General features: G+C 42.7%; 9 protein-coding genes, 3 long non-coding RNA genes and 1 pseudogene across 28 annotated transcripts; 7 read left to right on the forward strand and 6 right to left on the reverse strand.

The window, feature by feature from the left end:
- The first annotated feature begins 9,379 nt into the window (after positions 1 to 9,379).
- On the forward strand, positions 9,380 to 66,678 carry CDH3 (cadherin 3). Of its 3 annotated transcripts, XM_044760952.2 has the most exons (17): positions 9,380 to 9,588; positions 22,141 to 22,286; positions 22,494 to 22,614; positions 45,565 to 45,650; positions 47,076 to 47,201; positions 47,434 to 47,589; positions 47,675 to 47,819; positions 49,096 to 49,271; positions 49,929 to 50,057; positions 51,099 to 51,284; positions 53,209 to 53,450; positions 54,031 to 54,176; positions 54,976 to 55,200; positions 58,844 to 59,050; positions 61,397 to 61,527; positions 61,908 to 62,054; positions 64,398 to 66,678. In XM_044760952.2, the coding sequence occupies exons 2-17, from the start codon at positions 22,236 to 22,238 to the stop codon at positions 64,605 to 64,607; spliced, it is 2,484 nt and encodes an 827-aa protein (XP_044616887.1). In that variant the 5' UTR covers positions 9,380 to 9,588; positions 22,141 to 22,235; the 3' UTR covers positions 64,608 to 66,678. The 3 variants fall into 3 exon arrangements, with proteins under 3 accessions (XP_044616887.1, XP_014683230.3, XP_070356438.1); XM_014827744.3 differs by lacking the exon at positions 9,380 to 9,588 and having other exon boundaries at positions 21,436 to 22,286; XM_070500337.1 differs by lacking the exons at positions 9,380 to 9,588; positions 22,141 to 22,286; positions 22,494 to 22,614; ... (2 more) ...; positions 47,434 to 47,589; positions 47,675 to 47,819 and adding an exon at positions 48,824 to 48,961.
- LOC139042340 (uncharacterized) lies at positions 24,261 to 27,361 on the reverse strand. Its single transcript, XR_011498976.1, has 3 exons — positions 27,225 to 27,361; positions 24,845 to 24,924; positions 24,261 to 24,391 (listed from the first exon to the last, which is right to left on the reverse strand). It is a non-coding gene; the product is annotated as an uncharacterized lncRNA (long non-coding RNA).
- Positions 66,679 to 97,706: 31,028 nt separating the features above from the next.
- CDH1 (cadherin 1) lies at positions 97,707 to 170,075 on the forward strand. The gene is made up of 16 exons (XM_014827662.3): positions 97,707 to 97,881; positions 98,705 to 98,819; positions 144,155 to 144,381; positions 147,692 to 147,835; positions 147,962 to 148,117; positions 148,870 to 149,014; positions 150,442 to 150,617; positions 150,875 to 151,003; positions 152,632 to 152,814; positions 154,291 to 154,535; positions 157,945 to 158,090; positions 160,624 to 160,848; positions 161,186 to 161,416; positions 164,297 to 164,427; positions 166,489 to 166,632; positions 168,322 to 170,075. The coding sequence occupies exons 1-16, from the start codon at positions 97,834 to 97,836 to the stop codon at positions 168,529 to 168,531; spliced, it is 2,655 nt and encodes an 884-aa protein (XP_014683148.3). The 5' UTR covers positions 97,707 to 97,833; the 3' UTR covers positions 168,532 to 170,075.
- LOC106822457 (uncharacterized) lies at positions 152,298 to 176,801 on the reverse strand. Its single transcript, XR_011499119.1, has 2 exons — positions 176,428 to 176,801; positions 152,298 to 153,231 (listed from the first exon to the last, which is right to left on the reverse strand). It is a non-coding gene; the product is annotated as an uncharacterized lncRNA (long non-coding RNA).
- On the forward strand, positions 176,001 to 368,368 carry TANGO6 (transport and golgi organization 6 homolog). Of its 11 annotated transcripts, XM_014827660.3 has the most exons (18): positions 176,002 to 176,187; positions 186,913 to 187,553; positions 189,553 to 189,669; positions 192,128 to 192,269; positions 196,403 to 196,539; positions 199,419 to 199,581; positions 202,809 to 202,891; positions 218,989 to 219,101; positions 220,589 to 220,765; positions 223,606 to 223,738; positions 225,239 to 225,430; positions 230,697 to 230,831; positions 237,701 to 238,216; positions 240,398 to 240,455; positions 278,702 to 278,842; positions 330,488 to 330,639; positions 339,351 to 339,464; positions 367,815 to 368,368. In XM_014827660.3, the coding sequence occupies exons 1-18, from the start codon at positions 176,091 to 176,093 to the stop codon at positions 367,989 to 367,991; spliced, it is 3,288 nt and encodes a 1,095-aa protein (XP_014683146.3). In that variant the 5' UTR covers positions 176,002 to 176,090; the 3' UTR covers positions 367,992 to 368,368. The 11 variants fall into 11 exon arrangements, 10 of the variants coding, with proteins under 10 accessions (XP_044617476.2, XP_070356827.1, XP_070356826.1 ...); XR_006521440.2 differs by lacking the exon at positions 330,488 to 330,639 and having other exon boundaries at positions 176,001 to 176,187; XM_044761541.2 differs by lacking the exons at positions 330,488 to 330,639; positions 339,351 to 339,464; positions 367,815 to 368,368 and adding an exon at positions 299,055 to 299,267 and having other exon boundaries at positions 176,001 to 176,187.
- LOC106822413 (probable ATP-dependent RNA helicase DDX28) lies at positions 254,613 to 257,127 on the forward strand. The gene is given in 2 exon segments (XM_014827601.3): positions 254,613 to 255,218; positions 255,221 to 257,127. Coding segments are annotated over 2 exon segments (1,254 nt in total). The 5' UTR covers positions 254,613 to 254,749; the 3' UTR covers positions 256,006 to 257,127.
- Positions 299,518 to 314,188, reverse strand: LOC106822412 (probable ATP-dependent RNA helicase DDX28; annotated as a pseudogene).
- A 14,305-nt stretch (positions 368,369 to 382,673) lies between the features above and the next one.
- On the forward strand, positions 382,674 to 392,631 carry HAS3 (hyaluronan synthase 3). Of its 2 annotated transcripts, none has more exons than XM_044761820.2 (4): positions 382,674 to 382,866; positions 386,548 to 387,183; positions 390,041 to 390,142; positions 390,958 to 392,631. In XM_044761820.2, exons 2-4 carry the CDS (start codon positions 386,548 to 386,550, stop codon positions 391,879 to 391,881), a joined length of 1,662 nt encoding a protein of 553 aa, XP_044617755.1. In that variant the 5' UTR covers positions 382,674 to 382,866; the 3' UTR covers positions 391,882 to 392,631. The 2 variants fall into 2 exon arrangements, with proteins under 2 accessions (XP_044617755.1, XP_044617754.1); XM_044761819.2 differs by lacking the exon at positions 382,674 to 382,866 and adding an exon at positions 383,154 to 383,433.
- LOC123281893 (uncharacterized) lies at positions 387,183 to 390,683 on the reverse strand. The gene is made up of 3 exons (XR_006521690.2): positions 390,433 to 390,683; positions 388,189 to 388,336; positions 387,183 to 387,900 (listed from the first exon to the last, which is right to left on the reverse strand). It is a non-coding gene; the product is annotated as an uncharacterized lncRNA (long non-coding RNA).
- A 2,882-nt stretch (positions 392,632 to 395,513) lies between the features above and the next one.
- Positions 395,514 to 397,136, reverse strand: DERPC (DERPC proline and glycine rich nuclear protein). The gene has a single exon (XM_044761821.2). It carries the CDS (start codon positions 397,134 to 397,136, stop codon positions 395,514 to 395,516), a length of 1,623 nt encoding a protein of 540 aa, XP_044617756.1.
- Positions 397,133 to 405,410, reverse strand: CHTF8 (chromosome transmission fidelity factor 8). Its single transcript, XM_014827678.3, has 4 exons — positions 405,334 to 405,410; positions 398,142 to 398,199; positions 397,763 to 397,880; positions 397,133 to 397,357 (listed from the first exon to the last, which is right to left on the reverse strand). The coding sequence occupies exons 2-4, from the start codon at positions 398,162 to 398,164 to the stop codon at positions 397,133 to 397,135; spliced, it is 366 nt and encodes a 121-aa protein (XP_014683164.2). The 5' UTR covers positions 398,165 to 398,199; positions 405,334 to 405,410.
- Positions 405,337 to 438,440, forward strand: UTP4 (UTP4 small subunit processome component). Of its 3 annotated transcripts, none has more exons than XM_014827674.3 (17): positions 405,337 to 405,524; positions 406,622 to 406,782; positions 409,177 to 409,368; positions 410,517 to 410,601; positions 412,165 to 412,254; positions 415,405 to 415,616; positions 421,549 to 421,720; positions 421,830 to 421,921; positions 423,131 to 423,227; positions 424,020 to 424,084; positions 425,192 to 425,314; positions 425,967 to 426,123; positions 427,696 to 427,802; positions 428,826 to 428,921; positions 430,844 to 431,029; positions 432,519 to 432,629; positions 433,520 to 438,440. In XM_014827674.3, exons 2-17 carry the CDS (start codon positions 406,624 to 406,626, stop codon positions 433,634 to 433,636), a joined length of 2,061 nt encoding a protein of 686 aa, XP_014683160.2. In that variant the 5' UTR covers positions 405,337 to 405,524; positions 406,622 to 406,623; the 3' UTR covers positions 433,637 to 438,440. The 3 variants fall into 3 exon arrangements, with proteins under 3 accessions (XP_014683160.2, XP_044617752.2, XP_070356867.1); XM_044761817.2 differs by lacking the exon at positions 405,337 to 405,524 and adding an exon at positions 405,527 to 405,935; XM_070500766.1 differs by lacking the exon at positions 405,337 to 405,524 and adding an exon at positions 405,688 to 405,935 and having other exon boundaries at positions 406,676 to 406,782.
- Positions 438,441 to 442,483: 4,043 nt separating this feature from the next.
- Positions 442,484 to 536,670, forward strand: SNTB2 (syntrophin beta 2). 2 transcript variants are annotated; one of them, XM_044760718.2, is made up of 9 exons: positions 442,484 to 443,112; positions 451,297 to 451,375; positions 452,239 to 452,288; positions 487,536 to 487,749; positions 499,202 to 499,412; positions 505,309 to 505,451; positions 523,045 to 523,241; positions 530,501 to 530,685; positions 533,318 to 536,670. In XM_044760718.2, the coding sequence occupies exons 1-9, from the start codon at positions 442,533 to 442,535 to the stop codon at positions 533,408 to 533,410; spliced, it is 1,752 nt and encodes a 583-aa protein (XP_044616653.2). In that variant the 5' UTR covers positions 442,484 to 442,532; the 3' UTR covers positions 533,411 to 536,670. The 2 variants fall into 2 exon arrangements, with proteins under 2 accessions (XP_044616653.2, XP_014683210.3); XM_014827724.3 differs by lacking the exons at positions 451,297 to 451,375; positions 452,239 to 452,288 and having other exon boundaries at positions 442,486 to 443,112.
- Positions 536,671 to 545,816: the final 9,146 nt, after the last annotated feature.

The raw sequence follows: 545,816 nt of genomic DNA on the forward strand, positions 1-545,816 counted from the left end.
AGACAACACAAATTTATTTTCCTACAGTTCTGGAGATCAGAAGTCCAAAACAGGTCTCACTGGGCTAAAATCAAGGTTTTGGCAGGGTTACGTTCTTGCCAAGGAAGCTGTAAGGGAGAACTGGTTTCCTTGGCTTTTCCAGCTTCTAGAGGCTGCCCACATTCATTGAGTCATAGCTCCTTCCCACCTTCAAAGCCAGCAATGGATGATTGAGTCTTCCTCATACGGTATTGCTCTGAGTGCTTCCATCGTCACATCTCCTTCTCCAGCTCTGACTCTCCCTCTTTCACAAATAAGGATCCTTGCGATCTCACTGGGCTGACCCAGATAATCCAGGATAATCTACCATCACAAGATCTTTAATTTAAGCATATCTGCAAAGTCCCCTTTACCTGGGAAGATAACATATTCACAGGTGCCAGGGATCAGGATGTGAACATCTTTGGGGGGGGTCATTATCCCACGTCCCACAGGGTATTTACCAAGAAACTAATGAAGCTTAAATTCAGACCTGTTAACACAAGCCCCTCATAAGACCGTGGACGGGGCCCTAACAATATGTTCACATGGTCATATGTTTTTGAAAATTTACAAATGTAAGATATTTTAACTGTAACTGGTTAAATTTTCTGTCTCTTTCCACTCTGACTTTCCTTCCATCCTACTTTCCCTCCTGTTGGGTGACATGGGCATAGCCATGGGCATTTTGGGAATTTAGTTACTAAGAGGAAGTTGAATTGGGGATATATTTAGTTTGGGTTTAGGGAGATATGTTTATGTGGTGGTAGTAACTCCCGTGTATGGTTAAATTATTGCTACCCTTCTCAGTGTAGTAATGGTTTCTGAAGTACTGATGCTGCCCAATGTTGTGATGTAAAATTGCAAGGTCAGAGGTCTTGTTGTGATATGAACAAATCCTGTGGCATCTGGCTCCAAAATTCTTCCATTCATTTGATATATAAAATGGGAAGCAGATGATTCAGTTCTCATCACCGTGTAGCCAAAACAGAAGTGCTCTCCTGTCAAGAAAATATTTGGGGGGGACTAGGCCCGTGACTGAGTAGTTAAGTTTGTGAGCTCTGCTTTGGTGGCCTGGAGTTTGCTGGTTCGGATCCTGGGTGTGGACATACACACTGCTCATCAAACCATGCTGTGGCAGTGTAGAACATGCAAACATACATATACATACAAATGCACCATACGCTTCTCTTTTTTATGATAATCTAGTGAAATAAAATTTATCAGAATTCCTGTGCTTAAAACTGTTGCTGTTTGACACAACAGACAAATATTGATGAAAATAACATAAAACTTACAACATGCCATTACTATGAGGACATCCATATTCAACTGGTTAATGAGTCTCATCAATTCAAAGATTAGTCACTGCACAAGAACATGCAAAATGCCCTAAAATTATTCAGCTTATACAGGAAAGGAATTTGTTAGGGGATTTCCCAAATTTGACTATCTAAAAATTTACTCATTTTTAATACAAAAATATATTTTACAATTTTAATATATATAAAATAATAAAAATTTACTCATCAAAAATGAGAAGGAAACTTTTCTAAACTGTTAATGATAATCAACAAGTTTTGATCAACTGTGCTAGAAAAAGACTAAATAACCTTTCTGTTCTCTTGATAGAGAATATTATAAAATCATTGTCATATTAAGAGTTTGCAACCTAAAAATGCACGAAACAAAAGGATTAGAGAAAAGTGTCAACACCATTAATTAATAAAAATAATATTTTTATGAATTTTTCTAGTGTTTATGGTATTGGTTAGTTTTTTTAAAATTTGTGGTTTGTAGTAATTCATTTTCTCATTCTAAATAAATACTGGGGCCGGCCCCATGGCCAGGTGGTTGGGTTCGTGTGCTCTGCTTCAGCGGCCCCAGGTTTTGCTGGTTCAGATCCTGGGCACGGACATGGCACAACTCATCAGGCCATGCTGGGGCGGCATCCCACATGCCACAACTAGAAGGACCCACAACTAAAAATATACAACTATATACGGGGGGGGGCTTTGGGGAGAAGAAGGAAAAATAAAATCTTTAAATAAATACTAACTTAGGTACCTAATTTTGTGCTTATAATATTATGAGGGTTTTTTTCTTAAAGAAGGCCTCCTCACCTGTACACCCTTCAGCCTCCTGAAACCTGGATCTGCCTATGAATGAATGAAGGAACCCAAGTTTTGGTCCACAGAAATTTATGCAGAAAGAACCCCCAGGCCTCTTCCTCAGAGGCTCTGGGGGTGCTCAGGCCCCTTCCTCAGAGGCTCTGGGGGTGATATTGTTACTCTCCTGTGCACCTGGCTGGCCCGGGGGCAGGCAGATGATAAACACAAATGTGAGGCTTTTCGTATGTAAACGTTAACCCAAAGTGCAGATTGAAAGGGAGTTTCAGGCACTAGTTGAGGTGGGAAATTAACTGGTGTGAGCCTGGGGGTCTGGGAACAAAGAACCTGAGAGCGTCCCCAGGGCAGATTTGCATCAGGAGAGAGAAGAGAAGGAAAAGGAGGGACTTGGATGGGCTGATCCAACCAAGCAAGTTGGTCATTCATTCATTCAACAGATATCTGTTGATCATCTGCTACATGCCAGGCCCTGTTCCAGACTCTGGAACAAAACTCTCTACCTTCCTTGTGCTGACTGACACGGCAGGGCTGGGGGTGGCAGAGTAGGAGGGGAGAACAATAAACATAATAAACAGTAAATTATATATTACATTAGGAGGTGAGAAGTGCTAAGGTGAAAAGTAAAGCAGAGTGAGGAATTTGGAAAGTAGTGCGTGATGGGGTGCAGCTTTCAATAGGGAGGTCAGGGAGGGCCTCAAAGGAAGGAGAACCAAGATTTGAAGGACATGACTGAGGGGGCCCTGTGGCTATCTGAGGGAGGAGTGTGGCAGGCAGAGGGAGCAGCATGGGCAAAGGCCCTGTGGCAGAAGTATCCTTGGTATGCTCAAGGAACAGTTCTGAGGCCCACATGCTGAAAAAGAGTGAATGAGGAGGAAGTAGGAGAAGAAATCTGAGAGAGAGCGGGGGTCAGATCTCACAGGGCCTTGTAACCACTGCAAGGACTTTGGCTTTTGCACTGAGGATGGAAGCCATACGAGGATTTTGAGCAGAGCAGTGACGTGATCTGGCTGCTGTGGGAACAGACTATGGGGATAAAGGCAGAAGCAGGGAGAATAGTGGAGACCATTGCCGTAATCGAGAGTGAAAAGGGGTTGGACTCTGGATATGTTTTGAAGATAGAATCAACAGGATTTGGAGGCTGGCCCAGTGGTGCAGCAGTTAAGTACACACATTCTGCTTCGGCGGCCTGGGGTTCGCCAGTTTGGATCCTGGGTGCGGACATGGCACTGCTTGGCAAGCCATGCTGTGGTAGGTGTCCCACATAAAAAGTAGAGGAAGATGGGCATGGATGTTAGCTCAGGGCCAGCCTTCCTCAGCAAAAAAAAAGAGGAGGATTGGCAGCAGTTAGCTCAGGGCTAATGTTCCTCAAAAAAAAAAAAAAAAAGACTCCACAGGATTTGTTGGATTGGATGTGAGAAAAAGAAAAGACGGCAGTGGGGGTCACCTTGAGCTTTATGGCCTGAGCAACTGGACTGAGTTACCGTCATTGAGGTGGGGAAGACTAAGTGGGAACAGAAGGAAGACTAATTCTGGGATCCCTGGGATGGGCTACAAGGGCCAGAGGAGGTTCCACCTCAACGATAACTGAGCCTGTGGTGTGCCAGAGGCTGACTCAGTCAGGGTGAAATTAAGATCCCCTGAAGGCAGAACAGGTGACCCCTGCTTAGGAAGCCATTTCCACCCCGTTCACACACTTGTGGTTGGTGAATGAACCCACCGCTAGCAAATTTTTTCAGCTATTTGTTAAAGGGGATGCTCTTGAGCATTTTCACTTGTAGAAGGTCGGATTGGACACAGGCAAAGATTGTCTTAGAATAAGTAATGCTTATATACCACATAAAAAACAAATTGCGAGAATTGCAAACATATGTCCACATAAGAACCTGTATATAAATATTCACGGCAGCATTATTCAGGATAGGCAAAAGGTAGATTCAACCCAAATCTCCATCAACTGATGAATGGATAAACACAATGTGATGCATCCATACAATGGAATATTACTTGAAAAGAAAAAGAAATGAAGTACTGGTATACGCTACAACATGGATGGACCTTGAAAACATTATTCAAAGTAAACGAAGCCAGTCACTGAAGACATATATTGTATGATTCTGTTTAGACGAGATGTCCAGGATAGACAAATCTGTAAAGACAGCAGATTGGTGGTTGCCTGATAACGGAGAGTTTGGGAGGAGTTGAGGAGGGACTCCTGGTGGGTACAGAGCTCCTTCTTTAGGGTGACGGAAGTGTTCTAAAATTGATTATGGGGATGATTAAGTCTGTGAATATACAAAAAATATTGAATTGTGCACTTTAAATTGGGGAATTGTATGATAGATGAGTTACATCTCAAATAAAGCTGTTATTTTTTAAAAGCTTAAAATAAAAAAAAAAAGCGCACACCACAATTTCCCTAAGGGAGCCGTTACTGCAGAACGCCTCATGTGAGCGTGTGTCACAGCCTGACATTGAGACCAATCGGACCACAAATGACTCCAGCCAATCACGTTGGCAATGCTGGGTCACGTGCTGGTCACGCGCTTGGCACACGGAGCTGTTGGTGCTTAATACTGATCATGGGAGTTTGGACTGACAAAGCTAATTACCCATAGCATTATGTCAGTGATTCAGGGCACAGGCTCTGCAATGAGACAAAGCTGGTTTTGAACCTCAGCTCTGACTTATGACAGCAAGTTAGCCTCTCTCAGCCTCAGTTTCCTCATCTGTAAAATAGAGGTGAAAATACCTATTCCATAGGGTGATTAAGGGAATTAAATGAAATATTATTTGTAGAACAATTAACACAGTTCCTAGAAGTGAGTAAAGGATCAGTAAATGGTAGCTGGCATCATTATTAATAATGTGTATCAAGCACTGAGCACAGTTCCTGGTCTATGAGGAAGTCCTCAAAACACAAAATGATAAAATTATACTTTTCACTGAAAAAAGGTTTACAAGACAGAGTAAACTTTACAGAGAAGGACAGAATTTGAAATCTGTTGCTTAAAGACAAAAGTAGGTGACTTTGGAAGACTGCTACTTGCCCGACACCTGGCTTCCACCTGGCTCCTCTGTGGCAAATGCTCACACAGCCTAAAGCATGAGGTTCTGCCCTGGAGCCTCTTGTCCACCTCCATCACATCATTAATGAGCAAATTCAAGCTTCTGGAAGCTTGTAGGAGCATTTGCCAACTAAGAAACTGGAGTTTTTGATGAGGAGCCAAGACAGGAAATGATGTTGCCCCTCGGAGGCATATCTGAGTCAGGGAGCTAGCAAAGAAACTCACAGTAGAAAATAATTGCAATTGGTTATCCCCGAAATGCAGTGGCATTCCAACAGCAGAAAATCTATTAATCTAATCATCACACTATCTGGTTAAAGGAGAAAAATGTAATCATCTCAATACCTGCAGGAAAAAGTAATGGATAAAATTCAATACTCATTTACGATTAAACATTAGTAAACCAGAATTAAAGGAAAATTCGTGTTCCTGACTTATATATATAGTATATATATCTATATCCTCATATCAAACAGGATACTTAATGGTGAAACAATAGAATGATTCCCAAACCAGGAACAAGGCAAGGATGCTGGCTATCATTCTTACTATTCGATGTGGTAATAGTACCCAACTGATTTTCAGCAAGGGTCCCAAGACCACTCACTGGGGAAAGAATAGTCTTTTCAACAAAGTTGCTGGGACAACTGGACATCCACATGCAAAAGAATGAAGCTAGACCCTTACCTCACACCATATACAAAAATGAACTCAAAATGAAATCAAAGACCTAAATGTAAAAGCTAAAAGTAAAACTCTCAGAAGCAAACATAGGTGTAAATCTTCATGAGCTTGGCAATGATTTCTTAGATAAGACACCAAAAGCATGAGCAACCAAAGAAAAAACAGATAAATTGGATTTCATCAAAATAGAAACCTTTTGTGATTTAAAGGACACTATTGACAAAATGAAAAGACAACCCACAGAATGGGAGAAAATATTTGCACATCATATATCTGATAAGGATCTAGAATCCAGAATATATTAAAAAAACTCTTACAACTCAACAATAAAAAGACAAATAACCCATTTTTAAAGTGGACAAAGGATTCAAATAGACATTTCTCCAAAGAAGGTATGCAAATGGCCAAGAAGCATGTGAAAAGATGCTTAACATCGTTAATAATGAGGGATGCAAATCAAAATCATAGTGAAGGCCACTTCACACCCACTAGGATGGCTATGGTTTTAAAAAATGGAAAATAACGAGTGATGGCAAGGATATGGAGAAATTGGAAACTTTGTACACTGCTGGTAGAAATATAGGTGGTTCGGCTGCTGTGGGAAACAGTTTGGCAACTCCTCAAAAAGGTAAACATAGAATTACCATTGACCCAGCAATTCTACTGTGAGGTATATACCCAAGAGAATTGAAAACATGTGTTTGTACAAAAACTTGTGCATGAATGCTCATAGCAGCATTATTCATAACCGCCAAAAAGCAGAAACAACCCAAATGTCCATCAGCTGATGACTGGATAAACAAAATATGGTTAATCAATACAATGGAATATTATTCAGCCATAGAAAGGAAGGAATTACTGATACATGCTACAATATGGATGAACCTTGAAAGAAGCCAGGCACAAAAGACCATATATTGTATGATTCCATTTATTTGAAATGTCCAGAACAAGCAAATCCACAGGTGGTTGCTAGGAGCTGAGGAGGGGGGAATAGGGAGTTACTGCTAATGGGTAAGGGGTTTCTTTTTGGGCTAATAAAAATATTCTTTTTTTTTTTAAAGATTTTATTTTTTCCTTTTTCTCCCCAAAGCCCCCCAGTATGTAGTGGTATATTCTTCGTTGTGGGTCCTTCTAGTTGTGGCATGTGGGACGCTGCCTCAGTGTGGTTTGATGAGCAGTGCCATGTCCGCGCCCAGGATTTGAACCAACAAGACACTGGGCCGCCTGCAGCGAAGCGCGAGAACTTAACCACTCGGCCACGGGGCCAGCCCCTGGGCTAATAAAAATATTCTGGGGCTGGCCTGGTGGCTCAGCGGTTAAGTTCGCACGTTCCGCTTCTCGGTGGCCTGGGGTTCGCCAGTTCGGATCCCGGGCGCAGACGAGGTACCACTTGGCACGCCGTGCTGTGGAAGGCGTCCCACGTGTAAGGCAGAGGAAGATGGGCATGGATGTTAGCTCAGGGCCAGTCTTCCTCAGCAAAAAGAGGAGGATTGTCAGCAGTTAGCTCAAGGCTAATCTTCCTCAAAAAAAAAAAAAATTAAAAAAAATATTCTGGAATTAGATAATAGTGATGGTTGCACAATCTAAAAACTCTTGAATTCACCATTATAAAATGGTGAATTTTATGGATGTGAATTATATCTCGATAAAAAAAATCTTCATATAATTAAGAAACTGAAGTTGAAAAATCAAGTTCCAGCAATTCCACTTCTTGGTACACACTCTAGAGACACTGCCCATCTCGTGCACCAGCGGTATATATAAGGATGCTTACTTTAGTAGATTAAAAATGGCCACAGGGGGCTGGCCCCATGGCCGAATGGTTGGGTTCATGTGTGCCACTGCGGTGGCCCAGGGTTTCACCGGTTCAGATCCCAGGCACAGACATGGCACTGCTCATCAAGCCATGCTGAGGCAGTGCCCCATGTGCCACAACTAGAAGGACCCACAATTAAAAATATACAACTATGTACCAGGGGGCTTTGGGAAGGAAAAAAAAAAAATCAAAAAAAAAATAGCCACAAATTCTTTACAGCCCCTCCCATCAAGAGGTGGGATCTGGGGCTGGCCCGATGGTGCAGTGGTTAAGTTCGCAAGTTCCCCTTCTCGCCGGCCTGGAGTTTGCTGGTTCGGATCCCGGGTGTGGACATGGCCCCACTTGGCAAAAAGCCATGCTGTGGCAGGTGTCCCACATATAAAGTAGAGGAAGATGGGGATGGATGTTAGCTCAGGGCCAGCCTCCTCAGCAAAAAGAGGAGGATTGGCAGCAGTTAGCTCAGGGCTAATCTTCCTAAAAAAAAAAAAAGAAAAAGAAAAGAGGTGGGGTCTATTTTCCCACCCTTTGAATCTGAGCTGGTCTTATACCTCGCTTTAAACAGTAGAATTCAGCAGAAGTGACTATTGCCATGTTCTGAACCTAAGTCTCAGAAGACCTTGCAGCTTCTGCTCTGTCTCTCTCCGAACATTTCCACCATCATGTGAAGAAGTCCTGCTGAAGAGAGAGGCCCAGACATCCCAGCTGAGGCTCCAGACGTGTGAGTGAGGCCACCACAGGCCATCCAGCCAAGCTGCCAGCTGACCACAGCCAGTAAGTGAATCCAGGTAAAATCAGAAGAACTATCTTGTCAAGCCACAGAATCAGGAGAAAATAAACTAGTATTGTTTTAAGCCACTAAGTTTCGGAGATGGTTTGTTACCCAACAATAGCTAATTGATACAATACTGAGACTTGCTTGCGCTGTCAAAAACTAGAAAGCCCAAGTGCAGGCTGGATGGTGCAGTAGATAAAAGCCTAGACTTTGACCCCAGACTTGGGCCCTAAATCCCACCCTGCCACTTACCAGCTGTGTGATGATGAGAAATTTATTTGGCTTATCCCTATGTCTTCCTAGATCCTTGTAAGAATCCAAGGGGTTAGTATACAGAGAGGGCTTAGAAGAGTTTCTGGTAGAGAGGAATGCTTTTAAGCCTTGGCTACTGGTATGACATGACCACCAACAAATGTGGTTCCTATATGTGCTGGAGGTGATAAAGGAGTGAATTTCATGTACATCAACTTGGACAATTGTCAAAAATATGTTTGCGTGAAAAAAGCAAGTTATAGGACTAGAAAATTTACATACAAGTATTTTAAAAGAGGAGGGCATAAACCACCTCAGAGTATTTGTCTCTTTGAAAGCAAAGATGGGAATGGATGTCTAAATAGAAATCAAGAAGGATTTTTGCTTTCATCGCAATGTTCTTTTTTTCTTATTATACAAAGAGGACACCAGTTACACCATTTTTTAAAGTTCTGTATAGGAAAAAGACTGGCGCAAAAAGCTAAAATCTAACATTAGTTAGTTTGGTTTGGTGAGGATATGATTGTTGTTTTCTTCTTTTTTGTTCTTTACTTTCGCTTTCCCGCCTCTCAAATTCCTGCATTAATTTAATTACAATGGTTGGAATCCTTCCTTTTCTGCAGCAGCAGCCTGGGGACCCGGCCTTCTCTGGGCTGGCCCTGACACATGTCTTGTCACAGGCAGGCTCAGCCTGGTGTTCATAGCACCTGGTGCTGTGATCCAGGGCCTCCAGGCTAGGGGCCCACCCATGCTCGCAGGCGGGGCTGCCTTCTTGCCAAAGCTTCAGATCTCAGGCTTTGATCCTCAACATGCTTGAAGAACATCAACTCTAATATTAGCTTCACTCTTGTGAGTATACGGGGGTTCCCCATCCTCCAACTCCTCCAGCAAGGGGCCTTGACATTCTCCTGCAAGCAGCTGAGGGTAAATCGTGGGGTGGGGAGTTGGTACAGAAGGTGTCTGGGAAAGGGGGAGCACTGGAGAGGCCCACGCCAGAGGTGATTTCCTTCCATGGCAGATGCCAAATGGAGGTGTTTATCAGGCTCTTTAAATTTTTAAAGACTTGTTGGTGATGTTTTGTCTTGCTGTCACTATTTTATTGAGGAGGGCAGACAAATCGGCTTTGGTGTCCTTAACTATTGTGTGTGAGGGTGTGAAAGCAAAGGCTGCTGTAAGGACCCATAAAATACAGCTTATTGGGGGAGGGGGTGGGGGGTGGAGAAGTGGGAATCAGGAGAATTGTTTGCATCTCAAACAGAATTGTTGCTGGATTCTTCTGTTTGGACACTTCTCTCTTCCCAGTCCAGGGTTTTACATCCAAAGGGAGATCCTGACGCTATTCTTTTTGGCTTCAGTCGACAGGTTCTGAATTAGACACACTGGAAAATGAGAGTTCAAATAAGACTGGTTTTTAACTCACAAATAACACATGTTCTTTGTAGAAAACTAATAGAAAAAAATATATAGATAAGCCAAAAAACAAAGAGAGAGAATACCTACTACGTACTAGCACTATGCTAGGCACTAGGGGTATCGTGAGGGGCAGACTGTAAATTCCACGAGGACACAGCCTTTGCCTGGCATTGGCCTCCTTGCTGGGAAATTCTATATCTCAATAACAAAAGAAAAGAAACATTCTAAGAAATGTTTCTCAGAGTATAAGCCTGGTATTAGGCGGTTTAAATCACACAGAGAAAAAATTATTCTCTTCAATTCTCTTTCAGTCCTTCAAGGAGAAAGTCTCACTTTGATGTCAATATGTCTTTAACATCTAACACTTAATGATTCCCTTTTTAAAACAGAGCTGGAGGGCTGGCCCCGTGGCTGCGTGGTTAAGTTCACGTGCTCTGCTTTGTCGGCCCAGGGTTTCCCCAATCGAATCCTGGGCGCGGACATGGCACCATTCGTCAGGCCATGCTGAGGCGGCATCCCACATGCCACAACTAGAAGGACCCACAACTAAAAATACACAACTATGTACTGGTGGGCTTTGGGGAGAAAAAGGAAAAATAAAATCTTAACAAAAACAAAAAAAACAGAGCTGGTCCCAGGCTCAGCTCCCAGCGGGGGACAATATCTAGCTAGAATTTAATGACATTGTTTTATTTTCATTGTACTGATTTTTTAATCAGGGACCTTCTGTTTGTGACAAGTGATATTAGTTTCCCATTTGATGGAGTAATATTGCTTTTCTAAGTAAATGTTTAAAGTAATTTGTTTAAATTAAAAGAGAGAAAAATTTTAAGTATAGAGCATCCATGGTGTAAGGACGGGGCAAAAACAAAGATGATTCTTCAGTGACTGAAGTTTGGAAAACGTGGTTCCAGTAAATTCCATTTAAAAAAACCAACCCTCACCTGACACCATACACACCTGCAGCTACACCCCATTTCCTTACTCCCGTTGAAGAAAAACTTGAAAAGAATTGTCTAGACATGCTTCCTCACCTCCAGTCCACTCTTCTGTCTAATCCAGTCTGGTTTCTGGGTTGATTCTCCAGTGAAACTGTTCTCCCAGTGACCCCAAGCAGCCAAATTAAATGGACATATCGCTGACCACATCTTTCATGGCCTCCCTGCAGGATCTGACCTGGTCGACCACTTCTTTTCTGAAACGCTTTCTTCCGTTGACTTTGATCTTCTGGTTTTCCTTTGACCTATCCAGTCCTTCCTCCTCCACCCAGCCTTCAAATGTCGGAGTGCCTCAGGGCCAATCCAGTGGCTTTAAATATCATCTGTTTGGAGACACACTTGTTTGTATCTCCAATCTACCTAACCACTTAGCACCAGACCCAGATAGCCCAAATCAACATCTGCACCTGGCCAGCTCACAGCACCTCCAACTTCACAGCCCAGAAGGAGCGCTTGATTCCTCCGTACCTGATTCTATCTCCGTAAATGGCAGCACCATCTCTCCAAGCCCCAAACCTAAGGGAAGGCCTTGATTCCTCCCTCCTTTATCCTCAAAATCAATCTATCAGCAAGTCTTGTTATTTTACCCCAAAGATCTATTGAGACTCTGACCACTTTTCTCCATCTCCTCTGCCACCACTATAGGCCTAGTCAAGTCCATCGTCACTTATCCAGACAAGCACCAGTCTCCTCTCTTGTCCCTTACTTCCATTCTTCCCATCCCCCATTCATTTTCACACAGAACCTGAAGAATTGTTATATAATATAAATCAGGCCATATTTGTCCTCTGCTTAAAATTCTTTCAGTAGCTTCCTTTTATTCTGGAATGAGAGTCAGACCACTTTCTGTAGATACAGAACCTTATATGATCTGGCTCTCATCTGTTTCTCTAATCTCACCATATCTCTCTCTCTCTGTCTGAATCACTCTGCTTCAACCACACTGACTTCTCCTCTGTGTCTGGTTTCTAGAAGTTGCCTACCTGAGGACCTTTACACATGCTGTTCCCTCTGCCTGGAATACTTTCTCCCAGCTTTTCCATGACTGTCTCCTTCTCAACCTTCAGATCTTAGCTTTGATGTCGCCTCCTCAGAGCATCTGCCCTCACCATTCTATCAAAAATGGGCTTCCCCAGGGACTATCTTATTACTTTATATCCTTCTTAGCACTTTCAATAGTCTGTAATTACCTCACTTGTTTACTTCTCTACTTTTTTATTGTAAATTCCCTGAAAGGAAGGACCTTGTCTATTTGATTCACCATTGCATCTCCAGTGCCCAAAGTAGTGTCTGACACATAGGAGGCCCTCAGTAAATATTTCTTGAATGTAATGAATGGAGAGGTAGGAGGGGACTAAACCAGGCAGGACTTTGATAGTGCACAGTGGGGAGGCATTTGGGGATCTTAATCAGAGAGGTGAAGTGATCAGACTTAGCAGTTTTAAAAGATCAGTCTGACCGTAGAGGGGAAAACAGATTAGAGGGGGACTGAGGAAGGCTATTGCAGTAGTCCAGGAGAGAGATGATAGAATTAAATGGAGTAAAATGTGCAAAGCACTTAGCATGTAATGATATGGAATAAGGGGAGTTACCGTTACTAACAGAGCAGGCAAACAAGGACTGCTCGAATTAAGGACTAAGTATAGAGTCCAGAGACAGAGGGATTTGTGTGTCCCCTGGAATCTTTAGGCCTCCAATCTCCCCCTCCAGTGATAAATGCTAGAATTTCTTATTCTTATCAAATTATTTGACCTGTGTTCTGGTAGTTTATTTTGCATTCATATTTGCATTCTTCTACCTGTATTCCTTGTCATCACCATCAGCTGGGAGGGAAGAATTTCATGGAGAGAGTTTGGCCCTTCTCATTAGCTGTCTGACCTGGTAAGTCACCCAACCTCTCTGAATTCAGTTTCATCTTCTGTAAAATTAGGAGTCTGATATCTATTCTGTCTGTTGTGAGAATCAGTGAATAACTATACAGAAAATATTTTTAAAATGCAAGAAAATGCATTATTATTATCTCATTCAATAAATATTTATTAAGCACCTACGGTGTGCCAGGCACCATTGTTGGTACTGGGAATACAGCAATTGGGGTTGGGGGGGAGACACAAATCCAACCCTTATGGGGTTGTTTTTATTATGGAAATCCATTCAGCTTCTGGGCTTTTTGGATTTTGATTATATTTTCCAAATTGTCAGATCACCTTGGGACCCTGTTAAAAAATATAGATTCCTGGCCTGACCCCAGTCTTGGTCAGAATGGGTAAGGTAGAACAGGGGAAGGGTTAACTAACTCCCTGAGGTTATTCAGAAGGACTGAAAATAAAAGATTAAGTGGACGAAACTGCCTCCCTTTTCCTTTCCCCAAACACTGATCAACCACTCAGCAATCCTGCCTACACGTCTGCTTATACCCTGAGTTTTCCAAAACATTTCTAATAAGAAGTGGCTTCAGATGGCTCCTAGCGAGAGCAAGTCTAAATATCGGAACGAGCCACATGACCTTGAAGGAGAAGGCAGTGGAGGCAGCAGCAAGCGCTGTCCTTGGTGGTGTTTTTGTCTGCCACGCAGCTTGCTGTGCGGCCGTGGGCAGGTCACATTCCTGGTCTGGATCTTGGCGTCATCATCACCAAAACCAGGTCAGGGTTTCCTGAATACCAGTTCAGGAGGGGGGCTGGGTTAGCTGGGTTAGCTGCATGAGAATCACCTGCAGAACTTATTAATCTCCAGATTCCTGGGCCACGGACTGGCAAGTCTGATTCAGTAGGGTTAGGATGGCCTCTATCACCTCCTCTATTTTTATTTAGCTTCCTGGGCAATTTTTGATATGCATCCAAATTTGGGATCTCACTAGGGTAGATCAAACTCCCTATGCCTCAGTTTTCTCATCTGTAGAATATCATCATTCCTCAGCTGGTAGAATTAAATAACTTAATTTGCATAATGCACTAGAACAGTGTCTGGCCCCCAGTGAGTACTGTGTAAGTTTTAACAATTCTGTCAGTCAGGGTCCAATCAGGAAGACAAAAACCATTGTGAGGACTTAAAGCAGAGGGAATTTAATGCAGGGGTAACGGAAAGGCTGAGAAGCCAAACAAGGGACAGTGATGCAACCTAGAGATTACGCAGCAGGAAGTCATCTGCCCCTTAGCAGGAGGAAGAGAGGGAAAACGTAGTGTTCCTGGAGCCCAGAGTCCGGCAGAAGCTGGACCCACAGCAGGAGCTGCAGCTGTAGACAAGACACAGTCTTTGCCAAGACACTGCTGAAGGAGGAGAAATACCCTGGCTTTCCCCTTTGTCCCACCCTCCAGTCTCCCACTAGTGCCTCCCACTGGCTGAACCCGGCAGGAAGTCATCTCTCAAGTGAGCCTGGGAAACCTAATCTGCAGAGGTCAGCCCTGCCTTTCAGGCGTATTATTTTGTTAGTATTATTATTTCCTTGAAGGGCCTTTTTGGTTCTACAGTTCTCAAAGTTTCTAGACCTTAGCCAACCACGGGGACTCAGGGCTTTGTGAGTGCTTATTGATTAATCGATTCCATGCCCTCAATGTACACACATACATAAATGCTTGGCCTCTGATCTCTGGAAACTGACAGCTCAGGCCTTGGCAAAAATTCACCAGGGCTCAACGCAGCAGAGCCCCACCCGAGATTCAGGGAAAGGGAAGGTATGTGGATCAGGTTTCTCACTGGGGATCAGCTGCCTCAGCACCTTTAAGGATTCAGAAGTAATGGATGGGAAGAGCTGGCCAGTGACATCACCGGATAAAAAGGAGGGACCCAGAAAGCTCAGGAACAGACATAAAGACTTAAGACTATGGAATCATGTTTGCACAGCACTGGGCAGGGGAGGGGAGGGCAGGAAATAAGGCCTCCCCTAGTTTTAAGGCTTCTTCCTAGAAGACTGGAAAACTCCCGCTTGTCTCTGGGACACAACCCCATAAGTGTGCTGTGTGGGAGTGGAGCTCTGGGAATGTTGCTACCAAAAATGGGCAGAAAAGCTCATTCTAAATATTTCTTGGAGGACCCAGAATTTAACCTTGGACCAGAGGCAAATATGTTTATTTTAAGAGGTTCTTAAGAGAAAGGATCAGATATTGTGGAATTCTTCCTAATATACCAAAGACCTGCTCCCCGAATTCCTTCTTGCAGCAAATATTGATAGATAGCAGGTTGGCAACTGATTCAGACAATGAGGTTTGGAGTGAGACAGAACTGGGTTACACTGTGGCTTTGCTTCTGCCTAGCTGTGTGGCCTTGGGCAAGGGACGCAGGCTCAGTGTCCTTGTCTGTGAAAAGGGGATAATATGAACTACCATGTAGAGTTGGTGAGGATTAGAATGGAATCATGCGTGAAAGTACTCAGCACAGAGGCTGAATCCAGTACATGCTCAGAAAACAGTAGTAGAATTTCCATTTACTTTTACTTGTATCATTTGTGAGACACTTCGTAAAACACTTTCCCTATATTAGCTCATTGGATCTCACGTCCGCTCTGTGAGGTGGGTCCGGGAACCACATTGATTTTGCTTCTCCTGTGCATCTAGCACCCTACCAAATGCTTAAGCATTATTATTTATTGATTTCACTCATTCAGTGAATATTTGAGTATCTATTTCATGCCAGGCTGTTGTATGCACTGGGGGTGCAGCAGACAAAAATCTCTGCCTCTCACGGAGGATATATTCAATGAGGGGAGAGAGACAGTAAAAACAATTTAATGAACACATGTAAAGTGCTTTACAAATGTTAATTCATAAGCTGTGAGGAAGGATTATTTTATTTATTTTATTTTTTTGAGGAAGGTTAGCCCTGAGCTAATTGCTACCAATCTCCCTCTTTTTGCTGAGAAAGACTGGCCCTGAGCTAACATCCGTGCTCATCTTCCTCTACTTTCTATGTGGGACACCTGCCACAGCATGGTGTGCCAAGCAGTGCCATGTCCGCACCTGGGATCTGAACCGGCAAACCCCGGGCCGATGAAGTGGAACGTGTGAACTTAATCGCTGCGCCACTGGGCCAGCCCTGAGGAAGGATTATTATGCTTATCCCATTTTACAGATGAGGACACTGAGGCACAGCGGGTTGAAAGTCACTTCCCCAAGGTCTCACAGCTCAGAAGAGCTGGATTCAGGATTCAAAGTCAGACAGTGTGACTCCAGAGTCCTTGCTCTTAATCTTTACTGTATGTTGCCTCTCAAAAAATATATATATTTGTATTAATAAATCAGGATGTGATAAGTGCTGTGAAAAGAATAAAGTAGGGGAGAGGGAGAGAGAGGGTGATGGGAGAGTGCCATCTATGTAGGGAGGTCAAGGAAGGCCTGAGAGAGACCTGAAGGAGTGAGGGAGAGAGACAGGCGGACACCCGGGGGAAGGGTGATCCAGGGAGAAGGAAGTGCAAGAACAAAGGCAGGCCCACGCCTGGTGTGTTTGGAGAGCCAAGGGAGGCCAGTGTTGGAAAGCAGAGCAAGTAAGTGGTAGAAGATGAGTCAGAGTGAAAGACGGGTCAGGCTGAGCCACTGGAAGGATGGAGTTGCCTTTCGATGAGATAGAAAGACTGGGAGGATCAGGTTTGTGGGAGAAGGTCAGGAGTTCAGTTTGGGATAGTCCACACCATCACTCATTAAATAGGAATGACTAGTTCCAGAGGGCTCTAGGGGACTAATAACTCACTCCAGGTCACCCAGGTAGTCACTTTCAGACACAAGATTCAGACTCAGGTGTGCCGACCCTGACTTCAATGCCATGGGCCTTTTCCTGGTTGGGTGCTGGGGGAATCTAGAGATGTTATATTCTGGTAGTCCTAATCCCTGACCCCAAGGAGCTTTCGAGGAGGGAGGAAAGAGGTAGTGGAGAGTGAGACAGAAGGACACTCAGAGGAAAGTAAGAAGGCCAGAGATTCCACTCGGCAGTAAGTAGCATGTGTTTAAATGTGAACTGCAGACAAGAAGCACAGAGAAGATGCAGTTCTTTTTGAAAGAGCAAAAAGAGGGAAAGAGTCCCAGCCCTGTTTGGATGGAAGGTGTCAGGGACAGTATGAACGTTCTGACTTCTGAAGAAGGCCACACTTTGTCGGAGACAGGAAGGCCCCAGAGGCTCAGGGTTCTAGGCAGGCAAGTCTTTCTCCACAGATTGCCCCCAGCATTGATGCTTTCCCATTGTGACAAATGTGTATCCGCAGGCCAGACATCTACCCTGAACTGGTGTCTTCAACCACAGCCTCCTCAACATGCCACTCCCGGGCATCTCTAAACAGGCCCCAATTTGAAGTCCTCATCTTCCCCTGATCCCAAGTTTGCTCTACCTGCAATGGGATTCCAAGAAGCCGACCCTGAAACAAGGATTCACGTGCCTGAATGACTTATTAGGGAAGGGCCCTGAGGAGGAACTGATAAAGGAGTGAGAGAAGCAGGCTGAAGAGGGCAAGAAGCTGAGCAAGGGTGTGATTTCAGACCAAGTGCCCCAAGGGGAGCTTCAGCCTCATCCCACAGTGGAATGACGAATGTAATTATCTCTGGGAGTTTGTCTGACTCGGGAAGGGAGCTGGGCTTCCATACTCCTGAGCTAGTTGGTCACTGGCTAAGGGCTGGGGAAGTGAACTCTTGGGCACTTCCTTGCAAGGGCAAAGGGACCCCAATAGCAGGAGGCAGGCGTCTAAAGAGTCACAAGTGCAGGCTGTTAGGAGTGTCAGCACACAGAAGCTAAGGGATGGGAGCTCAGAAACCATCAAAGGGACCCCAGGGGATCTGAATGGCACCCTGACAGTGTCCACTACACTTCCCCATCTCAGGAAATGGCATTGCCATCCTGCTGATTGCTCAGGCCCCAAACCCTGGAGTCATCCTTGACCCACTCTGTCTCTCACACCCCATATCCAACCCTTTAGCCAATTTCATCGGCAATAACTTCAGAATATACCCAGAGTCTGATCACTTTTTTTAGTAACTTTTTTTTTTTGAGGAAGATTAGCCCTGAGCTAACATCTGCTGCCAATCCTCTCTTTTTGCTGAGGAAGACTGGCCCTGGGCTAACATCTGTGCCCATCTTCCTCTACTTTATATGTAGGGCGCCTGCCACAGCATGGCTTGCCAAGCAGTGCACAGGTCCGCACCCGGGATCCAAACTGGTGAACACTGGCCGCCGAAGCAAGGCTTGAGAACTTAACTGCTGCACCACCAGACTGGCCCCCATTAGTAACTCTTTTAAATTGTGGTAAAATACACATAATGTACAGTTCAGTGGCATTCAGTACATTCACAGTGTTGTACAAGCATTACCACTATCCAACCACAGAACTCTTTGCACCTTGAAAACTGGAACTCTGGACCTGTTAAATATTTTGTTTATCCATTCATCTGTCAATGCGCACTTGGGTTGCTTCCGCCTCTTGACTATTGCAAATAATGCTGCTTTGAACATGGATGTACAAATATCCATGGGATGGATACACGGATGTTTGAGTTCCTGTACTCAATTCTTTTGGGTATATGCCCAGAAGTGGAATTGCTGGATCATGTGGCAATTCTATTTTTAATTTTTTTTTAGTAACCGTTTTCCATAGTGGCTGCACCGTTTTCCATTCCCACCAACAGTACATAAGCATTTCAATTTCTCTCACATCCTCAATAATACTTGTTATTTTCTGGGGTTCTTTTTCAATCTGATCATTTCTTACTGCTTCCACAATGACCACCCTGAATCAAGCCATTTCAGTTTTTGCCTGGATGATTGCAACAGAATCCCAGCTGAACTCCCTGCTTCTGCCCTCACCTCCTGTGGTCTTGTCAGCATCACACCTCTGCTCACAACCTCCAGTGCCTTCCTGCCCTCCCTCTCAGAGTAAAAGCCAGAGTTCTTACAATGGCCTATGATGCTCTTCAAGATTTATTCCCACCCTCCCAACTCGGACTCATTTCCTACTTGTTCACTCTACTGCAGACACACAGTTTAATTTTTTGTCTCGACTAATCTACCGCCCCAAGACTGCTGCCCTATTTTCTCTGCTTAGAATACTCTTTCTTCAGATATCTTAGTGTAACTTGCTCCTTCACTTCCTTCAGATTTTGTTCAAATGTCCATTTCTCACTGAGGCCTCTGGTCTTTCCCATTTGAGCATCTGCCCCTCCTCCATTTTCTGCCTTTCTCCGCCCTGCCCTGTGCCTGGGGAGAGTGACCACCACGGACCCCACTGCCTACGTTTTCTTGCCCTCAGGCTTCTGGGTGGGTTTGGTCCACGGGAGGCACTGCCAGGAGATGAAGGGCAGAAGGAGAGAGATGTTGCGGTATTTTTTCCCTGTGTCGCCCCTGCTCTGCTCTGGACAGTTGGCCCAGTCCCTCCTGGACCACAGCTGCAGTTGGGAGGGGTGGTCCTCCACTCCCCAGCTCCCCCCAACCCCCGACTTCCAATGACACCATTTCCTCCCTTTGCCCTTCAGTCTCAAAGTTGTAACCCCTTCTGCTGTCTCTGGTGCCTAAAAACCCCTGTTGGGTCCCTGATCTTCGTCCATTCGTCTAGACCCTTCACTAAGACTTGATCCATCTAAGCTGGATTCTGTCTCCTGCTAGACCTGGACCGAAACACCTTCTGGATCACTTTATTTACAATTTCCAACCCTACCTTCTGTTCTGTGAATTGCCACTTCCCATTCTGTCCTTGTTCTTTTACATAGCACATATTATCTAACATTTTATGTTTACTTGTTTATTTTCCTCCACCCCCCACACTCTGGGATGGAAGGTCCAAGAGTGCAGGGGTGTTTCTCTGTTTTGTTCACTTTGTATCTCCACTGCTTGGCACATAGCAGGCTATGAGCAAATGTTTGTTGAATGGATAAATGAATGAATGAACGACCGACAAGGGGAGCTAGGAAAAGGCAGCAGCGTGGTCCAAGCTGCAGGCAGAAGAGCTGACTCTCAATTTCTCCTCTTCTCTCCTCTCCTCGCCCCCGCCTGGAATGCTGAGTGCCCTGGAAGGAGGCGGAAATGAGCGCGCTCAACAGCCCTCCTGCCGGGTGTTTACTTAATTAGGGCCTGTATCCCGAGGCTCGTTTGTGTTTAACTGTCCGCCTAATGGTTTCATCTGGCTCCGGGCAGGCGCTGGGGAACCTGCGAGGCTAGGATAGGCGGGGCCACCGCGTCCAGTCTGGGGCCCGCGCCGCCAGGATGCGGGTATCTAATCTCCCTTCGGGCAAGGGAAGCGCCCCCTGCGGGAGAGCGAGGCGAGGGAGGCGCGGAGCTCAGCGAACTGCCTCGGGCTCTTCCTGCGCGTTGTCCGCTCCAAACCCACAGTTGCAGGGACCACAGGCCGGGTATCCGAGCGCTCCCGTGAAACCAGATGCCAATTGCTCGCTTTACGCTCAGCCGTGAAATTGAAGGATTACAGCATTTCTCCTTACTGTTAGTTTGGGGAACATGAGGATGCTACAGAGGAGAGAAACCGCTCGCGAGGCGGCGGAGGAGGGCAAATGAGCCGGATCCTAAAGCAATGATACAGGCAACATTTGGGCACTTGGTCTGTGCCAGGTACTGAGTTTAGCTTTTTAAACGTGTTAATTAACTTTATCCTCGCCTATATGTATTAATTCCTTTAATCCTAGTACTTCGGAGGGCAGATGTCATAATAGCCCCGTTTGACGCATGCAGAACTGAGTGTGAGAGGGGTTATTTCATCTGCCTGAGGCCACAGCGCTAATAAGTTGTGGAACCTGGGTTTGAACGCAGGCAGTGCGGCCCCAGAAGCTAGAGAGAGGACTCTTACCGACGCAAAACAAGCCGTCTTCCTCTTAGCCACCAGGCCTGGTGGTGGGAAGGACAGGCAGGCCATCGCGTTAGCCCTTGAGGGCCAAAGAATCTATAATTAGAGACTCCAGTCTCCTCCTCAAACCCCTAAATCAGAGCTGCGGAGGGAGAAGAAGACGAGGAGGCGTCAGCCTGGGGTTCTCAAGGCACCTAGGGAAGGGGGGACACCTGGGAACCAGAGGGTAGGAAAGCTCAGCTCGGTGGGGAGAGGGCGTGCAGGGTGGAGAGATTGCGTTTCTGTGCCCGGGGCCCACTTGTGTGCCGCCCAGAGAAAAGCACTTCGGCTCTGAAGTAGAGGAAGGAATCCCAGCTCCGCCACGTGTCTCCCAGGAAGGATGTAGGAGACCTGTTTCGAAGGGAGGCTCACTGGAAGGCTGCTTTGCGCGCCAAGCACAGTTTTTACTTAGATTATATTCAGTATTTTAAACCAATAAAAAGTCGCCTTAAAAAAATGCCGTTATTTACATTTTACATAAAGTTGAGAAAGTGTTATTTCTATTTTATTGGGGGGGGGTGTTGCTGGAGATGATGGGGCTAATAACCACCCCTCTGCCTCGCACCCTTTGGCGCCACCACGGCTTCCGAAATCTGGGACCTTCTCTCCTACCCTCCATTTCTTCAGCTTTGCAAGGGAAGTAATGAGTCTTCCGCAAGTTGTAGCAGATTCTGTAACGCAGTCCCTCGGGACCTCACTGCCAGTTTTAAACCCTCGGAGTCCTCGGAGCGGGATGGCGTGGGAGGTGGAGAAAGAGGCAGGGGGCAGCCCCCGCCGCAGCCGGGTGTGGAGCGGACACACCCGGCCTCCATCAAAGCTTTGGATAACACAGCGCCTCAGGGGAGCATGAATGGGGCGCCTCTGTTTCCAGTCGGGTTCAGATGCGTCTCCATTCTTTTTCCACTGTAGCCTCAAGGCACAGAAACACTTTTCTCCGCGTGCTGAAGAGGCTGAGGAGGCGGGTGGGGTGTTGTTTTTTCCTTGAACCCAGAACCTGCGAGACAGGGCCTGGTTCCCTGCTGGGAGCAGCTCCAAAAAAGCCGAGAGAACGCAGGAGGGCAACAGGGAGGACAGGAGGGGCTTCGCAGAGGCCTGGACCACGCCAGCCGCGGCCCCACCTGCGAGGGGGCGGGACCTTTCGGCGCTGGACCAATCAGCACCTACCTGCGCTCACCTGGCCTCCTCCCGCAGGCTCCCGCGGACTACGGCGCTCAAAGGGGCGCGGAGAGCTTAGTGGAGCACCGGCCCGCCGTCGCGGCACCTTCTTCACCCTTCTCTCTCCAGCCATGAGGCTCCCTAGTGGGCCTCCCTCGTCCCTCCTCTTCCTCCTACTCCAGGTACTCCACTGGCTTGCTCTTGCCCCGGCCGGGACGCTCCCTGGAGGGCGGGCGGGGTCCGCACACGGCGGTGGCGTCGGGAGAGCGCGGGGCTCGGTTCCTTGGCGCCAAGGTAGTCCAGGGAGCCCCGTAAGGAATCCCGGGATGGGTGTGCAGGGCCGGGCACGCCTGTGACCCAGCCTCCCTTTTTTCCCTCTCTTCTCTCAGGCGCAGGTTTGCTGGTTGCCGTGCGTGGCCTCCGAGCCGTGCGGGGCGGGCTTCGAGGAGGCTGAAGTGACCGTGGAGGCGGGAGGTGTGGAGCTGGAACCAGGCCAGGAGCCTGGGAAAGGTAAGACCCTCCAGGAGCCCGCCGGGTGGAATTGCAGGGCGGGGACCCCACGTGGGCCACTCCCGTGTGGCCCGCGCGAGGGGTGTCCAGGCTGGGGCGGGCGCCTTCGGGACCTGCCTCAGGTATGGGGGAGACGCAGAAAGCATCTCGAGGGCTAGCATGGGGTTGGGCGGCTGACAGAGAAGGACGGAGAGCATAGCGCCCTCTGACGTCTAGCGCTTCTTGCCCCGCTGCGGTGGCTTAGCTTGACCGCCTCCTTCGGGGTGCGGGACGGCTGAACTCCTTGCGCAGCCGGGACGTGGGAAGCTCTCCCCCGCTGGCCCCAGCGGAGGAATGCGCCGTCCACATTCCTCCCTCAACCCCCGCGCAGGTGTGGGGATGAGCCGTGCCCTGGGCAGCCCCCTTCGCCCCTCTCGGGCCCCCTTTGTGTACCGTGCTTTGTGTCTCCGACAGACAGACCGGGTCTGTTTCTCTTCTTCGCTCCCCTCCCCCGCCCCCCTTCTTCCCCGGCAGCTGGAATGCACTCTTAACCCTGCCCTTCCCGGAGGGCCTGCGCCCCTGCAGCCTGCCTGGAAACGGCCTGCCACACCTGCACTGGGGCCATCTCGCACTGGGGACACCTGCCCCCCCCCGCCCCCCAGTCTTGGGACTGGAATGTTAGGGCGCTTGAGGGAGTAGGGAGTCTCAAGCCCGAAGATCTTCGAGCTGCGGGGGCGGTGGATGAGAGATCAAAGCACATTTTTGATCTCTCAATTACTTATTCTCCCTCACTCCAAGTTCAAGAATTTGAGAGTAGGGGGGTCACTTTGGTGTGAAGAACCAGTGTGTTATGAGACCCAGGCAGCTGCCACTTATGAGGGCCTCTTTCCCTCCCTCCAGGACATTGGGGGTTCCTCCACTGGATCAAAACCAAGTTCTTAAACAGAGGTGCAACCCAGGATGCTTGGGTGGGATTCCAGAGGATCCTTAACCTGTGAAATTATCTAAGAACTTGTGTATGCATTTTTCTGGGGAAGGGATCTGCAATTTACCTGGCTTTCAAAACAATTAACGTTGCCACCTAGCATTTTTCTAGTGCCCCCATCAACATACCCCTCCCCCCAGGTACAAATTCCCACAGCTTGAATGTGAGGGTGTGATGCCTAGGGGACAGAATGGCTCTCCTTTGTTTCTCCTAAAGAGGATTGGAGGCCTTGAGTTGTGGAAGTCTTTTTTTCTTTTCCCAAATAACTCTGCAGATTGACAAAACAATTAACACCCAGGCTAGGCCAGGCTCCTTAGACTCTTGGCTGTAGGAGCCAAGGAGAGGCATTAAGAGGCCATGCCTCATAAACTTTAAATTCTTGCGCATGGGTTTATTACGGACTGGCTAACGAACTGAAACTCAGCCAACCTGTAAAAATGTTAACTTGGGCAGGGCCCCAAATCCAATTCCGGCTCCCTGAGGAAGCTTTATTGCGAACCAGACCTCTGCCAAATCTGCACCCCCTCCCCCTCATTGTCAAGTTCTCTGACTACAGTCTCAGAGAGCAGGCTACGGCTTTGAGTGTTGTCTGTGCTTTATCTTTCTTATTGAAGCAAGAAATATCAGATTAACTGTCACTTCACTAAGCTTGAAGTTGTTGAAGGGAAGCGGTGATCAGGTTTTCGATTTCATGGTCCGGTTGGCAAGTGTTTCTTGGTGATGTCAGGCATTCTAAACCTTTTGAGAAAATTCCGCTTTCCCGGATGTCTGGTGTATGGTTGTGAAAATGGTGGGTTCATGCCAGGAGCACACCTGGGTTATAAAACAAAGCGTGGGTTAACGTGCTTGGGCTAAACTTCTGCCTCCCTGCAACGTGACGGGTTCCTAGAGTGGTCTTCCCGTGACTTAGGCTGTTGCCTTCTTTTGTAAGAAAAAGTAAGTTTCTGGGCCCAATTGGTCTCAATAAATTGGGACTCCCTGACAAAAAATATTGGTATTTCTCCCCTACTCTTCAACTGCTGGTGTCTTTCTACCTCCTGAACTCAACGCTAGCTCGCCATCCTCAGTACACAGGAGCCCCAGCCTGGATCCAGCCACATTGAAAGGGTTATCCTCGGGGTACATACAAACTCTCAAGTTCAGCCAAGCAGACAATAGTTTCCATATTGCTAAGGAACAATTGCCCCTGTTGTTCGCCCCTGGGTTATGAATATCACAGGTGTCTATGAAGTTGGGCTCAAAGAAATTATCCGATATAATTAATACCTTGTTTGTATGTGCATTTTCCTCTTCAAAGCACTTTCACAACTCTGAGCTTGCTTTATTCTCCTGACATTCTCTGGAAGCTGGTAAGGTAAATATTAAGCAACTTGAGCTCTTAATCTCAGAGTTGGGACTTCAGAAACCTTGTAGCCCAGCCCTGCTGAAAGTTTTAAAGATGGAGAAACGGAGGAACCATTTCTAATGGATTCAATTCACTAGGTTAAACAGCTCGAGAGCTTCCTTTGAGGGTCACAGACGTGACTTTCACCTTTAGGTTTATGTCCGGAACCTGGTAGTTAATAGAATACTCAGTCGGTCTTTACACCAATCTTGACAATTTTACAGATGAAACCTGAGTGGTTGTGGCTTCACCAAAGTCATCACTGCAGTGACCAGCTGGGACTTGAATGGAAGTTTCTGACTCCTAACTTCCACAGCATTTTTTATTACCAGTAAGTGGGAGGTAGATGAAATGGAGTGGAATGCTGGAGCGCCAGATCCTGCAGACACCAATAACAGCCCTGTACCCCGAAAGCGCTTAGTCATTTATTCCTTTTTGTGACAGGGTTTTCAGGAACCATTCCTGTAGAGGAAACCGGCCTGGCTACAGTCTCTAAGCGTCCTAGTGATGGGGGCTTGGGTCAGGTGAAGCTGGGCTTGCCTAGACCAAGAGTGAGAGGTTAGTCTGGAGGAAGGTAGAGCAGGAATGTTCCCCCACCCCAAACCCACAGCCTGGGGTCTGTCTTCCTTCGAGTGTGGTCTGGAAACAAATACAGAGGAGAGGTGGGAGGAAGGACCTTGCATGGTATTAGTGCCGTGGTTAAAAGTGAGTGACCTAAAGTGGCCTGTACATCCTGGATGGTGAACAGTTGAGAGAGGCAGTTTAATTACAGTAAAGAAATCCAGTACTTCATTATGGTCCCTCAGCAGGTTCAACTCACCCTTAGTCAGCATTTGGGTGGGATTAAAGCTTACTCTCATTAGCTTTGGTAGGAAACTTCAAAGTTCAGTAATGAATCTGACTGAGCATGAGTTCGTTTCAAGATGGTTTTGCTTATTTCAACTTGTGTAAAAATTGCCTTTTGTTTTGGATTCCCCCATTCTGGGCTGTGCCCTCCATTTACATTTTATTCTTTCGGTAAACACATTTAGCATCTGCATGCATCAGGCACTTTTCTAGAACTGCAGCTAAGGCAATGAACAAAACTAAGTCCTTGCCCTCGGGGAGCTTACAGTCTAATATTATTTTTTATGCTTATGACTGCCTTGCAAAGCAGGTGGTGGTAACTTTCCCTTAACGGTAAAATGGGGATAAGAAAATTTGCATGAGGTCACTGGGGCAGTCAGCAGTAAGGCCAGGATTTAACCCAGGGGGATTCCACAGTGCCCAATCAATCTGCTTCTGAGGAATGAATATCTGGGAACTGGGGCTTCCAGCTTGGCAGGCTGCCTTGCTGGCTTAGCAGCGGAGGAAGGTTGGTTGCTGAAGCCTGTCGTACATCACCATTAGCTTGTGCCTGGGGAGCAGGTCTCAAATCTCTAGTCTTCATCCCCACCTCCTCGCACAGCACTCCGTTCCTAGGTTACCCAGCGCAGGGTGTGCTCACCTCTCAGCTGTGTGAGGGAGGCATTGCTTACGATGAGCGATGAGTTTCTAGGGCTCGAAACTACAGCTCTGCAAAGCATTTGGAGGATGATGGAGGAGAAGGAGGGAGAGAAGGGCCTCCCCTGCCCAAATCAGCTGAAGCTTTGATTCTGAGGCTGAAGTCTCTCTGTTCAGAGAACCATTGTTATTGAAGAATAATGTATGTGGAGGAAAGTGCTTCGGGCTGATAAATGCACAGCTAGATGAACATCACAAATTTAAAACCCCCATGTTCCCAGCACACAGGTCAAGAAACAGCATCACCGTGCCTCAGATGCCCCTTCCTTCCCCGTCTCCACCCTCGCTCACCAGAAAAACCACTATCCTGACTTCTAATACTATAGATTAATTTGCCTGTATTTGAATTTTATGTAAAAGAATCATACAGAATATCCCCTTGGATCTGGCTGCTTTCACTGCACATCATGAGATTCTTTAGTTCAGGAGATGGTTGTAGTCGATTGTCCTTGTGCGATTGGTTCCGTTTTGTGACTATCTACAGTTCTAGGTAGGTATTAGAAGTTTCCATTCTTTGGCTATTACAATTAGTGCTGCTGCGAACATTAGTGTTCCAGACTTTTGGTGAAACTTCACGTACAATCCGTTAGGTACACACCTGGGAGCATAACTGCTGAGTTAACTGAGAATTACCTGAGAATCTCAGTACTGTGGCTGGGTACTGAAAAGTCAGCTTTTTCTGGCTCTACCATCCCCCCACCCCGCCAACAGCCTCCTTACCAGACCGCTTCTTTCTGGATTCTTGATTCTCTCCTGGCCCTGTGCTGAGAGACTGCAAGTCTTTATTATGTATTTGGTCATATCCTTCGTCTTGGGGGAGAAATCGTTCCATTTGTCCTTGAGCTACTACTTGTTGCTTTCCCCCAAAGTAGAAATCTGGAAAGGGCCCTGAATTTCTTAGATGAGGGATTCTTCCTGGCTGGAGAGTTTTATCCCAATCAGTGTGTGGGTGGGCAGCAGCCTCCTCATATGGCCAGGATGGTGGTGTCCAGCTCCTCCCTCATGATAGAGACGGTGAAGTGTCTGAGGCCCAAGGCCAAGCTGAGTGGTCATTCAGCCAACAAATGTCTGAGTACGTACTGGGTGCTGGATGTTCAGAGGTGAGCAAGGCCCACAGCTCCTTAACCTCAGTGAGCTCCCGGATTAGAGGACGAAGCAGATCAGTCACCAGACAGTTTTAATAGTAAAATATTTCATTCAGCAAATATTTATTGAGCACCTACTAAGTGCCAGGTACTATTCTGGGTGCTGGGAATACATTAGTGAGCAAAATAGGCACAAAACTGCGGCTTCATTGACCATTTGCCTGCTAGTGGAGGGAGACAGACAAAATAAGTTATATACATACACACACATATTACGTATAATATATATACATGACATATGTATATTATATATATGATCAAGTGGGAGTTGGGGGGGTGGGAATATAGAGTCACATAGAAGGGCTGCTGACATGTTACTGAGGAGGGCGCGGACCTGGAGGAAGTGATGTCCAAGCCAGAGGCTGGGGAAGAGTAGGCAAGGGGGTTGGGGCATGAGAGGTAGTAGGGAGTGTTCCTGGCAAGGGAACAGCATATGGGGTCCAGGAATTTCAATACATTTAGTCTGGCTGGACCATGGAGTGTAAGGTGGGAGGAGGCAAAAGGAGAAGTAGACAGGGTCCACTCCCACTTGGAATTTGTCTCATCCCATAACGGGCAGCGAGATGTTTGTGAAAGGCAGGAGAAGCGGCTGAAGTCCCGGTTGTGCCCCCCTGGAAGCCAGCATCTTTGAGGTCTCTTCTAGAATAAGGATACTGCCCCCTGCCCCCCAGCATCCCTTCTCAACTCTCCTTCCAGACTTTTCCCAGACCCCCAGGACGTGTTCAGCCTCAGCTGAATTTTCCCCTTCGTTTCATTTAGTTTCCCGGCATTGCCAACTGGCAGCAGGGCTCGTGAGGAAGAGTTTTCTAACAAAGCAAAGCACAAAAAAAAAAAAAGCAACCTAAATACCATTTACTGAGAGCTTACTGAGTTCCAGAAACTACACTATGTACTTTATGTAATAAGCCCCTTTAATCCTCCTAAAAGCCCCATGAGGCGGTGGAGTTGGCCCCATTTAACTGGACAGGAAACCTAGGCTTGTAACTTTGTAACCTCTCCAAGGTCACCCAGCTAGTAAATTGTGGAGTTAGGATTTGAACCCCAGTTGGACTCCTAAGTGTGAGGCACTAACCATTTAGGGGTTAGGGGGAGAGAGGAAGAGGTTGTGAGTCTTCTGGCCCCAACCAAGCTGGAAGAAGCTTGGAAATAGTTAAACTTCTGACCCAAGAGCTTCAAATTCCTGTTCCCTCCACAGGCCTCTGTTAATCACCAGACGCTGGAGCGGGGGGAGGGCGCACTTCTATCCAGGACCCCTGGCCTCCCTTTTAGGATGGGGGGAGTAGGGAGGGTTCAGATACCAGGCCTGATAGCATTCTCACTGACAGCTCCCAGAGAATCTGCTTCTGGCTGTTCATCTTCTGCCTCTCCTCACCCCACCCCCACCTTCTGCCAGCATCACAGACCTTCCCCCACCTTGCCCTGAGTGGAGGAGCTTGGCATGCTCTGAGCCCCCTCCCCCAGCCAAATCTGGGCACCCTTGTGGTTCCGGGTTACCTAGAGCGTCAGTGGTCTGCTAATTCCTCAAGCTGACAGAATCCCCGCCAGGCTGCAGCGGCTTTGGTCCCACTGAACTTCAGGGTGTTGGGGTCCTGCCACTTGCCCAGTGAACCAAGATGCCTTATCCTGGGAAAGAAAACCAGATGAACACCTTCCTTTTCCCTTCTAGGCCATCTTTGAACTCACAGCTCCGGCTCCGTTCCTGCCTGAAATCTGAGGAGACCACTCAGAGCCAAGAGGCAGCAGTTGTGGTGGCTGCTTCCTCCTTGTGAGAGTCTCTCAAGGTTCCACAGAACCCTGGGGAGGAAAAGATCTGTCTTCCCCCAGGATTCCGCACCATCTCTAGGGGGAGGTGGAGAGATGGGGCTGAGGAGGCACCATCCCAGGCTTTCCTCTCCCCGCGCCAATCTCAGTAATCCCACTTTTGTTTATTTAAGAGCACGTAAGATTAGTTCAGAATTACATCTCTATTACCGAGAAACTTTAAACTTGTGTTGGAGACCAGAAGTAGGTTGATCTTGCCCAGGGATTCCGAACTCAGGGGCGCACATTAGCTGTAGGAGGTCTTTGCTCCCCAGGAATTAATTGTGTGCAAGAGTGCGCGTGTATTTGTCTGAGAAGATTCCCCTCCAAAATTTGGGAACCAGAGCATACTCCCCACTCTCCCTCGCCCCCCTGTCGAAAGCTCTTCACATTCTTGTCAAATCCAGCGGTGGGGATGGGTTTGATGGTGTGCATCTGGGCACAGGTGAGGGAAGATGAGGTTCTAGGCCTGGTTTCTCATCCCAAACTGGGTGGCCCGGGGCAGTTGCTCTGGTCCCAGCTCCTTTGCCTTGTGGTTCTAACTCTCCTGTGTGTGGGAGGTGCCTCCCGAGGTCCTGGAGCTAAGAGGAGGTGGACGGTTGGTTGGTTGGTTGGTCCGAGGGCAGGGGTGGAGGGCTCGGTTACCAGCCTGAGTGTCTTGCTTAAAGTTGCTTCTCCCAACGAGCCCCATCTTGTAGCTTCAGGCAGGGAGAAAAGACAGCTACTTATGGGCTCTCACACACAAGCCAGAACAAGATGCCAGGCCCACACCCTGCCCTCTCCTTGTGGAGTCCGATTCAGCAGGGACTTCTCACCAGGGCTTCACGACCTGCTATTTTCTTGTCTCTTGTGGTCTCTTTCTGCTTCCAGAATTCTCCTGCATTCCCCAGCTGAGACTCAACCATACTTCAACTGGTTTACTCCTGCTTTTGGCCCCTGAGTCAAGCTTGCAAGCTTGGCTGATTATCAGAATTGCCTAGGGAGCTTTTTATTTTTATCATACCCCCTCCATATGTACTGTTTTCATATTATTTATTGTAGTATTGGGCTGGTTGGTTGGGATTTTACATTGATACGTGAATATATGTTCACTGTAAAGACAATGTCTTTTGATAAAATTTGTAGCACTTACTATGTGATAGGTTCAGCTCTTAAGTTCTTAGCATTTTACATGTATTAGCTCATTTAATCGCCATAACATCCCTTAAGGTAGGTAGTACTATTACTATCCCCATTTTACAGATGAGGAACCTGACGCCAGAGAGATTAAGTAACTTGCCCAAGATCACACAGCTAATAAATTGTAGAGCTTGGATTCAAATCTAAGCAGCCTGAGCTTTAACTGCTGAACTCCACTGCTTCCCAAGAGAAGTAAATCAGAAATAAACACACGAAAGTTCTTCTCGTCCTCAGTTTTGCTCCCTAACGATAAGCACAGTTAATGATTTAATGTGAATCCTTGTAGACGTTTTTCTGTACAAAAATGTTCTGTATGCATACAGGAATTTTTAAAACAAGAATTGGACTATATCATGCATACAAACGTTATTCTGCAACTTGCTTTTTTAACTTACTGAATCATGGGCATCACAGGTATTTCCAGACCGTTAAATAAATATTTCTCTTGTTTAATTGCTCCATAGTGTTCTACATGGTGGATATACCATGACTTATTTAGTTAATCCCCTATTTTTATCTTTTACAAATGTGGACGTGGGGAGGAGTTAACATAAAAATTGGGAAGTGTTTGGAGTTTTAGAAATCTAGGGGCCAGCCTGGTGGTGCAGTGGTTAAGTTCGCATGTTCTGCTTCCACGACCTGGGGTTCGCCAGTTCAGATCCTGGGTGCGGACCTACGCACCGCTTTGTCAAGCCATGCTGTGACAGGCGTCCCACATATAAAGCAGAGGAAGATGGTCATGGGCCAGTCTTCCTCAGCAAAAAGTGGAGGATTGGTGGCAGATGTTAGCATAGGGCTAATCTTCCTCAAAAAAAAAAAAAGAAAAAGAAATCTAACTATCAAGAATTGCTTTATTTTAGGAAAGACTGCTGTAGAAAGATGATTGAATGAATCGTTTATCTTAATCCTATCCAGATAAATTAAGCATTTATGTTTCAATCAATACCTTTAAGAACAAGCTTTGCAGTAAGCTTAATAAGGTTACTAGACCATTTAAAAAGCATTAGTGGGCTGGCCTGGTGGTGCAGTGGTGAAGTTTGCACGTTGTGCTTCAGTGGCCCTGGGGTCGTCAGTTCAGATCCCGGGTGCGGAGCTACGCACCACTTGGCAAGCCATGCTGTGGCAGGCGTCCCACAAGTAAAGTAGAGGAAGATGGGCACGGATGTTAGCTCAGGGCCAGGCTTCCTCAGCAAAAAGAGGAGGATTGGCAGCAGTTAGCTCAGGGCTAATCTTCCTCACACAAAAAATTTTTTTTTCTCAACTTCTTCTTTAGATTTCAAAATCTAGTTCGCAAGCATTTTGCTGAATAGAAGTTGATTTCCATTCTTAAAGAAGATACTCATTTCTGATCTTATTTTCCCCCAGCAGGGGCTTATGGGTTTTTTCTTAAACCCAAATATCGCTGCAATAAACAGTCTTATACAGGGCAGTTGCAGTGATGTAAAGAATGCATTCTTTTTTTTTTTTTTTTAAAGTTTTATTTTTCCTTTTTCTCCCCAAAGCCCGCCGGTACATACTTATGTATTTTTAGTTGTGGGTCCTTCTGATTGTGGCATGTGGGATGCTGCCTCAGCATGACTTGATGAGTGGTGCCATGTCCGCACCCAGGATTCGAACTGGTGAAACCCTGGGCTGCCGAAGTGGAGTGTGCGAGCTTAACCACTCGGCCACGGGGCCGGCCCCAAGAATACCTTCTTGAAAACCTCAAATAAATTATGACTCCCAGGATTCAAGACTTATGTCTCATATGAACATATGTGAAATGTGTGTGCGTGGATGGGTGGGAAAGCTAGGGGGATGCTTACAACTCGCTAGTCTCTCCAGCTTTGGAATCATGTGACTTTTTACACTTTTTCTTAATTTGGGGGATTTGCATTTCTTCAGACTTAGCATACAAAGTGAGACTTTAATATTTATTAAATATTTATTAAATATTTAATATTTATAATATTTATTTAAATATTATATTAAATATTTAATATTTACTATTTCAAATTTCTGCACCTGAGGCTTGCGTGACATGTAACTGTATTATAATGTATGCCGGCCCGGGTAGTCTAATGGTTAATATTTGGTGCTCTCCCTGCTGCAGCCCAGCTTCGTTTCCCAGTCAAGGAGTCACACCACCCATCTGTCCCTTGTCATACTATGGTGGCTGCTGTTGCTGGGATGCTGAAAGCTATGCCACCAGTATTTCAAACACCAGCAGGATCACCCATGGTGGACAGGTTTCAGTGGAACTTCCAAACTAAGACAGACTAGGAAGAAAGAACTTGCCACCCTCTTCAAGAAAAATTGGCTGTGAAACCCTGTGCATCGCAGTGGAGTATTGTTAGATATAGCACCGGAAGGTGAGAGGATGGCACAGAAACACTGGGCAGCGTTCCGTTCTGCTGTACACAGGGTCACTACGAGTCGGGATCGACTCCACGGCACCAGCAACAACAAACTGTAATGTAGAGAGTGCCTGAGCTGGAGTTCCAGAGCCCCTGGGCCCAGGTCACATCTCTTTGTCTACTTACTAGCTGTGGAAACTTGCGTAAGTTACTTAGCCTCTCTGCCCCAGTTTGCTCATCTGCAAAATAGGGATAATAGTGAGGATCTCATAAGTCTGTAGTGAAGATTAAATGAGTTAGCCTGTGAAAAAGCATGCAGTAAGTAAACGTTAGGTGTTAGTGGTGGTAAAAATAGCAGTATTGTTATAGTTTGTATACATATTTCTTTAGAATGCATTCCTGGAAGCAAAATTGCTGGGTCAAAGGACCTTCATAGTTCATTCAACAATTATTAAACACATGCTTTGTACCAGGCATTGGGCTAAGTGTTGGGATACAGTGATAAGCAAATTATAGAGACTAGTAAGGAAGATAGGCAATTAGATAATAACAAGTAAACATAATTACAAGTTGTAATAAATTCTATGGAAGAAAGTTACGTGGAGCTAGGAGAGTTTTTTTGTTGTTGTTTTTTTTCCTTTAAAGATTTTATTTTTTCCTTTTTCTCCCCAAAGCCCCCCGGTACATAGTTGTATATTCTTCGTTGTGGGTCCTTCTAGTTGTGGCATGTGGGACGCTGCCTCAGCGTGGTTTGATGAGTAGTGCCATGTCCGCGCCCAGGATTCAAACCAACGAAACACTGGGCCGCCTGCAGCGGAGCGCGCGAACTTAACCACTCGGCCACGGGGCCAGCCCCTAGGAGAGTTTTTAACAGGGGAAACTGATCTACTTTGGGAGAGTTAAGGGAAGCTTTCCTTGAGAAAGTAACGTTTGAATTGGGATCTGAAACATGTTAGGAGTTAATTGGGTAAAATCGGAGTGGGAATGTAGGCAGAGACTGTTCTAGACAGAGGGAGCAGCATATGCAAAGGCCCTTTGGTAAGGAGGTTATGATGCATTTAAGAAGAGGAACTAATGTAGCTGGACAGTGGAGCTAGGGATTGGGCACATTAAAGATTTTGTTATTTATCCCAAGAACAATGGCACATCATTGATGAGTTTCAAACAAAGAAGTAATCTTATTTCATTTTCTCTAATCTATCATCTGTTGCATTTTTAAAAGATCCTTCTTAAAAAAAAAAAAAGATCCTTCATTTTAAATGGAGATTTTTGCATTCCTTTTGCCGAAGATGATGATGTATGTACTAAAGAGTGTGGTGGTAGTGATGGAGAGGAAGAGCCTTGGTGATCGACTGGAAAGGGGAGTCTGAGGGAGAAATGGTCAAGGAAGATGATGATGCTAGCTAACCGTATCCCAGACACTGTGCTAAGTATTAACTCAGTTAACCGAGGTGGCTGTTATTAGCATCGTTCCCGTTTTATAGGTGAGGAAACAGACTTGCCCAAAGTGAGTGGTGGAACTGAAATTTGAGCCCAGGTACTGTGGACCCAGACTCTGTGCTGCTTCTGAGACCCAGGTTTTGGGTTGAGTGGCTGAGTGTATGATATGTTGTTCCCTGGGAGAGAGTGGGAAAGTTCCATATTTAGGCTCAGAGTAAAGAAAATCATGAATTTGCTTTAGGACATATCGATTTCAAGATATCTTTAAAACATCCAGGGGGAGGTATTGAATAGACAGATGCATGTGTTTTTCAGAGGAAGGATCTGGACGTTTGAAATTTTGATACATCTTCTAAAATACCCTCCAAAAGCCACATCAATTCACCTACTTACGAGAAATAAATGAGAGAATCAGCAACTTTAAAAAAACAACAAACCACCTTCTCCAGATCCACCTCCAAAAACTGATTCAGTAGAAATGATGAGTGGTCTGGAGTCAAGGAATCTCGATTTTTTTAAAGTTCTCCAGGTGATTCTATCAGCTGTGTTTGGGAACCATTACTCTGTGATAGCATGAAGAGCACTGTGAAGAGTTTAATGTATCTCTTTTTTTTTTTTTTTTTTTGAGGAAGATTAGCTTTGAGCTAACATCTGCCGCCAATCCTCCTCTTTTTGCTGAGGAAGACTGGCCCTGAGCTAACATCCGTGCCCATCTTCCTCCACTTTATATGTGGGACGCCTGCCACAGCAGGACTTGCCAAGCGGTTCCACGTCCACACCCAGGATCCAAACCAGCTAACCCCGGGCCGCCGAACGAGAATGTGTGCACTTAACTGCTGCGCCACCGGGCCGGCCCCAGGTGCAGCCCTTCTAGCCACCAGACCCTTAATTGCTATCCCAGATGTTCCAGGTTGATCACTAGGATCTCTGTTCTGGTCTGGTCTTTGGGGATGGGAATCAGAGAGCCAACCAGCACACCTCACGCTGAGCTCTGAGTCAGCCATGTTCCATGCTTCTGGAGTGCTGTAAACTATAGCCCAGCTTGGGTTTCTCTCTGGGGTTTATAAGGGAAGACCCAGCTCCCAAGGGTAAGGAGGAACCTGAGTCATGTAGCTCTTTCCAGAGAGCTTTCTGCAGAGAGGCAAGACCAACTCCTGTAGAAACAATTGTTTTCTCCTCAACAACATGGGGTTGCATATAACTTTTCTAGTCAGAGGGGAAAAAAATCACAACTCATTCTGATTGCAAATCAAATGCATGTTTACTATGGAAAAATTGGAAGATAAGCAAAATGGAGGTCCACCCCCCATTAAGGGCCTTTGTCATTTCAAATGAACATTTTCATTAGATCTTCCAGGTCCATTTCCCTAATGGAGTCTTTGTGAGAGCTGTCTGATCTGAGGGAGAGGGCCCGAGTCCCTTGTTTCACTGCTCCACAGCTCGCCCTCCAGCCAGCCTGGCTTCCCTAACAGTCCAGCCTCCTCTTTTACTTAGTGGGGCTGCAGAAGGGCTCTGTGGTGAAGGCCTCATGCCTCATCGACCCCATCGGCAGGAAGATCCAGGTGCAGGGTGAACAGTGCATAAACTGTGGGCCGTCTGCCAGGTGTAACCCACTCTGCCAGGGTCATGCTGTCGTCCGGGAGCTGGTCGTTTTCGTAAAGCCGCTGCTGCGCTGGCGGCCACTCCAGGATGCCTTCCACCAAGCGCTTCAGCTCCGGCATTGGGCTCGACTCCTTTGTGTCCCCAGAGATGGTGATCTTGTGGTGACAAATCATCACAAACACCTCCATGGCGGCAGGTCTGCTTGCTCTGCTCTCAGCTTTTGGGAAGGAAGAGTCCGGCTACTTTGAAGATGCGGCAGGGCCAGGCTACGGCGGGGCAGGGCGTGTGGAGCGCGGTGGGTGCTTCATTTCCCAGCATGCCGTGGGCGGCTCCCTGGTCAATCACGTGTCCTCGAGTCCCCCTGGTGTCCCCGCATGCCTCGCGGGCTCCCGATCCTGCCCCCCTCCTGCCTGCCTCGCCCCACCGGCCTGGATCATGTCCCTTGCCTGACTCTGTCTTGGGCTTTTTGAACCTGGAAGATCGTTGGTTCTAGGAGAGCTAGTCTGCCTTGCAGGTGCCGAGGCTCAGCTCCATCTCTCTCTCTTGTTATTTTTTAAGAAATATAAAATATTAATATTTTATGTTATAATTATCAGGCTATAAACTACAAATGGTTGTTACCTTCCCCCCCTCAGCAGAGCAGTTTTTCCTTGATAGGTTTTCTTTTACGACATTTAAGCCTATAGATTAGACATTTGAGCAACTGTAGCACACATAATTAAGTATTCTATTGAAAGTTGTTATTGAGACTTTATTTTTTACGTTTAAGCAATATTAGTGAACATCCTTGCAGATATGGTTTTGTCCCATCTGGGATGATTTCCTGGCACGATTCCTGGGGTCACAAGGCTTTTTAAAAGTCTTCTTAATTGCCAGAAAGAATGTGCCAGTTTCCATTCCCTCACCCCCTAACAATATATAGCAGCATCCATTTCCCAAGTATTCCAACACTTGTTTTTTAATTTGTATTTGTTAGTAAGTGAACTTGTTTTCTATATGTGGTTTTACTCAGGAGAATCTCAGAATCTTCTTTCAAGGCAATTCCACATACTTTCTCCCACACCTTCTTATCCCAGTCCCTTAACAGAAGGTAGTAACAGCTGTAAGGACAAATTTGTTTGCTTTCTTAGTTAGATATGTCCCTAAACTAAGCTAGAACGGAGACTTGGACAGTTTCTCTCCCATCTCCCACAAGCTGCCTTTTGGCCACAACACTTTGAAACTGATATTACTTTTCCCTTCTGGTCAAAATGCCCAAAGATCAGAAGGGAAACTGGCCAAGGTTGATCACTTGAAGGACATTTTGTCCCCAGAGAGATGGGTGGTTTCATTTTACAAGAACATCCAGTAAGGTTGGACATTGGGCCTACAGAGTACCTCCATGTCACGGCCGAGAAGACAAGCTTTTGACCTTCAAAGGTATTCCCTTGGGAGTTCGGAGGCAATTTTAACTTAAAAGCAGGTCTGGAATGAGTTCTCAGCCCAGTATCCATCAGTTCTTCTAAGTTTATTTTAAAAGCTTTCTTTTTTCAACAGCTCTAGTACCCCAGGGACTAAACTCTTCTTGCCCGAGTTTTATAGTGGCGCCAGTTCAGGATCTGAAGCCAGGCGTGGCGGGGTGGTCTTAGAGAGGTGCTTTGAGCCCAGGCCAGGGACTTCTGGTTCCATTGGACGTCTTTCTGTCTAGTGCAGATACACAGAGTTCTGATTTTTTAATTAATTTCTCTAGAAGCAGTCTCAGGTTACTAACGCCCTTCGACAATACTCTGGGAATCGTGTGTTTAGGCTCAGTGATGAAAGCTATCCGTTTATATTGGTCTGGCGCTTACCTACCTCTTCATCACATTCATTGACTTTGTGATGCAGAATCTCTGTGGGAGAAACTGAGTCTAAAGCAGTTGAATGACTTTGTTTAGGGTCCCAGGTGGATGTGGAAGTAAGAGCTCTGTTTAGGTCTCTGTTTTCCAGGCTTAAGATCTGAACTGTTGCCCCACGTGCTCACCGGTGCTCACCAACTTGCCCCAGAAAGGGTTTGACACAAGCCCATTCATGCCCCCGTGACTTGGCCGGGATCTGTGGCCTTGTAGAGCTAGGCTGCAGTCAGGAACGGGAATCAGCTTACTTCACTAGCTGTTAGAAGGCGGGGTAGAAGAGGGATGAGTGGTGATGAGACCTGGTTTCAGATCAATTTCATTTTGAAACCAGTAATACAAGCCAGTAGTGCCAGGAACCATCTGGGAGGAAGTTGTAATGATCTGCCCCAGGGCTTACCGTTTACCAGCCTTTCCATGACTCATGGCTCGCAGGGAAAACTACTCATGTTCTTACAGGTGCCTCGGCAAGTTTCTGTGGGCAGGTCAGCTTGTCTGTGAGATCTCCATCCTCTGCCCCCACAGTAACCACGGAGCACCCCTACAAAACAGTTTTCTCCAAGTGCAGGCTAAGCCAGCTCCCTCGCATGCTCTTTGGTCCTATAATTTCCTTCTCCCTTTGGTCCTTCATCCCTCAGGTAACGCATTTGTAGCTAACCGCTTACCCGCTTTGAGAGATTGTTTCTCTGTGATGTAGAGAGAGGCCCAGACCTGGAGTCAGAAACCTAGGTTAATTGTGAGTAGGCTAAAGTTACCTTTTAACGAGGTCTTACTGTGGGCCCGACACAGTGCTTAGTGCTGTGGGAACGTTATCCCATTTCATTCCTCCAATAACCTTATGAGGTAAGTCTTAGTCCCATTTTCCAGACAAGGAAGTAGCTGCCATATGGATTTGAACCCAAGTCTTTCGGACTCCCGATCCCGTGTTCTTCATCACCCTTCTGCTTTAGGACTTGATATCTAGTCCCGCTGCTTCCTAGCTGTGGGCCCCATATGCTTCACTTCCCTCTCTCTGAAGCTGCTTACGGAGGCACTTCAACCCCAGGCTGCCTCTTGTTTCTCCAGTTGTCAGACTAGGGGCTATAATATCCACCTTGCAGGTTATTTTTCAAGGATTTGGATAGGAAAGCACTTAGCTGAGTGTCTCGGGCAGAGTGGGTCTTTGAAGCTTATTTCTGCCTGCCTGAGTCATGCCCCTTGGTGTGTTCTGCATCCAGCTGAATGCGAGTTGGAACTGATGGGGCCAGGCCTTCTGGTGCAACTGGAATATGCAGCCTGAGTGGAGGCACGTACACTTGGAGTACACGACTACTGACTTCTCCTTGATTGCTGGCACTGACCCCTCTGAGAATAGATGGACAGCCCTGATACTGTGCTGCAAATGTTTGGAACCGTATAATAATGGAAATGTGCCGGCAAACAGGGTAGTAAAGTGTGTCGTGTGTTCCTGGGGGCAGATTTTGCAGAGAGCAGGAAGAGGGGTTCTGGGCTCCTGGCAGCTTTTAGAGTTGGGAGGATTAAGGCGTCTGAGTAATAGCGGAGTCAGTCCATTAGCCTTCCACTGGGTAACCTGGTAGGAGGGGATTGGAGAGCTCTTTGCGAGGCTCTCATTAAGGGAAATAGCTGACAGACTTACCTGGCCCGCTGTCTGCCAGCTGGAGACCTTCCCTTAGGAAGAGGGCTGTTTTAAGATTGGGAAAAGTGACTGTTCATTTTTTATCAGTGTTTGAATAGCCAATATGTTCATGTGGGTCAGAATTCAGAAGGGCATATTGTAAAAAGTCGCATCCTCGTTCCCTAGCTGCTGGTTTCTCCACACATAAGCCCAGTTTCTCCACACATAATACATTCCAAAGGTATTTTTCAAGTACAATTAAAAATCCAGTTGTGTCAGGCCTGGCCCCGTGGCCGAGTGGTTAAGTTCACACACTCCACTTTGGAGGCCCAGGGTTTTGCTGGTTCAGATCCTGGGTGCAGACATGGCACCACTCATCAGGCCATGCTGAGGCCCACAGAGCACAACCAGAGGCACTCACAACTAGAGTATACAACTATGTACCAGGGGGCTTTGCGGAGAAGAAGAAAAAGAAAAAAAATACTCTTGTTGGGCAGGTGAAACAGGTGAAGGGGTTTAAGAGCTACAAACCTGCAGTTAGAAAATAAATAAGCCATGGGGGTGTAATGTACAGCATAGGGAATATGGTCAATAACACTGTAATAACTTTGTATGGTGACGGATGGTAACTAGACTTATTGTGGTGACATTTCGTAATGTAAATAAATATCGAATCACTAAGCTGTACCCCCGACACTAACAGGATATTGTATGTCAGTCATACTTCAATAAAAAACAAATACAAATGTTAGCATATTAGCATGGACTACATTGCTCTATATCTTTTGTGTTAATTAGCATTATATCTTAGAGATCTTTCCATATCAATACATACAGACTTCCTCATCTTTTCTATGGCTGCATAGTGTTCTCTTATATAGATGGTATCGTAAAACAGTCTCTCTCTCGCTCTTTTTTTTGCTGAGGAAGATTTGTCCTGAGCTAACATCTGTGCAAGTCTTCGTCTATTTTTTAGTATGTGGGCCGCTAACAGTGCTGTGTAGGTCTGTGGCTGGGAACCAAACCCTGGCCACTGAAGTGGAGTGGCTGAACTTAACCATTAGGCCACCATGGGTAGCCCCCAAAGAATCTCTTAATGATGGACATTTGGGTTGTCTGGACTTTTGCTGTTACAATCAGTGCATTGTTAATTAGTTTGGTAGATAGCTGAGGAGAGGTTATTTTGGACAGAAGGCAGTATCCTCTAAGAATTTAAAGGTACTTGGGGATAGACACTTTCACTCCCTGATGCATCCCACGTGTCTAGAAGAATGTTGGGCACATAGGAAACACTCAACTAGTTCTTGAATGAAAGCTGTGTTCAAGAACCTGGCTTTAGAATCTGACCCCCCTGGGTTCTCATTCTAATTCCACTCACCAGCTGTGTGCCCTTGAGCAAGTCCTCTCACCTCTGCACTCCAGTTTCCTCATGTGGTATAAGAGTCTGTGTGAACTTCTGGGGTTTACAAATTTGTGATTTGGGGGTTTCATCTTATTTGATATTCAAGATGGCTCTGTGAAGTCTAGTTTCCATCTTCCAAATGAGAAAACCTAAATTCCTAACAAGTTAATTCAAGTTCCGTATCAGCATATTGATGTTTCCAACTAATGGAGCGCTGAGGGACCTTTGCATGTGTCTTTAACATAGCTTTAAGCAGCGCTGAATCACCTGGTGCCTTTAGACATTCTCTCTAAGCTTTTCGTATTCTTCTTACACTGAGGAGAAAGTGTATTTGGGCTTCTACTCTTGAAGACCTCTTTAATAACATGCTTCTGTCCATTCAAACCAAGGGAAGGCAGGCCTCAGGCTCAAAGCTTCAGCAAACGATTGATTCTGGGGCCCAGAGAATTCAAATGACTTACCCAGGATCACCCAGCAAGCTCATGTCAGCGCCTGCATAAGAATGTGATCTCTGTCTCCATTAAGAGTATTAACAGCAGACCCTGCCATGATGCGTCCTGTTTGTCAGTCCTTTACGTTTATTCTCATTGAATCCTCACAGCAACACTATAAGGGAGGGACTATTATTAACCCCAAATTATATAAATTTGGAGTGCTTTTCTCTAAATATCACACTGCCTCGTGAGCATTTGAAAATCAATCTCTGCTCTTCAGTAGGTGGAGAAGGAGAACAGGTCATGGGAGGTGGGGAGGAGATAAGAAAACAAACTCTGGGGTCTGTCAGAAAGACACTATGACTCTGGTGGCTGAGAAAATGACTCAGGCTGTGGACAGGTCTGGGTACTGCTAGCTCTTCCATTTCCTAGGTGTGGACCTTGAATGAATTTGTTTAACCTCTCAGTTTCCCCATCTTGAAAGTGGGCATTAAAGTCTACTTGATAGAGCGCTTGGAGAAGATTAAACGACAAAGTACATGAAGTTAGCCGTTCGTAGTAATTCGTGAGGAGAGGGATTCCTGCCCCCTGAGATTGAGGCCCGTTGTATTAGTTTGCCAGGACTGCCATAACAAAGTTACGTGGACTGAGGGGCTTAAACAAGAAAAATTTATTTTCTCAGTGCTGGGGGCCAGAAGTCCAAAATCAAGGTGTCAGCAGGGTTGGTCTCCCTCAGGTCTCTCTCCTTAGCCTGTAGAGGGCTGCCTTCTCCCTGTGTCTTCACAGTCTTCCCTCTGTAACTGTCTGTGTCCACGTTTCCTCCTCTTATAAGGATACTGGTCATATCGGCTTAGGGCCCATTCTAATGACCTCATTTTAACTTAGTCACCTCTCTATCTCCAAATACAGTCACATTCTTAGGTACTAGGGGTTAGGACCTCAACATATGAATTTGAGGGGTACAAAATTCATATTAAGAGAAAACTTGGACCTACAGAAAAATAATGGAAAATAAATTGCTGATAACCCCAATCATTGGGAAGTTTCATTTCCTTCCAGTTTTTTTTTCCTGTGTATAGTTCTGTATACTATATATGCAGTTCTACCTTCTGCTTACTTGGTTTTACTTCATAGCATAACTTCTCTAGATAATTTAAAAACTCTGCTATAAATATCATTTTGCATAGCTGGATATATAATCTATGGAGTCAATACTACCCTATAGATTACTTAATTTTGGCCCTATGTTAAGATGATTTAGCTTTTGCCAGGTATCATTCCTGGTCTTTTTAGCCCTGAGGTGAAGCAAGGTTCCTCAGAAGATGAGACTATAAAGCTGTGTGCCAGAGGTAAAGGGCAAGGTCACCCTGGGGATCTCGTTGCCCCTGGGACCCCCTGGAGCTGAATCAGGCCTGGATCCCTCTTTCCCCTCCCACCGGCTGAGCATGTCATAGCCCACAACTCCTCAGTGGACGTGTCGTCAAGGAAGCAAGGCTGGTTTCTAAGCAATCTTCTCTTTCTCACAGGTGCATTCCAGCCTTCCCACAAAGAATCCTACCTCTGCGTGTGAGCTCTTAGGCTCTGGGGAGCTGAAGGCAGCTCTGTATGCTTTTAAATCCCCTCTGCCCACTTCCATTCACTAACCGCTTTCCCTAAAAAATGGCCAATGTCTTCACTTCTTTCACCTAGCTTAGTTTTTGCCTCTCTTATATCTGGCTTCTATTATGCAACCTCATGTTTGTAAAATCCATCCATGTTGTTACATGTCCTTGTAGTTGACTCATTGCGTTGTGTGAATATACCACCATGTTTCTATCCATTCTACCTTAATGGACATTTGGGCTATTTCCAGTTTTTAGCTATTACAAATAGTGCTGCTGTAAACATTATAATACATGTCTTTTGGTGAATGTATTTTTGTTGGGTCTATACCTCAAAATGGAATTGCTGGGTCTTGGGTAATGTGTATATTTAGTTTCAGTAAATACTGCCAGTTTTCCAAAGTGACTGTCTCATTATACACTAACACCTCAGACTTCTACTTTTTTTATTGAGATAAAATATGTATAATATAAATTTACCATTTTAACCATTTTAAAGGAAACAATTGAGTAGTGGTAAGTCCATTCACAATGTTGTGCAACCATCACCAATATCCTTCTCCAGAACTTTTTCAGCATCCCAAACAGAAACTCTGTGTCTGTTAACAATAACTCCTCATTTCCCCCTCTCTCCAGCCTCTGATAACCTCTATTCTACTTTCTATCTCCAGAGATTTGACTATTCTTGATACCTCATAAAGCAGAATCATACAGTATTTGTCCTTTTGTGACTGGCTTATTTTAATTAGCATAATGTTTTCAAGGTTCATCCATATTGTAGCATGTGTCAGAACTTTATTCCTTTTAAAGGCTGAATAATATTCCATTGTGTGTATATACCACATTTTGTTTATCTCTTCGTCGTTTGATGGACACTTGGGTTGTTTCCATGTTTTGGCTGTTCTGAATAATGATGCTATGAAAATTTGTGTACAGGTGTCTGAGTTCCTGCTTTCAATTCTTTTGGGTACACACCTAGAAGTGGAATTGCTGGATCATATGGTAATTCTATGTTTACCTTGAGGAACCACCAAACTGTTTTTCGCAGTGGCTGCACCATTTCACATTCTCGATGCAGGAGAGTTTCAGTGTCTTCACATCCTTGTCAACACTTGTTATTTTCCTTTTTTTTAAAAAAAAAAATTTTATTTTTTTCTTTTTCTCCCCAAAGCCCCTTGGTACATAGTTGTATATTTTTAGTTGTGGGTCCTACTAGTTGTGACATGTGGGATGCCGCCTCAGCAAGGCTTGATGAGTGGTGCCATGTCCGCACCCAGGATCCGAACCGGCAAAACCCTGGGCTGCTGAAGGGGAGCGTGTGAACTTCACCACTCGGCCATGGGGCCGGCCCCCCTCCTTTTTTTTTTTTTAATAGCCGTCCTAGTGCCTGTGAAGTGGTATCTCATGATTTTGATTTTCCCTAATGACTAATGATATTAAGCATCTTTTCATATGCTTATTGGCCATTTTGTATATCTTCTTTGGAGAAATGTCTTTTCAAGTCATTTGCCTGTTTTTGTTTTAATTGGGCTGGTTGTTTTTTATTGTTGAGTTTTAGGAGTTCTTTATATATTCTGGATATTATTCCTTTGGAATTCTTCTTTTTATATTGTTATATACTATTTGAATACTTTATCATGTTTATGTCACTGTGGTTAAAAAACTCATCTGTTATTCTTATTTTAAGGAAGGATTATTTCTGAACAATGACAGTAATAATCTGAGACTAAAAGACAATTTTAGAGGACAATCTGAGACAAAAGGACAGTGGGGAGACCTCATCCTGATATTTACACGGCACAGCACTGTCCCTGTGGTCCTTGTTGTGTGGTCCACTGAGCTCTGGTGTCTGGGCCAGCATGAAGGAAACCACAGGGCCAGAGCGTGGTGCTGATGGGCCCAGGTGTGACCCCTGGCAGGTTCCCTGATTTCATGCTTTGGCCACAAGGAAGGGCGGGTAAGAACGTTGCTTGTGAGTCCTTTCTACCATATGCCGTGGAGTCAGGCCAACCTGGCTTCTGAACTTAGTTTCTCATCTTTGAAAAGCAGCTAATACCTGCCTTGGTAGGGTAGTTGTAAGGATGAAATGAGCCCAGTGTCTGGCTTGGTGAATGGTAATTATTAACTCAGAGTGCTTGTTTAAAGGGTCAAGCAGGGGGGATTCAGAAGGTACATAACAAACTGAAAACTGGAGGTGGTCCAGAGTGATCTGTGTGGGCGATGGCAGAGCAGAATGCATATTGCGTGTAGGTAGACTCGTGGCCTTCAGAAATAACTGAAAATCTTCCACCTCCAGCTGTGACCTTGTGTCAGCCCTATATCTTATGAGGCCACCTGGGGTTAATGTTGCTGAACGTCCATGATCTCGGTTCTTTGGCCTCAGGAGCAAAGAAAGGGGTTTGGCCCACAAACTGACGACGAAGTGTTTCTCCCTCTTGAGACCAAACTTGGAAGCCCCATCTGGAACTCATATTTGGTCACACTGTGGGTTAGAGGAAGTAAGCCAAGTCTCCTTCTGCAGTGGCTTGGAACAGTCCTTCGTCTAGTCAAGGGGCTATTGTCAGGTCTTGTTTCCCCTGGGGGAGCTTCCAGAAGCCCCCTCCTTCCTAATACTGTCTTTTTCCCTTCCCCACAGTAGTTTTCATGGGCTGCCCTGGGCAAGACTCGGCCCTGCTTAGCTCTGAGGATGACTTCACTGTGCCGAACCACGGAGCAGTTCAGGTAAAATGCCATGTCCACCTGCAGGACAGAGAAGGATGTTCTCCATGCATGCCCGGCTTGCTGCTGCCCGGAGTCCGAGGTTGCTGTGGCCGTTGTGAGCCACGTTACCCCTTCAGGGGAGGCAGTGCTCACAGCTGTGGGTGTAGGTACTGATCTAAGCAAGATAATACTGGCAGCTGCCCACTAGGGGCACCAGAGAGTCAGGCCAGAGAGGCAGAGAGCTGCCTCATGAGTAACCAGCCAGGGCTTCCTCTCTCTTTTTTTTTTTTTTAAAGATTTTATTTTTTCCTTTTTCTCCCCAAAGCCCCCCGGTACATAGTTGTGTATTCTTCGTTGTGGGTTCTTCTAGTTGTGGCATGTGGGACACTGCCTCAGCGTGGTCTGATGAGCAGTGCCATGTCCGTGCCCAGGATTCGAACTAACAAAACACTGGGCCGCCTGCAGCGGAGCATGCGAACTTAACCACTAGGCCACGGGGCCAGCCCCTAGGGCTTCCTCTCTTGATTCCCTGTCCCACTTCCCTTTCTTTCTTCCCCATATCATCCGGGTAAACCTCAAGTGAAACCAGTTCCAGGACTGCCAATCCTATGGGCCTCTGAGAAGATGGACCTGAGGCATTTGGCCACACATCTTTGTTTCTTTTAATTTTTTGAATAGCTAATACATCCACATGGTTCAAAAATTAAAAATACTAAAAGATTATACAATGAATAATCTCCCTTTATTTGTCTCCATCTGCCTACTGCCCTCTCCACCCCTCCAAAAGAAGACACAGAACTGTTACCAGTTTCTTTCCTTCCAGAATTTGTTTATATCTGTTATATATTTACTTATATATGTTATATTTTACATATTTATTATAGTTATATACAGATATAAAAATAGACTCTTTTATACGAAAGCTAACATACTATTCACATGTCTGCACCTTCTTTTCACACTTGACAATATATCAGTGCAATGCCAGCCCCTTCCCACAGATAACCACTGTTATTAGTTTCTTCTGTATGCCCCCAGGCTTTGGCTATGTATAAGCAAATATGAATATATATATATCCTTATTTTCCTACCCTTTTATACAAAAGATAGAACAGTGCCTGGCACATATTAAATACTATTTAAGTGTTTGTTAAATAAAATACTAAACTATATTAAGCTGTTCTGTATCTTGTTCTTTCCATTTAACAGTATATATCAAAGATCTTTTCATGTCAGCACAGAGGGCTTCCTCACTCCTCATTTTTAGAACTGCATAATATTCCACTAGGTGGATATACTATAGTGTATTTAATTGGTCCTCTATAAGTGAACACAGATTTTTCCAATAGACCCATCCAGGTCGGTCTCCTCATCCTTAATTCCTCTAGGTGAGAGGATGTGTTCCAGCTCTTTGCACATCTGGGTTAAGGGGTCGTCTTCTTGCAGGAAAGGAAGACATTGAAGCTCTCCCCATCCAAACGTATCTTACGAAGACACAAGAGAGAATGGGTGGTCCCGCCAATATCTGTTCCTGAGAATGGCAAGGGTCCCTTCCCCCAGAAGCTGAATCAGGTATATGACTATGCCTTCTCCGTGGGAGTCACTGCTGGCTGTGGGACCCTCATCCACAGGCCTGAATATGAGGTTCCTTGCTACTGAGCACTCGGGCCTGCAGAGGAAAGCCTCTCTCGTGGGAGCAGATTCTGATAAGGCAGTGCCTCTCCACCCCTTCCCACGGAGGGTCCTTTTCTGCAATCATGAGATGTTTGTCACTTTGTCAGCTGCCATTTTCTTTTGCTTCCAGCTCAAATCTAATAAGGACAGAGGCACTAAGATTTTCTACAGCATCACGGGGCCTGGGGCAGACAGCCCCCCTGAGGGTGTCTTCTCCATAGAGAAGGAGACAGGCTGGTTGTTGTTGAATAAGCCACTGGACCGGGAGAAGATTGCCAAGTATGAGGCAAGTAACCCTTAGCATCCAACGAGAATCAGGGCCCCAGGGGGGAGGGTGGCACCAGGCTGACCCCAGACCTGTGTACTCACAGCTCTTTGGCCACGCTGTGTCAGAGAACGGTGCCTCAGTGGAAGAGCCCATGAACATCTCCATCATCGTGACAGACCAGAATGACCACAAGCCCAAGTTTACCCAGGATGTCTTCAGAGGGAGCGTCTTGGAGGGGGTACTACCTGGTAAGAAGACTAGGGAGGGGATAGCTGTGGGTCTGCTGGGCCCAGACCTGGCCTTGGGTCAACTTCTGGAACAATCAGGAGGTCAGCCCAGACCCTTAAAGGATCAAAGAACTCTCCACACCTGATTCCTTGGCTGTGCATCAGATCATCTGGGATTTTCTTAAAAATCTAGATTCCCTCACTCCATCCAAAATCCCTGAATAATAACGATCCTGGAGTAGAGCTCTGGAATCTGAAATTTGAAAATTTCCCAGAAGCTTTAGATGATCAGCTGGGTTTGGGGACCACTAGCTTTGGAACTGCAGAGACCTAGATTTGAATCTTGATTTTGCCTCTTTACCTTCTGTGACCCTGGGTACATTCTTCACCTCTGAGCCTCAATCTTCACATCTGAAAATGGGAATAATATCAACCTTAAAGATTGTAAAGATTAGAAAAACATGCATGCTGCTTGTAATATGAAGCACCTGCACAAGGTTCTTTGGTGAGTGGCAGCTACAAGGAAAGCAGCAAAGACTGGGAGGTGTTAGAACATGGTTTATCGCAAGCGGAAAATAAATTGCTAGGGCTGGAGAAGAGAGTGGGAGGGGGCTGGCAGGAGACCAGGGAAATAGGTACATTTTAATGACCTCAAAGGTGGAGATGGGTCCTTTCTCTCTGAGTTGTAGAGAATTAGAAAACAGAGAAGTGTGAATTGGCTTCTGACAATAACAGAAATTTCCAAAAGAAAAATAGTGCCTTAAGCAAGATAGAACCTTTTTTTCCCTTCTATTAGGAAACCTAGAGGTGGTCAGTCCGGACTGGGAGAGTACTTTAAAGTGTTGGAGACCTAGGCTCTTTCTATCTCCTTGCTCTGCTGTTTTGGCCTCGTTCCCAAGCTTAGCTCATGATTGCTGTTGGAGCTCCAGCCGTTACATCTGGAAGGAGAGAAAGGGTGGGAAGAATAAGCCCCATACTTGGAAAAACACTTCCTCCAAAACTGTGTATCCCATTTGTCAGAATTTAGTCTCAGGGCCACAGCTAGCTGCAAGATGGGATGGGAAATAGTCTTTCCTGTCCACGTGAGCCTGTGCCCAGCCTAAAATGATTGCGAGGATGATGTTTCTAAGAAAGAAGAGGAGAATGGAAAATGGCCCCAGGTGGTAATCTCTGCCACAAAGTGGAAGATGGGTCCAAGCTGATGTTCAGTGTAGAGCCTCTCAGAGTTCCAAAAGTGGGTAGGAATGGAATGGGAGCTGGGAGGGAAGGGTGCTCACTCATCCCTTCTCCCCTGCAGGTACTTCTGTGATGCAGGTGACAGCCACAGATGAGGACGATGCCATCAACACCTACAATGGGGTGGTCGCTTACTCCATCCATAGCCAAGAGCCAAAGGACCCACACGACCTCATGTTCACCGTCCACCGGAGCACGGGCACCATCAGTGTCATCTCCAGTGGCCTCGACCGGGAGGTGAGTGGCCCTTAGTGAAGTGCCGCCTACCCAGGCTTGCTCAGGCTGGGACCTGACATTCAGAGCAGAAGCCCCCATCCCTACCCCTAAAGCCCAAGGCAAGCAGTGAGGACCAAGGCATCTGGGAATGGCTGCTGTTGTGTTCCCATGTGGATGTCCCACAGCTCCGCTGAGCCAATGGCACACTGCCAAACGATCTTGTTAAGGCTGAGGAGGCAGCTGTGAAATGCAGACGTATGATATTTTCTGTAGGTTTTCTCATTTCCTCTCAGAATGGCTCACTTAGCATGCACATTGCCCAGATTTGTCCCTTGTGTGCTACAAAGTAGAATTAGCTCCGTGGATATTGGAGTTGCCTCCTGTTCCCTAATTAATACCTTTGCCCAAATCCTGGCTCAAAGCTCCCTTTCTGCATCAGCCCAGGGTCGGGTCTTCACCCCCGACAGGCCCGGGGAACGGTTTGGATCTGCACTTCCTCTCTCCCTCCACCCTTTGCTTCTGTTCTTCCTGGTGGTGGTGAGTGGTGGGTCAAGAAAACGTGAGAAGGGGAAACCTGCCCCTTCCCTCCATGTGCGCCTAGGGCTGTGCCTTGGGGAGCCCAGGCCGAGGGACCCTCAGACTGAGCTCACAGGCCTTCCACCCTCCTTGTCTCCCTAGAGAGTCCCTGAGTACACCCTGACCATCCAGGCGACAGACATGGACGGGGACGGCTCCACCACCACGGCAGTGGCCATAGTGGAGATCCTCGATGCCAATGACAACGCTCCCGTGTTTCATCCCCAGAAGGTAATGCCCCTTCCTTTCGTCTGCCCTCATCAGATGATGAAGGACTAAGGTTTTCCTTTCTACTGAAGCTCTGGAACCAGCCTACATTGCTTCAAGTCCCAGTCCCACCACTTACTAGCTGTGTGACCCTAGGCAAACTGCCTAACCTCTCTGTGCCCCATTTCCTAATCTGAAATGGAGATAATGATGACACTTGCTGCATTGTTCTGAGTTTTAGATGAAATAATCTATGTATAGTTCTTAACTCAATCCCCCAGACAGAAGAGGTGCTGGATAGGAGAATCTTTGTTGACTTGAAAATTTCTAATTTGCCTCGCACCTCTACCTGCTCACCTTCTCCCAATGAATGCTTGTATACCTCCAGTGACAGAGGACTCAGTGCCAATCAAGAGGACACCCACTCATCTTCCATCTGTAGATAACTCTGGCTACTGAACATTATTTAAACTTGATTAAAAATTTGTTCTGAGCAGCTGATTTCTTTTTTTTTTTAATATTAACAGTGGTTTTATTGTGGGTTTTTTTTTTTTTTCCTGGAAAGGATTCACCCTGAGCTAACATCTGTTGCCAATCTTCCTGTTTTGTTTCTTTTTCTGAGCAGCTGATTTCTCAGTCTTTGCTGCCTGTTCCAGAACTTCCAAAAAAAGTTCCTGGTCAGTGCTCCAGAGCAATCAGGCACCTAGCTCTTCCTGCCACCTTCTTTGTACCTTTCTGTTCTCAGCTAAATAGGTGGCTACACAGGACGGGGCTCTGGGCACCCAGACCAGTGAGATTCCTGGAGCATTAGGCCCCTGGGTGTAGGGAAAACAGGCCCAAGATTGCTGTGGTCTGTCCCAGCAGCTGTGAGGCTGACGCTCAGGACATTCTGCATCTGTGTGTGCCGTGAAACCCTGGGAAGTGTGTTGGGTGGCCCCGGAAAGGAGAAGCGTCATGGGGCTCCCCCTCTGTTGAATGGACGATTCACAGCTGGCAAAGAATGGAATGGTCTCTTAGGGTGGTCAGTCCCTCTGCTCTGACTGTGCTTTGTTTCCCACACGACAGTACGAGGCCCGTGTGCCTGAGAACGCAGTGGGCCACGAGGTGCAGAGGCTGACGGTGACCGATCTGGATGCCCCCAACTCACCAGCATGGCGCGCCGTCTACCGCATCTTGGAAGGTGACGATGGGGACCATTTTATCATCACCACCCACCCCGAGAGCAACCAGGGTATCCTGACAACTAGGAAGGTGAGTCAGTTTGGGCTTTAGACAGGGACCCTTCCTGGGGCCATCAGGTCTGCAGCCTCCAGGACAAGAAGGTACCACCTGCCATGGGACACATGCCTTGGGGAGTGCACCAGGACAATGGCGTCCAACATTTTCCCATCCTTCTTGTGTTGGGGAATTCTTTGTTCAAACGAAATCTTACCCGGGGGCCCAATTCATAAAATGGGTAAGAGTTGCTGGTCTAATTGAAGTGAATCTGTGGAGCCTCTCCTTCAGATCCCAGGTCCGCTGGCTGGCCCAGTCAATCAGTCCTCTCACACAGAGGGACTCTATTTTATTGGAGTTCTTGCTAATTTTGCATTTAATCCATAATACATACCTAGGTGTTTGGATAGTAGAATGTTTTAAATTACTTAGTAGTTGGGCATACCTTTGCCTGTCAAAAAAAATCTTTGAATAAAATCGATGCTTCAAGAAGATGGGCCTAATCTTTCTGTGATTTCCTTTTTTTTTTTTTTAAAGATTTTATTTTTTTCCTTTTTCTCCCCAAAGCCCCCCAGTACATAGTTGTATATTCTTCGTTGTGGGTCCTTCTAGTTGTGGCATGTGAGACGCCACCTCAGCGTGGCTTGATGAGCAGTGCCATGTCTGCACCCAGGATTCAAACCAACAAAACACTGGGCCGCCTGCAGCGGAGCGTGCGAACTTAACCACTCTGCCACGGGGCCGGCCCCCTTTTTTTTTTTTTTTTGATTTTTTGATTTTTCCTTTTTCTTCCAAAGTGCCCCCGTACGTAGTTGTGTATTTTTAGTTGTGGGTCCTTCTAGTTGTGGCATGTGGGTCACCGCCTCAGCATGGCCTTATGAGTGGTGCCATGTCCGCACCCAGAATTCGAACTGGTGAAACACTGGGCCTCCGAAGCAGAGCACACGATCTTAACCACTGGGCCACGGGGCCAGCCCCATCTGTGATTTCTTTTACCTCCTGGTTTATTATGAAGAATGGCCCAGTTTGAGAAGCAGAGTTTTATATAATACTTTAAAGACTATCTCTTCTTGTGGCAAAAACTTTATAAAGCCCGTTTTACATTTGAAATGAATTTCACTTATAATGTAACTTATCTAACATATAATTTCTAGAAAAATAGAATGCCCTAACTGTAAAATAAGGGAGAATTTTATAGGAAAAGTTACCGATAATAAAATATTTCTTTTTTTTTAATAAAATATTTCTATATGTAAACTTTTGGGCACAATTATACTAGAAAACATAATGATGTGGTCAGTTGCTTACATCTCTTTGTAGAATCATCCAGATGTGGTGGATGCTGGATGTTGCTCTGGCAGCTTATACCACAAGGGGTACTGATGTCTTTCCAGAACAGCAAATAAATGACTCTTGAGAAAGGCCTGAACAAATCAAATTATGAGATCCCCTTAGAAGTTGCATTCCTAGAAAATTTAGTGTGTATTAAAACCACATCAAAAACTTGGTTTATATGTAAAACACGTTCTAGGCTGTAATTATAAACAGATTTTTCATACCCATGAATACATGAATGTCCAAGGGGATATTGGGAAATCACGTGGACTGTGGGACAGTTCTTTGTGTCCTTTCCCGAGCCTATAGATGCCAGTGGCATCCCCAATCATGACAACTAGAATTGATTCCACAAGTTTCTACGACATCCCCGAGTGGGGCGTCACCACCCCACTGAGAACAGTTCCAGGGCTCACTAGTCTAGATGCCTCTGGGGTGGTCTGAGAGGCCCAGCGGATGTCCACTCAGGAAATGCTGGAGGCTTTGTGGGACAGGGAACGGGCAGCATTGTTGCTGGTGGGAGCCTCGAGCCCCTTGCTCTGGGCCCTTTCCTTCTGACATCATAGCACTGCGTGAGGCCTCCACACAAAATGGCAGCTCAGGTCCTCTTCCTCTTCTCTCTCAGAGCTTGGATTTTGAGGCCAAAAACCAGCACACCTTGTATGTCGAAGTGACCAACGAGACTCCCTTTGTGGTGAAGCTCCCAACCTCCACGGCCACCATAGTGATCCACGTGGAGGATGTGAATGAGGCACCTGTGTTCGTCCCACCCTCCAAAGTCATCGAGGTCCAGGAGGACATCTCCATCGGGGAGTCTGTCTGTACCTACACTGCACAGGATCCTGACAAGGGGAGTCAGAAGATCAGGTATGCAGGAGCTGGGCTCACATTCAGCCAAATGCACTGGTACTGTTGGATGGGTTGTTTATTATGGCCAGCATTTGTTCTAATTACCATAAGTATTTTGAACATCAGCCCTGCATAGGGGCTTCCCTTCCTGTCTTCCTCAAGGCTGAAAACTCTGAGCAAAGGTCTAGGGAGCAGGTATTCCCATTCCCTCTCATGTGTCCCTGCTGGGCCCCCGACCTGCTGCTCAGGCTTCCATTTAGGGGTGAGATGCATTTTCCATGTGATCCTGCTTAGGAACCCTGGGTCCCGTGGCATCATCTGCCCGTTGGCCTGAGGAGACTTTTTTCCCTGCCTCCCCAAAGCCCTAGTACATAGTTGTATATTCTAGTTGTAAGTGCTTCTAGTTCTTCTGTGTGAGCCACCACCACAGCATGGCTACTGACAGATGAGTGGTGTGGTTCCAAACCTGGGCTGCCGAAGCAGAGCACTTTGAACTTTAACCACTAGGCCATCAGGGCTGGCTCAGAGGAGGCTTTGAATGACAATATCAGAATTCTAAGTATTCTGGGTGTGACTCCTCCCAAATTTTCCACTCCAGCTACCACATTCTGAGAGACCCAGCAGGGTGGCTAGCAATGGACCCAGACAGTGGGCAGGTCACTGCTGCAGGGGTCTTGGACCGCGAGAATGAGTGGTTTGTGAAGAACAACATCTACGAAGTCATGGTCTTGGCCACGGATGATGGTGAGAGCTTCTTCCAGCCCCTCCATGTGGGCACCTTTGGAGCCCATGACATGGCACATCCTCTCCCCAGGCAGAGTATGGTGTGGGTAAGGGATGTCAGTGAACTAATTTGGAGGGTCAAAGAGGTGTTTCAGAGGAGTCTTTTAAAGACTGGTCCAAGGGTTGGCTGGCCGTGATTCCAATTTCCCTAAGACCCAAAAGTTAGGAGATATCCTGAAGATTCCTTTCAGCCTAAGTTTATGGTTCACTGAGGCCTGAACTGGCCTGTTAGTTTCCCCTTGTGACTGATTGAAAGGGACTGCCTGGAAAGTGCCATGATTGATTAGTGATGTCACACCATGACAGGGTTGGAGGTTATGATGTGATTGCCATCTCTGCTTCACACATAGTGAACCAAGGCCTGGAGGCAGGTGAGAGGTTACCACAGGGCTGTGAAGGGGAGCTTCCCTGAAGCTGATCAGCAAACACTGCATCAGCCCTGAGGTGGCAAATAGGTTTCAATTTATGATAGATTGGTAGTGGCTGTCTGGATGAAGTGACTACGAATTAGCTAGGATCAATTAGTAATGTCTGCTATGGACACAAAATGAGAATGATGGCGTAGTTGCCATGTATTTACCATCACTGGTTTGCTCTATTATGAAGCTAAGGCATGGAGGGTCTTGAAAGGTTACAGCTGGGGAGTAAACAGGACCCTCCCGGAGGCTGATTGGGTAGGTCACAGGGGAGCTTAACATTGATTCATCAACCTGACCAAAGGCAGATGCTGAAAAGGGATTATATGTGTGATTATGAACAGGGAGCCCTCCCACCACTGGCACGGGGACCCTCCTGCTAACACTTCTGGATGTCAACGACCATGGCCCGGTCCCCGAGCCCCGACAGATCACCATCTGCAACCAAAGCCCTGTGCCCCAAGTACTGAACATCACAGACAAGGACCTGTCCCCCCACACCTCCCCTTTCCGGGCCCAGCTCACACATGACTCGGACATCTACTGGACGGCAGAGGTCAATGAGAAAGGTAACTGAGTGCGGTGGCAGGTGGGTGTCTGCCCCATACCAGAACCATTCCTGCCCCAGCATTTTGTGGGTCCAAGTTAACAGTTTCCTCAAGAATGTCAATTAGATGCTACTTATTAGCTTAATGTAAGCATTTAGAATTCCACGGGAGTCCTTAGAGACCATTCTAACCCAACCACCTTCCTGTACAGATGGAAAAACAGACCCAGAGAGAGAGGGTGTGACCTTCTCAATATCACATAATGAGAGAGTCAGGAGTCCAGCGCAGTGATGGTAGCTAACCTGCACTGAGCTTACTTACTATGTGCCAGACACCACTTCAGATGCTTTACATAGATTAGGTTGCTCAATCCTCACAACAACACTGTGAAGAAGATACTAGTATCTCTCACATGCACTCACGCGCCCATTTGACAGATGAGGAAACCAAGGCTTGCAGAAATGTAAATATCTTGCCAGAGGCATTACGACTGGAAGACGATGGCACTAGGATTTGAATCCAGGCAGTTTGAATAGGCAAGATGCTTTTTCTTTTCCTTATTTAATATTTCTGCCACCCTCTATGGTCAGTATTTTTATTCCTATTTACAGATGAGAGTGAGACTCAGAGAGGTTAAGTAACATGTACAAGGGCACAGAGTGGGTAAGCAGTGGTACAGAAGTTGAAGCCAGAGTTCCTGTCCTCCTCACCCCTGCTCCCATCCACCTCCCTGTCCTTGTCCTTGTCCTTTCCCATCCCATGCAGCTTCTCAGCCTCCACTGGATTTTTAGTTGTCACAGCACTCACGAGGAGTGTTACTGGCATCAAGTGGGTGAGAACCCACAGTGCATGAGAAGGACAGATCCAGCCCCAAGTGCCAATAAGGCCCCTGGAGAAACACTGCTCACTCTGATTTAAAATGCTCCCCCCCCGCCCCGGGGCCGGCACAGTGGTACAGTGGTTAATTGCACACATTCTACTTCGGCAGCCTGGGGTTCCCGGGTTCGGATCCCGGGTGCGGACATGGCACTGCTTGGCAAGCCACGCTGTGGCAGGCATCCCACATATAAAGTAGAGGAAGACGGGCACAGATGTTAGCCCAGGGCCAGTCTTCCTCAGCAAAAAGAGGAGGATTGACAGCAGATGTTAGCTCAGGGCTAATCTTCATTCATAAATAAATAAATAAATAGCTCAGCTCAGGGCTAATCTTCATTCATAAATAAATAAATAGATAAATAAATAAATAAAATAAAATGCTCCCCCTTCCCCTTGGGGCTAGGGTCCCTCAGGAGGGAAATGGGGAAACAGTGCATATAGTTTCTGCCCCAAAGAAATCAAATGCCCAGGGTCTATTACTGCTGCCGAGCCCAACCCAGAAAGGACTCAGGAGCCCTGCTTCAGACAGCCATGTTGTCTCATTCATTTGAGTCCTGTGATTTGGGTGTATATATTTAGCACCTTTCCTTTTTTTTTTTTTTTAAGGAAGTTTAGCCCTGAGCTAACATCTGCTGCCAATACTCCTCTTTTTGCTGAGGAAGATTGACCCTGAGCTAATATCTGTGCCCACCTTCCTCTACTTTATATGTGGGACACCTGCCACAGCATGGCTTGCCAAGCAGTGTGTAGTTCCACATCTGGGATCCAAACCAGCTAGCCGTGGGCTGCCGAATCAGAGTGCACGAACTTAACCACTGTGCTACTGGGCTGACCCAGCACCTTTCCTTTGGGGAGCCCAAGTTGGTCTCCTGTCACCCCCTTGTGGCCTGGAAGCCATTTTTTTCCTGCCTGCCCACATCATTTACAGAGCATGGACTCTGGAGCCAGAATGTCTTGGTTCAAGACCCAGCTTCTCCATTTACTAGCTTTGTGATTGTGGGCAAGTTACTGAACCTCACTGTTCCTCAGTTTCCCTATTTGTAGAATGGTGCCAATAATTGCACCCACTTCCATACAGCTACCGTGAAGACTGAGTACTTGCTAGGTATCTTGTGTGGGATACCCATGCTCGGTAGATGCGAGTAGCCATCTTCACCTCCGCTGTCCCCCAGCCACAGTCCCGGAGCTGGCTCCGTCAAGTGTAAGCGTTATAGCCAAAGCCCAATGGTACTGACACATGATAGTAGTATTGATACCTGGTTCTGGGTTTTAATTTAGTTTTTCTATCTGACCATGTCCTGTTGTCAGGGGAATTGGTCCAAACTCTCCCCTCTATGCCCTCAGGCTGTTACTTGACCTCCCTAAGTCTCACTGCTGCATTTGTAAAATGGGGATAACAGGACCTGCCTCTTCAGGTTGTGGTGAAGGTCAGAGGAGGGCTTGGTCCATAGTAAGTATCAGTGTAGTCACCGCTGCGCCCGGCACCACCGTCATCATCCTCAGCTGAGAAATCAGTCCCTAGCATGACAACAGGAGGTGGTATGGACGTTCTGGTGAAATGCACCTTGTTGGCCTCTCCACGTGGTAGACCAAATATTCGGCCTGCAGAAGTGTCTCTGCCTGCCGTTGCTGAATGCGACAGTGTGAAATCTCCCTTCTGGCCTTTTTACTGAGAGGGGCCCAGTGAGTGTGCAGAACCTTTGAACTGAAAATGGCTTGAGATCAGTGCTGAAATAGGCCGACAGGCCTGGGAGTGGGTGGGCTAGAAATGTAGGGTGGTTTTTATTGTCCCAGTGATTGGGGGATGCTACTGACATTTAGTGGTGAGATCTGTAATGCTTGGGAAGGTCCTGCATGATGAAAAATAGTTCCACCCAAGCTAAGAGCTCCCTCCTTGAGAAACTTGGGTCTAAACTGAAGGCCTTTTTTCAGGGGCCCCCGACCCTGTATTCCTCACCAACCAGCATAGCCCTCCTCTCTGCCCCAGGATTGCCACACAGTCTCCCCAGAGTGCTGTCCATTGGGCAGGCCCCCCTGAGGCTTGGCTTCTGCTCTGTGGTTAGCCTGCCACCCACCCTAGGTCTTTGAAAGGTCAGTTAGCACCGTGCCCATTGCAGCCTCATTTCCAGCATCCCTGAACTTGTGTGCGGTCACTAAGGCTGTAATAACACCAGTTGGCATCCTCTCTGATCCACTGAACGACATCAGTTATATCACCAAGTCATGCGCATTTGGATTTATTAGTAATTAATGCTCACTCAGAAATATCAGTGTTTCAGATATTGAAAGTCTGTCATACGGTTGAGGTATAAACATTATATTCACTATTGCAAGAGCAAAATGCTACAATAATAAGTGGTAGTGAACTTTCAAATAGGAAAACAGGTGGCCGGTTAATGTGAATATTAAAAGATTGGGCTAGCTATCTCTTAGAATGAACAGTGTATTCTTTTTGAGGCAAAGCACAGTCTAGCAGCTAATGGTACTGAGAAATTATTGGCCCCCCATGACATGACTTTTTTTAAAACCTCATATTTTAAGAATACTGTGATTTATTGATTTTTTAAAAAAATAAAATGATGAATTTATTCTTCTATCACAATAATCCTTTCCATGATGGTGAGTTTGGCTTTGGCTAAAATCCGCTTTTACACTTGGCGTAAGTGTGCCGTTGGACGTTTCCCCGTTGCCCGGATGCAGAGGCTGTCTCCTCAAACCTCGATCATGGCATAGCTGGTTCCCACCGTTTGCGGTCTCCCAAGGTGAATAAATTATCTGCCCATTCCAGGAGACACAGTGGCCTTGTCCCTGAAGAAGTTTCTGAAGCAAGACACATATGATGTGCACCTTTCTCTGTCCGACCATGGCAACAAGGAGCAGCTGACAGTGATCAGGGCCACCGTGTGTGACTGCCATGGCCACGTGGAGAAATGCCCCGAACCCTGGAAGGGGGGTTTCCTCCTCCCCATCCTGGGGGCTGTCTTGGCTCTGCTGCGTGAGTACCAGCACCTTTCCCCTCTGCTTAGGGTGGTCAGAAGATCTGAATCTACCATGAACTTCTGGGACTAAGGGGCCACCAATATTGTCCATCTGTTCCTTATACTCTCAATTCTGGGAGTGTCATTCAATCAATAGATGTTTTTGGAGCTTCTGGAATGTGCCAGGCTTGGGGGATGAGTGGTGAGCAGACAGACTTGGGCCTGCCACCATGCCATCTAGAGGCTAGAACAGTGGGTCAGAACTGTGGTCTCCAAAGCGACACCATTACCATTACCAGGAATTTGTTAGAAAGGCCAATTCTCAGGCCCACTCCTGAGCTGATTCAGAAACTTAGGGTTAAGACTCAGTAATCTGTGTTTTTAACGAGCCCTCCAGGAGGTTCTGATACAAGCTAGAGTTTGAGAGCCACTGGTCTAGTTGGCAGAAGTGTTTAGTTAAAAGCTAATTTCTTAAAAGCTAATTTCTTAAAAGCTCTAAAGGTAGAAGCTATCACATTTGCTTTTTCCACTCTCTGAATTGGTCCTTACACACAAAACACTCATTCAATCAGATATGAATACAAGAGCAATGTACTGTGCACTGAGCACTGTTTTAGGCAGTGGGGGTACAGCACTTAACAGACCAATCCCTGCCCTCATGGAGCTTACTTTCCAGTGCAGAGAGCAGACAACAAATAATCTGGCACAGAAATAGGTGTTGCTATGGAGAAAAAGGAGGAGGTCTGCTATTTCAAGTAGGATGGGCAACAAAGGTCTTGCCAAGAAGGGGATATTGCAGTAAAGACCTGAAAGAGGAGAGCAGGCAAGTCATATAGTTGTCTTGAGGACAGCAAGTGCAAAGGCCCTGAGGCAGCACTGTGCTTGGTGTGTGGAAACAGCAATGGCTGGAGTGGGAAAAGAGTAGCAGATGAGGTCAGAGAGAGGATAGTGTGGCGTAGCATCATGTTGGGCCTTGTAGGCTATTGTAAGGACTCTGGGTGAAAAGAGAAGTCATCAGAAGGTTTGGACCAGAGGAGTGATGTGATTTGACTTGAATTTTAAAAGATTGCTACTGACCAGACTGTCGAGGGACAGGGGTGGAGACAGGAAGACCATTAGGAGTGATTGCCATAATCTAGGAGTGAGGTGGTTGGTGGCTCAGACCAGGATAGCTGAGGTGCTAAGGTGGTCATATTTCAAGATAGAATCAATTCAGATTCATATGTGGTATGAGGAAAAAAGCCATTGATGATTCTAAGGCGTGAACAACTAGAAATATAGCATTTCCGTTCACCAGTTTGGGAAAGACCATGGGAAGAGATTGGCCTGGCAGTCCAAATGGAGATATCAGTAGGCGGTTAGGCATTTAAGCTTTGGATACAGGTGAGAAGTCCAGTTCACCTCTTATCTTTCCCCAGACCCAGTGTGGGGTGAGGGGAAGGGGAGGGAGAGATCACATCTAGCCCACATAGTGTGTGCATCCTAAGAACCCATGAACTCCCGAAGAAGGCTAGAGAGAGACAGTGCCTCCATCAGCAGGCCAAAAACATGATAAGCTCAATAGTTGGCTGTATCCTCTTACACTAGACAGCCACAGAGACGGCCAGGGGTACCCTCTTCCTATGGGATTAAGTGGGGGTAGTCATGGCAGGTAAGGAGAGCAGCCAGGCATTAGTTGGCCAGTCCCCCCATGTCCAAATAGCCTGCCAGCTTTCAGACCATATCACTAAAAGCCAGTACTTCCGTTAAAATTCCCAAACAGCATTTGGACCTAAGTTCAAATCACTGCACCGTAGCAAAGTTGCACTGTCTCGCTTTTAACTTAAAAGTCTGTGGCTCATTTAGGGGACCCCTGGGGACTGGAAAAGAGTCTTCTTGAAAAGTAACATCTGCTGGGAGATTCCCATGCCCACAAAGGAAGATTTCTTTAAGGACTAGTACCACCAATATGGGAAGACAGATGATAAGTGATAGAGAATTATGGGTCGGGGAATGAAATCAGAACGCTGGTAGGAGGTGGTGATGCTAACCTGAAGGGTGAGAGCCATGCGTGTACATGGAGAGCATTTCAGGTGAGGAAAGAATCCAGATGAAGGTTCTGAAGTGGGAAACTGCTAGGTATATTTGAGGAACTCCAAGGAGGCCAGTGTGACTAGACCTGGGCATGGCGCCTAGCAGAGCCACATCCCGTGTGCCTCGAGAAGGAGTTGGGGGTTTTCCTAGATGCAAGGGAGCCACGGAAGTGTGGTAAGCTCTGGCTACTGAGTGGTGGGGTCTAGAATTAGATGGGGCTCTGTGGGTTTGAGGGTCCTGGCCAGCCATGTGGTTGTGGGGTGAGTATTCACACTCCCCACCTCTTCCAGTCCTCCTGCTGGTGCTCCTCTTGTTGGTGAGAAAAAAGCGGAAGATCAAGGAGCCCCTTCTGCTCCCAGAAGATGACACCCGTGACAACGTCTTCTACTACGGTGAAGAGGGAGGTGGCGAGGAGGACCAGGTGTGGCTTTGGGAGGTCTGGGGGATGGGAGATGGGTGCCCCCAGGGCCACTGGCAGGGGTGGTTGGGTCAACCAACTAACCGTGTTAGCTCTATTGACCAGACCCTGGCCTGAAGCATCATTCTTCGCATAGAAGCGACCACCAGCTCTCCTCTTCTGAGAGGCTGTCTGGTCCGTTACTGTAGGCTCTTTGGCCCCAGCCAAGGTGACCTTGAGCCTGTGCCTTATTGGGAGGAGGGGATGTGGAAACTAGGGCTTTCAGACATCTCTGACATTACCCACGAACCAGAACATCCAAATGGTAGGCTAGTGGGGTGAGAATGTAAATCGTAGGGGAGTGGGAGGTCCTCTGAAACCCATGTTCTCCTTCACTCATGAAGGACTACGACATCACCCAACTCCACCGGGGTCTGGAGGCCCGGCCTGAGGTGATTCTCCGCAACGATGTGGCACCTACCTTCATCCCCACACCCATGTACCGTCCACGTCCAGCCAACCCTGATGAAATCGGCAACTTCATCATCGAGGTGAGGCATGAGGGGCCAGCCTAGGGCAGCCCTTTGTCCAAGCACCAGCAGCACAGGAGAAAGAGCGTGGGCTTGGAGTCTTGGCTCTGTGTTCAAATCCTGACTCCACCACCAATCAACTGTGTGACTTCTGGCACATTTGAGTAACTTCTGGGCTTCTGTTTCCTCTTCCATAAAACCCTAACTTGCAGAGGGTAAAGAATAGATTAGGAATAATTTATTTATTCAACAAATATAGGGGTTATTAGGAAAAAACTCTAGAGCCAGAGCTAGACAACCTGGGTTTGATTTTTTTTTTTTTTAAGGAAGATTAGCCCTGAGCTAACTACTGCCAATCCTCTTCTTTTTGCCAAGGAATACTGGCCCTGAGCTAACATCCATGCCCATCTTCCTCTGCTTTATATGTGGGACACCCACCACAGCATGGCTTGCCAAGTGGTGCCATGTCTGCACCTGGGATCCAAACCGGTGAACCCTGGGCCGCCGAGAAGCAGAACATGCACACTTAACCACTGTGCCACCGGGCTGGCCCCTGGGTTTAAATTTTTAAAGATCCAAGGTGATTCCAGTGGAGCCAAGTTTGGGCCCCTCTGTTGCAGGCTGCTTTAAGGGCTGGATGAATAAGCACCAGCAACAGCACTAGCACAGTGGTTCCCAACGTGCCTGCGCATTGGAGTCTCCTGGAGAACTTCAAAAACTGCTGGGGCCTCTGAGTCACCCCCTAAGATTATGATGTCATTAATCTGGATGTGGCCTGGGCTTTGGAATTTCTTTAAAGATTTCCAGGTAATTTAAGTTTGGGAACCATTTGCCTGGCACCCAGCATTTATTAGGTAATGACAGCTATTGTTGCTAATAGCTGAGTGTCTCCAGTGTTCTTTTTTATTTTTTAAAGATTTTATTTTTCCTTTTTCTCCCAAAGCCCCCCCATACATAGTTGTGTATTTTTAGTTGTGGGTCCTTCTAGTTGTGGCATGTGGGATGCCTCCTCAGCATGGCTTGACAAGCAGTGCCATGTCCACACCCAGGATCCAAATCGGTGAAACCCTGGGCTGCCGAAGCAGAGTGCATGAACCTAGCCACAGGGCCGGCCTCCTCTCCAGTGTTCTTAACTCTGGTCACACATTTGATTTATCTGAGGAATTCTGAAAAATATCAATGCCTGGAATCCAGGCATCTGTTTTTTTAGGCTCTAATCTTTTTTTTAGCTCCGCGTGGAAATCAGATATACAGCCAGGGTTGTGAGAACCCCTGGACTGGGTGCGTAGGAGATAACGGATATGAGCCTAGCACAGCTGGCACCTTGTTAGCAATCAGTAAGTGGAGCCTTTTAGTAAGAAGGGAGGAAGGAAGGATGGATAGATGGGGGGATGGGGGAGTGCAAGGAAGCAGCAGTGGGCAGAGGGCTCAATGGGCAGCCAGGCAACCTCACCCTGGCTCGAACCCTTCTGCCTCAGTCTTCTCTTTTGCAAAAAGGGAAACTAAATAGTTTACCCTTCTTGCCTTCTAGAAATGGCCTGATGGTGAGACTCTTCTCTAGCCTGAGCATGTTTGAGAGTGCTGTGGAAAATCAAAAGCACCTGGGGAACGTTGCTCAGGGTAGCTGGTTTGAGAAGCCGGGATTGGAGCCAAATACCTAGAGCTTTTCCCTCCCGTTAAATGAAGACAGTTTCCAGAACGTGTGTCAGATAGTTTGCAAATACTGTCGCATTTAATCCCACGTCAGCTCTGCAGGGTGGGAATCCTATTGTTATCCTTATTTTACAAATGAGGAAATAGTATTCCACTCTATGCCAGGTACTATTCTGATAAGTGCTTTGCATATATTCCTTTATTCTGCTAAAACTATATAAAGGCCCCCTATTTTTAAGGGTTTTTGTTTTTTCTCCCCAAAGCCCCAGTACATAGTTGTATATCCTAGTTATAGGTCATTCTAGCTCTTCTATGTGGGATGCCACCACAGCATGGCTTGATGAGCAGTGTGTGGGTCCATGCCCAGGATCAGAATTGGCCGACCCCTTGTTCTCCATTTTAGAGACAAGGCAAAAACAGCACAGAGAAGTTAAGGGACTTGCCCGAGGTCACGTACTAGTGTGTGAAGTCTGAGCTCTGACTCAAGTCATCTGATTTCAGAGTCCCTGCCCTTAACCGCAGGTCTTCTGCCCTGAGCACTTGCTGTATGCTGGGCCCTGAGTATTTATAGGCATGATTTCATTTCAACCTTCAAAGCTTTGAGGAGGAGATGCAGGCTCAGCAAGGTGAACTAAGTCGGTTGGCTGAGCTCTCGCAGCTGCCAGGGGTCTGATCCCGCTGCTCCTCACCACCTGCTCTCTGTCGCCACAGAACCTGAAGGCGGCTAACACGGACCCCACGGCCCCGCCCTACGACTCTCTGTTGGTGTTCGACTACGAGGGCAGTGGCTCCGACGCCGCCTCCCTGAGCTCCCTCACCTCCTCGGCCTCGGACCAGGACCAAGACTATGACTATCTGAACGAGTGGGGCAGCCGCTTCAAGAAGCTGGCGGACATGTACAGTGGTGGCCAGGACGACTAGGCCTCCCTGCCAGCAGGCGAGGGACTAAACGTCAGGCCGCAGCTGCATCTCCAGGGGTCTCAGTCCCCACTGCGGCCAAGGACTCTGGAACGTGTTGAGAAGTGGCCTTAGCGACTTGGAGGGAAGAGGCCTCGAGGCTGACATTATTATGGGGGTTGGTTTCTAAGCCTTTGAGAATGGAGGCACACGGGCAGTTTGCCCTCAGCACTGACCACCTCTCAGCCTAGGCCGGGGTGACCTCGGAGGCGAATTTCCGGGAGCCTCTCCCCTGCCGTAAAATGCTCAGCCCTGTGTCCTGGGCCTGGACTGCCTCTGATGCCCCCGTGATGACCTTCTTTCTGGAATGGACCCTTCTCCTTAGAAAGAGACCTCTCATTGCAACCTGGATATTTTTTTTTAATGCTATTTTCAAAAAGTTAGAGGCGGGTCCTCAGCCATCCCCTGGAGTCCTCCAGAAGCCCAGGCCAGAGCTGCTTGGCTCGCTGCATTTCTCTCTGATCTCCGGGCCCCGAGGCCTCCTGTTTGAGTGGATCACTGCGTTTTTATACTGAGTGCGTCTAGGTTGTCCTTTATTTTATATTTTCCCTATCGAGTGCTGTAGATGAAGGGTGATGACAATCGTGTAAATGTACTAGAACTTTTTTATTAAAGGAACTTTTCCCAGAGGTGCCAGGGGAGTGAACTCTTTTTTTTTTATAGCATCTTTATCGACATGTAATTCACACACCATACCATTCACCCATTTCAAGTGTACAATTCATTAGTTTTTAGAATTTTCAGTGTTGTTCCAGGGGAGTGAGTGAGCGCGTGCTTTTAACCCTGCCAGCTTCCCCCCAGCTTCCTCCTGATGGGATGGTTGACGTGCGCAAGTGGGGCACACCTGCCCTCCTCCCGCCGTATTCAGAGTTGCTGGTCTGTGTGAGGGAACCATTCACCTCCTCACCGCCGGGCTGCGCCCCACCAGAGCTGCGGCGACGTGTTTTCTGTGCTCTCACGTGGGGCAGAACGTGAAGATTTCTCTTCTGTGCTGTGGGCTCGATGCTTGGGGAGGATCCGACTCTTCTACTTCCTAGCAAGTCTCTTACCCTCTACCTGCCTCGGATTTTTCATGTGTAACATGGGGAGTTTTTATGGAGATAAAGTGAATTAATATCCGGCACACAGTAGGTGCTATTTGTGTTCATTGGTGACAGCTACCATTTATGCAGTACTTTCTAGGCCCGGACAGCTCTTAACTTCAATGATTTCCTTTAAACAAATCCTCACGATCACCCTCTGAGGGGCTTTTCCTCCTTTAAAGAATGGCCTCAGTGTATTTTTTTTAAATGACACCTGATCATCATCAAAATCAAGCCAGACAGAAAATTAGAGAACTCACCCGGGATGTCACTGAAATTGGAACATTCCTCACAATACCAGGGCACAGATGCAGGAAGAAGGATGAAGAGGCAGCAAGGATAGGGCAATTCCATGTGTGCCTTTGTTAAAGCGAAGTTTAAAATTTTTCTTCGCAATAGACGTGAAGAATCTAACGCGAAGCTGAAAGGATTGCTGACGTTGAACTCAGTATTTCCGTCCTGCGAGAGTGAGTCGTCCTTTACAGCTGGTACTCAGAGTCCAGTCCCTGGACCAGCAGCATCAGCATCATCTGCCGGATCAGACCCTGCAGGCAGGGCCCTGCAGTCTGTTTTAACAAGCTTCCAGGTGATGCTGATGCACATGCAGGTTTGAGGCTCTGAAGGATGAAGCGGAGGGCGTCTGGAAGCCTCAGACCCTGGATGGGGAAGTCAGATGGTAACTAAGTCGGGTAAGAAATCTCCTCACCTGTCCTTGGTCCACAGCATCTTAGCCCACAGTCAAAGCCACCTCCCGCCTCTTCCTAGAGCTGCTCCCCCGGCTCCTGCGGCCTCATGTCTCCCGCTACCAGGGCCCTGCTGCTCTTGCTGATAAGGTTGTGCGGGAGGATTAGGTGTCTCAACCAGCCAACACCTGCTGCCCCTTAAACTCCTCTCTGAGGAGCCTGCAACCCTATCTTCGGCCGAGGCTAATAATAAAACCAAACAGCTACTGTGCAGGCTGGCCTTCCTCCCTTGGATTTTTCGAGGGAGTCGAGGAGGAAAAGGAGCCTTTCCTAGCCAAGCCTGGTCTCTGGATGGATCTAGATTCCCTTGGCAATGGCACCAGTCACCGGCCTCTGAGCGATTTGGAAGAAGGAGCCTGGGCTCTGTGAGGCGGAAGGATATCACGTCTCTCACTCAGGGCCTGCTTCTCACCTGAACTATAAATCTTAGGATGTGGTCTTTTGGTTTTTTTTTCAACTTCTTACTTATTTACTTATTTTTGAGGAAGATTAGCCCTGAACTAACATATGCCACCAATCCTCCTCTTTTTTGCTGAGGAAGACTGGCCCTGAGCTAACATCCGTGCCCATTCTCCTCTACTTTACATGTGGGATGCCTACTACAGCATGGTGTGCCAAGCGGTGCCATGTCCGCACCTGGGATCCGAACTGGCGAACCCGGGGCCGCTGAAGCGGAACATGCAAACTTAACCACTGCACCAACGGGCCGGCCCCAAGATCTGGTCTTTAGGGCCTATAACACGAAGTCACAATATTTGCAGCTGGTAAATAGTCACCAGTGCTAACCACTCAGAGTGGGTGCTAACTGTAAATAACCAGTTCGTCTAGTCATACCAACAGGGACCACCTGAATGTTTGACTTCGCATACCCTGAATGTTAATCCTTCACATTTTGTGATTCAGGGGTTGGGTTATTTCCTTCTGATCTTTGTTTTCCCCCATGCAGTACATACACATGTTGCATTATATCTTTTCATAACAGGACATACAAGGAGGTTGCCTTATTGTCTCCAACACATCCAGTTTTGATGTTAGCATTTATTTAATCTTACCGCCATCCGTGGACATTAGTGATTGTAGTTTTTTGCCCTCAACAACGTTAAACTCCCTGGAGCATCCATCTCTGCAGGTGCTTGAAAGGTGGTCCTCCAACAACTGGGGAGGGCGCGGGGCCTGTGGTCCTGGTTGGGATCAAGGCTGCCTGAGTCTGAGTGGAAGGTTCTGTCTCGGATGACAGGTTGGTGCTGAAAGGACCTTGGGCTTATTCTATTAAATGATTTTTTTCCCCAGACTTTTAAAAGCTGAAGCCCCAGAACCCAAATCCAACAAAAAAGGTAATCAAAGTGAGACTTTGGGGGCTGGCCCGGTGGCACATCGGTTAAGGGCGCACATTCTGCTTTGACGGCCTGGGATTCGCCGGTTCAGATCCCGGGCGGGGACATGGCACTGCTTGGCAAGCCATGCTGTGGCAGGTGTCACACATATAAAATAGAGGAAGATGGGCACGGACATTAGCTCAGGGTCAGTCTTCCTCAGCAAAAAGAGGGGGATTGGCAGCAGATGTTAGCTCAGGGCTAATCTTCCAAAAAATAAATAAAAAGTGAGACTTTGTTGGAAGGAGGGGTTGGGGTGCTCAGAGACCCCTCTTGGCCTCCCCTTCCCAATGTTTCTCCTTAAGAACCCCTAAATGCAGAGCATTTTGAAAGTTGCCCCCTGTCCACCTCTGTCATTTTTCAGGTGGAAGGAGATTCTGGAAGCAGGCACCGGCCGAGATCTCTGCAGCGGGGCAGAGACGGGCAGAGCCCAGGCCTTGCTTCACACCAGGACTTTTCCCTTGTGGCTGGTCTGACAATCTTTTTTCCCTCCTCAAGAGGCTGCAAATAGAACCTGTCTCTTCAGGTGGGCTTTGCCCAGGCCCTCGAGGGGCCTGAGGGAGATGGCTCTCATCCCCGCAAGGTGGGCAAGGAGCTGAGGCCTCAAATTCCTGGCTCCCTGTGTTAGGCTGGACCTTCCTTAACCATGGGTCACACGGGGACACAGCAAGAAGACCCAGGCAGGGAAACACTGAGGGATGGCCAGTCAGGCAGGGAGCCCTGAGGTCAACCATGTGATAGGCCTGCCATTGAAAAGGTGGGGGTGGTCACCCTGGGAAGCCCCTTCAGCAGCCCACACTCCAGATGTCCAGTTCCAGACTCACTGGGGAACTCCATGGGGCCAGCTGCCTTTTGACTAAAGGCAGAGCCTACCTCCCACTAAAATCCACCGAGGAGGCATGGTTCTAGGGCACAGGTTCAAATCCCAGCCCTTCCAGGCGTGACGCCTTAGACAAATCACTTGACCTTTCTGTGCCTCAACTTTCTCATCTGGAAAATGGAGGAGTAAATGAGTTAGTATCTGTCAAGTGCTTAGAAGGCTTCCTGGCATACGAGTGCTGCGTAAGTGTTGTTGTCACTACTCCTGTGGTTGTTGAGGGACTGACAGGGCCAGTTACTGCCCCTTTATCTCCACACTCACAACGTGGGTGGAAACTGCCCTTCCCACCTAAGCCAGACATTCCCAGGCTGCAGAAAGCCACTGCGGTGGCCCGAGCGGCTGTGGTTTCCCTGATGGCCCTTCCCCTCGCACCCGGCAGAGGGCACCATTCACCTGAACCACGGCATGGCCTGCCCCACGAGGTCTGCAGGAAGGGAGGGAGCCCGAGGGCGGAACAGTCACACTGGCTGCCACATACCTTGTACCTTGTCTGGGAGTCTGCTGTGGGCCAGGAACTGCCTCAGGCACTTTGGCGATGACAGTGATGGTGAGAGTGGCAGTGGTGGCAGCAGTGGTCAATACTTACTGGGCAATGACTGGCCATGCGCTTCACATGCATGGAGTCAGTTACATGAATTCTCCCACCTACAACCATGGGGAGGGAGGTTTTATGGTTCTCTTTTTTAAAGGAAATTGAGGGTCAGAGAGATTAATGACCACACATAGCCAGGAATTGACAGTTTTGGGGTCCCGGTCTCCTTGATTCCCAAATATGGGCTCTTTCTGCTGTCAAGAATAAAAAACTCCACTTATGAAGGGGGAGTGGGGGCAGGCAGGCAGGCGGTGGAAGAGGGTCTTCAGTCCCCCCACCCCTCCCATGGCAGAGTTGGGCCCCACCCAACGCTGAGACTCTGAGGCCCTGACACAGGAGAGCCACACGTTTCCAACCACTTCTGGGGGCCCCTTGAGCATGTGGGGCATCTCCCCAGGATTTTTTTAATTCATTTATTTAACAATTTGCTGAGCATGTGTTCTGTACCGGGTACAGTTTTAGGTGCTAAGGATACAGAAAACTGGTCAAAAATCCAGCCCTAATGTATCAGGGCTCCGGGCAAAAATGCGTTTAGGACCCAAGTACCGTAAGAGTCAAGTAAACGGTTAAATAAACGAGACTCTGTCTTGCTACCTGAACAATCCTGTCTTCACGGTGATCAGGAAGGCCAGGTTTTAATCTGGATTCTGGAACACCTAGAGTACTGGGCCCGAATGTGGCTGTACAGACAGTTAGTCCCCAGCCAGGAACAGAGGTCAGTCCACTACTCTACCCACCCAGGCTCCATCCTACACCATGAGGGTCCCTGTGTAGGTGTGTGTCTATGTGTGGACACCCCAGCCCGCGAGTCCAAGCTCCATCCCCAGTCTTCACAAACAGCCTTCCGTTGACCACCCTTGGGGCCTAGAAGTACATACCTGGGCCGTGCTGGCCGCCATCAGGACAGACCTGGGAGGGCCTGGGACCATTTGGGCGGGGAATGGTCTAGAGGGCAGGGAGTGGGGCAGGGGTTCTAGCAGTGATGACTCCTTAGCTCCGTGGGAGAGGCAGGAGGACCAGAGCAGGGCCGAGGTCTACGGGCCATCCTGCTGCCATTCAATGAGAGACAGACCATAAACAAGACAAATCAGTCAAACATCTGGTACAGTGAAAGGTGAGGCTATAGAGGAGGATAGGCTGAAACGGCATAGGAAGTAAGGGGCTGGGGTGGGGGTTCAGTTTTAGCAGTCAGAGGAGGCCTTGCTGAGAAGGTGGCATTTGAGCAAAGACTGCAGGATACTGGAGAGCAAGTGTGCAGGTATGCCTAGGTAAAAGGAACAAATGCAAAGGCCCTGAGGCAGGAGTGTACTTGGAGGGGTTCAGCAGGGAGGCCAGTGTAGCTGGAGCAAAGAGAAAGCAAGCAAGGCTGCAGTGAGAGATGAGGTCAAACAGGTAAGGTGTGGGGCCCAGGTGCCCAGTCCTGGGCCACCTCCTCCACACCCAGGCAGGAGGCTGGGGTCAGGGCAGGGCCTGGTCCCACAAGCCCTGGGAAAAGGGCTGACTCAGCAAGCTCAGCTCCATCCTGGAGCTGGCGAAACCTGATTCCTCCTCAGCTCCATCCTCAGCCGGGACCTGTCTGGGCCTGCGGGCAGCTGCAGAGCTGGCAGGCAGGAGCTACAAGATTCTTCTCTCTCAGGCCAGTTCCCCGCCCCACCTCCCCCCACCCCCGCAGTGGGAGCCTGTCAGAAAGGAGCCTCAGATTGGGTGGGGCCGAGCCCTGGTGAGGAGTGCGGCCACTACAGGCCGCAGATGTGGGTGTGACTTACCAGCCAGACCTCTCTCAGCCTCAGTTTCCTCAAGACAGCCCTTCTCTCAAAGGGCTGAGAGTAGGCCGCTGTGAGAGGATGTTTGCAAAGCACGCAGAGCGGAGCCTGATGTGCTTTGAGGGGTCAGTAAGTGGTAACCGCTATTATTATTGTTCTCGCGGCTTCTGATTAGGCCGTCTCCAAGTTAGGGGTGGACCGGAGCCGCCCGTCCCCTCAGCTACCTCAGCATTGCCGTGCCCGCTGCCCAGCAAGCTGCAGGGCTGTGGGGGGCCTGGGAGGAATCTGAGAGGGGATGGGTGGGTCAGGAATGCTCGGGCCGGGTTCCATCTCTCCCGTCCCCGCTGCCTTCCCGTAAGCCAGGGCGGGCTGGGAGGGCAGGGCAGGCCTCTGTGTGTCACCTTGGAACCTGACAACTGAGGCCTTCTGGGGAGACGAGGAAGTAATTACAGCGATCGTCATCATTAGGGCTTCTGTGAGTTATGCACTTACGGTGTGCCAGGCAGCCGGCTGAAGCTTCACTCCGATTCCAACCGAAGTTTAAAATGTCCCGTGAGGCTCTACGTGATCGCACCCCGTTGCTCTGGGCCCTCGCCTCCTGCTCTCTCCTCACTCACACCGTTGTTCTGGCAACGTCAGCCTCCTGCTCTTCTCGGAACAGTGCAGGCTGGCTCCACCTCAGGCTTTTGCATTTGCTGTGCCCTCTGCCTGGCGTGCTGTTCCCCCAGATATCTCATGGCTCCCTCACCTCCCTCAGGCATCACCCAAATGTCAGCTGTCAGATTCTACCCTTGAATTACCCTCTTTAGAATTGCAACCCCACCCCCACACACCGTGCCTGTTTTTCCAGAGCATCTATTACTTCTCGCCAGACGGTAGGATCTATTTTATCTATTGGTCCTGTTTAGCGTCTTTCTCCTCCCTCCCCATCCTCCGCTTTGAGGATAAGCTCCATGTGGACAGGGATTTTTTTTTTAAGATTTTTTTTTTCCTTTTTCTCCCCAAAGCCCCTGGTACATAGTTGTATATTTTAGTTGTGGGTCCTGCTAGTTGTGGCATGTGGGACACCACCTCAACATGGCCTGATGAGCGGTGCCATGTCCGCGCCCAGGATTCGAACCGGCGAAACCCTGGGACGCCGAAGCAGAGCGTGAACTTAACCACTCGGCCACGGGGCCGGCCCCCAAAGGGATTTTTGCGTCTCTCCTCTGCCACATCCCCAACCTATAGAATACTGCCCGGCACGTAGTAGGTACTCAAGAAATATTTGTTGAATAAAAGGGCTTTAGAACCCTCCAAAGCAGGTTTTATCAATTCCTTTTGGGAAATGAGGAAACTAAGGCCCAGGGAGACAGGGTAAGTCACCCATGGTTATGCCCAGGTGCTAAGCCGCAGAGCCGAGAGGACCCAGGGCCACCATGTGGGACATCGCGTCTAGTCCTGACAGCAGTCCCAAGAGTGGCTGTGGTCACCCCGTTTTACAGAGGAGCACACTGAGGCTGGAGAAGGGCAGAGGTGGGCCATGAAGCTGGCTGTGCCTGTTCTGAACAAGCCGTTGTTCCCTAGAATGCGGGCTGTGTGCCCGTGGTGGGATGTGAGATTGTTACTGAGCCCTAAGGGACCGGGGCCCTGCAAGTGGGTCCTTTCGCCTGGAGCTGCTCACACCAATAGAACGGACCCAGGTTGGGCATAGCAAAGCAGAAACGTTGTTCATTGATCAATGAATGGAGGAGACAGGGCTCGTGCTCTAAAACACCTTCTCCTGAAGGGAAGGTGAGCAGGGTTCTTATGGGTGGGACATGACAGGGGAAAGGTCTTCAGTCATCACTCGGGGCGGGGCATTTGGAGCATGTACAGAGCTTCCTTTCTTGCACACAGCACCTTTTGCACACGTTTCCTTTTGAACACGTTTCCTTTTGAACATGGTACCCCATCGCCATCTTGGACCTTTCTGGTTTGGACTGGTTCTGCCATTTGGCCACCTGGCATTGTTCTGCCTTGCTTCCTATAAGCAAGTACAACTTAAAAACAAGCATTAGAGGGGCTGGCCTGGTGGCACCACGGTTAAGTTCACACATTCTGCTGCGGTGGCCTGGGGTTCACCAGTTCAGATCCCGGGTGCAGACATGGCACTGCTTATCAAGCCATGCTGTGGTAGGGGTCCCACATATAAAGTAGAGAAAGATGGGCACGGATGTTAGCTCAGGGCTAATCTTCCTCAAAAAAAAAAAAAAAACAAGCATTAGACGTGGAAAATGTTTTAGTGACTTCCTTGGGTGACAAGATGATCTTAGGTGATACATGAGCAAGATATTAAAGTATGAAATGACCCTGAATCTCCAGAGAGAAAGTTATTCCATTTTCAGTTTTCTTTCACTCCTTCTGCTTGTGTCAAGGAGAGATTTGCCCGTTTTTGTGCTTAGCAAGTCTTGAAGGACTTTTAACACTCACAGTTTCCTCCCTTAACCAAGGAGAGAAGGCCTAGAATTTAACAGCATTGTTCTGTTGTCATTGTTTTTGTTTTTTTTTAAACACCATTTTATTTTATTTTTTTAAGATTTTATTTTATTTTTTCCTTTTTCTCCCCAAAGCCCCCCAGTACATAGTTGTATATTCTTACTTGTGGGTCCTTCTAGTTGTGGCATGTGGGACACCGCCTCAGCATGGCTTGATGAGCGGTGCCATGTCCACGCCCAGGATTCGAACCGACGAAACACTGGGCCACTGCAGTGGAGCGCGAGAACTTAACCACTCGGCCACGGGGCCAGCGCCCGTTGTCACTGTTTTTATATTTACTTTCTAGTATGGAAAATGATGCTAGCTTTCCATTTACCATATTGTCAATATTTTTCATTTAAAATAAATCTAAGTTTTACACAGTCCATTTAAAGAAACAATATTAAGTAAAGATTAGTGAAGGTAGAACTCAGGGATGCCATAAACGGTGAAGGTGGTACTTCAAAGAATGAAGCTGGAAAATTTAAATCCATCCTCTGCATTTTATCTGAAAGGTTCTTTCAAAGAGTATTCACTTTCTTTGTGGAGGGCTAATTTACATCCAGAAAGTAAAAGAAGAATTAAGTGCTAATCTGAGTATTAAACTACAGTTCAGGGAAGAGTGAGAGGGAAATTTAGGGGCTGGAAGAAGCTAGTCAGGCTTCCTGGAGGAGGAAGCCCTTTGAGTTGGTCTTGAAGGATGTTGGGAGTTGGATAAGGGGCTGTAAGAAAGGAGGAGAGAAGCAGGAAAAGAATGGTTTATTAGAATTTTAGAATGAAAAAGGAAGGGACTTGAAGAGTCCCATGCTTTCCCTTGCCGTCAACCTGTTGTACAGATGAGAAAACTGAGGCCCAGTTGTGGGTGTAGCAAGGGTAGGAGAGCCCAGTCTGGCTCGGGTCTTAGGATCTTGTTCCAGGAGGAACCCGATGAAGTAGAAAATAAACCAAGCCAAGCTTGAAGGGGTGGGACCGGGGTGGCAGGGTGAGCAGAGATGACAAGGACCAGGGTGGCAGAGTGAGGACGGATGATAGGGAAGAGGCTTTGGGCTTGAGACAGTAAGGAGCCACGGTGAACTTTGGAAAATGGGAGAAGCCCCAAGAACAGCAGACAGCTCAGCAGAGTGTGAGAGTGTGGGCTCTGAAGCCCCAGTGCCTGGGTTCACGTCGTCCTCTGCCATTTGTGCCAGGTTACGATCTCTCTGGAGCGCCAGTTTCTCCACCCATAAGATGGGGATGACGAGAGTTCCTGCCTCACGGAGTTGCTGAGCAATCAAAGAAGTTAGTGCACATGACACACTTAGAGCAACGCTGAGCACACAGCAAGTACTCAGTAAATGTTAATCCTTATACTTTTTATTGTTTTGTTAACCGCAGGGTGGGCTGGGAAAAAAGGGGAGATTGGAGTGAAGGAGGCTGATCAAAAGGCTGCCACCTCTGTGCCTCAGTTTCCCCATCCGAATCAGCTGCTCTCTAAGGGTTCTCCTTTCGCGCTCCATGATGGGCGGAAGCCCACAGAGCCCTGAAAAGAACAGCTGCTAGAACTTGGTGGCTGCCTCAGCACTCAGCAGATGTTTGCTGAGCCCCTGCTGAGCGCCAGGCCCTGGGCCAGGCCCTGGGAAACATCAAAGATCCGGACAGCCCTGCCCCCTGCCCACGCCTCCTTCACGAAGCTCTAGCCTGGGGGAGGAGACAGGGAGCATCCAGGTGATTACAGTGCAGGCGATGCCACCCTGACCTGGTGTGGAGTCAGGGAGGGTTTCCCCAAAGAGGTGACACCCAAGCTGAGACCTGAGGGCTGTCAGAGAGTTTACCATGGTCTGGGGAAGGAGATTAGGAGGAACCGTGTAGGCTCAGCCGGGGGAGGGGTATGACCAAATTGGTGCTCTAGAATGATCTCTCTGGTGTGTGTCCTAAACACTTGCATCCATGCAAAATTCCAGATGGACAAGGTGATTCACCATTGTTGTACTGTCTGTAACAGCAAAAGACTGGCAACAACCCTTAGTCCATCAGTGCGGGGCTGCTTAAATAAACTCTGCCATATTCACAGCGTGGAATATTCTGCAACCGAGAATAAAGAATGGGGAAGCTCTTTATGTACCGATGTGGAAAGTTCTCCAAGGTATCTTGTCAAGGGAAAAAGCAAGCTGGAGGGCAATGTGTAAAGTGTGCTAACTTTTGTGTAAGAACAGAGGAGGAAAATGAGAATATAAGAATTTTTTACTTAAATATGCAGAGAGAAACTCTACAATGGCGCCATCCAGTAGAATTTTCTGTGGTGATGGAAATATTCTATATTTGTGCTGACCAATACTGTAGCCACTAGCCACAAGTGGCACTTGAAATGTGGCTCGCGTGACTGAGGAACTGATTTCTTTTTGTTTTTAATTTTTTTTTTAATTTTTCCTCTTTCTCCCCAAAGCCCCCCAGTACATAGGTGTATATTTTAGTTGTAGGTCCTTCTAGTTGTGGCATGTGGGACGCTGCCTCAGCGTGGCTTGATGAGCAGTGCCATGTCCGTGCCCAGGATCCAAACCAGCGAAACCCTGGGCCGCCGAAGCGGAGCGCGCGAACCTAACCACTCAGCCACGGGGCCGGCCCCTGATTTTTTTACTTCATTTAATTTACTTTATTATCAAATTTAAAGCTAAACAGCCACATGTGGCAAGTAACCTTGGACAGCAAGGTTCTGGAAGAATACAGAAGAAACTCGTAGCAGTAGCTCACTGTAGGGAGAGGGCTGGGAATTAATGAGGTGGATGATTGACAGGAGGGGAGGCACTTGAACTTTATACCTTTTTTGTGTTTTGTTATTTTTGAACTATGTGAATGCTTTACCTGGCCCAAAAGTTAGATTTGAAAAAAGAAAGGATGGAAGGAATGAGTGATTGGGGGGAGCAGGAGAGGGAAGGTGGTGGAGCCCTCGGCTGCAGTGTGGAGAATGGATTGGAAAGGGAGACCAGTGTTCAGCCGGGCTGCTGGCAAGAAAGAGGCAAACTCGAAAGACTGACTGAGGAGAGTTAGTGGAGGTGCTACTGACAGCAGTGGGCGTGGTCGCAGGGTTTCGTAATCTAAGCACTACTGATATCTGGGAGGGATAAGTGTTGTGGGGGCCATCCTGTGCTTGTGGGATGTTTAACAGCATCCCTGACCTCTACCTACTAGATGGCAGTAGCACCTCTCCCCACTTGTGACAACCAGAAATTTCTCTAGATATTGCCAAATGTCCCCAGAGGGGTAAGATCATCCCTGGTTGAGAATCACTGGGCTACATAACCAGCCACTGTGAAGTAGCCAGGCATCCTGGGGCTAGCACATGGGAAGCCATTTCCACCCTTAGGCCTCGTGGAGCAAGGGGAGGAAATGGCATTTCAGATCCCAGTGAGAGCTGGAGCCATGAAAGAGGGTCCCCTGACAGGAGCTTGGCTGTAGATTGCAGAACACAGCCGCTGCCAGACCTCAGCCTGGCAGGGACGAGGTGGTAAAGTTGAACTCGCTCTCCTCCCAGCCCGTTTTCTTTCAGGTTCCTCCCCTCAATTTAACCAGCCAAAAGCAGAAAACAGGGGAGCTGGGGGTGGTGTGGTCCATACAGGTCGGCCTCCTAGGACACAGAGCTCGAGGGAGACGGGAAGAGAATGGATCTGGTGGGCAAAGGGGAATAAACCAGCACGGAAGACGTTGCCGTCATCCAAGTAGGGGTGATGGTGGCTGGGATAAAGGTGGTGGTGAGTGATGGACAGAAGTGAGTGGATTGGGGGATATTTGGGAGGGAGGATTCTGTGGCTGATCAGATGTGGGCAGTGAGTGAGAGGAAGGAGTTAAGGGCAAGATGTTCAGGTTTCTAGCCTGGGCAACTGGGTTGATAATGGTGCCATTTTCTGAAATGAAGACAGAAGAGCAAGTTGGCAATGATGAGTTTGATTCTGAGCATGCCTTGGGTTTGAACATTTTGAGGTGCCTATAGGACGTGTAAACGGAGATGTTCAGATGCAGTGAGGTTATACAGGCGTGGGGTTCTAGAGAGGGATCTGGACCGCACGCAGGCCACGGGACCCTGGAAGGGAGGGGCATTAGTGCCAGCTTCCCACAGCCTCTGTCATGCTTCCCACTAGAGATGGGAGAGGGAAGTTGCCACCAGCTGGAGAGGAAGGAACAGAAAGGGTGAAGGAAAAGTGGTGGGTCCCACACCACGAACAGAACTCACATCTTTTATTTCATGTTTCTCTCCTCTCTGGGGTGGTTCCCCTGGACGAGAAGTCAAAGCTGAGGGGCGAGACCTGAGTGCAGGATATGAAGGAGAGAGCTTCAGGGACGCTGCCTGTGTGATCAGGAGCCACCAGGCAGCTGAGGGGAAGGAGCAGGAGGAACAAACCACCCCGGCTATCCCTGAGGCTTCCTGGCAGGCCCAGCAGTCAGAAAGCTTGGGGACAAAGGAAGCAGGAAGCCACTGGGCCAACCCCAGGACTGAAGATCTAAGACAGCACCCTCAATCCCGGGTGACTCCTTGAATCAATGAGTCTAGAAAGGTTTCAATAAGAGCAGCTGAAGAGCTGTGAATACGAGTGGCCAATCAGAACTTCAAAAGGAAATAATAATAAATAAAGCTATAATAGTAATAGTAATAATGATGATAACAATAATAATAATAATAATAATGATAATAATAATGATCCCCTTGTCTTAAGAGCTTTCTAAAAGCCAGGTAGGGGGCCAGCTCGGTGGTGCAACAGTTAAGTTCGCATGTTCCACTTTGGCTGCCCCGGGGTTTGCCGGTTTGGATTCCAGGCACAGACATGGCACCGCTTGTCAAGCCATGCTGTGGCAGGCGTGCCACGTATAAAGTAGAGGAAGATGGGCACAGATGTTCACTCAGGGCCAATCTTCCTCAGCAAAAAGAGGAGGATTGGCAGAGGATGGTAGCTCAGGGCTAATCTTCCTCAAAAACAAAATAAAATTAAATTAAATTAAAAAATTTAAAAAATAAATTGGAAAAATAAATAAATAAAAGCTAGCTGGTGTGCAGAGCACTTTCTTTTATCTCACTCCAATCAGGTGACCAGAGAAGTCTACTCTTTCTCAGATGCAGAGCCAATAATATTCATTGTGCCCTGTGACAAGGACATGATGATCCCCATTTGACAGGTAAGGAAATTGGGGAAACTTGGCTTAGATTTGAACTCGAGACCTCCCAGTTCCAAGGGTCTTACTCAGTCCACTTCTAGGCCCGGGGCATCCTCCTCCCTCCCATACCGCCTTCCTCCTCCCTCTGCCGCTGGTCCTGCCACTCCCCCTTGGCCAATTTTCCCTCCTCCTCCTCCTGAGATCCCCCCACCTTCCCTCCCTCTCCATGTCTCTATGGAAATGAAGTCGAGATTGTTTTTGGTGGACTACACTTTATGATCCTTGAGAAATACTTTAAATGTTGATCTCATGTATTGTTTCCATTAAGGAAAAAACAATAAAAACAAGTCATTTCACTTTTATACATCACTCTCTTATTTCCTGTAATAATTCAGTTGACCCTCAATAAAGGGGAGCAGTTTCCCTAATCCTAACCAACAAGCGTATCGTGTTGCTCTTGCTCCTGCTGGCTGGGGTCAGGAGCAGGTTTATTTTTCCAGGGATATTAGACATCTCGGCTCATGGGCCACCAGGAAATACTTCAGGGTTCTGATTTCAAGTGTTTTAGAGGGCTGCTTACAAATGTTCCACTTGTCCTCTCTGTGCCCACCAGATTTCTTCCGTGGACAATTACAGGGGTCTTTGAGCTGTGCTGCCGCCCCAGGACTCCTCCCCCATCTGTGCCAGAGTGAACTTTCCAGAACACAGATCTCATCATGTGTCATTTCTCCACTTAAACACTTCTGTTCCGTTCCCATGACCTACTAGATGAAGTCCAAGTGGCCTGTCATGTGAACCCTCCAGACCCTGGCCTCAGTTGATCTTACAGCCTTAACTTCTGCCCTCCCATTACCTCACCCCAGGTACAGCCCCCACGAACCACGCTGGACAGTTCACCCTTCCTGGAATGGAGACTTTCCTCTTGCCTCACCTTTGCTTGTGCTCTTCCCCTACCTGGGCTGCCTTTCCTTCTCACCCCAGCCCTCCCCAGATCTGATAAAGTCCTACAAGCATTTCCTCTGCAAAGCCTTCCACAATCCTGGGAGTGTCCGAATTAGCTGCTCCCTTGATGTTTTGTTCTTTCGTCCAGTAGATCTCATCAGAGGCTGGCCCTTAGGTGTTTCGTGTCTATCTCCCCAGTTAGATCTTAAGCTCACTGAGGGCCTCTGCCTGATGATCTCCAGCTGGCACTCTCAGCCCTGGCACCAAGCACAGTTCCTGGGACCCAGGCAAGTGCTGAGAAATTGCTGAACTGAAATCTGAGACCAAAAAAAACTCTGAATCCCATCTTCACATTTCCAGTAAAGGGAGTTAATGGCTGGTCTCTCATCTCTCAAAGCTGCTTTGGCTCTCCTTTAGCCTACAAGAGATTTGGTTCCTGCTGTGATGTAACTTCTTCCAGGAAGTCGTCCAGGTTTGACATCCTTTCTAAAAGAGTCTCCTTAGACCTGCATTAACGCGCTCATCACCCTGAAGTGTAAATGCCTCCTTACCTGTCCATCTCCCCCACCAGCAGGAGGACACCTTGAGGGCTGGGGCTGTGGGGCTAGCCCAGGGCAGGTACCGGGTGAACAACTGTAGAGTGCTTTCAGCGCATCAAATGTGTTTTGAGCACTTAATGTGTACTAATTCATTTATGGGTCAGAACAAGCCAATGAGGTGGGTGGTGTTAGCCCCATCACACAGCGGGCAAACTGAAGCTAGAGAGGCTCTAAACTTCCCCAAAGTCAAACAGCTAGGAAGTGGAGGAACAAGGGTTTTAATCCAGGCCACCTGGCTCCAGAGTCAGCTCTTACCCGCTGCACGACAGTAATTGCATAACTGAGTGAATGGAAGTGGGGAGGTGGGGTCAATGCCCAAGCAGCCCGGGCACACCCTGGACTCCCGCTCATCTTCCCCCAGGAGACATAGTCCCACGCCAGTCTGCAGGGAGTTGCCCAAATGCAGGGCCAAGATCCGTACTAATGAAGCGTTCTTGGCGAAGAGGGTTTTAATAAAGACTTGTTGTTCTCCTCTGCCCTCAGCAGCCACCCCATTTCCTGCTGCCCCATAAGGAGGTCCTGGGAACGGGTAACGTTGCTTTGCTGACAAATAACCTCTGGAGTAGCTTTCGGAACAAAAGACATCGCAGCACCAGGCCCACTGCCAGATCTCTCAGACTGTCACCTCTCTGCCTGCTGGTGGGCACCGAAGATGGCTCAGAAACCTGAAATATGTACATCATCTTTGACCCAGTAACTCTGCTTGGAGAAATTTATCCTGAAGACCTAGCCAGACAATTAGAGATCCTCGTAACATTGTTTATAAGAATATTCACTGGAAAAAACCCAGGTCCATAAAAAAGGGAATTAGTTTAATAAATTATAGGCATTTAAACAGTGGGAAATTACATCATTATAGCCATTAAGATACTATTGGGAATCCATATTTATGGCTGTGGCAGGCTGTCTGTGAACTGCTGTTGAGTGAAAACACAGTACTTTATAGACTAGGTAGAGAAAGGCGGTTTATTCCTGAAGGAGACACAGAAAGTGGTAACAGTAGTTCCTTTGGGGAGGGGAACAAAGCCGCTGAGGGACCTGAGAGGAAGACTTACTTTTTTTTTTTCCCAAGCTTTTTTGTAGAGTCTTTATTTATTTATTTATTTATTTATTTATTTATTGAGGAAGATTAGCCCTGGGCTAACTACTGCCAATCCTCCTCCTTTTGCTGAGGAAGACTGGCCCTGAGCTAACATCCATGCCCATCTTCCTCCACTTTATACGTGGGATACCTACCACAGCATGGCTTTTGCCAAGCAGTGCCATGTCCACACCTGGGATCTGAACCGGCGAACCCTGGGTCACCGAGAAGCGGAACGTGCGAACTTAACCCCTGCACCACCGGGCCGGCCCCAAGGAAGACTTACTTTTTAATTTTTAATGCATTTCACGTGACAGAATTAGAGTACTCATAATCTCCGATTCATGATACACTTTGTATCATTGGTGTGTGCATGTCTAGTTTTCAATTTGATTCATTTATTCACTTATTTTTAACTCTCCACCCAACCCAAGGACTAGAACATAACAACAACATATATCTACCTGTGGGGCCCTTCTCTGTCCCACCCCACCACATCCCCAAGAGACGACCAGTCTTCTGATGTTGTGTTTTTCCTTCCCTTGCTTCTTTTGTGTAGTTAATCACATATATGCATAAGGCCTAAATATACTGTTTTGGTTTTTTTTTGTAAAGATTGGCACCTGGGCTAACAAGTGTTGCCAATCTTTTTTTTGTGTGTGTGCTTTATTTCCCAACCACCCCCCATACACAGTTGTATATCTTAGTTGCAGGTCCTTCTAGTTGTGGGATGTGGGACGCCGCCTCAACGTGGCCTGACGAGCGGTGCCATGTCCACACCCAGGATCCGAACCACTTAACCACTCGGCCATGGCGCCGGCCCCTATACTGTTTACTTTAATTATTTCTAACTTTTATAAAAAGAGTATCATACGGTCCAGAATCTTTTGGAACTAGTTTTTCCATTCAAAGTCGTATTATTAAGATTCATTCATGCTGTGGTGTGTAGCTGCAGTCCATTCATTGTTTTATTGCTTTGTTTGTCCATTGTATGAATATATGACATTTTTAAAACCCATTATCCTGTCAATGGACATCTGGGTTTTTCCAGATTTTTGCTATTAGGAATAATGCATCTAGGAATATTCTTGTACAGTCTCCTCCGGCACATGTTTCTGGTGTTTTCTCTGGTTAAATGCTGAGGGATGGACTCTCCAAGGTGTAGGGTTTGTGAATGTTCAGGTTGACTAGAATTGTACCAATTTACACTCCCACCAGCACATCAAAGGGGCGCTGTTGGGCCAGTCTGGTGGTGTAGTGGTTAAGTTCATGTGCTCTACTTCAGTGGCCTGGGCTTCACAGGTTTGGATCTGGGCACAGACATACACACTGTTCATCAAGCCATGGTATGGCGGCATCCCACATACAAAATAGAGGAAGATTGGTACTGATGTTAGCTCAGTGACAATCTTCCTTAAGCAAAAAGAGGAAGATTGGCACAGATGTTAGCTCAGAGTGACTCTTCCTCAGCAAAAAGAAAAGAAAAGAAAAAGAATGAATTATGAATATATGGAACAACGTGAATGAATCTCAAAAGCATTTCACTAAGAGAAAGAAACTAGATACAATGGACCTCATAGTGTATGATTCCATTTCTATGCCATTCTGGAAAAGGCAAACTACAGGGACAGAAAAGAGCTCAGTGGTTGTCTATGGCTAGGGGGGCACAGAGAAGTTGTCTACCAAGGGCACAGGGAATCTTCTGGCCTGATGCGACTGTCCTACATCTTCCGTAGAGTGGTAGATGTGTGGGTGTCTGTCAAAAGCACAGATCTGTACACCAAAAAGGGTGAATTTTACTATATGTGAAGCATAGTTTAATTTTTAAAAATGTGGAAAAAAGGTTAAAACAGAGAGGACTTGAGATCTCTGAAGTTCTGGGCACTGAGGAAAAGGGGGTTTCCCGTGTGTACCCTGACTCAGCTCTTTGTAGAACCTTCTTAAAATCTGACGCCTGCCTGGCTCAAGCTGAGAGCTCCGTCTCAGAATTGCTGGTGACCTTGGGCAAGTAACTCTCGCTCCCGGAAAACTCAGTTCCTTCCCCCAGAGAGGAAGGAGAATGCTCTGATAATCTCGAAAAGTGCACAAACAAATGTCTAGCAAGCACTGACGCTCTGCCAGGCTACCCACAAAGCATTACATACGTTCTTTCATATAGCAGGAATAATAACGAGGAGGAGGAGAATGTTTTTAAAAAGTTCTTTATTGAGCATTTACATGTACTTAGTGCTTTTGCAGATATTAGTTGATTTAATCCTCACACCACTCCTAAGAGGTGGGAACCCCTGTTCCCTCCTTTTTACTAAGGAGGAAACCTAGGCAACAGGTGGTTACATAACTTGCCAAGATCAACACAGCCCAGTATCCCCAGGACTTGAACCCAGCCCTCTCCCACCAGGGCCCAAGCTCTTCCCCATCACGCTGGGTCAATGATGTACCTTAGGTGAGCTCTGTAACAGCCTCACAGAGTCTGGGTCAGAAAGGACCTTGCCTTTTATCTAGTTCAGTTTTGTTTTGTTGTTGTTGTTGTTTTTTGAGGAAGATTGGCCCTGAGCTAACATCTGCTGCCAATCCTCCTCTTTTTGCTGGGGAAGACTGGCCCTGAGCTAACATCCATGCCCATCTTCCCCTACTTTATATGTGGGATGCCTACCACAGCATGGTTTGCCAAGCGGTGCCATGTCTACACCCAGGATCCGAACCGGCGAACCCTGGGCCGTCAAAGCAGAATGTGTGCACTTAACTGCTGTGCCACTGGGCCAGCCCCTAGTTAAGTTTTTTAACTGCAGGTCTCCAGCGGTTAATGAGGCTTCAAATCTATTCACTGGGTCAGGATTGCTTCTTTTAAAAATGAAAAAGAATAAAATAGAGTAGAACAAAAGAAAATAGAAAATATCAGAGTATATCGTGCATAGGAAAGTAAGTGTTGTAGTGTAAAAATTCCATTTCAGTGTATGTGTCCCAGCACAGTGTAAAATGTATTGCTTTCTGGGGGTCCTGATCAGGAAAGTTTGCACACTGGTCTGATCTATTTTAAAGTGTCTGAGACTGAGTCTCAGAGAGAGGAAGCCACCTGCCCATGGGCACACAGCCAGCCTAGAGTCAGGTAGTCCTGGCTCCCATGGCAATAACCATTCAATCATTCATTCATTCAACAGATACTTACCTCGGCCTGCTCTGGTCCAGGCCCCATGCTGGGCACCAGGAATGTAATGACAAACAAGACAAACCTGGTCCTGTCCTCCAGGGACCTCAGTCCCCTGAAAGGGATGAGAAGCAGCTGATATGGCACATAATAGCCACTCTTTATACATATGGCTTGTTCTGTGCCAGCCACTGGTCTGAACATGTACTAGCTTACTTGATTCCTAGACAACCCTAAATGGGAGGTCCTATTAACATCATCGAGCCCATATAATAGATGGAGAAATTGAGGCACAGAGGCAGTAACCTGCACATAGCTAGTAAGTGGCAGAGCTAGGATCTGAGCCCTGGGAGCCTGCCTCCAGAGCCTGCATTCTTTTTTTTTTTTTTAAAGAACCGTTTTTATTTTTATTTATTTTTTTCTCCCCAAAGCCCCAGTACATAGTTGTATATCCTAGTTGTAGGTCATTCTAGTCCTTCCACGTGGGATGCCACCACAGCATGGCTTGATGAGCAGTATGCAGCCAGTGCCCAGGATCCAAACCGGCAAACCCCCGGCCGCTGAAGTGGAGCACACGAACTTAAGTGGAGCACACGAATTTAACCACGCAGCTATGGGGCCGGCTCCAGAGCCTGCATTCTTAAGCACGACCCAATTCTGCCTTTTGGGTTGTTCTGCAGTATAAGCCACAGCCCAGCAACAGGTCTCAAGGGGATGGGATGGGGGAAAGAGAGGCTCACAAGTGGGGAGAATTTATTGCAAACTTAGCCCTAGCATCTATCCACGGTCAGGCTATTTTGGGCTCTTGGCTTTTAAATTTTACTTTTATAGTTTTTAAGATACTTAGGTCACACCGTGACTAAGTTCCGTCTCCTCAGAGGAACGTCTGGAGGGAACCCAGGCTTTAAAATTGGCATACAGAAGAAGGGAAGTGGCTTCGGGGACTCCAAGCTGGACTGGAGCTGGCTGGCTGGCTGGCTGGCTCTGGAAAGGTGGGGCCCTGCAGAGAGGCAGGCGCCAGGCAGACCTTGCCTACCACCTTTTGAGCTCCTTGGTCGGAGAGGACCTCCCACCCCAGGTGAGTAACCTCCTCCGGGAGCTGGGGGATCATGCTGTAGCTTGAATGTTACTTTCCATGTGCCCAGTGTCTATTCACTAGGTGACAGCACCATCATTTTTCTTTAGGGGACCACACCTCTCCCACTCTTAGTCCGTGTGGTCCTGGGTGGCTCATTCCTCTTACCTCACTCTGGGGCTGGACACATGACCCAGTCTTAGCCAATCAGAACCACCCAGCTAGCTCTCCGGCCACAGGATTTGTTCAGAGGTGGGTACGCACTGAGCCAAGTCAGGGCAAAAAAAGTGAAACCTGAGACTTTTGCTGTTCCCACTGGGAAAGTATAGTTCTTTGTGACTGGCAGTGTTAAACTGGTAGGTTGGGAGACTGTCTCTGCCTTGATAGGAGAATCTAAGAAGAAAGTCAACATAGAAGAAAGTAAAGACAGAGCAAGACAGATCCCTGATGACATATTTGACCAGTTGGAGCAATCCATGCCTGAAGTCCATCTATCATGAACTTTTTAGTACATGAGCCCCCAAATGCCCTTTTTCTGCTTAAGCACTTGTGTTTCAGGCATTTAAAACCCAAAGTGACCAATATAAATGCCAAGACACAGCATGTTAGAGGGCAAAGAGCACTGGACAAGGAGTCTTTTTTTTTTTCTTTTGCTGAGGAAGATCAGCCCTGAGCTAACATCTGTGCCAATCTTCCTCTATTTTGTATGTGGGTTGCCACCACAGCATGGCTGACCAGTGATGTAGGTATGCACCCAGGGTCCAAACCTACAAACCTGGGCCACTAAAACAGAGTGTGCCAAATTTAACCACTATGCCACAGGGCCGGCCCCCTGGACGAGGAGTCTTAAGGCTTGGATTTGAATTAAGGTTTCACTCTTTATTAGATTTTGAAATCTCCCTGTATTTCAGTCCCTTCAACTGAGAAATAGAAATGGCATCACTGCCTGTAAAACATTTTAGTGGGAAATCAGATGAACATGGATGGGAAAGTGCTTTGTAATCTGTAAAGTGCTTTGCAAACACTAAAGCCCCATACACACATGGGCAACCTCTGTTGCACATGATATTCAGTTGAGAAGCTGATCTAGAAGTGAGTAGTTCCATCTGTGCCGTGGCCAACCTGCTGCGTGACGTCTGCCAGATGTGTTAACCTCCCTGAACCCTTGGTTCTTGTCTTTGGAAAAATGGATTCCTGTTTCTCCTGGGGATTTGTGAACTGGATCAGGAGATTCTCCTGATCTTAATTAAAATCCTGCAAGGGCTCCCCACTGCTCTAAGAGCACAATCCAAGCTGGTCACCATGATTAACACAGCGCCCCCTGCCCCCAGCACTCTCCTTACCTGTTGGATCTAACCTGCCTCTCCCTCCTCCTGCAGCTCGATTGAACTACCTGAAAGTGCTGAGCCCTCCTTCTCTCCAGGCTTTTCCCCAGGTGGTGACCTCTGCCAGAAACACTCTGGCTAACTCAACTTAGAGGTCACTTCCTCTTTCTCTGAGCCTCCCCATCACTCGCCTTGTTAGTCCTGAATCATTATCACCAGGGCTGGTCTCCAACCAGGGTCACCGATAAGGCTATTCGAGTTGCTAAAATACCATGTTGGAATTTTCCCATATCAGTTGGTCGTCAGCTATTTTCCTGAGTCTCCTTGAGAGCTGCCCACACCTGCAGCCCCTCCCACGCACCCCCCCCCCCATCTCCCCACCACCCAGCAACCAAAAGGGTAAAGCCTGGCACAGCAGGGGGCCTGGGGCCCCTGCTCTAGTTCATGGCTGGTGTTCATTCTGATTGGCCTGGTGTCCAGGCTCTACCAGTTGTTAAATATTAATATCCTCCTCGTTTATTGCCCTGGATCGTAAATACCTGGTTCCCTTGTCTGCTTATTCACCAGACTGAAAGATCCTTGAGGGAAGACAGACACCTCCCTCACCAGCAGAGCACTTGGCACGTGCTAGGTGCAATGAGTATTTACCGAATGAATGAATGGATGGATGAGTGAGTGGAGGAATGAGTGGGGCCCAAAAAGCTGGAGAGTCACTCTGGAGAATGATGGGTCCCCCATCTTCAGTCTGGACTCGGGAGTTTTCTTCTAGGCCTGTGATGGCAACCTTGCCCTTTGCCCAGGTTTTATTGCTCTGCAGCTCTCCGCCCCTGCCTGCGGAAGTTCCCTCCACCTGCCACAGTCTGGCTCCAGCCTAGCCAGCCTCGCCTTCCCCTCCTACACAACTCCAGAACAGCTGAGCCTGGAAGACCAAGATGCACTCCTTTCACGAACCTACGAGTAGGCGAGCACACACATGTACACACCACGCACGCACACACAGGAGTGGACCATCAATCAGTGCTCACTGACTGTGGTATGGTGACTAACCAGTCCCGGTTCACCCAGAACTTTCCAGGTTTAGCACTAAAGTCCTACACTCCAGGGACCCCTGTCCTAGGCAGACGGGACAGTTGGTCACCCTAGCACTGGGTTGGTTGGGTCTTTCTTCACGGACAGTGGAAGCTGTGGTGGCCTTCAGGATGATTTCTCTGTCGCGGGTGCTGAGCACAGGGCCTGCACGTGGTGGGTTTGCTGGCCGTGGAAAATCCCTTCACCTCTCGGTTTGCTCAAGAGGGCACCAGACAGTATCTTCCTCATAGAGGTGCGTGAGTTAATGAAAGGAAAGGTGCCTGCAACTAGCACCTGGAACATGGTGAGTGTTGTATAAATGAGAGACATTATTGTTGTTGTTGTTGTTATATATGTGCATGGAAGGAAGGTTTCTAGATTTTTCCGTGTGTGAATCAAACAAGAACAGTAGGAGGTATAGGGCCACAAGAGTCTACTAAGCCTGCTCTTAGCAAGACCACCCCCCCCCCCGCCAACTTAAAAAAGAAAACAGTTTTATTCTGATAAAATTCACAAACCAGGGGCCAGCCCAGTGGTGCAGTGGTTAAGTTCACATGTTCCACTTCAGCGGCCTGGGGTTCGCTGCTTGGGATCCAGGTGAGGACATGGCACTGCTTGGCACGCCATGCTGTGGTAGGCGTCCCACATATAAAGTACAGGAAGATGGGCACAGATGTTAGCTCAGGGCCAGTCTTCCTCAGCAAAAAGAGGAGGATTGGCAGCAGTTAGCTCAGGGCTAATCTTCCTCAAAAAAAAAAAAAATTCACAAGCCACACTAATTCACCTATTTAAAACATTCAATTAAGCGTCTTTTAGGGGCTGGCCCGTGGGTGAGTGGTTAAGTTCGCGCACTCCGCTGCTGTGGCCCAGGGTTTCGCCGGTTCGGATCCTGGGTATGGACACGGCACTGCTCATCAGGCTACGTTGAGGCGGCGTCCCACATGCCACAACTAGAAGGACCCACAACTAAAATATACAACTATGTACAGGGGGATTTGGGGAGAAAAAGCAAAAAAAAAAAAAAAAAAATGGCAACAGTTCTTAGCTCAGGTGCCAATCTTTTTAAAAAAATGTTTTTTAGTCTATTCACAAGTTTGTGGCATCATCACCACAATCTAAGTTGAGAACATGTTCATCCTCATGTAAAAGAAGGCCCACGCCCAGGAGCAGTTACTCCCAATTTCCCTCCTACCCCGAATCCTGCCTTGCCCTAGGCAACCACTGATCTATTTTTTGTCTCTGTAGATTTGCCTATTCTGGAAATTTCATTAAAATCAAATCATGTAATATGTGAGTTTTTGTGCTGGCTTCTTTCACATAATGTTTTCAAGGTTTGTCCATGTTGTAGCATGTGTCAGAACTTCCTTCCTTTTCATTGCTCACTGCCTACCCCCCAAACCACTTTATTTTATTTATTTATTTATTTTGAGGAAGATTAGCCCTGAGCAGCATTCGCTGCCAATCCTCCTCTTTTTGCTGAGGAAGATTGGCCCTGAGCTAACATCTGTGCCCATCCTCATCTATTTTATATATGGGACTACTTCCTCAGCATGGCTTGATAAGCAGTGCTAGGTCCGCGCCCGGGATCCAAACTGGCGAACCCCAGGCACTGAAGCGGAGTGCGTGAACTTAACCACTGTGCCACCAGGCTGGTCTCTCCCCCAAACAATTTTAGATATATCCAGAAAGGCTGAAATGCTCACCAGAGTCAGAACAAGCTTGTACTTGTAGAGGAGGAGATCAAGTAATTTTTTATTTTTGCCTTATCTATTTCTTTTGTCTTATTCATTGTCTTAAATTTTCTTTTGACCTTATTGCTTTTTTCTTTATCTAGTCAAGAGATAATATTTGAAATAAAAAGAGAGTGTATCACATATATGTTACAAAGCATAACAATATAGTGAATAATTGTGAATTCACCACTCACAGCAAATTTCCCTCTCCAGAGAAATTTCTGTTGGAAGATGAGGATTTAGGGTCCTTATCAAGCTTCCCAGCTTCCCTCTCAAACAATTCCCAATATTTAATAATTATGTATTATTCAAAACATTTAAATTTTGTTATGTGACTATAATTAAGTCTTTTGTGCTGGAGGTTGACTCTAAAAATGGAAAAGCAATAAACAGCATCATGATTCTGTAAGTATTACTCACCTGAGAACTCCTGGCCACCAAGAGAAGGAAATGTGAACCTGGTCAGAGACACAATTCTCAATCTCAAGAAGCTCAAAGTCATAGTTTTTAGAGGCAGAAGAAGACGAAAGATCTTTCCAGTCCAACTGAGTCATTTTACAGCCAGGAAGCAGACTTAGGGAAGGAAAGTGATTCTGCTTCCAGTCACAAAGGTCAATTATTCCCTACGCTGTGTTCTGGCCACCTCCTGGAATTTGCTGAATGAATAAACAAATAAACTGTGTTAGCCACAAAGTTCCTTTTGTAAGGGAAATTAGACTATGAGGCCTTCACATTAAGGATTCGAGAGCATAAACTAAGAAAATAAAATAATATTTTAATTCCCAAAAAGTAAAAGCCCTTTGTCTCCAAGCATCGTTGACTGGGGGCAGGCTGAATTTGGCAGCGTGGGAGCTCATTGGCTGCTGAGCCTGGAGGATTGGTCTTGTCAAACCTGGGGGTAAGATTAGGAAGGGCTTTCTCTCTCCATCCCACATGGACAGGATCCTTGGCTCAGAGAGGAGGGGTGGGGCCTCTTCTGCTGGAAGGTGGGAGACAGGAAGCACAGGTCTGTGGGGCCTGGATAGCTCTTCTGCAGCACCTTATCTGTTGTTCTTGCGACACTGAGTACAAAGATGTCTGTGCCAAGAGAGGGCACCCAGCTAGCGGTGGAAGTCCATGGTAGCAGGCTCCCCTCTTTCAGCGGGCTTAGGAGAGGGTGAGAGTTAGGCTGGAAGGATCCTGCTACTCATGGACTCTGCTCAGGGAAAAACCCAACCCCTCAGCCTGTGGAATGTGGAAATAGTAATAGTTAATGTTTATTGAGCACTCCCCACCTGCCATGTTTACTTAGGTTCTCTCACCTAATTCCCACAACCACCCAACAAGGTAGGTACCATTATCCCCATTTGTACAGATGAGGAAATTAAGGTCCAAAGAGGGTTTCAGTGACTCATTCAAAGGCTTCTAATTAGCAGGTGGAAGACGAGGATTCAGACCCAGGAGCGAGGCACGAACGTCCACGCGGGGAACCATTTTGCCAGACTGGTCTTGGAGCCAGAGCACCAGCCTCAAACCTGCCTCCGCCATGACCTGGCTGTTCATCTCAGGACTCAGCCGCCTCCTCTGGAAGATGGGAGAATACCTTCTGCTCTGTAGGCAGGTCGGAGGACTGAATGGCCTGACCCAGGGCCTGCCCCTCTGGTTCCAGCTCTCATCACTACCCCCCACCCAGCCATCCCCATACTGGAAGCTCCAGCTGAGCTGAATGACCTGCAGCTCAGGCTTTGCTCTTGCCACCTTCTCTTGGCTACCCTGGGGTCCGGACTTTCAGGTCAACTCAACAGACCATTTCTTGCCAGATTAAGCATAGTTTGCCTCTCAATTCAAATGGCAGCTGGAAATAAAAGCCCGCCCTGACCTTAGCAGTATGGCATGGAGGTTAAGAAACTTTGACTCCATCAAATTTCAGCTCTGTCACTTTTACTGTGTAACCTTGGGCAAATCTCTTTATCTCTCTGAGCCTCTCCTTCCAAATCTGTAAAATGGATGTAGTGACAGCACCCAAAGAGTTGTATGAGGACTGGTGAGAGAATGCATATGGACTGTGGTGAGCTCCAGCAAATGGTAGCTATCACTTTTATCGCACACTATATTGCAGTTACTGGCATTTAGCACAATGCCTGGTACATAGTTGGCATTCAATAAATATTTAATAAATAAATGGATGAATGGTTTTTTTTTCTGCTTTATCTTCCCAAACCCCCCGTACATAGTTGTATGTCTTAGTTGCAGATCCTTCTAGTTGTGGGATGTGGGACGCCGCCTCAATGTGGCCTGACAAGCTGTGCCATGTCCACGCCCAGGATGCGAACCCTGGGCCACCACAGCGGAGCACGCGAACTTAACCACTCGGCCATGGAGCCGGCCCCTAAATGGATGAATGTTTACCTGTCTGCATGCTTTACTACCTTATGAGCTTCTTAAGAGAAGAGACCATATTTTGTTTATTTCTTTGTCCCCAGTGTTGAGCAGAATGCCTGGCACGTGGAGGTGCTTAGTAAATGTTTGCTGTCTGCCCTAATGAGCTAATGGATCTGGACAGCCATCATCCATGGTGTGAAAACCACATGGTGAAAGGCTGTTGGAGAACTTGATAATGGCAGGATCAGCTGACACTAACTGAATCTTAGTCTCCTAAAAGTGAGTCAGCCAGACAGTTTCTTGCTTCCTGATATGATGCTATGGGAAGTACCACTTATGAAATATTTTTGCCTAAAAATTGAATCTGAATCAAATCAAACCTCTAGATCCGAGTGCCAGTTTACATGACATACAGGATAGAGGGACAAGGTAAACGACACTGTGAGGATGCATTCGACCAAATACCAAACGCCAGACATCCAACAGGACAAATCACCTGGTGTCTTAAAAAAAAAGAAATGCCACTTAAAAAAAAATAACTCCATAAATCTGGAATTATGTCAAAATAGAAACAAACAAAAAAAGGATCCATTCACCATCTTGCTGCTGGTTTCACAATATATTCATAAGCCAAAACTCATCTAATTGTGTACTTTAAATATGTGCAGTCAATTATACCTCAAAAAAGCTGGACATAAAGGGATGGGGAGACTGTTACAGATGTATAGAGACTTAACAACATAACAGGTCAATGTAGAATGTGGCTCTTGCTTGGATCCTCATTCAAACAAACTAATTGTAAAAAAGATATTTTTCAAATACAACCTAGCCATTAGATGATATAGAGAAATTGTGAATTTTATTTGGTATTATTATTTAATGGGATGATGATCATATTTTAAAAATGTCTTTCTCAGTTAGAGATGCAGACTGAAATATCTACAGGGGAAATGACATGTTATCTGGGATTTGCTTTAAAATATTCTGCCAAAATAAAAATAAAAATGCAGGAGTATGTACTACTAGGATGGCCAAAATGTCCAAAACACTGACAACACCAAATGCTGGCGAGGATGTGGAGCAACAGGAACTCTTCTTTGTTGCTGGTGGGGATGCAAAATGGTACAGCCAGTTTGGCAATTTCTTACAAAACTAAACATACTCTTATCATACAATCCAGAAACCGTGCTCCTTGGTATTTACCTAAGGAAGCTGGAAACCTACATCTACACAAAAACCTGCACATAGATGTTCATAGCAGCTTTATTTATAATTGCCAAAACTTGGAAGCAACCAAGAGGTCCTTCAATAGGTGAATGGATAAATAAACTGTGGTACATCCAGATAATAGAATATTATTCAGCACTGAAAAGAAATGAGTATCAATCCACGAGAAGACATGGAGGCACCTTAAATGCATATTACTGAGAAGCCGATCTGACAAGGCTACTTATCTTGTAACTCCAACTGTATGACATTCCGGAAAAGGCAAAACTATGGAGACAGTGAAAAGATCAGCGGTTGCCAGAAGTTAGTGGAGAGGGAGAGACAAATAGGAGGTGGAGCACAGAGGACTTCTGGGCAGTGGAATATCTCTGTACAATACTATAATGGTGGATACATTTCATTACACATTTGTCCAAACCCACAGAACATACAATACCAAGAGTGAACCGTAACGTAAACTGTGGACTTTGGATGATTATGATGCGCCAAAGTCGGTTCATCAATGGTAACAAATGTACCACTCTGGTGAGTGATGTTGATAATGGGAGAGGCTATGAATGTGTGAGGACAGGGGGTATTTGGGAAGTCTCTGTACCTTCCCCTCAAATTTGCTGTGAACCTAAAACTGCTCTAAAAAAATACTCTTAATTTTTAAAAACGCAGGGGTGAAAAGATGAAACAAGATTTGGTACTGTTACAAAGTTTATAAATTACAAAATTGTAAAAATTGCAAAAAACAGCTGTTGGAGCTGGGTGATAGATACACAGTGTTTCATTATTCTATTCATGGTATGCATTACACTATTTTCTTTACTTTGTGTTTGAAATGTTTTTTGCAGACATGAGTGCCTGAGCTGCAAAGGGCGGTACCCCTATCAGTTACCACCATTTTAACAGGAGGCTGAAGCTGGATCTCCTGTTCCCTCCCTGGTGTGCTGGCAGGCAGCCCAGCCCAGCAGAGGGGTCAGGAGCCCCCAGGAGAGGCTAGTATGGAGCCTCCTCTCCCCACACGGTGGGGAGCCTGATCTGGCTGTAGTCCCCAGCAATTCCAATTTCCCTGGGATTCCTCCCCAGCTGGCGCTCTGCACAGCCTGGGGGAGGGGTGTCCCTCCCAGTCTGAGTACCATTATTAGTGCCCCTTTGTCAGGAGATTAAAGGGACTGACCGCCTGGGAGATTAATCATTAGCCTCTGGCCAACCAGTCACCAAGACACCCAGGAAATGAAAGCCCACCAGAGACGCACTCTGCAATAAGGAAACAGGGAGTTTGTCACCCCGTGAGGGATGCCCAGGTAGCACCAGCGGGAGGGTCTGTCATCCGCCTGGAGTGGTCTCAAGGGCACCAAGAAGGCCTACGGTCAACATTTCTTTTCCCCGTTGATGCCTGAAATCCTACCATTAACATTGGACAGGCCCTCAGAAATCTCAAGTTCAAGATTTTGATTTTCCTTCCCCCAGGTTGAGAAGCTAATGAAAGCAATGGCCCTTACCACCTGCACTGACAGGGTTGTGTCCAGTCTCAGGGAGTGCACGGACCGCCTCAGAAGCCGGTCCCCACACACCAGGTTGAGAACCCTGGGCGGAGTTTACTGGCTCCAAAGTTTTTGTTCCCTTCAAACAAGCACACCCTGGAACCCTCTTTAAAAGGCAAATGACCCTGGGAGGGTCAAAATGACAAACCAGCCAGCATGAAAGAGTTTTTTGCTAAGAGACTTTAATGGCAGGGTGAGGAAAGGAGAGCCTGCAGGGTGAGGAGGCTCCATGGGGGCTCACAGTGTGGCCTAGAACTGGGAAGGGATTGTATTGAGCCAAGAATGCTAATAGCTGCCTTTATAGAGCACTTACAAGAACCTTGTGAATTAAATGCTATCAACATCCCCATTCTACGGATAAGGAAACTGAGACTGGAAGAGATCAAGTGACGGGCTACCCCACTAGTGGCAGAGCGGGAGTTTGAACCCTCCATCAACCTGAGATCAGACTCCATCAGCAGCATAGGCTCTCCATCGCCTCACCACAAGGTATCCTTTTTTGATTTAACAGGAAACTGAGGCAGTTCACTGAGGGCTGCACTCACACAATGCCCTGCCTCCCCGGGGTACCCCTGTGTGTCCCCTCCTCACCCTGGACAACGGAGAGCGGGCAGCCCTTCACGACCCGCTCCCTGCAGCCCGGAGAAGGACTTGCCGAGAAGTCTGAAGAAAGCATCGTGCCCGACCTGTCCTCACTGCCCCTAATTGTTTTCTAAGATCCTTTCTATTGAGTTATCAGAGTGGAATGGAAGAGTCGATGAGAGTCGTGGCTGAGCTGCAAGGCCAGGGCTTGCTGGCGAAGGAAAGCAAAGCCCTAAAGGCTCCCTGGGCTGAGCGAAGGTATAAAATATGTATTTTTACATAACTGGGAGAAAAAAATAAACGGACAAGGCGGCCCCATGGGGGAGACGCCTCTTTCTGTATTTCCATTATCTTGTTTAATGCGCAGTCCAGCAGGAGCCTCAATGGAAAGGGAATACTGGATCCTCTTCCCTCCCTGCCTCCTGGTGGGTTAAGAGACAGAGAGAGCCAAGACGCAGAAGTCAAATGGCCTGGGCATGGACTCAGAAACCCATTAAAGCTGAGGGGACAGGTTCGGGGGGGTGGGGGAGGACTGACCCGAAACTGTGTCTTGGTTTGAGACAACGCCCCTCCTCTGGGGTTGAGAAAGTAGCCTCAATGGGCTCAGGTTCACCTCCAGCTCTGGGTGAAATATTCTAAACGTGGGCTTCCCCATGAGGAAGGCGGAATGGGTGTGGTCCTTTCCAAGAACAACCTCCACCCCGTTTACTGAGCAGTTGCTAGTAGACATCAAGTACTGTGCTTAGTGATTTTCTTGCATTAGCTCCTATCAACCCATTTATTCAGATGAGAACACTGACTTGCCCAAGCTCACACAGCGAGTAAGCAGCTGACTCCACACGCTGTTTTGTAGCCAAACCACGCAGAAGTGGCTGGCCCCTGGCAGCCAGACAGGGAAGCTGTCTGACCTAATATTTGCATGTCTATTCTTTTTTTGATCCTAAAATTACTTTGCTGGGGACAGAATTCTCTAGAGAAGGTGGTGGTGGCTGTGGTGTACTGTTAAGAGCCCCAATCTGGGGATCGGGAGACCTCGGGTTCTAGTCTTAGCTTTGATGTTGACTTCTATGTGACATTGAAAGAGTTATTTGCAAAGAACAGGTCTGAGAGATCCCTAAAGGGTCTCTTCCAGATTATCATTACAAAACAGACTGAAAACTGCAGCTCCAGCTGGGGGACTGTCTGCGGCCACATGAGGTGAAGCTAACAGAACAAAGGGACTCCGAATCAGAAGGAGGTGGGTTCCAGTCCTCCACCCCCTCTACTGGCCTCAAATTCTTTTTTTTTTTTTTAAAGATTTTATTTTTCATTTTTCTCCCAAAGCCCCCTGGCACATAGTCGTGTATTCTTAGTTGCAGATCCTTCTAGCTGTGGCATGTGGGACGCCACCTCAGCATGGCTTGATGAGCGGCGCCTTGTCTGCGCCAGGATCCGAACCAGCGGAAACCCCGGGCCTGCAAAGCAGAGCGCAAACTTAACCACTCGGCCACAGGGCCGACCCCTGGAGATGACTTTGAATGAGATGGTCAATGTCAAATGCTTAGCACAGAGGATGGCACTATAACTTTCAATGCCCAGCACCCATTGTTACTGTTTTTATCCCTCACATCTGTATAGAGCTTTTTATATGGCAGGAAACATTGGTCTTATTGTATGGCAACCTCACAACACCATCAGGAGGCGTTTGTGATTATTCTTCTCATTTGGAAGGTGGAGAAACCAAGGCTTCAAAAGGTGGGTCCTACCCAGTGATCAGATCTGCAAACTCACTAACTGATGGAGACCTGCAGTTAAAAAGGCAGAACTAGATAAAGTGGAATGTCCTCCCCGCCGCTCCCCTTGGTGAGGAAGGTTGGCCCGGAGCTAACATCTGTTGCCAGTCTTTTTTTTTTTTGCTTGAAGAAGATCGGTCCTGAGCTAACATCTGTGCCAATCTTCCTCTATTTTGCATGTGGGACGTTATCACAGCATGGCTTGATGAGAGGTGTGTATGTCCGAGATGGGGTGAACCTGCGAACCCCAGGCCACCAAAGCAGAGCAGCCGAACGCCACTGGCCTGGTCCCGGAAAAGTTCTTTGTGCCTCCAGGTGTTAGTGAACCACTGCGAGGCTCGGATTCGACCCTGTTGGTAATAGTAATCGTGGCGTCCCTACACCTTAACCTGACTACCAACCTCCGGCCAGCGGGTCACTGGGCCGGCGCGAGGCAGGGGGCGGGATCATGGGAGGGCGGTCCGCCCCCGCCCGTCGAGGGAGCGGAGGCCGCGCCGCTCATTGGCTGCGGCCGGCAGGTGCATCTTCGGCCAATCAGCGGGGCCGGGGCGGGGCCTTCGAGGCTCACCTGGCCCCGCGGCGCTGCCCAGCTCAGTGGCGTCCGGAGCCGCCGAGCACCTGTGAGTTCGCGGAAGTCCTGCTAGATTCCAGCCGGGCCCAGCCCGGCCGAACCCGACCCGACCCCCGCGCGGCCCGCCATGGGCCCTCCGTGCCGCAGCCTCTCCGCGCTCCTGCTGCTGCTGCAGGTACGTCGGGTCCCCTGTCCTTCCAGCTCCACCAACCGCGCCCCGGCCCCGCGTGCCTTCCTCTCTCGTCGTCCCTTCCTGTCTCCTGCCGTCCCCTCTTCCACCAAGAAAGTTTGGGTCCAAAGAGCCTGAACGGCGGAAGCAGCGCCGCGCTCTGGGCTCCGCGGAGTTGGGGTGGGGGCGCGTGAAGGGCGAGCGCCGCTCTGCCCACTCCCCCCCCGCAGCCGCCCGAGGGGGCGCGCGCCTCGCTGCAGGCGCTGGCACTCCGGTTGGCCGGGGTGTGGGCTGGGGGCGGACAGTCGGGAACGTGGAGCAGGGTGGGGGTCGGGATAGGGAAACGGGGAACCCCAGTGCAAGTCAAGGGGGATCTAGGGGTACTGGGGTCGATCCTTGAGGTCAGGAAAGGGGAACCAATAGAAATAAAGGCAGCTGCCATGTAAAGAGAGAGTAGTAAACAGGTATGGGGGCGCCCCTGGGGTAAGAAAGTGGGGTCAAAAGGGGTTGGAGCATCCCTGAGTATGAGGAACTAAGGAGTGGGAGCGTTCCCGGCGTAAGGAAATTGGAGTTGAGAAGAGGAAAGATGCCTCCACGAAAGTATAAAGCAGACAGGAAGGAGAGGTGCTAGGTCAGGAGGGGGCCTGGCGGCCGCAGGTTTCAGGACAGAAGAGTTTGGCGTTGCTGCCTGCCCCGGGGGTGGGGTGGGTCCTTCCCACCATCCCGACGCCGGGAGCGAGGGAGTGGCGGCCCTGTTGGTTTCGGTGTGGGCAGGAGGGGAACCCGCCCCCCCAGCTCACCCCTATTCCCTACCTTTCCCCTCCCCCAGGTCTCTTCGCGGCTCTGCCAGGAGCCGGAGCCCTGCCGTCCCGGCTTTGGTGCCCAGAGCTACACGTTCACGGTGCCCCGGCGGCACTTGGAGAGGGGCCGAGTCCTGGGCAGAGGTGAGAGCGCGCCGGCGGTGTGCTGAGCCGGGTGCGGCGGGAGTCGGAAGTGTCTGAGAAATTGCGCTCCCCCGCCCCTGGGCTGAACTGGGCAAGCCCTCCTTCTCTGAGTTCAAATGACACCCCGCCGGAATTTTCACAGGTGTAAAGATCGACGCTTTGACCAGGACTGAGCGCTGTGGGTGGGGGCTGTCCTTGTATGGTTATGTTATAAGGAGGGAGCACTTATTACAGGCCTTCAGTGTGTCTCATACTGTCCTGACCACTTTAGAGACAGTCTGTCATTTCAGACTGCAAAAATCTGATGTATGGGAAAGGGGTGGGGGGCGGTTATTCCTGTTTCAAGGATGAGCAAAAGGAGGCTCAGAGGGTGGAGTCCCCTTGCTCAGGGTCAGCAGAGCAGGAGTTTGAACGAGGACCTAACAGCCAGGCCCGGTTCTGCAGCATCTGGAGAGCCCTCTCTTGGTTACCAGGCTGTGGCTATTGCTCATAGAAATGAAAACGTTTGATACAGGTCCTATTCCTCCAGGGAATGATGGTTTTTAAAAAAAAGCCTGGTAGCTCTGACTCACGTAATGAAAACGCACACAAGGTACTTGTGGGCCTTATCACGGCGATAATCAGGATTCTGGGTTCAGGATTCTTTGTTTCGCTTCTCGGTGGCCCAGGAGTGAGAGCAAAGTAAGGCTGGTTGGTTTCTCTTTTGGCTTCACTGATTCCCAGGTGCCTATTTCCTACCAACTGACTTTCTCCTCCCTCTTGATTTTAGTTGGTTGGGAGAGTATCATAGCAATAAAAGAAACACTTTTTAAAACGAGAAATCACCCACAGTTCCTCTGAGGGCACTCACTGAGTAGATTCTTCCAGTCTTGGGCCACGTGAGAAATCAGCAGCAATCACGCTGTTGTCTGAAATTTTTTTTTGAACTTTGGAAGTTGTTCCAACAGTGGGCGGCATTTTTTTTTTTTTAAACAGAAACTGCAGCTTGATTGATTAAACATATTTGCTTTTCTGAGGCCGGTCTGTGTCGTGTGGAACTTTCGATTGGGTCAGAAAGGACATGCTGTCTGCCCGGTTGTGCAATGGGTCTGCCATTATTCGACCAGTTCTCTGCTTGATATTCTGCCCGGCCCTGTGCTGGGCACCCGGGAGTGGACTGGGGAGATAAGGGACACTCCAGCCCTGGCCTTGGTGTTTCCTGTTCCAGTAGGTTGCTGGGAATGTCCCAGAACCCACTTAGAGGGCACTGTGGGGCATGGGCATTTAGATGCCAAGAGTGTGGGTTGCCTGGGATGGTTTGATGGATATCAGTGGGCGGTAAGGACTGGCTTCTGGGAGGAGGCAAAGTGGACCCAGCCTTGAAAAGCAGGTGAGGGTTAGAAGCGGGAGTGTGTGTGCACGTGTGTGGATGAGGTGTCCCATGCAAGTTCTGGTCATTTTGTTTTCTTGCACCAAGACATTTGGTGGTACCAAGGGAAGGGTTAGTCTGGTTTTTCTTCCTTTCCTCAAGCTCTTGTGTCTGACCAATAATAATATTATTTTACATATTAATAATAATAGAAATATTATCACTAACAGCGGTACCTATTATTTGCTTTTGAACTGGACTCTAGGGCAAGTGTTTCACGTATTTTACCTCTTTTCATCTTCCCAAGGACCTTATAAAAGGGGGCACCATTGCTGTTTCTGTTTTGCGGGTGAAGGAACTGAAGCGTAAAGCAGATTAGTAATCTACCCAGGGATCCACAGCTGGTCTTTCTCCTGCTCTCTCCGCTTCTCAATAATCAATCTCAAGAAAAGAAAGAGGATGTTTGGGGGATTCGTGTCCATCGTGAAGTAGACGTTGTCCTCCCTGCGTGCCTGGGAGAGGAGACGTGTAGATGGGGAGAGGAGGTGGTGGTGATGGAGACGGGTTAGACCAGGTGGGAGGCGGGGTGCGGGGGAAGGCCTGCGGCTGGTGGTCTTGGTGGGAGAGGCGGCCTCCTCAAGGCTGTTTGTGTAGCTGGCTCCAGCTCCCTTTAGGTCCGCAGACCCGTCCCCATTCTTTGCTGACATTTCACTTTTTTGGCCTTTTTGGACCATGGTGTCTCCTTCTACCAGTGCAATGTGGCATCGCCCCAGGACGGAAGTGCTCTTCTGGGAAGATCACACGTGTAACCTTAGGGAACTGGCTTTGTGATTAAGAAGGCAGCCAGGATTTAGGGAGGTGGCCTCACTCTGTTTGGACGGTCCAGGAGAACGGAGGGATGCCACGTTAGCACCAGGTTTAAACGTTGGCCCCATGGAGAATTGGCTGCATGGGAGTTTGAAAACAAGGAACCTGTCACTTTTTGTCACCGGTGGCTGTAGAATGTCACAAATAGGGGTTGACTGAACTCAGGGGACCTTGAGGTGGTTTGGAGGGGCTGGGCTGTTCCTGTGCCCCGAGAGATGGCTGACCCCACAATCTCAGCCTTGTATTTATTCCATTGGTTTCTCTCCAGATTCTAGAATGAAGAATGTTTTTTTTAAAAACCTGTAAGCTGGGGCCGGGCCCAGTAGCGCAGCAGTTCAGTGCACACATTCTGCTTTGGCTGCCCGGGGTTCACCGATTCGGATCCCAGGTGCAGACCTAGCACCACTTGGCAAGCCGTGCGGTGGTAGGCATCCCACATATAAAGTAGAGGAAGACGGGCACGGATGTTAGCTCAGGGCCAGTCTTCCTCAGCAAAAAGAGGAGGATTGGCAGCAGATGTTAGCAGGGCTAATCTTCCTCAAACAAAACAAAACAAAACAACCTGTAAACTGGTTTTTTAGCGTTTCTAATTATTTTCCTCTTTCTTAACACAAACTGGTTTGAGAAACCCGGGCTATTAGGCAGTTTGGGGTTCTGTAGTGTTAGCTCAGTACACTCAGTTTTAAGTTGACTGGGGAGTGGGAAAATAAAGTGGGCAGGCTTTTAAACAGATGGCTTCCAGGCTTTGCTTCCTCCAACACCTGGCCTTGAGCAAACAAGGCTTGTACCTTAGGTCTGAGCTCTGGCTGTCTGATGGATCGACCAGGCTCAGTTACTCGCCTGTATGGGTTAAATCACCATTTCCTCCTCTTTCTAAAAGACCTGCTGAAACGGGGAAACAGCATGCAGGCCTCCTAATAAACTGGGCTTTAGACAAACAAATACGGAAGCCTGCTTTGGGATCACCTTACACGATCTGAGCCCCACTCCCTCACCCCTCAAACTCCTAAACGTCACTTCTCCATTACTCATGGCTGTGACAAGGGTTTAAGCAGGGCTCACTGGGGAAGGACACTAACAGGTCATCCTCCTGCCCTTGCCTTTGTGTCTCAGGAGGAGCAGAGGGGGAAACCTCCTGAGCCCTGCAAGGCCATTTAAGGAAGGTTGGCTGTGGCTCCTTGCCCGTGGGGCCCGCTGGGCCTGCCTCTGCCAGGTGGTTATGGAAGTCCCGGTTTGCTCTCCCAGGCTTTTTATTGGGTGAGCCTTTTCTTCTGAAATGCTCACCTAGGTGTCTGTTACACATTCCCTTCCAAGCATAGCCCCAGATAAGCCAGACGGTGAAGCAATCAGCTCTCACATCTCCCAGAAGCTGCCAAAACCCTAAAATCCCCAAGAGGCAGCTGTCATCACCCAGGCTTTCTGGGTTTCCATTCTGCCTCAACCCCCACGTCCTTTCAGGGCTTTCGGCTTTCTAGAATGGGAATGAACTCAGTATAGAGCTGGTCGGGGTAGGTCCGTGAGTAAATACATGAGAGATCCAGGTTTGAATTTCAGCTACTAGCTACGTGCCCTTGGGTAAATCACTTTACATCTATGAGCCTCAGTTTCCCCATGTGTAAAAGGGGGGACAATACTTAGAGGTTTGTTGTGAGAACTAAGTGTGCATATTCGTTTATTTGTTTAGTCAACAAATAGGAGCACCAGCCCCGGGCGGGACCCTGGGGTCACAGTAATGAATAAAGCAGACATGGGCTGAACGTAAAGCAAGTGAGACAGAAGAATGGAAAGAAACAGGGGAGTCATTAAATGGTGGCTTATATTTCTTAGGGTCAGAGGAGGTACTCAGATACCGTTTTGAACCAGTGAGTGAGTGAATGAATGAGTGAATATTTGCTACCACTCATACCTTGGCTCATTTTTTTCCTCTCACTCTGTGGCCTCAGCTCAGCCCCTGATGTTGATTGTAAGCCGGCAGGGAAGAGTTGGGTCTGTTAGAACTTCCTAAGATGCTGGTGAGGGCTGCGTGCCTAGTCCGTGGCTCTTGAAGCCGGGCTGAGTGTGTTGGGGGCTACAGCGTACTAAGTGCTCTCCTCTCAAAGCTCCGGAGGTCAGAGAAGGAGACCTCAGACTTGAATCGGGAAATGGAAGGGCAGCTGGTCATTTGTAAGTGGTGTTCAAGTTTGGTCAATTAAAAAGAAATTTGCGGTGGCCTCTCTCTCTCCCTCACTAATTTAGTTTCCCTTTTATATCCCTCAGCTTGTGCTTGCTGCTGTTGGGAGGGCTTTGGGCCTCCCCTCTTTCTGCTCTTCCCCTCTTCCTTTTCCTTCCTCTTAGCTACCTCCAATCCTCCACTTCCCCCCAAGGCCCTGGTGGCATCTTCCCAGGCTTTAGAAGGTTCTTGAGTCAGACTGAACCAGGTGAGGGACAGCCAAGGGACATTAACCAAGGACTTTCTAAACCTTAGTTTCCCCTTCTGTAAAATGGGCATAATAGCACCCAAGTCGTGGGGTATGTCAAGTGCTCAGTGGATATGGAATATTAAAGTGCCTGGAGTATGCGTTGCCTTCTGTTTGAGATTCGCCTGGATTTTCCCTTTGGTTCAGACATTTCCCTGGGCTCCCTCCCACCCAGCAAACCAGCCAAACCAGTTTCCACGCTCTCCCTGCTTCTGTGTTAAATAAAGCAAACACCGCTCTGCAAACAGTGACTAGCCCAAAGTGCCCTTTGCTAGGAAAGGAAGTTCTGTGGCGTTTTCTTGCTTGCCACTGTGCGGTCGGCTTGGGTTGGGCTGGAGTGGGTTTGCCAGGGGACCTGCTCGTGCATACTGTTTAGAATTGGGGTGGGAGGAGTGGGGCTCCTTGACGGGGAAATCAGGATGACCTTGAACTTGTCAGCTTCTGCTAAAGTAGTTCATAATACACACGCTTGAGGATACCTGTCTGTCTTCCCACTGCCAAAAATGCTCTGCCCCAGCCCCTGAGGCCTGGGTTCACCCACTTGGCTAAGCATCCAGTCACCTGGGTGCTTCAAAAACGGCAGATTCGCCCTCCTGCAGATTCACTGAGCTGCCCTCTCTGAGGGTGGGGCTCTGGACAGGGCATTTTTAAAAGCTCCCCAGGTGTCTGCTGCGGCCCTAATCATTGCTCCAGCAGCTAGGTCACAGATGTTTGATGAGTAAAGATCTGGTGCCAGCCAGGGTATGGGCATCTGTTCTCCAGCCTAAGGCCAGGGATCCTAGGGTCCCCTTGATCAGGGAGGGATAAGGTTGGTCCTTCTGCCATGTCACTGAAGGAGGGCTCTGTGGGTGCAAAGTGGAGCAGATGGGGTGGGCATGGGGGACCCGGAGCAGTAGCAGCGCACAGACCTCTCCCTGCCACGCACCCGGTGCTGGGGGTGCTGACTTAACTCAGTGCACAGGGGCCCTCAGGGAGATTCCAGAAAATCTCTGAGACCCCCCCGAGTCAGTGATTCCAGTACACCCTGAGAATGTCTCCAGGGAGGGAAAACATTCAGAGGATTTGAGGAGCGGTCAGTTTTACTTGCTTGGCCTTGGTGAATGGAGAGGGTGTCCTTTGCTGGGAATAGACGAGAGAGAGGAGCAAGTTGGGGAAGGAAAATGAGTTCTTGGTCAGGAAAATACTGAGTTTGAGTGTCTGAAGGACCCAGAGGTGGCATTATCAAAGGGGTATTTGGGAATTTCAGGTCTGGAGCTTGCAAGAACAATAGGCACCAGTTTAAATATGAATTGTATAGGACAGTGGTCTTTTTTCCTTAATCTTGTGTCAATAGATGCAGCGATTTTTCAAGGACCCCACGAACTGAAGGATAAATTGATAGAAGGGCTGTGCTGAGAGTATTTATTTGGAGGCGGCCAACAAATAAAAATACAAATATTTGTTTCTACCCAGTGTTAGGAGTGGGTCCTGCAAAGGGCCTCAGAGTCTTGACAGGTTAGTTAAGCCTCACAGTGGCCCAAGGCAGCAACTGTCCTTGTCCCTCTAGAAGAGGAACCTGGCTCAGAGAGGTTGGACAACTTGCCTGGGGTCACCCAGCCAGGGGGTGGCAGAGCTGGGGCCACAATCCTGGACTTTTATCTTCAGGAACCTGTGCTTTTATGCATGCCCCTCCACTGCCTATTGCCAAACTGCATCTCCAGTGAAACCTAATTCACCTTTCTACGGTGAATTTTGCATCTCACTAATCTTAATTGTGATGCTGGAATTCAGCCTCTTTTGCCTTTGAAGGACCTCTTTGTCTTTCGCCTACCAGGCGATTTTCAGCCTCTTTCCCTTTTGACCTTTGCTTCCAAATAATGCTAGAAGAATGACACTTCTTTTCTTTTCCTTTCCGTCTGTCTGTTCAACTTTCTGGGTCCCTGAAAATGCAATTAAATTGTAATTCAAGATTGGGGGTTGGGAGGGAAACTGCCCTAAACAAACATATGTTCCAGCTGGGACTTACTGAAGGTGCGGGAGCCCAACAGAGATCTGTGTGTGGATCTGGATCCCTGATCTCCAACCCCTGTGAACTCAGACCTCACTGTGAGGACCTAATGGGGCCTGCTGGGAAGGGTTGAATCCGTTCCCCATGAGCAAAATCATAACCGGTGGCCAGCATAGGACCCCGTGGGATAATTGGCCAAGGCCTAGATAATAATTAGTGGGCTTTGTAATTAGGAGAGCTTGTAACAAGCTGAATGCCTTTCAGATTTATGGTATCTGGGCAAGTGGAAGGCTGAGAGAAACACCTGTTTCTGTGGTTTGGCATTCACATGCACTGGTACACCACCTCTGTTCCCAGAGGAGTTTCCCAAAAGCAGTTGGGTGTCTTCACCTAGATTGTTTCAACAGTCTCCTTTCTGATCTCCTCTGCCCCTCCCCCAACACAGTCTTTTCTCCATTCAGCAGTCAAGAGTGATGTTTTTTTGAATTTAACTCAGAAAACATCACTCCTACTCAAAATCAGCCAAGGATTCCCCATTTCCCAGAGAATAAAAGCTGAAGTCCTTTCTATGACTTAGAAGCCTTCCATGATCTGCCCTCCAACAATCCCCCCTTACCCTTTGCTCTCATTGCTTCCTGACTGTACCCGGAACACATCAGGCACACTTCTACCTCAGGGCCTTTGCACTGGCTGTTACTGCCATCTATAATACTTTTCCCCTGATATCTGCACGGCTCACTCCTTTATGTCCTCAAGTCTTTGCTCAAATGTCACCCTCTCAGTGAGGCCTTTCTTCAACCCCCTATTTGTGATAGTAACCCCGTCCCCCAGCACCCTCCATCCCCCGTCTTTGCTTTATTTTCCTCTGTAGCACATTTCACCATCTAACATATTATGTATTTCACTTATTTCTACTGCCTATTGTCTGTCTCCTCCCACTAGAACATAAGCTCCAGGAGGCCAGGGATTTTGTCTTTTTAGTTCACAGGCTGTATTGCATCTAGAACCGTGCCTGGCACATAATAGGTACTTGATAAATATTTGTTGAATGAATGAGGTTTCAGAATGTATATGTAGGTCTATACATATCTTTTGCTTTTTAGAAGCTATTCCACTGTGCTTTTTTTTAATGGAGATAAAATTGACATATAACATTATATTAGTTTCAGGTGTAATTGTACTTTTTTTCATTTTAAAGGAAAGAGAGAATTTTCTCAGTATGAGCCACAGAAAGGACATGAGGAGGGGATGTTCTCAGAGCCTGTGTGTTGGCTTGGCACGCCTCAGTTTCTCTGAGCCCTGCACACCCCTGGTGTAACCTTACCTAATTGTCTTGTCACGAAACAGCTTGCAGTCTAGAATCTAAAGGTCAGAGGAGCCATTTCTGCCCCACACTTCTTGGTGTAAGGAAGCACCAGATCAAAATCTGAACAGAGATCTGAGCCGGCCAGGGCCATCTGTTTGGTTTCCTATTGTCTGGGTAACACTTTCCTTGAGCGCGGCTCCCAGATACACCCAACACCTTCCTCCTGGGTATCTGCAGCATCCTTCAGGCCCATTAACTGTTCAAGCCCTGGTGTCCCTTCTTCCAGTTCTTAGAAGGAGTCTGGGAGGAGCTTGTTAAGAGATGCAAAAAACTCAAAGACAATAATTTAAGGCTAACTGAATCAGCTTATGGCCGAGATAAAAATCTCACAGCTCTGAAGTCCATTTGATCAATAAGTATTCATTGAGAGAGTATGCCAGGGCGATATCTTATAAATCTTTATGTAACATACATCACCTTGCCTTCAGGAAGGTAATGCTTAATGGGCAGAGTAGCCAGATTTAGCAAATAAAAATACAGAAGGCCCAGTTATGTTTGAATTTCAGGTAAACAATGACTAATTTTAGTATCAGTCTGTTCCATGCCATATTTGAGACATACTTACTAAAAAAAATGATTTGTTGTTTCATCCTCTGTTCTTATCGTGAGCACCATGGTATTGACTAGACTCACTGTGTGTGTGAATTGACTGTTGGAGACGCTGAGAGGCTGAGTGAGAGCGCAGGGCGCGCAGACAGGAAGTGGGAGAGCCTGGCCGCGGTGTGTTCACTGGCTGCTGGACTCCAAAGCCTGCGCTCATTACAGCAGGAAAAGTCAACCAACCAGATGGTCTGCAAGCAGCCAGGCGAAGGGGATGGGTGGTGCCTGCTCTGAGGGCCTCAGAGGGAAAACAGTCCCTCTGGATGACAGAGGCACTCATTTGTCCATTCCCTGAACAAATTTATGGGGAGCGTCTGCCAGTGCTACGCTGTGCTAGGCATTGAGATATAGCAGGGGGCAAAAAGACAAAGACTACTGCCCTCGAGGACTTCCCTTCTAATTGCAGGAGACAGGAGAAGGCAGATAGGTCGTGATCTATGGAAGGAAAAAAAATACAGCAGGAAGGGTGATGAGAACCATAGGTGTTGGTGGAGGGGTTTGGGAGAAGTCATCACTAAGAATGACATTTATGTAAAGACCTGAGGAAGTGAGGTGCTCAATACCTGTTAGAATTGGACTGTGTCTTGAGGGAGCTGGACTTCCACATTCTTTAAGTCCACACTGGTGCCATTTAAAGACTATTCTCTGGGCAGACGTTTTTCTAGAGGAATAATCCTGAGGGCTAATTGTCACCACATCTCCTTGAAAAGGGTATCGAATTCAAACCAGAATCTAATGCTCTTTTCCAGCCACCCCACCCCTTGGCAAGTTGCCCAAGAGGAATATGGCTCTGCGTCTAGTTTTCTTAACCTCCTCATGGCAGAGAGATGAGATTGTCCTAAATAGGCATTGTGACTTCTTGGGCAGATTTTTTTTTTTTGGTGGAGGCAGGTACGTGTACATCCGTGTGCCGGGACCGGCTAGTTAGAATGAAGCCTGGATGCAGTGTGAAGACTTTCAAAGACGGCAGACTTCCTCCCCCACAAATTCTTCATCACAGCTATGTGGGAGTGTTTGAAAAGGGAACAAGATGACCAAATTGTTTGTGGGAAAAGTTGTGGCTTTCCTATAGAAAACGTCACCCCTTGAGTCAGCTGTGGGACAATAATCTGGGCATTTATTGACAGGTGGGGTGGAGCCCTGAGTCACCGCCATTGAGAGGCCTCTCCCGGTGAGGCGATGGGTATCAGGTTGAATCAGCTTTGTGACGGCAGGTACTTTAGGAGCCTGTTCTTACTCATACATCCCAGGAGATACTGGCTGTAGATCCCTTCACTCTTAGCAAGAAGCCCAGAGTTTTACAGAAATGACTGAGTTCAATAGGTGTTTGGTGAAATTGACGTGATCGATTTCATCACCAACCCAGCTCTCCTGGGCCTGAAATCATGACTAGACTTTCTGGAGAAATTAGAATTGGTGGGTGTACTTCCTGTACCTTTGCCTTCTCCAGTCTGCATTTATAAGGAAATGCTCCTCTCTGCTTTGCATATGTGTGTTTCAGAGTTTGTCATTAGAGTGTTCTATTTTGAAACTTTCATGTCACTTGTGCTGATTTTTTTTGGACTTTGGAATTTAGTTGGGTTTCGCTCTGGTTTTGTTATTTTGCTCCTCCTTTCTGCTAATCCTCTCACCTGCACATGTAAGTGGGAATACTTACATGACTTTGGGAACTGAATACCTGGGAGGCCGTTCCGTCTCAGAAACTGCGTACCACTTACTGCGTGTGAGGTTTTACTCCTGGTTTCAACAGAGATTTGATGTCAAGGTTGTGACTTTAATCTTCAGCATTTATTTCTCTTTTAACATGTGAAATGAAGGAATGAACCTCCCTGCGAGAGTGAAGGTGAATTAGGGAGGGCAGTGTGGGAAGCAGGATTGCATGGGTCCTAGTCCTGACTCACCTCCTACTTGCTGTGTGACCTTATGCAAGTTCCTTAACCTTTCTGTGCTGCAGTCCCCTCACCTATAAAAAGGGGATAAAATTATAGTTCCTCCCTTATAGGGTTGCGATGAGGATTCAGTGAGTTGGCATATAACTCACATAAGTGTTTTCAGTGCCTGGCACATAGCAGACACTCTTTTTTTTTTTTTTTTTTGAGGAAGATTAGCCCTGAGCTAACATCTGCTGCCAATCCTCCTCTTTTTGCTGAGGAAGACTGGCCCTGAGCTAACATCTGTGCCCATCTTCCTCTACTTCATACGTGGGACGCCTACCACAGCATGGCGTGCCAAGTGGTGCCATGTCCACACCCAGGATCTGAACCGGCGAACCCCGGGCTGCCGAAGCAGAATGTGTGCACTTAACTGCTGCGCCACCGGGCTGTCCCCAGACACTCTTAAGTAGCAGGGTTTTATTACTAGACGTTTTTGCTGTAGACTTGTCAAGGGGGTAAAAAAAAAATGGATAAATGCTGAAGGAACCAGAGAGAAGAGTTAAGGATGAGGAAGGGCTCCGTCTTCTTGCCTCTTTGCTCCTTGACCTCCCCGAATCTAAGACACTCCTTACTCAACACGCGTTCAAGTGCAAACTGTCCACATTTCAAGCACTCCCCACCAGGTGCAGCATCGTGCAACTACTCTATGCTAATGGACAGTCACACCGGTTTGGTTCAGCCATCCTGTGAACTTGATTCTAGTATTATCTCCATTTCACAGAAGAGGAAACTGAAGCTCAGAGAGCTAGTGACTTGCCCAAGGCCACAAAGCTAGGAAATGGCAGGCAGGGATTTGAACTCTGTACTAACCCCAAAGCTTATGCCACCACCTGTCTACCTGTACCTGGCTCATCCTTTCCTGTGAACTCCAGCTGCTCAGATCCCTCTCATGACCATTGCTGTTGCTTTATACATTTTCCCAGTGTTTCTTGCCCCTCCCCACTTCTAACACAAAAGGTAGCATATTATACTCAGTGTTCTGTGCGTTGTTTTCTTTGTGTGGTTTTTTTTTTTTTTTTTTTTTGAGGAAGATTAGCCCTGAGCTAACTGCTGCCAATCCTCCTCTTTTTGCTGAGGAAGGCTGGCCCTGAGCTAACATCTGTGCCCATCTTCCTCTACTTTATACATGGGACACTTACCACAGCATGGCGTGCCAAGCGGTGCCATGTCTGCACCCAGGATCCAAACTGTCGACCCCCGGGCCACCAAAGCAGAACGTGCGCGCTTAACCGCTGCGCCCCCGGGCCAGCCTCGGTTGTTTTCTTTACTTGATATGTCTTGGAGAATGGATTCATTATTGTTAACTGTTGTGTAGTATTCTATTGTATAATCAGTTCCCTATTGGTGGATACTGGCTGTTTTCTGGTCTTTCACTGTTACAAACAAATTAGGAGCATCTTAGATGCTGTGAGCAGGAGGGGCTGCAGATGTGGCGGTCTCTGTGGTCTCGGGGATGGTTACCGATGGCAGCGGACAGATCCCTCCTGCAGCGGTCCTGGGCGTTGGAGAGGTATTGGGTTTTCAGAGTTTTCTGATGACGCATGAAATAGGATCAACATCGGCTGGAGCTGTGGGTAGCTTCTCTCACCAAAACTGTTGTGTCTGTTCTTGGGGCGGGGGGTGGGGGGGGGTCCCCTGCCTAGCCTCCTACTGTGCCCATCAGTAGTTGAGTAATACTGGTCTTTCCCCATGCCCCAGGATCCTGAAGCACGCCTGGGTGGGGAGTTTTATGGATGACTGACTACCTCCCTTTTTGCTGCTGCCCTTTTGAGAAAGCTGAGAACCAATTAATTTCTGCTTTTAAATACTTGGCGAGAGTGTACTCCTTGTGGCCCCATGCAGAGTGAAATAAAACGAAATGGGGCAGAAATTGCCACAGGAGAGACTAGGGTAAGACTTCCGAGATTGGTTCAAAGCACTGGAAATGCGAGTTCTGATCCTAACTGCCCCTTTTCCAGTCGTGCCACGTGAAACACCTGTGGTCACACTAGGGTCACCTCAGTCCCTTGCTGCTGCAGCCCTGTCCCAGACAGTGAATTCCAGGGCTTCTGTAACCCTCATAAACCCTCTAGAGGAAGATTCAGCATGGTTCAGCATTAAACTCATAAAGAAAGAGTGTGTTTTTAAAAATCCATTTCTTGGGAGCAGAATTAGAAGGAGGCTTAAGGGTCATCTAGTTTCTTGGTGTACAAGTGAATTGACCGGTTCAGCGAGGTTAGGTAACTGGGCCGGAGTCACACAGCTGGTAGGTGTCAGAATTAGAATAATAATATGAATATCGTTACAGAAGAACCATAATGTTCGTTGCACTGTTTATTGATTGAGTGTTCAACTGTTCATGTTGGATCTCATTTTTTAATCCCTGCACCAACCTTTGCGGTAGGTACAATGACAGTGCCATCTTCAGATAATAAATCGGAAGGTACTGGAGGTTATTGACCAACCCAGGGTCACATAACTGGTGACAGTAGGCTGGAAAGGTGTGTCTTCCAGCCTGGACTGCTGCTCCCCCTGCCTGTGCTCAGCAGCTCCGTTTCTGAGAATATCTGCATTCTAGATTCTTCCCTTTGGCCTAGGAGGGAGCCTGAAGGTCTACTCTGCAGCCCCCAAGTCCTTACCGGTTTTAGCTCTTTGCGTAAATGAAGCTTCAAGACCCTGCCTACTCCTTTGAAAACCCAGAATAAAAGAGGATTTACCGGCCGGCTTGGGCTCCATTTTAAATCTGAATGATGAGTGGTGTCAAGAAGCTAAAGTTTGCTAGCAGACATTTCAGGCTTCCTAAGCTCCTTTTAATTATTATCATTTGTTTCTTTTCTAAACTGCTACTTAAAGATTCTTCCTAATCACTTGGGGTAAACCGGTTAACTGTACGATGCCACAGGTTGCTTGACCTCCCTACCAAGCTGGATGTGAGGGAAAGTATTTTGTTTTTCAAAAAATTTCATAATAGTAGTAACGGATTGGGGTTATATTAAAAAAAAAATTGGAGGAGCCAGCCCCGTGGCCGAGTGGTTAAGTTCACGCGCTCTGCGGCAGCCCAGAGTTTCGCTGGTTTGAATCCTGGGCATGGACATGGCACCGCTCATCAAGCCATGGCTGAGGCAGCGTCCCACATGCCACAACTAGAAGGACCCACAACTAAGAATATACAACTATGTACCTGGGGGCTTTGGGGAGAAAAAGGAAAAAAATTAAAAATCTTTAAAAAAAATATTGGGGGGGATGGCATCTTGATCCATTAGAGATTCACACTGACATATTTACAGGTGGAAACGTGGGCATCTGGGATGGGTAAGGAGATCTGGTATGGGTGAAAGAAGATCTTTAGGAGCTGAGTGACCTTGGTGCCACGTGCTGAATGTGTGGGGCTCATTATACTGTTTTCTCTACTTTTGGATATGTTTGAAATTCTCCATTATAAAGCTTAAATGTGTTCTACAAGGAACACCCGGATAATGATCTGTCATAGAAAATTCAAACACCCTTCCATTCTCAAGTAGCCAATATTAACCCTTTGGTATGTATCCTCCCAGACATTTTTCTAATTATTTACAGAGCACATGTGCCCATTTTTGTGGGTTTTTAAAATCGTAAGTGGAAATGTGAATTGTTTTGTAAAATGTAACCATCTCTTGCCCCTCCTTCATACTGCACTCTGGAAATTTTTGCACGTCAGTCCACGGAACTTTTCCCCCCTCATTTCATTCTCTTTAAACCGAGGAAGGTGTTTTGGGCATCACAGAAGCTGACCACATTCCCCTCAGTACAGTGTTTAAGTGCCTACTGTGTGCTCTGTGTCAGATGAGAGGTTTCTCCTGTTCCGAGGGGTTTGGAGATTGGTCTAGGAGCGTCAGAAAACATGGAGATGCCAAGTTATCAGACAATGGGCGCATTCAGAATCCAGGTGGGGTAAGACCTGTGTGGGCTGGAGCAGCTGGCGAAGCTTCTGTGGAGGGGGTGGGGGAGCTGGGCCTGGGGTGTTGGGTGGCATGTGAGCAGGAAGGGGAGGAGGAGGCGGCCTCTGTTGTTGGCTGAGAGGGGGATGCCCTAAGCCAAGCTGACTCTGGGGGCCAGGAATATGACAAAGGGGATGTTTGGATGTGACTCAGGGAGCTTCCGGCTCTGGAGTGATACCAGGATCATGGAGGGCTGTGTGGAAACCCCCTTGGCTCTTCTGGCCTGGCCTCTGAGGCCATAGAAGGACAGTAAGGTGGCTGCCACTTGCTGGGTGGGCGGGGCCCTGGTGGTAGAGGCCCAGGCAAGCTGGGAGAACCTGGAGAACAGGAGCGGCAGGTTGTTCTCCCTCTCCTGCCCCGGGGCCGGCGGACCAAGTCAGGCCCAGGCTCTCCTGGGGCAATCTGGAGTGTGGCACAGAGAAGGAGAAACGAGCCACACCATCCACACGACCCTCAGAGAGGCCAGTGTGCTCTGGCCTGGTGCATCTCACCCTGGACCACCCCACCTGGCTGTCTCACAGCCCCCCAGATGCTTATCCGAAATCCACTCCTCCTGTTACCGAAACCAAAGTGGGTTCCCTCCTGGTGAGTTAAACCAGACTCTCCACCAGAAGTAGTCATCTCACAAAGTGAAGTGTGTTTGCAGCAAAGAGGAGACCCTGCGGAATCATTTCCAGAGTCTTGGCCTCCCCGGACAAAGGGAAGCAGGGACCTTTTATTTCGGATGGGGAATGAATATTCAAAAGGGAGAGGTGGGCATCCACCTGCGCAGGCTCAGTTGGAAAACATGCTTCCACGTACACTGCAGGTTACCAATAAGGCGTAGGCTCCTCCTGGAGAGATCTTAGCATTAAAAATAAGGCAAAGGTCGTGGGCGGAGCTGTGTGGTGTGGCTTGGTCTGGCTCAGGGTGGTTGACAATTGCATCTCCTTAACATAACAAAAGAAAAAAAAACCCCAATTTGGAACAACAGTGAAATGCTTCCAAACCCCCCCTTGAGTTTCTGGGGCAATTAGTTGTTGACACTCCCATCCCCAATCTTGCTTCCAGGTGTCCATCTCAGCAAATGGCATCACCTATTCTATCCGTCCATTTGTCCATCATTCATTCATTTATTCATTCATTCATTCAATAAATAATGATTGAGAGCTATTATGTGCCAAGCACTGTTCTAGGACCAGAGCTACAGCAGAGAAAGAGACCCCTATATACCAACCTCCTCCCGTGTGGGGTTTGTGTTGGTGGGAACAGGCAAGAAACATAATAAATATGTAGAACATGGAGGCATCGGGTGGCAACAAATGTTTAGGGAAAATGAATCTGAGTGAAGACTTGCTAGGAAGCCTTGCGCGCTCTGAGAGGCGTCGCTGAAGCGGGGCCCTCGCGGAAGGGTGCTCTAGGCCCAGGGCACAGCAGGGCAGAGGCCCTGGGGTGGAGCGGAAGAGCTAGAAGGCCTGCGTGCAGGGATTCAGGGGGCGATAGGAGAAGGGCAGGGGCGATAAGAGAAGGGCAGGGGCGACGGCCCAGCGCCGAGGGGTTTGTAAGGACTTTGTCTTTAACTCCTGGCTCCTCTCCCCTTCAGTCCAGATCCACCCACTGCCTCCTGCCCGTACTGTCTCTCCTTGCCACACCTCCTCCCCTCTCCATTCCAGGCAGTAGCATGCTCATTAGGCGGTTGGACGAGGGGCTCTTCTTGGGGAGGATTAGGCGAGTAGTTAATAGCTTGAACTCTGTCGCCTCTCCTAGCACACTTTCCTGTGCTCCTTACCTGGCTAACTCATCTCTCAGGGCCAGCTCAGTTGATGCTTCCTCCCAGAAGCCTTCCCTGATCTTCTGCCCCCAGGCCTGGGTCAGGACCTCCTCCCTCCCCTGACTCCTCTCAGGTTGGGAAACCCTGAGTTTGATACCAAACCTCTGAATCCCAAATTTGTGTGCCCCATGCACAGCAAGCCAAACACTGAGACATCGGTGCTTGGAGATGGAGAAAGATTTATTTGAGCTGGTGGCAAAAGAGATTTGGTATCAAATTCACTCTCCCCACTAGGCTGGGTGCCCTGTGAAGTGTCCCCAACATGGCACCTGGAATATAGTTGGCACTCAATAAGTAGTTGTTTGATGAGAGGTTCTTTGCTGAGGAGAATTAGGCTGCAGGGTCCCCGGGGATGGGGGTGACTTACCACCATCTTTTGGGGACTTTGAGGGCGGTATGTTATAATGTAGAAGAGGAAGCCCTTCCTAGGTCTCTTATTTTTTTCAATCAGATTTTGCTCTTCCTCTTGCTGGAGGGAAACAAAACAAAACAAACCACTTTTGGCTGAGCTTATTTTCGATCGCTCTGGCCATCCTCTTAAACAATAATGGAAGCTTTGAAAAGTTTTATCCCCCTCCCCCATCCAGGGCTATTTGCTTCCTGAAGATAAATCAGTTGTAAAAAGCAAGCTTAATGTAAAGCGTTCAATTCCTCTGCTTTTTATGTTGAAGGGAAATTATGGTGACAGCTACTACTTTTTGGAGTGCTTAGCGTCAGCCAGGCGCTGAGTCCCAAACTTCAACTCACTCTTGAGCCTACTGAGCCTGCCCAGGGCCAGGCCTTCAGGGGACCTCAGGAAGTGAAGGCCACATGTGAAAACTACCACCCCCAGAGCAGAATTTCCTTTCTAGAATGGGAGGGACAACAAACAGAATAAGGAGAATGTTTGAAGGTGGTTGGTACACGGAGTAAAGCAGGGTGTGTGGGATAGGGGTCTCGGGGTGGGGGCAATCCCCTTATTTGCTACAATCTTTTGTCTCCTAGGTGCGTTCCCATCGTACAGATGAGAGATTGAGGTTTAGAGAGGGGAACAGCTGGCATTACAGAGGGTGTCTAGGCAGCTGAAGAAGTGGCTGGGAGGGTGAGGAAGACAGTGGACCAGAGAGGGAACTGGATGAGGGTTGTAGGACCTGGAAGTGGAGGAGGAAAGTAAATATTCACTGGGGGGCCGGTCGTCACATGCTCCCCTCCCCACTCCTTGGAATGTGGACCCCTTGAACGCTCTGCCATTTGGGATGCTGATTAGTTAATTAGCAATTGTTTATAAGCTTTTGGCCCGTCTAACATTTTAACCCTGTAACTCTGGGAAACACTTCCCAGTCTTTAATATGCTTCAAAACCGCTGAGTAGCTAACTAAAAATGCAGACTGCTGGGCCCCACCTCCTCAGAGATCCAGATTTCTAAATCTGGGTGGAGTCCGGGAACCTACATTTTTAAATCAGTCCACTTTGTGCTTGAACAGGAGGTCCCAGGATTGCGCTTCAAAGAAAAGCTGGACCACAGCATGGGTTCGCCGCAAACCTGGGCTGCCGTCCCTCTCCCTGGGAAAGCTTAAAATACAGACTTTGAGGGCCTCCCCTCTAGGGATCCCCAGTCAGGAGGTCTGAGGGCACCTGGGGGATTTTTTTTTTTTTGAATACACTCCCTAGATAATGTTTGGTTGCCTGGGGGAGGGGAATCTATGAATTAACCTAAAGATGTAGGCAAGATGAGTGTGTGTACGTGTGAGAGAGACGGCACACGTGCGCGAGAGCGAGAGAGTGCGTTTTTTGTTTCAGAGCATCCACAAATTTTGTCAGACTCTGAGGCATTTAAGTTCCTCCCAAAAAAGGCCTTCAAAACTTGGGCTCTGTGCAGAAGAACCAGCCTGAAGTGGGAACCAACCCCAAGGTTCATCAAGGCAGAAATGAAAGGAAATTAAATTGAGGGCTGCAAACTCCCCCTGTGATCTTGGAGAAGCAAATATGAGCAAAATGTGCAAGACGTGTGATGAACAGTCAAAACTGGTGAGGAAGAATTCGAGTGTGTGTGGAGAGGAGAGTGAGGATGGCCAAGGGGCTCGTTCTTCTGTCTGTCTGCGTTTCCTTCCTTCCTTCCCTCTATTCATCCATCCGTCCATCCTGCCCTCCACCCATCATTCATTCTTCCGTTCAGATAGTCATTGGGCACCTGCTGTATCCAAGACTCTCGGTGATCCAGGCTGGCGGAGCAGCGGAGTGCAGCCTGCAGAATTCAGACGAGTGGAAGATTTTTTTAAAAAAATTTTATTTTTTCCCTTTTTCTCCCCAAAGCCCCCCGGTACATAGTTGTATATTCTTAGTTGTGGGTCCTTCTAGTTGTGGTATGTGGGACGCCACCTCAGCATGGCTCGACGAGCAGTGCCATTCCCGCGCCCAGGACTCGAACCGACGAAACACTGGGCCGTCTACAGCGGAGCACGTGAACTTAACCACTCGGCCACAGGGCCGGCCCCCGAGTGGAAGATTTTTGATGAGTTAACTTACTTGGTTTTGGACTGAGGTGTCGTTTATGGGTCTACAAATACAATTCCCTAATTTACGAGTTGCCCAGCCCAATATGAAAATATGTTGTCAAGCCCTGCTGCTGTCCTGGAGAAGCCTGCATGAAACTCAAGCTGGGCAGAAGACAGATCCAGCATGGAGATATGGCAGCTGTGGTTTCAGTTTTAGGTTGGGCCAAGCAAGAATTTTAGGAACTTTCCCTGCTGTGGACCGGGAGTGAAGTTGCTTTTCCATTTTTGGGTGGGTTGGGGTGGGGTTTGGTTTATGATTAATCCATGTGGAGTCTGATAACTGATCCAGTGACTGTGTTGTAAGGCATTTCAGAAATTTGATACTAAACGCACTCCCGAAACTTTAGAGAGGGCAATTAATCACGAACCTGAGGATTCCTTGGGTTGTCTTCACTTGTTATTAAACAGGTTTGCCTCAAGACAGGTGATTTATCTCCTTTTTCTAAAAAAAGTATTTCTAGGGCCCAGCCCGGTGGTGTAGTGGTTAAGTTTGTGCACTCTGCTTTGGTAGCCTGGGGTTCGCAGGTTCGGATCCCCGGTGCAGACCTATGTGCCACTCATCAAGCCATGCTGTGATGGCGTCCCACATATAAAAACAGGAAGATTAGCACAGTTAGCTCAGGGACAACCTTCCTCACCAAAAAAAATTAAAAATTAAGAAAAAAAATATTTCTGGACGTGTCATGACTTTCAGATATTTAAAACTGATTAAAGATTTATTTTTCTCTCATGGGGAAGTTCCCTGTTGCCATTGGATCTGGTTTCCCCTTATATCTTGTGCCTGTTCTCAGCTAATCTTCCTCAATATAAGTGTCAAATAATTCAAGGCCGCTATCAAGAACCCTTCTGTTACAGTATGCACTTCATTTGACACATATGAGTTCATTTAGTTTTCACACCAACCCTGTTACAATTATTCCCATTTTGTGGACGAGGTGACTGAGGTGCGGGGTGGGTTCCTTGGCTGTTTACTGGAGCTCGAGGATTCACAGTGTGCACCTGACTGCTGGAACACAGATCTTCTTTGAGATAACTGACTCAGGCAGGCCAAGCACTTGGGGTCAGCATCGGGACTGTTGTAGTAGGATTTCTTTCGAGGGCATCCTATCTTCCTGTCAACTTCCTCTGCAAAACGGGATTAGTGCTATCTCCTTCATCAGGTTATTGGGGGAGATTAAACAAGACGAACAATGCAGAGTGTCAGGCATACACTGGGCACTCAGAAATAGCAGCAGTTTTTACTATTACTGATAATTGCAAAGTATAATAGCTGTTATTATTAACACAGTTATAGCCCTTGCTGTATGCTGGCATTGCCCTAAGCCTTTGCGTAGTAACATATCCTCCCAGTCATTCAGTGGGAGCAGTAGATTCTAGACTCTGTTTCTGGTTGGGGAAATGAGGCCCAGGGAGATTCGCTTAGTCAGGGGTCCACCATGACGTGGGGACCGCTGCTTAGACGGTTTTTGGGCCATTTTATCCTCTTCATGCTAGAGCCTGATGAACTGGATCATCCTTACTCCCCTTTAAGCGATGACCCAGTAATGGGAAATTGGGACCCACCAGAGAAGGGGCTTCTCTCTCCCATGGTGCCAAAACTTCCCCACACGTTCCTTTTCCAAGACTTCATGAAGAACCTCTTGTCTCTTTTGGTCTCGTTCTTCACTTTGTTCATTCTTGCCTCACTGCAATGAAGAATTTGAGGGCGCGGGGTCCCTAGATCCATAATATCTGCATCTCAGATAGGGAAGTGGGCAAAGGGAAAATAAGTATGAAAGATGAGGACAGGAGGAGGGTTGAGTAGCCAAGACCTTACCATAAAGCCTGGATCCCTGCTAAAAGCAGACCACAGATTTGACCCTGAGCTTCCTACCAGTCAAACAAAGAGGGAAATAAGATCAGTTGCATGATTGCGTTTCTGTGTGTTAAGCATAAATCAGTAGCTTAGTGGGGAACCGAGCTGCTCCAGAGAGCTCTCGCCCTCCTGCAATTCTGGCAACACCTCATACCTCGGTCTTCCCGTTGGTATAGGTACTTGTCTTTACTATACCATTAACGTATGTTGTGGGGAAAACATTAGAAAATGTAGATACCTAAGGAGGGAAAAAAAGATATTAATTGTGCATAATGTCACTACCTAGACATCACTACAGGAGACATTCTGGTGTATATCCTCCTAGAAGTAAGGTCTCTATAACTATATACCTTGTAGGTTGTAATGTAATATAAATGCACATTATAGCGATAATATGTAATGGTGGAGATTTTACTAATGCATGTTATTCCCCAGCACTCCACTGCCTCAGGGCCATCGTGCCTGCTGTTCCTGAACCTGGAACACTCTTCCCCCAGGTATCCTCATGGCTCTCTTCCTTTATGTCATTTAGGTCACTGCCCCAGTTTCACCCTCATCACATCCGTCTTGTATAATTGTGTCACACCTGTACCCTGTGGGATTTCTTTTCGTAGTCTTTGTTACTATTCAACTTAACATTGTACATTATTTACTTGCTTCCTCTCTCGGAATGTGAGCCCCTCGAGGGTGGGACTGGTCTGTTGTATCCATTGCTGTACCTCCAGGGCTCAAAATGCTACCCTGTACATAGTAGGTCTTCAAATGCATTACATACAGCTATCACTCATTTCTGTATTTATTACAGATATGATCTATAGCAATAACTACAACTAAGAGCCTGTGTAGATGTTTGTAGATAGAGACGTGCGGGTGTGTAGTTCAAACCATCATCTTGCCGTGCTGCATCTGCTTGACATCCCTTGCTGCTTGCTGACTCCTGTGAGGAGGGCTGTTGTGCACCTGATGTTTTTCAGGTAGTGGTCCATCTCGGAGACCTTTCCACCCACCCAGTCGGTTCCATGTCCTGTCTTGGACACTATTATGTTTTCTTCACTTTTGCCTGAGAATCAGTTTCAGAGTTGGAAGGGCTCTTGGGGTTCATGTGGTCCAGCCCTTTCTCTGGCCTAGAGGGTCAAGCTTCCTACCTGCCAGCCTGAGAGCCTTGCTGCCGCCACCAAGTGTGTGCTCCGGGGAGCTCTTCCTCCCATCCTAAAAATGTCACCTTCCCAACTTGGGCCTGCTTCCCATGGACACCACTCCTGGCTAAACCCCCCTGACTCCATCCTCCCCTGGGATGAGAATGACCTCAGAGGTCTGGCCTTGGGTCTCTTTTCTATCCCAGTTGGCACCCCGGCCCCAGGCACAGTGCTCGCGCTTCGGAGGCACTCGAGGACTGTTTACTGATGGATGGATACCTCCACATCCTCCTCCGGGTGGGCGTTATTCAGAGCCTGCTGTATGTCCGGCGATGGTCCAGGCCCTGGGGTTACCACAGAGACGCCGACACACCAGGCCTGCGCCTTCAGGGAACTTCAGTTCTGGTGTCTAAGTAGACATTAACATGTAAATAAATAGGATTTCAGGAGTCCTACATTCCAGGAAGGAAATAAAGTGGAGAAATGGGGGAGGGAGTAACTGGGGCAGCAAGGGGGCCCACTCTGAGTGAAGCAGGCAAGTTGTCTCCGGGAAGTATGTGCTGTGTTTAGTGGTGGGAAGGAGGATGCCATGAAAAGAACTGCAGGAAGAGAATCCCAAGCAGAGGAAATAGGAAAGACCAAGAGCCTGAGACAGGAGAGAGAGCAGTGTCCTAGAGGAGCAAGACGCCGATGTGGCAAAGGCCTGGTGGGCACAGTGGGGTAACAGATGCAAGGTAACGTTGGAGGGGTAGGCAGAGAGAGACCAGATCTTGTCTCTCCTTTGGCCAGTCTCTCATCAGCTTCCACCCAGACGAAGTGATGCGAACCAGTCCATTCAGCTGATTCATCCTTCTGGTTAATCAGGGCGCCTTTGGCCTCTTTTGGAATTGATGTACGGGAGACTAAACATTAAATCACATTTCTTCAGTGACCATGGCTAGCTAAGTGTGAGCTATGTGTCAGAAAGGTTTTGGGGTGGATGGCTGATGGAAATTAGTTCTCACAGTATCCTGTCTTTCCATTCCAGCTAAATCAGACCTCTTTTTGCTGCTGTCCATTCATACAGGTCCTGCTCCAGTCGTCTTTCTGGAGGCATCTGATTTTTTCTAGCTTTGAAAATTAGTTAACATCCCTCCAACTTTTCTTCCGTGTCTGACACTGTTCTAAGGGCTTTACATGGATTGACTTGTTGAGTCATCCCGCCCTCTTAGGCAATAGGCACCATCACGATCTGTTTTATGGGTGAGGAAAGCAAGGCAGGAGAGGGTGGTTATGTGCTAGGGTGGCGTGGTTGGTAAGTGGTGGAGATGGGATTTGAACTCCAATCATCCAACCTCTCACCTGGACTGTTAACTACTTGACACTATCCTGTGGTCCTGAATTATAGTAGGACTCGGAGTCTAGCCTACTTGTCTCAAAACTGACTCCCTATTTTCCCATGATGACCAATAGTTTATGTCCTTGACTCCTTGCCGGCAGTCACTGTCTTTCATGACTCTATCTTCCTTGTGCCAGGCATCGAAGGGCAGGGCTCCATTAGCCCTTTCCAGCCTCATCTCTCATTTACAGTTTTGATAATTGTGCCCCTCCCAACCTCTTGGGAGAGAAGGATAAGTCTCTTTAATTAGCCCGCTAAGATTAATAAGCCATAGATCTTTTAAGGAAAGTTAGTAATTGCTCACTGGGCATCTTTTATGCACCTGGTTCTATCTGCATTCAGAGTGAGAGACCTGTGATAGCCATCATTTATTGCGTACTTACAATGTACCCAGCTCTAGACAACCTCCCCCTGCATACAGCTTGTTTATTCCTCACCATGCTCTGGAGGTAGGAACTACAGTCACTCAGCTGTAACAGGACATAAGCCTTCCTAAAAATCACCACGCTATGCAAAACCACCCAATGAAAACCACAGGGCTTATGGGGAAATGGTTCCGGGCACAGCACGCAAAAACTTCATTGTGATACCTTAAAAAAAAAAAGAAGTTTGCTTGTGGAAGTAGGTCTCGGTAGGTTACATCTTGTGAGTTATTGTGGAAGGAGGATAATTTGGAGTCAGATGGAAAGTTGTAATACCAGATGGAATGGGTGTGGCGCGTAAGGCATTGTGAACCGGGTAGCTGGAAGATGCGTGTGTTTTGTGCATTCCTTTGCTTCCGCTGAGTATACTTTTCTGCGTTCGCCTAGTGTTTCCTGCAGACAGAATCACACACATGAGCAAACCTGAAATTTGAGTTATGCACAGATTGTTCCCTAATAAATCGTTCGTGTTGGAACAAATTTGCATTTTTGAAGTAAACATTCTAGAACTGTTTCTTTTTTTTTTTTAAAGATTGGCACCTGAGCTAACATCTGTTGCTAGTCTTGCTTTTTGTTCTTCTTCTTCCCAAAGCCCCCCCGTACATAGTTGTGTATTCTAGTTGTGGGTCTTTCTTCTTGTGGCATGTGGGATACTGCCTCAGCGTGGCCTGATGAGCGGTACCATGTCCGCGCCCAGGATCCAAACTGGGGAAACCCTCGGCCACTGAAGCGGAGCGTGCGAACTTAACCACTCGGACACGGGGCCAGCCCCTGTGTTTTCTATTTTGCGGTGTAAACTGAGTCTCAGAGAGGTAAAGTGACTGGCCCAGGGTTATGCAGCTAGGAGGTGGTGTAGCCGGGATTTAAATTCAGGTCAGCTTGAGTGCTTAACCTCTGTGCCACACAGCTCTTCCCATTTTCCTTCAGGGGAAGCAAGTTATAGTGACAGAGTTGGCCAAGAAGAGAGATTCTGGAACCTTACTAAGGAGAAAGAATGTTCCATGGTGAGTGACCAGTACTTAAGAATATTCAGGAGTGATGTTTTAAAGCATTTAATCATGACCAGTATGGCATGGACCCTTTGCAGTCAAAGTGGATGCCTGGCGTTTAGCGCTCAAACAGGTCTTGGGGTCCTGAGCAGCTGGAGGGTGGGCGTGGGGGAAGCCCCCAGAAAGCTAGGGGCACAGACTACTCACCAGCTGACAAGGGACTTTTTCAGTATTTTGACCGTTGATGCAGTTGTGTCATGGCATACTAGCTGAGTATCAGTCCTGATTACATCCTCAATAAATACGTGGTTGGTTAGGTTGGTTAGTTCGGTTAGTTCTTATTATAGAATATCCCCCTACTCCCAAAACTTTATTTATGAAAAACTTAAAAAATCTGTAAAAGTTGAGAAGTAGTACAGTGAACACCTGAGTACTCTGACTTTACCACACTGTCGTATCTCCCTTCTCTGTGTGTGCGTGTGTGTGTGTGTGTGTGTGCGCTTTATGAGCCATTCGAAAGTATGTTGCAGATGTTTTACCACTAAGTACTTTAGCACGCATCTCCTAAGAGTGAGGACATTCTCCTTTGGAACCGCAATACCATTATCACAACTAAGAAAATTTACACTATCTAGCATCCACTCCTTATTCAGATACCCCCAACTATGCCAAGAATGTCTTTTATTTATTATAAAATCTTACATGCAACCCGTTTAAAATGTCGGCTCCTCTGATCACAGCCGCTCCTGTTGTGTACACAGTGGGGAATGTGGGAAGAAAAGGTGACATTCTTGCCTTCCAGTTGGAGCCTACTGGGCGCCTTTTGTTCTTCCGCTTGGGAAAGAACTTGCAGCATCTGTTGGATGCTGGGAGGGTTTGGAAATTTCTGTTTTTGTGTTTGTAAGCCCATGAGTTTCATGTAAGCTATATCCATGTACACACCAGCCACACACTGAATTCAAGTTTGTAATTTAAAAAGGCTTATTATATTTCCCTCCCCTGTAATAAAGCATAGCAGGCTTTTCTAGATCTGAAGCTTCCAAGGTAAGCAGAGCTGACGGTGTCAGCATGTTGCTTTCAAAAGGAACAAAAAGTTATGATTTAATAGACCCTGAAATTAGACCTGCAGGTCAAGATGGAATCAGCGCAGGTGTGTTTGGTGTTTGCCTGTAGCCAAACAGCCCTCTCTCCACTTTTCATCTTCCACAGACCCTTAGAAAAGGAGGGGGGCGAATTTAGCAGGGAGTGTCTAAGAAATCCTCAAACACAGCTATTTTAGATTTCTTTTAAAGTAGTAGCAGCTGACAGGCACAGTTTATATGCTTTTGCTCTTTGGAGTAATTACTCTCAGCAATTCCTGACCGGGAGCAATAGATGAAGCGCTCAGCGTGGTGCCTGATGCTGAGTTCAGTGTTAGCCGGCCGTGGGACGTGAGCTCACACGGTGGGAATTGGAATCATTCAAACTTGAAACTGCACTGTAATGTTTTACATAGTAAAGTCTCATTTTACATGCAACTTTTAAAGAATGGGAATCCTTCACCAGCTGCTTTTAAGGGACCGCTTAGCATATTTCGAGTTGTACACAGTTTTTAGCCAAACTCTGCATAAAATCCAAGTCCGACAGGCTTGTACGTCAGCTAGTGTGCTGATCTCTTCCTGTCATGCGTTTTCTCCTTTAACCCTCACGACAGTCCTCTACCATTAGACCCATCTTGGAGACGAGGAAACTAAGGCCTGGGGAGGGCAAAGGACTCAACTTCAACTGGCGGTCTGAGCTGTGGAGCCGAAACCTCGATCCAGGAGTGTCTGACTGAAGAGCTGCCACCTGTTACCACCGCATGGTCCCCCCTCCTATGATCATAGCCCTGCCCCAAAGGTGGTGTTGATGGATAGAAGCCTTACATCTTGAGCTGGTTTAGGGAAACTCAGAATTACCCTGGGTTCATTTAGGGCGGTGCTCAGGTGTGTTGTGCTTCCTGTGCTACCTCCAGGCTTTCTCAGCAAACTTCATGTGCCAGAAAACCGCCCATGAAAGCATAGTGGTCAAGAGCTCTGGGGCCTGACTGCCTGTGTTCGAATTCCAGTTGCATACCTGTAACTTATAAGCTATGTGACCTTGGGCAAGTTACTCAACCTCTCTGTGCCTCAATTTTCCCACCTGTCAAGTGGAGATAATAATAGCACTTACTTCATACAGTAATAGTGAAGATTAAATATCTAAGATAGTCAGTCTGGCACATAGTATATGCTAGAGAAAGTGTCAGTAGTAGTAGGAGGAGGAGGAGGAGGAGTTGTTATTACTACCACCACCGAAGGCTTTAGCCAGGGTTGCCTTCAAAGCAGTGTTCGTGAGATGGTGACATTCTAGGGGAGGTGACATGTTTTCTTAAAAGATCATTAGCAAAACCATAAGCCCATAACACTTCACATTCAGTAGGATGGCTATAATTAAAAACAAACAGAAAAATGACAATTGTTGACAAGGATATGGAGGAATTGGACCCTCATTGCTCTCGATGGGAATGTAAAATTGTGCAGCTGCTGTGGAAGACAGTCTGAAAGTTCCTTGAAAAGTTGAACCGTGGTTACCACACGACCCAGTGATTCCACTCTGCCGTATGTACCTGTGAGAATCGATAACACGTGTTCACATAAGAACTTGTTTGTGAATGTTTATATGGCATTATTCATAGTTGCCAAAAAGTGGAAACAATTCAAATGTTCACCAACTGATAAATGGATAAGCAAAATGTGGTCTATCCGTGCAGTGGAATATTATTCAGCCATAAAAAGGAATGAAATACAGATACCTGCTACAACATGGGTGAACTTGAAAACATCGTGCCAAATGTAAGAAGCCAGACACAAAAGGCTGTATTGTATGATTCCATTTGTATGAAATGTAGAATGCAGAATAGACAAATCCAAAGATAAAATAGATCAGTGGTTGCCAGGGGCTGAGGGAAGAGGAGAAGATTTGGGACTGACTGCTAACGGGCCCTGGTTTCTTTTTGGGATGACGAAAATGTTTTGGAGTTAGAAAGTGCTGATGGTTGCACAACAGAGGGAATAACTAAAAACCACTGAAGTTGTTCCCTTTGGACTGGTGAATTTTATTTTATGTGAATTACACCTCAATTTGAAAAAAGTCCAAGGGGAAAAAATTAAGATCGTTAATGAAACAGTAGGAGAGCTCCTGGTCTGAGCCTTGAGTAAAGAACCTCAAATTGCTGGGTGATTCCACATGGTCCCACCCTCTGAAGAATCTTGGTTTGCAGCTTTCCCATAAACAGAAGGGATTCTGGGAAACCACAGCCACCTACCTGCCGAAGAACATGGACCCCCGAGATAATTCTGATGTATTGTGTAATCAAAAAGCCAGCAGGCTTTCCAGATGAGCCTAAGCTAATGGCTTAAAAGGGTGTTTAAAAGAGAAAGCTGTAGTCTGGTCTGAACTGCTGCCCAGTCAGCGGAAAGGGCGCATTAAGAATGAGAAGGGAAAGTATTTAAGCTGGCATCAATGGCATGCGTTTGCCCTGTCCCACAGGGTTTAGTTAATACGCAGTTCTCCCATGGAATCGAGGTGTGGAGGTTTTTCCCCTTCTTCCTGGTTCCCCCGGTGTGCTCCCTTTATGTTAGAAGGCAGGATGTTCTCTGGGAATTAACATCCAAAGGTTATGCTCTTGTTTAAGCAAATTAAGGCCTTTGGGGATGGTCAGGTTTTGCCAGGGCCAGTGAGCCCCACTACCAGCCAAGGTGTTGAGCCAACTTTATTTCCAGCTCTTAGAGCCAGTTCCTGTGCTGTCGAAATTCCCTAAAGACCTCATCTAAGTGGGCCATGTCACATGTCAACTCTCTGCTGCCCCGTCAGCACTTAGCCTTCCACCTGCAGTGCCGGCTTTAATGAGATGCCCCAGTGGCTCCTCTTGGGAACAAACCGCTCCCAGCTGGAACTCGACACTCCCATTTGGTGACTTTGTGCAGGGAGTGAAAAGGCAGAAGCAGGGAGGAGACATGCTGACAGAACAGATCAGAGGAGCAGGACAACGTGAGGGTTAATGTGACGCGCTTTGGGGTCAGGCTGGCCCAAGTTCCGTTCCAGCTCTGCCTGTTTGCCAGCTGTGTGACTTTGGGCAAGTCACTTCTCTGTGAGTCTTGGTTCATTCACCCGGGGCTGCAGTGCCTGCCTCCCAGGGTTGCTGTGTGAGGATCAGCTGAAATTCTGCATGGCCCTTCTCATAGGGTTAATACCTGATCAGTCACTGGCAACCGTGGGCATGAAGTCATTAGGTCGGCTTGCAGATTCATGAAGTTATAGTGGGCATTCCTGGCTCATGAGCATCCTTGGAGGATCTAAATTGGGGATTCCAAAGCCCTCAGTTCTCAGCTATTCTCAGGCCCCACTGTGGCCTCTGAAAAGTGTGCTCGCCTCTGCTGGCCCTCCTCTGTCGGGCTCACAGGAAGGGCCAGCTCTCGGATTGGCTTTGGGGCTGTCTGGGGCCTCCTTGGGAGCTGATGTTTGGGGGGACAAAGGCATCATATATTCATTCAAGAAATACTTGTTAAGGACCTACTAAATGCTTGGCAGTGGCATAGGTGCTGTAGATACAGTAATGAACACAACACTTAGGTAAAACCCCTGCCCTCGTGGAACTTTATTGGGAGGATACTAGGTAATAAATATGTAAATAGGTGTAGTAAATATGTAACTGGTAAGTACTGTAGAGAAAAAATAAAGCAGGGAAGAAGGATCAGGAGGGAGTGCTAGAGGCAGTGGGGTGCCATTTTAAATACAATGTTCTAAGCCTTTGTGGAAGGTGACCTTTGAAGGGAAGGAGGGAGGGGTCATCTGGGGAAGAGCAGGATCCTCTGGGCAGAGGGAACAACAAAAATACAGAAGACTTGGGCAGGAGCATATCCAGCATGTTTGCTGGAGTAGAGTGAATGCGGTAAGGGTAGCTGGTGAGAAGTCTGGGAAGTCTAAGAAGAAGCTGTAGCTTGACCATGGGGGTTGGGCTTTTCTTAGAGAAATGGGGATCTCTGGAGGGCTGAGAGTAGAGCAGAGGCACGTCATGATCTGACTGCTTTTGTAACAGGCTCACTGGGGTACCTTATAGAGAAAAGACTATGGGGACCTGGGCCAGAATTGGGAAGACTGTTAGGAGTCTACTGAAACAGTCCAGGCATCCAGAGATGCATTGGGTCTATGGGGAAAAAAAGGTCGAGTGCTTGGCTTCTCTGTGTTCCTCTCTCACCCCCTACTTTGACCCCCCTGCCCCTGCCCTCACCTGTGCGTTGTTTTCCTTATTCACAGATTCAAAGCTTGCTGGCAGGAGGTTTGGAGTTATTTCTCTGCTGGTACTCTGGAGGGTTGGGGTTGGGAATGCATTGGAAACAACCAGCCCTTGTGGCCTCAGCTGAGCCTCTTCACTCTCTCATCCTCCCTCCCTCAAACACCCACGTCAGTTTAAGCCCTAAGTGTGTCTCTAGTCCAGGCTCCTCTTTCAGGATCTCAGGCCCCTTTGAGAAACTATCAGGGGCCATGGAGGCCTGCACAGGTGTCCACCTCCGTACCTGTAATTCCAGGGGCTCACACCTTCCCTGACGCCCACTCACAGACCCAGCACCTTGGTTCAGGTCAGGTGTTCCCTGCTAAGTCCTCAGGGAGGGGGTCAGGCAAAACAGAACAGTAACGTGGGAAACGTCCTTTCACGGCCACAGAGATGTTTCCAGGTGTCCTGAGAAGGGATAGACATTTCTCCCTGTGGTACCAAAACTTTGATCAGAGTGGTAGGAGAGGATTGACTTCCCCAAGTTAAGGGCTTGCCCCAGGTAAGGGGCAGCACACCCAGAAGCAGGAGTGCCAGATCCTGAGGGGTGTGGATGAGGCTAGAAGGAGGGCCTTGATAGGATCCTAGTTTACAGACAGGCGAGGGTGCTGCCCTTCCCCAGAGCCTGAGCCACCTTGGGGGTCTTGCCTCTCCTGCAAGGTGTCCTCAGGGGCAGCCACAGAAGCTTCCAGTTCCATAAGTCTGTAATATGACAGTTAACACCAGCAAAGCTTAGAGGGTTAACCACATAGGAGGCTCTGGCTGAGCACCTGATAAGAACTCTCTTATCTTCCCAACGGAACATTCTCTCTATTTTAGAAAGAGGAAACTGAGACTCAAGGGTTAATTTTCCTGAATTCACGCAGTTAGAGGCACAGTTGAGATTAAAATCTGGATCCATCTGGACTCCAAGCTTACACAGAAGCCATTTGTGCTTGAGCGAGGGCATTCAGGAGGCTGGCAGCCCTCTTCTGTTTGGGGTCAGCTCTTAGCATAAGACATTTCCTTCTCTCCTGGGGTTACTTGCCCTTTCTCCGCTGGCCCTTATCTTGCCCTGTAGTGCCATTGTCACCGACCTTTCTAGAAGGAGTCAGCCCTGTACATCGTGTGGACTGGTCTTTCTCCTCTCCCAGTCTGTCCTTCCCTCCACAGAGTGCAACTTACCATCCTTGCCTCTTTGCCTCTGGACCAGTTCCATGGGTCAATGTCCCTCTTAAAGCATGACTCTGGGAAAGAAAAATGGCATTCATCATTTAGATTCTTAGATTGCAGCCCTGAGAATGTACTTATCAGACCACAAATAGAATCAGACAGAAAAGGGCCACATAGCCTCCCACATCCTGAGTGTCTTATTTCTGATAATGCAACTGAAGTCTGCATTGGGGCTTTTGGAAGCCCAAATGCAGGGCTTGCCCGTTGAAGTTAGTCAACTAAACACCAACCCTCCTTCAGTTCAACCCAAGAGCTGTGTATGTGGAGATGGAAAACAAACATGAGCCAATTCAAATGGTACAAAAGAATTTAACAGCAAGTCTCCCTTCTGTCTTTTACTCCCTCCGTCAGCGGTTTCTCTCCTGAGACCACCTGTGTTACCAGTTTCTTGTATCCTTCTGAAGATCTTCTAAGCATATTCTATCCCATTTTGGTTCTTTTTTGAAGACAAGTTCCTCCCTCAGTATTACATGTAGATTTACTTGATTCTTTTCAATGGCTACCTTATTCTTTTTCATTTCTTCCCTGTTTTCTATTGGGTGGATGCCCATTGTTATTTAACCACCTCTCTCTCAATGCTGTTTCTGTCTGTTGCCACTTTAAACAAGCCTGCAGTGACTCTCCTCATGTCTGTCTTGCACGTGTGTGAATCCGTCTGTGGGATGAGGCCCTAGACCTGGGCTTTACTGGATGAGAGGATGTAAGCATGGAAAATCTATGGACATGCTCAGGACGCCCTCCAAAAAACAGTCGTGCTGGCTCTGCTTGCCGCGGTGTCCAAGAAGGCCTTTGAGCCCCGTGTATTTGCTGACACAGTTCAGCCTCTGCATGTTGTGGATGAGAAGCTAACCCAGAATGAAAGAAAGGGACTTAGCTGAGCACTCTTCCTGACACATCCCAGAGAGACTCTGGTCACCTGACTCAGCGTCTAGCGTTCTTCTTAGAGCAGCTGACCAGAGACCCCCACAGCACCTCTTCCTTCTCGGTCATGTGTGGGTCATCCCCCTGCTTTCCCATCACCCATGTGGAGCCCTCCCTATGGTCTCCTGCATCCTGGTTGCTCAGATTCTCAGAGGGGTTGTGGTCCCTTGGGGACAGGTCCTCTGAGCATTTGCAAAAATATAAATTCTTTTCCTACAGAGTAAATAGTAAGCAATTTACATATGTTCCTGTATGAATTTATTTGTATTTTTATTTATTTTTTACCTTCTTCTCCCCAAAGCCCCCCAGTACATAGTTGTATATTCTAGTTATAGGTCCTTCTGGTTGTGCTGTGTGGGATGCCTGCCACAGCATGGCTTGATAAGTGGTGTGTAGGTCCGCACCCAGGATCCAAACTCGTGAACCGTGGGCCACCAAAATGGAACGTGTGAACCCAACTGTTACACCACCAGGCCTGCCCCACGACTTTTTTTCAACTTTATGAATAGATAATATGTTCACATGATTGAAAAATCAACCAATATAGAAAATATCCAGTGAGAAGTTCTACTCCCACCCTGTCTTCTTTTGGTCCAATAACAGCCCTTCCCACATACCTGTAATCTCACTTACTGGTTTCTTCCAAAATTTCTGTGTGCAAATATGAAAATAAATTCTAATCCCTCTGCACTTCTTCGCACTTTGCTTTTATCACCTAACAGTATGTCTTACACATTCCGCAGTGGTGCCTAGAGCTTTCTCATTTGTTTACGGTCACATAGTATTTCATTGTAAGGAAATTCCATGGTTGGTTTAACTAACCCTCTACTGATAGATAATTGCGTTGTCTCCCATTTTTGCTGCTACGAACAATGCCTTAGTGGGTAACCTCGTATGTACGTCATTCTGCATGTGCGCAAGTTTCCGATTTTTGATCATGTCGGAAAATGGGAAGAGACCAGGTAAAAGGACCGTGGAGTCTTGCAAGAGCTGCCACCAGGAAAATAAAAAGTTTGAGAACCCCTGCTGGGACAGGTGCCACCGGTGCTTGTGGCAGCAGTCCTACCTCAGCATCTTCTAAGAGTTAGCCGTGTGGCCCGTGGCTGTGCCCCAGCATGTGCCAAAGTCTGTTGGAACTGTGGCTTGGTCGGCTTTGTGTGATTCCTTATTTTCATTTTTCTTTTTTTTTTTGCCTACTTGGAATGTTTGGAGTCAGAACTCCAGTCTGAGATTTTCCTGCCTTTTCCTCGTACCTGTAGGAAAATGGGATTGATTGTGGGGTTTGTTTTTCAAGAGCCCGCGCAAAAGCACTGGTGGGGGCTGAGCGCTTACCTTTAGGTTTATTGGCAAACACTTGAAAACAGCTGCTTTTCACATCAATGCTTATTTGTTCTTGGTAATGAAAAAGGATGCTAGCATCTTTAAAAAAGAGAAAGCCTCCTCTTGTAAGTGCCATGGGACAAGTGAGCACTTGTTTTGGAGTCATCTGCAAATGCATGTGACCTGGAGACTGTGGGAAAGGCCTAACTTCTGCAGCTTTGGCTTCCAGCTGTTCTTTTGGAGTTTTAGGAGTTTTGTTCCAAATGTCAGAGGCAGAGGGCCCAAGCTTTTCCAGCACAACCCACATTTGGATATGGTGCAAGCTTCGCATTCCTTCTTTGTGTTGTGGATGAGGTCTCCAGACCTAGTTCCCGAGTTGCTGAATGATTCAGAATTCGGAACTCCACGACAGCTTTTTGTGTTTCCACGGCCAGTGTCGGCACATTTCTGGATCAGCTGGTACTTGGGAAATGCTGCCCCCGGATCGGCCCATATGTTTATGTGGGTTGTATTCTTCATAGAGAATTCAATCTGTGGTTTCAGCAATCTACCTTTGTGCCCAGTGTGGATTTTCATCCATCTCCTGTTGCTCTTAACTACCCATGGAGCTTCTCTTCCTCCTCATGGCAGAGCAGCTTTAGCTTAGTGGCTAAACCAGCGTTGGCTGGTTCTGGGTGAGAATCCTGCTGCGAGACTGACTGGCTCTGTGACCTTGAGCAAATGACTTCGGCCCTCAGGCCTCAGCAGCTCATCGGCATCAAGGGGATTAAAGAACCCCCCCCCCCCCCGCAGCGGCTTCAGAGCCAGTGTTTGTGAAGAGCTCAGCCCAACGCCTGTGCGTAATGACTATCATTACATTGAATATTTATTCTTCTAATTATTGTTAATTAAGACTTATTTATGGCTTCTCTTTTTCCTCCCCACTTTTTCATAACTCTGACTTGGTATTATTGGGTACATGCTTTTTTTGAACCATGGGACTTTTGACTTGTGGGGTCCTCCTCAAAGGAGACTTTGGTAATTATTTTTGTTACAGTTTTATTGATGTGTAATTTACATATCATACAATTTGCCCGCTGTAAGTGTACAGTGAGATAATTTCTATAAATGTACCGAGCCATGTGGCCGTCACCACAATCCAGTTTTAGAATACTTCTGTCAACCCACAGGTTCCCTCGCGCCTATTGGCAGTCAAGCTCCACCCCCAGCCCATCCCCATGCAACCACTGATCTGCTTTGTATCTCTGGTTTTCTAGAATTTTCAGATAAATGGAATGTGTAGTCTTTGGTATGCTTTTAAAAAATACCCAGTCCTGAGCCCTGCCCCAGACTCACCAACTCCCTCCTCTAGGGCTGTTCGTCTTTTGTAGTCTTTCACTTAGCATAATGTTTTTAAGGTTCATCTGTGCTATTGCATTTATTGGCATTTGTTTCTTTTTATTGCTGAGTGGCTATACCACATTTTATTCACCCTAATAAGTATATTGGTTAATTTTTTTTAATGGACAAATGGGGAGAAAGAAGAAAGTTGGGGAAGAAGATCATTAAAAATATAATAATGTCCAAACCCTAATTTAATTAATTAATTAATTTATTGAGGAAGATCAGCCCTGAGCTAACATCTGCTGCCAATCCTCCTCTTTTTGCTGAGGAAGACTGGCCCTGAGCTAACATCCGTGCCCTTCTTCCTCTATCTTTTACACGTGGGACACCTGCTACAGCATGGCTAGATTGAGTGGTGAGCAGGTCCGTGCCTGGGATCCAAACCAGCGAACCCCAGGGTGTGGAAGCAGAGCGTGCGAACTTAAGCGCTGCACCACTGGGCCGGCCCCTCCATACCATAATTTTAGAAAATCAGAGGATTTCAAGGGATGCAGGACAGGGGAAGGAAGTGAATTAGGAAGCGGATGTAGATGAAGATCTGAAGGACAGAAAACAAGCATGGAATGTAGCTTTTCTGCATGGATGGGACCATGAGTGCTTTGTGCTTTTGGATGGAGTTTTTCTTCCGTTCTCTTTATTTTATTTTTATTTTTAAAGACTTTATTTTTCCTTTTTCTCTCCAAAGCCCCCCCGGGACATAGTTGTGTATGTTTAGTTGTGGGTCCTTCCAGTTGTGGCATGTGGGACGCTGCCCCAGCATGGCTTGATGAGCGGTGCCATGTCCGTGCCCAGGATTCAAACTGGCCAAACCCTAGGCCCCCGAAGCGAGTGCACGAACTTAACCACTCAGCCTCGGGGCCGGCCCCCTCCCTTCTTTTTTTTGATAGTAGATTTATTGAGATATAATTCACATATACATTACACCCATATATAGTGTAAGATTCAATGGCTTTTCAACATATTCACAGAGTTGGGCAACCACAAAGAATTTTAGAACGTTTTCATCATCCCAAAAAGAAATCTCTCACCCCTTAGCTGCCACCCTAGGCTCCTCCCACCCCCTCCCCCCAGCCCTAGGAAACCACTAATCTGCTTTTGGTCCACAGATTTGCCTGTTCTGGACATTTCATGTAAATTGAACCATACAATACATGGTCTTTTTTTTTCCTTTTTTTTAAAGATTTTATTTTTTTCCTTTTTCTCCCCAAAGCCCCCCAGTACATAGTTGTATATTTTTCGGGTGGGTCCTTCTAGTTGTGGCATGTGGGACGCTGCCTCAGCGTGGTTTGATAAGCAGTACCATGTCCGCACCCAGGATTCGAACCAACGAAACACTGGGCCGCCTGCAGTGGAGTGCACGAACTTAACCACTCGGCCATGGGGCCAGCCCCCAATACATGGTTTTTTGTGACTGGCTTCTTTCTCTTAGCGTAGCGTTTTCAAGGTTCATCCATGGTGTAGCATGTGTCCGTAATTCATTTCTTTTTATTGCTGGATAACATTCTATTGCATGAACACACCACATTTTATTCATTCAACAGTTTGTGGACATATGGGTTGTTTCCACTTTTTGGCTATTATGAATAATGCTGCTGTGTCATCTGTTTTGGTCCCTTTTTTTCTCTAACATACACAAGGTACTGCTTTTGAAATTAAAAACAAAACTAAGATTTTGGGAAAAAATAGACATGAGAAACAAAGCACCTGGATAAAAAGTGACTGAGAAAAGTGAGGTGTGTGTATTTTTTCCCATCGTGTTAGCCTCCACCAGCCCAGAGTAAATGGAAGGGAAGTCACTGGGTATGCTCGGGTCCACCATGAGAGACAGAGGTGGGGAAAGGAGGAGGCCCCGAAACCCAGAAGATCGGGCTGTGGAGAAGCAGGACTATGCAGGGGTTAAGTTAAGACTATGGGTCTTGGGGTCAGCCAAACCTTGGTTTGAATTTCAGCTCTGTCACTCGCTGTGTGACCTTGGGAGAGTCACTTAACATCTCTGAGCCTTTACTGATAAACTGAGAGAGTGATACTTCCCTCACTGGTGGTTGTGATAATGTAAAGTACTTATTATGCCTCTTGCATTTCCTAAGGGAAGGCTTTGTGGAGCCTTCTCCATCTCCTACTGAGTGCTCCAAACACCTGGGGATGGTTTAAAATACACCCACGCTGGGCTCTATCAGCCCTGGAGATCAGATTCAGTTAGCCCTGGGCAGGGCCCAGGCCTGCGGATTTTTAAAAAGTGTCCCAGGAGAGTCCATGTACAGGGCACATTAGACCCTGGATGGAGATGGTGTTAGAAGTATTTTGGTCAAGGTACTTGATTTTGCAAGCGAGCAACCATGACCTAGAGAGCCCTTCCCGTTGCATTATGGCCTAGGACCCCGTCTCCCACCCCAGACCTGTCAGCGCCCCCTTCCTGTGAGGGGTCAGCATGAGCTGGAGGGAGGAGGATCCAACTGCTTTGGAATTCGCAACATGGGGCCCTCCCTGTCCTCGGGGAACCAACAGAAAGGAAAAGTGGGCAGATACCGGAGGGGGAGAAGAGCCTTTTCTTTCTAATCAATGAGCAAATAGTTTCTGGAGTTGCCCAACCTGGCCGCAGGAATGTTTCCTGGGTTTGCAGCCTTTATTCAGGCCAGGCCGTTTGGGTGTTTGTGTCTTTAACAGCCAGCCAGAAGCTGGGACGGGAAACCTCCCCAATCCAGTGTGGAAGCCGGACGGCCTCCCATTCTTGTTCTTTTTGATGAAACCAAGCAAGTTTCCCTCCCTGTGACAGGGAAGAGGCCCCTCCACCTCTGCAGCGGGCCAGCTGCCAGCTCCTTATTAGACAGTTGCTCCCTCTCTTGCCTTTTTTAAATAAATTGACCGAGATTCCTTGCCAGTTATCGTCCACCCTGGAGAACGGAAGTCAAGCCCTCATCTCAGACTTGAGCAGAGAAGCAGCCCCCGCCTCTCCAGCCCCGTCCAGGAAGGGATATTGAGATTGAACTGGGGAAAGTTATATCCTTGGGTGCTGGCCACTTCTGAACTGTCCAGGAAAGGAAAATGATTTAAAACTTGAGTTCTTTTCTTTTCTGCCCTTGTTCTCAAGAGGGGCAAGGGGCGTGTCCTCTGACCCTTGTAGACTGAGGAGCAGGAGCCAACGCAGCTCGTAGGCCTGTGTGTGTGGGACCCTCACGTAACGTTACTTCATTCCGCTAGAATGTCAGCCGCAGGAGGGCAAGCACCCTCACCTGTTGTATTCATGGCTGGGTGTTCAGTGCTAGAACAGGGCCCAGCATGCAATGGGTGAGCAGATTTCCCAGGCCGTAAAATGATGCCTGGGCAAAGAGCAAGGGCTTGGTAAATATTGTTGAAGAAAGAATCTTTGAAGCAATCCCTTGAAGGAAATGAGGATGTCCCCATTTGCAGAATGGGGAGACTGATGCCCAAAGGAGGTCAGAATAACTTGTCTACTGTAGCACCTAAGAGGCAAAGCTGGAATTTGAACCTAACTCGGTTTGACTCCATTTACAAAAACGTAACACTATAAAAGTATTTGCACTGCTTTTAACGAGCTCCAGAAGTGCCATTTATGACATTTTTCACTGAGCTGATTCTGAGCAACATCCATGGTGTCTGCTGTCCGAGAACTAAAACAACATTAACCCAAGCGGAAACGTGATCAGGACGCAAAAATACACCGCTGGAGTGATGCAGACGGCATGAGTCACCTTACAATGAAGAGGGAAAGGTGGAGGGTGATGGACCACCCCTTTATCCTTGCTGGCTCTCCTTCCCAGGGGCCTGAGCTAATTTTTCCTTAATCTATAACCTCGTTGTTTTCTGTGTGTGCTGACTCCCTGGTCTCCACACTAGTTTGTTTTGATGGAAACAGAAGCGAAGGAGACTTCCAGGCAGCATTCACTGTTGACATGTTGGCATCTGTTTTTAGAGTGTAAGTTAAATAAAGATACCTTTTATAATTTGTTCTGGATGAGGATTTGTTGGGAGGCTGGGAGAAAGCCCTCAATAAGGAGTAAACTTCCCATGCCTGGGATCCCCTGGGAGCCACCTGTCAACAAGGGAGATTTGAGGGGGTATAAGCGCCCGGCCGATGACGCCCCTGGAGCACAACACACAAACTTTGTGGACACACGCTGCCAGCTGTGCTTGTACAGCATGATATTCCAGGCTGCTTATCTTCCCCAGAAAAATGTTTGGGGTTTAAACTCACTGATTAGAGGAACTCTGACTTAGCTTGTGTAACAGTGGTCACCTAAAGCGGAACATTATTGAATGTGAAGTTTAAAACTTCCTCCTTCACTTGGCTGTCTGACTGCCCTTGTTTTTCTGAGGCCTGGAACTGAATTTCCAAGGAATTAGATTTCCAACGTGCAGTGTTCATTCAAGAAGAGGGGGAGTGAGCGTGTGTAAGGGTAAGACGGAGAGAGGGGAAGTTTTGCTATTAATCTCATTCCAGAAGTTACTCCTCGACTGTCCCATTCATTTATGTGAACTGACTTCCTGGTAGCTATTCAACTAGCCTAGCCTCGCAAATGGTTTATCAGATCAGTACTAAGCGGCAGGCTGCCTGGTGGGGAAGTCCTGACAGTGGCTTCAGACCACAGGCTCTTGTACTTCGTGACTGTGTGGCTTGGCCAAGCCTTTTCACTAAGACTTCTCTGAGCCTCAGTTTCCTCATTTTATAAGCTAGGGCTGCTGTATCCAGTAAGGCTATTAGGTTGTGTTGTCCATAGTTCTCAGTAGCAAGTGGACACATAGAATCAGAGACTCATCGGGGCTAAAAAGACAGTCAGTCTTCCTAGTGTGACTTGAATCTCCTCAACATCCCCCGAGTGTGGACCAGCTGGAGCCCTCCGCATCCTTTTCCTTTTTTAAACAAAAAATTATGCGTTTTGCTGAGTGTGTGTGCTCAATAAACCCATAATGTTTAGTGATTTCATGGACACCCATCAAAGGAAGACATTCCGGAATCACCCAGTGTCATCTAAGATGGTCAACCTAGAAATAAGTTTAATAGGCAGTGGTATCTGTGGAGAATTACAGCTTTGTGGTTGGGGTTAGAAACACCGCTCCTAACCACCAAAAAGAAACTTCTGCACGGCTCAATGATATATGTATATATGTCTGTCTCCCCAGGATTCCATTCGCCCATCAAGTTAAACTTCTTGTCTTTTATCTTCAGTATTTAAGTTAGAAACTGAAGCCCTTGGTCTGGGGGTATGCAATGACAGCACGACCCCTAGGAGCCACAGAAGGGTCTCTGATCTTGCCCTTGAGCTTGTGTGCATGACTTTCTCTTCCAGAGGCTGAGTGCTCAAGTTTAAATGGTCCTTGAAATAAAGCTAAAGGCAGCGTTCTTTGGTGTTAACTGTGAGAAATGCCTTCTGAAATAATCCATAATGCGGGCCTTTGTGTGTGGTGGGGGGAAAACACTGCTTTCAAGTAGTCTCTTCTAAGACACTAGGTTATCCCACTAGTTAACCGACTAAGTATGGTTAGCTTGCTTTGGTAGCAGGGCCCTGTCCTTAAATCTCAACATCTCCCAGAACTACACAGAGGCTTTTGAGACTGTCTTATTCCTACCCACTCACATTCCAGTTACGGGGCTGGGCGGGGCTGGGAGAAGAAATGGGATCCTTCACGCAGGACTGGTCTGTGGCAGAAGGCAATTCCAAGCAAAGAATGTTGCTGAGCACTCAAAGCCAGCCCCAGGACCAGAAGCTTTTCTTGAACTTGGGTTTAATTTTAATTTGAACTCAGTCATCTCTTCCAGGGTCCTCTGATTAAAGCTACTACTTCTGCCAAATAAACTAGAAAATGGGGTGCTTGTAGGATGAATACCTACATGCAAGAATCACAGTGTGTTAAAGATACTTTTAAAAAGTCATTCTTGGGACCGGCCCTGTGGCTGGGTGTGAAGTTTGCACGCTCTGCTTTGGTGGCCCAGGGTTTCGTTGGTTCAGATCCTGGATGCGGAGATGGCGCTGCTCGTCAAGCCACGCTGAGGTGGCGTGCCCCATAGCAGAGCCAGAAGACCTACAACTAGAATATACAACTATGTACTGGGGCGCTTTGGGGAGAAGATGGGAAAAAAAGAAGTCATTCTTGTTTTTGTCATTTTAAAAAGTAATTCGCTGCAATTGTAAAACACAATAGAATATAAAGATGTATAAGGAAAATATGTTAAAAAAAAAACCCCAACCTGCCTCCTACCCCTATTCCAACCACACTTGTTTCAATCTCCCCTTCCCCCCCCAATCAAATTACATTAACCTCCTGCTGTGTAGATTCCTTACTGTTCTAGAATGTCGTCTTCATGTTTTGGGGTTTTTTTTCTTTCTTTCTTAATGAGTAGTCCTTTTTATTCTTTTTGGAAAGCATGTCCCCACTTTGTGTATGGGGACAGTGGGTGAAGAGAGCTTACTCGGACAGCACGTTTCCTGCCCTCACCAGCATATAATTTAGGGCAAAGAAAATGGGGATGGTGGTGCCAACCCCAAAGGGTGGCTGGAGGTTGGCTGGGGGTGGGGGTTAGATCAGAAAATTGGACAGAAAGAGCACAGTGTAAGGATCTGGCTTTTAGAGAGAGGAACGAGGCAGAACAGTTAGGAGCATGAACTCAGACTGCCTGGGTTCCAGTCCCAGCTCTGCCCTAACTAGCTGCCTCAATTTCCCCATCTGTAAAAAGGGGACACTGATAATAGCAACATCATAGAGTTCTGGGATTATAAATGAATTAATAATTTGTAAAGTGCTTAGAATGGAGCCTGACACATAATGTGCTACATGTGTTTAAAATGTTCATAAAATAGTTATCAAAAGGTAGTTAAAGCTGTAGTTTTTGATGGCGGTGATGATATTACTGTGGCGAAAAGATTTTCCTATTTAGAGATGGCCAGTGTGTTCTTGGCTCTTGTCACTGGGGTTTGTTTTCTAGACCAAGTGACCAAATAACAGGTGTAGGAAAAGACCTGCTGGCTTACAGAGTACTTAGTCCCTTGCTGGCTTTATTTTTAACTTTTTTTGGTGGAAATGTTTGGGTACACCCAATCCCCATGTACCAATCCTCTGGTTTCAACAGTTTGCCATTCTTATTTCCTGCCACGTGCTGGCGTTAGCCTTCAGTGTGGCTCAGAGACACTGTCCAGCCCTTGCCAGGGTCGAGGCAGCCTTCCCAGAGCCTTCCCGGAGCAGGCGATCCCCTCAGTCGTTCTTATAATTTCCAGTTTATCAGCCCAGAAAATCAGATTGCACAGAAAGATAATGTGTCTTAATGAGCACCCAGAAATTCAGGTTGGGGCTTGCCTGTCTGTCGTGCACACTTCTGTCACTTCTCAAAGCATGGTGCTTAGCCACCATTAAGACTAGACGCCCCAACGCCAGTTAAGCACTTTGCATCAAATTATTTGGAAAGCCATTTTCATATTTTCAGGCTGCCACCCTGTGCAAGTTCAATCATGCTTGTCCCAGCTTTCACTGCCCAGATCTGGGCCAGCTGGGGAAAGGAATTCAGTGTGATAAATGAGGGCAGATCTTGTTCCCTGCCTATATGACAAGCCCCCAACACATTCCGATTGTCACCCCATTACTTCTGCGGGGGATATCATTGGGGGAGGGTTATTTGAAAAGCATCTTGTTCTGCTAGTTGGAAAAGAAATTCCTGTGTTAGTCTTAAAGGGCAATATCTGCCTCTTTCGACTTTGCATTTCTTCTTGGCTTCTGTTGTCATTTTATGGTTCATCTATTCATTTAGCAAATTCTTGTCTTCTAGCTTATCTACCCAAATGCACAGAAATAATAATCATCTCCTTCTACTTGCATTGCTGTTTAGCTTTCAAACTGTGATCACGTTTACCCTCTGGGTTAATCTTCACTAAACCCTGAAGAGATAGGCTTGACCAGCGGTATCCTTCATGTTCCAGTAGAGAAAACTGAGACCCAGAGAGGTTAAGCATTCTGCTTAAGGCCACCCAGCAAGAACCTGATGGGGTCTGAGTTTATAATGCAGTCACAGACTGAGACCAGCCCTTTGTTGGGGTTCTTCCTGTCGTAACCCTCTTCCTGTCGTTTATGATAGCCTTCCCCTGAACACTTCACCCGCACCCCCTCAAATCTGGGGAATGAGTTGGAGAAACAGCCTGAAGGGTGAGAGTAGAGGTGGGCACATGGTTTTGATTTTTTTTACAAACTAGGAGGCAGGGCTTGGGTGAGTGATTGTTCGAAGGACCCAGCTCCCTCCTCTGAACTAACTCTTCTTGATTTGGCTGCTCAATTTATTTGCCAGGTAGCAGACTCCCAGCTACTGCATGAAGTAGCCTCAGATGTCTACCATCTTTGGGTCCTAGCTTGGAGGCAAAAACTTCTTTTAAAAATATCCAAGGCTGTAATAGGGTCTCTCCAGGGTAAGAGAGAGCCAACCACGAGACTCGCGTAACTCGTGTTAAGAGCCACTCCCAGCTCTGCTATTTACTAGTTATAGGACGTCGGGCAAATTTCTTAACCTCTCTGAGCCTCAGTCTTTTCATCTTCAAAATGAGGATAATCATGGTGCTTACGGTCTCACACCCAAACATGGTCTTATTTTCTTTGGTAAGGGTGGGGCTCTTGACTTCAGAAATCTTTGCAAGGGTGGCCCCTGGTGGAAGAGATGAAAACTGCAGCCCAGACATCCTGGATGGCTTTAGGGCTTTCTGGCAGAGACCTAATCCTCATGAATGTAGAGGTGTCTAGCCTTGTAAAATGGGCAGAGGAGCAGGAATTTTTATAAAAGATCACTTGGACAAAATAGAAATTCCATTGGAGGGATGAGGAGCAATCATTTGAACGGGAGGAAAACAGGCCAACTTGAGAGTTTCCCAGAATGAACTGTCTTGTCGACTGTTCCTTCTGCCTAGAAGGCTCTTGAGTCAGGTTTCTGCAAGACTGGCTCCTTCAGGTCTCAGCTTAGATGCCTCCACCTTAGAGAGGCTTGCCCTCACCATCCAATGTAAGTTACACCTTCCCCAATTCCCCTCTCCCCGTCACTCTTGTCACCCTCTTTAATTCCTTTATGTCTAGCACTTGTCACTAACTGAAATTATTGGTTTCTGTATTCGCCCGCCTCTTCCACAGTAGCGTATGCCCACGGGGAGCAGGTGCCTGGTCTCTCTTGTTTATAGTCTGTCCTTAGAGGCCAGCCCAGTTTCTGGCATATGGCTTGGGGGATATCTGTTGAATGAATCCTTTGCGACACTGATGTTTAGTGTAGACATTGTTTCACTACAGCTTCTCCAGCTTTGGGTATTAATACTTTTTAAGTTTTAATACTTTAATATCTATAAAGCTTTAAGTACAGTCATGTGCTACGTAACGTTTTGGCCAAAAATGGACCACATATACGATGGTGGTCCCAGAAGATTAGTGTCATATAGCCTAGATGTGTAGTAGGCTGTACCATCTAGGTTTGTGTAAGTGCACTCTGTGATGTTCACACAGTGATGAAATCACCTAACAATGCATTTCTCAGATCGTATTCCCATCGATAAGTGACGCATGACTGTAGCTTTTTCTCTGAGTCATTAGTCATAACGTTCCCCCACCCAGGTCATCCTTTTCTGTCTGTGGGTTTGTCTTGCTGCCCTGTATGACCGGGTTGAAGACTTCCCTGTGCAACCATCCTTGTCTCCCCCAACTGACAGTGATCCGTTTCTCCTCTGCGCCTCATACTGCAAGCATAGAATCAGCACTCAATAAATATTGACAGTTATCTGTGTCTTTTGTGGAATACTTGTGGGGGCTGAATAAATGATTAACCAAAGCTACATTTGCTTTTTAAATGTTTATTTAACAAACTTTAATATAGTGTTTATTATGTGTCAGGTACTGTTTTATGTATCTTAAAACAACCCTAGTCGTTACTGTCGCCTTCATTCTACAGATGGGTAGACGGAGACACAGAGATTAAATAATTCGCCCAAGGTCACAGAGCTGGGAATTGAACCCAGGTAGTCTGTTCCAGAGCCCATGCTCTTAACCATTATGCCATGCCACCTCCCTCTTATTATCTTATAATCTCTCTTATCATCGGCCACCGTTTATGGAAATGTAAACTGCTAATTTAAGTGTAGACTCTCCACAGCCCCTCACTGTACCCCGGTCCCTAACTCATGGACTCTTAGAGGTATTCGGTCTCAGTTATTTTAGTGGTCTGGTTTCGTATTGTCATAGAGCCATCTGAAGGAGAGGCCCCGTTTTTTGTTGCTGTTGAAAGGGAGATGTTACTTTCTAGACAGGTGACTGTTTGCACTTTACAAGTAGATGAGAAGAAAATCAGATCACAATTAACAGTCGCCCTGTGATTGTGAAGGGCATAGTGTGATATCGACTACTTTGGTATCATCGCTGTTCTGTCACCAGAGTGTGGTTTGTTGTGCTTGTTTTGTGTGAGTCAGGCTTTTGGTGGGTGACTCAAGTTCGATTTTTAGAGCAGGAATGCTCTTGTCTTTAACCTGCCCGATTTCCTAATCACTGTGATTTCTGCCCTACAGTGAGTTTTGAAGGATGCACTGGTCAGCCGAGGACAGTCTATGCTTCTGATGACACCCGATTCAGAGTGGGCACAGATGGTGTGGTTATGGTCAAGCGGCCTCTACAGCTTCATAATCCGGAGATGAGTTTTCTTGTCCATGCCTGGGACTCCAGCCGCAGGAAGCTCTCTACCAAGGTTACCGTGAAGGCAGCCACGCACGAGCACCACCGCCACCACCACCACCATGTACGTTGGGGTGTTCCTTGGAAGTTCTCATTGTTTTAGTCTGCTGCCTAATCCAGGTTTCTCTGCCTTGGCACCATTCACATTTGGGGCTGGATAATTTTTGTTGTAGTCTGTCCTGTGTATACTATATGATGTTTAGCGGCATCCCTGGCCTTAACCCACTACATAGATGCCAGGAACACTCCTCTAGTTGTGACAATCAAAAATGTCTCCAGACATTGCCAATGTCCCTAGGGGGAAAGATCGCCCCAGTTGAGAACCGTTGGTCTAACTGAACTAATTCTTTTAGGGGATTTTTTGTTGCTGAGTGGAGAGGGATCAGGTAGAATGATGGCAAGATGTCATTACCTTTGTTTCCGTGGGTCAGAGCACAGATACTGTCTGGGATTGAATCCCAGCCCTGCCATTTACTACTTGAATAACCTTGAGAGAATCTCTCAACCTGTCTATGCTTGAATTTCCTTCTCTGCACAATGGACATAACAATGACAGCATGAGTGAATACGTGTAAAGTGCTAGAACTATGCTAGGCATTTAGTAAGTACTCAGTAATTGTTACAATGAACATACAGAACAATGAACTAGAGGGCAATTCTCTGATTGTTTTGCGCTTTGTGTTTTTAATGGGGAGGTTCTTGGCACAGAAAAGGAAGAATCAGTGGGAAGCTTTTGCCCCATTGGACTGTCATTTCCACGGGATCCTTCCCCTTTGTAATTGTAGTGCCTGGCCCTCGGTCTGGCACTTACCAGGAGCTCGGGAAACATTGAATGGAAAAGATGGATGGATTGGCCATGAATGGTCAGATACGTATCTGTCCAGGTTCCTGGCAGGAATGTGTCTGGGTGTTGTTACCCAAAGCCAATGGCTCTGCCGGTTTCTAAACTGCTCCCTTGGTGCTTCCTACAAAATGCGTCTCTGGAGGCCATTCTACTTCCATCCTCCGGCTGCCTGGGACGTGTGGAGCATGTTGTAAATGCTAGAGCCTTTCAGGCTGGCTCCTGTTTTTCTCCCCGAAGACTTGAGATTCTAGGAACTTAATAGTCCTGACAGATCTAATTTTTCTCCCTGGTGTGATTGGACAGACCAGAAAAATGCGGAACTTAGTAGAACTATGTTAGCACAGCTCCCTGACTCAAGCGTTCAAGTGTTAAGTTCAGAATGGCGAGTTCATGCTCGCAACTGTGCGTGGAAGCCTCTTCTGTCCAAAAGACAATTTTGAGCTTGGTTTTTCAACTTTTCCTCCCCACCTCTGCCAACTTGGCCTCTGCCTCCATGACTGCTGTATCATGATTAGGTTCAAATACGTATTATTAAAAAACCCACAAATTACTGTGGTTTCTGCAAAATAGAGTATTTCTCTTTCAAGTTAAGGAAATCCAAGGGTAAGTTGTGGCCAGTAGGGGGACTCCACAGTTATCAGGGGCCCAGGTTCCTCCTTTCTGTTCTGTCATCCTCACCACATGGCTTCCATCCTCAAGGATACCTCATGATCCAAGACACCTCCTGGAGCTCCAGTCACACATCTTTATTCTAGGTGATAAGGAGGAAGGGAGGAAGAAAAGGTATCACTTTCTTGTCTGTCTGCCTTTTTAAGAGGCCTCTGGAATTCTCAAGCAAATAATGTTTACATCTCATTGGCTGGAACTTGGCCTCATGGCCACACCTGGCTGCAAGTATAGTATAGAAAATGTAGTTTACTTGGCAAATTGCTGGATATAAAATTGAGATACATATATGGAGAGAAACAGATTTTTTTTTTGTTTTTTTGTTTTTAGATAAGAAAAGGAGAAGGGATATTGAGTAGTAGGTACCAACTCTGCCACAGCTAGTTTGAGGTCCACTTTTGTTTGTCTCTAGTTCAAGAGGCCCTTGTGAGGCCAGGTGGTCCTGCATTAGGAGAAAGGATGGTGATCTTACCTCTCTGTGATAATCTGTCTTCACTCATCAGTGCCTGTTCTCCCCCCATGGCTGTGTAAGATGGGCATTTTTAGGCTCAGGATACAGTGTGGTCGTCGGTTTAATACTTGGTTCCTGTGCTGAAAGCAAATCTCAAACTCGACTTCATTAAAACCATAACTCGGTCTTTTCTAACCAATCCAGCCGTCATCTTCATCACTATCATTTATTGAGCACTTAGCATGTTTCAGGTGTTCAGTGCCTGATCTGCATTACTAGTATCTCATTTAATCCTTTCAAGAACCTGTGAGGGAGATACTAATATTATCCCCATTTTAGACATTCAGAAACCGTGGGACATTAAATAATCTGCCTAAGAGGAGGAAGTGCCACAGTGAGGATTCAGAGCATGCCCTTGGCCCAGGCAGGACTGCCCCTCTAGGAGATTAAAGCAAGGATGCAGGGCTGGGGGGGGGGAGGGGGTATGTGTGCGCGTGTGCATGCACTAAGGGGTGTGTGAGTGACCAGTATCAGGAATGCAGGATTGGGAAGGATTTTGTGATGCTATCTGGTCGGATCTCATATCTATCTTGTGTATTTTGAATCAAATTTAAAAAGTCAGGAACTAGAGCTTGACTCACACTTGGCAAACAGTGGTCCGTGGCTGTGTGGAGGGTGGGAGATGGATTGTCCTCTGGACCCTTTACTGTGTTACCAGTAATCACTTTAAAGCACTTAAACAATTTGGAGGATGTTTTCCTTCCATCTTCAACTATCTTATTTCCCGGCGTGTGCATAAAGTTATCTTTATCGCACATGGAAGCTGTTCAATGCAAATCTCAAAGGGTGTTTTTGGTTTCCACCCAACAGCCTCTGTTAGAACAAATGGAAACCATATAGATAGAATGACACAACAAGAATAAGGAATTTGTATCCATCACAAAGTCGTTCTTAGTACCAATTCCCAAAACTCACTTATTTGGATGATAACTCCACTTTGGGGACGTATATCCCTAGGAAAAACATAAAATAAAAGAAAATTAAAACACTTAAGTATATAGTTGTTGAATAAGCTCTGATATTGAATCATCAGAGTATAATCTATTAAAAACAACAGGTGTGATATGTAGGCTGGAAATAAGTTGTAAAGTAATATCAGGCCCTTGAAGCTGTAATCACGTATGCATAATGATTATTTGAACTCCCAACACTAAGAAGGATCAAAAGAGAACATCATCTTTATGATACGGCAAAAGGGTTCATTGGGTTTTGTTTTGGTTGCTCATTTTGTTATTAAGTTAAAACCATACACTTCCCTCCAAAGGCTGGAAATGCTGACTGGGTAGGTTGGATTGTTCAGGCTGTCATATTTCTCCTGTGTTATCTCATTTTATTCTCCATCTTTCCTTTTAGGAGGCTGTCTCTGGAACCCATACAGAAGTGCTCACATTTCCCAGCTTCCACCATGGTCTTAGAAGACAGAAGAGAGACTGGGTTATCCCTCCTATCAGCTGCCCAGAAAATGAGAAAGGCCCATTTCCTAAGAATCTGGTTCAGGTAGAGAAAGAAGTTCTCTATATCTCTGGGAGGAATTTGGCAGAGAAGGACCAAAGAGAGAAAGGGAAAAGACCCAATGTCAGGATCCTTCCTTGCTAATTCTGTTTCTTTCTGTTTTGTCTTTAGATAAAATCTAACAGGGACAAAGAAACCAAGGTTTTCTATAGCATCACTGGCCAAGGAGCCGACACACCCCCTGTTGGTGTGTTTATTATTGAAAGAGAAACAGGATGGCTAAAGGTGACAGAGCCTCTGGATAGAGAAGAAATTTCCAAGTACATTGTGAGTATCTCTTAGAAGGTTATTAATGGTGGGGTCACATCCTTCTAAAATTTTTTGGTCAACCCATGTTGTACCCCTAGATCAGATGCCCTGGACATGAGAGGAGCTTATTTTGACATCTCTAGACTTGTTAATAAGGAGAAATAACAGGAGAACCTGGAAAAATTGGGGGTTGTTGATTTTTTTCCTTGTTAGGAATAAGGAGGGGAGAGTCCTTATGCATCATGCGTGAGTTAGACCCAAGATGCCAACTTTTTCTTGGGGCTAAAAGTCCCTGACCCAAAGGAAGAGGCCGGTGATGATCTTGGGAGTGAAAACCATTTCTGGGCCTTGGTAGCAATATGGGCTTAGGGAAGCTGGGAGGTAAATCATTGATGCCAAATGCAGAAAAATCTGGGGGAAACACTATTTACCCTGCTTGGAATAAGTCAGGGTGTTTGAGCCTTCCACCTGTATCTCCTAGGCCTGGTGCCCCGGCCCTTGGGTGGGAAGTGGAACCTCTGACCTGGTGGCTGTGTTTTCCAGCTCATGGGTCTTCACATCATGTCATGGTCTCAACTAGTGTCATGATGTGATTAAAGCAGCAGCCCAGGTGTGAGAAAAGTTCTCTGCTGGGCATGTCCATCCTTGGGTCTTGGAGAGTGGGAGGGAGTGGAAGCCAAGTAGAGGCCACTCTGCTCTGGGCAGACCTCTTCTCCACTAGTTCTCCCACTCTTGTTGGGGCCCAGGTAACCCTCACTTGGCTCTTGCAGCTCTTCTCTCATGCTGTGTCTTCGAATGGGAATGCAATCGAGGACCCGATGGAGATTGTGATCACGGTGACAGATCAGAATGACAACAAGCCCGAGTTCACCCAGCTGGTCTTTGAAGGGTCTGTCATGGAAGGTGCTCTTCCAGGTATGTCCAATAATGAGGAGCTGACCACCAGGAAAGACTTGATTCTTTGGACCTCAAAGTGTTGGGGCTGACGTTTGGGGTCAGGCCCTGTATATGGACAGAACTTCTTTGGCAGAGCAGTTTAAGAACAACCTTTCCTGATTAAGAAATAATCCTTGCTAGTCTTAGGCCATTCCTGATCACATTCTTATATCTCTTCCATAAAGGTAACCATTGCCCTGACTTTTGTGGTAACTAATCTCTGGTTTATCTTTTGCCATGTGTGTTTTATTTACCTCTAGATAATATCTTGTTAGTTTCGCCCATTTTCAAACTTTATATACATGGAATCATACTGTACTATACATGTATTTCCATGATGTACTCCTTTCATTCAACCTTACGTACATAATAATGGTTCTTCCATGTTGTTGCCCATAGCTATTCATTTTCATTGCTGTGTAGTATTTCCTTGCATGGATATTTTTATATTTATATAAAATAGCTTATCTATTCCACTGTTGATTAAAAAATGGGGTTGTTTGAGTTTCTTGCCATTATAAACAGTGCTCTCAGAACATTCTTGAATATGTCTCCTGGTGCAGATATGCAAGGATTTCTCTAGGGATATATCCATAATAGTGGATTGCTCATTTGTGGGATATGTGCATGTTCAACTTTATTACATGGTGACAAACTGTTTTCCCAAGTGATTGAACCAATTTACATTCCTACGAGCAATATATATCCTGCAATTGTTAGACTTTTAGCTTTGGCCAATCTGTTGAGTGTATAATTGTATCTCAATGCAATTTTAAATTGCATTTCTCTGATTATTCATGAGTGAAGCAGCTTATCATATGTTTCCTGGCAATTTGGGTTTCTTCTTTATGACTTGTCTCTTCAAGTCTTTTGCCCTTTTTTTTCTCTAGGGCTGTTTATCTTTTTCCTGTTGATTCTTAAAGAGTTAATTAGATGTTCTGGGAACTAGTCCTTTGTCAGTCACATGTGCTAAAAATGTTTTCTTCCACTTTAAAGGCAATGATCTCAAATGACTGTTCTGTCTGGTGAAGCTGTGGCTGAGGAGGCAATTGTGGAAATTTCTGGGATTTTTTCCTATCTTACATGCCATTCACTCAGGATGAAAGACATGGCACAATTGCTAGTTTAGGGTTATTTATTCTCCATACTCCTTCCCACCTCCACTCCCCACCCAAAATATGTGTTGGGAAAATTGAGTTCTTGGAACACCACACGTTTGGTGGAATGCTTGTTTCCTCTCCTAGGACTTAGGTAAGAAATTTGGAAATTTGAGAATGGAGGAGCCATAATCTGGTAGCATCCCCAGGGCCTCTCCTTCAACATTCTGGACAGAACTGAGCTGAACGGTATTGACCAGGCCCCCAAGTGCAGCTTTACTGCATCTTCCTCTCCTTTGATGCTTCCAGGAACCTCTGTGATGCAGGTCACAGCCACAGATGCAGACGATGACGTGAATACCTACAATGCTGCCATTGTGTACTCCATCCTCAGCCAAGAGCCTATGCTGCCTCACAAGCAAATGTTCACCATCAACAGGGACACGGGAGTCATCAGTGTGCTCACCACCGGGCTGGACCGGGAGGTGAGGGGTCAAGAGCACCCAGAGGGTGTTGAGGGCAAATTCCATGGAAAATGCAAAACTTGGCTGAGGCCGGTTACCACTTCATATGGTCATGGTCTGAACTTGGCATCTAAACATCCGTCCAGAGGTTTTGTGCCAGGAGGGCAGGCTGGCATTTAAACAGATGATAAAATATTCTGTTTCTGTGTGATGGGCTGGGCTGGGCCTGATATGGCTGCTCTGTGGTTCTGATTCGGGTGTGTTTGATCTCTCTGCAGAGTTTTCCCACATATACCCTAGTGGTCCAGGCTGCTGACCTTCAAGGTGAGGGCTTAAGTACAACTGCCACAGCCGTGATCACAGTCACTGACGCCAATGACAACCCTCCCGTCTTCAACCCCACCTTGGTAATTCCCCAACTCCTTGGACTGTTTTCAAAGAAATGTCCTTTGTCGTCTCACAGCTGCTCATATGGAACCCTTTGAAAACTTTCCCCAGACTAGTGAACTTTAAGAAGCAAGCAGATTGGGCTGGCGGCTGTCTCTGTCATCCTCAGCCTGGGGCCTAGTGGCAGAGGTTTGTGAAGCTGCAAAAAACACCTACTGAATTCATGTCCTCATAATGTGCATCTTAAAAATGAATCTTACCAAGTTTTATTTATTCACTGAACAAATATTTTCTGAGTTTATGCCAGGCACTGTGTTAGACACTGGGAATATTATCACAAATAAGGCAGACAAAGATTCTATTCTCATGAAGTTTATAGTCTAGCTAGAGAGATGTCAGACAACTTCTACAAATTGTTGTGTGAAATTACCTTAAACGTAGTCAAGGAGAGGGTACCAACAGCTGTATGAAAGAACCTTAAACCTTATTGTATTAGTTAGAAATCATCTCAGTGGTTAGTAACAGAGACTTGACTCTTGTGGTCAAATAGGGTTGATTTTTTTCTCTTGTGTCACAAAAAGCCCAGAGGTAGATAGTCCCCTCTCTCAATAGAGACCAAGCCTCTTTTGTCTTGCTGTCCCACCATCCTTGGTGCATGGCTTCCATCCTTAATGTCACTTTGTGGCCCAAGATGGCTGCTGGGGCTCCAGCAATATCTGAGCTTCCTGTGGGGTCAGGAAGGAGGCAAGGGCAAAGGGTACAAAAGGCATTGCTGCTGCTAAGTCAAGTCCTCTTATTTCTGTGAAGACCCATCCCACAAGTTTTGTTTACATCTCAGCAACTGCTGTGGGCAAGGAAGACTGGAAATAAAGTTTTATCTGGGTACATTGCTGCCACCAACAATGTAGTCAGTGAAGAAGGGGAGAATGGATATTCAGTAGGTGATTAACAGTGTCTGCCACTCTAGCCTGGCATTGTGAGTCCAAGAGGGATTCACAAAGACAGTGAGTAACATTTATAGTAAGACTTGAAAGGAGATTGGTAAACGTGGGACAGGGGAGGGTGGAAGAGTGTTCTAGGTAGAGGGATCAGCATGTGCAAAATGCCCTGAATCGAGAGGAAGCTTGATACATAGCAAGAACTGAAAAACAGTCAGTACAGTGAGCCAAATGAGGTCGGGTCCTGAAGGACCTTGTAAACTGAGGTAAGAATTTTAAAATTTATCCTGAGTGCAAGGGGATGTCGTCAGAGAGTTTTAAGCAGAGAACTGTAATGACCAGATTTTCGTTTTATGAAACTTGGTGGTACTGCTGAGAATGATGGGGGAGGAGGGAGTGGCGGATAAATCACAATGTGTTGCACTTGACTAAGATCACAGTCAGCAACTGGGGGCCAGAGTGTGCCAAGGGGCTCCGAGGGCCAAGGCCTCGGAAACCTACTTCAGGGAGTCAGGGAGGACCATGCTCCTGAGTGCTTGCTGCTCTAGCAACAGACAGGAGACAAGGGCCCTGCTGGTAGAGTGGGTGCTAGCTCTGAGATTCTTCTCAAAGCTTGGGCTCAGAAAGGAATCCCTTAGTCCCCTAAGCCCTGACTCCGCCATCAGGTCTCAGTATGTTGTAAATGACCCATCTTGTGCTTTGCTCTGCAGTACGAGGGGCAGGTGCCTGAGAACCAGGCTGATGTCCTAATCACCAGACTCAAAGTGACGGATGCCGACGTCCCCAACACCCCGGCATGGGAGGCCGTGTACACCATATTAAATGATAATGAGCAGCAATTTGTCGTCACCACAGACCCAGTAACCAATGAAGGCATTTTGAAAACAGCTAAGGTTTGTATGGTGCCTGGCAGGATACAGAAACAGACAGCCCAGCTAGCTACCCACTCCCTCGTTCCCTTGTCTTCTCAGAAGTTGATTAGTGTGGCATTGGCGGGGTGGGGCGGGCGGCTTTCCCAGATTCTGGTGGACCATGTGAGGTGCAGTGACTCTTCAGGCTCATGTGAGAAGTCAAGAAGCTCTTGCACAGCTCCCTAAGATTGAAGAGGAAGAGGGCCCGGCCCGGGGTTCGCCGGTTCGGATCCTGGGTGCAGACATGGCTGTGCTTGGCAAGCCATGCTGTGGCAGGCATGCCACATATAAAGTAGAGGAAGTTGGGTGTCGATGTTGGCTCAGGGTCAGTCTTCCTCGGCGGGGGTGGAGGCGGGGGGAGGAGGATTGGCAGCAGATGTTAACTCAGGGCTAATCTTCCTAAAAAAAAAAAAAAAAAAGATTTAAGAGGAAGTTCCATCTACTTTAATGGGCTCTTCCCTGAAACATTTGCCTACCCCCGTAGCCCTTTTGCAAATGAGAGGAAAAACAGTTTCCCTGGTCTCTGCTATTTTGCTGGATTATTTTAGAAGTGGGGCAAATATGACTGCTTGGAAACTCTAATACTAAGATGTTGAGTGATTTCCTTGTTGAAGTTAGTCAGAGAGTTAATAGATCCCTAGATTAGCCCCAAAGCTCCAACTTCCTCTTGAGCAAATGAGCAGACCCTTCATTTCTGAATTACTTAGTATGCAATCTTGTCTCCCACTTAACATTTGAAGTCAACATTTTCTGTTATTATTCTGTCAACAAAAGAAAGAAGCTAATAATTTGAATTTCTACCATACACAAGTTCCTACCTAAAACGTTCCATTTTCTTCCTTACAGCACCTCTATGAGGTAGTTCCTTTTCCTCCTTGTTTATTTAGGTGTGGAAACAGGCCCAGAAGTTACATAGCCCAAATCACACAGCTAGGAGATGGCCCAGCTGGGATGTGACCTTGTTGCTGACTACTTCTGAATCCCATGTTCTTGCCACTAACCTTACTGGGATAGTGAGGTGGACAAGCAGGGTCTTCTGTCCATGTGCTGTCACGTGGACATCATGTCACATAGGATGTGAACATTCTTCCTGGTGTTGGGTAGATAAATGACTCAATGTGCTGGTGTTTGTTAGCTGAGGTTTGCCATTTGAGATTTCATATTGTCTTTATTTTTCTCCTGGGGTTCTCAACTCTGATATGGCTGCACGGTAGTCATCAGGAGCTTTTTAAAAATATCTCTGTGCAGGCCCCCCTCTCAGAGATCGTTATTTCCTGGGTTAGGGGTTAGAGCCGGGCACCCATATTCTGGGAAAGTTCTCCACTTAGTTCTTCTGAATGCAGCCAGATTTGGGAACCACTGGTGTGTTGCTAACCAAAAGCAACAGGAAAGGATTTAATTTTTTTTTGTTTTTTTTACTAACAAAAATTTTTTAACTCATTTTTTTCTGCTCTTCAGGGCTTAGATTTTGAGGCCAAGCAGCAGTATAATCTGTTTGTGACCGTGAAGAATGTGGCCCCCTTTGAGGTCACTCTCTCCACCTCCACAGCCACTGTCACCGTGGACGTGATGGATGTGAACGAAGCCCCCATCTTTGTGCCTCCCCAAAAGAGAGTGGAAGTGCCTGAAGACTTCGGCGTGGGCCTGGAAATCACATCCTACACTGCCCAGGATCCCGACAAGTTTATGGAACAGAAGATAACGTAAGTGTGAGGAGTTTTCATCTGACTTGCAGCAACTGGGTGTATGTGTATAATATATTTCGTTCATAGCCTTTATCATCGTTGGTCCCTGCAAGACCCTTCTCGTTTGGCTTTTTTTTTTTTTTTTAACTCCTTTTTATCCCCATTCCCCACACTTTTCCCTCCATAGTTGGCCTTTCTAGGTTTTCGGTGCTTCCTCCCTTTGAGTTCATATAGCATAGTAGGAATGTGGGGGTGTTTTTGTTTTTAGGGTGTTTTCTTGGGAAGATTAGCCCTGAGCTAGCATCTGCCACCAATCCTCCTCTTTGTGCTGAGGAAGACTGGCCCTGAGCTAACATCTGTGCCCATCTTCCTCTACTTTATATGTGGGATGCCTGCCACAGCATGGCTTGCCAAGCGGTGCCATGTCCACACCTGGGATCCGAACCAGCAAACCCCGGGCCGCCGAAGCGGAGCATGCGAACTTAACCGCTGCGCCACCGGGGCAGCCCCAAGGAATTTGGTTTTAGTTTACATATATTGTATTGTGTTAGAAGTGGCTTACTGTTTTTTCTCTTTTTAAACCTGAAGGCACCTCTATAATGTAAATCACAGCTACAGATGCTGAAAACACATTTACAAACCAACCAACAACACGCCTGTGACCAAGTATGATAAAGAATATTCTTAATCTTTTGAGAGCTTGATCTGATTGACTGCATACATGGTGCTCCAGTGTGACGACAGTGTAACTCAAAGGAGAGACCGTTAGAGCACAAATCCAAACATGACACATGCGTCTTGTTACTAATAGTATGATTTCCAGGGATAACCAAGGCCTCGGTCAGTGTCCCTGCTTTCTCTTCGCAGAGAGAGAGATTCCTACCCGTTAATATCTACTCTCTTTAGAACAAATGTTAGGCAAATCCAGAGTAGAGTCATGCTTGATAATTGAGTGTGTTCTTGTTTTGGGGGGTGTTTATGTTTCGGCATCAGTGCCTGTGATTTATTAAATGTAAACTAAACAAAGGGTTTAAGTGTGACTTCAGCTTCCGACGATCGTCTGGGAGGTGCTAATTCTACCCTGAGTGAAAGGGCTCGTAAATAAACTGTGCATGTGCAGTGTATGGGGTGAACCGTATAAAAGGTCCAGGGAGTGATCTTAATGACTGCTAGAATCATTAGGTCAAGGATGATGGGGAATTTTAAAACAGAGGAACCAGGCTGATAGCACCCAAACCTTCTGATTGATTTTAACATTTACTAAAGAAGCAGGGGCAACGTGACATTATGTGCTGCTTGACGTGATTCAATAGACATACACAGCATCTCTTACGAAATGTGTTTTGGAGAAAACAAAAGTTGAAACAGAATCTAATCAAGCCTTAGGATCTGATTTTGAAGAAATGCAGAGGATGAAGAAACAAGTTAAACGCTGTGAGGAAACAGCCAAATACAGAATGTGGGAACCATATGACAAATGGCAAAAGAATGGGGGTGACTCCTATAGAATAAAAGGGTGTTAAGAGACAAATCAACAATTGTGACGTGTGGACTATGCTTGAATATGGATTCAGACAATCCAACTGAGGAAGACATGCTGGAGGCAATTGGGGAAATTTGAACAGACGCAGCATTAGTGACGTTGTCAGTATTATAGTTTTGTTCGTGTTAGTGGCATTGTGATTAAGTTTTGTTAAAGAACTTGTCTGGTAGAGATATGTACTGACGTATTTATAGGAGAAACCTTCCGATATCTGAGATTTACTTTATACATGTAGTCAATGTACTCATAATCCAAGGATACTTCAAGGTGGTCCAAAATATAAAGGCTGGTAAGATGTGTTTTAATCAAAGTTTAAAAGAATAGTGAAAAACTAAAGACAATATTATGGGGTTTTTGTTCAAGGGTAAAGCCTTCGATTGTATGGTTTCCAGGCTAGCTTGCAGGAGTGAAATAGGTACGTTAAGGCCTCTCTTTTGGCAAGTTCAGGGACCGAATCTTAATATTGCTTGTAGACGCCCTTACCCCTGGAATGAAGACCACCCTATATAGTTCATTGCTTTGCAGTTGAAAGAAGTGAGGATAAGCTCACAGGGCTCCAGGGCCCTTTCCTCCTTAGGTTTCTTTGCCTCCCTTACTGAGCCTTTCCATGACTCCGATAGATAACTGGGCAGTATATCTCTGTTTTTCCGTGCCTTTGTTTCCTCTGATTGTCTGTTTCTGGTTTTCCTACTAAGGTATTGCTTAACAGGATTCTCTTGGCATTTTGAATAAAACATTTTTTTGCTGTGTAAGACCAGAAGGAGCTTTAGGCTCTCTGGCACCTACTATTAAATGCCAAGAGTACAGCCCGCCCCCATGTCACTGTGCTAACCTGAATCTCCAAATCCTCATGGCGGGCTGTTGTGGGGCGCCACCTCTTAGGAACACTGCACCCTTTGGGGAGCTGGTCTGAAAGAGCCTGCTTTTTCAAATACATGAGGATCATAGTAGTCATTGCTTCAGGCAAGAATTATCCATAGATGCAAAATCTATTGGATGAAAGTTAGTTGGTGAACAGGATATTCTCAGGTTATCTCCCCTCAGATTACAGATTAGTTGCAAAGGGGAAAAAGGTACCTTTCCTGTGAAGAAATCGGATGGGCTCTCCCTTATCCAAGTGACCATAGTTAACATCACCAATGAAAGAATAGACGCCATGTGCCTCCTAATGCGATGCACCAAGAAAGAGACAGTGTCCCCTACGTGGTGTTTGTTCCTCCCCTCCAAATGCATAACTGAATCTAATTATGAGGGAATAATCAGACAAACCCAGATTGAAGAATTTACTACGAAACAACTGGCCTGCATGTTTCAATAATGTCAGTGTCAAGAAAGAAAAGAAAGGCTAAGGAATGGTTCCAAATGAGTGGAAACTAAAGAAACATAACAGCTAAATGCTGCACATGCTCCTGGATTGGATCCGGAATCCGGGCAGGAATGCGATGAAGGACAGTTTTGGGCAAACTGACTATTTGAATATGTGCCGTGTATTAAGTAGTGGTATTATATATCAAAGTTATATTTCCTGAAGTTGAAAGTCAAATTGTGGTTATATAAGAGAATGCCTCCATTCTTAAGAGATGACACATTGAAGTATTTTTGAGTTAAGGAACATGACTCTGCAACTTATTCTCAAATGGTCCTGCAACACAAGAAATTACGTATATATGTGAACAGACATATATGGCACAATATTAACAATGGGTGACTCTAGGTGAAGAATACATGGATGGTTATCATACTTTTCTGACAACTTCTGTAGGTTTATTACTTTTTTAAATAAGAAAGTTGGAAGTAAATATATCAAAGAAGAGGAACTTGAGCCTTCATCAACTACATGCTGCTTGCTGTTCCCATACTAAGCCAGAGCTTGTCCCTTTCCAGGTATCGGATTTGGAGGGATGCTGCCAACTGGCTGAAGATTAATCCTGACACTGGTGCCATTTCCACTCAGGCTGAGTTGGACAGAGAGAACTTGGAGCACGTGAAGAACAGCACGTACACGGCCCTCATTATAGCCACGGACAACGGTAAGGGTGCCCTTAGCATTTGCCATTTGCTTCCTTGCCCCCATCCTTCTTTTAGAAGTATGAGTTCATTCTTTTTCCTTTATTCTTAAACAAAAGCATTCTCATTGTCAAAGATGCAAATAATTTAGGGGAAGCAGAAGTTCTTTTCACCACTCCTCTATACTTCAGCCCACCCTTCCCCACGGGAGCCAGACTGCCTGGGTTTAGATCCTAGGACCAAGCTTAATACCTGTGTGAACTTGGACCTATTACCTAATCTTTATGTCCCTCAATTCCTTTATCTGACAAAATGATAATACCTCATCTGGATTAAATGAGTTAATTTATGTAAAAGTGCCAGAAGAGTGCCTGCTACATAGCCCATGCTTTGTGAGGGCTATCATTTTTATCGTCAACATCACCATCATCATCATTAGTGAGGTATAGCTCCTTTCAGACTGTTTCCATATATTTGAATACATTTAGAAATATAGTTTATTATAAAACCACTACCTAATTTATGGCCTTTTGTTGTTTTTATTATAAAAATCATTGTCTTAGTCATGTTTTAAATTAAAAAAAAATTTTTTTTTAATTGACAATATGCCTTTAGACACAGAGATCCACGTTGGCACGTTATTGATGTACCTCTTTAATAACGCGACCTTATGTGGACATAGCATCATTTAATCCTCACACCTTAAAGGACACTGGGCTTGTTTCCAGTTGTTCATTATCTCCATGAGTGATGAGTAAACATCCTTGTACATGTCTCTATGTGCAAGCATTTCCCTTGGAAAAATATTCAGAAGCAGAATTACTGTTAAAGAGACCCGCTAGCTTCCCGTGATTAATTTTCTTCCCTTCTCTCACCCCCCAGCATCCCAAGGTAGTAACTCCAGGTTTGACAATCTGGAAAGCAGAAGGGAGGGCAAGTCAGGGCATGATGGGGCTTCATCCGTAGAATGCTTTTGCATAAGGGGAGAGCTGGCCCATTGCTTCAGCTGCAGTGTTACACTGCCAGCTATGGCTGCACGGGAATTCCCTAGCCTGACCTGGAGGTAAGTTGAGGAAATGGCAATATAACTAGGGTTGGCAAATTTTCTATAAAGAGTCAAGGCGTAAATATTTTAGCCTCTGCAGGCCGTGCAGTCTCTGTTGATGTTGTAGCCTAGAAGCAGCCATAGAAATCTGTAAAGGAGTGAGCATAGCTGTGTTCCGAATTAGGCCAGAAGGCCTTAGTTTGCTGACCCCTGACCTAATAATAAAGGCTAAGGTGTGGCAGTTCTGAATGATTCCTTCAAGTGTTACTTTGTACATGAATCAACGCTTTTTACTGTAAGGTCTAAGAGGAGAATGAAAATCTGTCATATTTTCCAGCAGAAAAATCGATCTGCTCGTTTAAATTTTTTTGTTTAATTATTTTTTAATTAGAAAAAAAATTTAAATGACACCTGCTCATTGTTTAAAAAAAATTTCATGTGATAAGGTAAAAAGATCCATCCATGGATGAATAAATAAGCAAAGTATGTTGTATACATACAACGGAATATTATTCAGCCTTAAAAAGGAAGGAAATCCTGTCACATGTTACAACATGGGCAAACCTTGAGGACAGTGTGCTAAGTGAAATCAACCAATCGCAAAAAGAAATACTGTATGATTCCACTCACAGGAGGTATTAAAGTAGTGAAATTAATAGAAACAGAAAGTAGAATGGTGGTTACCAGAGACTGGGGCGGAGGGGGAATGGAGATGGGGAGTTGTTTAATGGTACAGAGTTTCAGTTTTGCAAGATGAAAAAGTTCTGAAGATCTATTTCACAACAATGTGAACGTACTAACACTATTGAACTATACACTTAAAAATGGTTAGGATGGTAAGTTCTATGCTCTGTGTGGGTTTTTTTTTTTTTACCACAATTTTTTTTTTAAAGATTAAAAGAAAAAAAATAATCTACAGTCTTGGCACCCAGGCATACCTATTTATAGGTTTGAGGCATATTCCTCTGGATTTTTTTTTTCTTCTATTATCTACTAATATTGATGATGATTCCTTGAGTATCTGCTTTATGTACTATCATATGCTAGGCGCTGTTTCAGGATGTAAAAGAAACGCAAACAGAAGTGTGTATGAACTTCCAAATTATTTTGAAAAGCAACTTGCTGCAATTTAAAAAGGCTCAGCCCTTTGATAATGACCTTAAAGCCATACAATTTCAGAAAAGGGAGAACTGGTGGCAATGAGGATTTCTTGGGGTGGTTAAAATTTAATGGATGGATAGAGTCATATGAAGAAGAGGAAGGAGGGTGTCCTTGGTGTGAGGAATAACTTCAATGATCGTTATCAAGGCAGGGAATAAGCAGGTCAGAGACCTGCCCAACCAGGACTGAAGATGCCCTGGGACTGGCCGGCCGGAGACTCCGTGGGCAGGCTGGGGCCTGGCGATGGACCCTGAAGAGCTAGGATGAGATTTGGATTCAGTCTGCTGGGAGGCAGGAGGGATTCGTCAACGTTCCTGAGCTGTGAGATTTCCTATGTATTTTCTTTTTAGGTTCTCCACTTGCTACTGGAACGGGAACCCTTCTTCTGATCCTCTCCGATGTGAATGACAATGGCCCTATACCAGAACCTCGAAATATGGACTTCTGCCAGAAGGATCCGCAGCCTCATATCATCAACATCATTGACCCAGATCTTCCCCCCAACACATCCCCCTTCACAGCAGAACTAACACATGGGGCAAGTGTCAACTGGACCATCGAGTACAATGACCCAGGTGGGAACTTGAGTCGCATTTTTGGAAACTTTGCTCTGCCCCTCGTGCTTCCCTGCTCCCAACCCTCCTCCTGAGAGTCTCTTCTCTTCTTCTAGATGACACCCCTTTTGTTTGTTGCTTGTTTCCTCGTCCCTTCTACATTTGAGGTGTTCCAGCAAAGGTCCCTTTCCTCTCCTGGTACCTACCTCGGTGACGTACCTCCCAGCAATCTATAACCCACACAGCTCTGTTTTCTTTACTCAGCTTTGGAATGTCTTCAGTTCCCTAAGAATTTTATTCTAGAATGAACTTTTTTTCCTCCCCTGATCTCATAATTTATTTTTGTTGCTTCCTTCAGCCCACGAATCTCTTGTTTTGAAGCCAAAGAAAATCCTAGAGTTGGGTGACTACAAAATAAATCTCAAGCTCATGGATAACCAGAACAAAGACCAAGTGACCACCTTAGATGTGGCTGTGTGTGACTGTGAAGGGGCCGTCACCAACTGTGGGAGGAACAGGCAGGTTGCTGAAGCAGGATTGCAGGTTTCTGCCATTCTGGGGATTCTTGGAGGCATCCTTGCTTTGCTACGTAAGTACAGCTGGCAAGTGTTTCAGCCTCTGACTTCGAAAATGTCAGAGGTTTACCTCTTACTAAATATTTCAGAGTAAGTGGTGGAAGGGTGGAAGGCAGCCGTGTTCCATTAAGTCAACAGAGGACACTGTCCTTCTGTTTTGTTGTTCTTTCATCCCTCAGGGCAGTGCTTTCAAGCCCGAGTGCAAACAAGTCACCTGTTCTCTTTGTAACATGAGAATTCTGATCCAGTAGGTCTGGGGTGAGGCCTCAGATTCTGGATTTCCGGCCAGCTCCCAGATGCTGCTGATGTTGCAGGTCCTTGGACCGCAGTTGGAGCAGCAAGGCCTCAGGGTGCTGCCCTCGTCAGCATGGTCACAGCTAGCTGGCTCACCACTACCACCTCCACATTCTGTCCTGGAGGACGGATGACAGGGAGTGGAGGCGCTTATCTGGGAATTGCACGTTTCACCTCCACTCACGTCCCATTGGCCCAAACACAGCAACACCTAGTTGCAAGGGAGCCTGGAAGCTCCCACTCTTAACTGGGTAACCATCTGCCCACTTAAACCTTAGCAGGGGGTGGGGGTGGGGTGGAATGTGGGGTGAAGGATGAGAGAGCAAAAGCGTACTGGGGAAAGTTTGGCCATTTCTCTTATAATCCTTCAAACTGCTATCACCTGAGCCCACCTGTAGACTGAGCCCCTGGGCTGACACAGACGCTGTTGTGGTTTTGAAAAGCTAGCAGTGTCAAGTCGATTAGAAAACTTTCAAAGATAATGTAAAATTAGGGGCTGAAAATGGTGCTCCAGGTCATGAATGCCTTTGCAGTCAGAAGAGGGGGCTGCTAATTGAGTCTCAAGGAAGGTTTGGTGGAAGACATAGGACGGTTGGCCAGAGGGGCTGGTGAAATCCAGATAGGCAGAGAGGCATTCGTGAAGGTTCCCATACATAGTGAAGGCACAGAGAGGGGAAGGCTGAAGGCTTAACTGGACTGTGTAGGGCGGAGAGGAGGCCAGCCTGGCTGGAGAAGAAGAAAGCTCTTAGAGGGAGCAGTGGGACCATCTCTGGGGCTTCCCATTTAGATTCGGCATGGGCTGGTTGGTCCTGCTGCTCGCTGCTTCAGCAGCCTTGAGAAGGGGTTAACTTTTGGCCTTCAGGAAATGGTGGTGCTGTATCCCGTTTGCTTCTCCCCTCTGCTGCCTGTATCCTCTCAAAATGGAGAAGGAAGGAGAATGTTGGTGAGAATTCAGTGAGCCTTCTGGACTTTTGTTCCTTCAGGATTCACATGGCTCTACTGCCCCCGTGGGATTAGGTTAAGCTACCTTCCTCTGCCGTAACACAAGCCCTGCCTGCCCGCTGACTTCTCCCCCGAATTATATTTGAATGGGCCAGTCTGCTTTGGGGGCAGTGGTTACTGACTAGTACTGTCATTCTGAGGAAAATATTAAAGATCATAGTTAGACTTAAAATACTGACTTTTTAATAATAGCATTACTTAAATTTGATACAGGTATATTTCATTAGACACGGGGGCCCAGAACATTTCCCAATGTTCAAATGTGGAACAACATTTAAAGCAGAAGCTATGCCAGGATTCAGATTTCCAACTTCTTGTTCTTTATGGGCAAACACACAACTTACACTTCTAAAGAATGTTCTAGAGAGACACCAGGCTATGAAAGTTTTCATTTAGTCCATCAATATTCGATTGCTTATTTTGCACCAGGCTTTGTGTCAGACTCTGGGGATACTGGGGTTCGGCACAGCTGGGGTGGGGTGGTGCTTTCTGAAGTGATAAGAATATGCTATATTTTGGCTACTTTAAGTAACATTTAAGTAATGTTTGATAAGCATCCTTCTGAAACAATAACCTGTGTCTGACTCTTGCTTGCTCTAAGCTCTGCGTGGCTGGGGACTGTTTGCATCTTGCGTTGTCTTCAGTGCTGTATCCTCAGTGCTGAGAGAGGCCTTGGCCCACCTAGCAAGTGCTCAGTATTCTGGTTAATGTTGCTTATCTCGATAAGGTCTTGCAATCTTTCTGATTACAGAAACAATAGGTAGGTTGAGTACTTGTAAGGAATCTTTTTCCCAAGTTCATGCAAGGACATATTTCAACGTAAAAACGCTTCACTAGGGTGTCATGTGTAGGTCCTTGGGCTGAAACATCTAGAAGGAAAACATTGAATCATATATTTTTTTCATTCACAATAAATAATTTAATATTTTTAAAAAATGTTAATCATATATCTCCTAGAAATATCCCAAGATCAGATGAAAAGCTTGGAAATTAAACAGATTTTGAAACTTGCTTACATGATTTTATCTTAAGAGAAGATAAGGAATAGGCCAGGTGATTTTTAATAATCTTTGTCCCCCCCCCCCCCCCGTAACTGATTAACAATAGTAAGCATGTATCAGTCATATTTAGGCAGACCTAGCCCTGCTCACAACTCTTCAGTGGCTCTAACTCACTCAGAATCGAAGCCAAAGTCTTTCTGGTGGTCCCCATGTTTCTGTTGCCCCACTGAGCTCCTCTCCACCTCTTTTGCCCTCGCTTATTCTGCTATAGCCATGCTGACCTCGCCTTTCCTTAATCACATCAAGCATGCTCCTGCCTGAGGGCCTTTGCCCCTACCGTTTCCTCTGCCTGGAACACTTTCTCCCAGATTTGGGGATATGACTAATTGGTGTAAGATCCAGTTAAAGAGCACACTTGAATTCACATATAATTTCCCACTATGTTATACTGCATATATTAACTTCAGGAATATGAGTGTCACCATGTGGGTTGTCTAACAGCCATCTGTTTGGTCTACAAGGCAGTGGTGCTCTGTGATGCTGCTTCTTATGGCCTTTTGACCTGTGGCTCTCATCATTGTCTCTTCCCCTCTGCAGTCCTGATTCTGCTACTTCTGCTATTTCTTCGGAGAAGAGGGGTGGTCAAAGAGCCCTTACTGCCCCCAGAAGATGACACCCGGGACAATGTTTATTACTATGATGAAGAAGGAGGTGGAGAAGAAGACCAGGTAGGTTTTTAAAACTGTGATAAAAAGCTTCATTCTCTTTATTTGGAAGAAGCCATGATCAGGAGAGGGCAGACATTTGAAATAGCTCTGTGTCACTTTGTATATATATATATTTTTAAGGCCTTACCTAAGAAAATAGACATTGTCATTGGCTCTCATGATTAATATAACATTGCTAACATTTACTGATTGCTTACTGTTCTGCATCCAGATGAATGAACAGAGGCACAGAGCGGTTAAGTAACTTGCCCAGCATCACACAGCTAGGGAGAAGTAGAACCAGGTGGTCTGACTCCAGAGTCTACTTTCCTCATCACTATTCTCAGGACATGAACTTCACATTATCTTTGACAGAAAGCAACTGATCTGTTTTAATATTTTGTTTCCCTTGAGTTTTTGGCTATGCCAAACTGTTTTTTGTAGATGTTAAATCTTTAGGCCTTCCTTATTTTCCCTGATTTGGGAGATGGTCTTAACTTGCATTCCCTTAGAGTTTTCTGGGGAATTTTTGGAAGTTTCCTCTGTTTAGAAAGGAAACCATGGGACCCATCACAGTGTCTTGCGTTTGACTCAGGCCACGCAGTGAGGCACATTTGCTGAGCTCTGTGGTCTGGAAGAATGGCCATTGATCAGAATTTCAAGGCTTGCTTTCTACAACCTAGAGGGGGTGTAGGGAAAGATAAGACATGGTTCCAGATTTCAAGGTGCTTCTAAGTCTGGTCGGGGCAGTACCAGATATACTGTATCAGTGAGCCATTCCCACAGTAATGCTGTGTAACCATCAACCCCAGAATGACAATGGTGCACAATAATCAGCGTGTCTTTCTTATGCCTTTGTGGGTTAGTCGGGAGAGCTGCTGATCTCAGATAGCATCTTAGTCTCTTCAGGCTGCTGGAACAAAATACCACAGACAGAGTGCTTATCAACAAGAGAAATTCAGTTCTCACAGTTCTGGAGCCTGGGAAATTCAGGATCAAGGCTGGCAGGTTTGGTGACTAGGAAGGGCCTGCTTCTTGGTTCACAGACAGCCATATTCTCCGTATCCTCACATGGTGGAAGCGGGTGAGGGAGCTCTCAGGTGTCTTTTATAAGGAAAGACACTAATCCTTTTCCCAAGGGCTCCATCCACCCTCGTGACCTAATCACCTCCCAAAGGCCCCAGCTTCAAATACGACCACGTTGGGGATTAGGTTTCACCAGGTGAAATTTGAGGGGACACACACATTCCGTCGATGGCAGCTAGGCTCACAAGAATCTGCAGGTTGGCTGGGGCTCAGCTGATCTAGGCTGGGTTTGGCTGAATGGCTCTGTATTGCAAATCGTGTCCAGGACTGCCCTGTGCAATTCTCCTCATCTTTGTATCAGCAGGCTAGTCCAAAGTGCATGTAGAGCCTTTGCCTGTGTCACATGTGTTAATGTCCCATTGGCCAAAGCAAGTCATATGACAAAGACCAACATCAATGGATTTCAGTTCTTCTTCTTTCTTTTTTTTTAATTTTATTTTTTTTAATATTTTATTTTTTCTTTTTCTCCCCAAAGGCCCCCTGGTACATAGTTGTGTATTTTCAGTTGTGGGTCCTTCTAGTTGTGGCATGTGGGATGCTGCTTCAGCATGGCTTGATAAGCGGTGCCGTGTCCATGCCCGGGATTTGAACTGGCAAAACCCTGGGCCACAGAAGCAAAGTTCGTGAACTTAACCACTTGGCCATGGGGCCGGCCCCCTTCAGTTCTTCTCACAGGATAGGGAGGGAAGGGAGTGACTATTTGCTGAATAATAATCTAATAATTATACCCTATGAAAAGTTAATAAGGTACAAGGTCTACATCCATACCCACAAGTGCTCCTCACAATCCTTTTAAGCTGTATTTTCTTCCAGTGCTATTTTGGAGACTCTTAGGTTGAAAGCTGTCATTTCAGATTACAATGGCCCATACTTGTAAATATACAGTGGATAGTTAAGGCATTATCCAATACCATAATCTATAAACCAAATACAGCCCTGTGTTTCTGACTGTTTTCTTTTTTACTCTTTGCTGTACTTTTACCTGTTTCTCCAAAGGACTTTGACTTGAGCCAGTTACACAGGGGCCTGGATGCTCGGCCCGAAGTGATTCGCAATGATGTGGCGCCAACCCTCTTGAGTGTACCTCAATATCGGCCCCGCCCAGCCAATCCTGATGAAATTGGAAACTTCATTGATGAGGTAAGTAAGCAAAGTCAAAAGCCAAGGTGCAGCTCATCTCTAAACTTAGAGAGGAGCAGTTGTGTCAAAAGTGAGGAAAAGTCTTTGGATTCTTTCCTTTACCGTGTTTTCACCTTGCCTGATCCCTGAGCCCTATTTTTTTGTGTCTCATCTGAATTTCAGAACTCATGGCTCTTCGAATTTTCTTAGTGATTTTGCAAAGCCCATATGGCAAAATCAAGAGTTGCTTGGAAGGATTTAGTAGAACTAGAAATGAAACTATAAAGAGATTCAAAGCAGGTCCAATTTAGTTTCACTAATGGGTCTCTTTTCCCCTGCATCCCACTGCTGGTTGGGATGTAATGTTAAATGTGTATCACAAGTCTACCTGAGGGCTAGAAAAATAGCATTCATATTGTCTATGTCAGAAATGTATTCGACTATAAATACCAGAGGCTTAGATAGGGCTAGATTTACCTCGTGCAAATAGAAGGCTGGGGTAAGCAGTCTAGGCTGATGCATCAGCCTTTTCTACCTTTCTGCTACATGATCCAAGCATGTAGGTCCTTCTTCTCATGCTTGTTGCCTCATGATCACAAGATGGTTGCCACACTTCCAGGCCTTATGTCTGAATTACAGTAAAGAGTAGAGGGTAAAAATCTTTATTCTAGTAAACTGTTATGTAAGAAAGGAGTTCATCCTACATGTTGTTTGCCAGAACTACCACAAGATTGTCCCTATTTGTAAGGGAGGATGAGAAATAAGACATTAAATTAAATAGCTTAGGGTAAGATGAGGAAGAATTGGTTTTGGGAATGAGCAAAGAACCAAGTAAGATAATACTCCAGCGGGATCTGTTTCCTTAAACTGTGTTACCTAATCACTTGCTCAGTTATTAGAATGATTTTCAGGGCTTGTCTGATGGTCCACTGGCCCTCGGCGAGGCTTCATGGTGGGGGCTGGTTTTGCTTTAGCTTCCCATGGGAGTCGTTGTCACCAAGAACTCCACAAAGCACAGCAGTGTTGGAAGTGACAAAGCCGCATCTATTCTAGCCACTGGACCATCAGTGACTCAGAGAAAATCTCATGGTCTTACAGCAAATTGGGAAGAGGAAAGGCCAGTTTAAGTCAACTCTTTTAGATACATCTGACTTGAGGTCCTCTCTCCCACTCTCATTCCTTTGTGTGTCATCATATCTGATTGTAGCTCTTTTTTTAACTACAAAAATAATATGCTTGCTATATTAAAAATATAAATTATGAAAATGTATGTAAAGAGAAAAAATACAAATCCTTCCTTAGTTCCCCCAACCATACTCATATCAGAGTTAACTGTTAACAGCTGGCATTCATCTTTCTAGACCTTTCCAGGAGGAAATGCTGTATAGACGTTTGACTGTCTTCATTGTTTTCAGCCTCTGTTCATCCTGATTGGTTCGTGCTTCTATATTCCCTGACTACATATAATTACCACTACATTCTGCATATTTTCCCATAACTTTCTCTTCTCATCAATAATATATCATGTCCGTCTTCCATGCCAGTTTGTATTAATTTACCTTATTGCTGTTAATTGCTCCTGGTTTCTACAGGATGGTTGCATTGTTGTGCGTTAAATGTTGCTTGACACCACAAGAAGGCATCTTGCCTACGATGACGGTTGTCCAATTCCTTTCATTGAAAGAGCCTACTGTCTTCCTTCTTCTTTAGAACCTGAAGGCAGCCGATAGTGACCCCACTGCCCCCCCTTACGACTCTCTGCTCGTGTTTGACTATGAAGGAAGCGGTTCTGAAGCTGCTACTCTGAGCTCCCTGAACTCCTCGGAGTCGGACCAAGACCAGGACTACGACTACCTGAACGAATGGGGCAATCGCTTCAAGAAGCTGGCGGACATGTACGGAGGTGGCGAGGACGACTAGGGGACTCGAGACAGATAGGGAAAGAGATGGGTCCCTATACTCATGGGATGACAAATGCAGGAATAATGTTTCTGGTTTTTCAGTTCCCTTCACTTGAGATGAGCTTCTGGGGAAGAGAGACTGATCAGTGAGGTAGTTAGGATAGTTAGGATTTCCACTTTATAGATCTAATCTGTGTCTTAGAAAGATTTTGACTTATTCCTTGAATCTTTTTGTTCTTTCATCATTCCGTACATGGTGATGATGTCCAAAAGACCCCCAAATGTCAATATTTCAAAAGAATAGCTTCAACCTTAGAAGGTTCTGCTAGCAACTGGTGGATTTCCTTAAGGGCTTTGTCTCATTTTTAAAAGGAAGCGGAGGGGTCAACTGCCCTATTGTTTCATATATACAAAAAGTTATTTTTAATTCATGTGTTGTTGTTTTTTTCTCCTATCACTGCACTGATGTCCCATGTTCTGATATCCTGTTCTACTCCTTCTGAATTGACATCGTTCCTGACAGGAGCTCTCTGATGCAGAAATCATTGGGTCCTTGTAGGGCAATAGCCTTGTGTCTTAGTCTGGTCATATCTTAAGCCCTTTAACGGTTTTCCTTTTTCATCTCCTGAGTAGGTAACTTGAAATGGGCATCCATCCATTTACTTGTTCATAGTAAGAATGTTTGTTATGTGAATGTTATTATGGGTACTTTGGTTCTAAACAGGGAACTTGACCGGAAAATGTGATGAGTTTTCAGGTGCCACTTAACTGTTAATGTTCATTCATCATAAAACAAGAGTGATACATTCCAAGACTCAGGATAGTGCCTAAAGCACTGCACCCAAAGACAGAAGGCAGCTTGTCACAGCAGAGGGGAAACATAGAAACGGGGCTTGGAGATGGTGGGAGAGATTGTCATTGAGCCTGACAATTTACCAAACTGAGAGTGAAGATGCTTAAAGTGGCTTTACCTCCAGCCCTGAAAATTCTGGAAGAATGGAGGAATCTCAACATGTCTTTCCTACCAAGAGCCTTATACTGTGGTTTGTGTCTGAAGCCCAGAATCTCCAAGTGCCTGCCTTTGTTGACATCTACAGAAAATGCTGGCTGATCTGGACACATTTGCCCCAAATTTCTTAGGAGCAGGAAGAAAACACTGTTTTGAAGGGTGTTAGCAAGGGGAGGTATGGAGGTAGGGGGAACCTTGATTTGGATCTTCTTTAGGTTGAAATGCGACCTTCAAGAAACTTGACAACCACAGAAAAGAATTTTATTTAAATTGCTTTACTGTCTGTCAGCTGTTTTTAGAAGAAAAAAAATCATCCCTACAATCACTTCTTGGAATTGTCTTGCTTTTTCAGCAATTTAAACTCTATCTAATGTAGTTCTGTGTAGTAAATGTCACTACTAAATGTCACTACTAAATGTAGTTTTGAGTGTATATGTGTGTGGGTGGTGATAATTTTGTATTTTCTTTGGGGGTGGAAAAGGAAAATGAGCTGAGAAAATTATTCTTAAATATTCATTTTTATAAATTTTATTAAAGAATTTTGTTAAATCATTGTCAAACTTGTTTTATTTGATAACACCACAATTTCAGGCAAGACAAATGGTAGATGATCTCAGCTGAAACATGGAGAAGGAAGCTTCATATTAAAATGACTTCTCTAGAACTTTGTGTCATTCTGTTGGGGCAGAATGAGGGGAAATTTCATTCACAAAGCATATGGCATGTGGTGAAAAAAATTCCCTCGTCAATGGGAGACTGCTGTGGGCTGAGCTGAGGGACAGAAGCAGAGCTTCAAACAAGACTTAGTCAGTCAGCAAAGTTAGTATAGACCAGTGGTTCTCCACCAGGGAGGACTGCGGCCCCCTCCCCCAGGGGGACATTTGGCAATTTCTGGAGATACTTTTGATTGTCATGACTGGGGAGGTGCTACTTGGAGTCCCTGTTTTCATTTCTGGTTTTATACCTGATGCCGGCCCTGATGTCAGCTCCCCTACATTAAACCCAGTATATATGGGGTAAAAACCAAAGCACTCTCCCTGCTTACTCTGGCTCCCTGACTTCAGAATCCACTATCCATCATGGAGACAAATGGCCAAGGACAGCCACCTGGATTCCTTATTATCTCTTCCTTCCTGCAAACAGCCTCCCAAGGCTGAATGCAGGCTGGTGGGAAAGTTCCGACCAGCAAGGCCACTGACTCCCCCCGCATCTACAAGCTGCCACATTCCTCACAAACCTTTAAAACCCCTTGTCTCCCCTCTTTCTGGGAGACGAGATGAAATGAGACAAATTTGAGGGCTCACTCTCATCTCCTTACTAGCTGATGTCATCTGAAATAAAAACCCTTTCCTTGCCGAAAGCCTGGTGTTCCAGTTCTTATTTGGCCCTTCTTATGTGGCGGCTAAGGAATCTGTTTGTAGGCACTAACATACCTAGGAATGGAATTGCCGGGTCATATGGTTAAATTGATGTTTAGCTTTTTGAGAAACTGCCAATGTATGAACTTTGATTGGATCCTGGAGTGAAAATGAAAAAAACTATAAAGTACGTTCTTGGGAGAGTTTAATATGGATCTAATGGTAGATATCCCGAATGAATATTAATTGTCTTGGGTATAATATTGGTGACATGGTTTACTAGGAAAACCCTTACTTCTAGGAGATAAATAATGAAGAATTTAGGGATAAAGTGTTATGATGTCTGGAAATTAACAAAAAAGCATGTATCGAGAGGTAGCACAAAAGCAAATGTGGAAAATGTTCACAATGATTGAATCTTGTATATAAGTGTTCATGTGCTGCTCTTTCATTTTTTCTTTAGGTTTAAAATATTTCAAAATAAAAAGCTGAGTAGAAATAAGCCAAAAATGAACCCTCACATATATGGTCAAATGATATTCTACAGGCTGCTGAGACCATTCCATGGGGAATGGACAGTGTTTTCAACATATGGTGCTGGGAAAATTTTGGGTGTCCACATGCAAAAGAATGAATTTGGATCCTTACGTAACACCACCTACAAAAGTTAACTCAAAATGGATCAAAGACTTAAATGTAAGGGTTAAAACTGTAAAACTCTCAGAAGAAAACAAGGGGAAAGCTTCATGACATTGGATTTGGCAATGATTTCTTGATATGACCAAAAGCACAGGTAACAAAAAACATAAATTGGACTTCATTAAAATTAAAAACTTTTGTGCATCACAGGACACCATCAACAGAGTAAAAAGGTTACCCACAGAATGGAAGAAAATATTTGCAAATCATATCTAATAAGGTACTACTATCCAGAATATATTTTAAAAACTTAGCAAAAAAACAATTCAGTTCAAAAATTGGCAAAGGATTTGAATAGATGTTTCTTCAAAGAAGATATACAAATGGCTAATAAGCACTATAAAAGACTTCAACATCACTAGGGAAATGCAAATCAAAACCACAATGAGATACCACTTCACATGTAGGATGGCTATTAGAAAAAAAAACATGTTGGCAAGGATGTGAAGAAGTTGGAACCCTTGTGTATTGCTGGTGGGAATATAAAATGGTGCAACCTCTGTAGAAAACTGAGTTCTTAAATGAGCTGAACATAGAATTACCATATGACCCATCAATTCCACTTCTGGGTATAAACACAAAAGAATTGAAAGTAGGACTCAGATATCAGTACACCCGTGTTCATTGCAGCATTATTCATAGTAGCCAAGAGATGGAAACAACCCAATGTCCATCAATGGATGAGTAGATAAATAAAATGTGGTTGATACATGCCACGGAATATCATTCAGCCTTGAAAAATGAGAGAAGTTGTAACACCTGCTACAACATGGGTAAACCTTGAAAATATGATGTTAAGTCAACTAAGCCAAACACAAAATAACAAATATGATTCTGTTTAAATGTGATACCTAGAATAGTCAAATTCATAGAGACAGAGATTGCCAGGGGCTGAGGAGAGAGGAATGAGGAGTTATTGTTTAATGGGTACAGAGTTTCAGTTTGAGGCGGTGAAAAAGAACTGGTAATGGTTCTTAATGCCACTGAATTATACTTAATGCCACTGAATTATACACTTAAAAATGGTAAATTTTATGTTAGACGTATTTTACCACCATAGAAAAAGGAAAAAATATAATGAAGACAAAATTGTTCTATAAAGAATGAAATGAAACTGTTTACAGAGTACCTACCATGTGCAGAAGGCTGTGCCAGCAGGGAAATGTGACTTCTGAAAAGGGCTACAGAGAAGGTGGCTGCAGCCAGCCAGGATCCTGGCTGATGGGAGGCCTGGAGAACAGTGCCTCTTTCTCGCTGGTTCTGTAGGTACTGACGAGGCAGCTTGTAGGGAAGACCCCAAGATGTTGAAGCCGCACTGCCTGAGTTCAAATCCTGGCTCTGTCCTTTCCAGCTGTGAGCTTAGACAAGTTACTTAAGCTATCTCTACTTCAGCTTCTTTACCTCCAAAAGGAGGACAACTGTACCCACTTCATAGGGTTGTGAGCACTAGCTGAGTTGACATGGATAAAGCATTTGGAAGAATGCCCGGCTCATGATAGTGCTCTGTTAAATGTTAGCCTTTACTTTCGTTATTGAGTAAGGGGCACAGCAAGGGAGTTTTGGGTGGAGAGAATCATTTAAGCAAAAGCAGGTTTTTAGGAGAGAAAAGGCCAAGCATTCCATTTTGGACTGGATTTAGTGGGTCAGATAGAACTACTGAAGTGTTTTGAGCAGAATGTGATCCCAAGTGGTGTTCTGTGAAGGTGTATCTGTTTGCCAGGATGATGAACAAGTCTGGGGAGGGGACCGTGGATAGTGAGAGCCCCTGGGAGTTGAAATAAATCAGGATGAAAGGATCCAGAATATACCACCGTGAAGAGGTTCTTTTTCTGGACTTCCCTCATCTGCCTAGAGGCAGAGCCTCCCAAAAGCATTCAAGTCATAAACCCCTTCCTCAAGAGTTTTAAACCAGGGAGGATTGACTCCTATCAGCTGAGACTAGAAGTTGGCACCACTGAGATAAGAAATCACCTAAACTCAGCCAACTCTGATGGCCTAGTGGTTAGAGTTCAGCACGCTCCACTTCAGCGGCCCAGTCCTAGTTCCCAGGCACAGAACCACATCACTCATCCCTCAGTAGCCATGCTGTGGCCGTGGCTCATATAGAAGAACTAGAAGGACCTACAACTAGAATATACAACTATATACTAGGGTTTGGGGGAGGGAAAATAAGTAAAATTGGAAAAAAAATCATCTAAATGGATATTGTCACAATACTATCATCTCTCCCATCTATTCTCCCAAAGGTTCATTAATCTTTCCTGAGTCACTTATTTTCCTGTAAGTGCCCTTTCTCCCTCTCCCCTGATCCTATTAAGATGGCATATAAACCCCAAATTCAAGTCACCTCTTTGAGACACATTCTTCTGGGAATTCTCTTGGAGCAAATAAAAATCTGTCTTTTCTCTTGCTAATCTGTCTTTTGTCAGTTTAATTCACATGCCTCCAATTCAGAATATAAGAGGGTGGAGGGAAAATTTTTCCTCTCTGAGAAGGATCTGATTGATGCTAAGGGAAGTGGTAAAACAAAGAGAAAAACTTTCATTTAAAATAAATGATGGGGCCGGCCCCGTGGCGCAGCAGTTAAGTTTGCACGTTCCGCTCATCAAGCCATGCTGAGGTGGCATCCCACATGCCACAACTAGAAGGACCCACAACTAAAAATATACAACTATGTATCAGGGGGCTTTAGGGAGAAAAAGGAAAAAAAGAAAAAAGAAAAAAATATTTAACAGTCTATTAGTTTGATTTATACTTTAAAATATTTAAACATATGGTCTGAGAGCCTCCATTTGTATTTTTGTCCCAATCCCCACAAATTTTAGGGATGGGGCTTTCCCACACAAAGCTTTATACCCATTTCACTAAATGTTTGAGATCTCGAAATGACCTTAAAATTTTTTTTCCCCCAAATGGACTTTGGTCCACACACATAACTGAAGAAAAACTGTCTACTGGCAAAGCCTGGAATGGGATATGCACAATGAGAAGAGTGTTATGGTAATTTTGTAGGTCATTTATTGCCCCTCCAAAAATGTTTCTCCAATTTAAAGACGTTTTGGCAGGATTTTATTTGAGGAAGAGATGGAGAGAAAGATACAGGAACAATTTATTAAGCATTCCTTCTGTGGCAGATGTTGCTAAATACTTGAGAGCAGTATCACTTAAACTCTTCAAGATAGGCTTCTGAAAAATGGTTCTGTTAAATTCTTAGTTTAGAGAGCAGGAAATGGTTGATGGATTTGGGCTGGAGCCCAGAGACCTGGGAGTGGTCAGGAGAGGGCCTGACTGACTGAGAAAGAGTTAAATGAATAGCTTCTTTCCCCGGTGGCATGGGCTTGGAGCAAATCCTGCTCCCCAAGACTTCCAGCAGCTAAATGCTGAAGGGCAGTCATCAGTCATGAACTCAGGCTAGCTGGGGGGTCTTGGGGAGAAGCAGGACAACCTCTTAGGGAGCACTTTGGCAAAGTGGGTGGTGGGGGTGGTTGTGACAATGATGTGAGAGGCAGGCATGTGAAAGGTCTTGCCCTCAGAAGCATTGTTCTAGGTTTGCAGCATGACTTTCAGACAACATGACTTTTAAAATGTCTCACCAGGATTCAGGCAGGTGAAAACCTGCTGTGATGATCTGAATCTCAAACCCACTGTGTTTTACATATTAACACAATTTGAGGGGTAGGGGTGCGGGCATGATTTTAATATACACTTAATTTTCCAGGAATGCATGTAAATAGAGCAAAGATAGAATTTTTACTGGGAAGTTTACTAAGTCCATTTCAAAAATTATATCACCAATATCAACATTTGTAGTAGTTGTATTCACAATGGATGTGTGTGTTTGGTACTTACTTTTAAATATCACTAATAAAGAAATTCAACAATATTCAGTTGCATATTTAGTTTTACATATCTAAACTTTACTATAAGCAGATGCAGCATCTGTTTACTTCACTGTCTTTTAGCGTTTCCGTACCCTAATATTTTCATACTGAAATACTTTTATTTCATGATAAACTACTTCTCTCTTCCTCCTATTTTTTTAGATTTTCAAAATTTTCCATTTTCTCCCCAAAGGCCTCTGGTACATAGTTGTATATTTTTAGTCGTGGGTCCTTCCGGTTGTGGCATGTGGGATGCCGCCTCAGCAGGGCACCGCGAGTGGTGCCATGTCCGCGCCCAGGATTCCAACCCGCGAAAGCCTCGGCTGCTGAAGCAGAGGGCACGAACTTAACCACTCGCCCCGGCTGGCCCCACCTCCTCCTTTATATATCAGTTGATCATACTGAGTTCCCGAAACTGTGCGTGTACGCAGGTTGTGTTAGCACGTTGCTTCTTTCCAGAAGAGTAAAGCAGGCCTGAGAACTTATTTGTACAGGGGGCGTTCCCGACCGAGTTGGCCCCGCCCCCGCCCCAGGCCCCGCCCACAGCACCTCCTGCCACCCTCAACATGGCGGCGGTGCCCGTCCGCTCAGGCGCCTGAGCAGGTCGCAAGTGGCACGTTCCACTCCCGTCATGGCGGACCCCCGACAGGCCACCGGCAGCGGGGTTCTGGAAACATGCTGTCTGGAGCGGATTTTGGAAGCGCTGAAGCTGCTGCTGAGCCCGGGAGGTGAGAGGACGGATATCGGCGCCGGGCCGCTCCCGGGATTCTCAGGGCCGCCAGTCTTGCTGGGCCGCCCTGCCGCCCACAGCGTGCGCCCCTCAGGCCCTCCCGGGACCCCTGCCCTGAGGCCGCCCCGCCCCGGCTCTGGGGGCTTTGGGCATTGTCAGTCCCTTGAGGAAACCGAGGCTCAAGGAGGGATGGGATCCGTTGAATACTGATCCTAACCGACGTGTCTTGAGCGCTTACCTTGTGCCGGGCGCTGTGTTAAGCGCCTGGGGACCTGGTTTCCCCCAGTCCTCACTGCAGCCCTCGGAGGCGGGGATGCGGAAACAGCTTCCGAGAGCCGGGCGCTCCTGACGTGGAAAGTGAGGGCCAGCCTCTTGAAGGCGCGGGGGCCAAAGGGGACCCTGGAGGTTGGTACAAAATGCCAAGGAGTCCAGAAAAAGGAAGCAGTGACGTTTAAGCTGGGTTTAGGGAGCGTGTTTAGGGATTTAGAATCACTTTTAATCTTTTGTAGTGAGGACGAGAGCTTCCCAATTTAGAGTCTGAAGGGACCTTGGGAGTGGGTTAGCCTGGCCCTCTCCTTGAACAGCCGAGGACACCCAAGGCTCACTGAAGGGAATAGTCACGTGCCCAAGATCGTGTGGTCAGATTAGGGGCGGAACACGGACCTAGAACCGAGGTCTGCAGAACCCCCTTCTCAGACCAAGGCAGATTATTCAGTATGGAGCCTCTGCTGTTATCTGGAGCTTTGAGAACGGACGCAAGAAATAGGGCTACGCTTATAATGAGAGTGTGTGTTGTGGAGAACGGGGTTTGTAGCGTGAGCGAAGTAAGGTACGTGAAGGGCCGTGAGGTGATGTTCCAAGTCTCAAATTTTGAGATAACCCCTAAACTGCAAAAACTCCTGCGACTATTGTACCATACCGGGGGAAGTGAAAGAAGTTATTAACAACAGTAATCGAGTGCCTACGAAGTATCGGTCCCTATAGTATGCTGTTTACGTATATATCATTTCATTCTCCCGACAATCCCACGAGATAGATATTACTTGTATTCCATTTTACGGATGAAGGAACCAAGGCATTGGAACCAAGTACAGTGGAAAATGCCCCATGTCAATCTAATAAGTGGCAGAGCCAGAATTTGAGCTCAGGTGCCTTTCCCTATAGTTTGGTAACGATACTGTATGTTCCCAGTGAAGAATTAAACTGCAAAATACAGTTCTAACTTGCTAATTGAGAGGTCGCTTGTCTGGCAACTGCAGCTGTCTAGAACGTGACTGAGAACAATGCTAAATAAGCAAAAAGTCTGGAAGTAATCCTCTATCACAAAGCACATATACCTCATTTATAGAAGACCCTCTCTAAATCTTGAAGAGTTATGTCGTGGAGTTACATACATGTAGTCATTTAGCAAGCATACGAATTTAAAAAGAGTAAGTAATGTGGTAAAATGATCATATTTTGCACACGTAGTCTATTCTATATTGTGTGAATCTGCCTGCTGTTTTATCATAGCTGCTGAGGGGATTAAAAAGTACCCGTGCATAATGAATCTTCAGATGTCCCTGATGGACAGAGGCTATTGAGGAGACAGGATGAAAGTATTGGTTAAAATTACCTCCAGCTTAAACTTTTTTGGATCTGTCTTTAGATTGGCTCCCCTTACTGAGAGTCGACTGTGTATAGTATTTTATCCTCAGTGCTATGGGAGATACAAAAATATATAACCACTGGTGCTCTGAAGCGTCTTGTTCATTTGGGGAGATGGTACCATACATTTAGATCAAAAGATATTCAGCATGGCAGGATAACACTCACGATGAATGGATGGTACAGATATCAACTGGATAGAGAAGGAGTTATCCACGGGTGGGACTGTGGAAGGCCGCAGGAGGAAGAGGAATTGAGTCTAGGTGGAAATTAAATAGAAGGGAAGGAAGATACCAACAATCTTTCACTTTGGAGCCATCGACAGTTGTGCTGCATTAAGCATTTTCTCTTCTCCTGTCTTCCATTTCTGTTCTCAGTCACAGGGCAAATAATGATGTCTCCACCTCCCTTGTTAGGAATCATGGAAGAAGAATTTGAAAGGGGTTTGTCAATTTTAGGTAACTTTTGTTTGTGAAAAATGGAGGCCATCTCAGCAATAGCTTTCCTAAAAAGTAACTTTCCATACTAAATATAGATTCACTGAACTCTGTCATTAAATTTGAATTACATTGGGGAGAAGGGGCTGCAAATTCTGATCGTTTGCAAGTAATGCGCCTGTGTCACACTTATTCTCGCGTGCCATATTGCTTTGCACTTTGAACTTAATAAAAAGTACCACTCAAATTGTGACGTCTGCTTTTAAATGTCACAAAGCATAGGCACTGAAATTGGTGAATGCGAAGAACAGACAATGCCGTTCGTGAGGGCAGCATTTCCCCAAGTGTGATAGGGACGGCTGAGGTGGTGTGTAAACATTTGAGGCTGAATAGTGTAGTGTAGTGACGAGAGAGTGGGCTCTGGAGCCAGACTGCCTGAGATGAATATTGCCCTGGGGCAAATAGCTGAACCTTAGTCTCCTCATCTGGAAATAAGAATAATAGTGTAATAATCCCTATCTCACAGAGCTGTCGTGAGGATTGAGTTAAAGACGTAAAGCACTTAGAGCAATGTATTAGCTATTACTAATTTAAGTTTTAAAAAATGGTTTAATTTGAAGAAATAATTAAATGAATAAAACAAATAACACAGCTGGTACTCAGGTAAATGGCAAAACTTGTGGAAGCGCTATTTGATTGAAATTTGGAAAATATTGTTTTGTTTTGGTTTTTTTGAGGAAGAGTAGCCCTGAGCTAATTACTGCCAATCCTCCTCTTTGTGCTGAGGAAGACTGGCCCTGAGCTAACATCCATGCCCATCTTCCTCTACTTTATACATGGGACATCTACCACAGCATGGCTTGCCAAGTGGTGCCATGTCCACACCCGGGATTCCGAACCAGTGAACCCCGGGCCGCCGAGAAGCGGAACGTGCGAACTTAGCCGCTGAGCCACCAGGCCAGCCCCCGGAAAACACTGTTTTAAGGCAGCAGATCTCAAACTATTTGGTTTCAGCACTTTTACACTCTTAAAAATGGTTGCAGACTTAAAAGAGCTTTTATGTGGGTTATGTATATCAATATTTACTATATTAGAAATTAAGTCCTTAAGAGAAACCTTTTGAATTTATTTAAAAATAACAATAGTAAATCCATTACGTCTTAACATAGTGACATTCTTAATGAAAAATTTATTTTGCAAAATAAAGGAACAGTGGGAAGAGCGGCATTGTTTCACATTTTTGCAAATTTATTTAATTCTGGCTTATAAGAAGACCACTGAATTTTCATATTTGTGTCTCCATTCAATCTGTCATGACAGGTTGTTTAGATTGAAATAGATGAAGAAAATCTAGACTCACGTAGATATGTAGTTGAAAAAGGGAGGAGAATTCAATCGCTTTGAGATAATTGTCTATATTCTTTTATTCTGGACTAAAACTGAACAAGAGGTAATTTCTTAAAGGTTAGTTGACTCAATGACCTTTCATACTTGGTACACTCATGAGAGAAAGAGAGTGTAAAAGGCAAATAATGTGTTAGTATTAATGTGAACGTAGCTTTGACCTTGCAGATTCCCTGAGAGAATCTTGGGAAAATCCTTGAAACCTGAGTCCCTGTATCACACCTTGAGAACTGCTTTAAGGAAACACCTTTATTTATTTTCAAGTAGATTTTATTTTTATCACCAGTAGAGGGCAGAGAAGTCTGCTTTATTAAGGGGCTCTTGAAAAACTTAGCTAATAGTTTTTGTTTTAAATCTCATTCTTTGTGTCCCATGTTTGGTTTCAAAGATCTTAGGAAGTCACAGAAAGTCACTTAAGAGGTTGTTTAGGGATCTCAGTGGTTAGTGGCAACAGGCTATAAGAGCACTCATTCCCTTTTTAGGTATATAGTAGCCAAAGGAACCAGATATTCATGCCAGTGGGTCAGAACACTTGCCCTGGACAGTCCTAGAGAAGTACTGGAAAATTCTTACTCTTCTGATTCTCATTATTTTTACAGAACAATATTATTTTTCCTTTTTATTTTACTAGAAGTAATGTTCCTTATAGTAAAGCTTTAAAAAATATGGAGAAACTAAAAGAAGAAAACTAAAATAATCTTAATCTCACTATCCAGAGATTACATTTTGGGAAATATTATTTTTCTTCTTGACAAAAATGGTCTCATATACTACCTACTGTTTTATAACCTTAAAATAACATTTTTAGTACAGAAACAATACATATTCACTGTAGGAAAAACATTTAAATATAGTTAAGCAAAAAAGAAAAATCACTCAAAACCCCACCACCCGGAGACTGTCACTGTTAATACTTTGAAGTGTGACTTTCAGACCCTTTTCTCTGTGTGTGTGTGTATATACACATATACATGCATATATTTTAATACAGTTGGGTTCATATTGTTCCTTTATTGACAGATTTTCAGAATAATAACTTGGTGTTTTAGCAATTTCCAAAGGTAGCCAATTTAGTGATTTCTTTTTGTTTTATTATGAACTAAGATTTTTTTTTGTATATGTGACAGATTTCAATTATTGTACTCATTCCTTTCTTTTTAAGATTTTATTTTTCCTTTTTCTCCCCAGAGCCACCTGGTACATAGTTGTATATTTTTAGTTATGGATCCTTCTAGTTGTGGCATGTGGGACGCCGCCTCAGCATGAGTTGATGAGCGGTGCCATGTCTGCGCCTAGGATCTGAACCAGTGAAACCCTGGACCGCCAAAGCAGAGTGCGAGAACTCAACCACTCGGCCACAGGGCCGGCCCCCTGTACTCATTATTCTTTTTTTTTTTTTTTTGAGATTTAATTTTTCCATTTTCTCCCCAAAGCCCCTGGTACGTAGTTGTATATTTTAGTCGTGGGTCCTTCTAGTTGTGGCATGTGGGATGCTGCCTCAGCATGGCCTGATGAGTGGTGCCATGTCTGCACCCAGGATCCGAACCGGTGAAACCCTGGGCCGCCAAAGCGGAGCGTGCGAACTTAACCACTCGGCCACAGGGCCAGCCCCTGTATTCATTATTCTTGATACTCAAGTTGTCCCATTTGTGGCCTTGGGAGCCACTTCATGCTGGCTCTTGGACCCTTTGACATGACACTAATAGTCTTTGATAACTTCCTTGCTTTCAGGCACGACATGATGTCTCAGGCTCCTCCTACACATTTCTTGCCACGTTGTTGAAAACAACTCTCTTTGAGGAAAAGTGGTATTTAGAGGCCACAATATGGACACTGAGGATATTCATTGCTGCTGAGGTGTTATTGCTTCCACACTTTCAATGATTAGAGCTAGGACATTTGTGGATTTTCAAAAAACAAAGAGTGAATCCAGAGTTCTTACTGATGTTCCCAGCTAACATGAAATATTATGGAGTTCAAATTTTTCCTAACATTTTATTATGAAAATTTTCAAGCTTATGGAAAAGTTGAAGGAGTTTTACGGTGAAAACCGATATACCATGACCTAGATTCTTTATCACATATTTGTCCACCTGGCAGTTCTTCTATACTAACTTTGTATTTCTTTTATCTGAAAATCTTGGTTCCTAATGAAGTTAATGTAATTATGTACTTATTTCATATATATACACATACACGCATACATATAAATATATAAATACACGTTCATACATACTCATACATGAATATAATATTTTTAAATAACAAATCCTACGTCACCACCATCAACAAACCTACTGTTTAAGGGATTTTTGTTTGTTTTTTTTGTCCTCAGGACGTGCAGTCGAAGTTCTATATTTCAAGTCACTTGAAATAATTATCTGTGTGGTTATGCTGCTAACTTTATATAGAGCAGGGGACTGCAAGCTTTTTCTGTGAAGGGGCTGATGGTAAATATTTTGGGGTCTGTGACCCACAGTCTCTGTCGCAACTACTGGCATCTGCCATTGTAGCTGGAAAGCAGCCATAGATAATATGGAGATAAGTAGACATGACTGTGTTCCAATGAAACTTTATTTATGGAAATAAGCAGTGGGCCAGATTTGACCTGCAGAATTTAGTTTTGCCACCTTGGACACAGAGTATAGAATTATTAGGTTCATTTGTTTGTTTTTGATTTTTAGGAATTATTTTGACTTTTTTTTTTTTTAAAGATTTTATTTTTTCCTTTTTCTCCCCAAAGCCCCCCAGTACATAGTTGTATATTCTTCATTGTGGGTCCTTCTAGTTGTGGCATGTGGGACGCTGCCTCAGCGTGGTTTGATGAGCAGTGCCATGTCCGTGCCCAGGATTCGAACCAACGAAACACCGGGCCACCTGCAGCAGAGTGCGCGAACTTAACCACTCAACCACGGGGCCAGACCCTACACCTTTTTAAATTTAATATGTCTTAGAGATCACTACTTAGTGGTACATAGAAATCTTCCTCTTTCCCTTTTACAAGTATTTCATTATATGGGTATACCATTGTTTATTCAATCAGTTCTCTTATAAATGGAATTTGGGTTATTTCAAGTCCTTCGTTAATATAAGAAGCACCACAGTGAATAGTCTTATGTGTATGGCACTTTGCTTTTTTGCCTGTGTATCTATCTATAAGATAGATCCCTAAAAGATTTCTGGGGCAAAGGTTAAATGCCTATGTAATTTTGCTAGATATTCCCAAATTTCTCTCCTTAGGGAACTATCATTTTAGTTCTTACCAGCAATGTATGAGAGTGTGTGTTTCCCCAAAACCTTGCCATATAATGTGTTATAAAACTTTGGGGTTTTACCCAGTTGATAGATGGGAAGTGCTATTTCAGTATAGTTTAATTTACTTTTCTCTTATGAGAAGGGTTGATCATATTTTTAGGTTTAAACATCATTTACATTTCTTTTTCTGTACACTGTTCATGTCTTTGCTCATATAGTGTTTCATACTCTTTGTTCACTGTGGAATATATTTAATGAATATGTAATTAAATAATATTCAACATAATTTAATGGCTGCAAGTATTCCATTATTCATTCATTCAACAACTACTTATTTTGAACAGCTATTACATGTCAGACAGGTCTTGTTCCAGGCAAAGGGAATACAGTAGTGAACAAAACAGAGCAACATCTTTGTCCTCAAGGAGGTTTTAGTTTATGTTTTTTTTTTTTTTGAGGAAGATTAGCCCTGAGCTAACATCTGTCGCCAATCCTCTTCTTTTTGCTGAGGAAGACTGGCCCTGAGCTAACATCCGTGCCCATCTTCCTCTACTTTATATGTGGGACACCTGCCACAGCATGGCTTGACAAGCGGTGCGTAGGTCTGCACCCGGGATCCGAACCTGTGAACCCTGGGCCGCCAAGGTGGAACATGCAGACTTAACCCCTCCGCCATTGGGCTGGCCTGGAGCTTTTGGTCTAGTTGGTGGAGAGACAATAAATAATAAAATAAATATTATACATACATATAGTATGTTAGATACAGGTAGACCATAATTTACTCAACCAATCCCCTGTTATTGGACATGGAGTTTTAAATTTACACTATTATAAATAATGCACTGTTGAATATCCTTTAAGTTATCATCAATTATATTTTGATCCTTTCTAATTTGTTTCTTAGAAAATGTATTAACTTTAGTTTTGAAGTCTGTTGCTGCTTGTATTCATTTATATTTTCAACATTTTATTATGGTTTTATAACCATAACCTTTCTTTTTGCATTATATTTTTAGTAGTCATCCTGGAATTACAATATGCATCCTTAATTTTTCATGATCTGTTTAGGATGAATATTGTACTACCTCACATAACGTGGAAGAACTTTGCAACTGTAAGGGTCCTTTTACAGCCCCCCCCCCCCCCCCCCCCGCTTAGACCTTATGCTGTAGTTTTCATATTTACTTTATCTATAAAAGTTATAAATCTCATAATACAATTTTATAAATTTCGCTTTAGCCACTTATATGTATTTAAGGAAATTAAGAGGAAAAAATTAGTCTTTTATATTTACCCATGTATTTTACCATTTCCAATGCTCTTCATTCCTGAAGATCCAAGTTTCCATCTGGTATTATTTTCCTTCAGCTTGAAGAACTTCCTTTAGCATTTCTTAGTAGTGCAGATCTGCTGGCAGTCAATTGTTTTAGTTTTCATCGATCTGAAAATGTCTTCATTTTACTTTCATTTTTGAAGATTATTTTTACTGGATATAGAATTCTGAGGTGGCAGTTTTTTGATGTTTTTTTCTGGTTACCACTTTAAAGATGTTTTTCTACTGTCTTTTGGGATTCATTATTTGTGATGATAAGTTCGCAGTCATTCATAGCATCGGTCCCCTGTATGTAAACTGTCATATTTTTCTGGCTGCTTTCAAGATTTTCTCTTTATCTCTGGTGTTTAGCTATTGACGAATGCCAATCATTTCCCAGTTTTTGCTCACTTTTATCACCTTCAGATGTCTTCAGGTAGTTGCTTTTTACATTTTGTCCAGAGTTGATAGTTTTTATCTGTGGGAAGGTTTTTCTTATAGGAGTTGTTTTTTGTTGTTTTTTTTTTTGAGGAAGATTAGCCCTGAGCTAACTGCTGCCAATCCTCCTCTTTTTGCTGAGGAAGACTGGCCCTGAGCTAACATCCATGCCCATCTTCCTCTACTTTATATATAGGATGCCTGCCACAGCATGGTCTGCCGAGTGTTGCGTAGGTCTGCACCCAGGATCTGAACTGGTGAACCCTGGGCCGCCAAAGCGGAACGTGTGCACTTAACTGCTGCGCCACAGGGCTGGCCCCTCTTCTAGGAGTTTTAAGGAGATCTTTATTGATTCATTCTTTTACACAATCAACTAACAAAAACTCATTTGGTGTTTACTTTATATACTTTGCAAAGCATTACAAGAGAGACATGGTGCCAATCCTCATTAAGTTTAAACTCTAGGGGAGAAGAAAGAAAATAAACACAAATAAAATAATTATTGATTGTGCTAAGTATTATGAAGAAGAGATACTAGATGCTATCACAGAGTTACTAGTGTGGGGGATGGCTTTTAGATTTGTCAAGAAGGGCCACTCTGAGCAGATAATACATAAATTGAGACTTCGAGGCACTTATGACTCAGCATTTCCACTCTTAGCCATATATATATCAGGAATGTGTGTGCACACTTTCACCAAAAGAAATCTATTTGAAGACTTGAGAGGGTCTCCTTTTCTGGTGTGCGTAATGTAGATTTTTGGGAGAGGAGGAGTGTAACCAGGGAAAACAGTTAAGAGGCTGTTGTCATAGTTCAGTTTAAAGATGATCATGACTTGGACAAAGATTGCAGTGGGTAGATGGCGAAAAATGGATGAATTTGAGAACCATTTTGTAAGCAGCACAGACAAGGCTTGGTGATGGATTGGATAGGGAGATAAGGAAAAGAATTAGTTACCAGTTAGTGACCAGGTTGGATTGCAGCAGGGGGCAGGAGGTATTGGTGAGAATCAAGAATTCCATTATGAATATGTTGAATTTGAGATGCCTCAGAAGCATCCAAGTGGAGATTTCATGTACCAGTTGGAAGTGTGTCTCTGAAACTTAGAGGGTAGACATGGGCTGGAGATATAAATTTGGGAGTTGTTAGCTTCTAGGTGGTTTTTAAAGACCTGGGCTAGGATAAGATTATCAAGGAAGAGAATGCAGAGTTCAGGACAAGCCCTAGAGCGTTTCGATATCTGGTAGAGGAAAAGGAGCCAGCAGAGGAGACCTTGAAGAGATGGCCTTTGAGGTAGGAGGAAGACCAGGAAAGAGTGGTGTCCCAGAAGCCAAGAGAGGAGAGTGTTTCAAGGAAGGAGTCCTCATTGATGTCAACTGCTGAGAGTGTATAAGAGCTCCTTCATGGGGCCAGCCCGGTGGCGCAGCAGTTAATTTCGCACATTCCGCTTTGGCCGCCTGGGGTTTGCCGGTTCAGATCCCGGGTACAGACATGGCACCGCTTGGCAAGCCATGCTGTCGCAGGCGTCCTACATATAAAGTGGAGGAAGATGGGCATGGATGTTAGCTCGGGGCCAGTCTTCCTCAGCAAAAAGAGGAGGATTGGCATCAGATGTTAGCTCAGGTCTAATCTTCCTCAAAAAAAAAAAAAAAAGAGCTCCTTCACCAGTAGAGGGCAGTAAAGACCATTTTAGGAAAATTTGGGGAAAAATTGAGAATAGATATTTTGGAGGGATGTGATTAAATTAATCCCTTTGAACCCTATAGCTATATTTTGTGATTTGCCTCACTAGAATGTAAATCCCACGAGGGAAGGACTTGGTTACTTTGTTTTGTTCAGTGCTTTATCCCTGGCACCTAGAACAGTTTGACTGAAAGAATCTTCTGTGGTAAATGTTCAACTTTTAAAATTTCTGTTCTGGCTACAGTTTAAGCCCAGTAAGATGACTAAGACATGGCCTCTGCCCTCAGAACATAAGGGGAATAGAACAAACTAGATGAAGTATAACGTGTTAGGTACACTATTCTAACTATATCCAAAGTGCTGTGGGAAGGCAGGAAGTGTGGTCTTGAATTCTGCCTAGGCTGGGGTGGCATAATTGGGGAGGATTTCCAGAGGCAAGGACATCTGAGCCAGGCCTCAGGGGATGAACTGGAGTGGGCAAGGCATTCCACACAGAGGGAAGTATGATTTGATTTCCATGTATATAATCTCTTTTTCCTTCCAAAGGATCAGGCTCAAGTTCACTGCAGATCACAAAACATGACGTCTTGTTGGCTACTTTAAAATCTAACCTGTCTGCTGTGGAGGACAAATTGCTGAAGGATCCTCACTGGAAGACATTGAAACTCCTGAGGGATGAAATTGCTAATAAGGCAGAATGGCCACAAAACTCTGTGGACGTCACCTGGAGTTTTACCTCTCAAATCTTGCTGTGGCTGTTGTGCTTGAAGGAAACCATGATCCACCTTGCGGCTGATTTCAATCCGGGCAAATCCAACCCTAGGACTCCAGAAGCTGCTCCTGCACTGAGTCCAGATACACTTAGTATCTCACAGCAGAAGACTGTGCAGTCAGTCTTGCAGTTTGTAGTCACCTTGGGTGTCTGCCCTTATCTCATGCCTGGTGTTGGACTCCCTTTGAGATATAGGACTGAATTTGGGGCCGTTGTTCAAGACGTGGTGTGTCTTGATGCTGCCCCGGATGCAACCCGGAGACTGTACACCAGCTGCAGGGTCCTCCTAAATGTTGCTCAGCACGCATCTCTGGGAAGCTTGATTTTCTGCCGCCATTTTGGGGATATTGCGGCAGGCTTGTGCCAACTGGGATTCTGCCCGACCAAGAGAAAACCACTAAAACCTGAGGAAGAGGTAAACATACACTGAGGGGGAGAGAGAATATATTTGTATATATTTGTGTGTGGTTGTTGTAAAAGACAACTAACTCTTAGTTCTTTGGAAAAGGGCTGATGGAAAGATCTAGAATTCCTATTGAATACCAAAGCATATCCAGTGGATAAATGAATCTTTTTAGGGGGTTGGAGCTTTCATTTATTAGATGCTAGTCCTTTGCACACCTGGAAAGTCCATTTCACCTGTCCCTTCTTGTCATTTTGTGAAACAGCTATTGCAGGCTATTTCTTTGAGCCTCTGTTTCCTCTTTTTTAAAATTTGTATAATAATACCTGCCTTGGAAGGTGGTTGTGAGGATTAGGGATAATGTATTAAAGTGGCTATCTCAATCCCCAGTAGTGCTCATCCAAAAGTAATTACTACTAATGTTAGTATTGAAGTAGTCATCCCTCCTTCATTAAGTTCTTGGGAGGATTAAATGAGATAAGTCAGTAAGGCACCTGGTGCAGGGCGTGATTCAGTCACTGTTCGTTGTTATTAGTAGGGTTAGGGGTATGTGCCTGAGTTTTGCTGACGCTCAAGCAGTAAGGATTTGAGTACCTGGACTATAAAGGTGCCGTGGAGGTTACAGAAGCATAAGGCATAGTCCTTTTCTCAAACAGCTCACACATTAATTGGGAGACAAGATTCACAAGTATGACATAGCAGGGACCACTACTCCCCCACAAGAGGACCACCAGCATCAGCATAGGAGCCTCACCAGAGGAAGCTGTTAAGATATAAACATATCAAGGGTCCGTGCAGCTCATATGCAGGGTAATTCCTTAGCCATTGCAGCCAGACTTCATAATGCCCACCTGCCTCATTTCTCTGTCACCTGCTGTGTCACCTTCCAACTTGTTCCTTTTCTGTTGGTTCGTCTTTTCTAATCTCTCTCTTGCCTGTGTTCACAAACATTTGCTTAAAAGCCACTATCCGAGCAGTGACACGAAATTATGAGCTCCCCTGGTGCATTTGTGTCGTGTGGAGCAGAGCACTGTGCTCTGTATGACAGAGTGTGAATCTTGACAGTTCTGTCAGTATCTGCTGCCTGCACTTCCTGAGATGGGGGGTTGGGGGTCTGAATTGACAGGTCTTATTACTATTACTGGGTTTAAGCAGTTCCCCAGGGGTCTCAGGTAGGAGAGAGAAAAGAAAAGGGAAACACACAGAAAGGACGAGGTGGGAAGGCAGGTGAAGAAGTTGACAGAAGGGGAAACACAAAGAGTGTACATTTTGAAGCTGGACAGTTTCCAGCAATAGCTGCTGCTCTAGACAGCACCTGTACCTCAGTTTGCTAAGCGGTAATGGGCAGGATCTTGACTGCTCTACTGAGTTACCACAGGGGGACAGTACTTTGAGGCTTAATAGTGCCCAGTAAATAGCACCCCTCTTTGCTGCCCGAGTTCTGAATGAATTAAAAGACAGTGAACAGAGTAAGAGAGATGAAAAGTCAAAATATCATTTCTGTTGCTCATAAATGCAAAGTTGGAGGATATAGCTTAAAGATGGAGATGAATGGGCTTCCTAAAAGTATATTCCAGAATTAGACATACTTACTACTCACCCAGTTTTAAGTAGTGCTGGAAAACTACAGTGGCTTCTGCCCCATGGCAGGGGATATACCTCTGTAAAATCTACAGCAAGGAAGAGCAGAAACAAATGTGCACTTGCTCCCAAGACATAGAAGAGGAACGAGCTGAGCTGTGCCTGCCAAAATTCGCCAATAAGTAAGTCTATTCCAAACGCAGCAGTGAGATGAGTCAATAAGATGATCTGCCTAGAAGTGAGTGAGGGGATGGAAAGAGGACCAGGAGTGTTTCAGTATTGTAGCTTCCTCCATGTGGAAGGGAATCAAGAGGGAAAAGAAGCCTTCCTTTCTCTCCCCCTACAAGTGTCTGTACAGTATTGTGAAACATTACCATCTATTGCCTGCCTGGTTTATGTTCTGCTAAAGCCAGGTACATGTTTCTTTTAGGTGTTAACCGAAGAGGAAAGAGCCCTGTCCAGGGAGGCCTTGAGAGACATCTTGAATCAAATATATCAACCATTAGCAGTCCGAGAATTACTTACCCTCCAGGGAGGACCACCTCAGGTATTCCAGGCCTGGGGACTCTTGTGGGTGAATCATTAATGATGACGTGTGGTGTGCTGTCTTCTCCTGGGAAATTTGATAATCTAGTTGAATCTTATTTCATCGTTTAGATCATTAAATAGTATTTTTAAAGCTAGCAGAGTAACCAAGTTACTCTGACCCTTAGGATAATTTTTTTTTTTAATTCTACCTCCTTTTTTTTTTCTTTTTTTGCAGGGAAGGATTTGCCCTGAGCTAACATCTGTTGCCAATCTCTTTTTTCCCCTCCCCAAAGCCCCAGTATATGGTTGTATATCCTGGTTGTGAGTGGTTCTAGTTCTTCTATGTGAGCTGCCACTACAGCATGGCAAATGACAGACGGGTAGTGTGGTTCCGAGACTGGCAAGTGAACCTGGGCTGTCAAAGTGGTGAGCACCAAACTTTAATCACTAGGCCATCAGGGCTGGCTCAGGATGATTTTAAAAGATTTTTCTTTTGTGGGCCAGCCTGGTGGTATAGTGGTTCAGTTTGTGCGCTCTGCTTCTGTGGTCGGGGCTTTGCAGGTTTGGATCCTGGGCATGGACCTAGCACCACTCGTCAAGCCATGCTGTGGCAGCATCCCACATAAAATAGAGGAAGATTGGCACAGATGCTAGCTCAGCGACAATCTTCCTCAAGCAAAAAGAGGAAGATTAGCAACAGATGTTAGCTCAGGGCCAATCTTCCTCACAAAAAAAAAGATTTTTCTTTTAATGGAATGGTGGACACTTTTCCCAAGGATATGGCAGTTTTATTTAAAATGTATTTTATTTATTCTGAAACTGGATCTTTTTTTTTCTTTAACTAAAATTTGGCTGTTTGACAATACATTCTTTTGTCAAAAATATTTGGACATCTTTTTCTTTGAATGGAGTATCTGAAGTCAAGAAATTAAGATTAGAACTATTATTGAGACTATTCTTATCTCCTTTGTTTGAAAAACATGATAGTATATATTCTAGTAGGCATAAGATAGTTTCTTTTTTTCCTTAAAAATAATTATCTTATCTGAAATGATTTGATGCTGTAGATGGAATTATCTATTTGTTTTTAGTACCTAAATTTTAGTTAGGAATCCAGGTGAGTAAAGTGCGAGGGGTCAAAGGAATTGGCTGTAGGTCAGGAACAAGGACCAGCTGAAGCTGGCTACAAAGATACCTCCTCGTTGAAGTCATGTTCATCTCATGCTCAGAATATTACTGTAGTTCCCATTGGGCTCCTCTGGCCTCACACTCCACTTCTCTAATGAGTCCTCAGTTTGCCAGATTAAACCAAATGCATTATAATCATGAGAACGTGGTAAAAAGCAGAGGCTCTGGCGTTAGGCGTACTGGCATTTAACCCCCGCGTGCAGTTGTATGAATTAGTAAACCTTTCCATCCTCAGTTTCCTTACCCATAAAATAGGAATAGTAACAGCATCTTCCTTGTAATTCCCTTTTGAGGTTATGTGGGAGGTACGTAGCACAGTGCTTGGCACACCATAACCCCCTCAATAAATGGTAATTATTAATCCTCCTTAAATAAAAGAGAGAGGATGGGCCAGTTAGGATAAAATGTTTCTGTCACTAATTTTTATGCTCACATATTTAAATACAATGATTGACAGCAACATAGTTCACATTCTAGGCCCAAAATAAGGGACACCAAGTCTGTGTTGTTAATGATGGCTCCACAGAGCTCTCAAAAAGGAGCCCTTTAGGAACCCAACCCTTCTTGAAACTGCCGTGTCCCAAAGAATGAGAGTAGCTAAGACCTTGGAGGCAGGGCTGGAGTGCCCCCTCACTGTTGTGAGCTGTCCTCCTAGAGGTGGGTAATGTTCATAGATTCTTCTTTAGAAGCGAGATTTGATTGGAAGGACTGCATTCAGAGATCGGTTTTATTAACTTTGTGTTCTCCTAATCTATATTTTGTTCACTGAAGTGTTTGTCTATTTCTGAGTTTGAAATTTCACTTGAAGTTTTACTGTATTTCTATTTTCTTTTTCTTTATTTTTTTTGAGGAAGATTAACCCTAAGCTAACATCTGCTGCCAATCCTCCTCTTCTTGCTGAGGAAGGTGGGCCCTGAGCTAACATCCATGCCCATCTTACTCTACCTTACATGTGGGACGCCTACAACAACATGGCCTGCCAAGCGGTGCCATGTCTACACCTGGGATCTAAACCGGCGAACCCCGGGCTGCCGAAGCAGAATGTGCACACCAAGCCGCTGCGCCACCGGGCCGGCCCCACTATTTTCTCTTATAAGTGATGTTGAAGAAGGTTTTGTAAAGGAGAGGGTCTTTTTTTTTTTTTTGAAAAAATGTTCTTCTAAAGTCTGTGTAGCATACTGTTAGTTGTTAATATGACTCACTGTATATATATATATATTTTTAATAATTTCTACATATCCTATCTATTTCACTGCCATTCAATTCAGACCTTTCCCTTTATTTTTTAGGCCTTCACAGATGTGAAGACACAAGTTAGGTCTCGGGCCCCAGCTTGGCTTTGGCGTCTGTGTGGGCAGCTGCTCTCCGAAAGGTTGATGAGACCCAGTGGTGTTCAGGCAGTAGTCCGGGGCATTTTGGAAGGAGCAGGTGGTAAGAAACTGTTTCTGTTACTTTGGTGTCCATTTCCCTTCGAGTCAGAGTGAATTGTTGATCTTTAGCATTTGCCTTTAAAACCTGAGACTAAACTGTGCCTTTGTGGAGACTGAGGAGGTTAGACTGCGAGGTTAAACCTTGCTGAGAGTCTTTTCCAGAGAAACTCATTTTCTTACCATTTTTCTAAAACAATTGTGATACACCACTGACGTTGTTGAATAATATTGTCAGCTATTTCAGATAATTTATAATATCATAGGAAAACGTTGCACAGAAAGTTTAGGTAAAATCCTAAAGAAAATGTGAAATTGTGTGTGGAAAAGAGCTTTGTACCAGGGTGTTAAGAGTACTTCACCTCAGGACTTAAAATACAAAATAGTTCCCTTGAAGCTGCAGATACCTTAGAGATGCAGACTTTGCAGTGAAGTTTTAGATTCAGTCCCCCAATTACTTTCTCTAAGTCCTCATTAATAGAAAAAAGTTAATTATCATGCTAAGTGTAGTAGTAGTTTTTAATTTATATTTTTTGATTTTTAAAACAAAATTATACATGCACGTAGTTTAAAGAGTCAAATAGGTCTATAAGGCTCGTAGAGAAAACCAGCAGTCCTTTCACCATTCCACTCCATTTCCCATCTCTAGAAGCAACCATTTGGAACTTGTTAGTGGGTTTCTTCTAGTATTTACCTCTGTATTTCTACCACAAGGCACATACAGCACCTTCTTAATTTTTCAGTTTGAGAGTCGTCTGCTAACTGCTCAGCACGTGTGGAAGAGGATGTTGCTCTCTTTCAAAACCCTGGCGTCACTCCCCCACGTATACTTCCCATCTCCTTAATAGTCATAGCTTAATTTTGGTTAGCTGCATGTTCAGTGTTTATGTTCTTCTAATTCTGTAATTATTATTTACAGTTGAGCTGTGTAGTATACTATGACTACTTTTATAACTTTTGTACTTCTTGGAGTTAATAGCTATCTTTTTTATTTGTCTGCTTAGTTTTTATGTCCTTATCACTAATCTGTTCTCAAATTCTCCCCCAGTTGTTTAAGTCTGCTGTTAATACATTAAGATACACCAGACAATCTATCCGTTTTATCTTCTTGGAGACACCCGTCTCTGAGTCTTCTCTAAGCTGGACTAGTTACCTCCCACAGGGCTCTCATCCAGGCTCTCCCTTCCCCTTTATCCCATGGGTGCTCTGCCTCTCTTTTGTGTTCAGTCCCTTATTTCCTGTATCCCATGAACATTAGTTTCCTATTGCTGCTGTAACAAATTACCACAAACTTAGTGGCTTTTTGATGAAGTTGACATTTAAACTGAGCCCTGAAGGCTGGGTAGGAATTTACTAGTTGAAGAATGAGAGAAGACTATTGTAGGCAAAGAGAATAGCACGTATGAAGGAACTGGCGTAGAAAAGAGCATAGTGTTTTTGAGGAAATTTTGGTACGGTAGAGCCGTGAGGGCAGAGAGTGGTGTGAAATGAGGGTGGCAGGGTCGGGAGAGGCCACGTCACGGAGGCCTGGAGGCCTAGTTCAGGATTTTGAACTTTATTCTGAGGGCAATGAGAAACCATTGGAAGGTTTTAAGGAGAGAGGCATGATCAAATCTACATTTTGGAAATATCTGTCTGGATGTATTGGGAAGAATGGGCAGTCAACTGAGAGGCCACGGTGGCTTGGATCAATGCTGTGGCAGTGGAAATAGAAATGAACGAATGTGAGAGGTATTTAAGGGGTGGAGTTGCCAGAACTTAATGAAGGGCTGGACATGTGAAGAGAGAGGAGAGAGAGAGAAGAATCAATCTTGACTTTCCATTTCTGGTGTGGTAAATGTACATTGGCCCTGTCAGATGAAGGTGAGGTCAATGTGGCTCACAGACATTGATAAATATGGTCTAAAGTCGCTGTAATATTGCCTCCCCAGTTGTGCCTGCAGTGGCTTTTAGAGCCAATGAAATGAAAAATTATCAGTTACTTATGAGAAGTTGTCGCATACAAATAAGTCCTTGCATCTTCTTTTTCCAAAGAAGAGTTAGACTTCACCCAAGGGCATGCAAATTAGAGAGCTGCTGTAAGAAACTTAGAACCCTATTTTTTTTCTTAATTTTTTTTGAGGAAGATTGGCCCTGAGCTAACATCTGCCACCAATCCTCCTGTTTTATTATGCTGAGGAAGACTGGCCCTAATCTAACATCCGTGCCCATCTTCCGCTACTTTATATGTGGGACGCCTTCCACAGCATGGCTTGCCAAGCGGTGCCATGTCCACACCCAGGATCCGAACCGGCGAACCCCGGGCCGCCGAAGGAGAATGTGTGCACTTAACCACTGCGCCACCAGGCCGGCCCCAATAATAGCGGTTTTAATGTCCTTGTCTCCTAAGTCTGTCATCTCTGTTTTTATGAGTCTGTTTCTGTTGATTTTTCCTCCTGATTATGGGTCGTATTTTCTTGCTTCTTTGCTTGCCTGGTAATTCTTTTTATTGAGATGTTATTTACATACCATAAAATTCATTCTTTTAAAGAGTACCGTTTAGTGGTTTTTAGTATATTCACAAAGTTGTGCAACCCTCACCAATATCTAATTCCAAAACATTTTCATCATCTCCTCCCAAAAAACCTCATACCCATTAGCAATGACTCCTCATTCTCCCCTCCTCCAACCCCTTGTAAGCACTCATCTACTTTCTGTGTCAATGGATTTGCCTATTCTGGATATTTCATCCAAATGGAGTCATACGATATGTGGTCTTTAGTGTTTAGCTTCTTTCACTTAGCATGTTTTTTAGGTTTATCCATGTTGTGGCATGAATCTGTCCTTATTCCTTTTTATGACTGAATAATATTACATTATATGCGTATGCCTGGTAATTTTTGAATGGATACTGGACATTTTTTCTTTTTTGAGGAAAATTAGCCCTAAGCTAACATCTGCTGCCAATCCTCCTCTTTTTGCTGAGGAAGACTGGCCCTGAGCTAACATCCCTGCCCATCTTCCTCTACTTTATATGTGGGACGCCTACCACAGCATGGCTTGCCAAGCGGTGCCATGTCTGCACCCGGGCTCTGAACTGGTGAACCCCGGGCTGCCGAAGTGGAATGTGTGCACTTAACCGCTGCACCACTGAACCGGCCCCAGATACTGGACATTTTTACTTTGCATTGTTGGGTGTTAGATTCTGTTGTATTCATTTGTTAGGCTTTGTTCTGGGATGCAGTTAATTTCCTTGGAATCAGTTTGATCCCTTTGATCCTGGCTTTTAAGCCTTGTTACTGTGAGTGTAGAGCAGCCTTTAATCTAAAGTAATTTGACCCCACTACTAGGGCAATAGCCTTCTGAGGTTCTACTTGATACCTTGTCTATTAGAAGGCCTTTCCATGCTCTCTAGTGGGAACACAAACTATTCCCAGCCCTGTATAAACTCTGGGGATTGTACCCCCTCCTCCTTTCTGGTGGTTCTTGCTCCAGCCTTGGGTTTTTTCGCACAGACGTACACAGATCTTACTCCACCAAAGATTTGAGGGAGGACTCCAGATCTCTGGAGCTCTCTCTTTGTGTAGCTTCCTCCTCTCTGGTATTTTGTCCTGAAAATTCTAGCTGCCTTGGCCTCCCTGAACTCTGGAATATGTTCCTTTAGCTCAACAAGATGCCAGGCTTCGTTTGGGCTCCCCTTTGCTGTGCTGTGGCCTCAGGTTTTTCTCTACGTAGTAGGCTAGGCTATTCATGGGGCTTGCCTTGTTTGCTTCCCTTCTCTCAGGGATCAGTATCCTGGGCTGCCTGTTGTCCAGTGTCTGGAAGCCATTGTGAATATATTTTGTCCTGTTTTCTTATCATTTACCGTGGAAAGAAAATCTAGTCCCTATTACTCTATAGCTTTGGTTTAAGGTAATTTAAATGGTATTCAAGTCATATGAATAATTCCATTACAATGATTAAGCGCTACTTTTTTCTCTGAACTTCCCAGAAACCAACCTTTGAAAGGAAAGTGCAGAGGGGTGGATTATCTTACAGAGAAGAAATAAACAATTTTTAGTAGAGAAAAAACACTTTTTACTCTAAATTTTAAGGACCTTATATGAGGAACTAGTTGAGTTTTTTACTATCTTTGACATCTTTTTCCATTGCTGACAGCTGGGGCGGCTGGTGGACATGATGCTGAGGCAACAGCTGCTGACTGGAAGAAGTGTGACTTGATTGCAAAGATTTTGGCTTCTTGTCCCCAGCAGTCTCTTTCACCAGAGGATTACTATAGGGATATCTGCCCCCAGGTAAATAATTCTGTTTCTTTTGACTGTTTGAAGATTATCTGCTTATTTATAGAAAGAGGACTTTAATGTTCCTCTAATACTAAGGTAAAAGCACAATATAATACTTAAATGTATTGTTTAGTGAGGGGCCTTCTCTTCCTCCTTTTGCTGAGGAAGATTGGCCCTGAGCTAACATCTGTGCCCATCTTCCTCTGTTTTGTATGTGGGATGCTGCCACAGCATGGCTTAATGAGTGGTACAAGTGGGGTGTAGGTTCGTGCCTAGGATCCAAACCTGCAAACCCTGGGCCGCCAAAGCGGAGCATGTGAAATTAACCACTATGCCGCCAGGCCAGCCCCAAGCAGCCTTCTTAATAAGTGAATAAAAACCTGTGGAAGACACCGATCTGATTGCTAGGTTTAAGAACACCTCTCTGTTAAGAATGACTAGCCTAGCTTGCTCTCAGAGCTGGAATATAAAACTAAAGTTTCATCTTGTTCCTTATCTTTTCTGTGTGTTTTTAATTAGTTTTTTTAAAATAGGCATTAAATCAACAAGATAAATTCACATAGTACTCGATTTAAAAGCAAAAAAGACTAAACAGAAAAGTAAATCTCCCTCTCAGTTCCCTAGTTCCTCAGAAGTAGTCACTGTTACCAACTTCTTGTTTATTTTCCAGAGATATTCTGTGTCTTCTGTATATAATTTATATGTGTATGTATGTGTGTCTAATTTTTATAAAAGTGATAACATGCTACACACACTGGTTTTCATTTGGCTTTTTTAACTTGACAGTGTACCTGGGAGATTATTTCATTATGTGCTGCATCATTCTTTTTCATGGGTACATAGTATTTCATCATATTAATGTAGCATAATTTATTTAACCAGCCTTCTATTAATGGACATTTGAGTAGTTTTCATTCTTTTGCTGTTGCAAACCATGCTATAGTTAATATCCATAAATCTTGCACATGTGCAAATATTACCATAGAAAAAATTCCTAGAATTGAAATTACTGGTTCAAAGGGTATGTGCATTTAAGTTTTGGATTGATATTGTTTATATATTTGTTTTACCACATTTGCCTATGCAGTGTGTTACAAAACATTTCTATCTTTGCTAATCTGATGGGTGAAAAATGTGGAAGGAGTTTTCTTAATCAGAACTCCCCATGCTTTTAGATGTAGGACGTGCCTTTTGGAGTACAGTCCGAAGAAGGTCATTCAGTTGTCATGCTGATCTTCAGAGTTCTCATGGGTAGGCCTGCCTGAGAACAAAATATTGCAATGCAAAGATCTTATGTTGAAAAATACTAAATATAAGTCATCTTACAGGACAAGGTCTGCATTTGCAATGATGAATAAGTATTTTCTGAAACTAGTAGCTGTAGTTTTGATACTTAACAAAAGAATAAAATCAAGTCATAGCTTTCAGGTCTGCCCAGTCTCTCTCTGGTGGTGTTAGAGGTCACATGCAGTTTTTGGACAGAAGATTCTCCTGTCTGCAAAAAGTGAGAGAGTCACTTTTAAGTCAGGAACAGAAATGCACTTTTCTGTCAGTTGCTTATGCTAGGATAAACCCACTCATAGGCACTGCAGAGCTATGTTTATCTTTGAGAATAAAATAGACTCCTGTCTGGGATATTTCAGACACAACAGGCTCTTCAGACCCTAAATATATTTATATACCTTGACCCACCAATTTCATTTGGTGGTGCTATTTGTAATAGCAAAATTTTGGGAATAAAACTGAATGTCTGGATATTAGGGAATAATTTAATAAATTCTTACATATAGCTTGAATATAATATAATATATATATATATTTTTAAAGATTTTATTTTTCCTTTTTCTCCCCAAAGTCCCTTCGTACATAGTTGTGTATTTTTAGTTGTGGGTCCTTCTAGTTGTGGCATGTGGGACGCTGCCTCAGCATGGCTTGATGAGTGGTGCCATGTCCGTGCCTAGGATCAGAATCGGTGAAACCCTGGGCCGCCAAAGCAAAGTGCGCGAATTCAACTACCTAGCCATGGGGCAGGCCCCAAATATAATGTTTTTGAGGCATTTATAACAATATGAGAAGATTTTAGCGATACACAAAGCTGAATATTAAATGTGGTCTCAAATAAAAAGAAAAAAGAATTATATGGAAACAAATTGGAAAAAATACACCAAAAATGTTCACAGTGATTTGGGAAGATTTATTTATTTATTTTTTCTGCTTTATCTCTCCAAATCCCCCCTGGTACATAGTTGTATATCTTAGTTGCAGGTCCTTCTAGTTGTGACAGGTGGGATGCTGCCTCAACGTCGACTGACAAGCGGTGCCATGTCCTCACCCAGGGTCCGAACCCGCGAAACCCTGGGCTGCCGCAGTGGAGCATGCAAACTTAACCACTCAGCCACGGGGCTGGCCCATGGAAAGATTTAATTTTCTTCTTAAATCTTTATTTTCCACATTTTCTAAAATGAGCATGTCTTTTATAAGTTTGATAAAATTATTTAGTAAAAACATAGCCTGAATCTTCAGTTCTCACACCCTTTGATACTGGATTCTTAGATTAAAAAAAAAAAAATTCTTGGGGCTAGCCTGGAGGCATTGCGTGCTCCACTTTGCTGGCCCAGGCTTTACTGGTTCAGATCCTGGGCACAGACCTATACGCCACTCGTCAAGCCATGCTGTGACAGTATCCCACATACAGAGTAGAGGAAGACTGGCACAGGTGTTAGCTCTGGGCCAATCTTCCTCACCAAAAAATAGATAAATAAAATTCTGTTGAATCAGTGTTATTGCAGTGAGTGTATTTTTTGGCTTAAAGAGATTAGTTCTTTCTCTTTGCTAACATAATGCTCCTTGCAAAGAGCCTGGTGTTTTACTTCTTGTATTTTTTCTTTTAGATTCTGGATTTATTTCACTTTCAGGATAAATTGACAGCGCGACAATTTCAGAGAGTTGCTACCACTACCTTTATAACTATGTCAAGAGAACGCCCACAGTTGGCAGCAAAGTATTTGCTTCAGCCAATGTTAGCTCCTCTTCATCGATGTTTAAATACAGCAGGTAAAGGAAGAAGACTTGTGATTGGGTGTCCCTCTAAAGGACCTTCTTCAGTGTTTCAGATTGAAATAACTCAAGTGTGTGGTATTTCAGTTTCTTTAGTTTTACTCTTCTTCCCCCCAACTGTTTATTCTGAAAAATCCACTTCACAAACGTTCCAAGAAGCGTACATTGAACCACCCCTATACACTTCACCTGGAGTGACCAGCTGTTAACATCTGGGCCATGCTTGCTTTGTCTTTCTCTCTTTCCACACATACATTTTTTTCTGAGGCATTTGAGAGTTAGTTGCAGGCATCATCTAATATACAGACTTTATTCAAATTTCTCTAATTGTCCCAAGAACTACTTTTATAACTATTTTTTTAAAAAATCTATAATTCAGTCAAGAATCATGCATTCCATTTACGTGTTATGTCTTTTCAGTTTCCTTCGTTGTAGAATAGTTCCCTAGTCTTTCACTGTGACGTTTTTTAAAAGCCCAGTTTATAAAATATTCCTCAATTTCTGTTTGTCTAATTGTTTCCTCATAATTAGATCCAGGTTTAAACATTTTGGCAGGAATACTGCGTAGGATGTTGATTTTTTTCTCAGTTTCCATCAGATCAGGGGGCACGTGTTATCAGTTTATCCCATTATTAACAATGTTAAATTCGATCATTTGATTAAGCTGGTAGCAACCAGATTTCTCCATTGTAAAAACACCTTCCTCCCTTTGTAATTAATAAGTAATCTATGGGATGATAGTCTGAGACTATGTGAATACCCTTTTTCCCAATAGTCTTTCATACTGTAGTTTAGTATCCATTGATGATTCTTGCCAGTAAAATGGTGACTTTCTATTTCTTTTGTTAGTTTTAATTTGTTAGTTGGTATTCTTCTGTAAAGAAGAGCTTTTCTTTCTCCCTGCCTCATCCCTTTTTAAAAAACAATTAAGTATCAATATAATTCATAGTCTCCATCAATAGGTTACCAAACATTCCTGTCGTTCATTTTGGTGCTCAGAATTTCCCAGATTTGGCCAGTGTGTTTTAGTTCTGTTTTAATGTTTTAAAATGTTGACATTTTCACCACTTCACTTAGTATGTTTTCATTTATCGAGTTTAATGCTGGGATACAGAGTATCATTTCAGCATTACTTTTTAGATAGTAGTTCCTAAATTTAAAATGAAGAAAAAGTTTGATGTTATGGGTAAACCAAATTTAGTTCTTTGTAGACTTTGTATATCATTTGTAGTATAAATTTTTCTGGGTGTGTGTGTGGGGGTGAGGTGGGTGGGGATGGAAGAAGTTTAATTCTTGTGCATAGTAAAACTTCATCAGATTGGGCCTTGGTGAAGTAAAATTTGTGACTATTCAGTAATGATAAACATGATATTTGAGTAAATAATTAAAATTTCTTTATACATTTAATAGAAATCTAGTCTAGGATCAGTATATTCTTTAAAAAATGGCCCAAAAATTGAAGTATTATTTCTGTTGACCTTCAGCATGAGGGTCTAGCAATTCTTATATATCTGATTTCATGTATTAAGACTATACCTCATTACTACTCTATTTATTTTCTTATCTATCACTGATGGTTATTTCCTCTAATCTGGAGCACTGGTTCTTAGAATGTGATCCCAGGACCAGTAGCATCAGCATCACCTGGGAATTTATTAGAAATACAACTGTTTGGGGCCGGCCCGGTGGTTCAGCAGTTAAGTTTGCACGTTCTGCTTCGGTGGCCCGGGGTTCGCCGGTTCGGATCCTGGGTGCGGACATGGCACCGCTTGGCAAGCCATGCTGTGGTGGGCGTCCCACATATAAAGTAGAGGAAGATGGGGATGGATGTTAGCTCAGGGCCAGGCTTCCTCAGCAGAAAAAGGGGAGGATTGGCAGCAGATGTTAGCTCAGGGCTAATCTTCCTCAAAAAAAAAAAAAAAATTACACAACTTAAAAAAAACAAAAAGAAATACAACTGTTTGGACTCCACTCCAGACCTACTGAATCAGAAATTCTGGTGTGGGTCCCAACAATCTGTGTTTTAACAGGTCCTTCGGGTAATTCAGTTGTGTGTTCAAGTTTGAGCACTGATCTAGAGTACTGTTCTTGGAAGGCCTAGATTCAGTCCAATTGTGGGTCAATTATTTTTGTCCTGGACCTTGTTCTTTCATTCAAGGAATATTTATTGGACATCTATTTGCCAGACATTCTTCACGTGTTAGGTTACATTTGTAGCACCAGCTACATATTTTGCATATACAATCTACTAATAACAAAAAAGACTAGTTAGGAATATGACTGGTCTTGCATAGCGCTGTCATTGACACTGGAAAAACAATCTAAAGTATAAGCTTTCTTATTTTGTTTTTCATATTGTATCACATTTTTAGGACTATGTGGCGATTGTGATGAATTACCGTATTTTATCAATTCCAAGATGCACATTCTTTTCACGTTAAAAAACTCTTATTTTGTAAATCTTTTTCACATTTTAACAACTCAGATATCAAGATGCATCTCACAATCATTGTTGGCCAGGTAGCAATCATGGTGTTGTCTGTGCCTACAAATGAACATTAAAACTTGTAGAATGGATGTCAGTGACTTAAAAGAAATCGTGAAGACAATAGTAGAATGGAGGACTGTTAAGAAATGTCACATTACTGGTGGTCTTCATGGCACAGAGGACAATATATTACGGCAAAAGTGGGTATCAGTAATGCTATTGAAATGTTTCAAGTGTTGGACACTTAATGTGAAGTTTTAAGAATTTCTTATCCCGTTTATCCCAATTGTTTAGCTTATATAAAGAATGATACATTATAAAACTGTATGTCTAAATAAATCTAAGAGAGCTCTTTTAACCCTTTTTTTAAAAAAACTATTTTAAAGCTGTTTAAAGGGAAATTTTCAAACACATCTACAGAGAATAGTATAATGAACTCCTATGTACCAATCACCTAGACACAACTATTGACTCTGCCATTTTCATTTAATCTCATCCCCAGTTTTTCCATTCAATAAATTTACAATTAAAATTCTAAGTAATAATGTTGCATAGGTTATTTGGCAGTGGTTTTTTTCTTTGTTAGTGATACATAAAATAACAATGCATGTTTATAATCAATGCCGTTGTAGATTCCATGAAATACTGTATTTGAACGATGCTGTATTGTGCGATGGTAACCATTTTTTTTTCAATGAGACACTGAGTGTGGGTAATTCTGTGTTTTGTTCTCTAGAGATTCCAGAGAGTGACATGGTGCCTGGGACCATTTTGGTGACAGAAGAAGAACTTAGTAGATGTATTGAGGATGTATTTAAGGTTGGTAATTTGAGTCACTAATGTTTTTAGCTAATATTTGCACTTAGTCTTTTAAAATAATTTTGCCTTTTTAATTGGAATTTCAAGAATTGGAATACTAATCTTAAATTTCAAACCACCAAAATCTTTTCACTTTGAAAATTGGAAACTATAAGCTGTTAGTGAAAAAACTGATAAATTTTTAAAGTGTCAGTTTCCTCATTCACTCAATGTTAAACAGTTTATATTCTCTGATTGGCATGTGCCACTGGTGAAAGCATGTCTTTTGAAGAAATTGACAGAGACATTTGCAATACTGTACCCTTCCTAAAAGTGTATGATAATATTGAATCTGCTTTATACCCTTTGATAGTAATCACCGTCACAGAGAAGTAAGTCTGAATAAATGAATCCTGCAAATGACTACCTAAATATATACTGAAAATGAAAAAAAAGAATGTAAATTATATGTTCTCTATGATTACAATCTTATAAATATATATGAACTATAAATTTTTAGACAAAAATGAAGTCCACTCTGTTAGGGCCAGATGGAGTTGGGTTAAATATTCTTCTTTAAAGTTTATTTCAGGGGCCAGCCCTGTGGCATAGTGGCTAAGTTCATGTGCTCGCCTCTGGCAGCCCTGGGTGCACAGGTTCGGATCACAGGAGTGGACCTAGCACTGCTTGTCAGGCCACTCTGTGGTGGCGTCCCACATAAAATAGAGGAAGATTGGCACAGATGTTAGCTCAGCAACAATCTTCCTCAAGCAAAAAGGGTAAGATTGGCAACGGATGTTAGCTCAGGGCCTATCTTCCTCAAACACACACACTACAGTTTACTTCAATAAATTTATAATAATATTTTGCTATTAAAAATGTTTACACTAATGGGGCCGGCCCCGTGGCCGAGTGGTTAAGTTTGCGCACTTCGTTGCAGCCTCCCAGGGTTTCTCTGGTTTGGATCCTGGTCGCAGACATGGCACTGCTCATCAAGCCATGCTGAGGCGGCGTCCCACATGCCACAACTAGAAGGACCCACAGCTAAGAATATATAACTATGTACTGAAGTGCTTTGGGGAGAAAAAGGAAATAAAATATTAAAAAAAAAATTACACTAAGAAACAACTTTCAAAATTATATTCCATGTGAAAAGGTGCAGCCATTTTGAAAAATAGTTTGGCAGTTCCTCAAAACGTTAAACACGGAGTTATTATCTGACCCAGCAATTCCATTCTTAAGTATATACCCAAGAGAAATGAAAACATGTTCACACAAAAACATATACACGAATGTTCATAGCAGCATTATTCATAATAACCAAAATGTGAAAACAACCCAATGTCTATCAGCCAATGAATGGATTAACAAATGTGATATATCCATATAATGGAACACTTTTCAGCCATAAAAGGAATGAAGAATGGTGGCTACATGCCACAACATGGATAAACACTTAAAAATTATAGTTTTTTAATTTTAAAAAGCCAGAAACAAAAGACCACTCATTGTATGATTTCATTTATATGAAATGTTCAGAATAGGCAAATTCCTAGAGACAGAAAGTAGGTTAGTGGTTGCTAGGGCTGGGGCTGGGGAATTGGGATTAGCTGCTAATGATATGGGGTTTCTTGCTGAGGTAAGGAAAATATCTGGAATTAGATTGCTGTGATGGTTATACAACCTCATGAGTATACTAAAAAACACTGAATTGTACATTTTAAGAGAATAAGTTTTATGGCATGTGAATTATATCTCAATAATTAAAATTTTATATTCCACATTTCTCATTTCTTTTCTATGGCAGTAAATTAAACCTTTTAGAGTGAATTTTAGTTTATTTTGAAATAGTTCAAACATACAAAAAAAAATATGAAGAGTAAAACACTCATGTACTCATCACTCAGCTTAAAAAATTAAACATTATCGGGGCCAGCCCAGTGGCGTAGTGGTTAAGTTCGCATGCTCCATTTCAGCAGCCCGGGGTTGACAGGTTCGAATCCTGGGTGCAGACCTACCACTCACCAAGCCACACTGTGGCAATGTCCCATACAAAATAGAGGAAGATGGGTACAAATGTTAGCTCAGGGCCAGTCTTCCTCAACAAAAAGAGGAAGACTGACAACAGATGTTAGCTCAGAGCCAATCTTTCTCACCAAAAATAGATAGATAAATAAATAAATAAACATTATCAATTCAGTTAAAATCCTCCATCTACCCATCCCTCGATCACATTTCCCTTGCTCCTATCCGAAGGGAAACACTATCTTGAATTTGTGTTTATTATTCCTTAAACTACTTGTAGCATTGTTGTGTGTGACTTTTAATTTTATTTTAATGGCACTTAATACATGTAACTTTAACTCATTCATTTTCACTGCTAGATGTTATTCTATTACATGACTTTACCATCATTTATTTATTCTTCTATTGATGGACATTTGAGTTGTTTCCAGGGAGTTTTCGCCAATCTGTTAGGTGCATTATGGTTTTAATTAGCAGTTAGTTCTTTTATTACTAGTGAGGTTGAGCATCGTTTTGTGTTTTTGGTTCATTCATATTTTCTCTTCTGTAAATTGCCTATTCGTATGTTTTGCCCATTTAAAAAATTAGGTTATTTGCTGCTTTAAAATTTTTTAGAGTAAATCTTTTTTTTTTTTTTGAGGAAGACTAGCCCTGAGCTAACTACTGCCAGTCCTCCTCTTTTTACTGAGGAAGACTGGCCCTGAGCTAACATCCATGCCCATCTTCCTCTACTTTATATGTGGGACGCCTACCACAGCATGGCATGCCAAGTGCTGCCATGTCCACACTCAGGATCTGAACCAGCAAACCCTGGGCTGCCAAGAAGTAGAACGTGCGAACTTAACCACTGTAGCACCGGGCCGGCCCATAGAGTAAATCTTTTTTTATAAAACAGCTTTGTTGAGGTTTACTTTACAGATCATAAAATAATGTTTTAATGGTATGAGTCAATGATTTTTTAGTTAATTTACACAGTTGTGAAGCCATCACCATAATACAGCTTTAGAACATTTCCATCACCCCAAAAACATCCCTTGTGCATATCTACAGTCACTCCCAGTTCCCACCCCCAGGCAACCCCTAATCTGCTCTCTCTATGGATTTGCCTTTTGTGGATATTTCACCTGAGGGAATCATGCAATATGTGTTCTTTTGTGGCTGGCTTCTCTCTCTTAGCATCATGTTTCTGAGGTTCATCCAGGTTGTTGCATGTCAACATTTTGTCCGTTTTCATTGCTAAGTAATGTTCCATTGTATGAATATACCACATTTTTTTAATTTGTCATCAGTTGATGGGCATTTGGATGTACAGTAAATCTTTTTTTTAAACAGCTTATGAGATGTAATTCACATACTATACATTCACGCATTTAAAATGTGCAAGTCAATGGTTTTTTAGTATATTCACAGATTTGTACAGCCATCATCATAATTAATTTTAGAACATTTTATTGCTCCAAAAGAAACCCCACCTCACTCCCAAATCCGTCCACCACCATTCCCCTCTCCCTGCAACACCGAGCCCTAGGCAGCCACTAGTCTACTTGCTGTCTCTGTAGATTTGCCTATTCTGGATATTGCATATAAATGGAATCATACAATATTTGGTCTTTTGTGATTGGCTTCTTTCATTTAGCATGATACTTTTAAGGTTCATCTACATTGTAGCATGAAGCCATATTTCATTCCTTTTTATTGTTGAATAGTGTTCTGTTAGCTAGCCATAGGGGTCTGCTGGTTAAGATTTGGTACTCTCACCGCTGTTGCCTGGGTTAGTTTCCCATTCAGGGAACCACACCACGTGTCTGTCAGTCATCATACTGTGGCGGCTTCATGTTGCTGTGATGCTGAAAGCTATGCCACTGGAATTTCAGATAACAGCAGGGTCATCCAAAGTGGACAGGTTTCAGCGGAGCTTCCAGACTAGACAGACCAGGAAGAAGGACCTCGCCTCCCACTTCCAAAAAAAATTGGCCATGAAAACCCTGTGAATAGCATAGGAGCAGATGAGAGGATGGCACAGAAAAGGCTAGGCAGAGTTCTGCTGTGCTGTACACAGGGCCACTAGGAGTTGGTGTGGATTCGACAGTACAAACAGCAAAGTACTCTATTGTAGGTATATACCATATTTTGTTTATCCATTTATCATTAGATGGATATTTGGGCAGTTTCTACATTTTGGCTGTTATGAATAATGCTGCTATGGATATTTGTGTACAAGTTATTATGTGTACATATGTTTTCATTTCTCTTGGGTATGTAACTAGGAGTGGAATTGCTGGATCGTATGGTAACTCTATGATTAAGCATTTAAGGTTTTGCTGCTTTGTTTACCAGAGTGTCTGTATCATTTTACATTCCCACTAGCAGTGTATGAGGGTTTAGACTAAATCTTAAATCATGCTCTTTCAGATAAGAAAGCAGATGCTTTTGTTTTGTTTTAAGCTTTATGTATGATACTAGTAAATTCATAGATATAAGATGCATGCCTAAAAATTCAAAATTCATTGTCCATAACACTCACTTTTTACTAAAATGATGTGGAGTTTCTTTTGGAGCAATAAAATGTCCTAAAATTAATTATTGTGATGATGGCTGTGCAAATCTGTGAATATACTGAAAAGCCATTTTTCATTTAATTTTGCTGTTAAAAAAACAGAGTATACCCTTTACAGGGTTGACCTGGCGCAGAAATATAGAATTAAATTGCTCATCAACAAAACATGACATGGTGACTTAGTAACTATAGTCCTGGGTTTTTTTAAATGCCTCATTTAGAACCTTATGAAAAGAAATATGTTCTACATATTGGTAGGCAAGGACTTTTCAGATTATAGGAAGACAAGAAATTATATAGAACAGTCTAGAAAGCAAATGTTCTGAATTAGAGAATAAGGCCCAACTAACTTTTAGAAAGATCATCTTCAGTCATGTCCCATCTAATAAATACCATGATGAAAAACTCTTAAATGGTTGGATGTGGAATGTCAGAAAGACTTGAAAGTGCTGGTACAGGTAGGACTAATTATGACTAAACTTTGGTACAAACCCCTCATAGTAGTCCTTGGAAGTTAATAAATTGCTTTTAGAGGAAAGAGAAAGCAAAACAATCTCTGGAAATGAATTTGTCTCTAAAAAACAGAGAGATACAGAAGTGGTAAATCTTGCCATTTCTCCTATTCTTGCCACCCAAATAGGGGGAAAAAACACCCCTCATAGTTCAGTGAACAGTTTGGTGAATTTAAAACCTCCTGGAGAGGCAAGCAAAACATTAGTTTGCTGTAGACACTGGATTATGCACAAGTATTGGGACTGTCATGAAAGCAGGAAGGGCTGCAGAAGGGTAATTATTCTCTCTGCAAGGTTTTGGCAGCTCAGCTGCAGTGGGAAAACAGAGGAAATGTGTATGTTGGAGGAGAATGGTAAACACTGTGTAAAATTTAGCAACAAAGGATGTGTTGTCTTTATTAACTTTCTGCTAATACTAAATTATAGAGAACAGCTCAAAGGCAGGAAATAAAGAAAACATCTGGGATGGTTGAGTTGATCCAGCAACTCACTGGGTAACAAGAGGGTGTTTAATTTTAGAGAGGCATTTGGGAGCATTTCCAGTTCTGGTTTACTCTGTCTTCTTTTCTTTTTAACAGATTTATTGAGATATTATTCACATACCACACAATTCACACATTTAAAGCATTCAATTCAATGTTTTTAGTATATTCACAGGGTGGTGGTGTGCAACCATTACCACAATCTAATATTAGAATGTTTTTGTCCCCCTAAAAGGGTCCCATACCCATTAGCTGTCACTCCCCATTCTCCACTTTGCCCCCAGCCCTAGGCAACCACTAATCTACTTTCTGTCTCTATAGATTTGCCTGTTTTAGACATTTCATATAAATGGAATCTTATAATATGTGGTCTTTTGTAGTTGGCTTTTCACTTAGCATGATGTTTTTAAGATTCATCTATACTGTAGCATGAAGCAGTAGAGTAGTTTCCCCTTATCCATGGAGGATACGAACCAAGACCCGCTGTGGGTGCCTGAAACCGCGGATAGTATCAAACCCTATATATACTATGTTCTTTTCACTTAAAGGAAACACTTTATGGCTTCTTTTTGGCTTATCTGAATTGCCAGCATCACCACTCTTGCACCTTGGGGCCATTATTAAGTGAAATAGGAGTTTCTTGACTATTAGTACTGTGATACTGCAATACTCAATCTGATAACCAAGAGGCCTACTAAGTGACTAACGGGGCAGTTAGCGTATAAAACGTGGATACACTGGACAAAGGGATGATTCATGTCCTGGGCGAGATGGAGCAGGACAGCACAAGATTTCATCATGCTACTCAGAACCTCTTGCAATTTAAAACTTATGAATTATTTCTTTCTGAAATTTTCCATTTAATATTTTCAGACCACAGTTGACTGCAGGTTACTAAAACCAAGGAAATCGGAACCGTGCATGAGGGGACCACCATGTTTCGTTCTTTTTCATGCCAAGTAATATTCCATTATATGGATGTATGTACCATATCTTGTTTACCTATTATCAGTTGAGGGAAATTTGTGTTGTTTTCATATTTTGCCTATTATGTACGGTTCTGCTATGGACACTCACATAAAAGTTTTTCTGTATATGTGTGTTTTAACTTCTCTTGGGTGTATGTATACCTAGGAGTGGAATTGCTGGATTATATGGTAACTCTGAGTTTAACCTTTTGAGGTACTGCTGGACTGTTTTCCAAAGTGGCTGCACCATTCTACATTCCTACCAGCAATCTATGAGAATTGCAGTTTGTCCACATTCTGGCCAGCAGTTTTTATTACCTTTTTTTTTTCATAGCCATCCTAGTGGGAGTAAAGTAGTGTCTCATTGTGGTTTTGATTTACATTTCCTTAATTGCTTATGATGTTGAGCAGCCTGTCATGTGCTTATTGGCCATTTGCATGTCTTCCTTGGAGAAATTTCTATTAAGATTTTTTGCCCATTTTTTTTTTTTTTTTTTAAAGATTTTATTTTTTCCTTTTTCTCCCCAAAGCCCCCAGGTACATTGTTGTGTATTCTTCGTTGTGGGTTCTTCTAGTTGTGGCATGTGGGACGCTGCCTCAGCGTGGTCTGATGAGCAGTGCCATGTCCGCGCCCAGGATTCGAACTAACGAAACACTGGGCCGCTTGCAGCGGAGCGCGCGAACTTAACCACTCAGCCGCGGGGCCAGCCCTTTTTGCCCATTTTTAAATTGGGTTGTCTTTCTGTCATTGGTAGGTTGAAGGATGCAACTCACCCTTACCAACAGCTCTGTCCAAAAATCCTCCTCATCAGTCTCCTCTCCTCTTGACCCTCCTGTGTTCTCATCTCAGTGTGCTGTCTTACTTTAGTGTTTTAAGTCTATTTTGTCTCAGTGCCTCACTTGACATTTTCAATTCAACGTCCTGTGTCACCTGCATTATGACAGCCACCCATGTGGCTGCCATCTCAACATCTAACTATAGAGAGCCAGTTTCGTCTTTATACATAACACTGATCAGATTGGTTATCTGATTTTTAAGACCATAGCAGAATTAGAAGTAACAAATTAGAAGTTAGTTGGGGCCGGCCCCGTGGCTGAGTGGTTAAGTTCATGCGCTCTGCTTTGGTGGCCCAGGGTTTCACTGGTTTGGATTCTGGGTGCAGACATGGTACTGCTCGTCAAGCCATGCTGAGACAGCGTCCCACATGCCACAACTAAAAGGACCCACAACTAAAACTACACAGCTATGTACCAGAGGCCTTTGGTGAGAAAAAGGAAAAATAAAATCTTTTTTTAAAAAAAGAAGAAGTTAGTTAGACTGATTAAGGCATACTGACAAGAGAATGCCAGCAGAAAAGAGCAAGAAAGGAGACAGAAAAAATACCCAAAAAGGGCATAATTTGAAAAGCAAAATATGTGGGGGCTGGTATGTTCAGTATAGTTTATTTAAGAAAGCCTATAATCCATTTTAGTAATATTTCCTTCTGAAAACATTAAAATATAAATATATTTTAGCATTTAAAGGAACAAACCCTCAGTTATCCGAATGAAAAATTTATGGCAGGAACAATGACAAGGTAAGGCCTTTTTACACTTGCATCCTTCATGTACAGCAGCAAGTGGAGCAGTGTGGCTCTGGTAGGCCACGTGGAATACAGGTGTATATATAGATGCTAATTGAATTGAATTGAAAACTTGGCATGGCCGCTTGTGCTTCATCTACATAAATAATTCTTGTTATTTCTATGTGTGTACCTTACACCTGGTAAAATTGTCTAAGCCAAAAAGGGGATATGCAGTTCATATAACTTTCACTCCAGTGGTTTCCTATTCCGTCTCCTTCTGACTTTGACTGACTGGAGCCCAATCCCTAGAATGCTTAAATTCTTTTGTCCTCCCTGGTATCAGAGGGATTAATGGTTTTTCTTTGCCTAGAGAGGTGAAGAGAGGCCTAAATTGCCTAGAAATCAGTTCTGGGTAGAGCAGGACAGGAGAATTCCAATTCTTTCTGATTTGGACATTTTCTTGCTCTTAAGAGAACTGGCCAGAATCTGATACTGGATGGGGGGATGTTTCCTTTTAGTATTCCTCACAATACTTGCCGAGACTCCCTAAAGGCAGAAGAAATTTTAGGGTAAGAAAGGCTAGAAGGTGCCTGATTAGTTTAAGTTTATTTCCTATATTCTCATTTCCATTTTATCTCTGTGTTTCCAGATTCAGGGAGACTTGACTTTAATTATCCAAGTCTTTTTTTCCTCATCTAATCTTAATGAATTTCTAATTAAAGTTTCTGTCAGATTGGCCAGTTGACTCCTCTTTCTGAATTTTTAATTATTTTTGTAAAGTAAATTAGAATAATAGAACCTTAGAGCTGGAAGGAACTTTAAAATAATTTAGTCTAACCTCTCTTTTTTTTTTAAGATTGGCACCTGAGCTAACATCTGTTGCCAATCTTCTTTTTTTTTTTTTCTTCTCCCCAAAGCCCCCAGTACATAGTTGTATATTTTAGTTGTGGGTCCTTCCAGTTGTGGCATGTGGGATGCCCTCTCAGCATGGCCTGATGAGCGGTGCTAGGTGCGCACCCAGGATCTGAACTGGCAAAACCCTGGGCCACCGAAGCGGAGCACACAAACTTAACCACTCGGCCACGGGGCTGGCCCCCTCTCTGTGTGATTTTTAGGTAACTTATTTGACACTTGAGTTGTGGGGATGAATAAGGTAGCATTCTTTAGCACGTAATGGGTACTCAAAAAGCTGTCAATTCCCTTTTGGTTCAGGGAAACTCTTTTTAAAAAAAGACTATTTATACAATATGCTCTGAGAGCATGCACAGTGCAAAATACTATATTAGGTAACTTGCCTTGTTCTTTTGCTTCTCACGAGTCTTAATTAAGCTCAGTAAGTACATTAGAAGTTCTGGAACACTACTATCAAAAGGATCACTGTGATATTTTAGAAGGCAGCATTTGACTAGTTGAATGTTTAACAGGGGTAAAATCAAGTTCCAGCTTGTACTGAATTTCAATGTTAGGATTCAGTCAGCTTGATTCTGAGTAGGCTCATCATGCTTGTCTTTCTACACATGTACATCCCTTAAAAGATAAGGCCATAAATTAAGAAAACTGTTCCATTTACAGTAACATCAACAAGAATAAAATATTTAAGAATAAATTTAACATTTGCACATGGCTGTATATTTTAATTTAGAATATTTTAACATGAATTATGTTAACTGGTCCTTATGCAAAAGCTCGATGCCTACATCATGAACAAGGAACCTGAGACCTAGGGAGATTTAAACGTCTTAACCATGTTCACTCGCTTAATATGTGGTTTGGTGCAGTCACATAAGTGGCAGAAGCAAAATTCACACCCATGTTTCCTGATTCCTGACTTCCCGGTGCTCTTTTAACTAGTCTACAGCAGTCTCTATGGGGTGAGCTTTACAGTATAATGAAGTCTGTGAAATGAGAAATGGAGTACATGAGGACTACTTCTGTTTTGGTTTGCTTTGCAACAGACAAACATGTTTATTCTTAATACTTTTGACCATTTTGAGTCCTCTGAGTTTTTCCTTTACTTTTTATTTTAAATTCCTAGTCAATCTTTCCAGAGAAATTCAGTCCTCCAGACATTGAAGGTAGATGCTGAACAAGCCACTATAATAAAATCAAGCCTTCTTTTGTTCAGTGTGCTCTCCCTTCTATGGCTGAAGTTCTACGATTCTGTTCAGTTAATTAGCACTGATTGAATAGCTTCTAGCTATAGCTTTTTTAAAAAATGAAAATACAGGGGGCATTGTAACCTCCCCTCAAAAATAGAGCTTTTGAGAAAATAAACAGCAACCTACTTTGTTCATTCATTCTTTGATCCAGTTAATCAGTCACAAAAAAATTTACCAAATATCTATGGAATGCCAGATACTTTGCTAGGTTTGTAAATACAGAAATTATTAAGGGCTAGCTGCTGCCTTCATGGAGCTCCCAGTCAAGCAAAGAGTTACAGTAGTCTGTGATCTATAGTTAAGAGTATCCAGAAATATGCCTCTATTATTTGTTAGAGACATCCTGTAAGCTTAGATGAAGGGTTGTAAGGCTTAACTGCAGACTCCTCTTTTCGTGGCTGGATCTGTGATAAAAGGCCAAGATGCATTCAGAAAGGAATGTGGAAATCCCCAGAAAGGAAGGAGGAAATCCCGAGGCTGCCACTGGGTCATTGGTACCAGTCTGTTTCCTTGTTTTATCTGTTCTGAGCTGTTATGGGGTTTTTTTGAGGAAGATTGTCCCTGAGCTAACACCTGTGCCAATCTTCCTCTGTTTTATGTGGGATGCCACTTCATTGTGGCTTGATGAGTGGTGCTAGGTCCATGCCTGGGATCCAAACCTGCAAAACCCAGGCCACCGCAGTGGAGTGTGTGGACTTAACCACTATGCCACCGGGCTGGCCCCTGTTATGTTTTTTATAGATCCATACTAACCTCTTATTTTGCCGCTCAGCCCTGTCCTACACATTTATACTGGAAAAGCCAGGGGTAAATAGGGAGGTTCAACTTTTCTTCAAAGCACCACTTTACTTACTCTCAGAGAGGCTTTTTCACACCAAAGAATTGAAAAGATACCCTGAGTCTGTCTCTGCCTTGCCTGCTTCAGCTTTCCCATCTCTTGGTATTTTGTGTGGTGATCCCTAGTTGTACAGATACCTGAAGTGACCAGAAAATCTTTCAGTTAAACAGGATTTCATCTTTAAAGTACTAACTTCAGAGCTGGTAGAAGAACAGAAAGCATGTGGGGAAGGGTTAGAAATTTGTTACATCTTGGTCAAGTTGAAGATTCAGTGTTTCAAAATTTTTGAGGTAGGGAGGAATGGTTCATTTTTTTAAACTAGTCCTACCTCTTAGTGGCTGAGGTACCAGAAAGGTATAGCAGAAAATGAGCAAAGGTGCAGTCAAGTCAGGGAATGATAGATGAGACACGAAAGAGATCTTAAAGCTTGAGTAATACAACCTCTTTATTTTCCAAATAAGGAAACTGAGACTCAGAAAAGTCAATTGATTTGTATTAAGTCTCACAGCTGGTCAGTGGAAGTATTTACAAACAACCGTATGTGAAACAAACCCAATGGTTATACTGCTGAAAAAAGGAAACTTCCAAATGATATGGAACATTTTTACCAAAGGTAGAAATAATATATGAAGTGTTAGATTGTATTTCAGAACTTGAATTCCCATCCCTTCTTGCCTCCAGATGAACAGAGAAGACCTCAACTAGAAAGAGACTACATGAAAGCATCGTTGAGGAAATTCCACAACACTTGAATGTTAGGGCACAGAGATGGGGCAGTAGGGCCCTCCCCTCAGTGGCGTGGGAAACATATTACCTATCGTGCCTTCAATGCTTTCTCAGTCACCAGCCTGGTGTGGAGACTGGAACTGGCCCCAACAGTTTCCTCCATTTGTAGTATGACTTCATTGGAAGGACTGTTTTTTCTAGGGCATTTGATCATCAGTGCTGGCACCAAGAGATCACAGTTCAGCATTGGCTGAATCAGTCTAGCCTCCTGTATTCCTTTGGGTCACTAAAAATGGGTCACGAGATTGCAGATACAAGTCAATGATCTGAGGAGTCCACAGTAAGGGGAAGTGACTAGATTCCACTTTGGGAGTGTAAGTAGAAGGTAATGTTGAATGTCAGGTGCAGACCAAACTGTTAACCTGCATTAAGTTCAATGCAAAGCAAGAGATTGGAAGGAGGGAGCTGTCATTGGAAAGGGCTGGTTGTGGTATGGCCCTGGAGATCTACCAGCTATATAAGACTCCCAGTAGGAGGAAGAGGAAGTGGGACAGAAGCTGCTGTCCATGGTGCCACTCAGGAACTCCGGCCCTACTTTGCATAAGTTGCAGGAATGGAGTTACTAACAACCTGACAAACTGGGATCTACTGATTCTGAGAGGGGACAGCTGGGATAAAGTTGGTATAGGTTAGGGATTGAAACAATGAAAATGTCATCATGCACAAGGGAAGGTGAGTATTGGGAGGCCATGGAGTACATGCTTTGTTCTTTCTAAAATTGTGGTAAAATATACATAACATAAAATTTACCATTTTAACCATTTTAATTCAGTGGCATTAAGTCCGTTCACAGTGTTGCACAACCATCACCATTGTCTAGTTCCAGAACTCTTTCATCACCCCAAATGGAAACCCTGTACCCTAAGCAATCAGTCCCCATTCCTCCTCCCCCAACCCCTGGCAACCACTAATCTGCTTCCTCTCTCCATGGATTGTGCATGGATTTTATGTCAGACAGATCTGGGTTCATCCCGACCTTGCCATTTACTAACAGTGTTCCTTTGCTCAACTAACTTTGCCCTCTGAGCCTCAGTTTCCACAGTTTTAGAGTGTGAATTGAAATGCTTAACTTGCAGGACTCTTGTGAGGATTGCTTGTATGTTAAATGTTTCGCTGAATAACCTGGTTTATTCTTGAGTAGACATGCAATAAATGATAGTTATTGTTTGCTTCATAAACGCAATAATAGTGGGATGCCTTTAAATTGTATACTACTGTATTTAACCTGCTTATTCACCACAAATCGAGGCAACACAATTTAATCATCTCCTCTGATGGGTCCTGAAGTAGGGAATTTGACTTTTGCCTTCCAGGCTAGTTGAAGAGACGAGAGATAACTGTATATTCAAAGACGGATTATATGTTACAAGCTGTAAAATCCTATTGGAATTTAGAGGAGAAAAGTCATTAATGGTGGCTAGATGCTTAATGAATATTTGAATTAGTGAATGAATGAATGAATGAACCGTCGAACAGTCAAATATATAGCAGGCCTGTGGAAGAGGTAGAACTTGATCTGGATCAATTTAATAAGTACCACCTGCTTTTTATCTGCAAAACACAATCTGGTCATTAGGATGCACAGCAACCCGTAAGGTGCGTAAAAAGAAACTGGATTTTGATGATTGTTTTTAGATGGTCAGTCCAAAACTTTTGGGAAATAGATGTACTTCCATCAAGGAACTCTAAGGGAGACAGATTTGGGCTCAGTACAAGGAGGAATTTACTATTAATGTTGGAAAGGAGGTGACAATCCTGTATGTGTCAAATAGAGGCCAGTCAAGTTCTTTGAGATATCATAGAGAAGACTCACTGATTAGCTTAAGCCAAAGGACACCTTATCTCCAAATCTTTCCACTTTGAAAAAAAAAATCCCATTTCTCTATTCCTATCTGTGAACTTAATGGATTAATAGTTGATGGATTGATAGGAATTATTCTTAATTTCTCTCTCTTTCCACATACTCTTCCCTTCATCACTCCCTATCCCTTTAATTTGTTTTGTTTTTCTTCATCGCATTTGTCACTATCTGATATTGTATATTTATTGCTTATTTTCTGTCCCCTCACTAGAAGGTAAGCTTCTTGGAAGCAAATAATTTGTTCACCACTGTATGCCTAGCACACAATTGGCATTTGATAAACATATGGTGAACCTTTATATAAAAATAAATAACATATCTATATAAATAGCTGTACTGTCTTTTTTCTAGATATAACAGTACTTCTTCCTTGTAAGAAAATACAGAATAGTGTAAGAAGAGAATTTAAAAATTGGAGAAATTTATCAACAGCAACATATACCCCTAAGAAATGTGCTTGATTGAGTTCATGTTAAATTTTGAAGTGCTTTGGCCCAATCAAGCCAGTAAATAATGGAGATTTAACTCCATCTGTTTGTTATCGGGTTTTTTTGTTTCTGTTGTACAAAAGATGCTGGTAAGGAAGGATGGCTCCATAGGGATTACCTCTGGGAACACAGAATCCAGAGCCTGAAACAATAGGCCCGCACGTTATCTGGGGGAATCTTTTTCTTACCTCCTGTAATTGGTGATATCATAATTAGGCCTGCATATTATTTCTGAACACTGCCATACAATGCACTTCATTTAGCTGGGTTTATGGAGATTAGATCATGCACAGGAAGCTGGCTCCTTGGTTATCAGGCTCCACAGAGGAGTCGGGAGGCTTAAGGAGTTGTGAAAAATTAGGGTTGATTTAAAGGGACAGGATTCTCAGGAAAAGCACAGAGATTTTTCCAGCTTGTGCCTCTATGACCTTTAGTTTCCCATAAACAGCACTGACTCTTACCTCAATATTCTTTCTGTAAATACGGGCTGCATTAAGCTTCCCTTTCCTCATCCTTTAAAATAGGGCTGCAAATACCTACTTGGTGAGATTATAATAATTTTAATGACCTAACTCTTTAAAGAATCTAACATGGTACTTGGAAGGTAAAAATCCTAGCATGCTTCTGGGGCATATACTGAGAGTGTAATCCTTGTCAGTTCCTCTTTCTTCTCCCTTTACCATCATTATCGCTGTCCACACTATCAGGCTTTAATTTATTATAACAGAATTACATTTTGAAATCCTTTTGTGTTTTTTGTTTTGTTTTTTTTTTTGAGAAAGATTAGCCCTGAGCTAACATCTGCTGCCAATATCTGCTCTTTTTGCTGAGGAAGACTAGCCCTGAGCTGACATCCGTGCCCATCTTCCTCTATTTTGTATTTGGGACGCCTCCACAGCATGGCTTGACAAGCGGTGCACGTAGGTCCACACCCAGGATCCGAACCAGCAAACCCCAGGCTGCTGAAGCGGAACGTGTGAACTTAACCGCTGCGCCACCGGCCGGCCCCTCCTTTTGTGTTTGATTGGAGTTTTGAATAGTATTTTGCACTTCTTAGCATACTTTAAGTTATCCACCTTGAATTATTATTATTATAATTGGTTTACTTGTTTTATTCTTCCTGTTAGGTCAGAAGCAACCTGAGAGATAACAATTCTTATTCACCTTTATATTCACTACAGTGCCTAGGACAGTATTTGATCCCAGTTGGTATTCAAACAAGTTTATTGAATCCTTTTTGAAAGATACAACTAAAAATATATAAAATAATTATTGTTAATAAAAATCATCATCCTCACTCGCTTAACACTGTGAAACCAGTGCAGATCTAGGTGCACAGTGTAATTTCTTTGAACATTTATTGAGCTGGAGAAAATAGGACATGCCCATGTGGCAGTTACATCTTAAAAGTGACAAATCTAGAGCCAGCTATGTTTTGGGTTGTTTGTTTTTGTTTTTTTTTCCAAATACGGTCTTAAGCTTTTCTATTTGGTGGTAATTGCTTATTAGTTCCTAATAGCAGAGCCTTCAGCAGTAAGATAGTTATTGTACAGATGAATAATAGACAGATTAGGAGACTCAGAGGTAGTCAAAAGTAGGAAAGGAAGGGGTCAGAAAATGGATTCATTTACGGATTTCACCTGGCAGTTCTTCAGGCTGCCCACACGAAAGGCACTGCTCCAGTTCAGTCTGCCTGTGTTTCAACTTGTCTGCCAATCTCAAATGGTTTCATTGGCCTTAGAGCTGAAATTGTTTGCCTTAGATAAGGCAAATGTTGCTTAAGATAAGACTCTAAGCCCTGCTACTAAGTACGGTGTCTGATTCCCAGTCCTCTGGCCTTGTGGTCATAGTCCCTCTCACCATTTCCTTTCCCCCAGGTGTATGTGGTCGGGAATGAACCTTCAGCAGTTTTGGTGGATTCCCTGCTTCCAGTCCTAGGAGTCCTCTTTTCTCTCTACTGTTTTACCAGGCAGAGTGTGTCTCACATAAGGTAAACCATCCAGAGAACCCTATTTATTTATGAACAGGGAAGTCTTTTTTGCATGTTGTTCTTGTGCTTATTTTGAATATGACTTATGCCACTTTGTAATTGTTTTTTCTTTCAAAGGCAGGAAAACACTTGAGAATCCTCTTACTCTGCTCATCTAGAAAACAAAGAGAGTTTTGCAAATTGCAGGAGATTGGATGTAGTTTTTAGAATGACTTTCCTCAAACTCTGTCCTAGACATCAGAGACAAAATTTCTGTTTACATGTGTAAACATGCCACTGTTTGATCAGTGAGAAATACTGGAATTACAGGTCTAGGAAGGAGGAAATAGAGGCTGGATCATAACTACCTTGCGGGGAGTTAGAAATCAAGTTCAGGAAATCTGGATCTGAATGTAGCACTCTGTAATTTAGACTTGGACTTGGTGTAGGTGCTACACAGTGTTGTTTAAAATAAAGGGATTTCTTAGTCATCCAGAAAATAATCTTTTGTGTTGGAATTTAAGTAGGACTCATTTTGTATCAGCTCTATTTTCACAGCTATTTATGTTGTTTCTTCCTCCTTATAAGAGTTTATATCATTTCTAAAGTCCTGCAGAATTCTGACATTTGGTGTTTGGAAGTCTCCTACGTGTAATCTGATATACAATAATAGCACCTTCTTCGTAGGGTTATTATGAAGACTAACTGTGCATTGAAGTGTTTAGCACTGTCCCTGGCAAATAGGAAGCTCAGTAAAGGGTAGCTATCATCATTATCATTATCATTATCATGAGTGGTAAAGAAAGTGCTCAGTCTTGCATGTTATTCAAAGCTTACATACTGCCTTCAACTCTCTAACTTTTGGTCAGCACATCGTTGTAGACCACAGCCATAAGGAAAGTGACAAGAGAAAAGGCAGTGGAAGATGGAGACTATAAATGTGTGAATTTGGCTTCAAAGGACTGACCATATAATAACTCCTGTTTTAGTTTTGAAACCCAAGACCTCATACATTATCATGACCTCATCAGAGACTGAGAAGGAAGAAGCAAACTTTTATTTCATTCCTCTCCTAGTTGATTGGCACAGATAAAAGGGGATGAGGAATTAGCATCCTCATGCTGATTCTTGGTCACCAGCTGTTGGTCCCATTGATAGTATATGGTTTTATCAGTGTAAACTTTCTTTCACAGTGCCTGATCCAAAGGCAGTGGGTACGCTTGGAATTCCAAAAAAAAAGAAAGAAAATCATGTGTGGGGCTCATGTGTCATATCAGGGTTGCTTCTAGAGCCAAAGATTAGTCAGTCACTCTTTGAATATCAGGACGTTTATATTCTAAAATTCACAAAAAGCATACTTTCCACTCCTGAATTTCAGTAGTGCTAGGTGGTTGTGCCAGCATTTAGAATGTAGTGGAACCTGATAGCCTTTCTTTCTTTCTTTTTTTAATGTGAGCTGGTTAGATGACTAAGATGGCAAGCTCATTTATAACTGCTTTTTCTGCCAGGTCACTTTGCGAAGAGATCTTATTGTGGATTCTGGGGAAGCTGGAGAGGAAGAAGGCGATTGCTAGCCTGAAAGGATTTGCAGGGTTGGACAAGTCTATGCCCTCTCTCCATTCTCTGTGTCACTTTAGAGCTGCCACTCAAGGTGGCGTTATGGTTACCATCAAAGAGCCCATTTGGTGAGTCCACCCATCCTTTACTGCCTCTCTTCAGATTTAATTGTGCCCCAAAGGCCATTCTGTGTCTGTCCACTAAGGGGCGCTGATAGAAAGGAAACCAGAAACTCAAGTGGCTGAGGGGCTGCTATTTATAATCTCTGAGTGAAATGTGAGCCTTAATTCTCCAGGTTTTTCCTAGATGCTAGTTAATAGTAGGTACAGTTTACTGGAGCCTCACAGCTCTGCATCACAACAAGCCCACCTAGTTCACAAAGTCTTTGCCAGTGAATCAGAGTAATGGGCAGACGCATGTTCACCATAACACCATAACAATCCAGTTATCTTTCTGACTCTCAAAATGACATATGTGTGTTCAGAGTCAGATGTATTCCTAAGGGAATTGTCTGATAGCTATTTTTTTATGGCAATTTTATGATGAGGGTTTGTTTCTCCTAAGGATTGATTAGAAGGTGCTTAATAAATGAGAGTGGAATGGATAATTTATTTCTCCAACTTCTCACAAGTGTATTTTAAATTATTTCCACTTTCTGGGTGATATGTGTAGATGTTATTACCTCTTACAAGAATGAAGTTCTTGTTGATCAGAGTCCTTAGTATTTAACTGGTGGCAGCTACTCTACTTAGATTTCACATCACATTCAAAGCACTGCTGTTTGTTAAAGTATTTAAATTTAATTTTTTAATTCATGGTTAACTTGTTAAAGTTTTAAAATACTCTTTCAATGTGATGGACTTGAGGAAAATAGAAAAAACACATTGGTTACAAACAGAATTATCAGCACAAACTCAAGCTACTAATTTACTGCGTGTTCTTGAGCATTAGTAGGTTTTCTGGTTATAACTATGCCCCTGAGCTGAAAAAGCTTAAAATTGGGGGGCATGTTTATTTCAAAAACACTTTGGAACAGTTTAACCTGGGACCGTTTTAGTGACTATATAGAGAATTTTACAGTATTTAACTTACCAGGAGTTAAAACTTACTGCTAGTTTAACAAGGCTTTCGTGCACTTTTTAGCACATGTATGTCGAAATCAACACTTCTTATTGAAACTATAATTTCTCTGCGTGGTAGGAAAAAGTGAATAAGCAGTGACTGAATGCATCTCCATTCACTCCAGGAAGCAGTGGCTCCTTAACCTGAGGTCTCTACATGGACATCTAGGGGTGTATAATCCCCTTGAAATTATACCTGAGAAGTTTTTCTATATGCAAACATGGATTTTTTTCTAAAAATTGGATCTGTGACTCACTAGATACTTAAAACACTCCATGTTTCCAAAAAGTTGACACTTACTATACCAAAGAAATGTGTGTGTGTGTGTGATTTATGATTTGTTCTAAAGATCCTGCTCATGGTGCTAGACCCCCAGTGGCAGGGTCAGTATCGCCGCTTGGTCTGTATCACCACTTACCTTCACTCTACCATTCTGTCCAGCAGCACTGGTTATCAATAAAAGGCTCATTTAGAGAAACTCTAAAAGAGCCTCTCAGATTTCACGATCTTTGGATCTAGAATTTTTACTTTTCCAGAACTAAATATACCTATTTGCAGTTGACTCTTTATCATTGAAATTTTAAGAATGAATAAAATATTGCATCTTAAGTAATTGTTGTCATGTCTTTTTTTAAAGAGTATTTGAATACAGTACTTCATTTTGACAGTCAGGATGGTTCGCAGAAGCTATAAGTGACGTTTATCCATTTCAGCTTTTCTTCTAACATAAAATATGATGGAGATAACATGACTTATCTGAAGGACTCTGGACGATTCTGGGATAATATAGGAAGTACTCCTAAGCTTAATTTAATAGGTTATTTATTCTACTAGAGGAGTATAAAGGCTATGTTGTTAGTGAACTGGCAAATTGGGACATTCTGCCCAATGAGATAGTCTATCAAATTAACTTTAGTAATTGTACTTTTCAATGAGATGAAGCAAGATCTTTCATTTTTTTCTCAATTTAGTCTGAAAAAAATTTTATTCTTTCCTTGATCAAAAAGTAATACATGTTCTTTGTATAATACAAAAAAAATAAGGAAGAAAACGAAAATCAACCACTATCTTGATCACTGTTTACATTATTTTAATGTTTTGTTTTCTAGTGCATCACTTGTATCTTTGTATTTGTTTACATGATATAGTATAATAATATTGTATCTTGGAATTATAGCTAAAAGTCTTAGTACCTTATGAGAAGTTTCTTGAAACTTTTTGCAGAAATCATAGCACTGTTTTCAATAATTTAGCCACATTTTATTACTTGGAAATTGGGTTATTCAGTTTTCTGAAGCTGTAAGCATTTTTGTAACTCAACTAATTGGTTCTTATTAGTTGAGATTGACTGAATCTCCTCCTACAAATATCATGTCTTTTTCCACTGTCCATAACCCTTCAGTGGCTCGTTGAAAAAAAGTCCAAATTCCTTCCCATGGCATCCATGGCCCTCTGTAATCTGGCCTTGCTTTGCAGCCTTCTCTTTCTCTCTTCTTCCTCAGGAACCCAAACATCTGCATACAATGTATGCTTTGATTCCTTCTTGTTTTTACAACTTACTGAAATAATAGTAATTCCTAAACATCCATCTTAAAAGCCTCTTTCTTCGTGAAGGTTTTTCCCCATGAGCAAATGACTATGCAGGACATGATAGCCTAGCTTCTGAGAATAAATACTTTTTCAATGTAGAGAGAAGGAAGATAATTTAAACAAAATTTCGAGATCTTTCTAATGATTTGCTGTGTGGAAATAACATATTACTTTAGAAGATTATTAGTGGGATTTCAGAAAAATAATGTTTCTGGGTGATAAAACTTACCAAGATAAATGTTACCCTGCATTGCAGTGATGAAGATGAAGATGAAGCCCTGTATCAAAAGGTGTCTTCAGAGCAGTGGCAGGTAGAGCATCTCGGGGACTTGCTGTCCCTCTGCCAGGAATGTGGTTTGGCAGGCGACTTCTTCATCTTCTGCTTGAAGGTAAGAACTACATGTAGTTCAGGGTCAGCTTTATTCTGGGGTAGTACCAGGAGCCCCTTTGAATTTTCAAGGCAGTCATAATTTTAGGTCCTAAAATTAGGTGGTAATTTAGGAGACGTAATCAGAGGACATAAGAGTAATTTACTTTTTAGTAGCATTTGTTTTGGTAAAAAGAAACTTACCTTCAGCAATACACATATGGTCAAACTACTTTCCAACATAATCTCCACTGAAATTTTAAAGATGACCAAAGCAGAAGGATTGATCTATGAAAGGGTTAATCTTTGCTCTGTGTTGACAGTAAGAACTCTTTTGAAGTTAATAGCAGGTTTTACAGCTATGGAGTAATCCCTTATCCTTTCTGACTGTTGTTTTGTCAGGTATTTGGAAAGGAGATTTAGCCAGTCCTGCCTCTCTCACTTCATCTTGTAGCCACTTGAAACCTTTTCCGGGTTTGTTTCATACTGCTGGTGGTTGTGCTTCCTTTTGCCCTAATCTTGACAGTAAATTGTACCCCGTACTGTTACTCTTTATTTGCACTGTTTGAGACCGTAAACTAGATGATCTCTGATTCCCTGTCCTCCAGCTCTGCCTTCCCCATTATTTTTCCTAAATAAAGTATGTAAGAGAATGTCTGTGGAGTTTAAGGTTGGTGTGGGTGAGGGAGAATGCAAGGAGGGTATCAGAGCTAGCACTTCTAGAATTTGAAGTAGGGAGTACTTTTTGATGCTTTCTCACCTCCCACCTCCATCACCCTGCCCAGCCACTCATTGTAAATAACATTCCAAGAAGATATGCTCTTAATCGGATAATTTTTTAAAAGTTTGTTTAAAAAACAAAAGATCAAAGGGCTTTGCTTTAAACCAAGATCTCTCCACCTTGGCACTTTGACATTTTGAGCTGGGTAATTTTTCGTTGGGCAGTGGGGGAGCTTCCTACGCGTTATAGGATGTTTAGCAGCATCCCTGACCTCTAACCACTAGAGGCCTGTATCAGCCCCCAATTATGATAAGCTAAAATGTCCCCAGACGCTGCTAAATGCCCCCTGGGAAGCAAAATTGCCCAGGCACATTTGGGAACCACTGCTCTAAACTATCAGTTACTTTGGTAACACATTAATTGTTAAGTAACTTAACATTTTCCCTTCCCAAGGAAATTGACAATGTGAAGGGTAGGGAGAAAGCCTACAAAACCCACAGTAATAAATTACTTATTAGTAGAAGTTTAGTTCTAAATATCTTAGGGAAGGAGGGCTGTGGTACTTAAAGCATCTAAGTCTCTTAAAAGGCTTTGGAAATGTTATATGGCCTCAGTTCAAGGAAGGCTTGTGGCAGAGATCGTAAAAGCACTGATAAAGTAAGTTGTCTGTCAAACTAGTTCTATGTGTGTGTGTATTTTTTTATTATGAAGTTTTAAATTTTCAAATAGTTTTCTAGCTGGTTTTGAAGCCTTAGTTCTACAGGCTTTTTCTTCACTATTTCTTTTCTCCCATGCTGATAGGAATTGACACATGTGGCTGAGGAAAATGAAGCAGAGTTTAAAATGAAGCCTTTCTCCAGCAAAAGCCTCTTGGAACTAGCGCAGCACCACACTCTTCTTGTGGAAGGCCAGGAGCAGAAGCTGCTGGTCCTCCAGCTGGTGGCTGTTCTGTGTGAGAGAATGTCTGAGCAGATATTCACGAACATCACTCAGGTCAGTGGCTGCCACGTTCCAGATCCCAGCCTCAGGGTATTGGTCTCTTTTGGTTTCTTTACATTATTTTTAAAAAACGTTCAAGAAGTGTTACTCAGAGTGTGCTTTGATGACACCTGCATCAGTGTTACCTGAAATGGTGGTTAAACATGCACATTACTGAGCCCACACCAGACCAAGAGAATCAACACTTTCTTCATAGGTCCTGGGGATCCGCATGTGCAATAAGCTCCTGAGATGATTCTCATGCATGTCAAACTTTGAGAACTATTTTAAATATTTTATGTTATATCACAATGATTTTAAACTTTTGGTGCAAATAAAACCATCTGGGGTCTTTTTCAAAATAGTGATGCCCGGTCCACTTTTAGAGTTTCTGATTCAGCATGTCTGCATTAGAGCCTGGGCATTTGCATTTTCCGGAGCTTTATGGATGATTCTAATGTGCGTCAAAAGTTGAGAATGGTTAGAAATTCAAATTTGAAAAAAATCACTAATGATAATAAGATCACCTTGAATTTTATAGGTCCTCTGATTCACAGCTTGTCTCCACAACAGGCTGTGAAGTTTTAAAATGTTTTTAAAAATGCTTTCAGAATAGAGTAACTATGTGAATCAGTGCCTGAATTTTGTTGGTTCAGACATTATTTTTATCAGCTTTTTCTTTAATAGGAAATAAATGTAATAAAGCATAGGCAATGAAGTCGCCATATTTTACCACTTTACCAAAATTAGTTGTTGCTTGGTTGGTGAATAGTCAGTTGTAAGATGGTATGATTGTCACGCTTAAATCTGATTCTCTAGCTCTTTGTATCATCCCCATTGTCATCTGCCTTCGGGTGTTGCTAAGCAGCATTTCACTGTAGCTCCTGCTGCGAAAATTTGCAGCTGCTTGTCGGCTCTGACTTATCGTGCCTGTTTAATGAGAATTATGTTCATGATTTCTTTCCTGGGCTCTTATTCCTTCAGTTCACTGACCCTGTGTTACTCAGTAGGGTGATTTGTTTCTCCTGTGTTTATATCATTCCCTAAAGACTTTTTCACCCAGACCTTGTGTTTTTGTCTCAGGATGCTGGTTAAAAGGGGAACTGGTCTAAAAGCTGATATGACTTAGCTTTTGCACTTATCTCCCTTTACTCCTAATTAAGGAACAATGGTGTTAGGCTGATGCAAAAGTGATTTGTCCCATTAAATTATCCTTCAGCTAAGGTTAAAATTTATCAGGACAAAAGAAACCACAAAGAAATATTAAATTGCATTTAGTAGTCTTAGTGCTAGTGATAATTTTAATATGTTTTTTGAAACATACACACATGAGGATAAATTATAAGTAATTTTGTTAATATCATTAGGAATCAAGATTTTCAGCATAAGAAAAAGAGTTAGAAATATAAAATCAAAGAACTTGAGTAAAAACTCTATAATATTGAATTTCAATGGGGAGTGTTAGTGTGAACTAATGATGTATTTTTCTCTTTTTAAAAAATAGGTGTTTCCCAGCTCGGTCCACTGTCAATGCCAAGAAGCAATGACAACCTAGTAGCAATAGGCATCCTTAGTGCCAGATTATAGTTTCTAAATTCCACTTCCTACTAAAAGAACACAAAGCTCATTGGATTAAAGGGTAGTTCAGGTCTGGGGCAGGAATTATACACTATAAGCCTCAGGGCATCTTGTTGTGCCTGAATGCAAGGAAGTTATGTGAGATTAATTGGGTCGTGTCAGTACCACTCAGGAGGCAATTTGAAGGGTCTCCTATTGGCTGGCCATAGATAGGACAGTTTGAGCATTAAAAAGGATAATGCCTGCAATGGATTGAAACACAAAAACAAACCCAAAACGTGAACCTGAATCTAATCAAGGAAACTCAGGATTAGAGGAGCAAGTTAATGCCATGAGGAAGCCATTGGCCAAATCCAAAATGTGAGAAATTCCATTGTACAAATGATCTAGTTTCTTCATTAAATGAGTGGCATAGAAAAGTAGCAGGGCTGTTGTAGCTTAAAAGGAACTTCAGAGACATCAACCAAATGCAATGTGTGGATCCTGATTCAAACAAACCAATTGTATGAAGACATTTTTGCAACCAGGTATTAGAAGATATAGGGAATCTTTATTGAGTGTGATCCTAGTATGGTAGTTATGTAAAAACAAATCTCCTTATTTGTTAGAAATGCATATTGAAGTATTTATGGATGAAAGATTAAAAATTCAATAAAGTATGTTGGCAGATGGCATATCAGTAGTATTTACATAGCATTTACATTGTATTAGGTGTTACAAGTAATCTAGAGATGATTTAAAGTATATGGGAAGATATGTGTAAGTTATATGCAAATACTGTGCCATTTTATATAAGGGATTTAAGGATCCTTGGATTTTGGTATCCGCGGGGGGGTCCTGGAAGCAATCTCTTACCCTCTCATACCGAGGGACGACTATCATTGGCAGAGTAGAAGTGGTTCTATAATGGTGGGGTGTTTTTTCCTACGCTAAAATTTTTTTTAATGTAAGTAACACATGCCCATTGTAAAAACGTTTAAACAACATAGAAGTTCAAAATTTAAAAAGTAGAGACTTCTGATTAAAGATGGTATATCGGACACGTGTGTTTATCTGTTCCTTCCAGAAACCATAGGGACCAACAGAGCAAGAGAAAATAGTAGATAAAAGAGAATAACAACATTTAGAAACTGGATAGTAATAGTTGATTTAGCAACTTCAGAAAACGGAAATGCTAAGTGCCTACATGGGAGAAGTCAGGAAGCAAAGCACTATACCTCAATAAAGCTGTTAAAAATTTTTTTGAAAAGAAAAAAAGAAGCAAGTTGCTTCTCACTGCAGAACCGTGGAAGGACTGGAGGCACTAGATAAGCCCTAAAGATGGAGCTGAATTTAGAGCTTAACGCAGGTTGAAAGGCTCTGTGAGATCCAGTGGACCCTTTGCTTCCCTCTTCCACTTTGTACAGCCACCTCCCCTTCCCAGAAAACACTAGAGGTTTATCCTTGAGAGAGGGTGAACCCAAGAGCCTCTGAACTTGGGTGGTAGTAGCAAACTGAAATGCTGTAGACTTAAGTTGGTGCCTGCATATTCAACAGTGAGGCCTCCACCCCCATCCACTCAGTTGCCAGAATGTTGGCAGCAGGTTTATACATCCCCATAGGATTATTGTGAAGATTAAGTGAATTAATACCTGTAATGTGGGGCCAGCCCGGTGGCACAGCAGTTAAGTGCTCACATTCCACTTTGGCGGCCCAGGGTTTGCCAGTTTGGATCCAGGTGTGGACATGGCACCACTTGGCACACCATGCTGTGGTACGCGTCCCACATATAAAGTAGAGGATGTTAGCTCAGGGCCAGTCTTCCTCAGCAAAAAGAGGAGGATTGGCAGCAGTTAGCTCAGGGCTAATCTTCCTCAAAAAAAAAAATAAATAAATAAAAATACCTGCAATGTGTTCAGAACAGTACCTGGTAAATAGTAAATGCATAATGTTATTATCAAATTAATCAGCTAAATAATTAAAAGTGGTTGCCTCTGTAGAGCCAGAATCAGATGGGGAGAAATGGGGTAGGGCACTGTAGTTTTCATTATAAACTTGCAAGAATATTTGACTTTTAGAATTATGTATCTTTACAAAAATTTTTAAGTAAAAAGTAAACATCGCTACTCCCTCTCTGTAACATACATAAATTCTAGAACAGGCAACAGTCACATATCTATCCTTGTGGCTGGCAGCCCCGTGAGAATCACAGGAAATGAATAGTAGGGGGAGGGGAGCTGTTGTCCAAAAGGGTATGGTGTCTTTGTTGTTACAAGAAGAAAGTTTGGGGGAAAGGGTGCTTCCTAGATGACAGTAACAGCTGGCTACTACACCACAGATAACAGCTCCCAGGGTTTCTAAAAAATATATACGAACGTGGAAAGTTTCTTTCTTAACAAAAATAGGATCATACTACTTGTTTTGCAACATTTAAAATATATGTATATGTTGTGGAGAGGAACTTAGAAAAAGTCAGAAGGCTAGGTAGTTCTATTCCAGTAATTTAACAATACTTGTGCTGAAATAGAAGCTTCCTATAAACAAGGAGTGCTTTAGAAAACTCTTCGGAGACCAAGTAGGTGGCCCAAGATGGTAGGTGCAGCAGTTTCTCTAGAAAGGGCCAGTGTCCTTAACTTCTAGTATCAATAAAGTCTTAGGCTAGAGAGGGTGTTGAAAATTGCCATAACCAGTACTGTTCCTTCAGTAAGTGGAACTTTTAATAACCTTTCTAGTTTTCTGCCTTACTCCAAAGGCAATTAACATACCATTCTCCTGACTTAAAGCTTCCAGATTCTAAAGATTCTAGCATAGCGTGTGATTTGCCCAGAGAGTTAAACAGGCAAGCTGGCATAGTGTTTAGAGGCTCATCATGACCTCTCTCAGCCATCTCTTCTTCAAAATGATTTTTCCCTTTTGAACCATTAATCCTAAATATGCACGTATGTGTGTGTCTGTGTAGCACTTGTGTATGTATACGCTGTCTTTTATTGAAAAGTGTTTCTACTTAAGGTGATTAATCCATGCGCAGTTAAAATGATGCTGACCAAATTGATTCCATTTAAGGCTTAGTGGTTAGCCAAATACTGTGTAAAATCTTATATATGGTTAATCTTAATCCTTTAAAAATATCTGATACTTAGAAAAATGACAAAAAAATCATTTGTACAGATTGTTTGAGGACACTGGCTTCTAAATAAAATTGAACGCCTCTTCCCCCGTTCTTTGCTTACTAGAATTAGACTGTCAAAATGAGGATAGTGGGGGAGGAATCCTTGAGGAGGAAATCTCATTATGAGAAGCCAATCTAGGACCCTCTAAGATGGTTGAAAGTAACAAATCATTTTTCACTTTAATTTCCTGGCAAAACTCATGAAAAGTGAAGGAAGTTGGGTTAGTATATTAAAGCATTTGGGAAAGTATAAACGGGCTTTCTCGTTTATTGACTGCATAGCCTTGAGCCGATAACCTCTTTAAGTCTCAGATTCTTCATCTCAAAATGAGGGTAAGATTCCCAACCTCCTAGAGTTCATATGAGACCTAAGTGAGATTGTGCACGTAAGACACTGAGCACCATGCCTGCTGCACAGTAGCAGTTGTTCTTGAAGGTTCTTGCTATCATGATGTTGATGTGGAAAAAGATAAAGATATAGACATAAGATGTAAGGAGAACTTTGAGACTTTTTTTCTTACTCCTCACTGATTCTAAATTCCATTTCTGAGGTAGGTGGTGGACTTTGTAGCAGCAACACTGCAGCGAGCATGTGCAAGCTTGGCCCACCAGGCAGAGAGCACCGTGGAATCACAGACACTGAGCATGTCCATGGGGCTGGTGGCTGTCATGCTGGGAGGAGCTGTTCAGGTGAGTTGCAGACGTGAGCTAAACTTGAATGGAGGGAAAAGAAAAGAGAAAACCTGTTGCTTCCCTTCCATACCCTTGTGAGAAATAAGAATGAATATTGCACATAAGAGAACCAGGATAAACAACTTAGGTTGTTATTGAGAATTTTCTCCAAAGTAAAGGACAAGAAAATGGTACCATTTCTATCTTGTCACCTGTGTAGAGTTTACCATCCGAAGGACAGGGCCCTTTCTGACCTGGCAAAAACTTGATTTGGAAACACCTGACACAGTGGTTTGCATTGTGGGAAATGCTAGATTCTCTGACCCTCACTGTAATGGTTCTCCAAAGCTCAGCCCTTGTCCCTGCTGTGGTAGTCAGTGGAAATCATTTGTAACCTGCGGGTTTCTTAGGATTCTATGATTCCATCTGTTTTGTATAGTTCCTTTTTAGCACAGGATCCATCTTGCAACTCATCTCATGTAGCATGTTAAAACTTTGTTTCCAGTGCATGTATCTTATATGCTTAAGTTACAATTTTTTAATTTATTCACTCAAAAATCATTGCATACTTGCTATGTGCCAGATACTAAGCAAGGTGCTGGGTATACAGGAGTGGACAAAGTAGACTTGGTGCCTACCCTCGTGAAGCTTATAGCCAATGAGAGAGTCAGGCACCAAATAACTATTCAAAAAATATACTTGGAATTGAATGAAGTGCCTCAGAAGAGAAGTGGAGGGTACCAAGAGAACGTAACATCCAGCCTAGGCTGGGAGGATTTTTATGAGGAAGTGTAAGTTTAAGCTAAGACTTGAATGATGAATAGGAGTGTGGGAGTGTGTGTGGTACAGATGGAGGAAGCTCTTCCAATTAAGGAAAACATCATGTACAAAGGCTGGGAAGCAGGAAGGAGCTTGGTATACTTGAAACACTGATAGAAGGCCAGTATAGCTGAACTGTAGAGACCAAGGGTCAGAGTAGAGCCGGACAAGGTGGAAAGGTAGGCACGTGTACCTGTCTGGTTAAGTACAAACCACATTAGGTTAGGAGGCTTCAGGAAGGCAGCATAGGCTTCGAGCAAGTATTATGAAATCCAACCTGAAATCAGACTGGTAGAACTCTTAGCAATGAGTCGAGAACCCTCTGGGAATGGATTTTTGAGTTTGAGGATTCAAATCTGATCCTAATTCTTGATATGTTAGAATTTGCCTCTCTTTAGCCTGTCTTTAAGGGGAAAAGGAATTTTATTTGGGCCTGTTGTTAATGTGAAGCCTGTTTCTTGGTAGATTTACTTAGCCTTCCTAATTTTATTTTTCCCGTATAGTTTGAAAAAGCATTTTTGGTTCAGTTTCTAGAGACATGTTACATCCCTGCTGTTCTAACAGACAGTCCTAAGAGAACTGTCAAGGAGGGGTTCACTGATAGAATAGTTTTTCTTAAATTGTATTATTGTTGAATTTAGTTGGCCTGATTGATTTTTGTTTTTCTAGTTGACTATTAATTTGAATGTCTTTGTTTCCATAAGTTGAGCGTGTTTTTTGCTTTTCTTATAATTTCAAATCACATCCCAAATGGAAAATAGAACACAGAAACTGTGTGGACTGATGCAAATGTACATCCCTTACCTGTCCCAACCCTTCCATGAGCCATCCTGACTCACTGATTACATCCTGGATTCCTCTGACTCTGCACTTAGTTAAGTGAACATATGCATGTCACCCCTATACCTTTGCCCTAGATCCATTAATTTTTTTCTGTTTGTTTCATGGATTTATAAGTGACTTCTATAGTAATGCCGAGCTTTCTGTCTTTGTTATTAGAAAAAAATAATTATTCTGAATGATGTTTTCAGATGGTCATTGTCAGGCTAGGGTTTTGGCTTCAGAGTCTAGAAGAATACACTGTACTTATCCCTGATCAGGATTCATTGTTTTGGCTAATGAAACAGAATCTAAAAGCATTTGAACCTTTCTTTCTTTCATTTCTAATTTGTGTAATTAAGGTGATTATTAGAACATAGTGTGTGGGAAGAGGAGTTAATTTGGAGAAAGTGTAGGCTTAAGACTGCTAACAAGACAACTGTAATTCCAAACTCATTTTCTAAATTTCAGGCTTGGTCATCAGTAAAAGTATGATGTTGGTAACTTCCCTGTTCCCTCAGGAACCAGTTTCTGCTTGATGTTCCAGGGCCTGTGAGGTCCTCTAAAGCATTGCTGCACCAAGGTGACCTGAACTTTGAGGCACAGGTGGTGGGGCTTGGACCTGAACCCAAATCTAGAGCTCTTGTACCATATTTTCTGAGAGTATCTTTGAATGAACTCATTCAAGAAATATTTATCAAGTGCCTCTCTGCCTTTCTGGAGCTTACCTTTTTAGGAGGCTGTGATTAATCTGATGAATTCTTAACTACTTTTTTAAAAGATTCATATTTCTGTATCTTATGTGTATCTTTATGTATAGCTTACCATAAAACGGGGCCTACTGCATGCTGACTTAGAGAAAAAGTAAAAGTACCGCTGGAAAATAACTTCAATGACATTATGTAAATAAGTACTCTGACATATAAACTGGTCACCTAAATATCTGAAGAAACAGGTGATATACAGAAATGAGAACACAAGGAATAAATGTAAATATTTTCAGAATTAGTAATATTAAGGTCAGCATTTTATTGCTAGAAGAGATCCTTGGATTCTTCTAAAATAGCAATTCCCACTGGAACAGGAAGAGTAAGACAGGATGAGGGTATGTATGCCCCACAGGGGAGCTTCCTGAAGTCTCGTATGGGCTCTTTCAGTGTGCACATGCCCTTCCCTGGCTGTCACCCAGGTTCTGATGTGCTTCCCTTAGAAGGCATGCTCTCTGCTACCACCCACCACCCTCAATCCCACTCCTACCCGTCCAACCCCAGTTCTTAAATTCAAAAACTTGCAGAAATTTAGAATAACCCACCATCTAACTGGATCACTCCTGACACCCTGAAAGAAATCGTAGATATGGGCTGACATAGCTCTGCTCATTCCGTTCCTGAAGCATTCCAAAAACTCAGGAAGGAGGCAGCCACATAAAGGAATCTGTCACTCACTTGTGGGCTTCTCATTCAGGCCTGGAGGTTTTTACACAGAATTCTGAGATCTGGATATGAGAGGTGTGCTGAGAAGCAAGACAGGAGTAGAAATGAGGGCTTTGTTGTCAGTTCTCAATTTTGATAGTGGCCCTCAGTGACCCTTTGAAAAATAATTAACGTACTTCACTTTTCTCATCTGCCAGTTAGGTGAATATTACTTTATACCTCAAAGACTTTTGAATATTTATGAACAATAGTTGGCACCTGTAATCTTAGATTTCCCTGGTTATTCTCATAGTGGGAAATCTGTAGGCTTATGAAGCTGAAAATGTGCATAACTGTAATTGCCTTATAAACTATTTGATTCAGAATCCACCTACCTGCCCACGGTGATTAGAGAAGTTACCCAGTTGAATAAGATGAATCCCACAGTGACAACTAAGTTTGAAAACAGAGCAAAAAGATAGTCGAGTATTCTTTTTTTTAAATAGATATTATTTTTTAGAGTGGTGTTAGTTACACAGCTAAATTGAACAGGAGGTAATGAGATTTCCCCTATACCCTCTACCCCCACATATGCACAGTCTCCCCGACTATCAACATCCCCCACCAGAGTGGTACACTTGTTGCAATCAATGAACCTACATTACCCGTCATTATCACCCAAAGTCTGTAGTTTACACTTCACTCTTGGTGTTGTACACTCTGTGGGTTTTGACAAATGTATAAGGGTATCCACCATTATAGTATCATACATGATAGTTTCACTGCTTCAAAAATCCTCTGTGCTCTGCCTATTCATCCCTCCCTACCCCAACCTCTGGTAACCACTGATCTTTTTACTGTCTCCATAGTTTTGCCTTTTCCAGAATGTTATATAGTTGGACTATACTATATAAGACTACATATACTATGTAGTCTTTCCTGACTTGCTTCTTTCACTTAGTAATATGCATTTAAGTTTCCTCCATGTCTTTTGTGGTTTGATAGCTCATTTCTTTTTAGTGCTGAATGATAGTGTTGTCTGGATGTCCCACAGTTTATTTATCCATTCACCTACTAGAGGATATCTTGGATGCTTCCAAGTTTTGCAATTATAAATAAAGCTGCTATAAGCATCTGTGTGCAGGTTTTTGTGTGAACATAAGTTTTTAACTCATTTGGGTAAATACCAAGGAGCTCAGTTGCTGGAGAGTATGGAAAGAGAGTATGTTTAGTTTTATAAGAAACTGCCAAACTGTCTTGCAAAAGTGTCTGTACCATTTTGCATTCCCAATAGCGATGAATGAGAGTTCCTGTTGCTCCACATCCTCACCAGCATTTGGTGTTGTCAGTGTTTTGGATTTTAGTCATTCTAATAGGTGTGTAATTGTATCTCATTGTTGTTTTAATTTGCAATTCCCCAATGACATTTGATGTTGAGCATCTCTTCATATGCTGTATATCTGTATATCTTCTTCAGTGAGTTGTCTGTTTAGGTCTTTTGCCCATTTTTTAATCGGATTATTTTTCTTATTGTTGAGTTTTGAGAGTTCTTTGTATATTTTGGATAATTGTCCTTTATCAGATATGTCTTTTGCAAATATTTTCTCCCAGTCTGTGACTTGTCTTCTTTTTCTCTTGACATTGTCTTTTGCAGAGCAGAAAGCTTTGAGTTTAATGCAGTCCAGCTTATCATTTCTTTCATGGATTTCTTTTCTTTGGTATTTTCTCTTAAAAAGTCATCAGCATACCCAAGGTCATCTAGATTTTCTCCTATGTTATCTTGTAGGAATTTTTAGTTTTGAATTTTACATTTAGGTCTATGATCCATTTTGAGTAATTTTTTTGATGGTTTAAGGTCTATGTCTAGATTCATTTTTTTGCATGTGAATATCCATTTCCAGCACCATTTGTTGAAAAGTCTGTCTTTTCTCCATTGTATTGCCTTTGCTCCTTTGTCAGAGAACAGTTGACTATATTTATGTGAGTCTATTTCTGATCTCTCTCTTTCATTGGTCTGTTTGTGTTTGTTTTGTTTGTTTTTTGAGAAGAGATTGTTGTATATAATAGAAATAAAAAAGAAGCCATATACTGTAGATTTAATTAGATATTCCCATTTAAGATGCTTAAAGAAAAAACAAAGGTCCATAATACTACAGAGGCACTGAATGAGGTCTAACATAATGATAACACTAGCAAGATTATTCTAAAATGTCTTTTCCAGTTCTGTGTAGATTCCCGATAAAATTGACTCTTTTCTTAGATAACATATACCTTTACTCTAGGCATACATATTCTTTTTTCCCTTTAAGATATAGTAACATCAGAGTGGTCAGTTGTTTTATACATGAAGATAAGCTGACATATGTTATGGAGCTAGAAATTGTACCTTATGTCAATTTTGCATTAGTTTCTAATTGTTTAAACAAAGAAATCTGAGGGGAGTGTATGGTGAAATTCTACAGGTACAAACCTGACATATATCTCAAGTTTTCATTTACTTGAGAGGAAAGTGGTGGGAAAACTGAATAATAACAATTCTGTGGACTTATAGTGTAAAACGAGAACATTATCTAGGTCCTACAAAAACAGTTGGTTAATTGGTTGGTTGGTTGGATAGTGAAGTGAGTGAATGAGTAAGTAATAAATACCCTTTCTTGTTCTAAAAAGGATTTAAGACCCACAAGGTTTTCAAGTTGTCAGGCCCTCGTGAAGCCTCATATGATAATTTTTCAAGTATTTCCAAACAGAAAAGGATTACCACTGATTCTTGTTTCTCTACTGACTACACATGTGTCTTTCCTAGTGAGACATATGGCATTATTGGAACAAAGCTTCTGGAGAGAATAAAATCTTATGTAATTTTCACTCCCACTTTCTAGGAGAAATTCTCTTTTGCCACTTATTGTCCCGATCCCTTCCAGACCTCTGGTGCCCTTGTATGCTGACCAGCTACTTTAGATCATGTGCTTAAGAAAAGCTTTATTTGTGCAAGTGAGACCATTTAGGGTATTGGGTAAGACTGAACTCTGGAGCCAGACTTGTTGAGTTCACATCTTACTGTCTTTTAGTTGTGTGACCTTGGATATGTTACTTATCTGTTCTCTGCCTCAGTTTCCCCCTGTTTAAAATGCAGACATGTGAAAATATTTGAATTGTATCATAGGGATATAAATATGTGTGTGGATTCTTTTGTTTATTGTGTTTATTTTTAAAACATTTACATAGCACTTACGATGTGTCAGGCACTAAGTACTTTGCTAATATAAACTTATCGTTTTATGGCAAAAGGTACATAAAAGTCAAAAATACAATAATACCATCAAAAAGATACAATGAAAGTCAAGATAAAATAATCTGGAAAAGAATTTCACCGTATGACTATTAAAATCTACATGGTAAGAATAGCTGTAGAGACAAACACTCTAATAGCTAAGTGGGTACAAAGGGTATAAACAGGCTGTTCACAGAAAAAGAAATACAGACAGCCAATAAATGTGGAAGGATGCTTAATAGCACTGTTAGTCTGGGTAATGCAAATTAAAACCGTAAGATAATGTGTTTTGCCCATTAGACTGTAAAAATTAGGAGTAACAATGTGCTTTACTGAGGGATTTTTTTTAACTTAGAAAAGTACCTGTATATGGTAAGTATTCAATAAATGTTAGCTGTAATTATTCAACAGTAGTTATTGAGTGCTGGACTCAGCTATATGCTGATTACACCAGGAACAAGATTCGCTCCCTGCTGCTTTTGCTCAGGATATGTTGCCTTGTGCTCAGGTCATATTAACATCTGCTATGTTAATTTGGGTTTGGCATTTTTTGTTTCATTTTGTAGTTGAAGTCAACTGATTTTGCTGTCCTGAAGCAGTTGCTGCCTCTGTTGGAGAAGGTATCCAACACATACCCTGACCCTGTCATCCAAGAACTTGCTGTCGATCTCCGCATCACCATCTCTACCCATGGAGCCTTTTCCACTGAGGCTGTCAGTGTGGCTGCTCAGAGTACCCTGAACAAAAAGGATCCAGAAGGGAAAACAGAAGGGCAGCGACAAACCAGTCATGAAAGATCCACTGGTGTCTCTCGTAGCCACCTCGAACAACAGCAAAGCCATGAGAAATCCAACCAGACAGGCCTGAAATCTAATACTCCACTCATTCCTCAGGAGGTCAGTGAGCCCAATGCCACTACAAACCAGAAATCCAGAAACATAACCACAGAGCAGCTCCAGGAAGTTCTTCTGTCAGCTTATGATCCTCAAATTCCAACACGGGCTGCTGCCCTGAGAACTCTTTCCCGCTGGATAGAGCAGAGACAAGCAGAAGCCCTTGAGATGCAAGAGAAGCTTCTCAAGGTGAGTAGAACACCCTGCAAAAGACACGCACGCAGGGTGGGGCAGCTCTCCGGAGACTTGACTGTGTGTCAGGCACTGTCCTGGACTCCCCTCAGGGAAACTGTAATTGTTCTGAGGAGGCAAGACTTAGACACAGGAAAGACTTAGAGAACCACATGAGACTCAACTGAACATGAACGGAGTGCCAGAATTTTGACAGGCAACAAAGGCTGTGGACAGTCAGGAAAAGGACAGAGTTGAAATCTGGAGGAAGTAGATCTTGACATGGCCTTAACAAACTGGTAAAGTTTGAACAGGTGAAAGAAAAGGGGATGGAACAGCATGAGCAAATTCCCAGATGGCAAAGTCCCTTTCTGGTGAATAGGGCCACTTTCAGCACTGTGACCCAGCCCAGTTAAGCCATCTGTTTTCTCTCCGTCCCCTTTAGAGGGACATTGGGCAGAACTGGGTCTCCTCCCCTCTCCTCCCTCCATCACAGTGAAAAAACTGTTCTTTACATCATAGATTTATGTAGGAGAATATGTATACTTAGTTGGGGATCTCTTCCCTTTTGTGGAAGTTGTCCTGAGGGCAGTATGGATTAGAGATTAAAAGCAAAGGGTCTAGAGACTCCTGATCAAATCCCAATCAGTTTCCTGGACAAGTCACTTAAACTTTCTGAGCCTCAATTTTTACATGTGTAAAGTGAGGCTAATAATAATAGGACCTACTTTATATTGAAAGGTTTAAAATAAAATAATCCTTGTAAAGCACTAAGTATAGTGATAGACACATAATGAGCATCCAGTAAAGGTCGGTTGTTGTTGTTATTGTTATTATCTCTTCCATATACTTTAGCCATTGGACTAAAAGTTGTAATTCAGATTGAAAACATTTATTTTTAGTCACTGAATTATTAAGAACCAATAGTATAGTGATAATAACTGCTGTATATTGAGCCAAACCCTATACCTTTCAGACATTGTCTCTAATCCTCACAATAACTGCAATGTTCATATTATCCCCATTTTGTAGATGAGAAAACAAAGGCACAGAAATGTGCCAAGAATTTACTGTCTTTGAAATGTTCTGAAAACCTCAAATTATACATCTCCTCTGAGGAATCATTAAAAATTTCCCTTCATAAATCTATTTGGATGGTGAATGCTGTGAACATCTTTGGAATTTTCCTTAATTTAACTTAAGCTTTCATCTGCTGTACATAATTGGTCATCAAGTCCTGTCAGTTCTTCCAAGGAAGTTTTTCGATCTCTCTCTTCCTCTTTATTCCCATGGCCACTACCCTGGATTAAACTTCCTTTACTCCGTACATGATCCCCACCCCTTTCAACCTGGCCCAATTGAACTAATGTTAGACTCTCCCCAACATACTGCAGATGTGGAGACCATCAGCATCAAGTTGATATCAAGAATCGCTGTGCCGGCAAAGGACACACCTTTTCATACTGAATAGCACCCCAGACTTCCCCTAGACACCAAGCAGGAGGAACATGGGCACGTGGCCACTATCTTTCTCTGGCCCTCATGCTAGGGCCTAAACCTAACATGTTACTGTCATATTTTCTAGATTAGCTGTACCCCCTGCAGTTGACACGCACTGGTGACTTCCTAAATTGTGAGATATGTTGAGAGTAATTTGTTATTAATGTCAATTGAAGTGCTAAAATTTGCGAAAGATTTTTAAACATAAGTTAGAACAGATTCAAGGTTATCCCAATAATAACATCTCTGTCTCTCGCTTGCATTTCTACATGATTTCTGAGTGCAAGAGAAAAGGATCAAATTATAGCAAATGTGCCATAATAACCCCAAACCTGCCCTCTTGTGTGTCATGGCCTGTAGTCTGTCATGTCATATGTGAGAATGTTGTCCACCATGGGCTGTAGTAGAAAAACTATTGAGGATTGTTCTTCCAGATTTTGGTTTTCATGCTTACTCCTGGCGTATACTTGACTACTTTAAGAAGTATCTCCTCCTAATCACTACCCTTTTTTTAAACTATTATAAAAATGAGACTTAAAACATAAATACTGTTTTCCCCACAAGATTCTAAAGTCAGACCAATGTCTAGCTAAAATAAACAAGAAGAAAAGCATTTATTCTTTTGAGGCTGCTATAAGGGTCTCTTAAATCTTGCTTGTTCTTTGTGCATCATATCATTGCTGTGTTTTGTGGTTCCAGATATTCTTGGAGAACTTGGAGCATGAAGACACCTTTGTATATCTGTCTGCTATTCAGGGTAAGTTGGTACTGGTTAAAGGACTTCGAGTCTGTGGATCAAAGATTTTCACAAGGTCTCTAAAGTCAGAGAGGCACAGGACTGCTGGTCATTTTGTCCATCTTCCTGCCTCCTAGCTAAGACTCAATTTAAGTCACACTGATAATATTCCTGGAGGGTTCCCAAAGGGTCCCTATAAAGTTTCAGTGTCTCATAATGTTGAGGAAGTCTTTATTTATGTTTAAAGTCATGCACTGCATAATGACATTTTAGTTAACAATGGACCACGTATATGACAGTGGTCCCATAAGATTAGTACCATATAGTCTGGGTGTGTAGTACGCTATACCATCTAGGTTTGTGTAAGTACACTCTATGATGTTCGCACAATGATGAAATCACCTAACAACACATTTCTCAGAACATGTCCCCAGTGTTAAGCGACACATGACTACTTATCCTTCTGTAGATTAAATCCCATTTCCTCTAATTCAAGGAGGCAAAGAATGGCTGGCTCATGAGCTCTCATTACATTGGCCTCTTATGTGCTTGACTACTGTCAGTATGCACTTTTGCTCTCTCTTTTAAGTAAAAGAGTCTCAGAATATATAATATTTCTTCATCAAAACATTTTTTGCAATAATTTTATTTCTCTTTTGTCATTCTTTGTTGTTCTTCCCATCTCCATTAATTTGTGGATTCCAAATCTAGCGAGAGGCCTCATGAAAAGGAGTATAGAGAATTAGGCACCCTTCCCAAAAGGGTGAGAAGCAGACGTGGGGACTCGATAGGGTTCAGGAAGCCTCGAAACAACGAATGGTACTTACGGAAATAAAATCAATGAAGCAAGAACCTAAAATGCTGATAATTCATAAGTCTCAGAAAACAAGTCACCCTGTACTTTTCTTTAGAAACTATAATACTGTCAAGGAGATGTTTCTCATTGATTTATTTTTTATGACGGGGTTATCGGGAAGCAGTGTGTGTCATTCTAATATGGCAACGTTGCTGTTTGGAATAAGCATCTTATCTGATTAACACATTGAGCTCATTAGCCTCTAGGGTCTGCTATAAAAATCTCAACTGTTGGTTTTGTGTTTGTTTTTAGTAATTTTAATTGGTGTGCTAATCAGTTAGTAGCTAATTTGGTGATGAAGAACATGGGAGGTTGAGGTGTAATTTCTGTTCTCAGCTCCCCATGATGAACAAGTTTGAATTAATTGATGTTTTTGGTGTTTGTAACATGCACTTAAAGGCCAAGGCCTTAGGTGAATTTCCCATTAGGAAAGGAGAGAGCTGAATTTTCCCACCTGTGTTGCCAATGTCATTTGCCCAGGCCTAAAGTACTCCAGGGGCCAAGCCATTCTGGACTCCCAGTCAGACACGACCAGCCCACTTGTAAATGTCCTGCAGTACAAGGGGTGCTTAGCTGTGGTTTGAGTACCATTTAATTGTGGGGAGTGTGTGTGTTTGTGTGTCTGTGTGTGTGTGTTTAAAGTGTTCCTTTTCGAGGCTGCCTGAATGGCTCCATGTGAAAGTTACAATTTACTTTTTGCTTAATTTATTGGTATTTTGGATTTCTTTTGTAATTTCTCACCAACTCTGTCATACAGTCTAGGCACAGAGCAGAGGGGAATTAAATAAGCTCATTTATTCAACAGATGCTTATTGATGCCTGATGGAGGAATTTCTAATGAATGTATTATCCGTCCATCACAACAGTCTGAGAACTAAATTCCCCTTGAGTTAAATTTTAATTTTGTCTGCATCTCCTTTTAGCCCTACTGAGAAAGTGATGGTTGGTTTTGTTCTAGCAGTTGCTCCCAGGTCCTCAGGAGTAGCTTCTTCGTACAGAGAATTGTATATGAAGTTTCTGAGTTCCAGTTACAATCCAGAGTTTATAAATAGAAGACTTAATCTTAGACTATGGCCATTTTAGACTCCTTGTTTATTCTCTTTTTCATTGTTTGTTTTATCATCACTATTATTACCCAAATTAAGTATTCTCATTGTTTTAAAAAAAATTCAAATAACAAGGAAGTATATAAGGTAAAGAGTGGAAGCCCTTTTCCAAAATAGGAGTTAAAATATGTCCTTGAGAGTCCTATAAGATATGTTAGATGTTTTGGGATATTTTTCACATTTCGCTTTTGAAATCGATGTTCAATAATGAATGTGATAAATAAATAAGTGATGTTTTTCAAATAAGATATAGCCGGGTTATTTATCTTACTGAGGATCTGCTCGTTTGTCCTCTCAGTAACTTTCCATTATTTAAAGGACATTTTGAAAGCAACACCAGAGACAGATACATTTCAGGGATCCCAGTGATCCCCATCAGTATCAAAAGGATCTTTGGATAAAACTACCAGACTCATTGAAAAAGAAAGAAACTCCTAGGCTCTGAGCCAAGCATGGGAAGCGAAAGTATGTCAGTGTGTGTAGTGAAGAGAATCTAGACATCTTAACATGCCCAGACAAATCGTGCTAACTCTTCCACCCTTCCTTTCAGAGAAGAGTTTTTATTTCTGGCCAAAGAGCAAGGGGAGGGAAGGCAAAAGGCCCAGAAGGGGGGAAGGTAGATACAAGGTGGAACTGTTTTTATAGAGTTTCAAACTGAGCGGGATTTCGAGTCTTAACTTGTCAGAGACTGAATTCCCTATCTCATTCTCAGATTCCTACCTCAAATAAAGTAAGTTGGGAAACCATTAACTGAAAATAATTCTATCCCTTGAAGGACCGTCTAATTGGATCTGGCATTGAAATTTGGAATGCAGGCCTGTGAAGTTTATCATCTCCATTTATGTCCTTGAAATGGGGAGATTTCTTTTATGTCCTAACCTGGTTTCTGTACCACCTAATTAACAAGTGAGCATTTAGCAAGTGTCTCTCATATATGCTATCTCAGTAAATTCTTCAAGTAGTTCTGGGAAGTAGACATTATCCCCATTTTTTATTTTTTAAAGATTTTATTTTTCCTTTTTCTCCTCAAAGCCCCCTGGTACATAGTTGTGTATTTTTAGTTGTGAGTCCTTCTAGATGTGGCATGTGGGATGCCGCCCCAGCATGGCTTGATGAGTGGTGCCATGTCCGCACCCAGGATTCAAACCGGTGAAACCCTGGGCCGCGGCAATGGAGCACGCAAACTTAACCACTCGGCCATGGTGCTGGCCCCTACCCCCATTTTTTAAAACTTTTTATTTACATACCTAAAATTCACCCATTTAAAATGTGCAATTCAATAGGTTTTAATGTATTTAGAGAGTTGTGTAACCATCACCACTATCTAATTTTCAAACTTTTTCATTGTCTCAAGAAGAAACCCCATAAGCATTATCAGTCACTTTCCATTCCCCACTACCCCCAGCCCCTGGCAACCACTAATCTACTTTTTGTCCTATGAATTTGCCTATTCTGGACATTTCATATAAATAGAATCATAAAATGTGTAGTCTTTTGTGTCTGGCTCCTTTCACTTAATGTTTTTGAGGTTCATCCATGTTGTAGTGTGAACTAGTACTTCATTCCTTTTTAAGGCTGAATAATATTTCATTGTATTTTTTTAAAACATTTTCATTTTTTTTAGGAAGATTGGCCCTGAGCTAACATCTGTTGCGAATCTTCTGCTTTTTTTTCTCCCCAAAGCCCCAGCACGTGGTTGGATATCCTAGTTCTAGGTCATTCTGGTTCTTCTGTGTGGGATGCCACCACAGCATGGCCTGATGAGTGGTGTGTAGGTCCATGCCCAGGATCCGAACCAGTGAGCCCCGGGCCACCGAAGCATAGCGTGTGAACTTAACTACTCGGGCACGGGGCCGGCCCCTATTTCATTGTATGGATTAACCACATTTTGTTTATCCAGTCATCAGTTGACATTTGAATTGTTTTTGCTTTTGGCGATTATGAATAATGCTGTTATGAATGTTCTGTGCAAGTTTTTGTGTGGGCATGTGTTTTCATTTCTCCTGGGTATACATGTATGAGTGGAATTGCTGAGTCACATAGTAACTCTATATTTAAACCTTTTGAGGAACTGCCAAACTTTTCCAAAGTGGCTGTACCATTTTACTTTCCCACCAGCAATGTATGAGGGTTCCAATTTCTCTACGTCCTCGCCAATACTTGTTAATGTCTGTTTTTAATTATACCCATCTTAGTGGATGTGAAATGGTATCTCATTGTGGTTTTGATTTGCATTTCTCTAATGACTGATGATGTTGAACATCTTTTCATGAACTTATTGTGCATTTGTATATCTTCTTTGGAGAAATGTCTTTTTAGATTCTTTGCCCATTTTTAAGTTGGGTTATTTGTCTTTTTATTATTGAATTGTAAGTGTTCTTTATATAGTCTAGACATAGGTTCTTTACCAAGTATATGAGTTGCAAATATTTTTTGCCATTCTGTGATTTGTCTGTTCTCTTACTGATGGTGTCATTTAAAGCATAAAACTTTTTACTTTTGATGAAGTCCAACTTATCAAATTTCTCTTTTATTGCTTGCATTTTTGGTGTCATTTCTAAGAAGTCATTGCCTAACCCAAGATAATGAAGATTTACTTCTTCCAAGTGTTTTCTTTCAAGAGTTTTATAGTTTTAGCTCTTACATTTAGGTCTATGATCCATTTTGAGTTAATTTTTGGGTATGATATGAATATACCCATTTTTTTTAAAGATTTTTTTTTTTCCTTTTTCTCCCCAAAGCCCCCCAGTACATAGTTGTATATTCTCCGTTGTGGGTCCTTCTAGTTGTGGCATGTGGGATGCTGCCTCAACGTGGTTTGATGAGCAGTCCCATGTCCATGCCCAGGATTCGAACCAACGAAACACTGGGCCACCTGCAGCAGAGCACGTGAACTTAACCACTCAGCCACGGGGCCAGCCCCAAGTATACCCATTTTATAGCTAAAGATTTTGTTAAGTTAAATCCCTTTTCTAAGATTACATAGCAAATAATTTGAACCTTGTTCTTGGCCTCCAAATCTTGTTTTTTCCCTCCAAATACACTAGATTATTTCTTTAGAACTTTTCAAATGATGGTAGAAATTGGCCCTATTGTTGTGCTTTTTAAAATAGAAAACAGATACTATGATTATCAATAATATTTATTAAAATTGAATAATGTTTAATCATCTAAAAATCTTTGATTCTGTCAACAATCTTGAAATATAATAAAAGTAGATATTATAATCCTTCTATGAATGAAGAATTGACTTGCCTACAGTCACAAAATTTGGGGGAGTGGTGGAATTGGGACCAGACCCATTTCTCAGGGATTCCCAGTCCACTGTACCTTATCTTACCACAGCCCTGGTGGTGTACATGATGCCTCCACCCCCTCTCCCAAACTCTCTTTTGAAATACAAAAGCCCACAACACTTGAGTTTTATATCAGCTTCGTTTTTGGAATATCTATCTAGTGGTTCCCTCTATCAATTGAAGATTGATATATTCACATTTGCATCAGAATATTTAGCAGTTTGGTACTTTTATCTGTAAGTAAAAGATGAACTGGTTACTTCATGGTTAGTTATTTTCACTTTGCAAGATTGCCCTGGTAATTGCCCCTTAAGAGAAATGGCAATAAGTATTATAGAAATTACCGTTTACTGAGTGCCTGTTATGTGCCAGTTACAGCAATCCTGCAAGTTAGGAATTATTCTCCCTGTTTTGCCGATGAGGGAACTGAGGTTCAAAGAGGTTAAGAAACTGGCCCAAAGTGACACAAATACTAAGTGTCAACGTCAGGATTTGAGTCTTAAATCTCTCTGGCTCTGAAGACTGTGCTCTTGCCACAGGGAAAAATAATTAATCCTAGTGCCTACATTGTTCCTGTTCCCAAGATGCAAGGGCTGAGAGCCAGGCCCACCTATAGGAAATGATCTCTCTAAAATCAACCCTTTCTATAACTTAATAATATGCTGGTCTCATTTTTGCCTGATTTATGTGTGTGTGGTTTTGGTCATTTGGCAATGTGTACAGCATTATTTTTTAAGCAATCTTTGTGTGTATCTTTGAAACTCATCTTCCATTAGTGGAATGAGAGTGTGTGTTACCTCACACTGCCTGTCCTTCTTCCTGCTGATGGTCATTGTTTCAGCACTGAGGGTATCAGCATCATTTTAGGAGCATCAGGAAAGAAGCTTCAGAAATCCGTCCTGGGATTTATGTAGTTTACTGAGATTGTGGGTTAGGTAAGCATGTAGCTTTCTGCACAGAACTTTTGATTTTTGTTGCATTTCTGATGCCAATAAATGACATTGAGAAATAACTTACTTTAAAACAATACAAATTATGAGGCTGTGGAGAAAACAGGAACTTCATACACTCCTGATAGAAATGTAAAATGGTGTAGCTGCTCTGGAAAACAGTCTGGCAGTTCCTCAAAAGGTTAAACATAGTTACCATATGACCCACCAATCCCACTCCTAGAGAAAGGAAAACGTATGTCCACATAAAGTCTTATATATGCATGCTCATAGCAGCATTATTCATAATAGTCAAAAAGTAGAAGCAACCTAAATATTTACCACCTGATGAATGGATAAATAAAATGTAGTATATCTATACAATGGAATATTATTTGGCAATAAAAAGGAATGAAGCACTGATTCATGCTACAAGATGGATGAGACTTGAAAACATGGTGAGTGAAAGAAGCCAGACACCAAAGACCACATATCATGTGATTCCATTTATATGAGATCTCCAAGATAGGCAAGTCCATGGAGATAGAAAGTAGATTAGTGGTTGCCAGAGAATGGGAGGAGATGGGAAGATGGGGAGTGACTGATAATGGATATGAGGTTTCTTTTGGGGAGTGTTGAAAATGTTTTGGAATTAGATGGTAATCATTGCCCAACCTTATGAATATACTAAAAGTCACTGAGTTATGCACTTTTAAAAATAAAAAAGAAACTTTAAAAATTCAGAACAGTAATTTTTCTTGGAGCTTATGACTGTGACGAGGGGGTGGGCAGGATTTAGACATGTGCAGATGGAGTGAGGGGATTAATGCTGAAAGAAAAGCAAAAGTAGGAAGATGTTCAAGAGCAGGGCAAGTCTAAGGGAAGGTCAGCAGTTCAAATTGTTCGTGGAGCAAAGTGGGCGTGAAGGGAGCAGTGGGACTGGGCTGCAACGCCTCGGCTGGTGGAATGCCAAGACAAGGCATCTCAGCTTTTCTTTGTGTCTCTAGGGAGCCTTTAAACTCTTGTTGCCAGCCCACCAGTAATGTCTTGGTGATGGCTCCCTGGATTTGAAAGTATCCTGTGTATTGATGGTTATTTCTTATGTTTCTTTTGTTCGTATCTTCACTCATGATTTTTTGAGCACCAACCAGATATCAGATGTAACTTACATTTTTTCATTTACTTCTCCCCACAACCCTGTAAGACTTAATATATTTAGCTCCCCATTTCAGTGGGTGATGGAGTCTGGAATCAACTCGAGCCAAGGCTCTTATACCTGTCTCTACTTCCCTCCTCTCCCCATTCTATTTTCCCACCTTAACTGAAATCCTCATGGCCTCTGCTCTTGCAGACAGTAATATTAAGCAATTAAATACTTCTGAGTTTCTTGTTTTCCAGGGCTCATTTCAAATCCTTTACCTCCTGTTCATGTAAGCTAGCTGTCACAAAGGCAGGATTCACTACCAAGGATGCGACTGTGAGATGCCTTGGGATAGAGTCAGTTGCTTAAATGTCTACTTTACAAGCTATTAAGAAGGTATAAGTACCTTCCCTGCAGAACAGCTATTTAAATTTTGCCCTGGAGCCACTCTTTCCTTAGTAAAGTTGGAATTTGAAGGCAAGTAAAGGAGGATAAAATAGAGAGCTAGCTCACAAGTAAAACAGCAAGTTCCTCTTTAGACTTATCTTTAAGTACAATAGTAGTTTACTCTCTAAGGAATCAATCCCTTTTGTTGGAACTACTTTGAGGTAACAGCTGGAGGGGCACCCTGCTCTCACTTTTCCCTCCCAAACTAAAAAGCAAGCAGCCTACATTACCCTTCATTTCAAATACAAATTAAAATTCCTAATCCCACCAGATGTGATTAAGATGATCCTTGAAGCTGTCCACACACTTAATGAACCCAATTATATTTTTTATTAACCCTGACATAGTTCCTTTTGTTGCTGAATCGTAAGTTTAACATTTTTGACTGATTAAAACATCAGTTTCCACCTCTTTGATCACATCGAGCTCTTGGGCACTGGTCAAAAAGTGCCCTTAAATGGTGTCTGTACAGTTTTGGCAACTCATTTTTCGATTCTTACATTAGACTTTGATACTTGGTTTTGTTTCCTGACCTTGTGGTATCTCTGCTGTCCCTGAAGAGGCTGGAAGGTTGGGAAGGAATTGCGCCTCCAGGGAATGGATCAAAGACGTTGAGCTACCAAAGACCTAATTAGGTCATCTCTCCCGTCCATCTGCCAGGGCATGATTGCTGAAGTTTTCTTTCTTAGGAGAAGGCTGTTTTAGAAGCGCTTTTGCACTTTATGTCCAACTTTGATTTCCATTATTGGTAACCTGACTTTACATAGAGGCAGAAAGAATTGTAAAACATCTTTGGCCATTGACTTTTTTTCTTAGTGATTTAAAATGTTCATTCATTCAACAAATATTTATTGAGCATACTATGTGCTAGGTCGCCATGCTTGGTACATTGCTAAGAAAAACAGTCATGCCCTGTCTTCCTGGAATTTACAGTCAGAAGTGGGTAGGAGATGGAGCAGAGCAAATTCACGTAATCACACAAACAAATGTGAAATGTGACTTTGACAGGTGCTGTGAAGGAAAGGTACACAGTGACCTGAGAGCCTGTGTTAGGGGCATTTTACCTGACAGAGAAGGGAAGGAGGAAGCGACCCATAAGCTGAGATCTGGTGGGTGATTAGATTGTGAGTTAACCTGGTAAAGAAGGGAGGGAAGAGTATTCCAGAGTGAAGGAGCAGCAAAGCGCAGTACTGTGACAGAGAGGAGCCTGCAGACAGGAAGGACTGCATGAATGCCTGTGTTCTATGGGGCCTGTAAGATCAGTGAAGAAGGGGGTGGGCTGGGTGGGCTCCAGGCAACCCCACTCAAACCAGGGGCTCTGCTTTTCTCTCTTTCATTGAGCCTTCCCTAAAGATTTCATGTGAAAATAAGGTTCTGCTGCTTTTAAAACAACAACAAAAGGATTTGAAAAATCACTGTGTTAGACCATCTACCTGACCTAGCAAGGAAGTTTTATAACATGTTATATGTGATCTGTCATGCCACACACATCTCTTGTCACCTTCTCACCACTGCCAGATAATGCAGTCTCTCTTTAAGCCTGTTTTCATGAAATGCGGTGAATATGTTTGGCTATCTCTACAAATCTCTGGACTCAGTTTCCAACACATAGCCCTTAACCATGATGAAAAGCATTCTAATTGCAGATGAAAAAGGTAAAACCATATGGAGTTATTTAGTCCAGTGATCTTCAAATAATTAGTTTTTAGCAGTGGAATTCGTTTTTCAAATGAGATCTGACATGAAGGTGTCAAAAATTAAAGTGGTCTTTATTTTCTTCTTCGTACCTTTTTCCTTATATTTTTCACATTTCCTACTATGAACATTTATTGATTTTAAGATCAGAAGATAATGTTTTTTAAATTACTTGGCTGTTTGGGAAAACTGAATTGTTTCATGATAACAAGTTTCAGGGACTAGCACAGATTGAAACTGTGGGCTCCCTCTGTTGTAGTACCCCTGTTGACCTTTTCACAACTAGGGATTACTAAGGCACAGGGTGACCATGACTTTTTCACCATAAAATTATATGATGACAGCAGAACCTTACTGACAAACAGATGTTTTTCCCAAGTGGTCCTTTTCTTAATGAAATGGTTGCTTAGAAACCAGACCATAATAATAACTTTTCTATATTTAGTTTGTAAAGTGATTCAGTTTGCAAAATTATTAAGTCAGAGAATACTAATTAGATAAAACTGAACATATCCATTATTTCTTGTCTTGGAATTCAGCAACCAAATGGTTAAATTAGTAGCTAAATTTCATCCAGATGTGTCTATCCAGATGTTATGCATAACAAGGACATACAAGGAGAACGAAGGTCTTAGAGCTGCCCTGCTCTGCTCTACACTGTTTCGCTAGTGGCACAGTGTATTTGATCTTTCATCAGTATATATTAGAAGCTGAAACATGTAACACTTATTAGGTTGCTGAGAGGATCACTTAGGTGAGCGGGTCAAAAATTACATGTGAAAATGTGAAAGTAACTTCAAGTTAAGCTCAGTGAGACAGCAGTGTAAAGGAAGGGCTGAGTAGTGAAGATACTTGTTTAGGATGACAAGTGATAAATGGAAAATCTGACATGCTAACTATTACTAACAACAAAGAAACCTTAACATGCTCCGTGTTTGTCAGGTGAGTTAAAACCTTGAATCTTACATTCAAACCAGACAAAATCTAGAAGAAAATACATTTCTGTTTTCCATTTCCAGTAATGGTGAAATAGCTCAGCTGAAAACAACTATTACACAGGGTAACATATTTAAAACATTTTAAAAGCATTAAAGAACTAACAAGAAAGCAGAGAATTACCAAGCCAACATCTGAAGAGACAGCCAGAACCCTGGAAGATAAACTGAGTTTAAGAGCCTGCATTTGCCCTTGGGGCATCTGCTGAAATTAAGCTGTGAGTTTCAAGGCCTTGAAGGGCAAGCTGCAGAAATGAAAGCCCAGACCCAACTTGGAGCGAGGAGTCTAATGGAAGACCTCCAGCGTTAAGCTTAGACCTCAAGGGAGTGTACCTTCAGGCGAATCACAAGCAAAAAGGCTCCCCTCCACCTCAGCCCCAGGGACTGGGAGGAGCATTGTCTGGGCCTGAAGTAGAGCAGGAGGGAAGAAGGAAGGAAACCCTCTCCCTGGGAGATTGTAATCACTGAATGGACCACCTCTCCTGCAGATTCACATTCTCAGGATTCAGGACGTGTCAAGCAGGGAATTAGAGTTTGAACTGTTTCTATACTGGTGGCATCTATGGGTGTCTTGCAGAAATCAAAGCATATCTCCTATGGAAGAAGGCACCTTCACCCTAGACCCCCAAAGAACCTCCACAACAATTTTTAAGTTTTCATTTCTATTTTAAATATTTTAATAATTAAATTTTATTATGGTTATATATATAACATAAAATTTGCCATTTTAACAATTTTTTTTAATTTTATTTTTTTTACTTTTTGAGGAAGATTAGCTTTTAGCTAACATCTACCGCCAATCCTCTTCTTTTTTTGGTTGAGGAAGACTGGCCCTAAGCTAACATCCGTGCCCATCTTCCTCTACTTTGTATGTGAGACACCTGCCACAGAATGGCTTGCCAAGCAATTCATAAACCCGCACCCAGCATCTGAACCGGCGAACTCCGGGCCACCGAAGTGGAACATGTGAATTTAACCACTGCCCCGCTGGGCCAGCCCATAACAATTTTTAAAAGTACAATTCAGTGGCAGTAAATATTCACAATGTCGTGTCACTCTGTCTATTCCTGAAACTTTTTCATCACCCCAAACAGAAACTCAGTAACCATTAAGCAATAACTCTCCATCTCTCCTCCATAATAATTATTTAATTAATAAGTATTGTACATTTATGTACAACTAGTACATGGTCACAAAATAACCAAGGACGTGGAAACAAAGTCCCAGAAGACTTTCTTGAAAAATTGTTTATTTATTCATATTTTTGAGGAAGATTAGCCCTAAGCTAACATCCGCCACCAATCCTCTTTTTGCTGAGGAAGATTGGCCCTGAGCTACGTATTCCTTTTTAAAGATTTTATTTATTTTTCCATCTTCTCCCCAAAGCCCCTCAGCACATAGTTGTATATTTTTAGTTGTGGGTCCTTCTAGTTGTGGTATGTGGGGTGCCGCCTCAGCGTGGCTTGATGAGCAGTGCTAGGTCCATGCCCAGGATTCGAACCAGTGAAACCCTGGGCCACTGAAACAGAGCACTTGAACTTAACCACTCGTCCACGGGGCTGGCCCCCCCACATATTCTTTATCTAATCATCAGTCAATGGGCACTTGGGTTGCATCCAAATCTTGGTTATTGTGAATAATGCTGCAATGAACATAGGAGTGCATAAGTCTGTTTTTATTATTGATTTCAAGTTCTTTGGATAAATACCAATAGCTGGGTCATATGGTGTTTCTATTTTTAATTTTTTGAGAAATCTCTATACTATTTTCCATAGTGGCTGCACCAGTTTACATTCCAACCATCAGTGTATGAAGGTTCCCTTTTCTCCACGACATCTCCACGACATTTGTTATTTTTTAAAATTTTTATTTATTTATTTATTTTTTGAGGAAGATTAGCCCTGAGCTAACATCTGCTGCCAATCCTCCCCTTTTTGCTGAGGAAGACTGGCCCTGAGCTAACATCTGTGCCCATCTTCCTCTACTTTATATGTGGGACGCCCACCACAGCATGGCTTGCCAAGCGGTGCCATGTTCGCACCCGGGATCCAAACCAGCGAACCCTGGGGTGCCGAAGCGGAATGTACGCACTTAACTGTGGTGCCACTGGGCCGCCCCCCTCCAACATTTGTTATTTTTTATCTCAGTGATTATAGCCATTCTAACAGGCCATAAGTGCTATGGCCATAAGTGATAAGCCATATCACTTAGGAGTGATATCTAAGTGTGGTTCCGATTTGTATTTCTCGGGTGACTAGTGATGTTGAACATCTTTTTAGGTGCCTGTTCGCCATCTGTATATCGTCTTTGGAAAAATGTCTGTTCCTATCCTCTGCCCACTTTTGATCGGGTTGCTTTTCTTTTTGTAATTCAATTATGTGAGTTCTTTATATGTTGTGGAGATTAACCCCTTGTCTGATATATAATTTGCAAATATTTTCTCCCTGTTGGTGGGTTGTCTTTTCATTTTGGTCCTGGTTTCCTTTGCCTGGCAGAAGCTCTTTAGTCTGATGAAGTCCCATTTGTTTATTTTTTCTTTTGTTTCCCTCTTCTGAGTAGACATGGTATTTGAAAAGATCCTTTTAAGACTGATGTCAAAGACTGTACTGCCAGGGCCGGCCCCGTGGCTGAGTGGTTAAGTTGTATGCTCTGTTTCGGTGGCCTGGGTTTTTGCTGGGTCGGATCCTGGGCACACACATGGCACCACTCATCAAGCCGTGCTGAGGCAGCATCCCGCATAGCACAACCAGAAGGACTTACAACTAGAATATACAACTATATATTGGGAGGCTTTGGGAAGAAGAAGAAGAAGAAAAAGAAAAAGAAGATTGGCAACAGATGTTAGCTCAGGTGCCAATCTTAAAAAAAAAAAAAGAGTGTACTGCTTATATTTTCTTCTAGAAGTTTTATGGTTTCAGGTCTTACCTTCAAGTCTTTCATCTATTTTGAGTTTATTTTTGTGAATGGTGTAAGAGAATGGTCTACTTTTGTTCTTTTACATGTGGCTGTCCAGTCTTCCCAAACTGTTTATTGAAGAGACTTTCCTATCTCCATTGGATGTTCTTAGCTCCTTTGTCGAAGATTAGCTGTCTGTAGATGTGTGCTTTTATTTCTGAGCTTTTGATTCTGTTCCATTGATCTGTGTATATGTTTTTGTGCCAGTACCATGCTGTTTTGACTACTACAGCTTTGCAGGATATTTTGAAGTCAGGGATTGTGATGCCTCCAACTTTGTTCTTTTTTCTCAGGATTGGTTTAGCTATTTGGGGTCTTTTGTTGTTCCATATGAGATTTAGGATTCTTTATTCTATTTCTGTGAAGAACCTCATTGGGGTTGCATTGAATCCATAGATTGCTTTAGGTAGTATGGACATTTTAACTATATTTATTCTTCCAATCCATGAGCATGGAATCTTTCCATTTCTTTTTTTTTTTAAGATTTTATTTTTTCCTTTTTTCTCCCCAAAGCCCCCTGGTATACAGTTGTATATTTTTAGTTGTGGGTCCTTCTAGTTGTGGCATGTGGGATGCCGCCTCAGCATGGCTTGATGAGTGGTGCCGTGTCCGTGCCCAGGATCAGAATGGGTGAAACCTTGGGTTGCCGAAGCAGAGTGTGAACTTAACCACTTGGCCACTGGGCCAGCCCTCCATTTCTTTACATCTTCTTCCATTTCTTTCAATAATGTCTTATAGTTTTCAGTCATAGTCTTTCAGTATAGTTTCAATTATAGGTCTTTCACCTCCTTGGTTAAGTTTATACCTAGGTATTTTATTCTTTTTCTTGTGATTGTAAATGGGATGGTATTCTTGAGTTCTCTTCCTTCTAGTTAGTGCTTGTTAGTGTACAGAAATGCAACTGATGGGCTTCACTTGTCTGGGTCTGGAGCCTCACGTGCGGCTCGTGCTACAGGAGGCTGCTCCCGAAGTCGTTTGGCCTACAACTGTGCAGTCGAGCACCATCCCCTCACTACTTCGCGGCCGCCACATCCTTTGCGCTGCAGACCCCGGCAGTAGCAAGACTCTCAGCTACCTACTACCTCTGCTTCAACTGCTCTTGGGCCGGCCACACCTGGACTCCCAGCGTATCCCTGCTCCTCAATGCCTGGTCCTTGTGCCTTTGAGACAATTAGCCAAACAGTTCCGTGCCGTGGCCCAGCCCTTGGGCAGCTCCCTGGGCCTCCAGGTGCGGGAGCTAGGGAGAGGCCATGGCAGGAGTAGGATCAAGCTGCCACTGTCCAAACAACCTCCAGCAGATGTACTAGTGGTCACTCCGGGAGCTCTGTGGAAGGCCCTGAAAAAACAACTGATCAGCCTGGAGCCCCCTCCCTCTTGGTGTTGGATGAGGCAGACACACTGCTGGATGAAAGCTTCCTGGAACTAGTGGACTACATCTTGGAGAAGAGCCATATAGCGAAAGGCCCAGCTGACTTAAAAGACCCCTTCAATCCCAAAGCTGAGTTAGTGCTGGTGGGGGCTACATTTCCCGAAGGTGTAAGCCAGCTGCTGAGTCAAGTTGCCAGCCCAGACTCTCTAGCCACTATCACCAGTTCCAAGCTCCACTGTGTCACATCCCATGTCAGACAGACATTTATGAGGCTGAAGGGAGCAGAGAAGGTGACTGAGTTGGTGCAGATCCTCAAGCAGCATGACAGAGCATATAGGACGGGTCCCTCAGGAAGTGTTCTGGTGTTCTGTAATAGCTCCAGCACTGTGAACTGCCTAGGCTATGTTCTAGATGACCACAAAATCCAACACTTCAGGCTGCAGGGACAAATGCCAGCCTCACTGAGGGCAGGTATCTTCCAGCGCTTCCAAAAGGGCTCCCAAGACATACTTCTCTGCACAGACATAGCTTCTCGGGGCTTGGACAGCACCCACGTGGAGCTGGGTACCAATTATGATTTTCCCCTCACCCTGCAAGACTATAGCCACCGAGCGGGGAAGGTGGGCCATGTGGGAAGTGAGGTGCCAGGAACAGTCATTAGCTTTGTGACCCATCCCTGGGATGTGAGCCTGGTTCAGAAGATTGAGCTGGCAGCTCGCTGGAGGAGCAACCTTCCAGGACTAGGGTCCTCAGTGAGAGAGCCTTTGCCCCAGCAAACCTGATTGCAGCTGGCTTAAATACGATGACATAACAGGGATCTTTCCCTGTGCCCTGGGTGGGTGAGCACACTTGTCATTAGGATGTGCTAGGCTGCCCAGTCACGTCCCCAAAGGCCCGGTGAGCTGCTGTCTGGCTTCAGAAGGTAAGCTGCTGGCCAGTACTGGAGGGTGAGCTTCTGAGCATGGCTCTCTGTAGTCTTTCACGTGACTGGTGAAACATAAAGTAGATTTCAGCTTTGCATTATGTCATGGTTTCTAACAATAAATGATGTTTTTATGGATCTCTCCTAATAATAGTTACCACTGGGGCAGAATTCATTGGATTCTGAGAAGATTCACACTCCAAACTACCACACCAAGGAAAGACTCTTTCAACTGATGGTTTTATTTGTAAACATTTAGATTTTATTTCCTGCCCTGAAAATATCCATTAAGCCCTCAGGAAAAGGGAAAGGTGACATGACTAGCAGTAGGGAGAAATTTTCTTCACCAGCAGTGCCCATGGCAGGTTTGGGCACTCTTGCTGAAATCTCTCAGAAGTACTGGCAGAAGAATACAAGGCAGACTGACGCAGAAGTGTGGCTGGCTGTGCATTTCCAGGCTCTGCCTTCTCTTCTGTCTCTTGGTGGCAGAGGAAGAGGAGAGGGGATTAAACTGTTTTACAGAACTGGCAAAATAAGTGTATAGCATCCTGTGACTTATAGGTTCCAGTCTCTGCTGCATGATATAAGTTTTGCCTAAAGGAATAAACAGTTTAGAGTCGAAATATAATACTCCACAAAACAACTTAAAAATACTTGCACACAGAAAATGATAAGGTTTCAGACAGCAGAAATGGGCCCAGGGCAGCCTTTGCCAAAAGAGAATATTGTACTAAATGTGCAATCATAGCTCTCTTTTCCATATGAAGAAACTGAAGCTCAGGGGGACAAAGAACTTACTCAAAATCAGACAAGTAGGTTGGACAGAATCTAGTCTTGTCTGCACCAAGGCTTGTATTCTTAACCACCATGCTAGCTTTTTTCAAATATGATACATGCACAGAATTATTCTACATCTGTATTTTCCTTGAATATTCCTTCTTTACATCTATGCCTGGGGCGGTTTTTAATACTGCCCACTTTGACTCTCAAAAGTGACCCAGTTTAGACAATAATTTGGTCACCCTATTTGGACCACTATGGTGGAATTGCCCAGGAGCATGTTAAAAGTACAGATGTTTTTGGTGAGGGAGATTGGCCCTTAGCTAACATCTGTTGCCAATCTTCCTCCTTTTGCTTGAGAAAGATTGTTCCTGAGCTAACATCTCTGCCAGTCTTCCTCTATTTTGTATGTGGAATGCCACCACAGCATGGTTTGATGAGCACTGTGTACATCCGCGGCCCTGGCAGATTTCCTAGCCCCCCTCCCGATCTGGATAAGTTTTCTGAGGGTTGGCCCAAGAATCCATGTATGAGTATTTCTAAGTTGTTTTGTGTACTCCCCAGGTGAGTCTCAAACCCTCTTAAGTTGAGAAACCTTTTGTGTATGCTGTTCCACCTTCCCCAGAGACCCAGCCAGGTGCGGATAAAGTTTCAGTACCCCCACCAGAGCAGAGGGGTGCTCCTGGACAAGTAATCTCTCTGGAGCCTTAGAGAATCTGAGGGGTCTCATGCTGGCCCACCTGCCGGGATGAACCTCCTCCAGAGCCCTCCCCAAAAGCAGTCTGCTCTAATTAGGCCTGACTTCATCTGTCCTATCGTGTACCACACTGATCAGGCAACTTAGGAGTAGAGAGAAGTTTCTTCTCAACTGGGGTTGGCCAACCTCTGAAATAGTAGCCCGGGCAGTCTCTACCTCCTGGGCACATCTCCTCTGCAACAGCCCCAGTCAACAAATGTCCCATCTTTGCTTATTCAAGGTCAGCCACAGGGGCCCCTTCCTAAGGAAGGTTCTTATTGCTGGGAAGTTCTTGGTGACATTGTATCAAAGGCTGCCTGAAATATAGTTCCTTCCCATGGGCCTGATCAGGCTAAGAGCAGAGTTGTTTCTTTCTTCCTCCTCCGAGTAGGACCAAATCGGCTAGTAGGACCAAATCGGCTTGTAGTAACACCTTTTGACAGCGTTGATCAGGTTTTTCAGCTGGGCTGCTGCTGAGCCCACATCTCTTCCTTTCATGGTGATGGGATTATCATTGTTTGCCCTTTTGGAGGAGAGAGGAGTGTAATGATTAGGTTGTCACTCTGGTTTTTTTTTTTTTGAGGAAGATTAGCCCTGAGCTAACTACTGCCAATCTTCCTCTTTTTGCTGAGGAAGACTGGCCCTGAGCTAACATCCGTGCCCATCTTCCTCTTATACGTGGGACGCCTACCACAGCATGGTTTTTGTCAAGCGGTGCCATGTCCGCACCAGGATTCGAACCAGCGAACCCCAGCCTGCTGAGAAGCGGAATGTGCGAATTTAACAGCTGCACCACCAGGCCGGCCCATGTGTTGTCATTCTGTATGATGTCATTTTGTCATGAATTTGTTTTGAATTTCATGTTTAAAAGGGCCCATCTTTCCCACTTTGCGATGTCATTCAAGACCGTCATTTTGCCTTGGGCACCTTTAACATCTCTCCCAGTGTCCCTGGAATGTGATGAGCTTGTCCTCATGTTTCTGTCAGCCGCAAATCCGGAGTCCCAACATGGAGCCCTGTCATGGAGCAGAACACCTCTCCACTACCTGTGTAGCCTTGGGTAGACCCCTTAACTTCTCGGGTTTTGGAGTCCTCAGTTGTGAAAATGTGAAGGTTCTATGAATTTACACTTGAGGCAGGACAAGATCAGGAAGAGCTCGTCTTTGCTTTTATTCTTCCCACCTGGAATGTCTTCCCTCCTCTCCATGGGTCCAAATCTCACTTGTCCTTCAGGCCCACCATCCAGGTGCCTTCTCTCATTTCCAATCCACACAAATCTCTGCCTCTCCAGCTGTTGAATACTTAGGGTCAGTGACATACAACCTGGCTGTCTCTTAAGCTAATCTTGCCTCTCCATCCAGTCTCAGAATATGGGTTTCTTTTGCCCTCCTGTGGTCCCTGAGGCTGTGCCAGCCCACAAGTATCCTCCACAGGGAGTGGCTACTTGACTAGGGCATGAGTGGGGAGGGCCAGGTGTGAGGGCCCAGGCAGGATGCCTCTCTGCCTCCACCTTACTCTCCTCTACAAAACCTCAGGAACCTGAAGCCTGCCCCTCAAGTCACAGATTCCTTATGTGACCTCACTGGGTAGTGATGACCTCACAAACCTCACAGTTTCCATGGCAGGATAACCCCGCAAACGTGGTGCTCTTGGGGAGACTTCTCGACTAGTTCTCTACCAGATACTGATCTGTTAGGTTGCCTGAGAGAGAATGTCTGACTGGATCTTCTATATTAACTCAAACTTGTCCTCTGTCCCCTGGGAGGGCAACGGAGCAGGTAAGCCTAGTGCAGGCATCTGTGTAAGAGGCATTGGTATACACACAACCTCACCTGGCTGCCACATGTTCCTTTTGGGCTTGCCCACCACACCTCAGAACATCCCCAGCTGTAAGTAATGCCTGTGGCCCAGGGCCCCCTCAGGGGCCCACGGTGTTCCTGCTCACTGCTGAGAACCAGTGAAACATCACCCTTGGGCAAGTGTTCAGAAAGGTTTACAAAGGTAGCCTTCCCCGTTGGGCTACAAGATGCTTCCATTCAGACCCTTTCCTGATTGGCCTCTTAGCAAAAGTGCATTTTTGTTAGAAAGTGATAAATGAAGCGGTTTGAGGAAGAGCTGTAGAAGGCCACTCTTGACCCTGACCCTGACCCTCACCTTCCAGCCCAGGCACCTTCACTGTGCTGTCATGTAGACATCCACGTGAGTCCCCTCAGATACATCCCAGACTGAGCTGCTGAGTAGTGGGGGAAAGAGTGGTGTCATATTGATGGGAAGAACAGAGGAGGCAAGGGGAGGGATGAAGTGATTCTGAGCCTGGAGGGCTGAGGAAATGGTGCCCCAGGAGGTTGGGCTGATGTGAGCCTAGACTTGGTTCCCAGATTCTGGCTTTCATCCTCCTGGTCACTCTTGTCTCAGTAGCTGGCCTTTCTTCTAACCTAGATAAAAGTATCAGAGGGCTAGAGTTCATTGTGGTTGAAACAGGTGGAATGAACGAGGCCCAAGAGGAGTTGCCAAGGTGAAAGGGGTTCTTAACCAATTTAGATTAGATTATTTTCTCCAAAACTTGAAAGGCAATTCCATTAAAGCCTCAGAAGTGACAGAGCTTAAGAAATGTTTTCTCTATTGTGAAAGGAGAGATGGAGGGGATCCTGATTGCAATTATTTCGGGTTCTACAGTTTTCTCTGGAAATGGGGAAGAGATTTCATGGTCTGCTGCTGCCGTAGGCTCCAGGGAATTGCTTTTGCCGCCAACGTCCCTTCTCTAGGGGACTCAGAGGTGATGGGTCAAGGCTGTGATGTGGATGCCAAGCAGATTAAAGGGCTTCAACCAGAAGCTGAGAGAGACGTGAGAGAGGGGAGGTCCTGGCAGGACACTGTGCCCAGCAGAAGTGACTGATCAGTTGTGATTTTCTGTCCAGCAGCAGTGGCTCCCACTACTCCTCCTACACCTTGTCTATACCATGTCCTCTACCGAGGGTGTGGAGAAACCCAGATGGGCTGGCATGGAGAGACATACTGCCTGGTTGGTGGCTGCCGGGCCTGTGGGGATGCTCCTGTGGCCACCCCAGAAAAGGTGGAAGCAGAGAAGCCAGTTCCCAGGCGGGGGCTCAAGAGACCTCGAGCTGTGGCAGAGCCAGACGAAGACCTAGGCTGCCCCAAACCCAAAATTCGGCGATTGCAGCACGGTGGCAGGAGGCAGACCCTGTGGAAGCTCGCTGGCTGAGCCATTCTGTAGAGAGGGCAAACATTTAACAGCCTGAGACATCTAATGCTTCTTCCTGCAGTGAACCACACCACCCACCATTGGAGGTTAGAAGCTGAGCCATTCTGTCTGAGCCTTTCTCCGCCAGGAGCCTCCTTCCATACTAACTGGCCACGGGCAAGGAGCCTCAGCAACTGAGGTTTGAAATGAGAGGCTGCTCTGAGCATCCCAGGACAGAAGCTGGCCTGGAAGAAAACCTGCTGTTCCTCTGCTCAATCCTCTAGAGTCCCTTCTTGGGCAGAAGAAAGAAAAGTGTGCACTCTGAGTTGAGGAGGATGAAGCAGCAGAGAGACGGTGCAGGGCAGCTTTATCAGGGGCCCAGTCTACCAGATGGACTCCTGCATGACTCGTTGCCAGCAGCTACCAGCACAAACCAGAAGGAGCTGGGCTTTTTGAATCTGCAAGAGGCAATCTGTGGCTACCCAGGGAGCCTCCTACCTGGGGTCTCAGGAGGCAGAATGAAGAGACCCAGGAAAACCCGCTCCCTGGAGCAGGAACAGGGTGAAGAGGCAAGCAGCATCCCCCCTGAGGCTCACATGCTCCTTTATTCCCAGCCCTTTCTGGCCCCAGTGTTCAATAAAATGATTTTCTGTAACAGTGTATGACTTGAAATCCAGCTTGTCCAAGGCCAGGCCCCAAACCTCCTGTTCCCTTCAAGTGCATTCCCACATGTGGTACCTGGTCCTCTAAGACCTTCTGCCTCCAAAAAGGGCCCTTGGGTATGGCTGCTCACTATGTGGCTATGTAAATTGGGGCAGGGCTCAGGCAGGTTCTTTAAGAAATGCAGATGAGTACTTCCTGATGAGTACTTCCCTCTGTATGTGCAAGTGTGTGTGTGAAAGGAGAGGAGAGGCAGGACTGAGAAGATTCTGTTACATCTACCACTCCACCCATCCATCCATCCATTTATTTGACAAATATTTATTGAGCATCTGTTACCTAACAGCCACTGTGCTGGTGTCTTGGGATATTTCAGTGAATGAGATGATCAAAGCCCTTCTCCTCAAGGCACCCACAAACTAAAGGAAGAAACAAGTGAACAATATAATTTCAAGTAATTATAATTGCTAGAAAGAAAAGTAAAATAGGATAAGAGGATAGAGTGAGGAAGGGGTGCTGTAGTACACAAGGTAGTCAGGAAAGGCTTCTCTGAGGAGGTGACATTTCAGTGGAGATGTGACTGAGGGAGTCATGTGAGGAGCTGGAGGAAGAGTATTCCTGGAGGAGGAAACGGCAAGTGCAAAGACACTGAGCTAAGAATGAGGCTGGCCTGTTCTAGGACCAGCAGTGGGGCTGGCGAGGAAAGATGGAGAAGGATGAAAGATGTGGTTGGAGAAGTAGGCGTGGGCTGGACCATAGCAGGCCTTGGCTATGGTGAGGAGAGCATCCTGTCTTAAAAGTGACGGGAAGTCATGGGAGGGATTTGAACAGGGTAGTGAAGCGATCTGATGTAGATGCTAAACAGCTCACTGAGTGCTGTGTGCCACGGGAATAAGCTGCTGGCTGTTCCCAGTGGAATGCCTCTCTCAGCAGGTAAGGGGACAGTTGGTGCTGGGGAGTGGGGGTGGGAGAAAATCAGCAGAGAGGAAAGAGCACAGTGTTTGGGCCTGTATCCCAGGCTCATCTGCCTCATCAGCGCAGAACAGAAGGGGGCACTGTCAGCAGCTGGTAGCCCTCAGGGTCAGGTGAAGTCACCCACCCTGTGGACAGCACCCTTTTTCTCAGGGCCACAGCAGCAAGACCGTGGCTCCTTCCCCCGACACACACCCTCAAGGCCAGAGAAAGTGCTGGTAACTTAAGAAGTTTCCCTAACCTGGGTTAGAGGAGAGGCACACAGGCCCTGGGGCTTCCAGAAAGTTCCCTCTGTGAGTCTCAGTTAACCCAGAAAAGTCCGCTAATGCCTCTTTGTAGTGACCCCCACTGCCCACTGGAAATTAGAACCTCAGAATCTCTCTCTGAGACTTGGTGTGACTGAGGCAGAATTGGGGTTACTGGGGGAGTCAGATAGGTTGGCAAATCCCAAACATGACGCAAACAGACTCACCTGGGCTCTTAGGACACCTAGAGATCCCCAGCACCCACACCAGTCCTGCTGAATACATTTTTAGGGTGGAGTCTGGAAATCTGCAGGTTTCTTCTTATTTGAAAAGTATTTACGCACGTATTTCATGATCCTTCAATCAACTCTCTAGAGAACAACTTTTCCTCTCTCTCAGAATCTGGTATTCCACGTTCTTTTTTTTGTTTGTTTAACTCTTTTATTTTTTTATTTTTGAAAATTATATTATTGAAGTCATAATGGTTTATAACATTTTGTAATTTCAGATGTACATTATTATTTATCAGTTTTTGTATAGACTGCATCATGCTCACCACCAACAGTCTAATTTTTATCCATCACCATATCATATGTGCCCCTTTACTCCTTAAACCCACCTCCTAAACCCCTTTCCCTCTGGTAACCACTAATCTTTTCTCTTTATCCTTGTTTTGTTTATCTTCCACACATGAGGGAAATCATGCAGTGTTTGTCTTTCTCCATCTGGCTTATTTTGCTCAACATAATAGGCTCAAGGTCCATCATGTTGTTACAAATGGGATGATTTTGTCTTTTTTATGGCTCAGTAGTATTCCTTTGTATATATGTACCACATCTTCTTTATTTATCATTTAAGGGGCGCTGGGATTGCTTCCACATCTCAGCTATTTGAATAATGCTGTAGTGAACATAGGGCTTCATAAATCTCTTTGAATTGTTGATGTCAAGTTCTTTGGATAAATACCCAGTAGTGGGATAGCTTGATTTTATGGTATTTCTATTTTTAATTTTTTTGAGAAATCTCCATACTGTTTTCCATAATGGCTGCACCAGTTTGCATTCTCAGCAGCAGTGTGTGAGGGTTCCCTTTTCTCCACATCCTCTCCAGCATTTGCTATTTTTTGTGTTGGTAATTATAGCCATTCCCATTGTAGTCTTGACTTACATTTCCCTAATAATTAGTGATGTTGAACATCTTTTCATGTGCCTCTTGGCCATCTCTATACCCTCTTTGGAAAAATGTCTGTTTATATCCTCTGCCCATTTTTTGATGGAGTTGTTTGTTTTTTTGTTGTTGATTTGTATGAGTTCTTTATGTATTTTGAAGATTAACTCCTTGTTGGATATATGATTTGCAAATATTTTCTCTCAGTTGATGGAATGTCTTTTCGTTTTATTTGTGGTTTCCTTTTCCTTGCAGAAGCTCCTTAGTCTGATGTAGTCCCATTTGTTTATTTTTTCTTTTGTTTTCCTTGCCTAAGTAGACATGGTATTCGAAATGATGCTGCTAAGACTCATGTCAAAGAGTGTACTGCCTATATCTTCTTCTAGGAGTTTTATGGTTTCAGGTCTTACATTCAAATCTTTAATCCATTTTGAGTTAATTTTTGTGTATGTATGGTGTGAGATAATGGTCTACTTTTGTTCTTTTGCATGTGGCTGTCCAGTTTTCCCAAACTGTTTATTGAAGAGACCTTCCTTCCTCTTTGTATATTTTTAGCTCCTTTGTTGAAGATTAGCTGTCCGTAGATGTCTGGTTTTATTTCTAGGCTTTCAATTCTGTTCCGTTCATCTGTCTGTCTCTCTTTGTGCCAGTACCACACTGTTTTGACTACTATAGCTTTGTAGTATATTTTGAAGTCAGGGATTGTGATGCCTCCAGCTTTGTTCTTTTTTCTCAGGATTGCTTTAGCTATTCGGGCTCTTTTGTTGTTCCATGTGAGATATAGGATTCTTTGTTCTATTTCCGTGAAGAATGTCATTGGGATTCTGATTGCGATTGCATTGAATATGTAGATTGCTTTAGGTTGTATGGACATTTTAACTATGTTGATTCTTCCAAATCATGTGCATGGAATATCTTTCCATTTCTTTATGTCATTATCGATTTCTTTCAGTAATGTCTTATAGTTTTCACTGTATAGGTCTTTCGCCTCGTTGGTTAAATTTATTCCTAGATATTTTATTCTTTTTGTTGTGATTGTAAATGGGATTGTATTCTTGAGTTCTCTTTTTGTTGATTCATTATTGGAGAGTAGAAATACAGCTGAGTTTTGCACGTTAATTTTATATCCTGCAACTTTGCTGTAGTTGTTGATAATTTCTGATAGTTTTCCAATGGATTCTTTAGGGTTTTTTATATATAAAATCATTTGTCTGCAAACAGCAAGAGTTTCACGTCTTCATTGCCTATTTGGATTCCTATTATTTCTTTTTCTTGCCTAACTGCTCTGGCCAAAACCTCCAGTACTGTGTTGAATAAGAGTGGTGGGAGTGGGCATCCTTGTCTTGTTCGTCTTCTCAGAGGTGTGGCTTTTAGTTTTTCCCCATTGAGTATGATGTTGGATGTGGGTTTGACATATATGGCCTTTATTAATGTTGAGGCACTTTCCTTCTATACCCATTTTATTGAGAGTTTTTATCATAAATGGATGTTGGATCTTATCAAATGCTCTCTCTGTGTCTATTGAGATGATCATGTGGTTTTTATTCCTCAATTCATTAATGTGTGTATCACATTGATTGATTTGCAGATGTTGAACCATCCCTGCGTCCCTGGTATAAATCTCACTTGATCATGTAGATGATCTTTTTAAGGTATTGCTGTGTTCAGTTAGCCAATATTTTGTTGAGGATTTTTGCATCTATGTTCATCAGCGATATTGGCCTGTAATTTTTCTTCTTTGTGTTGTTCTTGTCTGGCTTTGGTATCGGGTGATGTTGGCCTTGTAGAATGTGTTAGGAAGTATTCTGTCTTCCTCAATTTTTTGGAATAGTTTGAGAAGGATAGGTAATAAATCTTCTTTGAATGTTTGGTGGAATTCTCCAGAGAAGCTGTCTGGTCCTGGACTTTTATTTTTTGGGAGGTTTTTGATTTCTGTTTCAATCTCTTTACTTGTGATTGGTCTATTCAGATTCTCTGTTTCTTCTTTTCTTTTTGAGGAAGATTAGCCCTGAGCTAACATCTGCTGCCAATCCTCCTCTTTTTGCTGAGGAAGACTGGCCCAGAGCTAACATCTGGGCCCATCTTCCTCTACTTTATATGTGGGATGCCTGCCACAGCATGGCTTGCCAAGTGGTGCCATGTCTGCACCCGGGATCCAAACCAGTGAACCCCGGGCCGCCGAAGCGGAACATGCGAACTTAAATGCTGCACCACTAGGCCAGCTCCTCTATTTCTTCTTGATTAAGTTTTGGGAGCTTGTAAGAATCTAAGAATTTATCCATTTCATCTACTATTTTGCTTTTTTTTTTTCTCCCCAAATCCCCCAAGTACAGAGTTGTAGGTCCTTCTAGTTGTGGCATGTGGGTTGCCACCGCAACGTGGCCTAGTGAGCAGTGCCATGTCTGTGCCCAGGATCCGAACCGGCGAAACCCTGGGCCGCCAAAGCGGAGCATGCAAACTTAACCACTCAGCCACAGGGCCAACCCCTATCCATTTCTTCTAGATTGTCCAATTTGTTGGCATGTAGCTTTTCATAGTATTCTCTTGTAATCTTTTGTATTTCTGTGGTATCCATTGTAATTTCTCCTCGTTCATTTCTAATTTTATTTATTGAGCCTTCTCTCTTTTTTTTCTTAGCGAGCCTGGCCAAGGGTTTGTCAATTTTATTTATCTTCTCAAAGAACCTGCTCTTTATTTCATTGATCCTTCCTACTGTCTTTTTTGTTTCCATTTCATTTACTCCCTCCTTCTGCTGAGTTTGGGCTTTGTTTATTCTTTTCCTATTCTGTTAGGCGTGGTTTAAGATTGCTTATTTGAGATTTTTCTTGTTTGTTAACGTGGGCCTCTATTGCTATAAATTTCCCTCTTAGGACTGCTTTTCTTGCATCCCATATGAGTTGGTATGGTGTGTTTTCATTTTCCTTTCTCTCCCGATATTTTTTTATTTTTCCTTTAATTTCTTCAGTGATACATTCAAGCATATGAAGTAGTGTGTTGTTTAGTCTCTGCATCTTTGTCCCTTGCTCAGCTTTTTTCTTGTAGTTGATATCTAGTTTCATAGCATTATGCTCAGAAAAGATGCTAGATATGATTTCAATCTTCTTAAATTTATTGAGGCTTGCCTTATTTCCCAACGTATGTTCTATCCTTGAGGATGTTCAATGTGCACTTGAGAAGAACGTGTATTCTGCTGTTTTTGGATGGAGTGTGCTGTATATATCTACAAAGTCCATCTGGTCTAGTTTTTCATTTAATTCCACTATTTCCGTGTTGACTTTTTGTCTAGATGGTCTATCCAGTGTTGTAAGTGGGGTGTTGAGGTCCCCTACTGTTGTTGTGGTGTTGTTAATATCTCCTTTTAGATTTGTTAATAGTTGCTTTATGTACTTTGGTGCTCCTGCGTTGGGTGCGTAACTATTTATATATGTTATGTCTTCTTGGTGGAGTGTCCCTCTTAACGTTATATACTCCCCTCTTTGTCTCTCTTTACCTGTTTTATCTTGAGGTCTCCTTTGTCTGATATTAAGTGTGGCAACACCTGCTTTCTTTTGCCATTAGCTTGGAATGTCATCTTCCATGCCTTCACCCTGAGCCTGTTTGTCTTTGGAGCTGAGATGTGTTTCCTGGAGGCAGCATGTTGTGGAGTCTTGTTTTTTAATCCATCCCACAACTCTGTGTCTTTTGATTGGAGAATTCAATCTATTTACATTTAGAGTGATTATTGATACATGAGGGCTTAATGCTGCCATCTTATCATTCGTTTTCCCGTTCTTCTGCATTTCCTTTGTTTCTTGTCCCATGTATTTTGGACTACCAATTTGGTTAGGTAGTTTTCTATGATGGTTTTCTTAGTTTTCTCCTTATTTATCATTTGTATCTTTGTTCTTTTATTTTCTTAAATTTTTTTAATTTTTCCGTTTTTTTCCTCCAAAGCCCCCCAGTACATAATTGTATATATTTTAGTTGTGCGTTCTTCTAGTTGTGGCATGTGGGATGCCACCTCAGCATGGCCTGATGAGCGGTGCCATGTCCACGCCCAGGATCCGAACCAGCGAAACCCTGGGCCGCTGAAGCGAAGTGTGTGAACTTAACCACTGGGCCACAGGGCCAGCCCCTGTATCTCTGTTCTAATTATTTGTTTGGTGATTACCATTACGTTCGTATTAAAAAATCTCATAAATGAGATAGTCCATTTTCTGATAGCCTCTTATTTCCTTAGGCTAAGCTGATTCCATCCCTTTCTTCTTCCTCTTCTAAGTTATTATTGTCGTATCTTATTCTATCTTGTGTTGTGAGTTTGTGGTTAAAATGATGAGATTATATTTATTTTGGTGTTTTCCTTCCCTTTATGTTTAATGTTATAATTAAGTGTTTACTAATCTGTTCTGATAGAGAGCTGCAATTTTCTGATTTTTGCCTACCTATTTGTCTCCTTGCTCAGGGCTTTGTAGCCCCTTTCCTATTTTTTGTTTCAGGTATGAGGGCCTTCTTAAGGATTTCTTGTCAGGGGTGGGGGGTCTTCTGGCAATGAATTCTCTTAGCTTTTGTTATCTGGGAAAGTTTTTATTTCTCCATCACAGATTTTTTTTTAATGGGAATATCCAGTGCTGGTCAAGTGTAGTGAAACAGGCACACTTGACCACTCTTGGTAAGAAAATTATTTGGAACATTTTTAGAACATGGGTTTGAAAATGTTTATACCCTTGGAGCCAGTTATTTCTCTTTGGAGAATCTATCATAAGAGTATAAATGGGAGGTGGATGCCTATAGTTCTTCCATTAAAAAAGTCTATGAAATTTTTCCTACACTGCATAATTGTGCAGATAGCTCACGGTCCCAGGGGCAGCTCTCAGCTGAAGAACCTAGTGCTTTCTGCAGTGTAGCTCACCTCTCTCCTTCTCCAGGAAGCCCCACCACCACCCCATACCCTTCTTTTACTTCTCTCTCCCTGTGCTCTCATTACACACAAACATGCGGTACTGACTACACTGTCTTGTAATCATTGTCTAATTTGTCCCTTTGTCTAGACAGGCGCTGCCCTATTACATTTGTATCACTTAGTAACAGTACCTGGCACATTGTAAGCACCCTATTAATATGTGAATGAAAGAAATAATTCTTTGCATTGCCTTTATTCTAAAGCTGTTTCTCAAACTTTATGATTTATGCCATAGCTGCAGATTACTTCTATATACTCGTATAACTGATTTGGTTTTTTTAATTGCCTCCTTTTCCCCTCTTTTTAACTGTAGCAAAATTTAAAAGAAATCTTTTATATTTCTACTATCTTAAATAATAATATTACTGTTAAAGTTTTCAGTGTTATTATTGGACCACCCCAAATTATCTAGCATGAAAGCCAAGCCATCTGGGGGAATAAGCTCTGTTCATCCTACCATAAAAATAAGACTGTTAAAATAAACAGAGTTGTCCATAATAAAAACAATGTGTGTGTGTCTGTATTATTCAAAGAATAGTGTGTGAATGAGAGGGCACTGAAATGTTTGTATTGATTTCAGAGTCCAGGTGATTTTTTAAAAACAGCTGTATTGAGGTATAATTCACATACCACACCATTCGCCCTTTTAACTGTGTGATACATTAGCTTTTAGTATATTCAGAGTGTTGTGCATCTGTCACCACAATTTTAGAACATTTTCACTACCTTAAAGAGAAACCAGCACCCCTTGGCCTTCACTCCTTAATCTTCCCATACCTCCACAGGTAATTTTTATTTTACTTTGTTCTTTATGCTTTTCTCTAGTATTTGAATCTTTTACACTGACCGTATATTATTTTATCATCAGGAAAAAAAAACCAGTCAAGTTCTTTTGATTGTGCAAGCAAATTTTTTAAAGGCTTCTCCTCTCCCATTTATAGGTGCCTTGCTTAGCACAGGGATTTCAACCAGAGGCCTGTGAGGACCCCTTGAGGGTCCATGACTAGGTTTAGTCACTCCCTGAAACTGTACGCAGAGTCTTTTTGTGTGTATATGCGTTTATCAGGGGAGAAGGGCTTCTTTGGGGGAAATTTATAGTAGCTCTTCCTGCCTTCCATATGAAACTACGGTTTGAGTCATACACTTCGTGGTTACTGATTTCACATCAATCACTTTTTCTAAGCCTGTCCTAACTTGGAGTGCCTATCACAAAGACTTGCCTAATCATCTCATTAGGACACCTGCTAAGCTTATAAGGAAGAAGAGGAGAATTTCGGAAGAGTTTATATCTTGCCTGTATTGCTGTTTGGTGCCCAAAACACAGAGCAAGTCTCCTGGCCCTAGGACACTGGGGAATGTGAAAAATCGGCCCTGTCTTGTTAGAGTTCCAGGCCAGGTGACAACTCCCCTGGGAGGGTTTGGCTCTCTCAAAATTAGTGAGAACTTGACACATCAGTCAGCTTTGCTGATTCTGCAGTTTCTCTTTGCATGGGCTTGAGGTGAAATGCCAGTTAGAAAACTTAGAAAAAGATGAATCCAAAGTTCAGGTGGTACTCCTACTGGGATCACCCATCTTAGGGTCTTTAGGAGATGTAAGGGTTTTATTTTCTTACCTAGATTTGGCTAAAAGAGGATCACTTACTGTTTTTTGGGAAATCAGAAGCCCCCCTTTACTTTTTACCAGTAAACGTTTCTTTTGATAGTATAAAGAGAAGGGTAACAAGCTTTTTCACTGTTTGAAAGCTACATAAAGAGAACTAAATGAATGACATCCTGCGTCTTTATTTCTCACCCATGATCAGCTGAAATCGAAGTTTCTCTGAATGCGTAGGGCAATGATTACTCTCAGAGCAGCAGTAATTGCTGTTTTCTTTTCATTCCTTCCTCACTTATGCCTTCAGTCAGTATTAGGGCAGTTCTGTTTGTGTTTCTGTATGTACAACAGGATCCTTGCTCATCGTGGCGTTCTCGAGGCTCGGTTTTTCTCAGCTCTGTTCTCTTAGTCCTTCATCTCTATCACCCAGAGGTATTTTTGAGAGGCAGCCCTAACAAGGTGGACTCTACGCTTTTTGGTGCTCTTCTGGGTTTTATTTCACTTATTTGGGGAGGGTAGTAGAATAAGAGATTTAGGGGCCTTACAGTAGCAAGTGGAATGGAGGTGTTCGAGAATAACTCGTTAAAAACTGGAACTCATTGAAATCCAAGTTTGCAATTCCCCTTTGTATATTCCCTTCTCTGTCATCACTAATGTCAGCAGCGTCTCAATTTGTGAATTTCATTAACATGACTACCTCCTTTTTACACATTCTTAGTACTAAAGATGCCAACTGGGCACAAAGCAGTCCCTATGAAGCCCAGCTAGACCCAGTAGAGGATTCTGCCTGTTTCTTAAGGGATGCAATGTGCAGAGTGCCTCTCCTTCCTCTGACCTTGTTGTCCAACAGAAAGTAAATTTTATGGAGTGAGGCTGATAGCATATACTTGAAAATGTAAGGTTTGCGATCTTTGGGGTTAAGATTTGCAAAGCTAGTACCATTTTGGCAGTTATGTTCTCCTAGGCACTGCTGCCAGCTGGGCCATGGTTGAGCAGAGTGCAGGTTTGCAATTCTGCTCTGCCACGTGGCCAGACCACTCTGATCTTGGGGCATATTTTTCACCCTTCTGTTCCTCAACTTCTCCCTCAGTAAAATTAGGAATAAGAATAGTACCTAAATCAAAGGATTGTTGGGAGCATTACCTAGATGAATGCAGGTAAAGTGCTTAGGACCAGCTTGGCATATTAAAAACACTCAGTAAGTGTTAGGAATTTTTACTGTCTTTGCTGTTAGGTTTTTATTTATTACAATAATAATTTGTGATCCAAATGGCTTCCAGCAAGTATAGTTTACTGTCAGTAAATATAGATTATTCACTTGTTTCTACTTTTTCCCCTCCAAAATGAGAATTAGAAAATAAGTCAATATGTTGGCGTTATTTTAGTGTTCAAATATATTATTTAGGTCCTGGTTTAAAGATGCAGACACTGGGCATGGTTCTTATAAATCTTTAGCTGTTAGCCATCCCAGCTTGTTAGTCTAACCCTGTTTTTTCCTCAGGCCTGAGTAACACTCATTCATCTTGAATCTTTATAAATTTGTCGGGGCTTGTCCACACTTAACACGATTTTGGAGCTTTAGAGAAACTTAACATCAAATTGGCATGCTAGACGTTATCATTTACTCTAATTACAAAGACAGCCCAGCTATTCAGTTGAGTTTCCCAAACTTCCTTGATTTAATAACCAACTTCCCTGGTTTGTGCAACTTCCTGGATTCTTGGAGCTGAAATTATTGTTAGTTTCCATCATAATGAGAGTTCTCAAGTGTAGCAGCTGAAGCACCGGGCTGCAGGGTAGTGTTTTCCTTCTCTCCAGCTCCTGCCTGTCTCACCGTCATGTCGCAGAGCTGCAAGAGAGGACAGCCACAGATTGGGGATTATCTTGTTGTAATCAGAAGGAAAATTTTTGTCGTGCCTGACCTCTCCTCTTAGCCATCATTGTTCTTTCAAACTAAATCTTCTTCCACAGATTAATATGCATTTTATTCTCCTGTTTCTAATTTTTAAAATGAACTTATTTTTATTAATTGCTCTGAACGTAGTTTGTAAAGAGTCAAAAAGCTTGTCCCCTATCCTGCTTCTTACCCCCCACAGTTCCAGTCCCCAGAGATAACCATTCCTTCCCCTTCTGCCCCTTTTTAAGTAGTTTCTTCTAGTAATTACCTCCCCATTTATAAATAAAGTGCTTATACAGATCTCTCTTGATTAAAAAATTTTGGACATTATCTACTCCTTTTCTATATGTTGAATGAGGATTTAGCACAGGCACACACACAGACACACGCATGCCTGCACATGCACACCTATGCCCCTTCTCCTGCCATTTCCCCGTCACAGTTTTTCACTACATCGTTGGGGAGTGTTTGCTGCTGACTACAGATGTGGATATTATTCGCTGCTGAGCCTGCTTCAGTCTTCCTTTCATAGACATTTGCTTAGTTTTCTTTGTAATTATTGCTAATTTTTTCCAAGTGGTCCAAATGCTCTATCAAATATATATGACTATTTTATTCCACCTTTGTTCTCTTTACCCAGACTTCAGCCTTTGACACCTACCCCATTCTCTTTATCCTTATTTGTGAGTTTATACCTTTTTTACTCCTTAATTGTCACTTTAGTGGGATTTCAGGAGGAAGAGAATAAAAATGTTTGTGGTCATTCTGCCACGTTTGATTGCAAATTCTTTTTTGTATTTTCACTTCTAAGGAGGCTGTTGTGTTTTAAAAGACCATGCCCCTTATCATGTATTTTTTAACTTATATTTTACTTATTTATATTTGATTGGTAATACATGGTTCAAAATTCAAAAGGTACAAAAAGATACAGAATAAAAAGTCTCTTCTTTCACGTCTGTCCCCTCGTCACCCCATTTCCCTTCCCAGAAACAACCAATATCATTAGTTTCTTGTGTATCCTTCCAGAACTATTTTATGAGTGTTTTTCCCCTTTGTACACAAATGGGGAAATTCTATGCCCATTGTTTTATACCTTGCTTTTCACTTAACAGTAGATCCTAGAATTTATTCTATAACAGTTCTTAAAAAGCTTCTTTACTTTTTTATGGATGCATTGTATGAATGACCACAACTTAACCAATCCTCTGTTAGTGAACATTTAATTTGTTTCCAGTCTTTCCTATTACAAATAGTGCTACAGGAATGATTTTGTACATAAGTAATTTTGCACTTATGGTTCCTAGAGTAGAATTTCTAGCTTACCACAGAATTTAGATTTTTAAATGGAATACATTTTCTTACAAGTGCAAGACAGAGTCTATGAAATGTGAAATGCTTGATTTGTTTTCCCTCTTTCCACTCTCCCCCTGCGGTGGCAACCAAAGCAGATTTGGATACAAAAAGAAGCTGATACTTTGCTCTTGGCAGTAGATTTCTCTTTACATTTGTGATATGCTATATTATTTTCTCCCCTTTTCTTCTATTCTAAAAACTTAAAAGGGCAGTTGTGAAATATTTTCTTATAAATTTTTTTTTGAGGAAGATTAGCCCAGAGCTAACGTCCACCACCAATCCTCTTCTTTTTGCTGAGGAAGAATGGCCCTGAGCTAACATCTGTGCCCATCTTCCTCTATTTTATACGTGGGACACCTGCCACAGCATGGCTCGATAAGCGGTGCATAGGTCTGCGCCCGGGATTCGAACCGACGAAACACTGGGCCGCCTGCAGCGGAGCGCGCGAACTTAACCACTCGGCCACGGGGCCAGCCCCGTGAGGGTTTTGTTTTTAATAGTTTTTTAGCAGAAATACCCAAGAGCTTCAAGTGGGTAGGTGGTTTTCCGGGTTGATGTGGGTGTTTGGGGAGGTGTGTTGTTATCTGCCCAGGGGAATGAGACTGGTCAGTTTTAAAGTGGACATGGCTTAGCCGGTCTGTGGGATAGAGCCAGTCAGCAAAGACATTTGGACTTAGACCATCTTTCCTACAAGGCAAGGGCACTGTGTAAAGTGACACTACACCTAAACAATTTTTTCTGCTGCAGGTCTGCAGAATCACCGAGCAGCCTGCTGAGGGATCATCTTGAAGTCAACACTGGATCAGAATACTTTTCTGGCTTTGTAATGAATGTCTTTGGGGGGAAAAAGAAACAGTTATTTTACAAAGTTGACTGTCTCTTTTTTTGTTACATAAAGTACTTCTAATAATATTTTTTCACTTGGTTAATTTGTCTGTTATCCTATGCTATCGCCCCAAACACAGATCAAAATGCTTCCATGAACTCTTGCCAGTTTGGCTTCATCTTTACCGTCTATGTATCTTATCTGTTATACCACAACTTGAAATGCATAGTCATTTTCCTGCGATCAGAGCAGGAGCAGGTATCTCTTACGCAGTCATTCAATTCTTATTGCCAAAGGGATTGATGTGTCATGTTTCCTTGAGGCCTGTGCTGACCCAGAAATTACCCCATTTTCAAATTACAAAGGAACTATCAAGTGTGAGGGGCCAAGGGTCATGTGAAGGTTATGGCCATGCTTCCTCAGTTGTCAAAATTCAGAAAACTTTTCAAGTAAGGAAGAGAAACAGCCACACAGAATCTCACCCCTTTAATTTTTATACAGTCTTAATCATAAATGATTCTCTTCACTGCTTGGTGTAAGAGTAAGGAGGGAAGTGCCCTTGTCCTTTAGGGATTTATAAACTCATAGGTGGCAACTGTATCCTAGAAGGTAAAACTCAACAACAGTCAGGGCCATTTGGCAGGAGTCGGCAGAGCAGGCCAGCAGGAAGATAAACAATTGCTAACATTAGACTGTGGGAAGCAAGGAAACTGTACTTTGCTTTTGGCAACCTTTTAATGCAAGATTGGGAGAATTTAAAGCTCCCTGGTGGAATTAAAAATTTGGCATTACAAGAAAAGTAAAAAAAAAGTCTGAATTTTTTTCTTATCTAAAAAGGATATGTCAGGATTCCAAACTGGCATAAGCATAAAAGGATATTTATTGGCTTATATGTCTAAAGATTCCAGTGTGTAGAAGTACGGTTGGATCCAGAGGCTCAAAGCATGACATCAGTTCTCTTCCTTTTTCTGCTTACCTCTCTTGGCTGGACCCTCTTCTGTGTTGGCACCATTTTGGGGTGGGATTTTTCCACATGGTGGCCACTGGTAGCTCCAGATTAATAACTTCAGCAGGAAAAAAAAAAGAGCTTATCTTTCCCAGTAGTTCCAATGTGGGCCCCAGGATTGAGCCTCATTACCTGTTCCTGAACCAATCATTGTGGTAGGGATGGGATGGAATATCCCAGATGGCCAGCCTGGGAGATGAGTTCACACGTGAAGGGAGAGAGAAAGTGGGTAATTAGCCCCACTCAAACTACATAGACTGAGAATAGAGAAGGGATATTTCCCAAAGGAACACCAGGTGATGTTACCAGAAGAGAGAGTAGATTGTGTGTGCACCCAGAATGTCTGTGTACTACAGAGAGGAAATCAAGAGCTCATTTGGTTTTGAAGTACAAAGCAGGATATTTTGATAGAAGTAAGCTGATAGAACTATTCTCTGCTAAAGATCAATGAGAGAAAATAGGCTTAAATGACAGTAGGAAGAACTTTAGTAATAGGTATTTTTCAGAAAAGCTAGATACAGATCAAAGTTTTGTAAAGCAAATCCTATTTTCCTACTGATTTCCATTATAAAGTCATAACTATATTCCTAAAAGGAAACAAATCCTCCAGATTTCTGAGTTGGGAACTTCTGATGAAAAAGTAGTTATGATTACTACAGATCTATAATATATTGTATACAGATATACAATATATAATATATTGTAATATATCAGTGATACAACATCTGCCAGAATTGCAGTTGCCAACTATCTTTTTGGGTTTTTTTATTTTGAGGAAGGTTAGGTCTGAGCTAACATCTGCCGCCAATCTTCCTCTTTTTTGCAGAGGAAGATTGGCCCCGAGCTTAACGCTCATGCCCATCTTCCTCTACTTTTTATATATGGGATGCCTCCCACAACATGGCTTGATAAGTGGTGCATAGGTCCACGCCCGGGATCCAAACCAGCGAACCCCGGGCCGCCAAAGTGGAGTGTATGAACTTAACCACTATGTCAGCAGGCCGGCCCCTGCAGTTACCACTATCCATTCGCTTTTCCTTAGGGCTCTTTCAGAATTTAGAAGCTGTTTTCTTTCTCTCTCTTGGTAAACAATTCGTTTATCCTTTCTTAGCCACAGACACTTTTCCTATGCTAGGATGTCTCTAATTCCACCATGGACCTCCCAGAACTTCCCCATCATTTTGCATATTAGAGCTAACTACAAATGCAGAGTCACATTTTGCCGAAAGGGAAGCTGCCTAATTCATGTTCTGCCACAGCCTGAAACTCCCGTAAGAGCAGAGCTTCTGCTTGTATAAAATTGGAGGCCTCATAAAGGAAGATGTGGTTTAGGACCACATGCAGAGACTTCCCAGGCTTTTTGGAAGCAGTGAAAAGGTAGGGGTGGAGAGGGCAGAAAGAGGATGGGCAGACAGGTGCAGCCCACAGCAGGTGTACCGCCTTTGTGTCTGTCTGATTTATAAGAGAATGGAATCACAACCTATAACACAGAAAGTGGTATGTAGACTTTGCCTGCAAGATTGTCAAGTTTAAACGGGAGAATGGTAAACTCAGATGAAAAATAATTATAGATTTCTCAAGCATTTATATTACTCCTTCCCCATCTTCTTTCTTAATTTCTGAAATTTATATCAAGACTGTATCTTTGAATTATTTTATTCATTCATTCATTCAACCAATAGTTATTGAGGACCTGCTATGTGCTGGCACTCTTCTAGGCATTGAGGCCACAGCAGGGGACAAAACAAAGTCCTTAACTTCATAAAGTTCACATTCTAAGGAGTAGAGCAAACAATAAATAAGTAAATATATAACATAGATAATATTAAGTGCTAAGAAGAAAAATGAAGCAGGGTGAGAGGGATAAAGAGTGGTAGGGGAAGGAGGCTGCCATTTCATATATGATACGTGTGATATCTGAACAGAGACATGATGGGGTTTTGGGAACAAGCAAGGGGCTGCCTGGAGGAGGAGCAGCCTATGCAGAGGGGGAACTAAGGTGAAGACCCTGGGCCCGAAGCAGCTTGGTCTACTCTAAGAACAACAAGGTGACCAGAGTTGCTGGAGGAGAGTGAGCAAGGGAGAGTGTGGTAAATGATGAGGTCAGAAAGAGAGCAAAGGCAGATGGGGGCGTGGGGGCTGCTCATATTCATGGGAGAAGGGAAATGATTGAGGGGTTTGGGCAGCAGAATGGTGGGGCCTGACGTGTTTTAACCAGATAATTCCAGCTGCAATGAGAGAATAGAGTAGAAACAGGGAGACCAATTAGGAGATTATTGAAAAAATCAGGCCAGAAATGATGGACCAGAGTGGTTGAGGTAGAGGTGCTGAGAAGCATTCTCATCCCAGATGTATTCTGAAATCTGCATTTCCTTCCTTCGTTTGTCTTTTTGTTTCTTTTTCCTTGCTATTCTTTAGAAATATGTAACCTTTCTCCTCCCAAATAATGGAATTTGTATTTATATAGTTTTTAGACCAGGGGCTTTATTTCTGGTCCTGTTTTAGGTCATATCTCCCTCCTCTCTCCACCCCTGTAGAGTTTGCTCCATATGCGGCTGAGTTCAGATGATAGTAACACTGTTGCAGATTATACATCTAGGGGGTACTCAGCCTAAGCATAGGTCTACTGCTGATCATGCCCAGAATGCTCTGAAGATGTTTCCTTGTGAAAGTGGCTCTCATCAGTGGCAGTTGTACAGAGAGAACTCATACCAGAATGGAGAACTGCAGCAAAGACGGGAAGCTCTGCTATGCTTCAGGCTGATGTTGGAGGGACAAATACTAGTCCTAGAGCCTTAGAGTCTCAGAGTTGGCAGGCTCCCTGGAGGACAGTTAATCCAGTCTTCTGCTGCTGCTGTGTGAATCCCTGCCATGATATTTAGTCATCTAGCCTCTGCTTCAAGAGTCTAGAGTCCATAGATCATAGACTGTCAGTGCTGGAAGTGATCTTAAAGATCCTACAGGGCTGAGACTAGAAGCGTCCAGGGGTCTGAACTTCCAGACCCATGTTCTTTCCACTCACTGTGTTGTCATTCCAAATAAAGGACAGCCCTTGCTGGTGGAATTACAGAGGTGGCTTTAAATGTCTCTGTGTTCGACCCATCACAGGCTGTCTGGATTTGTTTGCCTTTCAACTGAAAAAACAGTAATGAATCTTTTCTTTTTGTTTTCAACCCCAGGGGTTGCCCTGCTTTCGGATGCATACCCTGAGAAAATCTTGCTTGGCCTGTTGACTCAGTATGACAGTGGTAAAGACAAGCACACGCCGGAGACCAGAATGAAAGTCGGGGAAGTCCTGATGCGAATTGTCAGAGCATTAGGTGAGTTTTCTTGTTCCGTCGTCTGGAACAGGGTTGGGGAGCAGTATGGCTTTGGACCCAAAGTCTGTGTGCCTGGAGGTTCGTTATGCTGGCGAGGTGGGGACGGTTTCAGGGCTGAGATGAACTACTTCCTGTTCAAGAATTTAGCAAACATCCGGATGCCCACTAAGAGGTAGGCAGCAATAGTGCCCATTTTCCCACAACTGCTTAGTCTTCTCCTCTGAGCCATGTTGGGGCCCTGATTTTCATCGGAGTTGGAATGAGAAGTTTCACACTTGCTGAGCAGCGGCAAGCATAAAAAGAAGAGGAATGTCAGACAAGGAAGGGAGGGCACTAACTCTTGTTGAATGGCTACTGTGAGCCAGGTCGTCTGCATATATAATCTCATCTAATTTCCCCAACAAATCCTGGAAAGAGGCTGGTGTTAGACCCATTTTATAGATGGAAGCTGTGGTGCAGAGATCTTCAGCAATTTATCCAAGATTCATTCAGCTGATAAATAGAAGTGCTAAGAATCGCACCCACCAACTCGAAGGAAGTTGCCCAAAACTACACAAGCTGAGAGTAGTATGGCCTCTGGAGTCACACTGCTTGGGTTCAAATCTCAAACTTCTGCTTACTGATTATGTGATCATGAGAGTGTTTCTTAACCTCTTGGTGCCTCAGTGTCCTCATATACAAAACGAGGATATTAATAGCACTTACCTCATAGAGCTGTTGTAAGGATTAAGTAAGGTAATACTTAGAATAGTATTTGCACAGAGTATGGGCTCAACAAATTTTTATTTTTGCTAAATAAAGAAGAAAGATTGCTTTTTTTTCTTTTTCTCCCCAAAACCCCCTAGTACATAGTTGTATATTCTAGTTATGAGTGCCTCTGGTTGTGCTATGTGGAACGCCGCCTCAACATGGCCTGATGTGTGGTGCTATGTCCACGCCCAGCATCAAAACCAGTGAAACCCTGGACCACCGAAGTGGAGTGCATGAACTTAACCATTCGGCCACAGGGCCGGCCCCAAAAGATTGCTTTTTTAAAGGAAAGAAATGCTTTATTATTTACTATTTACTGAGTGCCCATATGGGGCTAGAAGGTGGAACACTGGGGAGCAAGGACAAAGAAAACAGTTATTCACTCTAAAAACAGGAGTTAAATTAAGATGAACTAATGAATTTCTCTGTAAGTCAGTAAGCACACTTTTGATATTTTTATATTGGGCTGTGTAACATAGAATTGAGAGGAGTTTCTTTAACCTGCAGTCCATAAACTTAACCATTGACTGCCACACTGAATATAGATATCTTGAAGCCTTAAAATTAGGCAAGCCAGTCATTCAGGTGTGGGCCAGTGGTGTACAGTATCCATTGAACCAGCCAGCTGCCATGTTGAATTTTGAGAATTGTGTTTTGGGGCTGTTTTCTTACCATGTATTTCCTGTATCAGAGGGTGTTATGAGATACAGTGTCAGTTGTTAATAGTTTGGCTTAAAAACAATACCACACTAAACTGGACTTCTTTGCTTCTTTATGCTAAATCAGCTCTCTTCTCAGGTGCTGATATATTTGTCCCTGGCTTTTTAGTAATTCCATCATGTATCCACTAGCATGTTATCTAAAGCAGAAAGGGAAGTGATCTCAACTTCAGTTTGGCTAATTTGTCTGTGAGTTATAGTAAAACGTATAAATTCTGCTCTTTACCCACTGGGGGAAGGTTTTGGAAAACAAACTACCTTTTTTTTTTTCTTTAAATATTGACACCTGAGCTAACAACTGTTGCCAATCTTCTTTTCTTTTTTTCCTTCCTCTTCTCTTCAAAGGCCTCCAGTACATAGTTGTATATTCTAGTTGTGAGTGCCTCTGGTTGTGCTGTGTGGGACGCTGTCTCAGCATGGCTTGATGAGTGTTGCCGTGTCCGCACCCAGGATCCAAACCGGCAAAACCCTGGGCTGCCAAAGCGGAGCACGCGAACCCAACCACTCAGCCGTGGGGCTGGCCCCAGTGAACTAGCTTTTTGACAGATGCATCAAGAAATCACACTGAATTCTTCCTTCACCAGCATTTCAAAGAATTTACAAAGATTCCACATGGCCATGCATCATTTCTACAGACACAGCCCTTAATTTTCCTAATTTCTGGGAGACCCTTCTGGCTAAAGAAGATAGAACCTAGATCTCCAACCTCCTAAATCCTTTCATCAGTGAAAATATTTTTTTCTACCCTTTGAAGAAAGACCAACTTTCTATATTTGCCTTAGTCTTAACTATCGGTCTGAAACATACCAGACAAGTGCACCATTATAAGAAATCCTTCTCTCACAATAGATGTGAACGTTAAGCTTCAAGTATCACAGGTTCGAGTGCAGCCTCTGACTTCTGTGTGTGTCATCGAGCTTGTCAGAGCTGAGAAGGAATGTACACCATACATAGACGACATCAATGTAACGTGTATTTTCTCTGTAACTTCTGGTAGACCCCTACCATAGGGATGACGAATGCTGAAAATGCACATTCCTCAGTCCCCACTGCCCAGTCCAAATCGTTTCCTGTGGTGAGAGTAAAGGTAGGGATGAATAACTAGGTTGAGTGGGTGAGAGACTTTACTCCTCCTTACATATTCCTATAATTAGCCCAATTTCCAAAACAGTCTTCTGGCATTTCAAAGCAAATTCCATCAATTCTCAAAGTTGTAATCTTTCTGTAGCCTACTCTTCCGAGCATCCAGCCGTAAACATTGCCCTAGCTTTAACTGGTACTTTCTAATTCACATTACCAACTTGTCCAGGTGCATAGATGAGGTGGCTTACTGAAATCCTTTAAGTGAAATTAAAGCCCATTTTTATGACATAGCCAGTATTCTTGTTTACTAGTGGTGTGGAAATCCTTGTGAATAGCCACTTTGTAAAGCTTCTTTAATAAGTACCCTAGTTTCATTGGCCCAGGCGTTGCTCTCTCCCCACCCCCAACTCTTCAGCAGAGGGAGTTCTGTGGGAGAACAGAGCCCATGGGTGGGAGCCAGGTTCAGTACACTACTACTTCCTCTTGGCATCACTTCTAGTTCCCTAACCATACCTACTTTTCTTTCTGTCACTAGACAATGGTGAAAAATCAGCGAGAGCTTCTTTTCTTTCCACTTTTAAAAACTGAGGTATCACATACATACAGTAAAGTATATAAAGTACACTCATTTTAATAGTATGGTCATGCATCACTTAATGACAGGGATACATTCTGAGAAATGTATTGTCAGGCGATTTCATCGTTGTGCAAACATCATAGGGTGTACTTATACAAACCTAGGTGGTAGAGCCTACTACACACCTAGGCTATGTGGTACTTATCTTATGGGACCACCTTTGTGTATGCAGTCTGTCGTTGACCAAAACATCATGACTGTATAGTTTTATGGTTCTTTACATATTTACCACCACCCAGATCAATATATACAAACTTCTAGTAACTCATAAAGTTTCCTTTTGTCCCTTCCTAGTCTATACTTGCCCCTAGAGGTAAGTACTATTCTGACTTTTTATCACCATCAATTTATTTTGATTGTTCTTGAACCTCATTTTAATGTAATTAAACCCCCTGCTTCCAGTAAGCTGATAGATCTAGACACTTGGGTAAATTCAGCTCAAATTTTGGGGGGACAAGAATATTTCATAGACTATGCTGTGTATTGTATTTCCTGTTGTCTCACATTAGAAGGCACGTGATATCTAGTTATCTCATTTTAGTGATGTTGAGTTTGATCAGTGGTGTTTCCAGTAGGATACATCCATTATAAACTTCTCCATCAACCTTCCTCTTAGTGGTTTCAAGTAACCATTGGTGATTTTTTAAGTAACCATTGGTGGTATTGTGTAGATCCATTATTTCATAGGGATTACATTTTTTACACATTACGAATCAGATATAGAGAGGGTTACTAACTTGCCTAATATCACACAGCTAATTAATGCTGGACCCAGAATTTGAACCCAGACAGTCTGACTCCAGACCCAGTCTCTTACCCAATACACTATTGCATCCTGAACATTTTCCCATGTTGTTAAGCATCTTTTTCCTGTCATTAACGTGGACATTTTCCACATCCTCTATAATTTTTAATGATTGTATGATAATATATCATTTGAATGTACCATAATTTTTTTCAACTCACCGACTCATAGGTTGTTCGACTTTCTTGCTGTTATGAATTACATTGAGATGAGTATTCTTATAGCTAAATCTTTGTGCAGATCCATGATAATTTCCTAGAAAAAATTTCCAAAAGTAGAATTTGTTAAAAAGCATGTGCATATTTTTAAAGATGTTTATTGCAAACTTGTCTTCCAGAGAGATTGTGCCAGTTTATATCTCAATACTTGAGACTATTTTTCTGTACTTTCATCAGCTCTATATATGCTGTGTATTATCATTTTTATCAAGGAGATATGTAAAGAAATTCTTGTTTTTATTTCTATTATTCAATTCATAAGTTAAATATTTTTCATATATTTGTTGGCTAAATTTGTGTGTGTGTGTGTGTGTGAATTGCATGTTCTTTCCCATTTTTCCATTGGGGCATTGATTTTGTTGTTTGATTTATACAGGCTTTATATATTTAAAGATTTTGAACCACTGACATTTATTTTGTAAATATTTTCTTCGGGTTATTTGCATTTTAATTTTGTTCATTTTCTCTGTTTAATTTTGATTTTTCAAATGAAAACACTGAATTTTTAATTTTGATGTAGGCAAATCTATCTTTTTCTTTATGGTTTCTTTCTTACATAGAAAGACTTTCTCAAACCAACCTTGTATTGGTATGAATCTATATATTTTAATCTCTACTCTTCAATGTAGAAAATATTGTGGAAAGATTTTGGTTTAGTTTCTTTTATTTAAGGAACTATTTAGTTTTTTAATGTACTTTTAGAAATTTAGTCTTAACACATTGCTAAATTACCAATCACTCCAAATGTTTCTCCATCTGTTTCCTCTTACATGGCCCAGTGTCGATGTTGACAATAACCTGTGGACTGTTATATGTCATTGCATTTTTTGAAACGTCTTTTAAAGATGTAGCATTAAATTACTGTGCCCAAGATTTTGAATTGGTAATTAGGACACTACTTAACAAGTGGAATTAAAGCAAAGGGGATTAAATCTGTGGGGGTATTTCCTTTTGAGATTGCCTAGAGCATTATTCCTGAGCTGGTGTAGACTACACTCCTTTCTCACACATGCCAGATGCAATATCTTCTTTCTCTTCAGCAGAGCTGGACAAACACTACCCAGTTCTTTGTTCCTCTAGACCAGTGATTCTCAAATAGGAGGTGCAGGGAGGAATTTTGCCTCCCAGGAGACGTTGGCAATGTCTAGAGACATTTTTGCTTATCACAGCTGGGGAGAATGTTAAACATATGGTACACAAGGCAGCCCCCCTACAACAAAGAATCGTCTGGCTCAGAATGTCAATAGGGCATCTGTTGATACATTCTTTCTAGAGCTCATGGGGGCCATTCCATTTCTGCTTTATAACATCACTCAGATGTGTTAGTTAAATCCAGGACTGCCACATACAGTTATGCAGGTTGTTCACAGCTATATAAACTCCAAGGGGCATCATTGTATGAATGGTGTGCCCTGAAGTACAGTACTCAATTTGTGCAGTCATCCTGGTGGCCTTGACTAAATTCTAGTCTATCTCCCATTGCTTACATTTTAGATTGGCATTTCACTGGGGAGAGTTTGAAAAAGTTACTCTTTTCTTTCTCTATACATTTACAAATCCTTTTGGATGTAGGAGCGTCTGCACATGGCTAATCTTTCTATTTTATACCAATCTTATGAGCATAATTTTTGGTGGGTAGCCTTTCCTGTTATCTGCTGGATATGGGGATATGTCCTATTGAGCATATGTCCATCTTTGAAATGATTATATGCTTCCTATCTTCTTTTGCCTTTTCTTTACCTTTAACGGACCAAAATATGAACTAACATATATTTTAAAATCATCCCTTGTATTGAGGGAATGTTTTATGTCCTTTGCTAACATTTATTTCTCATTCTAAGGAAAAAGAGAAAAATCAGTGAAGTTGCTTTTTGTTTGTATGTGGCTCTCATTTGAATCCCAAGCTTGGGCTGATGGAAAAACAGTTTCCACCTCTGCCCCATGGCAACACCCAAACACTCTCTGAATTCTAATTTAGTTTCCTGCTTGTGTCAAGTTCTAAATCATGTAAATTCTTGGATTATTTGGTAGCTCTTCCTAATGCTCAAAGTTCTTTATCTTGAATATAGTTATTTTTCTTAATATTGGGGGTGGGGAAATCAATGTAGTTCGGTTCAGAATCATTTGTTGAGTAGCTTCTGAACGGCAGGTCCTGTGCTTGGAGCTGAAAATAGGAGCGTGAAAAAGCCACAGTCTCTTCCTGCGAGGAGTTTATAGTTTAGTGGGAGAAGTTGACTCAGACAGATATCATCTCTCTGAGTGACCTGCTCTCGGAGGGAGAGCCTTTGTTGGATATTGTGGGAGCACAGAGGAAATGGCCTTGTCTGTCTTTTTTCTTCTTGAGACCCTGTGTTGGAAGGTGGCCGTGGACACAGGGCTACATCAGTTCATCATTAACATAGCAGAGCAGGCCAGTTTTTGAAAAACAGTTTCTGTATGATAGTTTTGAAAGATTTTCAGCTCACAGCATAGGCCTGAATTAAGGTAAAAAGGTCTACTGGATGTGTGAATAATTGGCTGCCAGTCTGGGAGTTTAGCTTTCATCGATTTCAGCACAATAGACAGCATTCAGGATTAGAGTTTACATATCCTAAAGGAGAAATTTTCAGCAAAATTCAGAGGATCAGATGAAATGCTTCTTGCCAAGCTGCCCAGCTTAATATCGGTATAGATCAATTCAGCAAGTATTTATATCAACAGAAGTTGGAAATATTGATCTGGCCAGAATTGAAGGTTGAAGCCCAGACCAAGTAACTATTTTTTTCTCTTCCTCCTTTCTCTTTTTCTTTCTCCTGTCAATTTTTTTGAGGTATAACTTTAAAATCTATTTATAGACCTTTCCCCTCCTAATTGTATCAGTAATGCATGGTAATTTTGGACAATTTAGAAAATATTAAAAAGTATAAAAAAAGAAAGTAATCACTCATCTAAAAAAAGATAGTCTCACCATTCGGAAGTAAACACTCTTTGTTTACATTTTGATTGTTTCCTCTAGTTTCTTTTTCTTTCTCAGAATTGTGATTACACTGTATGTATACTGCTTTTTTTTCCATTTAACTTATTTATAACCACTTTTCCATGTCATTAAATATTTCTTGAAAATATAAGATTTATTGGTTGTGTATAATCAATAATCTAAATTTATCATAATTTTATTTAATTATCTTTGAAATATTATTGTTGATTAGGTTGTTTCAAGTTCCTTACTTTATGAGGATTATGAGAAGTGTGCTATTGAGTATTCGTATACATAAATCCTTTTGGTGAATCTTTAATTCTTTCCGTAGGATTGGTTCCTACAGGGAAATTACTAGGTCAAAGTCTGTGCATGCTTTTAAGGCTCTTGTTATTTAGTGCTAAGTTGCCTTCCAGAAATGTGTGCTCTTGTCAGCAGTGAATGAGACTGCTAATATCTCATAGAGAAACATTATTCCATGCCTTCAGACCAAACTTCTAACCCTGACCAGCCATCTCCAAAATGTGTACCTTTGCTCCTAGAATGAATGGAGGAGCCTGTCAGAGAAGTTGGTGGGTGGGTGGATGAAGGGAGGCAGAAAGCAGGGAGGGGAGGGTGGGGCTGATGGATGAAAGGGTGGGTGCATGACTCAGTGTGAACCCATCGCTGCTCTAGAAGAGCAACTCAGATCTGGTAGTGTCATCATAATATACAAAGAACAGCACTTACTTATCTTTAGAGGCAGAAGGTAGTCTTCTAATCAGCAAGCTCGGACAAGTTCCAGTTTACTCTAGGTCAGAAACTTCTAAAAATGAGAGCAGAACTAGAAAGCCATATTCATGTTGCTCCATCTGAAGAGTTTACCTTCAGTGAACTCTGTAGGAAAGATCAGGAATTAATTTTTGGAATGAAGAATGAGGGGAGAGAACTAAATCTCAGGTCTTGATTGGAGAGTGTGTGGCAAGTAGAATGACACCGGAATTGTTGAGGCAAAGCAGCGTATACTTCTAAGTTAGGAGATACCTTTTCTCAAATTATTCTATATTCAGGAAAAGGGTAGGTCTTGGGCTTTAGGGTGTATTTCTCTTAAAACCTGCAAAATGCCCTTATTTAATGTGCTTTGTCAACTCTTTTCCATGTCACCTGCTTAATTTTTATGTTTTAGTTTAGCCCCTCAGAGTTCATCCAAGTGATAAGCAACCCATGATCCTATCCAGCTCCAGGATGAAGCCCATAATCTGATTTTAGAAAAGCTATCATTTGCCCAGAGAGGAGGAAATTCAGCCCCAAATTCTGCTCTCACAACCACTTTCTTCTGCCAGTTATAGAAAACAAAGGAAAATTGAATAATTGGATTTGTCTAGCAGGCTACTGTGAGTTCCTATTGGCTTGGCCAGGGAATTAAGATGAGGGGGGAAGCTTTTAAACAGCTGTGTGTATTTTAAAGTATGTATGTACCACAATTTGTACCATTTATTCAACCATCTCTCTGTGAATGAACATCCACTTTTTTCTCTTTTTTATGTGACATGCAGTACTGCAATATAAATTCTCATATATATGTGATAATAGAAATATATATATTATATATACGCATTTCATATATAGGTACACGCTAACATCCTGGAACCTTTATTTCTGTAGGATTGATATTTGCCAAAGTGGAGTTACTGGGTCAAAGTCTGTTTATAGTTTAAATTATTCATGTAATGGTACTGACAAATTACTTCCTAAGATTGTGGGTGAGAGGGCTTTCTGAACCCCTGTTGTGTCTATTGTCAAATAGAGAAAAATATCTTTTGAAAAGTGTCTCTTCCAAAGTGAATGGACTAAGAAAACTCTCTTTTTATATTATTTTTTTGTTTTTCTTGATTGTAATGAGAAAAAATCTTGTTTTAAGAAATACGATATTAATACATTTTGCTAATAAGTTGCATACAAGATTAGTCAAAGAATGACAAACTAGGTTGCCTTTAGAAGTATCTTACTCAACAAAATTTGTTTAAAGTTGCAGCATTATAATGGTAGCTCAAGGGCATTCTAATTAGGTAGTTTCCAGAAATATTTAACTTGTACTAGCTTAAAGTTTTTACTTAATGGGCTTTTATTTTCAGAATATACGTTTTGGTTCTCTTCTGTATAATAAACAAGTCCAAAACTTAATGGCTTAAAACCACAACCATTTATTTATTCAGAATTCTGTAATACGGATTTTTTTCTAGAGTTTCATGTAAATGGAATCCTACAATGTATACCCTCTTATGTCTGACTTCTTTTGCTCAGAATCATGTTTTTGAGATTCATCCATGTTGTTGTGTCTATCAGTAGTTCACTACTTTTTATTGCTAAGTAGCGTTACTTTATATGAATATACCACAATTTGTTCATACATTTACCTGTTGATGGACATTCAGGTTGTTTCCAGTTTTGAAGTATTATGATGTAGCTGCTATGAACATTCTGGTACAAGTCTTTGTGTGACTGTGTATATATTTTTTTTCTTGGGTGATAGGAATGAAATTGCTGGGTCATACCCTAAGTGTATCAGAAATTGCCAAACTGTTTTCCAAAGTAGTTGTACGATTTTACATTATGACAAGCACTATGTTAGAGTTCCAGTTGCTCCATATCGTCACCAAGACTTGGTATCAATAGTTTTTTTAGTTTTTAGCCATTTTAATGAGTCAATAATGGTATCTCATTGTGGGTTTGTTTTTCTTTTCTTTTTTTCCTTCTTCTCCTCAAAGTCCCAGTACATAGCTGTGATGCGGGCTCAGCGAGCTGAGGAGTCGAAAGAAAGATTTCTTGGACTCTCAAGGTCTGGCGGTAGTGCTCCTTTATTCAGATAATAGCATGGAATAGCATGGGGACAGGACCCGTGGGCAGTGAAGAGCTGCATTGAGTTGATGGTAGGGCTAAATTTATAAGGCATAGGTGTGTGAGTTATTTCTTTACAAGACAAAGGAAAGATCATGTAAAAAAGTTGTTAAAATGGTATCAGTGCAGGTGGGGTCTGGTTATCGGGTGGTCCTATGACTTTGGATATGAATCAGATTGGATCAGGTCAGGACATCCTATGCTTCCCGGAGGATGATATAGATCAGTATGTAGGCCACGACACCTTGGGCTTCTCTCCCTGGGGCAGCCTTGATCCTCATCATAAAATCCCCGCTGAACCCATTTGGCCCTGAAATCTTTTGGGGATATGGACGATGGTCAATCTTCTGTAACTACTTCTAGCTGTACAAGGTCATAGGGCTGTCCCTAAATGGGGCCATAGGGGTACAGGCAGGAAGTTCGGTGGACCGGAAGGTTGCTCCCGCAGAGTCTAAAGCTGACAAGGTATACAGATCCTTTGGAGACGAGAGAATCATTTGACAAGAAGTGGTTCAGGAGGCAAAACTTTGTTGACATGTGGAAGACAAACAACAAAACAGACAACAAATTATAATAAGAAATGCAAGCAATATGATTAACCCAATGAATAAGGCTTTGATAGTAGTCAGGAGACCTGGACCTGACCAGGAGTCCAACCAATCATTTAGGGATAGGGTAGGGTCAGACGTGGATTTAATTTGGTGGCTCATATCAGATAGAAAGCCAGAGATATTTAGATGGTAGTCAGGAATATAGACACAACATTTGGTTTTTATAATGGCACAAGTACCCCCCTGTACTGCTGTCAAGACATCCAGTGCCATTCAGTATGGCGGTGAAGCCGGTGTCCAACTGACAGCATCTGGAGAAAGGGTGCAGAGCCCAACTGTGGGCATCAATATAGTTATGAGATTTAGTCAAGTTCCACTCAGCCAGGGCACTTAGTCCCTGAGCCAGCACAAGGCAAGTCAGGGAAGCAGGAGGCAAAGGCCTGGAGCTGGCTGGTGGCTGGGGCTCCCAATGCCGGGGTTGAGAGTTAAGTCCCTAGCAAAAGATTTTCAAGTTTTCGATCTTACAGAAGGTCCAGGTTCTGCTCAGGTCCAGCCTGAACTTAACCTTGACTTAGTGACAACAGAGGAGGAGATGAACGAAAGAGACAAAGAAAGGAAAAGAAGAGATCAGGCCTTGCCCACATGGCCTCTCCCCGAGGGTTATCAAGATAAGAGGCACACAACAGTTCCTGTGCTGGGGCACACAACACTAGCAGGACAGTTCACAGAATAAATCACAGCTCTCTTATCCTCATAACCGACTTGGTAGGTGTGTAAAATACTCAACAAGTCAACTGCCAAGAGAGGGCACCCCACTGGGGGTCACCAGGGTGATCAGGCCCAGAAACCAGAGTGGAGGCTCCCAGGAGTGGAGCCTTTGACTCTAAAAATTTCTTTGTTTCTCAGTTTCAAAACTCAAAAGGAGACCAAAATGGCCACTGAAACTCTAAGAGAGACAAAAGAAAAGGGTCCATTACCTTGAAAATCCCCCCTGAACCTAGGGCAGCGTTCTACCTGTTGTTCCTCCTGTGGGGTTCCTATAGCAAGGGGTGATGGGGGCATCCCCCTGCATTGCATCCCTTGTATATCTTCCCTATTATGCCTGTCAGTAATAGGTGCCTGGTGAATGGTCCCAGAGATAAATGAATAGAGAAAAACAGTGAAGAATTTTCCACCGGTCTGGGGGACATTCTACCCAATTGCATCTGGGAACTGTTCTTCCAAGAAGGGGTTCCCATACTAAACCAAAGGTTAGAGTTTGGTACTTTCCTTGAACCAGAGTCCTGATTGAGACTTTCCTGCAGTTCAGAGTGTGGTCAGGAGCCATAGGGAGGGATCCCAATCCAGCCTTAGGAAAAGAAACTTGCCACAGGAATCTTGGAGATTGGCAACCATCCTAATGACTTAAGTGGTTGACCCGTGCCCATGTGAAATTTATATATTAGAGAGAGGATTAGGAAGAAATGGATTAATTCATTCTTCATCACCCTTAGGCTTAAGGTACTGATTCTCTTCAGGCTGAATGCCATGGTTTGCCCCACAGAGTAGCCATGGGCAGCAAACCTGGATTCATACTGCTGTTTGAGAAAGTTCCCAATAGAGAAGTAAATTTAGATCCATCCTTGAAAAACAGAAAGGCACAAGGAAGAAAAGCGCACTTACCAGAACTTCAGCTCACAAGCTGGTTAAGCAGGATCCCCATATGGGCCACCAAAAGAAATGATGCAGGGTCAGGGAGCCGAGGAGCCAAAAGAAAGATCTCTTGGACTCTCAAGGTCTGGTGGTAGTGCTCCTTTATTCAGCAAATAGCATGGAGTAACATGGGGACAGGACCCATGGGCAGTAAAGGGCTGCAGCGTGAGGACAGGACCCATGGGCAGTGAAGAGCTGCAATGAGTTGATGGTAGGGCTAAATTTATAAGGCATAGGTATGTGAGTTATTTCTTTACAAGACAAAGGAAAGATCATGTAAAAAAGTTGTTAAAATGATGTCAGTGCAGGTGAGGTCTGGTTATCATATGGTCCTATGACTTTGTATATGAATCAAGTTGATCAGGTCAGGTTGTCCTATGCTTCCCTGAGGATGATATAGATCAGTATGTAGGCCAGGACACCTTGGGCTTCTCTCCCTGGGGCAGCCTTGATCCTTATCAGTTGTATATCCTAGTTGTAAGTCCTTCCAGTTCTTCTATGTGGGATGCCACCACAGCAAGGCTCGACGAGTGGTGCTAGGTCCAAGCCCAGGATCCAAGCCTGCAAACGCCGGGCCACTGAAGCTGAGCATGCGAACTTAACCACTAGGCCACCGGGCCGACCCCCTCATTGTGGTTTTAATTTGTATTTTCCTGGTGACTACTGATGTTGAGCATGTATTTTCATATGCTTGTTTTCTATTTATGTATCTCTTTTGTGAAGTAACTGTTCATATCTTTTTCCATTTTTTAATTGGATTATTTCTCTTATTTATTTATTTTCTTTTTGAGGAAGATTAGCCCTGAGCTAACTGCTGGCAATCCTCCTCTTTTTTCTAAGGAAGACTGGCCCTGAGCTAACATCCATGCCCATCTTCCTCTACTTTATATGTGGGACGCCTACCACAGCATGGCCTGCCAAGCAGTGCCATGTCCACACCCGGGATCCAAACCGGTGAACCCCAGGCTGCCGAAGCGGAACGTGCACACTTAACCGCTGAGCCACCGTACCAGCCATATTTCTCTTATTTTTATTGAGTTGTAAGAGTTCTTGTATGTAGTGGATATAAGTTTTTTGTCAGATATGTGTATTGCAAACATTTCCCCTCAGTCTTCTCTGGTATTTTGAAGAGCAGATATTAATATATTTGGTTAAAATAATATTTATTATAATATTAAGTAAATATACAAAAACATAAAATTAGGTTATGTATTTTAACTCATTTACAGCTTGAAAAACAAACACGTTTAAAATTTTATGTTGGAGAGGATGTAGAGAAAAGGGCACCCTCACACACTGCTAGTGGGAATGCAAACTGGTGCAGCTATTATGGAAAACACTATGGAGATTTCTCAAAAAATTAAAAATAGAAATACCATACAATCCAGCTATCCCACTACTGGGTATTTATCCAAAGAACTTGAAATCAACAATTCAAAGAGATTTATGCACCCATATGTTCACTGCAGCATTATTCAAATAGTGGGAGCAACCTAAGTGCTTATCAACTGATAAATAGATAAAAGAAGATGTGATGTGTATATATGTATATATATACAATGAAATACTACTCAGCCATAAAAAAAGACAAAATCATCCCATTTGCAACAACATGATGGACCTTGAGGGTGTTATGTTGAGCAAAATAAGCCAGAAAGACAAACACTGCATGATTTCACTCATATGTGGAAGATAAACAAACACCTGGATAAAGAGAAGAGATTAGTGGTTACAAGAGGGAAAGGGGGTTGGGAGGTGGGTTTAAGGAGTAAAGGGGCACATATATACAGTGATGGATAAAAATTAGACTATTGGTGGTGAGCATGATGCAGTCTATACAGAAACTGATAAATAATAATGTACACCTGAAATTACACAATGTTATAAACCGTTATGACCTCAATAATATAATTTTCAAAAATTAAAAAAAATAAAATAAATTCAAAGAAAAAATGAAGAAGAACGTGGAATATCAGATTCTGAGAGAAAAGCAGCGTTGTTCTATAAAGTGCTGATTGAAAGATCACATAATATATGGGTAAATAAACTTTTTGAATAAGAAAAGAAACCCTGCAGATTTCCAGACCCCACCCTAACAACATATTCAGTGGGTGCTGGGGATCTCTAGTTGTCCTAGAGCACCAGGTGAGTCTGTTTGCGTCATGTTTGGGATTCGCCAACCTATGTGACTCCCCCAGTAACCACAAGTCTGCCTCAGTCACACCGAGTCTCAGAGAGAGATTCTGAGGTTCTAATTTCCAGTGGGCAGTGGGGGTCACTACAAAGAGGCATTAGCGGACTTTTCTGGGTTAACTGAGACTCACAGAGGGAACTTTCTGGAAGCCCCAGGGCCTGTGTGCCTCTCCTCTAACCCAGGTTAGGGAAACTTCTTAAGTTACCAGCACTTTCTCTGGCCTTGAGGGTGTGTGTCGGGGGAAGGAGCCACGGTCTTGCTGCTGTGGCCCTGAGAAAAAGGGTGCTGTCCACAGGGTGGGTGACTTCACCTGACCCTGAGGGCTACCAGCTGCTGACAGTGCCCCCTTCTGTTCTGCGCTGATGAGGCAGATGAGCCTGGGATACAGGCCCAAACACTGTGCTCTTTCCTCTCTGCTGATTTTCTCCCACCCCCACTCCCCAGCACCAACTGTCCCCTTACCTGCTGAGAGAGGCATTCCACTGGGAACAGCCAGCAGCTTATTCCCGTGGCACACAGCACTCAGTGAGCTGTTTAGCATCTACATCAGATCGCTTCACTACCCTGTTCAAATCCCTCCCATGACTTCCCGTCACTTTTAAGACAGGATGCTCTCCTCACCATAGCCGACAAGGCCTGCTGTGGTCCAGCCCACGCCTACTTCTCCAACCATATCTTTCATCCTTCTCTATCTTTCCTCACCAGCCCCACTGCTGGTCCTAGAACAGGCCAGCCTCATTCCTACCTCAGTGTCTTTGCACTTGCCATTTCCTCCTCCAGGAATACTCTTCCTCCAGCTCCTCACATGACTCCCTCATTCACATCTCCACTGAAATGTCACCTCCTCAGAGAAGCCTTTCCTGACTACCTTGTGTACTACAGCACCCCTTCCTCACTCTATCCTCTTATCCTATTTTACTTTTCTTTCTAGCAATTATAATTACTTGAAATTATATTGTTCACTTGTTTCTTCCTTTAGTTTGTGGGTGCCTTGAGGAGAAGGGCTTTGATCATCTCATTCACTGAAATATCCCAAGACACCAGCACAGTGGCTGTTAGGTAACAGGTGCTCAATAAATATTTGTCAAATAAATGGATGGATGGATGGGTGGATTGGTAGATGTAACAGAATCTTCTCAGTCCTGCCTCTCCTCTCCTTTCACACACACACTTGCACATACAGAGGGAAGTACTCATCAGGAAGTACTCATCTGCATTTCTTAAAGAACCTGCCTGAGCCCTGCCCCAATTTACATAGCCACATAGTGAGCAGCCACACCCAAGGGCCCTTTTTGGAGGCAGAAGGTCTTAGAAGACCAGGTACCACATGTGGGAATGCACTTGAAGGGAACAGGAGGTTTGGAGCCTGGCCTTGGACAAGTTGGATTTCAAGTCAGACACTGTTACAGAAAATCATTTTATTGAACAGAAAGGGCTGGGAATAAAGGAGCATGTGAGCCTCAGGGGGGATGCTGCTTGCCTCTTCATCCTGTTCCTGCTCCAGGGAGCAGGTCTTCCTGGGTCTCTTTATTCTGCCTCCTGAGACCCCAGGTAGGAGGCTCCCTGGGTAGCCACAGATTGCTTCTTTCAGATTCAAAAAGCCCAGCTCCTTCTGGTTTGTCTGGTAGCTGCTGGCAACGACTCAAGCAGGAGCCCATCTGGTAGACGGGGCCCCTGATAAAGCCGCCCTGCACCGTCTCTCTGCTCCTGCATCCTCCTTGGCTCGCAGAGTGCAGACTTTTCTTTCTTTTGCCCAAGAAGGGACTCTAGAGGATTGAGCAGAGAAACAGCAGGTTTTCTTCCAGGCCAGCTTCTGTCCTGGGATGCTCAGAGCAGCCTCTCATTTCAAACCTCAGTTGCTGAGGCTCCTTGCCCGTGGCCAGTTAGTATGGAAGGAGGCTCCTGGCGGAGAAAGGCTCAGACAGAGTGGCTCAGGTTCTAACCTCCGATGGTGGGTGGTGGGGTTCACTGCAGGAGGAAACATTAGATGTCTCAGGCCGTTAAATGTTTGCCCTCTCTACAGACAGACTCAGCCAGCGAGCTTCCACAGGGTCTGCCTCCTGCCACCGTGCTGCAATCGCCGAATTTTGGGTTTGGGGCAGCCTAGGTCTTCATCTGGCTCTGCCACAGCTCGAGGTCTCTTGAGCCCCCTCCTGGGAACTGGCTTCTCTGCTTCCACCTTTTCTGGGGTGGCCACAGGAGCATCCCCATAGGCCCGGCAGCCACCAACCAGGCAGTATGTCTCTCCATGCCAGCCCATCTGGGTTTCTCCACACCCTCGGTAGAGGACATGGTATAGACAAGGTGTAGGAGGAGTAGTGGGAGCCACGGCTGCTGGACAGAAAATCACAACTGATCAGTCACTTCTGCTGGGCACAGTGTCCTGCCAGGACCTCCCCTCTCTCACGTCTCTCTCAGCTTCTGGTTGAAGCCCTTTCATCTGCTTGTCATCCAAAACACAGCCTTGGCCCTAGAGAAGGGACGTTGGCGGCAAAAGCAATTCCCTGGAGCCTATGGCAGCAGCAGGAGACCAGGAAATCTCTTCCCCATTCCCAGAGAAAACTTAGAACCCGAAAATAATTGCAATCAGGATCCCCTCCATCTCTCCCTTCCACAGCATAGAAAACATTTCTTAAGCTCTGTCACTTCTGAGGCTTTAATGGAATTGCCTTTCAAGTTTTGGAGAAAATAATCTAATCTAAATTGGTTAAGAACCCCTTTCACCTTGGCAACTCCTCTTGGGCCTCGTTCATTCCACCTGTTTCAACCACAAAACTCTAGCCCTCTGATACTTTTATCTAGGTTAGAAAAGGGCCAACTACTGAGACAAGAGTGACCAGGAGGATCAAAACCAGAATCTGGGAACCAAGTCTAAGCTGATATCAACCTAACCTCTTGGGACACCATTTCCTCAACCCTCCAGGCTCAGAATCACTTCATCACTCCCCTTGCCTCTTCTGTTCTTCCCATTGAAATGACACCACTTTTTCCCCCAGTACTCAGCAGCTTGGTCTGGGATGTATCTGAGGGGACTCACGTGGATGTCTACATCACAGCACAGTGAAGGTTCGTGGGCTGGAAGGGGAGGTTCAGGGTGAAAGTCAAGAGTGGCCTTCCACAGCTCTTCCTCAAACCGCTTCATTTATCACTTTCTAACAAAAATGCACTTTTGCCAAGAGGCCAATCAGGTAAGGGTCTGAATGGAAGCATCTTGTAGCCCAAAGGGAAAGGCTACCTTTGTAAACCTTTCTGAACACTTGCCCAAGGGTGACATTTCACTGGTCCTCAGCAGTGAGCAGGAACACTGTGGGTCCCTGAGGGGGCCCTGGGCCACTGTACTACTTACAGCTGGGGATGTTCTGAGGTGTGGTGGGCAAGCCCAAAAGGAACATGTGGCAGCCAGGTGAGGTTGTGTGTATACCAATGCCTCTTACACAGATGCCCGCACTAGGCCTACCTGCTCCGTTGCCCTCCCAGGGGACAGAAGACAAGTTCAAGTTAATATAGAAGATCCGGTCGGACATTCTCTCTCAGGCAACCTAACAGATCGGTATCTGGTAGAGAACTAGTCGGGAAGTTTCCCCAAGAGCACCGCGTTTGCGGGGTTATCCTGCCATGGAAACTGTGAGGTTTGTGAGGTCATCACTACCCGGTGAGGTCACATAAGGAATCTGTGACTTGAGGGGCAGGCTTCAGGTTCCTGGGGTTTTGTGGAGGAGAGTGAGGTGGAGGCAGAGAGGCATCCTGCCTGGACCCTCACACCTTGCCCTCCCCACTCATGACCTTGTCCTGCCTCAAATGTAAATTCATAGAGCCCTCACATTTTCACAACTGAGGACTCCAAAATCCGAGAGGCTAAGGGGTCTACCCAAGGCTACACAGGTAGTGCAGAGGTGTTCTGCTCAATGATAGGGCTCCATGTTGGGACTCTGGATTTGTAGCTGATAGGAACATGAGGGCAAGCTCATCACATTCCAGGGACACTAGGAGAGATGTTAAAGGTGCTCCAAGGCAAAATGAGGGTCCTGAATGACATCACAAAGTGGGAAAGATGGGCCCTTTTAAACATGAAATTCAAAACAAATTCATGACAAAATGACATCATACAGAATGACAACCTAATTATTACACTCCTCTCTCCCCCAAAAGGGCAAACAATGATAATCCCATCACCATGCAAGAAAGAGGTGTGGGCTCAGCAGCAGCCTAGGTGAAAAACCTGGTCAACGCCGTCAAAAGGTGTTACTAAGAGATAAATTGGTCCTACTCGGAGGAGGAAAGAGACAACTCTGCTCTTAGCCTGATCAGGCCCATGGGAAGGAACTATATTTCAGGCAGCCTTTGATACAGTGTGGCCAAGAACTTCCTAGTAATGAGAGAGAACCTTCCTTAGGAGGGGGCTCCCTATGGCTGACCTTGAATAAGCAAAGATGGGACATTTGTTGACTGGGGCTGTTGCAGAGGAGATGTGCCCAGGAGGTAGAGACTGCCCGGGCTACTATTTCAGAGGTTGGCCAACCCCAGTTGAGAAGCAGCTTCTCTCTACTTCTAAGTTGCCTGATCAGTGTGGTACAGGATAGGACAGATAAAGTCAGGCCTGATTAGAGCAGACTGCTTTTGAGGAGGGCTCTGGAGGAGGTTCATCCCGGCAGGTGGGCCAGCATGAGACCCCTCAGATTCTCCAAGGCTCCAGAGAGATTACTTGTCCAGGAGCACCCCTTTGCTCTGGTTGGGGTACTGAAACCTTATCCGCACCTGGCTGGGTCTCTGGGGAAGGTAGAACAGCATACACAAAAGGTTTCTCAACTTAACAGGGTTTGATATTCACCTGAGGAGTACACAAAACAACTTAAAATTACTTGTACATGGATGCTTGGGCCAACCCTCAGAAAATTTATCCAGATCTGGAGTGGGGCTTAGACATCTGCTGGGGCCAGCCCCATGGCATAGTGGTTAAGCTCGCATGTTCTGCTTTGGTGGCCCAAGGTTCACAGGTTTGGATCCCAGGCGTGCACCTCCATACCACTCATCAAGCCGTGCTGTGGCAGCGTCCCATATACAAAATAGAGGAAGATTAGCACAGATATTAGCTCAGCGACCATCTTCCTCTTAAAAAAAAAAAAAAAAGACCTGCACTTTTAACAAGCTTCCTGGGTGGTTCCACAAAGAGTGGTCCAGGGATAGAGTGACCAAATTATTGTCTAAACTGGGTCACTTTTGAGAGTCAAAGTGGGGAGTATTAAAAACTGAGCCAGGCATAGATGTAAACAAGGAATATTCAAGGAAAACAGAAATGTAGAGTAGTTCTGTGCATGTATCACATTTGAAAAAAGCTAGCATGGTGGTTAAGAATACAAACTTTGGTGCAAACAAGACCAGATTCTGTCCAACATACTTGTGTGATTATGAGCAAGTCCTTTTATCCCTCTGAGCTTCAGTTTCTTCATATGGAAAAGAGAGCTGTGATTGTACATTTAGTACAATATTCTCTTTTGGCAAAGGCTGCCCTGGGCCCAGTTCATTTCTCTGAAACCTTATCATTTTCTGTGTGTAAGTATTTTTAAGTTGTTTTGTGGAGTATCGTATTTTGACTCTGGCTTGTTCATTACTTTAGGCAAAACTTATATCATGCAGCAGAGACTGGAACCTATAAGTCAGAGGATGCTATATGCTTATTTTGCCAGTTTTGTAAAGCAGTTTAATCTTCTCTCCTCTTCCTCTGCCACCAAGGGACAGAAGAGAAGGCAGAGCCTGGAAATGCACAGCCAGCCACACTTCTGCGTCAGTCTGCCTTGTATTCTTCTGCCAGTACTTCTCAGAGTTTTCACCAAGAGTGCCCAAACCTGCCATGGGCACTGCTGGTGAAGAAGATTTCTCCCTACTGCTAGTTACTTCACCTTTCCCTTTTCCTGAGGGCTTAATGGGTGTTTTAGGGGCAGGAAATAAAACCTAAATGTTTACAAACTAAACCATCAGTTGAAAGACCCTTTGTCCTAGGTCTGATAGTTTGGAGTGTGAATCTTCTCAGAATCCAATGAATTCTGCTCCAATGGTAACTATCATTAGGGGAGATCCATAAAAACATCATTTATTGTTAGAAATCATGATATAAGGCAAAGCCAAAATCTACTTTATTTTTCATGAGTCATGTGAAAGACTACAGAGAGCCATGCTCAGAAGTTCACCCTCCCGTGCTGGCCAGCAGCTTACCAGGCCTTCGGGGAGGTGACTGGGCAGCCTAGCACATCCTAATGACAAGTGTGCTCACCCACCCAGGGCACAGGGAAAGATCTCTGTTATGGCATCATATTTAAGCCAGCTGCAATCAGGTTTGCTGGGGCAAAGGCTCTCTCACCGAGGACCCTAGTCCTGGAAGGCTTCTCCTCCGGCGAGCTGCCAGCTCAATCTTCTGAACCAGGCTCACATCCCAGGGATGGGTCACAAAGCTAATGACTGTTCCTGGCACCTCGCTTCCCACTCGGCCCACCCTCCCCGCTCTGTGGCTACAGTCTTGCAGGGTGAGAGGGAAATTGTAATTGGTACCCAGCTCCACGTGTGTGCTGTCCAAGCCCCGAGAAGCTATGTCTGTGCAGAGAAGTATGTCTTGGGAGCCCTTTTGGAAGCGCTGGAAGATACCTGCCCTCAGTGAGGCTGGCATTTGTCCCTGCAGCCTGAAGTGTTGGATTTTGTGGTCATCTAGAACATAGCCTAGGCAGTTCACAGTGCTGGAGCTATTACAGAACACCAGAACACTTCCTGAGGGACCCGTCCTATATGCTCTGTCATGCTGCTTGAGGATCTGCACCAACTCAGTCACCTTCTCTGCTCCCTTCAGCCTCATAAATGTCTGTCTGACATGAGGCATAACACAGTGGAGCTTGGAGCTGGTGATAGTGGCTAGAGAGTCTGGGCTGGCAACTTGACTCAGCAGCTGGCTTACACCTTCGGGAAATGTAGCCCCCACCAGCACTAACTCAGCTTTGGGATTGAAGGGGTCTTTTAAGTCAGCTGGGCCTTTCGCTATATGGCTCTTCTCCAAGATGTAGTCCACTAGTTCCAGGAAGCTTTCATCCAGCAGTGTGTCTGCCTCATCCAACACCAAGAGGGAGGGGGCTCCAGGCTGATCAGTTGTTTTTTCAGGGCCTTCCACAGAGCTCCCGGAGTGACCACTAGTACATCTGCTGGAAGTTGTTTGGACAGTGGCAGCTTGATCCTACTCCTGCCATGGCCTCTCCCTAGCTCCCACACCTGGAGGCCCAGGGAGCTGCCCAAGGGCTGGGCCACGACCCGGACCTGTTTGGCTAATTCTTCCAAAGGCACAAGGACCAGGCATCAAGGAGCAGGGATACGCTGGGAGGCCAGGTGTGGCTGACCCAAGAGCAGTTGAAGCAGAAGTAGTAGCTGAGGGTCTCGCTCCTGCCAGTCTGCAGCGCAAAGGATGTGGTGACCATGATGTATTGAGGGGATGGTGCTCGACTACACGGCTGTAGGCCAACCGACTTCTGGAGCAGCCCCCTGTAGCACGTGCAGCTCGTGGGACTGCAGACTAGAGCAGTGAAGCCAATCAGTTGCATTTCTATACACTAACAACGAGCTAGCAGAAGGAGAACTCAAGAATACAATCCCAGCAGCCGGCCCTGTGGCCAAGTGGTTAAGTTCGTACGCTCTGCTTCGGCGACCCAGGGTTTTGCCAGTTCAGTTCCTGGGCGCGGACATGGCACCACCCATCAAGCCATGATCAGGTGGCATCCCACGTGCCACAACTGGAAGGACCCACAACTGAAAATACACAACTATATACCAGGGGGCTTTGGGATAAAAAAAAAAAAAAAGAATATAATCCCATTTACAATCACTACAAAAAAGAATTAAATATCTAGGAATAAATTTAACCAAGGAGACAAAAGACCTATAATTGAAAGTATAGTAAAAGACTATGACTGAAAACTGTAAGACATTATTGAAATGGAAGATGACGTAAAGAAATGGAAAGATTCCACACTCATGGATGGGAAGAATAAATGTAGTTAAAATGTCCATGTTACCCAAAGCAATCTACAGATTCAATGCAATCGCAATCAGAATCCCAATGACATTCTTCACGGAAATAAAACAAAGAATCTACATCGCACATGGAACAACAAAAGAGCCCAAATAGCTAAAGCAATCCTGAGAAAAAAGAACAAAGCTGGAGGCATCACAATCCCTGACTTCAAAATATGCTACAAAGCTATAGTAGTCAAAATAGCATGGTACTGGTACAAAAACAGACAGACAAATGAATGGAACAGAACTGAAAGATCAGAAATAAAACTACACATCTACAGACCACTAATCTTCAACAGTGGAGCTAAGAATATACAATGTAGAAAGGAAAGTCTCTGCAATAAATGGTTTGGGAAAACTGGACAGTCACATGCAAAACAATGAAAGTAGACCATTATCTCACACCATACACAAAAATTAATTCAAAATGGATTAAAGACTTGAATGTAAGACCTGAAACCATAAAACTCCTAGAAGAAAATATACACAGTACACTCTTTGACATTGGTCTTAAAAGGATCTTTTCAAATACCATGTCTACTCAGACAAGGGAAACAAAAGAAAAAATAAACAGTGGGACTTCATCAGACTAAAGAGCTTCTGCAAGGCAAAGGAAACCAGGATCAAAATGAGAAAACAACCCACCCATTGGGAGAAAATATTTGCAAATTATATATCCAACAATGAGTTAATCTCCATAATATATAAAGAATTCACACAAATGAAGTACAAAAAAACAAACAACCTGACCAAAAAGTGAGCAGAGGATATGAACATTTTTCCAAAGAAGATATACAGATGGCCAATAGGCACATGAAAAGATGTTCACCGTCACTTATCATTAGGGAAATGCAAATCAAAACTACACTTAGGTATCACCCCTAAGTGATATGTCTTATCACTTAAGCCATATTATTTATGCCCTGTTAGAATGGCTATAATCACCAAGACAAAAAATAGCAAATGTTGGATAGGTTGTGGAGAAAAGGAAACCCTCATACACTGTTGGTGGGAATGCAAACTGGTACAGCCATTACAGAAAACAGTATGGAGATTTCTTTAAAAATTAAAAATAGAGGGAATCTCGTCAAGATGGCAGCTTAGGCAGACTCTGAACTCACCTCTTCCCACAAACACAACCAGGTTACAACTATTCTTGGAAAAATTACCCTGGAGAGAAAACTGAAAACTCGATAAAAAGAACCCCCACAACAACGGACAGTCCTGACTTAGGCGGAAGAGGCAGAAATTCCTTCTACAAGATACAGCATCCATTTATGATAAAAACTCTAAATAAAGTGGGTATAGAAGGAAAATAGGTCAACATAATAAAGGCCATATATGACAAACCCAGAGCTAATATCATTCTTAATGGAGAAAAACTGAAAGCTATCCCTCTAAGATGAGGAATCAGACAAGGATGCCCACTTTCACCCCTCTTATTTAACATAGTATTGGAAGTCCTAGCCAGAGCAGTCAGGCAAGAAAAAGAAATAAAAGAGATCCAAATTGGAAAAAGAAGAAGTGAAACTGTCACATTTGCGGATGACATGATATTATATACAGAAAACCCTAAAGAATCCACTAAAAAGCTTTTAGAAATAATAAATGAATACAGTCAAGTTGCAGGATAAAAAATCAAGGTACAAAATTCAGTTGCCATCTATACACTAACAACAAAGTTGCAGAAAGAGAAATTAAGAATGTAATCCCATTTACAATTGCAACAACAAGAATAAAATACCTAGGATAAACTTAACGAGAGAGGTGAAAGATCTGTACACCGAAAACTATGAAACATTGTTGGAAGAAACTAAAGAAGACACAAAGAAACGGAAAGATATTCCATGCTCTTGGATTGGAAAAATTAACATAGTTAAAATGTCCACACTTCCTAAAGCAATCTATAGATTCAATGCAATCCCTGTCAAAGTTCCAACAACGTTTTTCAGAGAAATAGAACAAAGAATCCTAAAATTTATATGGAACAACAAAAGATCCCAAATAGCCAAAGGAATCCTGAGGAAAAAGAGCAAAGCTGGAGGTATCACACTCCCTGATTTCAAAATATACTACAAAGCTATAGTAACCAAAACAGCATGGTACTGGCACAAAAATAGACACATAGATCAATGGAACAGAATCGAGAGCCCAGAAATAAACCCACACATCTATGGACAGCTAATTTTCGACAAGGGAGTCAAGAGCATACAATGGAGAAAGGAGAGTCTCTTAAATAAATGGTGTTGGGAAAACTGGACAGCCACATGCAAAAGAATGAATGTAGACCATCATCTTACACCGTGTGATTTTTTGCACAAAAATCAACTCAAAATGGATTAAAGACTTGAATGTAGACCTGAAACCATGAAACTTCTAGAAGGAAACATAGGCAGCACACTCTTTGACATCAGTCTTAGCAGCATATTTTCAAGTACCATGTCTGACCGGGCAAGGGAAACAAAAGAAAAAATAAACAAATGGGACTACATCAAACTAAAAAGCTTCTGCACAGTAAAGGAAACCATCAACAAGACAAAAAGGCAACCTAGCAATTGGGAGAAGATACTTGCAAACCATATATCGGGTAAGGGGTTAATATCCAAAATATACAAAGAACTCATATGTCTCAACAACCCAATTAAAAATTGGGCAAAAGATCTGGACAGAGATTTCTCCAAAGAAGATATACGGATGGCCAACAGGTACATGAAAACACGTTCAACATCATTAACTATCAGGGAAATGCAAATCAAAACTATGAGATATCACCTCACTCCAGTCAGAATGGCTATAATTAACAAGATAGGAAACAACAGGTGTTGGAGAGGCTGTGGGGAGAAGGGAACCCTAGTTCACTGCTGGTGGGAGTGTAAACTAGTGCAGCCACTATGGAAAACAGTATGGAGTTTCCTCAGAAAATTAAGAATAGATCTACCATATGACCCAGCCACTCCACTGCTGAGTATTTATCCAAATAACTTGAAAACACAAATACATAAAGATACATATACCCCTATGTTCATCGCAGCATTATTCACAATAGCCAAGACTTGGAAGCAACCTAGGTGCCCATCAAGGGACGAATAGATAAAGATGTGGTATATATACACAATGGAATACTACTCAGTCAGCCATAAGAAAGGATAGAATCCAGCCATTGTGACAACATGGATAGACCTTGAGGGAATTATGCTAAGTGAAATAAGTCAGAGGGAGAAAGTCAAATGCCATATGATCGCACTCATAAGTAGAAGATAAAAACAATGACAAACACATAGCAACAGAGATTGGATTGATGGTTACCCGGAAGGAAAGAGGGAGGGAGGAGGGGGAAAGGGGTAATTAGGGACATGTGTGTGGTGATGGATTATAATCAGTCTTTGGTTAGTGAATGTGATGTAATCTACACAGAATTCGAAATATATTATGATATACATCTGCAAGTTATATAATGTTATAATCCAATGTTACTGCTATAAAAACAAAAATAAAAAAAATAAAAATAGAAATACTATACAGCCCAGCTATCCCACTACTGGGTATTTATCCAAAGAAATTGAAATCAACAATACAAAGAGATTTATGCACCCCTATGTTCATTACAGCATTATTCACAATAGCTGAGACATGGAAGCAACCCAAGTGCCCATTGACTGATGATTGGATAAAGATTATGTGGTATATATACCATGGAATACTACTCCGGCATAAAAAAAGAGAAAATCGTCCCGTTCACAACAACATGGATGGACCTTGAGGGTGTTAGGTTAAGTGAAATAAGCCAGACAGAGAAAGACAAACACCGTATGATTTCACTCATGTGGAAGATAAACTAACACATGGACAAAGAGAACAGTTTAGTGGTTGCCAGGGTGAAGGGCACATTTATATGGTGACTGACAAATAAATAACATATAGCTGCCATATCACAGTGTTATAAACTATTATGACCTCAATAAAAAAAAATCTGTGCTTTTTAGGGGCCGGCCCCATGGCCAAGTGGTTAAGTTCGCACGCTCTGCTTCAGTGGCCCAGGGTTTCACTGGTTCAAATCCTGGGCACGGACATGGTACCGTGCAAGCCATTCTGAGGCAGCATCCCACATGCCACAACTAGAAGGACCCACAACTAAAAAATACACAACTATGTACCAGGGGGCTTTGGGAGAAAAAGGAAAAATAAAATCTTAAAAAAAAAAAAATCTGTGCTTTTTGAAATGGCACAAAAAATGCATTTCGTTATTCTTTTAATCTACATTTCTTTGATTAGAAAACAAATATTTTTCTCAAAATTTTACTACTTGTATTCCTCTACCATGAATTGCCTATTTATGTTTTTTATCCATTTACCAACTGGGTATTTTTCTTATTAATCTCTATGAGCTCTTTATGTAGTAAAGGCATTAACTGCTTGTCCTTTTTTTAAAAAACGAGTTTACTGAGATATAATTCACATACCCCAAATTCACCTTTTTAATGTGTTATACACACTAGTTTTTAGTATTTTCATGTAGTTGTGCAACCAACATCACTATCCCATTCCAGAACATTTTCATCACTTCAAAAAGAAGCCTCCTACTCATTAGCAGTCACTTTCTTTTTTTGCCCCGACTCCCCAGCTCCAGGCAACCAAACATCTGCTTTCTGTCTCTAGATTTATGCTTGTCCTTTTAGTTGCAAATCTTTTCTCTTTAATTATACTTTGCATTTTAATTAGGGTCTTTTTGACAAAAATTAGTTTTACACTTTTAAGACATCAAATCTGTTAATCTTTCCTTTTTGACTTCTCCAACCAGAGACTAAATATTATCTCTCTGTGCTGCATTCTGCATAATTTCTTCCTTTCTACTTACCAGTTCATTAATTTTCTCATCAGCTGTGTCTGATGTAAAACCTATCCATGAGTTTTTAATTTTAGTTATTATACTTTTTATTTTTAGACATTCTGTTTTTTCCCCCAAATCTGCTAGATTAGTTTTGGCTGTTTCCTATCCCTGAAGATATTTTCAAGCTTGTCTTATATTTCTTTGAATATAGTAAGCCTAGCTACTTCTTAATTTGTGTTTGACAATTCCAACATGAAGAGTCTTCTGGGGGGCCAGCCCAATGGCACAGCAGTTAAGTTCACATGCTCTGCTTTGGCAGCCCAAGGTTTGCCACTTTGTATCCTGGGCACGGACCTGTGCACTGCTAATCAAGCTATGCTGTGGCAGGCATCCCACATCTAAAATAGAGGAAGATGGGCACAGATGTTAGCTCAGGGATAATCTTCCTCAAAAAATATATAAATAAATAAATAATGTTTTTTAAAAAGTCTTCTGGGACTTTGTTTCCTCATGCTTGATTATTTTGTGACCATGTACTAGTTGTACATAATTAAATGTACAATAATTATTAATTAAATAATTATTATGGAAGGGGATGGAGAGTTATTGCTTAATGGTTATTGAGTTTCTGTTTAGGGTGAGGAAAAAGTTTGGGGAATAGATAGCAATGACACAGCATTGTGAATATTTAATGCCACTGGATTGTACTTTTAAAAATGGTTAAAATGGCAAATTTTATCTTATATATATAAACTTCAAATATTTGTAGATTTTCGAGGCAACTTTCCATTATTGCTTTCTAATTTCTTTGTGGTCAAAGAACATACTATATTGAGACTTTTAATTTTAATTTAAATGCATTGAGACTTGTTTTATGGCCCCAGATATGGTCTCTCTGGGTGAATGTTCTTTCTGCACCTGGAGGTGTGTTCTATAAATATCAATTAGATAAAGTTGGCTGATATTTTATTAAAATCTTTAGTATCTCTACTGATTTCCTATGTACTTGTCCTTTCAGTTACTGGAAGAGGAGGGTTGAAATCTCCAACTATAATTGTAAATATGTCTTATTTCTCCTCAATTCTGTCGGGTTTTGCTTCATGTATTTTGAACCTCTGTTACTGTGTGCATACATGGTAATTGTTATGTCTGCTTGATGAATTGACCACTCTGTCCTTGTTTTTTATTCCTTATTTCAAAGTCTACTTTTGGGGATGTTAATATAGCCATTCCAGCTTTTTAAAATTAGTGTTTGCATGGTATATTTTTTTCTATCCTTTATCTCTTAATCTGTCTATGGCTTTATGTTTGAAGTGGGTTTTTGTAGACACCATATTGTTGAGTCTTGCTTTTTTAAATCCAGTCTGACATTCTCTGTCTTTTAATCTTAGCTTTTAAATAGTTTAGATTGTTTATATTTAATGTAATTTTTATATGATTGAGTTTAAATTTACCATCTTGCCCAACCACTATGTGGGACTCTGAAAGAGATAAAATGATTAATAAGACACATTCTCTTCATTAAGGAATCACAGTCTAATGAAGAGGCAGATGCATTCATATCTAACACAAGGCAGAATGCTAAGTGTTGTAATAGACATAGGATGTGCTAAAGGAGCATATTGGGAAAGATAAATTTTAACTAAGGTATTGAGGAGGGTTTCATAGAGAAGGTGGCATTTGAGAGGGATATTGGAGAAAAGCTGAGATTTCAACAGATGGTGATGATGGATCCTGTAAGAGTGACTTAATCTGCCCCATACCTCCCAGCTCACCCCCCTTTTACCTGTTCTACTTTTTCTTTTTTTCATAGTACTCATCTTCTATAATCTATTTATTATATTTATTGTTTATTTACCTCCACTAGAATGTACAATTAGACAGGGATCTTTGTTTTGTTCACTGATGTACTTTGGTGCCTTAAATTTCCTGGCTCATTGTAGGCACTTGATAAATATATGTGGGATGAATTAATGAGGGAAAAACATAAGTTAACCCTGGAGGCAGAAAGTACAAGGTATTTTTTTTCAAATAATAAGGGGTACAATGTGGTTGGTATGACCATGAAAGACATTTGATGGTCATATGTATACATAGGAAGGGAACTAGATGTAGGATAAAATGGCCTAAGTTTTTTCCTTAATTTTTCATTAAATAGTGAAGCCAATTATTCAAAGCTCAATTTCTCATCTGAGAAATTCATGGTTGAACTGTAATAACATGTATATAAATATTTATAAACTTTATAAATAGTTGAATAAATTAAATAACAAGAAAAAATACACTATCTTGCTATTTGCGTCATCTGTTATTTGTTCCCTTTTCCCTCTTTTCCTCTTTCCTTTGGGTTGATCAAGTATATTTTGTGATTCTTAATCTCCACTCTTGGCTTATTAGCTCTACTTCTTTGTTTAATTTTCCAGTCCTCATTCTAGGACTCCAGTTACCTGTATGTTTGAATTTTTTGTTATTGTCCTCAGGCTCTGTTCTTTTTCTTCTTCTTTTTTCAATCTTTTTTCTCTCTTCTTCAGATTGGACAATTTCAATTGATCAATCTCCAGGTCTCTAGCATCCTCATTCTGCTATTTAGCCCATCCAGTGCATTTATTATTTTAGATATTGTATTTTTCTCTAGAATTTAAAATTTGGTTCTTTTTTCCCCATTTGGCTCTTTTTATATTTTCTCTTTCTCTGTTGAGATTTCTTATCTTTTCATTCATTACAAGTATATTTTGTGTGTGCGTGTGTGAACAAGATTCACCCTGAGCTGACATCCGCTGCCAATCCTCCTCTTTCTTTTTGCTTGAGGAAAGTTAGCCCTGAGCTAACATCTGTGCCAGTCTTCCTCTACTTTGTATGTGGGATGCCTCCACAGCATGGCTGATGAGTGGATTAGGTCTACACCTGGGTTCTGAACCTGTGAACCTGGGCCACCAAAGCAGAATGCATGGAACTTTAACCACTCGGCCCCAGGGCTGGCCCCCAAGCATATTTTCTTTTACTTTAGTGAGCATAGTTATAGTAGCTGCTTTAAAATCCATGTCAGATAATCAAAGTGTCTGTGCCATTTTAGTCTTGGCCTCTGTTGATTATCTTTCTTCTTGAGAATGGGTCATACTTTTGTATAACAAGTAATTTGAGGTTATCTCCAGGACATTGTGAGTATTACTTGGTGAGACTGTGTTCTATTATAGTCCTCTAAACACTGTTAAATTTTTGTTTTAGTAGGCATTTAATTTAGACACAAATTGCAAAATTTGTCTTGCCTGTGGTGGGCAGGAGCTCAAATCTCAATTCAGTTCTTTTAGCCTTGGCTGTAAGCTGCTTTAAGTCTGGTCTATACCTGCTGAATTTCAGCACATTTCCCTGAGATCCGAGAGAGGCAGTAGGTGACTATATTCACTCACCTAAATCCTTATCTTATTGATAATCTTTGTCCTGCTTCTTTGCTGCTTTGGGAGTAAACAAAATTAAGAGAGAAGAAATCATTCGTATCTGTCTTCAGACTCAGAACAGGTTTCATGACCTGGCTGAGCTCAAGAAGCCAAGATCATAAAGAGCCACATGTACCGTATTAAAGGATTGGGATTTTATGTTGACTTTAACAGGAAGCCATTGAAAGATTTTAAGGAGGGAAGAATTAACCATAATTACATTTGAGGAAAATCACTTTGGCGCTTCTATGAAGGATGAGAGTGGACAAGACAAGAAGCAGGGAGACCTGTTAGGATGTTGTTGGGGCAATCTGGGTAAGAGATGATGGTGGGTATCAAGTGAGGGTTTACATGTGAGAAAAAAAGGAAAAAAGATATCCTCAGGTAGGAAAGAAAACCTGAGAACAGAACAAAAGTGGGATGCATGTGGTGTGAATGGAGAATTGAGACTTGACCTGTCTCCTGTACCAAGTTATGTTGGGTGGCTTGGAGGCAGTAAGGCTAGATAGAGAGGGTGGGGCAGACCACAGAGAGCCTTGAAGACTGGGCGGAGGAGTTTGGACTTGATGTGATGGGCATTTGGGTATCACTATAGATTCTTAAGAAAGGAAGCAACATGATGAGATGTGTAGGGGTGGTTAGCAGGGGGCATGAAAGATGGATGAAGAAAGGAGAACCTGGAGCCAGAGAGATAACTAGGAGCCTGTTGTGGTATTCCTTGACACAAAGAGATGAGGACGTTGATTAGAGGGATGTCTGTGAGAATGGTGAGGAAGAATAGATGTTATAAGCAGTTCAGAGGAAGAAATGAGAGACTGTCTTTTTTTTTTTTTAAACATTAATAGAGGTAGTTATAATTCACCTAGCAACTCTTATTCTCATAGAATTGTTGAGAGGCTCAGTTGAAATAATATATATGAATCACTTACAAATATTTGAGTGTTCTTATAGAGACATACTTACCACTATATTAATTCCTGTCGTGGGGTTGCCAGATACCAAAGTAAAGAGGTGAGATCATCTACAGTGGCAGCCATTGGGCAGATAAATGAGAATTTGATGTATAGACCTAACCTTGGAATACATATTACCTTTCTCTATCAGAGGTACACACTGTGACCCTGGAGTCATAACTTGCTAAGTTTTTATCTTGATTCTAACATTTAATGGCTGTGGACAAGTTACATGACCTCTCTGTTCCTTATCTATAAAATGGGATAATTTTATAGTGACTATCTGATAGGGTGGTAATGAAATTTAAAAAGATAATATATGTTAAGTGTTCAGAACCAGTGTCCTTCATGGTAAGGGGTGAATAACTATTGGTTGCTATTATTTTCTTGCTGTTATTTTTAAGTGAGTACATCATATCCTTCATTCTTCCAAGGTAAAAGCCAACCCTAAGTAAGTAGCCCTTCAGACGAGTAAAATAGAGATGATCATCCTGTCCTAGTCCAGGATACAAATCATAGTTGAGCCTTTTTACATAGCTGGTCTTCTTACATACCAGGCTCTCTGTTAATCCATTTATATGCATGTTCTCACATAATCCTTGAAATGGCCCTGAAAAGTGATTCTTATTATTATTATCCATTTTATAGAAAAAGTAACAGGTCCAGAGAAGTTAATGACTTCCCCAGAGTGACACTGCTAGTTGGTGCTGGATCAGAGACTCAGAGCCAGATCTTTCTGATTGCAAAGATCATACCCTTAGTCACAACTGTAATAAATAAATGGTTGTTTGGTTTAATCAAAATTTTCTTTGTAATTGGAATGGAGACTATAAAAGCCACATTATACTGTGAAATTAGAAAATCTGCTGCTTGATATTGGCATGAACTCTTAGAGGCAGAATGTACATTGGTGACTGCAGTAGCAATAAAGAATTCATTCCTGTAATTAAAAAATCATGGGGCTTTCATGTTGGGAAATTGCATGATCGACAAACTACGGCCCTTGGGCCAAATCTGACCTGCCCCCTGTTTTTGTACAGCCTGTGATCTATGAATGGTTTTCACATTTTTAAATGGTGAGGGGGAAAAAACAAAAGAAGAATAATCTTTTGTGGCATGTGAAAATTATATGGAATGCAATTTAAGTGTGCGTGATTAAAGTTTTACTGAAACAGTCACGCTTATTTGTTTACATATTTTCTATGGCTGCTTTTGCGTTACAGTGGGAAAGTTGAGTAGTTATGACAGAAATGGTATGGCCCTCAAGGCCAGAAATGTTTACTATTTGGCTCTTTACAGAAAGTCTGCTGACCCCTATTCTAAGGTAACCATTATCCAAGTACATATATATGTTTCTTTGACAGCCTTTCATTGCTTGCTTTTCAGCAGAGTTTCTTTGGAAGTAACTTGTCTTTCAAATCATTCTTAAGTAATCATCCTTTTCCCCCCAAATCAAGCTTTGTATCCTGCTTTAAACAGCAGAAACTTTACTTTTTATAATTAAATCTCTTTAAATAGATTTGAGTAGATATTGCATTTCCTTTCTGAAAATCACCAGCTGCAAGAGTCATTAGCTCAGGAGGTACAAGATGCCATTGGCAAAGGATCCTTTCTTTAAAGATAACAACATAATTATACTTGAATGTTTCAGTGTTTTATTCTGATGTTATTTTTATTTTCAATGCCTTCATATTTTCATCTTCTCATCTTGCTCCCTTGTTCCAATTAGAGTAAATTAAAGCATTAATTTGGATTCTTCATTATATACGTGAAAGGACACAGGACAGTGAAGTACCTGATGTTCTCTTTTCTTTGCAAGTTTTGAAATAGATTCTTGCATTCTTTTTGACTTACGGACTCGCAAGAGAGTAAACCAGCAATCTAATTGAAATGTAATATTCCCTTTAGAAAGAAATTATAACTTAATTTTCCTTTTGCTGGACCTGACCAATAGTAGAGGTTGATTTCGTAGCACCTGAGGGATGTTCTGTTAATAATTTAAACAGGAAGTTATATTCTCAGACCACAGGCTTCCTAATTTGTGTTTGTCAATACTATAAGGCTAACTGACTCTTGGGCATGCTTTAACGAGTTTGAACATTTATGTAGCAAATTAAATTAATTAAGTCACTGGAATGGTCTTAATACTTTCATCATTACAAAATAGTAAGGAGAGCCTCCTTCATTTAGAATATCTGGGTTTTTTTCTTCTTTCATCTTTTAGAATAACTTGCCATAAACCTGGAACTTTTCCTTCCTCGTGGTCATATTTCTGGGCTTTACTTTGTTAATTCTGCCCTTCAAGAAAGTTCCACCATGTTTCTGAAGTCTGTCGCCATCTCAAGCACACCTTTCAGGAGAACTAATCTATTTGTCTTGTCAGTAACACACTGCAGTAGAGTCAGCTATTGCAGAATTTCCTTGTAGGGTGGCTTTGTATAAACTGAAAGTTTGTGCACCAGTTAAACCAATCTTGGAGTTCAGTGAGCTGTTGAGATGGAATGAGTAACCTAGTTAATACATAACTAAGAAAGTCTTGGCATCTCGTTTCAAACTGTCTTTGTTTCTGTGTTACTTTAGTTCATTGAGTTGCCAAAAATCCACTGGTACAAAGCATTTCCTGGGTATTGTTTTCCTTTGTCCAATTGATATTTATCTATGCTTCTTATTTGCACATCACTCTGTTAGTTGAAGCCATGGAAAGAAAACATCCTTTTGCAAGTCTAAGCGTGAAGTAGACCTCTCCTTTCAGTGCCCCTCACTTACTGCTTTTTTCCTTCTCCACTCCCGTTTAAAACTTCCTTCTACTAGTGCTTAGCCAGGCTTGACCGTCACTGGAAAATAATCAAATTTCAGAAATTCTCTCACCTTCAGCTCTCTCTTGTTCCTTTCCAGCTTGTGAAAAGGTAGTAGCAAGTATATTAACATTTACCAAGGGGTGGATGACAGCCTCCTGGTGTGCTGCTGTTCTTGGAATGATTTTACATTTTTAATAAGGAGGCTGTTTAGTCCAGAGAAATGAAGTTCTAATGATTAAATAGACTCTGAGGCAATACAGTTTACTAATAGAAGAAATATTTGGAGGCAAGAAGGTCTCTCCATCTCTTTAAAACATACCTAGTAGGTCACTTGCACCAACAATAGTCCCACTAACAAGTTTGGTTTTGTTTAATAACTTGTCCCATAGGGATCTTCTCGTGGTTACATCTAAGCCTGTTGAAATCTATCTACACACAATTTGCATCTAGATCATCCCTGCTTATGTGGTCTATGTGATGAGGTACAATGAAACTAGAACCAGGAAAGGGAGGGCTAAGAACCCCTGAAATCTTTGCCAACCTGCTCATAACTCAGGGTCACCTCTTGGTTATATTACCTTAAAAAGGATGACAGTATAAATGAAAAACCAAAAGCAGCAGATCAACAATTAGCCTTAGGGAGAAAAGTGAGTCCTGACAAGTAGATACCAGTAGGGGGAAATCTCTCCAGGGACTACCCAGCATTCTTGCCCAGTGAGTACTACAACCTACCTCCCTGGCAAGCCCCATCAAGACCAGAAGATGGCTTTGGCTCCAGCACTCTGCAATGCCCTAATATGTGCATCAAGTATAGGGGTTTAGCAGCTTTCACAAGGCCATTTATCAGTCATCTCCTACTGTTAGGAAATCAGAAGTGTTCAGTTCTTTCCGCTTTTAAAATGGTAAAGAAGAGGGGAATTATTTTGTTCTCTTCTTTAGGCTGGAATTAATAGGATTCTAGCCCTTAAACAAGATGATTAAGTGACCATTCTGGTGTTTGCCCATGGACCGGAAAACTTATTCCCTTTATGCCCTGTTGCTTATGTACTGTTTGAACACATAAATTCCTGGATTCTCTTCCCATGCTTAAACCATGTCTTATAAGGCTAAACAGAGAAAGATAAAAATTACAAGGTATCTGAAATGTCAGAGATGTGGGGGAATCAGTTGGCCACATTTATGTCCTTTGTTTTAGAACAGAAGTTCCTGCTTGTCTTAACAGAGAGCCAAGTAAATGTCCTAATGGTAGTAGAAACAGCCCTCTGCCTGGGAGACAAGAGCCTGTCTGTCTCTCAGTAGCTATGTAACCTGGGATCAGCCTCTTTTAAATTCTTCCTTCTTTGTTTGTAATACAAAGTTAATAATATTTTTTCTACCTACTTCAAATTCTCATGAGGCTCAAATGAGGTAGTGGGCACACAGTGCTTTGCAGATAAAGAGGCTTACAGATGCACACAACATTGTTTTATTCCACAGCATTTTATGTCTGGGGAAATAGTACTATACTGTTTCTGTGTACTGTAGCTGCGAATTTTATCTTAACTAAAATCTCTCTCCTGTTCATAAAGGGCTATGTGGAGAAGGGAAACTGAAATCACAAAAGAGATGATTTCTCCAGAGCTGCAGGGGAAATTCAAGGCTGAAAAGTAATTGTTGTTAATAGATCAAAATTTACCTATGAATTTTTTTTAATGATGAATTTCATTAAAAATTAATTGCATTTAAATTATTTAATTCTCTAAATGGCTTTTGGAGAAGAAATCCTGCCTGTCAGGGTCTGCCATGTCAATCTAATTTCCTTCTGACCTTGACAGAAACTATAATCTCTGTTGACTCTGGTCCACATGTGGCAGTAAGTTGTATTCATGAAATGTAACAAGAAGCCAGTACTTCTTTCACTGTATTTCTTTCGGGAGTGAAGTAGAGTTCCAGGCCCTGAAATGCAAGAAAAATGAGTAGCTGTTAGTGAGAACGTAAAATAGTACATGAGCAGAGTCAGATTTATATTTTGTCTCCTATTTCCTCATTGACTGGATCAGCAGGACTATTATCTGTGAGGGCACGTGGCTCTCCATGATGCTACCCCTAGGGGTCTATTCACTTTAGTTCCCAAATAAATGGGAATTCAATATGGGAGGAAAGGTACTTCCCCTGGATCCCTTTCTTCAGTAACCGATTTAGTGAAGTCAAATGTGTATTGTAACATTTGACCATTTTACACCTTTACTCTTTTTTCTCCCCAAAATATCTAATATCAAAACTGAAAGTACAAAAACCATCTTGGAGAAAGGAAGAGCATACTTGAACTGTTTAGATTACAGAGGAGATTTAAACACTGTGATTGAGACCTGGGAGCCTGGAAAGATACAACTAAGATTCAAAGATAAGCAGAGCAAGACTCCAGTTCTTCATCTCCACTTGGGTCTGGTGCATAAGAGGAAATGAAGTAAAGAGCAGAAGAGATTTGGATTGGACATAATAAAAAGGCTGGAGCACAAAGGTTTTTAAATATTGGCAGGAAGTCTTTACAATCCCTGGGTTAAAGTTTGTCAGATGTGGTTTGGCTCAGCCATACCTAGAGATGGGATATTGGACCAAATGGCTTTACCTATAGGTAAGGATCTCTGAGTCTAAATCTTCAGTATTTTTCTTGCCTCTTTTAATAGCCTTTTAAATTATACTAATATTAAAAAAAAATTAGAAGCAATGAAAGTTAATTTAGACGGTTCTTGAAAATGTTACCCATTGAATTGCCAGCTCTGAAGTAGTAAAGACTGAAATTATATTGGCACCATCTTTTACTGACAAGTAAGGAAGCAGAGAGTTGGCAGAAGCAAAGCTATTCTCAAAGCATGGGAAAGCTCTGGGTTCTGCTTGACTGGTGGGCAAGAGCAGGACCCAGTTTCTGTAGTGGACATATCACCAAAGAATCTGGAGCTCCTGCCTCATTTTTGAGGGGAGCAGCCATTGTGAATTGTCTGTGAGATTCGCCCCAAGCTTTGGTCTCTGAGCTTTTGGAAGGCAGAGGTGTGTTTCATATCAGATTCTGTTTATACACATATACCTTCTCTTCTAGGATGTGAAGATTTTTATGCTATTAATTTTTTTTCCAACTTCATTGTAAATAGATTCTGCAGTTGTCCTGCTACCTCTCCCACTCTCAAAACTTGCTTTTTAAAAAACAGCTTTAGGGGCCGGCTCCGTGGCCGAGTGATTAAGTTCGCACACTCCGCTGTGGCGGCCCAGGGTTTGGATCCTGGGTGCGGACATGGCACCGCTCGTCAGGCCACGTTGAGGCGACATCCCACATCCCACAACTAGAAGGACATGCAACTAAGATATACAACTGTGTACGGGGGGGTTGAGGAGATAAAGCAGAAAAAAAAAAAAGATTGGCAACAGTTGTTAGCCCAGGTGCCAATCCTTTAAAAAAAAAACAGCTTTATTGGAATATAATTCATATACCATACAATTCACCATTTACAGTGTGCAGTTCATATTTTTTTGTATGTTCTCAAGGTTGTGCAGCTATCACTACAATCAATTTTAGGACATTTCCATCATCCCAGAAGAAACCCTCTACCTATTACCAGTCAGTCAATCACTAATCTACTTTCTGTCTCTAAGGATTTTCTTATTGTGGACATATCCTATAAATGAAGTCATATGACATGTGTGTTTTTGTGACTGGCTTCTTTAACGTAACATAATGTCTTCAAAGTTTATCTATGTTGCAGCATGTATCTGTACTTCATTCCTTTTTTACTGCCAAATAATATTCCCTTATGTGGATACATTGCATTTTTTAATCCATTCATCAGTTGATGGACATTTGAGTTCTTTCTACTTTTTGGCTATAATGAATAATGCTGCTATGAACATTTGTGTTCATGTTTTTATGTGGAAATGTGTTTTAAATTCTCTTGGGTATATACCAAGGAGTGGAATTGTTGGATCATATGATAACTTTATTTCTAACTTTTTAAAGAATTGCCAAACTGCTTTTCAAAGTGGCTGGACCATTTTACATTTTGACTAGCAATGTAGAAGAGTTCTAATTTCTTCTCACCAGCACTTGTTAGTGTCTGTCTTTTTGATTATAGCCGTCTTAGTGGGTATGAAGTGGTATCTCATTGTGGTTTTGGTTTGCAGTTCCCTAATGATTAATGATGTTGAGCATCTTTTTATGTGCTTATTGGCCATTTGTATATCTTCTTTGGAGAAATGTCTATTCAGACACTTTGCCCATTTTTAAATCAGCTTATTTGTCTTTTTTTTATTGTATTGTAAGAGTTCTTTATAGATTCAGGAGACAAGTCCCTTATCAAATACATGATTTGCAAATGTTTTCTCCTGTTCTCTTGGTTGTCTTTTCACTTTCTTGATGGTGACATTTGAAGTACAAAAGTTTTTAATATTGGAGAAGGTCCAACATACCTATTTTTTCTTTTATCTCTTGTGATTTTAGTGTTATATCTAAGAAGGCTTTGCCTAACCTAAGGTCACAAAGGTTTACTGCTATGTTTTCTTCTAAGAGTTTTATAATTTCAGCTCTTAAATTTAGATCTATGATCTTTTTTTATTTTTTTTGAGGAAGATTAGCCCTGAGCTAATATCTGCCACCAATCCTCCTCTTTTTGCTGAGGAAGACTGGCCCTGAGCTAACATCCATGCCCATCTTCCTCTACTTTATATGTGAGATGCCTGCTACAGCATGGCTTGATAAGTGGGGTGTAGGTCTGCACCTGCAATCTGAACTGGCAAACCCCAGGCCGCTGAAGCAGAATGTGCAAACTTAACCATTGTGCCACCGGGCTGGCCCCTAGATCTATGACCATTTGAAGTTACTTTTGCATTTGGTGTAAGGAAGGGGTTCAAATTCATTATTTTGCATGTGGATATCAACTATTTGTCGAAAAACTATTCTTTCAGCCATTGAATTGTCTTGGCATTCTTACTGAAAATCAATTGACCATAAATATGAGAGTGTATTTCTGGACTCTTCAGTTCTACTCCATTGATCTATAGGTCTATCCTTAGGCTAGTACCACACTGTCTTGATTATGGTAGCTTTGTAGTAAGTTTTTTAATTGGAAAATGTGAGCCCTCCAACTTTGTTCTTTTTTTTCAAGATCATTTGGCTATTCTGTATCCCTTACATTTCCATGTGAATTTTAGGACCAGCTTGCCAATTTCTGCCAAAACAGACAAACAAAAAGGGCAGCTGGGGTTTTAATAAGAATTACATTGAATCTGTAGATCAATTTTGGCAGCATTGCCATCATACAATATTACGTCTTCCAATCCATGAACGTGGGATGTCTTTCCATTTATTTGGATCTTCTTTAATTTCTTTCAACAGTGTTTTGTAGTTTTCAGAGTACAAGTGTTCTACTTTTGTTAAATTTATTCCTAAGCATTTTATTCTCTTTGATGCATTCATAAATTGACTTGTTTTCTTAATTTAATTTTCAAAATATTAATATATAGTCTCAGTACTTACTTTTGACACTGCTAGCAAGAACTGAAAGGCAAGTTAGGAGACATCGATTGCTTGAAGTGGAGTAAAGTACTTACATGCATGTAATAAGAATGTCATCAGCACTTCTGAGCTGGTGAAGCCACACCTTACAGTGACTGTGCTATCAATGACCTGATTTCTCTGTGACTATCTTAGGAAAAGACTTTCTCTTGGCAAAGAATGCAGGAAGTTTTCAATCATTGCATGTGTCTTATCATTCTGTTTACTACCCTTATTACACAGAGACATCCTGGTACTATCTGAGTCATCATTCATTTGGAAAAAAAATTGATCTCTAAAAGATTATCATACTCTTTGGCTCAACGTGACTTTGCAACCAGTTAACAGAGTAAGAGTGTGCTGAAGGCATTGCAGTAGAAATTATCCAGCTAGAGATTAATCATTGCAATGCAAGCCTCATTCTACATCATAGAATAAGACTTCTGGCCTCTCTGAACACACATATAAGCTCAGATTCATCCAACTCAAGAATATGTCTCTAGTTAAGCCACTCTCTTGCTCAAAAAAGGATTATCAGTGTTTTCAGTAAATGGTACTGGAACAGCTGGACATGTACATGCAAAAATGAATCTAGACAAAGACCTTATACCTTTCACAAAAATTAACTTAAAATGGATCATAGACCTAAATGTGAAACACAAAAATATAAAACTCCTAGAAGATAACATAGGAGAAAATCTAGATGACCTTGGATATAGTGATGATACAATATCAAAGACACAATTTATGAAAGAAATAATAAACTGAACTTCATTAAAATCAAAAGCTTCTGCTCTACAAGAGACATTCTCAAGAGAATGAGAAGACAAGCCACAGATGGGGAAAAAATATTTGCAAAAGACATAGCTAATAAAGGACTGTTATCCCAAATATACAAGGAACCCTTCAGATTCAACAATAAGAAAACAAGCAACCTGATTAAAAAATGAGCAAAAAACCTAACGTCTCACCAAAGAAGATGTACAGATGGCAAATAAGCATATGAAAAGTTGCTCCACATCATATGTCTCAGGGAAATGCAAATTAAATGACAATGAGATACCACTACACACCTATTAGAATGGTCAAAATCCAAAATACTGACAACACCAATTGCTGGCAAGGAAGTGGAGCAATAGGAACCCTCATTCATTGCTGGTAGAAATTCAAAAGGGTATACCCAGTTTGGAAAAGGAGGTGGCATCTAAACCGAAATCTTGAAGGATAGTGAGGATTTTCATAGATACAAGAGGAAAAGTGCTCCAGGTAGACAGAACTGTGTCAGCAGAGGCATGGGGGCAAGGTAGTGGTGGGGGAGAGAGACAATAAAATAGATGGCATATTCATAAAACAGCAGATATGCCAGGTGACTGTAACAAAGAGTGCAACTTAAGATGAATATGATCAGAAGTAGGCAGGGTCAAATCACAGAGGGCATGAAGTTAAGGATTTGAACGATGGGGAACTGATATTGCAAAATGGTACCGCTACTTTGGAAGCCAGTTTGGCAGTTTCATACAAAACTAAATATATTCTCTTACCATATGATCTGGCAATCACACTTCTTGGTATTTACCCAAATGAGTTGAAAACTTATATGCACACAAAAACCTGCACATAAATGTCTATAGCAGCTTTATTCATAATTGCCAAAACTTGGAAGCAACCAAGATGTCCTTGAGTAAGAGAATGGATAAATAGATTGTGGTTAGATCCAGACTATGGAATATTTTTCAACACATGAAAGAAATGAGCTATCAAGCCGTAAGAAAACATGGAGAAACCTTAAACGCATGTTTAAGTAAAAGAAGCTAATGTGAAAAGGCTACATACTGTGTGATTCCAACAATACGACATTCTGGAAAAGGCCAAACTATAGAAACAGAAAGATCATAGGCAGAGCACGGAAGATTTTTAGGCCAGTGAAACTACTCTGTATGATACTATAGATGGACACATGTCATTATACATTTGTCAACCCATAGAATGTACAACACTGGAGTGAACCTATGGACTTTGGGTGATAATGATGTGTCAATGTAGGTTCATCAGTTGAAACAAATGTATGACTCTGATGTAGGATGTTGCTAATGAAGGAGTCTGGGGGGCGAGCAGGAGATAGGAGAGGAGCAGGAGGTATGTGTGAACTCCTTGTACTTTCTGCACAATTTGTTGTGAACCTAAAACTGCTCTTAAACATAAAGTCTATTTTAAAAAAAAGCATTATCAGTTTCCCACTGTTCAAATCCTTAACTTCATGACCTCTGTGATTTGACCCTGCCTATTTCTGATCATATTCATCTTAAGTTGCACTATTTTGTTACAGTCACCTGGCATAGCCTCCGTTTTCTGAATATGCCATCTATTATATTGTCTCTCTACCCCACCACTACCTTGCCCCCATGCCTCTGCTGACACAGTTCCATCTACCTGGAGCACCCTTCCTCTTGTATCTATGAAAATCCTCACCATCCTTCAAGATTTGGTTTAGAAGCCACCTCCTCCATTGAAATCTTTCCCCAAAAGAATAAATATCACCTGCCCTGTTGCTCACATGACACTTGGTACCTCTAGCTTCCTGGAAGTAAGGACAAAATTTCCTTCATCTCTCAGGTGGGATTCATACCAGGGACACAGGGATGGTTCAACATCCACAAATCAATCAACGTGATACACCACATCAACAAACTGAGGAATAAAAACCACATGATCATCTCAATAGATGCAGAGAAGGCATTTGACAAGATCCAACAGCCATTTATGATAAAAACTCTGAACAAAATGGGCATAGAAGGAAACTACCTCAACATAATAAAGGCCGTATATGACAAACCCATAGCCAACATCATACTCAGTGGGCAAAAACTGAACGCCATCCCCCTGAAAACAGGAACGAGACAAGGATGCCCTCTGTCACCACTCTTATTTAACATAGTACTGGAGGTCCTGGCCAGAGCAATCAGGCAAGAAAAAGGAATAAAAGGAATCCAAATAGGGAGGGAAGAAGTGAAACTCTTGCTGTTTGCAGACGACATGATCTTATATATAGAAAACCCCAAAGAATCCATTGGAAAACTCTTAGAAGTAATCAACAACTGCAGCAAAGTTGCAGGATACAAAATCAATTTGCATAAATCAGTAGCATTTCTATATTCTAATAACGAACTAACAGAAAGAGAACTCAAGAACACAATACCATTCACAATCGCAACAAAAAGAGTAAAATACCTCGAGGTAAATTTAACTAAGGAAGTGAAGGACCTATGTAATGAAAATTACAAGGCCTTTCTGAGAGAACTGGATGACGGCATAAGGAGATGGAAAGACATTCCATGTACATGGATTGGAAGAATAAACATAGTTAAAATGTCCATTCTACCTAAAGCAATCTACAGATTCAACGCCATCCCAATCAGAATCCCAATGACATTCTTTACAGAATTAGAACAAAGAATCCTAAAATTCATATGGGGCAACAAAAGACCCCGAATTTCTAAAGCAGTCCTGAGAAAAAAGAACAAAACGGGAGGCATCGCAATCCCTGACTTCAAAACATACTACAAAGCTACAGTAATCAAAACAGCATGGTACTGGTACAAAAACAGGTGCACAGATCAATGGAACAGAATTGAAAGCCCAGAAATAAAACCACACATCTATGGACAGCTTATCTTTGACAAAGGAGCTGAGGGCATACAATGGAGAAAAGAAAGTCTTTTCAACAAATGGTGCTGGGAAAACTGGAAAGCCACATGTAAAAGAATGAAAATTGACCATTCTTTTTCACCATTCACCAAAATAAACTCAAAATGGATCAAAGACCTAAAGGTGAGACCTGAAACCATAAGGCTTCTAGAAGAAAACGTAGGCAGTACACTCTTTGACATCAGTATTAAAAGGATCTTTTCGGACACCATGTTTTCTCAGAGAAGGGAAGCAATAGAAAGAATAAACAAATGGGACTTCATCAGACTAAAGAGCTTCTTCAAGGCAAATGAAAACAGGATTGAAACAAAAAAACAACCCACTAACTGGGAAAAAATATTTGCAAGTCATATATCTGACAAAGGCTTAAACTCCATAATATATAAAGAACTCTCACAACTCAACAACAAAAAATCAAACAACCCAATCAAAAAATGGCCTGGAGACATGAACAGACATTTCTCCAAAGAAGATACGGATGGCCAATAGGCACATGAAAAGATGCTCATCATCGCTGATAATCAGGGAAATGCAAATCAAAACTACACTAAGATATCACCTTACACCCATTAGAATGACAAAAATATCTAAAACTAATAGTAACAAATGTTGGAGAGGTTGTGGAGACAAAGGAACCCTCATACACTGCTGGTGGGAATGCAAACTGGTTCAGCCACTATGGAAAACAGTATGGAGATTCCTCAAAAAATTAAAAATAGAACTACCATACGATCCAGCCATCCCACTACTGGGTATCTGTCCAAAGAGCCTGAAGTCAGCAATCCCAAAAGTCCTATGTACCCCAATGTTCATTGCAGCATTATTTACAATAGCCAAGACATGGAAGCAACCTAAGTGCCCATCAACTGATGAATGGATAAAGAAGATGTGGTACATGTATACAATGGAATACTACTCAGCTGCAATGCAGAACAAAATCATTCCATTTGCAATAACATGGATGGACCTTGAGGGAATTATGTTAAGTGAAATAAGCCAGCGAGAGAAGGATAATCTGTGTATGACTCCACTCCTATGAGGAATTTAAAAATGTGGACTAAGAGAACAGTTTAGTGGATACCAGGGGAAAGGTGGGGTGGGGGGTGGGCACAAAGGGTGAAGTGGTGCACCTACAACACGAATGACAAACATTAATGTACAACTGAAATTTCACAAGATTGTAACCTATCATTAACTCAATAAAAAAAAAATTCCTTCATCTCTGAACCTCTAGTGCCTCACGGAGTCCCTTGCGCATAGTGGTACACATTAAATATTTTCATTGAATTGGCTAGGTAGAAGGGCATTTCTCAAACTGGAATCTGGAGATTAAATTCTGATATATTTCAAGGGTCTGTGAATTCTCTAAAAGAATTTTTTAAATGTGTTTTCATTTCAATGATAATTCTTAATCACCTGGATCCACATTATAATCAAGTTGCACTGCACAATTTCAGTGCCTATGTTTGTGTTTGAGAAACATTGGACTAAAACATTACTTAGAATGTATGTAAATTTCTGATTACAGAGGAGTGCTGGCTGTAAGTGATCATTCAATCTGTGGAAAATATAATTGGTTTTACCCAGGAGCACCTTAACCAGTAGGATAGGATATTTCTTAGTTACTTCCTGTTAATAGGTAGAAGAGGGTAGTCAGGAATAGTTTTATCTGTGTTCAGTTCTGTGTCTCCGAAAAAAAAAGGGAAGGGTGGGAGGAAAGAAGGAATAGAGAGCCCTCCAGACATTAATAATGGAGCTTTGAAAGGATGGTATAAGGATTTGGCCAAGGGTAGAATTTTCTTTCTCACTTCCTTTTTCTTGATTTCACTTTTATAAGCTGTTTCTAGTGAGAACTAGGGGAATGGTTGAACCCTTGAAATCAGCAGGTCCCCTGACTCCAAAGTTTATTGTGTTAATTCAGCACCCTTCCACTACATACGTGTCTCTTGTTGCAAGTCATCTCATACCCTTGATGGAAAAACATGGGCTCTGATATGCATAAATGACTCTATCAATGTAGATGTCAAAGTACCATTGGAAAGGTTAATAAAAATCCTCTAAATCCTAATTTGTTAAAAGAATCTTTTCACATATGTGATAATTGATACAAGCAAGTCATAGGCGGGTTAAAAATTTTTCAGCTCTCTCTTTTCACTCTGCACTTGATTTTTCACCTTCTAAAAGCAACTCGTTTTTATCCAGTTTGTTCAAACAAATCTAGATCCTTCCCTTGTTTCCTTGAACACACAGCTGTTTGCTTCTCAATAAGGTTGGTTATTGCTGACTTCCTGAGAAGAATATGGAGATGCAAATAGCCAGGTGTTGTCATTATCATTGCACAAAGTAAAAGACGTTAGAGCGGAACTAAGATAAACCCCATTGACTAGAATCCACTTGAGTAAGTTTCTGAAAATGGGCTTGGATTTATTGTGTTCATTTCCCTGAAGCTGTTTAGAAATGCCTGAGGAAAAGACGATGGTCTCTCTGACTTCAGTTCCACGAATATTAGTCTAAATATTTTAGTCTGTGGTGAGTACTTTCTGAAAATGGGGATGAGGGAATTCAGAAATCAATATCATCTTTTTGTAAAAGCCATATAATATGCAGATTTTTAAGAGGACAAGTTAACAGGATGGTTATGAACTTTTGCCTTTGTCAGGTGGTAAGTATGCTCTGTCTTTCAGACAAAAGGTGAATTAGGATCTTGGAATCTTGTGGCTCAAATAAGTTTCAACTGAAGCAATAACAGCATCTCATTTGGATAAAGAAAAATACACACACACACAAAACACCAAAAAAACAAAACCCCTCCTGGATGGGATAATTGAGGTTTTGTTGCTTAATTAGAAACTAAGAAATAGTAGTGGGTGTCTCAGAGCCCGAGGTTTTAGTTCATAATGAAGTGGGTTAGTCAATAGTTGTGAAATATACTCAGCATATAACCGCTTCACATGAGCTATTACTGTAAATAGTTACTCACCGTTTTTTTTTTAATACGTTGGCGGATGTATAAAGATGACTTAGCTCTTTGGGAAAGTTATATATATATGCTGATATTATAAGAGTCATACTGTATACCAGGCTATTGTCCCAATTAAAATTGTAATTAGAAGAAAGAAAATTATTGGGTTTACTTTTTTCTTTTGGTATATGTTAGTTATAAGGTTGACTTTTGAATCCTTTTAAAAACATACACTGTCTTAAATTCCTTTGTTTTGATGAATATAACTTTTCTGACTTTGTACTTATAGACATAAAACTGACATAGAAGTGCTGTACAATTTTAAAGAGTGTTCCAGTTTTCGTATTATGTCAGAATGCTTTTGGCTGCAGATAGCAGAAATTCCCAACTTAACTGCCTTAAACAATAAGGAATGAGTCACTGCACATAATAAAAAGTCCAAGACTGGTTAATTCTTCAGCTTCATGGCATCATTTGAGACCCAAATTCTTTTCATCTTTGCCAACCACAGTTTATTGGCCTCATCCTCTGGTCCCTCATGGTTGCAAGTTGGCTGCGTCAACTCTAAGGTGTCATTTCCCTGTCGTAGCCAGAGGCAAAAAGTCTTCTTAGAGTCTTCTAGCAGATTTTCTTTCACACCTCATTGTCCAGAATTCTATCACATGCCCATGCCTAAACCAATTAAGGCAAAGAGATATATCCACCACAATTCGCTTAGACCAATGAAGACCTTAGCCTGAATCACATGGGTGATGGTTGGTACTGGGGTTAAGGTGGATATTTGAAAAAAATTAGAGTGCTATTTGCAAGGAAGAATGGGAGAATGCCAATGAAATGTATAGAACAAAATTTGACTTATTGGGATCCCTAAAGCTCAAATTAAGAACCCTTTATGTAAGATATTTAAGTTCTATGCCTGTATCAGATTGCAGCCCTGGAATCTATATTCTTTGACTACATGCATTCGTTTTGTTCTACATAGAAACCTGGTCAGGGCTGACCTGCAGCCTGGAGACTAGGATCCAGTACAGTCTCGAGAAACCAGCCACATGGCATAGTAGGAGCTAGGAGAAGGGAGGATTAGATAGAGGCCAGCAGAGTCCCCAGGAAATGTGGGCAGGGCTGTAAATCCCCCAAGAAAACCAAGTTTGAGCAAGAGTGTGACAAGTATAGACTGTATACATGAGGTCTAAGGGAGATTAGGTTTTGGAGAACATGATGGCAGGGCACTTTGAGAAATACAAAGTGGATGCAGTGAGTGTTCCAGCTCTTCCAGTCCAATAACCTGGAAAACAAGGTAGCAAGTGGACCCAGAGCTAGCTGACTGGGTACAGTGCAGGGTTCTTGAGATGCATGCTTCCACTGGCTCCGCTTGGTTCTTTGTTGCAGTTGAAGATGGGGTTGGTGGAGCATGTAGTTAAATGGACACTCATTTTGAAGGTAGTCATGAAGCTCAGGCAGGGCAGGAATGTATGCAAATGGAATATTAAATTGTGGTTTTGTTAATGTAATGGTACGCCCTTGACTTTTATGGTGGGTCAGTATAAGAAACAGCCATATGATTTCTACACTGAATATAAAATTTCTTTTGACCATTCTGCTCTTCACTTTTCCCCCAGGTCTTCACATGACTTGTTCCTTCAGGTCTTCTCCTCTGAGAGCTTTTCCCTGAGCCCTCACCCCTGGCTCTGAAACACCCCCCCCCACACACACAATACCCCACCTTCCTTATTTTTCTTAAAAGCCCTTATTGCTGCTGGAAGATTTATTTACTGTTTGTTGTCTTTCTCTCCCCCTGGAAGTAGGCTTCATGAAGATGGGAACTTTGCTTTCTTGTTCGTGCTATATTATCTCCAGTACTGAGAACACAGTTGGAATATGATAGGCACTCAATAAGGATTTGCTGGATGAATGAATAAGAGACCTCTTGGTGTTCTTCCTAAAGTTTTTCTCTCCCAATGGATTGATATTCCTTCTTTCATTGGATGATGAGAACTATGTTTTCTGTTTCCTTTTTTGCCTTAGCTACCAGGAATTGCTAAGTTAAATTTTGGGTTCATTTGTACTAACCCCCTTTAGCTTATGATGTCTATACTCCCTCACTTACTATAGAGCTTTTAAAAAATAGTTATTTCAATTTCAATATTATTTATTGTCAGTTGCCTCAAATCCTATAGGGAAGTAAATGAGGACTGAATAACAATAAATGAACTGACTGATTGAAGGGTAACAAGGAGAAATCAAAAAAGAATGCCAGACTTTTGAGTCTGGATGACTAAGAATTCTGGAGCTGTTGTTAATAGAAATAGGATCCAAATCAAAACATTACTCATAAAAGTCTCTTTCTTATTTTGGCCACATCTCACTCCATTGTTGTTGCTTGGTCAGTTTTTTTCCTCTTCTCCATTAGGCTTTGAATGCCATGAAGGAAGGGACTATGTCTTATTTATGATCCATAGTACCTCGCACATAGTACCTTTCCTTTACTATTTATTTTTAACTTTAAGTCCCTACGTTAGTAAACATTAACTTTTTGTCATCTGCTCTTACCTTTTCAAGCTGCAATTCCCCTTCCTTATGGATTTCCAATCTTTTCATTTCTTTGTTACTTCCTTCCCCACAAGGGATCTTCATTCCTTTAACCACGACAGCCTCCCACTCCAGGGTTCATGAATGTGTGCCTTTTCTTCCTTTCCCACCCTCCTGAATCTCCTTCCCCCGATGACTAAACTAAAGGTGACTCATCAACTCAGACTCTTACAACTGGAAGAGGCCAGAGAGATCATCTCTCTAATTGGCTCATATTCACTTGGTCCAAAGAGGTGAAGCTAGTTGCCCAAAGTCATACTGCTAGTTGGCAGCAGGACCAAAACTAGAACACAGATCTCTTAACTCTGGATCCACATCTCACACTGCAGAATGAGCGAGCTCCTTCCTAACTCCAGAAAGGGAAAGTACTACAACGCAAGCAGAAAAGTATGTTTTCCTCTTAGTTGGAAATATCTTAAATGCAATATGTCATAGGAGTTAAGTATCAGGCTACTTAAGTTTGATCATGGTTGTATTTACTCTTTGGACAAGCTATTTAAGCCCTCTATTTTAGTATATCCTTTCTTTTTTTCTATGCATTTGTATATTTAATATACATATTTAAGTCTGTAAGTTTGGTATGTTAATAGTGAGAGAAGTTGTATGTGCATCTTTATATACGTAAATGGAAAGATACTGGTTCTGTTAGTTCCTTTCACTGAATGGTATCTTAAGGTGACCTTTCCATATTGGTGCACATAATTCTGTCATGTTTCTTTTAATGACAGCGTAGTATTCCATAGTATGTATGGTTATTTAACCATTTCCGTATTAATGAATATTTAATTTATTTCTTCTCATTTTTCACTATTACAATTCTGCAGTAAAATCTTTATGCAGATATCCTTGTCATATATCTGACAGCCTCTCTAGAATTGATATTCACAAATGCAAATACTAGGTCTAAAAATAGGTACAAAGCCTCTTCTTCTCGATTCTGAAAACGGGCTATGGCTAAGTGATTGATTCAATCTCTGCAATGTATGTTGTTGTTAAATGGGCAGGAGATGAGTCTCATGACTGCGTGAGGGTATTAGGAACTGGGAGCATTTTAGAGAAATTACTCCATCTTTTTCTTACATTGTATGGAAAGTACATTGTGTTCCCGGCCTTGAGGGAAAACAAAAAGAAAAACAAAAAAACTTCCTCCTCTCCCTTCCGAGTGACTGAGATTAGTGAAACTATGCTCTAAGCAACCTCTGCTTGATACTATGACGGCATTAACCACACAGTACTGTAATTGTTGGTATTTATCTGTTTATACCCACCCCTTAAACTTTGACTTGAGTGTAGAGATTATGTTTTATCAATTTTTGTATCCCTAGAATATTAGCATGATAACTAGCATATAGTTTTTTTTTGTTGAGTAAACTCATGAATTCAACTCAAGATTAGCATTTGTTGAGTACCTAGTATGTACAAAGATTACTAAGAACTGATGGGAACAGTGATGAAGCAGTCAAAATTCTACCCTCAAGAAATTTATAGTCTAATGGGAGAAATAGATATAGGCTGAAAACATGTAGGATTCAAGGCATTAGTGACCAATGTGATTTAAGCCAAAGTGACTTCAATACAAAGTACTGTAAGACATCCGAGGAGGGCTAATTAAGGCTGACTGCGGATACTGAGGAAGGTTTCACAAAGGCGGTGGCGTTTGAGCTGGGCCTGATAGGACAGGTTGGTGATTTTTCTATGTAGGTTGTCATTTTGTACTTTAAACAGATGCTTCAGAAACATTTTGTCTCCATATAGATATCCTGTAGCCTTAGGGTGGAGTGTTATACTTGAGTTCTGGAACTAGGGCCTCAGAACCAAGATCAAGCACAAACAGCTTTAGTTCTTGATAGACCTATGAAGGAAGAAGTTTCCATATATAAAATATCAATTCTGAATGTCTTTGCTTGCTATTTCTCCTCTCTTTAAATGAAACAGAAGCTTCTCTTGACTCCACTTCCTTGACCAGCTACCACCCCATTTCTTTGATCTGCTTTGCAGAAAATCTCCTTAAGTGATCTTTCTGTCTCCAATTGTTCTCCCATTCTCTCTTAAACCCACTTCTGTCATGCTCTCATGCCTACCAGTCCATCGAAACTATTCTTGTCAAGGTCAACAATGACCTCATTGTCATGCAGTCTAATGGTCAATTATTAGTCTTCTTCCTGCCTGACATTAAATATTCTTCCAGAGCATGATTTTTAACAGTTATGCAAGTACTTTGAAAAATATAAAATACCATACAATCTACGACGATAATATCATTATTCCCTCTTTAAGAACTTGAAGATTTGTTTTAAAAGATTTTGATCTCTTCCCTTTCTCTATAGGGGACATGGTCTCAAAGTACCGAGAACCTTTGATCCACACCTTCCTGAGAGGAGTGAGAGATCCAGATAGTGCTCACAGGGCCAGCAGCTTATCTAACCTTGGAGAACTATGCCAGAGGCTGGACTTTGTGCTGGGCTCCGTGGTTCATGAGGTACCACATGTTGATTCCTTTCTCTAAAGCTTGTTTTTACCTGGCCCTATGATATAGCTCCTAGTTGGGAGTCAGGAGACCTGTGTTCTTTTTCTAGATCAGGTAAGTCATTTAACCTCCCTCACCCTCATTAGTCTCATATGTATGTTGAAAGTTACATTAGTAAGAATTTTTTAATTGCAAGTGACAGGAAGTCATCTTAACCTACCATAGGCAATCAAAGAGGATTTATTATAAAGATTCCGAGGTAGCTAACAGAATTGAGGAAACCTTGAGGAAGGGCAGATGGAACTTTATCCTGGGTCTCTGGGCCATCTGTGAGTCTCATCTCTGTTCACAGAAAAATCTCAGGCAAGTACTCTAATTGGCATTCTTTGGTCAGAGGTGCCCTGTGTTCAGGGGGACAGGGTCGTTTACCAGAAAAGACTGATTAAGTTCCATGTTTTGTTCACCACTTTATACCCAATTCCTGGTACATAATAGGTAAAGGATGAATGAGCAGCCAAAGTAATAGCCGTATAAGTTGTTGACACTGGATGCTCCTCCTGGTGCTAGAGGTTAAGATTTAGAGAAAGGTACATCTTGCTCTTGTGCTCTATGAATATCTTCCTCTAGCCTCTTAAATTTTATCTTTGCTCTTGTGTTTATTTAGTCATCAATATATTAATGTATATCTTGAGCACCTACTATGTGCTAGGCCCTCTGCTATTGAAAGATGATGATGGGCAGAAAAAGACTAGTTAATACGTGGCCAGAAGTCTTTTTGCTTCCAATGTACTTGACTATCTTTAATCCTTTTTGGAAGAAGATGGCTTTTAAATTACAACTATGTAAATAAATAAAGTACAGTTTATATTACCTTTTTATTTATAAGCGGCCAGATTTCTCATAGAGAGCACATAACTTCATAAGAACAAAAACTTAGAAAACTGTAATACCGGCTTCTTTTACAGTACTCCGTATCCTAGGGCTGACCATGTTGAACGTTAGATCTAAGAAGTACCTACCAAGGAGGAATTTCCTTCAGTCTCTGGTGTTGTGTCTTATCAATATGAATAAGCACTCACGGATGTATACATACACTTGAATTTATGGTATTTCCTCATTCTTGAGCTTTATATGCTTTGTTTTCATGATTATAAAGACTACTCGTGTCATTAAATTCCGACTTAGGATTTTTAGGAAAGTTATACATCAGTCGATTCCCTCCCTTTAACTCTTCATTGGGGAGTCACTAGGCACACCCCTATCCCCAGCTTTTTCTGTCTGTTTTTAGTAACTTGGAAACAGTGATTAGCACTGACTTAAAACCTTTAAGTGCTCTAATATACATGAATCATTAGGCACCTGATTTGGGGTTGTTTGGGATGACACTTAGCAAATCTCATTCTTTAGTAATATTAACTTATAATACTTAAGGGAGGGCCTTGGCAGGTCTATTTGGTTATGTTGTCTTGAGATTCCAGCCTGTTACAACTTCTCTGGGTCAAATATGGAAATTGTTCCCACATTTTTTTCTCTGCTTACTTGGTCTCCATGTGACTTAACCCAAAATGAACCATAAGCCATGAACTGAAACGAATTCTTGGACCACGATCTGAACCAACTGAAATATTATTTTTGATAACAGCTTTATTGAGATAGAATTCATATACCATACAATTCACCCATTTAAAGGGTACAATTCAATGGTTTTTAGCATATTCACAGAGTTGTGTAAGCATCACAAGTTTTTTTTAAACGTAGCCATGAACCGAATAAAAATTTTCCCCCAGATCTCCAAGTGGATCAGCTCAGATTTGACAGGACCTCTCACATTTTCCAAAACCAATGAAACCAAACTACACCTGAACATCATGATCTTCTCTGAACTCAGAAACGGACACCATATTTCTTTTTGAGTTCCTAGGTTCTTCTTTTCTGTAGCATGCTGGTGGCTTATAATTTTCTTGTGAAAGTATTGCAGAAATTTCTTAGTTTGGTTAATTAGAAAGACTGAGCTAAAGGAGGTTTTGTAACATTCGAGAAGTGTCATCTTTACAGAGACCCACCTGACCTATTGAAAGAGAACCAAATTTCCAAGCACACATGGGGATGGGAATAAATGAGGGCCAGCTATACCACCTGCTTACCTGTGTTCACTTGAGCAGATGACTTAGACTCTGAGCTCAGTTTCCTGACCTAGAAAATGGAATTAAAATACCTGCAATGCAGGATTGTTACAAGGATCTAGCAATGATATATATGTGTAACATAATGATTTATTCAACAGTTGTTATTGAGAGCCCGCTATATGCCAAGCAGCATTCCGGACACCTAAAACATAACACTCTCCCAAACAGATAATGATTCCCATCATCATGGAACTTATATTCTAGTGAGAGGTAGTTATCAGACAATAACTGATATACATATTAAATTATATAGTACGTTAGACAGTGATGGGTGCTGTGGAAAATAAGAAAAATTAGAGGAGGATAAGGATGATCAGGATTGTGATGTTAGGTGGAGGGGAGGTTGCAGTCTGAATAGGGTATTCAAGGTGAGCCTCGCTGAGAAGGTAACATTTGAGTAAGGAAATTTTAGTTTTCTATATTAAGATTTTTCTTTAAGGAGCATTTTGGTCATTTGAAGGGGGCTGATGATGACAGTGATGAGGATGAGAAGCAAGGAAATAGGAAGAACAGGGGTAACCAACGTCCTTCAAATGTCCCAAGTCGTCCATTTATCAGACATCTGCAATGTGCCAGGCCCCTTGGTTAGAGGCCAGGAATACAAAACCCTATAAGATACCACCTTGCCTTCTGGGCATGGGTAACCTGTGGAAGACACAGACGTCAGTGCTTAGAGTTACAGTCCATTGTGGTAGGTGCTGTGGGTGCACATTTTAGGGTTACCCCAATCAGGTTTGGGTGTTGACAAAGATGTGCTGGAGGAAGAGATCCTTGTTGCTGAATCTGGCAACATAAAGTTAGGTAGCCCAAGAAAGCACAGGTGAGCATTTAAGTAGAGGGAGCACCTTGTGCAAAGGCACTGTGGTGTGGGACAGCCTGAGATGTTTTAAGAACTATAGGAAGATCCAAAAGGCTAGAGTAAAGGGGTGGGGGTAAGAGGTTAGTGGGAAGCAGAGCTGAGGCAAGAGAGGCAGGCAGGGGCCGCATCACGAAGGGCCTCGTTAGCTTTACGACTTCCTGGCTCACAGCAAGAATTGAGCATTGCTTATTAAGCCTTCAGAAATGAAGTATGAATAGGTGATAGGCTGTTTGCTTACTGTGGGTGCTAACACAGACATAGAGCCCTTCCTTTTGTTTCAGCCTTAAAAATTGATGTGAGGAGCTGCTGTTGTGGGGACACCTGTCTGGAAAATGCCTAGTCCAGTGACCCTGCCCCACTTCTAGGGTCCTGGACACTCTGTAACATCAATCCCAGGAGTGTTTATCAACGTTAATAAATTGTGAGCCCAGAAAGAGCAGAACCAGTCTTTTTTCACTTTTACACCACCCCTAGCACCTATAGCAGTGCTTGGCATACAGTGGAGACTTAGTGAGTGCCTATTAACTAATATTAAAGGAAGAGGAAGGTAAGGCTTATTTGGAAAGACTAGTTCCTACATGTTTTAAAGATAGTAAGAATAGCAAGCACTTAATACTCTCCTGAGTACCTTACATGTGTTAACTGATCCAGTTCCCACAGAGGAAACTGAGGCACAGAGAAATTAAATAAGTTGCCAAGGTCATACAGATGGGAAGTGGCAAGACTAGGATTTGAATGCGGGCAGTAGGTTCCTGAATCCATGCTCTTAACCACTCCTCTATATTGTCTCTCAATAAATGTTTTCAGTTCATTTATAAGATTGCTTTTGTGCCCTTGAAAAGGAAGAGAATTGCCATATGAGAAAAGCTATAGACAGGAAGGGTCATGTAGCTCCATCTTAATAACACTTGCTTTTGGCAATGAAACTTCAGAAGGCAATATATTCCCTCTGGTTTGAAAAGCCAGGTGTTTCCACCCCACATAATTTGTCTCTTCTTTTCAGATGTTCCTTCTTATGTAGTAGCATCCCACGCTTGCTGTGTCATTAGTGCCAAGTCAGCTGCCTTGAGTGGACTACAGGTTTGAACATGACTGGACACCTGACAGTCTTAGTATTTCAGCCACTGAGTCCTCCCAGGGTCAGACTGCTCTTGTCCATTTGCATGGGAAAAGTGGGATATTTGGTATGGCTCTTACATAGTTCTTCACTCATTTGTTCATTCATTTGAAAAATATTTATTGAGCACTTACTCTGTGCCAGTTATGGGACTGCAACCAAGCCATGTACTAGGTGGTGGGGATCCAGCTCTGAACACAACAAAGTGCCAGCCCTCATGGAGCTGACATTCTAGAGAGGAGAGTCAGGTAACAAACAAGCAACCAAGTAAACATATATGTGTTTGATGGAGTAAGTGCTAAGAGATAAGTCTAGTAAGGTAAGGGGCACAAAGGGAGCTTGTTATTGTATGTGAACTTGGATGAACAGGAAAAGCTTCACTGATGAGTGACATTTGAGCAAAGATCTGAAGGAAAAAAGAGTTGATCCAGGCAGATACCTGGGGAGAGCATTCTAGGGAGAGGGAGCAACACGTACAGAGGCCCTGAGGCAGCTGCATGCTTGACATGCCAACAGCAAGGCCAGTGTGGCTTGAGTGAAGAGAGTAAGGGAAGGACTCATAGGAGTTGGCGTCAGAGAGGTGGTGGCAGTCCAAGTGGGGCCTTGTAAGACAAAGCAGAGGAATGAAATGATCTAACTTATTTTAAAAGATTATTGTGTCTTCTTTTGTGATAGTTCTTTCAGTGTCCCATAGAAGCTTTTGAAGTCTTTTGTAGTCTCAAAAATATTTAGCCCCCATGTATTCTGATGAAGAAGGAACCAAGAAGAGACGCATAATCTGTTTTGATATAGAATTGAACAAACTAGCCACCACAGGCTCTTCTAACATGATCTTATCTGGGAGTCAGAGCTGTAGCTCTTGGACATCTGAAGAAAGCTGTCTCACTGTCTGAGTGGTCCAGGTATGGGCACTGTGCTGTGACAGTGCTTGCTGGTAGAGAAGGAATATGAAGAATAGGACCGACCCTTCCACAGTCTCTGTACTGGGAATTCAGGTTTCTCCTCTCTGTTCATGTCAAGATTTAACCTATTTGGAGAGCATTATTGTTTTTCCCAGTTTCTCCTGTTCTTATCAAGAGCTAAGTTGCTTGAAACCAAATCTTAATAGGCTCTTTCATCTTTATCGCTCTCTATGAGAAGTAAATATGATTTAAGTGAACCACAGTGAAAGGCCCTCCTCAGTAAGCAAATAAGATATGCCCCAGGTGACATGTACAGGAGCAACCCACTTTGAATGGGGAGCACAGAATTCCAGGAACCTGGGCTTTTAGGTCTGATGCAAAGCTGTCACTTCCGATCCCATTGAATGATCTGAATTGATGACTACTTTTGCCACAATCAGTGCAGTTTCCTAAGTGACAGTGTTCATACAGTTGGAGGGTACATGGACACCTGTGAGGAGGATTTGGGTGGATGTCCTGGGAAACCTCAAGGAAGCTAAAGTAGCTGCCATGGTTCTCTTTCATGGCAGGTTAAGGGAGCAAACTGAGCACGTGTGAATTAGAGGCCACACTGTCTCTGCTGTTAAGGTTTCTTAGTTTACAAAATGCAAGGACAGATGGTCTAGTTTCAGGCAAGTTAGGAGACTGACTGAATTTTAACAAAGGAAGCTTTAGGAAAAGGGATGGCGATGCAGTTGGAAAGTGGAAGTCATGCTTTCTTTATACATACCTCAACTCTAGTACCTCTCTTCTGGAATTTTCCAAAGTTGGCTTTTGGTAATCTTGCCATTTGTGTTATCTTTATTTTTATAGTTCTGATTATGCTTGGTGTGTGCCAGCTGTTTGTTTTTCCTTATTTCTGTTGGCTCCTATCAAGTGTTAAATTGCTTAAACTGCCCTTTCGTGTTTCCAAAGCAATCATTGTCTTTTTCTCCATATGGCTTTCAGAAGTAGATAGGATTTACATAATTCAGCCAATGAAGAAAAAGTCTTCCATAGTATGATTTATTAGACTAGGAACATTCACCTCTAGGGCAGGCAATATGAAGCTCACATAGAATAGGTTTCTGTCCTCTGGGAGGATTTAGAAACAGAATAGAAATATTACACCAATTCATAAATTAGTAAAGACCTTACATCATCTATCTGTCTTTTCACCAAGTCTTTTAGGGCTGGACGGCAATGTTCAGTATGTCCTTGGGGTTAGAGGTGAGAAACCAGCCATGGGAGGGAGTTGTTCAGACTGGACAGATAGAAGAGGGTGGCCATGCATCCTCCTACTTCTAGTGTTTGACACGGGGTCTGTTCCACTGGCCTGCAGAAGGGCAACATTCCAAGTTGGTTATGGGAGCTTGACCTGGGCAGAAGAAGGCTGTTCTTATCTGTAATGATATTTGCAAGGACCATATTAAAATTCTGATGCTTTAAAAACATTTTGTATAACCAACCATTATACATCTCATAAGATTTGGTCCTGTGACAAGGTGTTGAGGAAGGTTCCTGAACACTGTTCAATGGCCTCTTCTTGCTTGCCTCGATGGCTGATTGCACATGGGCTTGGTACAGTCTGGTGCCTAAGTCACTAACAGCCTGTAGCAAGCAGGAGGCCATTCTAGCTGATCTCAGCAAGGCTTGTGATAACCAGCTCCTCTCTCAGTCATACCTTCAGGGTGGCACAGGGATTCAAGAACTGGCCTTGCAGGAGAAGCCCTTTTCCAGCCAGGATGCATCTGCCTATCCCAATTGTGGAATAAATGCCCAACAGTCAGAATTGGCCTTACACTGAGAGCTGACACAGAAGCACGGCCCGCTCAGCACAGTGAGGCAGAACAGAGGTGGCAAAGCTGGACACTAGCAGGGTTCTAGGCCAGGAAGCCTTGGTCAGCCGAATGTGGAAATGTGGGCCTCAAACTGAACCTAGAGGGAAGCAGGCAAAAGGCTTGGGAGCGTCTGCACATTACATGGCCCTGGACTGGCTTTCATACTTTAGTTATCAGACTCAATAAGCTAAACTTTCATGTGTCAAGAAGGACTCAGACCTAGCTCTAACTTGTTTCTCTGATTTCAGCTCTTACCTTGTAAATACTTAGCCTGCAAGTGGAGGTAGCTATTATATTGTTGCCCGTTTGGAGGTCGCCCAAGGAATTCCTCCTAGGACTGAATGGCTTCTATCGTTAATGCCAGAGGCATGGAAGCCACTGATGGTCTTGGGACAAGTTATGCCAGGTCAAAAGTAGAGGCAGCTTGCTGGGTCTTATTGAAAAACAGCCCCCAACGAGTTGAGCTTTTCTGGGATTTCCCTTCACTTTCAAGCTGCAAGTTTGTCTAATAGATGTACAGCTTGAGTAAATGCCAGTGCATCACAGATGCAATTAGATTTAAGAAAAAGTCTCTCTGCCGTCACTGATTAATTAGACACTTTGAACTATGCCCAACTGTTTGAAAACTGTGAAAAATACAACCTGCGTAGTTAAAATTTCTGCACAAGTCTATTTCCTCATTTGTGCCTATATTCTTTTTTTTTAAACCATTCTTTAAACATAGTACGTATTTGTACATGTTTCCAAACACACAGTCTGGCTATTTTCTTATCACGGTTAGAAATCCCTCCCTGGTTGGCCAAGAAATACACTCACCCAGTAAATCAAATAGCAAAGTATGTGACAGACCAATTGAATAATTAATTCTTACCTTCAGATTGTTGCCGCCATAGGTCACACTTTCAAAATTTTTGTTTTTTCTTTTTAAATCTTGCCTGAATGCTTCAGAAAGGTTTGTTGATGTTGTTATTTTTAGCAGTATCTCTTTATTGAGATTTTAGAGTATTTTTGTGCCTACTAGGAGTAGGGTGAGGCCAGGGTGACTGGTCAGAGTATGAAAACTGTCTTATTTTATAACATATAATTATTAGGTGTATATCTAGCACCACATTTTGCAAGTAATTTCTAGTCTTGTCTGTTATAGAGCTGTCTTTTAAAGTAAATGAGCACTGAAAGACCTATTCCATAAATGAAGAGGCCTAGGCAGAGAGTCTCTGAAATTGGCCCCTGGTGACTCACATGAGGTGTACGCTGGATCTGTAGGACTGGGACATCTGGACATGCTGAAGAAGATCAGTTAGGATATTTACGTATTTCTCTATCCCTGGGCTGAGACTTTCATCGATGGCATATTGTATTCATGCTGGGCCTTGAACTCTGAAGCCTGCTTTGCTAAATCTCCATCGTCCTCAGTCCCTAGAAGATGCTGTGTTTTGAACTATCTTTTCTTCTTTTGATTTAATGTCCCCAAAGTGGGGCAAGTAACAATTCTTCCCACTTTTGAGGAAATACTCGCATTTGACCCTACCTTTATTATACATACGTATTCTTTCCCACACCCTAAACTCCCTCCTGAATTCCAAACCAGATTTCCAGAATTCCTCTTCCAGAAAAGCCAGACTGAGTCAAGATCTCTACCACTAGATCTCTCCCTCTTTGTTGAGAATGAGGAAACTGTCCACCCCTCTCAAAGCCAGATTGTTCCTGATAAACGTTCCTGAAAGTGGAACACAGTTGAAAGGCTTTAGGTAATTGTGCAATCCTGATTTTTATTGACTTCTTCTTCCCTCACCCTCCTAGGTGACAGCTTGCCTGATTGCCGTGGCTAAAACTGACCCTGAAGTTCAAGTGCGCAGAGCTGCCGTCCATGTGATTGTGCTGCTGCTTCGGGGACTCAGTCAGAAAGCTACTGAAGTAAGTCAGTCTCTTACCACTTGCAACTTCCCTGCCTCTTTGTTTTTTGTCTGTTGATCAGTCTTCCTTTTACCAAGGCAGACCTCAAACTTGTTCCCTGGATGAACTCATGCAGATGAATCGATAAGCAGGGATCTTGTAACAGGAAAATTGTATTGTTTGCATCTTCAGTCAGAGTCTCTATTTCCTCTGTAACATATTAGGGAAACTACACACTAACTGCTGCAGACAAACAAGAGCACAAGTTCATAGATTGAGACTCCGAGTCCTGGAGTTCTCCACAGAGGGAGAGGTCCAAGGTGAGCAAGCTGGGACACACGAAGCCTGCCTCTATCACCTGAACTTTAGTGACTTGTCTTCCTGACTATTTAATTCTTCATATCAAATTACTAAAGGGCTTCATGTAAAATGTTTCCTTTCTAGCTAGAAGTTCAATCCATGAGATTTTAGTTCTTGCATAAGTTAAACTTTCTTCCTTCTCCAAGTGGGTTTGGCTGGATTTCTCCCCAGTGTATGGCCAATACAGTAATAGAGTGTATATCCACTTGTGTGCTAAGATGAGTGACCTCTAAATTAATTTTCTTCTTGATTTTAATGGAAACTCATTCCCAGTTGACTTTATAGAGAGAGTTTACATTAATAATTCACTTCCTGGTATGCACAATGCTCGTCTGCGGCTGGCACATCAGTATTTAACTGTCAGTGAAGCCATTAGAAGAGTTACTGTTTTGTCAGACACTGAGCTTTGTTCATGCTAGAACTTTTCCGTATCAAGTTCCTGACACCATTTTTATACAAGCATGGACTCGTTAGTTATCCCCTAGTTATTATCTAAGACCTTGATGGGAGTAGGGGACATACAGATCATAACTCGATAATTCAGATAATTAAATAAATTGCTGTAGGGTACGCACTGCTCTTTTGAGAATGTGCTGTACAAAATGGAGCTAAGAAAGAGTCAGTGTTTTTCACCCATTGTCAAGATCTACAAAACTCTTGACAAATATATCATTATTACGTAGGTTGTTAACAATAGAGGGAACTGGGTGAGGGATAAACAGGAATTTTCTGTACTGTCTTTGTAACTTTTCTGTAAATCTAAAATTATTTCAAAATAAAAATGTATTTAAAAATATGAGTTATAACACTATTAAAATAAATCTACCAAGCTCTGTAGGTGCACATACCCTTACTGAGAGACAGAGAGAGAGTATGTGTGTGTGTGAAGCAGAGCAAAATGTCTGGTTAGTAAAAATGAGAGAAGAAATAGAAAGACAGTCTATCCAGATTTCTCACATCTGTGTGTAGCCAATGAAAGCAAGACTGCTTGTCTCACCAGTACTAAAATAATTTGTGTCCATGGAAGATTCTTGTCACTTTCCAAAAAGCCATGTGAATGAAAAACCTCTCTCCTGTTCTCAAAACCATCTCTAGTCTGCGTTCACTGAAATTTATAAACTGTGCTTACTCAGTGAATAAAGAAAAGGAACTAGGATGGGATGAATGTATGATTCCTCTTCTTAGTGCATCCTTGAGACCAGGTGTGTTAAATCTTGTAATGGTAGGTGTGATTATAATCAGGGGCATTTTAATGAGAAGCGGAGATAAGCACGAAGCTTTCAATCTAGGATTTCTCTTCACTACTCTGTTTTGCCTCCAGGAACAGCTGAAATGAAAATGCCACTTTGTTGATGAAGTTTTGTGGGGCTTTTTCGCCTTCTAATCACTATCTCTCAAGCTATAGAGCGCCAAAGGATAATCCTAGGTTTCAGTGAATTCTCTGTTGCTTGTAGATGTGCCGGCCAGGGACCCCTCTGGTTCTGCCAGCTTGAAAAGGAGACAGAGAGTCCAGTAAAAGGTAGAGGTTTAGAAGATCAGGAGAAAGATTGGGATCAGAGAGGGAAGACATCACCATCCCCAACTCAACGAGGTAACTTTTACCTCTTTCCCATTCACTAGTAGCCAGAATTTTGTGCACTCAACACAATATCCCCAGTGGAGGTAAATACTGCATGTACTTTCTTATAGAAAAACTTGTTTTCTCTGCTTAACCTTGTTTTGGCCTTATGACCATATCTGTTTGTTAACTCATTCCCAAGTATAGCCTAAAGCATAGGAGAAGCCAGAAGGAACCCCCTTTCAGCCCATTCTATGTTACCCTTGCTGAAAATTAAATTTACTAAGACTATCCAGGAGAGGTTGTATGTTTACCTGTACTTTCTGTTGGCCTCAGAGTTAAGAATAGCCCTCCTCATAGACAAGATGAGCTGAGCAGCAGAATGAGAAAATTGTTCCAACTATCCCACTCTTCCCAAGTTAGGTCTTTGCAAGGTGATTTGTTTATTCTATTGTAAGTGTTTAGAACGTCCATATTCGTAAATTCATTCCAGAGATGGTAATGAATAATTGAGGCAGTAATGGCTGAGCAATAGCCCACCAGACTGGCCCTCCTTCAGCTAACAACTATAAACACTGAACATAATATAGTAAACAGCTACCTGAAGACACTAGAGAGTGGTCAGGAGCAGCAGATTCTCATGGGGAATCCATGCTTAGAGGAGAGGTGCTGTATAGAGCGAGTTCCCGTGTTCTTGGCTCTTAGCCTAAAGACAAGTCTATTTGGTGAGGCATGCAATGCATGAGGGGCTCTGGTGGAGAAATCACAGTCTTTCTGGCCTGGGGAACCAGAAGATTGAATCTGGGGAAATCACAGCTGCAGGAGAGAGAGGAGGAATCCTGGAAAGGAAAGAACCAGAGAGGATTCCCAAATTCTGTCCACCTACATCTCTGGCTGACCCCTGAACCAAGCAAGATAATTTAATTGGCTGCTTTAAAAAAAGAAAAAGAAAAAAGAAAGCACTCATTGGAGAAGAACAGAATCCAGAGTCTCCATAATTTAACATTCATAATGCCCAGGATACAATCCAAAATTACTCGATATGTGAAAAACCAGGAAAATGGAAAAGAGAAACAACTGAGACCAACCCCAAGATAATCTTGATGTTGGAATTATCAGGCAGGGATTTTAAAGCAGCTAGTATAATTATCCTCAGTGAAGTAAAAGAAAAACGTGCCTGCAATTAATTAAAAAAAAATAGGAAATTTCGACAAAGAAGTAGAAACAAAAAAATCTAGCCAAATGGAAATTCTAGAATTAAAAACTACAATATCTAAGGTTCTTTTTTAATCACTGAATGGAATTAAATGGAAAATGGAGATGACAAGGAAAGAAAGGATAAGTGAATTTGAAGATAGAGCAAGAGAGATTATCTAATGTAAAGAACAGAGAGGAAAATAAAAGATTGAAAAAATGAGTGATTTAGTGTGCTCAGAGGCTGTCAGAAACCTAAACTTGTATTTCCCCTAGGAGCAAGAGTTCAGTATCCACTAATTCAGTGTTCATGGCAACTTTACCACGAATTACAAGAATCAACTGTATACACAATAGAAAACAAAAGTTGATGATCTTAAAAAAGGAATGAGTCATTTGGGGTCAACTATAGTTCTAGATTTATCAAGATAACTACTATTGCAGTCCTCTACATAGTTTACAGAAAGGTGACTTCTTAGAAGAACTGCAAAGTACTTGAAAACTTTGCACATGGGTTTGTAGTGAACAAGTATGGCGGCATTTTGTATTGAAACTTTCTCTTTGCTTTTTACTAGTAAAAATATAATTGCCAGAGCATAGATTTTCTTCCTTCTAATCCCTAATTTTAGATGATAAAAGAATAATCTATTTTTGACTCTGTCTAGTGGGAAATAAGTAGTAGGCTTTAGAATTTATTTATTCAAAATGGTAAGGAAGAATTAACACCAGGTCGTTTCTTCAGAAATAAGCAAAACCTGGAAGCATCTTTAGGGGGAAGACTTTGGGATTAGTTATTAATTGATGGCTGAGTCAGGTTGAGCCAAACCCAGGCCTCCACCTAGGAATGATTTTTAATTCCTCCCTTTGAGTCCAGTGTTAGACTCTGATGACAGAAGCCTCTTCATAATAACATTATGAATAGTGGTTTCACTAACTTTTGTGCAGTTGGAGGTTACCCTCCTACTTCTTGGTGAGAGAGAAAGTAAACGCTGGCTAAAAAAAAACGGAAATGGTTTACATACGATGTCAGTCTTTTTTAATTACAGCAGGTATGTGTGGTCCATCCAAACGATTTAGTGCGTGTGTCCTAGGTTCACCTTGTGCCTGTCTGTAAACCGGGAACCAGGACTTGAGGAGGATATGACACTTAATCTCTGACACAGCACAAATGGCAAGTTATACGTAAATGGACAGACTGAATAGAAACTTTCCTTCCTTTCATTGGTTTTGTCTTATCCTGAAAGTTATTTTGACAGCATTTGGTGTGTCTTTTGCTCTATGGGTGTTGTAAACAGGCCTAGTTTCCTTCCCAGAACTTGTTTCACAGACACTGCTCCTTTTAACAGATGGAAGGCTCCATGTGAGGAGCAAATGAAAAGAACATTTATATAAAAATGACTGGGATCTAGGTAATAATTATACTCCTCTGCAAACTTTGAAAAAGTGCTTGGGAGAGCCCTTCCAGGACTGAAATTAAAGAGCAACTTCCCTTCCTGGGAGCATAACGCTATGGCCAGTTGACCAAGGCAGCAGTTCTGTTGATCATCTGCTACTGGCCCAGGCTTGAGTGTTTACAGTATTGATATTATTAATAAAAGGCATTTAATAAGAATCCAGCATTTGTTGGCCATTGTTTACAGTGTCAAGAGAGACAGAGGCATAGAGGGATTTAAAAATATATTGTAAGCTAAATTTTGTTTCTGTATTACCCAACATGGGTAATACAACATGGAACAGTCCCAACATGGAACTGCCATTTATCCATAAGACTTGGATCCCAAAGACATTTGGCTATTTTCAAAATTAAAAGCCAACCTCAGAGGATGAAAATTTTCCGCAATTGAAGATACGCAAAAGGATGTGGCAGGCTCTAAAGTCAATTCCAAGAATTACAAAATGTGTCTTGAATAAGTGGATGAAAATATGTGTACATGTGTATTAGACTCATTCACCTTATTTTGGACACATTATATCTATATGAACGTGTACATACCTGCAGGGAGTTTGGCAATGAAATGTGATTATATACATGGATGTGGTTCTGGAAATAAATGGTTTATCAAGGCTTAAAAAATATAGGGGCCGGCCCCGTGGCCAAGTGGTTAAGTTTGCATGCTCCACTGCAGCGGCCCAGGGTTTCGCTGGTTCAGATCCTGGGCGTGGACATGGCACTGCTCATCAGGCCACCTAAGGTGGCATCCCACATGCCACACTAGAAGGACCCACAACTAAAAATATACAACTATGTACTGGGGGGATTGGGGGAGAAAAAGCAGGGGGAAAAAAAGGCTTAAAATATATATATATATATATGTACAGTAAATTTATAAATTGTCTTCTTCCCCTCGAACGCTTCCCTCTTTTTTTTTTTATTGAGTTAATGATAGGTTACAATCTTGTGAAATTTCAGTTGTACATTAATGTTTGTCATTCGTGTTGTAGGTACACCACTTCACCCTTTGTGCCCACCCCCCATCCCACCTTTCCCCTGGTATCCACTAAACTGTTCTTAGTCCATAATTTTAAATTCCTCATATGAGGGGCTAGCCCCGTGGCCGAGTGGTTAAGTTCGCGCACTCCGCTGCAGGCGGCCCAGTGTTTCGTTGGTTCGAATCCTGGGCGCGGACATGGCACTGCTCATCAAACCACGCTGAGGCAGCGTCCCACATACCACAACTAGAAGAATCCACAATGAAGAATATACAACTATGTACCGGGGGGTGTTGGGGAGAAAAAGGAAATAATAAAATCTTAAAAAATAAATAAATAAATAAAATAAAATAAAAAAATAAATAAATTCCTCATATGAGTGGAGTCATACACAGATTATCCTTCTCTAGCTGGCTTATTTCACTTAACATAATTCCCTCAAGGTCCATCCATGTTATTGCAAATGAGCTTCCCTCTTTCTCACTCTTAGACATCCTAGTTGCTGTTGTTCCATTTGAGTCCAAGAAGGAAAAATCCTCATAGGCCCTATATTCCTAGGGCTCCCTTAACAAAGTACCACAAATTGGGTGACTTAAAACAACAAAATTTACTGTCTTATAATTCTGGAGGCTAGAAGTCCGAAATCAAGGTGTTCAACAGGTCCATGCTCCCTCCGAAACCTGTAGGGAATTCCTATTTGCCTCTCGCTGGCTTCTGGTGGCTCAGTGGCAATCTTTGGCAGTTATTGTCTTTGTAGCTGCGTAACTCCAACCTCTGCCTTTGTCGTCACATGCGTTCTCCCGGGTGTCTCTGTCTTTACGTGGCTTTCTTATAAGGACACCAGTCATGTTGGATTAGGGGCCCACCCTACTCCAGTGTGACCTTACCTTAACTAGTTACATCACAACAACCTTGTTTCCAAATAAGGTCACGTTCTGAGGTACTGGGAGTTAGGACCTCAACATATCTTTTTTGGGAATGGGACACAATTCAACCCATAACAGGCCCCTGAGATTCCATAGTCCTTTCTCTTTTGTGCTTATGCTTCTCCCTCTGTTCATTACTGCTGCCTGTTGAGAAGAGCTTGTTCTGTGTGGGGTGTCTCTGTCTCTGTCACTCTCTCTTCCTTGTTTTTTTCCTTTTAGTGTCTGTACCGCATCCTATAGCCTCAGGAAGACGAGAGGAGCAGTGTTTCTGACATGCTCACCTTAAAAGAAATTGATTTTGACACTTGAATAGAGAAAATAATGAGGGAGCATAGAATAATTTTTTGGACTGTTGGACTGCAAGTTCTGGTCTTGGTGCAAATCTCTTAACCTCTCTGAACCTTCTTCACAGCGGTCCTACCTACCTGACAGAAATGTGGCAAGAATTAGATGGGATCGTATGTAAAACTCTGCAAACTGTAAAGGGTTGTAAATATAAAAGACAGCAATGATGGTGATTACTGCTGATCGTTACTGTTGTTGTTGTTGTTATTACTACTGTCGCCGCCACTCCTCCTACTATCTGATTCATAGATTTGCTGTTGTTTTTCAAAGATTTTTTTAAACCCACCAAAGGTAATTTAATATTCAATCTAAAAGAATAGGCAGTTTGTTTCATGTTTCAAAAGTCCCATGGCTGGGACTTTTAGAACCTTACACTTTCTCATGCCAGGCTTTCACCATCAACATCTCAGATTTTGGAAAACAGACTTTATTTATTTATGACATGAAATCCAGCCTTCCAACTCTGTAGAAGGACCTCATGATTGCGTGTGCCACCTTGTTCTTCCTCATGAGAGATACAACTCAACTGGGAAAATGTGTAAGAACCTAGATGCTTTGTAGTCGTTGAACCAAAAGGACTTAACGTGTTTGGACTTAATTTGACCTCCAACGCTATTGTTTTCTCCCTTTCTTCCCGACCGTTGAGAAGCAGTGGACGTAGTACCACAACATAATAATAATAATAATGCTGTCTGCTTTAGTAAAGCCGCCACTGAGCTGGGTGCATTACTACAGATTCTCTCAGGAACTCTGAGGGGTAGGTGTTGTTAATCCCTGTTAGTTTTACAGATGACTAAAGGAAGCTCCTCAGAGGTCAAGATCACCGTGCTGGTAAGGGCAGGGCTGGTTTAAATCCAGGCTGTGTGTCTCTACAGCCTGTGCTCTACCTGGCTTCCCTAACTTTATTAGACTGCTTTTTTTTTAAACAAAGATCAAATAAAGATTATCTTTTTTTTTTTTTTTGAGGAAGATTAGCCCTGAGCTAACTACTGCCAGTCCTCCTCTTTTTCGCTGAAGAAGCCTGGCCCTGATCTAACATCCGTGCCCATCTTCCTCTACTTTATATGTGGGACGCCTACCACAGCATGGCTTGCCAAGCAGTGCCATGTCCGCACCCGGGATCCGAACTGGCGAACCCCGAGCCGCCGAAGCGGAACGTGCGAACTTAACCGCTGCACCACGGGGCCGGCCCCAAGATTATCTTTAAGGCAAAGAATTGTACCAGGAATGGGTGAAAATATACAATAATCAGTCACTAGTTTAATTTCCCAGGGTGAGAATATTTCAAATGATATTCTATTTAATTGAGTAGGGACTTGTATCAAGTTCTAGTTTCTGTTTAGCCATATACTTTTTCCGTAAATAGCAAAGTTCTGATCGCTTCTTTGTAGCAAAGTGTTGCCAAAAAAATTGTGATGACTTTTTACACCTGTTGTATATATTTAGAAGCATGTCTTATTCTGTTTTGTCTCATGCCCAACATAATTTGCTATCTTTTACTTCCTAAGACCCAGTCAGACCCGAAGCACAACTTTCCAAATGTTCATTCCCACACATTGAAAACCAAATATTTAGTCATTAATGAATACCTTTTTTCCGAGGATCTCTACCATCTGTCAAATACAACATTTGTATGTGGGATAGCAACTCAGAAGTCATGCGCTTAAACCCCTGTGTTAAAGAAGATTTACAGCTAGATAACCCTAGAGATCATCAGGGGCATATTTGTCCCAGGATCTGAGCCAGGGTCTGAGAGAGCCAGGTGGAAGGGTATCAGGAGAGGAGTGGTATCAGGCTGGAGACAGACTCAACCTGAGGAAAGTTGGTGAACAGGAGAAAGGCCAGGCCAGGTCCAGGAAGATGAAGACACTTCTGCAAGGCCACTGCTACTGACCCAAAGGGACATCAAATGAGTGTGCTCTGTTCATCAATAGCACAATAGTCCCCACTCCCCCTCATCTTTTATTTTTTTCCTCACATAATTTCTTAAACTGAGCTATAACTCATATCCATAAAATGCACCCTTTTAAAGTGTACAGTTCAGGGTTTTTAGTTTATTCATAAAGTTGTGCAAATATCACCACCGTCTAATTCCAGAGCATTTACATTACCCCAAAAAAGAAGCCCCGTGCCCATTAGCAGTCGCTGCCCCATTTCCCCTCCCCCCAACCCCTGGCAACCACTAATCTACTTTCTGTCTATGAATTTGCCTTTTCTAGACATTTCATATAAAAGGAATCATATAATTTGTGGCCTTGTGTGTCTGGCTCCTTTCACTTAGCATAATGTTGTCAAGGTTGGTCCATATTGTAGCATACATCAGGGTTTTATTACTTTTTATGGCTGAATAATATTCCATATTATGGATATACCACATTTATTTATCCATTTGTCAGTTGATGGACATTTGAGTTGTTTCCACTTTTCAGCTATTTTAAATAATGTTGCTATGAGGACTTGTATACAAGTTTTTGTGCAAACATATGTTTTCAGTTCTCTTGGGTATATATCTAGAAGTGAAATTGCTGGGCCATATGGTAACTCTATGTTTAACTTTTTGAGGAACTCCAGACTGTTTTCCAGCTGCATTTTTCATCCTCACCAGCAATGTGCTAGGGTTCCAAATGCTCCACTGCTCATTAACACTTGTTATTGTCTATCATTTACTAGGATTATGGCCATCCTATGGGTGTGAAGTGGTGTAGTTTAGATTTGCATTTCCCTGATGGATAAAGATGTTGAGCATCTTTTCATGAGCTTATTGGCCATTTGTATATCTTCTTTGGAGAAATGTCTGTTCAGAATCTTTATCTATTTTTTAATTGGGCTATTTGCCTTTTTATTGTTAATGTATCTGTTTTATAATTTAATTTTTATTTCCAAAAACATTATTCATACGCATAGTTTAAAAACAATAGTTTTGGGGCTGGCCCGGTGGCACAGCAATTAAGTTTGCACGTTCTGCTTCAGCGGCCCAGGTTTCACCAGTTCGCATCCCGGGTGTGGACCTACACACTGCTTGTCAAGCCATGCTATCGTAGGCATCCCACATGTAAAGTGGAGGAAGATAGGCACAGATGGTAGCTCAGGGCCAGTCTTCCTCAGCAAAAAAGAGGAGGATTGGCAGCAGATGTTAGCTCAGGGCTAATCTTCCTCAAAAAAATAAATAAATAAACAAAATACAATAAAATCACCCTCATTTTTAAAAAAATGGTTTTACAAAGCTTAATTTAAATATCCGTAGCCCCATCCCCCCTTCTTACCCTGCATTCCCACTCCCCATCAGCAACTATTTTCAACTTGATCAGCTGTTTCTTTAAATGCTTACTTCCATATTTCTAAATAGCATGCCCATACTGCTCTTTCTTGATTTTTCAATTCACTTACTGACTTCTTACTAGATCTAATATGTAAAAGTGGGACTTACTCAGTGATTATGTTCCTCAGGTGGAGAAAACTGACCTCAGTGAGAAGTGAAGCAGCAGAGTATAGTGGCTTAGACTGAGAGCGTGGACTCGAGAGCTAGAATGACTAGGATTGAACCCCTGCCTTGCAACTTACTTACTGGCAGTAAAACCCCACACAAGTTAGTTGACCTCCCTGTGCCTCAGTTTCCTCATCTGTAAAATGTGGATAATAATAGTACCGCTTTATAGGGTGGTTGTAAGAATTAAGTGAGCTTATTTATGTAAAGCATTTAGAATGTATAGGTTCTAAAAGCTCAACATGTATTGGTTATTATTATTATTATTGAGATGTCCCCCACAAATATGTGCATTTCCCTTCCCCATTCTCCCTATACAGTTACATTACAGTTTTTGCTATATCAGCATTTAGTATTTATATTATCAGGACTGTAACTATTATCCACAGCCGAGCCATGTAATATACTACGATTACATTTTCTTTCTTGTATGAATTTTGGCTTTCTCTGAACTTAATAAATGTCTCACGTTTACATTTGTTACTTTTCTATGAACCTATTACCAATTCATCCCCAATCTTTGCTAAAAGTTTATAAATCTCTTAAAAGGTTCAGACACATCAAGTACTCTAACAGCTTCATCTTCTGAGAGAATGTCTCCTACAACCTTTCATCCACTTGCTCTCACGTTGGCTGGTTACTTTCTAAGCGTATTGCAAGATTTAAGAACAGAGCACTTAAAAGCTGAGGATGCTCTGTGTGCATGGGCAACACTTACAGACTGGTGCACTTTACAGGAGGGTGATCTGTCCAGATCATTTCACTGGGAGACTCCCTTTTATTGGAGACTCCAAGACTTATTTTGAAGTCTTTTCTTTGGAGCTGGTCAGAGAAGAATCATTTAATCTCCTACCTAGAGAATATAAGCCTGGCTGCCAGGGTTCTAGAAGATGAGTGGAAGGAGGAAGATGGCAGTCTCACCCTTTAGTATGTAGACTTTCATTTAATCCTTCTATTTTCATCATGGCAGCCTTGTCCTTATCTGTACCTGATGTGCACCTATCCAGAGTCTCTCTGGTTGGATCCTCCAGAGGGTAAAACTCTAGGCTTCTAGTGGTTGGAGAGGGGCAGTCACCTGGATGCACAAAGTGGGAGGCATCAGGAGACCTAATTACTGCTCAAACATACTTCTAACCAGGGCTTCTGTTCACCTCCGTTTTAAGAAGTATGGCCCATCAACTCCTGAACTTTTTTGAGTTTCTCTGGTGCATTATGCTTGCTTCTGGGCTTCTTAGATTTAATGAATCAATTTATTATCCAAACCAGGACACTTTTGAGAGTGAAAGAGGACACAATGAATAATCATACCAGCTCAGCAGATGTAAAACATACTAACCTGGGCAAACCATCCAGCTGCTTTCTAGCATCTAAACTTTTGTTGCCATTGCCTTGTTAGTTCTTTTCGTTCTACTGACCTAATGTCATTTTTTATCCCTTTACTGTCGTTTAAGCGGGGTTTCAGGAGAGAGCAGTGAGTGTGCATGTATTCAATCCACTAGCTTTCAGGAGGTGGCCTCCATTCTTCCCTCTTTATCGATGGAGAAAGTAAGTATGGAGGACACGTGACTATAGTCAGAGCTCTTTTGATTTTAAGCAACAGAAACCTAGTCTGAACTAGCTTAAGCAAAGAGAACTTTTTAGCCTACCTAATCCAGAGAAGGGTTGAACAACCATGTTGTTGTGGGAAATGCTGGGATGGAGCTGTTTGTCAGTGATTCTTAGAATCAAGAACTGAAATGCTCCATCTCTTGTCTCTGCTGCTTCTGCATTTCACTTTCATTCTCTTGCAATGGAGTCCAGCTTTCTTCCTTGTGGCAGCAACATGGCCACTGATGGTGGCCCAGCCGTTGTATCTTACATCCAACACTCAGAGATTCCCTCTGGCCCCAAATGCAGAAATGCCAGGGAAGAAACTTAACATTCCAGCTAAGATTAGATGCCCATCCCCAGATCAACCGACTTGGCTGGGCCAGGTGGGGTATGTGGGGTTGCTGGTTTGTGTAAAACTATCTTCAGCCTCCCCCATAGCCATTTGTGAGAGGAGAGGCTGGGGTCAGTGCCTAGGAGTAGGGGATAGTCCTGTAGATTTCCTCAACAGTAACTTGGCCAAATCCATATGACATTAGTGATGGATCTGAGAAGTAAAGCTGAATAGATTAGGACTGAGTACCTTACTGTAATAGCTAAATTATAAATGTCCAACCTTTTCTAGTGATAACATAAGTGACAGTTTGGAAGCCCTAACATTTAAAACTGCTCCCTTTCTGCCTCTTCTGCATAATCATTTACATAGATCTACATATGTTACAGTTTGTTGTGTCTTCCTCTTCTGCATCAGATTTATGCTATTTTATTTTCCTTACCCTTCTTATTCTGATCTAAAATAGCCAAGAAGAAGGTAATGCCATTTAAACACAGAATTTTAGAATGTTAGAGGTGGGAGAGGCCTTAGAGACTATTTAATTGATATTTCACAAAAATTTCCCTTGGCTTATTAACCTCATGAGTTACTCCTTTTGCATAAGGTCTCCATGGTCAATTAAGTGTGGAAAATGCTGCATACACCATATATTCCCCTCTTGGAGATGCGGTACGTGTCAGCCTATTAAGGAGTCTGAGAATTCCTGCAGCAGAGAAAACTAACAATCTCCTCAACTCACTCACGAAGGAACCCTTTTTCCATTATAAGCATGCCCAGTAATAATGTTCCATAGAACATACTTTGGGAAATAATCCAACCGCCTTATTTTATGAATGAGGAAATAAAGTTCATGAAGAGACTGTGCTTATAATTTTCCAAAGCTAGTGCCAGGAAGACTTAGCACTCATTCTCAGTCATCTCTGGTAGCTTTCATTGGCCCAGTGCTGATGAAAGGATAGTAGCTTGCCCCTCTTCCTCTTCCTCAGTCCAGTCATTCACCTGGAACAAGGTTTGTCTTATTATCCAGTGTATCTTAGGGAATGTCATAATGGTGACTGGGAGCACAAGTTAAGCACTGGGTTTGGGAATGTCTCTTGTCAGCTCCTTTCTCTAGATCAGAGCCAGCATGCTTTTATTAATAACAAATTATTATACCAAATATTTTGGAGTTTCCCCTTTAGTCTCTTGAAATGAAATTTATAGCTTCTTAACCTACATGTATATTTTAAAAATCAGTATAATGTCCCAACTATAATATAAAGAAGGAATAAAAGGATAGTAGCTTATAATAAAATAACATGTATTTTAATATCTAAATATCTCAGCCCACTCTAAGATGTAATGAACTATTCACTTGCTCTTATATGCAGAATCCTCATGAATGGAACAGCTACAAATACAAATTAATACAGATTATCTTGTACTGGCAACTCAGAAGTGCGTTGAGTAGCCTGATTTTCCAAATGGTAAGCTACTCTCTGTGAAATTCCAAACAAATCAAAATATTATCTTCTCTCGATTTATATGGTAGTTGAGTTTCTGGAAAATTTCAGTGTATAATAAAACCCTGCACAAATACTTTTATTGAGCATTTACTCTATATGATAGCACTTATTATCTAAGTGGTTTACATTAATTAATTAATTTAATCTTTATAATCATCTCATTTAGGTATGATTAGAATCCCTATTTATACATGAGGAGACTCAGACAGAGAAGATAAGTAACTTGTCCAACAACTAGTAAGTGGCAGAGCAGTAGGTGAGCCCAGGCAGCGCGGCTCCAGACTCGCAGTCGCATGTGCTGTGACTGTCCTCTGAACGACTCAGAAACTGAGTCACTTGGGCATTTTCTGCCACAGATCGTGGCTAACAGAAGGTTGCTTCAGATCCTGGAAACCTCATATTCAAAAGGAAAACAGGCCAGACTACCTCGTTACAGCTTATTTACTGTCTACCCTGGGAATGACCGTATAGTGAGGGGAGCGGGTTTAGGACTAGCCTGGGACCTAGGTGTCCTGACCTCCCAGGACCTGCCCCTGTGAACTCTTCAGAGAGCAGACAGGAAACAACGCTCGCTCCCTTTTTACTCTACCTCATATTCCACTATCGCTCGCCAAAAACACAGGCCAACCATGGACTACGCCATCCAGCAACTTCCCATAATGTACCCAGAACTGGAAAAAGCCGGGAGCAGAGAAAAACTGGAGACTAGACACCTTCGGGCTGCCAGCCTGGGGAGTGAGAGTCTTGGGACTTTCCTCCTACCCTGCAGCCTGATTGGGAAGCGCTTCTTCCTTCCTGAGAATGATTGTCCTGATAATCAGACCAGCCTCTGGGTTGCAAAACCCACGTATCCTTGCTTCATCCTCTGAAAGGGAAGAGTTCTGACTAATGTATCCTCCTTGGGGTGACTTGAAATGACAGATTGATGTCTATTCCAGCTCATTGCTCATCACCCCATGGTTTGTTTGCTCTTGGTAAATTTGCTCCAAATAAATTCCATGTTCTCTGAGGTTTATTATTTAATAATAATATAACTAACATTTATTAAGGGCCTACTGTATGCCAGGCAAAGCGCTAAGTTCTTCACATTCATAATCTCATTAACTCCTCCTAACAACCCTGTGAGACCAATACGCTTATTAACTCTCTTTACAGATAAGAAAATTGAGGTCCAGGAAGTTTACATTTAGATGCCCAAGTCAAACAGCCAGTAAGAGGTAGAACTGGGGGCAAACCCAGGCTACCTTATTGCCAGCGCGGCTGTGCTGAAGGGACTGATTAGAACCAGCCTGAGCTTCTACTGTAGGAGGAGGTGAACTGTTACAGGTCTACTGGAACAAACGGGTTCCTAGAACTTCTGCTTCCTTCACCACTGGACTTTCTTCTATTCTTTAATTCTGTGGGGTTGACAGGTATTCGGGTACTCTGCATGGTAAGGGAACTGCAGCCAGAGAAATCTTCCTGAAATGCACACCTGCTGGAGTCCACTCCCCAGCTAACATTTTTTCCCTGGTCCATATGATAAAGACCAGGCTCCTTAGCATGACGCACACGGCCCTTTGTAATCTGGACTGCTCTGACTTCTGTAACAGTCTCTCCCATACTTGCCCTCCTGTGCCCTGAGAACCTTATGCCAATCTGAATACTATTTCTTGCCTCCATATCTTGGTCCATACTATTCTTATGCCTCAAATGTCCTCTTTTCCCTCCACCTGTCCATCTGATGAGCTTTTATTCATCCTTTAGGACTCTACTTAAATGTCATACTCTTTGTGAAAGGCCTTTCCTGATTTCTCAGGTAAAATTAGTCCTCACTTCTCCAGGCTCTACAGTGCTTTACATATCGGCTCAGGATGAGAGTAGATATTGTAATGATTTGTTCATGTCTGGTGTCAACAGGGGACTGGGAGCCCCTCAACACAACAGTCACTTTGAAAAAAAATTCTGGTAAAATATACATGACATAAAATTTCCCCTCTTAACTATTTTTAAGTGTCCAGTTCAGTAGCATTAAGTACATTCACAATGCTGTGCTACCATCACCACCATCCCGCCACAGAAATTTTTCCATCTTGCAGAAGTGACGCTCCAGACCCATTAAACTAACTCTCCATTCCCACCTCCCTCTGCCCGTAGCATTCACCGTTCTGTCTCTGTGAATTTCATTGCTCATTCCGTTCACTTTTATATTCCTCAAATCTAGCACATTGCCTTGCACAAAATAAGTGCTTAATAAATGTTTGTTGAGAGAGTGCATGAATACTTCTCTTAAATTTTTTCGTACCTGCCTTTGTAATAAATCGCCTTCTTAGATCTTAAACTGGAAATTCTGGGACTTCCAAACTCTTCCAGTATTCAGGTTCCCTAAGAACAGAAGTTATCCAAACAAGTTCTCGTTAGGAGGGAATTTTACCTCTGTTACTTGGAGGCACCTAAAGTTTTCATTGGAGTTGGCTTGTAGACATTCTGTCCCCAGATGAGCTGGGAGGAGTCCTGTGAAGCAGAGTGACGGAATGAATATTGATGAACAGCCAGAAATGGCTGCATTTCAAAACTTGGCTTCTTTACGCATATACACACACAGTTATATATACGTGTGTGTGTATGTATATGTTGCTGTCAAAATTTTAGCACATGTATTCCCCTTTACTCCTTCCATCTAGACAGAGGTTTCTGCCATAATTACTGCTAACCTAGCAAGGAAGGCAGCTGCATTTATCTTTTCATTTTCTTACAGAACACATGTTGATGGCCTGTAACTTTGTCTGTCTTCAAAACTGCACCTCACATTACACGTGTCTAAGAATAAACTTTTAGGGGCTGGCCCCGTGGCCGAGAGGTTAAGTTCATGCACTCTACTTCGGCGGCCCAGGATTTCGCCAGTTCGGATCCTGGGCGCAGACATGGCACTGCTCATCAAGCCATGCTGGAGTGGCATCCCACATGCCACAACTAGAAGGACCCACAACTAAAAATACACAGCTATGTACTCGGGGGGCTTTGGGAGAAAAAGGGAAAATAAAATCTTTTAAAAAAAAGAATAAACTTTTAAAATATTTTGGAAAAAAGATGCAATCTTAATTTTGCGTCAAAAATGATTTTGACCCCATCCCCTTTTTGGAAAATAAAAACCTGCTTGTTGGGAGTTAAGAAAATTCCAAGAAGCGAAATAGGTTATGTCCAAATCACATCACCCTTGTTATTGGCACTTAGATTTTTCACAGGCAAAGTCGTAACAGTAATCCAGTAATCTCTACTTTTGAAACCATGGCAGATCTCTTACTAAGTCTCCTAGCCAGTGTTTTTTCCTAACATCCTACACTACTGCATCCTGGCTGCTTATTAGAGTTACTTGGAGAGCATAAAACAAAAATTTTTTTTTAATGTTTTTAAGCCCTGAGCCCCAACCCGTAAGCTTCTAATTCTTAGGTGTGAGGTGGGGCCCAGGCATATTAAAAGTTCTCCAGGGGCTTGTACTGTGCAGCAAGGGTGGAGAATGACTACCCTAGAATGGCGGTGTTCCTCAGAGGCAGAGTCTGGTCTGGGGAGCCATACTTAGTTATGGGAGGGCAGGTGCTTTTTCCAGTCTAGTTCACATCTCATCCACACCATCTATATATTAGCGCATAATACAAACCCACCAGGGCGTCTGATGTGTCAGTGACTCTAGTTTTCTCTGGTCTTTGGTCTAATTTTATAACCTGTTGTTCCTGAAGCATCTTGCACAGAACATTGAATTCCACTGAGCAGGTGCCCTAAGGAGAGTGGCCTGTACTTCTCCTATGGCTGACTCAGTGGACCTGTGGCTGGGTGACCTGAGTATGCCTGGGGTGATGCAGGATGCCCCAAGCAAACCGGTGCCCCAAAAGAAACTCAAACCTTGCAGTCAGCCAGTAGCCCGGTTGCTGCTCCCCCTCCTCCCTAACCAGGCCCCATCCAAATAACAGCTTTGATGGTACGAGAGAAAGGTCAAATTCTCTCCAGGGCTTCCTCCTGCATATTGGATTTCCTAATAGCTGCAGGGGTTTAAAAGCAAGTTTTGCAGAGTTAGACCTGACAGATGTAGGTTTGAATTCTAGCTGTGTCCTTGAGCAAATCACTAAACCTCTCTAAATCCCCTTGTAGGATTAAATGAGATAATGTGTGAAGGATTAGCACATGACAGAAACGTAGTAAACACTCAATAAATGGTAGGAGTGAGCTTTGCAGGAGCTGTCTCATCCCAGTGGGGGGCATTCGGTGCAGAAAGAGAGCAGGACTGTGCTACCTCAGCAGGATGTCTGTGTGGAGGGCTTCAAGGGCCAGGGAAGATGGAACCCTTGCCCCCAGATGTGGTAACTGAGTACCGTTTGAAAGCTGGGATTGTAATCACCTTCTAAGGACAAAGCTCCCGATCTCTTCTCCCACAGGCTGCAGTGTGCTGCCTCTGCACACACTCTGGCCATTTTTCCTGCCTTCTTTGTTCTATTTCCGTGGCTGTGGGGGTGTAGGAAAGCTGCTGCCTTCCTCAGGTTGCTATTTAAAGACATTGTGAAGGATGCTGCCACCGCTGCTCCTGGCGCCACGGCAGCTGCTGCTCCTGTCCCTGCCTGGGCGAGCTGGATGCAGCCTTATTGGCGCTGTTCCCTGGCCCCCGGAAGCCTGAGGTACATGCCTCAGCACAAGCTAGCCTAGGAGTGCACGCAGTTAATTCTCGGTAAATCCGATCACCTACTTTTAGTTTAGGACTCCTGAGCTGTCACCCCTACCAGCGGTTAACAGCAGCAGCCATCTTGGTCTTTGTTCCCAAATTGCCCAACGTGTCCTCATCCCTATAGCATTTTTGGCACTTGATCAGTTAATTTTTCCCCTTTATTCTTCAGTGAAAATCACACATGGTACCCCCCTCCCCCCCACCCATCTCCAATTTGCACTTGAGATACTCTCCCCATTTAACAGCCAGACACAATCCAGAAAGGGTCAAAAATGCCATTTATCTCTAGGTCTAGCAGAGAAAAATACTTTGGAAATAAAAGGGTTTTGAAAAGCCCAGTAACCTCCGGTTAATAATAATGCTACCCTGAACTTTGGCGTGTCTGAGATTCTCTGTCTGTCAGGCGTGGATGGAAATCTCTCAGACATTAGTAATCCTGTCTTTGCTGACCCTCCGAACGCTTTCACTGAAGTGTCTCAAAAGCCCCATCTTTCTGTTTGAATCGGCCCTAATTTCTTTTTTATAGACCCGTCGAAGTGAAGGTTTGGGTTTCATCAGTTAAGCATTTGTTCTTCTTCAGGCCAGAGCTCCCTGAATGAGGTCCAGAATATCTACCTCCATTCTGCTTCCCCAGTTTATTTGTTTCCTGCCCACTATCCTAGAGAGGCTGCTCGCCTCCAAGACCTCAGAGCCCGGCTCCTCTCTGCTTGCCCAGCAGAATCCTTCCAGGTGCTGTCTGCCCTGTGAAGTCACACGGTCCGAGTTCCCGAAGATCGGTACCTGGCCCTGATGCAGCACTCAGACTACATTAAATCTATTTCCCCTCTGCTACACCTTTTCCTTTTCTTCTAACGCCCCTCCATTTATTCATCTTCCTGCCCATCCTTTTTTTGGCCTCTGCTCTCTATTTTTCATTTTCAGAGTTGTGCCTTTCCCCTCATTTTCTTAGCCCCTTGATGGGAAACCCAATTATCTCAATGTCTGGATAATAATAGCAATGATACTTTGAAATATATCACTTTGCTCACCATAGCAAAGTACTCTCACATGCATTATTTCTTATGATCCCACAACAAATTTGTAAGCTAGGCAATGTATGTACTTTCTGTTCCCCACTTTGTAGAAGTGAAAATAACAACCAATTTGATAGTATAGATAATAGATAATAATACCCTCTCTCATTGTGTTGTTGTGAAGATTAAGTAAGTTACTATAGATAAAATGCCTAGAACCATACCTGCCACGTAACAGGTACTTTGTAAAGATTAGCTGTTATTATCATTCATTCATTCATTTGTCAAAGATTTACTGCATACCAGAGCTGCTGCATGCCAGGCTCTGTTCTAGGCCTCAGTGAGAGAAGAGTAACGAGATGGACACAGTCCTGACCCTCGGAGAGATCACAGTGTTAGTCAGGGAGACTGACAAACCACCACTTGTCTAGCACCCACCATATGCAAATCCTTGCGCTTGGATCTTTATAGATATTAATTCTTACAACAACCTTAAAAGAAGGCATTTTATCCCCATTTTACAGATGAGATTACCGGGGATCTGAAAGCTGAAGTAGTTTGCTCCTGATTCCCTAGTTCATAATTGGGAGTGCCAGGATTCACTTCACCTGAGTCCCCTGCCTTCACACCGTCAGGGTCAACTCTGTGTGTGTGTCTGTCTCTCCCACATGGTGGTGAGCTCCTGAAGGGTAGGCCCTGGCCCTCACCACTCAGAATGCTTAGCATAGTCTCCTGCACACAGTTTGGGAAGCGTTTGGTGGGTCGTGCTCTATTGATGATCCTTGACTCTGCCCCATAACCACTCTCGTCTGTTCACTCTCAATTCCCTCAGACTCCAGATCACACATTGGTTTCAACATGGAGGCACAGCGGTCCAAATGAGCGTTCTTAGAAACTGGCCTATAGCTTCCTGACAGGTTCATACTACACCTAATGCTTATACCAGCATGTTTTTAAACAAAACTGGTTGGACTCTGGGGTCACCTCCTCCTCTGCGCCCCAATCTAGAGAATCTTCTTGTCTGCCAGGCCAGTCTCCAGCACTAACTCCAGTTCACCTACTTTCTCCTGTCTGCCCCTGTCTTTTATTTCAATGTCTAACTTCCTTGTTATTCTTCTGTTTCTGTCTTTGTGCCCAATACATGTTTATTTCTTAGCCACAAAAGGAGCCACAATTGGTGGTTAATAGGAGTGTATGAAATTTAGTTGTCTTTCTTTCTGATCTTTTTGCCTCATCTATTGGCTCTGTAGAAGATTGAATTTCTAAATACAATTCATGTATGCTAGCATTTAACTTTATCCTTTTATATTTAGCAAACCATTTTCCCCTTAAATATTACGGAAGTATAGATGGAAAATCCTCTGCTGGATCACATCTTTCCAGAGTTCTTATTTCTGTAAATGTCTTGTTTGTGACCCTTTATATTGTGTCTTGATCCCACATAATAATAACAGAAGAATAGCAATTTCATACACCTGAGTTCCATTTGTAAAATCACCTTGAAGTGAAAATGACTTTTAAAATATTAAAATAATTTTTTAAAAATGTAAATGAATCTACTAATTACTAAATGTCTTTACTAATGGAGCTTGTGTTAGAGAGGTGGTTTGACTAGAGACTTTTTTTCCTTCATCTATTTCCCAGATATTCTGGGTTGTGGTTATATTGCTTTTACAATCAAATAAATAAATAAATGACAAACATCTTTCTTCTTTTTAATTCCTAAATTTATTTCCTCTTTTGATCTTAACTCAAAGATACAATAGTCACTTTGGGGATGTTCCAGTCAAGCTCATTGAAAGAGTCACACACTCTTTTCCTGCTTTTCCATTGAAAGTGCACCTGTGTGCCCAGGGCAGCCTTTTGCTCACACCTTCCCTTTTCAGTGTGCTGTGCCTCATCCGGTCTTTTCTAAGCCAAATCTAACCGGAAAGACTGCCCTTGTCCCTGAAGCATCAGCTTTGTGTGCTCCAGGGAACTGGGGTCTGGAGAGGGAGGGGGAGGGGAGGAGAGAGAGAGTGTGTGTGTGTGTGTGTGTGTTGCACTCACACTCTGAATTCTTTTAATAAAGCATCTGAACCCCACCCTTTTCCAAAGAGTTTTCAGACTAGGCATCTGGGTACTTCTTTAAGATACCCCTGGCCCACCCTGACTCACACCTGTACCCCCTCCACCTTTCCCTGGAGTCCTTGGGCCTTGATGCGTGGGGGGATGAAGAGCAGGTGTGTTGAACTCTTAATGAGAGGTTTGCTCCGTGGGATTGCCTATATCCTGCCCACCACAGAGGCTCCTGTGACTAACTTTACCTTTGAACTCTCCTTGTATTCAGCCCCTGATCCATGGGATTTGGTGACAATCCCTGGCCGGCAGGAAGCTTTGATCCTTGGGGAGTCCAGAGGAAGTCCTGTGATGTGTGGGATCCCCAGCGTTGGGAGGGATTGGGGAGAAGCCGTATGGGGGTGGGTTGCTAAGATAAACCCATTAATTAAGAAGGAGCCTTTGCCTAACACTCAGTTACCTAAAAAAGGAGATCCGGGAACTGATAACAAGGAGCTCAGCACCCTCAGGTATGAAGTGGTGTTTGCACAAGCACTGTTGTTACTGTAAGGCTACAGCAGTGCTAAGGGGAAATTCCTACCCACACCAGGAAAGGAGAGAGAGCCTCAGCAGAACAGAGTGCCTTTTTAACAACTAAAAGCTAACCTTACTTTGAATGTTAGGAGGCCTGGCAAAAAATCTCTAATATATTTCTGCCTAGGTGAAAGATGATTCTAGAAGAAGAAAAAAAGATGACCTTGTAATAAACAGTGGGAACTGTAGAATTTCTATATAAGAGACATTTTGGCCTATAATCCGTAGGGTAGAGTGTTAGGAGACTTGTCTTTAAGCTGTATTCACATAACAACCATGCCGGGTTTGCTTAGAATCTGCATTTATTTGAGGTGGTTTGAGGGTGATGGGACTCGCGAAAGCTTCCTTAAAGCACTCCTTGGTGCCACCCATTGGCTACAGATAAAGTCAGAGTGAAGGCCCCTTCACCCCCCTCCACAGGCAGAAATCACTTCCTTTGCTTCCACAGAAGCACCCACGCTTATCTCTTAGAGTGGAGATCACACTGTCTGGCGTGTATGTCTGCCTTCCCGCTAGGCTGTAGCTGCCAGCGGGCAGGGTTCCTGCATTATTCATCTTTTTATCACCAGCACACTGCCTGGGCACGAAGTAGGCTCTTCATAATGATTATTGAATGAGTAATCATGAGGCAGAGCTACGGGGAATCATCCTCTGTCCGGAAGCATCTCTGCTTTTCACACTGTCAGCCTCCAGGAAAGAGAGAGAGGTTACGAAAGGGCAGTGGGGCTAGTGCCGCAGTTAGAGTCAGGTACCTGGGCTAGGAGACCTGACTCCTGTTGTGTCTCAGCAGCTCTCAGAAAACCCAGGAGACAACTGCACAGTGGAGATGGGGCAGCATCTTTATGAGGTTTGCTCAGAGGATTCAGGCATTTAATGTGGTGACGTTGGGCAAGGAGCACGGAGAGTTGTCTGCAGGGCCAGGTGCATAATATGTGGGGCCCACTGCAAAATGAAAAGGTGGATCCCTTGTTCAAAACATGAGAAGAAAGTGTTACTTTAAAACACTTTAAAGTATAAAGTGTTTTCCTTTCTTCCATAGTCTCTCTGCCTCAGCTAGTCATGGCATTTAGTATTTGCCGTTAATGTTGTTCTAAGTAGAGAAAATTTTAAATGTTAAATTATGAGCATGAATTTTACTGTTCATCTTTGTATTGTGCAATGCCGATTTTAAATGCAAATATAAGAGCATTGAACTCATCTGTGGGATCACCGAAATTACAGTTTGTCTTCTGTAGCTTGTACAAGCGTATGTATTTCCTTCTTAGCTGGCCAGTGGAAACTCTGCACAAAACTAACTCAACTGTATTTATTTCACTTCTTTTTTTTTTTTTTAAAGATTGGCACCTGGGCTAACAACTGTTGCCAATCTTCTTTTTTTTTTTTTTGCTGCTTTTTCTCCCCCAACCCCCTCAGTACGTAGTGGTATATTTTAGTTGTGGGTCCTTCTAGTTGTGGCATGTGGGACGCTGCCTCAGCATGGCTTGATGAGCGGTGCCATGTCCGCACCCAGGATCCGAACCTGCGAAACCCTGGGCTGCCGAGGCAGAGCGTGCGAGCTTCACCACTCGGCCACGGGGCCAGCCCGTTTCACTTCTTGATACATGCACATTCTTCCAACTCTTTACCTTCAGTTTACTGATGAATCAGGAGGACTGAAAGGAACAAGAACTATGGGTTGTTCTGTTTCCTTCTGTGTCATCATGTCAGTGTAAATGGTTGGCTGAAACAGGGAAGCGTATGAAAGATACGATAGGGTTCCTTACTTGTCCATGTTCCTGAGAAAGCCATTGCCTTCTTCCTGGGTTGAAGCAAGTTCTGGTTTGAATGGAATCTGTGGTGTCGCTGGGCCCTCAGTGCCTCTGTTTGCTCAGTCGTAAACATAACACACATGCTCCCCTTCTGCTGGCTTTGAGTCTTGCTGAACTCCCACACATTGTGGGTCCATCAGAATTCTGTGCTCCTGGGGCATGGCGAACGCTGTATACGAATGCACTGGCAAAGAATGGCGGACACGCATACTGGGCGTATGTCCCCTGCTCACACTCATGCTCTTAGACTTCACTTACAAAACACAAGTTCAAAGATAAAATTATTAAGAATTTTAAGACGGCAACAGCAGATCATTAAACCCAGGCATGGGGCACTCTTGATCGTGGGACCCTGTATGACTGCACAGGTCACACATTCATCACGCCAGCCCTGGTTGTCTGGCCTTGTTTCAATAGATGTCCTTAGAATTTTTTGTTTTTGCCAAGTGAGAGACTGGCTAAGAGTAGCATGCGTGCATGCCTTCTTTGATTCATAAATACTTTTTAGGTGTCCGCCATGTGCCAGCCACTGTATGAGGCATTGGGATTACATCAGTGTGAACAAGGCAAGACATGACCTCAGTGTCAATTGTACATGTGATCTAGTGAGGAAAACATTTTTCTAATTATACAATAAATATTTAAATTATCATTGTGATGGGGCTACAAACAGAACTACAAGCAGGGTAGGAAGGCTTGCCGAGGTGGGGGTTAGGGATGGCATTCCTGAGGAAGGGGCATGTTAGGCTGAGGTTGAGGAGAAGCTGTAGGGTGAAGAGGAAATGAAATAGTCTTCCAGGCTGAGGGAACAGCATATGCGAAGGCCTTGACTGGGAAGGAGCTTTGCTCAGATAAGGAAAGAAAGAAGGCCCACACAGCTGGAGAACAGGGGCCAGAGGGAGACCAGCAGGTGGCCTGGGGAGCTTGCTTTGTGTACTCCTTTTCCCCTCCCTTCCTCCTTCCACTCCCCAGTACCTGGGCTGATCAAGAATATCAAAAGATGATCAAGAATATCAAAAGGGCTCTTTATTCTTTAGCAAGTCCAAGATGTGTGGTGCTACATAGTGTACTTGTGCAGAATGCTCAGGGGACCTTGGGCGCAGACCATGTACTTACCTGCTGAGTTACCATTTCCCATCATTTCTGTTCACCATTTCCAGTTCACTTCCTGTTCCTAAAATGTGACCTCTCCTTCCTCTGACTCTCCTCACTCTCTGTGCTCTTGAGGACACTTACCATGCTCTGTTCTGTGTTGTCTGTGTGCACATGTCATATCTGGAAGCCTTTTAAAGGCAGGTTCTACTTCTGTTGTACCTGCTACGTGGCCTTCGGAAAATCTTTGTCTAGTAGTTAATTCAGTTAAATGAAAAGCTTATTTATATTTTAATAGGTGATATATTCATAATGCAATATTTAAAAGGTACAAAAGAGTATATAATTTCCCCCATTCTTCCCCAGTTTCCCTCTCTGGAGGCAATCAGTTTTTTAATGTATTTTTGCAGAGATAGTCCATGTTTATAGTATTTAGGCTATTATATATATATTTATTATATGATTTTTATAAAAAGCCATAAAAATTAAAGAATGGATGACTGTCTACATTCTCCTATTTCTTTTTTTCTGATTTTTCTCCCTTTTTGAAATTATACATTGGCACAGCCTTCAATATACAGCCAGCTCTTAAAGTTCAAAGTAGTGACATAAATTTTTGGAGCCTATTTGAACCAGTTATTGCCAGAGATGTTTGCATATAGTGAAATAAACCCAACTTGATAGCATGTGGGTAGCATAATTGATAAATAGAAAGACCACAGCATAACATAGTAGCTAAGATTGTAGGCCCTATTTCTTCTAAGGCTTATTTTCTTAAAATACAGAACCCAGAAACCATAAAGGAAAAAATTGATAAATTTAACTTCATCAAAAATGTAAATTTCTTCACTGGAAGGAAAAATATTTACAACTCATATGATAGATAATGGACCTCTTTTTTTTATATACAAAGAGTTCTTACAAATCAATAAGGAAAAGTTCAATTACATGTACCAGAAAAAAAATACAAATAATTTATATATTTATTAGAAAGATGCAAATTTAAAACAGCAAGATACTATTTTTTACTTACTGAATTAGCAAAGATAAAGGGTTTCCAATATATAGCACTGATGAGAATATGGAGAGATCAGAATTTTCATAGTGGTAGATAAAAATGTAAATGATTGCAACCTCTCTGGCCTTATCTATCAAAATTTTAAGTGTGGGGCCGGCCCAGTGGCGCAGCTGTTAAGTGTGCATGTTCTGCTTCTCGGCAGCCCGGGGTTCGCCGGTTCGGATCCCGGGTGTGGACATGGCACCGCTTGGCAAAGCCATGTTGTGGCAGGCGTCCCACATATAAAGTAGAGGAAGATGGTCATGGATGTTAGCTCAGGGCCAGTCTTCCTCAGCAAAAAGAGGAGGATTGGCAGTAGTTAGCTCAGGGCTAATCTTCCACAAAAAAAAAAAATTTTAAGTGTGCATTATTACTCTTTGGCCTAGAAATTCATTTTCTAGATATTTGTCCTACAGATACACTTGTATGTCGCAAAGACTTAGGTATCAGAATGTTTATTGCAGCAATATTTGCAATAGCAAAAGATTAAAAAAACAACTTAGGGGCCGGCCCCATGGCCGAATGGTTAAGTTCGCACACTCCACTTCGGTGGCCCAGGGTTTCGCCAGTTTGGATCCTGGGCGTGGACATGGCATCACTCATCAAGCCATGTTGAGGTGGCATCCCACATGCCACAACTAGAAGGACCCACATCTAAAAATATACAACTGTGTGCTGGGGGGCTTTGGGGAGAAAAAGGAAAAATAAAATCTTTAAAAACCAAAAAGAACCAACTTAAACGGCTTTCACTGGGAGAGTGAGTAAATAAATTGTGTGACATTCATCCTATGCAGGCATTGAAAAAAAAAGTTATTTCTGTATGTGCCAATTATACAAAAGGTCTTCAAAATATGTTAAGTGGGGGGAAAAATCATGGTACATAAGAGTGTAAGATATAATTCTGTGCTTTAAAAAAGAGAGGGAAAAAGGCATGTACAGTCATGCATCACTTAACAATGGGAGATTTCGTCGTTGTGTGAACATGATGGAGTGAACTTACACAAACCTAGATGGGACAGCCCACTACACGCTTAGGCTGCGTGGTACTCATCTCTGGGACCACTGTCATATATACGGTCCATTGTTGATTGAAACATTATGCAACACATGACTGTACATATATATGCTTGTAAACACCTGGAATATTTCTCACAATTAAGAATGATATCCTCTGAAAAGGGAAACTAGGAGTCTGGAGTAGAAGAGAGATTTATTTTTTAATATGTACTTTTTGGTACTGTATTACCTTTTCAATAAAAATAAATAAGAACACAGGCTGTGGATGTTTAAAATCTGGTGCCATCATTTTTTTTAACTGAGTAACTTTGGAAGGTTACTGAACCCTCTAATCCTCTGTTTCCTCATCTGTAAAATGGGGCTACTAACCTTCCTTTCTATAAGTGGCATAAAGATTAGATAGTATACGGGATATACCTAGTACAGTACCTGATCCAAAAAATAGTCGCTTTTGAGACAAAGAGCCCTGGATTAGAAGTTACTTCACAAGTAGCCAGAGACAAGTCATGTAACCCCCCGTGCCCTAGTGTCTTCAGTCCCTGCTTTGACTAGATGACCCCTGAGGCCCCTTACGTTGAGTTTCCCTGTTCTTTTGAAATCTTTTTCTTGCTAGAAGTTCTAGCTCCCAAGCTAGGAGGATTTGGGAGGAAATTAGGAGCTCCCAGGAGTAGGTGCTTTGGCAGCGCCCCCTTCCATATCAGATGCGAAGATCAGAGCACTGGACATAACAAACGAGTGTGGCTGTGGCTGTGGAGCCTTTCTTTTTTCCCAATGCAGTGCTGCAGTTGGAAAAAAAAAATTATAGTGACTTGGGGAAGGGCCTGGAAATGGAACTGTGGTGGAAAAATTTTAAAGCAGTAGCAAGGAAAGACATGATTGCTGAAGAAATATTCTCCTGGATTTCATACGGTAGATGCCTGCTCTGTGAGTGTCAGCAGAAGGCTCTGTGGGAGCTAGAGGGGAAAATGCTGGTAATCGTGCTCTAGAAACAACCGTATCTGGGCAGTGTTGCCTATCTGTGGTCCCGAGGTCTGTGCCATGCTTTGGGACTGCAGAAGGAGGTCTGAGATCTATACTCGGGCCTGGGGCTAAAGGGGAGGAGCAGCCCCAAAGGCCAGTGAAGTGAAGGGTCAAGGGTGTGAGAAACCCAAAGGGAAATCTGTGTCATTACAGCTTCCCCTCCCTCCATCTCCAGCCTGAGAGGGCCATGTGTTATCTTCTTAAGGGAGCCTGTGGGTCCTCTCACAGTACTCCTCAGACAGGAGAAGGCACTTAGGTCGCTCTGAGAAATGTTGGCACAGCAGGCAGCTGGTCCTGACTCTTTCTCTCTCGTGCAGGTTCTGAGGGACGTCCTCAAGGATCTCTACCACCTGCTGAAACATGTAGTGCGTTTGGAGCCCGATGACGTGGCCAAACTCCATGCCCAACTGGCCCTGGAAGAGCTGGATGAGATAATGAGAAACTTCCTGTTCCCACCACAGAAGCTGGAGAAAAAGATCGTGGTCCTGCCATAGACCCGGCTCAAAGGACATCAAGGAGGCAGAGAGGGACCGAGCAGCCAGAGCAGTGCCCAAGGCTTCCAGCAGATGGCCCCACTGCCTCTTTGGTGCTGGCAGTATGGCTGACCCTGGAGGTGGCTGTATGTCTGGTCATTTATGTCTTCAGGCTGACCTTCCTAAAGCATCTGTTTAGCCATCCTGCATCCAGCTCAAAGTGTGTGACGTTAAAAAAAAAAGACTACAAATCTCATTAATCTGTACATTTTTCACTGTCCTGTAGCATTTAGAAAAGGATGTCTACCTGATGGAAATATATTTTTAACACAGCTCACAGACGTTGATTAATTGACCACTCTCTTCTTGCGACTTGAGTAAAAGAGGTTGGCCACCCATATGTCGCATATGTTGATATTCTTTCCTGGTGAGATTGTCGTCCTTGTGATAATGAGGAGCTGCCGGAGCTAGTCATCCCAGGCTGCTCAAGAGGCATTTTGGAGTATGGAGATGCAGTTGGAGGTAGGGAGGGGAAGGAAACCGTTATCAAAGCATGCAAAATTGAATAAAATGATCTTGGCTGGAAAGAATCACAGGTCTGAATCTGGTCCTCTCCTATTGAGATGGAAAGCTATGGTTTGAGGAGAACTTGATCTCTAGAAAGAGAATCAAGCTGGTTGAATCTTCCAGAGAAGGGTAAGCTCTGTGTTTGTCCTCTTGGGCCATTTTCCTTCGCTCCCCCTGCCGCTGTTTGCATAGAGGTCCCCTGATTATAGGAGAAGAGAGCCACACACATCTAGGGTGAGAGAGTTTATGTCCTGCGTCCAGTCCTCTGCGCCTTTGGAAAGATGAACGCTTAGACCATGGATTAGTGCCATGTAAATGCGTGCTGCACAGCGCGTTGTGTATTGGTGACCTGATACCAGGTTTATTGAAATCATTTCAGATGTGGCACTGTGGACTCCTCTTTATTTATTTGTATGTTTTGGCCACTGCATTTTGATTGCAGCTAAAAGAGAAGACAAAAAGGAGAAACTGGCTGGCTGCTTCAGACAAGTCCTCCCTGTTGTCAGCACCTTGACGAGGCTAACCCAGAGCTCCTTGGTCAAGTCCTCAGCTTTGCAGGGCTGCGTGTAGAATTTCTTAAAAGATTTTATCCCCACTCTCTGGGGTGACCAGGCCCAGGGGAACCAAAACACAATTTCCAAAAACTCTCAGCTGACTGAGGATCTGTATCTGAGCATGCCCGTTTGCCAGTTAACAGCAGGCTATTTCCCTCTGGCCAGATCACAGACCCAGTTCTTAGCTTAGAACCTTTGTGGTGGGCATGCCTCTAAAGAGGCCAGCTTACAGACAGTATGGATCACAAGTTAGCTTAGCAAAGAATTAGAACAAAGGCAGGCAGATGTTTTTAAGGAATATTTCCATTCAGCTAGGGCGGCTGGATTAATTTCCATTCTCCAAATCAAGGCTGTTTAGAAAATCAAGACTAGGGCTTTCAAATCAGAGAAGACCCTCCTTGGGACCACCTGGATATACAGAAATTCTTGTTTGTTGGTCTTCTTTTAACTAGACGCCGTACAACCCTCCTCACATAATCAGATTGAATATGTTAGATGATTTAACTTACAACTCACTTTGCATTTAATGCATTCCCATTCTGAGGACATATCCTAATTGATCACCTTGATTAGACTGAGAAACTCTCTAATCTGAAAACCTGGTCTCCTGGGGAGTGCCTTATGCAGCATCCTAGTCCCTGTGTCTCCGTTTATAAACTGTCTACTTAATTTGAATTACAGTCATGCCTCACTGTCCACGGGGGATTTGTTCCAGGACCCCCGGGGATACCAAAAGAGTCGGCCCTCCATATCAGAACCCTTGGATGTGGAGGGCTGACTGTACTTGACAAGTAGCTGAAAGCATCTGTTCTTTATTGATTTTGATGGATTCAATTTCAAAGAGTGACTTTTTCTGATCTTGGTACCAAATTCAAGGGGAAGATACTGTAATGTAACCCTCCTATACATGACCAAAATATTTCCAAGTTATTAAATAATTCTTCCAAATGTTTATGTATATATGTATATCATATATATACACTATCTTCATATATATCTCCATCCTTGGGAAAGCATGAGAACTGAGAACTTTAGGATAATAAAAACACAAAACTAGGGGCTGGCCTGGTGGCATAGTAGTTAAGTTCACGTGCTCCACTTCAGCAGCCACTTCAAGGGTTCAGATCCCGGGCATGGACCTACACACCTGCTCATCAAGCCATGCTGTGGTGGCATCTCACATACAAAATAGAGGAAGATTGGCACAGATGTTAGCTCAGGAACAATCTCCCGCCTCAAAAAACCCCCCCACAAAACTAAAAAAAAGAAAAGGCACAGAACTCCAGGGGCAGATGGCAGGAGCAATAGTGACACTTTCCTGCACTGGGCCTGTGGGGCGTGTCTGGATCCATGTAATAGCAACACACTGACGCCTGCCTCCCACCTCTGCCCAGCTCTTCCCTCCCAGGCCACCTTCTCCCTGCTGCCCCTCCGCTCCCCTCCCTCCACCTCTCCCGTCAAAGTGCTCCTGGCCTCTCACCCTCAGTCCCCTCCATTGTCCAGCAGGCTGTCACCCAGACTCCCTGGATCGCTCACGTGGTCTTTTTCTTGACCCTGTCCCTCCATCTCTCCTTTCTTTCCCTTCCTGGTTTCTTCCTCCCCTTTCCAGGCCCACTGTCCACAGCTCCCTGGCCCACAGAGGATGGCACTGCAGCAAGAGACTTGCAGGGGCCCCAGAGCTGTGGCTGCAGCCAAACCCCAGGCCTGCTGCCCAAGCCTCGACCGCTGCTTCAGGTTAGGTTTCCTGGACGTTCTGGAGAGTTTCCCTCTCGGCTGTGTTGTTCTTCCTCCTTGGCACAGACTTGTCCCTCTACAAGTCCTCTGTTATTTAGTCAGCAATCTCTTAACTTTCACTTTGCTCCTTATCATCTCTCCACACACATACTTTTCCATATTTCCTAATATTCTTCTCCTTTCTTCACCTCTCTTTTCCATTTCTCTGCTTTCCTGTGGCTCTGCCCACCCATCCATGTATAACGGCCAAGGGACCAGGGACTGGAAAGTAGGCAAGCAAATCACAGACAACAATTTATTGAGCACCGACTGTGTGCTCGATGCTGCCCCAGGCACTGAGAACACAGCAGTGAACCAAACAAACAAAGCCCTCACCCTCTGGGGAGGGTTATGTTCTAGGGGAAGGAGACAGATAATAAGTAAGATAAATTAGAAAATAGAATGTCAAATGGTGATAAATACTATCAAGAAAAATAAAGGGGCCTGCCCCGTGGCCCAGCAGTTAAGTGCGCACATTCTGCTTTGGTGGCCTGGGGTTCCCCAGTTTGCATCCCGGGTGCAGACATGGCACCGCTTGGCATGCCACGCTGTGGTAGGCATCCCATGTATAAAGGAGAGGAAAATGGGCACAGATGTTAGCTCAGGGCCAGTCTTCCTCAGCAAAAAGGAGGATTGACAGCAGATATTAGCTCAGGGCTAATCTTCCTCAAAAAAAAGGAAAAGGAAGGGGGATGAGGAGCATATGGGTGGGAGCTGTAGATTTAGATAGGTTGTCAGGGAAGGCCTCAGTAAGAAGTTGATATTTGAGTAAAGATCAGGAAAAGGTGAAGGAGCGACCATGAAGATACTCAGGGGAAGAACATGCCAGGCAGAGAGAATGGCAGGTGCAAAGGCCCAGAGGTGAGAGTGTGTCTGGCAGGTTTGAGGAAGACCTGGAAGGCCAGAGTGGCTGGAGCAGGGTGAGCAAGAGGGAAGTGGAGGGGCTTATGGGAGGGAGGTGATGCTCTGGATCACATCGAGCCTTGTGGACCACTCTGAGCAAGGAGCGCAGCCACAGACCTATTTCTACCTGAAGCCCTGCAGCTTGTTTTTGAGAAGTGCTTTGAGGCCAAGATGATAAATGCTGTAAAATGGGAAATACATACAACCAAAAGGAGTGCAATCCCAGCCACTTTGTTTTTTTCTCAATCGAAATGAAGCGGTGAATGTCATCTCTTTTCACCACCCTCCCCCTTCTCTGGCAGCAGCGGTTTCTCCTCATTGGCCCGAGAAGAAAGAGGAAGGCAAATGTGTTGCTCTGCCCTCAGTCCACCCCGCAGCTCCGTCCCTTTGTCTGTGAGAGGGGGAGTGAATGGAGCGTCGCCTGCCACCTGCCTGTGACTCTGCCAGCCGTTTGCTGCGGTGGAGGGATGGCTAGGACATCTGAAAGTTGATCAATTGGTAGGAATCAGTTGGAGAATGATTCATCTGACCTGTACAAAACCAGACTGGTTTCTGCAGTCCTTCTGCATGGAATTCCAAAATCTCAGCTGGAATTTCAATGGCAAGAGAGAGAGTCAGAAACGGGGGCTGAGTCCCAGGGTGGGCTGTGAGAGGTAGCCGCTATTCCCTGACCTTGGAGGGTCTTCCCCTGCCCCCTGGACGGCTGCAGGCATGACCTCTGAGGGCCTGGCTGTGTCCTCCAGCAAGTTCTGCATCTATAGACACTCTGCAGTCACATGTAGCAGCCTCACTGCAGAGCCGGCTCCTCTGCCATGCACCGCTCTGCTTGGAACGGAGTCGCTGCTGCCTGAGGGCTGGGAATTTGTCTGAGAATCCTGGCTGCTGCGTCTCCCCTGCTGGTGGGCTCAGGGCTCTGCTCAGCACACCCCTCCAGGCTGGCAAGTGAAGAGGGAAGGCAGACCCTCCCCCTCAGCCCTGGAAGGGGCTGCGCCACTATCATCTGGCAAGTCATCCCATTGTCCCTCCCCACAGTTCTTCATGCTGACTCAGTAGGTCCATGCTACCAGGAGGGCTCGGGCATTGCCCCCTCGCCCAGAGGACCCTCTGATGTCCCTTTGGGGCATGGAATAGCAAGACCCATTGCTCTGTTCCTTTAGTTTGGAAAGTCGTTTTTCATCCATAAACTTGTCTGATTCTCACAACAATGTCATGGAACAAGGAGGCAAGCTATTGTTATCCCTCTTGGGTGGGATTTGGCCCCAAGTCTCCTGGGTCCCAGCCAGACTATTCTGAACATTTGTTGCATACTATGGAGCCTTTCCCCTGCAAAGGGAGTACAGAAGCAGAAACCTTTCAACTAGAGCACAGTTTGGAAAGCAAAGTCAGGAGCTCATGTATACACATGAGCTGCAGCATGTGCGTCCCATGAAGATGTGGTTTGATCTCCACTGACACGTGCTGAGGGCTGCCTACCGACAACCCTGTGCCGGCCCTCTGCCCTCGCCAAGAGTGAGAGCCCTCAGCGCGGATGCCCTGGCTGCTTCGGGGGGTGTGTGCGTGTGTGTGTGCTTTATGATTACATGTTATATGAATTATAACAAATTTATTGTATATGGTATAACAGAGAAAGACAAATTTCCACGATCACACCTCCACTCCTACCCCAACTTTACCACTGACAAACAGTAGATCCCTCCAGATCTTTCTTGTCCTTTCACCCTCTTCCCAAGTGAACACTAACATACATTACTGCTTTCAAAAACAAAAATAGAATTATTATCATAAATAGTGTCCCATGTATTTTTTCCTTCGTCCTATACCTTGGAGACACTCTCCTGTCAGTATGTCCAGATCCCCTCCTTTGCGACGGCGGCATGTCTTCCACTGTGGAGGTGAGCTACAGCTGGTTTAAGCATTGGTCTCGAGAGTCAGCTGAATTGTCTCTACTTTCCAACGACTCTTCAGCAAATCTCAGCATAACTCTTTGCATACTGAAGGGTTTTATAGGATAAGTCCTAAGAGATTAGAACACTGGATCAGAAAGCTATGAACATTTTAGATGTTAGTACCAAAATGTCCACCAGAAAGTTTGTGCTCATCCGCAATTCCCCATCCTCAGCTGACGTTGCTTTAATCCCCGTGAAATACAGGTTCAGTCTACACAGCAAAGTGTTGACACTCCTTCTGAGTAATTAAGGACTAGGACAGCTTCAGAGGCTGGAGTTTTCTGTGAACCAAAACCACCAATAGGGGCACAAGAACACACTTTGCAAGGACACTCGCCAGCAGCCGTAGCCCAGCTACAAGTACAAGTTAGTGGCTTACAAGTACTCATCCTGGAGAGAAGTCCTGAGCTTTACCAGACTCAGCTCTGACTCTGAGACTCTGTCTTGAGCCTTAAGGAGCTTTTGTCTGGGGTGTGGAATGTCCCCAGGATAGTGACGACAGTTTCCAAACCAGACTCAAGACATAGGGGCTGATGGCCCTCAGAGTATCAGGTTCATCCTGTAAAACCTGGGATGCATGATCTCTGTAGCTCTAAATCGCTGGACGCAACGATCAGTTAACACTATAAAGAGTTTATTCTTTTCTGTGCACTGGACTTACACTAGTCCACCAAGTCTTCGCACTGGGCCTGTGAGGTAGGTACCCCTGTTTTACAGATGGGAAAACTGAGGCACACAAGAGGCTAATTACTTGCCCCAGATTCCATAGCTAGTGAGAAGCAGCCAAACCAGTGTTTGGACCCAGGCAGCCTGGCTCCTAAGGCTGGGCTTTTAACCACTATGCTTTGCTGCTATGCAATAGATGCTATATTTCCAAATGGTAAACAACTGTTCTTAATGTAAGTGAGGACAAGAAAGTGGTTCCCAGACCAGCCCCAGTGGCCTAGTGGTTAAGTTCGGCACGCTCTGCTTCGGCAGCCTGGGTTTGGTTCCTGGGTGTGGACCTACACCATGCGTCTGTCAGTGGCCACACTGTGGTGGCGGCTCACACACACACAAAAGATTGGCAATGGTTGTTAGTTCAGGGCAAATCTTCCTCAGCAAAAACAAGAATGAAAGAAAGTGGTTCCCTTCTTGCTTAAATGGACCACCTATATCAAGTTAAACTTCAGCCCTGATTCCCTTTAAATAGTGTCCTTGTATGTCAAAACCCAATCTCAACCACCACAGCTTGTTATATGGCTTGTGTTTGACCTTGTAGTTCACACAGCAGCTGAAGACGAGATTCGCTGAAGCTCCCCAGCCCACTGGCTCCCGTATTTGGACTGCTTTCGTAAATGGCTTATGGAAAGGCCGTTCTTCTTTCTGGCAGTGGCTACAGTAGCAGACACCTAAGACTGCCTCCCTGGGAGCAGAGGAGGCAGAGAGCCAGCTTGTGTGTGTGTGTGTGTGTGTGTGTGTGTTTGTACAACGCAGAAACTAACAAGTCTTCCCATGAGCTCCAATCAGAGCCCAGAAATGCCCCTTTGAAGGCTTGTTGTTTTTGGTTTGTTTTACCCTTTTATCTCCTGGAAGCAGGGTTTTAGTTCTCAGATTTCATTTGCAGAATGATAACAATGGATCACTTTAAAACTGATCTTACATATATACGTTAATAGCTCTATTCCATGCCATTCCTTGAGAGGAAAAAAATGAGACTGGAATTAATGGCCATCTTTTGCAGAAGGGAAAAATAAGGTCCAGAGAGGTAAATTCTCGCAAATGAGAAGAGAAAGAGAAAAGGGGGAGACGTGAGTGCACTCGAGCAGAGGAACATCTTCCTTTATTCACTGGTAGTTCCTAGTATGAACCCGTCAGCCAGCACCCAACTCCTTCACAGAGATGCAGCGCGGCTGAGGGTGAGGGCTGCTGATGGCAGGGGAGGGCAGTCACCCTCTCTGCTGGGGAACTAGGAGAAGCTGCTGGGCCTTTAAGTGGCTTATTAAATGATGTAAGATTTAATCTCCACTGCCTTAAGAGCTCAGAACAGTGCCTGGGTGGGGCTTTTCTGACATGCAGCCCTAGTTGTCACATGCGCAGGCAGCCTGGCGCAGCGGAGAACAAAGCCGCCTGCTCTGCACTTCCAGGGTCTCCAGAACTTGAACAAGCCCCCCACATACACACCCCTCTATTAGTCCACACACCACTTTGGAAACTTCAAAACCTATGGTGACCGTATTAACCCGAGGGAAGGGCCATCCTAAAGTTGGGCTGTCTTTACTAAAAGATGGTAGTGCCGATGCTTCAAAGAGCTGGGCGTGGGCTGAGTCCCCTGCTCCCAGAGACGCTGAGTGTCGGTGTTGTTCAGAGACTGCAAACCTCCAGCATCAGCCTTGTGGGTATTGCTCCGTGGCCAAGGCCATGACCACGTGAGAGACATAGTCATGGGGTCTCCATGCCTCCAAAGAGAACAGTTAGACTCACCACCCTAACCCATCCTTTGGGTGGGAAAGGCTCCCCAAGTGCAGAGGTTCTGTCGTTTAGAAAATGATAGCTAATCCTAGTGGGTTTTGGCAGCTCTGTCCTCTCACTGACAAGGGCTGGCTGGTTTCCCCCATTTCTCCTGGAAAAAGCAGACAGCACCTTTGCCAATGAAAAGATTCTACCCATCCAATTCCAGGTACGTTGCAGAGATGTGGGGACCAACCTGCCCATCTGGTCCCGTCCTCCTCTGTGTTTCTCCCTGGCTCTCCCTCCTGTGGTCCAGTTCAAATCAGCATCCATTCTCCTTTTCCTTTTTCCTTCCAGTTTGATAGCTCTTTGGTTCATCGTTAAGTTTCTAAGGTCATTAATTCAAACAGGTGTGGCAGACGAGGTGCTAGAGGACGATGGATAGACGCTCGGAGCTCTGGAGCATACTCCGGCGTTGGCTGGCTCTCTGCCGTCCTCCCAGTGCCAGAAATGCACTTGCGAATCTCAGCTGAGGAGAATCTTCAGGATGTGTCCTCGACCCTGAATGCATAATGGAATCATCTAGGGAATTAAAAAAAAATTCAGGCCTGGGGCTCCCCTGCAGTGATTCTGACTAAATTGATCTGGGATAGGGTCCAGGCATTAGTGTTCTTTAAAAAGCTCCCCAGGTTTTCAAAGTCTAATGTGCAGCAGCCAGACGTGAGAACCACTGCATTAGCTTATCTGGTGAGAAAAGAAGATTGTGTCGGGGTGTGTGTGTGTGTGTGTTACGGGGGTGTCCTAACCAATAAAATAGTAGGACATACTTTGGGGGGATCCCTCCCCACGAAGGAGCTCATGGAACTGCTCCTACCCTCAGCTCTCCTCTAATTGCTTTTATGAGGGATCCAGCTTTGGACCTCCTCTGTGACAATGACTAATGATGTCTTTAATCAAGAAAGAGGACATAAGGCAAAAGTGCCAGCACACTTAAGAACTGTGGTTGATGTTATTATAACAACAGCCAAATGAACTTGGAACAAGTTTACCTTAAGCGATTTGTTCCCCTCCTGCTGATCTGGTGACTGGGACTGTGGACTGGGATTGCGTTCCGCTAAGGGCTGGGAAAGTGTGCGCGCACTTGCGTAAGGAGCAAGTTTGTGTCCATTTTGTGTGCAGTGAGTTATGAGCACGTGTGGGCATGGACCTGCGCAGGGAGGACCTCTGTGCAGAGGAGAGAACCTCTCCCTGGGGCTCCTCAGGCAGTAGTGCAATGCTGTTGACATCATCATTCTTGGAAATACTTTGTTCAGGAAAAGCATCCTTTCAGGTTACTCCTAGAGCCCATATTTCCAGGTGCCTCCCTCCCTTACCCAGGATCACTGTGAGTGTGAATGAGGGGGTGAGTGGGGGCTGACGCCAGCTGGGGTGTGCCAGGCAAAGCATGTGCCCTGCTCGGGGCTGTGTTGCCAGGAGGAAGGAGTCTTTTTATGATTCACTGGAAGGTGCTGGATGAGCAGCCCAGCTCTACATAGCCCCCCTTCCCTGCTAAATTCTCTCAAAGGAACAGTGGGAGGGACTTAAATAAAGCAAATCGCTCCTCCTGTATCCTGGCCCTCCCAACTTCCCCGCTTTCTCTGTGGGTTGAGGTGGCCAAACCTTTCTCACATGAACGCAGATGTGATCAAGGCTGTGCCCCACGCAGCCCCAGCTTAGAAGGAAATTATGTGAACTCACAATTCATATCATTTCAAAATACCTTTTTATAACAAAATTATTATACCTATTAATAGAAAATTTGGAGGCTATAGAGAAAAAGGCAAAGAGAAAAAAAATCCATTGTTCTACCACCCAAACAAACCTGATCTTAATATCTGGGTGAACTTCTCTCCTGCCTTTTAATTCATAGGATTTAACAGAAAACAACAACGTAAATGTAGTCATTCATATGTGACAATTTTGTATCCTGCCTTTTTTACTTAGCATTGCATTATAAGCATTTTTGCATATTCCTACATTCTCTTCATGAACGTAATTTTTAGTAGCTGCACAATATTTCACCAAGAAGGTAGATAATGTTTGAAAATCACCTTCTGGATTTTTTTCTGCATTCACCTAGGGAAGGGAGAGAAAGGAAAGATGGCCGGGAAGAGGTTTTCCCTTTCAGGATTCCGAGAAAAGCATCTGCAGGTCTGGTTTGATTTTCGGTATCGTTCTGGTGTGCCCTCCTAATCCTGACCTTCAAGCCAGCATAAAAGAACCTGGCCCTGCACAGGGGCTGACTGCTTGCTGCCAGCAGAGCAGAGCCCCTTAATTTGAAATGAAAACGACTCTTCCATCCAAGGAGAGAGAGAGAGACTGGAATTAAAATTTCCCCATTGTAACTACAGCACAGAAAAGTCCTTACACCTGCTTCTTCAAACATGGCACCTAGAAATGCTGCTGATTACAGAGTACTTGTCAGTAAGAGGGAGAGGTATGAAAGGATAACTTTGTCTGGTAGTAGCTGCCTTGCTGTAGTGAAGGCACACACTTTCCACTTTGCATTATGTATTAACTGCTATTGCAGACTAGGCCGCCTTGAGGAGAAAGCCCTGTTTAGTCGGCGGGGGACACAGGCTGCTGCCCTTCGGAGGCAGTTTACACTCACTTTGATTAGCTGTAAGAGGTTTGGACTGTGGTCAGCCCAGGGGAGGCTGACGGGAGGAAGCCTGGAGGGACTGGGGGAGACTTGGTAGCTTGGCTGCCATCCCCTATTCCGCTTTGCTTCGCTGGAAGCTGTGGGCTGGATGCCACTGAGGAGCACTGAAGCGTGAGGTCAGAGGGTGAGGAGGCGGCCTGTGGAGCAAGAATAGTCCTTCTCCCCTCCCCCACCCAGTCGCTCTCTAGGAGACCAGCGGAGCAGAGCAGAGCAGCACCTGGTTACTGGCAGGTTGTCCCACGGCTTCAAGCACCAAGTGCCATCAAGTGATGACAAGAGAGACTGAATGGCAGACTCCTGTTGGTGCAGGTGTTTGAGCATTTCCTGAGTTTGGATTCGAAAATTAGTGGAAAGGTGAAATCTTTGTCTGTGGAACTGTCAGCTTCACTTACCTCAACCTTCCAAGCCTTTGGCCCTTTCAATCTTCCAAACTGTAGAAGTCTCTTTCTCTGGGTTATGTCTTCACCTCTACCCTTACTTGTGCCCAAGGTAATTGGCACTGCCTGCCCTCACCTCCACTTCCTGGAGGCAGCGCCAACAATTCTCATCGCTTCCCCTTCTAGGCTCTTTGTTGTGGTTTATCTGCCTTCTAAGAGGTCTCCTACACCCATTCCTAGTCCTTACCCCAAAATACCACCGCCTCAGCTGCCCTCAAACAATACTTGTCGCCTCTTAGTACCTAGCTCAGACATCTTCAATAATTCTCCATCAGCTGCAGGGTAAGAGCCAGACTCCTTACTTGGTTACTCAAGGCCTTCCAGCGTCTGCCCCTCGCATCCTTCTCAGCAGCTGGGACTTATCCGGCACTTGCTATACAGCAGGCAGGGTTGCAAGTTCTTTTGTGTAAATTTATCGTTCCATCCAGGCCTCTCCTTGCTATCCTTCAAAAATACCTCCCCCATTCCTCTACCTGCTCTTGTCCTTAAGCTATTTCTCCCATCTAGAATGCTCTTATCTCTCTACACAGTCAGCTGAAGTTCTCCATGGAACTCTGCCCAGCCTATTCCGCTCAGAGATCTCTTTCCTGAAATCCTCAGACTCTTCTAGTTGGATCTGTCATCCACAATCAATTGTAAACTGCCTTGTACGGTCACATAATTTTTCAAGCGTATTTGTCTTCAAAGCAGATAACCATCTACATAACAGGGACCAGCCTGAGACTTCCTGGGACCAAAGCCTGGTTCTCCGCTCAGAGCAGGTCTTCAGTGTTTGTGAAATGCCACACAAATCTTCTAATGCCGAACCAAACAGGGAGGCTTATCCTCTGGAACCTGTGTAAAAGCCAATTCAGCACCATCTGAATTCACATTTTTAAGTGATTGAATACGGAATTAGTCCTATTTCTAAATCCCCAGTGGTAAGCAGAGATAAACCTGAGCTTTATTCTATCAGGCCCTTAAAGATTCACCTACCCATCTCCCCCTGAAAAGATGAATACAAAAAGGGCACCCGCCGAAAAGTTGATACTAATTACAGTCATCCTCCTTGGCATAGACTGGCCGCAAAGGTAAAGACTCTCCCAGCTGCCCGATAACACCAGGTCGCTGGCCCAGCAGATCAGAAAAGGAGAATTTGCTCCCCAAGAGGAAGCCATTTAGGGGGCGAAGCCAATTGGTATGGGCAGAGCGTTGATCATTCTCATGATGTTGCATCTGGACCTGCTGTTCACGTAAGAGGTTTTAATTGGCTAGTGAGGTGGTGCTGCACCAGCCCACCACTATAAAACTCCCTAGAGCCAGCTGAGTGAGGCAAGCAATAAGCCTGCAGGACAAATTTGGAGCCTTAGGAATTAACTGGGCATGAGATGATCCTGGAGCAGCCCCAGGAAACTTGCACCCAGAGAAGTCATGTTGCCGTCTGCTGAGGGCAGACGGGATCTTTCCAAACTGGCTGCTCTATTCGTTAAGCTTCTAAACAGGTCACTTTCAAGCAGCCTGTGGCTGGATATGACTCACAGACACATTTTGCCTGGCCTGTGGAGTGTTATTCTCCCCCTACATTTGAAATAGTTGCCAACACTAAAACATTAAGAGATTTCACGTAAAAATCTGCATTTCTTGACAACAGAGTCCCTGACCATGCTGAGCCCTCCATCTGACAAGGACATCTTTAAATTGGGGCATTGGCTCCCCACCAGGCTGATGTGCTCATTTTTGTTCCTGCATAGCCCCTGCTTGTTTCCCTGACCCAAAACGTAGCAGACTGCAGATGAGGGTGGGGGGCAGGACCAGATAGCTCCTCCAGTCACTCCTGTGGCAACTCTTGGCTCTGTGATGACCCCGGATGTGGAGGTGGTGGCCCAAGGCTCTGGGAACCCATAATGCAATCAAGAGAAGGCATTTTTCATTAACACTCATCTCTGAACTTCCTGTCACCAAGTGTCACATCCTGGAGGGATGGGCATGTAGAATCCATAGCATCGGTAAACGGATGCCGTTCTCTGGTTGAAGTTAACTGGGGCTAACCTTTACTGAGCACTTAGCTCTCAGCCAATCTCTTCAGTCCTTCTAACAACCCTGTAAAGTAAATAGAGCCATTTCTGGGGTGAAGGCACTGAGGTTCGTGTCACACAGCTAGTGGCAGAACCAACTCCAGAGCCATCCTCTTAGGCAAGGGCTTCTCTCTCAACCTGTGCGTTATCAGCTCTTCTCAGAGCCACTCTGAAGTTGTTCAGAACACATGCCCATTGTGGGTCCACTACTTGTGTGTGTGTATGTGTGTGTTTTGTGAGGAAGACCGGCCCCAAGCTAACATCTGTTGCCAATCTTCCTCTTTTTCCCCCCCCCTTCCCAAAGCCCCAGTATATAGTTGTGTATCCTAGTTGCAAATCATTCTAGTTCTTCTATGTGGGACACTGCCACAGCATGGCTTGATGAGCGGTGCTAGGTCCACGCCCAGGATCTGAACCCATGAACCCTGGGCCACCAAAGCAGAGTGCGAAAACTTAACTACTCAGCCACCCAGAAGGCCCCCTTTTGTGTGTTTTTAAAAGCACACACAAAAAAATGTTTAAACCGTGTAGCGTATTAGTGATGATTTTCTCAAGCAAAAGTGTGAAATGATGTGATTTCTGCCTGGCAAGATAGGCATGGGTGGAGTAGGTGTGCCAGGAGTCTCTGCTTGCCTGGGGGAGCGAGGAGTGAGTGCCATGGCCCAGAGCGAGGGAGGGTGGGCAGGCGAGTCCTTGAGCCCCTAAGACTTCGGACAGGAGCAGGTTGGAGACTGTGACTCAGGTTCCTCTCAATTTGTTGCAGCTTGGGAAGAGGTGATGGAAATTATCCCGTGTGTTTGGAGAACATGTAAATTCATTTTTTACTAGTCTTTATCAATTCTCTTCAAGTTTTTCTGAGATTTAGATACTCAGTGTGTTCAGCTGATTCTAAACTCGCTTCCTCCGCTAACTCCCCACCTCTCCCCACCCCACCCTACTCTCCCCGACCCCACCCCACCCTACTCTCCCCGACCCCACCCCACCTCTCCCCATCCCACCCAACTCTCCCCGACCCCACCCCACCTCTCCCCATCCCACCCTACTCTCCCCGACCCCACCCCACCTCTCCCCATCCCCCCCTACTCTCCCCGACCCCACCCCACTCTCCCCGACCCCACCCCACCTCATCCAAGTCTAGCACCACCTTCTAGGGACCTGGAAACCACTGGCGATAAGGTCAGTTGGGAATGTAGGAGATCATGGATGCCCGAAAGAAAGGTGTAAAAAGGAGGAGGGGGAATTGGTTTTGGCTTTGAGACACCGGAACTTCCAAGGTTCCTGCAAAACCATTTGCAGCTTTTTCAAACAGCCTTAAAGTCATCAGCGCCCCACTGCGGAATTCAAAGCTAAGCTTGTCACAATTGTTAACACCTTCTTTGACCGGTCCTTTTCTATTTGACAATTATTCTCTTCTGCGCTTTTTGCTGGAAGGCTCTGCTGTCTTGCGTTTCGGGAGTTGCTCCATACAGCGAACAGCCCCTCCGCGTGCAGCACCGGGGGACGATTTCTATCCGCTCGTCCGCTTTGCAGGGTGAGTAGGTTTCGAGGCTTAGAGAGCGGGGCGCGGGGAGAGGGGAACGGAGACTAACAATTTTGGGAGTCCCTACGGGTTATATTGAAAGTTAACAACCCTCCAGGTTCTGGGTTGAGCACAATGTCCGCCTCCCCCTGGGCAGCTGGCCCCGGGGCGAGCGCGGAGGAGCTCGGCCCTTCGCCTCGTTGGAGAAACCCGGTTTCCGAGGGCGCAGAGCCCGCGAGTCTCTGAGACCAGGAGGAGCCGCGTCCAGGCGCGACCCGGCGTCCCGCCGAGCGCCGGCCGTGTGGAGCTTCCTCCGGCCGAGCCGGGAAGGGGGTGCTCCCTCGGGGGAGCCCTCCCACTCTTCCCAACTTTCTCGGCCCCAGGGCCGGAGGAGGGCGCCTCTCCCGGCGGACACGCGCTCGGTACTTAAAGGCGGCTCGGCGGGGCCGGCGCTCGTCAGTCGGAGCGCGCGGCGGCGGCGCACGGTGGAGCGAGGCGCGGCGGAGGCCAGGCGCGGGAGGAGGGGCATGGAGCCGCCGCGGGCCTGCTGAGCACCGGAGCGCGGGCAGCAGCGGCACGGTGAGCGCGGGCTCGGCCGGCCGGCCGCCTCGGAGGGGCGGGCCACGCGGGGACTGCGCGGAGGACCCGGGCGCGCAGGGCTCCGGGGTGCCTCTTGGCGAGCCCCGCGGATCCCCACCCCTCCCCCGGCCGTGCGGGCGCCGCGTCCAGCGCCGGGAGGCAGGCTGAGGGCTGTGGCATCTCCAGGCTTCCCGGCGGCGGTTCCTGCAGCCCCTTCCCCACTGACCCCTCCTCTCTTTCTTCCTCCATCCTCTGCTCCTCCAGCCTCTCCTCCCTTCCTCCCTTGCGGCTTCGGTTTTGTGAATGGATTAGGAGGCGGACGACGGTGGGGGCACGAGGCCGGTTGGAGTCTCTCCCTCCCCCACGCCCGCCCGGGGGCTCGCATCTGTCCAGGCACCAAGATGCTCGGCGCCCCGGTTCCGCGGGTCAGCCGGGCCACAGCCGCACGTATCCGCGGGCCTGGGCTCCCCTTCCCTTGCCGGCTCGGAGGGGCCGGGAGGGCAGCCGGGCGCAAGTTTCCATCCCGCCGCGTGTGGGCTACGCAGCAGGGCACACCTGTCAGCTGGAGAGGCGGCAGACTGGGCAGCCCCACAAAGTTTCGGGGGTAGATTGGCGGCGTGCGTCCTTGGCTGGGGATTTTCTCCTTCCGTCGTCTGCGGAAGGGGGTGAAGACCGTCTTAGGGAGCGCCCCCAACCTGGTGTCCTTGAAGCCGGATGCGCGTTAGCCTACAAGGGCCGAGCTCTCGTGCATCCCTTCTGATCGAAGAGGGCGGTGAGGGGGCTGCAAGAGGTGGCCGAGGCTCTTCTCCTTCGGCTTGGGGTGACACAGCCCCCTGTCTGGGCAGGGTTGCCTTAGCCAGAGCCGGCCCCACCGCCTCATTGCACGCAGGGTATCCAGCTGCGGGGCCTTCTTGGGTCCTCTGTGGGGTAGGGGTGCTGGGGCAATGCCTCCAATTCCTGAGCGGGGGAAGGAGGGTCCCACCAGGGAAAGGAGGGGGCTAGCGACACGGAGGATACCGCCTTTGTCTGCAGGCATACTTTGCCAAGGTAGCTGGGGCCCCGAGGGGATGAGCCGGGCCTAGTCCGACTGATTCCTTGGGTTTTCCGTTCCTTCCTGGCTGGGTCGTGGGAAACCGGCACGTGGGTGTGGCCGACGCCGCCTTTGCCAGAAGGTGAGGCTCGGGCGGGGGTGAGAAGCGTGGCCAGTGCCTTCCCGGCTGCATTAACCTGGTGGGCACCGCCTCTGGGACTGCACCGAGGCGGGGCGCTAGGGCCGGCAGGTTGCTGGGCTGGCCTGGCGCCCCCTGCTCTTTCCCAGAGTGCAGGCGGCCAGCGTTGCCCGCAGCGCCCCTTCAGCATGTAAGCTCTAGAAGGGGGCGGGGGTTGCTCCTGGGCGGTGGATGCAGGGCCTGGGGGCCTCTGTGCCGCAGGTGCGTGCCAGGGTGGGGGGGAACCAGGGAGGGCTGGGAGTCCTGCAGAGGAAGCACCGGCAAGCTCCCCGGGATGGTGGGGCAGAGCGCCCGGAGGCCGAGCTTCCCGGAGAGGTGAGGCTGCCAAAAGCACTTTCCGGACGAAGCTGTTGGAATGCTGCTGGTGCCTGAGTCTCGGGCTGATCTAGGCAGTGACTGCGTGTCCCTCACCCCTCCTAGGTGGGAGGGGAACAGTTCCCCCTGACAAGGTGTGTTTGTGTTGGGGTCGGGCTCGGGAGTTGGCTTCAGTGAGACCTAGAGTTGAAGCAAGCTTGGAAGTGAGACCTCATTGTCTGTAGAAGGTGGGTGGTGGTGGGAACAGGATTCTCCAGGTCAGGCAGTGGCAAGGAGCAGAGATGGGGAGAAGGCCTCAGAATGGAGGGTGGGGAGCTGTCATCAGCCCTGCCTCCCTCCCCCATCAGCCTTCCCACTTGGGTTGTCCTTCAGAGCTGAAAGTGCTTCCATTTTCAGTGAAATTATTTACCTGAGACCTGTGGGGCAAGAATCCACTGGAACCCCTCCTTAGGGAGATACTAAGTCTCAGAGAACTTGGGCAAGGTCAGGCAGCCAGGAAGTCCGGAGCTGTGTCTCAAGCACAAGTCTTCTGGTGCCGAGTGCTAGGCTGTTTTCATTAAAACAGTGTTTCCAACTGGGCAGATGCTAGGAGCCCTGACTTAGTTGCAAATGAAACCTGGCAGCATTTCCAGGAGTGGCGGGGCAGGGGGACGAGCACAGAGATTCCATGCGGGCACTAGGACCAAGTGGATGGGGCTTCCTGGGCAGCCCCCCCTTCCAGGCTGCTGCAGCACTGGCTGCAGTTCCCTCTGGCGCCCAAGTGCTGGGCTTCCAGGAGGGCTGTCCACACCCCAGTGCTCATTTCCTCCTCTTTCCCTTGTCTGCTTTTCCTGGTCACTTTCCCTTTCTTTCCTGACTCTTAAGTAAGTGAGAAAAAGGTAAGAAAGCAGAGAACACAGAACAACTTTCTCTCACTAATTTTGCTGTTTCGAGAAAGGGAAGCTGTTTCCTTCTTTTTTCCCCTGGCAGCTCTTTGTTTCCTGCTGTTTCTTGTCTTTTCCTCTCCCACTTTCAGGGGCCACATTGGTGGCTTGTTTTACTGGTGTGTATTCTCCTCCCAGAGCACAAGTCGCCAGTGGGTACAGGTAGAGGCCGCCCACCTGCCCCTGGCCCCTCAGCCGCTCAGAGCTGTCTCAGCCTCGCCTCTGTGAAGCTCGCCTCGCAGAGCTTCGGGTCAGGCAGATCCCACTTCTGCCATCCACCACCTGGGTATCACATGCTCTCTCTGGCTTTGGTTTGTCTGACAATAATAAATGCTACTTAAGTGCTTTACATAGGTAACCCGTTTAACCCTCAGAGATGCTACGACGTTAGTGCTACAATCCACATTTTACAGATATTAACTAAGGGGCAGAACACAGTCACACACAACGTGGCAGAACTGAGATTTGAACCCAGAAGTCTGGATTCTGAGTCTATAAACAGTTTTAGTCAAGCTCAATAAATGGTAATGGTTTTTATCAGTGGGTCGTTTCCCCTATTCTGGGCCCAGCCCAGAGAAAATGCCCTCACTCCCATTGACTGGAGATGCTGCCTCCTGCCTGACCCCACATCTGCCTTCTCCCTCCAGATGCCGGTGCAGCTGACGATAGCCCTGCGTGTGGTGGGCACCAGCCTGTTTGCCCTGGCAGTGCTGGGTGGCATCCTGGCAGCTTACGTGACAGGCTACCAGTTCATCCACACAGAAAAGCACTACTTGTCCTTCGGCCTGTACGGTGCCATCCTGGGCCTGCACCTGCTCATCCAGAGCCTGTTTGCCTTCCTGGAGCACCGGCGCATGCGGCGGGCCAGCCGGCCACTGAAGCCACCCTCCTCACTGCAGCGCTCAGTGGCACTCTGCATCGCCGCATACCAAGAGGACCCCGACTACTTGCGCAAGTGCCTGCGCTCGGCCCAGCGCATTGCCTTCCCTGACCTCAAGGTGGTCATGGTGGTAGATGGCAATCGCCAGGAGGACGCTTACATGCTGGACATCTTCCATGAGGTGCTAGGTGGCACCGAGCAAGCCGGCTTCTTTGTGTGGCGCAGCAACTTCCATGAGGCGGGTGAGGGGGAGACAGAAGCCAGCCTGCAGGCGGGCATGGACCGTGTGCGGGATGTGGTGCGGGCCAGCACCTTCTCGTGCATCATGCAGAAGTGGGGAGGCAAGCGAGAGGTCATGTACACAGCCTTCAAGGCCCTTGGCAATTCGGTGGATTACATCCAGGTAAGGGTGCCTCCCTAGGAGTGTGTGGACATGTGGATGTGTCCAGGCAGCCAGGCATACTCCTCCAGGAATTTTAGGTCCAGTCTAGATTAGAAGGCAACAAGGCATAATGGTTCTGAACAGCAGTCCCAAGCTCAGAAAAGATGGATGGACTGGTACTGCTGTTCCTGGTTCTGCTATTACTTGGCTGTGACTTTGGGTAGGTCTCTGGACTGGTATCCCAATAATAATAATAATGGCAAACAGGTGTATAGCATTTACTTCATACCAGACACTGTTGTAGGCAGTTCATACATATTCTTTTAATCTTCAGTACTCCTAGGGGATAAATACTGTTATTTCCACTCGTGGAAGGTGAGCCTGAAGCACAGAGAGGCTAAGTAACTTGCCTAATGTGACACAGCTGTAAGGTGCAGAGCCAGGATTTGAGCCCAGGCAGTCTGTTTCAAGTCTGCCCTTAGCCATCCTGCAGAACTGCCTGGCCATTGGCAACAGAAGATGAGCCTCTTCATAAAGAAGTGTGAAGAGCACAAGAAGTCATGCTCCAAAGCACTCAAATATTGTTTTAGTTATGGGCCAAAAAGTCCTCCTCTTCCTGGTGTCAATTTCATGTCTGTGAGGTGGAGGGACCCAGGTGCGAATCATCTCCCAGCCGGAGTCTGCAGCCCCTGAACAGACCCTGCCCAGCTGCCAGTCAAAGGAGTCATCAACACCAGCCTGGAAATTGTATTAGGTTGATAAGGTTAACACAGCGCCAATTTTCAAATAACAAAACCTAGAGAGGAGTGATTAAAGCTCACACAGTTCAGGACCAAGTAGAAACGGACGCCCAGGCCCCCAGATTTCTGGCCCACTCCCGTGTCTGCCCTTCTTTGCACATCCCACAGCGTTCTGCCCATCATCTGAGTGAGCAGGGCTGTGGTAGCAGCCTGCCTGTGTGCCAGCTTAGTCTTGCTGACCGCATGTTGAGTACTCCAATGTTTAAATTTTATGTACCGTACTCACCTAAAATTAGCTTGCTACAGATATGTTTTTGGCTTTTTTCGAAGTTGCATTCTCACATGAGAGTTGTTTTTTCCTGTCTTCCTAGGCCCAAGGACCTCCTCAGCCTTGAAGGGAGGGATGTGAGGCAGTTCTTGATTCTGCAGTTCACCTAGGGTTGAGGGGCATTTGAAACTTTCCTGGGGACTCAGGCTTAGAAAAAGCTCTGAGCCCTGGAACACGCTCAAGCCACAGTGACTGTCATCTGCTCCCTAGAAGCAGGGGATGCCCCCAAAGCTGCTCTACCACATCCTCCTGTCCTGACCATTTCCTGTGCGTTCTGGTGGATCAGCAAATAGGCTCACACACCTGAGCCAGCCTTTCTCTTTACGGCTCTGGGCTCACTGCCTGGGGTAGCCCTGAGTTAGAGTCAATGATCTGTCAGTGCATTTTGGCCTATCTTCCAACAGCCCTGTTGAGAGCGTGCCTTTCCCTCTGTGGGAGATAACCCTGCCCCAGCCCGTGGGGGAAACCCAAGCAGCCAGGAGCTCTAACTTCCCTAACCCTGCTCAGCTAGAAAGGCCTCCCTGGAGTGAAGGAAGGCAAGCAGTATGAAGAATGGGTTAGGGTCAGGGCAGGAAGCAGGTGAGACCAGCAGCACTGAGAAGCTCGGCCTGTGAGCTGAGGAGGCTCTGGGAGTCTGGCCTGAGGCTCCCTGGGACCTTCCCAGCCTGGGTGAGGATGTAAGGATGTGTCAGTGGGGAGGTAGGAGGGAGCAGGTGTGATGGCTCTGCCTGGCTCCCCCTTAGCCTTCTACTGCTGCTTGTCTGTGGCCACTGTGTCTTCCAACATGCGGAAAGCTGGGTGTAGGGCTGGGGTATGGCAGGCAGCCCCCTTTCTTGCAGGCTAATGGGCTCTCAATTAGCAACTTTACTAAAAGGATTTTAAGCTTTTGCAGAACAGGGTTTGGGCTCATCTGTGGATACTGTTCTTTGCTCTATCAGGGGTCAGGAAACCAATCCCCCTGCCCAATGGTTAACTGGGCTCTTTGTACCATCTCAGTAATTTTCTAGAAAACAGACAAGGGTCAGCCACCAGGGTAAGTGTTCATAGCCCAGATCTAAGTAATAATGGGGCCACCTGTTAGAATCAGACCATGAGCCTCCCTAGGGAAGAAGGGCAGGTGGGAAATGATCCAGGGTCTGATTGGAGGCACTTTTGCCAGTTTCCATGCCCATCCACAGTAGAATCCAGGTGAGAGCAGCCCTTGGCCATACTGTGCCTGATCTTACAGACTTGGCCTGGCAGCCATGTTAGTGGGGGGCCTGTAACTGGGTAGATATGTCCTTCATTTAGGCTGTGAGTTGTCCAAGATGCCAGAGGCTCAAACGGGGAAGACCATGTTGTTAATAATCTTATGGGAGAGCTTTGGGTGGTAGTGTCTGGCAAGAGCCATTTCTTGGCCCTCTGAGTGTCTGCTGGCCTTGTCTAGCCACTGTGCCTGTCATCTGATTTCAATGCCTTGTTCCTCCTTTCTTCCCAAGGATCCCCAGAGAAATATTTTGAGACCATCTGTGAGGAGCCTGGCTCCACAGGGGCTAAAAACTTGTCCAGTGCTAAGCATTTCTCCAGGCCCGGGACTGGCTGTCTCCTGGCTTTCTCCCTCAGCCTAGTGGCTGTCAAGCCTGCTATCTGGACTCTCCTTTTCCTTACTTTCCTTTGTTATTCATCACACCCCTTCTATTTGGCATAGATCTCTTTGCTACTGGCTGGAATGTGAAAGGGGGTTATGTCCCTCAGGCAGTGAGCCTGGGGTGCTGTGTGTGTGTGCCCAGACCTGAGGTCAAAATGGGCTGACAGTGCACTCCCTCTGCAGGTCTGCGACTCTGACACTGTGCTGGATCCAGCCTGCACCATTGAGATGCTTCGAGTCCTGGAGGAGGACCCTCAAGTAGGGGGAGTCGGGGGAGATGTCCAAGTAAGAAGTAACCAAGGATTCCTAGGGGTGGGGGTCTGGACTCTTTCTGCTTCTTAATCCACTGGATATGCTGGGAAATGGGCATCTTGACTTCCTAGTATTTTGGGCCAGGGTGGGGGCTAGGTGTTCCTCTTTGACAGCTGTCATTGGTAGCAAAGGGCTCACTTGTCATCCAACCCTTTTCCTGCTCTTTTTCAACCCGAGGGGGAAAAATCACTTAACAGATACGTAGAGAGCCTGTGTTGCTGGGAGGGGCACAGTATTCAGAGGCCATCGATCCTGGAGCATACCTTCTTTTTGACCCATGGTGGTGCAAGCACCTCCAAAGTTAGACCCTTGAGATACCCTTGCCCTTAGGAAGTTGTGCTGAAGAGCTCTGGGCAGTATGGTAAGAATGATGGGCCAGATCTTGCGGGTACTGCCGGCAGCAGACCATCTCTTCCCAAGCTTTCCAACTGCAGAACGGTCAGGACAGGTGGCTGGGGTGTTGGCTTTGCATCTTTCTCAAGCGCTTCTCTCTGTCACCGCCATAGGCTGCCTCCTGAAATGGAAGGTGGTTTTGACTGTGAGCAACTTCACTGGAACAATCAGTACAGATGACACGGTGGAGGTGGGGCTGGTGCTGTGGAGAGTAACCAGGTGTAGCTGGCTCCTCTATGCCTCAGGCTTCCCAGCTCTGGCTGGGCTAGGACTGATGGCCAGGGATTTAAGCAATGGGCTCCAGAACTCAGGGAAAGGAGGCCTCATAGTGTCTGGTGTCTCCTGGGGCTCACGTCCTCAGGTGAGGGGGCCTAGCATCTCTGATTCCCTTGCAGATCCTCAACAAGTACGATTCGTGGATCTCCTTCCTGAGCAGCGTGCGGTATTGGATGGCTTTCAACGTGGAGCGGGCCTGCCAGTCCTACTTTGGCTGTGTGCAGTGTATCAGCGGGCCCTTGGGCATGTACCGCAACAGCCTCCTCCAGCAATTCCTGGAGGACTGGTACCACCAGAAGTTCCTAGGCAGCAAGTGCAGCTTTGGGGATGACCGGCACCTCACCAACCGAGTCCTCAGCCTCGGCTATAGGACTAAGTATACAGCCCGCTCCAAGTGCCTCACAGAGACCCCCACCAAATACCTGCGGTGGCTCAACCAGCAGACCCGCTGGAGCAAGTCTTACTTCCGAGAGTGGCTCTACAACTCTCTGTGGTTCCATAAGCACCACCTCTGGATGACCTACGAATCAGTGGTCACAGGTTTCTTCCCCTTCTTCCTCATTGCCACGGTCATACAGCTGTTCTACCGTGGGCGCATCTGGAACATTCTCCTCTTCTTGCTGACGGTGCAGCTGGTGGGCATTATCAAGGCTACCTATGCCTGCTTCCTTCGGGGCAATGCAGAGATGATCTTCATGTCCCTCTACTCCCTTCTCTATATGTCCAGCCTCTTGCCAGCCAAGATCTTTGCCATCGCTACCATCAACAAGTCTGGCTGGGGCACCTCTGGCCGAAAAACCATTGTGGTGAACTTCATTGGCCTCATCCCTGTGTCCATCTGGGTGGCAGTCCTTCTGGGAGGGCTGGCCTATACAGCTTATTGCCAGGATCTGTTCAGTGAGACAGAGCTAGCTTTCCTTGTCTCTGGGGCCATCCTGTATGGCTGCTACTGGGTGGCCCTCCTCATGTTGTATCTGGCCATCATTGCCCGGAGATGTGGGAAGAAGCCAGAGCAGTATAGCTTAGCTTTTGCTGAGGTGTGACGTAGCCCCAAGCAAAGCGGGTAAAGTGCAATGGGTAAGGGAGGGAAGGGGAATGGAAGAGAAAAGACATGGTGGGAGGGAGGAGGGAGTGCTGTTTTAGTTTCTTAACAGTCCAAAGGACAAATCTGAAGTGCAAAGAATGGTGACTGTAGTATGGCCTGGGGCAGTTCTGCTTAGACGAGGCAACACCGATTCCAGCTCAGGGGGGCTCAAGAGACTTATGTTTTCAGGCTGCCTGTCAGCTTGCCTCTGCATGCATAGTGGTCTCTGGGAAAGATTCCACCTCCCCCCCAGGGATCCAGAGGGAACTCAGAAGTGTGCTAAACCAAACAGTAAGTTCCATTCAGTGGCAACTTCTGATAGATAAGCCAGCAATGACAGCCTGCAGGAAGGAGTTCTCTTAGTCTATCTGAGCACAACCAGAGGTGGTGGGAGAATTTCTGAGAACTGGGCCAGCTAGTAATGTGTCCTTCCTCAATCTAGTTATCAATGCAATAAGACTGTGCCTGACATACAAGGCCCAGAAACCTCATCTTTGGGTAACAGAAAACAGGGTCCAGGAATGGTGCTTTATTATGTGTTGTACCCCATTCCACATCTCAGCATCTCAAGGATGAGCCAAACTAGCAGGGAGTTAGCACTGAATTGTTTTTAAGTGTGTATATATGTATCTTGAAGAGGACTGTTTGCCAGGAGGACAAAGATTGGTGGTGGTGCTAAAGGCTATGGGCTGTATGGAGGCCTTGGGCTGAGTGCGTTGCACCTGGAAATTGCCCAGATGTCTACATTAGCTTTTCTGTGATCTCTGCTGGGGAGATAAGATGTTTTGGTCATCCACCAGGAATATTAGACCCCAGCATGCTCAGAAAGGAATCTCAACCTGTACGCTCCTGAATTCCTCTCAAATTCAACTCTAAGTCTAAACCTCCTCACTTGGCTTTCTTGAAGGTGATGCCATCACTTCTCCCATTCTCCTTCTCCTCATCGGGTAAGTTTTTCAAGGTGGCAAGTGAGGCAGAGCCTGGACTTTCAGAGACCCCTCTGCAAGAGGCAAGCCTACCCTCAGCACATGGGGGAAAAACTACTGGGAGCCTCTGACCAAATTGGCTACAATCTTGGAACTGCTTGGACAGATTCCTTGGCAGTTGGGTAGTATGTGTGACTTTCAGGCTACAGTTCTTGACAATCATCTCTAATGGAAAGCTCTTCAGTGTTCCCTAAGTGAAGCCTCAAATCCAAGCTGGCCAGCTGTGCAACTGTCCACTCTCCTCAGTGGCTTCTCCAGGGAATTTTTACAGCCAAGTTGTGGAAAGTCACTACTGTATCTGCTTGCTTCTTTCCAGAAACCAAACTCGGAGATACAATTGGTTCCTAAATCATATGGTTCAAATGCCTCGAGGCTGTTGATTCCCCTCTGCTTTTTTGGGGGGTGAGGGAAGGCTATCTTCTAGAGATCTGCAATCCACAGCCTGTTCTCGGCTCTTGGGTTTGAAACCTGGGATCTTGACAGCCTTTGACTTGAGGTTGCTTGCTCCTACTCTCTCTCCTCCCCTCTCTGCCTCCCAACATCCATTCTCAGAGGGGCTGGCTAACCCCTCAGAACCAGCACTACGGTAGAGAGTAGCTGCGGGGCAAGCCTCTGGTGTGCCCAGGTGCTTCCTACCAAGGAACAAAGTGTGCTCTGAGCCACTGATTGGCAAACCCTGGTGCTTTCCTTCATCTCCCATGAATACAAAGGTTTTCCAGGTGCAGCCAACATTGCTGCCTCACACAGACCTTGAGTTTCTGATAAGACTGCTGGTTGATGTTGGGCCCAATCCACGAAGCTGGGAAGAGGCAGCAGGCATTTGCTGAAGGCAGTTGTTCCAGGCTCTCCCGTGTTTTTGCTGGCCAAGAAGTAAACTATTTTGAGCACTACAATGGAGGAAATCCGGTCGGCCAACGGCAGAGCTCAGACTTGACTAAGGGCTTGTTTTTCTTCAGCTTTTACTTGAAGGTTAATGTAGGATGGACTCCCAGATGGAGAACTCCTGGCTGTCCTCCCATCAGCTCTGCCTTGCACTGTGGTCATCAATTTTCCTCAGATCAAGAATAGGCAGGTGTAAGTAGTGGGCTCACAACATTTGACCTCGACAGGTTTTTCTAAGTTATTTTATACGTTTTTCAGCAGCGAAACCAAACCGCTTTATCCCCGTTTCTTGCAAGGGAAGAGCCTTTATACAATTGGACATATTTTGGTTTTTCCTCACTGAGAATTTTAACCCTCTTTTGTATTATTTCTACAATAATTTGTAAACATATTTATTTTTACCTGTTTTTTTTACTTTTCAGGTCAAATTTTTTATACTGCACTTATTTGTCAAAATAAAGAAAGATTCACACATAATGCTGGTATCTGAGCTACTTCCTCCCTCTTTGTACTTAATGAAAGCTAGCTCTTTAGTCCAGTTTCAAAAGAGGCACTTGAGATAGAAATATAGGTTTGCAAGGTAATTCCCGTGGAACTCAGAAGCAGGGTAAGTTATCACAGCTGCTTCCAGACCTGGGGAACACAGTAGCCCACCTTGATGACTGCACACCTATGGTGGCTTAACTTTCACTGTAGAGGGCGGGCAGGGTCTTTGGTGAAATTACTGGCAGATGAGTGAGCCCTAGCTAAGGCTAAAAACCAAAGCGTGCTTCCTCTTTGAGTGAAAACATTTCATCTGGCAGATAATGTAGGATTGTGGCCAAGCTAAAACAATGAAAAGCAGTGGGTAAACTTCCTTCCCTGTAGAACAGGTAACAAAATGGAGTGACATCAGTGGCCCTCTCATCCCATTTATTAAACAGTAAGAAAAGATACAATGCAGGAAAAACACCAACCATCCTTTCACGTCAGGCTGAACGAAGCACAGTGATTTCTCCCCTTCATCCCCCCACCCCACCCCAACCCAATTCCCGTATTCCCATCCACATCAGTTTAAATTTTGAGGTTCTTTGATTGGGAGTACCAGTGGAGAGGGAGCTGGATGAGTAGAGCCTTGACTCTGGCCTCCTCTAAGTCCCAGGAGAAGGCAGCTGCGGGCCCAATCAGTCAAGCTGAAATTGTATTTGGTGGGTCTTTGAAGTGGTTGCCCACCTCCCTGTTCTGTGTTCAAGCCCCCAGGGAAAGGTATGGCAGTAGAGGATGCCCAGGTCCAAGGTGCCCAGGTCAGAGCTGCTGAAGCATGGTCCGTTCACCAACACAACATTTCTAGAGAGCAGTGAGCTGATTCTCCAGTGCTGAGCAGGGGACTACATATGAATTGGGACCTGCAGGCCAATGTATCCCTGAGGAAAAGTCCACAAGAACAATTCAAGAAACTAGTGAGAAACAAGGGGCAGAAAGCTGTGGGACAAAAACACTGCAGGCTTCTGGAAGGCTGGAGATCCTTTCTGTCAAGGCCAGGATCATTCCCACCTGCCATAGTCCATGTCCCACAATAACATTTCACCTTCAGTCAAGAAAGAAGCAGAGGAAAAAGTTGGCTCATTTGAACTTGAGCCCCAGCTATGTACTTCAGACGGTAGCTCCATGTCTACCCTCTTACCCTGCCCAGAACCACGGTTACTGGAAACCAAGGTGGTCCTGGAGAGAAAACGGTGTTTATTTAAGGGGGTAACATTCCATTTGGGTACATTGCAGCCATTGGACCCCCTGGTCTCGGGAAAGCAGCTGGGTTTGTGCCAGGGAGGCTCCCCACTCTAGGAAATGGGACTAAAGTCTTGCCTACAGGGCCATTCATCCTTGGAAAAGAAGCTGGGTTTAGACCCAGAGTCCCAGTTGGCCTTGCAAAAGGTGCTGGGTTGATACCCACAGGGCCTGCTGGAGAAGAGCCCAGGGGCCCAGGAGCTGACCTGGGGAAGGTAACCTGACCAGGGCCTAATGGACCAGTAGACCTTGGGAAGGTAGCTGGACTTGGACCCTGTAAGCCAGTGGCCCTTGGGAAGTTAGCTGGGTTGGGGCCTAGTGGCCCAGAGGCTCTTGGGAAAATTGCTGGACTTGAGCCCTGGAGGCTGGCAGACCTCTGGAAGGTAGTTGGGTTTGAAGCCAATGTGCCAGAAGACTGAGAGAAAGCAGCTGGGTTCAGTCCCCCTGAACCTGTCCCCCTTGGGAAGGGATTAGCATTTACCCCCATGGGGCCAGCTGGCCTTGAAAAATGAGCTGAATTAGGCCCTATGGGGCCAGGAGCCCTTGACATGGGAGATGGATTTGGCGCTGGAAGGCCAATTCCCCGAGAGCCAGGACCAGAGTTTGGGCCTATGGGGCCAGGTATTCTTGCCATGGAGGATGGGCTTGTGCCCATGTTTCCAGAAGCCTGTGAAAAAGAAGCTGAATTTGCTCCTAGAAGACCTGCTGCTCTTAGAATGGGAGCAAGATCTAGGCCTTGAGGTCCAGCCATTCTTAAGTTAAGACCAGATCCTGTGCCTAAGAGGCCACTCGCTCTGGTGTCCACATTAGACCCTGGGCCAAGGCCACCTCCCCTTGGGTTTGGCCCAAGGCCTGGGCCCAGGCCACTTGCTCTTGGGTTGGGCCCAAGGCCTGGGCCTGGAAACATACCTGACCTTGGGCCAGGATTTGTACCTACAAAGCCTGATCTTAGATTGGGACTTGGTCCAGGGCCCAGGCCAACGGGCCTAGGATTGGGAGGACCATTCCCAGAAGTCAACAGGACACCTGCTCTCAGGTTAGGTCCAGATCCAGGACCCATGGGGCCACCACTTCTGGGGTCAGGACCTGTTCCCAGGAGACCACCTGCCCTTGGGTTGGACATAGGACCTGGTCCTGGGAGACCCCCTAACCTCGGGTTAGAGAGAGGCCCTGGGCCTGGAAGAGCTCCTGCTCTAGGGTTTAGAGCTGGCCCTGGGGCTGGGCCTAAGAGGCCACCTGGCCTTGGGAAAGAAACTGCACCTGTGCCAGTGGGATTCATCCCTCTTGGAAAAGTTGCCATGCTTGGGTCTCGAGCACCAGCAGGGAAAGGTGCTGGATTTGAAGCCAGTGAGCCTGATGAAGTTGGAAAAGGAGATGGGTTCCTTGGAAATGGGGCCAGATTTCCTCCAAGAGAACTGGTTGCCATAAGGAAAGGATCCGAGTTCATGCCCAGTGGGTGGCCTGTGTTTAGAACAGGACCCCCCTGTGGTCCCAGGGAACTGTCAAGCCGTCCTCGAGGTGGCAGCGGAGCACGAGTCCAAGGAGTTGGCCGCTCTCTAGGGAAAATCCGGGGTTCTTTCATGCTTTCTTGGGGACGTTGGTGATAATGGGCTTGGGGCGAGTTTTGAAAAGGATCTTGTTTTTGATGAGTGCTGTCACCAGGTACCGGGTGCCAGTCTCACAGCCAAGCTCATCACAGTCCTGCTCCCCAGGAGTGTGTTTGACAAGGACAGCAAAAGGTTTCTCCAGGTGGATGATCTTCCCATACAGGATATGATGCCCCACGATCAGCACAGGGATTCCCTTTGGCAGAACAAGAATGAGATGCCTAAGGTTCAGGGCAAGGTCTTAACACTCAAGTGCCTTCTAGAGATGCTCTTGGCAGACAATGCTGGCACCTCCACTCCCTGGTCTGGCTCTACCATTGTTGAGCAACCACAATGAACAACCCACCCTCATGCCCTTTTTACTCTTTCTAGCCCCAGGTAAAAGAATTTCCAATTTTAGAACTATGACCTTTCCAGATTCCCCAGAGCTAAATTTCCCTGCTACTACAGAGGGAGGGGGAGAACAAGCAGATAGCTTAGCAGATTAGCTAGACCTTGAATAACAAACCTGAGGGCAGTCCTCACTCTGGGTCCTGGGAGCACCACCTTGGTGTAGCTTGCTTTCCTGAGGCATTAGGCAGGGAAAGAAAAGCCCCCTCACCTCAGTGGTGTAATGTAGGTCTCCCAGGAGGTTTCCAGCTAATCCAGTGCTGTAGCGAGCCTCGATCTCCCCCTGTAGCTCCATCAGCACCCATTCTGCCAGGCCTCCAGCCCCAGCACTGCAAGCAAAGGGCTGGCGGTTACAATATTTTTGAGGGGTGAAGGATGAATAGTGTCCTACACCACCATTCAAGGCCCAAAGGAACTCTTTGTTGAGCACAAGTTCTTGGGAAGCTGGGCAGTGCTAGGCACTGAACTAGAATTGAAATGCGAGGATTTGTGCAAGATGCACCTGAGGACCCCATTTCTTCAAGGAAAACGTCAAACTTATATAGCCCTAACCGTTCAAGCTAAATAAGAGAGTCTCAAAATGTACTCACCTGGAAATAACAATTTGTACCATGAGCTTTCCGTCTTTAAAAAGCAACTGAAAATAAGCTGTAGAGGAAAAAAAAGAGATTTAGGACAATAATAATGATAACTAATATTTATCACTGACTGTGTGCTAGATACTTTTCTAAGTGCTTTAGATACATTTTATTCCCCTAACAATTCTTAAGGTGTACATTTTTTTAATTGATACCATACATATAAGATTGCTTAAGATCACCAAAGGTCAACTACAGTGTGGAAAGTTAACAGGTATCACGATTGTGTTTAAGGTCACACAGCTACTAGTCAAAGAGCCAGGATGTGAACCAAAGACATACACTACAGAGCCCACACTCTTGAGCACTATGCTAACTCGCCTTTCTCAAGAATATTCTATTTTCCATTTGGCATATTTCTAAATTACTATTCTTTTAGATATTACTTTTCTCTTTGATGATGATATAAACTTCACAACTACCACTTAGTTTATCTTGTATTTCAAAGTTCAGAGGACCTCCTTTAACTAAAAGCCAAGAGAACTGAGAAAGCCCTTCAAACGACGACGTGACTCACAACACTTCGACCATCTTTCACTTAGGTACTAAAATACCGTGACGCTAATCAACTTTCATTTTATACAAGAGCACCACCTAGTGGCAAATTTGTAGTACTCTACAAGAATGAGTTAAAAGGGGACATTTTTGCCTGAAACAACTGGCCTCCCTCGTACTTGTCTTTCTAGGAAGGACAGATTCATGGGGAACTGTGGGGATGGGGGAATCTAAACTACAGCTTCTGTATAAGTCTCTCCAATGAACAGATGGAGCTTAGTGGAAGGTTATTAGTCCAGTGTTTATTAACCGTAGTATAGCAAGCTAATAGGTATTCTAATTGTGCTCAAGCTTAGCAAGCACCTGATTAAAAAGTTAAATAGGTTTCTTTACTGATATGTTAATCTTCATTTTGGATCTCCAGGGAAAGGATAGTGCCAGCAGCTTTAGAGAAAGGCAGAACCTCTACTTTTGAGTACCAAACATACTTTGGGAACGTGAGGTTGGTCAATTCACTGGACTTCAAATTCAAATATAAAGAGCAGCTAATATTTTTTGACTTTTTACTATGAATCAGACGCTGTGCATATACATGGCTACTGTCTTATTCAGTCACTGTGAGAACTCTATGAGATAGGTACTTATCCCTATTTTGCAGGTAAGGCTACACAGGGATACACTTGCTTGTATGTGATACACACAGTTGGCATGTGGTAGAGCCAGCATAAGAACCTAGGCCATCTGACTTTATCTACATTGATAATGACTATCCAGTTCTGCCCTCCCAGAGGAGAAATCCAAGTGCCAGAGAATGAAAAGGCAACAAGGCATCAGGGAGGCACTGTGTACATGCAAGAACTGGTCCAAAAGGCAAAGGGGAATCAAGAAGGCATCCTAGAATACGCTGCTGCTTCTGCAGCAGCACCGGTTATGGCACCACCTGAGAACAGGTAATAAACTAGCTCAGGAGGGCCAAGGTGTTCTGACAGATGAAGAGGCCCCACCACCACTATCAAGAGAACCGCCAAAGGCACTTTCACAATTCTTCTCTTCTGGGTTTCTTCAAGAAGAAATGATAATTTAAAATCAGAAGGCCTAAATTCAGGTTCCAGCCTGTAAGTGTGGAACTCTTTACTGTGTCATCATATACAAGCCACTTAATGACTGTGGGGCCAAGACCTAGATTATCTGACTCATTAAACTATTACAAAGATTAAATATAAAATACGCAAAAAATGCTTTAAAGATCTTTAACTTGTTTCTAAAGGTTAATCAATGCATAGATTGAGAAGGGATTCTTGTAAATAAGCTTTTGATGACTGATGAGGCAGCATATTTTCCTTGATGGATGTAAGTTATAGTAAAATACAGGTGGTTTCGGAGAAGCAAGAAAGTGTTCACACAGATACCCATGTTCTAGAAAGATTACAGCAAGGAAGATCAATCTTTAAGGCTTCTGACCACATGTTTCAGAATGGGCATGTGTGGATTGTTTAGGAAAAAGGGATGCAGAAATATTTTCAGTACATTCCCCATTTCCTGGACAGTTTCCTGTTAGAAGAGGAATTGAGAACAGTGGTCTAAGTGGGCAAAGGAAAACAAATGCTTGGTAGTTGGATCAGAGTGGCTGTACTTGCATACTAATTCCTGGTACTTCAATGAGCACAAATAGCTTTACCCACTTATGTAGGAGGCCCTGCCTGAGCACAGCTATTGATACTGGCAGACATCTAGAAATACTCCTGAAAATAAGTATTCTGTGGCCTACAACCTCACCATTCTGCTGCTATACCCAGTCAGGCTGGTAAAAAGTTGTGCTAGACCTACTGAGATGCTGCAGATGCGAATATAAATGACTGACCTGGCCACATTTATGCACATGAAGGTATATTCACCAAGTTAGTAAGAAACAGAGGGAAAGGCATCCCTTTATTGAATTTAGAAATTCTACTTTAGGGGCTGGCCCCGTGGCCCAGTGGTAAAGTTCGCGCGCTCCACTGCAAGCGGCCCAGTGTTTCGTTGGTTCGAATCCTGGGCGCGGACATGGCACTGCTCATCAAACCACGCTGAGGCAGCGTCCCACATACCATAACTAGATGGACCCACAACCAAGAATATACAACTATGTACCGGGGGGCTTTGGGGAGAAAAAGCAGCAAAAAAAAAAAATCTTTAAAAAAAAAAAAGAAATTCTACTTTAGTGCGTTAAAATATCCTATCACCTGAATCCTATTATTCCTTTTCTTGCTCTTTCAGATTACTATTCTAGGGAACTGTTCCAGCATCAGAGTACGTAGGTATACCTGGGTACTTCACTAAGGACACACCTGATACATGTGACAGGGAAGACTTCTTTTTACTTAGTGTGGAGCTGACCAAAAAGGATATGAGAACATGCAGCCCTATCCCCTTGAGAGTAGGCAGAAAAAGTAGAAGAGGTGAAGAAGCAAAATACAAATCAAATCCTATTAGTAATAACAAATATATCACCACAATGAAAATTTTCTGTATAACAAAAAGATTTCTAAGTCTCCAATCTCAACTCACTCCAACACTACTTAAAGACAACTAGAACAATTTCTACATGTTTGTTCTAAGATAATGCTTTTGTAGAAACTGCAGCTTTATCAAGAGCAACATCTGAAGGCACAGTATGATGAATACATTATAACAAATCATGAAACCAAAAGGAGTCAATGCAAGAGCTCACCCAGACCTCTCTCTCTCAAGAACCTTGAGATTAATCCTAGATTTGACCAGGACCAGCTAATTTGTCTTTGGACAGGAATAATTCCAAGTTAACAATGTAACTGGAGAGCCAGGAAGAAATTTCTGTGAATTTTCAAAAAGATGTTTCAATTCATTCTATTTCAGAGTGGAATCTCAGAGGACACAACTAGAGCGTGGACTTGGAGAGATGGGAAGGTGTGGAAAAAACCAAACCTCTTTCTCTGCAATGAATTATTCTGACTACCCTCCTCATCTCATAAAAAGGGGGAATATTTTCTACTCAGTTTTTCTGGGACTTCACAAAGCTAAACAAATGATACATAAGTTTTATATTCCTAACTTAGTCAAGTGACTTTAGCTCTGTACAGGAAACTTTTTTTAAAATTTAAATTTGCACATTTTAACTCCTAATTTTTGCTCTTAAAAAAAAAAAAGGCCCTCAAAATTTCCAAAAATGATACTTATCTAGGGTTGCCCCAGATCATCCCCAGTCTTAAGACCTGGTGTTAGTTTGGAGGTCCTGGGTAAAGTCAAGACACTGTTGCTTCTCAGGCCAGTGTTCCAGACGTCTTCAGGACCCCTGAACAAACCACAGAGCAGCAAAGGAACCAGCATTCTCAGAACCAATCCAGACCCACAAGGGGAACCCTGATCAAAACCCCAAAGGTTTGACTGGAATCAGAACAATCTAGGATACACCTTATTTTACTGCCATTTGGCTTCTATCTCTATTTTGAAGTTAGCTACTATTAAATTATTAAAAACTTGAAAAATCAAAGTGCCACTACAGTTTCTTAAGAAGGAAGAAAAGTCTAGGCAGAGTGTTATTTTTATAATACAAAAAGCTTCATTTCTCACATAACTAAACTTTTTTGAAGACTTATCTGGATTCTCTCATTTCATCCTAAAAACAATCCTATGATGTAGGCACTGTCTTATTACTCCCATTTTACAGATGAGAAAACAAGCTTAGAAAAGCTAAAGGTTAAGTAACTGGTCACACAGCTAGTAAGTGGTAGAGCTGGGATGTGAACCCTAACTCCTCTACGACATGGCCTCTCCTGCAGTCCTCACAGCCCCCTCTCATGCAGTACTTCAGTAGGAAACTTCTGATTGCTTTACAAATATTAGCCTTTCTCACAGCATCTCTTACAAAATGGTAAATAAGTAACCTATGGGGGAATATCTTATAACCTGCCATCAAAGTAGCTAATCTATCTGTGAGGTAGGCAGTTAAACAATAAGCCTGCTTGTTGTCACATCCAACTGATGAGATTTAGGTTTCTGAAATCTCTAGAAATCTACTCAGTGTTACCTCCAGGATTCAAAACTTTACCCTAAACTTCTGTTCCTCAGCTAAGGCAAAACAAGCCAAGAGAATAGAGAACATTCTTTGTCACTGATTCATTTTGATCTCTGACAAAATTTAATTCTCTTATCTTTTGGTTTTTGAATTGCTATATGTTAAATTGTTAAAAGATTACGAATGTCTTATAGAGAACAGTATAAGCAATGATCCTCCTAACAGTAACTGCCCCCAAAATAAAATGAGGCAGAACAAAGTGTGGTACGTATCCAATTAAAAAGAACATACAGCTTTTACTGAAACAAGGGGCTTTGACTCAATGGCTTAACCTAACTATAAATAATTACACTTTACTAGAGCTAAACAATGTTTTACAAATTATTTTCATTAGAACCTTTCAACTTGTATTTTAAGCTTTTAAGAAAAGGAATAAAAGCTTTAACTTTAAAATTCTTAATTTAAAAAATTTTTTATTTTTAAAAATTAAATACATGACAAAAAGTTTACAAAGTGCTAGGCCAACAGTCAGCATTTACTGAGTTCTTATCTGGTCCCAGGGGCTATTCTTTGTCTTTAGGGATACAGTAAGAACTCAAGTTGTCAGATCTGGATTCTGTGTTTCTGCCACTTATCCCACGTGTGACGGGGGTAATTTAACCTCAAGTCTCAGTTTGCCCATCAATAAGCCAGGCATAAAAAAAAAATCTATCTCAAAGGGATGCTGTGAGAATTAAATGAGGTTAGGAATGTAATGTTCTCAGCACAGTGCCTAACACATGGTACGCCTTTAGGATCAAGCTATTGATTACCTGGAGGAATATGGCATTTTCTTTATACAACCAACGAAATGTCTTAATACTACACTGTATAACTATTATTTTAATGTTTGTAGTGGACTGAAACATCCTATAAAAGCAGATCATCAGAATAAAATTATGTTTACATAATGGGAGAACAATTCAAACACAGCAGTCAGGGTTCACCAAACTGCTTCAGGGATCAAGTACTGGAAGGTTTTTTCTTTAAACATGACTATTTCTGTGTGCCTTTCCACCAAATGAACAACTCCGGAAGTTTTATATACAACTGAATACAAATTATTTTTATTAGCAGTGTTATTGTGGTTTTGTGACTGAGGGGAATAGTCTAAGTTTCAAAGGGGATCTTGTCTCGACAGGCTTATGTCACTAAGCGCTAAAATTCTAAATGAGAAGCTTGCTCCCCAAAATGGGGATATGGAGAGTAGGTGGAACTGAATGCTTCCAAACTTTTCATTAGTGAAGAGGATGTTCAAAAACGTGTGTGGATACTATGCATACACGTGGTACTTTCCCGTCACATTTTAGGATTCCCATGATGGAGGGAATCAATTACTGGTATTTGTTGACAATGAGAGGAAAAGATGGCTTCAGTCGATCTGAGTTACTCCAGTTTTCTCCATCTTCTGCTACTCTGCAACCCTCCTCAACCCTTCCTCCTCTTACTGCGGTGGCACCCTATCCCCCCCAAAGCCCCTTCCTTTCTAGCCCTGCTTGAGGTCTCTCTCAATCCTGGATTCTCCTCCCACTGGCCCCCATCTTCTCCACCCTCTCCCCTGGCCCCCTCCCATTCCTCCAGTTTGATCTACAAGCACTTCCTATTTCTAGTCCGGCCCACTTTCTGGGACTTCACAGTCCGCTTCCCCTCTCTTCCCCAACCCCCTCCAAATTACCCCGACTTTCGCTGGGACCTCTTACCAAGCTGTTTAACTCCTCTTATCTCCCAAGGAAATTATTCTTTCAACTGCCTTCCTCCACACCCCCCACTGGAGTGATCTTCCAAACCGTTAACCCTGCTCCCAAATATCACTCTTTAAACATTCTCTATCACCCTCATTCTCCAAATTGTTCCTTGTTCCCCCCTCAATTCTCAAGTACTTCGCTCCTCCAGAACCACGCTCCACTCTTCTCTCATCTCTCACTCCGCCCACAAAAGAACTGGGATCACTCTCCAGACTGTCTCTTCCTTCCAACCACCCTCCAAATTACCTCTCCCAGCAGCCTCCCCACCACGATTTAAAATGTCCCCTTGAACAAACCTCACAGTCCCACCCCCCCCCCCACCCCCACGAAATCCCCTTCCTGATATTCCCGCTACTTCCTGGGTTCCAGTTCTACCCTGCTCCCGCAAGCCTCGCGTGCTGGGTTCCCTCCCCACCCCGGGAAGAGGCCCTTCCCGCACACACCTCGAGGTTCCGGCCCGCGCCGCCCCCTTCTCCGTCCTCCGCCCGCGCTTGGCCACCCTTTCCGCCCTTCTCCCGCTCCGCCCCGCTCGCTCCCTTCCTTCCCTCGGCCTTCAGTCTCCACACCGCTCCCTTCGGCCCTCCTACCCCGGGGGGCTCTCTGGTTCGCCTCCACCTCTGCGCGGCCCTCCCCCTTCCCTCCCCTCCCCCTTCCCGGCCGCCCCTCCCCCGCCCGCCGCTCCCCGCCCCTCGGCTCGCCATTCTTTCTCCCCGAGCCGCGCGCCCCACCCGGCCCCAGCTCCCTAGCTTCCCGCTCCCTCGCATCTTCGCCCGCATCCCCGGCTCGGCCCTCGCTCCCCGCGGCCTCCCGCGCCCCCCGCCCGCGGCCTGACCTGCAATGGCGGCCGCCGAGCGCGGCGCCGCGCGGCCAACGGGCGACAACCGAACCTCCCGCCGCCGTCGCCGCCGCCGCGAGCACTGCCTGCGCACTTCCGGCCTTGCGCCGCGAGCACTTCCGGGGCAGAGCACGCCAGCGCGCGCGCACGTGGGGCCTGGGCGGAGAGAGGCGAGCGCCCGTCTGCCGGTGAGTTGGGGAAGGGGTGTGGGAAGCGGCTGTGACCGAGGGGAGCTCGAGGGAGTGCGGCCTGCTCTAGTTGGGCGCCCCACGGAGTTCGCCGATTCCCTTGTTCCGAGGCCAGTGGGGGCTACTCCGCAGATCCCCGGAGAGGGAAGAGGCGGCCGAACCCTTGCGCGCGCATCAGACGCGCTCTTAGATGGGCCGGGCCGAACACGCCTGCTCTGCCCGTGGGCACCTAATCTTGAAGGGAGACGAGTGAGGGGCAACCCAGACCGGGCCTCTGCCTTTGTCGAGTGTGTATGTTGGCAGTGGGGTGGAGATGGTTGACAGACGCCAGACCGAGTCCTGTCGCTTCCCAGTTGAAGAGCTTTTGGTTCTGCCGGCGCCATCAGCCCCACCGTCGCTGCCGTAGTTTGAGTCTGTGATTTGCAAATTTAGCGTGCAATAGAGTTAGGGAGAGGTGTTTGCTAAAATACAGATTCCTAGCCCCCCCCCCCCCAAGAGATTGGAATTCTGGAGCTATGGAGTAGGACCCGGAATCCTGCATTTTTTAAAAACAGTTTCCCAGGTGATTTTGATACAGGAGTTCTGCGGACCTGACTTTGAGAGTCTGATTTAGGTTGGCAGTGTTTCTTGCTTCTTGAGAGTGGTCATGCTGTTTACCCTCCTCTTCACGTCCCCCCCCAGAAAACCTCACACAAGATAGAAAGGAGGACTTTAGTTTTTGCGTCTAATACAATTGGTCAGCGCTGTGTGTCTCCCTTTCTTTAGGTGCACACTCCCAGTTAGAATGAGATTATGTGCTGTCTTTTGCTCTGAGATCAAGTTTTAGATTCTCAGCCCTCTTTCAGACAGTTGTCAGGATTGTTAGGAGTCTGGGTGGTGCTCTGTGTGTTGATAGATAGTTGTGATTTCATGCCCTATGAAAGCATCATTACTTAGATATGTATTGAGAATGAAAGCATCATTAGTTAGATAGGTATTGAGAAATGAATCTCAGTGAGATATAGTTGGAGTCTTCTATCCATAACAGTGATGATAAACAATACATATGACATACTGCAGCTAATGTTTAACAATAATGACTTTTTTTTCCTCCCCAGGAATGGGTGAATTTAAGGTCCATCGAGTACGTTTCTTTAATTATGTTCCATCAGGGATCCGCTGTGTGGCTTACAATAACCAGTCAAACAGATTGGCTGTTTCACGAACAGATGGCACTGTGGAAATTTATAACTTGTCAGCAAACTACTTTCAGGAAAAAGTAAGTCATTTGGGAGCCTGATTTGGTGTTTCCAATGTTAAATTTCTTCTTAAGTTCACTTCTACTAAATCTTGTATGTCTTTGATACTCATGATATCTAAAGAAAGGGACTCTCCTTGGGGTTGTTTAGAACTACATAACTTCTGTAGCAGACATGCAATCTCTTGTCTGACTGATGAGCTCAAGAGTTTTGATCTGTGGAGTGTTGGTTAGAAAGATCCTACCGAGGATTTGTGGCAGCTCATTGTCATTTGGAAACTGAGGTTTGCTGGATCTTTTGGTCACAACAACAAGGGAAATTCTCAAGACCATTTGTTTATATGTCTCTGCACCATTGCAACTTTGGTAAGGGCATTTCCTGCTGGCGGAGTCAGTACTCATTTCATTGTCAATTTAGAGAAAAGTGATGAAACGTTTTAATATCAAAGTTTTTGGTGATATGATAAGCAGGAAGATGGATTCCTAAGTTCATCTGTGTAAGAGAACGTAGACTTAAAAAATTCCTCCCTGTATTTGGGAGATTTTAAATTAGGTAAATACCATTTAGATGTCTTCAGAGGGCTCTTGTAGCAGCATATTTTTCAAAAGCACTGATTATTGATTTATGTACAGCAAAATAATTCACGGGCCTGGCCCGGTGGCGCAGTGCTTAAGTTCGCATGTTCTGCTTCTTGGCGGCCCAGGGTTTGCCGATTCGGATCCCGGGTGCAGACATGGCACTGCTTGGCAAAAACCATGCTGTGGTAGGCATCCCATGTATAAAGTAGAGGAAGATGGGCATAGATGTTAGCTCAGGGCCAGTCTTTCTCTGCGAAAAGGGGAGGATTGGCAGTAGTTAGCTCAGGGCTAATCTTCCTCAAAAAAAATAAAGTAAAATAATTCACATTTATTTAGTGCCTTCTGTGCCCTAGGCACTGTGTTACAGATGGATGGGGGGATAAATGAACGAATTCAGTGCCCAGCAGCCTAGTACTTGGAGTTTCGGCACTCTAAATGTTTCTCAATGAATGAGTGGCAGGTATTAGGCATTAAGACGAGTGTCAGAGGCCCTGCCTTTAAGGAACTCAAGTCTAGTGGGGGAAAGATGAATATACAGTTTCTCAAAAGTGTGGTAAGTTGTATAATAAAGCTAAGCACAGGCATCGAATCTTAGTGGAGAGGTTACATTGAGAGGTTACATTCTGACTCTGATGAGGTAGGTTTAAGAATCCTGGAAGAGGATGACTTACTGAGCTGACCCCTAAAGAACTAATAGGTGTTAAAAAATTGCTGGTCGCCACAAATCGGTCACATTCTGTAGTATGAAAAACATGCTGTGGTACATACTTGTTGCATTCTGTTATTTATCTTGTCACTTATGACAATTGTAATTATGTAGTGGTTTGTGTATTAGTTTAATGTCTTTCGTTCCCACTGAACTTCAAATTTTATGAAAACAGGGACCATATCAGTCATATTCATGACTGTAATCCCAGCTTTTAGCAAGTGCCTACTACAAAGACCCTGCTGAGTTAATATTTGTTGAATGAATAATTCAACCATTCCTTACCTAGTGTCTCTTATTTTCTTCTCTCATCTGTTTTCTTTTTTCTTCAACAGTTAATTAATTCAGTCTAGTCTTCTGCTTTCTCCATATTCCCTTCTCTACTATATAAAGTTGCTTAGGTCTATTAATCACTCTCAGAACAAGACAAAATTGTTAGTGTGAAAAGAGTAGGGACTAGGAGTGACGAGACCTACATTCTCTTCCTATCATTGACTTTGGCACTTTGGGCAAGCCGCTTAACCCACAAGTACTTTGGTCTTTTCAAGTTCAAATAGGAGAAATTATATCTACTCAGTCCCTTTTGTGTCAAGCAGTTATAAGAATAAAATGCCTTGATAGGTATGAAAACTTTTTGATTGCTAAGAAAGCACTTAGAAATCTGAGACTTGAATGAAAAGCTAGAGTGCTACGTTTGTTTATCTTATTTTTATTTTTTAAGCAGCTTTATATAGGTAAAATTGACACACGGTAAGCAGCATGTATTTGAAATATACACATTAATAACTTTTGATATATGTATATGCCTTTGAAACCATCACCTGATCAAGATTGTTGCATTGATTTTTTTAAAAGTTGGGTACCTCAGATCGAATTGGAGACAAACTTGATTCTACTGAAAAGATACTGCAAAACAAGTGCTAGTAAAAGAAACAAAACCAACTGTATAAATAAATAAAATGTGAACCTGAAAAAAAATGCAAATATCAGTAGACATGATCTTCTGATAGCACAAAACCCACTAGTTATTTCTAGGGAAATGTTTTAATCTTCCCTGTGTTGTCTGTGACCACTCAATGCTGGTAGCTGATGAGTTCACTGTAGGTTGAAAAGTTATGATGTTTCTGAAGTTTTTCCCAGGTCATGAGTCTCGGGCTACAGAAGCTCTGTGTTGGGCAAAAGGACAGCGACTCTTTAGTGCTGGACTCAATGGAGAGATCATCGAGTATGATTTGCAAGCATTAAACATCAAATATGCTATGGATGCCTTTGGAGGACCCATCTGGAGCATGGCTGCCAGCCCAAGTGGCTCTCAACTTTTGGTCAGTAAGCAACTATTGGTAATTCAAACCAAGATTTCTCTTGTGCCTGCTTAAACTTTTGTTCCTGTGTGCACAGGAAGATGAAGTTATATTAGGCATGTAGCACCTCCAGTCTGAGCTGAATTCCAGCAACCCTAATAGAAGATTGGAGTTGATATTGGGGATTAAAAAACTCCTTGTCCTTTTGCACCCTTTCTACGGCTACTTTGGACCTTGTTTATTCATTTGTGAAACAAGAGAGTTAGTTCGGTTCAGCATCTCCCAAACTCTGTCCTTTGGGATTGGGAGACGTAGAGACCTTTTTTTGTTTTGTTGTGCTTTGTGTTTTATGATAAATTTCATTTCAGAAATATGGCATATTAAATCCTTCTGTAGGGGCCGGCCCTGTGGCCAAGTGGTTAAGTTTGTGGGTTCTGCTTCGGCAGCTCAGGGTGGCCCAGGGTTTCGCTGGTTCAGATCCTGGGTGCGGACATGGCATTGCTCATCAAGCCATGCTGAGGTAGCGTCCAATATTCCACAACTAGAAGGACCCACAACTAAAAATATACAACTATGTACCAGGGGACTTTGGGGAGGAAAAAAGGAAAAAAATGAAAAAATAAATCCTTCTGTAGATTCACAATGCACATTAGTATATTGAAAGTTCTGAGAGGTCCTTCCTCAGGTTAACTTGTGCAACTATGTTTCACCCTAGTGTTTCTCAAAAATTTTTGAGCAGAGAGTGAGAAGACGTCATTTCTCCCTTACTGTTAGAATGGGTGCTTTTAGAGATTTAATTTTCTGTGATGAGTCTGTGATGCTTTTTTGATTTGTACTAATTTGGCAATATCTTGACATGTCTCCATCTAGGTTATATGGTTAATGGGTCTTTTATTTAGGCCATGGGTCTCTAGCAGAATTGTGCTGTGAAATCCTACTTCTCTTCCATGCCCTGTGCAGGAATTGGGCCACTGATTAACCTGCTTTCTGACTAGGACATGAAGCCTGCCAAGCATACACTATCAGTTTCCTGGTACCAGTACTTTTTTTCTCTCACAAACTATTTTTCTCTTTCAGAGCAAGTGATACCTTTGGGGGGGGGGGGATGTATATGTTTAGTGCTATAAAATGCTTATCTTCTTTATTTTCTACCCCTTTTTCCCTAATAGGCTGGCTGTGAAGATGGATCTGTGAAACTATTTCAGATCACCCCCGACAAAATCCAGTTTGAAAGAAATTTTGATCGGCAGAAAAGTAAGGGTTGTTTTTGGTGGGGCAGTGCGTAGACTTAACTTGAAGTTCTGTTTCTGTGTCACTGGGGGTGGAATACTTTCCCAGGGGTCCAGGTAATATTTTGTCTGCATGCTAACTTTCTGTGAGTACAGAATATGTGCTAGAAGCTGTCACTAGCTCAGACTTTCTCCATTGTGTAGCATAGCTGTGATTGCATGGTTAAGTAATAATATAGAAAACCAGCAATCCAAAACAGGGAAGCTAATGTTTCTGTCTGAGTCCATTTGTTCTCACTTATTTTTGTGAAGTTTTAACACGTTCTTCAGGAGCTGTGGTTCTTCATCCTGCTAGTGTATTCAAATTGAGTGGGGGGATTTTATGACCCATTGCCAGTGTTCTGCCAGGACCGAGTGACACTCACCTTTAGAGCGGGGAGTGGCAAACTGTTTCTGTAAAGACATCAGGTGGTAGATCTTGTAGATTTTGCAGGCTGTACAGTCACTGCCAACTCAGTCATTGCAGCACAAAAGTAGCCTTAGATAATACTGAAACAAATAGGCATGTCTGTGCTCTGGTGAAACTTTATTTACGAAAACAGCTGGTGGGCCTGATTTGGCCTTTGAGCCGTAGTTTGCTGACCCCTCTTCTAGAGGATAGTAAGTGTCCTCCTGTGTGTTCTCTTTGTCCATTAGTAATATTTATCCTCTGCTAATCAGATTCCTATTTTGTTTGTTTTTAGTATCTTTGGGGTGTTCTTTTTTTAATTACAAAGGTGATACAGTGCTTGTTAAAAATTTCATAGGTTTAGCCAAATGTGAAAGAGAAACTAAATACCTCACTGCGCTCTGTAGGTAAAATTTTGGAGCTAATCTTCTAGACTTTTTCATATATTCATATGAACAAATACCCACAGAGGAGTCCTTGCACTTATTCTTCAGCTTGTTTTTTCACTTGATATATCACAGATGTCTTTCCATGTCAATCAGGCCAGTGTGCATGGTATTGCATTTTATGATGTCCCATAATTGATTTAACCAAATTCCTATTGATGGATATTAATGTTTTTTACTACTGCAACCAGTGCTGCAGTAACATTCTTCCATACACATTTTGGGGCACTCACACAAGTATGTCTCTTTGGTTAATTCCCAGTGCAATTACTGGATCAAAAATACACATTTAAATTTTGTTAAGTTACTACCAGATCAACCTAAAAAGGTTGCGCAGAGGAAGATGGGCACAGATGTTAGCTCAGGGCCAGTCTTCCTCGGCAAAAAGAGGAGGATTGGCAGCAGATGTTAGCTAAGGGCTAATCTTCCTAAAAAAAAAAAAAAGTTTGCGCTTATTTATACTATCAACCATTTATACGTTGTTAGAGTCTTTAAGTCTCAAATACTTTATTGTGGATCCCAGGGCACAGTTGTTCCTCATCTGTTATGAAACAATTCTTCACAAGAGTGCAGCGGATGAGAGCTAAGACTGTAGAACACTAGCCCTGTAGATAATTGTAGAAGGAGAACTCAGTTACCGTTTGCTGTATATTTATGTGAATGTCACTTTCTTTTTTGTTGCACAACTCCCAAGGTCGCATCCTGAGTCTCAGCTGGCGTCCTTCTGGTACCCACATTGCAGCTGGCTCCATAGACTACATTAGTGTGTTTGATGTCAAATCAGGTGACTCTTTTTCTCAGTTCATTTGGGGTGTGGGTCCTGTTTGTCAGATTCACATTTCTGGGTTTCCAAAAGCTTGAGACCTTGTCAAGTTTTCAGTGACCTTTAGAGCTTAACCTCTCATTAGCCTTCTAAGATATCCACCATGAATTTCACTCCTTTCTTGGATTACTGTTGCTGCTTTTAGAGGAATCTTGGTTCTTCGATGGAATGCTATACTTTTCATCATAAGAATTCACAGTAGATTTGCCGTCAAACAGTAAGACATTTATTGTGAATGATCAGTAGAATACCTTTTTATATATACAGTTCTTCGTAAAAGTGAGTGTTTGTCTTTGAGGAGCATAAGATCTTGGTAACATAATTGGTGAGACATGAGATCAGAAAGGTAGAGAACCACATTCTTTTTCTGTTCTTGGCCTAGAGAATTGGTTAATGGAATCCTTCAGTGATGAGCTTGATTTTAACTTGTTAGGTGGGCGTGTCTGTACTCCCACCTAGGGCGAGAGGTAAAACAGGTCAGGCATGTCTCCTTTTTCTTTTTCCTCAGTGTTTATGCTGGTTTTTTATCATCAGTTATACATGCATGTAGTCAAAGAATCCCTTAAGGCTTGTTACGAAAAAGCCTTCTCCCACTCCTCAAAGGCAGCCTTGGTATTTATATCTGTGCTCTAATACAGCATGCTTATCATGCTGCATTTTGGCTTTTCAGTTTTAGACCATTATTTATTGACTTCTGCTATTTAACCCTCTTTCTCTGCCCTCTGCCACATGCATCCACACTTTCTCCTGACCTTCCCCGTGTGGTTAAGTTCTAACTTTACTCAGATTAGTAGTCAGTGTTTTTGTTATTACAACTATATAAATATTACTCACATAGTAAATTCTCTCCCCTCTCCACCCTTTCCCTCTTGCTTTTTGTTAATAATTTCTGTCTCTCTGTCTGTATATGTATATATCTATATATATAGATACCCCCTATATACTGTTTCTATATATATATACACACATACAAATCTATCTCACTAATTCATCCCCAAATTCTTCTAGTTGTATAAATTGGGTTTGAATAAATCTGGTTTTCTTTCTACCACTTTTACCTTGAATGATTCCCTCCCAGAGCCTTCTGACCTGCTCCAGTCGAGTGTAGCCAGTTTCTGGGCTTGCTGCACAACTATGAGATTTTTTTTTTTTTCCTTTTTCTCCCCAAAGCCCCCCAGTACATAGTTGTATATTCTTCGTTGTGGGTCCTTCTAGTTGTGGCATGTGCGACCCTGCCCCAGCGTGGTTTGATGAGCAGTGCCATGTCCGTGCCCAGGATCCAAACCAACGAAACAGTGGGCCTCCTGCAGTGGAGCGGGCGAACTTAACCACTTGGCCACGGGGCCAGCCCCAACTATGAGATCTTGAACTCTGATTTTTCAGTCCTTCCAGAGATTCCCTGTGCTTCTCTCTCAGGTGGAATCCCCTATTTCCGTGTCATTCACTTTCCTGGTTTATTCCTTTGTTTGGTGGATCCCGAGAAGGGGTTTATGAGAAAGAATTCTAGGTTGGAAATTATTTTCCCTTAGAATTTTGAAGCCATGACTCCACTGTCTTCCAGCTTCTACAAATATTATGAATCCTGATGCCTTTCTGAGAGTAGATCCTTTGTATAGGTTTTTTTGTTTGTTTTTCCTGGGAGCTTTTAGGATCTTTCCTTTATCCTTACTGTTCTGATATTTAGTAATTATGTTTCTTGGTGTGTGGATCTTCAGCATCAATTTTATTGGACACTTGGTAGATTCTTTTAATTCTGAAACCGATGTTTTCCAGTTTCGGGGAAAATGTTTGTAATTGTTTTATAAGTAAGTTTCCATTTTCTTTCTGGAATTCTGTTATTTGGATGCTGGCTGTTCTAATTTTTTAATCTTTTTTTTCCCTCTTATTTTTTATCTCTTTGACTTTTTACTCTTCTTCCTGGGAGAGTTTGTCATCTTTATCTTTCAATTCTTTTACTGAGTTTTTCATTTCTGCCACTTCCAAAGTTCTTTTTTGTTTCCTGAATGTTTTATTTTTATCGCATTCTCTTTTTGTTTCCTCATATAGTGACTCTTTTTCTCTTTCTAAGGCTGTTTATGATAATATTTGTCATTATTATTCATGATAATATTCTTCACCCTTGGTGTTTCCTTCTTGTTGTTTATTTTTTCTCTGGTAGTCTCTTTGGCCTCTGCCTTTCATACGAAGGCCTTCCTCACGTGTCTGGTGATTGCTCTCATCACCACGTGAGTGGAGCTTATTGCACGTGGACTTCACTGAAGAATGATCTGGCTAGACCGTTTGCTTGAGGAACCTCTAAAGACAGCCTCTTTAGATCTTTTCTCTTGTGCTGGTCCTATTTCCCAGAGATGTTTTATAGTCTGCTGCCTGGTGATAATAAGCCTGGCCATCAGCATTCTAAGGAGGAGAAAACTGGTCTTCCCAACATTGAGTTAGTAAATTGTCAGTCTGTCCTCCATGGCGTGCTTGCACCCTCACTTGTGCCTGATAACCCTCTTCAGAAAGTAAATCTCCAGTTTTGCGAGTTGCCTGGCCTCTTAGGGGGTGGGTATCTGAGGGATCTAAAAGTTTCTTAAACTTCCTTTGAACCAGTCCCTCCTTTTATCCCACTTTGACCTCTGTTTTCCAGAGTATGGCGTCACCAGTTCCTAAGTCTTCTGAGGATCCCGTGGTATAAATCAAGTGGCTTCTTGGCTTTCCCCACTGCTGACTTGGGACTTAGTTTCAGGACTCTGCGAAGTCAGCTCCCGCTCCATGTCTGATTTCCAGTTCTTCAAATTTTGTCACTATTGTCGTCTCTCCCTTTCCCATGGGGTTTTAGAAAGAACAGTGTGTAACGTATATGTGCAATTGGCCAGTTTTAAGTGAAGTCTCAAATGTTTCTTTTCCATTTCGTGTCCCCCGCAAAATTTCTGTTGCCCCTTGCCCCCTCTCTCCCTCTTTCGGTAACCATTTTGTCATTCCAAGGCTGAGTTCACCATAGCTACTATTTACTGGCTGTCTGTGGTCTGTGCTCAGGCAGCTAACTTAACAGATGCCTACCACAGGTGATTTTTGAAGACTAAAGGAAAAATAAGCACCATTCAAATGTGGGCTTTTCTTACTTTTCAGGGAGCGCTATTCATAAGATGCTTGTGGATCGGCAGTATATGGGTGTGTCCAAGCGGAAGTGTATCATATGGGGCGTGGCCTTCTTGTCTGATGGCACTGTCATAAGTGTAGACTCTGCTGGGAAGGTGCAGTTCTGGGACTCAGCTACCGGGACTCTGGTGAAGAACCATCTCGTTGCAAATGCTGACGTGCAGTCCATTGCCGTATCTGATGTGAGTATAGTCCCTGCTTTCAGCAGTTCCTGTACAACCTGGGGGATGAGTAGAGAAGGCCGTGTCAGTGATGCCCCACAAACCTGTTCCCTGATCCTGAATTGTTGTACTAGAGGAAGATGTGTTTAGGAAAATGTATCTGAAAGCCCACGTAATTTCCCTGAACTCTCATTCTCTAACAGTTAGAGAGTATTCTCTAAAAGGTTAGTTAGCAGAGAGGTTTTCCCCACCCCCTGGTAACCCAGTCTGGTTGTAGATAGGGCACGAGTACCATAGAAGAATCTTGAGAAGCCCTGTTTCCTCTTTCTGCACAACTGTTCTCCTGCTTCCCATTTTGGGAAATTAGAAGGTAATTTTATAGTTATTTTGAAAACGTTAATTTTCTTCTATTTGAATAAGACTTAAGCAGATTTGTATTGAACAAGTGTGCCTCCTCCCTTTTGGTAACATGACTTTTTTTTTTTTTTAAGAGATTTTATTTTTTTCCTTTTTCTCCCCAAAGCCCCCCGGTACATAGTTGTATATTCTTCGTTGTGGGTCCTTCTAGGTGTGGTATGTGGGACGCTGCCTCAGCATGGTTCGATGAGCAGTGCCATGTCCGCGCCCAGGATTCGAACCAACAAAACACTGGGCGGCCTGCAGTGGAGCGCGTGAACTTAACCACTCGGCCATGGGGCCAGCCCCATCGTAACATGAATTCTTAATCAGAAACCTTTGGGTATTTTAGCACTGAGGCATGGAAAGTGACTTTGAGGTTTATTGACTAGATCCTTTATTCTTTATGTTCTTGGTTTGAGAATTATTTGTTCTCTTAAGTGTGGACATCCAGTTTCTAGTGAAGCTATCGCTCATCCTTGCTTTTCTTGCCTGTAAAACATTCCTATCCCATTTCACAGGTTTTTCATGAGAATAATTTGATATGTTAAAGTCCCGTAAGACATTTAAATGTCACATATGAACTATAATACAAGTAGACACTGAAATGAGTGGGAGAAATTCTCCTTTTAAAATAGAGTTTTAATCCAAAATGGTTGTGATTAGACTTAAGACTTAATTATTAAATTTAGTACTGTTTAAAGTGTAATTCCTCTTGGGCCGGCCCCATGGTTGGGTTCGTGCGCTCTGCTTTGGCGGCCCAGGGTTTGTCTGGTTTTGGATGCTGGGTGTGGCCATAACACCACTCATCGGGCCATGCTGGGGCGGTGTCCCACATAGTACAACCAGAGACACTCACAGCTAGAAGATACTACTATATACTGGGGGCTTTGAGGAGAAGAAGAAGAAAAAGTGTAATTCCTCAAATATTACATGCACTCGTTTCAGAGACCAAGGAAGATGTATATTTACTGCTGTGGAACAATTTCCAGGGTATGTGGTTAAAGAGAAAGAGCAGAACAGTATACAGTGTATAATATAGTACATAATAGTGTATTAAGAAAAGGAGGATTTATGTATCATATATTAGATATTCTATGTATATACATTTTGCTAGTATATATATAGACTGTGTCTGAAAAAAGTAGAAAATGCTAGCGGTGATCGTTTCTGGAGAGGGAAGTTGTGGGGCGCAGGTGGGAGACAGGCTTAATTTGTACTGTTTAGCTTTTTATATTGTTTGCTCTTTCTTCACCCATGTGCCTATATTAGACTGTATTGCGTTGAATCTTAGATACAAATGATTGTAAGACATGCCATAATTTTGTTATAGTGGGAAAGAAGAAACACTGCCAGTTAAACTGTGACACCATGCTTCTTTTTAAATGTAAAATTTATATTTTATAAGCCTACAATATAAGGTACTATAATGTAAAAGTGACACAATGCTTTTTTAAACATAGAATTTATATTTTTCTTATTGAAGAGCCCCTTGAGACTTAAACATAAATTTTTGTCATATCACTGTTGTGTGTGTATAAAAAGGAAAGTATAAGTGAAATAAAGTGGTCAGGGTATTCCTAAAGCTTCTTCACATTCAGAGTCAGACTCTGAATCATTTTTTGACTCAGTCATTAGGGTCCATGTTTTCCACACATGCCTCCCAGCCATTCAGAGTGTTGGTAGATGATACTCCATGAATAGTCCCAAGATTTTCTTTTAGGCTTTGAGAATGATTCTACAAGTTTTGATGTTCGCTCCTTATCTGAAGATGTTACAAGTTGGCAGATATAAGAGAACCTAATTTCAGAGGTGTTAAAATGTGGAAAAATGTGTACCTGAGAATCAATGAATTGTGGTACTTATTGTTAAGAAACTGAAAAATGCAATTGTACAAAATCCAGCTCTCAAAAATGCTCATCGCGGATTCTGGAGTTGGGCAGACTCTGGTTTGAATCCCAGCCGTACCACTTAACAGCTGCATATCTTCCTTGGGCAAGTTACTTATTTCTGAGCCTCACTTTCTTCCTCTTAAAACAAGGGTGATAGTAATACACACCTCATGGAGTTTGGGAAAAGATCATATGGGTAGTGCTTAGAAAGTGCTAAGTACAGTGTCTGGCACAGAGTGAGTGTGGTATTGGCATTATCATTTTCACATCTCTTGAAACTGCTCCTCATTTCAAGGCTTTTCTCTACTACACTGTCTTGCCAAAACAGCTGATTATTTTTAGATTCTTTTTAATGGATTTTCATTGACTTAAGAGTGAATCACGGCAAACACCCAGTCCTTTGATCTTCTTAGATGTCTTCCACCAGCATCAGGTAGGCAAGGACTGTGCTGATTCCTGCAGGGAGTTGGAGGGAACACTTGCGTTCGTTTAGAGGTCAGTCCTGACAGGTTTTTTTTTTTTCCTGTGTAGAGCAGTCACTCTTTGATTAAATTAAGACAGCCCCCCTTCCATGTCCGCTTTTCCCTTGCTTCGTTCCTGCTGCACAAGAGAACCTTTTCCTTTTGTGTCTTTTTCAGTTCTCCTATGATTCCACCTCCGGGAAAGAGGATGTGGAGTGAGGGAGACTCGCCTTTCCAATCCCTCTCTATTGGTGGGACTTTGAGCAAACTGCTGCCTTTTTTCCTTTTTTTTTTGTAAACTACAGAAACTGTTTCGTTGGAGGTAGTGAGGAGAGTATGAGTTTCTGAGCTGCTCAGTATCTCCACTTTGCCTTGGGCTAATGATTTTCAAGTAGTATCCTTAGTGGGGGCAAGGGAGAGGCTGGTCTGGGCCCCCTGATGTGCTTCAGATATGCTTTCCTTCCTTCTCCTCCATCATGTGCCTGCAGGTGACCTCAGAGAGAGCTGGCACAAGGTTGAGGCAGTGTGCTCTGCCCAGGGCAAAGGCTTTGGAGGCAGATGGCCATGAGTCTTTGTCACGTCCCTAAACCTCTTTTTATTTATTTATTTATTTATTTACAAAAAAATTTTTTTTTTTTTTTTGAGGAAGATTAGCCCTGAGCTAACTACTGCCAATCCTCCTCTTTTTGCTGAGGAAGACTGGCCCTGAGCTAACATCCATGACCATCTTCCTCTGCTTTATACATGGGACACCTGCCACAGCATGGCTTTTCCCAAGCTGTGCCGTGTCCACACCCAGTATCCCAACCAGTTCACCGAGAAGCAAAACGTGTGCACTTAACCGCTGCACCACTGGGCTGGCCCCTCCCTAAACCTCTAGAAGCTCCAGGTTCCTTATCTGTGGAAAGGGCTATTAAATGATGATCAAGGAAAAAAAGGTAAAATCATGACTCGTACAAATATGAAATAGAAATATGTCAGAGATTTTCTGTAACTCGTTAACTAATGAGAGAACCGGTAAGATGTCATAAGCAGTTCAAAGGAGAATTTAAAGAACGCAGTTATATAAGGCTCTCAGGAATACTGAAATGAATTTACAAATTGTTGCAAGACCCAGGATCCACAGGGCAATAATCAGTTGCATTCCAGCAGGCACAATTCTTTTGCATTTCTATGCAATAGAATCTTTTGCCTCACATTCAGTTTTCTTTAATTTACAGAGTTGTAAAATAGCTCCAGGACAATCGAAGAGCTCACTAGACAAGAACACCAGTGCTTTTTAGGCTCTTTCAAAGTCTTTCACAGTATTTCCTGATAGGGCAAGTAATACATAACTTTGCAAGTTACTGAAGAATTAGAGATGATATGACATATGTAAAGTTCCTAGCACAGTAAGTGTGCAGTTGATGGCAGCTGCCTGCTCAGACATGTTCAGACATCTCCCTTCTCTTGGCTAGCTGACCTAGTCTCTACACTATTTGATTGGTTAACTGCAGATCCAGGTTCCTGATTCTTCTCACTACCCTATCAAACATCCCTTTTTTTCCTTGCTTAAAGTTTTGTGTATTTTTAAAAACTGGAGTTAAAATGAAAACGGTTTTGAGAATATAGAGAAATTAAAAAAAGTAATTGTAGACACACTAAGACCTTTTAAAACTAACAGAAATCGTGGTGCTCGACATACTAGCAAGAGAGAGCCTTAAACCAGGGACCAAGTAACCTGGGTCTTTGTGTGATATTGATCAGGCCCCCTCCCTCTGCCTGCCCTCCCTTCATCTCTAAAAAGAAGACAGTGAGTTTCAGGGTTTTCCAAACTTCAATCTTTCAACTACCATTTCAACCCCCACCCCCACCCTGTTCCTCTTACATTCCCAATACTTTATTTACTTTTCTTTTTTCAAATTTTTTATTGTGTGATATTGATCAGGCCCCCTACCTCTGCCTGCCCTCCCTTCATCTCTAAAAAGAAGACAGTGAGTTTCAGGGTTTTCCAAACTTCAATCTTTCAACTACCATTTCAACCCCCCACCCCCACCCTGTTCCTCTTACATTCCCAATACTTTATTTACTTTTCTTTTTTCAAATTTTTTATTGTGGTAAAATATACATAAGAGAATTTTCCAATTTAACCATTTTTAAGTGTACAATTCAGTGTCATTAAGTACATTCACCGTGTTGTGTAACTGTCACCTCTATCCATTTTCCGAACTGTTTCATCACCCCAAGCAGAAACTCTGTACTTATTAAATAATAACTCTCTGCTCCTCCCTTCTCCCAGCCCTTGGTAACTTCCGTTCTTCTTTCTGACCCTATGAATTGCCTGTGAGAAGTATCTCATATAAGTGGAATCATATAATATTTGTCCTTTTGTGTCTGGGTTATTTTACTTAGCATAATGTTTTCAAAGTTCATCCATGTTATAGCATTATCAGAACTTCATTCCTTTTTAAGGCTGAATAATATGCCGTTGTATGTATATACCACATTGTGTTTATATATTCATCTGTTGATGGACATTTGGGTTGTTTCCATCTTTTGGTGCTTGTGGAATAATGCTGCTGTGAACATTGGTGTACACGTATCTGTTTGAGTCTCTGCTTCCAAATCTTTTGAGTATTGTTTATTCATTACTATTCTTGCTTGGAGGTGTGTGTGTGTGTGTGTGTGTGTGTGTGTGCTTATTTTTCTATATGAATTTAAGAAGTGCCTCTTCTAGTTCCAAGTATGAGACTATCAGTATTTTTATTGGGTTATGTAAAACTTATACATTTCCTTAGTGATCATTAATATTATGTTAAATACTCCTGTATAAGAATGTGGTATGGATTTCTTTGTTGAGGTCATCTTTTATGTCCTTTAGAAGGACCTAAATTTTTTTCTTACGTAGGTCTGGCACTTTTTTTTGTTAAATTTATTGCTATATGTTTTATCTTTTTTGTTGCTATTCTAATGAGGCCTAGTTTGTATTTATGAAAGCACTGTAACAGTTTGAGGTACATATTAATTTTCTCAGTAGGGGGCGCATTGTTACTTATGTGTGAGCTTGCTCCTCTGATGGAATTGTTAGCTTCTGGAGGAAGAAGACCCCTGTAATCTGGGCATGGGTTTTACCTTAAGCTGCCCAGACAGAAAACCTCAGGGAATATTTTTCACACTGGGCCCTGTTTTGCTCAATTGTACCTCCCTAATGATTTAATTTCTCAGCAAGAAGACAGTTTCGTGGTGGGCACAGCCGAGGGGACAGTATTCCATTTTCAGCTGGTCTCTGTGACTTCCAACAGCAGTGAGAAGCAGTGGGTGCGGACAAAGCCATTCCAGCATCACACTCACGACGTGCGAGCCGTGGCCCACAGCCCAACAGCACTGATATCTGGAGGTGGGTTCCACTCTCAGCCAGTTGCTTCTTTACTCTACTCAGCTCTGGTTATTTTCAGGCAGGACTATTTCTAATTCTGATGCCTTCTCCCCTCCCCTTCGCACCCCAGGCACTGATACCCACTTAGTTATTCGTCCTCTCATGGAGAAAGTGGAGGTAAAGAATTATGATGCTGCTCTCCGAAAAATCACTTTTCCCCATGTAAGTATCACCTCCTTACCCCCACCATCCCCCTGTCCCACAAGACTGAGCGCAGGTCACACTTCCTGGGCAAATCTGTAGGACTTCTGTAGTTACCTACCTTCTTCCTGCTTCCTTGTGTTTCTGAGGCAAGCCTTTTGCAGACAGTTGCAGGGACTGAGAGATTTACGGCAGCGCTCCTAGTTTAGTTTCTAGGGAAATCATTCCCTGTTCCAGATAGTTGTGGTTTATGGGGATTTTGTTTGTTTGTTTTTAAGGCTGGGCTCTTTATTATTCTGAGTGGGAGCAGAAAAATCCAGGCTTTCAGTGTTCCTCTCTAGGTAAATGGACATCTTCCTAAGCTGGAAACCCTTCTCTCTACTACCTGGTTCTACATTCCGTTCGGCCAGTAAACCTTCCTGAGTCTACCTCCTCCTTATCTCTTGAATCTAGTCATTTCTCTTTGTCTTCACTGGCATTATCCTAGTTTGGATCAATGTCTTTTCTCATCTGGATTCCTCCTTTTTTATTTACATTTGTGTCGTTCCAGCCTGTTCTCCATTGATCTGTTCAGAAAGCACCTTTGTTCATCACTCTATGCTTTGAAGCCTTTGATTGGTGTCTCTTGCCTTCAGCATAAAGAGCTGATTCCTTAGCATGGCTTATGAAACCTGTCTTGATCTGGCCCTGGTCCTTCAGCTTCTTCTCTCACGTCCTCTCACACACATGCAGTACCCCACACAGTCTAGCCATTCTGAAAGACTTTTTATTCCCTCTAATGCTCTTTTACCTTTGAGCTATTTCACGTGCCATCACTCTGTTTGGAACATCCTGCCCTACCCTCTTTGCCTGACTAGTCTTTACCAGTGAACTTCATCTGGGCTCATGTCTTTACCCCCATGAGGCTAGATTAGATATGCTTAACACTTTTTTTTTTTGTTACATACTGGGCTTAGCCATGTTAAAATTCTTAGCACACTTAGTGTAATTGCCTGTTTAATTCTATCTCAACCCTTTAGACTATAAGCTTGAGAGCAGTTCCTGTGTTTTTATTTACCACTGTGTTCTTAGATCCTAGTGCAGCGCCTGGCGTTTGGTAGGACTTAGGAAATATTTAGCAAGTAAATGGATTTCAGCAGTAAAAACTGTGCTAAGATGTTGCTGCTGTATCTAGTACTGAGGCAATAGATGACCCTGGCTTATTTATCACTTTTCAATTCTTGGATACAGCGACGTCTTATTTCCTGTTCAAAAAAGAAGCAGCTTCTCCTCTTCCAGTTTGCTCATCACTTGGAACTTTGGCAGCTGGGCTCTACAGTTGCAACAGGTGAGATGGGAGAAAGTTTTTTCCAATAAGAAAATAGGAGAGAGAAGGTGGAAGTTAGAATTGCAGTTGAAATTCTATTTATAGAAAAATGGAAGTAGATTTTTCTGTGTCCATTGGAACTTATGGTTTTCCCACCCACCAGATAGACCAAAGGAGTTCTTCAGAATGTTAGAATCATTAGCAGGATACTGGATCATCTGTTAAAGGTTCGTGATTCTGCACAGTACACTGCAGAGTGTAGTAGAGGTGAGGGTTGTGGAATTGTAGTTTGCCCTGGCTTGATTGGGACCAAAATAGGCTGTTGAAAAATGACAAGATTTAATGGTGGGCAGTGATGGCTCTGCACAAAAAAGAAGGTCACGTGGAACTTACTGGGCTGACAGCCTCGTGGCCTTTGGTATGACCTGTTAAAGAAATGTTTGAGTCGTGTTATTTTATAGTAGATTAGATGTTTTTGCTTTCGGTTCCAAGTTGAACAAAGGAAGTTGAAGTCAAGGCCACACAAACTCCACATCCCCCACTTGCATGCCTGGCTGTGGGGTACAGCTTCAGAGAATTAGTGACGTGCCATGGGCCATTTCTAGGGCACCCAAGTAGAAGCTAAGAAAGTGCTCACTGCTTTCCTCTTCATATACCTCCCGAAAAATTGTAGGCTTGCTAAGTCAGGTATTTTTCTGATTTCCTACTGGTAATGATTCCCTTCTACCCAGGAATGACTTTTTAGGGAAAAAAAAAAAAGTGCAAATAACCTTTCTTTGAGAAGAAAAACCTCAGGGAAATTTCTTGTTCCAGGAAAGAATGGGGATACCCTTCCACTCTCTAAAGATGCAGATCATTTACTGCACCTCAAGACAAAGGTAAGGAAGTTGAACTGTGTGTTCACACTCTGAAATCCAGAACGTTTTTCTCATTCTCAATTTTGAGGGTTACCTAGTTGACATCATAAACTGTGTAAAATCTAAAATTATTTGAATGAAGTCTATGTCAACAGAACTGGGTTTCCTGTGATTATAAATTGGGCATTCAGAATTTATTGGATGAATGAAACAAGAAATTAGTTTTTCTTCTTTGGCATTATGAAAATAACACGCATTTTTTTAAAAAATTAAAATGGTACAAAAGAGTATACAATGAAAAACGAGCCTCTTCCTTACCCCAAATTTCTGGTCCCACTCTCCAGAGAAAATCACTGCCAAAAGTTTTCTGCATATCCTTCCAGAAAAAATTTACACCTATTTGTGTATATATCTTTTCTTTCTACACTAATGGGAATATACTATGCAAGCTGCTATTTTCCTTTTTAAAAATCTTTAATTACACAAATATTTGTGAATACAGTCGTACTAATGTAAAGAATTCAAATGGTATTCATCATTTATATCCTTGTCCACCTCTTTAATTATAGTTTCCTCTACTGAAATATTTATTGTTAATTAACTAGCTGTATATTCTTCCAGATCTTTTTCTTTGTATGTGTATACATACATATATTTAGATATTTTGTGTTTTTTAAGTTAAGTAAATGTTATCTTAAACTCTTCCTTTGTCATGCAAATTATTTCTTACTATTTCTTAGAGGGCTTTAAAGCAGCTTGTCATAAACAAAACAGAAAATCGGTTCTCCAAGTCACCTGGCCTCCAAAGCTTTCCTGCATTAAATTCCTCTCTACTCAGGTTGCTACAGTTAGGGATTAGTATGAAGTTATCTATGAAGTATGCAGAGGGCTGAGAGAAGTTCACGGTGTTCATAGACCTCAGTTCTTGGTTTTGGAAATGAAAGCCATGCCATTTAGGTGCTCCACCTCTGAAATAATCATAGTGACACACAGCATATGTGTGTCAGGATTATGTGTAGGTATTTGTGGATATGTCTCGAGTGGTAATAGCTTGAGGATTCATGTCACAGTGAACCTTGTCGTATGAAGTTTTACTTGAACATTCATCGTGATTCCTAATATTGCCAGGGTCCTGAGAACATTATTTGCAGCTGTATCTCCCCATGTGGAAGTTGGATAGCCTATTCTACAGCTTCTCGTTTTTTCCTCTATCGGTTGAGTTATGAACGTGACAACATAAGCCTCCAAAGGGTAAGTGATAACCCAAGGTCTAGTCAGACAAGAAGAGACTTTGTAAGTATGTGATTTTTGTGTGAAGTGGAAATGCACTAGATGTAATGCTTGCTCAGCGAAAAGCTATTTGTAGACAGCTGTTAAAAATGGTCGTTTATTTCCATTTTGTATTGATTATGTTTTTGGAGAAGTAGGGAAATGCCAGGAAGTAGCAGTAGAGTTTAGGCTTTCCTTTTTTTTATTTTTAAAGATTGGCACCTGAGCTAACAACTGTTGCCAATCTTTTGGTTTTTTCTTCTTTTTCTCCCCAAAGCCCCCCCAGTACATAGTTGGATATTGTAGTTGTAGGTCCTTCTGGTTGTGCTATTTGGGAGGCTGCCTCAGCGTGGCCTGATGAGCAGTGCCATGTCCCCATCCAGGATCCGAACTGGTGAAACCCTGGGCCGCCGAAGCTGAGCACGTGAATTTAACCACTCAACCACAGGGCCGGCCCCAAGTTTAGGCTTTTGAAGAGATGGAAAGGGGGATGTGTAGGTTACAGTAGGCCCTTGGTCAGTTGGCTTCCTTAGAAACAGGAAGCATTCATGTAATTTAAGCCTGGCTGTGGTTTTTTTTGATGGGCTCTAGGTCTCCTCTCTCTTACTGGTTTTTACTACTGTTTCACTCCAAGGTTTCCAAAATGCCAGCATTCCTTCGCTCTGCCCTTCAGATTTTGTTTTCTGAAGATTCAGCAAAGCTCTTTGTGGCATCCAATCAAGGCTCTCTACATATCATTCGGCTGTTGGAAGGAAGCTTCAAGCATCTGCATACTTTCCAGCCTCAGTCAGGTGGGAATTTGGTAACTGGCCACCTGGGAAAGTTGTCAGTCTCTGGTGTATCTTTCTTTCTTTTCCATTTTAAACCTCATTCATTGTCAGGGGTTCACTAATGTTCTTCTCCAGTCTGCTAATACACTCACATGTTTGCAATTTAAAGTAGGAGGAGATATCTGGCAAATGAAAACGCTTGATGAGATCTGAAATGTTCCTCACACCTACTCTTTTCTCACTGGGTTTTTGATTCCTTATTTGGGGCCAGAGAAATTTCGTCATCCTTCTTAGAGTTTTGTTAGCAGAGCAAGAAGAAAATTAAAATCGTCTGTAATCCTGGCACCCAGAAATAACCACCATTAATATTTTTCTGTATTCACAATATGTGTTCGTATGTAGGTATTTTGTGGACATGTTAATTTTTTTGGTTGGTTGTTTTTATAAAGGTAAACGTATACATACAGTTTCATTATCTGTCATATAATGTTCAGGACCATTTTTCCATGTTTGAGAACATTTATATGCATGAAGGAATGACTGTGTGTAGCCAGCTGTTCCTGAGTTAATTATTGAGGACTCAGTACCCAGGACTTCCCACGGGCCTTTTCCTTTCTCCCTTGCCCTGGCTTCTAGTGGCTTCACTGTCATTTAGACTCCCTCAGCCTGGAAAATCAACTCTCTTAACTTAAACTCTCACTGTTCATAAGCTACTCCAGAAGCATACAGGAAAAGAAACCCGCAAATTAGGAGTCAAATAAACTGACAGTATTTATTGAGTACTTGTATATGTTTATATGTTAAAGCTTAGACTCTATACTTTTGCATTTAACACCCCTTAAAATTAGTATCTGCATTATGTATATAACTATTTCTTCCTCCTCTCTCATTTCACTTCTCTTATAGTCAAGCTGGCTTCTTCACTGCCCTTAAACCTGTGTATTCCAGTCCTTGTCACTTAGCTCATGCTGTTCTCCATCCTTTTCTGCCCACCTCACCCATCCTTTAGCATCTGGTTTGTGTCTTGTTATAAAGCTTTTTCATCATTTGGGGGTGTTATATGCAGCACATATTTTGGCATATAGCATCACTGTCTGATTTTTATCCCACATGAGTCTTCGTGTTGCCAGACTGGTTTAAAAATCTCTTGATGACAAAGATGGTTCATATGTGCCCCTGCTCCCTTAGTACTAAATATATACCAGGCACCCAGTAAATTAAAGATAAGCTCTAAGCGTGTTGAATTTGCTCTTTGTCCATAACTTTGATTAAAAGCCATTTGGTAGAAAAGGAGTTTGAAACAAAGTATAGATTTTAGTGGTAGCTTCATTCCGGTAGTAGGCAGTGTCTCACTCAGGCCTGAGTGAGTGATGCCTTCAGGCTTATCTCTCTGACTCCTCTTTACCTAAAGGATGGCTAATAAATGAAAATAGTAGACAGATTAACATCCAGAACTTATTCCCAAAACTGTCAAGAAATTATCCTGTAAGTAATTTAAAACTGAGGGTCTTCTTGGCTTTTGCCATCATCTTCACGGCGAGGTTGACTGTGGACACTGAATTCAGAGACTTAACAGTTGTTCTGTCCTCACAGGGACAGTGGAGTCCATGTGTCTTTTGGCAGTCAGTCCAGATGGGAATTGGCTGGCTGCATCAGGCACCAGTGCTGGAGTCCACGTGTACAACGTGAAAAATCTAAAGGTGAGCATGGGGTTTAGTAGCAGCCAACAGGAGGAAGTTAGCCGATAAGACTCAGGGCAGATTGGTATTACTCGGAAAATTACTGGACTTTTTTTTTTTTTAACCAAGAATTTTTCCTGTTTTACTTGTTGGGAATCCGAAAGCTATAATTTGTAAAATCAGTCAATGGCAACAGTGAAACCACTCCTGCACGGAAATTTGAAATTAAGGATTTATGGGTGATGAATCCACATTCAGGTTATTTCTGTATTTTGGGGAGGAAAATTCCGATTTACCCAGATGAATAGTTGCAGATAGTAACAATTTCCTTTAATAGTTCGCCTTGTAATCTGAAGGAATTTTTAAATTAAACAGAAATTTGACAAAGGAATAGCAGGAAAACATTTTTCACTAATCAGTAATGATGTTGCCATTCACACGTTGGATCACTCACGATCCTTTACAAGTCATCATCTTCATCATAAAAGTCAGGCAGGAACTGCCCAAAACTTGCAACAGGCATGAGTTTATAGAACAACAGCAAATTGCAACATTTAATGTGTTTCGCTGTTAATTGCGTAATTCAGTCTTTATTTTACTGTGCCAGGAACATCTACTGCTCTTTGAGCCTGGCCTGGCATTTAAAGGAGTGTTCCTGTGTAGTGGTGCACATGCCTTGCAATTGTACAGTAATGTCCATGACTGGGCATTAATTTCTTTAACAGAAATCCAGTGTGGAGCTGTGGATTCGCTGTTTAATGACATGTTTATGAGTAATTCATACAGACATAGAGATAGCAGGGAAGGCTTGACTCTGAAGTTCTCTGTCAATGCTCTCAGTTTTGTAAGCAGTTAAACATGCATATTTTTAAAATGAAATTAAAGTGTATTGTTTGGGGAAATGCCTGACGTTTATAGGAACTTCCATAGAACCCTTTGAGTTCCAAGGAACACTATTTTAAAACCACTAACCTTAACCATCTACTCTTTCCTGAGGGAAAGTATCATATAGAGTTGTTTTTTGTGTCTTTTGTTTGTTCCCAGCTTCACTGCACAGTGCCTGCTTACAATTTCCCTGTGACTGCTCTGGCCATCGCCCCCAGTACCAACAACCTTGTCATTGCTCATTCTGACCAACAGGTAAGAGATTCCAGTGCTTTCTAGTTCCTTTCTGCTGGATAGTAACTTAGAAGCTGAGATAATGACAATTCTGGAGGAGTTTTGTGAAAGTACTGGACAATATAAAGGTAGTTTCCTCCTTTGTGAAGTAAAACATCAGTGTATCGCCTGGGCGCATCATCAGCCGGTAGTACCCATTGGCTTTATGGGGCACAATGGATTGGTGAAGCACTGAGATTCTACAGTAAAGAGGTACAAGAAGGAGGAGGAATTTTGAAGAACGTGTTTTACTGATTGTGTTTAGACTAAAGATGACATGGACTCGGGTGTTAGACTGGATATGGGATGGAATAAGATTTTGAGAGTTGAAAGTGACTAAAACATCATATATTTCGTCTTCTCTTTTGCAGATAAGGAAATCAGGTCATAGTGAAATCAGTACCGAATATCAGCCAAAATTAGTGTTTACTGTTGTTTTCCATGCCAAGTTGTAAGGAAAAGATTGTAAATTGTAAGGAGACGCTCTTTAAAATACCTAAGCTACAGAATACATTATGAAATTATCATACTTATATATCCTCATCTGTAAAGTGGGTATGATAAAAGCATCCTCAGTGAGCTGTTGGGAAGATTAAATGTGATCCGAGAAGCACATTTAAGTAGACTGCTAGGCAAATGATAGTTGCTACTTTGATTAGCAGTTTTTACACTTAGACTTGCACACACATACGTGTTCTATCCAAAAAATGAAATTTCTCATTTCAGTTTCATGGATTTGTGTCCTTGACCAAAGGCTGAAATTCAAATTAGTGAAGCCTCATTCTTATCTTTGTCATATATGATGATGATGTCCACCTGATACCTTTCACTGGCAGTTGGTCCCTTAAGTACTTTTAAGTACTTGAAAACTGGTGGGCAAATTTTTTGTACCGATTAGATTAGCAAAGATGAATAGATAATGCTCAGTGCCATGAGGCTATAGGGAAAGAGCACTTCATAAGTTGGGTAAATTTGTGTCACCCCTTTAGAGAACCTTTTGGTGGTATCTAAAAAAATTTTAAGTCCACATAATCTTTGAGAAATTCCTTTTTTTTTTTTTTTGAGGGCGATTAGCCCTGAGCTAGTATCTGCTGCCAATCCTCCTCTTCCTGCTGAGGAAGACTGGCCCTGAGCTAACATCCGTGCCCATCTTCCTCCACTTTGTATGTGGGACGCCTGCCACAGCATGGCTTACCAAGCGGTGCCATGTCTGCACCCAGAATCCAAACCTGCAAACCCCAGGCCACCGAAGTGGAACGTGTGAACTTAACAGCTGCACCACCGGGCCGGCCCCAGAAGTTCCGATTCTAAAAGTTCTTCCTACAAATACATGCTTTGCAGTTGTGCAAAAAGACACTGATGCAGAGATAATCTTTGCAGCCTTGTTTGTAGTAGCCAAAGATTGGAGATAACCTTTAATGTCCATTAACCAGACTAGAGGAGTAAGTTATGATACATCCAAAAAGTGAGTGGATTATTATGTGTTCTGCAGAGGGGTCACGAGTGAGCTCTCTCTGCCTGGATGTATATGTTGCTATGGGTTAGTCTCAATTATATAATGATAAATGAAAAAAGCAACATACAGAACAGTGTGGATTATATGTGTAAAATATCTCTGAAAAGATATAAACAAGAAATAGGCTGCCCTTGTCTTGGGGGAGATGTCAAGGTTCCAGGGGGCTTTGCACTGTAAAGCTTTCTGGGCTGTTTGAATTGCTTATTGTTCTGTAATTTACCTTAAAGATTTTTTATTTAAAAATGTAGTGAGAATGCATGAGGCTGAATATGATACAGTCAAGGTTTGTATAAATGTTTTCTGTATGGATGTGGTTAGGAATGATGGTTACCCTTCTGGTCTTTCTGAGTACCAGCCTGCATTTCCCTTGTATCAAATCCGTCCTCAGGTCTTTGAGTACAGCATCCCAGACAAACAGTATACAGAGTGGAGCCGGACCATCCAGAAGCAGGGGTTTCATCACCTTTGGCTCCAAAGGGATACTCCCATCACACACATCAGTTTTCATCTCAAGAGACCAACGCACATCCTTCTTCACGATGCCTACATGTTCTGCATCATTGACAAGTCGTTGGTGAGTTCTTCACTACTACCACCTGTGCTCTCACTGATTCTTCCTTACTTAGAATCTTCAAGTTCTAAAAGCAATAAAGTACAAAAAGTTAGAGGAAGGAGAATCAGAATAAAGTTTCCTGGTATATTCTTTGGAGGAGAGGTGCTTTGTTTTGCAACTTTCCTCATTTTCATTCCCATGCTCTTGAGGCTCCCAGAGAATGGGTGGGCCTCGGTATACTGGTTTTTGCTGATTTGACCATTTCTATGCTTTGCCTGTGAACACATAAACTTAGGTAGCAAAGTGATTAGGTCAGTATCCAGAAGGTGACCATCATCAGAAATACCATTGATTTGGCTGAATAACTTCCACCTTTGCACTCTGGGGTGACTGAATAATGTGGTTTCATCAAAGTACAACTTAGGTTTTTGACCACTTGTTCCCCTTGACACTGAATATACTAAAACACTATCTGCAGGCTTGAGGAGTTGGTCTTAATGTCATGAAAAAGGTCCAGCTAGGAAAATTCCATTCTTCATGGCTTTCATTTAGGCAGGATGTGAGCATTTTTTTCTGTTGAAATTCCAACCTCTACCAGCTGCTGTTTTGATTCACCCCAAATTTACAAGTCTTTTCTGGGTAGCCACTTTCTTTCCTAGGAGCACTATGAACTGTGGCTGTGCCTGTAATGCACTTTGGGCTTGGGTTACAACCCACACAGTGTTTTGGTCTGTCTGTGAACATGGGGCGGTGGGGGTGCCGTGGAAGGAATGTGGGGAAAGCAGCAGATGGCTCTAAAGGAGGTGTGCATGGTGATATGGTGCCGGAACTCATCTCATAGGCCCTGCGTCCTCAGGGCGTGGGAAGCAGAGCTGGCTGACAAGTGCCTTCTGCAGGATGAGTGATACAGGAAGGGCCCCTCCCACTCGCTTACCTCTTTGTAACTCAGCCCAGATCAGCCCATATTTTTTCCCAAGCGTTGGTGATAAGTCCATCACTTCCTCAAGCTGGGCAGAGCTATTTCCCAAGGAAGTCAGAGATGAAATATCACTTGCTTGGCCAGAGGCCATCTCTCGAGGTGTCAGTGACATCAGTGGGGGTGGTTTGTGTTGCGATTTTGCCTGCGGGGAACTTCAGTCACTGGGCCAGTCCGTGATCTGACCGAGGGAGAGTCTAGAAAGCAAAGCCTGCCTGGGCTGAGCTCCTGCACATGCCAGTTTGTTCCTGTCTCACAAAGTGTTACTGACAAGACTGGCCAGGAGCCCTAGCTGGGCCCTTTGATCTTGTTGGCTTAGCACTCCAAGCTCTCTTTGCCTCATACTCCCACCCTCTGCAGTATAGCTGGAAGAGTGTCTACAGCTCTCTTCCTGAAGTAAGGAGCGTCAGGGAGGTAGTAAATGTATAATATGATGGTTGGAAGATGGTGTTTGCCTGAAAAATCATCAAAGTCCTTTGTCCTGTCAAAGCCCAATAAAAATAACGATTTAAACAGTATATCTTTGTCTTTTAGCCTCTTCCAAATGACAAAACCTTACTCTACAATCCACTTCCTCCCAAGAATGAATCAGATGTCATCAGAAGGCGCACAGCCCATGCCTTTAAAATTTCTAAAATATATAAGGTAAAACATCTTGCATTATATTCTGAATAGTTGGTTCCTTGTGATATTATCAAAATGTAGTTTATAAACTCCACAATAGGAAGGCAGAGTGCCTTCATTTTACATGCAGAGAACATGGTTTTGGGAGACAAGTGACGTTTCTGAGGATGTCTATCCCTTATGTCTGTATTTCATTGTTCTTGCCTCAGTGTATTAGAGGCAGGCACACCATACTTTACCAAAATTAAATACATAGGTAGTGAGAAATGACATTGGAGTTGGGTGGGGTCTTTTTTTGTGGTAAACCTGGCTTTTAAATTTGACTTCTAGTTGGAGAATGTTCTGCAAGATAAATTTCAAGCAAATGGAAGTCGTTGAATTTATTATGACTTTCCTTTCTGGGCTAGGCTTTTCACTGTATGTATAAAGCAAATATCCATTGAGCTTACGATACTACAGCTCTTTGTGCCAGCTCAGAAATTCCATATTCGTGTTTCTCAGGTTGGAGTTCTTGGGCATCCTGGAACATTTTCTCAGGGGTCTGCAAGAATGTTTTTTTTTAAGAGGGCCTCTGTAAATTATTCAAGCAGGATTAGCTTTTTGATGCATTTTAACTTGCCATTTGTCAAGAATTCAGGCTCCGAAGTCATCAGTTAACATTGATTCCTAAAAAAATTAAAGAATCATATTTTCTGTACAGAGAAACATGAAAAATCTTGTTGAAATCTTTCATGAGTGAACTCAGTTAAAAGTTCCCAAACTTTCCAAGCATTTTGAGTCCCAGGGTGGGAAAGATTGTCAGAGTTAGAACCCTCCAGCCTTGAACTAGGCTAACCTTCACGCTCCAGGCAGTCTATTCAGGACTTGCCCTGAGCGGAACTCCGTGTAGAATCATTGTCATCTTTCTGCAGCCTCTACTCTTCATGGATCTTTTGGATGAAAGAACACTGGTGGCAGTAGAACGACCCCTGGATGACATCATTGCTCAGCTCCCGCCACCCATCAAAAAGAAGAAATTTGGGACCTAAAACAGGGCACTGTCTGTGTCCTTCCTTGAACTGTCTACCCTGTTTGTCTTCACAAATCATGATAATAAACTTATTCTTTAGGACTAGTCATTATGAATGTTATCTTCCAAAATAATGGACAGTAGTTTCCCTTCATTGACTGAAAGTGAACAGAAACTCCAAGGTATTTGTCAGGATAATGTTCCAAGTAGCTACAAATTCATCCAACTTTTTCAGACCACAGTTCTTTAGACCATGATCTCAGAGAAAAAAAAAAAGGTGATAATTACCCTCTATTCTCTAACACATGCCTGAGGCTTCAGAAGGCTGATGACCTTCACTGTCTGCCACCCTCTGGCCTGCAGCCTGTGCAAAGTCGTGGAGACCTGCTCAACATTGCCCTAGAGGGCAGAGGAAGTCTGCTTGCTTACTCAAGATAGCCTAAGTACCAATAGCGATAATCAGCCTTATGTTTCAAGGAAGGGTTTTAACTGCAGTGCTCCATCTGAAAAATAGAAGCCTTTGGCCTTTAACAGTCAGCTGTTAATTTTATTTGAAGGGAAAAACATAGGCTTTGGACTATCAGTCCCATTAACCATCTTTTCACCTGTTATATATGCCAGTTTCAAGGGTTAAGGAAACACTGGGCAGAGATTTTGTTAAGGAAGAGGAGTGTGGCGGGGAATCAGAGGCCTGCTGTATATTTCACCTTTTCTGTCCGCTTATACTTGCTTTGGCGTTGTTATTCCCATGGTTCTTATCTGCTGACTAGTTTTAATGTGATCTTTTAAATTAGAAAGTGAAGAACTATGGTTAACCTGAACTGAGCAGATAGATTTCTTTCCCATCTCACTAGATGTATTCTGTTGCATGCCTGTGGAAACCCAGTATGTGTGGTTTGGTCGGTTGGTTGGTTGGTTTAGGGGATGGAGGGCTGTGATATAGGCAGAGAAGTACGTGGGTTCTGATGATGTCATGACTAAAGTGCTGGTGAAAAACATTTTTGCTAAGATGAACCCGACCTCCCAGTCTGGAAAGGGAAGATAAATGAGAGAATTTAAGGTATATGTATGAGAAGAAAATTAGCAGAGGTAATCAGAGAGAGAAACAGAGCCCAATACTTTATAACATAACGGACAGCCTCTTTCAGGTTTGCTAAGAGGGAACAGAAACAAAGTTTATAGTGGACAACACTTCTCTGCCCTTCCTGCTTAGGATTTTACAGTGATAGGAGTAATTTAAACAAATACCTGCAGCTTTTTAGGCCCTCTGTGTAAAGTAACTTTCCTTTCCTCTTACTTGGATAAATTTCCTTAGCGAGGCTTATTCTAGTCTGCTTTAGTCTGGACTGTTAGAACCTTTCAGTAGACTGGAAGATCCTGCCCTTCCTAAGAAATGGCTTTAGGTCCTCTTTTGTGTGGTTGAAACCAAAGTTCAAGTCACTAGTCTATGTTGAGTATCACCAGAAGAAGGCCAGGATGCCTTAAATATTAACTCACTTGCTTTCACTGACTGTAGAGCTATAAATTCAGAGAATCTTTATTAACTGGAGTCTAGTTTGACTTGATTTACTTAACCTTAAACATATTTCTGAAACCCTGTGGCTTGTGGAGGGTGTAATTCTGACAGAGAGGGCTCACAGATCATCTGAGTGAAGAAGTAAAACTTCTGAAAGTGGAAAGCATTCCTTTGCAACATTTCCAGCCAGTGATTTGGACTTCCATAAATGGTATGGGAAGTAAGAGCTTTGGGCCTTGACATTCTTCCTAAGTAGAGAACTTTGAATACAAATCAAGCAGAAACTGATTGGGACAAGTCAGAGAAATCGGGGGAAGGACTGCAAAGCAGCATTAAATAAGAGGACACTTCAGTGCATGCGGTTCACAGTGCTCTTACTTTGGGGATTTGTGTAACCTAGATGCATCATGTTTCTGTTTCGGGCACATTGCAGACTGCTGCTCATACTTGGGTTCTATGGAAAAATTTAGATCTGAGACCAACCTAGGAAAGGTCTTTTTTGCTGACCTCACTCAAATGCTTTAAAAATTCACTTTTCTCATATAGTAGCTAGTAATCTGATCTCTGAATGGCTAATACACCCCTTACCATGGAGATTACAGCAAATTAGACTGAGAAAAACTAAAATCTTGGAATATTGGAAGAAAGAGATCCTCTAGTTTGAGGATTTTTAAAGCTGGTTTTTTTAAGCATCAAAAGTTTTTTCAAATGGAACTTTATTCTGAACTGCAATAAATGATACAGGTAAAAGGGGAGCTGTTCTGGTTGTTGGGGACGTGGGAAGGAAGCAGGGGTTTCTGAAAGAAACCTGTGTGCCTCTTGGCCTCATTTTTATACTCGTGGAAATGGAGGCCAAGCACACAATGGTTCATTAGAAGCCAAGGTGGCATTCTTACAGCTGTTCCCCCACTGTTTTGGTTGTAAGGACACAGTCATAAAAATGACAATTAGCAGGCATGGTATACAAAGGGATTTTCTATTTCACAGGCTGCAGGGAGGGTGTTTAAGCATTTCTTGCTCTGGATGAGCACTTGATTTAGCTAGAGTATTGAGTTCTGTGGGCAGTCATGTGTAAATCATATAGAGTATTGTAATAACCTAATACATTCTCTGCTAGTGCTCTTGTAGGGGGGTTTCTTTGGGCCAGTAATTCCTGGGGGTGGGATTGCTAGCTCATAGTGTGCCATTTTCTTTCACTTTTAGTTTCCCTTTGGAGTGGCTGTATTTCCATCAGCAGTGTTTGAAAGGGCTCATGTCCTTACACCTTGCCAATGTAGTGATAGACTTTAGCTTTAGCCCATCTAATGGGTGAAAAATAGGATCCCATTTTATTTTACATTTCCCTATTTACTAATGAGATTGCTCACTTTTTCCTGTGTTTTGGTTGTTTGGCTAATTGTGAAAATTGCATATTCATAACCTCTTCTCCTTTTTTTCCTAATGTCTTTTCCTTTCATATTTTGAAGTATTTTATGATGTAGATCAACACTACATAAATAAACTAATACGATAACTATCTGTGGTGATGGAAATGTTCTGTATCTGTGCTGTACATAAGATAGTTACTAGCCACATAATGGCTATTGAGCAGTTGAAATATGGCTAGTGTGACAAGGGGACTGAATATTTAATTTTAATTTAAATAGCCACAGGTGGCTAGTGGCTTTCTTATTGGACAGCACAGATCTAGACATTAAGGCTTAGCGTTGTGTCAGTCCTTTGTCTTTAGGAAGTTACAGAACTTAATATCCATTTATTGAGTGCGTACTATATGCTGTGCACCAACAACAGATGAAAGATGATCTCAGACCTCAAGAACTCCACAGCCTAGTTAGGGAGAGAAACAAGTAGATGAACATTAGAGATGAGCACAGAGAAGGGGCACCTAACCGGAAGGGTTAGGAAGTAAGGTTAAACGTAGGAGATGGTCCTCGAGCTAATAACTCTTGGAATTGAGTAGTAATTAGCAAAGTGGGAGGGAGAAGAAAAGAGGCATTCCTGGAGCATTCTCAGTGCAAAGGCCTGAAGCAAGAGACAGCATAGCCTGTCCAAGGGACTGCCAGTGGTTCCATGTGGTTGAAATACAGCATGTACTGGAAATAGGGGAAATGGGGCTGGACGGGCAGGCAGGGCCTGCCATAGTGCTGAAAGCATCCATGTCTCCTTCAGGAAAGCTCGCCCCTGGAGGGTGACAACTTGGTAGTAACTAAGAACCAAGTGAGGTTCATGAAAAAGGTGAGAGAGTTTTCCATAGGGGAAAGCTAAGCAGTTTAGAAAAGAGTGTGGAAAAGATAAGCAGATTTGGATACAGAGCCCTTAAGCCAACATGTAGCGAGAAATGAGACCACTTTGGAGTGGGCCTTAAAGTCTATGGTTAAGAATTTTCATTCAGTGCAAAACAGTTGTGAACCATTCAGCTTCAAAGGAATGGCACAGTAAAAATGCCCATTTGTGTAAGTAAGGGGCAGAAGAGACTGGAAGGTAGGTAGAAAAACAGACTGTTGTGTAGGTTCTTGACTTGGGGTCTGTATGTATTAGTTTGCTAGGGCTGCCCTAACTATCAGACTGGGTGGCTTAACAGAAATTTACTTTCTCCAATTCTGGAGGCTAGAAGTCTGAGATCAAGGTATTAGTAGCATTGGTTTCTTCCAAGGTCTGTCTCCATGGTTTGTAGATGGCCATCTTCTGGTGTCTTCACATGTGTCTGAGTCTCCTTTTCTTAGAAGGACAACAGTCATATTGGATTAGAGCCCACCCTAATGCCCTCATTTAAACTTAATTACCTCTTTAAAGACCCTATCTCCAAATACAATCACATTCTGAGGTACTGGGGGTTAGGACCTCAACCTGTAAATTTTGAGGGGACACAATTCAGCCCATAACAGAGTCCATGGAAGAGCTTCAGGGGCTTTGTGAGCCCCAGAGTGTGAATGCTGAATTTTGCACAAGTGTGCATTTGTCTGAGGCATGTCCACAGAATGCATCTGATTCCTAAAGGGGTTCATGATCCCCACCCCCCTAACTGGCTATTGCATTAACTGACTCAGGAGGCAGTTAAAGCTGTGGGACAAAAATGCCTAGAAATACCATACGCATCGATAAGCATGATTTGGTGTTCAATGGTACATGAAAAATGACAGTTGAAGCTGAGTACAGGACTGCAAGTCGTAGTGTGAGGCACTGGAAATTCTGTTAGAACTGGTATTGGGAGAAAAGGGGATTTTTATTTTTGGGCCTTATTTGGATTTCATGGAAGATTATGTAATTTCTATGATTGTCAATAAAAAACACTGGTGATTTTCCATAACTAAGTGGATTCAATGAAACTAACCTTCTGTTTGTTATGTCCTTGCTAATATTTTCCTAAAAAGAAGTCACAGAACTACAAAACTGTCACCAGCTGCTTCTCATTAGGAATGTGGTTAGCAGATGTGGGTTTTCATAGTCATAACGCATGAGATAGTTAATCCATTTTTGTGGTTTTCAGATGGATAGTGATTTATCTTGGCAGGATAAATTTTTAAATGTGCTTACATCAGCTAAAGGATATATGCACCTTTCTCTCTTTCAGTTCATGTTTGTGCTGGAGAGAAAAATACATTTTAGGATGTTTCTCCCGGAAGGCAGAGGACTGTCTGTTGAAAGGGACAATTGATCTCACTGTCTTCTAACTGGAGAAGAGTTATGCCTGGATAATTTTTCAAAGTTGGGTGTTGGATGGGTTATCTTACTAGCTTCTTTCTCCCTTTGTCCTCTTCTTTAGTAGCAATCTAGCAGTTCTTGCTTTTGTTCCTCTGGCATCAGGCGTCCTTTGTGGTAGTGACCTTCAGGCTTGCTAAGGGCTGCAATTTTGCCTGGGGCCCTCCTTCCTTATGAAATTACACAACACTCAAACCTTGGAACCAGCCCCAGATCCACTAATTCTTTCCTTTGACGGACTCTTGGCAATATGTTCTCTCTTTCAGCCAAAGTGTAGCTTTATACAAGATCTGTTTGTCGCTGAAATTAATTTGGCCATTTGCCCTTTAAGCCTGGGATCATATGATATTATGAGAGACTCATTCCTAGATAAAGTATAGACTCAGCTGGAGAGTTTCTACCAAAGGTTTAGTTGTTGCTGCTGCTGAAGGTCAACAGGTAATATAAGAGCAGCTGGTACTTTTTATGGCACTCTAACCGCTTGGCAGGTACGGTGCTGCTAAACATTTCGCATACATCATCCCAGTCGACCCTCACAACCACCCTTAGAGGTACAAAGTATCTGAATTTTTCTGAAGACACTGAGGCCCATGACCTCAACCCTTTGACTGTTATCATATAGCTAGTAAGTAGCCAAACTACTATTTGAATCTTCTGCTAATTGCTATGCTATATTATATATCTACTATGAGGGAGAAGAAAAAGGAAAGACCATTGGGTTTGGAGAAAGCATAGAATCAGAGCCTGAGTCATAGAATTGTAGGAAATTATGGAACTGAGAGAGCTGATCCAACCCCCTCATTTTAAAGTAGCAATGATCCCTGCCTTGTTCTGAGAAACAGTAAGATAACAGCTGGGGCAGAGGAGAATACATATTGATAGGTGACAGGAATGAAAGGTTATTAGGAATTATCTCAGCCATTTCCTTTTTTAGAGGTAGATAAAATGACATGTCTGTTCAAAGAATTATCTAAGCTTGTCTTGCTGTCCCTAAGAAACCATGGAAACAGATGTGTGTTCTTTTTATTTCAGATTTCATTATCCACAGTAAGTAGATTTCCACGGACTACTTGAGATTTCCTAGATGGAAATTTTCACTCTGCAAGGAACCAATAACCTTCAGAAGGATTATTTGAAACAACTACAGCACAGGAGGCACTGAATTTCAATCAATCACATGTTTAATGAGTTCCTTCTCTGCAAGGCAATATTTTTGGAATAATAGGGAATAGAAAGAAGTCGATGGGTGGTCCCTGCCTTCCTGTATTTTATAATCTACTGGCGCAAAACAGCCAAGCATAGAAGAAAATTGTTCAAAGGAAAAATCCCAATGAATTGGGTAGTCAGGGAAAACTGGGATGAGATCTTGCTGGGTGGGAATGTGGCAGAAAGTGGCAGGGGGTGTTTGGAAGGAAGGATTCAGGAAATGTGCAAGGCATCACTGGGAGACAGTGAATGAGTTTGGCTGATCTGAAAGTAGCGATGAAAGAGAATGTTGAAAATTAACTTAGGAGCTGATGGAGGACCTTGTAAAAGCAGCTCAATAGTTTGGGAATGTTTTATGGCTATATTTTAAAATAATTTTTTATGTAAAAACCCCCAAGTAATCCAAATATCAGTCTCCATTACCTTCTCTCCTCCCTGGTTTAAATATTTTCTTATATAACTTACTGTCTTATATAAGTGCCCTCACTTACTATTTAGGTGGAAGATTATGACTTCCTCCAACTCTATTGACCAAAAGGTCTTGATACTCTTAGAAAGAATTCCCGACACTTCCCTTTTGCTAATAAAGGTGTCCTTAAGGGCCCAACCCTCGGTGAAGGCATATATAAGTGTTGAAAACAGTGCTCATACTCTAAGGGATCAGCTGCCAAGTGCTCTCTAACAAGCAGAAATTTCACATAACTCAGGCCTCTGGGGGCTCATGCCTCAGCTGGAGCAAAGCCAGAAATGTCTGTGACTGCAGGTGCACTTGGGCACATCGGGACCTGCCGAAACAGCGCGCTGGCCTCGCTGCAATTGATTTAGGAGAGGGCTAGAGGGTTGAGCTTCTGCTGACATTTGCAGCTTGGGAAATCCTGCTCCATTAATTGCAAAGAGGATTCTGCTGTAATGATTTTTTTGGTAAGATACTTTTCTCATTTTGAATTCTTTCTTCATTTGGGCTCTGGGTGCTTTCCAGTCTATTTTTATGGCTTTAATTCCTGGTATAGGAGGCTCTTTGGAAGTTTCTGCCCACACATGAATGTGCATTCATAGAGTGGTACATGGACATGGCTTACAAGCTTCAACATGTACTTCGTGAGCAAGCAGGTATGCAGCCCCTTTTACAGGAATTGGTGCACAATCCCTCTGCTTGCAGTCCACCCCTCCCCCCATGAAAACGTGGGGATTTCGCTTTCACTGCTGAAGGAAAGTTAGAGGGCACCTTGACCTCATGTTTTTACTGAGATCTCTCTCAGCAGTGTGATTTCTGGACTCTCATTTTTGAGGTCTGAGGTAGGTAGTAAAGAAAAGCACTGGACCAGGAGTCTGGGAGACCTCAAAGTTGTCTCTGTTTCCGCGCCGTCGGCTTTAAGCCAGAGTCTTTGGCTTTCCAGGCCTTAGTTTCCTCAGCTCTTCCAGCCCATGAAGCTGGAAGAAGCGAGTGGATTGCATCACTCATGTCTTTGGATAAAAGCCACTGTAGGCTCTGCGGTGTGCATACCGTTTCCGGGGATGCTCATCTACATTTACCCTAAAAAAGGCCATGGCCTCCAGGGTAAGAAAGTCAGATCTACAAATTCAAGTCCAAACACTCCGATATTTGATTATATGAGGCTTTTCACACTCATATCCTGCTATCTCCACCAACCCTACACTCTGTTCACGTTGGAATTCTGGCATCTTCCTAAGTAATCATCATTCTGCAAATATCTTTGAGGTTGACCTATTGTGGCTGCAAGGCTGAAGAAGACATGGTCCCCTCGCACATTATAGGCAGGAAAACAGGTAATGAATGCCAAAGTAGAGTGACATATGCTTGGATTCATGCCTCTTGACCTTTGCTTATGCAGTTCCCTCTGCTCCACCTATTCACTGTCCAGTGTCACCTCTGTGCAGCTGACCCCGGGCCCAACCAACTGTTTCTTCTACACTGCCCTCAGAGCATTTTCTACATGTCACTTAACCACATAGTATCACACTAGTTTGCTTGGTTCCCCGTTTTCCTCTCCCGCTAGACCGCCAGCTCTCGCTGTGGTACGTTTTATTCAGCTCATCTCCAGGCCACAAAAGGAGCACACGGCACAGCACTCGGTAAATACGGAATGAACCAATCAATGCAAGAGTGAACGTGTAACCCAGTCCTGCAGGCTTGCAAAGTGCTTCTTGAAGCGCATTTTGCTTTCTGTGCCCAGGCAGCTCTGGTAAATTGCACAGTAGAGGTTAGGAGTTTGGGGGGGGGGGGCCGTTGGAGGCGAACGGAAGGAAATCGTGATACAGAGCCCCACTGCGCTCAGGCTGCCTACGTCCGGTGAGCAGCAAAGGACTGGACTGCGGGCAACAACTTAAGCTCCCGGAAGCGGCTCAGTCGGCCTCTCCCCGCCCCTCCGGAAGGTGGGCGTGGCCTCTCATGAATAATAAATCGCCGCGGGGGGAGGGGCCGGGCCCGCCCCCTCGGGCGGGAAGAGGGAAGCGCCGAGGCTGCCTGACTGGAATGAGGGTAGCTGCGACGACTGCGGCGGCGGGAGCGGGGCCGGCCATGGCGGTGTGGACGCGGGCCACCAAAGCGGGACTGGTGGAGCTGCTCCTGAGGGAGCGCTGGGTCCGGGTGGTGGCCGAGCTGAGCGGGGAGAGCCTAAGCTTGACGGGCGACGCCGCGGCGGCTGATCCCGAGCCCTCTCTGGGGCCGGCGGCGGCCGCCTTCAACGGCCTCGCGAACGGCGGCGGCGCCGGCGACTCGCTGCCCGGGAGCCCGAGCCGCGGCCTGGGCCCCCCGAGCCCGCCCGCGCCGCCACGGGGCCCGGCGGGCGAGGCGGGCGCGTCGCCCCCGGTGCGCCGGGTGCGGGTGGTGAAGCAGGAGGCGGGCGGCCTGGGCATCAGCATCAAGGGCGGCCGCGAGAACAGGATGCCGATCCTCATCTCCAAGATCTTCCCGGGGCTGGCGGCCGACCAGAGCCGGGCGCTGCGGCTGGGCGACGCCATCCTGTCGGTGAACGGCACTGACCTGCGCCAGGCCACCCACGACCAGGCCGTGCAGGCGCTGAAGCGCGCGGGCAAGGAGGTGCTGCTGGAGGGTGAGCGGGGCCGGCGGGCGGCCGGGCGGGCGGCGCTGGGCCGGCCGGGGCTCACTTTGTTTCTGCCACCCTGCCCCCTTTGCGGAGCGAGCCCGCTCCCTCCCCCTCTGAGTCCTCGCCTTCCCCTCTGCTAGTGACCTGGCTCTCCCTAGACCCCGTGTGCTGGGGCTTCGAGGATGGAAAAACTGATATTCCTTGCAGGAAAAGTTGGGAGCCGCCTAAGTGTGGCTTGCAGTCCCTAAGGAAGACTCGGTAGAGAATTAGTAAAAAGCAGGCGCGTTTCAAGCCCCGCCTCTGCACGATAAGCTGACACTAAGAACTAGAGGGAGACCGAACGGCTCCAGTTCTGGAGGTCTCTCTTTGCTTCCTGAGAAATGCCGGGTTGGCATTTCATCACTCCCTTCTGGCTCCCGGGGCTGGTGGGTCTGTTAAAAAAAAAAAAAATCATCCACGCCGATGCCAGCGGTATACTTGGGCAAACCACCAAAACGCTGGTTAATATATGGGAATTTAACCCATCATTGGCTCTCAACAATAACCAAAGGAGATCAGAGTACTTCATTGAAGCCAGAAAGCTGAAACAGCAAGTTTGTGTGGTTAATGAGCCTTGTTTAACAGTAGAGGCTCACGTGTTTGAACATTTACTGCCAACTAGAGTTTTGCCTCTTTTGCAAGAGACTGGTGCCAACTTCCTACCATTCACAGGCGGGCTGCTTCAAGCTTTAAGCTTTTTAGAAGCTTGAAATGTTAAATCTCAAGATGTGTTTGAATAGCTAGGCTTATTATTTACCCTAAGTGTATTTGTGATCTGTAACCTGGATCTTTTATGATGAATTTATGGAACTAAGACACAATTAGATCGCATCTGGTTGAAGAACTCATGGGTGTTGGAGGGTATAGAGTATTGTAAATGTGATCTGAAAAGCCAGTTGCTTGCTTCAGAAATTTTTGAGCCATTGGCTTTCTTTCACTGGTGATTCAGTCATTCGAGAAGCATTTACTGCTGGCTGTATAGAAGAGAATATAAAGGATGATGTGTCTCTGGTTGGGGAAATGATAGAAAAATGCAAAACATCTTACAAGCTATTGATTATGTAGTGCAAACTATATAAATGCCAAGGGAGTGCAAAGTTAGGAAACAGTGAAAATCAAGATTAGTCAGGGAGGACTTTTTCAAGGAACTGAATCTTGGGCCAGGTCTCCAAGGAAGTGATGGACATACACAGGCAGAGATGAGTCAGGAGAGTATTCCTAGCAGAGGAAGAACAGAGGGAAGGGGTGGGGAGTAGGGATAAGAAGGAACCAATCATCAAACTGAGAGGCCATAAGTCCATCTTGGCAAAGTGATTTTCATTTTTTCCCAAATCTTGTAAATATTTGGGAAAATATTAGTTTGCAAGTAAATGATTTAATATGCTCTGAATTCGTGTCCTACTTTTATGATATCCTATTTATGAGTCTTATTTATATCTCGCTTATACGTGGGCCTAGAAACTGCTCAGAAATTGGTGTTAATAAAAGTAGTAAGGGGGTGGCCCCGTGGCCGAGTGGTTAAGTTCGCGCGCTCCGCTGCAGGCGGCCCAGTGTTTCGTCGGTTCGAATCCTGGGCGCGGACATGGCACTGCTCGTCAGACCACGCTGAGGCAGCGTCCCACATGCCACAACTAGAAACCCACAACGAAGAATACACAACTATGTACCGGGGGGCTTTGGGGAGAAAAAGGAAAAAAATAAAATCTTAAAAAAAAAAATAAAAGTAGTAAAATTATAGATTGTGGCTTGTGTGGTGCATGTGTAAAAAAAATTGTTACCGTAAACGTGTACCTTGAAATTGGTCTAGCTGTTTGGTTATAAATTCCTAGAGCCAGAATATTGAATGTGGTACTATTTATGTAGTACTCAGTGGTGATGGGCAGACGTTTCAACTCTTTACACCATATTTTTTTTAAAACCCAGTTTTTGTTTAGATATAATTTGAACGTGGTATTCATACCAAGTAAATGAAAAGCATGTAGTAGATGCTTCCCTGTATTCATTAGTCTAAAATAGACCACATGTGCTTTTAGGAGTTTACACATGGCAGCATAATGCCATATTTATTGAATGCCTTTTTACCTAACACACAGGTTCTACTTGATTTTCCCATTTTGTAAAAGACAAGCAGTTTTTGTCCTTATATGTGTGGGGAAGTATGAAATTACACTTTTAAGCCAAGGGATATAAAAATAAAATTACTTGGAATATGCAGAATCACTGAAAACAGTGATTTCATTGAACCAGTCAAACATTATTTAAAATCAAGAGCTGGTGTCCCATCCAGGTAGGTCACTTTTAAAAGATAGATTTTCTGCTTAGCCTTTAAAGTTTTGACACTGTATTGTCCTTCCATTAGATGTCTCAAAACTTGAAAAACTGACTTAACATAGCACAGTGATGCTCTTTGTGGTGTGGGCAGGGAATTTCAGACATGTCCTCGCCACCCCGAAGCAAAGGAAAGCTGTAGTCTCTGGTTGCCTGTGTTTAGGGAATTGAGCTAAATGATTCGTTTTTGTCTCATGGATTTGTGGAGATCATTCATTCATCCATCAGACATTTATTCAACTCCACCATGTGCCAGAGGTACTTGAAGATGCCTCATTTCTGCCCTCAGGAAGTTTGGAGTTGATACGAGAGAGAGAGGAAATAAGTACAGCAAGGCTAAAAGCACTGTTATTATAGAACTCTGGAGAGGGCATGCACAAAGGAAGGAGAGATCTCTAGAAAACCATAGTCGGGGTCAGAGGTTGAAGATGCCCAGGAAAAGATTGATGGAGAAGTTGAAGCTTGAATTGGAATTTCTCTTCCCCTAAGAAGAGAAAGCTGCCATCAGTTAAGAGACACAAGTGAGAGACGTTAAGAAGTTATTCTGCCCAGTTAGGGTAGAGTACAAATGACAGATGTGAGTTTGTTTCAGGCTAGTGGTTTGTAACCCCAAGGCAAGTTACTCAACCTTGCTAAGCCTTAGTTTCCTCATCTGTAAAACCAGGATGGTGATAATACCTCCCTCAGAGGTTGTTATTCATTTGACAGTTTATGTGCTGTGCGGTTTTTTAGGGACTGGGAATACAGCAGTAAACAACAACAACAAAAAGCAAAGTCTGAATGAGGAAGGTAGGACTGGGTTATGAAGGTATGCCGAGAGTTAAGGAAGACACTCTCAGAAGAGCCAGGATAACAAGTTGTTAAAATCCAAGCCTCCGTTTTACTTGAAAAGAAATACATGATAAGAATATGAATTATTTTAGGTGAACAGGTTAAGAATGAGCTTGCATTTCTTGGATGCAAGCACATTTTCTCAATCATGTTTTCCTATTTTTCTGTCATCTCTCATATAGGCCATTTTTTTATCCTTAAATTTTGAATTTCAGTTTCCCACTCCTCTGATTTTTCTTCTTTCACAAGTACTACTCAGAACCTTAAAACTTGCCATTAACTGTGTACTTGTAGTTTTGGGTAGTGACTATCATTGTTCCAGAGGTTAGGGAAGACAGTATAAAGAGTCCAGCTTAAGTTTGATATTTGAGAAAAGATCAGTATTTTTGAAGCACTTCTCATTGGAATATTGTTGGAATATCATCTTTTATTGCCTAAATGTGATTCTAAAAGTATTCTTATTAAATCTACTGAAAAGAAAATTGTTAAGCTTGTAGAGGAAGTGGACTGGCATAAAACTTAACTTCAGAATTGAAAATAATTTTTGTATCTAGAATGGTTTGAGATTTTGAGTGTCATATACAATATGGCTCTTTGTGTATGTCAGGGGACATGTAACAAATACTGCTGATTTTATTAGGCTGCTAAGTTAGAGAAGTTGGTTTGGATTCCTGCACTGCCACTTTTCTTCATTGTGTGTTAGACAAGTTGAGAATCTCCTAAGGAAAACATTTTACATTTTCTTTGGACTTTGCATGCATATTCATTAATCTGTCTCTTAATTAAAACAACGAAATTGTCAGGACATTTGTGTCCCTGTGTTTGTTTCTTTTTGTTTAACTAGCCCCTTTATGTTTCACTTGAATGATTAGACATGTTTATATGAGAAACTGTCTTTGTAACCAGATTATTTCTTACAGAGTCTCCTTCATGCTAAAATATGCCCTTCAAATTATTATCAAAATATGAAAAGTTTATTCTAATACAGAATGGTTATGAAAATTCTAATAACATTTTTAGAAACATAACCAGGCTTTAATTTGGATCTCAACTGATAACTCAGTAACTTCAGCTGATATAGTCCCTGTTCTGTAGTCCTTCCCAGATAAAGGTTACTTTACTTTGTGATCAGATACGTCTTTCTACATAAGGGACGAAGTACAGCCTGTGGCTTTGAACAGTGTTCTGCTGTTCTGAGCTGACTAACTTTTCAAGGGTCCAGTCACTGTCCTTGGCTAGGTTAGCACACTATCCTAACTGAAGAACTTCCACTAAATAGTATAATAATGCCTTATATTTTAATCAGGATTTTTAAATTATCTATGTGTTTTTATCTGTATTTTCTCATTTGACCTTTACACAGTCCTTCGAGGTGGTGGGCTATTTATCTTTGTTTTCCAGATGATTACAATGAAATTCAATAAAGTTAAGTGAGTTATCGAAGGTCTTAGAATTTCTCTTGATTTTTAGGGGAGAAACTTGAATGTTTCCTTTGGGCAAGAGAAAAAATCTTACCTGGAATTTATTTATTTATTATTTGCTTATTTTGAGGAAGATTAGCCCTGAGCTAACATCTGTCAATCCTCCTCTTTTTTCTGAGGAAGACTGGCCCTGAGCTAACATCCGTGCCCATCTTCCTGTACTTTATATGTGGGATGCCTACCACAGCATGGCTTGCCAAGTGGTGCCATGTCCACACCCAGGATCTGAACTGGTGAACCCTGGGCCACCAAAGTGGAATGTGCGCACTTAACCACTGTGCCACCGGCCGGCCCCTTACCTGAAATTTAAAAAGTTGTAAAGTCTCATCTTCCAGATGAGGAATTAATGACCAGAGACTGTTAAGGGTATGTTTAAAGTCACCCAGCTAATTAGTAGTGAAATTTGAACTACAACCCAGTCCAGTGCTCTCTCCTTTGCATCATGCTGCCTACCTCTAACCAGTCAGTCAGATCTTTTACCATCTCCTATGTATCATCATGTTGCAATGTGTTGTGAGAGATCACTGTACAAAAGAAGTTGAAGGTGGTCCGTGGCATCAAAGAACTTAGAGGGGCTGGCACCGAGGCCAAGTGGTTAAATTCTCGAGCTCCACTTTGGCGGCCTAGGGTTTCTCCGGTTCGGATCCTGGGCGTGGACATGGCACTGCTCATCAAACCACGCTGAGGCGGCGTCCCACATGCCACAACTAGAAGGACCCACAACTAAAAATATGCAACTATGTTCTGGGGGGCTTTGGGGAGAAAAAGGAAAAATAAAATATTTGAAAAAAAAAAAAGAACTTAGATAGAAATTGGTGAGAGAAAACTACCACAGAGAAAGTAATTGCTAAAACTGTCTTCAAGAGTTCTCTGAAGGGAATGATCAATCAGTCGGGGGTTGGAAGAGTTGAGTAGGACTTCATTGGGAAAGGATAATTTGGTCTGAGGCTTGTAGGACAGGTTGCTTCTCTGTAGATAGAAGGCAGTCCAAGTTGAGGCGGTAACCTGAGCAAAAGCCAAAATGAGCATGACATATGATGGGAAGTGAGGAGAATGGGAACGGACTTAGGGGAAGAAAATAAAGCTGGGTAGATAAACAGGAGACAGATTATGCGAGGCCTTGAAAGCCATTCAGAGGAATTTGGACCTTTTTCATTCTGTCAGTCAACATTTATTGAGTACCTATTGCAAGTAAGGTGTTGTGGTAGATGCTAGGAATTCAAAATTGGGGGTAATCCCTGCTCTTAAGACGAGTAAGGAAACAGTTTTAGCAGGTTGTGATAAGTGCTTTCAAAGAGGTGAGAACGTGATGCACTGGCAGCAAAGGTAGAAGTGCAAAGGAGACAGCATGTCAAAGGTAAGAAAGTGATACATAGCTGGTGTGTTGAGAGAAGTAAAGCATGGTAAGGTATGGAAAGTGTGTGCCTAGAGAGCAAGCTGGAGAGGTAGGCAGAGGCCAGATCATCAAGGGCCTTGTATGCAGTGCCAAGCAGTTGTCTCTAAGTGCAGTTTACATTTACTTTTCAACCTGAAAAAAGAAGAACTTGAACTTTATTAATACTTAATGTATAGATGACCTGGTTCTCTCACGCAGTCTTATGAGACAGTGCCATTACACATTTGATACACAGTGTGATGTCTCAAGGGACGAGTGGAAGCTTCACAAAGCAGAGGCGTTGAGAGTGGTGACCTTACTAATTTGTCTATTATCATATTGTAACTTATTGTGATTTACTTGAGCCTAGTTGAGTGGATTTATGTTATATTATCTGCTTTTAACTAAATTAATATTCACAAAATGAACAACTGACTTAAAGATTTGCACAAAGTAACCATGGATTGAAGATAATTCTAACACTGCAAGCAGTAACAAAAAGGTAGAGTAGACATTTCTGCTAGTAGGAGCTCTTCATCACATTTCAAGGTAATTATATCAAGAAGTCAGCCTAAAAAATATAATTGCCAAGAAGACTATTTGAAATATGTGTTTACACACATTATCATTAATAATGAACTTCAGTCTAAGAGTGTATTCTACTTCTAATCATATAGTAGCCAATGATAGTATTACTTCATTAGGGATATATTAGTGTATTTAATTCATCTTTATCTCATTCTTTCTTGATTTCTATATTTTATATATGATTTATAATATATATGCATTAATGAATATTCATAGATTGAGGGTGTATACTCAGATTTTTGCTGAGGGTGTGTACTGTCAAAAGCTTTAGGCCTGGGGAGCTGCCCATGATTTAAAGTGCTTTAAACAAGGGAGTGATGTCCTAGAAGGTTCAGAGTGGCAGATGGACTGTAGGAGATCAAGAAATGAGGTAAGAGAAAGCAGTTAGGAGGCTGCTGTGACACCATAAGGACAGTGAGATGAGATAGGACAGTATAAAGCTGAAAAATCTAAGGAGATAGAAACAGCAGTTCTAAATGATGAGTTGGTTTGGGGGCTAAGGGAGTAGAGGATAATGCCTAAATTTCTGGCTTGGGAAACCGGATGACTATGAAACCAAAATGAATGGGAGAGTAATTAGTTCTTTGAGTAAAGGTAAGGAGTTCAATTTTGGACATGTTGAATTTGAGTTACCTGTGTGACATCCTGATGCAAAAGGCCAGTAGCCGGTTTGAAGTACAGGTCTGTTGTCAAGATTAGTGTCAGTATTGAGCTGAAGATTTATGAGATGTCAGGGTAGAGGTGGTAATTGATGCCATGAATGTGGATCAAGAGAGTGCAATTAAAAGGAGAAGTAGAACCAGGATTGAACCAGGCGGAACCCTTGCATTTAAAGTGAGAGTGGAGAAGAGGAATCTGGAAAGAAATGGTCCAGGAGGTAGGAAGAGAGTCTGGAGAAAATGGTGCAGTGGAAGGCAGGGAGGCAAGAGTTTCAAAAAAGAGGGGTTGATCAGTATCTTCAGATGCTACAGAAGCCAAGAAGGTAACAAAAGAGTCCATTGGATTTGTAATTAGAGAAAAAGATCATTAGAGTTCTCTCTCTATTTTATTTTTCTCCCTTTTTCTCCCCAAAGCCCCCCAGTACATAGTTGTATATTCTTTGTTGTGGGTCCTTCTAGTTGTGGCATGTGGGACGCTGCCTCAGCGTGGTTTGATGAGCAGTGGCATGTCCACACCCAGGATTTGAACCAACGAAACACTGGGCCGCCTGCAGCGGAGCGTGTGAACTTAACCATTCGGCCACGGGACCAGCCCCTAGAGTTCTCTTAAGAGCAGTTTCAGCAGAGTGACGGGAACAGAAGGCAGCGAGTAGACCATGCTTTTTAAAAGCTTCTCAGAAAAATAAAAGAAGCAAAGGTGGTAACTGGAGTTGAATCAAGTGTCCAAGGAGCTTTCACTTTTGTGGTTGTTTGGTTTTTATTTTATTTTGTTTTAAATGGGAAAAAATTGGTACATATTTGTACAGCAAGGAGCAAAGGCCAACAGAGAGAGGGAGAGGTTGAAAAGATAGAAGGGGTGGGGAACTGATGCAATCCATTTCTGAGCCAGGAAGTGACCTGATGGGAACAGAATTTTGGGTTGGCAGCTGTGGATGCACTGGATGCTGTGCGAAGAGGAAAGACCAAAGGTAGGAGAAACTACAGCTGTTGTAGTGAAAAGCAGTCCTAGGCAGAGGTGATAACCATTGAAGGGGGGGTGGTGGTGGCAGTGGGAATACAGTGGAAGATTTAATTCAAGAAACATTTTAAAGCAGATGGTTCTTGCCAGAGGAGAGCACAATCCACCAGGGATCTTTTCCTACCCAGACAGCCTCCTTCCAACTGCCTGTTCACCCAAAGATTTGGTATGTGTAAAGAAGCTTTGGCAGTGAGCCTCTGTTACTAGTACAGATGTTTGATCCCTCAGAGACATTAGGGTAGAATATTGAGAGCCACTGTTTTAAAGCAAGAAATGACAGGATGGGACTGCAGATTGGGTATAGTGAATTATCCCTGAGATTTCTTTTTCTTTTTTTTTTTTTTGAGGAAGATTAGCGCTGAGCTAACATCTGCTGCCAATCCTCCTCTTTTTTCTGAGGAAGACTGGCCCTGAGCTAACATCAGTGCCCATCTTCCTCTACTTTATGTGTGGGACGCCTACCACAGCATGGCTTGCCAAGTGGTGCCATGTCCGCACCCAGGATCCGAACCGGTGAGCCCCGGGCCACCGAAGTGGAACGTGTGCACTTGACTGCTGCGCCACCCGGCTGGCCCCAGCCCTGAGATTTATATCCAGGGACAGTAGAAGAATGGTTATTGCCAGTGGGAAAAAATGGGATAATTGGGAGAGTGTTAAGCTTATACCATTCAGCTTCTTTATAAAGCTCTTAGTTCGTGTTACTCTGTCTGCTAGCTGTGGGGATTGAGAAGAAAATTTTTAGTTTATAAACATTACATCTAGTCACACAGCTTGAGAACTTATTCTTCCTTTAAAGGATTTTTTTTTTTCTAGATTAGACAAAGGAGCTTTTGGTTCCTCTAGAGAAATGATGGTGTGTTCAGGTGAGTTTAATATTTTGTGTCTGAAGAAATACAGTTGATTTGGTTCCTTTATTGAAGTGCTGTTCTAAGGAAAATACGGTGATTCCTTCATAAAATTTGTGTTTAATTTCAGTGTAACAACAAAACTCATGAAATAATTTTGTATATGAACAAAGTGCCAGTGATTATGGCATCAGTAGATGTGCTTTTTGGAAAGAGTAAGAGTTAGAAAACTCAAATTTTGTTTCATTTCTGTGAACTAGCTCCCAAGACATGGCTAAAATGCTTTGACATGCTATAACTGGTTAAGAATATGTGAAGTACAAATTTTTTTTATTACTTTGGCTTTTCTGCCACATTTTTTATTTCTACCGCCTTCTGACCCTCTTGTTTTTAAATTTGCAAATTATGTAGAATGCTTTGTGAAAAGTAAACTTAATGGGATAGAGAAATGAGAAAATTGAGTTGTGTATCTTGCAATTTAATCTGTCATGTATATAAAATGTTACACCTCATACTTGGAAAATGGGAAGCTTTGATTTTTCATTGAAAGAGACTCAGAAAAATTATAGATTTATTTATTTTTGGTAAAATGAGTTGATCAGCTAACAAAAATTTTTTTAAAAATTGTGTGCCTTATTCAAGGCTCTTCTGGTCTCAAAGCACAGAAACCTATTCAAGCTAGTTCAGATAAAAGGTTGGAGGTATTATAAAGATATAGAGAGTTCTTTGGAAAAGCTGATCAACCAGGCCTCAAAAATGTCAGGAACCAAGGCAGTGCTGAGAACCACTGCTTTCTCATTCTCATGTCTCATCTCAGAGCTTGTCAGTTTCTCTTTGAGAATATCGTTTGCAATAGCTTTGTTCTAGTCCTTTTATGGTTTCATTTTTTATATTTAACTCTTTAATCTATGTAGAATTTATTTTGGCATATGATATGCAGTAGAGATTTAACTTTATTTATTTTTCCAAATAGTTAACTGATTTTCTCAGCATTATTTGTCAAATAATCTGCTTGCGTGCATTGTCTGATAGGTTGATGGGGCTGCCTGGAGTGCCATGTGGGGAAAGCTTCCAAAGCCATATCTGAGTTCAGCAGGAAAGCTTAATTAGTGATGTCTGCAGTGAGTCTGCAGGGGTGAGATAGAATATGCGTGCTGCATATCTGGCACCGCAGGTGTGACCTGTCCTTTCCTCATTGATTTGCAATGTACCTTTTTTATATAATTTAATTTTTTATATTCTGCAGTCTGATTCTGGATTTTCTGTTCTATTTGAATGTTTTGTAACATTCCACACCGTATGTTGTACCTTTTTTTTTTGCTGAGAATGATTTACCCTGAGCTAACATCCATGTCAGTCTTCCTCTATTTTTTTAGTACGTGGGCCACCAGCATGGTGTAGCCACTAGCAGAGTGCTGTAGGTCTGCACCCAGGAACCAAACCCAGGCCGCCAAAATGGAGCGTGCTGAACTTAACCACTAGGCCACCATGGCTGGCCCAGTACCCTTAACATTTAGTATCTGATAATTCAAGTGGACTATACCAGGCAAGAAAAATTTGGAAAATAACAATAAACAGGTGCAGGCTGTTATAGTTACTTATTTATCCAGATAAATTTTGGAATGATTTTATCATTCTTACAAAAAAATCCTTTGAGATTTTGATTGAAATTGTATTAAATCCGTAAATTAATTTGAAGAGAACTAATGTCTTTGTAATGTCTTTTTCCAATCATCCTGCCAGAAATACTGGGCCTCGCTCATCCATGTTCCAATCATTTGGCAAGGAATATGGGATGTTCCAATTGGCCAGGCCTATATCAAGTACTCACCTTGGAGCCAAGGAATAGGGCTCCACATGAACTGAAAGTGAGGATTTCTTAAAGGATAATCAAGGTGATGTTACCAGAAAGAGGAAAAATGCATACTAGGCAGACAGAAACAGCAGATGTCCCCTATAGTGTTCTAAAAATATCAGAAGATGGTATTAGAGATTAATGAGAGACTACCATATTGGTTAAGAGATTTAGAAACTTTATAGACAGCTGTAAAAGGAAAGCAAGAAGAATAAATTTGCTTGGGTACAAATGAGCCAGTTGGAACTTTTCAAAAACTCTTGACACTTTAAAGTGAATAGTAAATTATTCTCAGCGTTTATTTTAGTGGCAGTTTGGATATCACTTTTGTATGAATTTCAAACAACTTCACAAGCATGCATTATGATGATCATTTTATAACTGGAACAACACTATATAAAGCTCAGGGACAGGCCTTGAAGTTAGAGATAGATTGGGATGGAGAAAAATCTTTGTGTATCAAAATAGGCATACACCGTTTTTTCAGTAAGAATTATTTTGGTTGGAGAAACCCAAACCAAACTAAGCAGAAGTGGAATGTATTGCCTCATATAACTTAAGACTGGGAGTGGATCTAGGTTTAGGTCCGGAGGGATCTAAAGGCTCAAATTATCTTGGCTGCAACATCTCCTGCTGTGGAGAGTCTAATTCTGTGTAGTCAACTCAGATGGTGCCACAGTTCTAGGACTATATTGCCCTAACTTAATAACCCCTGTGAAAAAAGAAGTTTTTCTTGTAGCACCCACATATCAGTCTCAGGAAGGACTGTAATTAGCTCTGCTTTGTCTACCTCTTAAAACAATAAATAAACAGTGATACTATTGAGAGGTTACTCTGCTAAGCTCTTTACATGCATTATCACAATTTATTCTTTTAATAGCCTTGTGAGGCAGGTAGCATCATGCCCATTTTAAATATGAAGAAATTGAGGCCTGGAGAGATTAAATAATTTGCCCAAGGTCACAGTACTTAGGTCGTAGAGGCATAGTAGTTACTCAGATTTATCAGACTCCACAGCTCTTGATATTTACCATTATAATAGACTGCTTTGTGGATGGATCAGTTTAGGTTAAGAAGCTAGCAAGTCTAAAGACCAACAGGATTTGTTGTTGTAAGTGGCTTAACATGCAGGAAATTGTGCTCTGGATTCTGTGAGGCTGTGTGTGTTTGGAGGTTATCATTAACGTCTCCCAGTCTTTTTCTCTGATTTTTCATCCTGGGCACAAATAGTTGGCTGTATGTGATTAATCAGCTCATACTGAATACCCACACTCTGCTAGGCACTCTGGGAGAAATGGAAAGAAAATATGAGCCCCACAGGCCCTCCTTTTAAGAAGTACCCAAGATGGGTTTATAATGCTGATAAACTGTACATAAATTAACCCAAATTATTTTATACAAGTGATAGAAAATGCTGAGAGAACTTGGAATAAAGGAGCAACTAATGTTAGGAATGTATTTTGGGTCAGGTGAGAGAAGGGTAGGACATGGAATGGGAGTGAGAGGTATGGAAGACAGAGGTAGTATATGTGAGGCAAATGGCATGTCCAAAGGGCGGATGGGAACAAGCAAGTGATGTTCAAACTCCAGCAAACACATTTGATGAAATAGCTGATTTCCAAAACTCTGGAGTAATAACTTAATAATTTTAATGTTTTATTAGTAAAAACAATACAACTGACTTTTTAGATATTCTCATAATGATTATATTTATCTGCTAACTGCTTCGTAAAGCAAAAATAATTTTTCTTTTGTAATTATTCTAGCCAAACATTTTTTTGTTAGCTCTTCCATTTTTAATATATTACTATGTTATTTTATTTTTGGAAACATCACTTTTAGCAAAGTAGCATTCTCCAAACTGTATCTACCTTTACAAATAAATGTCTGCCCAAATGAAACCAATCTGTTTCACTGAACACTGAGTGACTCGGGTTTACCTTCTTATTTGCTGTAATTGTTGGCAAGTAAAGGTATTTAAATTGTTAGCTGTTTTCATTGCAACAAGGGCTGTCTACAATTTAGAAAACCACAGTAATGTATACTATATTTTAGAGTGCTAAGGATAAATATTATGTATTAGTCTCTTTAAAGATTATTAATACGTTCTACAATAAAACTGCATTTGTTTTTACAGTGGACATAAAGTAAAAATAGTTGAAAAAATTAAGCTGGTTCTGGACAAATATAAATTCTTGTACGAACAACAAAAAAAGACTAAAATGAGTTTCTAAAAATCACTACTCACCACAGATGTTTTAATATTCATCTACTTTGGCCATTTACAATGTAATAGAGTTGATTTTTGTACTTGTTAATTTCATTTTAGGATACAGAGTAATGACAGTACTCACAAGATTAGTATAAAGCATTTATTCTGGAAAATAAGGAAATGAAATAATTTTAAATGCTGCCAAGCTGGTTTTTAGCATCCAGATCTGGCAGGTAGTCTCAGACAGCCATATTTGTATGTATATTTTTACATATGTATTTTGACAAGAAAAATGTTGTCCTCGCATATCTTTCCTCTGCTTCTCTCCAAGGAGATTATGGTTCAGAGAAAGACCTAGTCTGCTCTTATTCCTCTACCACCTACCAATTTCCTCCCACTATTCTCTTTTTATTTCTCCTATTTCCTCCTACTTCCTCTGTGCTTGAGTCTCAAAAGAACTCTTTGGGATCCTTTAAGCATCTCCAACCCTCGGGATATAGTTACAGAAACTACCTGTCTTCTGGTACCAGAAATGCTTTGGTTCCAAACTGAAGCGTGAGAGGACAAGATACCTGGGAAAAAATACAGCAAAGCAGTTCGGATGCCATTAGCTCTCTATGTGACCTTGGAAAAATAGTTTCAACATTACAAGACTTACATTTCTTATCTATTAAAAATAAGATGCCTTCCAGTTCTCATATTTTATAATTCTAAATATGAGATAGAGAATGAAAAGTTGTAGTTAATATAGACTATCTACAAATACATGGATTGTCAGAGAATTAGAATATAACCAAATTATTTTTAACAGTAAAACTATTCTAAATATAATTGAATCTTTTTTTGATCATTCAGATGGAACCTCAGGATTTGTAATACCTTATTGGGAACTTTATTGTTGTGAAAGATGCACAGAAGTGCCAGATAAGAGATTTCATGTTGTAGGTTTGCAGATAAATCAGCTTTTGCTTTTCTACCTTTGATTATAACTAGTAACTAATCTCTTTTAGACCAACACGAGCAGCATCTCTAAAGCTATCTTTTTCTCCAAATGGAAAAGAATCAGGGAAGAAGGAATATTGAGCGATCTAGATTGCAATTAATTTTGCCACTGATTACTGTGTACCTTGAGGTTTCTTCATTGTTCTTTAGTGAATGAGGGCAAGACTCTCTTTTTTTGTTTGTTTGTTTGTTTTGGGTTTTTTGGGGGTTTTTTTTGAGGAAGATTAGCCCTGAGCTAACATCTGCCACCAATCCTCCTCTTTTTGCTGAGGGAGACTGGCCCTGAGCTAACATCTGTGCCCATCTTCCTCTGCTTTCTATGTGGGACGCCTGCCACAGCATGGTTTGCCAATCAGTGCCATGTCCACACCCCGGATCTGAACTGGTGAACCCCAGGCCTCCGAAGAGGAACGTGTGCACTTAACCACTGCGCCACAGGGCTGGCCCCAGGGCAAGACTCTCTTAATGAATATTGCAAAGAAAGGCCAAAGTTTAAGACTTAGATACCAAATAATTCCTTCTTCTTTGCACTTTTTAGTGTGAAAAATCAGGAGAAAGAGGGAAATTATTGATATAAATATTTATTTATGTTGGCCATTGTTGTCAAGCAAATTTACTCACCATGATTTAGGAATTTAGATGTTAGGAATATTTTGACAAGGTGGGGAATCAATTTCATTTGCAAACACTTTAATTTATTCTCTATTAGCACTAGCACACTGGCATGAAATTATTTTCATTTCAGGCATTCTGCTCCTCTAGACTGTGTTCTTGGCACCTAGCACGGCGTCAGTCACATCACTAGTGTTATGAATGTTTGTTAAGTGAAAGAAGGATGGAACATACAGGGCATCAAATCTCAAGTATAAAAAGGTCATTTACAATATAAGTGACCTAAATAAAAATGCTCTTGCAATGCAGTTTATTTTTTAGGCCCATGGAATTAAAATACAAGAAAAATAACAAATTTGTTGTATGCCAAATTTAGGATATGGTTACTGCTAGGGCATGAGGAAGATGAATGGAGTCAGGGAGAGGTTCATGGGGACTTTTTGTTAGGAAACCAAACTGAATGAATATGACAGAATGTTAAGATTGATAAAGCTGAGTTATGTGAATATTCATTATATTGTACTGTATAATTTTTAGCATATTTTAAGTATTTCACAGTTTTAAAAAGTTGTCCAATTTTTCTTTATGCCAGATCACTTAACTGTCACTTTGATTAATTCTGACTCCTTAACATTTTAAAAAATTGAAGTATAATTAACATACAATAATATGTTTTTGGGTCTTCAGTTCAATGAGTTTTGACAATTGTATACACCTGTCGAAACACTACATAAGCTATAGAACATTTCCGTCACCCCCAGAAGGTTCCCTCGTGGTCTTTCTGGCCAATTCCTCTCCCCACTCCCACCCCAGGTAACCACTTTCTCTTTTCTTTCACCATAGATTAGTTTTGTCTATTCTTCAAATTTATAGGAATGGATTCATACAGTAGGCACTCTTTTGTATAAGGCTTCTTTCACTTAACATCATGTTTTTCTGATTCATGGTTGTTACATGCATCAGTAGTTGATTTTTTTTTAATGCTGATTAATATTTCATTATACAAGTATTCTATCATTTTCCCGTTGATAGACATTTGGATTGTTTTCAGTTCTGGATGTTATGAATAAGACTGCTATGAACATTCTTGTTCACTTTTCTTTTGTGTGAATGTATGTTTACATTTCTCTTGGGTGAATACTTAAGAGTAGAATTATTGGTTCATAGGGTAGATGCATGTTTAACTTTATAAGAAACTGCCAAACAGTTCCTTAGAGTAGATGTACCATTTTATACTGCAACAACAATGTATGAGTTCCAGTTGCTCCACATCCTTGCTAATTATTAAATGTTATTAATCTTTTTATTTTAGCCCTTTTAGTAGGTGTGAAATGGTATTTCATTGTGGTTTTTAATTTCCATTTCCCTGGTGAATAAAAATAAGCCACCTTTCCATGTGTTTATTGGCCATTCATATATCTTTTTTTTTTTAAGATTTTTTTAAATTTATTTTTTATCTTTCCTTCTCCCCAAAGTCCCCCTGGTACATAGTTGTATATTTTAGTTGTGGGTCCTTCTAGTTGTGGCATGTGGGAGGCCGCCTCAGCATGGCCTGATGAGCAGTGCTAGGTCCACGCCCAGGATCTGAACTGGCAAAACCCTGGGCCGCAGAAGCCGAGTGCGTGAACTTAACCACTCGGCCACGGGGCCAGCCCCCCGTTCATAGATCTTAAAAAGTATCTGTTCAAGTCTTTCATCTACTTTTTTACTGGGGTGTTTATCTCTTTATCATTGGTTTGTAGAGCTCTTTATATATTCTGGATACAAGCCTATTGTCAGATGTGTGTGTTGTGAATATTTTTTCCAGTCTGTGGTTTGTCTGCTCATCTTCTTAATGGTGATGAACTGAAATTTTTTCTTTCATGGTTACTGTCGTGTGTCCTGTCCAAGAAGTCTTTGCCTACTTCAAGGTCACGAAGATCTTCTATGTTTTTTTCTATAAGCTTTATGGTTGTGTTTCAAGTTTAGACCTATGGTCCATCTTGAAATTAATTTCTTATATGTTGACTATTCTTCTTTACTGTTACTTTACCCTCGCCTGATTGATAAGGTTCTTCTACCCTAAAGATCCTTATTTTTTCTCTTTGGGGTGTCACGGCAGAAGACTGCTCTGTAACTTTTACCAAACACTTTACTAAACACTCCTGTCACGTATTCACTTATGTGTATTCCCTTTTCAGTGATGTCTCACTGAAATCTCAGACAAATTGAATTGTCTCTCTCTGTTTTTTAAAGTTACTCCCATCACATTTTCAGGGCTTCCAAGGGCCTAGTTTTAAAGCAGAGTATTCAGGAAAGCCATAGGAAAACAGCATCCTGGCCTAAAAGTTCCCACCTGGATGATGAAGTATTACATGTGAATGCATGATTATTTAAAGAATTTTGATATCTCCTTTACCTTTTATTTAAGCATCTTGTACAGTATTAGCATTGTAATGGTGTTAATGTCACAGAACTAAAAGGACTACTTGTTAACACTAATAAATGGGAGAAAATGTACTAAACTCAAAGTTGCAGTCTTAGAATTTGTCAGACTCTCTTAAATGCAGATCCATACTTAAAACAGCAGGCTAACTTATTTTTGCGATGTTGATGTGGTGAGTGAGGTAGGGGGTAAGTGGCGAAATAGAAAAGATTAAGGAGGCATGAGCATAAAATCCTTTATTTAATACTGCTTAGTAAGATATTCATTTTATCCATTTGAAGAAATCTAAAATTCTTTATGAGAGGAATATATTTTTAAGTTGGGGGTGGGGAACTGTTGCTAAATCATTGGGTATTAACCTGTTACTATACCGAGTATGGCTGAAAGGAATGTTAATCCTGTTAGATTCTATTTATTGTCAACAACACCACTCCAAAAGAAAAAAACACCCTGAGAAATTATTCTCAGATTTTCAGAAAAAAGTTTGAACGGTTATTTTAGATTTCTTATTTGGAGGGCAATAATCTTGAGATTGGTTAAAGCATTTTCTATGAGCAATCAACTCTTAATCATTCATGTGAGATTGATCAATTTTGCTGCTTATTTTCCTAAAATATTTCATCTCAGTCAGGTTTCCCGTGCCCTCTCTGGTTCTAGGTGGAGAGTGAATTGCCACAATCTGCTGCATTTACCATGAGAAGGAAGATGAATTTTATTATTTGCGTGAGCAAAATGTAATTAGAGGTAAAGCTGCTGCGACAAAATAACAACAAAAAACCCTGGAGATTTAAATTATTTTTGAAATATCCGCTATTGTGGACTCTTTATTATCTTTCCACTAGTGAGAATGGTGGAGTTAGAAGTCTTGACCCCTGTAGAATTCTGCTTCTTACATGTTTTGAATTTGCTGGCTGTTCTACATGCCTTTTCCATGGTGTTGTCCCAGCAGTAGGAGGAAGCTGTACAGCTGTCATGGGCCAGTATAGGCACAGCCTGCGAGCTATAGCAAGGCAAAAACTAGGGAATCAGTGGCATATTATGGTCCCGGAGAAAGTACAAGGTCTGGAAATCTGTTGGTCAACAAAATAAGGTGATCAGAACAGGCCAGGCTTGTCTGTCTTTCAGGACAAGAAAAAGTACTATTGAGCAGAATATTCTCAAGTGAATCTATGCCAGTGATTGTGATGTATTGCAGAAATAGCATTGGCTTTGGAACCAGGGAGACCTAGAGTTCTGCATGTCAGGAAAATAACACTTTTTAAGCTTGTTTCTTTTTCAGACAAATGACTGTGGATGTTACATAAAATATTTTATATAAAAGTGCCTAGCACATAATAGATGTTCAAAAAATATTAATCTCCCTTCCCTTCTAAACTTCATATTTGGATGGAAAATTGTTTCAGGATCTCATTATACCTCTCTGGAGAAACTGGTGCTAGCTAGTTTAGGAGCAGATCAATGAAGCAAGGCGAGCTGATAGGGCCCTGATTCATCTTCCTCATATATACCCAGTGTTTAAGCCACCTGTTCCTATAATTTCAGCTATTACCTGAGTATAATGTTTAGCTACATCTTTTTGTTCCCAGCCTTTCTGTGATCCCTTAACAGCATATCAGATTTAACCATGACCTAGGCAAACTTCTTTGCAATCACTTATTATTTGATTATGAGGCTATAGCCTCTGGCCCTGTCCCCTCTCTCTCTTTGGCTAGGAGGCTTTCTCCTTGTTCTTGTCCTTTCCCAATTTTCACTCAAGGCTTATAAAGAAAGCAGGAGTAACTCCTCACATCTCCCCAGTTAGTAGGCATTGTTTTGAACAAACAAAAATTCCTATCTTTGAAGAGCTTATAGTGGAAGGTAGCATCATGGTTACTATCATACTAAATGTAGGTCGTGAATTTTATGCACTGTCGAAATTTCTAGAAATAATGTTAGTTAATCTTTGGATTTTTACCTTTTGTTTTCCATTTAAAACAGTTCCTCTAACCCTTTCCTTCTTTCTCTAATTTATTGCAGTAGGCATGTGTTATTTATTGAGAGCCTCTGCTTAATATTGTCTTGCAAGCTAGAGACTGATGAGGACTGTCCTTTGCTCAAAGATGAGGACGCAGAAGTGGATAGCATTGCTGCTCAGCTGCATTTGCTTCCATAGTTTCACTAGGAGCACCAGAAATCTCTCACCTGGCACCAGATTCATTGGGTTGTATGCCATCAGGTCTTATTCCATATATGGAATTTATTGCTCCTCAAAAGAAAAACATGTTGAGACAGTAGTTTCTAAGAAGTCAGACTTTGCCACAATCCCTTTTAGACGTAGCACCTCAGGCCTTTCCTAGCTTAGATTTAAAATTCTTTCAGAAGCACAAATTCTTCACAGGGACAGATGATTCATTAATTTTGCTCTGTGGAAAGAAAGGATCTCAAGTTAATACATGGCCCACAATCTAAATGAACTGACTACAGATTTAAGCTTTGGGAAACCTAAAACATTTAAGAACATCCAGTCTTAAACTGAAGCAAGGTATATTCAGATGTTCTACCAACATATGGAAATCTGCAGCATCAGCCCCTTCAATAATCCATTTCAATTGAATAGTCTGTGGTTTAAACAAGTATTTTTCCACTATCCTGTTTACCACATCTTTCTTGGCATCAAGATTGCCTTTCTACTTAATTCATGTCCATGTCGTTAGTTTGACTGTCGGGTTGAATTCAGTTATGGAAATGGAAATAAAAATTATTTAGTGATGTTACTACTGTGTTGTTCACATATGGTCATAGTATTTATATACTGATGATCTTGGTTTGTTTCCCTGAAGTTATATTTTTAATTGTCTGTGTACAGAGGTGGACCACTTAGCAAAAAGGGAATCCTCACATGCATGACCCAGTTGACTTTCTTAGAGTTCAAGGGAAGTAATATTAATCCTTTCTCTATAGTTGCCCTCAATTCCATCCCAGGGGAGAGATTGTTACCAGGATTCATATTTTTCAGATACTTCTTGTGACCCCTAGTAAGGCAGGGAGAAGGACCTCCAGTTTTATCTTTCCTGTTTCCTTCCCTCTCTTGCCCACTGATCCTTGGGTGTGTGTTCTGGCTTGTTTGGTGGATGTAGCATAATGGCTTTTTCTTTTAATTGGGTAATATTTTCTTTCCCATTTCGTCTTCCCGCATCTAGCATCTCCAGCTACTTCTTTCAAATTTTACACGCATGGCCCCCTAGCAATCCCAAACAAAGAATTTTAATGTTCTGGTAACTTTAGATGACTTTGAGAGAGGAAAAAGTGGAATAAGTGTCTTTTCCTCAAATAAAACTGAAGTTTCTAATAATGCTTCTTAAAAATACTTAAATGTAGGGGCCGGGCTGGTGGCGCAGCGGTTAAGTTCACACGTTCTGCTTCTCAGCAGCCCAGGGTTCGCCAGTTCGGATCCCGGGTACGGACATGGCACCGCTTGGCGTGCCATGCTGTGGTAGCCGTCCCACGTATAAAGTAGAGGAAGATGGGCACAGTTGTTAGCTCAGGGCTAGTCTTCCTCAGCAAAAAGAGGAGGATTGGCAGCAGTTAGCTCAGGGCTAATTTTCCTCAAAAAAAAGAAAAAAAAATACTTAAATGCAAATGGTTGTATTTAAGTATTTCTAATGTGTTAGAAAAAGAATCCATTATATATCCATATAATCCTATCTTTCCATTCAGGTTCTCTATGCAACTATGCTTGTTAGAGAGTGTTGGGAATATAGGAAGCCACTCTTGGTTCCTACCTTTTAACCTCTTGTTTAGCAATCATTATTATTCATCTTTCTGGTAAATGATACTATTTGGGTCAGATGTAGGTAATTAATCTCCAACTTCCCTAGGAAAATATCTTCTGCAAGCATTTGTTTGTTTATTTTTTGAGGAAGATTAGCCCTGAACTAACATCTGCCAGTCCTCCTCTTTTTTCCTGAGGAAGACTGGCCCTGAGCTAACATCCGTACTCATCTTCCTCTACTTTATGTGTGGGACACCTACTACAGCATGGCTTGCCAAGCGGTGTATAGGTCCACACCTGGGATCTGAATTGGCGAACCCCAGGCCGCTGAAGCGTAACTTGTGAACTTAACCACTGTGCCACCGGACTGGCCCCTGCATTCGTTTGTTAATAAGGAATTGGCTGCATTGTTATTAATCAATTTTTAAAAATAACTTTTTTATCACAAAATAATCAAGTACTTTAGAAAAAGTAATCAATAAGAAAGTATATAAAATTAAAGACTCCCCTTTTCCCCAGACTTTTTTTTTTTAAAGATTTTATTTTTTTCCTTTTTCTGCCCAAAGCCCCCTGGTACATAGTTGTATATTCTTCGTTGTGGGTCCCTCTAGTTGTGGCCTGTGGGACGCTGCCTCAGCGTGGTTTGATGAGCAGTGCCATGTCCGTGCCCAGGATTCGAACCAACGAAACACTGGGCCGCCAGCAGCAGAGCATGTGAACTTAACCACTCGGCCATGGAGCCAGCCTCCCCAGACTTTTTTCTGATTATACAGTTTCCTTTACTTTGGATCATTTTATAGGATGAGGCTATGTTATTATACTCATAGATGTACATTCATTATATATTATAATGATGATAGTGATTGGAGAGCATCCTGTGTTTTCATACTGTTCACAGTGATCATTTAGGGAGGTTACCCAGAGCCCTTTTATCTACTATGCATGTACTTCTGTAATGTTAAAATGTTTACAGAGTGCACAATTCCTTTTGTAATTAAAAAACAATAAAGATAAAATTGTTTTAAAGCAATGAAAGAAAAAGAAAAGCTTAGGGTAATATTCGGAGATACTTTGGAGAGGAACAACTTCTGCTTGCTTAAGTACATGCCCAATAGTGTTTGTGTGTGTATATTTATGTGAAGGTTGTTTAATTAACCATGTCAAATGTAAACATCCTAATACTATTTAATCTTTCTTTAGCTACTCTTCAATATAAACTTGAAATAAAAGAAACAAGTTGAACTGAAAAAGATTTCCTATGTGGCTTTTTTTTTGTAAAGATTGGCACCTGAGCTAACAACGGTTGACGATCTTCTTCTTCTTTTTTTTTTCTGCTTTATCACCCCAAATCCCCCCAGTACATAGTTGTATATCTTAGTTGTGGGTCCTTCTAGTTGTGGCATGCGGGACGCCGCCTCAACGTGGCCTGATGAGCAGTGCCGTGTCCATGCCCAGGATTCGAACCAGTGAAACCCTGGGCCACTGAAGCAAAGCAACCTAACTTAACCACTTGGCCACAGGCCGGCCCCTCAACAACCTTTCTATAGCAGGCCACTGCTTTTCACCTTGAACTCTACACTCTAGCCTTTCCTAACTGCTTATATTTCTCTGAATGTGTCATGTTCCTCCTTGCCTCTATGAGGTAACCCCTGCCAGGCTCGCTTATTTTCACCTTGTCTGCCTGGGGCACTTGTGCTTATCTTTCAGTGATCAGGGTCGCCTTTGTGAAACCTTTCCTGACTGACTCCATCCTACCCTCTCCTTTCAAAGCTGAGCACTCTTTTATCTTACCTTTTTTTACTTTTTATACATGATATATATATATTCTATAGTATTGCTTAATATAATGAGATAATTATTTGTTCATTGGTAAAATATAGTAGTGTAGTTTACATGCTTGGTCTTTCTTTTCATCTTTGTTATTTAATGGCAGAGTGGCAAGTTTTTTATCTTCTCTAAGACCTCAGTTTCCTCATTTGTAAAATGGGAGTGATAATGTACCTATCTCATAGGATTGTTGTGAGATTAAATGAAATTATGCATATAAAAGAAAACACTAACACTGTTTTTGGCACATACTGAACATTAAATGAGTAGTGAGGATGATGATTGCACATTTGTGTCCTCTGTTATATTTTGAGCTTCTTGAAGACATGGGATGTGTTTTATTCATCTTTCGTTGCCTAGTATTTTGTCTGTGATAGGTTTGATCAGCAAATGCTTATTCAATGAGAAAATTACTGTCCAACACCATGAGATCTTTATACCTACTTTCTGTACTTTCTGCTTCCTTTCTTCTCATTCCAATGGGCTGTACTATGAGAAATACTATGATTTTAGGGTTTTTATACAGTGTATTGTGGCTTCAACACATATAGAAGTCTAATAATCTATTGTTCCAGTTAATTATAACTTATGCTATGTTTAATATTAGAATAGGATTTCTTGACTTAAGGTTCACAGAGGTTATGTTAACTATCCTACCACATTTTTGGATGTATGAAGTGCCGTAAGTTCTGAGAGTTATTTTATGTGAGAACAGGAAACCATAGTCTTGTCTCTTAGGGAGGGTGTCGAGGGTTGAGAAAGAAGACAAGAAAAGTGACTGGACTCTTCTAATTTTGCACAAGCCTGGGAAGCCCAACACAAGTTTTTTCAGAGATTTCCAATTTATTTTTAACCCAGATAGAAAATGGAGAGATTTCCTATCAAAGAACCCATTTTGGTTCCTGTGTATGCTTTCCTGCATCCTCTTTGCATTGTTGCTGGTATAGTATTTGTTTTGCACTTTTCTACTTTTGGGATTTCCACCAACAGAAAATAAAAAACACAGTTATAAACATAGAGCACAGAGGCGTTTTTTAGAGATTTGTGTGTGATATTAAAACATTTTGCTCACTCACCAAACAAACATTTCAGCAGAATAATCCAAGTTTAAGAGTTATTCAGGGGCCAGCTTGGTGGCGCAGCAGTTAAGTGTCCATGTTCTGCTTTGGCGGCCCGGGGTTTCCCAGTTCAGATCCTGGGTGTGGACATGGCACCGCTTGGCAAGCCATGCTGTGGCAGGCGTCCCACATAGAAAGTAGAGGAAGATGAGCACGGATGTTAGCTCAGGGCCAGTCTCCCTCAGCAAAAAGAGGAGGATTGGTGGCAGATGTTAGCTCAGGGCTAATCCTCCTCAAAAAAAGAATTATTCAAACAGTTTTCTCCTCTGTTAAGAGCCTATTACTGCTTGAATTTTCAGCTTTATTCTGCCCTTTGTGCTATCAGCGTGGCAGCTTATACATTCAAGAATGATATGAGGAGCCTGTTTCTTCAGACCCCTAGTCTGCTTTGTGAGCTGTATCTCATGAACCCTCACAGTTGTGTTAGGTGTGTAGGTTAGGTATATTCACCCTCTGGCGTGTATAGGTCAGACTCAGAAAGGCACAGTCGTCATTTTTCTGAATTCCATTATGTTATATGATAATGCCCTTGGAAGAAGGTCTTAACCACTTTGTATGTAAATTCCTTCAGCAAATACTTATTGAGCACCTGCTTTTTGCCATGTACCATGCTAAGTGCTGATACTGGTAAAAATGAATGTCAAGTTCTGCTGCCATTAGGTAATAATAGTAATACCTCACATTTGTATGGCTTTTGAAATTTCTAGAATCCTTTTCCATACTTTAATTCATTTAATCTTCACAATAATCCCCTAAGGATAGGTTTTATGATTTTATATATAAAGAAACTAAAATCCAAAGGAATGGAATCAAGCCACTTGTCTGGATGTAAGTTCTGAAGGGAGGGACACATGGGAGGCACAATCTTTTCTAAACGGCAATAACTTTCTTTTGAAAAACAGTATTCTCATGCTTTTTATTTAGTTTTACCTTGACTGGGGCTACTGCACTGCTTTTCCAATCACCCTCTCCCCACACCATTGCTGCAATGCCCATGACAGGGGAGGAGACAGTGGCTGTGACTACTCCGGCTGCTCTGTGCTTCTAATGGCTCAGAAAGCACCGTTTGCTTTCAGAGTGGACTGACTACTGAATATAAATATTGATCTCTGATTTTTTTTTAAGTTTTATTACTGATGTAGAAAAGATGAATTACTACAGGGTAAAAAGGACGCTGGCCTGAGTTTTTTAAATATGTTAATGGTAAAGTAATAGTATGAGACGTAGCCTTCTGTGAGATCATTAGCCAGCACCCGTGTTTGCCCCTTTTTCTTTTTTTTCTATTCTTGAAACATGAATTAAAATGCTCAGTTGCTCCCACACACGGTAAGGTTATCATGTTAATCTTAGATAAGATTTGACTGCTTCAGTTTTTACCATAAAGACCCAGTGAGCAAGTTTGAATGCTAACTCATTTGTATTGGCTGCTGAGTAATCTGTAAAATGGTGTTTTAAGATTTTACACTATCTAAAAAACCAAATTGAAAGTTTAGGATGTATTCAGGAAAAGATGACATGGGTTTTTAGTCATGGCTTTTGTCCCAGACTGACTGTGACTTGGAAGAAGTTTTCTAATTTCTTTGGGCCTCAGTTTTATTCAGGTTTCAGTTTAGGCACCTTTAAAAATCAACAGATTGGACTGAATTATTACTAAGGCCCCCTTCAGCTCTAAAATTTTGTAAGTTATCTGTTTTTAGATCAGTATTTGTCCACAGGACACTCTGGATGAGTGTGTATATAGGGGGCCAAATATAATACTCTTGAAATTAATACCTATTTCATTAATCTTCTCTAAATTGGGAATTATTTAGGCTGTATTGAATGTAGCTCTGTAATTCATGTGTACTTACTACACTGGTGAATCTTTCTCCTTTCCTAGAATAATCTCCAGGGGAGAGAGGAGGATTTAACATGCATGAAGATAAATATAATCTCAAGATAAGCACTCTTCTGGATTACAGGAAGCTAATATTAATACAAATTGACTGTCAATTGCAAGGGCAAACTTTCACATATCTAAAGCTGCTCTATAATATTGCTTTAATATTATTTGACAAGAATATTTCATGAAATTTTGGAATTAAATGTAGATACCTCTACAATGACAATATTCTTTGATTTTTATCATTATTCTGACACCTCAAATTTACTCTGGCTCGTTAAGAATGAAGTAAAAGTGGGGGGCTGGCCCCGTGGCCGAGCGGTTAAGTTCACGCGCTCCGCTGCAGGCGGCCCAGTGTTTCGTTGGTTCGAATCCTGGGCGCGGACATGACACTGCTCATCAAACCACGCTGAGGCGGCGTCCCACATGCCACAACTAGAAGGACCCACAACGAAGAATATACAACTATGTACCCGGGGGGGGGGGGGCTTTGGGGAGAAAAAGGGAAAAATAAAATCTTTAAAAAAAAAAAAAAAAAGAATGAAGTAAAAGTGGGTGGGGGAAATAGGAAGGTGTTGGTCAAAGGGTATAAACTTCCAGTTATAAGATGAATAAGTTCTGGGCAGCTAATATTCAGCATGGTGACTATAATTTACTATATTATATATTTGAAAGTTGCTAAGAGAGTAGATCTTAAGTGTTCTCACCACACATGAAAAAATTTGTAATTATGTGAGGTGACGGATGTGTTAACTAACCTTATTGTGGTAATCAGTTTGCAATATATACATGTATCAAATCATCACTTTGTACACCTTAAGCTTATACAATATTGTATGTCACTTAATCTCAATAAAGCTGGAAAACAATAACAATGAAAAGAATGAAATAGAAGAATTTGTAATCATCTTTAGGAAATATGTTTAAGTACCTAATTAGTTGTACATGGTACAGTGAACTTGACTTTTCCTTAGCCTACTAAGAAGCAAGAAAAGGGGCCAGCCTAGTGGCATAGTGGCTAAGTTTATGGGCTTTGCTTCAGTGGCCGGGGTTCGCAGGTTTGGATCCCAGGTATGGACCTACACACTGCTCATCAAGCCGTGCTGTAGTGGTGTCCCACATAGAAAATAGAGGAAGGTTGGCAACAAATGTTAGCTCAGGGCCAATCTTCCTCACCAAGAAAAAAAGAAGCAAGAAAAATTCTGAATTCAGAAGTTCTAGAAACAGGCATTAGCATTTCTTAACCTGCATCTCTATTGTAATTCTTTAATAAAGAATTTTCTTAGCACACTGATAATAAAAATGTAGGTCTAACAAATATTGAGGTAGGTTAAATAGTAGTAGTATATACTAGGTTTATATTATAGTGGTATATAATGGGAGGAGTCAAGGTGAAAGGTTAGATAATTACCTTTTTAAAGTAATGTGAAGTAGGAACTATTGGGCTAATAGGTTTTCAATACTTATTTGTAAATGTGCATGTTATCAAGTAATTTGAGTTATATTTTTTCACTTATTCCTCCTACGGGTTTTTTGAGATGCTTCTTTCAAGTACCAAATTTTAAAAGTTATATGTATGTATGTATTTCCTAGGTCCAGCATGAATTCTTTTTTTTTTGACAATTAGTAAAAGTAGCATGATGACAGTAATATACCAGTAATAAAATATGTATTGAACTTAAAATTGACGTACTGATAATTGGCTTGTAGTGATCCACCTATACCCTTTTGGGGCCAATTTATGATCTGTAGTGTGCATGTATATTTCATTTAGCAAAATAGAGTAGTATTGTGAAAGTGGCTGAATAGGAAAACAGCATTTGGTTTTAAAAACAAAAAAGAAACATGATTCCTCTTAAAAATTGACTGAAAATTCATGAAATGTGTATTTGAGGTAGAGTACAGACAGGAATAATTTGTAGGAGCGTGTGGTTGTATACAGATTCTAGTCAAAATAATTGTATATTTATCTCATAACTAATATAAGAAACAATAATTGTTTTAGTGTCTGTATTGTAGTCACTAAAGGTAGCTTTTTAAAATCAGCCTTAAATAATATTCACGAGAACCCACTAATTGGATATACTTACTGTATTGAAAAATTCTTCATTCAGTATATATATATTTTTTTTTAATTTTTTTGATGAGGAAGATTACCCCTGAGCTAACGTCTGTTGCCAATCTTCCCCCCTTTTATTTTTCTCCCCAAAGCCCCACTACATAGTTGTATATCCTAGATGTAGGTCATTCTAGTTCTTCTATGTGGGATGCTGCCACAGCATGGCTTGATGAGCAGTGCATAGGTCTGCGCCCAGGATCCAAACCAGCGAACCCTAGTCTGCCGAAGCAGAGCACGCCAACTTAACCACTTGGCCACGAGGCCGACCCCTCAGTATATGTTTTTTAAACATTGATCCTATTGGCGAGACACTAGACTTGGCATTGGAAAACAAACATGACTAAAATACCCATAGTGGCATTTATAGAGCATCCAAATGCTTTATGAATTATCTAATTTAATTATCAAACCAGTCTACTATTATTTAATCTCGCTTCTCTAAATGGGGAAATTGAGGTTTAGAAAATTAGGTAGCTTGGTTAAGGTTACAGAGCTAGTGTGTAAGTAGAAGAGCTACAATTTGAACCCAGCCCTGTCTGATACCAGAGCTGGCCCTTTTTAACCAAAATGCTGTATTACGTGTATGCTATGTGTATATAGTCCTCTAGAACATGGTAGTAGAATCTGGGAAGGGGAAAAGGGCATTCCAGGAACAGGGAACCTAGTGAATAGAGGCCCATAACATGAGTAAAACTACAGTGGCAGAGATCCAGGTTACTGAAACATAGGGAGCAAGGAGGGAATGGCAAGAAATGAGACTGGAGGGGCCGGCCCGGTGGCGCAGCGGTTAAGTTCGCACGTTCCGCTTCTCGGCGGCCCGGGGTTCGCTGGTTCGGATCCCGGGTGCGGACATGGCACTGCTTGGCAGCCATGCTGTGGTAGGCGTCCCACGTATAAACTAGAGGAAGATGGGCACGGATGTTAGCTCAGAGCCAGGCTTCCTCAGCAAAAAGAGGAGGACTGGCAGTAGTTAGCTGAGGGCTAATCTTCCTACAAACAAACAAACAAACAAAAAAAAAAAAAACAAAAAAAAAAGAAATGAGACTGGAAAGGTCATCAAGAGCATTGTATGCCACACTGAGGAATTTGGACTTTTTTTCTCTAGGCAAAGATTTTTAAAGAAGAGAGTTTAATTGAAGCTGTGTTTTAGAAGTTTAACTAGTGGCACTGTAGAAGATGGATTGGAAAAGACAGTCTGGCAACTGGAAGGAGTTTTTTTTTTTATCTAGTCCCTCTGAGAATTGGTAAGTAGCTGTGGAAATGCAGAATAGAGGAGAGATTTTTGTTTTTATTAGCCCTGAGCTAACATCTGCCACCAATCCTCCTCTTTTTGCTGAGAAAGACTGGCCCTGAGCTCACATCTGTGCCCATCTTCCTCTACTTTATATGTGGGACGCCTACCACAGCATGGCTTGCCAAGCAGTGCCATGTCCACACCCGGGATCTGAACTGACAAACCCTGGGCCTCCGAAGTGAAATGTGCGCACTTAACTGCTGCACCAGTGGGCCAGCCCCCAGGAGGGATGTTTTATAGGAAGACTTTAATGGCATTTGCTGATCTATTACCAGTGTGTTTATGTTTGGGGAGTTGATGTAGAGAGAGGAATTACAAGTCACTTTGGGTTTCTAACTTGGGCAACTGGTGATGCCATTAACCACAATGAGTAATTTAGAAACAGGAGAAAGTAAAGCATGGGAGAGATGAGCTGGATTTCGGACATTGTGTAAGTTAGTAATGCTTTTGGCTGCAAGTAAAAGAAAACACAATCAAGAATAGCTTAAGCAACAGAGATTTTTGTTTAGTCTCAAATCACAAGAGGTCTGAAGGTAGGCTATTCTAGGACTGATGCAGCACTCTGTGAGGTCAGTTTTGTTCTGTTATTTGTAATAAGTTCATTTATCTCATGGTTACAGCTCCAGACATCATATCTAAAGCTGCTTTGAGGCACAAATTCAAGGCAGGAAGAAGAGGAAAGGGAAAGTTGCTGGTTGGATCTGTTCTCTTTTATCAAGAAAAGCTTTCCCAGATGCTCTCCAGCAGATTTCACCTTATATCTTGTTGGCCAAAACTGAGTTGGATGGTCACCAGCAAGGGAGGTTGGAGAAGTGAGTATTTAGCTTTTTCAGCCTTTCAGTGAAGAAAGGCAAGGGAGAGAGGAGGATTGGGAATGGATGTTGAGTTAGCCAGCCAAGTGTCTACTATAGACTTGTTGAGTTTGCAGTACCTATAAAAACATCAGTTAGAATCAGGAACTTTTCATTATTTAGACCTGATAAGCATTTATCAGTGGGTCTTGCCTGCAACAACTATTGCTATAGTGTTCTAATGATGATCTTCTATTCCTCTCATTCCTTCTGTACTTATTAATTGGAATTCTTCTCTAAGAAAGAGCTGCCCCTTTGCCTCCATTTATTTATTTATTCAGTTATTCATTTATGTGAGTATGGACTCATGGACATTCACTTTATTCTGTGAGTTATAAGCCCATACCACTATTATTTATTTTGATGCTCAAATTGTTCCAGCTTTTGTTTTTATTTTTTAATTTAAAAATTAATAAAACATTATCAGTGAACACAGTTACTTGATGTGGGTTGAGCAATGAATACATTGCACTATAACTTAGCCTTTGATAGTTGTTTTCTATGAACTTGGACAATTCTCAGTCTGACAGCTGAACTACTTAGTCAAGTGTTACATAAGAATGAGGAGGGAAAGAACATGAACACATCTTTGTCTCTTCTCCTCTTCCTGAACTCAGTTAATTCTGCCAATTTGGTCAGAAAATCCCTAATGACAACAAAAGCCTGGCAGTTACTAATAGCAGTTCTTTTGTGCAATAAAAAAAAATTACAAAGTGTTTAAAGATATGGAAACTTGGATGGCATTCTTCTTTCCTGGTGGTGACTCTGACTGGATGTTCAGGATGGAGTGCTTGCTGACCCCTTGAACACAGCTATTGTGCTGGGTTGATATTGTGTTTCCGTCTTTAGTTTATCACTTGGGGTGCTGATCTAAAACAAACCATCCGGTGTAACTAGCTACTCCAGGACACATCCACTTAGCAACAAAAATACGGGTAAGGATTTCCTTGCACTTAAACTGCTAGAATTTTTTTTTTTTTTTTTTTTTTGGTCTGGTGGAAAAACATGATTGGTATTTTTGTTGAGTATTTTTCAGTTATTTCATTTTGTTTGCTGTTGTTACATTCAATTATGTGTAACATTTTATTTATACTTCTAGCATTTATTGCTTTTTACCTTTTATAATTTCTACTTTATTAATTGGTCTTTTTTTAGGGGGGATACATGTCTGCCTTTTCCTCCTCAACTGAACAACTTGAAGACAAAGTCTGTATATCAAATGTTTTAAATATCCCACATGTTTTGCATATAAGAGTTGTTGGTTGTTGAAAAAAGGGAAACATTATGGTTTTTAAGAGTAAAAAAAATGGTTTCCTATCATTTATACTAGGAATAGATAAAAGCCTGTACTTTGGGTTTGAGAGGCAAGGCTTTTCTTTACTTACAGAAGAATGTTTAATTATTGACTCCTCAAAATAAGATTACATTTTTATGTCACTGGAAGAACAAACTGCTCATCTGTAAGTTATGTGTTTAAGTTGATAAAGTTTATTACGGAGAATTTTATTCTAATGGCAGATTTGTTTTAATAGCAAATTTAGCTGACAAGAAACTCAACAAAGATCTCACATGTAGGGGCTGGCCTGGTGGCGCAGCAGTTAAGTCTGCACATTCCACTTCTGCAGCCCAGGGTTTGCTGTTTTGGATCCTGGGTGCGGACATGGCACCTCTTGGCAAGCCATGCTGTGGTAGGCGTCCCACATATAAAGTAGAGGAAGATGGGCACGGATGTTAGCTCAGGGCCAGTCTTCCTCAGGAAAAAGGAGGAGGATTGGCAGATGTTAGCTCAGGGCTAATCTTCCTCAAAAAAAAAAAAAAAAAAGATCCCACATGTAGAGTTTATGTGATAACCTTCAGTACATGGAGAGAGTGACCATGTCCCAAATATTCAAAAGCCACATAATAGTGTTGAGCAAGGACCCTTTATCCAAATATTTGCAAAAATCCTTAATCTAGAGCAATTAGCAACAATTTTTAACTAGATTATATTACCCATGCCATAAATATTTCTCATGATTTCACCATGACTGGGAAATTAGGACTACAAAAATATATCTGTATTTGTGACAGAATCTCATAATTCATCTAGCCAATATTTACTGTGCATCTTCTGTGTGTTAATGATCCCTACTATGAACGCTTTATCAATGTACTCCCAAATTTTGACCAATGTATAAAATTCTTTTGTGCTACAACTAACTATGCGTATTGTTATAGTGATGTCATGTGGAGTGGGGTACAACTTGCTCTAAAAGATTAGAAGCAAGTGTAATGTCAAGCCAGAGTCATAGAAAGATTGTGTGTGTGCTAGAAAAATAGATGAATTTTGCCTCATGAATGTGCAGGAGAATGTATTCAGGGCCTTAAATAGCCCTGCAGAAACTGCAACACAGTTAAGAGTGACTGAAAGGAAAAAGTGAGAGAACTATGGATAGATAAACATTATAGAAGTGATGTGTTGCAATTATTGTTGACTTTTAGGGTGTCTTGTGTTTTAATCCCTTTAATGTACCGTGGTCAAGTGGAAAAAATGGGCAAAACAGAAACTGACATATGACAAGTGCCCTAATAGTGCTATATGGAATGTTATGAGAATGTAAATAAGGAAGGCTACATGCTGTCAAAATCTGTTTTTGTGAAAGGGAAGACAAAGAACAATTAGCTTGCTGCCTTTCTGGAGATATCTTAACTGCTATCTCCAGATGTTCTTCAATATTGCATAATAATCCTATTCTGTAGATCATTAATGTTCAATGCCTGCTATCTTCCAGGCTCTCTTAAACAGTTTACTTTTTTTTTCATGTTTCTTGTTTGTTTTATTCTTTTTGTTTTGTTTGTTTTCTGTTTTTGTTTTTTTGGTGAGGAAGATTTGCCCTGATCTGACATCCATTGCCAATCTTCCTCTTTTTTTTTTTTGCTTGAGGAATATTAGCCCTGAGCTAACATCTATGCCAGTCTTCCTCTGTTTTGTATATGGGATGCCTCCACATCATGGCTGATGGGTAGAGTAGGTCTGCACCCAGGATCCAAACCCACAAACCTGGGCTGCCTAAGTGGAGTGCATGGAACTGCAACTACTCAGCCATAGGGCTGGCCCCTCATTTTGTGTGTTTGCTGAGGAAGAGTCACCCTGAACTAACATCCACTGCCACTCTTCCTCTTTTTTGTATGTCAGCCACCACCACAGCATGGCTACTAACAGACAAGTGGTGTAGGTCCATGCTGAGGAACTGAACCCAGGCCACTGAAGCAGAGCGTGCCAAACTTAACCAGTAGGCCACCAGGGTGGCCCAACAGTTTACTTTTATTAGTTACTCTTATTTAATCCTCTCAGTTACTTAGTAAAGTTGGTATTAGGGTTAGTATTAGAGTTTTATGGGTTAGAAATTGAGATTGAAAAGTGAAATTATTTGTCCAAATCGCAAATTTTATATGACAGAACTGAAATTCAGACCCTGTCTGTTCAATTTCAAATCTTAGACTCTACCCACTATAGGATACTCTCTCCAAAGTATATTTGTGGTACACATGCGCATACACACACACACATACACACTAATACTCAATACCTACAATGCTCAAGCACAGGCCTAGGCACCTTTCATACTTTATCTCATTTAATCCCCACAACAGCACTTTGAGGGTGGTATTTTGTTTTACAAATGAGGAAATTGAGGCTCAGAAAGGTAAATTATGTGTTTTAAACCTCCCAAAAGGTAAATGGTAATATCAAGACATGAACTGAGATTCATTTGACTTTCAGGTTTGTTGCTCTGCATTTATACTTTAATTATTTTACAAAAATTATCCAAAGGGCATCAATCGTAGGTTAAGGCAAATGCCTTGAAGGGTGTGAGATATACATCTAAGACAATTCCATACTGATACCCCATTGTTCTTTCAGCATTTACCAAATAGTGACTTTTCTCCCATTGTTGTATTGTTTCTGCTATTGAATCTATTTCTGAAATTACTTTTCTAATCCATATTTTCTTTATTATTTGATGGCATGTATTTGAAAATTAATATTATTTATTATAGAATACATGCTTACTATAAAAAAGTTCAAAGATTATAGAAATAGCTAACTTCAAAAATAGAAGTCCCTGTAACTGCAATGCAGATATAACCATTATTAGCAAATTGGCATATTTTCTTGAGCACTTTGTAAACATAATAATCTATATTTGATTTTTTGAAATATAAAACTGAGAACTTGCTTTTATCACTTAGCAACTCTAATACCCTTAGTTTTACCGTTAGTTTTATAGTGTATGAGTCATTTTATGATGTTTTTAAAATCTGGTAGGGTTCATTTTTTTCAAAAAACAAGCCTCTACTATAATACTTCAGCAAGAGACCAAGAAGCAGTATGAATTATTCCCAACCAGACTGTTTCTTCTTATGCAAGTTGCCTTTCTCATTGCCTCTACTTTAGTGAAAATGAAATTAAATAAAGTCTTATCTTTCTATTTTTTCTAATCCAAGACTTTTCTACTGTTGTCAACCATCCCCTCTTCTTTGTACGTTTTGAAGTAAGCAGAAGGGTATGAAACAGATTAGAACACTGTTTCACAAAAAGCAGTACTTTTTAGGGGAGGGAGAAGTACTAAGAATGGGATTGATTTATAAAAACAAAGATATGTCACAGAAAATAAATATAAATCTCGACACCAGAAGGAAAAGAAAAATATGTAATTTGAAGTAATTTTTCAGAGGCAATATCTGCTGCTTTTTGAATTAATTATATAAAGCATTTTAAACACACATACTTACTGTATGGCAGTTTCCCCAGGGAAATTTGCTACTAGCTGGCTTCCTTGCAAAAACATTTAAAAATGCAAACCTAAGATGTTTAAAACTTTTTTTTAATAAAAAGTTGAAAAGCTTGCATATTCTTTTGGAATGGAATGGAAACATTCCAAAGAAAAACACTTTTAAAATTTATTTTAAAAATATTTACCTTTTAAATGACCCACAACCAGTTTTACCATATAAGATTAGTAGTTAAAGAAGACTACCAAGGAGAAATTATATAGTAAACAGTCCAAAGACCCAAATTATTTCAATCTAGCTTGTTGTCCTATGTTTGTATTATGAAAGCGTGAAAGCTAATACTTTTGTATAAAAGTAATAGATATCCATCTTAGAATTTGACTAAGGCCTAAAAAATATCTTTTTTTTTGCCAGTTTGCATACATTTATTATAAAAGGCTATAATTTTAAAATCCTGAAATTTTAATTGCTGGGGACAAATTTCAGAGCTACCTTATTTCTGTTTTTTTTTGGACTTATTCCACTATAGCTCAGAGGTTTCAAAGGAAACTTGAGTTCTCTTTGTCATCCCAATAGTAATTTGAGATCCTCAAAAAGGATGTATCTCCTGTTTCTATTGACTTGGACAAGGTTTAGATTGAAATGGAGAAGGAAGGATGGGTAATGAAATGAAATGAAAATCCCAGAACCAACATAAGCTACAGGGTTTTTTTTTTTAACTGGAAAACATTGAAATCACATCTTACGAGCACATGTATTGCTTCTGAGGACATGCTTGGTTTCCTTGTTGAGGGTTTCTTCCTCCTGATGACTAGCAACAAGAAAAGAGCTCACTTTACAGAGTTAAATAATCAGGCAATAATAGGAAGTTAAGTATGACTTTGGAAATGCTGGCACGGTAAATCCAAAGAATTATAACTCAAATTTGTGTTAGATCTGAGGTTCTGGTGATCATCCTGTAACTCCTCACTGTTAGAACCTCACAAATCACTCCTCCTATGTCTTCAGACAAAAAAGTATAAAGAGACATGGATTTCCTGCTTTTAAAGAGAAGAAAATAATAACATCCTGCATTTGTTGAGGCAGGAGATCAAGATGGAGTGGGCATATATACATAACATTTTTCACCCATTAAAATAGCAAAGATTATTCTGAGTAAGATTGCTTCATGTTGGTAAGTGTACTGACATAGACGTGTACATACACTCCTGGTGGGAGTGTAAAATGGTATCTTTTTGGGGAGCAATTTGCAATATTTATCATGAACCTTAAATATTCTTTTGACCCAGTAATTTCTCTCCTGAAAAATATGTTCATTATAGCATTATTTAAAGTAAGTGCCCAATAATTAGGGAATGCCTAAATAAATTATGGAAAACACACAATGGAATGCTCTATAGCTATTTTTAAATGATGCTTTTAAAGATTTTGTATAACATGGGAAGATGTGTGTTACTATGTTAAGTAAAGGACTAAAAAGTCTAGAAGGAAGTGTGGTGGAATCAGGAATTTTTATATTTGTCTTTGTTTTCTTTTCAGTATTTTCCAGTTTAATTATCTGAGGGGAAAGAACGAGGTCAGCAGAAGGTAGAATGGTGGATGCCGGTGGCTGGGGGAGAAGAGAATGGAGAGTTATTGTTTAATGGTTACAGAGTTTTAGTTTGAGAAAATGAAAAGGTTCTGGAGATGGATGGTGGTGATGGCTGTACAGCAATGTGAATGTGCTTGATGCCACTGAACTGTACACATAAAAAATGGTTAAAATGGTAAATTTTGTTGTATGTATTTTACCATAATTTTTTTTTTAAAGATTTTTTATTTTTTTCCTTTTTCTCCCCAAAGCACCCCAGTACATAGTTGTATATTCTTAGTTGTGGGTCCTTCTAGTTGTGGCATGTGGGACACCGCCTCAGCGTGGCTTGATGAGCAGTGCCATGTCCGCGTCCAGGATTCGAACCAACGAAACACTGGAGTGCACGAACTTAACCACTCAGCTACTGGGCTGGCCCCCATAATTTTTTTTAAAAAGGCCATTACAATGGTTTGGGTGATCCAGAAGCATGTTGGCAGTTGGAACTGAAGGGAGTAGGTAGATAACAGAAAAAATCTCAGAGGTAGGCTGGGATGGTTTGGTACTTGATGTGGCGGCTAGGGAGAGGAAAGAGTCTGCAAAGATTTAGAGAAGTGGTTCCCAAAGCTCGACTGGGCATGAGAACCAACTATCTGGAGAACCTGTAGTAAAATACAGATTATTAGGCTTTACAGCAGACTTATTATACTACTGGATTAGATACTGGGTGGCTAGAAAGATGCTGATGCTAATGCTAATAACTAAACGCACACAGGAGAAGATTAAAGATAATGAAGATTAGTTCACATTTGGTTGTGTTGGGTTTGAGGAGTTGGGACAGCACCCAGGTGGAAGGAATTGGGGCCAACAAGAGATATTGGTTCTAGAGATCTCTGTTAAGTCTAGAGATGTAGCATTGAAAGTTGCTAGGGACTAGAGGAGAAAGTGAGAAGAAAGTGCTAAAATTAGAGTCTTGGAGAACTATATTGTAGGAATAGGAAGAGAAACAATGCATTAGAAAATAAATGGCCAGAAAGGAGGAACAAAGAACAGTTGATAGAGTGCACTGTCAGATATCAGAATGGTCAAGAATGAGGTTTGAGAAGGGGCCTTTGGACTGAGTGAGTGAGAAAACATTAGTGACTCTTTAGAATGCAGTTTTGTTCAGAAGAGATTAAGGAGCAAGAGGAAAAAATAGAAACAGCAAGCATAAACTTTTTTTTTTTTCCCCCAAGGAGTGGTAAAGAAAGAAAGGAACCTCAGTAAGATCAAGGCAAGGCTTTTTCAAAGTTTGGGTGAACTTGGTGCTATTTTAGGCCCGTATTTCTGTGGAGTACTTGTCTCTCGTGGGTCTCCTGTCCCTTGCTGTTCCTTCTCTTCTTCCCAGCCCTTCAATAGGGGAATGTCTTCCTCATCTATGCTCACTCCCTTGGTGATCATGCTGGAAGTCTTCCATTTGCTCTGCTGGGTCCACTCCTCTTTCTGTTGCTTTCTATCCCAGCAGGCTAAGCTGCATTGATTAATTACATCAACAATCTTCCTTGCTCTTTGTCTTTTGTTGAGTTTGGCCAATGTGGAGCCCCAACTGGACACTAGAGGAAAAGAGGGAGGAGAGTGAGGCTGGAGCATTTATCCCCTTGCCTCCTAATCTGCAGGGTCACTTCAGTCTGGCTGAACTGACTGAAGGTCACTGCTCCTCTCAAGTCAGTCCTCTACAGAAGTCTTTCCTTCTGGGTCTGGTAACCGCTTCCTCTCCTAGTCCCTTTAGGCCTACGTATGGAAACAAGATAGCACACTCTGTTTCCCCTTATGGTTTCCCTGAACTCTTGCCCACAACTTTATAAATTGTCCCTTTATTAACCTTCTGCCATCCATTTCCTGCTGGGACCCTGACTGATACAGTGATCTTATGCAGTCTCATGGCTTTAAGTATCAACCATGTGCCAATAGCTGCCAAATTTATAGCTCCAGCCCAGATCCATCTCCTGAAATGCAGACTCTCATATCTGGCTGCCTGCTTGACTTGATTGTCTAACATATGTCTTAGTAATCAACTTACTGATCTTTCCTCCTAAACCTGTTGATATTAACAGTTTAGGACAAAAATCTTAAAATCACCCTCAATTCCTATGTTTTTCTCACCGTCCCTCATCCAATCTGTCAGGACATCCTAGTAGGTCTACTTTCAGTAGAGAATCTGACCACTTCTCACCCGCTCCACTCCTGTCACCCTAGTCTAACTACCATAATCTCTCACCTGTAGTAACCTCCCAATTGGTCTTCCTGCTTCTGCTCTTACCCTCTTTCACCATTTTCAACATGGTATGAGAATGATTAAAATACAAGTTAGATATGTTACTCCTGCTTAAAACCTCCCAATGGCTTCCCATTTCAGAATAAAGGCCAAAGTCCTTACAATGACTTAAACGGCCCTTCTCTATCTTTACCTCTGTTTCCCAGTTTCTACTCTCTCCCCCTCGATTATGCTGCGCTAGTTACACTGGCTTTCCTTACTGCTTTAACGCTGTTCTCTCTGTCTGGAATGCTTCTCCCAGATACTCTCATGACTAACTCCCCTACCTCCTTTAAATCTTTGTTCAGCTGTCTTCCTAATGATGCTTTACCCTAGTCACCTTATTTAAAACTACAAATTGATCCCCTTTGCAGCACCGCTGATCCACCTCACCGTACTGTTTCTCCTTTTCCCTAACACTTAACATCTTCTAACATTACATAATTGTGTTTTTTAAATTTTTTAATGATCATGCAGTAAAATTGGCTTTTTTCCCTCTTATGGTATTCATTTCTGCAAATTTTAACACATGTATAGATTCTTGTGACCATCATCACAATCAGGATACAGGATAGTTCTGTGCTCCAAAAACCTAATCACATGTTCCTCATCCCTAACCCCTGGCAACCAGTGATCTGTTCTTCATCATATAGTTTTGTCTTTTCAATAATGGGATCGTGTAGTATGTAACCTTTTGACACTGACTTTTTAAACTCAGCATAATGTCTTTGGGATTCATCCAAGTCGTTGAGTATATCAATAGTTCATTTCTTTTTATTGCCGAGTAGTATCCTATTCTGTGGCTGTACTGCAATTTATCCATTCACCCATTGAAGGAAATTTGGGTTGTTTCCAGTTTGGGCACTTATGAATAGAGCAGCTAAAAACATTCATGTACAGGTTTTTATGTGAACATAAGTTTTTGTTTCTCTAGAGTATAATATACTTACTAATTACATTTATCTTTTTTTTCCCCATATTTTGCTCATGGAATACCATTCTAAACTCCTAAAACAATTCCTGGCACATAACAGGAGCTCGATAAATTAGTGAATATGCAATGTTACTTTCAAATGGAAACGTGGAGTGAAACCAGAGTCCCTGAACACATTCAGGGTTTGCATTGCCAAACTCTAGACTGCAGTTTACTCAAACCCCAAATGGCAGGAGACTTGAGCTGAAAGACGCCTGCAAGTTGAGAATGTAAAAGGCTTTTTACTGAAAGTAAAGTAATTCCTCCCTAATGTTTTTGGTGGCCATCTATCAGATTCTTGATTTGGAGGAGGAGCTTGGGATGAGGTTGAAGAGAAACCTCTTGGGAGAGTACTTGAACAGTGATGTCAGCATAACTCATTTGTGAGCAAAATGAAAAGCCAGCTTTTCCACCCTAAGGATAACCCAGAAACAAACTTGCTTGCAAAAGCAGGGGAAATATTGGCACTGTTCTCCCCACATTATCTGACCCATTTAATTTCACTTGAACTCAAGGTAAAGGTCACCAGATGAGCTAAGAAAAAGAAAAGCATTAGAGATAATGAAGAAACTAATGATTATATGAGAGGTTGATATTTTTAAAGGAAGGTAATTGATTTACTGGAATACTTGTGTTTACCGCCATAGGCTATGTCTGCACTATGAAGTATCTTTTGGATAAGCTTTTAAAAGCCACATAAATGGCATTCAATTTAAAATCAGATGCTTCCTAACGCCCCAAAGCAAGAAAGCAATGTACCTGATTAAAACACATGGACGTCCTGTAACCCTATTCATTAGAGCATGGAATTCAGTAACAATCACTTGGATCTTGGATCTCATCCAGTACATTATAGTTTTTGAAGTCTCAACAAGATTTCAGTTTAAGGGTTCCATGTTTCAATTTTGAGCAAGGTTTCAGAATAAGTTTTCTTGATTTCTTAAATAAATTTTCTCCTTTTTTTGGTATAAATGATATGGACTCATAAAATTTTCAAATATACAGAACCATATCAAGAAAAAAATCAAAAGCAATCCTGCACCTATATATAAGCACTATTGATTTTTTGATGAAAATCTTTCCAGACATCTTTCCAGGTGTGTGTACAATACATGTGTATGTTTTTGTCTCTCTAAAGAGAAGAAGTTATAGTGGTACTTTTAGGGTCGGAGGAAGCTACCTTCACTTTCAATGAGTGATCAGTACATAGAAGAAAGAGGATTAACTTCAGCATCTAAACACCTAAAACACTACAAACATCAGTGTTTAATTAAACATTTTGAGGTTAATCTTTAACTATCAGGAAAAATGAAGTAATCCTGAAATATATCATGGGTCTGAGTTCACCTGAATGCCATGTGGGAGTAAAGAGGCTTTGCTTATCCAGCCAGGTATCCAAGTTAAAACACTGTGGCGATTGGGGAGGTCCAAGTATAGGACTAAAACAGAACACCATTAACTTTCCACTTTTCCCAAATCTCCGGTAAATGAGAAACAAATGTCCATTCACAGTTCTTTAGCCGTTATGGATGGACAATTAGGTGGGGATATGGGCGGCATTATCATCAACTCAGGTGAAACTCCTTGCTCTTTTAATCAGCCCAAGCAGTAGGCTGTGTATATGTGTCTATTTTGTTTAAATATATGTGCAGGAATCAGTTCAGTGATGCTACTGTGTGACTGAATGAACTTCTGAGTAGATCATAAAGAGTGTTTTTCTAACCACTATAATATTCAAGAGTAGTCATTTAGACCATCTTTAATTTCCCCCAGTTGGTAGCCCAATAGTTGGTATATTGCCTTAAATGTTCAAAAAGCAAGTCTCTGCCATTGGCAGTGACTAGAAACTAGGAATTTCTGCCAAAGTTCTTGTGATCTAATCCTCTCTTGAAAGCACAAAGCTAAAGCATGTATTGAAATGCCTGAGTCAGCCACTCCAGGGATATACTGACTGCACCCCTCTTCATTTTTCTAGGATGAACAATCTCCTTGGTGACCCTCAGCAACTGGCTTTTACTCTCTCCACCTAGAAATACACATATTATAACTATGCATAAAAAGCACACACACACATATGCAAACACACATAAACTATATCTAAATGCTGGCATTAGCTTTATTATATTTTTTAGAATTATGCTTAATTTTTAGCAGATTTTGTTTAATAATTCATCAGAAAATAATTTCACCTCTTCTACTGATTGCTGCTTCAGCTTCTCTAACTTTGTAATTTAGGGAAGAAAAAGACAGGTACCTAACTATTTATTGAATGTTTAGTATGTGCCTGGAATTTTTACTTGTTTAGTGTTATTCCCATTTGATAGATGAGGACCTCAGAACAGTCAAGTGAGGGCACATAGCTCTGCGGTAGCAAGCACAGTTAATACTTGAACAAGGTCTATCTGATTCCACAGGCCTCTCTATCACCACATCATGCTGTGGAATGCTAGGTTTATAAAAGTTTATCATCAATCTTATTAAGTAAAAAAAGCAAGCATAATATACTACCATTGTGTGAAATGTGTGTGTGTATATATATACATAGATACATATATATATGCACATATACATATATAAACATGCATATGTGTGTCTATTTTTACATATGCTTAGCATATTTAGCATATCTCTGGAAGACCATACAATGATTACTACCAGGGATGGGAACTGGGCTGCTAGAAATCTAGACTTTTTATTATAAAATCTTTTATACCTTTTCAATTTTGTTTTATGTGTATTACCTATTCAGAAAAGAAACAATAGGGATGGCCTAGTGGTGCAGCGGTTAAGTGTGCACGTTCTGCTTCGGCAGCCCGGGGTTCGCCAGTTCAGATCCTGGGTGTGGACATGGCACTGCTTGGCAAGCCATCCTGTGGTAGGCGTCCCACATATAGAGTGGAGGAACATGGGCACAGATGTGAGCTCAGGGCCAGTCTTCCTCAGTAAAAAGAGGAGGATTGGCAGTTGTTAGCTCAGGGCTAATCTTCCTCAAAAAAAAAAGAAAGAAACAATATATTTTTTTAAGATTTTATTTTTTCCTTTTTCTCCCCAAAGCCCCCCTGCAAATAGTTGTATATTTTTTTTTAGTTGTGGCATGTGGGATGCGACCTCAACATGGCTTGATGAGCAGTGCCATGTCCACGCCCAGGATCTGAACCGGCAAAACCCTGGGCCACCGAAGCTGAATGCATGAACTTAACCACTCCTCCACGGGGCCAGCCCCAGAAGCAGTATTTTAAAGACTGTTGTTAGCTATGTTTTTAGAAACATATCTGACTCTTTTTTAGATTTAGTAATCTATTTGTTAGTAAAGTTTCCTAGGCTTGTAAAGCTTCTAATGCTGTGGGATATTAATACTAGCTATTATGATATTGATAAGCATTGATAATGATCATATCTTTCTAGTTTTTCACTTCTCATGATGCTACTCTAATGACCTACCACATTAGAATTTGAAAAGGAAGAAGAATACTGATAGAATATATATTGATGTTAGCAGAGGTAATGGTGACTGATTCATCTGCATTCAACTATTTATGTACACTTTTAATGCTATTTAAGGTTATAATAGTTTTTGATTTATCTAGTTTTTGAAACAAGAACACTGTGCCTCAAATGACAGTAGTTGCCAGTCATGACTAAAGTAAAAGAAGTATTTTGTAAAAGTCCTAAAACTGAATTTAAAAAGTTTCCTGTCTACTAACAGCTATATTTAGTTTGGGGCTACCATTAATGGAAATACCTTATCTTGAATACGCTTTATTTTCAAAACTACAATGACCTGTTTACATAGCTGTCTTCCTTACTAGACTGGGCATTCCTTGAGGGCAGGGTCCATGCCTCATTTACTCCTGTATTCTCAGTGGCTAGCCTAATGCCTGACACTTGGTAGGTAGCTGAAAATGTTGATTTGAGTTGAATCAAACTGAACTAGAGATTCTTACATTAGTCCAGAGAAGAGATATCATCTCAGTCTTCAGATATTTGAAAGGTTCTCATGTGGAAGAGATTAAGTTTGTCCTATATGCCTTCAGGAGGCAGCAAACCAATGGGTGGAAGTTTCAAGAAGTTTCTAAATGTTGAGTTGTCAAAAGCTAGATGGCACTGTCTTAGGGGGTACTGAATCTATCACCCAGAGAGTCACTCAAGGCTGGTCAACTACCAAGATAATTCAAGTATTTAATTGTTCATTTGTTCCTTCACGCATTTGCTCAAACATTTACTGAGCAGACACTGTTCTAAATACTGGATACCAAGATTGAATAAATCATAATCCCTGCCCTCAGGGAACTCACAGCCAGCAGGGGAACAGAAGTATTAGAAAAGGATTACAATCCAGGGTGCTAAGAAGTTGTTACAGAGATGTAATGGTAATACTCTGGAGAGAGTGGACAGGAAAGGCTGCTGAAGAGATGACTCTTGAGGAGAGTTGACCAGGCGGACAAAGGGAGAAAGAAGTCCTAAGCAGAAGGAACAATACATGCAAAGGCTCAGAAGTTAAAGTATTCAGAATAAAGTAGGGGTATTTCATTTGGATTATATGCCCTTAAAGGACCCTCCAGTCCTAAGATTCTGTGTGCTGGCCCTTTAACTTAGTGTATTTTTTCACTTCATGCCAAATATTTTGTGTGTGTGTGTGTATTTCAGTTGTCATTTTTCATGGGAAACAAAAATACTAACCTTCTTCTTTGATTTTTGTTCATAGTCAAGTTCATCAGAGAAGTAACGCCATATATCAAGAAGCCATCATTAGTATCAGATCTGCCATGGGAAGGTGCAGCTCCCCAGTCACCAAGCTTTAGTGGCAGTGAGGACTCTGGTTCTCCAAAACACCAGAACAGCACCAAAGACAGGAAGGTCATCCCTCTCAAAATGTGCTTTGCTGCTAGAAACTTAAGCATGCCGGATCTGGAAAACAGGTGAGCTGTACCTAAGGAGAACATCATACTTACAGCTTTGTAAACTTAAGGACAGATTGCAGTATTACTTATGCATATTATTAGGCAATAATGCAACTAAATTATACAGAGGAAAACATCAGTCTGAGATGAGAGAATAATTTTTGGAGTTCATATTTAAATTACTTCATACATATATGTACTTGTACATATGTAGAAACATTTTGGACAAACACCCAAGAAACTTAATGGTGGTTACTCCTGAGGAGTGAAATGGGATTAGAAGGTAGAAGGAAAGAAGGGCCTTCTACTCTTTATTTTATACCTTTTTGGAGTGTTATTATTACATTTTTTCACTATAAACATTACTTTATAATTGAAAAAAATCTTGTTAAAGAAATTCTTTTAACTGTCTGCTTAGATGGAAATTCTTTATACTATGGATAGTGTAAAGAATCAGAGATCTGCATTATAGATCTGGCTGCATCAGCTAGCAGTGTGACCCTGGCAAGTTAGCTTCTCTTGACCTCAGTTTCTCGTTTGTAAAATGAGAGTTGGATTGGATAATTTCTGATAGCCCTCCTAGTTCTATAAGCATTTGGGTTTTATGACTTTGTCTTCATTAGCTCCATGAAGTGACACTGGTAAACCTAGTGTTAGATTAGAGATTAGGAAAAAGAAAAAAAGAAATAAAGAAACTTGTCGAAAGATCTAGTTAAGGACAGACTTTTTATAATATGCTTTCACTTTTATGGTTGTCTCTGATCTAAATGCATAGCCACGTGCCTAATCAGGATGGGATGGATCATAGAAGACAAAAAGAGCTGAATGCCCTTCTTGGGCATTTAATGTCCCACATAGGGACATTAAAACTCCTTCTCTGTAATATATTGTGTGGTATGCTGGTAAGAGTTGAGCTCTGCAATCAGACAGACCTTGGTTTGAATCCCAACCAGGTCACCTACTTAAAGGAAGGCTCTGAGCAAATCCCTTCACCTCATAAACCACCATGTCCTCATCTGTAATAAAAAAAAGGGGAGGGGGAGAAGATAATAATACTTAACTCAGTTCCAGATTAAATGAGATAATATATATGAAGCCCTTTGCATAGAGCCAAGCACATAGTGAGTTCTCAAGAAATAGTAGTTTAAAAAAGTCTTAACTGCCAACTATGTATACACACTTTTGAAAATTATATTCTGATATATTTGTATTGTTTTTGTTTGCTTTCTTTTAAAAGTTCAAGACATAGAAGTTACTTCATGTTACATACAGATTTATTTGTGAAAGATTGTGTGTGTGTTGACTCATCAAAATGGAACACAGCTTATCTTTAAAGAAATACTATATTTTTTCATAAAGTAAGAATTTAATTTGTAAAGTAAATAATCACCTCTGCCTGTTAAATCCAAATTTTAAAATTTTTTTCTTCAAATGGCAAGCATTTATCTAAGCTTTCGGTCTGTTAATCGTGGACTTAAAAAAAAATTAGATAGTAGGGACCATAGAGAAGGAACTAGAATAGAGAAACAAGGTGATGAAGAACAAATCGCAGCTAAATTTGTCAGCTGCTTGTCAGGCTGAGGAAAGTATTCAGGCTGAGTCCCTTCATTGTAAATCATTTCTGAGCATTAGAATAGATACCTGTTGTCTTAGTCTGTTTTGGCGGCTATAAGAAAATACCATAGATGAGGTGGCTTATAAACAGCAGAATTTATTTTTCAGTTTTGAGGAAGGCTGGGAAATCCAAGATCAAGGCACTGGCAGATTGAATACCTGGTGAGGGCCTGCTCCCTGGTTCATAGATGGCGTTTTGCTATGTCCTCACGTGGCAGAAGAGAATAGAGAGCTCTCTATTATAAGAGCACTACTCCCATTCATGAGAGCTCTGCCCTTGTGACTTAAGCACCTCCCAAAGGCCTCATCTCCTAATATTATCACATTAGAGGTTAGGATTTTAACATATGAATTTGGTGGTGGCGGGACAAACATTTAATCCATAGCACCTCTAGTGCTGCTGATATAACTGGGTATTGGAGAAAAAAGCAAAGTATTTAAAGTTGCTATAGAACTCTAGGGTTATGGGAGTAGGGAGAGAAGGAAAGAGGAAGGTGATATGACTTGGCTGTATTGCTGAAAGTTGTGCTACTTTATCATCTACTAAGACATCTTTTAGAGCTCAGTAACCTTGGCCTTCATTGAAACTTGGGGCTGCATTCTCTTTACCATGTAAATATGCTAAAGACATTTGGTGGATGGTTAGGTTTGAAAAAGGTCTTCAGAACCAATTGGAGAGGGCAGCTGGAGCTACAAGAGTTGTATCACACCTTACTCTTCAATAAGATGACCAGTCTGCTTGACCATGGTGTACTATGCAAGGAAAGGTCTTAGAAGATTCAGGCTGTTGCAGATTCTCAGTCTTAATGCTGCAAAGTAATTTGTTTCTAATTTTACTTGAAACACCAAAATTTGCAAATGATTTGCTTTTTGTAAAATATAAATTAGAAGAGATTCAAGGTTATTCCTATATAACTCTTACTTGCATTCCAGTGCGCTTTTTAGAGAAAAAGAAAAGCAGTAGCATTACATGTACCTGGAAAAATTGTGCATAATACCCACAGGAATGTGAACATCTATCCTATGTGTCTTGGCAGAAAAAAATGTTCAGAACCATTGACTAATTAGACAGAAGTTAGGATGGTGGACTTTGTAACTTTGGCCAACCTCTTTGTTTTTCATAAGGCTTGGTTTTCTCTTGTTTAAAATGAAAGGTTATGTGAGGATTAAATAAGAGAATGATTGTAAAATTGGCATAGTAAGCCCTCAATATATTATTAGTATTATAGGTGCTGTTAGTGTCCTTGTGACCTTAAATAAGTCCATTAATTTCTCGGTCTTCCTGTTTTCTCTGTCTTTAAAATGGATGTAATAATGCCTACTCAACTATACTCTTTAGAACTACTTCAAGGATAAATAAGATAATATCTATAAAATCACTTGGAGCTCTTTGATCCTTAAATTTATCTCAGCTCTGTCAAAGGAAGTGTCATGATGGGTCACACAGCTGCAACATTTAAAGCCATGAAAAAAAACAGTTCATGTAGGAAGAGCAAAAATAAGTTTCCATCAGGACATCTGTCACCAAGATATTTATCAAATTTCAGCTTTGTGTAACTGACCATATTTCTGTTTGAAAATCTTAGTCTTTCACATAGTCTCGTGTAAAGCTCTGCGCAAGAAATAGGCTTAGATGTTCCCTAATCTGGAAAATACTTATAAATCTGGTTTTACAGCCCTAGGTAGGCATGTGATTTCCCATCATTCTTCATTTTTTTATTAATATTTTATTATGAAAATCTTCAAACATATAGCAAAGTCGAAAGAATTTTGTAGTCAACATTCATTTTCCCACCACCTAAATTCTACCATTAACATTTTACTATATTTGCTTTATCCGATCTGTTCCTCTGTCCATCTGTCAATCCATCTTAATTATTTTTTATGCATTTCAAAGTGAATTGCAGACATTAATATACTTCCCTCTAAATACTTAAGCATGCATATAAATATCTAGAGTTCAGTGTTTTGTTATAGTTCTTTTTTTTGAGATAATATTTACATTCAATAAAATGTACAAATCATAAATTTTGACACATGCATACAATTATGTAACCAAAGCCTATCATGATACAGAACATTACCATCATCCTGGAAAGTTTTCTTGTGCCCTTTCCCAGTCAATTCCCTCACCTACCTCCCAAGGCTACTACTGTTCTGACTTTCTACCATAGATTAGTTTTAACTATTATAAAACTTCATACAAATGTAATCATATCATATATACTCTTTTGTAGTAGAATTCTTTTACTCAGCATAAGGCTTTTGAGATTCATCCATGTTGTTGCATATATCAATAGTTCTTTTTTATTCGAGAGTAGTATTGTGTTGTATGAGTATATCGCAATTTCTTTATCCATTTTCCTATTGATGGACACCTGAGCTGTTTCCAGTTTGGAGCTAATATTAATAAAGTTACCATAAATATCTTTGTACAACTCTTTTTGTGGGCATAAATTTTTATTTCTCTTGGGTAAATTCTTAGGAGTGGAATTGCTCGGTCAAAGAGTAGGTGTATGTTTAGTTTTTTAAAAAACTGCCAAACTTTTTCCCAAAGTGGTTGTGCCATTTTATATTCTCACCAACAATGATGAGAGTTTCTGTTGCTCCACGTCTTCGGCAACATTATTGGTGTCAGTCTTTTTAATATTAACTATTCTAGATGTGTAGTGGAATCTCTTTGTGGTTGATCCTTCATTTTTATGTAAAGGCTTCACTTTCTAAACCAAAAACTTATTTCACATAAGAGGGAAACATCCTTTTTTTTGTTTTACTACTTTGATTTAGTTTCACTATTTAGAGCTGAAAAATAATGGTGACCCAGGAGGAGGAGGAAGTTTATTCTCTTCCTCCACCTTGAGTTCTCAGGACCTCACTAGATGCTTCTGATAGTTATAAGCGGTTCGTTCTGGAAAGTGAAAGCTAAATAAATAATGATGAAGTCCAGGAAGAGAACATGAGCACATTCCTTAGCAAACAGCATTGTGGACAGTGTGGAGTTTAGCAAGGACAAAGTGTTCTTAAATGCTGCGTTTCGGAAGTGTAAGTCTGTTTCCTTTGAGCTGGTTCAAAATGTCTTGGTCATCTTCACATTGGCTCTTATCCATGTAAAAGGTAAATTTTGGCTTTATCACATATAAAACAATATGATTATTGCTAAATTGAACACATAAGTTATGTCAAAGACGTTACTAAACAGAAGAAATAAGCAGGCTAGACTTAACAGAAACCTATGCTTTTGTGTACCTAGACACTGATTTGATTCATACAATCAAAATGTAATAGCATTTTCTCAGGAAATCCTCAGTGGTTTGACTAGAGGCCAAAACTCTTCACACTGTAGCTGTCTTCTCCTCTCTCCTGTGGGCCCAAACGATTACTGGCAGGCTGCCTCTAAATTTTTATTAGCAGAGTTTTCATTTGAATTTTTCTTCTAAAACAGCAGTAGACTTTAGAAAATACGTTGTCCCCTTATCTGCTCTAGGGGCTGCTTCTTCAAAGGCAGACTCTTCTGGATCCTAGAATCATCAGTTCTATTTTGGAGTTTGTTTTCTGCCTCTTCTAATTTAATTTTCTGTTTTGTAATCCCTTTTTTAAGAAACACTATAGAATTTCTCTTTTCATGAAAAATTGGTGATCCTGCCCTGGGAACTAATTTACTGCCTGTTTTCATCTTTTTCCAGCCTAGTGGTCCCAGTATTTTCTCCTGTTTAATCAGGTTTATTTTTATTTTATCACAGAGTTAGTTTCCAGTCTTCTAGTTATTAATAACAAGGATCTTTGACATTGGGATTTTCAGAGTGCAGACTGTGTCAAAGGAGGTGTCTGAGAGACTGTCCCAGGAACTGTATGAGAGGTAAAGGCTATTTCAGAAGGTGAACGTTTTGTGCCTAGAGAAGGATGAACTGTTTCCTATCTTTAGTGCTAAGTAGGTCAGGAGGAGTGAAAGAAATTTCTCGTCATGGTTTTGCGACTGAACTTTTAGCATGTGTTTAAAGGGTGTTCAGCCAGTTATAGTGCCAAAGCAACCATGTAGAAATAAATAGCCCCTCTAGAAAATGACCAGCTTGATATAGGGTCTGACTTAGGGACAGCGCTGGCTCTTGCACCCAGTTTGGTGGGATGAGGGTGGGTATGAATCTTTTGCTGGGTTGAGGCTGGGGCAGTCATTGGCTGCTGAGTATAGAGAATACTGAGACACTTTCAACCAACCTCTTTATTTTAGCTGTGCGCTTTACTCCTACTTCCAGAGGTAACTGGTAACTCCAATTCCCCAGGCTCTTTGGAATTCTGCAACATGGATTGCCTGGGATTTGACTCTTCACACTTTTCTTAGGTCTGCAGGTCATTTAACTTCTCTGTCTGTTTGCCAACTTCCAAAATTTTGTTGTAGTCACTACTCTTCTGTTCTCTCTGAGCTTGTAGGATTATGCTTTTTTTAGTGATACTTCTTAGATATAATACCAAAAACACAATACATAAAGAAAAAATTGATAAGTTGAACTTCATTAAAATTAAAAACTTCTGCTCTTTAAAAGATACTAGAGAAACCAATAGGATGGATGGGTGGATGGATGGATAGATAGATTTATTAATTATAGAAAATGGCTCATGCAATTATGAAAGCCAAGAAGTCCCATCATCTGGTGTTGGCAAGCTGGAAAACCAGCAAAGCCAGTGGTATAATTCAGTTCGAGTTCAAAGGCCCTAGAACCAGGAGGACCAGTGTGCAAAGGCAGGAAAAGATGGATGTCCCAACGTAAGCAGAGAGCAAATTCACCCTTCCTCCACCTTTTTGTTGTATTCATGCTCTCAATGGATTGGATGATGCCCACCACATTAGTGAAGGCCACCTTCTTTACTCAGTCTACTGATTTAAATGCTAATATCTTCTGGAAGCACCCTCACAGACACACTCAGAAATAATATTTTACCAGCTATGTGGGCATCCCTTAGCCCAGTCAAGTTGACACATAAAATTAACCATCACACACTGTTAAGACAATAAAGACAGGCCACAAACTGGCAGAAAATCTTGGTAAAATACATATCAGGTAAAGGACTAGTATCCAAAACACACAAAGTATTCTTAAAACTCACCAATAAGAAAACAACACGATTAAAAAATGGGCAACAAATCTGAATAGACACCTCACCAAAGAAGAAATACAGCTGGCAGATAAGCATATGAAAGGCGCCCCGCATCATATGTCCTTAGAGGGTTGCAGTTTAAAACAGTCATATACCACCACACACGTATTAGAGTGGCCAAAATCCAAAACACTGACAACACCAAATCCTTGCGAGGATGTAGAGCAACAGGAACTCTTACTCATTGCTGGTCGGAATACAAAATGGCACAGCTACTTAGAGACGATTTGGCAGTGAGTAATAAAGAATTCATAGGTGGAGCATAGGGGATTTTTAGGGCAGTGAAACTATTATTCTATATGATATGGTAATGGTAGATATATGTCGTTATAGATTTGTCAAAACTCATAGAATATACAACACAAAGAGTGAACCAGGACTTTAGTTAATAATAATGTATCAGTGCTGTATTGGCTCATCAGTTATAACAAATGTACCACAATAATGCAAGATGTTAATAACAGGGCATATTGGGGCGGGAGGAGTATTTGGGAGCTCTCTGCACTTTTTGCTCAGTTTTTCCTGTAAACCTAATTTTAAAAAACCTGCTAAAAAAGGATCTTAATTTTTTTAAATCTCCTTCACCTGTTGTTTTTAGTGGAATTTCAGGAAGGATTAGAATAGATGTATGTGCTCAACTGCTGTCTTATATAGGAAGTTCTAGAAATACTAGAAATACTTTTTCTTTTTAAGATTAGTATAAATAATAAAGAAAATATAAAATAACTTGCTTTGGGTTTGTATTCATATATTATCTAACAATCTAGTGTTATATTTTATAGATAACTACTTATCAGTAAATAAATTTACTGTAAAATAAGTTTAGCTACTTTAATGATTATTTGAGCAGTTTCTCTGGATAATGCAGTGATTAACTCATCAAAAGGATTATAACAGAGATGACTCTTTCAGTGCAATATTTTATTGTTATATAGTTTAATGTATTGTTTTAAATCTTCCCGTAACAAACGCATAGCTATTTTTCTTCTAGAGAATACAGTCAGGTTTTTTCTTTTAATGATTGGCACCTGAGCTAACAACTGTTACCAATCGTTTTTTTTTTCTGCTTTTTCTCCCCAAATCCCCCCAGTACATAGTTGTATATTTTAGTTGTGGGTCCTTCCAGTTGTGGCATGTGGCACGCCACCTCAGCGTGGCCTGACTAGCAGTGCCATGTCCACACCCAGGATCTGAACCAGCGAAACCCTGGGCCACCGAAGCAGAGCGCACGAACCCAACCACTTGGCCAGGGGGCTGGCCCTATACAATCAATTTTTTAGCCAACAAATATTTATGATCAGGACCATGGCAGCAACAATTGATATGGTGAAAAATAACATTAAAAACATTAAAAAGAATAAATATTATAAAATAACACAAAGGACTGAAAAAAGGTTAACATGAATATTAAGCCATTTGACAGAGGTCTCTTCTTTGTACTTTTGCTGGGCTTTTAGGATGGAGGATTCCTCCTGCCTAGGAGTCTGTGTCCTGCTGGTGAGCTCTGTGTAGTCTCATCCTTCTTGGGTCCATTGAAATCTTCCAAGGCCATTTCTCTCTCTATCGTAGTCCATCTTACATCCTACCATAAGATTACTTTTTAACTAATTTATTTTAAAATGTTTAATTGTGGTAGAATACACATACATAAAATTTACCATTTTTAAGTGTATAGTTCAGTAGAATTAAGTATATTCATATTGTGGTACCAATCTCAAGAACTTTTTCATCTTGCAAAACTAAAACCATACCCATTAAACAACAGCTTCTCATTTCCCCCTCCTCCCAACCCCTGGCAACTACCATTCTACTTTCTGTTTCTATGAGTTTGACTACTCTAGATGCCTCATATAAGTGGACTCATACGATGTTTGTCCTTTTGTAACTGGCTTATTTAACTTAGCATAATGTCCTCAAGATTTACCCATGTTATCATGTGTCAGCATTTCCTTCCTTTTTAAGACTGAATAATATTCCATTGTATATATTTTATATATATATATATATATACACCACATTTTTTTAAACTTTTTTTTTTCCTTTTTCTCCCCAAAGCCCCCATGTACATAGTTGTATATTCTTAGTTGTGGGTCCTTCTAGTTGTGGCATGTGGGATGCCTCTTCAGCGTGGCTCAATGAGCAGTGCTGTGTCTGCGCCCAGGATTTGAACTGATGAAACACTGGACCGCCTGCAGCAGAGCGCATGAACTTAACCACTTGGCCACGGGGCCGGCCCCTATATACACCACATTTTGTTTATCCATTCCCTTGATGGACATTTGGATTGTTTCCACCTTTTGACTATTGTGAATGATGTTGCTGTGAACATGGTGTACAAATATCTCAAAATTATTATTTTTTTTAAGATTTTATTTTTCCTTTTTCTCCCAAAGCCCCCCAGTACAAAGTTGCGTATTTTTAGTTGTGGGTCCTTCTAGTTGTGGCATGTGGGATGCCTCCTCAGCATGGCTTGGTGAGCAATGCCATGTCCATGCCCAGGATTTGAACTAGCGAAACCCTGGACTGCTGAAGCAGAGCACACAAACTTAACCACTCGGCCACGGGGCCAGCCTCTCATAAAATTATTTTTTAATTCATTGTTTTGATTGTGTTGTTCCCCTGTTGAGAATTCTCAATGACTCCACATTGCTTGCCAATAATATCCAGCCATAACCTGCTATTCAAAATCCCCTAAATTTTGGTCCCAAGCTACTTCTCACTATGTTTAACTATAGGATAGAAAATCAAATAAATTCATCAGAACTGTAACTAAAACAAAAGCAAACAGCTTATGACTTGCTATCTAAAGATTCTCCTCTGACTAATATGAACTTTCAAGTATGGGCTTTGTTAAGTGTTTTGGCTGTTTACAGATCTTATTTTATGTTTTGGCTATCTTCTAGAACTTTTTGGCCTATTTGGCTATTGCCCTAGAACTTTGAAGGCATATAAAACATGGATAGACTGGTGGCTAGGCCTTCAGGTAGCTAGATGGGTAACTCCAGTGGGAGGGCAGGTGAGTGGTGAATAGATAGGTAGCAGGTAGATGTGTTAATAAACTGTCTCATAGTATGACACCAGCTTGGTAAGTGTGCCCCCGAGGTGTAGAGGCCTCCATTGCCGTCCTGCTTTGCTACTACAATCTTGGGAGTGCCTTTTTTACACAAGATCTTCATAGTAGTCATCACAGTCTTTTATAGAATCATTTTTTGTAACCTGTAATTGTGTATTAATTAGTTGCTAATTTTCTGCCTTCCCCATTAGACTATAGGCCCAATGAGGGTAGAGACTATTTTTTTTCTGATTGTCTTCTTCACCACTGTTCTCTCCAATGCCACTGTCTACCACAGTGTCTGTCATGCAGTAGGTACTCAATAAATGTTTATTTAAGAAAGGATAGACTGGGGCTGCAGAGAGGGCAAAAGGGGTAAAGGGGCACATGTGTATGGTGACGGATAAAAACTAGACTGTTGGTGGTGAACATGATGCAGTCTACACAGAAACTGAAATATAATAATGTACACCTGAAATTTACACAACGTTAAAAGCCAATATGACCTCAATTAAAAAATAAAGAAAGAAAAAGAAAGGATAGACTGACCAGGGTTCAAATGAGAATGAATACCTGCCATATTAAATATGACAAATTAAAATATTTGGAATTTTAAAGGATTTATAAATGTGGCAAAAGAAGGGACTCAAGCTTTAAGGCAGAAATGCTAGCATACATATAAACTGCTTATCTTTGACAGGTGGTATAGGATCTGATAATGATATTTCAAAGAAACAAAAACTGTCTTTAGAAAGATTAAAGAATAAAAAGATTTCTCCTTCTCCAGTGGCAGTTTGTCAATTTCTAGCCTACCATGAAAAACACCCTTAAGAGCTTTTTCTTTTTCCGTTTTGAAAGATACGTGTTCGCTGTTAGAACACAGCAGGATATATATGTTATTTATTTATTTATTTGACCTTTTAAACTCATCTTAGCAAAAACTTTGACCAAAACACCAAATAATGCCCAATAAATTGCTTTATAAGGAATTTGTTCAATGTACTTTTAAAAAAATTAGCTAATTCCTAAGATTACTTTTGCAGTGTAAATTCTCAGCTGAACCTTAACAAATAATAGTCATAGAGTTGAAGACCTCTTAACTATTTTTCTGCCATGACTCAGAGGATGATTTAATCATATAATGTTACCCAGGCACTAAAAAAACATTCCAAATTTTCATAAAGAGTCATATTCTTCAGCTATTTTTTCCTTATTTCTCACAGTGGAAATTTCAGTTCACTATTTGGCAGTAGGTTTTATTTCCTAGCAATACCTTATACCAGAATTTTCTCAGTATTTAGGAAAATATCAGTTCTTTCTTTACAATGTGCCTATGAGATTCAACAAGCATGCTTTCCATTTCTTTGACATGGAAGTTAAAGCAAAGTGAAGTGTTCTACTGCAGACTATACAATAGGTTCCCTCATCTTAGGTCATTATATTAACACTGAAACAACAGACCCAGCAGCTAGTCTTTCTGATGATTATCTTTCCATATGTGATTTTCTCTGGAGTTGGACCCTAAGGAATTAAGAGAAAGTATCTCTATTCAGGAATATAAAATTAAAATAGATTTCCAGTTATGTATCTTAAACCCTGGTAGTTTTGATGACTTCTGATCTAGCTCACTTTTTTTTTTCTTTTTCCACACAGATTGATAGAGCTACATTCTCCTGATAGCAGGAACACGTTGATCCTACGCTGCAAGGATACAGCCACAGCACACTCCTGGTTCGTAGCTATCCACACCAACATAATGGCTCTCCTCCCACAGGTGTTGGCTGAACTCAATGCCATGCTTGGTGCAACCAGTACAGCAGGAGGCAGCAAGGAGGTCAAGCACATTGCCTGGCTAGCAGAACAGGTAGGCTGGGAGGCAGGGCAGGGTCTCACCTGGTCGTCATTCAGAGCCAGATGGTTCCCCCATTTCATATATCTGTAATATTTATCATGCAGTCAGGTCCTGGATATCTAGCTTACAGATCTTTTGCGTGTCAGTCTTTTGTTTCTCCTCCCTACCATTTAGCTATTTGTTGCTAATTATTACCTCCACCAGAAGAATCGACTATCATGATACTCATCATCACAGCATAACTAAAAAGAGGATCTTATTACCATCTCTGTCCTTAATGACAGAGAATAATTTTCATGATTTTAGAACAGGATTGGCAAACTTTATCCACAAAGGGCCAGATAGTATCACAACTACTTGACCCTGGCACTGTAGGAAGAAAACAGTCATAGGCAATATGAAAATGAATAGGTGTGGCTGTGTTTCAATAAAACTTTATTTACAAAAGCAGGTAGTGGGCTGAATTTGGCCTACAGGTCATAGTTTCCCAACTCCTGTTCTCGTCTATTGACACAGTTTCAGGGGCAGCAGGCTTGCTCCCCTGCTCTTGGAAAAGTATAAAATATACAAAAAATTTTACAAGCCTTTAGACAAATGTACAATTATCTTCCACAACTGAAAAATGAAAAGAAGAGAAACAAGAAAACCTCAGTGGATATTGAGTGAAGGGAAAGGAAGAACTTAATTCAAGTTAGTTTAGATCCCAAATTTGATGAGAGGGAGACTAAAAGTTCTACATGAAGTTATAGTACATCCTTTCGGGTCCTTCATGTCAGCTGGGCCACAGGGAGTTGAAAAAAGAACACTGGGCTAGGGATTCAGAGATTAATGTTCACGTACTAGCTCTATTTTCCACTGATTTTACATCTTTTTAAAAGCTCCTTCATCTTGTTGAATCCTAGTTCCCTCTTGTGTGGAAGGGGGCAGAGATTGCGTCAGTATCAGCCCAGGAAGATTTTGTTTTTTTGTTTTTGTTTTGTTTTGTTTTAAATATAGTTTCCCAAGTCTGGCCTCCCACGCTCCACCTCAACAGAGTTCTGATTTGGTAGATCTTTGGTGGGGTCTGGTAATCTTGTTTGGTAGCTCCTCATGTGATTGTGTTGTGGACCAATTTTAGATTCCACTAATCTATGTTTTTTTCAGCTCTGAAATTTTATGAAAATTCCAAATAATAATTATAATAAATTAGAACATACAATTAGTACTGTGATCATTTCTAGGAAGTATAATTAGAATAACTAAGCAGAGAAGAAACTAATGAAAATCATGGTTTAAGTAATTAGGACTTTGAAAGTTTTAGTATTTTAGTTATGCTTATCATTGTTCTGTATTTTTATACCCTGGTTGGAACACTCGATTGAGTGGTAATTGTTCTGTGCTTGTAGCAATGTTAAAAATCTTCATGATTTTAGAAAGGTAATACATGCACATGGTTCAAAAGTCAGAATAAAAAGTTAGTAGGTGAAAGTCTTACTCTCCTTCCTGTTCCACCTTCACCTAATTCCCACTTCCTTTCCCCCAATGAGGTAATCACTTTCCTTCCTTTCTAGTGAATCTTTTGAGAGGTTTTTCATGCAAATAAAAGCAATAATGAACATAGATTCTTCTTTTCTCTTTTATAAAAGAACATAGTATGTTATGCACACTTCCTTGCTCTCTTTTTTTTTCATTGAACAGTATATTCTGGAGACCTTTCCATATCAATACACAATACACTTTTATGGGCGATATTTATGTATGTGTTTCCTGCACTCAATTGTGAGCTCTTGGAAGATAGGAGCACATTTTTTCCAAATCTTTTTTGCCCCCAGAGAACTTAGTACATAGTAGATGCTCAGTAATTTTTTTCTTTGTCTGCATACAAAATAGCAAGCAAACAAGTCACTAATTATAAAAAATATTGTCCAAGAACACAGTCTGAGGGTTGGGAAATAATACTAAGTAGAAAAGTTTCAACTACTTTAAAAATAGTACCACTGAACAAATTCAAAGTACTGTTTCTAAAATATCCTTGATTTTTACTTTTTTGAAGTAGTTGTTTGGGTTACCCAAATTAAATATCACTCTCAGAAGAAGGTGTTCAAGCAAGACTGGATACCATTTCTTAGAGGTATTATAATGAGCTTCTGTGTCTGATAAAGGTTGAACTAGGTACATGCCAAAGCCTTTTCTGACTATTTAATTGTATGCCTATAAAAATGGTCAAGATAATTTTAGATCATGTAATCTGTTTACTATAGGTAAGCATTTCTTTTGGCAAGAGGTGATTTCCTGATATGCTTGCATATAAATGAAACTGTTTCAGTTGTACTTAGAAAAGATAGTCATTTTGGCAGATAAATTAAGGAAGGATCATTCATTTAACTTTAAATGATCTCTCCTTAATTTATCTTGTTATTTCACAATGTCATAAATTGAGTTTGCTTAAAACAGGGAAAACTTATACTACAGATATTTGGTAGCCAATTGATAATCTGTTCTATGCATAGGTGCTTCTATCTCTTTATTAATACTTATTTTTATGTGACTGATAGTTTACTTTTAGTTGGTTATATTCTTAAAAGGGAATTTTCTTTAAGTCCACCAAATGAGGGGGACATGTATTACCTATAAAACCAGTATTTTTAAGCATTTAAGTATTAATTAGAACAGCCAAGATAGCCAAAGAAAGCTTTGTTTCCACGTTTCCTACTTTGTCCCTGATAATTCCCAAAATGTGTAAAGACTTAAATTAGGAACATATTCACTCAATCAGGGTTAGTGGAGTGGTTTATTTAGTTTTGCTCTATGTTTCTTATCATAATAATAAAGAAAGAACAGAAGTACATCACTGGACAAAGAGATAGATTCATAGGATTAAGAGATTTAGGGAATGAATAATAACTATTAGTATTTTCTTCATCTTTAGTGCTATCCAACTCTATTAGAAAATAAAATTTGGAGAAGGCTGTTGTTTGGCCAGATGTATGCATGTGTGGGTGTTGAAACACAGCAAACCAGAACCCTAACATTAGTATTCCTTTTTTCTCCAGCCAAAAACTCAATAGTGGAGCCCCAAGGCTGCTTAATACTGATACCACAACCGAAAACACATACTATATATAGCAGGCAGCATTTTGACTCCAGTGAAAGCAAACAGTGTTCTTAAAAATTAAGGCAAATAGGCAAACAGAATGACTTAAAGTGAGGTTTCATTTTTCTCCAATGGTAAGTAGAAGAGGAAAAAGATATTCTCCAAAAAGTAAGGACTCAAAAGAGCTAAAGAATAAACACTTTTTAAAAACTGTTAATTGAACAAAAAGTTCCCTCTCTTGAAATTGGATATTGCTTCTATTGGCATTAGCAGTTTTCCTTTAGAGCCTAAAATATCTTCTTTGGGAAGAAATACATTTAATTTAGGTTCTCCAAATGCATATACTCTGATCTAGCCTTCAAAATCTCTCTCTTAAAACTTAGGGAGGGGCCGGCCCCGTGGCCAAGTGGTTGGGTTCACGTGGTCCGCTGCAGTGGCCCAGGGTTTCACCAGTTCGGATCCTGGGCGCAGACCTGGCATCGGTCATCAGGCCATGCTGAGGTGGCGTCCCACATGCCACAACTGGAAGGGCCCACAACTGAGAGTATACATCTGTGTACCTGGGGTCTTTGGGGAGAAAAAGGAAAAAAAATAAAATCTTAAACAAAGAAAAACTTAGGGAAAAAAATTAATTTTAAAAAATCAAATTATTGGGGCCAGCCCGGTGGCACTGCAGTTAAGTGCACACATTCTGCTTTGGTGGCCCAGGGTTCGCCAGTTTGGATCCCGGGTGCAGACATGGCACCACTTGGCATGCCGTGCTGTGGTAGGTGTCCCACATATAAAGTAGAGGAAGATGGGCATGGATGTCAGCTCAGGGCCAGGCTTCCTCAGCAAAAAGAGGAGGATTGGCAGTAGATGTTATCTCAGAGCTAATCTTCCTCACAAAAAAAAAAAAAGAAAAAGAAATCAAATTATCATTTTAACCCTTTGGGAAGATAGATTTTACATTATTTCCCCATTGAAATATTATCCATAACAGTCTTGCATAAAAAGACTTAGTAATGCACACAAACTAGAAATCCCTTTGGGGTATCTATGACCCAAAAGTGAAAGAATCCAAGAGAACCTCTTTAGAGCTGATAGTCTCCTTCCAGATGTTAGAGTTACCCATAGACTAATATAAAGTCTTAGAAAATGGGTTCACCGATAAGAAAAGTGTAATTTGTCTGCAATACTTTCCTTGACTCCTCAGAGTCAGGTCATATATTTTGTGCTTTCAGCATATGGTAGAACATGACTCACTTTAGTGGCTGGAATTCATTTCCCTCTCCTGGAATCATCTTGTGGAGAAGAGTCCTGGTGGTAGATGTTACAACACAAAACCGAACCACTCAGGACACAATTCAGGTTATAGACGTATTCTTAAAGTGCTCTGGCATGTCCAAATTACCTTGCAGAAGTCATTAAGGAAGAGAAAATAAAAGGTGGCTCTAAAGACAACTCTTTAAGAGACAAGTGAGGGGCTGGCTTGGTGGTCTGGTGGTTAAGTTTGCATGCTCTGCTTCAGTGGCCCAGAGTTCACAGGTTTGGATCTCAGGTGCAGATCTACACACCACTTATCAAGCCATGCTATGGTGGCGTCCACATACAAAATAGAGGAAGATTGGCACAGATGTTAACTCAGGGCCAATCTTCCTCACCAAAAACAAAAAAAGAGAGACAAGTGATTCATTAATTTGAATTCTCTTTGAAGCCATCAGTGATAGTGAGCTGAAGAATCAGTGTTAAAATACACTATGGTTAGTGTTCCCTGCTCAAAGGTCTGTCTTTTTTTTTTTGGTGAGGAAGACTGGCCCTGAGCTAACATCTGTGCCAATCTTTCTCTATTTTGTATATGGGATGCTGCCATGGCATGCCTTGGTGAACAGTGTGTAGGTGTGCACTCGGGTTCCAAACCCAGAACCCTGGGCCCAGAAGCAGAGCGTGCAAACTTAACCACCATGCCCCCGGAGCTGGCCCCTCAAAGGTCCTATCTCATGAGGGTAAATGTTTTGATAATACCGTGAATTTTCTTGAACATAGTCTTTTGCTTTTTGGCCTTGAATCCTTGACAATATGGATAAATAGTGGTTGTTTTCCTACATTTTTAAACCCTCACAGAGATAACTGAGCTTTATGCAAGTAAATGCAATGGTGTATTTGAAACTGAAACATAAACTTCCGAGAGTATAATGGAGGAACTCTTTGACAATAGTTTATATCAGTGTTTTCCAAAAGGCAACGTAGTGTGTCATGATCAGCATTAAAAAAAAGATAGAATGGAAATTATCAGAGTGCATTGCACAAAATAGAAAAGGATTGTGTTGCTTTGGAAATTCTTTTATTCAGTTATTTATGTATGTGTCTACAGGGTTGCAGTGTAAAATGTATTTCTTATTGTAGGTCTTGATCAAAAATATTTTGAAAAACACTGATGTTTAAATTATACAGACTTACTTGGTAGTAGAATTTTGTGTTTCTATCCTGTGCTTAGAAGATGTTACTCCCACATCAGGTATATTAAAACGATTATCATTTTGAACAGATTGCTGTATATTTAATTAGAATTGGTGGTAATTAGTTATTGTGGAATGGGGAAAAAACTGTGTCCTATCGCTAGATAATGTTTATAACTCAGAGAGAGCTTTTTCAGACTACACAATCCACCTCACACCTCCCAGTGAAGAATCCCTGTCAGTGGGAAGGAATCTGACAGGATGTTGCCTGTTTCTCAGCTCTGTTAGGATGGGGAAACAAAGTGGAGACCCACTATGTTAGGCCATTGCTGAGGGACTTTCACAATTACATATCATTATAGTTAGCTCTGCTTTCTGGATTTCACCATTGTAACAGGCAAAACTAGATGGTGGAAGACAACAATGGAGACCTGTCCTCATGGCTGTGACTGAAAAGGATTTGCTGCTTTATGACTGTATGCCATGGACAAGGGATGCCTGGGCATCACCATGTCATAGCTACCCTCTTGTTGCCACAAGGTAAGACTAAAGACAAAAAAGTAAAATATCTATCCTACTCTAAATCTAGTGAATTTTAAAGTGAATTCTATCTTAGGTGCCTAAAATAGCATTTAAGTAGCTTATGTAAGTTGATTTAGACAAAAACTTTTCGTTCAGAATCTTATTATTTTGTAGCTCTTAGCTTAGAATAAATGGTTTCTGTCACTAATATATTTGCGTGTATTTTTTAAGTTGTTGAAGCAGTTTCCTAACTGTTCTCTTCAAGACTTGCTTAGTCATGAAGATAAGTAAATAGTGTTTTTTTCTTTACTTTATTGACTGTGACTAGAAAACCACTGAAATTGTGGCAGCCTTTTGACTGAGTGATGAAATCATTTAAACCAGAATGTGGTTTAAAAAGTTGTGTGGATAAACCACACAACTCAGCCAAAATATTCCTCAACTTCTCTTTCTAGTATAAGAGCACGTAATTTTGATTCCGTCCAATGAACATTGATTTGACCTGAACCAACAAGATGTTTCTAGCATGCCAGATGTGGGGAATTGGAAGGGAAAAGAATAAAGCAATGTATATTTTGGGGCCAAAATGTCTTAAGAGATAACTAGAAACTAGTTATCTAGCAAAACTAGAAAACATAATCACATTCACTTTTATATAGGCTTAAAAAAGAATCAAGCTTTGATCTAACTAAAAAACTACACATTAAAAAGGAGCCCCACAGAAAAGTATTTGGCAGTCAAAAAAGCTAAATGATGGAACCATCTGGTATGTCCAACAGGGAACCCTGGGGTGGGGGGGGGTTCTGCTTTGAGCAAAGATTCATGGGAGGAAGAGTACTCTTTACATTACAGGAAGATTTTCACATTATATAGGATTTCCTTCAACTTGCTAAGTTCCCTTACATATATCATTCTTTTTACAAAAATATAATTTTCAGGGGCCAGCCTGGTGGCATAGTGGTTAAGTTTGGCACGCTCTACTTCCATGGCCCAGGTTCACAGGTTCAGATCCTGGGTGCAGACCTACATCACTCATCAAGCCATGCTGTGGTAGCGACCTACATACAAAATAGAGGAAGATGGGCACAAATGTTGGCATAGGGCCACTCTTCCTCAAGCTGAAAGAGGAAGATTGGCAACAGGTGTTAGCTCTGGGCCAATATTCCTCTCACACACACAAATATATATATATAATTTTCACATAGCTTCTCTAATTTAGAGCCAGAGCACCTACATCACGGAATAGAGATAAAGGATTTGTTGAGCCTTGGAATCAAGGAAGTGTGCCCTTATTAATTCCTTCAGGATATAAGAGTCCTGCAGAAAGACTGAATTTAACCATCAGTTTCTCTGGTTTTTTTCTTGTTTATCTCCACTAAATTATAACCCCCCTGAGGTCAAGAACTATGACTTAGTCATTTTAGCACTTCCCATAGTGCTTTGCAGATAGTAGGCCCTCAAGAAATCTCAGTTCAGTTAAATTCTATTACTTAAATTATAGTTTCTCTGTCGTGGTTACATTGGGAGCATGACAGGAATCCTATGAAAACATGGACATGTCTCAGTAGTTATAATTACAGCAATTAAATTTATATTTTCCAAAGATTTAGAGCTTATCAATATGACTACAGAGATCTCTTAAGTTTACATTTTATGGAAGAAGTTTATACTCTATTTATGATCACAGAATGCAGGGAGGGTAGTTTTATCCTTACACATTTCCTTAATTGTATGTCACTGGAGAGATGGGACAGAAACCTATGACATGCCATATATGAGCCTTTGTTCAATACTAGAAATTACAATCCCATAAACAAATGATTTTGGCCATAGACTAGACTGGGCCTAGATGACCAAAGCCCTTTGGTACTAAAGAAGGAAATGGGGTAGTTGTGTGTATACTATCAGTGGGGTATTAATTTGCAACTAGGGAAAGGATATAAATAAAATTTAAGACCTAAAACTCTTAGAAGAAAGTACAGGAGTAAATCTTTATGGCCTTGGGCAGTGCCTTCTTAGATATGACACCAAAAGCACAAGCAAAAAGAAAAAAAAAATATATTGGACTTCATCAAAATTAAAAACTTTCAGGGGCCGGCCTGGTGGCACATCGGTTAAGTGCTCCTGTTCCGCTTCTCAGCGGCCTGGGGTTTGCCAGTTCGGATCCTGGGTGCAGACATTGCACCGCTTGGCAAGCCATGCTGTGGTAGGCGTCCCACATATAAAATAGAGGAAGATGGGCACGAATGTTAGCTCAGGGCCAGTCTCCCTCAGCAAAAAGAGGAGAAATTGGCAGATGTTAGCTCAGGGCTAGTCTTCCTCAAAAAAAAAAGACTTTCATGCTTCAAATGTCACCATCAAGAAAGTGAAAAGACAACCCACAGAATGGGAGAAAATATTTGCAAATCATGTATCTAATCTGGGACTTGTATCTAGAAAATATGAAGAACTTGTACAACTCAATCATAAGAAGATAAGTTACCTAATTAAAACAATGGGAAAAGCATCTGAATAGACATTTGTCCAAAGATACACAAATGGCCAATACGCACATGAAAAGATGCTTAACATAATTACCCATCAGGGAAATGCAAATCGAAACCACAATGAGATACCACTTCCTACCCACTAGGATGGCTATAATTAAAAAGACAGACAATAGCAAGTGTAGGCTAGGATGTGGAGAAAATGGAACCCTCATACACTGCTGGTGGGAATGTCAAATGGAATGGTCAATGTGGAAAACAGTCTGTCAGTTCCTCAAAAGGCTAAACGTAGAGTCACCATATGACCCAGCAGTTCCACTCCTAGGTTGTATACCCAAGAGAAATGAAAACTTATGTCCACACAAAAACATACATGAATGTTCATAATAGCATTATTCATAACACCCAAACAGTGGAAACAACCCAGGTGTCCATCAAATGATGAATGGATAAACAAAATATGGTATATCTATGTAATGGAATATTTAGTTCAGCGATAAAAAAGAGTGAAGTTCTGATATGCTCTGTAACATGGATGAACCTTGAAAACATTATGCTAAGTGAAAGGAGCCAGACACCAAAGACCACATATTATATGATTCCTTTTTTTTTGAGGAAGATTAGCCCTGCTAACATCTGCTGCCAATCCTCCTCTTTTTGCTGAGGAAGACTGGCCCTGAGCTAACATCCATGCCCATCTTCCTCTACTTTATATGTGGGACGCCTGCCACAGCATGGCTTGCCAAGTGGTGCCATGTCCGCACCAGGGATCCAAACCGGCAAACCCCGGGCCACCAAGCGGAACATGCACACTTAACCTCTGCGCCACCAGGCTGGCCCCTGTATGATTCCATTTACGTGAAATGTCCAGAATAGGCAAATCTGTAGAGACAGAAAGTAGATTAGTGGTTGCCAGGGGTGTGGGAGGTGTTGGGAGAAATAGGGAGCGATTCCTAATGGATATAGGATTTCTCTCTGGGGTAATGAAAATGTGCTAAAATTGGATGTGGTGATGGTTGCATAACTCTGAATATTACTAAAACCCATTGAACTGTATACTTTAAATAGTTAAAGTGTACCGTATGTGAATTATATCTCAATAAAGCTGTTACAATTAAAACAACCCAAAAAATATTTAATAGAAGGGACTAAGACCAATCCTTAATAAACTGAGTTTGAGTCCCTATTCTGCCACTGATAGTAGGTAATTAGGAGCATGTTACTTAACCTTTCTGTGCCACAGATTTTTCATTTGTTAAGTAGACCCTAATGAGATGGAGTGGTTGTGCGTATTAAATGAGTTAATGGCTATACACATTGTAAGTGCTCAAGTGTTAGCTGCTTTAATTATAATAGTAATTATTATTTAATATTAAATGAAAATATGTCAAAGAAGTCTATATAAATAATATAATTGGTTTAATTTGGCCATTGTTAAGAGAGGAGCTTAGCTCTACCCAATAGTTTTTACAAGTAGTGAAAGTTTCATATTAAATGTGAAGAATTCAAATGTATTATTTGGATCAACCTAGACCTGCAAATTGAACTTGGCCATTAATTAAATGGGTGAAGCCTGTAGCGCTCTGAACAGGTTGTTTCTTAATAAGTTTAATTAATGTAACAGCAGAGATATTTTACTCCTTGTTCAGGAAGTACCAGTGGATTAGGAGCAAAGCTGACAGGCAGAGAGAGATTTAGTTTTTCCATGTGGCCATGTCGGCTAGCTGGTGTTGGTTGAAGTCACTGCATGATAGAATTAAGTGGGGCTTAATCATCCTCTGCCTCCAAGAGCGGGTAGAGTATGGCCACTGAGAGAGACCAGAGACTAGAACCAGACTAGGAGGGATTCCATAGAGAGAAGTAAGGCCAAAAAGTGGTGTGCTCATGTCTTTTTAGTGTGAGGGAAAGAGAGGGTTTGAGATTTATATGAGAAAGGGCTGAATGTTCACTTTCACTAATTCTATTTCTAATACTTTGGAACATGTTCTTATGAGTGGATGAGACCAAAAAAAGTGATAGCGTAAACACATAGGGAAGGAAAAGAAATTAAGGACCTTGATTATCTGCAAAAGTAGACAGTCCTTGATAAATTAAGACTTAATTGTAGTTCAAAAATCAAAGAACATTGTTAGGGTGATGTAAATTAACATGGGTTACCATTTATCTTAGCTTGCACATTTACAGGTTCTTGGAAATCACAGCTGTATGTGTATGTGTTTGCTTAATAGCTGGTATTTCAGGCTGGTGAGGAATTAAGTAAAATGTGAAATGATAAATGAAGAGGATTTTTATTTTATTTATTTATTTTTTATTTTACACATTTCTTGAGATTAAAGCCAGATGCGTGATACGGGTAGAAAAACATTGGTTTTAAAGGTGCTGTGGATTTTGCAGGATGTGCATTTTGCAATCTTTTCCTATAAGCTTTGTTTGACTGGAGGAGAAAAAGATTCAAAGAAAGTGTGGCTACTTTACAATGTGGAAAATTGAGTGGTGGTGTGCTTATGGGACTTATGGGACAAAAGCTGCTAAAATGCCTTTGCATGAGCTCATCTGGCCTCCCCACCAAAGGGGGGCTTTTGGCAGTGTACTCTAACTAACTGCTGCACAGCAAGAGTCCAGCAGCTGGTTTGAATTAGATTCCCTCTGCCAAATATTTCATAATCAAATCTGTAGGAAAAATTCTCCTAGACTTTATAATTTTTAATATCTGACTTGGGATTAGCAATCAAACTGAATATGGTAGAATACACCCTATCGCTTTCCCCACTCCGTGTCTTAGTTGGATCATATGTGGAGTAATTTTGAAACTTATTCAACTCTTGCTGAGATAGCTAATGTTTAATTGGCATGTTGGTTCTATGGGAATCAGCTCAATGAGGCAGTGCTCAAATTATACTTTCATGGACCTCTGGGGATCCCCTCTTCAGGGGGGTGTTTGAGTTCAAAACTATTTTCATGGTAATACTAAGATGTTATTTACTTTCTTTCACTGTTGACATTTGCACTGAGGGTTGATAAAATTGCTAGTGCCTTAGCATGCATCAAGGCAGTTGGCACCAAACTGTATGGACTTGCAGGGGGAAAAAATGCCAGTTTAACCTGAAAATGTCTTTGTTGAAGCAGTAAAACTTACTAGTTTTATTTAATATCTACCATTGAATATTCATCTTTTTAATATTCCGTGAGATGAAATGAGAAGTACTCACAGAGCGCTTCTGCTGCATACTGAAGTGTAATGGTTGTCTCAAGAAAGACATATGTGTGATGGAGTTACAAGCTGAACTAGCTGGGTTTTTTTCATGGAACACCATTTTTGACTTGAAATAACAACTGGCTGACAAACTGTGGTTAGTCAGACTTGGGTATTTGTCAGAAATTTTCTCTAAAACGACCAAAACGAATTTGTCACTTAAGGAAAACACTGATAGTATTTGTTGCCAATTATAAAATTCTAGATTTCAAACAAAAATTAGAATTCTAAAATACTTGTATCTGTCACTGTGGGCTTGACAGCTTCCCAGGACTTTTCTGGTGAGATCAGTGGTAATATTAGCAAGTGTGACTTTTGATATTGTATATTGAAATGCTTTTAACATTTGGAAAATCTGCATAACTCAGTGAAAAAATATTTTCCAAATGACCAGTACGTGATATTACAAAATCATGCATGGGTAAAAAAGATCCATTCAAATTGCAAGAGAGACCAATGGATTTTTAATGTAACAGGATGCATTAAAACTTTAGTGATGGCTCCGCCCCATGGCTGAGTGGTTAATGTTTGGCGTGTTCCACTTTGGCAGCCGGGGTTCCTGGGTTCAGATCTGGGCTTGCAGGTTCGGATCTGGGTGCAGACCTACACCATTCATCAGTCATGCTGTGGAGGCATCCCACATACAAAATGGAGGAAGACTGGCACAGATGTTAGCTCAGGGCTAATCTTCCTCAAGCAAAAAAAGGGAAGAAGATTGGCAACAGATGTTTAGCTGAGAGTGAATCTTCCTCACCAGAAAAAACCCCCCAAAACAAAACTTTATTGATAAGGTTTCAGATCCTACATTGCAACTAACATTTAAGAAACCGCTTGTTGAGTTTTGGTTCAGTGGACAAAAGGATATCCACAATTATGTGAAAAAGCTATTAAAATATTCCTTCCTTTTCCAACTACATACCTATGTAAAGCTGAGTTTTCTTTATGTATTTCAACTACATGCTGCAACAAAATCCAGAAGCAAATATGAGAATTTAGCTATCTTTTATTAAGCTGAATATTAAAGAGATTTACAAAAACTATAAAACAATGCCACTCTTCGCGTTGTATTTTTTTCTATTTTGGAAAATATTATTTTAGTAAAAACAAGTTATTTAATATATTAACACAAAATAGGTTTGTTTTTTCTTTTTTTAAATGAATTAATATTTTTTAATTTCTCAGTTTTAATTTCTAATTATAGTAAATACCAATAAATATAATCCATATAAACAGAAGCGTTTTGGAGTACTCAGTGTTTTTAAGAGTGTAGAAGTGTCCTCAGACCCACAAGTTGGTAAACCACTAGTTTAGTTCTTCTCAACTGTGGCTATACATTTTGAATTGTCTGGAGAACTTTTAATAAAGTAAGGTTGCCTGGGCCCCATCCTAAACCAGTTAAATCTGAATTTTTGAGGATATGAGCCAGACATCAGTCATTTACTTTTACAGTTAAAGCTATGTACTGGGTGCTCTAGTGTACTTGGCTGAGAACTCAGTAATTAACTTGGCTAAACCAGTTGGTAGATTAAGGAGAAATTCCCTTTTCCTTGAGAGACACATTCTTGCCTTTTGTCTGAACCAGTAATGACTCCCTGATAACTAAAGGAAATGTAAAGGAGCATCCATTTGCTCTTTGATGTCTTCTCGCTCAGATTACCATTGGAGGAGTGAAGGAACGAACCAACAAATTTGTAGAAAAAGATTACAGGTATACAGCCTACAGTGAAGCTAAGAACAAGCCATTTTATTTATTTCTCTTTGATGTACATTCCTCACCCAGGTTTTTAAAAATCCTATATAGAGGGTCTGGCCCTGTGGCCTAGTGGTTAAGTTCAGTGTGCTCCACTTTGGCGGCCCAGGTTCAGTTCTGGGCATGGACCTATACCACTTGTTGGTCGCCATGCTGTGGTGGCAACCCACATACAAAATAAGGAATATTGGCACAGATGTTAGCTCAGGGCCAATCTTCCTCAAGCAAAAAGAGGAAGATGTGCAACAGGTATTAGCTCAGGGAAAATCTTCCTCAGAAAAAAAATACAATAAACTTTAAAAAAGATCCTATATGGAAAACATTGTCTGCTGAGTGATTCCTTATAAGTGAGGTAGTATGTTTGTTCTGTTACACTGATCCACTTAGAACTTCTTAAATATAGGGAAAATATTTTTGGTAGACTGAAATAAATTAAACTATATTAAATAGTTGTCATGAAACAAAATATTGAATAGTTAAATGACCTTAAGGAAAGTTGCTTTTCTCAATGGTTTTTCCACATGTATACTTCACTGTTATTTTTTTTTTTTTTTTAAGATTTTATTTTTTCCTTTTTCTCCCCAAAGCCCCTCCGGTACATAGTTGTATATTCTTCGTTGTGGGTCCTTCTAGTTGTGGTATGTGGGACGCTGCCTCAGCGTGGTTTGATGAGCAGTGCCATGTCCGCGCCCAGGATTTGAACCAACGAAACACTGGGCCGCCTGCAGCGGAGTGCGCGAACTTAACCACTCGACCACGGGGCCAGCCCCCTTCACTGTTATTTTTTTAGCAGCTTTATTGAGATATAACTCACACACCATACAATTGACCCATTTAAAGTATAAAATTTAATGGTTTTTAGTATGTTCACAGAGTTGTACAACCATCATCACAATAAATAATAGGACACTTTCATCACTCCAAAAAGAAAGTCCTTACCCATTAGCAGTCACTTGTTTTTCCCTCCCCCAGCCCTAAGCAACCACAAATCTACTTTATAGATTTGCCTATTCTGGACATTCCATATAAATGTTTCATTAGTTATGTAGCCTTTTATGTCTGTCCTCTTTCACTTAGCATCATGTTTTCAAGGTTCATCCATGTTTTAGCATGTGTCACAACTTCATTCCTTTTTATGGCATAAAAATATTCCATTGCATGGATATATACCATTTTCATCAGTTGATGGTCATTTGGGTTATTTCCACTTTTTGACTATTATGAATAATGCTGCTATAACATTCATGTACAGGGGCTGGCCCAGCGGCTGAGTGGTTAAGTTTGTGGGCTCTGCTTCAGCGGCCCAGGGTTTCGCTGGTTCGAATCCTGGGCGCGGACATGGCACCGCTCATCAGGACACACTGAGGCAGCATCCCACATGCCTCAACTAGAAAGACCCACAACTAAAAATACACAAATACATACCGGGGGGCTTTGGGGAGAAAAAGGAAAAATAAAATCTTAAAAAAAAAAAACATTCATGTACAAGTTTTTGTGTGAACATATGTTTTGGGGTTTTTGGGTATATACCTAGGAATAGGATTGCTGGGTCATATGGAACTCTATGTTTAACTCTTTTGTTGTTGTTGTTTTGAGGAAGATTAGCCCTGAGCTAACATCTGCTGCCAGTCCTCCTCTTTTTGCTGAGGAAGACTGGCCCTGAGCTAACATCTGTGCCCATCTTCCTCTACTTTATACATGGGATGCCTACCACAGCATGGCTTTTGCCAAGTGGTGCCATGTCCGCACCCGGGATCTGAACCAGTGAACCCCGGGCCTCTGAAGCAGAACGTGTGCACTTAACTGCTGTGCCACCGGGCCGGCCCAAGGATAAAAGTTCTTGCTTCACATTTTCTTTTCCTTCTTTGCCAAGAACACTTTGAGAATTCTGGAACAAATGGACATCAATAAAGAGGAGTGAGGCTAAAATGTTGACCCTTTCTTACACTTTTGCTTAGGCATCAGTCTTGTTTCTGGCCTTTTCTCCTGTGGTTCCCTTGAATGAAAATGACACCAGGGGCTGGCCCCGTGGCCAAGTGGTTAAGTTTTCATGCTCCGCTTCGGTGGCCCAGGGTTTCACCAGTTTGGATCCTGGGTGCGGACATGGCACCATTCATCAAGCCATGCTGAGGTGGTTTCCCACATAGCACAACCAGAAGGACCTACAACTAGAATATACAACTATCTAATGGGGGGCTTTGGGGAGAAGAAGAAGAAAAATAAAGATTGGCAACAGTTGTTAGCTCAGGTGCCAATCTTTAAAAAAAGAAGACGAAAATGACACCCACCAAATCTATTGGCTCTCCCCTATATCTGACCCAGTTTCAACCTCCTTCCTCAAACTCTTCCACTTGGCCCTCTGAAACTCACTCAGTCATTAGGAAAATCTTTTATATCCTCGACTTTTTCTTTGAAGATGCTCTTCACCTTCTTCCTTTAAATCTGGCTGTCCTCTAACAGAGAACTGCTTCCCCTTCTGTTCTTTCAAGAGATAGCAATGGTCTCTTCCACATCCCACTTACCACTGGGCTTGGAAATAGGGTAGGTGTCCTCCTTGCTCCCTGTTGCTCTATTGTCCACTGTTCCTCCCTCCTCCCTAAAATCCTCCAGCTTCTTTGGCGTTCATACCTTCAAACCATACCACCTGAATGCTTTCTTTGTTGATATCATCTCAAGACTACCAGCTCATTCTACCTTACCCCTTAAAGATTTTAGCACCTGATTCATGTTCATTTGTTCTGTCTCTGTCTCTGTCTCTCTCCCCTTCTTTCCTTCCTTCTCTTTCTCCTTCTCTCCCATCCTCTTCCTTTCTCTTTCCCTCTTCCCTCCACAGAATCCTAGAATTTGAATGATTTTAATATCTAGGTAGATGATCCTGTTACTCCGAACTCTCAGTTCCTTGGTTTCTTCTCCTTCAATGATGTCCTTCACACTATCTCCATCACTCACCAACACTATCATGATGCTGAGCTTGTCATTACCGATAACTGGACCCTCTCCATAATATTGAGTTGGTTCAATAATATCCTCCCATCATGCTCAGTTATTTTTATTATAACAGCTTTATTGAGATATAATTCCCATACTATAAAGTTCATAGGGTTGTGCATTCATCAATACTATCGAATTCCAAAGATTTTCATCACCACAAAAAGAAAACGCATACCTATTAGCAGTCACTACCTATTGCCCCTTCCCCCTAGCCCCGGCAACCACTAATCTACCTTCTATCTCTGTGGTTTTGCCTATTCCATATAAATGGAATCATACAATATGTGTTCTTTTATGTCTGCTTCTTTCACTTAGCATAATGTTTTCAAGGTTCATCCATATTGTAGCCTATGTCAGAACTTCTTTCCTTTTTATGACTGAATAATATTCTATTATATGGATATACCACATTTTGTTTATCCATTCATCATATGTCCAAATGATGGACATTTGGGTTGTTTCCACTTTTTGGCTATTATGAATAATATAGCTATGAACATTTGTAAACAAGTTTTTGTGCTAACATATGTTTTTAGTTCTCCTGAGTACTTAATTAGGAGTGGAATTGTTTGGTCATTTGGTAACTCTATGTTTAACTTTTTGAGGAACCAGTTAATTTTTTTAAAAATATGTGAACTTGTGAATTTAATATCCATTGTTGTTTATTCTTGTTGATGTTCAGAACGTCCTATCTTTGGCCAGTGGGAGCCTCTTCATGGGCCTCCTGTACCCCTTTGACAGGACTTTTATATTAAAGCATTTGAGAGTTGCCATCTGTCTGGTATGATAGAATATTCCAAACTTATCTTGTATATCTTCTGCTCTAGAGCAGTCATTTTCAAGAAGCCTCATTTTTTTTTGAAGGGTAGGGGTTCAATATGGGCAGTAAGGATATTTGTTGCTGTTGAGTTGGTTATTGTTTATAGGTCTTTGTTGATGGTCAAAGGTGGGATGTAAGGATGTATATGTATGTATGTATGTATATTTTTTAAACATAAAATACATCATGAGTTCACACAGATACTCCATTTCAAATTTGAGACTACAATGTTTTTACGTAACTTCTGCTATCTTACATCTGGTTTTCCTTTTTCTCATACCCAGAATTCGAGATCTCAAGGATACTAGAGATGATCAAATTAGAATATCACATAATTACTCATTTGCTTTATCCCGTATTACATACACTACAGTATCAGAATAGTGCTACTATTATTCTACTGTAACCCTATCACCAACAATATAATTACTGAAAACAGTTGAAGAAAATATTTTGGAACTCCTTTTTTTGCCCTTTTTACCTGGCTTCTCCTGGTTCTCTGTCAGTTCTCCTCTAACCTCCTTGGCCACAGTTTCTCATTCCCTTTTGTTGATCCCTCCTTATCTTCCTGACTTCTAAACATTGACATGCCCCAGGGCTCACACTTCTTCTCTCTCAATTATCCCACCCCACTGGTGATTATATCTAATACCATAACTGACAATTCCCAAAGTTATATCTCCAGCCCAGACAGAATCACAAACTTATATTCCGACTGCCTATTTAACGTATCATTCACATATTTGTAATCATTAGGAAGCACATTCAGCGGTTAGTAAAAGTAACCAGAAATAGTAAAACAGATATTTATTTATTTCTTATGTAAAAGAAATCTTTCATCTTTAGCAAGAGGCTTCTACCCTTCAAGTTTGCTTCATGGCCCAAGATGGCTAGTGGAAGCTCCAGCCATCATATTTAAATTGAAGGCAGGAGGAAGAAGAGGAAAAGGACAAAAGGGATACATACGTGCCGCCTTATTTTCCAATTACGGAGTTTTTCTGGAAATCCTACCCAATAACAGCTACACTTCATTGGGCATGTCTTTCTGCAAAGGAGTTTGGAAAATATTCTTTTATCCACACATACTGTCATTCAGGATAAAGGCAGAAATCTTCTATTTCTAAGGAAGAATGAGAGAATGAATAATGAGTAGGCAAGTAGACATTGTAGCAGAGACTGCTAATTGCTATCTCAAACTTAATATTTCTAAAAACACATTTTGTACTTCTCCAACAGACCTGTTCTTCCTACACTCTTCTTCATTCAGGAAAAGGGCATTTTTCCAGTTTGTGTGCAGGTTTTTTTGTGGATGCAAGTTTTCAGCTCATTTGGGTTTACACCAAAGAGTATGATTGTTAGATCATATGGTAAGAATATGTTTCATTTTGTATGAAACTGCTAAATTGTCTTCCAAAGTGGCTGTACATTTGCATCCCCACAAGCAACGAATGAGTTCCCATTGCCCTATATTCCTGTCAGCATTTGGTGTTGTCAGTGTTTTGAATTTTAGTCATGCTAATAGGTGTGTGGTGGTATATCATTGTTTTAATTTACAATTCCCTAATGAACAGATTTTCATATACTTATTTGCCATCTATATATTGTCTTTGAGGAGGTGTCTGTTCAGCTCTTTTGCCCACTTTTTTTTCAGTTTTGCTAACTTCAAAAATTTTTCTTTAATTATGGTAAAAAACACACGACATACAGTTTGCCACTTTAACCACTTTTAAGCGTACAATACAGTAGTGTTAACTCTATGTACATTATTGTGCAACAGGTTCCCTAGAGCTCTCTCATCTTTCAAAGTGAGGCTCCTGAGCCATTGAATAACAACTCCCCTTTCCCTCTCCTCTCCAGGCCTTGGTAATCACATTCTACTTTCTGTTTCTCTGAGTTGACTACTTTGGATATTGGAAGCGTGTAACTGGAATCATGCAGTATTTGTCTTTTTTATGACTGGCTTATTTGATTTAGCATGATGTCTTCAAGTTTCATCTGTTTTGAAGCATATGACAGGATTTCCTTCTTTTTAAGGCTAAATAATATTCTATTGTGTGTATATACTGCATTTTCTTTAACCATTCATCTGTCATTAGACATTTAGGTTGCTTACACCTCTTGACTATTGTGGATAGTGCTGCAGTGAACATGGGCGTGAAATATCTCTTCAGGAGCCTATTTTCAGTTCTTTTAGATATATATCAAGAAGTAGGTCTTTTGCTCTTTTTTTTTTCAGTGAGGAAGATTGGCCCTGAGTTAACATCTTTTGCCAGTCTTCCTCTATTTGCTTGAGGAAGATTGTCACTGAGCTAACATCTGTGTCAATCTTCCTCTATTTTGTATGTAGGATGCCTCCATAGTATGGCTTGATGAGCAGTGTGTAGGTCCACGCCTGGGATCTGAACCAGTGAATCCTGGGCTGCCAAAATGGAGCGTGAAAACTTAACCACTATGCCACTGGACCAGCCCCTTTTGCTCATTTTTTAACTGGGTTTTTTGTTTTATATATTCGTGAGTTTTAAGAGTTCTGTGTATATTTTGGATACCAGTCCTTTATCAGATATATGTTTTTCATATATTTTCTCCTACTCTGTGGCTTGTCTTTTCATTCTCTTAACAGTGTCTTTTGAAGAGCAGAAGTTTTTTTGTTTTTTTGCAGGGGAAGATTCGCCCTGAGCTAACATCTGCTGCCAGTCTTCCCTTTTTTTTTCCTCCCCAAAGCCCCAGTGCATGGTTGTATATCCTAGTTGTAAGTTGTTCTAGTTCTTTTATGTGAGCCACTGCCACAGCATAGCAACTGACAGACAGGTGGTGTGGTTCTGCAACCAGGAAGTGAACCTGGGCCCCCGAAGCAGTGAGTGCTGAACTTTAACCCCTAGGCCATCAGGGTTGGCTCGAAGAACAGAAGTTTTTAATTAATGAAGTTCAACTTACTGATTTTTTCTTTTCATGGATCATGGCTTTAGTGTTGTATCTTTTTAGATCACCTAGATTTTCTCTTAAGATGTGTTCTAGAAGTCTTGCATTTTACATTTAGATCTAAGATCCATTTGGAATTAATTTTTGTAAAAAGGGCAAAGTCTTCCAAAACAGAAAGCACCAGGCCCAGATGGATTCACTGGTGAATTCTACCAAACATTTAAGGAAGAAATTCCCTATAATCTCTTTCAGAAGATAGAAGCAGAGGGAATACTTCCTAACTCATCCTAAGAGGCTAGTATTACCCTAATACTGAAACCAGACAAAGACATTACAAGAAAGGAAAACTGCAGACCAATATCTCTAACGAACATAGATGGAAAAATCCTCAACAAAATATTAGCAAATTGAGTCCAAAAAAGTGTAGAAAGAATTATACACCATGACCAAGTGGGATTTATCCCAGGTATGCAAGGCTAGTTCAACATTCAAAAACCATTTAATATAATCCATCACATCAAGAAGGTAAAGAAGAAAAATTACATGATCGTACCAAGAGATGCAGAAAAAACATTTGACAAAATCCAACACCTGTTCATGATAAAAACTCTCGGTTAACTAGGAATAGAGGGGAACATTCTCCACTTGGTAGAAACTGTCAACAAAAAAAAACCTACAGCTAACATACTTAATGGTGAGAAACACACAGCTTTCCCACTAAGATCAGGTACAAGGCAAGGATGTCCCCTCTTGCCACTCCATTTCAACGTCATACTGGAAGTCCTTGCTAATGCAATAAGGCAAGAAAAGGAAGCAAAAGGCATACAGATTGAGAAGGAAGACATAAAACTACTTTTGTTTGGAGTTGACATGATCTTCTTTGTAGAAAATCCAAAAGAATCGACAGAAAACTTCTGGAACTAATAAGCAGTTATAGTAAGGTTGTAGGATACAAGGTTAATATACAAAAGTCAGTTGCTGGGTCTGGCCCAGTGGCGCAGCGGTTAAGTTCACATGTTCTGCCTCAGCAGTCCAGGGTTCGCCAGTTTGGATCCTGGGTGTGGGCGTACACACTGCTTGTCAAGCCATGCTGTGGCAGGTGTCCCACATAAAGTAGAGGAAGATGGGCATGGATGTTAGCTCAGGGCCAGTCTTCCTCAGCAAAAAGAGGAGGATTGGTGGCAATGTTAGCTCAGGGCTAATTTTCCTCAACAACAACAAAAAGTCACTTGCTTTCCTATATGCTAACAATGAATAAGTGGAATTTGAAATTAAAAACACAATGCCATTTACATTAGCACCCCCCAAAAAGAAATACTTAGGTATAAATCTAACAAAATATGTTCAAGATCTGTATGAGGAAAACTACAAAACTGTGATGCACAAAATCAAAGAGAAACTAAATAAATGGAGAGATATTCCATGTTCATGGATAGGAAGAATCAGTGTTGTAAAGTTATCACTTCTTTCCAAATTGATCTGTAGATTCAATGCAATCCCAATCAAAATTCTAGCAAGTCATTTTATGGATATTGACAAACTGATTCTAAAGTTTATAGAGACAGGAAAAGGACCCAGAACAGCCAACACAATATTGAAGGAGAAAAACAAAGTCAGAGGACTGACACAACCCAACTTCAAGATTTACTTTAAAGCTTCAGTAATCAAGACAGTGTAGTATTGGCAAAAGAATAGATAGATAGACCAATGAAACAGAATAGAGAGCACAGAAATAGATCCCTATAAATATAGAAAACTGATCTTTGACAACGGAGCAAAGGCAAATACAATGGAGCAAAGATAGTCTCTTCAACAAATGGTGCTAGAACAACTAGATATCTACATGCAAAAAAATGAATCTAGACACAGACCTTACACCATTCACAAAAATTAACTCAAAATGGATCATAGACCTAAGTGTAAAATGCAAAACTATGAAACCCCTAAAAGATAACATGGGAGAAAACCTAAATGACCTTGGATATGGTGATGCCTTTGTTAGATACAATACCAAAGACATGATCCATGAAAGAAATAATTGATAAGCCAGACTTCACTAAAATTAAAATTTTCTGCTCTTTGAAAGAGAAGACAAGCTACAGACTAGGTTAAAATATTTGGAAAAAACACATCTGATAAATAACTGTTATCCAAAATATACAAAGAACTCTTAAAGCTCAACAGTAAGACAACAAACAATGCAATCAAAAAATGAGCCAGGGACCTTAACAGACACCTCACCAAAGAAGATATACAGATGGCAAATAAGAATATAAAAATATGCTCCACATCCTATGTCATCAGGGAAATGCAAATTAAAACAACAATGACATACCACTCCACACTTATTAAAATGGCCAATATCCATAACACTGATGACACCAAATGTTGGTGAGGATGTGGAGCAATAGGAACTGTCATACATTGCTGGTGGGAATGCAAAATGGTACAGTCACTTTGGAAGACAGTTTGGCGATTTCTTGCAAACATACTCTTACCATATAAGCCAGCAGTCCTGCTCTGTGGTTTATGAATGGTGTAAATAAGTTCACACAGAGACCTGCACAAAGATATTTATAGCAGCTTTATTCATAATTGTCAACACTTGGAAGCAACCAAGATGTCCTTCAGTAATGAATGGATAAGTGAACTGTGGTACATCCAGACAATGAAACATTATTCAGTGCTAAAAAGAAATGAGCTATCAGGCTATGAAAAAACATGGAGGGAGCTTAAATGCATATTACTAAGTGAATGAAGCTGATCTGACAAGGCTTTATACTGTATGATTCCAACTATATGACATCCTGGAAAAGGCAAAACTATGGAGACAATAAAAAGAGCAATGGTTGCTGACAGAGGGGAAGGTTGAGTGGGCAGTGCACAGAAGGTTTTTAGGTATGATATTATAACGATGGATAGATATCATTATACATTTATGCAAACCTATAGAATGTACAACACCAAGAGTGAACCCTAAAGTAAGCAGTGGGCTTCAGGTGATTATGATGTAGGTTCATCCTTGGTAAAAAATGTACCGTTCTGGTAAGTGATATTGATAATAGAGGAGGCTATGCATGGATGGGGACTTATCATTTCCTAATAAAAATTGAATCTTTTTTTGATATGCACAGCCTCTTGGGAGCATAAAAAGCCAAGGGGAAATTGTGGCCTTGACCCATCCAGCCCACTGTTCTGCCTGTGATACCAGGGGTCATTTTATGGGAAAACAGAATGGTATCTACTTAAAAGATTACAATTTTGAAATGTACTTATCCAAAAACTGCTGGTGGCTTTTATAATGTTCTACTTGTTAGTCGGCATAAATTGCTGACATTTTCCCCTGACAATGCATTGATTACTTTTGATCTTTGTTCTGTTTGTGGTCCTAGATTGGTTCATTCTGGCTCCGGATGTCGATCACCCTCACTTGGGTCTGACCTTACCTTTGCTACCAGGACAGGCTCTCGGCAGGGCATTGAGATGCATCTCTTCAGGGTGGAGACACATCGAGATCTGTCAACCTGGACCAGGATACTTGTTCAAGGTTGCCATGCTTCTGCTGAGCTGATCAAAGAAGTCTCTCTAGGTATACATCGTGGCATTTCATTTCTAAGAGTAATTAAATGGAACTGTTATATTTTATTTTAAAGTAGAAACCATTATCATGTGTTCCAGACTTAAAAATGTTCTGAAATATGGCAGCTTAAAGTGATCATGATGGAAAGAAACCTAGTTTCTCTGTTTCAGTAGCAAAGTTTTCCTAAGCCTTGTACATGGCTCTGAACACGCTCATAACACAGATGGCAGTTTTACTGTTCATCATTTTAATCTGTATTTGATAGTGTAAAGATTTGTTTACTAAGTACTAGATTCATGGACCCTCTGTTTAAGAAGATTTGGAATCTAAGATTTGGATAAATATGAGCGTATCACAAAGCTAATGGCTATAAAAAAATAAAATATTTTGAAGAGGAGTTTTGCTTCAAAAGTTCAAAAATGTGTGCCTGATACTGAAATAAGCATCTAAAGGAAATAAGCCTGGTAGTCTCTTTCCATTGTTGAAGTGCCCTCTTGTGGCTAATACGTATGAATTTGGGGGCATGGTTTCATATGTATATATTTGTGTGTATGTATGTATGTATATATATATATATGTATATATTTTTCCAGAGTGCTTTTCATTTTAACAAGAAGAGAAAATAGTCAAAACAAAGAGACAATTAGAGTCTCTAATAGGTTTGAATTACATTGAGTATCTTGGCTGCAAGTTGGTTTACTTAATTTTGCTCCTGTTTTCTATATATCTTATTTTATAAATCTAGTTTTACAGAATTTATATAAACAGAGAAAATATTTTAAGAGCAGAATATCTTGTGATTTATCTTTCTTTCCATTGCTTTTGGAAAGTGAGGGATCTCCGTGGCTTTAGAACTGCATGGGCAGCATTTCCATGGGTCATCTTCTAACACTAGCACCAGGGGCAGTTTATTTTTTATGTTGTCAAAATGACACAATTCTTCAACTATTTAGGACTTGCTGATTATTTCCCTCACAACCACAATGATGATTCAAGCAATGACACCAATAACTAGTAAGACCTTCAGCTAGATTCTGCCAGAACCACACATCCACACTGTCTTTCTCACTTGTCTATCTCCCACCCATTTTCTCTATGGAGTGGTTGATTACAACATTAAGGGCTGTGGGGTTCTGGTTTTTATTTTGGCCACAGAATGTGCTTTCTGGGATTGGCATGTCCTCAGTGTGAAAGTTTGTGATGCTCTGTGTTCCTGTGGGGACTCCAAGAGGTCAGCCAGCACTCTCCTCAGGCCCTTCACTGACATCTGGGGTCACCATATCTTCTTCGAGGATTCATAGAGATATGCTTCCCAAAACAAAGAATGCAACTTGGATTTTTAACATTTTTAACTTTTGTGTTGTTTCTGTGGTGTCTGGCAGCTAAACTTCATATTGCAGGAAATCAAAATCTATCCAGTCCCTGGCTCACAGTTGTTTAAATACAGATGGCTTGAGGAGAGGGAGAATAAGAACCAGCTGGTTCCTTATATTTCTACATAGACAAAAGAAACATATTTTTTGGTAATTTTGAACTTTTTTGTTCTCATTCATAGCTGTATTTTAATATTACCTTGGTAATGCTTTCATTTCCACTATTCAGGCCAACTTATGTACTTACTAATCACTTACTCTGTATTTAGAGCTGTGCCAGATATATTAAACTGGCTGAAGGTAAACCACTTTGTGAGAGCCAGGAGTCCTTTAAAATGTGTTTGGGGCCAGCCCTGTGGCTGAGTGGTTAAGTTGTGAGTGGTTAAGTTCGTACACTCTACTTCGGCAGCCCGGGGTTCACTGGTTTGGATCCTGGGCACGGACCTAACACTGCTAGTCAAGCCATGCTGAGGCAGTGTCCCACACAGAGGAACTAGAAGAACCTACAACTAGGATATGCAACTATGTACTGGGGGGCTTTCGGGAGAAAAAAAAGAGGAAGATTGGTAACAGATGTTAGCTTAGGACCAATTTTCCTCCAAAAGAAAATGTGTTTGTGTGTGTATGTGTGCACCCGTGAGTGTGTGCACTTAGTCCGTTATGTCTTAATATGTGTGTACTCGGTGTGCACATCCACATATATACATACATACGTACACACATAACCCAACATGTCCTTCAGATGCATGTTACCACCTTCTGTTAAATTGCTGGGGAATTCAGAAAGGTTTCTTTAAAACCGTAATTTTATGGGGCCAGCCTCGTGGTCTAGTGGTTAAGTTCGGCATGCTCCACTTCCGTGAACCAGGTTCAGTTCCCAGGCACCAACCTACACGATTCGTCAGCCATGTTGTGGCGGCGAACCACATACAAAATAGAGGAAGATTGGCACAGATGTTAGCTCAGGGCTAATCTTCCTCAGGGGAGGAAAAAAACTAGTTTTGGCACATTGTACCACATAGTCAGATATTTATGGCCTACAGAAAGTCAGGAAGTTGACAAAAAGAAATCAGTTAAGTTCTGTTCCTTGTCTCATGTATTTTGGTTATAGTTAAATTTCATTGACTACCTACAAGATTTGACTAGTGAATGCAATACATGATCTTCATAATGTTCATTTAGTTTTAAACCTTTATTAGATTATAGTTATAGTAGAATTGATCAGTGATCCCTCTGGTACACAAGGACTTTTTCCTTCTAGCAAATATAAACTTCAAGATGCCTAGGCAGAGAATGCAGTTAACTCCCTCAGGTACACAAAACCATTTTCCATGTGTCATAATATGTCAAAATTTGAAAATGCATATATGTGTGTAGTTGTTTGAACTTTAATAAGTATGCTTTTAAAGGCTTAATTTCATCATACCAATTACCCAAGCTGTTAAAGTTTTTAAATCATACAAGAACTTTATGAAGATAATTTATATTTCTATAGCTTTGGTGATATGAAGACTAAGAAGTAGAAGATACAGGTAGGAGTTTTATTAATAAATATGCAGAAAATCTGCCAGAGGAGAAGAAAAATGGGCATTTTAAAGTGTTTATATTGTTAGCATATATGAGGAAAGAGTTTCACCATGTTCTCAATTTCATAGAAATTCTCTTGAATCCCTTTTTATTCATCTACTTGGCAAATACTGATTGAGTATGTGTATACTCTGTGCTTTTACTGGCTATACGAAAATAAATAAGGTAGGTGTAGCCCCTGCCTTTGAAATAGGAAGGACAGAAACGGACAGAATAAGGACAGAGTCAGGGTTGTTATAAGTCATAAATGTGAGCTACATGTATCCTCTAACCCTAATACACAACCTTCTAAGGCAAGTTCTATTACCTCCATTTTCAACATGAAAGAACCGGAGGTGGGCCGGCCCCATGGCCAAGTGGTTAAGTTCGCATGCTCTGCTTCCGCAGCCTGGCGTTTTGCTGGTTCAGATCCTGGGCGCGGACATGGCACTGCTCATCAGGCCATGCTGAGGCGGCGTCCCACATGCCACGACTAGGCCTCACAACTAAAATATATACAACTATGAATGGGGGGGCTTTGGGGAGAAAAAGCAGAAAAAAAAAAAAAGATTGGCAACAGCTGTTAGCTCAGGTGCCAACTTTAAAAAAAAAAAAAAAAGAATGGGGGTTAGTGTGGCTGTGACTTGAATTGAGGTCTTTTTGACTCCAAAACCAGTGCCTTGAGCCCTGACATTTCCTTCTCTAAATAACTCATTCTTTTTGTGTGTGTGAGGAAGATTGGCCCTGAGCTAACATCTATTGCCAATCTTCCTCTTTTTGCTTGAGGAAGATTGTCTCTGAGCTAACATCTGTGCCAGTCTTCCTCTATTTTTTGTATGTGGGACATCACCACAGCATGGCTTGATGAGCAGTGTGTAGGTCCACACCCAGGATCCAAACCCATGAACCCTAGCCCACCGAAGCGGAGTGCACGAACTTAACCACTATGCCACTGGGCCAGCCTCCAAAATGGCTCATTCTCATGACCAGATTAAACTCCTGGAGGACATATAGTATCAATTTCTCTTAATTCATTAAATGAACAAATATTTACTGAGTATTTTATTATTTACAAAGTGCTGTGCTTTGTAATGAGAGAAATAAAAATAAATAAGACCTGCTTCATGGCTTTGACCAAATAGCTATAAGAAAGGAACATAGTCATGTTCTTTTTTGTAACCCTGGGTGTGATTAGCCCATTGATTATACTTGATCACTGGCTTTTCCTGTGTGCAGTAACAGAGAATGTTGCCCCAGCCTTTCTCTTAGAGACTCCTGGGCAGTCAGGCCAGCTTGAACCTGCAAACGCTTCTGGGTTGTTCTGGAAGGCCAGGAGGAACCCAGGATGACATGGTCCTGCAGGTGCTAAAGTGTCTTGCTAGAAACACTAGAGCCCCCCCCAGAGCCCTCCTACCAAGTAACTGGTCCCAGAACAGCAGAAGCAGGATTTGCAGCATAGAATTTTTGACATTAGGGTCCTTGTCCTTCATGATACACTGGTAACCACCAGCAGTGTCTCATTTAAAAAGACACAAAGTAGAAAACATAGGTTGTATTAACCTGTCTTCAGCTTGCTGTAACACTAATAGATTTATTGTTAGTTAATGAGCCCTTTTTCCTCTTAGCTTTACTAAATCTTTTACTATTAGGGAGCTGCTTAGAAAGTGATTTTTAATGTATGTCATTTCACTCAACAATATCCCCTTGGTCTGAAAAAGCCAATATCCCCTCCACTTAGCAGATTGCGAAGTAGTAGCCAGGGCAGTAGAAGGAAAACTAGGGCGGGCGAAGATGGTGATGTCATGGAAGAGTATTTCAAGGAGAGGAATGGAAGTAGGGTTAAATGTATCATTTGGGATGGTTTAGGCTGAAAATAATAGAAAATGCCCTCTAAAACTAGATTAAATATTAAAGAAATGTATTATCTTACAAAAAAGAAAGAGAGACAGCAAGAGTAAAAGAGGGGGAGGTCTTCTCTTCCCAAGCATAGTTCTTTTCAGTCTGACTGAGCCCATTTGGTTCATATGGACCAACAAAAATCACCAGGGAAAAGCCATGCTCTGGTTGTCCCAGAGCCTATCTTCCCTGGAACACATTAGGAGAGAGTAGAAACCTGGATAAAATTGAGGTTTAGCTGTAAAGGAAGAATGGAGAAATAAAAGCTGGGTAGACGGCCAACAATGAGTACTATAGGTATCAAGATGAGGGCTGAAGAAGCAGGTCAGATTTAGCAACGTGGAGGTAATGGTGCCCTTGGGGAGAGATGCTTAGTGGTGTAATGGCAGTGGCAGGTTGCAGAGGGCCCCAGATCCTCTCCCATCAGAATAGGGCCACTTCTCACAGGTGCCTGCCCTGCACACACATGTACACACTCTCTCTCTCTCTCTGTCTGTCTCTCTCTTGTTAAATCAGAGTCAGAGGCTTATTTCTCTTTGGTTCATCACTCCTGAGACCCTCTGAGGGTGAGAGGTGGCAGGTACTTAATCACCATTGCCTCAACTGTTTTTATATACTATTTAGGGAGAAACCATTTAACTAAGACTATTAGGCACAACATTTTTATGGCCAGTTATACTCTCGTTCAAAATTATTTGGTATTATCTATAAGTTTTAAACTAAAACAAACTCAATTCTAAACCTAAACGTATTCAGTATGACGTTTACTTCTCCTTTTCAAGGATTGTGGTAAGCATAAAAAATATTCTTTGTAATTTTTAAAGTAATACACACAGACACTGACATTTGCTTTCCTTTCCTTCCCTCCTGAGGGAAACAATCCTAAAGAGAACATGTAAGAAATCTCTTATACGACAAGCTTGTTGGGGGGTTAATGGTTTGCCTTTGCCAGCTGTGATCACCTGATCTTGCCCCCCTAGGGACACACTGTAGGCAGAAATACTCGCCTGCCTGCACTGTACCTTCTCTGCCAGTGCTGCAGGGACTTGGGTGGATCCTTGTTCTTTGAACTTTTCATTTCCAGATTAGAACTGACCCCTCTCTTCTCAACAGATCTCAATACCCTTGACTATGCTATAGCTTCAGGGATGTTAATAGAATAAATTCTCTTGAAAACTGTACCCTGGTTGCATTGATTGGGATCAGTCTATTCTTCCTCCAAACCCCTCAGCCATTCATTTAGAGATTATCACATTGGGATCCTTCTCCAGGTAGTTAATTTTTTCCATATTTCCCTGTAAGGTTCCTTTTCTGAGGATAACTAATATTCAAAGTCCATCATCCAAAACTCTCTTCTTTGAGTAGTGCTGAGAAGGGACACTGCCAATATTTGTTATTCCTTTCCCTTATTTCCTAAATATATCAGCTGCCTTGACTAATTGAATGTTTTTGCATGTCCAGCGAAAGAGTACATTGGTCTGAGTATGAGGACTTGCTTGTTTGGGAACCATTCTTTCTGTTTAAAGTGACCAAGGATAGCTTGACTCTGATCCCTTAGGTGATTTGAAGTTTGGCTCTCAGAGGTTTGTCTTAATTCCCAGGTCTCACAGGGCCTCTCACGTAGCCCCTGTAGTAACAACAAAAAATTGTGCTCAAATGTTAGTAAAACAGGAACTTCACCAGTCTTGAGAGAAGACATTTGCCAGTCTTACGGATCAAAGTTTTTTTGTCTTATCAACTCAGATACATCCTTTGAATTTTGTCTTTAATAGGACTGACTATATGACTTTTGCTGACTATAGCTTTTACCCTTGATAAACATTATCTTTATCCTCTTCCCAAATACCAACCAAACCATGTTACTGCCCCTGAAAGACATCTCTGCCTTTTCTCCTTTGGTTATTCCTTCTTCTTGCCTACTTGAAACCTTCTTCCTATTTCTCACTGCCTGTCCACTTTGACCTATTCTTTAGGGCCTATCTGAATTCCATCTCCTCCAGGAAACATTTCCTTGACTTTGCCTTATTCAGTTTGGTGTTTAGTCATGTTTTATACATTCTACCTTACACAGTTAGGGATTTCATGTTTATCTCTGTTCATTTATGAGGTCCTTGAGAGCAGGGACCATGCCTCTTACTTCTCGAGTACCACACACAGCCTACTGCCAGCACAAGTGTACAGCTGATACTCACTGAATTGAACTGAATCAGCTCAGACGTCAGGAGACTTATGATAACTTCTTCCTCATTTCAATCAAGATGTTGACTTGAGTAACCAAAACAGAACTCCCTATAGGAGGTTCCAAGTAGATTAGGTATCACATATTCTCAAGAAAAGATTCTTATTCCTTTTTTGAAGTCAGAAGATTCCTTTTTACACTTGGTAACTGAAGTAGGAACTTTATTAATGGTGCTTTTTGCTTGTCTTCAACAGGCTGCACGTTAAATGGCCAAGAGGTAAGACTCAATGTCCATTATGAAAATGGGTTCACTATCTCCAGGGAAAATGGAGGTTCCAGCAGCATATTGTATCGCTACCCCTTTGAAAGGCTGAAAATGTCTGCTGATGATGGCATCAGAAATCTGTATCTGGATTTTGGTGGTCCTGAGGGAGAACTGGTAAGAGTGTTTCTGGAAAACATGTTTATTCTAATTGATATTCTCATTCTTTGTCATTGCTTCTTATCTTTTGTATAAAAAATTATGGACTGATAGTCCATTTGGAGCCAGGAAATTGTTCTTCAGTTTTCAAGATGCATTGGGTATGGGTTTGGGTTTTTTTTTCCTTTTCCCCACATTAGGAGATCATTCCCTTTTTTAAAAGTTTTGTTTGAATGTTAGAAAGAAAAAAATAGCCTTTTAAGAAACAGGCTTTTATCTAATAAAAGATATAAAATACTAAAGCTGGCAAACTTAAATAAATTCTGTCCATTGCTATTATCAGCAGTTTGTTGGAATGAGAGTTAAAAGTAACAGAGTAGGGGCTGGCCCCGTGGCCGAGTGGTTAAGTTTGCACGCTCTGCTTCAGAGGCCCAGAGTTTCACGGGTTTGGTTCCTGGGCACGAACATGGCACTGCTCATTAGGCCATGCTGAGGCGGCATCCCACATGCCACAACTAGAAGGACCCACAACTAAAACAAAATATACAACTGTGTACTGGGGGGATTTGGGAAGAAAAAGCAGGAAAAAAAAAAGAAGATTGGCAACAGTTGTTAGCTCAGGTACCAATCTTAAAGAAAAAAGGGGGCTGGCCCCATGGCACAGCAGTTAAGTGCGTACGTTCTGCTTGGCGGCCCGGGGTTCGCTGGTTTGGATCCTGGGTACAGACATGGCACTGCTTGTCATGCCATGCTGTGGCAGGTGTCCCACATATAAAGTAGAGGAAGATGGGCACAGATGTTAGCTCAGGGCCAGTCTTCCTCAGCAAAAAGAGGAGGACTGGCAGCAGATGTTAGCTCAGGGCTAAACTTTCTCAAAAGAAAAAAAAAAAGAAAGAGTGACTTGATTGTTACAGAAATTTTACTGATCAGAAAAAAAGATACAGAGATATGTCCACAGAGCCATCCTCTTTTTTGACCTCCTTGTGCTTTAAAGGAAATATCAATGGGAATTCCTGATTCCCCTTAGAAAAGTAGAGAAGTATGTTGAGTATACTTCAGAAATCATAAATTATTATAAAGGAGTAAACTAATGCCTTTTCTCTCTTATCAGTATTGAGCCAGTTCAAGTCTTATCATATGTGAAATCTTATGTCTGTGGACACAGTCACAGTAGGTGTAAATCTGGAAAACAGAATCTTGAAATTTTAGAACTGAAAGAGATCTTAGAGATAACATCGTTCAACCTGAAAATGAGAAAACTGTGGCTAGAAGTCTTATTTTAAATGATGAACCTTTAGGAAACTATGGATAGGCCATGGACCAGGGCTTTTCAAAAGCTTGAAGCATTAGAGAGAATTAAATGCTTCTCTCTATTAAATTAACTTGTATTAAATTAACCAATTATTAATAGCAGTTGCCACTTAGCAAGCCAAGTGTTAGATTATTCCTGGCTATTTACATATTTTTAATCCCTGCTTTATATTTAATATATACAAAGTTTAGTGATGAAATTAGTGCTTTGTAGTTTATATTTTTAATAAAGTTGTATTTTTCTTTAAAAGGCATAGTTAAGGGCTGGCCTGGTGGTGCAGCAGTTAAGTTCACACGTTCCGCTTTGGCTGCCAGGGTTCGCTGGTTCAGATTCTGGTGCGGACATGGCACCGCTTGGCAAGCCATGCTGTGGTAGGCATCCACATAGAAAGTAGAGGAAGATGGGCACGGATGTTAGCTCAGGGCCAGTCTTCGTCAACAAAGAGGAGGATTGGTGGCAGATGTTAGCTCAGGGCTAATCTTCCTCAAAAAAAAAAGAAAGGCATAGTTAAGTAAGCTACGTCCTATTCCTGGTCTCTGTTATCAGTGCCAACATTTAATGAACCACTTAACTCATACAGCCTGACCCCAGATTTCTTGGGTTTTTTTTGTTCTGTTTTGTTTTGGTGAGGAAGATTGTTGCTGAGCTAACATCTGTGCCAATCTTCCTCTATTTTATATATGGGACACCACCACAGCATGGCTTGATGAGTGATGTGTAGGTCCGTGCCTGGCATCGGAACCTGTGAACCCCAGGCTGCTGAAGCCTAAGAAGTTCACCACTATGCCATTGGGCTGGCCCCATAACCCCAGATTTCTTTGTTCACCTGGTGCCAGCTGTCCAAATTAGAAGCGTGTGCTTAGGAAGGTATAACTAGCCCTCCTAACTAGCCTCAAGACTTGTCATTCCCACCACAAACCTATAAGGGGTGTCAAAAGTCATATCCATAGGTGGTCACACTTCAGCTGAGTTCACTGTGGTTCCCCTGGGAAATATAATTACAATTAATGGTGTCCATGTAGGATATTGCTCTTTCTTTTACATCCTCTGCTTTTTGGTTCTTCCTACCAGGCATTATGGGACCTAGTGCACTACCAGTTGTATCCTAATTGTGGATCTGAAACTTCCTACTAGTGTTTAATTATGACATGGAATAACCTTACTTCACAGTACACGTTCATTTGTGGCTTTAAGTTCCAAAGAGTTTCCATAAATCTGACACATTCTTTATCCAAGTTCTTCTTAAGTGGAACATCATGTCTAGATGTGTTTATTTTGCCTGTTTGTTTATTAAAGTGTCTGCATATGGTAGTGACAATTACTGTCCTTTCTCCACAGACCATGGACCTGCACTCTTGTCCAAAGCCGATTGTATTTGTGTTGCACACATTCTTGTCGGCCAAAGTCACTCGCATGGGACTGCTTGTATGAGCAGCAGAATATCAGAAAAGAGCCTTGAATGTCACAAGAAGTATTTCCACCTCAAAAAAAAAAAAAAAAAAGCACAAAAAGAAAGCTCTTTGCTCTCTCCTCCAGCACAGTGCCTTGACAAGGACCTGCAAATCACTGCTGAACCGTAACCATGTTTAAAGAAGAGCCTGCCTTTCACAAGCTACCTTGGCCAGAAATTCTAAGACTCTAATAAGCTCCAAAAGGAAGCTATTGATTTATTGTCTAGTTTCCTAATGTGGTTTCTAAGTAATTAGGTTTATTTCCCATGTTAAGAAGGGTGGCTCATTGTTTTTCTTTTTGGACATAATCAAATATCCAAGAGTTGTTTTCTTTTTCTTCTTCCTATAGGATTTGTTTCAGGTTTAGACCTGATCTCTTGCTTAGGATGACTGTCTCTTCCCAGGTGCTAGTTTGCAGCAGCTCGCTATGTTTCTTGGTCATTCCAGATAGGTTGTACACTTTGTTGGAGTTTACTATCCTCACTTGCTCCTTCCACCCTAGGAAGTCCTTGAATTGCCTCACCAAAGCATTCTTCCATCTGTCCTGGCTCTCGCTACATCCCATTCTGGCCATCACTTCCCACTGTGTCACAAGCTTTGCCACTCATAAGTGCTAACTTTAGGATTTAGAACTTGTGAAATTTGATTTGCCTTGCCTTCCCCTCCCTTTCTAGTGATGACCAAGTTGAAAAATGTGTTGGAAACCACTGCTTTGAAGGAAAAGTTTTGCTTATTTTAGATTTTTCTGATTTTATCTTTGGTAGGAGCCAGGGGATGTTATAAGATTTATTTTAAAGGAAAATCCTCATTGTAGCCTAAGCCATTTTTTATTGCTTACCAAATGTGCCTTTGGTTAGGGTTAGTGGAGCTTTATTAGTCACTGTTTGAATAACTGGATATCACTGCCATTCCAGGGAGATCATCTATCCTAGTTTTGAGGAATAGTCTTTGAGGTGGGTTTCCTTAGTGGTATCTTTTCTAGTGGGCAGATCTCTTTGAGGAAGATAAATCCTGGCGTGCCAGCTTGTTTAAAGAGTACTTTGTGGGTGAAGCCAGCTCTTCAGCACAAACATCATGTCAAGTTACTTTGGGCTGTGTGTGCCCATGCAGGATCCCAGCTCTGCCTCTCTCCCTTTGTGGCAGAAGAGTGGCATGGACAAGCAGCTGCTAATTCAAGACTCAGTGTTGGCTTAGTAATGCATCCTGCAGTGGGCAGGGTGACAAGACCATGGAACAGCTACCTGGGTTTTGCTAAGCATTGCCAGATATCATCACACTCACTTGTTTTTCCTAATTATGAAGGAGGTATATATCTGAAAACATTTAAAATAGTCTAATAGCTATATAAAATGTCAAGATTAGCAAAGTCCCTAGATCTGCAAGGAAAGGTAACATTGACTTGGATGTTCTCTGTGCCCCTCTGTGCCCTCTGAAGAAAGGTCTAGGAGTAGTTCTCATTTACTAGGTTTATCAGGAGTGCCATAAGAGGATGTGAGCACTACAGATGGTGAAGGAGGATAGCACTCCAAATAAGAAACACACACACACCCACGTCCACACACAACTATATATGCAAAACATGAGCTGTTTGATTTGAGTGCAGACTGACCTACAGGTGAGATATGTGAAAGAGCAGACTTGTGAGCGAGAGAGTTCTAGTTAGACATTGTAACCCCGTTGTCTTTCCTCTGCCCAGAAGTTAGTCGTCCTTCCCCATATACAGTGAGAGTAACCATATGTAGAGGCTGGAGAGAGGTGTTCTTTCCCCGGCTCCAATCCCAAAAAGAATTTTCTGATCCACTTAAAACTGGAAGTTGAAATCTAGACTAGAATGTGTCTTTCAAGAGCTTTTTATGTTTTGAAAATTCATAACCCTAATTTGGTTCCATCTGGGATAAGTTTGCAAGTCAAGAAAGAAAAAAATATATATCTTGAAGGTCCAGCTGTGATTTCTGGAAACAGAATTTCAACACATAATACCCTCAGATAAGGGAGCTGAGACACTGTTTGCAGTAAGAGTATTATTAATGTAAGAAGTTGAACGATGCAGTCACAGACTTTTGCAGCAAAGCCATTTGGTTGAGGTTTTCTGTATTAGTGTGAAAGGCTAAGCACTGAGAAGATTTTCAGGGGGAACTTCTGAGCCGCCCTGCTCATTAGTTATATAAAATGGATCTGCACAAAAAGTGATTAAAATGTGGGCAGGAGAGGTAAGGCATGTGTGCCTTTCCACTCATTTTGCTCAAGCTTAAACTGTCATGGATAGCACCAAGGTCTGTAGGGTTTTTAATATCTTTTGAGTCTTGATGTGAAATGAAAGTGTATGGGAGGTTTCCTTTGACCACTAGCACCCCAAGAGCAAGAGCCCTTAAGCTGCTTGTTTAATATACTTCAACAGCTTTCCAATCATGGGTGACCAGGTTGTTCTTCAATTAAGTGTGTTTGTGGGATTTTCAAGCCACAAATGAAGTGCTTTTTATGAATAGGACAACCTTGATAAATATATTTTGTATTTAGATGCCAAAATATGGCAAATTATTTTCAAATGATAACAAAAATGGGCATTTTTGATATTTCACATCTTTTATAGAACAGCTGACTTTTCATTTTGAATTACGAAAATTGTTGAGAATGTCGTGGGCTTCCATGTCTAGAATGGAAAGAAAACTGCAGAGTAGCGTCCCCCTCTTTCTGACGGACCACTTCCTGTGTCCCCCGAAACCTGAGGCTTAGACATCTTCTCCATATTCCACACAGATGCCTATTAGCAGCCAATTGGGGTGTGAAAATTCTTCCTCCTCCTTCCCTAAAACTTCTCCCTTTCCTCTCCAAAAAAAGATGAAAAGGCAAGGAACCAAAGAAAAAGAAAATACTCAGTTATTCTTTTTCTGAAAAAGGTAACTTCTTTCCTGAAATCATCAAATAGACCTTACCTGGAAATTAGTATCCAATATTTTATATGAAGAAATACTTTAATGTATGTTTATGCAGTATTTATTGGATAGTTGTAACTGTAAACTCACCTACCTAGTAGACAGAGTTTCAGGTTAAATATTGGGACATGTACAGGCCATCTAAAATATTACTTTAAATGTCATTCACCTATTTTAAAGCCATGTTTTAGCACTTTTTAGGCTAGGTAAAGTCTGATAGTGCCTGTTTTAATCATCTGTACTCTCACAAACTTTGTTATTGAAACTTACTGCATGGCAGGAGACGTTGAATTATTTATTTCTTATATTTTTATAAGTGGAAAATCTCTCTAACCAACAAATGATTAAAGTTGTTACTGATTGTTTGTTTTCTTAACTTATCCTCCTAAGCAGAATGGTAACAAAGCCTTTTTTCAGCTGATTAAATGCACTTAGCTAACAAACCAAAATGTATTCTTTAAGAAAAAATTAAACTGTGTGGAATCTGGACAAGATTATGTTTCTCCCAGAAAAACAGGTTTCACTGTAAATTATTTTGATGGACAAAAGTGTGACCACTTTTGAGAAAAGGTTATGATGGAGTTTTTTTTTAATTTTGTGAGAACCTCCAGGTCTTCTTGTTTAATTTATATGCATGTGGATATATTTGTATGTTTTCAAAAACATGAAAGAATCTCCATATTTTTTAATGCAAATTATCTGGTAAGCTGCTATGCAAATTCTGTTAAAAGCCCTACCTACTTAAAGAGTTAAACATTTTTGAAGCTTTCAGGGAAGACCTGTAGACTTAAGCACTTTCTCTGCTTTTTTATATCTTATCTTGAACACAACGCTGAATTATGTTCTTATTATTTTCACTTGTTATAAGCTATTGACTGTACGTAATCTTTAAGCCATCCAGATATCCAGCATGTATTTCCATGTTGCTGCCATCCACTATTGATGCCATGAATGAAATGGCTGGTTAGAAAACCAAAGGTCGTCTTTTTTCAATCCCTAATGAGGTAAAATGCCAGATCTCTTTGGTCTCTAAGCATATTGCTCTGGTCAGATCTGAATATCTCTGTAAGGAAAAGAGAAATATTTAAATTTAGAATTCTGCTTAAACTTTAAGTTAAATTTGACTATAGTCATATTCATTCTTCTTATCTATCTCTATCAGGTATATTTTGTGCCAGGTAGTATTATATTTTACCTTGAGTTTGGAAATCTTTCAGTTAAATTTGAAATGTTATTGTGGCTATTTTTTTCCCTCCTAAAGATGAAAGCAGAGGAGTCTTCCATCTGCTGCCATTCTCACTCTGTGTCCCTATTTTTTAATTGCTTGGAAATCTAGAATTATTTTCACTTTCTATATACTGTCTTTAAAAACCGACAGCAGCAGTTTTCCCCCTTGCCCTGCCTTTTCAAAGTTATATCTTTCACTGTGCTGAGTATATAGACACTCAATAAATGTGTGATGATAGACAGTTCTAAAATAATTGTGCTATATATCAGGATTATGTCTTTTTGAGCAATATAGCTATTCTATGGTGTAATGATATTAAGTGAACTTTATTTTACACTAGTAATAGACTGCTTAAGTGACTGATTTGAAATCCTTTCTCTAAATATATATATATATATCTGGCAGATCAGTGATACAAGTTCATCCTACTAAAGGACAGAATTTCAGGTTAAAGAAAGTACAATAAATAGGCACATAGAGCATATCTGTTTTCTTATCTCTCATTGACACCAGCTAAACTGCCAACTGGAAGAATAGTTGTTATGTATTAACTCGAAAAAATATTTCAACAAGATTTCTCCTTTTGTTTCAAAACTGATGAACTTTAATCTCTTGCCACTTCCTTATTCTTCCTTTCCACTTCAGGTGACTGAACCAAAGCATATTCTGGTTTTAAAAGTGAATCTACATTGCATTTGATGTAATGCATCAGTATGCCGTTTGCAAATGATTACCTGCTCTTCAATGAACATTTAATTATATTCAACAAAAATCTACCATATGAACTATAATCCTTGAATTGCTCCAAAATAGATTGGTTGAAACTAAAAAGCTATAGTAGAGAAATGATACTTTGTTATATTGTAAGATTAGGTATCCTGGTAGATTTCTGACTTCTGAGCCCTCTAAGTACCTTAGTCAGTTTTGTAGTCATCTTACTTCCATGCCATTGACACAAATGCTTTTTAGTTTTTGAGTCCCTCTTTATCTCAGTCACATGTACACCCTTGGAACCTGATTGTTCTATCCCCTCTTCCAAAGTGATAGAAGTCTCTTATGAATAGACAAAAGGTTCTTTGGAGAAATGTTGAAACTGCAAGGCTAATTAATGATATATTAATTCATGTATTCTTTCATCTAATGAGCATTTATGAATGTACAGTTCTTCAGAGGCACTCTGGAGGGTCCAAAAGAAAGTTCCTGCCCTCAAGTAGCACATAACATAATCTCTTATGTCTCAATCACACCATGCCATCTATTTATCAACCAGTGGTTAAATAATTAACCACTTCATATTTTCACTGAAGTATATCTTTAGTTCTGCTCATCTGGATATTTAAAAGGATAGTTGGTCTTTGGTCCATGCCAGCATGAAAGAACTCAAACACATTTAAGTAGATTGGTCTTTTCATTATGCATAATTTTTTTTTTTTTTTTGAGGAAGATTAGCCCTGAGCTAACATCTACCACAAATCCTCCTCTTTTTGCTGCAGAAGACTGGCCCTGAGCTAACATCCATGCCCATCTTCCTCTACCTTTTTCTATATGTGGGATGCCTGCCACAGCATGGCTTGACAAGTGGTGCAGCACACCCCGGGCCACCAAAGCAGAATGTGCGAACGTAACCTCTGTGCCACCGGGCTGGCCCCATGCATAACTTTTTTAACGCAAAATTAGACTTTAGTTTGGGAAGGAGAACACTATAGAATATCCTTTCCTTAGTAAGATGAGTCACAACAACAAAAATTAAGCTCTATTGCACAAAGTGGATCACTGAGAAAGTCTTTTTAAAAAATGTTTAACTATAAATCAGCAAAGCTGAATGTATATTTCATTTACCCCCTGTTTCTAAACTGTGCTGACACATTCATTTCCACATTTATACCCTTTAAATATCTCATTTGCTGAAAGTCCTTGCATGTGGTAGATGGAGTATTTCTCAATAACGAGAGGTAAAAATGAAGATATTTAAAACTTTGCAAAATTCCAGTTATTCTAGAACACTCTGGCATTCAAACTCACTAAAAAGGATGTCTAAAGAAAATCAGAGAGGTTGATTGAATGTTTCCATAATTTTCATACCATAATAGTCCCTTTCTATCCAGCTTACCTTCCATTTACCACTAGGGTCAGCTTTTCAGGCAACATCCATCATGTGCAGAAAGTACCTGAGCTATCTGTGATTGGAATGGCATAGAGAACATCATCTCATGGGCTCCTTCCCCTTTGTTTTCAAGTGTCCTAGAGTTGTGCACCAAATTAGGTCATACCTCCAGTGTCTTAGTCTTTACTTTAAACCTACCCTTTGACAATCAGGTGCTAATGATTATATATTGGAACCAGCATATAAATATTGTCATGTAATGTGTTCTCCTAGGTTGGAAGAAGTGCTTTCCTTCTATCTCAGTCCTGTTCAAGTGGGTGTCGGTTATATTTTTTCACCTCTGCTTTGTGAATTAATACAGTCTGGGGTGAGGAAATGATTTAAACTAAGTATTGGGTTTGGCCCAATCAACAATCTTGACGATACCAACTTTATAGCAAACCTGCCCTTATCATAAGAACTAGGTTCATGGGGCCAGCCCCGTGGCCGAGTGGTTAAGTTCACGCGCTCCTCTGCGGTGGCCCAGGGTTTCACCGGTTTGGATCCTGGGCGCGGACATGGCACCACTCATCAGGCCACTTTGAGGCGGTGTCCCACATGCCACAACTAGAAGAACCTGCAGCTACAATATACACCTATGTGCCGGGGGGATTTGGGGAGTTAAAGCAGGAAAAAAAAAAGGAAAAAGAACTAGGTTCACGGGTTTTTTCCTCCAGTTGAGATTCCAGGATTATGTTTACAGTCTGTTAGATGGGTTCAGCGTGATAAGACCCTGGTTCCCTTTTGGTAGCAGATCCAAAGTCTTTTAGAAGATAACGTGGCAAACCACTACCTGTGAAGGCTATTTTTGGCTAATCTGTGTAAACTCCGATTATACCCACTTGTATGCATTCTGTCTCACACAACTTTCATTTTTAAGTAGTAAGACTCAGAAAGTTAGAGTAATACTTCTAAAAAGAATTAAAGTATGTGATATTCTGGGGTTTTTCCTCTTTGTAGAACCCTGTATTTAAACAAGACTTCTTTTTAAGTGTTGTTTAAATTTAAGTCTCAAATTTTCTGGTATCACCAGACTACCAAATCAAAACTCATGGCACAAAACAGGGCAGTAATTGTATTCTTAATAGTAAAGAAAAGCGATTTACGTGTACTCTATAAATATAAATGCATAGACAACACTTTCCCTTGAGTTGCACATCAACATATAGCATTGTACATTACGATGACAATTTGTAACTTAAGGGTATTATATATATAAATACATATATACGTTTGTAACCTTTATACTGTAAATAAAAAATTGCTTTTAGATTTGTATTTTTAAAAAATTTTTCTATGTTAAAATTGTTTCAAACCTACAGGAATGTTTTAAGAACAGCACAAAGAATACTTATATCCCCTTCTCCCAAATTTCCCGATTGTTAATATTTTACCACATTTGTTCCATTGCCCTCTTGTCTTTTTCTGACATGCAGCCTTATCATAACCCTTAAATTCTCTAGTGTGTACCTCCCAAACACAAGGACGCTCGCCTGCATTGCCACCATACAGCCCTCCCAGGCAGGAAATAACATTGTACAGCACTACCACTCCATCCACAGACCCCATTCACATGGTGCCAGTCGTTCCAATGATGTCCCCTTTGCCTTTCCCGCACAGGATCCTATCCAGTACTACACGTTACATTTGGTTGTCATGTCTCAGTCTCTTCTGGTGCCCTTTTTAAAGCAGATTTAGGGTGACTCCAAATTCTTAAAAACTTAGTTCCACCACTGACTCTGTGTGATAGGAGCTTAATCATTGGACCAAGCAGAGCTTTATCATACTTTGAGTCACAGAGAGGAGAGGAGCATGAGATGGGGGATGGTTTCTCAGGATTCATATTAGAAATCATCAGTGCTCCATTTATTTGGGTTTCAGTCACTCACTTTGCATAAATCTCAGCAAAATTTTGGCCTGGCCCTACCTCTCCAAAATGTTATTCACCTGAACCCAGTTTTTGTTCCATCTCCTCCACACTGCTCTTGGCCCCCTTCCAAGGGGTTCCTTAACAAACTTAAGAACCCACTACTTGGCACAAACCCTAGAATGCTGGAGTTTATATAGTCTGATTTTACTAGGCCATATTGGCCAAGCAGAGTTGACTCACTGGCCCAAGCTTGGGTTTACGACAAGTGCCGTGTTCTCAGCATCAGCAGAATCAAATCTAGAAAAGTGCTATGCAAGAAAGCAAATGGAATTGTGTATTTGCAAGTCAATGACTTTCTACCTGAAGTGTAGAAGCTCTAAAGTGTGGGAGCTGAGAATCTGATTTCTGCTCCCAGGAAAAAGAAGTTATTGATGTGATTCAGAATCCGCAAGCCTCAACATGCCTGTGTGCCAGCCCACAAATAACTTAGTGCCTTTATTCCCTCTTTCCTTCCTCCACTTACTCCCTGATCCCCAGCAATGGCAACACCACTGAGGAACTGGGGTGGTTCTCAGAGTTTGTTTTCAAGACACTATCCAAGGAGAAGGTGAACTATGGGTGACCAAGTGAGATGGGGAGGAGACCCCTTTCCTGTGATCAGAAGCAGCTGCTCAGGACAGAGCTTCCTCTAGGAGGGGGAGCTTCCCTGGGAAGCTCTGCCTTGTAAGCAGGGTCAGTGTGTAGATGGCAGACTCATGAAAGACAGACGCCAAGCAAGAAGTTGAAAAAAGCTGAGTAGGCAGTACGAAGGGAAGATGAACATAGCCAAGGTTATCTCGAACCCAGCCCTTGCTATGGGCTGAATTATGTCTACCAAAATTCATATGTTGAGCCCTCTCCCCAGCACCTCAGAATGTGACTGTTTTAGAGAAAGGGCCTTTAAAGAGGTGAGTCAGTTAAAACGAGGCCGTCAGGGTGGGCCCTAATCTAATCTGACTGGCGTCCTTGTAAGAAGAGGCAATCTGGACACAGAGATACCAGGGCGCACACACACAGAGGAAAGACTGTGAGGACACAGCAGAAGCATGGCTCCATGCAAGCCAAGGAAAGAGGCCTCCGAACAAACCAACCCTGCGAACACCTTGATCTTGGACTTCTAGCCTCCAGAATTTTGAGAAAATAAATTCATGTTGTTTAAGCCACCCCGTGGTATTTTGTTATGGCAGCCCTAGCAAACTAATACAGCCCTCTTCATTCTAATCATAGGGACTTTTCATTTTAATTCTGTCTCCCAACTTACGCAGCCCATCAAACATGTGGAATTAATATAGTCTCAACTTCTCTGCTTCACTCTCATCCACCAGTTAGTGTCCTCTTTTTTTTTTTGCTCATTTATTAATTCATGATAAGTTAATTATTAACTCTTCAAGCAGATATTAAGTATCTATCTTGTGCCAGGCCCCTGTAAAAGACCAGCCTTGCTCTCTCAATGATATAAAAGGACAGCGACTATGCCACGTGCCCTAACAGCAAATGAAAGCCTCCCTACTCAGCTCTGTCCAAGTCTGAAAGAGCAGAGTATTCAGGGTAGAAGTTGAGACGCAATGACTTGAAGGGTGTGTGCCTCCCCGTCTCACCTAGACTCATCCTTGTCCTGCCACTCCAGCTGTCATCCTGACTCCAGTGTCCACAGGGATGCTCAGCACGCTGGCCTTCTGGTTCTTCAACCTCCCTGTGTGCGATCATGTCCCCTTCACCGCATCTCACCCGTCCTCCTGCTCCCATGGTCACCCCCTGGACTGCGTTGCTGCTGAAACAGAGCCATTTCTGAAATCAGTAACAAACACCCCTCTACAGCGTGCTCCCACTGTGACTCTTCTTCAGCCTTTTGGGTCCTCAATTAGTCCACTGACTTTTTTACCTTTTCCCTGTTCGCTTCCCACCTTCCCTGGCTGCAATTCCACATAGCCTACCATCACAGTACCACACTTGCCAAACCAGTGGCTTCCCTTGTTGCTCTGTCCTCATAGCAGTCACCTGGATGAATCTGGCCATCTCCCTGCACCCAAGTAGCTGAGTACTGGGGAGAAAAAGCCAAGGCAAATTGGCATCTCTATACATTTATAGAGGTTGCCAACCTTTACCAGGTTTGCCCTTAACATTGGTCCTTTCTGGTTCATGTGAAATGATTTTCAAACCATCTTTACTCTCTTCAAACCCCAGGCCTCCCACCTTCTCTCTCTCTCAGCAGATTCTCTTTCCTTCTAATTCACCAAGAAAAGAGCAGCCATCCACAGGTACTCTCTCAATTTCTTGTTACCTTCCAGCTGACCTGGGTAGGCATCTATCATCTTCCCTCCCACTATAGTGGCTAAAGTCAGTTCTCCAACATATGCTTTGATTCCATTCCCATTGGTTAGCCTTTTCTACTAGAGCCTTCCCACTGGCTTTTTAAACATGCTCAACTCTTCTCCCATTAACAACCATCAAAAAGTCCTTCCTGGACCCCACAAATCCTGCAGCTATTGCTCAAGGCCTCCCTGTCTTTGCCCCAAACTTCTTGAAAGAGTTATCCCTCCTCATGACAGCATTTCTTGATGACCCTCTCACTCCCGGCCCACTGCACTATGCCTTCTGCTTCCATCACCTGAATGAAACACCTCTGGCCGAGGCCATTGGTGTCTTTCATATCACTGTCTGCCTTCTCAGCTGCATTAGGTACTGTGCTCCCTTCTCCTTATCAACTGTCCTCCCCCAACCTCCTGAGACACTCCTCCCTTGACTTCCAAGACACTCTTCTGGCTGTCCTAACTCTCCAGCTGTCTTTCTGAGGTTCTTTTGCAGGCTCATTCTCCTCTGCTCAGCCCACAAACCTCTAAGCTGTCCTAGGCTCTCCCCTTACCACGCCCTCACTCTGTTCTTCCCAGGAGACTTCATTCACCCAGCTCCATTCCCACCTATGCCCAGCTGTCTCACAGATATGCATCTCCAGCTCTCATCTTTCTTCCAACTTCCAGATGCATATATTTAACTGACACAATATTTCAAAGGCACCTGAAACTCGTGTCTTCCTCAACCCTCCACCCCCAAACCTAGTCTTTGTCCAGTATTCTCCATCTCAGTAGCACACCATCTGTCCAGGTGCTGAAGCCAGCAACCCAGGAATCATCTCTGTCCCCTCCTACCCCTCACCATACCCCATATCCAATCCATTTCCAAGTGCTTAAGATTTGTCTTCCAAAAACCTCTGCATTCTGTGTGTGTTTCTCCACGGCCCCCTGAGTCCAAGCTTCCCTCATTCTTGTAGACTACCGCAATAGCTTCATATGCAATAACCACCCCATCCCTGCAATCCGTTCTCCATACTAGGGCTATAGTCATTTATCCAAAAAACCCCACTTTCCCATTGTTTTTACAATAAAAATGTCCTGGCCAACATTATGAGGACATTACAATAGCCAAATGTCCTGGCCCTGCCAAACTCCCCAACATCAGTTCACATGAGACTTTGACTTACTTTCTGCTCTCTGGCTATCTGAGCCTTCTTCCAGTTTCTTAAATTCCACCAGTGGCCTCCTCAGAGCTTCAGGGCCTTTGCACAGGCTGTCTCATCAACCTGGAGTGCTCTTTCCTGCCTCATCCCTCAAATCTCCACTTAAATGGAAGCCTTTCCTGATCTCCCCTTGGGCAGATTGCCTGTTAGAAGCTCACATAGCACATGGGCCTTCATACGTGGTCTTCAACATGTTTATTATCTCCTGATGAACATCATCATTGTCCTCAGACTGTAGGCTCCCCTGGAGCTGTTTTGATCATTGCTGTATCCCCAGAAACTAGCACAGAGCCTGGCACATAGTGGATATTGTCGAACTGATTAATGTGAATGACCAATCTGCTATGCTGAAGTTCGCCCCGGGCAAAGTCCTCAGCTTTGGAGGTCTAAGAAAATCACTTTCCTAAGGAGGAACGTAGAAGAGTTAATATTTAAAAAGTAAAACAGGGGCCAGCCCAGTGGCACAGCTGTTAAGTTCGCACGTTCCTCTTCAGGGCCCGGGTTCGCTGGTTGGGATCCCTGGTGCGAACCTACATACCACTTATCAAGCCATGCTGTGGCAGGCATCCCACATATAAAGTGGAAGCAGATGGGCACTGATGTTAGCTCAGGGCCAATCTTCCAAACAAAAAAAAAAAAGAAAGAAAAAGAAAAGAAAA

Source organism: Equus asinus, chromosome 28 (genome assembly GCF_041296235.1).
Source record: "Equus asinus isolate D_3611 breed Donkey chromosome 28, EquAss-T2T_v2, whole genome shotgun sequence".
Lineage (NCBI taxonomy): Eukaryota > Metazoa > Chordata > Mammalia > Perissodactyla > Equidae > Equus > Equus asinus.

Excerpts from the sequence above, each read along its gene's own strand:
- TANGO6 (XM_014827660.3), top strand. The coding sequence starts at position 176,091 with ATGGCGGACCCCCGACAGGCCACCGGCAGCGGGGTTCTGGAAACATGC. Across the intron at positions 219,102-220,588 it reads CAGAGTGTGTCTCACATAAG|GTCACTTTGCGAAGAGATCT; the intron begins GTAAACCATCCA and ends TTTTTCTGCCAG. Across the intron at positions 220,766-223,605 it reads ACCATCAAAGAGCCCATTTG|TGATGAAGATGAAGATGAAG; the intron begins GTGAGTCCACCC and ends CCTGCATTGCAG.
- SNTB2 (XM_044760718.2), top strand. The coding sequence starts at position 442,533 with ATGAGGGTAGCTGCGACGACTGCGGCGGCGGGAGCGGGGCCGGCCATG. Across the intron at positions 499,413-505,308 it reads TTGCCTGGCTAGCAGAACAG|GCAAAACTAGATGGTGGAAG; the intron begins GTAGGCTGGGAG and ends CCATTGTAACAG. Across the intron at positions 523,242-530,500 it reads GATCAAAGAAGTCTCTCTAG|GCTGCACGTTAAATGGCCAA; the intron begins GTATACATCGTG and ends TGTCTTCAACAG.
- HAS3 (XM_044761820.2), top strand. The coding sequence starts at position 386,548 with ATGCCGGTGCAGCTGACGATAGCCCTGCGTGTGGTGGGCACCAGCCTG. Across the intron at positions 387,184-390,040 it reads ATTCGGTGGATTACATCCAG|GTCTGCGACTCTGACACTGT; the intron begins GTAAGGGTGCCT and ends CTCCCTCTGCAG. Across the intron at positions 390,143-390,957 it reads GAGTCGGGGGAGATGTCCAA|ATCCTCAACAAGTACGATTC; the intron begins GTAAGAAGTAAC and ends ATTCCCTTGCAG.
- DERPC (XM_044761821.2), bottom strand. The coding sequence starts at position 397,136 with ATGAAAGAACCCCGGATTTTCCCTAGAGAGCGGCCAACTCCTTGGACT.
- UTP4 (XM_044761817.2), top strand. The coding sequence starts at position 405,818 with ATGTTGGCAGTGGGGTGGAGATGGTTGACAGACGCCAGACCGAGTCCT. Across the intron at positions 415,617-421,548 it reads AGTCCATTGCCGTATCTGAT|CAAGAAGACAGTTTCGTGGT; the intron begins GTGAGTATAGTC and ends TTAATTTCTCAG. Across the intron at positions 426,124-427,695 it reads TACTTTCCAGCCTCAGTCAG|GGACAGTGGAGTCCATGTGT; the intron begins GTGGGAATTTGG and ends CTGTCCTCACAG.
- CDH3 (XM_014827744.3), top strand. The coding sequence starts at position 21,831 with ATGCGTCTCCATTCTTTTTCCACTGTAGCCTCAAGGCACAGAAACACT. Across the intron at positions 51,285-53,208 it reads GTATCCTGACAACTAGGAAG|AGCTTGGATTTTGAGGCCAA; the intron begins GTGAGTCAGTTT and ends CTTCTCTCTCAG. Across the intron at positions 53,451-54,030 it reads AAGGGGAGTCAGAAGATCAG|CTACCACATTCTGAGAGACC; the intron begins GTATGCAGGAGC and ends TTTCCACTCCAG.
- CDH1 (XM_014827662.3), top strand. The coding sequence starts at position 97,834 with ATGGGCCCTCCGTGCCGCAGCCTCTCCGCGCTCCTGCTGCTGCTGCAG. Across the intron at positions 151,004-152,631 it reads CCGTCTTCAACCCCACCTTG|TACGAGGGGCAGGTGCCTGA; the intron begins GTAATTCCCCAA and ends TTTGCTCTGCAG. Across the intron at positions 160,849-161,185 it reads CATCGAGTACAATGACCCAG|CCCACGAATCTCTTGTTTTG; the intron begins GTGGGAACTTGA and ends TGCTTCCTTCAG.
- CHTF8 (XM_014827678.3), bottom strand. The coding sequence starts at position 398,164 with ATGGTACAAATTGTTATTTCCAG. Across the intron at positions 397,881-398,141 it reads GTACAAATTGTTATTTCCAG|TGCTGGGGCTGGAGGCCTGG; the intron begins GTGAGTACATTT and ends CTTTGCTTGCAG. Across the intron at positions 397,358-397,762 it reads ACCTACATTACACCACTGAG|GGAATCCCTGTGCTGATCGT; the intron begins GTGAGGGGGCTT and ends GTTCTGCCAAAG.